The sequence below is a fragment of the Triturus cristatus genome, chromosome 3_1, assembly GCF_964204655.1.
Source record: "Triturus cristatus chromosome 3_1, aTriCri1.1, whole genome shotgun sequence".
NCBI lineage: Eukaryota > Metazoa > Chordata > Amphibia > Caudata > Salamandridae > Triturus > Triturus cristatus.
Genome location: NC_140583.1, coordinates 497,010,436 through 497,587,151, shown reverse-complemented (window position 1 = coordinate 497,587,151; position 576,716 = coordinate 497,010,436). Strand labels below are relative to the sequence as shown.

At 45.6% G+C, this 576,716-nt stretch overlaps 3 protein-coding genes across 3 annotated transcripts; 2 read left to right on the top strand and 1 right to left on the bottom strand.

Annotated features, from left to right (window-relative positions):
• The first annotated feature begins 21,312 nt into the window (after positions 1 to 21,312).
• Positions 21,313 to 59,703, top strand: MFAP1 (microfibril associated protein 1). Its single transcript, XM_085644359.1, has 9 exons — positions 21,313 to 21,524; positions 29,114 to 29,333; positions 35,098 to 35,227; positions 35,593 to 35,780; positions 49,311 to 49,419; positions 53,868 to 54,028; positions 54,896 to 55,055; positions 57,723 to 57,812; positions 58,722 to 59,703. The coding sequence occupies exons 1-9, from the start codon at positions 21,407 to 21,409 to the stop codon at positions 58,902 to 58,904; spliced, it is 1,359 nt and encodes a 452-aa protein (XP_085500485.1). The 5' UTR covers positions 21,313 to 21,406; the 3' UTR covers positions 58,905 to 59,703.
• Positions 59,704 to 95,973: 36,270 nt separating this feature from the next.
• Positions 95,974 to 127,782, bottom strand: HYPK (huntingtin interacting protein K). The gene is made up of 4 exons (XM_085644358.1): positions 127,473 to 127,782; positions 126,792 to 126,847; positions 123,880 to 123,931; positions 95,974 to 96,320 (listed from the first exon to the last, which is right to left on the bottom strand). Exons 1-4 carry the CDS (start codon positions 127,632 to 127,634, stop codon positions 96,225 to 96,227), a joined length of 366 nt encoding a protein of 121 aa, XP_085500484.1. The 5' UTR covers positions 127,635 to 127,782; the 3' UTR covers positions 95,974 to 96,224.
• Positions 127,783 to 267,715: 139,933 nt separating this feature from the next.
• SERINC4 (serine incorporator 4) lies at positions 267,716 to 573,307 on the top strand. The gene is made up of 12 exons (XM_085644357.1): positions 267,716 to 268,321; positions 321,838 to 322,005; positions 350,145 to 350,323; positions 350,442 to 350,521; positions 399,657 to 399,750; positions 415,545 to 415,756; positions 417,454 to 417,549; positions 497,546 to 497,672; positions 506,124 to 506,196; positions 535,770 to 535,815; positions 537,357 to 537,507; positions 570,080 to 573,307. The coding sequence occupies exons 1-12, from the start codon at positions 268,238 to 268,240 to the stop codon at positions 570,291 to 570,293; spliced, it is 1,524 nt and encodes a 507-aa protein (XP_085500483.1). The 5' UTR covers positions 267,716 to 268,237; the 3' UTR covers positions 570,294 to 573,307.
• The last annotated feature ends 3,409 nt before the right edge of the window (positions 573,308 to 576,716 follow it).

The following is a 576,716-nucleotide window of genomic DNA, read 5'->3' as shown; positions in this document are numbered from 1 at the left end:
GGACTGAATTGCCACTATTGGGAGCAGAGGAGTAGTGTGGGGTACGATCATTGGCGGGGGCAATGTGCGGCGTGAATTTCAGCCCTCCCACCCGTATCCCCGGAAGAGGAGCGGGCGCAAAATCACCGCACCAGCCCGTGTGGCCATGCCCGGCTCCGTGGGGTACCCCCCCTGTTGCCACGAGGGCCCATCTTGCTGAATGGACCTTACCTGCTTGTCCCGGCAACATGGGGCATAGGCCCCGAGGCCCGCGAGGAGCATCTCGTCGCGGGGGGGGGGCAGTGGGGCCGGGTCAGCCCCCCCTTTTTTCAAAGATCCATGTTCCGGCGGGGCATAGTGCCAGATCGGGCCTTCTGGGCCGGGTCGCAACCAGGTAGTCCCCGAGCTAGGCATGCGTGTCAGGAGCGACGGCGGCCTGCAGTCTCGGTCAGGTCTAGTAATCAGAGGTCAGGGTTGCCAAGCCAGTGTTGCGATAGGAGCTCTGGCAATGCAGGCATGCGCTAGAGCCACCGCGGCCTAGCGGATACTACCCCCAGTGGGCAATGTTATGGGTAGGTGTCCAATCAGTGGGGGCAATGCGCGTAATCCCTGATTGATATCTGGTGTGCAGGAGCCACGGTCTCCGAGGGGCAAATGGAGGTCAGGGGGCCGACTCCTGCCGGTCAATGGGGTTCTAGGCTCAGCCAGGGCATTACCGCTTTCTAACCGGTAGTGCAGGGGCACCGGAAGTACCGTGCATGACTAGCGGGGTCCATATCAGACGACCTAATGATGTGCATTGGTGCTCCTTGTACAAAGATTATCAATCCGCAAGATTATCAGTTTGCAGTGAGGCCATCGAGTTCCTTCAAGTGTGGGCGGTGTGCGGTTGTAACAAAGCAAGAACGGTAGAATTCTATGCCAGGCTTCATCCCTGGGTCAGTTTGTGTGCTCCTCTGTAAATTTGGTCCCACTCCTTTACCTGTAATCGTTGCCATGATCTGAAACTAGACTTACTCTCATATCTAGCACTCCATATTTACGTTTTCGAGTACACTGCCCTAGGCCTCCCAGGATTTCCTCGTGATCCATAGGTCAGCAGTGGATGTAGCTTGGCACTCTGGCAGTATCACAGCAACTGAGGTCTAACTGGGGCGTGATTATTGCTTGGTGAAAACTTTAGCGTGATTTGTCTGTGTGTGAGACCTACTAGCCTGCGTGGCTCCCGCCTCCAGGCACCTGGGGGCTGTGCCTCACCATGCGCTAAGTGGATGAAAGATAAGGAGAACCTCAGCCTCAGTAATTTCAAGCATAGTGAATACAGGCCAGGAGGGGCCTTTGCTTGGGCTGACCAGCCGCCTAGTGGGCGGGTCGGATGTTGAGGCTGCCAGGGTTTCCTGACTGATTGTGTAGTGTTTGGGCCGGGACAGCGGCTGTGGCATTGGAGTGTCGCCCACTTCCCTGGTTGGTGGGGGGGACAAGAGAGCAGTTTGTTGTGGCACCGGGACAGGGGTTTGCCACGTGTTGGTTGGTTGCGGGTCACCGGTGGCGAGCGGCCCTCAGTTGGTGTTGGTGACTCTCAGTTGGTGTTGGTGCACGCTGACACTGTTGCTTCAGCTTGTTTGGAGATGGGCAGGTCGGGAGTCGTCGTCACCCATCTTTCGGTTCTCGTTCTTGGCAGTGTGTGGGGGGCTGCCTTGTTCGGAGCTGTTTCCGTTGACAGATGTATGCTGCTAAGAGAGTCCTGTGCTCTTACATGTCCTCTGGCATGTCCCCGAGGTGCTCCTCGGGAGCTGATGGATGATTGCCTGCCTCCCCCCCTTCACAGTACAGGGGGGCGGATGTCGTGTGAGGGAGCTTGCCCCCCTTGATATGTTGTGGTAAATGATTACACAAGCTGAGAGGTGTGTGTACATGCACACTCAGAAGTAAGGCCATGTTTGTGCCGGGGGCGTGCTCGTTTCAATAGGTTTAAGGGGACAGAATAAGCAGCAACAATTGAATGCGGCTTAACGATTGCACGCAACAGTGTGATGTGTGGAAGGGAGGGTAATGCTGCACGAATTGGGTATTGGTAATTGTAAACTTGGTTTTGGGTCTGGTTTTGTCTTATGGTGCCCGGAGGGAGGCAGGCCACCAGATGGCACTGCGTTATGGTTTCTCGACAAAAGAGAACTGCGCAGTGAATATTACACAGGTTGTCAGGGTTGCGGCCTACATAATTCTCCTCACGAGGGCATTGCAGTGTGATGTAGGATGGCAGTTTACTTTATTCACACTTCTTTTGGTCATCCGCTAGGGGGCCCGGAGGGGATTGGGGTGGCCCGGCTAAGCAGATTGGTCATTGCAGCGTTTTCCATGTCGGCCACTGCAAAGACGGAAATGAGTTGCCATAGTGGGTCGGGAGCAGGCTAGGGGGGCGGTGAATGCCGCTCAGCCGCATGTTGCGCGGCCTTGGCCCGACCACGGGGTCTCTGGGGTCATGTTGGCTGATAGGGCTGTCGGGGCTATACCCCAATATGAGCTGTATTATGCAGAGTGTGTTTGCCGTTCCACCCGCTTCCTGTGGGCGGGGGTCAACTCTGCGCACCCTACGTCTATGGGTTTCGACTACATTCGCTGGTGCAAGTCCGTTTACTTGCAGACTCACTCCGCTCAAAAACAGACATAACATTAAGATAGTACTGAAGCCCAATGTTATGCTACCTTAGGTGATAGACCACTATGAGACCATAGGCAGCTGTTATAAGGTAATTAGCAGGCATGATCCTGGCTTCATAAAGTGCATTTCGCCTATGCTCTTACTGCCTTTTCTGAAAATTTAGGGTGATTAGCCCCGTCATTTCGCCTCCAACAGCGTGAAGGCCAGGACAGTTTCGACCAACAGCTACTGGGTTGTGCTAACTGATCTGTAGGACAGTGGCCCAATTGACCTAGCGAGTTATGTAATTCCTGTGATGTCATGATGAAGTTTGGTAGCACAGGGTAACAGGGGCCGATGGAACTAAGTTTTCTCTTTATGGACGATACGGACTTGGTTGCCCGTGCCACCCTTCAGCCCCATGGAAATTGTGCTGGACTCTCGCTTAATACAGTAATGAGGGAGCCCACTGTAATCACCAAGTTCCATAACAATTTTCGCTTCTGACTGTAATTGGGATAACGATCACCCCCATGGTGTCTTGGCACTGCATAACATATTTATTGTTACTCAACTCCATGGTACTCGTTTTATCGACCTCAGAAGGAGGAAATGCTAAGTGGACCTACCAGGATCCGTCCATGGTTCTTTGCGTGGTTAATTAATGTTTCCAGTACACAAATACACCCGTTGCTTAGGGCCTCATCCTCCCATTGCTTCACCCTTGGTTTGGTCGTACCTTAAGGGGGGCAGTCACTTACGTATAAACCGTCAGTTGGCTACGTCAGAAAGACTTTTCTCACTCCTGAGCTGTAAGACGGTGGCCCGAGTTATGAATCCCTGGGATGTCATGATGAGGCTTGGTAGCACAGGGTAATAGGGGCAGATGGTACCAAGTCTCTCTTGTATGGACGATACAAAGGATAATTAAAATAAACTGGTATGGAGTCTCTTCTGTAGTGTGCCACTATGGGAGTGAAGTTGGCACATTAAATCTACACTGCCTCTGGGAAGTCTCTGCCTAGCCACCTAGGCGTTGGGCAGGTGTCAGCCTAAGTGTGTGCTCCCTTCTCCCGACTAGAGAGGTGGGTTCGGCCAGGCTTAGGTGCATACCCTAGCCAACCAGAAACTCCATTTACAACATTGGTAGAGAATGCCTAGGAGTGGTTTTCAGTCCATTCGCAACCACCCCACAGGGCAAATGTTTTACGTCACAAGGTTTGTGGAGGGCTCTTGTGAGGGAGCGTGGTGAAGAGCGAAGGTCAGGCTAGGATGTCTCGTACTTTCACCGCACTGTTGAGTCCCAGTCACGAGCGGATTCTATCAGGGTGAGCTGGCTGTGGGCCAGGGAGCACCAAGGCATCAGTAGCACTGAGCGGCTTACAGCCAGAGGTGGTTTCCGATGCAAGGGACATCTGTTAGATTAGTGCCCTACTCAGAGATACCGCCTTAAGTGCTTGGAGGTCTGTTGGCACCGCCTTTCAATGGAAGCCATTGTCTAGCGGGCTGCTCTGAGCAGAGCATTTGCAGGCGTAAGTAACAGTATCAGCTGCCAGTTCAAATGTGCATCCTTCACTAATTTACTCAGTTAATGGGACAGGAAGTAAGGCGGGCTGGATAACTCTTGCTTCTACCTGCATTGGCACATCTTGTCAGGAGTGATTGTTAAAGGGATTGCACTTAAGGGTAGGTGTAGTGTGGTTTTGTATTATATCCGGAGGCAATGTCAGAAGCCACAAAATACCAGCCGGCGGCACACTAAGCTTAGCACCAAACCAAAGCTTAGGCCTTTATGAGGAACATCGGCTGGCACCATATAGGAACAGGTCCAGATATACACTGGGGGTATTCCTCTGCAACCAAGGTCAGGTTTCAGGTCACTTCAGTTAAGACATATTCCCCTGCGTTTTAGCCAGGGCAGTAGGCGGGTGGTGTAGTTGTCTTCAAACAAGTGTGCGGCAGTGCAAAAAAGTTTGGTAAACACTACGCTAGAACCAAATGGCGACAGGGTATTATAGACCATTCGGCATTCTCAATATTCAGGAAAGGGCAGGTATTTGCACTGAATGTTCCCGCCTGGTTCCCACAGACTTGTCTGCCCCTTGGGTTATCCTTCTATGGGTTAGAACCTGAGACTTAAAGGGGCATCTTCTGCCACCAGTGTCCCAAACACGTTGATAGTCAACGCTGGGGTAGATGTACCATGAAGGGCCTGATTACAACTTAGGTTTTCCCTAAGTTGTGGGGTCAAACTCGGTGGGAGCATTAAGTCTACAGTCCTTAGGAAGCATCCAGCATTCCTTCAATCCAAGTAAGGGCAGTTAACGATAGATAAGTATCAGCGAGTGGGTAACAGACACCGGCGCCTCAGCGACATCGTGCTTCAACCAGAAGGGTGCCAAGTGGCAAAAACCAGTAAATAGGTTTAAGATGTGTGTTTCTGGCATTATAAGTGTGTGAAGCCAGTATCATTTAAAGGTACGCCCAGGTGAAAATTGGGTGCTTCTTAAGGTTCTCATGACCGATGCGGTTTGTGGTACCTCCCAGCGGATCCACTGAAAGTGTACTGCCGCTAACATGAAACTGGGAATCTGGGATTCTGGCACTTTTGCGAGTTTAAGCATCCAGGGTCATAGATGGTTAGCAGGTATTGGCATCGGTGATCCAATGGCAGTTAAGGAAGCGAGGTGCACTGCGTAAGTTGTCATTATATGAAAGGGTGAGGGTCGCCAATAGCGGGCTTAATACATATAGGGTAAAACCAGATTTCGCGTCAATAAGGTGGTCACCAGGGTTAGCACCCAAAGGGGTCTGTGTAATTGTCTGGTCAACGGGGTGAAGTAAGTGAACCCCAGAACCAAGGGAAGGTGACCTGTTGCTGCAGTTTAAGCTCAAAAGCCCCGCACGGTCAGCTACATTAGCCATGCTTGGTGTGGACGCGGTCAGCTAACATAGTGTGCTGCCATCCCAATAAATAGGGTAATAAGGTGTCAAGCACAATGGGCTACTATGTCATTAGAACATTTGGCACATTCGGTGTTCTACAGAAACTAAAAGTTAATGGAGCAGGTAATTTTCAACCGCTGGGGTTGCTCCAGGGTTGGCAGCGGGTACCCCCCCCCCTCTCTAATAGGGAATATCTGAGGATGGGGGTAAAGTAGAATGTAGTCAGTCTTGAATGTTAAGCACCATATTGCAGACAGTGCGCAAGGTGCAAATCAGATAGGTATTCCTAGGGGGTTTCACCACAGAGGGAGCTGAGCGGGCAAAATTCCCACAAGTAATAAGGGATGCAGGGGAAGTGCTGGAGGGCAGCCTTGCTCATTGTCACATTTTCCCAGCTATGAACATTCCTGTGCGTCATGATTTAGCAAGCTAGGGACGGTGCAAATGTTAAGTATAATCCTTCTCACCTTAATAGCCAAAGTAGGCAGGCGGGTGAAGGAGCGGTCTCATAACAAGTGGGCTGCAGTCCCAGAGATGGGAGACACAGGTGTTCAGGCACACACGGTGCTAAAAGGACGGCAACTAGGTGAGATAAGCAAATAGATGGGGCAATGTGAGCATTGGTGTCTGAAACCGTCCCGCCCAGAGTTGGCAAGGCGGCTAGGTCATGTGAGGCAGTGGAACTCTCCCGCAGGAGGGTGAATAGTTTTTGGCACAGGTTCACAGGCCAGAAGGGTCTTTGGTTTCATCAGACACCAGCTGATCCAGGCCAACGTCAAGGGCTATTGTGAAAGATGGGGTTCATCCATCACCAGTAGGGAGGGATCTCGTCCTTTAGATTTGCAGGAGGTCTGGGAATTATCGTTTGTAGGTGATAAATGCGCTGTTTTGGTGAGATCAGCAACTACATGGGTCAAGGTGAGCTCTGGTGGTCTGAGATGATGCCCCCAGAGGTCGGAGCTAAGTCAGAGGAGGCCGTTGAACATCCCTGTAAGAAAGAACTGTTCTTGGACTACGTTCACAGACCAGAGGGGCCTGAGTTTCATCAGACAAAAGCTGATTCAGGTTAATGTTAAAGGCTACTTTGCTAAAGATGGGGTCCATTGTCAACATTGCCAAACAGGCGCACGCCAAGGTTAGGTTGACATACATGGGGTGCATTTGTCACAGGTGAGCATGGACACTTTCCACTGGACATGCACGAAGCCCTAGAAAGCAGTTTGCAGGTCAGAAATGAGCTGTTTTGGTGGGGGGGCTCAGGCGGCGACGGAGCTGCCTCCAGAGCTGTGGCGGAGTTACAGGGTTATCTGGAAGCAGACGGGTACAGTAAGGGTACCTCTGCGGCAGACGGGTACAGTTAGGGTATCGCTGCGCGGCACAGTAAGGGTGCCAGAGCCAAAGACCAGGAGCCTCAGGACAGGTTACTGGAAAACCACGACAGCGCCCTGTTAGTCCTTCGAGCGGTTGGGGGCCTGACCAACCTGGGGTTTGCCCTGCTACGCTCTGCCCCGGAAAGAGTGTGAATAATACGAGACCAACGTGTCACGTGATCCGGAAGAGGATCACCAAAGATGTAGCAATGTCTGGGTATCCCACAGTGCTGGCTCCCTTGGATCGCCCGTAAGATAACCCACCATATTGCATACTTTGTATGGAATAAACCTGCAGCAATATTTTCGCAGAACAAAAGGTGTCTTGTGTATTTATTTGTTCATGCATGCTCAGACGGTGGGTGGGGGTAAGTTGCCGATAATGGTACTATGCGGCTGTCCACAGCCCCTGCAGGGGCCCATTAAAACGGGCGGCCCTTTAGTGCCATTTGGCACACGCCACCCATCGCCCAAGGGTTGGACTCAGGATTGAGTCCTTCGCCTTGGCGCGCTATGCGTGTCACTTCCAGTGGACAGAGTTCAGGGGAGGGTACTTATACCTCCCCCACCTCTCTGGTGTCCTCTTTGAGCCAGACACAGTCTCCCACCATACCGCTTACCCAGCGTGGGGTTGGCAGGCAATGTACGTAGAACATTGTAATGTTTTCTTTTTCGTTGCAGGTGGAGTTACAGGGCGAACTGGGAGCAGACGGGTACAGTAAGGGTACCTCTGCAGCAGATGGGTACAGTAAGGGTACCTCTGCGCGGCACAGTAAGGGTGCCAGAGCCAAAGACCAGGAGCCTCAGGGCAGGCTACTGGAAAACCGCAACAGCGCCCCGTTAGTCCTTCGGGCGGTTGGGGGCCTGACCAACCGGGGGTTTGCCCTGCTACGCTCCGCCTCGGAAAGGGCGTGAGTAATACGAGACCAACGTGTCACGTGATCCGGAAGAGGATCACCAAAGATGTAGCACTCGTCTGGGTATCCCACAGTGCTGTCTCATCAGGCAGGCGGGGGCAGCATAGGTTGGTACAGCTGCCCGCCCTTGGATCGCCCGTAAGATAACCCACCATATTGCATACTTTGTATGGAATAAACCTGCAGCAATATTTTCCCAGAACAAAAGTTGTCTTGTGTATTTATTTGTGCATGCATGCTCAGACGGTGGGTGGGGGTAAGTTGCCGATAATGGCACTAAGCGCCTGCACTGTCCTAATAATAGAACAGCAGCAATGAAGTGAAACCTCAGTAATGTTCAGCTGAATGTACAGCTGCCCTGATAAGAAGTACTGGTGCTGTGCAATAAAAGTACCGCAGACTCATGTGTAGCGTCGGTACTGTCCCACTAAACGTCTGGCAGCCCAGTTGAGGGTAGGTGCCCTTGTAAGCATAGCACTTTTGCTGAGAAGTGTGAACCCTTTCCACTAACAGTGTAACAGACCTCGTGAGCAGTGCTGATGCCATAAGCTGCCTTGCCCTGAATGCTGGTGAGACAAGAAGTGTCAGTGCTCAGACCCAGACAGTATCGACCCCTGTACAGAACAGGACGCTCCAGACACCTCATCCACTTATTATGTTGTCGCTTTACGCGGCTTTATATATCGCCTTGTGGCGAACATGTCTCCATCATTCCAATGAGCCTAGTAGGTAACAGGCTTCCACCCCTGCCTGCCCTACCACAGTATTTGCCACCACTGATTTGCAGCGCTGTAAACATCCGGTGTCACTATTGTCCTGCTTAATGGTAATCACGTTATCGACCACAGAAGGTAGAAGGGCGGATTCGCCGGCCAGGAAAACTTCTCAGCATCGGGCACTCAACCCGCCGAGTTATCTCGCCGGATGCCAGCATGGCGGCAGCAGGAGCCAGGTAGCCTGCTCTCGCTGACATTAAACTCCACCGCTGAGCTGCAGGGAGAGCGCAAGCTCCAGCCCTCTAATCCCCGGGCTGATAATGTGGATTAGGCGTCTATTGAAAACTACAATATCCGCGCTGACATTGCGCCCGGGTTTCAATCACTGCAGGGCCGAGGCTGGCTTATACGGGACTGGCCATTCATTTATCACATGCCACCGACTGAACGGCTTCCAAGGACTTTAACAACAGATATTTTTGTTACCCAAATCAAAGATGCTCACGTTATCAACCATTCAAGAATAAAAGGATTAGGTGGACCCTCTGTTACTCCAAACCAGGTGACACAGAGATCTATGCAGGAGGCGAATTACCCACCCAGGTTATCTCTCCATCTTGTCCGGGAGTGGAAGGCCATGGACATGCAAATGTCAGAGATTGCTGAAAATATTCAGCAGAATCAAGACAAGCAACTTGTCCTCAGTTGCGACTAAAAGTAGGTTCATTTCCAAATAAATGAAGCGTGCAGGCCCCGGCAAGAGCCAGTTGCTTAGATTCCACGTCCTCCTGCAGCTCAGACACTGGGAGCAAAGCGCTCACCTGATTGGAGTGTGGCCCGGACCGTGGCACTTTGTTTAAGTTGAGAAGGAAAAAATGGAGAGCTTCCGAGGAAAGTGTCCACACGGACCTTTCTAATGCGAGGGACCGGTGTATGCATCAATAATAAAATATCTAGGTAACGCATAGCAAGACAGGCACCCTGACCAGAGGGGCTGGACCAGGTCTTACGTGACGCATGGACTTCTAAGACAAGGCGCCAGAATGACGCATTTCTGATCAGGGGCTTTTGTACAACACTGCCCCATTTCACAAAGAACGTCATGCCTGGTCACCAGTGAAATACACCACTCTCCACGCGCCCTTGTTTGCAGAAACTATGTACTGAATCATCCAGTTTTTTGAGATGCCGAAATACGACCAAATTTAAAGTGTAAGAAATTGTTCTGATGCCAGCATTCCCTCCAGAGACCGAGTCAGGCAGCACAGATGCACAGAGCACACCCTCTGACGTGCTGCTACCCCCCTATCTAGGTATTTAGGTCACAATCCGTCCAGATCGTGTAAATGGACATTAGCTGATTATGTGGTTGGTGCGTCATTGCCACACACATCATGTGGTGTGCGCCGCACCACAGCTAAGCACAACATGTTACAGCCACACAGCTCGCTCACAACTATGAATGCCATGGTAGTGTGGTAAAGTTATGCTTGCCATGAACACTTAGTGCACCGCCGCAATGCATGCCATATCTGTGTGAGCAGCAATGCTTGACATGCTAGTGCACTACAAGTTTGCATGTTTTCATCTATGCATGTCATGTTAGCGTGTTAGAGCTGTACATGTGGCGTTGGCATGTCACAGTTATACGTGTCATTATAGTGTGCCAGAGATGTGCATGACATGTTGGTGTGTCACAGATATTCATGTCATTTTAGTGCAACTCAGCTATAATACCATGTTGGTGTGTCTCAGTTAGGAATGTCATGTTCTTGTTTCACAGCCAAGCATACCACTTGTGTGCACTACAGCTATGCTTGTCATGATGGTGACTCACATCTAGGTACAACGTGCTATGCATGTCATGTGAGTTTGTCACAGCTATGCATGTCATGTTGGTGTGTCACAGCTATGAATGTCCGTCCTGGCCGTCACTGCTGCGTGTGTCATGTCAGGGTGTCACAGCTGTGCGTCTTGCTCACACTTGTCAAGGTAGTGCATCACTAATATGAACAACGTATTTGTGCGCACAACTGTGCTTGAGGTAATGCTGCATCACAGCTGAGTGCCACCCCATTGCATGTCGGCCTGTTCACCACAGCTGAGAGTATCATGTTAGTGTGCTAGAGGTGTGCAGGCCATGCCGATGTGTCAAAACAATGAATGTCACGTTCGAGGACCACACCTGTACATGTGAAAATGAAAGGCCACGCTAATTAAAACCAGGAGGGAGCAGAGGGGAGTGAGACCCACCGCTATGGGCACTACAGCGACGTATTGCAGCCAATGAGGAACAAGCTGCCACGCTGCCTACAGAAAAACAAGCACGGGAGTGGTGCGTGCATGCATGCGCAGTCTTCACTTTTCAAGCAATGCACTTGTGCTAGTGGCGTGCCGCTGCTCGCTCCCGCAAGGTGGATGCCGCCACAAGCACGAGTGCAGTGCTTGAAAAGTGAAGACCGATGGCTAAAGGCCCTCTTAGAGCAGCGCATGCGCGATGCCTAGGCGAGACCTAACAATCTCAATGGACTTTATAACAAAGCGCCTATCAGGGCTAGAGGACAGAAACAGGAGAGGGAACTTAAGAATTTTTGGAATCCATGAAGGAGAGGAAGACGCCTCTGGTTCTTGCATCACTTTCCTAGAAAGTTGGTTTACTCAAGCCACTAATCTGCCTTTCAGTAAACCCCTAGAGTTTGACAGGGCCCATAGGGTCCCAACCAGAATCATGCCAAACCAGAAAAATCCAAGACCAATTGTTTGTAAACCTCACCGTTACCAGCACGTAGAACAGATCCTTGCCTTCATGCACAAAAATAACCACATCCTTTGGAAGAACAACAACATTTTTATCTCTAAAGATTACAGCAAAGAAACTGCGGACACTAGAGAAGGTTTCCTGGCACTTCGCCCAAGACTGAGAGCTTTGAACTATCAGTTTGCTTTTGCAGGTCCAGCAAACTTTCGAGTTATGATTCAAGGCTCTCCACGCTTCTTCACAGACCACTCACAGTTGAAAAGATTCCTGGACGGTCCAGAATACACTTTTATGGATACTACGATCCCCGGGACTTCATCCATAACCCCTTGACTCTCCGTTGCCTCAATATTCTTAAATCTCCATTGTTTCAACACTCCTCAGTGAAAAGTACGATGATAATTTGATCTCTCTCAGCCAAATGTTGTGCATAGCGACATTATGCTCTCTCCTGGTCTCTCTCGCAGCTGCATGGCCATCACCTGATCTTCAAGCAAGTTACTATGTCCTAACTTGATGTGTTAATGTCATAGGTTACGAACCTGTATTCTCTATCCTCTGTTGTAGGTTGGCAGACGAGATGAGCTCTCTTGACCTCCACTTGTCCTCATTTTACGTCTCTTCAAGCTAGTGTTTGTGTTAATGTGTTATTGAATCTGGCCTGCATCCTAGGTTCTCTCTGAAGGTCTTCAGGCAATTTGTTAATGTTCAGCAAGTTAGCTTGCCCTTGTCGTTCACTATTGAGCTGACTTGACAACGATGAAGGTCCCATTGGCAGCCTGTTGTAAACGGTCCACGAATATGCCTACTGACCTGGCTCAGTTTGATGTCAAAATGGCCAGTTGGCTAATAGAGGTAGTTTACTATGTTAAAAGTCCAATTCTTGCTCCACTTGCATTATATGGTCAACAAGCGTAAATACTTAGACCAATAGTGCATTTTTGTATGGCAATAGTCCATATGACACTTTAACCACAATCAGTTCCTAGTTCATAGTCTTTGATGATCTTTATTCCTTAGCCGTAGACTGAACTCATGCGTTCAAGTCACTCTTGTCTGGTTCCCATTGGAGGGAAGTTTTCTTCTCTAGTCACCATACCTGTTTTCTATCTTCAGGGTTGGGTGGGAGGGTTAGGGTTGTGGGGGGTAGGGTTAGGGTTTTGGATCTTGTTTTTCTTATTTTATTTTTCTGTTGTTGTTTTATTTACTCAAGTGCCTTGCCTCTACTCTCAAGTGATGATTTTCGAAGTGATAACATTGTTCATACAGGGGTTACTCCATTGACTGGTCTGCTTCATATGTGTGACATGTCTCCTCACTCAAGTGCCATGTTTACTCACTCAAATGTAGTGTGTTGCAGTAATAACCTTGTCTACGCAGGTGTTTCCTCAATGCATGGTAGGCTCCACGTATGTGACATGATTCTTTTCTCAAGTGCCATGTTTCTTTACTCAAGCACCATGTTTTTTCTCTCAAGGACCATGTCTTCATTCGGATGTCAAATGTGTAGCAATGCTATCCTTGTATACACAAGTGGCCCCTCTTCAAGTGGTAAGCTTCATAGGTACGACATGTACACATTGCCTGTCAATCCAACACAAATGTTTCCACTGACTTTATCGCGTGTACAAATGTGCGTTACAAACTCTGCTCATACAGTGTGTATACTGTACAAAACCAACTCTTTAGTCAGAGAATCCCTGACAATGTCTATAACGCATCTATGATGTCGCAAACTCCCCCAGGTAATATGGCCCATATGGCCCATAACAATTGTTAAAGCCTTAAACCACCCCATTAAAAGGAGAAAGATCCCTGATTATCTACATGAACAGAAAGGTGATGTTTTCCTCCTACAGGAGACAAAGATTGACTCAAAACTATTTAACTCACTTAGAAATAGGTTCTACAGCGATGTTGCAGGATCGGACGCGGTGGGTAAGAAAAACGGTGTCCTGGCTTTGGTTGCTAAAAAATCAAACATAAACATGGTGACAAGCACATCTGATACTAAAGGGAGTTGGATTACAACAAAACTGACAAAAGACAATACAGAATTTTACATTACTAATATTTATGCCCCTAATAGGGATGACCCTGACTTCTGGGAAGATCTAAGAAAGCAAATTGATACAATCCCAGACACTGCTATGCATATATTAGCGGGCGACTTTAACCTACCCATGGATCCGGCCTTAGATAGTGACTCACGCTGCCCTTTCCGTTCTAACAACTCTCACAAAGCCCTTATAAATCTCTGCACACGCTTCAATTTGATAGACACCTGGAGGCTCCAAAATCCCACTAGGAGGGAGTATACCTTCTATTCTTCCCCACTTAATTCCTATTAACTCACTGACTACCTACCTACTTATTTCAGGCAACACCATTGCCAGAATTGAACAAACCTCGATCGAACCAAGAGTGATCTCAGACCACTCATTCATCAGCTTGTCTATAACTAACCCTAAACCTTTTAAAAAACAATCTCTTTGGAGACTTAATAATAAAGTCTTAGCAAAAGAGTCACATAGACAAATTATTGAAAGTGCGATACAGAATTACCTTACAACTAATAAAAAGGGTGATACATCAGATCTCACAAGATGGGAGGCATTAAAAAGCACCATAAGAAGTGAGATCATTAAAATTAGATCTGCCATGAATAGGGACTCCAACAACAATCTTGAAAGGATAGAAAAAGAGATTGCTGCTCTAGAAGAAAGACATGTAATATCCAGGGACACCTCAACCTTGAATGAAATAGTGAAAAAGAAATACGAGTATAATAAAATAGTACGTGAAAGAGCAGGGATATGGATAAACAAACAAAAGAGCATTAAGCTTTGTGAATCCAACAAAGTAGGGAAGAGCTTTGCATCATACTTAAAATTCAAACTGCAGAGGAACACGATTAAGAACCTAATAGATGAAAAAGGTTTAGCGAACTCTGATCCCACTAAAATTGCAGAAATCTTTGAGAATTTCCATAGTACTCTATAAAGCAAGAACCGGGATCTGGACAGAACAAAAATTCAGGACTATCTAGATAAATGTATTCTGCCGACCCTCTCAAAACAAGAAAAAATTTAAATTAACGGCCCAATTTCCACTCTAGAAATCGAATAGATGATAAAGGTCCTCAAAGTTGGGAAGGCACCAGGCCCTGATGGGTTTAATGTTAAATTTTACAAGTGCTTCTCCTCTGCACTGATTCTCCCACTTCTAAACTTGTTCAACGAATTTAGTGACTCTGGTCAGATTATTGGGAAACCAGTAGAAGCTATCATAACAGTAATTCCCAAAGATGGGAAGGACCCAACAATCCCTAAAACTATAGGCCAATATTGTTAATTAATTTAGACTGCAAAATCTATGCAATGATTCTTGCTAAGCGCCTCCAAACATTTTTACCCAAACTCATTCACCCTTCACAAGTTGTTTTTTTTAAAAACAGACTCTCTAGTGATAATACTCGTATTCTAGCACGTCCTTGAGAGAGCCAAACTTACTGACTCACCAATAGTTGCTATCACTTTGAATGCCGAAAAGGTGTTCAACAAAGTTGATTGGACCTACTTGAAAGCAACACTTGATAACTTTAACTTGGGTGAGAATTTAACGCGTATGGTTATGGCTCTTTATTTTAACCCCTCAGCCAGGGTCAGAGCGGGTGCGTGCCTTTCATCTTCCTTTAAATTAGAACAGGGAACAAGGCAAGGCTGTCCTCTCTCCCCCTCTCTATTCCTCCTTGCAATTGAACCTTTCCTCTATCAACTTATGAACAATAAACAGATCACAGAAATACGTTTCAACAACTACACGGTCAAAATAACTGCCTACGTGGATGACGTGTTAGTTGTTTCCGAGAACACGGAAGCGGCTATCCCTGCACTTACGTCCTCAATAGATGAATTTGCTGCAGTATCCAGATATAAATTATATAAGGACAAGACTGAAGTAAAAATCCTGAACAACCTTGGCGGTAAAGAAGTTATTGGCAACTCGGGTCTCTTATGGCAACCTAACTGCTTCAAATATCTTGGCTAAGAATTTCGAGAGATCTGATCACCACCCTTCAGACCAATGAAAATGCTCTCTTCAAGAAAATCTCTCCACTATTAGATGGTTGGTCACCTACATTTTTATCCTGGTGGGGAAGAGCTGAGACATTAAAAATGATGATTACCCCTCTTGTTAACTATCTAGCCAGCATGCTACCAATGACACTCTCAAATGACTTCCTGAATAGGATCTATAAGCTTTTTAACACGTTCCTTTGGCAAGGTAAGAGACCCAGAATATCAATAAAAAAACTTCAATTGTCCAAAGAAAAAGGTGGTCTGGCTCTTCCGAACTTTAGGAACTATCAAATCACTTTTCTATGTAAACAGGTATCTAACTGGCTACTCCCCCTGGCGGACTACACCCCAGTCTGGTTGGACATAGAAAGATCAATCATCAACGATATGCGTTTGCCTGCTCTCCTCACTATGGATATATCTTCCATCCCCCATTCAAAATATATCTTGCTTAACACTAGAAGAGCCCTTTTACGCCTGGAACACTTCTCCGCACTAAAAATTAGCAAATCCAACTTGGCCTCTCTCTGGCACAACCCGAGCATGAAGGTTGATGGAGAGATGCTATATTGGGAACATTGGTCCAAAAGCGGCATAAATCTAGTCAAAGATCTTTTTACAGGGACCCTTCCCCTACCTTACTCCGTGCTTCAGTCTCGACACAAACTACACCCGAAAGATTTTTATAAGTTCCTAAGACTAAAATCACTTCTCACGATGTGCTCTATCAAGCGAAAGCCCTACTTGCTGGAATTGTATATCCCATGTTGGTAACCTTGCTCACATGCTCTTCCATTGCCCTATCCTACAAACATATTGGGACAAGATCTACAATTGTATAAACAAGACTTTCAACATTGTCCCCCCAAGGAATTTTCCTATATCCTACTAGGTGCTCTGGACACCAAGATCAAAGATGTGAATGACCGATGCTTATTAGATCTTATGCTTACTTTAGCCTGTAAGATTGTACTGAATAAGTGGAAACATTCCAAAGAAGTCTCCTTTAGGATGTGGCAGGAATGGTTATCTTTCCTCAGAGGAGCTGACAACGTGGCACTTCACGCCTCTCCATGGCGCAAATCAAACAGGAAACTATGGAAATCCCTTGACGCCTTCTCCTTCTCATACGACCATCCGTGAAAATTGACTCACACTCTCCTCAAGGTAATGCTTATTGAACGCCATATCCGCTGTGTCACACCTGTTATATATTGTACTTTCTACTAGTGCTACTGTGAGACAGGACTTGCATGACACACCTGTACTGCATTGTATTTCCCACTTTTATTCGGAAGCAACTGTGCTTGATTGCCCACTTGTACGTCACTACAGCTTCACTGCGACTCCCCTGGTAAGGCACTTGAGTAATTTGATGTTCGGTTATTTCTATTTACTTTGTTTATTTATGATTTGTATGTATTTTTCTTTCCCATTGCTTTCACCTTATTATTGATTTCATCTTATTATTGTGTATATCATTGTACTTATCATTATTTATTTGTTCATTCTTTGGAAAATTTCAATAAAAATGATTTGAAATTAAAAAAAAGAACTTTCCATCACAGAAATGTGAGGTAAATGTGTTTTTTTGTTTTACAAAGTTTGAGATTTGCAAAAGATTCTGAGTAACAGAACTTTGTGAGAGCAACTCAAGTCACCCCATCCTGGATTCCTCTGAGTGTCTTGTTTTAAAAAATGTGTAGGTTTGCTAAGATTCCCTAGGTGCCAGCTATGCTAGGGTTCAAAATCCACAGCTAGGCACTTTGCAAAAAAAGGGTCTGTTTTCACTGTAAAAATGTGGCATGTCCACGTTTTGTTTTGGGACGTTTCCTGTCGTGGGCACTAGGCCTACCCACACAAATGAGGTACCATTTTTATCGGGAGACTTAGGGGAACACAGAATTGTAGAGCAACTATTATCTATTGACTTTCAATGCATTTCTGCCTTCTTAATGTAAGACAATGTTTAAAAAAGAAGTCCCTTTAGAAAATGTCAGATAATTCACATGCTAGTATGGGTATCCACAATTTCGGAGATGTGCAAATAGCTACTGTTTCTAAACTCTATATTATGTTCCCATTACGGAAACACATAGGTGTCTTTGATACCTATTTTTCACTCCTTATATTTTACCAAATGAATTGCTATATAACCAGTACATAATGAAAAATCATTGCAAGACGCTGATCGGTTATTGGCTCTGGGTTCTTCAAGTTCTTGGTGAACCTATAAGTACTATATATCCCCACAACCAGAAGCGTCCAGCGGATGTAACGGTATATTGCTGTTAAAAATCTGTCAAAGTTCGAAGAAGCTACAGGTGAAAATATTGGCTCAAATTGCTGTATTTTTCAACTCGTTTTTAATTTTTCTTATTTTTAACTGTTAGTTTCTATAAAAACAAGCATTGGCAAAGCCAATAGGTCTCGCCTTTGGGATCTTATAATTTTTTAGCAATGTAACAGTTGTTGTTTTTGCACTAAGGATTTTGTTTTGCATAATTAAACATTTGTTTGCTTTTATTTTATATGGAAATAAGTTTTCTAGCAGTTTGGCTTATCCCTGAGTTAATGTGTAAAGCGTTTGCGCATTACGTACATAGCAACACCATACTCTCCTTTAACTACATACTATATCTTAAGCTGAACTAAAACTTAATGTAAAGAATATTTAAAAAATGGCAAGCAGGGAAGTTAAGGAGAATGTAGCATTTTATCATGCTGTGAAGTGGAATCCTTTAGCAATGCATCGACTCCTTGTTTGAAAAAGACTCCCAAGTGTAGCCACCATCCAGTCTGACTGGTGTGAAATATCTGAACAGTTACTAACTGTGGTTAAATGGGAGTCTGCCGAAGCTGAATAAAGACAATGGTTTCCTCCTTGTAAAGATCAGGATCAGCGTTAGGAGAGGCAAATGTGGCATCACTGCAGTTGCACATATAGGTGAAGTTTTAAAAGCAATATAGGATGTTTGTAGCAGTCAAAAGCAGAGTCTGAAACAGAGATGTTCAATCATGAAGTCAAAACAAAAACAGTTATTTGTACAACAAAAAGAGAAGCAGGGTTGTCTGGCGTTTAGTAAATGCTTAATGTAATAATAATCGGGACAGAGGGAAATGCGAAAATGAGCTTCAATTAGATAAAGTATATTAATTGTGGACGATGCTGGCTTTGGAGAAATAACAAGTGAGTTCAAAATGCAAAAGGCCCGCGCTATATTTATTTTTTAATAACAAACCGGAAATGTTTGTTTAAGAACGAAAAAGTTTCTAAATCGTGTACCAGGCTGGCATTGGTGAGAGAGCACGTAAGTTGAAAATGCAAATGGGCCGCGCTCTATTTATTTCACAATTATGTGCCGGAGATGTTTGTTTAATGCCTAAAAAGTGTATCAATTGTGGAAAAGCCTGGCTTTGAGAGAGAGCACGTGAGTTCAAAATGCTAAAGGGCCGCACTCTATTTATTTAATAAGAATGTGCCCGAAATGTTTGTTTATTAACACAAAAGTGTACAAATTGTGGACGAGGCTGGCTTTGGTGAGAGAGCACATCAGTTGAAAATGCCAAAGAGCCGCGCTCACATGCCACACGCGTGCTTGTAAAAGTAAAACAAAATCACACTGCTGGCACTGCAATGATGTGTGTGCTGGGGCCGCGCTCTATTTATTTAACAATTATGCGCAGTAGATGTTTGTTTAATGACTAAAAAGTGTATCAATTGTGGATGACCCTGGCTTGAAAAAGTGTATAAATCGTGTACGAGGCTGACTTTGGTGAGAGAGCAGGTAAGTTGAAAATGCAAAAGGGCCGCGCTCTATTTATTTCACAATTATGCGCCGGAGATGTTTGTTTAATGCCTAAAAAGTGTATCAATTGTGGACAAGGCTGGCTTTGAGAGAGAGCACGTGAGTTCAAAATGCTAAAGGGCCGCACTCTATTTATTTAATAATAACGCGCCCGAAATGTTTGTTTATTAACGCAAAAGTGTACAAATTGTGGACGAGGCTGGCTTTGGTGAGAGAGCACATCAGTTGAAAATGCCAAAGAGCCGCTTAATCTAATAATAACCGGGACAGATGGAAATGCGAAAATGAGCTTCAATTAGATAAAGTATATTAATTGTGGACGATGCTGGCTTTGGGGAAATAACAAGTGAGTTCAAAATGCAAAAGGCCCGCGCTATATTTATTTTTTAATAACAAACCGGAAATGTTTGTTTAAGAACGAAAAAGTTTCTAAATCGTGTACCAGGATGGCTTTGGTGAGCACGTAAGTTGAAAATGCAAATGGGCCGCGCTCTATTTATTTCACAATTATGTGCCGGAGATGTTTGTTTAATGCCTAAAAAGTGTATCAATTGTGGACAAGGCTGGCTTTGAGAGAGAGCACGTGAGTTCAAAATGCTAAAGGTCCGCACTCTATTTATTTAATAATAACGCGCCCGAAATGTTTGTTTATTAACGCAAAAGTGTACAAATTGTGGAAGAGGCTGGCTTTTGTGAGAGAGCACATCAGTTGAAAATACCAAAGAGCCGTGCTCACACGCCACACGCGTGCTTGTAAAAGTAATACAATATCACACTGCTGGCACTCCAATTATGTGTTTGCTGGTGCCGCGCTCTATTTAATTAATAATTATGCGCAGTAGATGTTTGTTTAATGACTAAAAAGTGTATCAATTGTGGACGACGCTGGCTTTGAGAGAGAGCACGTGAGTTCAAAATGCTAAAGGGCTGCTAATAATAACGTGACGGAGGTGTGTGTTTAATAATGAAAAAGTGTATAAATGGCAAAACAAGGAGGCACGTCTGGCGAGTGGTGTGCGATGTGCGCGCACTGTAAGGGTGCCCGCGAGTGATCCGCTTAATGTGCCATGACAAGAGAGGAAAGCCAGATGGCGCCTGTGCGCGTAACCGCAAGTTTTAGACCACAAGCAAAAGCATGTGGTCAGCTTTTTGAAGCCCCCTTACTAAAAGTCTTGCCAGAGCAGTGCATGCACTACCTCAGGCGAGACCTAAAAACTTGAAGGATCTACACACATGACCCCTTGCTGAATTCAGAATTTTGTCTACTTTTCTGAAATGTATAGCTTTCCAGGATCCATTATTGCTTTCATACCCATTTCTACCACTAATTGGAAGGAGGATGAAAGCATAAGAAATAGCAAAATTAGGCTATGTCCAAGTAAAATTCCAAAACTGTGTAAAAAATTTTGGTATTCTGACAGTCCCTGAAAGCTGGGAAGATGGTGATTTCAGCACCACAAACCCTTTGTTGATACAATTTGCAGGGAGAAAAACAGACGCTTTCTTCTGCAACACGTTTTTCCCATTTTCCCCGACAAAAAAAGAAAATTGCTGTATTTTGGCTAATTTCTGGGACCCCTACAGGGGAATCAACAAACACTGGGTACTTTAAAATCCCCATGATGTTGGAAGAAAAGGACGCAAATTTGGCGTAGATACCTTATGTGGTCAAAAAGTTACAGGGACCAAGGCGCGAACTACCCCAAACAGCCAAAAAAAGGCTTAGGACAGGGGGTGGAGGAAAGGCCTAGAAGCAAAGGGGTTAACCATTAAATTCATAAAACCACGATCAACATCAGACTCCTAATGCACGTTATTATTCTATGTGGCTTATCAACATCAAACTCATTATGCACGTTATTATTCTATTTGACATTAATAACCTTCACGATTGAGCATCACAAAATTAAAATAATTTAAACTTGCACAAATACAGAGAAATGTCAGCAGGGGCAGCCCTAAAATCACGGACAATTGTGACACGCGAACCACCGCCGTGATCGTAAATAAAGGCCCTTTGCTGCCATCTGCTGTTTGCTGGCTGCTTCTGCCAATCTTATTCCGTTTATTGGCTGGTCGCGTCTTTATGACATCGCGAACGTGAGGCTTGTTGTGTACGTCTGAGAATACTTCCGCTTCCGGTTTGTACGGTTACCTGGAGCACTCGGGGTCGGTGGCTGTTGTCAAAATGTCTTGGGACGGACACGCAGCTGCCGTTATGGCGGCCAACAACATCAACAACAACCTGAACAAGCAGCCGCCCATCCAGTCCACGGCGGGGGCCGTGCCCATCCGCAATGAGAAAGGTCAGGGCTGGGGAGCTGGACATGTGTTGGAATTGGGATGAGGCATATGTGGGAAGTAGGCAGCAAGTATTGGTCGAGGGTTACAAATTGAAACTATAGGCATAGGGTAGATAATAAAGCAACATGAGGTTATATAGAGCTTGATTCTTGAGGATGATCAGTTGTAGGTACTGGAGTAGGTTCGCTTACATGGTGATAGAAACAGCAGTTAAGACAGGAGGCCTACAGGAGTATGCAGCACTTTAGCAAGGCTTTCTTGGAGTAGGCATATATTCAGGCTGAAGTTAAGCAATTTCAGTGCTTACTGTTATGGGGTTTGGTGGGAGGGTGACAGTCTCCTTTCAGGCACAGTATTATGGGCATGGCGAAGCAAGATGGTTGTGATGTTCAGTGCACACGGTTTTAAGAGTATGGATGGCACATGGGGTGCTCTCAGTTCTGTCAGGGATGTTTTTTTTTTGTTCTCCCTAACCAGGTGACTGGCAAATATAATTGGGTTAGCTGTTCTGTGGAGAAAATTGCACTCCCCTAGAGTCAGAGCAAGCTTACTTCCTATGCTTTATTCTGGATGAGAACTATTAGAATGCCTCTGCATGGATCATGCTTACTTGTAGTGCAAGGATGACTACCCTGGCAGTAAACAGAAGCCATTCCGTCAGATAATATAATATGGTGGAGGCAACCTGAAAGAATATACCAGCTTCTCTGTGGTTGTTAATGCAAATACATTTGAAGTATATGTGGTTTGTCCCTCTTGCGGTTTCCATTGCTAGTAGGGCCACATCATTGAAAGATTGTGGCGCAGTGATGATCTGTCCCCACAGGTGGGGTCACAAAATGACAATTAACTGATAACATGCTGCCAAAATTGAAGTAATTGTATTTTTTTCAAACACAAGCTCTTCATCCTTTACTGGAGGGGTAAAAAGATTTTTTTATATCATAATGTATGTAATTTCATTGGCTAGCCAAAGCGTATATTTCAGATGGCATAAGCCTCAGTCTCTTTTCAGACATTCAAGTGACATGTCCTAAAAACTTATACCTCGGTTACTTTTCAGTAGCAGCTACTTTACCATCCATGCTTATTATGGTGGAGTTGTCCAGACAAGTGACAGTTCAATCAATCAATCAAGTGACAGTTAATAACAGCCACTTTAAGCATGTCCCACATGAATCACGAGAAGGATTGCAGCTGCCTGGCTAATTTGGGTTGGGTGAACAACTACTGCGTCAAGTTCCTAGGCACACCCTCGAGTTCGCATTCTGTCTCTTCAGCACAGTGATCCAACCAAGCACCTGTTTTTTTCAGTATGCATTTATTTCTGAACAATTATGGCCTTAATAAGTGTTTGTGTAACGCTCTGTGCATAGTTTGTCTTGCTTTGAAAGTTGTCTATTTATGTGTATAGATTTAAATAGGCTTTCAATTGGCACAATGGAGAATTTGGTCAACAAATTCAAATTTTTTACTGTTTATTTGTAAAGCGCAACGTTCGCCTAGCAGTTATCGTGGCACTATCAGAGTTCATCTGAGATAGTCGGAAAAGACTGGAGACATCCGTTCTCTGTTTATTAAGGATAGAACCAGGTTTTTAGACTCTTCCTAAAACTAAACAGGTTTGTGTTTGAACTGAGGGAGCCTGGCAGCTTACTCCAGGCTTGAGCTACCTTAAGTCGTAAAGCTCCCCATCCAACCCTGGTTTTCCTAAACCTGGTCACCTGCATTGGGTTTGCTGATGACGATCTCAGCCTCCTTGCAAGTTTATAGTACGTATATTTATCCTGTAGGTGTCTGGGTCCTTATCCATTTAGGGCCTTATGGACTGTACATATTGCCTTGAACGTGCCTCTCTCTTTCACTGGTAGCCAGTGGAGTTCCCACAAAGTTTCATTAGTGGAAACCGGCCATGATTTATTGAGGGCTAATTTAGCTACTGTTCCTTGTATTCTACTTAATTTTTTTAATATATAGTCTGTAATTCCCAGTAGAAGCATCCTGCTTAGAATTGTACACTGTACCACCAGCTTTCTAGTTGGCTGTGGAAGCAAGGGGACAATTTTTTTGTTGGGTTTCTCATCAACCCATGGCAACTGGCCACAATTTTGTTAACCTGAGATTCCATGGAAAACTTTGTATCTACCTGCACTTCTAGATTTCGCATTGATTTAACCGGACTCTGATCCACAGCTTTTGTCCACGGCCTAAAGTGATCTGGAAGTTGGCCGGAAACTTTATTGGGGGAGCAGCACAGGAACTCTGTTTTGCCTCCGTTAGATTTGAGTGTGTTGTTACTGAGCCAAATTTGCCATTTCAGTAAGGCAGTCATGGAAGTTATTCAGCTGGTTCGGGTCCTCATTATCCAGGGATATGATTAACTGTGTGTTGTCTGCCTAGTTTATGAAAGTTAACCCGAAGGATTTAATTAGGGTCAGTAAGGGGTGTAAATACACATTGAAGAAAATAGGGCTCAGTGCTGACCCCTGTCTGGTTGCTTAGTGGACTAATGCGTTCACTGTAGGGGCCTGTGTTTGACCTCCTGGTCACAGGTTCAAATCCTGGCGGGTCCATTCAGCCTTTCATCCTTCTGAGGTTGGGTAACAATAAACATCTGTTGTTCAGCGCCAAGATACCCGTCGCGCTTTTACAAATACACATGTTATGTGGCACTCCATACATCAGCACTTTGAACCCTGATCTGAATGGGGGGGTGAGATAGCTTGCAATCTCTCTGTAAATAGGATTTCATCCATTTTAGAAAAATGTTTTCCACCCCAACCCCTTTTAGTCTATCGAGTAGGATTCGGAGGTTGACGGTGTCGAACGCCGCCGACATATCTAACAAAATCAGGACTGCTGATTTTCCCTCATCAACTCTCCATCTGTTGCTATTGTTGGGGCAGATTCTGTGCCATGGGCAGGTCTAAAGCCCTTCTGTTCAGGTTCAAGTAGGTGATTAGATTCTAGAAAGTTTGCCAATATTTTACTAGTATGTCTCTCTATAATTTTAACCGGGTAGGGGAGCTGCGAGATAGGTCAAAAGTTACTAGGCTCTTGTAAGTCAGCATGGGGTTTCTTCACCAAGGGGGTGACTAGAGCTTTCTTCCACCCTGCTGGAACCGACTCTGCCACTAGTGATTGGTTGCATATTATCCATAAGGCCAGGAATATTTCATTCCCCCTTTCTTTCCAGAGTTTATGTGGTATAGGACCTAGTGGCGAGCCGGAAGAAATTGACATTGCTAGTGCCCTGAAATTCTCCTCATTTAATGAGGCTTTTCCCATCAGTTTTATACCCGGATCCACATGCCGTTGAGTTATGTTGGGACTATTTGGAGGTCCATGCTTTTAGGGTTTTCCGTCTGCTTTGGAGGGTTCTCTTTACTGATACTCTTTTATGATTAGTTCCACTTTGTTATGGTAGAAGTCTGACAATTTATTACATAGTTCCTGTGTTGGTTCTACTTTTTGTTTTGTTCAGTCTGGGTGAGCAAGTTCTTTGACAGTCTCAAAAACCTTCTTAGTTTTCCTCACTGCAGTGGTTATGGTATTGGTATAATAGTGTTTTTGTGTGCTTTTTTGACTTCTATCTTAACGCATCTTTCAGTTGCAACTTATCTTTATTTGTATATGTTATTCGCCATTGTCTTTCTTGTATTCTACATTCAGCCTTTCTATCCTTCGGGGCTTCCGTGTGCCATGGGACAGCTGTTTTTATTTTGGTGTCATCAGTCTTATCGGAATGAATTCATTTATTGTGGTTGTGATTTTTGTTTCGTAGACAGTTATAATTGGTGTCTACAGTCTCTTCTAGGAAGCAGTGGGTAGTATTGAAGATTTATTTCCCCTCCATGTTCCTAATTTTCGCCAGGCTCTTTCCTGTCCCTTCACTCTAGCGTTTTTTGAGTGTTGTCTATAGTTAAGCTCCATTAATGTAAACATGATCAGGCAGTGGTCTGACCAGTTGACTAGTACCACATCCTTTGTAGCCACCATGTTCTACTTTTAAACCTGTAAAGTACATTGTCACTCCAAATATGCTCTGTCAAGTGAATTAAGTCTCTCATTGCCCACAGATTTTAAGTATGATTCTCTATATCACTCTATCTATTGGATATAAGGAAAGAGCCTGAAAGACCATGCCGCATCACTAAAAGTCGAATCACATGACTAAGCACGTGCTCTCTTATGGAAAGAGATCATATCACCCTGTATATATTCTATCCATGGGGGAAAAAATCCAAATTACCGGTTGTATACCGATTCCTTACCCGCCATTAGTGGTTTCTTAGCATTCTGATCCACGTGGCACAGAAAATGCTGAATTTTTTCAGACAAATGTGTTTGGTCAGGTTCTGCATGTTCTGGCTTTTAAGTATTATGCCCACGCCACTGATATGTATAACAGGGACCACTGTCATACATGTATGTGAATTGCCTTCTCTGACACGTAAGTAGTGTATTCATGATGGCTAGTTAGCTTCTTGCTCAATGATCATTACCAGCTCATAGATTTTATTGGTTGCTTCCACAACCAGTCTTACTTGTAGGCTCTGTTTTTGCTCAACATTACTCCTGAGGTTTGTACGATTATTGTTCTGTCGCTATTTTCATACTCTGTTCACCCTGGTCCCCAAGTCACAGTCTTCACTTTAAATTAAGACCGACTAAAGGACCTTACCTGCTTAATTCAACTAATTTCAGATGCCCAGTATTATTGTCTTTTATTCTTCCTCAATCAAATAGTCCTTGCCAGTTTCTGAAAGCAAGTCTCCCATCGGTTAGTACTCTACCTTCTCAAAAACACAAAAGTATTCCCTCTGGAACTAGGATGGCTCCTTTGGAAAAAAGGTGACAAAATGGGGGGTGGTTAGTACGCCGGGTGGCAACACACCCACTATTATGGGTGGGAAGAGAAAAAGACCCTTTTCTTTATGTAACACTCACTTACTCTCGTAGTGACAAGCTTCATCATTGGGTTCACCACAACTCCTAAAGGTCGGGTTGGGCTCGACCACATTCCAGGGAGCACTTATGAAGACTGCATGTATGGGGGCGTAACTTTAAAGATAAAAATCCTCACCCACTCCAAAGGTATCCTTTATTCGTGGGGTGGGAGGGAAGGTTGAAAATAGTATGTAGGGCTAAAGGATGTACCCTAAAACACCAACCTGTTTCAGCCCTTTCCTAACGGCCTATGTGAAGTCCTTGGCTTTCATCAGGGTGGGTAGCGACGAAGTCACTTCCCCCGAAGACGTGAATAACGTGTGCATGCAATTTGCATGTGAAAGGATTAGAGAAAGGCATATACTTGCCGCAGCATTATGAGGGAATTACCTGCAAGAAAAAACAAGGTACAAAAGTACAAGCTGTAATTTCTGCTGTAAAGCCAGAGGTTAACATACTGTTGCAGTGATACTTCACAGTGCAGTCCCCAAGCTACCAAATGCCAATTGTGACAAGTAAGGTATTACTACTAGGAAAGCGCTTCGTTCAGTGATCCCAGTGATACCAAACCAGATGCATTTGCTCCAAAAACCTTTTACGTTCAATTACGAGTCAAGGTGAGTTAATTGAACTTGAATGTGAATTTACACATGTGGTCTCATCCGCCCATAAATAGCCCTCAATGTATGGCTGCTCACACTTGCACCAGCATCCAAACTCTCTCTTGTAAAAAGTATGTATTTTCAAGATTTATAATGTACAATTTTGTGTTTGGGGTGATAGTCATTCACCCAATTTTAAAAGGGGCATCTGCTCCCACGGGGGCATGAGAGGGAGGCCTTGCAGTCACATTCTAGGTATAGAAAAAAGGGAAAATGTCAGAATTTTTTAAAGTTAAGTAAACGTTAAGCATGGAGGCAAGGCTCTGTTAAAGAAAGCATCCGGCTGTATCCTCGGACATGAAGGGCAAGAAAACTTACTTCACCAAAGGTCTTGTCCCTGCATAGAACCTACTGTCAGCTCAGCTCCCCTTTTTGCGGTTGCCGTAAAGAATCTGCTGCTCGGTTTAAGCATCATGCCATTATCGAGATCTGGAATGACGTTTTCCGTGTGTTGCCCTGCCCGCCCTGATGTGGGAGAAGAAGATTGATTGTGGCGCGTAGCTCTTCCAGGACTGGAGCCTGGACATGCCTCATTCCTCATTGTATATGGAAACACGGTGCTTCCGTGTGAGGCCCCGCCCGATGGGACGCCCTCGTACGTCATGTGTGGGAGGCTCGTTCTCTACGTGGCATAATCAAGGGCGGTAGTAATGATGCATATAGCAGATGCAGCAGAATAGCCGCTCCCAAGAAAGGGAGGGGCGTCAATGTTAGTGTGCGCGTGTGAGATTATTACGCGTGCCACGTGAGAAAATAGTCGTAGAAACACAGAAGTAGATCCCATATATGATGCATTTTGGGTAATGTAGTTCAACGTTTCATTTATCATTGCACCATGGGGTGCCTCGTTAGACATGTGTGGTGTAAAAAAAGGTATATAGGAAATTACGTGTCATTTGCCTAATATAAGAGGAACGATCACAAAGCTGGTTTACAGAAAAAATTGGGTAATTTTGTCCTATATTGAAAAGCAAAGTGCACATATCTAACTAAAATAAAAAAAAGGGCATGTGCACATTAACAGCTTGTGGTGGTGAAGTGCCCATTATTAAGATATCGGGTAAATGTAGTGCATTGAAAGTGCTACCTAAGGTGCTTCCTGAGTAAGTACAAAAACGGGGCAAGAGAGGCAAACGTGTGAAGTTTTAATATGTCAGTAGTAATGTTTGCCGAGTATCAAGTCGATATTATTCCATATCTGATAGAATGGAATATGTCCAGTTGGGTAGAGTGCCATGTTGTAATGCTTGTCTAAGACAGCTGTTGTCTGAAACCCCTCTTTAAGATAAGTTGTTAAGCTGGTTCTAAGGGATATCGTCATTGAGCCCTTCTTTGTGTCTGTAGAAAGTACACCCATCGTTGTTCCTTGATGAGGAGTCTCTTGTGTATCCCAATTTGCTGTGGTAATTTTCATTGATTGTCCATCCGTGGTCAATATCCGTGTTTGCATCTCGACGAAGTGGGCAGTGAGCTTGGTTGTAACTCTTTTGCATCTGATGGTGCTTCTGTGATCACTGTTGTGTAGTTTTACATTCCTGGTGGTCATTCCAATATACTTCAGGTCGCAAGGGCAAGTAATCATATAGATGGTGTTATTACTGTTGCAATTGGTGTGTACTCTTTGTTCCCATGGTGTATCAGTCCCAGGTCAATTGTTTTGGTGTGAATTGTGAGTGGGCAGTCTGAACAATTCCTGAATGGGAAATGCCCTGTGACAGGGGGTAGTTCCCATAGTGTACTCTTGGTGTACCAGCCTGTCTCTGACGGTGCGGTTCTTATGGTGAAAAACCCCAGTATTTGTAAAGTGCATCACAAAACGTAATATATCTCAGTTGAAATAACTGCTCATGTAACACTTTTGGGAGTAAAAGCTGACTGGCTGTTATTAATTCACAACTAGACCCTAAAATGCACTATAGGTATCATGGAGCAATGTCTGACTGTTGAATGTAACACTGGCATTTGCTCCCTGTTTCTAGGTGAAATCTCGATGGAAAAGGTGAAGGTGAAGCGCTATGTCTCTGGTAAAAGGCCCGATTATGCTCCTATGGAATCCTCTGATGAAGAGGATGAGGAGTTTCAGTTCATCAAAAAGGGAAAAGAGCAGGAAGTGGAGCCTGAGGAACAGCAAGAGGAGAGCACCAGCGACCCCCGTCTGAGACGATTACAGAACCGCCTGAATGAAGATGTGGAAGAAAGGTAATTTTCTGTGGTTGTCAGGCTGCTTTTGGTACATATAAAAGGGAGGGATCCACACCATTGTGATGTGAACTATTGAAAATCATCTCAGGAAATGTATATGGTCCACTCTGATTACAGAGCTAGTCGGTGTTTACTAGGACGTTCCAAACCACATGTCAAGTATGCATTTTTAGGGACTGAGTTATGTTATGTTGATTTGTATAGCACACTAATCACTCGAGGGTAGACAGGCATTTGGGCAGGTGTAGGTGTGTGGTCCCGAAGTTACTTATATGAAGCGCAGAACTCAAAAGGTGAAGAAGCGGCTCTGGTGTGTTGAGGTAGGTCGTTCCATGTCTTGAGTGCGATGTAGGAAAATGAGCGACCTCCGGTTTTGCTTTTGCAGATGCGGGGAGTGTGTAAGAGTTAGGAAGAGCATAGTGTCTGGAGGGTTGGTAGAAGTGTATGCGGCTGTTCAGGTATTTTGGTTCTGTGTTGTGTAGGGCTTTGTATGTGTGTGTGAGAAGTTTGAATTGGACGTGCTTGTGAAAGGGAAGCCCAGTGAAGCTTCCTGAGGTACGGTGTGATGTGGGTGAAGCGTGGAAGGTAGAGTGTGAATCTTGTGGTGGTGTTCTACTTGTTTTGGAATTTGTGCATAAGTTGTTTGGAGATTTCGGCGAAGAGAGTGATGCCGTAGTCCAGCCTGCTGGTGATAAGGGCTTGTGTGGCGGTCCATCTGGTATTCCGAGGCAACCATTTGAAGATCTTTTGCAGCATGCATAGGATGTGGAAGCAGAGGTGCACGCTGTGTTAACTTGAGCCGGCTTGTTGAGCTTGTCGTCTAGGATGTTCCCTAGATTTCTTGGGTGATCTGTGGGTCCTAGCTTCAACGGCCGCCGGGGGCAGAGTGGGTGCCTACCATAGGGCGCTCTTATTGCTGAAGACCAGTACTTCCGTCTTGTCGGAGTTGAGCTTCAAGCATTTTGTAAATGTAAAATGTAAATGTAAATGTAAATGTCAAGGTACTTATAGAGCGCACTGTCACCAGATGGCCACCTTGCGGTGGCGCCTTTGCGGTTTCCTGGCGCTGATACTCATACCGCTGTGGAACCCCTCCTGGCTTTCCCTGTGAAGTGTCCACTCCTGGGCACCCCCAGGGTGAGGCCAGGCATCCTTAGCGCTGTTGGGGCCGGTGTGGAGGCTAAGCAAGCTATTGCCCAGAGTTGCAGCGTGGGGCCCGTGATTAGAATAGGCACCGAAGCGAGAATAGACAGGTCCGGGGAAATTGAGCCCGAGCCCCGCTGAGGCGGGAATCGAACCCTGGTCCCTGGCCAGAACTCTGCTTCAGGGTCTGCCGCTCTAACCATTGAGCCACACTCCTCCACACACATCCAGTCTGCTACCACAGTCATGCAGTTGTTAAAGTTGGTTCTGGTGGTGGTTGTCTTGTCCGTCAGGGAGAGGATGAGTTGGGTGTCATCGGGCGTAGGAGATGATGTTGATTGCAGAGATGAGGTTGATTGCTTATGATCTGATGATGTTGGCAAACGGTGTCATGTATATGTTATAAAGTGTGGGGCTGAGTGACGATCCCTGTGGGACTACCCATATCAGTTTCTTCATCCCGGACGTGAAGAGTGACAGCCTGACCCTTTGGGTTCTTCCCATGAGGAAGAACGGATCTATTTTAGAGCAGATCCTTGTATGCCATTCTTGTGGATTCTTCTGATGAGGGTGTTATGTGAGGCCATGTCGAAGGCCGTGGAGAGGTCAAACAGGATGATGACCGCTATTTCTCTTCCAGGATGATTTTAATGACATTGGTGGCTGTGATGGGTGCTGTTTCGATGCTGTGGTTCTTTCTGAATCCTGATTAAGTGTTGTTTAGAAGATGGTGGAGTTTGATGTGAGTTGCTTGTTGATGGCCTTCTCAATTGCCATGGCTGGAAAGGGGAGCAGGGAGATGGGTCCGAGGTTGATTTGGGTCGGCTGTGGGCTTCTTAAGGAGGGTGTTGATTTCTGCAAGTTTCCATTAATCTGGGAAAGTGACAGACGTGGAGGTGTTATTGATGTAGGCCAGGGCATTTCTGTTCCTAGGTTGTAGATGTAGTGGGGGCATGAATCCATTAGGGCCCTTGAGTGGATGGTCCGCGTGATTGCTGCTGTCATTTCTGGTGAGGATTGTCTGTTCAGTCAGGTAGCCGTATTGGTTGGTGCTGGGTAGGTTAGCAATGAGTTTGGAGTAGGATTGGTGTGCAAAGTTTCTGTAGATGTTTGCAATTTTGCTGTGGAAGAAGTTGGATAGGTTGTTGCAGAGGTGTTGGGAGGCAGCAATGCTGTTGACAGTGGCTGAGGGTGAGGTTCAATCCTTGAGGGTCAAGATGTCCTTGCAACTGTTGGAGCTTCCTTTGAAGCGGTCAACTAGTGTTTTTTAGGTCTCGCCTGCGAGCGAAGCGCTGCTGTCTGCAGCGAGATCTATTGTTGCTGACTTGCCACGGGACAGGAGATGGGCACGCGCAAGGCTTTTGGCGGACTTGAGCCGGTGTACGCGCACGTGAACACGCACGTGCACACACGCAATGTTAACATCTCCTGTCTCGCTTCCGATAACATGCCAGCCCCGTTGGAGGCTCCGTGTGGGCTATTGTTGGCGTAAAGTGTAATTCTGAGCAACAATAGCCCACACGGAGCCCCCCCAGCCCTTCTTTACTCACCGGGCTGCTCTTCTGGGGGGGGGCTCCTCCTCACGGCTGCAGCACTTCTGTTGCGGGGCTTCCCTGCACTCCTGGGAGCCCCGCGCTGCTGAGGTCATCCTCGGCCGCCGCATTCTTCACCCGGGCCCCCTCCTGGGACCCGGGGCTTCTCTTCACTCTGGCCGCCACCGCGGGGCTCTCCCTTCAACATGGAACCCGCGTTAGCACGGCACGCCGGTTTCTATTTTTGCCGGAGCAGGCCCCGCCCACGTCCCGGGCAAGGGCGCCTGACTTCCGGCTTGTTTGCTTTTGTTTGAGAAAGTAAGCATTACTTATTAGGATGGGTACGTCATTGCTTAAGTAACTGCAGCAAAAGTAGCCACTTCCAGGGTGTGTAACCGAACATAACTTCTGTGCTCTGATCGCAACCTTCCTGTCCCGCCCAGCGCCGCCTGCCAGAGCTGGGTTACGTAAGAGCGTCAGCGCGCATTCACCTTCCGATTACATGATCGATCTCGCAGGCCTGATCACCCTGGCTGCACACGACGCCAGGGAGACCTGCTAAGCTTATAGTCCACCGTCGTCTCCTGCATTGTTCAAGCACTGAAGAAATGTGTCACGGTTCAGCCCGCAGCACCGTGGAGGAGATGACTGCACTGTGAAATGTGAGAGATAATACCTTAAGAGACAAAAAGGGCGGCAGCAGAGGGGAGGACCAGGTTTCCTGCAGAAGATTAAATCTCAAGATTAGATACCAAAAAAGTATTGTAACAAGGGAGGTCAAACGCGGTAAGATCAGCTTGTCTGCTTCACATACGTCTGGGATGAGCAATGGCCATTTCTACCAATGTAGTTGGTTGTTATACTGATCAAGCAGGTTGGTGGGAACAAAAGATCAATCATAACCTTTGTAGCAGGCGCGCAACACCCATTGGACTCAAAGGGCTTCAGCCCCCCCCACCCCCCGTCGTGTGTGGCAGCCCGGGATGAGACAGCTTCCCGGTGCACACACAGCCGCACCCGAGCACTTCACAGGTCTTTAAAAGACCCTTTGCATGTTAATGAGGCTTCGCTGTTGTTTCACCCCTTCTAAGAGCCCCGGCAGTTCCATTCTGACTATGGCTTAAAATATTCAGCCCCTCCCCCGCCCCCTCCCCCCTGAAATTTTTTCTTAGCCCCCCCTCCCCCGAAATTTGGCTCTAGTTGCGCCTCTGCTTTGTAGTACATTTCGTTCTACTACTTGTTCAGGCATTTCCGAATTTCAGAGGCATCTATGTGTTCCATGTGATTGACCAGAACCGCAGCGGTTCCATTCAGGGTATTGTCTTTTTTCAAAACACTCCTTCAGTGTTTAAAGTGTTATAAAACGATGGTGGGGGGTTTCTGTAAAAGAGGCATGTTATCTTCACTTCACTAAGATAAAAAACAAGCATTTGCAATGCAATAGGTCTCGCATTTATGCAAGTTTGAGCTATTGGCATTGTAAATGACAATGCCTTTTATTTATGTTTTGGTTTTTAAACCATAAATAAAAGGCATTGTCATTTACAATACTAATAGCTTAAACTCTCGCAAATGCGAGACCTATTGCATTGTAAATGCTTGTTTTTCTTGGCGATTCCTATTTGCTAGTGATAGCGTCTCAGTGCAACATTGTTCCTCACTAGCAGTTTCCAGAATCTGTTGCTTTTTCGGAGGTCTTCTGTGTACCAGCTGGCCTGCTTGTTTGATTTGCTATGGTGGTTGGGTTTGATGGGTGCGAGGGAGTCCGCACAGCTTTCGAGGAGTGCAGTGGAGCAGGGGTTGTTTCGGTCTGCCTGGTGACAGTTGAGGTCACTGAGGGGAATGTCCGCTCTGGTGTCGATGGTGAACAGAGCGATGAAATTGGTGATGAGGTTGGTAAAGATGGCTCGTGGTCAGTAGGTGAGAGTTCTGTTCAGGGTGAAGTTTCCAGAGATTGCAGTTTGAAGTGCAGGTGTCCTGTGAATGTTGTGCATTTTATTTACTCATTGTAGTATTTGCGTGGGGGTGTGGGGAGATGGCTGCTGGAGAACCGGCAGTGGGTGCATGTGTAAGCTAATATGTGTGAGAAGCGGCAGCAATTGGTGGAACAGCGTCCAGGGTCTAGGACCCCAAGGAGTGCTGCCGAGTATCACTAGGTGGTGATCGGACCATAGTTCCAGGCACTGGGCTCAGTCCAGGCGCAGATGGGCTTGCAACTTCATTTGTATTTATGATGTTTAATTGGCTGTGACTTTTGGACGCAACAATACAGCACAAAGGTAGAAAGGTATTGTTATTAATATTTTGAGCTTCTGTGTCACAATGCAGTTCACCACTACGTTTAGAACGTGTAATATAACTTCTGCGCTACACTCAAGGATTGTTTTCTGCGTCTTTTCTACGGTCCTCTTCGAGGTAGGGTTCTTGTGAATTGGTGGGATGTTATTTCCACACTGCTCTTTTCTTATCTCCAAATTTTGGCCCATATTTTCCAATGTTGCTAATACAACATAGTATACAGTGTTATATTCAGACAAGGAATTTGAGTTCTCCCACTTTTACCCTCAACAGTATGGTATTCTTTACTTGCCGTATACAACAAAGCAAATGCGTGATCGAAGCTAGTTCATGCCTCATTGAAAAAGATGTATTAGAGTGGCATTTCAATAGAACTTGACACTCGGTACAAAGGCGTTTTAAAACAAAAAGTGAGAGTTTGGTGGAGTAATTTCCAGATGTGCACTTAGTTTCTAGTATGAAAACTTCTTTGCAAAGGTATTATAAGAATAATCATACAGGATACAGTATACATATAGGCTTCTTCAAACATTTTATCGACTGCACCCTTGCTGTTGTAATTTTCTGGGTGGAAATTTTCCATATTTATTCTATGCTGATATGTAGTTACAGTCTCTTGCTTGTATTCTTTTCCCCAATTTCGAATGACTCTTGAAATCTTTTGTACTTCCCAAAGGGAGAGAGAGCTCTCTCTCTCTCTGTCTGCCTGTCTGTCTCTCTCTCTCACACATATCAAGGTTCTAAAAATGTTATATGTGGTTCTCAATTGAGCTTGTTTTTGTGTTTAGATTGGCACGGCATCGAAAAATTGTGGAACCCGAAGTTGTGGGTGAAAGCGAATCTGAGTCTGAAAAAGAGGAGTGGCATGCGGACAGAGAGGACAGTAGTGAGGAGGAGGAAGAAGAGATTGATGATGAGGTGTGTATTACATGATTCAAGTAAAAACACTTCGTAGTAACGTAATGGTGCTCTGTGAATTTGGTAAAAATACTTCCACCCTTGTTCTGCACAGCAGGTGTGGTATCTTGCTAATTTGAGACACAGAGCTCTGAAGTCAATTCTGTATGTGAGAAGTCAGCTCTGCTCATTTGTACATAGGATTCTAGGATACTTGGCGCTGTCTGTCAATGATGGCACTTAATCCGCATTATTATTTAACTTATTTAACTTGACAGGCCTCAGAAATAACAAAATAAATTTAGAAAGGCATGATGGTGCTTTGGGCCAGCTAATCTAATACAGAGATTTTCAGAGGTGAATTATTCTGACTTTTCCTGCATTAGGAAATTGAGCGGAGGCGTGTCATGATGCGCCAGCGTGCTCAGGAGCGGAAGAATGAGGAGATGGAGTTGATGGAAGTGGAGGATGAAGGCCGTTCTGGGGAAGAGTCGGAGTCTGAATCGGAGTATGAAGAATACACTGACAGTGAAGATGAAGCAGAGCCGCGACTTAAGCCAGTCTTTATCCGCAAGTATGTGTACAGATCTTTGTACTGCAAGGTGAAGGTAATTGCAAACTGTCGGTCGCCGTAAACCGATTCCCTCAATACCATATACAGCCACCACTGCTCACAAGATATTGGTCTGTCCAAATTAAAAACCAAATAAAAATAATAGCAAAATCGTTCAGCATGGTTCATGTAGGAAGCTGGCTCTTTGTGTGATATATCAATAATCTGATATACTTGTAAAGAGTCCAGGGGTTCCCCCATAGGTGGACAGGGGCTTGCTCTAGCATTCCCATGGTTCTCAATTACGGGTTGTGTGGTCAAGCTGCCTTAGGCTCAACTGAGAGGAGTTCAAGACATCTGCAAATACACACAATGATTAATAAATGACACCCACGACCCAAGGAGGAGTGCCACACCAAATTATAACAAGCATTGGTAAATGCATTAGGTTTCGCCTCTGGAACGAATTATAAGAGGTGTGGGAAGGTTGGTAAGTGCCTGAATGCATGGTGATTGATGTAGGTGTTCATTTGCACTCACTCTGAGATGGCAGTTAACTTTGCAGGGAACTAGGGGGTAAACTAGGATAAAACCCTACCGGTCTTAGTTCTTCCTTGTTCAAATATACCCATTGAGAAAACCAGGACAGCCAGAGTTCAGATCAGCTGGCAGGAAATCTAAAGGTTTTGTGCAAGCTGGGTCACAAGATACCGCTTCTATCTGTGGATCCTGGGTAATGTTGTTTTGTTTACTAGTCACACCAACTGCACAGTCACCGTATGTGACTTTTGTGTTAATGAATTCATCAGTGGTCCGCGTCATCGACTTTGGCAGTAATACACCAACCACACGTCTTTGCTGCTCAAGTATGCACAAAACTTCTTAATCTTATTTTTAAATGCAGTGACTATGGCTTTAAGTGTTATTTGCAGAAACAGTATTGTTTATGGTTTGTGCTTATTGTTCAACATCTGCTTTGTTGTACAGTGCGAAGACTGTGTTGGGCCGGTTCCCGGCAGTATTTAACAAGCCACGAACTGGAATGAAAACAAGTGTAATGGAAATAAGAGATGGGGCAGGACAGAGGTTGTGGCATAAGGGCCAGAACTGTTGACCTTTGAGCTGGCGAGACGACTTTGAGTCTCGGCAGGAGATGGAAGAAGGGAAGAGAGAAAAGGTGATCAGTGACAGTGAATGAGACAGTGAGAAAGAGAGGGCAGAGTGGAAGAAAAGACTAGAGAAAGGGAAAACATGCTGGTTTAGTTGTAACGTATGTAGAGAATGGGGCAGCCGGAGACGAGAGCATGAGAGAGGAAAGTGAACTATTATTAAAGAGTTGAGATATGGGAATGTACAAGAAAAATAGAACAGGGGAGAAAGAAATCATAAGAGAAATAAGGAAGCACACGAAAAAAGGAAAGCAATACGATATTAAAAATGGAAACCTAAAGAATTTGGAAGAAAAGGGGAATCACAAGAAAGACTAGCGGGATGGGGGAATCGGAGAAAATTACAACAGAAGATTGCCTGTGCCTGAGCCGGAATGCATGCTTGAAATGCTGCAGCCAGGTGAGAATGATTATGTAAAAGTGCTGAGAACGGATTAAATAGAAGTGAGAGAAAGAAAAACCAGTGCAAGAGCGATAGAGGAAGGGGAATGATAGCTCGATGGCAGAGAAAATAGTTCTAGAAACACGGATGGAAACAGTACTTTGGTGATGGGAAACTGATAAGAGAAGCACGAGGAACAAGCATTGGTAAGTGCAGGAAACAGTCTACTACTGCCAATAGAAATGGGGGGAAAGTAAGTGGCAAGCACAGGAGCCAATGAAAAGCAAGGAGGCAGGATGTAAGCCCCTTTTAAAATTTATATTAAATGCAATAGATTTCCCAAACACAGCGCCTGCTGGCGAAATCTACAAATAGCAAGTATGTTGATATATGGTTCGGCATCAGAGAGAAATCGTTCAGGTATGTACGTTTTTAAATATGTAATTCTTTTCAATTGAAAAAGTGCAATTTTTGAGTTTGGCAATGTTATCCTATGGCAGGAAGAACAAGTATTGCAAACAGTTCAGCGACTTCCAGGACCAATATTCAGGAGTTAAGTTGGGTGGTGGGCAAGGTCCAAGGCAGCACCAACAGCACGCCACCAGCTGCATGAAAGTTGCCAGGTGCAAAATAGTGTCAGGAGCCCAGTGTTTTTAAATGGAGATTGGTCACCGCAAAAAGAGGCGACAGGTCCTGGCTGGAAAGCCATTCGGGCTGAACCAACAGGGGGCTCAGGCTTTGTGATGCTCGGGGGCCTGAGCATAGGAACACCCTTGGTCTTCTTCTCCATGGCCCGGGGGCGACAGATACAGAGGTGACTTTAGGCATCAGATTTTCTTACTAGGAGTAGTTGCTGTAGAGGGAGCTTGGGTGCAGAGGCTGCAGGCAGCGTCTGTGGGTCCACGAGGGGTGAAACCATGATGGACTCAGGCCCTGGAGGTCCGGGGGACCTTGATGACACCGTCATCCCACTTCGACTCGGGCTGGTAGCGATGGGGGCAGTGGTGGCTTCAGGTGTCTGGTATTGGCGGTTCTGGAGTCTTCAGAGTCTTTTCTTTTAGAGTTTCTGCGGGATGCAGGGAACAGTTCCTCTGTTCTTCAGAAGGTTTCCGTCTTTATTGAAGGCAGACAGTCCTCCCAGGTTTTGGAGGCCCACAGCTGCAGGACGAGACGTCTTTGGCGCATCTTAGACCGAGAATGGCAGACAGCTCAGCTGGACTGGTGCCAAGTCAGGTGCTGTCTTCAGTCTTCTGCTTTTGCGGCTCTTTGTGTCCTTCTTCTTCGTAGGCCAACAGGACCTGCTTCTCTGGTGCCAGGGACTCCCCTAAATACTGAATTTAGGGGTGTGGTTATGGGAGAGCCAATGGGCTACTGACCCTTGGGGTCACTATGCCCCTTATATGATCACTTCCTATGGGAAGTGGGCATAACCCTGTCCCAGAATTCCTTAGTATGCCATCACAAAGATGGCTCCTTCTGAAAAATCGTGGCCACCTCAGTGGGTCTACCTTAGGGACAGTACTAGCCTGGAGGTGGCAAGCTTACCTGGCCTCTTTAGTATCTCGGGCCCTAGTTACCAGGGGTATCATTTACTAGGGACTTACAGCGGGTGCTAAAGGTTTTACCAATTGGAAAAAAATTGTACAGTTTTTGGATAGGGCTTTGGCACTTGGAACCTGGTTGGCAGGAATCTAGTGCACTTCCAGTCAAAATCACATCAGTTACCAGACAAAAAGTCGGGGTGACCATGTCAAAAAGGGCTACTTTTCTACATAAGCACACATGGCTTGTATGTTTAAAAAAAAAAAAAAAATTTAAAATTTTATTTAGGAATTGGGTAATGGCACAACCCCCATAAAGGTCGGCCTCCCTTTGCTTCCTTTTTTTTGTTTTTTTTGCCATTTATCCTCTGCTCCAGTCTTGAGACTGCCAATTGAAACCAACAGGTGTAGGGTTGCAGTTTGGGAATACACCATTAAAATGTTTTGTGAATAAGGGATATAGGCTTGGGTAAAGCAATAAAGGATTAGAATCTATAACAGGCCATGGACATACATTCAAGGTAGCATAGTCCTATTAAAAGATTGGAACATTGCAAATTGTAGTTGGCTGGCTTGCAGTCCTAAGAAGTGATTTAGAGAAACTTGGTTAGAGAAAGACATAAATGTTGTGCTTCAGGTAAAGGAAATGGTTCATAAAGCAAAACGAAATAATTTTTACCATGTATTTTTTTTTTTTAAATGGATAAATAAGACCGTGAATAGTACTTTATCAAAGTATTCTTGCTTTTGTACTTTATACAAATATTTTAGCATACTTAAATGTGCAATAAACACATTTTTCTAGACTTTGGATCGTGTCATAATATACGGCACAGTAAAACAGTTTATGAAACCCATTCTCACACAGTATTTTCTTTTTTATTTCAATAGGATTTTTATTGAGATTTTGCATAGAAAAGACACAAAACATAAGCACACAAAACTAAACATTTAGTCATACAGAAACATAGAATATGCACAAAGTCTGGTTTCTACGATCTACGGTACCTTCCGCTTCCCTCTGTTTCCTTTTATAGTTTGCCTTTCCCTTCTGTTCTTCTAGTAAGCGGTCTCGGGTATGTAGGAGGGGGAAAGGTGCCTGAGCTGCGGTAAGTGTATAGGAGCATAGAGAGAGAGAGAGAGAGAGAGAGAGAGAGAGAGAGCTTGGTGGAGTTGTTCTAAAAGCTAGGCGACAGGTGTCAGTATCGCCTTTTTCATGGGGGTTCATATGGGCCTAGGTACTTATCCATAGATGTCCACATCCCTCTGTTGGGCTGTCTCCACGGTGAGTCTCGTAGGGACATTGCGTCTGCCCCTCTGGGGTATGTTACCCCGTTTAGCCACCCTTTGAACGATCCCTTGGATGTGTCCTTCCACTTGTTTAGAATCATTTTAACCCCGGCAGTTAGCAAAAGGTCGAGTAGATCTCTATCTCTTTGTGACATTGGGGCTGTCGTGATAGGCGTGGTTACCAGGGTTGCAAACTCTGGATTAAGGGAACACCCTAGCATATCTGTTAGAAAGGTAAAAATTTTCCCCCAGTAGGTTTTAACTTTAGAGCAGTAAAAGATGAGGTGTGCCAGATCTCCTTTCTCACTGTTACAGTTCCAGCATAGGTCATTTGTGTTTATGCCCAGTTTCGCTAGGCGAGCAGGAGTCCAGTGTAGTTACTTTACTGTGTGTGGGGAAGGACCATAGTATTTGTGTTTCCTTTTCGCTTAGTGTTACCTCGCAGTGACACCCAGTAAGTTTGTGCTTTAACGTTGAGTCTTGAATTGTTTGGGCGCAGTAGTCTATAGATGTGTGACACTTGCTGGCCCGTTTTGTTAAGGCTAGACATGTACTGGAAGATTGAGGGCATGGCATTAAACAGTCTCGCTCTAGTCAATGCCGCTTTTATGTTTAGGAAGTTATATAGTTCAATATCGGGTAGGGTATGTTTGTTTTTAAGCGAGCTGAAAGTGATGGGTCTCCCTACATCCTCGAGTTGGATGGGAAGGGATATTCCTGCTTCCACCCATGTCTTCATATAGAGTGTTTTGCCTTTGTATTTTATTTTGTTATTTGACCATATCGACTCCCTTCTCGAGTTTGTTATTTTATTTTCTAACTTCTGGTCAACTTTCAGTAGGGTGTTTCTGGTGTTTGTAAGTATAGTGTTAATTAGAGTGTTGTGTCTGTTGGTTGTTAGAAGTGCTAGTGGTTCTAGGTTGTTTAGCATGGCTCTTTCTACTTTCAGCCACGCCGGTGTGTACTCCTGGTCTGGTAGAATCCAGTAGCTACCGTTTTTTGCTAGGAAGGCTGAGGGTTAGAGGGAGCATGTTAGTAAGGTAGTTGATCAGAGGTGTGACCATCATTTTAATTTTCAATCCTCCCCCCACCATATGATAAATTTCGGTGACCAACCCTCAAGCAGCTTCTTTATCTTGGTCAAAAGCATTTTCTCATTGCATTCTAGCGTGTTTTTAAGATCTTTATCGAAATAGACGCCAAGGTATTTGATGAACCCGGTTTGCCAAGTGAGGCGCGAGTCTCCCAATATGTCTCTAGTGGTATGTATGTTGAGAGGTTTACATTCCGACTTATCTCTGTTGCGTTTATAGCCGGAGTACGCCGAGTAACTCTTTATGGAGTACATGAGGGCCATGATGGAGGTTTCGGGGCTTTCAGTGACGACAAGAATGTCGTCCGCATATGCCGCTAGTTTCATTGTAGTAGCTTTAATGGCAAAACCCTTCATCTGATTGTTTGACTCAATATCCCTGATTAGTGGTTCTAGTGTAAGTAGGAATAGTGAGGGAGATAGTGGGCATCCTTGTCTTGTACCTCTGTGGAGTCTAAAAGGTTCGGAGATGGCCCTGTTGATCACTATGAGGGCCGTGGGTTTGTCATATAGTGCCATAACTTTCTTTATGAAAGCATTGCCTAGGTTGAAACTTCGCATGCAGTGTTCTAGAAAATGCCATGATACCCTGTCGAAAGCCTTCTCTGCGTCGAGTGCGATAGCCACTGCTGGATTGGTTTGCCTGGCTTCCCTATCGATAATGTAGCATAAGAGTTTGATGTTGTCGTGTGACATGCGTGATTTGAGGAAGCCCACTTGTGTGTTTCTCATCAGTTTTGGGAGTACCCCATTAAGCCTCACTGCCAGGATTTTTGCATATATCTTGCAGTCCACGTTAATCAGGGATGTAGACCTATAATTTTGTGGGAGTTGGGTGTTTTTGCCCTCCTTGGGTATGACTATAATATTCGCTTCGGACATTGGTTGCGAGATCTTCCTTGTCCCTTCGCAATGGTTGAAAGCTTTTTTCAACATTGGCTGTAGTAGCGTGTTAAATGATTTATAGAAGGTGGCTGTATACCCATCTGGTCCGGGAGCCTTATTAGTTTTAAGAGACTTAACTGCCATTTCTATTTCCGCTGTGCTAATCTCTTTCTCCAAACTAAGTGCGTCTTCTGTTTGTTGTTTTAGGGAGGTTCAGGTTGTTAAGATATTTGAAGCTGCCATTTTCATCCAGTGTTTGGTCCTTGTTATAGAGCTCCTGGTAAAAACCACTAAATGTGCGTTGGATTTCTTTATGTTGTGTGTGAGACATTATGGGAGTCTGTGATTGCAGAAATGGTGTGTTGTCTTTGTTTGTGTTTTAGGTAGGATGCCAGGATTTTCCCCGATTTGTTGGCTTCGCACAGGTTAATTGCCTTGTATTTGTTTACCCACAGACCTGCTCTCTCGCTTAGAATTCTGTTGAATTCGTATTTCTTCCTTGCAATTTCTGTGAGTGCCCCTACGTTCTTTGTGTCTGAGATGTGCGATGACTCTAGTTTTTGAATATCTAGCTCTAGTTGGTTTAATTGGGCCTTGGCTTTCTTGTTCATCCTGCCTTTGATGTCCATGATCGTTCCTCTAATTGTGTTTTTTAGGGCGTCCCAAATGATTTTGGGGTCCGAATCTGCTGTGTCGTTAATGTATTCATTTATGGCCTGTTCTATTCTGGTTCTATTACTTTGATCTTTTAAAACATCGCTGTTGAATCTCCATCTATGGGGATGGTCTTCGTTATGGCGGCCGTTTAGTAGTAGGCTGATACAGGAATGATCTGAGATTGTTCTCGTGGCTATATCTGTATTTTCTATTAGATGGGTGTGTGAGCCAGAGATCAGTATGTAGTCATTTCTGCTATACGAGTTGTGTGGGTTTGAGTAGAAGGTGTAATCTCTCGTGTCTGGGTGTTGAAATCTCCAGGTGTCTTTCAAGTTGTACTTGGTACATACGTTTTTAAGTACTTTATGCTCCCCCGGAGGTAGTGTGTGGCATTGTGATTGTCTATCTAAGGTGTAGTCAAGTGCCAAATTAAAGTCGCCTGCCAGCACTGTTGGCTTGTTTTGTGGGAGTGCATCCATCCTCTCTGATACGTTCTCCCAGAAGGTGGTATTGTCCGTGTTAGGACCATATATATTGAGTACATGACATTTTTTGTCTCCCCTTTTCAGGTGTGTCAATAGGATTCTTCCTTCTAGGTCGCATTTGTGGTCTTCTATGCTTATCTTGGAGTTCCTATTTATCAAGGTGATCACTCCACGCTTTTTCCCTATAGCTTGTGAGCATGCCATTTGCCTTACCCATTGTGCCCTAATCCGTTCTGCGTCATCCTGTGATAGCCTAGTTTCCTGGAGGAGGAATACGTCTGCTTTAGTTTTAGCTAAGTAGTCAAGTACTTTTTTCCTTTTGACTGGGTGGTTAAGGCCTTTAACATTTAGGGACACTATCTTCAGGTTGGATGAGAGTGATAGTGCATTACCTTGTTTGGGGGTCATTATGTGAGGTTAAGCTGAGGTTTTAAAGATCGGGCCCTGATCCCTTTCCTTATGCTATTATTCACGTTGGCTCCTGGTGTTTGGTGAGTGTTATCCCTGTCTCAGATCTCTCTCTTCGCTTTTACCCGTGCTCTGATCGCTCCCACCCTGTGCATGATTGTATCTGTGGAAAGAATGGAAAACAAGAGGGTACGTGGTGTAAATGCTATACTCGAGTGCTTGACAAAACAGTGCTAGTACTAACCTGACATAAAAAACAGATAACACCACCCGCAAAAACCCTCCCTCCCACCCCCCACCCCGCGTCCTACATCTTTGTTGAAATTTGGACGTGTTACAACAAAGCTCCCGCTCCATTTCCCCTGGGATGTTATTTCTATAATGCTTATCACCTTTGTGCCTCAAGTTACGTGCATCCTATTAACTCTATTAGCACCATAATTGGGCTGCAGGTCTGTGCTATAACATTGTCTTTTAAAAAAAAAGGATATTATTGTTCTACTGCTCGCTTCTAGTCATTAAAGAGGAAAGAGCGCATGACTGCGTCGGTGTATTCGAGGGATTGTTCCTCCAGGGTGCAAACCAGCTCCCAGTTCAGTCTTTCTTGAAGGTCGGTCCCGGATGGTGGTTCTTGAGGTAGTAGAAATAATACTCTTATTGAGGTAGATAGTAAGGATGAGGTAGACGGTTGATTGTATATATTTGTGTCCTGGTTTATAAAGGTGGAAGTAGCTTCACACGCTCTCTCCTAATTCTGGTGAGGCTCTTCTCTTGTTTGCATTTGTGTGCGATAGTTCCATTTCTTGTGTGGACGGCCCTCGTAAGTAGTTGGTTAGATCATTGGGGTCCTCAAAGATGTGCATTCTGCCCCTATCTGTGATTTTGAATTTCGTTGGACCTATGAAAGAGAAGAGGATGTTTTCCTTCCTCAGCTTTTCTCTTTGTACCAGGAACCGTTTTCTTATGTCCACTGTGTATTTCGAGTAGTCCTGAGTAAGGCTTATCTTTTGACCATTCCACATCAAGTTCTGTTTTTTCCTGGCCAATGCAAATATGGCTTCTGTATGCTGGAGTCTCAATGGTTTGCATATAATGGGCCGTGGCGCAACCATATTTGTTGGTCTATAGGCCGGAACTCTGTAGGCTTTGTCTATCTCCAGAGGCACATCGAACTTCAGGTTGGTGAGTTTAGGTATTATATCCTGTAGGAATGCCATGCATGAACCGTTTTTCTCTTCTTCTCCTTCTGCGATACCTGGGATCCTGATGTTCCCCTTTTTGTTGCGGTCGTCCAGCTCAGCTGTTTGTTTTAGCAGTATTGCTGTTGTTTTTGAGAGTTCTTGCAGAGCCTTGTTGGATTTTAGTTTATCTTCCACGTCGCTTACCCTCTGTTCCTCTTCCGCTTGTCTATTATTTGCTGCGTGTATGCCTGCTTTAACTTCAGCCAATTCCAGCTGTATAGCGTCCGTGGTTTGCTTGGTCGATTTCGGTAGATCATGTACGTCTTCCAATTTTTTTTAGATCATGTCCAACGTGCTGTTAATGTCTGGTCTTTGTTTGATCGAGGAATCCAGATTCTCACTCTTATTTTTTTTTGCTTGTTGCGTGGGCTTCCCATCGTTACCAGCCATCGCTGCTCGTCCCCTCTTCTCCTGTTGTAGGGTGAGCTTTCCTCTGACCTTCCGCTCTATGATTGGTTCTCTTATAGGTCTTCTTTGTTTTAGATTGTCTTTAGCTTCCTGATTCTACTCTGTGTCTTCGATTTGCCGTCTGGTATTGTGCTCTGAATGGCGAATATGACCAGTTGGTCTATGTATGTAGGCTGTATGCTAGTTATAAGTCTTGCTGTGCTGCACTGTGGGAGCAGGTTATTCCCCACTATGCATCTCGCTGAGTTTCGCCGTTCTGCAGTTAATCTTATTTTTTACGGTTCCTTGTAAGCGGTGTCTTTTGGTGCTGTTGAGTAATGATCTTTCGCTCTGTGTTTGTCCTGTGCTTTCCTGGGCTGTGATCTGGGTCTCTCCTGGAATCTCTTGGGCTGCGCTCCCCTTCCGATTGTTACACTGGGCTTAGCCGGTGGGGTGATATGCCATAGATAACACTGTAGTCTGGCGCGAGTAAAGCCTGTGGAGCGGATTGGGGAGAACGGCCGTGCTTTGGCTCCTTTCTCCTTATGTTATCTTGTTGTTCCCCCAGAAATTCGTTCCTGTGCGAGGCATGGGAGCTTTACGTTGTTTCTCTGCTCGTTGTTAGTGGTACGTCGCCCCTCGCATGTTATGCTGGACGAGCGAGTTGTGCTTGCTTGAAGATTATCGCTGTTGTAGTGCGTTTTCTAAGATGGCGGCGCCCAGCCGATAGTTTCAGATTCACTCAGGGAGAGTTGGAGCGTTAGTCGCACCTCTGCTCTTCCACTAGGCTTCGGTGCGCAGTAATGTCACAGTTTATAATGTGAACCCTCTCCTATATACGCGGGTTCTTCCTCTTCCCTCTCTGCTGTCTAGGCAAGTCTTGGTTGTTCACCGTGCCTATTGCATTGTTAATGATTCCCCAAAATGGCAGCCCCCATCAGCCAGTGTCGGTTTCGCCTGCTATTTTTATCAGACCTCCGTTTGTCCCTAAGTCAGCGCTGTCAATTCCGCGATATCGTATGGAGTTTCAGCAGCACTGACCTTGCGTGAGAGTGAACAGGTTGGTTGCAGGGATCACTGTGTGCGTGGCTGCCTCTGGGTTCTGCCTCGGGGTAGTTCAGCTTGCGGCCACCATCTTGGATCCTCTTCTCCTCTCCGTGCAGGGTCTTTCCCTCTTGGGTTTCCTCCTCCCTCGTTGCTTGCTCGATTGATTTGCGCGGCACAGCAGGTTCTCTGCTTGTTCCGACGTAGTCTGGTGTCACTGCCTTCCTGTTTCTCTCAGCGCATATATGTTCTTTTGTTGTGCTCGCTCCCCGGGTCAATGGAGCTATGGAGCCACGCCCCTCACATAGTATTTTTACAGCCCACTAGAGCAGGGGAACTTTAGTGTTGCCACGCACTGAGGATTACCTTGAAAAATCAAAGTACTCTGAAAATTGAGCAGTTGATTAAGTAAACATTTGTCCTATGAACCCATGGGCATCTGCCCATGGTAATGAGTTTGCTCTGTTAAAGCAGATGCTTATTTTTGCGTTTGCCTGCTTGTAATACATATGCTGTTTACTAGATGGTCTTGGACTCTTTCAACCTGCAAGTAAATAGACGTAGTATAGAGCAGAATCTAGAGCAGAACAATTGTAGAAAATAGAAAACATCAGTACATATGCCAATAAAAAATCAGGGGTTTTTTCAGTGTAAAGCATGGCTCAAAAAGCTCTATCTCCACTTCTAACCCCGACTCTCCACGACCCCTCTATGACCAAAAATAATGGATTTGAATGTCTTAGCACCTCTATACAGTTAGTAGGGCAGATTCCTTAAGCTTGCAAGAGCTTTATTAGATATATTGTGTGTTATGGGGAAATCAGAAGATGTGACGTGTGCTTGTCTCCTGATGGACAGGATTGCTTGGCTAACTTTCGATTTTGTGTTTGATTCTCTCTAGTTGCCTGAAGGAAAGCACATCCGTTTCTCTTCCTCCCTTAATGCCCACCTAGATTTCGGTAGAAAAGTTGAGTATTCAGCTTGTTGTGGGGCAAAAAGCACTGAATGGGGAACAGAGTGAGACAACTTTCAGTTAGAGTTGGAACAGAGTCTTGGCAGCTGTGCCTCATGCTGTACACGCCTTCTAGTGCTCTTTTGTGTACAAGTGGTATGTTTCCTTTAGCAGGGAGCTAGTGTTCACTGCCCCTTAAAAACGTTTAGCTCTATAGCTGTCTAACTGTTATAGTTATTCTGTGTGTGGGAAAGCAATAGCTTCTTACAACTTTTTCTTAATGATCTACTGGCCTTGCTGTCTCAAGTGTTCCACTAACATTTCAACCTATTCCAATTCAGGATGGCCCCATCTTAATGGTGTCGTATTTAGTGTGCTATAAAAAATATCTCTTGCCTGAGATTGTGTGCTGGTCGGGAAAGCACCTGGTTACCATTAACTTGCCCTTTTTCAATACATTGTACTGTTTTGACACACTGTAAATTCATTATCCTCATCCCTTTGACTCTGGTCTCTGTCTCACAGTTATGTATGCTTTTTGGTCTCGGTTTTGTCAGTGCAGTTGTCAGATTGCTAACAATATATATAGTGGACTTTTGGCCCCTCTTTCAACTATTTTCTTTCTTCGACCAGCCTTTGCCTTAAAACTTTGTCAATCATGTCTTGGCTCATTAAGCGGACCATTCATCTCACCTAATGCTATTGGCAATTTGTGGGTATCCTTCCGCCTGCACTAGTGTTTGCTTTGAGCTGCACAACAGCCAGGCCTTTCAGTTAGCCTGTTTTACAAGTATAGCCCTCTTTGTTTGCTCCAGCTGTTGCTCCCTCTCCTGGGTCAGGCTTCAGTATGTCCGCATTGTATGCATTAGCACACTGGACCCAGACCTACTTAATTTGCCAACGCTTGTTAATAAAGTACACACCATGAAATAAATTGGCTCTACCTACAGTTCTCATTAGGAGATGATGAGAGCAGACAGTGAAGTTGTAAGATAAATCAGGACAACAATGAGAGGAATTGAGCTAGTAAACTAGTGATTCCAAAAAAGCAGTTGACTTTTTGCTCCCTCTCATTCATGCGCTACAAAGGTTATTGTTCCTTCCTCCCAAATTAATGTGTTTACCTCCTGATTGCACTGTAGAACAGATGCAACGGGCATTGTATGTTAAACCCTCCCTATGATGCCAAGAGACGGCCCCTGGCTGTTCCTTCATTAGTTTAAGTAAAGCTGCAGGAGTTTCTCAACATTTCTATCTTCACGGTGTTTTATAGCTCATGCACTGAGCATGGTCCCTTTTGGTAGTGGTTGCATTGTCACACCCATGAAATGCAAAAATCTTAAATAATTGAATATATATCTTGGTTATTTTTAGATGACTTTATGGTCAAATGGCTCTAATTCATGCAAACTTGCTGTAGCAAATGTTGGTAAGAGAAGTAAAAGCTCAAAATGGAGAAAATGGTTAGCAAGGCATGAGAAATAATTGAAGTGGCCTTGATAGTCTTCAGAGTGGGAAGGAGGAGTGTACTTGCTTGGATTTGGAGAGTGACAAGAAAATTAAATCTAATAATTCTATACCCGGCTACCAGGTTTTAGCGCTCCTAACTCGCCTCTATAGATTGCCTTTAACTGTAATACTACACAAAGGAGGGAGGTGTAGATGTATACAGCAAGTGGAGAGTGGGTGGATCCTGAGCAAAATATCCATCACATGCTGTTGCCTAACTAACCCAAATGATTGCTAGCTCGAACTTCACTTCTCTCTACTAATCTAAGGACAATGAGGGCCGACAGTGGATATTGCCTTTTTCATGTGGAAGGAAAAACGGAACTTCTTTACCAAGATATTTCTCATTTTGATATGTCTGTTGGACTTTGAACAAAGCCATCGAGAAGGTGCTTTCTTGACTTGTGTTTCTGCTTGTGCAAATATACTTGTACCTACTTTTATAGGATACAATAAATATACTGCTATTGTATAAGTGGTTATGTTTTCATTAATATGCTACTTACAGGAAGGATCGTGTGACGGTCCAAGAGAAGGAGGCTGAAGAGCTTCGACTGAAGGAGGTAGAGCAGGAGAACAAACGCATGGCAGAGGAAAGACGAAAATACTCTCTTAAGGTAATCCATCTTTCGGTTAATGAACACTTTATAATTCGTCAGTTGACCTCTGTGGGTTAACATTTGCTGCAGATGTGCTGATTTGGCGCAGCACATTAGCATGAAAGTTACAATTTAATGTGTTAATCCCAACCTCAAAATTACACGTTTTTTCTTGGCTGGACAAATCGCTTGATCACACATACCTACCTAGGAATCCTATTCGTATCAGGCTGGTTTCATGATCTTTTGTCTCAGCCAGCCTCACCTGTAAGCTGTAATAACACATCATACTCCATTATTTGATGAATAGTGACACTATTCTCCTTTTTTCAGTCAGTGAATGACATTGCCTGCTCATCATAATAGATTTTCTTATCGCATTTCACACTGTTGATCTCCTCACACTTGGGCACAATGATGAAAGGCTTAAAATACTTCACATCTCTCTGGATAAACATTACCAGTACCTCTACAGGGCCTCTTCTAGATTCCTTTAAATCCTTCAGGAGTCCATTTTAATACCCATGATATTAAACCTTTATGGAACCTCTGAAATCCTTCTTCACTTTACGGAATCCCCATAAATGAGTAGAACAAGAATATTGAACTATACCTAATAATATCATAACCCTGTCACTCACAACTTCTTTATATAAAGATTAAGCCTAACAATTTACGCTTCTTTCCATCACCTGCCTACCAGCACCAACTATTTCGCCTTTCGTTATTACTCATTCTGATGGTGGAAATTTAAGGTTTTTTCTCAAGGATAGTTGATGGATAATGTTGTTTAACCTTAGTGTCTCAAATTATTTTGCATTCCAATTGTATAACCTAGATATTCTCTTTGTAAACTTTATTGTTCAATGATCGCTTCTTGGAAAAGTCAAGACTTGCAGGAGGAGGTGGTTTATGTGTGGAACGTGCATACGGTATGACTCAGTAACTAGAATCAATAAATCTCATGTCACGGCAGCGCGAAGACTCACAAATAGTTTAATTTGCATTTATGAAATGTAGGGTAGGTAAAAACCACAAAATGAGAAGGTCCCACTACCTTCTCTGCTGTGATAAGGGTCCCTTCAAATAACCGGGAACTCGAAGAATAATCTGCCTGTGGAGTCAGGTAGTTCTATGTAGCTTTGTCACTTCCCTTTCTTTGTAATAAAGGTGCCAAATAGTATGATACATTATGTGCTTTGATCATACGTCCTAAAATTATGGAATAGTACATGACCACATTTTGCAGGTTTATCAATTTTATGAGCAATGGAACGTAATTGTGTGGCCTATTTATTTTATAGTCAAAATTTGTGGCTATGATTATGGTGTTATATGTTTGAGTCAATTATCCAAAAGAGATAAAGCTGTATAAAATGCTGAGACTGCTTTAAGAATGGGCATTTTAAATGTAACAGAAGCTATTCAAAATGTTATTCTCCTCAAATTAATGGTCTGTGTTGCGCAGAAGCATGGGCATGCAATTTTATTAGCACTTGTCCTTTCTGCCTCCCAGAATAAAAATAATTTGCGTGTAACATGTACAATCTTTCAATCGCCTGAAAAGATACCCATGTACGTCTTCAAGGGCTGTGATGCGTACTTACTGTCCTGCATCTGGAAGCCGCACTTAACAAATAATTTTGCACACTTTAGTAAATCCCTCAGTAGCAGACCGTATGTGATCCAAAACATCGTCTTTTAGAGATGCATAATAGGTTATTCTTCTAAACCTATGGTTACCTCTTGGTGCTCTGAAAAAACTGTAACTTTAACTTGCATTTGCATAAACGGTGAAGAAAGCATGTTCATGTCTAAGAAATCATCTCATTAAATCCTGAAATTACATTTGAATAAGCGAGGCTTTTGTTCACGGCTGACACTGGTCTACATATATGAGCACCATCTGGCAAAAATATTCCACCTCTTTAATGTTCGAGTCATCTGGCAAGGGCGACCAATTAACTTCTGTAGTCAGTAGTTGTATTGCATTTCATGTGCAGCATTTTTATTAACTTTTTAGTCTTTTTTTTTTTTTGTTTATTAATGTTTGGGCTAAAACAAATCTAAAATATTTGTTAAAATTTGAAAGTTTTACAGTCAGATGGTGAACAGTACATCAGGTATGGCAAATCCATAGTTGTACTGCATATCCTCTAGCCACATATCATACCCAGCTCCATTGCAATTGTGTGAATAAGTAGGCCTTTTGTTCAATTTCCCAGCAACCCTTGGTGCAAGGAAGAGTATTTTAGGGAGTTTGATTCCCAGCTGCTAAGTCTGCCAAAAAATAGTTATGGCCCAAATTGTTTTAAACACCCATCACCTAAAAGTGAACTGCTGCCAAAGAAGCAGTCCAAAGTTAAACTTGCGGTGTCCTGTTAACAAAGCTACCAGACTTGTGCAAAATGCCTTCCTCCAAGGACGCTCAAAGTCGTTTCTTGTACATTTGAAAACAGTTTTCTATACATTAAAGCCTGACCAGCCAAAGGTGACTGAATATAAAAGAGATGGCACCTAGCTGAACAAGCATCCGAATCTCAGAAAACACTATTTGCCAAAGAAGTTAATATGCATCAGGTTGCTTTGTTGCCAAAAACTTTCCTCTCAGGGTATTCCAGCTGATAGAAATGACGTCACTAGTAGTATCAAAGTAATGCCTACGTTGCTAGGCTCCAGTTCAACCATGACACCATTGTAAGTCTAAGATGAGCCAAAAGGGTCAGAAGTTAAAGGAGGCTGCATCATAAGTCAACTAAACAGTGCATTTGTCGTAACACCAAGGTGGGCGTACCTATAAACTTCCTTTTTCCCCAGGCAGTGCCTGTAAACCTGCTTACCGTCTACAGCTTGGAAAATAGTCAGGTGTTCCATGAACCTCTCCCAGACATGCATAGAAGGGTTCCACATTCAGAACAGTCTAACCTGCCATAGACATGTATTTGTTTTTTTTTTTGGGGGGGGGGGGCCCTTATCCTTTCCCAGGAGTTGGCACACATAATATATCTTGATTAGTAAAGTATTTTTATTTTTAAAAGCCAAACTAGTTCAGAATATATGCAAAATAACAAATAACAAATTCTCACAATTGTTTAGGGCAACACGGTATGGAGAGCATACATTTAATGAAAAGAGATGACAGTATTCTCAAGAATTCCCTTTTCTCCTGGCTCTCTCTTTATAACCATTAACATCTAAAAGGTTTGCCATCATAATAGGTGGAGGACCTCATTGGTGAGTGCGGGATACCCTCTGCTTGCAAATCCAGGCTCTGAGATCTGAGCTGATAATCAGCCATTGTCCTTCGATCAAAAAACTTTCTGGATGCAAGCACATGCGCCTGTCTGACTTGGAAAGCTTGAGGTGCCATATATTTACTGTTTAGTCAAGGAATCGTTGAATGTATCCATATGACAGCCTGTGTATATATGTATCTATATACATACTGAAAAAAACAGAGGTTATATTAATGTTCTAGTTAGGTGAATGTCAGTGACAACATTAACGTTTTGTCCTAAAAAAACAACAGAAATTCACCAGTTATTGTTAGCATAGCTAATTATAACTTGCGCCCCCGCCATGCACTGCTTGTGATCTCAGACATTACATCACTCACATGATATGTCTTAAACTACATATGTCTATGATGACATAGGACATGTCATAAGTGATGTCATATGGCCGGGCACGGCAGGAGCGCAAGTTATAGTTGGCTGTGCTAAATATTTCTTGTGATTTCTGTGGTTTTTTTGTTGTTCAAAGCGTTATGTTGCCTCTGACATATTTACCTAACTTTAAAGTTACTTTTCTCTTTGGTTTTACAGTGAATCTTAGGTATTTTATTAGCATATAGTATTATTTTATCACCATACGTAAAGCCAACTTCCCGCAGCGCAGTACCTGGCCTGCAACCAAATCCCCCAGTAGGTAGCCAGCCTCGCTGATTTGTATATGGCTGGGTCCAAACTGAGGTGGCATTGTGGATGGAAAATGATGGATTGGAGTGCGGCCCTGAGCGATTGCCAGTGGCTGAGATTAATTCAGGCATTCCATCCGTCACCTTGTTACAGATGAATGGTGGGCACCAATGCAAAATAATGTATAAACACACAACTCACCTGCATTGTCTGAATGCACTGTTCAGGAACAGATAGTAAGAAAATGTGTGCTATTTAATGGTTCTTGCACCAACTTTTGAACCTTGTACTGACCTTAACTAAAACATAAGATCATTAAAATTGCAGGAAGCGGGTACAGAGTAAAACATCTTATTAAGTTAGAAATCTTAGACCACACTGACACTCTGCGCAATACTAATGTAAAAGAACTCCTTGAAAGAATTTTCAATAAAATTATCAAGACCGAGAAATTGCGTGTAATCCGCCCTTTTATTCCTTCTCTCCTGATGAACGAATTGTGATTAATATTTGTCACTTTTTAACCTTTTTATTGACTGCTCCTCATAGATTGTAGAAGAAGAAACTAAAAAGGAGATTGAAGAGAACAAACGTTCGTTGGCTGCGCTCGATGCCTTGAACACAGATGATGAGAATGATGAGGAAGAGTACGAAGCCTGGAAAGTCAGAGAGTTGAAACGCATCAAACGAGATCGTGAGGAGAGAGAAGCGTAAGCAGTTCTTATCTTGTAACACTTTTTACTAAAGTCTTCATTGTTTTCTATGACGTCTAAAACTCACTTGCGAGCTATATCATAGATAGAAAATTCTACTCGCTATCTTTGTCACAATGAGAGTAGAAGGCAACGTACATAAAGAAGAAAACCATTAAGAATGAGTGTGAAATATAGAAATTCCCACGTTCAATTACCTTTTTGTGTATATGGAGTAGCCACAAACTTACTTTTCAAGAATAGGATTACTATACGACTCCTGTCATCATGGACACTATTTTTTATTTCTTACAAGTTAAAATGTACTAAGCCTAGAATACCTAAACTGCATTAGTTAAAGGAAAGGCCATGACCAGGAAATGGCACCCCTGATGACATGGAACCATAATCGAATGATTGCCTCTTGACACTTAAGTAAATGTTGCATTTCTTGGCAGCCTTACGCTGCTTTTGCTGGCGAAGTAATGGAACCCTCAGCAAACCTATTCCTATTTTGTATTATTGATGCCCTGCAGAGTACATGATTGATTATTGAAAATTTCCTATCCAATTTATGAGAACTATTTTGGTATGAAATTGTAACCGATTACTTATTTAAGATGTTTTTTGGATGTGCCACATACAACTGACAGCGAAGATCCAAGGGAAAACGTAGTTGCTGTGGTCCTGTAGTTTAAACATCTTTTTAGCCTGAGGTGATGTGGCAGTCTTATTAAACTATACTCTGAGTAATTCAAGAAATTAATCTAGTGCTTCCAATAGCTATTTATTTTAAGCTAATTATCTCTATCAGCTCATAATTTATCCTCGCTGTCCTATTTTTGAGTATTCCAAACTGATATGGGCCACACTGTTTTTTGACAGGATTGAGAAAGAGAAGGCTGAAATTGAGCGCATGAGGAATATGACAGAGGAGGAGCGTCGGGCTGAACTACGAGCCAATGGCAAGGTCATCACCAACAAGGCTTTGAAAGGCAAATACAAGTTCCTGCAGAAGTACTACCACAGAGGAGCCTTTTTCATGGTATGGCATATAAGGAGATTTCTTATAACTTGCCAAATGCCTTCAGACAGTAACTTGATTATGCTTTATGGCAAATTGAAACGTATTAGAGCTTAGAGCTGTGGAGATTGCTTGAAACCCCAACAGCTAGGCTACAATTAGCGAGTGTGTGATGTGGACGGTAGGCCTTAGTTTTTTAGTTTTTATTTGTAATTAATTACTTTATTTGTGAATGAATCCCATCAGAAATGCTGCACATATTAACATTTAGTCCTTGGTCATAGAAAGTTTATATAGATCAGTACCTGCTTGTGTTGAATAGACAAGTAAACCGCACACATATATATTTTTACACTACACACATTTACAATTACGGGCAAAGGGAGGCGATGGTTTGCACCTGTTCTTAGGGTTCCAACTTCAGCAACTCATCCACTAGACAACATTTCATCTCCATATGTCGGTGACTGACTGTGTAAATTTGTGCTGGATCCTCTAAAAAACATTACACAGTGTATTGTAGAAACAGACTTTTCTGTCTCCCAGTGCAGATTAAAAGACCTTCTTTTAGACTGTGTTCATCATTAGTCTGAGGCAAAAAAATAAGTAGAAGCCTAATTATATTTTGTTTTTCTTTTCATTCATGAAAAAACATATGCTACAGTTACGATTTTGGGCAACCTTTATATGCTGCTTGTGGAGTTTCTATAATGTGTCTCTGTAGTATTATGGTAGTATGAAGCTGTCTATCTATATGTAGTCTAGGACATAGCAGTGTGGGAAGGCTGGGTGGTAGGAAAGTTGTGGAGGTTAATATGTGACTTTAGCCAAATTCTGATGTTTGTAGGGAATTCTTGATAGGAAAACCATTGTTGGATCCGACACCAAAACAACAACAACGGCGGACCCTCTGTGCTGCACCTCGTGCCAGTTCCTATAAATATAGCCGCTGTGCAAGCAACCCCTACACCAGCCGCTGAGTGGCGCCACTGTGTTCCAGATCAAAGATTCATAAGCCAAATGGGGGTGCACAGCTCAAAAAGAAGTACAATAGGCCAATATAAAGAGAATAGTAACTTCTTTATTTGAAAATATATATATATATTTTTTTAATAAACTTGAGACATTCCAGCCAACGCATTTCGTTCCCATATAGGGAACTTCCTCAGGGCTGTAAAGATATAACAAAGGTACATAAAAATAACATATAGACTAAAACTGGACAAAAACGGCACAAGACTACAGTTACATAACAAAGTTTGTCACTGAACCATTGTTGAATCCACTCATGTCACACCACCCTGAACTCCTTGGAGCCTAGTTGTAAGAAATGTTTGGGTTTGGTATCTTTCTCTGGAGGACAGCCAAACCCAGTCCAAATACCGCAGCTACCCTCCTCACACGAATGGGTCAGTTTGCACAACAAAATCTTGATGTCTCCACGTTGCCTTTTGGGGCATATCTTGATGCAGACAATAGACCCAGTCACACACATGGGGTACTGTTTTTTTTAATCGCGAGTAGAATTATTTTTATAATTGAATACCTCTTCACATTCTAAATGCAAGCCACGGTACAATACAGAACACATTTTGCAAAATGCCACCTAAATCATGATGTTATAGATAACTCAAAATTTAAGAACTGCACAAATTACCATCTTTCCTAAAGTTAGTATCTCGGGAACATTTTTAAAAAAACTGCATATAATTCCTTCATTGGATTTTACCATATGGATAGATGCATAGCCAATCTAAAACTAATTATAAATTGCTTGCTCTGGTATTCAAATGTTTTGGTCATCTAACAAAGGCTGTCTGTCCCCGAGACCTGAAGGGTGTAACGGAGAAAACGGTGTTATTAGTTTTGAAGATTTATTTCAAGAAGGAGTTTCTTTGGACAAACTGTTAGTGATCTACACAAATGAGTGACCTTGTTGAATTCCGAATTTTGTCTACTTTTCAGAAATATATAGCTTTCGTAGTTCACTCATTGGTTTCACACACGTTTCAACCATAAACTACAAATAGGTAGAACCACAAAAAAGACTACCGCTTCAAAAAATGCAAAACTTCTGGTAAACGTTTTTTTTTTTTTTTTGTACTACTCTACCTGTCCCTGACAGTTGAGAAGATGATCTTGGTAGAGCAAATCTCTTTTTGGTGCTGAAAAACCACTACACATTCTTGCGCTGCACTTTTCCCCCACATTTCAAAGATAAACCCAACATTTTGCTGCATTTTAATGATATTCTCTGTTCCCCCCTAGGTACTTTTAAAAATTAGTCGCTGCATAGTCTCTGTTCCCTTCCCAGAAAATCCCTTTTGTTGCATAACCATGACTAATCTCAGGAGATTAACTGATGCTTGGTTGATGCCCTCAAATAAGAGGACTTTTTCTCTGTCTAGGTCAATTTCTGTTTGGGTGGAATGCTATTGTAGCACAACAATGCCAGGTGAATTTATTTTTGAGGCAGTTGTTTTTTTAGGGCTTTCCTCCAAAACAACAGGCTCTCTTTGTTGGTTGGTTGAAAATGCCTTCCTCCTTTATTTGGAATACTGTTTGTAACCTCTGAGTGACTAGATGGTAGTATATGTTGTACGAATGAATGCAGTTTGGGTTTTACCTATATTTATTTTTGGTATGCCGTATGAAGGTAATTTCGAATTGTGATCTGTTTCTTCTTAGGATGAAGATGAGGATGTTTATAAGCGTGATTTCAGTGCTCCGACATTGGAGGACCATTTTAACAAGACCATCCTACCTAAAGTCATGCAGGTAAATTTGAATTAATCATTTCTTTTTTTATATTCACATGTGAGTTTTATGTGATATACCTTTGCATGTACTGTTACGTTTTCAGTGCTATTATATAGAAAATACATTAATCAAATGTTTAATTCTAGTCTTGATTTTGGTAGAACCATTAACTTGATCCCCAGTATCACCAACAACGATGAATCAGTTTTAAGTCTGCTTAAAAACTCTGTCACTGTTTGTGCTGCACGTCAGAGGGTTTGAAGTAGTGTAGTTAATGTGATCTCCGAAAGGATCTGATGTTTATTTCTACTTGCAACAGAAGTGCCTTTTTAAGTCTTTTAGACGGGTTAATTTTTTTTTAAGTACGTTGGGAACTGCATTATCTCTCTTCCTCCATACTGACGTAATTAGTAACATTTGTGCAAAATTGAGAAGCCGATTATAATTTCCAGTTAGAGCGCGCTGCACAGGCGAGTTATGTAACAGGTATTTCGGGTGGCCCATGCTTACATGGACGCAGCTTCTTTTTTGTTGAAATCAAGAACCAGTGAAACACTATACTATGCATTCTGATGCAGTGTTACTAGCAGTTGTTTTGCGCTGCATGCGATTCACACATGATGTTAATCTTCATATGGATTGCTAACATCCGATTCTTGTATGAAGCTGAAGATATTGAGATACAGTCTGCACTCCTTATTGGTGTATAGACCCATCTTTCCCTGTTTCTCTTCATATTAGCTTTATTCAATGGAAATGGAGTCTTTGAATATTTATTGTCTATGTCCCAAAACCTTTTGAGGCATGTTACCAGGTTTAAAAGGTCTGCAGTGTGAGATACTTGAACTTCTTTTTGGGCAAAGTTTACTATATTTGGACTTTTCTAGAAAGTTGGTTTTCCTGATCTTTTTTTCTTTTTCTTCTTAGGTCAAGAATTTTGGACGCTCCGGCCGAACAAAATATACTCACCTGGTTGATCAGGACACAACATCCTTTGACTCTGCTTGGGGGCAGGAGAGTGCACAGAACACAAAGTTCTTCAAGCACAAGGCAGCTGGAGTTCGAGATGTGTTTGACAGACCATCAGTCAAAAAGAGAAAGACCAACTAATGTGTCAAAGCTGCCTTCTCAGAAAGTGTCTGGACAGTTTGAAACACACCACATGCAGGCCCTCTTTCTGAGATGCAGAAGATCAGACTTTAAACTTGTTCTTATTCGTTCAAGAGTATTGGATGCCAGATTCATTGCAATTATGGGACCTCAACTTTTTTTTATGTGAGCAAAAATGTTCCTGTCCATCCTAGAACGGTGCAGATTGCATTACAAGTTTGCTATCCCTTTTCTATCTTTTTTTTCTTGTATTGGCCCTAGTTGCATTCCTGCAGAGTATGCTGTGACAGATTTGTGTTTTACCTTTTCTGAAAGAATGTCCTTCATGACGTTCTAAATAGCATCTTCAATTGTACTTGTGGAAAGCATAGTGGATGTGCAGTTTCATGTCGCTGAAACTATTGCGGAAGCTGGCCTCACAAATTCATATTTATAAAATGTCTGCAGCTGTGTGTTTTCTTAACAAAAGAAAATACCCATGTTCCTTCTTTATTTGCCTTTCAAATGATCTCCATCTAACTTGAGCTGGATTTAAGTGAGAAATAGCTCCTCTACTATTCCAGTCACACAAGGACTGCATTATTGGTATACTGTTGCAATATTTTTGTACGTTACTAAAGTTTTCAAAGAAACGTGTTCATTCATGCCACTGATTACAATTTGTAATGGGAGCTTGTGAGGGAGGAGTTAATTATGGTCCACCATATACTTAAAAGTGGTTTTATAGTGAAAAATGGCTATTCTTCTAAAGTAGAAAAGCCAACCCCTTTTTCGTCAAATTAAATTATATGCCACAGTATGTATTTGTGTGTTTTTGAGACTGGAGCTAATTAATCTTTCCATAGATTGTAAAAAAAATGACTACTCCTTTTCACAAACCCATTATGAAATATTTTCAAAAGCATTTTGAAAATATGCTCACGTTTGTGTTTTTATTTTAAGTGACAGTTGGATTAATCCTTAGAAGAGTCCGGGATGCTTCCAAATTGGCAGTCTCTGCTGGGTATTCAGTTCTGTTTTTGCTGCAGGATAAAGTTCTACAGACCTTTAGTTCCCTGTAACATCTCAAGCAATGAACCAATGTCCACCATTAGTCATCGGGGGTGGCTCTAACCCTTTTGTTTTTTAATACCACACATGGCTCTCAGAGGAGTGGTGTTGTCATATAAATGCCCATTAATGTGTTAATTTGTGACGACAAGTGTGCTTGTAATAAGTAGCTGACGTCACTTTTGCCCTAATGCTAGCTAAATACAAGCCAAAGCAAATAAAGTGTTTACTTTTGAAATAGGCATGTCAAGTCTAGCCTCAACTTAAATTGAGATCTGCATTGCTGTTCAAAACGAATAAAAGTAACTTTCTCAGCTGCTGTCATACCGGCAAAGGGACATTGGCTGGCTGCAGAAGAGATGCTAGATACCAAAACAAAAAAACACATTCCTAAATCATATATGTAGAAAAGTGAATTATGTGGTGTGGCTGTGAGACCTTACCATATAATAATACCACAATGTCTATCCGGTCCAGTTATGTTCTTTAACAAAACCTTCAGCTCAGTCCTGGGTAGTGGTGGCATAGAGCAGCCTGGCTTAGTTAAAGAAGTACGTGTAAAGCATTTAGAAGTACGACAACAACCAATAAATAAAAAGTAAAAAAACATGACAAGAAAAATCCAACACCAGTTTATAAAAGATAGTCTATTTATATCTTTAGATAGACACCAAAACGACAAATTGAAGGAAACCGAAGATGTGATTTTTCAAAGTAAAGATAAATCACTGCAGTTCAAAATGCAAGTAGCTTAGCGGTTTTTAGGCAACAGACTAGAATGCTTATTAAAACTCTTGGTCGGGCCACAACGGAGACCACTCGGGTCCTGGGGAATAGTTATTTGTTGGTACCAACAGTTTCAGGGTCTTTTCTGTATCCTCGTCTCTCATGGCGTTTTAGCAAAGATGTGCTCTTGATGCTGTGAAGAGCGGTGTGTTTTCTATGGCCACCCTGCGATCCATGAACATCGGGTGTTGTTACCGGCCGCAGGACTCCATCACCCATAATGCACAAGTGGAGTCCAGTGCATATACAGTTGCAACAGTTTTCCCCGTGTACAGTGGTTCCTTACAGGTAAATAAATCTTTCCTGTCTGTGATCCAGAGTCAAGTCTGACTGCGGTCATGGATCCAACGACCTTGAGGGTACTTCTATCTAGATAGTACAGCATCATTCTCCCACTTCGGCATCCAGGCGATCCTGGGCAGCTGGACTCTCAAGGTAGCAGGTTTCTTTAGCTTTTGTAGTCCTGATGCTCAACAGGGGGCTAGCCACTTAGTACTTGGAATGACTTTTTCTGTTCTGACACAAGTGGAGTTCTTTTACACAAGTGGGCACAGTCCTTTTTAGGTCTCGGGACCATCCGGTCTGCCGAAGGCAGAACCGGAAGTCGAGAGATTTAATGTTTTGGAGAAGAGGGTCTTGAACCCGCCCCTCTTCTCCCCTGTTCTCCATTGGCTGGCCTCTTCAATGCTGGCCAGCCATTGGAGAAGAGGTCCCGTCACTCCGATCAGGCCCCGTCCTTTTCGGATCGGGGGGCGTGTTTTTTGCAGAAAGTCTAATTATCTCCTCCAGCCAATAGCTGGAGGAGATAACAGCAAAACACGCCCCCGAATCCGAAAACGACGCTGCGTTTCTCCGAGGCATTTCTGATCTGCCTCGGAGAAAGGCAGCGGTGTTCGATGACTGCTTGGAAATATGCTTTTTACAAAACGCTGCAAGTACTGAGGTACCGAAGATTCTCTGTTGCAGCAAGGCACTGAGTGGCGGTAAAAGGAGTTTGATGTAAATATACATGCATCAGCAGCGGAGGTGCAATAAGCGTGTATCTCAAACAGAAACTGAAACTTCTCTATCAAGAGGAAACATCACTGCCAAAGTTCAGAGCTTGTGAAAAAGCGACCAGCGAAATCACTTGCTAGTTAATGTTCGGGGGGGGGGGCTAAGCAAAAATTTCGGGGGGGGGGGGCTGAATCTTTAAACAGTAGGCAGAGTGGCGCTGATTTCGGGGGTGGGGGGGGCTGAATCTAGGCAGAGTGGAGCTGCGGGGGTTCTTAGAAGGGGTGAACCAACAGCGAGGCCTCATTAACATGCAAATGGTCTTTTTAAAGACCTGTGAAGTGCTCAGGCGCGGCTTTGTGTCTGCCCGGGAAGCGGTCTCATCCCGGGCTGCCACACACGACGGGGGGGGGGGGGGGCTGAGGCCCTTTGAGTTCAATGGGTGTTGCGCGCCTGATCACAGGTAAATGCGGGAGAGAACGGGGTTGTTGAGCAGGGCCGGGCTGGCTTGCCCGGGCATCGGGCGTTTCCTGTAGCAAAAGTGCTTCACAGTTAACCTCCCCCATGACCCTCCAGCTGGTCCGACATAATTGCCAGGCCTACTTTGGGGTTCCAGTTCGGCCCTGTTGTTGAGTATCCTACCCAGGGCTTTAAGTGGGATAAAAAAAAATGGGTGGGGGGCGGTGTTGCGCGGGGTCTATACGACTTGTATTTTGCGGTCTCTTTTGTCATTGCATCCAGGCATAATGATACAACAAGTAACATGATACCTACAACAAGTTAGGACTATTGGCTTTGTCAATCGTTGTTAGTTGAATAAGATAAATTAGCAGTAACTGTGGCTTGTATATAATATTGAAAAAGCATCCACTTGAAGCCCTAGTGACACCACGACAATGTTACTGCTCCTGAGTTTCAAAAAGAGACAACAATATAATCATGCAGTGGCTGAACTCGACAGATTAAGAAATATATCCCAAATTATATATAACAGTCGGTAGACGCATGCCTCTACAGTGTTCTCTTATATTTTGAAACCAGAATTGGTCAAGTTCGTATCCTTTCAAAGTTCCCTTTTCAAACAATCATTATCAACGCCAAGTCTGGCCCTGGCAGGGTAGTGCGATTTTTGTTTAGTATTAATAAAATTTGACACTTCAGACAGCAGTTTCAGCAGAGAGGACAAAGAAGGAATGGGCATGGAATCCAAATACTAATCATGCATATTAGTCTGGGCCACTGGCATTTTGCGATGCTGCAGCGTTTTCCTCATAATTATGGATTTGCCAAACTTCCCAAATAATGCTCGCATAATAAATCTCACTTTTGAGAGTGATTAAGCTATTGACATTGTAAATAACAATGCCGTTTCTTTAAATGTTTTAAAAACATAAAAATAATGTCATGAGCAATGCCAATAGCTCTAACTTTAACAATGCCAAGACCGTTGCATTGTAAATGCTTGTTGCTGGTCCCTTGGGTGCAGCAGGTGATGTCCATTTGGCGCAGCCTCTCTGTGCTGGGTCTAGGGAGCATCAGGGCAGTTCTTCTATCCAGTCCAGTAGTGATGTAAGGACTGAGTGCCAGGTGTGCCTCTAATATGCCAGCTTCGTATTTGGGGGAGGGGAAGACTCACAAGCCAATAGGACAACAATTTCCTTGTGGTAGCCCGTCGCAGTTTACATCACGTCCTGGGGGTTTGGCCAGAAATCATCCCAGAGTACCCTTCTCTGCCTGAATCCAACATAGCTCTAATCATCTAGGGTGTAACTAGCATAATGAACCACTGCTCCTGAGAAACCAGTTCTGCAATGGGTTTGATCCCCTGTGGAGGAGATGCCAACCTGGCTACCTACACAGAGACGTGGGCAGGCGTAATCAGAATTTGCTTCTCTAAGCAGTAGCCCCTTTGAAGCTGGGTCATCTGTGGCCATCTTCTGGAGGAGGACATAACTCCCCTCACCAGCAATTCCTTTTTTTTTTCCTGGGAGCACTTCACACATGTTTGCAAGGGAGCAGCCTGTTGCAGGTGACAACTGCTGTAGGTAGTAATCAAGGGCTACCAGAGGCAACATAGTGGTAACTTTCTAAAATCACCTTCCTATTAAGTTACCTTAAGTCCGATCTCAGCAATGAGTTTGGTTGAAGGTGAATACTGATTTGATATTTTTGAGTAATATAATTAGTGGTAACAAATGGAAGTTAGCATGGTGGCTAATGTAACTCCAGGTGAGGCCACCAACCTTACTACATGGAAAACAGCAATTTGGAGTGTTCACTGTACGGGCATATTTACCATGAGACGAACATGCACTTCTTTTTTATTATCTAGCACCCTGCCTTGCGGGGTACCAAAGCCTTCCCTAGGGGTGACTTATTTATATTAAAATGGAAGGTTAAAATTTGATCAGAGGCATTATTTTGCCTTGTCAAGTTGGGAGCTGCCCAAGTAGGCTGCAGTGGGAGGCCTAGTCATGTTTTCACCTTGACACTAAAGTGCTGCAATCCACTAGTGGCATTTAACTTACCCAAGTACCTCCTGTACCATATTCTAGGGACTTAAGTGTGCTAATCCAATATTGGCCAGTTGTACACATAAAATGAGTGGTCAGAGTACATACATACATACATACAGTGGGGCCTGGACAGAAAGGCCCAGTAAACTCCGGTCGAGAAACCACTGTCCAAAAACTTGGGAGGGTGGTTATACTAAAAGAGGCACTTTCATAGAGTATAATTGATGAGAAAATTCATAATAAACTTTAGTGATGACACTGATATTATTTATTGTAGTTTCGGGAACTACAACTTTTGACATGCATGCTTCACAAATCGGCCCTAATTCACTTCCAAAAATCCTTTGCTGAGTTCTGTAAACTGCCATCAACTCTGCTCCAACAAGCAAACAAGGCAGTCTCCACAACATTACAAGACCTGCTAATGCAGTGAGTGGTGGGAGCAATAGGAAGCCAACTGAAATGTTTCACTTCACTCAGATGCCAGCTGTGAGCCTTCTGTGCATTAGGAATACTGCAACACTACCAGGGCCATCTACTATGAATCCCCCCTAAAAGGTATCAATGTTGCCCAACATCTGCCTTCAAACTACGCAGTCTTTTCCACCACAAGAAGAATGAACACATTAGCAGTGTTGTGAGAAAGTGCCTCTTTTGACATGGTTAGCCCCTATTTTTTGCCTGGTATTTGATGTGGTGTCTATTGTGGTGCACAGGGTACCTGTCGAGCAGGCCCCCTGTGCCAGTGCTTCCTCCCTAAAACTATCCCGCAATTGGCCCTTCAGGCCCCCTGTAAGTCCCTAGTAAATGGTACTAGGTACCTAGGACTTGAGAGGGTCCCGCAGGGGCCCCTCAACTAGGCCCTGCAGACTGTTGCTGAAGCATGCATGGCCTGGTGCAGACAAAGTTGACATGGCACACTGCCTGTGTCATGCCAACTTGCACTGCCTAAGGTTTAGATAAGTCACCCCTCTAGCAGGCGTTCCGGCCCTGAGGCAGGGTGCACTATACCACAGGCGTGCCCCTACAATATTTAAGTCAATTCTTAGATATTGTGAGTGCCAGGGAAGCCACAGAGAGTACATGGGCTGGAAACGTGATAACTAGTTCTCCAGTACCAAGAAGCCTTCTCTGAAACCAGGAGTGCTTGGTACCAAACTATTCCTCAATAAACCGACACGGACGCCAGTGTGGTATTTATTGGACCATGTACTCAGAGGTGCCCCCCTGTAAACCTACCAACCCTGGTGTGATTACTTAATGGCTGTAGGCAGCCTGCCACCACCAGATATATGTTTGGACCCTAGGGTTGAGAGCCTCTGCTCTCTGGCACCAGAAACGATGCACATCCCAGGCGGAGGCGTCACACCTCCTCCCCCAAGATGTGCACAGTGCTCAAGAGGGAAGCTTCAAAGGCCTGCTGCCTTTGTCATGCAACCCCCAGCTTCTGCTGCCAGCAGCAGATGGTGGCCCCCGGTTTACAACCCCACTTTGGGCAGGAAAACCTAGGAAGAATAGGTGTGCCAACCCTCCTCTAAGGTGGGGGACGCTAGGTGAAGCACATATTTCAGTACTGCCATCTTAAAGATGGGGAGACCCCTCCAATCTGGGCTAGGAGTATGCACCCTCCCACAGGAAGGGTGGCATAATTGAGGGTGTAGTCACCCCAGGTAAGGTGCCCATTGGCCCTACCTGCTGCTCCCCTAAAACAGCCCTAAATGTAGTATTTAGGTGGCTTCCCAAGACCTGAAAACTAGTTCCTGCAGACCTAAGAAGAAGGATGAAGATGGCGTGCAGGGAAGACACCTACTGACTTGGCCCCAGCCCCATCAGCCTGTCTCCAGTTTCAAAGTCCCTGCGAAGAAGACCACGCATGTCCTGCAGCCAGTGAATTCCAGAACCTGAGGAAGACTGCCTGCCCTTTGACAAAGACTAGAGACGCCAGAGGACAGCGTATCTGTCCCCAAGAAACCTACACAAAGTACTCCGGTGCTGTCAGGATCCACCTGTCCTGCCCATTTTGATCCTGATGCCTCAGGCCCATGTCCTGGCAGCCCAATGAACCAGTACATGTTCCCTAGCGATCCTGACCTCAAGTCCAGCATTGGCTGACCCCTCCTCGACTCCACACCAACGCCTGCAGACTAAATCCAGAGGCTTCCCCTTGACCGGTTCCAATAAGAAGAATCGGACGTCAAAGGACACCCCTGGGCCTTGGTGAGCTGAACTGACTGTACCCCTGCGGCCCTCCACATCTCAACTTACCTCTGTGCAGCCTCCAGTCCGATTCCTGCAGCCTGTGTGTCAAACCGAGATTCTGTATTGAACAGCAATGTGCCCCAGATGCTGTATTATTGCACCTTGCCACCAGTGGTGTAGGTTTGGTGCTGCTTTGAATCCTCCCCCCCACATACCATACTTGCGCCAACCTAAAGCTTGTACCCTGCAACAGATGTACCTACCTGCAAGCAGTGTGACTCAGAGTCTCCATTGAAACACATTGGGTCTTGCTATGATTTAGACCTCTGCTCCCGGCCACCCCCGTGTCGCTGGTGGTGCAGACTTGGTGTCTTCTTCCTAACCCTTGCCCTCTGCTCACCTTAACCCCTGAAAACTGGAACTGCATATTGGGTACTTACCCGGGAAACAGCATTGTTGTTTTCCTCCATAGGTTAACATTGAACAGTTTAAAAATGACACTGTCAATTTTAAACAGTGAAAATTATTTTTCCTTAAAAAGTACTTACCTTATTGGGAAAATCTAGGTCTGAAAATGAAACTAAACCAAAGCTTATTTTTCTAAAATTGGTGTGGACCTTCTTTTTGGGTCACGTGTCCCTTATTGGTCTATGTGTGTTCAATAAATGGCTTACACTCCTCTGTGTTAGACCTAAGGCTACTCGCCCACACCACCACTAATAGAGCACTTTGGGTTTGCATTGAACCCTGTACACTTCTGGGTAATCTCTGTGCACGGTATAACCACCTAGTGATATGCCATATACAGAGCCCGCTTACTACAGGTGTCTTGAATTTTAGTTGCCATAGGGATTGTGGGTTCCAGTGAGTGTGAGAGAGTGTTTTAAGGGGGGCACTGTCAGTTGAGAGGAACAGGAGATGAAGGTAGAAGTGTGCCTGCCCTCAAGTAAACTATTCAACTACTACCAACGTGTCCTGTTGTCTCTACAAGTTGGCAACAAGGTGCTTACCTGCCTGGGTTGCGGTTGGATTCCTCCTGACCATTTTGTGATGTCAGTGGTTCCAGCATGAAGGCAGGCAGAAAGTTGGAGGAACTGCTGTCCATTAGGACGGTTTCAGGAGAAAGCTCACTCGCCTCTGCTGGGTTTGGGTTAGTTTGCCGGTTTGGCCACTTTCAAAGTTCTTGTGTGTGCACTGCATAGCTGGATTGTGAGAGCTCCTGTGACCACATGGCCTGACGTGCTGCTGCACCACCGAGTTTGAATCTACATCAACGTACATACACCCTCGTGTCTGTGCCTCTCCTTGCAAGGTCACGTTATCGGCCCCTACAATGCAGCCATCTTGGATTGGGCAGCGGCATGTTACAGCAGGGCACTCAATAAGGACTTTCTTTGCGATAAGCACACCAGTACAAAGCTTATTATTGCACCTGGTTGTGTAGCTACCGGCTGGTAGTTACGTGCACACCTTGATGATTCTTGTTGCAGTGATGCGCGCGCGCACACCTTGGTATGTGGATGCTGACTGATTATTGTGGCGCATACCAACTTTTCAGGTTAAACTCACTGTAGTAACTTGACATACTACAATTCAGTTTGGATCATTATACTAGACCAAGATTTTGGTGGTGCACACACCTTTGTAGGACCGCCTACTGTTTTTTCATTTTAAATCACTTTGTGTGTACTCATAACTTATTTACTAGTTATCTAGCTTAAGGATTGCTTTTGTTGTTTTACGTAGTGATGTGTGCCCAGATGTTTAGTCTCATGCCTCCTGTGCCGACTCACAAATGAAGTGGCCAGAATGGAAGGATTACTTCCTTTATTAGCTATAAAGGAAGACGGTTCTGAGGACTATACTTTGTCATGGAAAAAGATTTTGCCACATAGTCTGGAGGGTTGCGCTTCTATGGACTGAGGTTGATGTCTTTAGGCATGCATTGCAAGACTTAGACCTTTACTATCAGTGTGTAGCTATTTATAGGTATAATTTCTTTCAGCACAAACAGAATAACCCACAGACGGTAGAGGTCTATATGACTGCTCTTAAAAGGTGTTTACAAATAAATAAAAAAAGACTCATATAAATGTTGTGCCCTACATGATGAACTTCTGAGACAAAATTATTGGAGAGGTGGTGGGAGAGTGGAGATTCCTCACTGAAATAAGTGATTCCAATTGTAAAGAGGCTGTACTGTCCAAAATGTGTGTCAAAGAAGCTTTCAACATTATTTCCTCGAGCAGACTATAAAGTTTCTGGATGTTCTGCGTCTTCCATTTCTAAGGGTTGACATATGAGTCAAAAACCATAATTTACAATTGCACGCACCCAGAATATCAAATTAGAGAAGGATCAATGGCTTTGTTGTTCTAGATGTGGCAGCAAAGCACATTTAGCAAGAGTTAAAAGTTGCCTGTTGTTAAAGGATAGTGTTCTTAGTGCAGGGTTAAAGGTCACTTCACCAAAGTGTAGGAAAAAGGTTGCTCAACAAACTCTAAAGTGCTGAGGGGCTATTAACTGTCCCATACTGCACTTAGACCAGAAATCTAAGGACAAAGTAACATGTAAGATGAAGACTGGAGGTGTTGCTATGACTATTGTGGGGGACTCTAGATCTCCTTGCAAGTGTTTTAGGGGATAGTTTGCGGACTACTGAAGTTCATCCTGTAACCTTCACGGGTGAAAATATTCCCATGTTTGGGTTTAGGAACTTGGAACTTTAAATTCAAATTGAGAAAGGCTGTGGGGAAGTTTTATGTGGTGGAAAAGGGGACTTCTGTCCTAGGGTAGATGGAACACAGAGGCCTAGGCATTACTTTAGACCCCCAACAGCAAGAAAATGAATGAGTTAGAATCTCAAGTTCGGGTGTGGAAGGATTGCCCCAACGTATTTTCATGTACAGTGGGGAAGTGTAAGGGATTTTTACACAATTGTGCTCAGGGGAAATGCCATGCCTGTTATACATGAAATAAGTAATATATCTCGAAGTATGAGAGAGGAGTTTGCTAGGGAGTTGGAGAAGTTAGAACATAATGGAATCATTGAACCTGTGGAGTATATAGAAAGGTCGGCACCTCTTGTGATAGTTAGGAAGGCCAATAGACAAATTAGACTTTGCATAGACCTGAGGGACATAAAAACAAGGGGCCCTATTTAAACGCGAGTTACGTTGCTTTTGCAATCTGGTGCATGCACAAAACAACCCTAAAATACGATTTATCAAGTCACATAAGGCCGTATTGCATGGCCCCGAGTGGCTTGATACGTCCAGAGTAACGCAACACACAGCAAATTGTTCTGCCTCATGGAGATGGTGCGTGGTTGTTCCCACGCAACACCCATGGATTATGACTCATTCCGATATTTACCATTACTGGTAGACCTGGAAATGCATCAAACTGCTATGGCTTCCCAAGGGAGGTGTAACGAGGAGGAATAGGTTCTAGTTTTTTCCTCTTTCTATGTGTGCTGCATTAACACAAAGAAAGGTGAAAATGCCTCAGGGGATTGTTTTTTATGCAGAAAGGTGTCCCTTGGCGTGCTAGCCAGCACATGGGAAAAGGCTGGAATGCACCATATTATACTAAATACAGCTCATACCTGCCCTTTCCCTGGAATGCAGAGCAGCAAGGTGACTCGCTGCATTGCATATTGATAAATATGGTCCATTGTGGTAGATAAGTTCCCGTTGACAAACAACAAGATTTTGGCAAACAATAAGGCTATGAGATGGTTTTCCACGATTACCCCTTATCCTCAGATACCGCTTCATCCGTCTAGTAAACGTTTGACTGCGTTTATCACTCCTTTTGGTTGTTCATGTGTATGCCATTTGGGCAAGTCTCAGCAGCAACTGTTTTTCAAAGACAAATGCACAGGTTGTTAAGGGATCTCAAGGGGGTGACTTATTTTAAGGATGACAATTTTGTCCTGGGATAAGCTAGAGCATGATGAAAGGCTGAGGACTGTTTTGAGGAGGCTGTGTTGACAGTTGAATGGGAAAAAAATATTTTGATGTGAAATAGGTCGCATACTTAGGACATGAAGTGAGAGAAGCTGGTATTTATCCCAAGAAGGATATTTATGAGTAAATAAGGGATGCCCCTGTAGCTACCTGCAAGGAGATGAAATCCCTTTTTGGACTTTACATCATTTTATTCTAGTTTTGTAAAGTATTTCACGGAGAAACGGTACAGGCAATTGTTAAAGGATAGACGGAAATGTATGTAGGATGTGGAATTACAAAAGGATATTGATAGTATCAAAGAGGAGATTTATAGTGTTTTTCCTTTACAAGGGTTTAATGTGTCTGCTCGCAGCATTTTGAACGTGAGTGGGTAAGATTTAGGTGGTCTTTTCACAATTACAGAAAATGAGTGGGGTGCACCGTATATTTTGCTTCTTGATCCTCATCCTCTACTGAAGAAAAATAATCAGTGATCGAGAGGGAAATGTTAGCGTGTGTCTGGGCCATAGATATTTAGTCAGTGTGGAGATCAAAATTCTCAATGCGTATTAATCAAGATTCTGACTCCATAAGGAACCCTTAAGGCACTCACCACATTGCTAGAATGTCTTTAAAACTTCTTGACTACACTAATGATGTTGAGTATTTGTCGGGAATCAGAAATAGGGTTGAGATTTACCCGAGTAGGTCCCCACTGTCCTTATGGGAAGTTAGTTAAGGTGAGTGGGATGAATACTGTGTTGCAACAGTGAATGAAGATTATGAAGCTATCATAAAGGAAGACTATGATACAGAATATGCAAAAAATTGTGTGTTGAGTGAGATGAAGAAATTTGTTACTGGTGTCTGGCCTTGCAAAAGTAAGCTGTCAATCAATCAGGAGTTTATAAAGCGTGCTACTCACCCGTGAGGGTCTCAAGGCGCGGGGTGGGGGGGCCAGCTCCGAAGCAGTCAAAGGGCCAGGTCTTGAGGCTCTTCCTGAAGGTGTGCAGAGTGGGGTAGCATCTGATGTTAACTGGGAGCTTGTTCCAGATCTTAGCTGTGATGTAGAAGGCTCTTCCACCTGCTCTGGTTCTGCGGATGCGTGGGGTCTCTAGCGAGGTCAGCGAAGGTTCCTTTTGGGTACCTGGAAGGAGACTTTCGTTGAGGTATTTGGGTCAGATGTGGAGGGATTTGTAGGCATGGGTGAGTAGCTTGAAGGTTACTCTCTTCTCAGCAGGGAGCCAGTGGAGGTCTTGTAGGTGCCGGGTCATGTGCTCGTGTCCGGGGGGAGGGGGTGGGAGGGGTTCCGAGTAAGAGTCTGGCTGTGGTGTTCTGGATGGTTTGGAGCTTGTGTGGCAGGGTCTTGTTTATTCCAGCGTAGAGGGCGTTACTGTAGTCTAGTTGGCTGGTTATGAGTGTGTGGGTGACGGTCTTGCTGTATTCGGAGGGATCCACTTGAAGGTCTTGCGGAGGGTGTTGAAGCAGGCGGAGGCAACAGCATTGATCTGGCAGGTCAGGGTGAGGGAGCAGTCTAGAATGATGCGGACGTTCGGGGCGTGGTCCGTTGGGGTGGGTGGGTTTCCGAGGGCAGGGGGCCACCAGGAGCTGTCCCACGCGGTGGGGGAGGGCCCAAGGACGAGGACCTCTGTCTTCTCCGAGTTCTGTTTTAGGCAGCTGTTACTCATCCAGGCTGCAACGTCTTTCATTCCTTCTTGGAAGCTGAGTCTGGTGTCTTTGGGGTTCTTCGTGAGAGAGGATGAGCTGGGTGTCGTCGGCGTAAGATACTATGCTGAGCCCATGCTGTCTGATGATGGCGGCGAGTGGGGCCATGTAGCTGTTGAAGCGCATGGGGCTGTCAGAAGAATGTAAAGTTTTGAGAACTAAAAGATGAACTGTTGATGTCTGATAGAGGCTTCCTCCTCAGGGGGCATTGAGTGGTACCTCCGGATCACTTGGGCATAAACTTCTATGTACCATGGCACTAACGGACATATATTCCAAATGACCGGAGATTGATATCCAAACCAAAATTGATTTAAATTTCTTTGAGGATGTTTCTAAGAGAACGGGTTCACAAGACACTTTTAAGCGATAATGGTCCTCAGTTCACTGCAGGAAAATTGAAAGATTTTCTTCTAAGGAATGGTGTTAAACTTAAACACATTTTGATATCATCCAGAAGTGAATGGTTTTGTGGAATAATTGAACATAGTGTTGATGGGAAGTATACAGGCAGTCATTAATGATGGTAAAGAATTGGAGAAGGAACTAATTAAACTGATTTGGGCATATAGGGTTACTGTGAGTCCGACAGGGTATTGCCCTTTTAAGGTTTTGAAAAGAGTGACATTTACTAAGGATAACAAAGCATGGATGAGTCTAGAACTCCAGAGTAAACGGTCTCCTGCTCGGTGAAGGCTAACCTTATGGAGGAACAAAGGATTTACAAAGATTATTATGACAGGAAACATGGTGTGAAAGAAATCACCTTTAGTAAAGGAGATTGGATCCGAGTGAAGATGGGTCTAAAAACCTTGATAGAGGAGTAGTAAGTTCTCAAAACCCCTGCAAGTAAATAAAGTGTTTCCAAATTGAGTGATGGTAAGGTGTGGCATGCTGTAAGTGTAATGTCTTGGAATCAGGTGGGAAGGAAGTGTGTCATTCCAATGAATTGCTTGTGGGATGAGGAAGTTACAGCTCTGATTCACACTACTGTTAATGAGTCCTGCTCCGATCCCTTCTACTTGTAATGGCACAGTTACTGTTCATGGAGCTCCAAGTGACAATGTAGAACCAAGAGTGTCTGATCATAATTTGAGCAGTAAAACACCAAAGGGAGTTCTGCTAAATCCTTGGGCCTGGTTCCTAAGTCTAGTGCTACACAATCTAGAAGGGTTACAGTTCTTCCTGGAAAACTGACAGACTTCTGGGCTGGGTGAAGTTAATGTCTGGGTATATAAATATCAATTTTTGTTGTATCCGTATTGGTATCTACTTTGGAGTTGCATAATAGTGGTTTTTATTTTGTGTGATGGAATTTAGATTGAATATTGTCTTTAGTATTTTATGTGATATTCACTGGAGTTAACCGTTTCCTTGTAAGGGGGGGATTAGTGTGGTGTTCAGAATGCTAGTTGTCATAGAGACAGGTGAGGGGGAGAGGTGTGGTGGGAATGGCAGTTGAGAAAGTACTGTCGGTTGTAATGAACAAGAGTTGAACGTAGATGTGTACCTGCCGTCAAGTACTCACCACTACCAGTGTGTCCTGTCGCCTCTACAGTTTCCAGACTAACATAGGTCTTCATGTAGTCCACCAGAGGCAGAAGGGCACACCTAAACAGCCAATGAAACAAGCATTGCAAAGCCAATAGGTCTTACCTATGCGAGAGCTACTAGTTTTGTCAATGTCTCTTAGCCATGTTGTACAGTAGTGTGGCTGAAAGTTAAAAAACAAAAAAAGTCTTATGATTCGAGACCACTAGGGCCAGTGATCAATTTTCTTTGTGTGGGATTGTTCTCTGCCTTCACACAAAAAAATAGTTTTCTGGAAGATATAATAACACATTGTCAGCAAACGCAAAGAAATAAAAAATTAAAATACACATTTATACATCAATCTTGTTTAATTGGGGCAGGGAATGTGAGCTAAACGCTGAGGGTGCTGGGCAAAACACAAATTAAGCAATAACAACAAAAATAAAATTTACATGCCATCCATAAAGGGAGAGGGGGGAAACCTAAAATCTACTTAAAGCGGTCTAAAGTTGTTAAAAGCGAGAAGGATCATGGCATGGGTACGATGTCTGAAACTAACAAATACATAAAAAGTATTCAAGGGGAAAAAAAACTCACTTGTTTAATTATCTTACCTCTGATCTTAAGTTTACCGTGTTAGCCCAGTATGCAAAGAGTGCCAAAATATCCATGCAGAGCAGGGAGCGCAGCAAATTTGTTTGTTTTTCAGGTGGGATAGTAGGAGGCAAACGAAACCAGCATTTGCAATGCAAATTGGTCTTACATTTACACAAGTTTAAGCTATTGGCATTGTAAATGACAATGCCTTTTATTTATGTTTTAAAAACCGAAACGAACAAAAGGCATTGTCATTTACAATGCCAATAGCTCAAACTCACGTAAATGCGAGACCTATTGCATTGCAAATGCTTGTTTTACCTAGCCATGTTGCAGGATGCAGAAGCATATGTGGCCAAAAGAGGTCGCATGGAACGTCTTTTGGCCACATTTAGTACTGCACCCTGCAAAGTTCGAATTATTGGCATTATAAATGCCAATGTTTTTTGCCTAAGTATGTTATAGGGTGCAGTACCATATGTGGCCAAAAGGGTTCCCAGGGGAACCTCTTTTGGACACATATGGTACTGCACCCTAAAGAAAATATGGTAAATCCACCCTACCCAGAATGCATTGCATACAAGACAGTACCACAAATACATTCAACTACCTATGCCCATTTTTAAAATTAGTAGCTTTGAAATGTGACAAAAGAATTATTATATTCATTCCGGATTTGGTTCTACTCTGTAGAGCCGATGAAGGGAAATTAATGGAAGGTCTCATATAAATGGGAGATATGCTATTGAGTGAAGTAACCACTGCCAGCCTTACAGAGGACAAATCTTGTGCTTTGTCTGTAAACCCTTTAAGAAAGCAGTGCTCTGAGGCTGTAATTGAAACTTGGGGAGTAACAACACATGTACCAGGAAGTGTCCTCATGGGAGCATACAAGAGACATGGCAGTGCTAAGGAGGTACTACTAAGCCTATTGACCAATGAAAAGCCACCATTTACAAAGGACAGGAGTCAATTAAAAAGAAGGGCGGAAAGTGGGCGGAGCTTTATGCACATACCCTGAATACAGCATGTCTCAAAGAGACAGCGCAAGCGCTGCCTAGGCGAAACCTAAAAAGGGGTACGGGAGCGCGGGTGGACAGAGCAAGCAACAACGGGGAAGGGGCAGGCAAGCAACAGCACAGCACCGGGCAAGCCACAATGCAGGAGGGTTTTAGGAAAAAGGACTGCAGGTAAAAGAGAAAAAAAGTACCTCTGAAAGCAACAAGCAGTGGAAGGACACTGGGCAAGGGAAGCCATACTTGAACCATGCTCCAGGAAGGGGGCAAACACACAAAGAGGAACTAAAGCAGACAAACTCTGACCAAAGAGCAGCATGGAAATGAGAGCGAAGATTAAGGCAACCAATGGTAAGTAATGGGCAGGTTCTTATCTTCCAGTAAGTAAACAAAATGTGTTGCAAGCGACAGCGCATGCGCTGTCTTAGGCGACAACTAAAGTAATGGATGTGGGAGGATGGGGCAAACTATCAAAGAGGCGAGTGTGCTCACCAAGCATACAGAAAGGCTTAAAACCACCAACAGTGCCCCCAAAACATTTAGTGGAACTAGGGTTAAGGCAGGAGTGTTTATGGAGGGGTCAGGAATGTGTCCTATTTGATGGAGGTAAGCATTTTGTTTATAAATAAACTTATGTTTTTTTTTTTAAAGGGTGATTTTAGGGGTTTAGGGCTGGGTAGAGGTAAAGGAAGGGAATGTGATTTTAGTGTTCGGGAATGGGCAAAGGGAGGAAAGTGATTTTACGGTTCAGAAGCAGTTGGGAGGTAAGGGTGATTCTAGGGTTCAGGGGTGGGCAGAGTAAGAGAGGTTAGGGATAATATTAAGGTTCAAGGGTGGGTAGGTGTAAAGGGAAGGAAGGGTAATTCTATAGAGTTTGGGTGGGTAGAAGTATGGGAAGGGTGATTTTAGGGTTCAAGGATGGGTAAAGGAGTTAAGGGTGATTTTAGGGTTCATGTAGGGTAGAGAGGTACGGTGATTTTAGGGTTCATGCATGGAAGGTAAGGGTGATTTTAGGGATCCGGTGTGGATAGAGGTAAAGGGAGGTTAATGGTGGTTTTAGGGTTCGAGCATGGGTAAAGGTAAAGAGTTTAAGGGTGACTTTAGGGTTCAGGCATGGGTAGAAAGTGATTTTAGGGATGGGTAGAGGTAAAGGGAGAGAAGGGTGATGTTAGGGTTCAGGTGTGGGCAGGAGTAGAGGGAGGTAAGTGTGATTTTATGGTTCTGGTGGGTAAAGGTAAGGGAGGAACAGGTGACTAAGGTTTGAGGTGGGTAGAGGTAAAGGTGATTTTAGGGTTCAGGGATGGGCAGAGTAAAGGAAGGTAAGGGTGATTTAAGGGTTCAGGTGGGTAGAGGAAGGCATGGGTGCTTTTAGGGTTTAGGGGTGGGTAGGAAAATTAGAGTGAAAATAAAGCCAACTAACATCAAGTAAGAGTGCCGTACACACCAAACCAGCATTGGCAATGCCTATAGGTCTAGTTTAAATTAAAAGTACCTCCTCAGTCAATCATGCGTAGAAATCAGTAGAAAAAGAAAATCTGCTACCACCTAAACACTGCAGGCATATGTTTGAAATCACAAATAAGCATGGCAGCAGGTGATCGATTTTTAATGGTATGGTATAGGGTGCTTTGTAATTCCAGCATGGCTGCTGTGTTTAGTACCAATGTGTTGGCCATTATGACAAGGTAAAACAGTGAAACTATGTGCAGTACCATTGCAGGACTGTGGCCTGATCCAGATGCACACTGCAGATGACATGAATTGCAAGCAAGCAGCCTGTCAGTGTAGTATGCTCCAAAATAAATGAAAATAAGATGAGAAGGAAGGAAATGAGAGGAAAAATGAAAAACTCATCTACTAGTCCTGGCACGAAAGTGCATTCATTTTCAGCGGGTTGTGCATGAGATCAGAAAAATTCTGTCACAGATAGGGCCAATGTCTGACCCAGTGCCCCCTCCTGAATGGTATCATTGATACAAGTGGAGTGCTTCAGAGATTGACTCTATTGTCTTGTGAGTGAAAACAATATTGTGATGTGGTTTCTTCTGCTCTCTCTCATTTTTTTTCTAATTGCTTTATTACAAGATCCCTGGTGAAAAGAAAGCTAAATTAACAATAATTAGTACAATGCAAATCTTCTACCCTCTAAGGTTCCCAGAGGGCGTATTCAACACCAAACCTCTTGTCTACAAAGGTAATACATCAGATTTCAGGTTACAAAATACATGTCTTCAGGCTTAACACAGTATAAAAAACAATCCACCCGTACAGCCTTATTGCCTTTAACATATGCATTTCATAATAAATAAATGAGGCATATTACTTTTTTAACTTAAAAAAAAACACAGATCAAACCTATGGCTTCTGGCATAACTTTTACCAATGGACCAATCAGTCCTATAGCCTTTATCACTGTTTTTTTTAATTTTTTTTTTTTTAATCATAACCAACTCAGATGACTGTATTGAGCAAAAGCTTTCCCGTAAGGTAGCCATCAAGTGCACATTAATAAAATTTGAAATGTGTACACAGTTACAATGATAGAAGTCATATAAATCCCTCCAAGGAGACCCTAATAAGGATTAGCACATTGGACATCTACTATCCCTATGGTTTGTTCGAATAAGTCACCAAACACCAAAGCAATTGCCTACTATGGTAAAAAAACAAAATACCCACCTACAGACTTTGACCACATTAAAGTAACAGTCAACCGCCTCTACAGTTTCCAGACTAACATAGGTCTTCATGTAGTCCACCAGAGGCAGAAGGGCACACCTAAACAGCCAATGAAACAAGCATTGCAAAGCCAATAGGTCTTACCTATGCGAGAGCTACTAGTTTTGTCAATGTCTCTTAGCCATGTTGTACAGTAGTGTGGCTGAAAGTTAAAAAACAAAAAAAGTCTTATGATTCGAGACCACTAGGGCCAGTGATCAATTTTCTTTGTGTGGGATTGTTCTCTGCCTTCACACAAAAAAATAGTTTTCTGGAAGATATAATAACACATTGTCAGCAAACGCAAAGAAATAAAAAATTAAAATACACATTTATACATCAATCTTGTTTAATTGGGGCAGGGAATGTGAGCTAAACGCTGAGGGTGCTGGGCAAAACACAAATTAAGCAATAACAACAAAAATAAAATTTACATGCCATCCATAAAGGGAGAGGGGGGAAACCTAAAATCTACTTAAAGCGGTCTAAAGTTGTTAAAAGCGAGAAGGATCATGGCATGGGTACGATGTCTGAAACTAACAAATACATAAAAAGTATTCAAGGGGAAAAAAAACTCACTTGTTTAATTATCTTACCTCTGATCTTAAGTTTACCGTGTTAGCCCAGTATGCAAAGAGTGCCAAAATATCCATGCAGAGCAGGGAGCGCAGCAAATTTGTTTGTTTTTCAGGTGGGATAGTAGGAGGCAAACGAAACCAGCATTTGCAATGCAAATTGGTCTTACATTTACACAAGTTTAAGCTATTGGCATTGTAAATGACAATGCCTTTTATTTATGTTTTAAAAACCGAAACGAACAAAAGGCATTGTCATTTACAATGCCAATAGCTCAAACTCACGTAAATGCGAGACCTATTGCATTGCAAATGCTTGTTTTACCTAGCCATGTTGCAGGATGCAGAAGCATATGTGGCCAAAAGAGGTCGCATGGAACGTCTTTTGGCCACATTTAGTACTGCACCCTGCAAAGTTCGAATTATTGGCATTATAAATGCCAATGTTTTTTGCCTAAGTATGTTATAGGGTGCAGTACCATATGTGGCCAAAAGGGTTCCCAGGGGAACCTCTTTTGGACACATATGGTACTGCACCCTAAAGAAAATATGGTAAATCCACCCTACCCAGAATGCATTGCATACAAGACAGTACCACAAATACATTCAACTACCTATGCCCATTTTTAAAATTAGTAGCTTTGAAATGTGACAAAAGAATTATTATATTCATTCCGGATTTGGTTCTACTCTGTAGAGCCGATGAAGGGAAATTAATGGAAGGTCTCATATAAATGGGAGATATGCTATTGAGTGAAGTAACCACTGCCAGCCTTACAGAGGACAAATCTTGTGCTTTGTCTGTAAACCCTTTAAGAAAGCAGTGCTCTGAGGCTGTAATTGAAACTTGGGGAGTAACAACACATGTACCAGGAAGTGTCCTCATGGGAGCATACAAGAGACATGGCAGTGCTAAGGAGGTACTACTAAGCCTATTGACCAATGAAAAGCCACCATTTACAAAGGACAGGAGTCAATTAAAAAGAAGGGCGGAAAGTGGGCGGAGCTTTATGCACATACCCTGAATACAGCATGTCTCAAAGAGACAGCGCAAGCGCTGCCTAGGCGAAACCTAAAAAGGGGTACGGGAGCGCGGGTGGACAGAGCAAGCAACAACGGGGAAGGGGCAGGCAAGCAACAGCACAGCACCGGGCAAGCCACAATGCAGGAGGGTTTTAGGAAAAAGGACTGCAGGTAAAAGAGAAAAAAAGTACCTCTGAAAGCAACAAGCAGTGGAAGGACACTGGGCAAGGGAAGCCATACTTGAACCATGCTCCAGGAAGGGGGCAAACACACAAAGAGGAACTAAAGCAGACAAACTCTGACCAAAGAGCAGCATGGAAATGAGAGCGAAGATTAAGGCAACCAATGGTAAGTAATGGGCAGGTTCTTATCTTCCAGTAAGTAAACAAAATGTGTTGCAAGCGACATCGCATGCGCTGTCTTAGGCGACAACTAAAGTAATGGATGTGGGAGGATGGGGCAAACTATCAAAGAGGCGAGTGTGCTCACCAAGCATACAGAAAGGCTTAAAACCACCAACAGTGCCCCCAAAACATTTAGTGGAACTAGGGTTAAGGCAGGAGTGTTTATGGAGGGGTCAGGAATGTGTCCTATTTGATGGAGGTAAGCATTTTGTTTATAAATAAACTTATGTTTTTTTTTTTTAAAGGGTGATTTTAGGGGTTTAGGGCTGGGTAGAGGTAAAGGAAGGGAATGTGATTTTAGTGTTCGGGAATGGGCAAAGGGAGGAAAGTGATTTTACGGTTCAGAAGCAGTTGGGAGGTAAGGGTGATTCTAGGGTTCAGGTGTGGGCAGAGTAAGAGAGGTTAGGGATAGTATTAAGGTTCAAGGGTGGGTAGGTGTAAAGGGAAGGAAGGGTAATTCTATAGAGTTTGGGTGGGTAGAAGTATGGGAAGGGTGATTTTAGGGTTCAAGGATGGGTAAAGGAGTTAAGGGTGATTTTAGGGTTCATGTAGGGTAGAGAGGTACGGTGATTTTAGGGTTCATGCATGGAAGGTAAGGGTGATTTTAGGGATCCGGTGTGGATAGAGGTAAAGGGAGGTTAATGGTGGTTTTAGGGTTCGAGCATGGGTAAAGGTAAAGAGTTTAAGGGTGACTTTAGGGTTCAGGCATGGGTAGAAAGTGATTTTAGGGATGGGTAGAGGTAAAGGGAGAGAAGGGTGATGTTAGGGTTCAGGTGTGGGCAGGAGTAGAGGGAGGTAAGTGTGATGTTATGGTTCTGGTGGGTAAAGGTAAGGGAGGAACAGGTGACTAAGGTTTGAGGTGGGTAGAGGTAAAGGTGATTTTAGGGTTCAGGGATGGGCAGAGTAAAGGAAGGTAAGGGTGATTTAAGGGTTCAGGTGGGTAGAGGAAGGCATGGGTGCTTTTAGGGTTTAGGGGTGGGTAGGAAAATTAGAGTGAAAATAAAGCCAACTAACATCAAGTAAGAGTGCCGTACACACCAAACCAGCATTGGCAATGCCTATAGGTCTAGTTTAAATTAAAAGTACCTCCTCAGTCAATCATGCGTAGAAATCAGTAGAAAAAGAAAATCTGCTACCACCTAAACACTGCAGGCATATGTTTGAAATCACAAATAAGCATGGCAGCAGGTGATCGATTTTTAATGGTATGGTATAGGGTGCTTTGTAATTCCAGCATGGCTGCTGTGTTTAGTACCAATGTGTTGGCCATTATGACAAGGTAAAACAGTGAAACTATGTGCAGTACCATTGCAGGACTGTGGCCTGATCCAGATGCACACTGCAGATGACATGAATTGCAAGCAAGCAGCCTGTCAGTGTAGTATGCTCCAAAATAAATGAAAATAAGATGAGAAGGAAGGAAATGAGAGGAAAAATGAAAAACTCATCTACTAGTCCTGGCACGAAAGTGCATTCATTTTCAGCGGGTTGTGCATGAGATCAGAAAAATTCTGTCACAGATAGGGCCAATGTCTGACCCAGTGCCCCCTCCTGAATGGTATCATTGATACAAGTGGAGTGCTTCAGAGATTGACTCTATTGTCTTGTGAGTGAAAACAATATTGTGATGTGGTTTCTTCTGCTCTCTCTCATTTTTTTTCTAATTGCTTTATTACAAGATCCCTGGTGAAAAGAAAGCTAAATTAACAATAATTAGTACAATGCAAATCTTCTACCCTCTAAGGTTCCCAGAGGGCGTATTCAACACCAAACCTCTTGTCTACAAAGGTAATACATCAGATTTCAGGTTACAAAATACATGTCTTCAGGCTTAACACAGTATAAAAAACAATCCACCCGTACAGCCTTATTGCCTTTAACATATGCATTTCATAATAAATAAATGAGGCATATTACTTTTTTAACTTAAAAAAAAACACAGATCAAACCTATGGCTTCTGGCATAACTTTTACCAATGGACCAATCAGTCCTATAGCCTTTATCGCTGTTTTTTTTTTTTTTTTTTTTTTTTTTATCATAACCAACTCAGATGACTGTATTGAGCAAAAGCTTTCCCGTAAGGTAGCCATCAAGTGCACATTAATAAAATTTGAAATGTGTACACAGTTACAATGATAGAAGTCATATAAATCCCTCCAAGGAGACCCTAATAAGGATTAGCACATTGGACATCTACTATCCCTATGGTTTGTTCGAATAAGTCACCAAACACCAAAGCAATTGCCTACTATGGTAAAAAAACAAAATACCCACCTACAGACTTTGACCACATTAAAGTAACAGTCAACCGCCTCTACAGTTTCCAGACTAACATAGGTCTTCATGTAGTCCACCAGAGGCAGAAGGGCACACCTAAACAGCCAATGAAACAAGCATTGCAAAGCCAATAGGTCTTACCTATGCGAGAGCTACTAGTTTTGTCAATGTCTCTTAGCCATGTTGTACAGTAGTGTGGCTGAAAGTTAAAAAACAAAAAAAGTCTTATGATTCGAGACCACTAGGGCCAGTGATCAATTTTCTTTGTGTGGGATTGTTCTCTGCCTTCACACAAAAAAATAGTTTTCTGGAAGATATAATAACACATTGTCAGCAAACGCAAAGAAATAAAAAATTAAAATACACATTTATACATCAATCTTGTTTAATTGGGGCAGGGAATGTGAGCTAAACGCTGAGGGTGCTGGGCAAAACACAAATTAAGCAATAACAACAAAAATAAAATTTACATGCCATCCATAAAGGGAGAGGGGGGAAACCTAAAATCTACTTAAAGCGGTCTAAAGTTGTTAAAAGCGAGAAGGATCATGGCATGGGTACGATGTCTGAAACTAACAAATACATAAAAAGTATTCAAGGGGAAAAAAAACTCACTTGTTTAATTATCTTACCTCTGATCTTAAGTTTACCGTGTTAGCCCAGTATGCAAAGAGTGCCAAAATATCCATGCAGAGCAGGGAGCGCAGCAAATTTGTTTGTTTTTCAGGTGGGATAGTAGGAGGCAAACGAAACCAGCATTTGCAATGCAAATTGGTCTTACATTTACACAAGTTTAAGCTATTGGCATTGTAAATGACAATGCCTTTTATTTATGTTTTAAAAACCGAAACGAACAAAAGGCATTGTCATTTACAATGCCAATAGCTCAAACTCACGTAAATGCGAGACCTATTGCATTGCAAATGCTTGTTTTACCTAGCCATGTTGCAGGATGCAGAACCATATGTGGCCAAAAGAGGTCACATGGAACGTCTTTTGGCCACATTTAGTACTGCACCCTGCAAAGTTCGAATTATTGGCATTATAAATGCCAATGTTTTTTGCCTAAGTATGTTATAGGGTGCAGTACCATATGTGGCCAAAAGGGTTCCCAGGGGAACCTCTTTTGGACACATATGGTACTGCACCCTAAAGAAAATATGGTAAATCCACCCTACCCAGAATGCATTGCATACAAGACAGTACCACAAATACATTCAACTACCTATGCCCATTTTTAAAATTAGTAGCTTTGAAATGTGACAAAAGAATTATTATATTCATTCCGGATTTGGTTCTACTCTGTAGAGCCGATGAAGGGAAATTAATGGAAGGTCTCATATAAATGGCAGATATGCTATTGAGTGAAGTAACCACTGCCAGCCTTACAGAGGACAAATCTTGTGCTTTGTCTGTAAACCCTTTAAGAAAGCAGTGCTCTGAGGCTGTAATTGAAACTTGGGGAGTAACAACACATGTACCAGGAAGTGTCCTCATGGGAGCATACAAGAGACATGGCAGTGCTAAGGAGGTACTACTAAGCCTATTGACCAATGAAAAGCCACCATTTACAAAGGACAGGAGTCAATTAAAAAGAAGGGCGGAAAGTGGGCGGAGCTTTATGCACATACCCTGAATACAGCATGTCTCAAAGAGACAGCGCAAGCGCTGCCTAGGCGAAACCTAAAAAGGGGTACGGGAGCGCGGGTGGACAGAGCAAGCAACAACGGGGAAGGGGCAGGCAAGCAACAGCACAGCACCGGGCAAGCCACAATGCAGGAGGGTTTTAGGAAAAAGGACTGCAGGTAAAAGAGAAAAAAAGTACCTCTGAAAGCAACAAGCAGTGGAAGGACACTGGGCAAGGGAAGCCATACTTGAACCATGCTCCAGGAAGGGGGCAAACACACAAAGAGGAACTAAAGCAGACAAACTCTGACCAAAGAGCAGCATGGAAATGAGAGCGAAGATTAAGGCAACCAATGGTAAGTAATGGGCAGGTTCTTATCTTCCAGTAAGTAAACAAAATGTGTTGCAAGCGACATCGCATGCGCTGTCTTAGGCGACAACTAAAGTAATGGATGTGGGAGGATGGGGCAAACTATCAAAGAGGCGAGTGTGCTCACCAAGCATACAGAAAGGCTTAAAACCACCAACAGTGCCCCCAAAACATTTAGTGGAACTAGGGTTAAGGCAGGAGTGTTTATGGAGGGGTCAGGAATGTGTCCTATTTGATGGAGGTAAGCATTTTGTTTATAAATAAACTTATGTTTTTTTTTTTTTAAAGGGTGATTTTAGGGGTTTAGGGCTGGGTAGAGGTAAAGGAAGGGAATGTGATTTTAGTGTTCGGGAATGGGCAAAGGGAGGAAAGTGATTTTACGGTTCAGAAGCAGTTGGGAGGTAAGGGTGATTCTAGGGTTCAGGGGTGGGCAGAGTAAGAGAGGTTAGGGATAATATTAAGGTTCAAGGGTGGGTAGGTGTAAAGGGAAGGAAGGGTAATTCTATAGAGTTTGGGTGGGTAGAAGTATGGGAAGGGTGATTTTAGGGTTCAAGGATGGGTAAAGGAGTTAAGGGTGATTTTAGGGTTCATGTAGGGTAGAGAGGTACGGTGATTTTAGGGTTCATGCATGGAAGGTAAGGGTGATTTTAGGGATCCGGTGTGGATAGAGGTAAAGGGAGGTTAATGGTGGTTTTAGGGTTCGAGCATGGGTAAAGGTAAAGAGTTTAAGGGTGACTTTAGGGTTCAGGCATGGGTAGAAAGTGATTTTAGGGATGGGTAGAGGTAAAGGGAGAGAAGGGTGATGTTAGGGTTCAGGTGTGGGCAGGAGTAGAGGGAGGTAAGTGTGATTTTATGGTTCTGGTGGGTAAAGGTAAGGGAGGAACAGGTGACTAAGGTTTGAGGTGGGTAGAGGTAAAGGTGATTTTAGGGTTCAGGGATGGGCAGAGTAAAGGAAGGTAAGGGTGATTTAAGGGTTCAGGTGGGTAGAGGAAGGCATGGGTGCTTTTAGGGTTTAGGGGTGGGTAGGAAAATTAGAGTGAAAATAAAGCCAACTAACATCAAGTAAGAGTGCCGTACACACCAAACCAGCATTGGCAATGCCTATAGGTCTAGTTTAAATTAAAAGTACCTCTTCAGTCAATCATGCGTAGAAATCAGTAGAAAAAGAAAATCTGCTACCACCTAAACACTGCAGGCATATGTTTGAAATCACAAATAAGCATGGCAGCAGGTGATCGATTTTTAATGGTATGGTATAGGGTGCTTTGTAATTCCAGCATGGCTGCTGTGTTTAGTACCAATGTGTTGGCCATTATGACAAGGTAAAACAGTGAAACTATGTGCAGTACCATTGCAGGACTGTGGCCTGATCCAGATGCACACTGCAGATGACATGAATTGCAAGCAAGCAGCCTGTCAGTGTAGTATGCTCCAAAATAAATGAAAATAAGATGAGAAGGAAGGAAATGAGAGGAAAAATGAAAAACTTATCTACTAGTCCTGGCACGAAATTGCATTCATTTTCAGCGGGTTGTGCATGAGATCAGAAAAATTCTGTCACAGATAGGGCCAATGTCTGACCCAGTGCCCCCTCCTGAATGGTATCATTGATACAAGTGGAGTGCTTCAGAGATTGACTCTATTGTCTTGTGAGTGAAAACAATATTGTGATGTGGTTTCTTCTGCTCTCTCTCATTTTTTTTCTAATTGCTTTATTACAAGATCCCTGGTGAAAAGAAAGCTAAATTAACAATAATTAGTACAATGCAAATCTTCTACCCTCTAAGGTTCCCAGAGGGCGTATTCAACACCAAACCTCTTGTCTACAAAGGTAATACATCAGATTTCAGGTTACAAAATACATGTCTTCAGGCTTAACACAGTATAAAAAACAATCCACCCGTACAGCCTTATTGCCTTTAACATATGCATTTCATAATAAATAAATGAGGCATATTACTTTTTTAACTTAAAAAAAAACACAGATCAAACCTATGGCTTCTGGCATAACTTTTACCAATGGACCAATCAGTCCTATAGCCTTTATCACTGTTTTTTTTTTTTTTTTTTTTTTTTTAATCATAACCAACTCAGATGACTGTATTGAGCAAAAGCTTTCCCGTAAGGTAGCCATCAAGTGCACATTAATAAAATTTGAAATGTGTACACAGTTACAATGATAGAAGTCATATAAATTCCTCCAAGGAGACCCTAATAAGGATTAGCACATTGGACATCTACTATCCCTATGGTTTGTTCGAATAAGTCACCAAACACCAAAGCAATTGCCTACTATGGTAAAAAAACAAAATACCCACCTACAGACTTTGACCACATTAAAGTAACAGTCAACCGTTAAAAGCCTTTTGTCTTTAGCAGGTGCTTTCCACAATAATAAGTCAGGCCCACTAGATTTCTTATAACGTTTTCTAATAAACAGATCAAACCCATGGAAATAACTTCCCAATGAACCAATAAAGCCTCTAACTTTTACCATTGGCCAACAGAGATCTACTATAGTGTGCATATGCTACAACTATCATGCATAGTTATAAAATTACAAATATGCACAAGATTTCCAGTTGGCAAAACAATATACAACCCCGCTCTAAAGGGTCTAGCAAGGATTATCACAATGAAAATCTTCCTACCCAGGGTTTTCACAAGAGATGCCAAACCCCAAAATTCTTCCATACTATGGTAATCTGTGATTTTTCCTGTTGACAAAATACCAGTCTACTCTGTGACTTATTAGCCTATTGCTTTACCAAATGCTTTTCACAGTAAATAAGTTATGCCTACTGTCTCCATTATAATGTTTTATAATAAAGAGATCAGACCTATGGCTTCCGCTTCGGACATAACTTTTACAAGTGAAACAATCAGGCCTGTGCCCTGTATCACAGGCTTGTCACCTTCACCAACTCAGTGAGTGTAGGCTTTCCAACAAGGAAGTCAAGCATATTCACCAGTTTCTTTATTTCGACCATAAAAGATATAGCTATGAGTCATACAATTAGAAATGTAAACATTACTGTTGGAAACGAGAATACTAGGGCCCAGATTTATTAACGACTTGGGTGATTCAAGTCGCCGCAAGGCAACACAACCCCTTCAATGGGATTTATAAAGCCATGCAAGGGGCTATTTTAACAGTCTTGTTTGACTTTGTAAAGGAATATAACACAACGCCACAACTTGACCTACATTACTTTTCGCTGTGGTAAGTGTTCCATGGGCAGAGCATGGGCATGCGTGTCCATGCATTTAACTATGGAATTTGACACACTCTTAGATTTACTAATTGTAGTAAACCTGGGACTATGCCGAAATGGTATACCTACCACAGAGAGGCATGAGGAGAAATATATGTATTTCTCTTAATTACTTTCTCTTTCTATGCCTGCTGCCTTCTTCATAGAAAGGGGAAAACTGCCTCTATTTTTGTACAGTAAGGTATTCCTTCCTGAACAAAAACATTACTGTCTGTAACACAAGCACCCTTGCAGCACGACGCAAAGTTGCCCGAGTTGTCACTTGATAGACTCAAGTGGGCCAGTGCAGGTGGAGCTGTAGAGATATGGTGCTCTTCAGATCTCTCACGTTCAAGCAGCGCAGCACAGCAACTTTGCTTGCTGCCCTGCTTTACGTGAACCTTTAGTAAATATACCCCTCGGTACCCTAAGAGGCCTAACAAGGAGGATCACAGTACAAATCTATACCCATGGTTTGTCAGAGGGGGTAACCAACACTAAATCCATTGCCTACTACAGTAAAAAAACGGATTCCACATAAGGAAATCTCTACAGATTTTAATAGAGTAACAATCCACACTTAAATGGCTATTGACTTTAACATATTCTTTTTTACAATAAATAACTCGGGTCCGCTTACTTTATTGTAACTTTTCATAGTAAACTGCCTTGGTCATTGGCTTGTCACCATAACCAACAAATACCTTCTGTATTGAGTAGGATTACTTTTACACATGGCAGTCGGAGAAGAATGAACACCACAATCATTTAAGAGAAATTGTTTAATAGCACAGTAGTGGCATCTATGTGACCTTATTAGGCAAGCTCCATCCATCACGGTGGCATGTGTTGACCTAACGTCAAACAATAGTTTTCATCGATTACTTGGATAAACAAATTGTTACAGCTTTTTGCAGTGTAGGCACTCTTTCTGTGAACATACACAGCTTTTGACAAATAAAAAGCATCCCAACCTTTACAAGCTGCAGAACCAAGGACACCCCTATATATATATATATATATATATAAAAAATGTAAGGTGACTTAAAGTCGTTTATACCAGACTAAAGGCAACTAAAAAGTCCTCACCAGCGCACTAGAGGCATAAATCAACACCTCCTAGAAGGGCACTGCATAGAAGCCCAACGCTAAGCTACAGTAAGAAAAAAAAAAACACAAGGCAATTATTCACAATAGTACAAAGAAACATTTGGATCAGAGACCGGTGTCAGTTATTTGGGGGGGGATGGACCAGAATTGGGGCTACATCACGGACACAAGGGATATTGTATCAAAGACTACCAGAGAGCTTAAAGGTTCCAGGTTTCTCTAGAATATCCATCACAGCCTGATAATACTCTCTGGGTTCTCCTTTTCAACTGCTGGGCCCAAGGTTTACAATACACTTCTGCCTTTATACCCTTCTACCCAAGCTGCAAGCCCGAAATAATAATGCATTTGTATTAAAAGTATTCTCTATTAATGCTAGAGGTGGCCAAATCCCGTACTCTGTAGTTCTGCCACATGGAGTGTGGCGGCACTGGCCAGGCCATTACGCCTGCAGTAGCAGACACAGCAAAACTTTCACATTTCGCAATCTGTATGGCCAACTTTTGCCTTGTGATGAGCTAGCTTTTTTTTAAAATTTTTATTTTTTATAATGGTGCTGGCCTTGCCAGGTCATACATAGTCCACACAAATCTAGGCTGATTACATAACCGCAACCTGCTCTGCACTGTGGCGCACCCTGTACTGAGTGCACCAGGCGCACAAGAGTACAGTGAGCCCTATTACAAAGAATGCAGCCACAAATTAACCATTCATTTACATTATATACTTAACTACTCCCCTGCTCATAATCAGTTAAGGTTTACTGAGACATCCTCTGCCACATTAGTGTTGAGAAGGAGAATGAGCCCTCACCCAATCTTTTTTGCCTATTGGTTTACTGCGGATTCCTCATACTTCTGTCTTTATCCAACAGTCATAACTGATTTTTGTTTGTATCAGTACACTTTGTTTTCACCTTCACTAGCAGATTTGATGTTACACTCTCTTAGCAGAGGGCGTGCTTCAAATCCATATGCTTCAAACAGGTCAGGGTGCAGTGTGTCAAAGACAATATCTTGGGCTCCGTTATAGGTTTCGCTTGTGAAATCTTTTGTAATGAAAGAAAAAACAAAAATATTAAAAAGGGGCTTAGATCCCGCCCATTACTTACCTTTACTAACCATTGGTTGGCTCCACGTCACTGGTTTCCTTTCTTCCTACTGCCTCCAGCTTCCTGCTTGACTTCACATCCTTATACTAGCTGTTGAGCCTGGACCAAGTACTACTTCAGGCAGCCAGTGTCCTTCTACTGGCTGTGCACTTGAACAGGTACTTTTGCTTGCTCCTCCCTCCCACCACTTCACTCCCATCGCTATATGCCCCTTCCTCGTTCGTTGCTTGCCAGTCCTTCCCACCACTTCACTCCCGTTACTTTAAGCCATCTTGCACAACTGCTGTACAACATGTAGAAAACATTGACAAAGCCTATCGATTTTGCATAGGCGAAAATGATTGACTCTGCATAAGCTTGGTTTATTTATTTTTTTACATACTTTAATCTCCAGTGCAGATTGGTAGGTTGCAACTGGTGATGGTACATAGGTGCGCTAAATATGTCCAATACAAGCAAGAGGCTAAGCTAGTACCCTAGTTCCCAGATTACCATTGTCTGCTAGCTAGCCCCAGAGAACTTCCAGATATCCCTTTTTAGGTCTCGGCTGCGCTTGCGCAGTCTAGCTCCGAGATTTAATGACTTGGAGAAGAGGGGCTTGAACCCACCCCTCTTCTCCCCTGTTCTCCATTGGCTGGCCTCTTGAATGCTGGCCAGCCATTGGAGAAGAGGTCAGTCATTCCGATTAGGCCCCGTCCTTTTCGGATCGGGGGCGTGTTTTTTGCAAGAAGTCTCATTCTCTCCTCCAGAGAAAAGACAAACACGCCCCCGAATCCGAAAATGCCGCGGCCTTTCTCCGAGGCATTTCTGCTCTGCCTCGGAGAAAGGCGGTGGTGTCTCCTACCAGCTCCATCTGACCACATCCAGGCGTACTCTGGTTTTCTTAAGCTCGTCCTATTCGTGTTTTGTCGAGTTCACGGAGGTTTGTTGCTTTAGCTTGCAGCAGGTTTCTTAGCTGTCTTGTTGACGTTGTTCGACGTCCGCGGCGTTTCCCTTTCGGCGGCCTACGTGTTTTGCAGGAACTGTGATGGCAATGGTGGCGGTGCACGCGCAGCGCGCAGTCGAAAACCCAGCCTCTGCCTGACGTTAATAAACAGCAAGAGCTCGCCGCGTTATGTGTTAGGTGTTTCCCATCACTCCACAATCCGAGCCCTGGTGTGCGCACACAAACTACATATTGCTGCAATACGTTTTGCGTTAGATGGCCGGCAGCTGTTTCTTGACCACGTGACCATTGCTGGCGAACTGTGAAAAGTACTTTGGCACTGTAGTTCTTTATTACAGATCTTAGGTGGCTACTAGGCAAAGATGGTCGCCATGGTCCCGCATTGTAAAATCATCCGTGCTAGTCCTATTTCTATTTCTCTATTTTGCTTTCAGCGCGGTCTCCCTGTGTACCTGCTTCGGTCTGACCAGCTTGCCGCAAGCTTGCGGGAAAGATAGGTGGTTATCATACCCGGCGGTCTGCAGCGGTATAGTGCATACTTCAAGCGGTTAAGGGAGAGAGACTTCCGACAGCTGTATTGTGTTTGGAAGCGGCGGCCCAACTCACCCTGCATCCTTGGCGGCTGCAGCAAGTCTGTCTTTCGCTTACAAGAAGGAACTCTTCGGGATGCACAGTGTGCATCTCTCCCCCCCCCCCCCCCCTTAAAAGCGCTTATTTTGAGGCCCTCAGCAGAGAATTGTTTTAAGCTTTTAAATAATCTGGAACTGTAAGATTTATGCAGGGTTAACAAACCTGTGTCAACAAGACAAACATGCCCAGCCCGATCTTTCTTATTGAATACAGACCAGATTTTGAGGATGTATAATCCGTGTATATATTTGAAATTTAATTTCTTTTAAAAACAACTCCTTCATACCTGCCATGCACACAGCATTCGAAAGTGCTCCATGAATACTGGGTAAAAGCCATGAACAGCCAATGTTGCCTGCAGGACATGACCTTTAACCAAAATTGCATCCTGCCAGTGTCTCTTCTCCACCACTGCCGGTTTTTGTGTAAATTTTTTTTTATATATATATATATATATAACAATGTGTCTAGTTTTTAAATGCAAAATCGTGACCCCGGGATCAATTCTCTCCCCCCCCCCCCCCCCCCCGAAAGGTGTTCCTAGATTTACAAGCCAAACGGTATCGGCATTGTTAAAGTTAAAGCTATTGGTATTGCTCATGACATTATTTTTGTTTTTAACAATGCAGTTTATTTAAATGTTTTGAAAGCAAAAACAAACAAAAATAATGTCATAAGCAATGCCAATAGCTCTAACTTTACCAATGCCGAGACCATTGCATTGTAAATGCTTGTTTCAAATGATTCTCATCTCTCTTGAAGTTCATCCTCCCCAATTAAGAATTACTCTGGAGGTTCGTGTCCTTATATTGACAGATATTTTCGGTCCAGACCCATCCTGAAACTACACAGTTAATTCAGGGCTTCTCCCCAGTACCGTATGTATGATGTGTGTGATTGTTTATGGCACAGAGAGCCACTAGGGGGTGGGAACCCATCTCGGTTCAATACGGTCTCTTAGGGCAGCATTTACTGGCAGCTAGAAAACCAGCATGACAGCACAGTCCTGAGCTGCTGAACTTATTGAATATCTGGGAGCAGCCATTTCCTCTAAAGAAGACAAACTGTTGGCACTCATAATAAAAACGAATGTGGGGTCAAAATTTTATGCAGATACGTTGAAGTAATTTACATCTGCTCCAAACGTTCCCAAGAACTGGAAAAGTGCAATAATAAAAACATATAATAAAAAAAGGAGAGTCAGCATCAAGCAGATGTGAATGACAGTAAGCCCACTGGAACTCATTAGCAGAGTCTGTTGTCACCCTGCACCCGGGGACTCTATCCAACCCAGGTACTATTTATACGCTCCAATTTAATCTAAAATAATCAACTATAGATACATATAATATTTAGCTCACAATCCGATAGTGAGGACATCGCCAAAAGCACATTTCCCATAAATCCTCGAAACAGGTGAAATTCTGGGAGTGTTTGGATGTACCACCTCAATTGGATTCTTAAACATTTTAGCTTGTACATGGCTGGTCTCTTTCTTCAGAGAGGCAGTCACCCTTGTCTATGTAGGATTGGAACAAGAAAAAGGGGAAGAGTGTAGTTCTATAGGAATGCAAAGTTTTGTGAAGTTTCCAATTCTGGTCTTTGGTGAAAATTCACAATTTACCTTACAGTAAGCAAATATTTTTTTCTTCATTGTGAGATAATGGTCACTGCTTAGCAGGCATTAGTCTTAATGTCCCATGGATTGCAATTAAAACAATTTGAGGCTCTTTGCAGCAGTCTGCAAAGTCTCATGGTGCTATAATATCCTGAATGTCTCAAAGCCACTGATATTTAACTCATGCAGTTTTCTTAGAAATATAACTCAGCTGTGTGGTCACCGGAAAGGTGACATTGAACATCGTTTTTTTAGAGAGCGGTTATCACAGTTTAAGTTCCCACAGTGTGTAAAAAGAAGAAACCCTAGATGTTTGACCTAAACGCTGATGATAAAATCACATTTAAAACGCTGAGTGTACAGGCGTCTGTGCACTGCAGAACAGAAGAGCCTGCTTGTAATGGTTATGCACAATCTATTACACAAGTAAGTACCAACTAGAAATTAAATGGAAACTATTCTAGTACAAAAGCGGAGGCGCTTGGTAGCTTTTTTTTGGGGGGTTAGAGGTGGAACAGCACTAAGGACATACATTTTCTTAGGCATTAAAAACATCAGCAAACCACGTTCACCAGCTTTGAGGTAAACCTCATAGTGATCACTCATCTGTTAAACTACAATCTACACCCCTCTTCGCTACAATCACTAATTGTAAAGAGAAGGATCAGCGCTGTTTCTTTGTATATTCATCCACATTTTTACTAGTGGACCCTTACATAGTCAAAGAGTTGCATGGGGTTCCTTGAGAACGAATTAACAGCCATTTTGCCTTCGCTCATAAACCATCAAAGTCAGTGCACATTTTCAGTGTTAAGTTAAAGCTACTGTAATACAAAAGGTCTCATCTGTAAGAGAATATCCAATTTCTTAGGTAACGGAGCACACCATTGCACTTGGGTTTCTTATTAAATATGTCAAAAACATCAAACCATCTGAGTTGTGTTGCGTGGATGAATGACAATATAGTGAATTATCAGTCAAGTGTTCAGTTTGTAATAAGCAATTATGCACAGGAACAACTGCCATCTCAATGTTTACTGTGTTGGCTATACAACTGCTGTTTGCACATCTAGAAGGCACATTTGCTAAACTTTCACGCAGGACAGAGTAGCAAGGAAGTTGCAGTGTTGCATGAAAAGGAGGGTCGAAATGCGCTATATAATTACAAAGATCTGGCGCATTATTGCGCTCATCTTGTGCTGTTGCACTGTTTGCAGCCTAGCACCAAAGCAGGCACCCTTGCACAATAGTGCAAGGGTACCTGCATCTCAGGCAGAATTTTTTTGCGCAGGAAGAAATACCTTAGACATCTCCCTCTTTCTGCATGTGCCCCAGAATGCAGCACACGTGGAAAGAAAAAACAAGAAGAAAGATTTTTCTCCTCGTTATGCCTTGCTTCAGAAGGCGTAGCATTTTGATGCATTCCTAGGTTTACACGTTTTTGTTAGTCTGGGAATGTGCCAAAATTTATGAGTGGCTGCATGGGAACACCCATGCTCCACCCATGGAAGGTCTCTTATGTTGACATAAGGCAGCGCAAGCAGCTGCCTTGCATCACATTTGTTTATAATGCCAGGCAACGTCACTGAAATCAGGCCTGGTAAATATTACTGAAGTTTTTTTTTGTTGTTTTTTTCCCCCCTAGTTTTATATAGCGCAAACTTTACCCGAAGGTATCGGGTATTAGACCGCTTTACATAGCACCAGTTGCGTTACATGAGGACACATTCTTTTTTGTAAGGCACGGGGAGATAAAGGGATTTGCCCAGAATCACAGAATGTTCAGAGTTATTGCCGAGACTCGAACCCAGTTCCCCAGATTCGAGGTCGACCGCCCTAGCCGTTAGGCCAACTCCTCTCCTTTGGGTTGTCCCAGTGTCCTTTGTGTGCTGCAAGGGAAGAGGCTCCATAAATATGAGGGATTGTGTTTAGTTATAACTTTACATGATCAGGGGCCAGCTGTAACAATTAAGTGTTAAACTAAAACTGGCCACTTTTTCCAAGGTTATTAAAAAGGTCATGTCAAAACGCTTCTACCCAACACCTTTCAGTTACTTCTCTGAAGAGCTCAGGAGGGGCTATAGCAGCAGTGCACAATTTCTTGTGTACACTAGGCTTGTCTGAAAACGTGTTTTAGAAAGTTTGTGATTTTGCAAATTTAGCCATGCATGGGAAGGTGCTACTTATTCAAGGGCACTAAAATGTTAAAAAAAAGGGATGGATGGAATGCTTGAATTAATCTCAGCCACTGGTAATTACTCCCCAGTCCATTGTTACTTTGCACATCATGCCACCTCAGTTTCGCCCATCCATATGCAAATCAGTTATCCCGGCTCACTTTTTTGTATACTTTAGGGTGTTGCCTTAAGTGTGACCAGTATGCCCAGATGTCAGGCCTGTGCACCATCATTTCAAGGGACATCCACATAGCTTCAAACTGGCCCGTCTGTGAAGGGCCAGGCAGTAGAGGCAACATTGTATGAGGAGTTGATGGATCTCTGAAGCTGGGCAATTAACTTAGGAAGGAAGAAGCCATTCGAAGATGTATATACTTTAATGGAGCAATTTACTCAGGACAACAGGAGATTCTTGGGGACACGGTCAATTCCTCAGTGGCAAGGAGTTCATCAGAGCTCAAGTTTTTTCTTTGAGAGAAATGGTGTAATGTATGCAGAAAACCAGCAGAATGCCAAAGATCTTTGCTTGATGCAAAATTAAAAAAAAAAGTTAAACCGCATCTTTGACTAATCAAACATGTAATTAACTCTTGCTTCTTCTACAAGAATCCCCATCACTTTGCTGCTGCACAGAGCACCAAGGGTGGCAGTTAAAACTTACTTTGCACAGCCATAACATTGAAACCCTAAAAGAGCACACTGCAACCAAAGTGATCCCAACATTGGATAGCCTCATGCCAACCTGGTCATTATAAATGGGGAAGCAACATGGGTATTTTTGTTAAAATCCTAGCATTCAGCAGTCGATTAACAAACTTGAAGAGTTTACCAACTTGAGAATTTTCGTTTTCCACAACCAAGAACTGGAAAATATATGGTTTATTATATGAACAGGAACACACTTTTTGTTGACATCTTTTTATTTATGCATTTACAGTCTAGGAAAAATAAAATAGTAATAAACACTGAACTTGTGGGTCAATATGACCTGAAGAAAAGGTCAGTAGCTTCAATACAAATTTCCCCCTCCTGTTGCTGCTCTTCCAGACAAGAATGAATTCATTGATCAAAGGAATCACCAATGTAAACCATACCAAACACAAACATATCATTCAGTTTGTGAGGGCAATTAAGGCTTCAACCACATTCCCCATATGCTCCCGCAGGCTCCGCTCTGCCGTTGAACGTGGGATCTCCATTTCATTCATCTGTTAGAAGGTATAAAAATAAGAGTCTTTGAAAAGCATATAATACTGCAATAATTATTCAAACCAGTTTATGACAAAAATGTATATCGCTCGATCTGGGATGGCTAAAAAATGTACTGCATCTGTCATTTTCGAATAATATATATATTTATTTTTTTAAAAAGACACTGTAGGCAATAAAACACACAATAGACTTCCAGTCAATGTAAATAATGCAGCCGGTATGCGTTTTTGCAGGTGTTTTGAGAAATGTTGGGCAAGTCACAAAATCAAGAACAAGAGAAAGACTAGCAATAATTGTTTTTTGTAAATATTAATGCTTTTCAGCAGCTCTAGTACACTTCGGGGCATAAGCAAGTGGGGAACAGGCCTGCATGAATAGGTAGGTCTGTATTTTAGGTTATATGTTAAAAATGTTCGGTTCACCACAGTATACAATAGATCTATAATACTGATGTATGTGTATTAATGGGAAACCGAAAATGAGAAGCCACACTGGAGGAAACCAAATCATGGAAAACCACATTAAGTGAAGAGAATTTTGAGAATACACAAAAAAAATCGAAAATTAAAGGCAAAATGAAAAGGGAAGATAATATTAAGGAAACATCCTAAATTACATTAACGTTGGTTAAGTTTAGGACTACTGTGGGGTTTTTGGGTTCAGGGGTGGAGGGCTTTCTAGGGGTTAGAAATAACTAGCATTCAGACATTGAAAGGAGTTTAGGGTTTAGAGAGGAGTGTAGGGGAGGTGAAGGTTTTTTTGAGTTTACAGAGGAGTGGTGTTTGAGGGTTCATTGCTGGGCGGAGTTTAGGGCTGGTGAGGGATGTTAATGTTTAATTATGGGTAGCGGCTGGTTGATGAGTTTGAGGTTTCAGGCAGGGTGGAGTTTAGGGTAGTGGGGGATTTAAGAATTCAGAGCTGGATAGAGTTTTTAGGGTTCAGGGCGGAGTAGAATAGGGGTCATGGATGACTGGTGTTTAAGGGTGGTGAAGGTGTTTCAGTGTTCAGGGATGGGTGGAGTTTGGGTGTGCCGGGGGATATAGGATCGGTGGGATTTTAGGGTATGGTGGATTGTTTGGGTACAAAGACCCTTTAGGCTTTAGGGATGAGCGCAGTTTAGGTAAGGTGTTTTATGGAGCAGTTATTGGTGTTTAGAGGTTGTAAGGGGTCAGCGATGGATAATGTTAACAGGTGGTGAAGGGTAAGCAAATTAAAAGCATCCGAAGCAATTGTTTGACATTGTATGCTGATAGAAATATGAAATATTGTCACCTGAAGTAGAGCACTGAAATAAATCTGACAAAACAGTTTCTGAAAGTAAAACCTGCAATCACTGCATTTATATTTATGAGACATTCTATGAATTAATCTCTGCAAAAAGGTACATGCCATTCATTATGAAACTTTCTATTAAACAGTTTAGGTTAAATGGGTTTTCAGTAATGGCATTCTGCAAAATAATTTTTTTTATGATATCACATAAAACTCTATAACACAGTAAAAGCCTGGAAGAGAGGTTTTCCTGTACCAATCTTTTTTGTGTAGATGCAATAGTGTAGGTTTTAGCCACCAGACCGGTCAACTGAGATATGGCGATAATCTGTTGTTCAAGTTTGTGGGTTAAGGTCACTAAATCACATCTCAGAGTAGATCTCACAGATATTTTCCTACCTTTGTTGAATTTTATGAAACCTGCATAGGATCTTAGGTGCTGCGAGATAAGAGTTCCTGAAAGCTGAGCCGAGGACCAATGGAACAGGCACCAGAGGCCATCCTTTAGTAATAAATCAGAGTCTCTTATTGATGTGTGCCATGCAATGTTAAAATATAAAACTCACAGTTTTGCTAAGAAGGTGACAGGCAAGAGTAATTCCGGCCTCTATTACACTTGTGCCAGACCCATGGACAACTAGATTTAAATTTAAAAAAAGCAATATAAATAAATAACTCAATTTAGTCAACTTCTCCTGGCACTAGTGAAAATGCAAAAGTTAGTAGCACCGTCATTTCTTAAAACAAGCATTGAAAATGCAATAGGTCTCGCCTTTGATTAAGTTAAAGCCATTTCGTTTGCTAATGGTATTGTATATCAAAGCAAATGGCTTTAACGTAATGAAAGGCGAGACCTATTGCATTTTTAATGCTCGCTTTAGGACTTGTGCCCTGAATGCTAGGTTCTCGCTCCTCATGTAGGCAAGCAATAGTATTGTATTGCAATTGTATTGTAATTTCATTTATATAGCGCTCACTACCCCCAACGAGGCGTCGAAGCACTTTTTCAGCAAGTAGCAGGCTACTCCTGAACCCATAAAGGATTAGTGGAGAGTTAGTATAGTGAAATATGAAAGTAATTTGGGTGGTGGATAGGTTAGTCGCTTATTTGGATTCAGAAGGATAGCGGAGGGATAGAACAGGGAAAAAAGTTTGCATTTTCATAGAGCTGGTTACCCCTGATGGGGTGTTGAAGCACTTTCTTGGTGAGTAGCACGCTACTCCGGAACCCATAAGGATTAGTGGAGAGTTAGTATAGTGAAATATGAAAGTAATTTGGGTGGTGGATAGGTTAGTCGCTTATTTGGATTCAGAAGGATAGCGGAGGGATAGAACAGGGAAAAAAGTTTGCATTTTCATAGAGCTGGTTACCCCTGATGGGGTGTTGAAGCACTTTCTTGGTGAGTAGCACGCTACTCCGGAACCCATAAGGATTAGTGGAGAGTTAGTATAGTGAAATATGAAAGTAATTTGGGTGGTGGATAGGTTAGTCGCTTATTTGGATTCAGAAGGATAGCGGAGGGATAGAACAGGGAAAAAAGTTTGCATTTTCATAGAGCTGGTTACCCCTGATGGGGTGTTGAAGCACTTTCTTGGTGAGTAGCACGCTACTCCGGAACCCATAAGGATTAGTGGTGAATTAGTATAGTGAAATATGAAAGTAATTTGAGCGGTGGATAGGTTAGTCACTTATTTGGATTGAGAAGGATAGCGGAGGGATAGAAGAGGGAAAACGGTTTGCATTTATATAGTGCTTGCTACCCTGAATGAGGTGTTGAAGTGCTTTTTTCGGTGAGTAGCACGCTACTCTGACACCCATAAAGGATTAGTGATGAATTAGTATAGTGAAATATGAAATTTGAGAAGATGACATGTTGGTCTGTAATTTCGATTGAAAAGGATAGTCGAGGGATAGAAGAGTGAAAAATTTAGACTTTTTATTTTGGAGGTCATAGCAGTAGTATGGGAACTTGGTATTTGTGGAGTACTCCTACCACCGCTCAGCCTCAAAGGGCTATATGGAGGCTGGTGTTTCCTGAAGAGTGGACTCTGCTTAGAAGGGTGAAGATACCCTTCGGCGTGCTTCCACTCTGGCCTATGTCCTCAGCCCCACCTTACAGGTGCCAGTTCCCGAGTACCTCTCTACCGACACTCCAGGGTTTCTAACTTCTAGTATCAGGACATCTGCATCTTACTGTCCTGGTCTAAGTTCACTGCCAGTCTATCCGTTTTTTCTGTCACTGAGTCTGCATCTCTAATTCTAGTTAGAGTTTATCCACGCCTTTGAGGCCTATTTCTAGGGCAGTGTCTGCAAGTCTTTCTTCCCAGAATCCGTCTCTCTAAATTCTAGTGCCTTTGACTGTCTGCCCACGTGTCTAATTCTCTACATTCCAGTGTGGATGCACCCATGTTGCCTGGCATGGTATATGCGAGTCTGAATCTTGCTATCTGTGTCTTTATGACACGTTTCCTTGTTCTACATGCTGGTGTCATTGGCTCAATGACTTTCATCCCGTTGTCTATCTCTCTGAGTTTCCGGGTCTTTATGCCTTTCAGCCCCCGTATTTGTAATGGTCAGTACCAATCTGCCCATGTCTTTATGCCCCATTTTCATGCCCTACGTTTTGGTATTAGTGCATTAAGTGCCTGCGGCAATCGGTCATGTCTTTTTGCCCCCCCCCCCCCGTCTGTGTCTCTAAATACCAGTGTCTGTACACTAGTGCCTGTAACGTTGTACCTGCATATCTAACTCCCAGTGTCAGTCTATCCCTGCCTGTTACTTTCCTTGTGTGTCTAATTCCCGGTGTGTCTATCTGTGGCGGTTACTGTACATGTGTGTCAAAGTCCCAGCGTCCGTGCATCCGCACCCGTGACTTTGCGCCCATGTGCCAGTGTCAGTCTATCCATGACGCCCCCCCCCCCCACTGCCCCCATCACCCCCCTCCGTTGGAGTGTGCCTGTAGATATCTTGAGCGCAGCACCGCGGCCTCCGGGCCTTTCACAGCCTCAGCTCACATTCATACTTCACTCGAGCTCGCCTCGCGCAGGGCAGTGCTGCCTGCCTGACCCTTCACCCCTGAAGGGGAGGGGAGCAGGAGTGCAGTGAGGAGCTGGAAGAGGAATGTCAGAAGGACTGCTTTGGAACTGGGACAGCAACAGAGCTTACTCATCCCTTCTAAAATAAGGAACAGGTGGGTGGGAGAACACAAAGCTGCGCAATTCAAGCAAATTTAATGTTTACATTCCAGGCCTTAAAAAGATAACGTACACGGATTCATTTATTGTATTCAAACAGAGTAACTAAAATTAGATGCCAATGTAACTTCTCGGCGAATTAGGTCGAATATTAAATATTTCCTAATCCTAAAGCACTATAAATCACCACGAAGTGCAATTCTGCATGCGTCCCTTTTCTGATGTCTGCACGTACTACTGCGAACAAAAATTGTACCAAAGTCAATACGAAAATGTAGGCTTTTGAAAATATTGTGACAACACATCCTGAACGGCGATTTAGAAACTACGGTGCATTAGCACTCTCACCCTTCTTTATAGTTAAGTATTCCGAATACATGTTTTGATTTTCAAATAAAAACACAACGCATATATACGGTGAATGTCGTGAGACCCAAACAAGTATGAGAATGCCACATACATTAAAGGGCAACAGAAGATGTGTGCAATGCGCTTCTGATCCAAGAGAAAGCATAAAGTTAACAACATGATCATGCCATTCAAGTGCACAAGGGATGTAACCTGGTCTAGCAACCAGATAAAGAGTCAGAAAGACTCTTGTGCGCCAAAACGGTAAATGCTCAAACAGGGCTGCCAAAACTTAAAACCGAAATGACATTATGCATTACATTATACTGATCAGAAGAGGGGGGGGGTGTCGGCGGTAGAAATGAAAGGAGTGCTTCCATTCTGCGCTGCCATCACCAAGCCACAAATCTGAAATATATATATATATATATATAGCAATTAGCAAGTTTAGTTTCAAAGAGGCCCCCTCTTTGGGCAACTTAGCGTTTTAGAAAAACACTCACTCCAAGTTCCAAAAGCGCGGTCCTGAAAGCGAAAGAGGACCGCGCTGCAGCCGGATCTCTTGTCTTTATGGGGCCATGTTGGCCCCATAAAGATAAGAAAATGTTTACAACGAACAGAAAGCAGGCGAGCCCATCCAAGTGGGACGGCAGAAAAAGGCAAAGGGAGGCAACATACAAAGCTCTTTTCCAATGGCTGGTCACCGTTTAGCATAAACGGTGACGCCGGTCAATGGAAACGAGGGGCGGGGCTTAATGCCCTTTACTGAAACTCCTCAAACTCATTAAATCTCGCAGAGCGAGCTGCGCATGTGCGCAGCCACGCTAGCCGAGACCTAAAAACATATATATCAGACACATCAGATGCCTTGCTATGGCGTTTTTGCCCATGCCTTGTATGAGGATGTTCATCACAATGGACCACAATAATTAATCAGTGAATCCCCAAAGCTGAAATTAGTATTTGAGCATGTGCTCTGGGGAATTGCCATTATGAGACAGTCTCTCCCTCCTTTCAGGTCACCCAAGATGAGAATACTACTTGGGATTTCAGATTTTGATATTAAAAAATAGTTTTAGACCACAGGTCTGTCAAACATTCAATTTATATTAATGGCACAGTTTTTTAAAATAATTACCAGGGCTGTTAATGTATCCTCCAGCGCTTTGAGTCCAAAACTATATGCTGCTCAGTCTTAAATTGTATTACCCATGCACTGAAACTGAGAAGGAGATATGCACTTTAGCTCAAGGTTATGAGTTTGTACAGACTTATATGTGAGCCCAAAAAGCCATCATGAAATTTGTAATTCATTGGGATTTTAAAATATTTCTTTAAGTATTCTTACTATTCTTTTAAACACGGGGGGGACAGTTGATATTTGCATTATTTTATTGTGATCCAATTGTTTTAAACTGTTTTTTGTGCTTTTATGGTCTTCGTGGCTGAATAAAACTGGATGAAAAAAATAAATAATGGCACTTAACCCCTTTCATGCCTTGGACATAATGTTTCCGTTCAGGGCTGTGGCGCTCCGGTGTCAAAAATGTAACAGTTACGTCCAAGGCACACTCTTTAGCAATCCCTCTGCTGCAAAAAGCAAAGGGATTTCCTTTTTTTTCCCCAAACCTCGGGAGCTTCCCCGGCAAGTAGGCAGACGGAAGAGGTATCATTGGAAAGGGAAGATTCTCCCCTCCTCTAGTGAATGCCTGCACGCAGGGATCAACCACTAGACTCCAGGGAGAGGGGAGCGGCCCCTTGCGCAAGAGCCTTTGCTCCCCCCCCCCCCATAATAATTTGCCAATATTCAGTCTTTCTGCGCCCCCCAGGGAGCAGTAGCCCCTAATCTGCCACCCCATGGGAAGGGGGTAGAAAGCACACTAGACACTGCGGATTCTTTTTATTAAAACTTGAGTTGGAGGCTGCCCTTACTGGGCATTATAATGACCCCACCCATCCCAAAATTTTGTAGAGTCTTTCTGCGTCCCATCCCCCAGGGTACAGATGGGAGGCAAAAGCCCCCGATCTGCTCCTAAGCCCATGGGTGGGTAGAAAGCACACTAGGCACCAGGGATTATTATTGTTTTTTAAATAGAAGGGCGTAGGCTGTCCGTAATGGGCGAGGCCAATGCCCTCTACCCCCAAAAAACAGCCCTATTCTTTCTGTCCCGGGGGGAGGAAAAAGCCCACTAGGCACCAGAGATATTTTGCTCTAGTTCTGTGATTCAATGAGGCATCTATTATCTGTGAGATGTATCACCAATTAAGAATTTTATAGGGGAGGTTCTGTTGTCTCTGCTTTGGGCACCCATTCAAGTGAGGTATCATTTTTAATCCGGAGACCGACGGGAACGCTGGGCAGTGGGAAAGTTGTGCAGGGCGATGATCCCACAACTTTTCCATTCAGAAATGTGAGGAGGGTCTGACTTTTTAGCTAAATTTAATCATTTTTAGGTCGAGCCTAGCGCAGCGTGCATGCGGTGCCCTGCGAGGCTTCTTGTATCTACTCTGTGTGGGTCCAACTCCTCATACGCATTGGGTTGGCTTTTGTGTGTGTCTTTTTCAAATCAAAGCCTGCAATTGGCTAAAGGTGGGTGCATATCCCAACTCTTCTGAAAACTGCACTCCCATGGCGTTTTGGCGCGGGAGCGAGCAGCGGAGTGCAGGGCGGCAGCTGCAGAGTCTGTCGTCTCCCCTGCACCACTCTCCCTTGTCTCCCTGTGCCCGCACCCACCACTCGAGCGGCTGGGTTTTTTGGCACATTTTACAAGCGCGAACTTGACCCAAAGGTATTGGAGCCGTTTCGTGTGTTACAACTGCGCTCTCTGCAAGCTCGAACACCCATAGGTGCTCGCCTCAATCATTCTTTGGCAGAGAAGAGTGCCCCAAGACCTTTGTGTAGCAATTCCACATCCACTACTTGGTCAAGCTCTAGGTACGAACAGAGTCAGGGCAAGAAAAGTTGAAGATTGCATAGTGATTCTAGAGGTAAAGTTGTGGGGGAGAAGGCAGCCCCGACAACACAGCAGGTTTTCCTGAGAGCCATTGTCTTAGGTTTGTCATGGCTACATGTGTGTGATACAATTAACCTACAGCCTGCCTCCCACTGTGCCATATCCAGTGCCCAAACACACATTTGTCAATGAAAACTAACCCCAACTGCATGCATGGCTGGCCTTGGTTAATTTTTCGTGATTTGTTGGGTGACAAGGCCCCACGAGGAGGCTTGTTGTATTAGCAGGGCGCCATGCAAAGGGTGTCCTCTGCCCCACGCAGCACTTGTGGGATGCCAGAACTTGTTTAGTCCCTCCCAAATGTTTCGGAGTGTATTTTAAACATGCACACACTCTTTTGATAAGTTTCTTTAGTCGCTCTGGTTCGTTTTTTAACACTCAGTGGTTATCGCGGTATCTTGCTTCCAAAACAAATGTGCTCCGCTGGCGGCGTTTTTTTAAACACACGACATTCACGTTTTTTTATTAACAACGAGAAGAGCCAATGCAGAGACCCCACCCACACCCTGTTGCCAATGTATGTGAAGGAGGTGGGGGCAAGAGACTATCTGCAGCTTTCCACTCTCAAGCATCAGCTTCAGCACTCCTCCTCCTGCAGCCTCATGTGCTTCAGAGCAAAAACACCAGCCAGGAAAGCAGACCAGCACTTCCCCTCTTCCTACCAGGTGAAGCCCTGACTCCAGAGTATGAGCAGAGTCCCCTCCCACCAAAAAGATTGAATGGGTTTGGGTTCCTCGGAGCGATCTTCCCCATCCTGGACCCCTACAGCTCCAACCCAAGTAAGCATGCTACAGGCAGCTGCCTTAAAGTAACTACTTTGTGCAATGCAAGAACGGCGCACAAAGAGCCAGAGAACGTATTTACTTCAGCCTGGCTGGAGGAGCAATGTTCCGCATACAAACACTGCAGGGCGCCTCGCCAGATGCTTTATAATCATTGTCAGCAGGAGTGTAGCGCGTGATTAGGAGCAGAGGGGGGGGTCGGCGCATTCCCAAAATTAGATCATGGTTGTATTTTTTTGTTATCCTAGAGCGACTTGTTGCGCACGCTACCGAAGGCAAGCGCTAAGTCGCATACAGGTAGGAGTATCGAATTAGAGAGCCGGCGTTACAAGGCAAGTAAGATCTGTATGTCAAACTATTCTATGTTTTTAGTCCGTTTTCTGGTGGTTTACTATTTCTCCGTTTTTATATAGCCTGAACTCAACCAGAAGGTATTGGAGCGCTTCACAAGATCAACACTTACATTATACAAGGGCACGTTCATTTTGCTTTAGGCAAGGGGAGATTAAGTGACTTGCATAGAATCACAGGGTGTTGAACCAACAACGGGATTCCTACCAGGTTCCAAAAGCGGCAGCTGTAGCCCTTTAGCCAGACCTCAGCTCCACCCTTTTCCTGTTAAGCTCTCAGTTTTCACACTACTCTCCCCCTTTCACCTGTATGCTTCACCCTAATCACCACCCTTCTTGCACAATACGTCCAGTGCAGCATCTCGCCCCATTACTCTTTCTCTAGGTTCTCCCACCACCCCCATGTTCCTTCCCCCACCCATGCCCCAATATTGTTTCACCCACCCGCCCTCTGATTCCTCACAAGCCCCACCTCCTGTTGCTCCCCCTTCAGTGCTACTTTTTTCTCTTCTTTTTGTGTGCCAGTTCAACTCACACGGGCAAACAAAGTCTATTTTGAAAAAAGCATTTGCAATGAAATAGGTCTCGCATTTGCGAGAGTTTGAGCTATTGGCATTGTAAATGACAATGCCTTTTATATATGTGTTGGTTTTTAAAACAGATAAGTAAAAGGCATTGTCATTTACAATGCCAATAGCTTAAACCCTCTAAAATGGGAGACCTATTGCATTGTAAATGCTTGTTATCAGGAGACGCTGCGTGGTAGGAAATGTGTGCTGGCATGGTGATCCCAAACAGAAATGGGAGGAAATTCTTTTTTTTTTTTTATTTTTTTTTTTTAACAACAAAATTTGAGATTTACAGGGGATTCTGCGTAAGAAAACACTTGGGGGTCCATGCAAGCCACACCTCCCTGGACTTCTAATTTTCAGAAATGTCTTGGTTTGGCAGGTTTCCCTAAATGACCGCCGAGCCCGGGAAAAAAAACGCAGGTGCCCCCACTTTCAAAACCAGGTGCCCCGCCCCCCAACCCTCCTTTCCAAAACAGGTAGTTTCGTGAAAGATAATTGATGCCTCCACAATACGTTTTAGGCCCCTCCCTGTTGCAGGCACTTAGCCCACCCATACAAGTGAGGTACCATTTTTATCAGGAGATCTGGGGAAACACTGGATGGTAGAAAATTTGTCTCGGCCCAGTGATCACACAACAAATGTGAGGAAAATGAAATTTTGGTGGCAAAATTTGCGGTTTGCAGGGGATTCTAGGTAACAAAACGTTGGGGGATCCACACAAGCCACACCTCCCTAGACTTCACCCAGGCATCTAGTTTTCAGAAATGTCTGGGTTCGGTAGGTTTCCCAAGATGGCCACCAAGCCCGGGACCAAAAGCACAGATGACTCCCTCGCAGAACCATGTCTTTTTGTGATAGATAATTTTAAAGTCGCCATAGTACGTTTTGGGCCATTTCCTGTCGTGGGCACTAGGTCTACCCACACAAGTGTGATACAATTTTATCGGGAGACTTGGCGGAATGCTGGTGGTTGGAAGGGTCAGTTTTCTGTCGTGGGCACTAGGTCTATCCACAAAAGTGAGGTACTATTATTATCGGGAAACTTAGGAGAACAAAGAATGGTAGAACAAGTGTTATTACCTGTTGTCTTTAAATGCATTTCTGCCTTCCAAATGTAAGCCAGTGTATATAAAAAAAAAAAAAAAAAAAAAAAAAAAAAACAACATTTTGAAAAATGCCCCCAATTCACATTCTAGTATGGCTTCCCACAAATCCATAGCTGTGCAAATAACCATTGCTTCTAAATTCTATATCTTGTTACCATTTCAGAAATACATAGGTTTCCTTGTTACCTATTTTTCACTCTTTATATTTTACCAAATAAACTGCTGTATACCCAGTACACAATGAAAAACCATTGCAAGGTGCAGCTCCGTTATTGGTTCTGGGTACCTCAGGTTCTTGGTTAACCAACAAGCCAAATATATACCCGTAACCAGAAGGGTCCTGCGGACGCAACGGTATTTTGGTTTCAAACATCTAGCATAGTTACAGGTGAATATGTAGGCACAAACGTATTTTTTTCCAACTCAATTTTATTTTTTATTTCAACTGTTACTTTCTGATGGAAAACCTTGAAGGATCTACACAAATGACCCCTTGCTGAATTCAAAATGTTATCTTCTTTTCAAAAATGTATGGCTTTCCGGGATCCATTATCGGTTTACATCCATTTCTACCACTAACTGGAATGTGGTTGAAAGCAAAAAAATATAAGAAAAATATGCTATGTTCGTTTGGTCACTGTCTTCTGCAGCACTTTTTTCCCAAAGCCCTCCACCCCCACCCAAAACAAGCATTGGCATAGCCAATAGGTCTCACCTTTGGGGGCCTTATAAGTGTTTAACCATGCAACAGTTAATGTTGTTGCACCAAGGATATTGTGCTGCATAACTAAATACTTATAAGGTCCCAAAGGCAAGACCTATTGGCTATGCCAACGCTTGTTTCTATTCTGTGCAGCTCTCACCCCTATCTATTCACCACGCCACATAATTGCAGTACACAAATACACTACACACCACAAAATTCCACTACTGACAATTTTAATTCAACCCACATAATTCGACGCCAAATCCCATACATCCACTCCACACACCACAAAATTCCACTACTGACAATTTTAATTCAACCCACATAATTCGACGCCAAATCCCATACATCCACTCCACACCAAAACACATAGGTAAAAAACATGGTTATTTACAATGCCAATAGCTCTAACTCTCAAAAAAGCGAGACCTATTGCATTGCAAATGCTTGTTTATGTCAGCGTTACAAAATCAATGCTTTCACAAAACACAATCTAAAAACAAAAAACTGACGACACGGTTGATATTCTGTCGCTGCGGAAGTGAGAAACCTGAACAAGCGTGGAAAAAAGAAAAGAAAACAACCACGTGAGAAAGTCCGAAGCAAATCCACTGTAGAGGCAGCACGGGATTCTGAAGCAAAATAATATTTCATTCTTCCAAAATCACACACCAAAGAGGCAACAGCAGAGAAGGCAGAGCGGGAGCCCTGCTACCGACCAGCTCTCGGTGCTGGACTCTCCACGTCCAAAGCTCCATCAGCATGGAGCAAGGCGCCAATGCATAGTGAAAACAGCAGCCATTGGGACTTCACTGCATTGGATTGGGTAACAAGGTGCCACTGACTCAGTCTAAAAGCTGTAACAAACAGCTGCAGATGTTAATTTCCAAAAATCGCAGAAAATCACAAGCAGCTTTACTAACTTACGCTCTTTGCAACGTAAACAAAATAGACAACATTGCTTTGCGTTCATTAAAGTATTCATTGAGATAGGCAGCAGTTGCATAGCAGACACTAATCTGAAAAGAGCAGCCACTGAATTTTGCACTCGTACATAATTATATTTTACAATTTGTGCTGTCCAGATCTGAAAGAAACACGTTAGTTAGATTCCTCACCTTAGAATATGCCCAGGCGTCAGGCTGGATCCGGAAAGATTTTGTGTCAGCAATACCCCTTGCGCGTCGCTAGGCGTCGTCTGCGGCTCCACGTCCGGCGTCGGAATGACATCGCAGACGCCGCCCTCGCACGGACATCAGTTCTTCTTTTTCCACACCAGACAGCGCCGATCCGGGAAGAGCTTACCCCCTTAGTCAATTTTTTACTGAACTTTTTGGTCTTTTGTCGACTCTGGTGCCGGTAGGATGCCTGGATTTAAGGCCTGTGACGCCTGTCATCGCCTGGTGACGGATCACCATCGCCGGTGCCTTTACTGCCTGGGGGCCGACCACGACACAGAGTCGTGCCCCGATTGTCAGGCCTTGACCTCGAAGGCTAGGCGGGAGCGGTCCCGTAAGCTTCGAGCTTCGGCACTCTGCTCCGCGCCGCTCACGGTCCAGGAGGAGGTCCAAGGACTGGTCGCGGAGCCGCAGTCGTCGTCATCATCGCTCGTCGGGCACAAAGTCTTCGGGTAAGTCGAAGCGATCTAAGAAGCCCAAGATGCGACAACGCTCTTCGGACTCCCCTCACCGGTCACGCGACTCGGCCGAGGGTCAGGGTGGTCCCGGCTCCGCAGGAGCCGCGTCCGTCTCCATACCCGCCGGTCCCTGGGACTGACGCGACTCCGGCGGAGGTCAGTGCCTTCCTCTCGGCCATGAGGGGCCTGGCTCTGCCGTCGACGCACCTTTGGGCCCCGCGGGCTCGACTGGGCGACCTCGCGTGCCAGCGGCTCGGCCCCACCCCACCCGCCCGCCCTCCCTCCCCGTCGACTTCAGTCCAGACGCCGCAGGTCCGCGAGGGATCCAGGCCTGGATCTCTGTCTGCGCCGGTCGACCTCACAACGCCTCATCCGCCGACTCCGGTTCCACCTCCGGCGCCGTCTCCGGACGACGCCGTTCCCCGCTTTAGCCCCTGTCTGGACCAGACGCCGGCATGGCGCTGCCCGGCACCGCACCAGACGCCGATGGATGACCGTTTCATCTACCGTCCGGCTCCGATCGTTCCTCCTGTTTATCAGGAATCGGATGACGGGGGCGACTGGGAGGGGTCTGAGGACCCTATGGCCCTCCAGGGTCAACTTTCACAGGACTGGGCAGACGAACTGGGGGATGCCAGTGGTCTGGACACTTCGCCGGATGCTGGCTTCATCTCTCCTCCGACTGTGGCTTCGGAGGAATGTGCAGCTTTTTCCGTGGTGCTGCGCAAGGTGGCCGAAGCCCTGGGGCTCGAGTTACCTGCTGTGGCCGTGAGGACTAATATCCTCACAGAGGTGCTTCAACCGTCGGCAAGCTCCACAGAGACTCTGCTGCAGTTCAATGAGGCCCTCATCGACGTTCTGCAGGGCACTTGGTCCAAGCCCTCCACAGTTCCTCCTGTGGATCGGAACATGGCCCGGCGCCACCGCCCTGCTCCGGGCAACCCCAGTTTCCTGTCCCAACACCCCACCCCCGAGAGCCTCCACTTCCCAATCCTCCTTCCCGTCCGCTCCTCCGGATCGGGAATCCAGGAGGCTGGAACAGTTCGGAAAGAAACTGTTCTCTTCCCTGAGTTTGGGCCTGCGGTGTTTGAACACCGCTTGCCTCTTGGACCGTTTCTCCCACTCTCTGTGGGATGCGGTGGAGGACGTGCTGCCACCGTGTCCGGAGGAGGCCCGGACACGTCTCTCCCAGGCACTTGCTGACGGGCGTGATGCAGTGCGACATGCCATACGGTGTGGAATTGACACCACGGACTCGCTGGGTAGGGCGATTTCCACCACGGTGGCGCTCCGGCGCCACGCCTGGCTGAGGTCCACGTCTTTTTCGGGGGATGTCCAGAGTACCCTCATGGATATGCCCTTTGATGGCGCTCGCCTTTCTGGTGAGAAGGCGGATAGTGCGCTGGCTCGTTTTAAGGACTCCCGGGCTACGGCCAGGTCCTTGGGTCTCTCAGCCCCACGGCTGCAAACTTCCGCCCGTTTCGTGGCCAAGGAAGGGGCACCTCCTCACATCCGCCTAGCCACCGGCCGCAGAACCAACCTGCACGCGGTCGCGGACTTGGGTTCCGCCGTGGCGGTTCTAGAGGACAACGCGGTCAGTCCACATCCACCCCGGCAGGATCCGCCTCAAAGCCCTCCTAGTCCGAGCTTTCAGGCCCATTCCACGCCAGTGGGCGGCAGAGTTCGCCATCACCTGCTCCACTGGCGCTCCATCACTTCGGACAGGTGGGTGCTGCAAATCGTCCGAAGGGCTATTCCCTCCCCTTCGAGACGACCCCTCCAGCCATGCCACCGTATATCGGAGGATCACTTGAATCTTCTGCGGGAGGAAGTTACGGCCCTCTTGGCCAAAGAGGCAGTCGAGCGCGTTCCTGGTCCAGAAGGCGGCCGTGGTTGCTATTACCACTACTTTCTGGTTCCCAAGAAGGCCAAAGGGGGCCTACGCCCTATCTTGGACCTCAGGAGCGTCAACACATTCCTCCGGAAGGAACGGTTCAAGATGCTAACTTTAGCTCAGGTTCTGGCTGCCCTCGACCCTGGAGACTGGATGGTAGCGTTGGACTTGCAGGACGCCTATTTTCACATCTCCGTCCTGCCGGCCCACCGGCGTTACCTGCGGCTCACGGTGGGTCAGGAGCACTTTCAGTTCACCGTGCTCCCCTTCGGCCTCACCAGTGCCCCTCGGGTGTTCACGAAAGTGATGGCGGTGGTCGCAGCTCATCTGCGCAGATCGGGGGTTCCAGTCTTCCCCTATCTCGACGACTGGCTGTTGAAGGCGGGCTCGCCCCAGCAAGTCGTTTCCCACCTCCAGACTACGGCCGACCTCCTGCATTTGCTGGGGTTCTCCATCAACGTGCCGAAGTCACACCAGAGTCCCTCCCAGAAGCTCCTCTTCATCGGAGCAGTTCTCGATTCGGCACAGTTCCGGGCTTATCCTCCGGAACAGCGGGTCCGGGATATTCAGGCTCCGATTCCCATCTTTCGGCCTTTATCCTGGGTTTCAGTCAGGTTGGTGCTGCGGCTTCTGGGGCTGATGGCCTCCTGTATCCTGTTGGTGCATTACACCAGGTGGCACATGCGGGCTCTGCAGTGGGAACTGAAGTTTCAGTGGGCCCAGCATAGAGGCAACCTGTCCGACCAGGTCTTGATCTCGGAGGGCACTGCGAAACAGTTGCAGTGGTGGCTCACGGACCGCGATTGGGTCAGCGGCAGATGCCTCTCCCTACCCCAACCAGAGCACGCAGTAGTGACGGACGCATCCCTCCTGGGATTGGGGGGCCACATGGGAGAGGCGGAGATCAGAGGACTCTGGTCTCCGGCGGAGACTCAACTCCACATCAACCTTTTGGAGCGGAGAGCGATCTGGCTTGCACTGAAAGCCTTCCTTCCCTCTGTCCGGGGAAGTGTTGTGCAGGTGTTCACGGACAACACCACCGCCATGTGGTATTGCAACAAACAGGGCGGGGTGGGGTCGTGGAGCCTTTGTCAGGAGGCTCTGCGCCTCTGGACATGGCTGGAACACCAGGGCATCACCCTGGTGGTTCAGCATCTGGCGGGCTCTCTGAACGCCAGAGCAGACGAACTCAGCCGCCGGTGCATGATGAATCACGAATGGCGTCTGAACTCGGACGTGGCGCAAGGTCTCTTTCTGCAGTGGGGAGAGCCTTGGTTAGATGTATTCGCCACCGAAGAGAATGCACGTCAGCAGTTCTGCGTGTTGGAATTTCCAAGGCAGCACTCGCTCGAAGACGCTTTTCGTCGTGAGTGGAGTTGCGGTCTGTTGTATGCCTATCCGCCTATACCACTTCTGCGCAGAGTGCTGAAGAAGATCAGGCATGACCGGGCCCAAGTTATCTTAGTGGCTCCGGATTGGGCACGAAGGTTCTGGTATCCCGAGCTACTCAGTAGGTCAATCGATCCCCCGATACAACTGCCTCTTCAGGAGGACCTTCTGTCGCAGCAGCAGGGGACGGTCCTCCACCCGAACCTGTCCAGCCTCCACCTCCATGCGTGGAGATTGAGCGGCGGCAGTTGATGCCATTTAACTTGCCTCCTGAAGTCTGTGATGTCATTCTGGCAGCCAGGCGTCCCCCCACAAAGACGGTATACACCTGCCAGTGGAACAAATTTGTGGCATGGTGCACAGCAAAGGCTGTGGATCCCCTTTCCGCCCCTCTTTCTGAGGTTCTACTCTTTCTTTGGCCCAGCAGGGCTCTGCTTTGGGCACCTTGAAAGGTTATCTTGCTGCAATCTCTACCTTCTTACGGCTTCCTGATCAGCCTTCTCTTTTCAAGTCCCCTGTTGTTTCACGTTTTCGCAAAGGCATTACTCACATGTTCCCTCCTGTCCCCTTCGTAATGCCTCAGTGGGACGTGAATCTTGTTCTGACTTTTCTGATGTGCGCTCCTTTTGAGCCTCTTCACAATTGTCCCATTCGTCTTCTGACCCTGAAAACTGCTTTCCTGGTAGCTATCACCTCGGCTAGACGGGTGAGTGAGCTCCAGGCTCTGTCATCTAAGCCCCCCTTTCTTTCTGTTCATCCGGACAAAGTTGTCCTCCGGCCTCGTCCTTCTTTTCTACCGAAAGTGGTGACCCCCTTTCACCTCGGGCAATCTGTCACGCTGCCCACCTTCTTTCCGCCTCCGCATCCTTCAAAAGAGGAAGAGAGGCTCCACCATCTGGACCCAAAACGGGCGCGGTCCTTTTATTTGGACCGCACCAAACAGTTCCGGGTGGACGACCAACTTTTTGTTGGATACGTAGGAGCTAAGAAGGGGAAAGCAGTACACAAACGGACCATCTCACGGTGGGTCGTGTTGTGTATTAAACTTTGTTACTCCTTGGCAGAAAAGGACCCTCCTGTTGGGTTGAGGGCCCATTCCACCCGGGCCACAGCAGCTACTACTGCCCTGGGCCGGGGAGTTCCCTTGCGGGACATGTGTCAGGCAGCGACGTGGGTTTCACTGCACACATTTGCCAAGCACTATTGCCTGGACAGCCAAGTCCGGAGAGATGGCTTCTTTGGCCGTTCTGTTCTCCAGGACTTTCTGGTGTGATCTTGGTTCGCAGACCCACCAACAGGGTTGGTATTGCTGGGGTATCTATTCTAAGGTGAGGAATCTAACGTGTTTCTTTCAGATGAACAAGTTACTTACCTTCGGTAATGATGTATCTGTAAGAAACATTAGTTAGATTCCTCACCGACCCACCCATCCTCCCCGTTCTGCAAACTGACATCTAGGGTTAAGGTTATCCTTTTCAGGGCCCTAGATTTTTTGGCACCAGTGTCGGTCTCTTGCATGGCTCTGCATTCCTGGCGCGGAAAGCTATGTAAAAGAACTGACGTCAGCGCGCGAGGGCGGCGTCTAAGTACTCCGACGACATCATTCCAGGACACGACGCCGAGCCGCAGACGACGCCTAGCGACGCGCAAGGGGTATTGCTGACGAAAAATCTTTTCGGATCCAGCCTGACGCCTGGGGATATTCTAAGGTGAGGAATCTAACTAACTAAGGTTTCTTACAGATACATCGTTACCGAAGGTAAGTAACTTGTTCTTTAACAAAAATGGAAACTGGTAAGTGATGTTCCTACAACATGCTAAAGCGTGAGAAAAAGTCAACCAAAATGTGAAACATGTGAAGAGTGGGTTGTTTAGATACAAATGAAAACAGTACAAAATACAAATTCCACTGGCATTCTCTAGACCTTACAAAAATCAACGTATTATGCAAATTTACAAATTTAATTCTAATGAAGAACAAGCATTGGCCACACATAGATGCTCTCAACCAAGGAGACCGGGAGTGCACGAGGAAGACAGCTAAACAATGCGACGCAGCCGCGCGTCCGTGAAAGCGATCACAGGGACGTGCTCTGTGGTCGGGGAGGGGTGGAGCAAGGCGCGCTGCATTGGAGAGGCGGAGCGAGGCCAAGCCTTTGGTAGCACTTTCAAAACCCACTTACAAAATGTCTCACAGAGCAGCGCATGCGCTGACTCAGCGAGACCTAAAAACCCCCAAAGTTTTCTATATTATGCCTAATTTCTCGGTCCCCTCCAGGGAAATCAACAAACCCTGGGTACCTTTTGAATCCGTTGGAAGAAAAGGACGCACATTTGGTGTGCATACCTTACGTTGACAAAAAGGTGTGTGGGGGGGGGGGGGGGCTAAGCGCAAACTACCCATATAACAAAAAAAACAAAAAAAAAGCGTGGCATAGGGGACTGGCAGCGAAGGGGTTAAAAACACCAGTATATTATTCCAAGAAGTTTATAAGCATTGCAGGAATAAAATACTTGCACATCACAAGTATTTTTTTTAAATACCCTATAAATCTTATCCCATTGCACATGCCAAATCTAAAAAACATTGCTACATACTTGTGATCCGATTCCATATTTAATTTAAAAAACTGTTTTAAATACTAACATTTAAGACTCCATAAAAACAAACGATACAACAAAATGGAAGTATTTCAACAATTCCCTCATAAGGCACAGCTGCATTAAAAGGGTGTAATCAAATCCAGAATTTTAAGATTTCTTATCTCAACTCTTGATTAGGAAAATGGTAGAGGTAGGGATATACACCATCCATCTTCCAGGAAGCACTGAGGTAGGGATATACACCATCCATCTTCCAGGAAGCACTAAGCATGGCTGATGATTTTGTTGAATCCTCATAAATCAAATCATGTTTTGTAAATTCCTCAGTAGCTAGGGCTCAAAGTTCCAGTTTAGACCAGGTTAAAATGTGTTATTAGATTCTCAGTGTTCTGGTACATATTCTCTCACTACTGTAATGCGTTTCCTTATACCCTAGGCCACTTTTAGATCACTATTTAATGTTCTGTTAAAGACAATGGGGAGCATTTTTTTATTGCATGGAGCTAGTCCAACTTCTCGCGGCCCCCGCTTCGCGGGAGCCGCTCGTGGGCTGGTTGCTCACTTCTGCCGCTGATAAGCGCGGGGACGCTTTTGGGGTCGCTCTGGCCTGATTTGCGAGGACGCTTTGCTGATACCTGAGGGACCCAACGGGGAGGCTGATAGTATGGGACTGCGAGGACCAGGGTGCATACTGCCAACTCTTCCTGCACACCTGATTCCTCTTCCCGGCCCCGCCTCCACTGATTGATTCCCCGCTTTCCCATAAAGTGCTGGAATACCACTGAGTTCGTTGCTACTTACTTCCCGAGGATGCTGCGGACTGATTCAACTTCTCGCGGCCCCCGCTTCGCGGGTGCCGCTCGTGGGCTGGTTGCTCACTTCTGCCGCTGATAAGCGCGGGGACGCTTTTGGGGTCGCTCTGGCCTGATTTGCGAGGACGCTTTGCTGATACCTGAGGGACCCAACGGGGAGGCTGATAGTACGGGACTGCGAGGACCAGGGTGCATACTGCCAACTCTTCCTGCACACCCGATTCCTCTTCCCGGCCCCGCCTCTTCCACGCCCTCCCTCCTTCTAATATCTTCACTGTCCCTACGCGCTAGCGGTACGCGCGCGGGACGTAACCCGGGGCAAAGAGCGGGCCGTTTGAGATCGGTCTCGGGCAGTCACTCTGATATTACGCCCTCTTGTGCCTCCTGTTGTCTGTCTGTGGTCTGCCCTGATATTATGGCCATGAGGGAGACACGAAGCAAGACACAGGGCGCTGCTGGGAATTCCCAATGCACCTTGGACGCGTACTTTGCCAAAGCTGGAACACTATTAATCGAGGACATTACCACGCTAGAACGACGCATCTCCCAAGAAATCGAATGGGTAAGGAGATCTTCGTTGGGTCCTCTAGCTGCCGCATCATCCCCGACCCAGAGACTTGATGTCAGCCAACAAATGGACAGGAGTAAGGGTATAGAGGAAACAACAGATTTGGCTAGATTGCCATCCCCCCTCTCACTTGGTACTCCCAATTCTGAATGTTCTATTTTATCACAGGCTGACCTTAGTATATTGTCTCTCCCCCTCCCCCAATCCAAGCCCCTACATTCTAAGACCAGTTTGAACACCCTAGCACATCGTAGGGAGGAAAACACTTTAGGGGCTACGTTTCCTGATCACAATGGGGCAGGGATGAGGGAAGGAGCCATCCCTAAGCATAGCAAGAAGCCCCAGACGTCTCGGGGGAATAAACGCAAAAACGCTAAATTACCAAATGCGCCACAGACCGAGAAACCTGAGTCCATTAATAAACCTCAAACAATACTACAAACTAAAGGGCCTTTGTCACCTAATCTCCTATCGAATAAAGCAGATAACACTGGTCCAACCTTGGGGGAGGAGGATATTACACTTTTAGACATTCACAATCTGATGAAGCGTCTTCTTAGCCCTTTGGTAGCACGTTTGGGGAAAATTGAAACTTCCCTAAATCGCGTTGCTAGCGAATTAACCAAATTAGCAACTGTTCGAGTAAAAGACGCTATTGCCCCAGTTACTGTGTCGGGTGGCACGTTAAACTAGTTACCCCCCTCAGCCTCTAATTTGAATCTTGCCACCATTCCCCCAAAACCCAATACCCTGCCGCTTCCACCCAAATCACCAGTTACTGATTTAGCACAAAATAGAACCCCAAAAAGAAATTTGCCTGCAGGTGGCACCAAGGGCCTGAATAAAAGCTCTAGTGGGGAACTAATGACCATCAACCTACCTCCCGAGGCTAGCCCATACACTGTAATTCTAGCAGGTATCCCTGCCTTAAAAGAACCAACCCAAGAGTCTGTTGAATCGCTTAAAAATAAGGTCATCAACTGGCTTACTATCAACAGACCACTCCCTGTTGGATTAAGTAGCCAGGTTTTGATGGTAAGAAGAGTCCAATGGTTGGGTGGCCTAAAGAAATCAATACAGGGAGATTGTGTCTTGGTCAATTTTAGGGACCCTAGAACAGTCTCCCATATATGTAATTGGCCGTATCGTGACAGGGGAACCACAATCCAAGCTTTACCGTTATCTTTCTTTTATCCACCTCTAGCACAAGGGCAGGGAGAGGCTGATTGGGAACTCGTATGTAGCAGAGGTAGAAGGCGGAGCTTTGGGAAAAGGAGTATCCCGTACATGACTGACCCATCACACTTTGACTACTTCCCCACGCAGAACAGATTTGGGAGTTTAGAATGGGTGGATTGACTGACTTCACAAGTAGTGAAGAGGAATGTGTTTCACCTGCTCTAACAAAGGAATTCATCCCTCCGAAGGCTGAGGCTAGGTCCCCGGTAGACCACAATCCTTCATATCTAGATATCCCGCCGGCTGAGGTGGTGATTCCCATAGCTCCTGTCTCTGTAACGAGTACTCTTTCAATACTTGAGCTGGGTAATACCACAGATCCAGATGAACCCATTGGCGATTCCAACCCCCCGCTTTTAAAAGTATTATCATGGAATGTGGCGGGCCTTGTCAACAAGTTGCATTGTCCAGAATGGAACACCTTCGTTAGGAGTAAGGACATCTGTATGTTCCAGGAAACCTGGGCTTGTGACGAGGTGACATATCTAGGATATGAAGCATTTACCATGTTAGCTAAATGGGGAGGAAAAGGTCGACCCTCGGGTGGACTGGCAACATGGATAGCGGCAGATTTGGGCTGTAGTGCTGCCCTACATCCGCTTTCCACAGAGGATATCCTTGTGGTAGTACTAAACTGGCCCAACTCTAAAAGACTTATGTTGGTAAATGTTTATTCCCGCCCAGTAACTAACGGGCAGGAATCCCGTACTATAGAGGAACTCGCTTTAGTTCTAAGCGAAATCCCTGTGGGCACGCCCTATCTAATTGGTGGCGACTTTAATTGTCACTACGAGCCCCTCCTTGGCCTATCAGATGGTTTGGCCGACGAGGAGGATGCGCTCTGGTCTATACCCACTCTTGAGGCGCCAAGACCAAAAGCATGGACACCACTTGCGGTCCAAATCACGACACTAACTTTAAAATTTGGTTTACGGGCCTGTAACGGCAGGAAAAAGTCTGACATCCCCCCAAAACACACATACAGCAGGGGTGTGAGGGAATCTAAACTGGACTAGATTCTTGTTCCCCTAGCATCCTGGTCTTCCATCAAAGATTTTAGGGTTTTGCCAGGTGTGGATAGTGATCATCGCGCTCTTGAAGCAGAATATATTATTCACGACTATGTGGCTACAAGGGAGCAGACCACGTCCCTTCGGACGGGTCTAACACTAACTAATAATAGACGGAGAGTGAGATGGGAAAGACTACTTTCAAACCCAGAGAACCTTCCCAATCTCTACGCCCGGGCAATTCCTGTACTGACCAAGGCTCTGGAACTCTCTGACCAAGATGATTGTCCTGACAATTGGACGGAGTGGGGGGACACTCCACACAGACCTAACCCTGGCATTATCAGACATCCTTTTTACAACACAGGAAGGACCGACCAAACGCTTACCCATTCCCACCTGGTACAACTCCGCATGCCGAAAGGCCAATTCGAGCCTTCTGGCTGCACTGAAAGAGGGCCATGGGACTGAGGCTATTAGGACCAGGCGTTCTGCATACAAACGCATGACGGGCTTTGCACAGAAGGAATGGGAGCACAGTAGGTGGGAGAAACTAAAAATTAGTTTAGCAAAAGGAGATTCTCGCTTATTCTGGCGCCTTGTTAACACAGGGTCAGACACATTACCAGACGCAATTGAACCAAATATTTCAGCTACTGCTTGGCGGAATCATTTTAAATCCCTATACAGCACTTCAAATATAATGGAGATGCCCAATCTTAACATCGAGGTAACCAAAGTCCACTCCTTTACACTAAGGGAGGTACACGAGGCGATAGATAGGCTAGCACTAGGCAAGGCGCCTGGTCTGGATGGTCTGCCTGGTGACTTATTTAAAACTAACCACTTAATTGGGCGCCATATTTGCTGTGCTTATTCAATTCCATTTTGGGCGGCATGGAGGTTCCGAATACTTGGCTGGGAGCAGAGATTGTCCCAATATTTAAAAAGGGATCACCTCTGCTCCCTTCCAACTATAGACCAATAAGCTTAATAGATGTCCCACAGAAGTTGTTTGGTAGACTGTTATTGAACCGTCTCCAAACCAGGATTGCAGAGAGGGACATATTGAGCCCATACCAGGCTGGGTTCAGAGAGGGCGTTTCTACAATAGACCAGATTTTCCGATTTAATTATTTATATTGGAAGGTTGTGACTGTGGGTAGAGGAACACTGTATACGGTCTTTGTTGACTTACGGGCAGCATTCGATCTGGTGCCCCGTGCCAAATTGTGGACAGTACTCAAAGATCTAGATGTTCCGGGTGACATTTTAATTATGCTGATGAGACTCCATGAGGGTAATTATGCTAAAGTTAGGTGTGGAAAGGGAGGCACTCTAACAGAGGATTTCCCCGTGAACACGGGGGTCAGACAGGGCTGTGTGCTCGCACCGACCCTGTTCTGCCTCTTCGTGAATGGTGTTATAGACTTTCTGACAGGGCTAAGCTATATTGATGCCCCAGTGTTGAACGGCAGGAGGGTACCCGCAATTAGGTTTGCGGATGATACCCTCCTGCTCTCAAAATCACCAATGGGACTCCAGAGAATCCTGGATGGATTCATCAACTTTTGTGAGCTCCGTGGCTTGGAGGTGAACGCGACTAAAACCAAGTTCATGACCTTCAACCCACCCCCTTCAACACGCCCTAATCCCACAATTGGTAAAGAAAGTCTCAATCGGGTCTCCACCTTTGAATATCTGGGTGTCACTCTGAACCAATCCTTGACCTGGGACACGCACATCACCAGAGTAAATCTAAAACTTGCTCAACTTACTGGTGGTATAACCAGGATGATATCTAGGTCCACCTATAAGCCATTAGGACCACCTCTCCACATTTACAAAACTCAGGCTAGAGGGGCGGTGATTTACGGGGGTGAGATATGGGGCTATGCTGCGTGCCAGAAGTTGCAGATAACTGAGAACAACTTCATTAGAAAACTGACCGCCTTACCATCAAATACCCCGCTCTTCCCGTTGAGATTGGATCTCGGCCTAAGACCAATCATTGAAGAATTGGGACTTAGGCCTCTGATGTATTGGCGCAGAGTTTGGAGTTCCTTAGAGCAGAACTAGAAGAAATCATGCGCTTTCCTAAGGTGCTGCAAATACCCTGGTTTAAATACATCAAGAACACTTTTAAAATGATGGGGAAGCCAGAGTTGTGGCTTGACCCGCGGAGCGCCTGCACAAGGATCTCTCGTAGGTCACTGGCGGACGCATACCGCGAGTACAAGTTACAGGCAGCAATTGAATCTCTTCGCCAAGACTCGTTGTCCATACATTTCATCGCTCTCAAGGACCACTACTATCTGGAGCAGGTCCTTGATGACGTTGGCCCACAATTAACACGAAAACTTTATTTGCAGTGGCGCTATGGGTCACTCCCGTTGAGGGCTCACACAGAACACTGGCTCAAAACCCAGAGTACACCTAATTGCCAGGTTTGCCCTCATACCCGAGAAGATGATTTGCACATGATCTTCTTTTGTCCTGCATATAATACGCCACGTAAATATTGGCTTGTTCCACTCCTCAGGAATCTAGGCTTCAAGGAACACCGTCCTGCATATAGAATCCTAAAATCTGATCTGTCTGCCCCCATTGTATGTGCCGTAGCCAAATTTTTAACTACAGCCTGGTTTATTCGTAATCGCCTCATGACTAGGTAAATCTACATTGTAAATATTTTTAGACTGGTTTTATGAGTTTATCACTCCATGTTAGATAATAATTCATCTATAAAATGTCTTTTTTATTGTGTACATTTTATTGTTTAATTGTTATTGTATTTATTGTATCTTTTATGGTCCACAGTGGCCGAAATAAAGACTTGATGATGATGAAATATGTAAATGTTTAAAACATGGCTCTAGTATTCCAGGATGTAATCTTTAATTCTAGCATTATCACTTTCTCCATTGAGGACTCAGAAAGAGCCAACATGTGTTTGAGAAAATATCCCTCTAGTGGATACCAGGGATTTTCCCTATCCAAACAGTGGATTTCTGAACCATATACACCCGGTTCTGGACAATCGCACTGTATACCTTTAAAAGCAGTGTCAGGGAGAGCCCACCTAAATCTTTATTAAACTGCTTAAAGACTACAACAGAGAAGAAAGCACAAGTCTTGACTCGTTATATCTCAAATGTCCACTTTAAATAATTCTGGAAATGCATAACCAAGAATTTGTATGTATCTACATCCTTAGGTTTTAATTGACAGATGTACCACAAATATAGCTTTGTTTTAACATCACGTTAATTGTTTTTTTCCATATTTATTATTAAATCAATTTGATTTGAATGGAATCCATTATAACAAATTCGGCCGCATACAGCATAAATGGAAAACGCACACACCTCATTCTCAGACAAGAGTATGCGGTCTTTAAAAGGGTCTGGGTAGCTCAACAAAACTAAGGCAAATAGAGTGGGAGCCAATAGACAACATTGTCTTAAGACACTGTATATTGGTATCCTGCCCCCGGATAGATAACCACCCTCACAATCTATTTCTACTGTAGCCCTACGGGACCTATACAGTTTTCTCTAAATAAACAGAAGGTGTTTTAGAATATCCACAACAGCCATGAAAAGGCAACCTCAACAAAAAAATACAATGCCTCTTAATTAAATCACCCAAAAGTTTTACTGACTAAGCTACAAACAGCATCACTTTTCAACAGCTGGAATTAAGCTCCCACTATGTGCAGATAAGAAAATAATTAGACAATATACAGTTCAGAATAGGCCAGTACTATTTAATAAAGTGATTATGTATTCAATTTTTTTTTTTTTTTTAACTACGAAATATATATGTAAAAGATTAGAGTCACAAGAAGTGAAACCGAGACTTCGATTCAGAGTCTTCAAATATTGAAAACATTTCAGACTATTCTTTGAGTGACCAAATAGCATTGGGTTACAATGGTCCAAAGCGCACAATCGCGCCCACTTACACTGCGGTACCAGACATTATACAGAACAATGTACTCGAGATACGAGAGAAGAATTTATCAGCCCACAGCGTAATTTCGAGCCCCATACATAGGAGTAGGACAACTTGAGAATAATGGTATGGAGTACTTGTGAAAGCTTCTCATAATTCACATATCAGCCTTAGGAAAATTAAACAATGTAAAGCCCTGATGAGGTCTGCTGTGACAGGAACTGCCAGAGACTAAATGTGTTGGTAAGGGCGTATACGAGACCAAAAAAATAAAAGAACTGTTGAAACCATGACCTCAACTCTGAATGTGTGCGCGCTCAGTGAACTTTGTTACAACGGTCCACTGACCACAATGGCACTCTCACTAGAACTGACATGTAATTGTGCAAGTGATAGAATAATTTTTTACAGGCCTGTCCATGTTTAAAAAGGAATCAAGGAAAGAGACCAATATAAAGCAACATGTTTAGAATTGTATATAAATGTATTAACAGGATCATTTTCTATTGAAAGACACTTCACACTACAAGCCCATCTAACCCCATCTGCTATATAAAGTGCAACACTATGCTATCCCGAAGACCAAAATTACAGAACATAGATTAAAACAAGCACTGGCATAGCCAAAAGGTCTCGCCTTTGGGACCTTATAAGTGTTTAGCCATGCAACAGTTGCATAACTAAATACTTATAAGGTCCCAAGCGGCCATGGGGCCGCAAAAGTGATCGCGATCAAACATGAAAGTGAAAGTAATCACGGTCAAGCGCGGCGCGTGCGCCCATGCACTGTAGCTCTAGGATGGCCTGGTAGCACTTTTTGGAGCACTCTCAAAAAGTCTCGCCAGACCAGCGCATGCGCTGGGTCAGGCGAGACCTAAAAAGCACTATGCTAATGTCCGGTTTCATTCTACGTTTAAAGTGCACCTTCCAGAAAACTTAAACCTATTCAATCAAATACAGATTTAAGATCTTATACACCTGGTTTTTCACATATTCTTGGAGACATGCAGGGTTGATGGTGCATTTCTTGAAGGTCTTATTCATCAATCAAATAGGGTGCTACACAAAAGGTAAAATGTATTTAACATTTTCATACTTACGATCAACTCTACATCCTCCCTTTTGATAGTTACTTTCGCCAACTCTTTTTCCCTGCAAAGAGAAGAAGCGTTTATCAGAAAATGTATTTTTATTTCAGCTTTCTAGCTTTTCTCATCAGCTATTAAGCACGTTTTCCGTTCTCCAAGAGTATGTCTTACCACAGAAACTGTGGACACAAGTGTTAGACTTTAATAGCAAGTAACGCTTGGCAGATAAACACTTTGGTTTCATGAATGATATTTAATTTTGATTTGTATTAAGCATAAGTATTTTGCCCTTATGCACCCCAGCTATTACTATGAAAGAACACAAATGAGAATTAATTTGGAGATGGGTACCAATATTGTAATATTTGGGTGAAAACCTTAGCCAACATCTGTAGAACAAAAAGATTTCTACTAAAGATGTCGACAGAGAAAAGTGTCTATTTAATAAACTGCTGAAAGAAAATCATTTTCCAAATGGTTAACTAATATTTAAGTGTGGGGTACAAACAACTTGCAATTGAAAGCAGAGAATGAAAATCGTAAAGGGTCTAACAGTCAGGTTATTGTTTCTGTCAGTTAAATAAGCATTAAAAACATGCAGTGAAAGGCACTAATCCTGTGCTCTTTTGCTAAAAGATTTGTCAAGTTAATAAGGGCCAAAGGTCAGGCTAGATTGACAAACAAATAATGGTGTGTGCAAACTGTCAAACTACGGAATGCCAAACAACTCCTGAAAAGAAGAGGTGTAATACAAAACTGCAGGATAAAGTCTATCTGGAATATATTTCATAAGCCTTTTCTAGACTTCTCTAACCCAAAATGGGGAACAGAGCATGGTGTATAGTCTGCTATAGTACTATTTTACAATATTTATCTGGGAAAAACCATACCCATTGTCTTATCTCATCAGTTAGGATCTTTGGACAAAATGCTGATGCAGCCTTTTTACTCAAAACATGCGCAAATAGGAGGGAAAAGCTTTATAGGTTTGACTCTTTAATTATGAAATATGCTTCCCTTTTCCCAAAATTACAACCCTCACACAAGAGGTTTCAGCATCTACTGAATATTGCGTTTCCTCATGAAAGTCCTTGGCTTCCGGCACCACAACACTTTCAGATGTTTTTGCAGTCTAAAGTCAAATGTGAACACAAAATTCTACATCATCATCAAAAGGCTCCCTTGAGCCAGCAAGCCGACGAGCTTTGGAGATGCACCTGTGTGCGATACAGTGACCTGAGAGAAACGTGGAAGCATTTCCAACAACCCCAGATGATTTTTCTTTGCTCCAATACTGCTGCTCTCTACTGATGACGGGCTCAACCCAGAAACACGTGTTTAGAGATATACAGCAATGTCTGCACCAACTTTGGTGAAAAACTCCAGCTAATTTTGAAGTGAGTTTGAACTGTGTACTGCATTTACCAGGATGCAAAGGGGAAAACTGTGCGGAGACTGTGAGGCAGTGTGCTCCCAACCCCCATTCTGACCAAAAGGAAACCACAATTTATTCTGCAAAACAGACCTGACCACTACCATCCTCTTCTTTGTCCATTGCAAACTTCTTTGCCCAACACTCGTTACATTAAATTTCCAATTACAATCCACCCAAGCCCATCTTAAAACTCAACTTACTTAGCTGAGTTGCAGTGAACATTGAGACACTTTCAAACTCTTTACCGAACTCCTCACATACACGCAAATAATTTTCTGACTATGCAACAATTTGCACTCTACTTGACTATGTCACCAAAAACGTTCCATACAAGCAGAATAAGCTACTCCAGTTAACAAGCTAAAAAACATAAAAACACAATCTCTATTAACTCCAAAGTGCAGTCTTTCACGTTTACAGTGGTTATTATTAGGAACTCAGAGCCTGAAAGTTAGCCACCTAATGTATCAAAGCAAGGCTTATGCTATGCATTGGTTACAGAAATTAAGGCAGATGTAGTAAAAACAGTCATTTTGTAATTTGATGGGTACATTTTGCTTTAACTATATACAAACTATATTCCTAGATAAATTAACTTGGCCATTGACATATGCAACTCAAGCTCTTTACAGAGTACATGCTCTGAAAAGCAGAGCCGACCTTGGATATGAAAGATTCCGCTGGAGAGAAATTTGTCACCAGATGGTAGTTAATAAAATGAGGCACCAGAGCCCCCTTCTGTGTTCAGTCAGTCAGTCCCTGCAGTGAATGGCCTCTTTAACACAAACATACTCTGACCACCCACAGCCCACCTAAATCACCCACAGTTTACCTGCGTTACACTGATGAGGGGGTTGGTGATGTGTGTCAGCTGGAATGAAGGTGAAGGGAGGGCAAAGAAGGGGGTTAATGGGGAGTTAAAAATTTAGTTTATGGTAGGATAACGAAGGAATAAAACCACTTAAAACTGGCAAATCTGACAGAAAAAGCACATGGACAAGGCTGTGGAAAGGAGAGAGGGGAGCTGCTGTTCGCATAACCGTCATGCACAGAGCTCTGTGTGACCCTCTGAAGATTGTCGGTCTGGGCCCACCTCACTCACGCCAAAAGTTGGCCCTGCTGGAAAGGCATATCCAGGTTGATTTTTCAAATTTCCACAGCATTTTTTTGCTGCAAATTTAGAAGCTTTTTTTAGAATTAATCTTTCAACAACATAATTTACACCCCCCCCAAACAGTATTCTTCCGACTTTGCGAATCATGCAATTCTACATTAATGTTGCTTTTACACAAATCTAGTCAAACTCTTCAATTTAGAATTTTTTATGTAGTGCTATAAATACCCAACCTGAAAACTGGACAACTGTAGATTAAAAAAAGTACCAAAATATACCATTTTAGAATTGTGTTAAATCAACACTAAAACACAGCACATGATCACTGTATGACTTTCAAAACTCTAGATGAACCTGCATGACCAGATTGTTTACCTTTCCTGCTTTGCCTTTTGCTCCCTGGACCTTCGATCTCCTATCACAGACATTGCCTGTAAATAAAGAATAAAAACATTATACAAGATTAAGCCTAACGTAAATGTTCAACCCAGTAATATTCTCATAGATTAGCAACGATTGTTGCATTAGCTCTCATTCGAAGGAAATGCATTTTTTACAACTGCCATCCCTTGTTTGCATAACGCTGCCTCCTGTACACACCATGTGTGAGCCGAAACTCTGTTTCTTAAAAGACAAAACTTTAATCTCTAGTGTGGCAAAACTTTTTATTTAACAAAAAACTTTAGCCGTCATCTCTCTGAACTGAATTGTTTACACTCACACAAAAACAATTTTGGAATGACGTAGCCTAAGTAGCTCTTAAGCCGCCTTTAGCCTGTTGATATTCTGCTACACCAATGGAATTTAATTTACCAATCTTACACATTTTTGGAGTTATTGCTCTTGTTCACTACAAACAAATTAACTAAAACACTGGACCTAGAAATAATGATATGTAAAAGAAATGCCTGGAACTGGAGTATCTTGTCCTTCATGACTCGGAATCATCTAACTGGTTCCATCCCCACACTGTTCAACAGAAGCACACTTCCCAGTGTACTATTTGTATTCACTCCCTCGAGACTAACCTGTTTCTCCTAACACAGAAAATCTCACCGTCTCAAGGTTGGAGCTTTGGATCTCTTTCTCCTCCGCATAGTCGGTGACTCTCTCGAGGTCGGCGGCCCCGCTATCATGCTTGCGCGGCTTCTCCGTAGGCCGTTCGGTGCAGTTCTCTTCGGTTTCGAGCTCCAACTCAACATCCCCCTCTGCAGCCATCTTTCAAGCACAAAAAATAGGACAGGTCCTCATGTACAGTCCCGGAAGCTCATCATACACATCAGGGAATAAACTACGCCCCATTCCGGAATTGCCTGTCAACGGCCAATTGAACAAGACTATCTGAAGGTGCAACAGCCAAAGACCCTCAATGACCCGCCTCTTTTTTTGACGTATGGGATTATAGAGTTCGAGGAAGGACTAGCGTGCATGTAAATATTTTGTGGAAGTTTTAAACACTAGACAACTCATAGTTATGAAAAGACGGTGTCCGATCAACGGCCATCTTGAAAGGAGTTTCAGACGAAGTTATAATAAAAAAGCAGAGATTTTAACATTCAGATGAATGACAGTTTGAGGGTGTGGCGAAGATATGGATTGGTAGTGAAATAAAGAAAATGTACATCTGCTAAGCGCACCCTGTAACATGCAGGTTGCCAATCCGTATTTTATGTACGGAGCTCAATGTATGCTTTTGTTGCAGCGATTTAGCATGACCACCTACCTACCTGCGTTCAGGTCATTAAGGCCACGATTTCCAGTCCTGGATTTTTGTTCGATACCCTAATACGTTCTGTGTGTTGTCTTGTTTTCATTTCATTTAACTAACCAACATATCCGAAATCAGTGATTATAGTGATTGTTAAAAGTTCAGAACCCGAGATTGTGTCTGTAATCACCTGGAGTGAGGTGGTTACCCTCCAATGATGCTTGTGCTAGTAAGTGCTATACAAATGGTTACTAGTGTAATTAGTCATATAGACAGACACATTTAACATTCTTATAGTATAGTGCATACATGTCTATTAGATACATAAGGTTGCCACCTGGCTGCTGTTATAATAGCCTAGTCAGTATTCTAGTGTTCATATAAGTATGACCAATGTGGAAAAGCAGTAGAATCCAGTATTTTTACCTTTTCAAATATAAACCTAAAAAAGCTAAATTTTCCTAGTGTTTGTGATTAGCTGTCCAACTGAGTCACATGCGATGCCTAGAGACAGCAGTCATGGTTTATTTTAGGATGTGGAAGAACTACGTTTTGTCTGGATTGACCTTTAGGAAGTGCTTTGATAGCCATGTCTGAATTGTTTCAGGACCTGGCTTTAGGTTTTCCGCATGCTTATATTAAGGTACACTTGATTATCGTCAGTGTTTTGATGTATGTTTGGACAAGTTTCTCTGATTTTTTCAAGGAGTGACATTGAGGTTGAATAGTATTGGGGCTAGTGTAGAGCCTTTCTAGCACACCATGTGAAGATGGAGTTGGAATTTAGGAGATGTTTCAAATCTCTTCTGGATTACTTTCAGTAGGTCTAGTGGTTGACCATGAAAAACACTGCCGTGACATTGAGAAGTACTAAAAGACAGTATTACTAATTTTTTAAACAAAATCTTTAAGATATTATCCACGACAGAGAGATTGTGTTTCAGTTTCAGTACTGTACTCTTCCCTAAAGCTTGATTTGTTTGGATTTAGTAAGGTTCTTCATGTGGCCTTTTAGTTGTTTTTCTACCACATTTTCAGAATGTTGCCCAATATGGGTAGCCCAGTTGCTGGCATGAATTTGCAAAGTTCTTCACTATCAGCAGAAGTTTTTTTTAGTTGGGGTTCAAAGAGGACTTTTCATTAGGCAGTCAGAGAGTGAGCAAAGCATGAGGGTGGTCTCGTAAGGGGATATGTGTATTGTTAAACTTTATTTAAGCTGGCTGGAATCGAAGATGGTTACCTATTTTTTTGTTTTTATTTTTTACCAGTGAACTAGATGAGACAGGTTTACAAGTTCAATTTAATCATACGTCTCCTTTTTTAGGTCTCGCCTGAGCCAGCATATGCGCCTCTCTGGCGAGACATTTAGTGTGTGGGCTTTAAAAAGCCGACCACAGCTTTTTGGCTGGCATGGAGCGTGCTGTTACGCGTACAATGACGAGCAGAGGCGCCATCTGGCTTTCCTCTCTCGTCATGGTGCGTGCACATCGCACACCACTCGCCAGCCTGCTTTCACTTTTGCCGTCGTGCGCGCGTGCACTACTCGTGTCCTTTTATTTCTTTTAGCGCACGCGCGCACACAACTCCCGGGCTTGTTTTCTGTAATGCATGCTCGCTCCCGCAGCCAGCACAAACACGAGTGCTTAAACAGCTGTTACTTGAACTTTGCCCTTCTTCCTCTTTTCTTAAGGCACGCGCTGTCTGAAATGCAATGAGGCTCGAGAATACTTTTGAGAGGGTTAGGGGGCAACATGTGTGAGCATGGTTGCACGCTCCCGTGAACCCGTCGCTAAGGGGATCCCCTGTTTATCTTAAGGAGGCACGTCATATCTGCATTCCAGATCTCCCATACCGCCTGCCGCCTGTGAGGTTGTGTCCCCAGGGTACAATCATGGACTTGAAACAGTGCAGCAAGGAGATGTTTATCTACTCTGTGTGGTGAGGAATTGTAAACTCCGGAAGTTTAAATCTTCATCACCCTGGAATTATGCTCTCTTGTGTGCATTCCGTCTCTTTCGAATTCCTCTGTCCTCTCTCTCTCTCTCTCTCTCTCTCTCTCTCTCTCTCTCTCTCTCTCTCTCTCTTTCTCTCTCTCTCTCTCTCCCCTTCCTTCACTGCCTCTCTCCCTCACTCTAGTCCTCTTCTCCTTCTCATGTTCTCAACCTTTCTTTATCTTACACTTTCTCTCTCCATCTCTGTATCCTCTCCCCGTGTCTCTTTTTTGCTCTCTGTGGCATTGTCTGTCTAAAGCACACACACTCATCTTTCTCCGTTTATATGTTTCCTCCGCCCACCCCGAAACTCTTGCCTTTTCTTCCCTATCAAGTACTGTTTGAACGACGCAAGAAAAATATGATATCTTTATTTAAGGTGTTAGGAATATCGTAACATTTACATCCAGAAAGTCAGATTAGAAATTCTTTTTCCTTTAAGGGCAATAGAAAGTTTTATTCAAATCTATATACCTAGAAAACGTTATAATTTATAATATTGAAAAGTCTTTTCTCCTAATGGAAATAAATGTTAAGGTTTCTGATCAAAGCATGTATTTTCAACACGCACTTTTTAATCGATGTGTGTAATTTTTAGCTCTATTTAGCTTCAGAGCTGTGTGGATGCAATAAAAATTCCATATGTTTTTCTCATCCATTTCTGGCAGCCTGCTGTAAATCGTGTAGACAACTTGTCTCCAAATGGAGCTAATCACCCGGGACACCGACCCTTCTTCCTTACAAACCTGCCTCCGTATTTCAATCTGCCACAGACAGTCTCAAAGCTCTCCCTGCAATGCCCCTTGACCAGTCTTGATGTTCTGCTCACTCGGTAAAAAGACAACGATTCGAACAGCTAAACATGTCAAGGCTGACTCGGGAACTTCGGGGCATGTGTTTGCCAAGGACAACTGTCTGGCTTCTCAGGAGAGGAGCAGTAACTCATTTGCCTGGCCAGTTTTTCTTGTCTGATTTGCACTTCTTAGTGCCGCCTGTTGGGTACTGCTTTGAGACAATTTCTTAAGATTAGGTGTCTGGGGAGGAAGTATCCCCTGTGTCCGATAACTCTTTTTATGGTGTATAATCTATCTTCTGCAGATTCTTCACCCCTCCCCTTTCTCTCCTTTTGAGGTTGGGCCAGTATTAGAAAGGTTCCATTGTAGGTTCGGGTTGATACTTACATCTGTCTAGTTTCCCGCTCCTTAGGCTTTGGTTGGCCGCCAGAAAAAACAAGCATTGGCATAGCCAAGAGGTCTCGCCTTTGGGACCTTATAAGTGTTTAGCCATGAACAGTTGATGTTGATGCACCAAGGATATTGTCTGCATAACTAAATACTTATAAGGTCCCAAAAGCGAGACCTATTGGCCATGCCAATGCTTGTTAAGATTAGAGATTGAGGATAGTGTAGGTTGTTATAGACCCTGCGTGTGGCCAAGAGCGAAGGGACTCTACCTTCTTCCATGCTGGAGGCCCAGATAGTCAAACCAGGCAGGGATCCCATTCTGCCCAGCTCATACTGACCTCTGTCCATGTTAGGGGTAGATACAAAAAGTCTGGCTAAAGTATTACCAATGCGGCAGGCTAGGGTGGTTACACAGTTGGTGCATGAAAATCAATGTGGGCTTCTGCCAGGTCGGCGTACTCACATACATTTGTGCAGATTGTTTCATATATTGCACTCTACAGCCTATATGGATATGCAGGCGGCTGCAGTCGCCTTGGATATCGAGAAAGCCTTTGGTACCCAAGAAGGGACTATCTATGGGAGGTTTTGGCTACAATAGGTCTTGGACCAGATTTTATCTCTTGGGTTCGTCTACTATATTGTCACCCAACTGCTAGAGTATGCAGTGGTGGAGTGGTTTCTGCACTCATCATTATAGAGCGGGGTACGAGACAGGAATGCCCTTTGTCACCACTCCTTTTCACAGTGTTGATGGAACCGCTAGCAATCCGGCTACGACGGGACATGGCCCGATGGGGCATAGTTGTGGGTTGGCGTACTCATGTCATATCTTTGTATGCCAATGACGCACTGCTTTATATTCATCACCCAACAGAGGCCGGGCCTGCCCCCCTGACAGTGTTGTCTGAGTTCGGGACAGTGTCAGGGTTGGTTATAAATAGCCAGAACTCAGTTATGTTTCCCCTGGCAGCTTCATTGGGGAGCGAAATCATGGATCTCGCTGCCTCTGCATGTACATGGGAGTGCAATAATTTCCGTTACTAATATATCCAAGTTGCTCATACAGCCAAAGCCCAATATGCCTTGAATGCGGGAGCGGTCCTCAGAGGCCTGGAGGCCTGGAATCACCTTCCACTGTCTTCTTTCGGGTGCATAGACCTGGTGAAAATGGTGTTACTGCAGTGCTGCCTCTATGTGCTGCAGAACTCCTTCTGCCGAATCCCCAATGCCACATTTACCACCCTGAATAGCCTTCTCGTTTTCCTTGTATGGGCTGGGAAACGCAGTAGAGTGAAGCTGGAGTTGTTAAAGCTGGATAGGGATGGGGGTGCCTAGGCCTTCCAGACCTTTGTCTCTAATATTTCGCCAGACTCCTGCAGTACGCGACACAATGGTGCTCTGAGGGGACAAATACAAAGAAGCAATTATTGGCAGGCTAGAGCACAGAGGCAGACCTTCCACGATATCTTATGATGGGCTCGCGGATCACCCAGGATTGTCCATTTGTGGTCTGTCAGGTTGCCTGGTCATGGGAACACTTGGTCACTCTTGTTCTATGAAGGGCCCCATACGTCTGGTCATTACCCTTAAAATGGCTTCACGGCTTCGTCATATACAGACGGTGATGGATCTGACTGGATGGTTTGATGCGGCTGTGTAACAGCAGGTGACCTATATTTCAATGGAACTTATCTCTCCTTTGCAGATGCGAGAGAATGTTATCATGTCCCAGAGGGTCACTTTCTACAGTACTCTGAAGTAACGCGCAGCGCGCGTGAAATATGGACCACATTCTCTGGTGAACCCATGGAGTCCCATACCCTGATGACAATCATGGACCTCGGTTAATTCATGGGATTGATCTCTCGGTTGTATAAAGCCCTGAAGGCGGACCGTTGAGTAGATATATCGAGGGACCAGAGTAGGTGGTTGGGAGAGTTGCTGACACCTCTAACGGAGGTAAAGTGGAAGGGGGCGTTCGCGCAGGTGCAGGAAGTGGCCAGCAACGCTAGTTTGAAACTCACCCAATTTTATTACCTGCACGGTATCTACCTGATCCCTCTCCGATTATCGTAATTTGACACAGCGCTCAGGTCGAAATGCCCTCGATGCGGAGCAGAACCATCCCATTTTGCACATACTACCTGGGACTGTCCTCACCTCCGCCCTTACTGGACGGAGATCCTGGAATTGTTGCGAAAGGCGACAAGACTCCCAGTCGAGATGTCGATCAAACACTGCCTTTTAGGAGTGTTACCATCCCTCAAATCAATGAAGCGTATACAGTGCAAATTTGCTTCACTTGGGTAGGTGCTAGCGAGGCACCGTATCGCTATACATTGGACACAGTCTGGTTAAATGAAAGACGGACAAGTGTGAATGGGGGGGTAGCAGAGGAACGCCGCCTACGCTCTGTTCACACGGATGAAAATGCTGAACAAGACATGGAGACGTGGGGTATCATGCTGGAAAGATTACAAGTGACTGATCAGCCGAGCAGAGACACAGCAGCGTTGCCTCCGCTAGCGACCCTATCACAGCAGGTGCTGCTGTCAAATACCCTAACCCCCATTGTCTGATGGTGACTGGGGCTACTAGATGAGCAGATTGACTGTCGGAGTGGGCGTGGGGACCTCAGGAGCAGAGCCTTATACCCCAGTCGCATTTCCTTCTTGTGGGTCCTCGGTGGGACGCAATTGGCATACCCGTTGATACCATGCCTACTCTAATTAGTTGTGTTAGCTCCATGTTGTCTGGTGCTGGATATTTAATTGAGACCCTCACAATATCATTCCCCCTACTCAGAGCTAGTGGGGTCACACCTATCTGGAAGGGCATGCGTGGACAGCTGCTAACATATGCACAGGTCTGTCTAAATGTTAAACAATACTATTGTATTCTACCACTACCGCCAATGACTGTCGAAAGTTCTGTATTATTCTGTTTTAAGTTAGAAATAGATAATGGAACCATAACTCAACCCAATACGTCTGAAATTCAGCAATGTTTATTTGGATAGTGACTATTAATAAGTGCTGGGTTGTTCATAGGTGAGATTATCTATGTCAACATGGGATTTGTGTTATGTATTATAAGTGATATATCAACCTGATGCGTTGAACATGTAACACTTATGTAAAGTACCCAGTGAGCGATGGCATGTACAACTAATTTGCTGTCCTCCTTGTGCAAATGCCAATGATGTATACGGTATATGTACTTATGTAAGTGTCTTTAATATCAAATGCTGATAAAAAATGGTTAAAAAAACAAAGTTTGATGATAGTGAACTGTATTATTTGTATACTGTTTCTAACTTTTTTGGTGTTATCCAGGAAGAAAAGTGGTGAGTTTTGTTTTGTTTCGTTTTTGAGGCAACTGCAGTTGTTCTTCTTTGGTGGGGGAGGTGTTAACAAATTTGTTTACAATGTAAAAAAAATGTTTAGTCTACTTCTTACCTTATCTAATTTTTGTTAGAGTGAGGAGTCTATGTGCATAGTATGTTTTTGGTATGTTCTTCTGGCCAGTTTTTTGTATGTTATTCTGACCAGTTTTAAAGTATTGGGGGTTGATAGTCATTGACCCCAGACCTTTTCAAGTTTGTTAATGGTTTTCTGTCCTCATTGAATTCTTTAGATAATCATCTTGTTGATTTTTTTAGTTCTCTCTTTCGAAAACCATTGGTGTTCTTTCACTGTTATGACTAATTGTTGCTAGAATATGTACATTTTAATTTTCGGTGGGATTTCAACTTGGTCACTATGCTTTGGCGTAGGGCCTCAGAGCTTGTGGATTTTAGGTTTCTACATTGTATGAGGAAATGTTTGTTTTGCATTACAGTGGAAAAAAGGGTACGGAATTTCAAATGGGATCATTAGGTGGTCTGAACATTTGACCGATGAGAGGTTTTTAATGTTAATCTAACCTTTTCAAATTATGATAAGTCACAGAGTGGGGCCACTGTTGTGTGTGAGGTAGCAACAAGGCTAGGGATTTAGCTGATGTGTTGGGTGTGTCTCCCCAATGGATATTGAACTCCCCTATAGGATTTGTTTTGACTTGGAGAAAATGTTGCGCCGTATGTACGCCAGGATTTCCTCCTCGTTTTGCTTCAGGGTTGTAGTAATTAGTGCTACATTTTATAGTGGTTGTGGTATTTAATCTAGTTTCGATTTGTAATTTCGATTTGTAAATGTTTGAATGTGAATTTGTTTAGGATCTTAGGGATTTCTGAATCAGTGCTACTCCTCTCCTGGTTTCTTTTCTCTGTCCATCTTTAGAATGGAAGATCCTTGAAGAAGCAAAAATATGTAAAATGGGCTGACAGTGGGAATTGAACCATATCGCTTTGATGAACAAGTAGTCCATATCTAGAGTAATGACAGTGTCTCTAATTCCGGTTTCAAGTACTGCAGCTGATCTTCAGTTATGTAGTATGCATTTAATACGTTTGTTGGTCATTGTTTCGATGGTTAAGGTGTTACGTTTTATTAGGTTATAGATGAGATTGATTTTTTTTCTTTTAATAGTAGGAATGTGATCCACTAAAAGGGAGTTTTTAATTTTAATCATTTTGTTATAATTGATATGTTTTTTTAACTGGCCTTCATCTTGTGTAGGCCTTTTGAGAGATTGATTAAAAAGGAATGAAGTGAGTCGTCGAGGCGATTAAGATTTAACTATGCAGTGTTGGTGTGCTTGTATTTGATCAAAGTTACTATAAGTGTGTTTGAGTTTAATAATGAGCAATTCGGGGAGGAGCCAAGATGGCGACCGGGACGGCAGCGTAGACTCCCGGCTCCGTGAACCTCCGCATCCCGCACGGATATCCTGCCTGAGATCCTCAACCTGTGCTACGTGGTCGTGTTTCTGAAGGAGAGGGGCTCCCGACTGTGTGACTCCGAGGTTTCTAGCCGTGCTATCGCCGGAGAAAACTGCATCTGAACTTTGCGGCCTGTGCGGCCCTGGAGCCGGGACATCGAGTGGACGCCGTGGCCGGGTGGCAGTGCGACAACAGCGGCCGGTGGTGACTGGGTGGAGTCGGCCCGCCGGAGCGGTGCCAAACTCGGCCTACATTTCGGCGTGGTCACTTCTACTGCCCAGTGTAGCTGACCGAGTGCATGACCGGGGGTGCAAATCTTAGATCCTCCGGTGACTGCCCCTGCCTTGCTGGTGAGCTGCCCGGCCGCCGTCCGTATCCTGCCTCGATCATAGCGGGCCGCCCCCGGATTTCTACGGGAGCTGGTCCGTGGTGGGGACGACTGTTGCCCGTGACCACGGATAGTTTTTTGCCTGCCCCCGGAACCCGGTCACCCGCGACGTGGACATCGCGACGCTTGTCCCGGGGTCCCGGCCCCGGTGAGGGTCGGGCATACTTGGCGGCCATCTCGGGTCGATGAAGCCTACCATCCTGTCCGTTGGGCCGCAGCGGGCCTGTGAGCGTACGATTTTTGGGAGTGTGGCGGCGAGATCACAGAGAGCTGAGCTGGGGTACGGCGACCTCCTCGAGGCTCTTGGTACTCTTCACTCCTCCTTGGTTCATGGTTTTGTGATCTTGGGGAGTAAGCTCGATGGTGTGGCGTCGGAGTTGGGGCAGTGGCGGCCCGCCTGTCCGCACGAACACAGAGTCTACCCACACTGCGCGCAGGAGGACGCTGTGACGGCCACCCCTGAGGTTAGTACACGACTGGACGCCCCGGCCAGTATGCTACAGTGTGTTTGACCTTCTGAGGGCCTGATCTGTCCCGGAGGCGTCGGACCTGAGTGGGATGTGGTGGCCTCATCCCGTACATGCCCTCCTGCGACCCAGAGACAACTCCAGCAAATAATGTCTGCTTTAGCTGCTTCTGCCTTCCTGAACCTTGTGTGCAGTGCAGATCCTAGGGCAGCACTGGGAAGCCTGTTTCCTCACGCGGCGGACTGTGTTGATGCTCAGAGACTTCCACCCCACCTGTGTGCGTCGCTTCTCTGTCGTTGTTGGACATTCCTCTGCCTAGGAACATTGGGTATGGTGCTGGGTCGAGGGGTTGGCATGGGCAGAATTCCACAGAGTGGTCAGGGATGAGGCTGGCCCCTCGGGGGTGGTCGCCTAGTGGACGGACGGGCTTGGGGTGGTGTGCTCTCCTGACATGGCTACTGGCACAATAGGTGCATAATGCTCCCCATCGTGGTTTGAGAAGATTGTTTTTGTGCTGTTCCTTGTTCACTTTAGGGGAACCTTACCGTGCGGGAGGGAGAAGCCGGGGGTCTGTTATGAAGGCCCTCCTCCAGTTTATAAATACTTTCTCTACCCCCCCGTCTGTTGGGGGTCCTTTCCTACTTCTTTTTCCCTATTCTCCTACATTTCGGGTCTGGTTCCAGGGCGACAGGCACACTGCTGGGGGGGGGGGCCGTACTCATCTGCAGAGGTGCAGGGTGGGGGGTTGGGGGAGGGGATTCTGTATTCTTTCATCTTTTTTTCCATGGCCTCCTTTTTCTTCTCTGATTCTTTTTGTTTTTCTTTTTCTGGGATCAGCGTGATACACCTCCTTTTTGCTATGCCTCGTTGCCGTTCCATGTGTTCACAACTTCCGGGGTGTTCTTGGGGAGTTCTGGCGGGGGACTGCGGGCGCAACTGTATACTATGTTTTTCCCCATCCTGATGTTCTTGTGTTTGCGCCATTGACCGAATAGATTGCTGTAAATCGCTAACGTTCATTACTCTGCATATCCGTGATCGTTGTTTTAAAATTGCTTGTCACCTGATCCTTCTGCCTTGTTTCATTATAAAATGAAAACCTCTTTCTCCTGGTGCCCTACTTACGCTGTTCACAGTATTGGCAATACGATTTTGCTCCCCGAAGTGCTGCCTGTGTTTATACTTATCGTTATTGCTCTGATTGCTTAGCGGCCGGCCCTGGGGGGTTGTAGGCCCATACTTGTTCTTATTGAACTGTCAATAAAGGTTTTCAAAAAAAAAAAAAAAAAAAAAATAATGAGCAATTCTAGGGTTACAATTGTGGTAGTTAACGACTGTACTGCCCACTTATTACGGTTCAATGAGTTGTCAATGTTTAGATCATGTTGCCCATAATATATTACTTTCTTGAAGGTAATGCCCAGTACATCACATTGTTTTCGGTTTTGTGTACCTTGGGTTCGGTTTCTGTCTTTGAGTCTACATTCAACGTAAGGATTTAGAATTACATCAATTATTAATATTAACTTCAGACAGACTGCCATTAGTATGGGCAGGAATTGGGGTGGAATTTATTTATGGGAAAGTTCATGGTCAGGGTATTCTGTGTTATAATAACCTGTTTGTGAGTTGAAGGTTTCTACAGTGTGATCTGCTTCTGAATTGAAAGCGGTGCGTGGTTTTTACTCACTCTAATATATTTTTGTCTGGTATGAAGGTCTGATTTTATGTAGGGGCTTTATGAGTTAGCTGTAGAGCACCTTCCTTTGTAGAAGTTAATATTTTACTGGGGTTGGTGCACCCAATACCCGAGTGGTCTTTAGAAACATTAAGTCCTGGTCATAAGAGATGTGGAAATGTGTAACAGCATTTTTTACAGTTCCCACATGGTCAGTAGTAACCATATTAACATCAACTGTGTGGTCAATAACCTTCTCAGTATTATCTTTGAGGGGGTCTCAAGTCACCCCAAGTAACTTTCTTGACTCTTGTTTATGGTAATAACACTGTTAGCTTTTATATGATGTAGATTATTGTCCTTTATATCACATTTCTTGTTTAGTATAATATCATCTATGCCTCCTGTGTTATCTTGAACAGCATCATCTACAACTTCTGAGTGTTGTCTTCAGTCTTGCTTGACTAAAATAGTGTCGTTTATAGTTATTTTTTCTCCACCTAACGTATCACTCCACAAATTACTACCTTTCTATCCTGCTCTTCATTCTTCCTTACCCTTCCTTCTTCCCCATCTAAATCCAGTAATGTCATTACTTGTCTGGTAGACTCAGAAAACATGACTTCTTGCCACTCCCATCTCACTCAATCGAAGCCCTTTTCCTACTAACAATAGATCCTGCTCTTTAAAAATGCATCATGAAGTGTCCTCTTTAATACAAGATTGTTAACCAGAAGACATTTCAGCATATCCAAACCTATGCCAGACTCTGACATAGGTTACAAAATCCTGTCAAAAAAAGACTCTAGGCCAATTTTACGTGAAGCTACATGAAGCTATACTACTTGGATTCTTAATGGATCCTCATGAGAAATAACAGTGGTGCAGATTCCATACTCTATAGAATGATTTTGCCTATAAAATCGATCCTGAATTATGCCACGCCTGGATGCGAATCACTGCTCATTCAATGCTCTTCTCTTTCCTTTTCCTGCTCCCATCTCCTTATCTGCATACACCCACTACACGACTCCACATTCCATGACCCTATCACAAACTTCATCTTGGAGATCAGCCTAAAACATCCAAACCTTTGTATACTGGGTCACTACAGCATGTGGTTTGATAAGCCTGACCACCCAACTCCAAAACAATTCTAACATGGAACCATGTAACCCAGAGCTAATGATCGAGGAACTCACTAATTCGGCTACACAAACCATAGCTGTAATATTCGCTCTATAGAAACCTCATATCTATTACCAGAAACTATTAAATTACCCGAATTGATCATGCAATAATCAACTTTACATTTTTTTACCTATCCCAACATTAAAATCTACAGCTGTAATTGCATAAAAATCCATGAGACCTTTGAAGTGCCTAGACCTTGCCACTTTCCACACTTAACTCATCTCCTCAATAGCTAATCTACCCTTATTTTCTGCCATTTCTATCAATTGTCAGTTTGGCATACACCTCAGTCACTATGACGGAAGCGCACAACAAATAAGCAATGTTTACTGTACATTTAATGTTCTGTTAAAAAAATATCAAATCATATTTTTACAACTTGTGTGAGACATACACTTACACGTGTAGTTGATTGTTAATACATATTTTAGTACAACATTGTTGTCATATCTTTTCCACAATGTAATCATATCAGAAATTAACATATGTTGGTTCTTATTATAATTGAAAATAATAAGCATAAATACATAGAACTTTTTTTATTTTTTGTCTTACCTTACCTTACCTTTACTTCCTTAATTTTCTTTTCTTTTTATTGCTTCATTATCCACCCCCGATTATACTGAAATTTACAGCAATCGATATACACAAATGTATCATTTTAACTGGATGTCAAAATTGTAAATGTTGTGGCTTATATTCAAATCAAACTGAATACATTTTTAAATTGTGCATGTTAAAACGAACAATGAAACCATGTGTTTTAAAAACAAATACATTTATTTATTTAGAAATGTTTTCTCTGTCATAGAAAAAAAATCATTAGGTTTTTTAAAACAATAATAAACATATATATTGAATAGTTGGTACTGCTTATCAATCTTGCCTCTTACATAGCTTTGTACTAAAAGTTCCTCCTTTTTAAGGGGAATCTCTCACTCAATGAGCTGTTGTAGCTCAGGCACTTCAAAGATTTATGGGGGGTCTTTTCTTGAGGGGTTTGGTCATAGGAGGAATGTCTGTGAGGGAGTTGCAAGGAGAGATTGGGTGGGTGAAGTGGGTTGGTGTGAGGTACTGGGTGCTGAAATGGGTGTTGTGCTTTGCAGGGTTAAGAGTGTTCTGCTGGCTGCAGGTGTGATGGTGGTTTGATATGGGTCTTTGGGTGAGGTTGTGATTTGGATGGGTGAGGCTGTGAGTTTGGGTGCTTATTTGGGTGAGAGTGTTTTTTTGGGTATGTGCTTGGGTGAGGGTGTGGATGGGTGTTTTGAAAGGGTGTTTTTTGAGTGTGTGAGTGGGTGAGGGTGTGGGTTTACGTGAAGGTGTTTATTTGGGTGTGTGTGTAGGGCTGGTTGGTTGTTTTGGGGAGGGAATAGTTTTGGTTGGGTGTTGGTAGAGGGTGAGGGTGTTATTTTTAGGTGGGTGTTGGAGTGTGGGTGAGTGCGTCTGTGTGTTGCTGGTGCTGTGGTGGTGGTTGTGATAGTTATTATTTGTGGTAGGGGTATGGGTGTCAGCGAGTATGTCTGTGTGTTGGATGAGTCTGTGGTGCTGTCGCTTTGTGTTGTGTTGGTGTGTTTTGTTTTGCATTTGTGTGTGTGTTTTGCTTTGTGGGTGGGTGATGCTGTGGGTGAGTGTTTGTGTTTTTCTTTTTTGTGTGAGGGTGTGTGTGGGTTTAGTGCTGGGGTCTTGGGTTGGGATGTTTACCCATAACCGCCCCATCCCTGGTATAAGATTTACGACAAACATAATGGAGTTCGCCTCCAAGGTCATCAGTATAATTGTTATCAGTTATTAATTGTGGTCAACACAATACCCCTCTCTCTACCTGCTGACCTCCATTGTATGGGAGTACAGCGTCGGCCAGAGATATTACCATAGAAATAAAACTACTGCTCTACTCTTGACCAGGCTTCTGGGTGGTATACTCCATTGTGCACTGTGTACCCTTATGTGCAGTTCCATGTGGGGGTTGACTAAGCCCTTGGTTGCCCCCGTGCTTGGCAAGTCCACATTTGGGGGTTCAAACTGATGACCATGTGCGGCACCAAGAAAAATATGGACCCCCTGGAGAGGTTCATCGGGCGGGGACAGGGGGAGTCTTGTGACCGGTGCTGTGTCGCCATGCTGGTGTCCCCACCCGAGTAGGAGCCCACAACCCTGCACTCAATTTTAAAGGTTCTACACAAGGTTGCACCTAGTTTGACAGAAATCCCACTGCACACGTTAGCATATGGTACTACACAAGATTGTACTTAGTTTGCTCTGAAGACGTACTGCACACATATTAACACATGGTGCAACAACGCACCTCAGCCCTGAAGACTAAGCCTTTGTTTTACCCACGTACTTGCTTATTCCCAAACTTTGGGGATTCACACTGATAACCGTGTACTGCACCAGCAGTGGAAGTTTACCTGCTCCCTCCAAATTTGAATTTTCCTGAATAATTGACATCCCAAGTATTCTTAATACATTGTAGCCTTTTTATGCTTTTACCTGTTGTTTCCCCATATTTGGGACAGCAGCACCATTGTCAGCTGACAACTTCCACATACAGCCCGGCTACTAAGGCTAACAGGGCCGGAGATTTTTTGCAGCCTGTAACCTACCCTCGGTTCCAGGGTGCACATACTTTGCTGAGTGTGACTAGACATATCAACGCCCTTTTTGATTGCTGAACACATAAATGGTATTAAATCTGGTTGAGGGAATGCATGTATTGTGCCCACTATTGCCGTCACCGCACCCTTTCTTGGAGTGACAACTTACGCAGCCCACTCGACTTGCTTAACTGCACTACCTGCTAGCCATCTGTGACCTTTGTTGTTTGAATCAGCAATAGACCTAGCTCATAGTTTCCCCCGTAATTGATTGCCCTCAACCGAATCAAAGCTTGGTTCGGCTTCCTTCTAGTCACCTTTTAATTCATGTTGGAACATATTTTACCCCGCATTGCGTATTATTATTCCAATGATAATGTCGGAATCAAGATTCAGAGTTTAATGTTTCGCCCCAGCCCACCTTATGTGGGTCTGCTGGGTTCCATCTGCCTCCCTGCAAGTAACCTCATTACTTAATACAGCTCCCTTACTGCGCTTGCCTGACTCAAAGACAACTGGCAACAACATGCCGCCCCGCAGCTTGGTGAAGAGGGTGTTTGAGCCAAACTTACCACAGTCCGTGTTTTCAGCATTTTATCCTTATGGAGGCTCCCATTCGTGTGAAGTATTTCAATGTCCTAGCAAGGCATACCCAATAGCCTGTTCAACTTTGGAGACTATCCTACTATGATGCGTACAGGTTAAACTATCTGATGAGCTTAGAAATATGTGACCTTAAGCAAGGGAGTCCTTGTTTATTTGCCACGAATCCCTCCTTTCTTACAGTAATTTTGCCTGTTCAGATTGTCTGTGGTGTTTGCCCCCCAGACTTCCAAGGCTGCTTACTGCTAACCATGTGAGAAGCTGCTGACGTTAATGATGGAAATCTCCCAGTTGCCACTTGAACTTATACGGCGCCACCTTAATGTGCTATGTTGAAAGCGATGGAGTGCCTAACTTTTGTCTCTTCACCTTAGGAAGATACAATAAACCCCATTGGTGCTGAGAACCGTCATAAGCACAACATTTTAACCTGCACATACCTCTAAGTGAGAATGGCTCTACCCGGCCATAAGCCCAGAGATACACATGCATTAAACCCACAGATACACCTTTGGGGTATGTTAACCTGCCCCAACATCTGCTTTTCCCTGCTCCTGAAGTGGGAGCCTGTTGCCTGGAGGTACAACCCCACACCCATAAAACTCTCAATGATATCAGCTGGCTGAAGCTGCGACACACTGCTTTACATTTGTTTGCCCAGGCCTGTTGAAAGTAAATTGTATTCCTTTCTTTGGAGTCCGGGTGAACTTGAGGTGGGTGGGGGGACTAATATATGCCTTTGCAGTACCAGACTTAATGTTTTAACCAATTTATGTTACACATGCTCCTGAAACTGGCCCTTCAGATCTCTGACTCTATCCCATTGAAGCATGAACCTGTGGCTTTTGCCTAAGAAACCTGTATGTATGTGCCAAACATGACGCCTATTTGAGTGCGCGGTCACCCTGAAAGGTCTGTTGGCTCTGAATAGCTGATTTCTGTTGATACTTGAGTTAATGGTAGTCATATAATCGTCCTCTGGGGGCTGAAATGCTAGGTGAGCCTGCTGGGAGCTGCACCTGTGACCATGTGTAAAAGCAGTCCCCTACCGGGGTGCAATAGTCCTAACAATTCCATTCTCTACAGCAAGGACTGCCCACACTTGCAGCGCTCAATCCCTCCCAAATCATAATTGTTTGCACAGTCAAGGTTAGCCTAGGTGATTGTTTCCTTGAAGTCCTGCATGGGACCCACTTCACCTTAAAGAAATGCCTACTCTCTTGAAGGAGAATGATGCACAATTCAAGTGGCGGCTACAAATGTTACTCACGCCTGCATATACTAGGCTCAGAACAGGGAACACTTGTTCTAAAATCACCTGCATTCTTGCCTGGCATTCCTTTATGTCCAGATATACAAAGCGATAATGGCTCTACTTGGTCATAATGACCTGAAAGACGCATCAAACCCGCAGAGACAAGATGGGGTATGCTAACCTGCCCCAAATTCTGTGGAAACAACAACATGTGCGAGCTTGGGACAAACATCTGGAAAAGCTTGCCAACCAACAAGCCCTCTCCAGCACCCGGGGGCCATGCAGCTACTCTTTGACCTGAATACTAACCGGGTCAAGATTATGAATGGTATCGAAGGACCCATCTCTCGGCGCATGCTTGCAACACTTTCCACTGCATCACCCTAGTCAATAAAACCAATGCAGGGTAGCATGCAAAGCTAAGCCCATGCAGAAATCGACTGCCTGTGCGAACAGACCAAGCATTCATCACTCCCCAAGCCATCAGAACTGTTAATGATAACCCTCGGCTGTTGTGCGACTCGCCCTACCCAGCTTCAACCACCAGGACATTACCCAGTTTCAAGTCAAAGGTCAATAGTCAAGGGCATGTCAGAGGTAAGGCATGTCAGCTGTAGGCCAATCCTCCCTTCAGATTGAACAAAGTATTGATTAACAAGCATGCTCATCTATTGCAGAAGTCATCCCCATTTGACTGGCCCAAGGTGTACCTTGAGGGGTAATTATCTTGCACCATTATCCAATGTGCCACCTGCACGCTTAAAAGTACTTATTAGAGACACACGCTGTGCTACTGGATCTGGCTCAAATCCAGACGCCCTCTTGGCATTGGATTAAAACATATAAGCTGACGTCTGAGCTTGGTATTGCGTGCCGCATAGTCCTGCCTCTTCTGCTATTGTACCCGTCAATTAACTCATCCCGTAACATTGGACCTACAGCCAGCCAGGACCATTGATCCTGCCACTGGTTGGCAATTGCACAAGGCAAACGAGCAACACTCTGGCTAACTCGCAAGAATATTGAAAATGCTTTTGTTCTGAACTGATGAGACTGTGCAAGCTCTATCCTGAGTTTCTTTGACATACATCACAGACTCAAAACCCCACCAAATTACAACTTTATCGAAGTGTTACTCCAGTGCACGCATGCATCCCAAGCTATCAGCGCGCTTCATTTGGCACCAGTTGCGTTGCAGACTGACCCCTTCATTTTTTATGCACGGGGAGATTGAGTGATTTGCACAGAATCACAGGATGTTGTGCGTTCCTGCTGCAACTCGAACCTGGTTCCCCAGCGAGGCACTAACCCAGCTCAACCCTGCTTGGCTTCCACCCAGCCAATGCATGTGCTTACCAGCAAGTTCTTAAACATTGAATTACATGTCTCGATTAAAATGAAAAGCAAGTTCACAGCAGAAGAGACCATTACCACTAAGCAGCTTTACATTGTGTGGGGGGAAGTCCATGGCACAAGCCAAGAGCCAACCTGGACCACCCACACCCCCCGAAAGGTCCCCGGCGCTGCTCACCGCCCCCATGCTGCTCGGCCCAGCACAGTGGGTGTGACACCCGTGAAACGCATGTGCCCAAACGTGCTCCCCCGACACTAATTGGCATGCCAGAGCTCAACCTGGCACCACCATCCCAGGATCACGCACAGGCTATTACCGGGACCTGAACCCCGCTACACAGCTGTACAACCAACAGCTGTAAATCGCAGCTCTACAACACAAGCTGCATTCCCACCCGGGCCCACAAGCCACCCTCATGACGCCCAACTGTTCCTCTGCTCCCGAGAGAAACTAACGTGTGTCCCTCCCCCTCTGGGCCCATCGATGGCTCTGCATAAAGGCAGTATAGTCAGTTTTCAATGAGAATTGACACACCTCGATTAGACCTCATTTACTAACATACTGCCACTGCGTGATCTGTGCAACCCAGTGAGAGAGGCTGTCACTACTGCCATGTTGGGAAACAGCAGCCAACCCCCAGTGCCCCGTGCTAGACTAGTCCGTGGGACAACTGGGCCATGCATGCAGTGTAAACAAGCATTCTATATTTCGCCAACCCCAACCTCCTCAACTTTCAAAATCAAGTTTATGTACAGGAAAGTATAGCGTTGCTATTATCTTCAGAGTCCATATGAAAGCCATTTGCAAAATGTCCGCTTGCACATGTACCATATAACACAAGCCATAGCTGGCAGTTTCCTTTAAGTATCTGAGGCAGACCCATTATTCGTTTAGAAACACAGATCTCCAAATACAACATGTCACCCGTATATATGTAACTCTAACCACCAGTATCTGTAGTAGAATCCAGCACTCACTACCCCTCCCTCATGAAATCATTCCCAAGTGAATCCATCTAGAGCCATCTTCAAAGTAACTCGTGTACTCTGAAATCCCTATGCAATTTAATGGGTCCGTTTACAAAAACGCTTTGACACCACCCCGGCACATGACAACCGCGCAATGAGGGCTCCTGGGGGTGGCATTCATAGAATGTCCACCCCCGGGCACCTTCGGGCTGATGGCACAGTCGAGGACAGGGAGCAGTCCTGATTGGCTGGCGGCTAGCGCGAGCTATCAGGAGATCGAAATTACAGTTGAGCACCCAGTTGAAGTTCGGTGTGAGGTAGGGACATTGTTTTGGTGGCGTCGCTTGTAATTATTTATTATATTTGGCAGTTAGCGCGATGGTAGCAGCAGTTTCTGTCAAGGAAGTCGGGAGGGATGATTTAATTGTCCCTGGTGTTTTGTCTGAGGCGTGGGTGGGCTTTGGGAGGCAGAATAGAAAGGCAGCAAGCGGTGTGGCAGCAACTGTTAACGCTTTGGAGTCTAGCGAAGGCTCCCCTGTCATCTCCCACAGAGAGTGTGAAGATTTAGAGGCTCTAAATACCTCTGCAACTCCAAGTTTTCCTGGGCTTTTCAAAGAGGAGGGGCAGGCCTCGCACTCTTACAGTGCCAAGCTCGCCCCATTTTTAAGAGCAGAGTGTTTAAAGGAGCCAAACTGATTGCAAAGGTGAATGCTAATTTAGAGATAGCTCAAATTCTCCCCCTAGTGGCCGGTTGGAACGAAAGAAAGTTTTCCATAGCCTGCAAAACAAGAAGTGTTGGGACATAAGACATTTTTATTTTTGGCAGGACAGGGAAAAGACACTGCAAATTTAAATATGGCAATTGCTGCAGAAAGGTGCTTGTCACCTATGGTCTCGAGTGAAACAGGTGGTATAGTTTGGCAGACAGGACATACACCAATTCATTAAGAAAATTCAAGTTAAATATTTAAAGCTGAATGCTGTCTTTTTAAATAATATGTCAGGACGTGCAGAACTAGATACAGTAGTTTCAGTTAAAATATTCAAAAATAAAAGCACCGGTCCTGTTAACATTGTTAATGAATCAGAATCAGCGGGGCAGTAGGTCGGGATAACTAAGAAATTAACAACGAATTAAGATTAATTAATTTGAGGAGCAAAAAAGGTTCCTGAGGCTACAAGTTCAAGCGTTTTGCGGTCCAACGAGGGAGAGATGCTGCCAAGCAAAATTAAGGGCAGTAAAGAAGTTTTGAACAGGCATCTAACGTCCTGCACCATAAGAAGCAAAGACGGGGAGAATTTTCAGGCGAATTTTCCCACATCGATGGATCTATGAAGAGCGTCAGCCTATGTTAGAGTGATAAATTAGAAAGTATACGATGGTGGAATGGGTGACGGGGAATGTCCGAGTGGAAGTAGGAGGGTAGGAAGGAAGCTAAGTATTGGGGTGTTAGGAGAAAATTCAGGGTAATCATGAATTTGAGTCTTTGGAAGACAGAGAAAATTGAGGATGACGGAGAGGGAGGGAATAGGGGGGTTTACTAAAAATGTCTCTAGAGATTATTTTTCACAGGATAAAGAAAATGAAAGCTTCATGGCAGACCAGGCGACGAACATCAATACTCAGTGAAGAAGAAGAGGCCAACACTTGAGGCGGACGCTGCGATAGGAACAGGTACGGTCCAAAAAGGTTATATAATAATAAGTTATGTGTTGACAAGAATGTGGGAACAGAAAGTAGACATAAAAGCGTGAACGCTGTTAACGATACAGCTAAGCAGATGGTTAATGAAGGTGAGAATGGTGATGCTACAGTTAAGGTTAGAGGGAGCGCTCACAAGGTTGATAAAACAAATGGTGACACTACAATTCAATCGAATCTAAGACGTTTGCTGTACATGGGTTATCAATGCCCTTGGGTTCGCATTTAAATAAAGGACCAAAGGAAAGATTTGGAAGGGAGAATTTATAGATATTTTTTCAAGCTCTTTCATAAAGATATACAGTCAAAGGAAGGCTCAATGTGAGTATACTTGGGAGTTGGCAAAAGCCCATGGGCGCCAAATAACATCGATTCAGGGACATCGGTTTTCCTCATTTTGCAAGTGAGTATTGCGAAAAGTTCCCTGAAAATATCTGCGGCGATATTCGGCCCTGTCAAAACAGACCCACTTTGGGGGGAACTGGGCTTGTTGGAATAATATTAAATAAAACAAAAAAACAAATCAGAATCAAACATTTGTCTCTGGGCCTGCTGGAACTTTAACAATGGATACGGTCAGAGAACCCCCTGTAATTGTAAACATGAGTGCTCCAGGTGTGGCGAAAACATCCCATTCTGCAATGCTTTGGGGATCCGTTCAATTTGTGGGGGTGTTAGTCAGAACAGAGAGAGAGGCTATGTTTTTCAACTTGGTAACAAGGGATTTTTACACCATTTTATTGTTGAAGCTTTGTGCCATTGTTTAAAGTTTTATCCTGAAATAAATGAAGCAACATTGTTGGAATGGGGGTTCAGAGAGGGGTTTAGGCTAGGTTATCAGGGGCCTAGATACCGTAGATTTGCTAAGAACTTAAAATTGGCAACATATTTCCTCAAATTGTGAGAAATAATTTTTTCGCAGGAGTAGGTGAAGGGAGGATGGCGGGTCCGTTTTGTGTCATGGCCACTACAGGATCTCATTGTTTCCCCATTAGGCGTATTTCCCAAGAAAGCAGAAGGTGAATTCAGAATGATTCAGCACTTATCATGGCCTCAAAGTCTCTCCATTAATGACCTTATAGCCAGAGATGATTCCATGGTCAAATTTATTTCGGCAGATACAGAATTAGGCATAATTAGAAGGATGGGTGCAAAACAGAAATGGCTAAATGTGATATCCAGTCAGCCTTTTGGCTTTGACCGGTACACCCATCAGATTTCTCCTTGCTGGGTATCTATTTTGAAAGAAATGTTTTCATGGATGTAGCTCTTCTATGGATTGTGCAATATCTTGCAAGCTATTTGAATCTTTTAGCAATTTTTTATAGTGGTGTTTCTCTTTTCGAACTGGACACACAGCAGTGACACATTATCTAGATAAATGTATTTTTTATTTTTTATTTATGGGAACTGAGGGCTCTCTCAGCAATGTGAGTTGGCATTAAGAGAATTTGAAGTGGTAGCGACAGAGTTGGGAGTACCACTATCTGGGGGGGGGGTGGGGGAACTGAAGGTCCTTGTTGTTGTCTAACTTATCTAGGCATTGAAATAGATACCGAAAAATGGAAGCAAGACTTCCGCTCAAGAAATACTAGAACTGACGAGATTGCTAGAGTACGTAAAGAAAGCTCATAAGTTCACATTGTCTGAAGTTCAATGCTTATGGGGCCATCTAAATTTCGGTTATTGAGTAGTGAAGGCGGGCAGAATATTTTGTAGACGTCTTGTTTTCCATGTCAGGTGTTAGGCTGCCACACCACAGAATCAGGATCACTGCTAGCATGAGAGCGGTCTTCGAAGTTTGGCTAACGTTGTTTAAACATTTAATTGGGACGGGAGATGGTGCGCAGAATAATGGCCAGCCAATTGGATTTCAGAGAAGAAAAGCATTGTTTTCCTAAATCTTTTCCCATTAATAGCTGCATTGGCTGTTTGGGGTAAGCAGTTAGCTAACAGGTCATTGTTATTTCATGTTAATAGAAGAGTAGTGGACTTGGAAAGTTATCAGAGAGACAGGACAAACCAGTTACTGAAGCTTAATGTTAACATTGGTTTCAAAGTCAGACATATACCGGGAGTTTAAATAACATCACAGATGCTCTACCTCGTTTTCGGTGGCGGATCTGCAAAAGACTTTCGCTCAGTGAGGTATGGGATTTTGCACACTGAAACTGCAGCAACTTATTGAAAATTCTCTGGCAAAAAGCACCAAATTAGCCTACATGAGAGCATGGCTAGAGTTTTTTACATTCAGGTGCTTCTCATAGAGCTCACACCACTGAAGGTTTAATGTAACGTAGGAATCACATAATACAATTCTTCATGAACAACATAGAAAGGAACGTTTCTTCTACAACAGTAGCAGGGAAATTAGCACGAGTGCCCTTTTACGGGAAGTTTTTTGGGGGATACAAACCTTCAGCAGGGGAAATGGATAGGAGAATTCTTCAAGGATGGGCAGAAATGTAAAAGAGGACAATTTTACCTAGAACCAGTCTTCTTAAAATTACTGTATAGCATAACAAAAGGTTTGTATGTAATTTGTTTTTCTGAATTAGAATATCGTTTATTCAAGTTATGCATGATTTGGCTCTCTTTTGGTGCTTTAAGAATTTCTAAATTGTTAAGTGAAGCACTCAATGATGACCTCAAAGTTCAAATTGTTTTCTCTTGTTAATTTTTATATATGTACATTTCTCTAACGTTCCAAAACAGATCAAGTTGGTAAGGGTGTCAGAGTATTTTTGCAACGTAGTAAAGGGCAATTATACCCCATAAGAACTTGGTCAGAATTCATAGAAGGAGGCGCTACTTCCCAATTTATGTTTCAGACACAAAAATGGCTCACTACTCTGTTTCACAATTACTGTCAATCTTAAAGAAGACTCAACAGTTTGGGGGGAAAATCCCCCCCTTTTCAATTCTGGTATCCAATCATTTCGAATTGATGCGGCCTCTGAAGCTGCCAGGTGGGGGGTTTTCTCTCAGCAATGAAAAGAAATGGGGGAGTTGGTCTTCGGTCTGCTGCCTCAGATATATTAGAGTTTTAGATACCGACATACATGATCCAGTATATTAATTGTTATTTCTTTTCAGGCTCGGCGGCAAGCTTCTCATTGCCGCATAAACAAGTTTCGAGAATTGGACTTTCATTCGTTAAGTGGGCTACAAAGGAAGCTGAGGAGTCATTTTGGAAAGAATTTGGGTTTTCGTTTAAATGAGGTCTTTTTGGTTTGGGGGAAGTGGCATGAAGTGGGGCCAATTAATGCCTTTTATGAGTGAATTGTCTTTTAAGAATAAACCCGAAGCAATTTTGATTCACCTCAGAGAAAATTACTTAGGGCAGCTCTAGGGTTGCTTATGGAAAGTAAAATTGATTTAGAAATATTAGCAAAAAGTTGGGGCAAAACAAAAATCATTTTGACAGTGTTGATGCGACGCTGAGTCTGGAGGGGTTGAGGGATTCACGGCAGTAGAAAGAGGAGAAGAAAAGCGCAGAGGGATTTACACCGTTTTTGTTCAATTAATAGTTTTATGGTTTAGGACATAGTGAAATTACAAAAGAAGACTATCAATTTTCCCGGCATGATGGTGTACATATATCTTTTATTGGTAATAAGATTTACATTTTGAATAGAAAAGAAATGATTACAAAAAATTCTACAGGGAAAAAGCCTGTTGTTGATGAGAAGCTGTTGGGCGACAGTTTCAAAATTCATTAGTGGTCAGGAATATGTTTTTTCGTTTCCCTTCTACCTCCATTCTCCCCCCCCGCCCCTTTTTGCTATCCTCTCATTCCTCCTCCCACCCCCCCCTCCACCACTGAAATAAGTATTTCACCTGTTTGGCGACAGCGTGTGTCCTCTCCCCTATCAATAAAACTTTATCACTTAGCACATAGAATTCTACTGGTTTCATTTCACTCTTGCTAAGTCCATTGTTTTCATCAAAAGTTGTGGATATTTGGTATACTTGAAGGAAATAAGTATTTCACCTGTTTGGCGACAGCGTGTGTGGTTAATAACAAAGATATGAGAACAAAAGTTGGGGATATTTTATATATTGAACGAAATAAGTATTTCACCTGTTTGGCGACAGCGTGTGTGGTTTATAACAAAGATATCAGAACAAAAGTTGAGGATATTTTTGAATATTTGAATGAATAAAGTATTTCACCTGTTTGGCGACAGTGCGTGCTGATTATAACAGGATATCAGTACAAAAGTTTTCGTTATTAGTAAGTAAGGGGGGGGACAGGAAAAACTCCTGGGTCAGGGTTTTTCCTGGTGGCAGAATTGGAGGAGATCAAGACAGGCAGGAAGGGTTGGGGGCCATTCTTAACAGCTTCGGACAGAGGGAAACAGGGGAGCGAGGTAGGAGGCAAGAGGTAGGCAGGAGACGTAGATAGGGGTTGGGGAGGAGGATTAGTCAGAACAATGTTGGGGAAGTTTCTGTGGGGAATTGTTTTACGGGTGGGGGGTGATAGAATTGAATATGTATTAGTGAGGCCTGATTATGATATATGTAATAAATGAGATTGCTTACCTGTCCAATAAAGCGGCCTTTTACCCCACTTTGGCCTGAGGATGTGCTTATTGCCCGATGAGGGCTCCTGGGGGTGGCATTCATAGAATGTCCACCCCCGGGCAGCTTCGGGCTGATGGCACAGTCGAGGACAGGGAGCAGTCCTGATTGGCTGGCGGCTAGCGCGAGCTATCAGGAGATCGAAATTACAGTTGAGCACCCAGTTGAAGTTCGGTGTGAGGTAGGGACATTGTTTTGGTCCCGCCCACCCACCCTTAGAAGAGGTATCGTTCAGCGAGGGCAGTATATTCACAAGACTAGCGATTTTTTGGTGGTTGTCGCTTGGACAGGTGGCAGAATTGGAGGAGATCAAGACAGGCAGGAAGGGTTGGGGGCCATTCTGAACAGCTTCGGACAGAGGGAAACAGGGGAGCGAGGTAGGAGGCAAGAGGTAGGCAGGAGACGTAGATAGGGGTTGGGGAGGAGGATTAGTCAGAACAATGTTGGGGAAGTTTCTGTGGGGAATTGTTTTACGGGTGGGGGGTGATAGAATTGAATATGTATTAGTGAGGCCTGATTATGATATATGTAATAAATGAGATTGCTTACCTGTCCAATAAAGCGGCATTTTACCCCACTTTGGCCTGAGGATGTGCTTATTGCCCGATGTGTGGTGGCCACAGCCAACAGGTGCGCCACGCTGAGCCAGGAAAACAAGCCAGCCGGCTAGAAAGGGGGCCACACAAAAGTAATTTGTCCCTGTCAGGGAAACGAGCACTACGACGTAAAGTGGTCTATTGCATAGGCCCATAAACTGCAAGTCTGGACAGCAGGGATCCCATGACCAAGCACTCACTCCCAATCTGCCAATGAGTCGCTGGTGCCTCTGTGTGAGTGCTGTTCCGCAGGCACCGAGCAGAGACTGTGCTCCAGCTCCGCTCCTCTTCCATCACGCGGAGTCACCACTTTCACACCCCTGAAACACAGCCATTCAGTGAAGCCGGGCCCCTCGATGGCCGGAACTCCCCTGATAAAACCACAGCAAACGACAGGCAATCGACAGGCATCCGCAACCAGGCCGGCCGCGATCCTCAAACCCGGAAATTGTGTGTATGCGACTCCAGTGGGGGCCCCTGCTTAGACCAGGCAGCGGGCTGCCCCCCAATGCAGCTCAACTGTTTTCCACTATGAATACCCACTCATTAGCTGCAGGAGGCCAGCACAGCCGACTAAGCTTCTTCACCCCCATGCGACAATGCCCCATCTACAGAAACAACTCAGGGAGCCAAGGGCCCTGACACACCGTGCTGAAATCCCAGTCCTCGAGAACCAGTGACCCCCCAATGGCAGAGGAAATGGTGCACTGCATAGCACAACTGCCCAAATATAAACAAAACTCAAGGTGGCAACCGAGCCGCCTGCCTCCAGTGCAACAGCACACGGGGCTTCAGGCCACCCGCCACGCCGCTCAACTGTCACCCCGCACACCCCACACATGCGGCATACAGACACCTGGGGACTCCTCTTTCAGAATTTCAGTTGGGACGTGGAACGGCCGAAACCCCGGACCTGGCCACCACCAGAAGGGGGATGGTAACAACCAGAGCTGACACACAAAGCAGCACAGTCTAACGCTCTCAAATTAGCCATTTCAGCCTGCTAATGATACCACACTCACTGCAGCATACAATGCAACGACATTCACTACATTGGGCTGGACATTTAAAATATACAGACCATATGTAGACTGGTCTTAATTGAAGCAGATGGGTGCCCAAACTCACCACAGGATACCCCGCGTGCTGATCTGCATACCCATTCCGACACAGGACACAAAGAAAGACACCGCGCAACAATGCCCTGGAAAACAATTGCATGTGCTGCAGACTGCCTCCGAGCCTCAAAATACACAACCAGTCTATCATGTTGTGAATCCTACAGGGACAACAGGCCCTAGAAGCCCCCACTTACCGCAACCCAATGACGCCCGCGGTACCCCCTGACCTGGGACCGCGCCCATACACGGTAGGCGGCGACGGGTGTGAACTCCCCCCCGGGGAGCCTGTAGTATTTATCATCCCGTTGAGGAGATAAGGGAGGGGAGATTACGGATTCACTGTCTAACAGCTCCTGCCCGACCAGCGACATGTCCAGACTGTGTGATGCCGTGGCGCAAAAAGGATTGCCAGCTGAGCGGGGGAGGTAGATATTCCTTCCCCCCCGCCAACTGCTGCAGTAGCGTCAGACCCCCAGGGGATCCAAACACTAGCCCTGTCGGGTTTGTGCCCTTATATGGCACTAAGGTGGCCGCCCTCTTGTTGGGACCCCCAATGTGGGCTGCGGGCAGCCTCAAAGACTGGGGAGTCAGACTCCCAGCCCCGCCTACTGCCTACCATCGCTGCTACTAATGCCAGTGGTGGAGAAACACCCAAAAAGCATCAGTGGCTCAATTGTGGATGAGAGCCCTCCGTGTGAGAAGCCGCATCAGAGGAGTATTGGCTCGCAGGTAACACGCGCCCACTGCATCTGCTCCATCCCCCCCCGCCGATCTCTCCTAGACCATATCAGCCAACTACATCTAATCCGGAATTTAAACAAGCGACAGGAAACCAGCGACCACAGGGGGGTTTGGGAGGCAGCCGAGCATGGCGAGGTCTGCCCCCGGGCAGATTGGGAGGGGGAGGGGCTGGCCAGGGAGCACCCATTTCGAGATTTTTTGGGCTACATTGGAATTAGCCCAATTGTAGCCCAATTTTTGTAGTAGTAGCCCAAAAGTATATAAGGTTTTTTCGCACGTTCCCAGCCACCATTTTAGGTTTGGTGACCTGGTGGCTGGGAGCGCTGCGCAGATTAGGTTTTTGTTAGGCCTAGGGCGGTTTTTGTCAGGGTTATAGATTGTGTGGTTTGGCAGCGGAGTCTTGAAATACGATGGCTGGTGGAGACTATAGGGTGCTGGAGGCGATGTGGCTGTTGAGTGAGGCAGGCCGGCTGGATTTGTTGATGCCAGAGGCCTCAACTGCCACGCGCCCGGTAAGGCACACGTCGGCCGGGGTAGGGCCCGCAGTTGCGGCTTGTTCGCTCCCCCCGGAAGGCAGGAAAAGCTAAGGTGATGTTGCAGGGATTCTGCTCATGCACAGAACTATGCGCAGGAAACCAGGACCTCAGTGAATTGCGGTGTACCAAATACTCACCTCAGTACCCAGAACCCCTATCCGACTAGCATCAGTGTCTCATTCGTTCTCCGTATCATCTCGAAGCTACCAATGATTATAAAACCCTGATTAAGCGACTTAGAGTACTCTCAGGAATGGTGGGAATTAGAAATACCTGTTCGTTATTATTCTTATATCAGTCCACAACAAGAGTAATCAGAGACACAGTAAAGTTTAAAATGTTTATTCTATAATGTTTATTTTATAAACTACGTGTCCTAAAATGCAGTACTTTGGCTAACATAAGCAGACAAATGATTATGAATAAAACCATCAGCATTGTTACAATACCATAGAAAATGAAGGGAGAAATCATGTTACAAATGATAGTGGAATACAACCACCCTCTCTTCACTAGTAAGCTAGTATTATTAAACTAATAGAAGGTCTCTAGGTTTGAATGGGGAACCCCATACCGTAAATAACAGCTTAGGTGAATCACATCACAGGATCAGCTTTGCTCTGTGTCTGGAAAAGGTCTTCTCCAAAGTGTCTATCTCGTGCATGCAAACTGCAATATTAAAGGCGCTCGAGTTTCAGATATTTGCAGCTGTGTGCGTGATATGGCTAGAGTGTGGGTCGATCAACATGAGTTCAAAAGCATACATTGTTTGTTGGCCCTGACTGTTGCTGCACACAATGTTCAGACCAAGGTCGCGGTGCATGTCTAGGGATGTGAACAACAGGCCGTTCTCATGTGAAGAAAAGGCAAGCAAGCAGTTCTCATATAATAACATCTATCTGCAGTGTTGTGTGCAAAAGCAGCAAAAGTGGCAAGATGGCGTTTTAACTTCTAAGACGCTTATGCTAACATAGCAATGTGTGTACCTGGAACTCCGTCTCCACTACACCCTCCCTTGATCGGACCACGAACAAATAGGGAAGATTCAAAGCGAGGGTCCACTCTAACCTGTGTATATCCAGGATATAGACCCAGAAAACGACGTTGATAGGAATCTGAGCTCTTCTGCCATATCAACCATCCTTCACAATTTAAATTGGAAATGTTGAAGGACGTGTTAGTAATATATGACTGCAACGCATCAAGGGACAGATCTGTGTGATTATCCCATTTTGGGTAAGCACCCAGATCAGAAATAGAGGGGGAATTAATATTTTTAGAAGTAGCCAATCCAAAGCAGGTGGTTTGAAAAATGGTAGAATTCAAAAATAACACGTGGTTTGGGATAAAGCAAGCACGGTGCAGAGCCTCTGTTCCTTGTACCTGCCATGTTTTAGAACCCCAAAGTGATTTAAGATCAATGGTATCTTTCCACAGCTCATAACCCCTTATAGTCAACTCATCCATAAAGGATTTGGAATATAACAATTTAGTCAAAGTCAGTCTAACTTTAGAAGCTGGCTCCACAGCTAATTTAAAATAAAATGCTTCAGGGTCAGATACACTGAAATCCGTAAAATATGTACATTTGTTCACTAAAGTTTTAGAGCTGTCTTGAATTGGCGCCGGACAATGTTCCCATTGCGTATAATTAACAACATTTCTAAATGTATTTGCCTTATGTAGGAAATGATTGCCATAGTGTTGATAGCAAAACAACTCCCCATAATTAGCTGTGTCTAAATACAAATCTTCAGCATCAAAAGCAGCATAATATTTCAAATCAGAAAACAGTGCCTCTATGGCCTGGACGTCCCAATCATCAGAGCGGATGTTTTGTTTCACAACATCTCCCATAGAAACACGAAGTACATTGGGGACATTAATCACCTCTGTGGGACCATGAGTTTGAAATTTAACAGCATCCCACACAATCCCATCCAACACAGGCCAGGCAGTAATATTCACAAAAGTCTGGTCCCTTTTCATGATGTGCGATGAGGAGTGGGGGGCCAAAGTTCCATCAATTAGTCTAATTGCAGATCTTTCGGTGAGATAGTGTCCATTTACAAGTCGAAAAAATACCACCACAAATCCAATGGACATAAACTAAAAAATACTTATGAGAAACACCCAAATGTAAGTCCAGGGGGCGATTAAAAAATGTCTCCTAAACCAAGTAGCAAAATTAGAAACTTTCGATGGGGGATTGGAAGTCATAGAGTGAGTTTCAAATGAAAAACATGACTGGTCATCTACAAATGATTGTAAACCAGGCAACGACACATCTGTGGGATAAGTATACTCAGTATCTTCAGATCGACCACCAGCTGATGGCGGCAACAAAGGATTAGTAACGGTATGCATCTCGATGGCAATGTCAGGCCTGGTTGTAGATGCTGGAGCCAAAACAGAATTTCTCAGCATCGCTGGACAAGAGACCACTGCAGTCATACTAAGAAGAATCGACCACTCACTGTAGTTTGACATTGTCAATGGAGATGTACCTGTTATACTTGCGACCAGGAAGTGGAGGTAAAATGACTGTTCTTGTATCCTGCACGCCAAGCACTGGTACTGGTACACGATAAGAGGGGCCGAACTCCTTCTTGTTCTCCACCTTCTCACGGACCAGGTCACCAACTCGAGGTAGCCAGCCGACTACCGGAATCTGAAGTGCAGCATCAGTTGTGGAGGGCAAGTGTTCCTTTGCAAGACTATAGATTCTGTAATACAGCACAGTGATCATCTACGTCAAAGGGTGCGGCTGACGCCGCCATGTCTAGACCATCAAGGTCGGGGACAAACAACTTTATGCCAAAGAGCATTTCGTATCGGGTCCGGCCACCCAGAGACCTTCTAGGGAGATTATTAAGTGCACGTTGTACGTTATACAGATGGGCTATCCAGTTCCTGCCAGTGCCTAAACCCTAGCTGTCAGGGATTGCTTTAAGTCACGGTTCATTCGTTCCACAACACTATTGCCCTCAGGCCGGTATGGAGACGAAAATTTGACTTGGACCCCCAAAAATCTCATGGTTTCTTTGTACGCCTTAGAGGCGAATGCAGTACCTTGGTCAGAATGAAGGGTTCCACATGAGAAAATTCCCACAAAGACACGCAAATCCCTGATGACAGTTCGAGCATCAGCACTCCTTTGTGGCCATACCCAAAGAAAACGTGTGCACGAATCCAGTGCAACTAAGATGTACTTATACGCAGTATCAGAGGAGAAAGGACCGCAGTGATCCAAATAAACACACCCAAGTGGTTTATTAGATATGTACAACTGCGTTTGTGGCGGGCGCGCAGCAGTCGAAGGTTTAATCTGCTGGCAAATGACACAATCAAGAACATAAGCACGAGTCTGTTTATACAATCCGCGCCATCAGTAACGTTGTTGTAAGAGAGTAACAGTCGCTGAAACGCCGGCATGGGCAGAGGCCATACCTTCGTGAGCCGCTGTTATCAAGGAAAGTCTGCAGTCCGCGTTGGGAATCAATCTGTCGCCAACGTCATTAATTCTCACAAAGGGAACTTTATCAGGACTTAAATGATAAGAGTACCTAGAAGGGAAATCTCTAGGGTAATTACTTCCCTTCTCTGTTGCAGCAATAGCTGCCAAGATGTCATCATCAATCTTACTTTTGGATCTTGTAACTGCTGCTACTAGATATGTCGCCACTGCTGTTTTCGCTGCTTCCTCAGCTAAGCTGTTTCCGAAAGCGTGGACACCAACTCGCTGGTGCCCAAGAGTATGAATTACATTCACGAGAGGCAGCTTCTGTTTAACTTCTGCAACTCTAACCCAAAGCATTTTATGCTTAATTGTGCTACCCTTGTTCATGGGCAGAACTGTGGGTATTTAGTACAGCACAAGTCCGACAATGAGAGTTCAAATGCCGGTAATCCAAAACTAGGCGGTACGACCCATCAGGTTTAGTTACAGTGAATAGAGGATTATTCATTGGTGACACACAGGTTTCAATAACACCTTGATATTCCAATTGTTCAAGGATTTCTGTGACGTGAGATCTAGCTTTACGGCGTATGGGATATTGGGGTTGCGGCTGGGGCATAGACCGTAAAGGAATCTCGTGGCTTGGCGATAATTTATCCCACCCAACCTGAGTACGGTACAAAGCCGGAGCAAGCACCTGAGCCCATTCCTTTGCAAAATTCTGTGCCTGATCCTTTGGCACTGTGTGCGCGAAGAATGGGAGGATTACCTCCTCCCCTCTAGGTGCGGCCAAAACGAAAGCTTGGGGCCAGTCCGCCTCTGCTGATAGAATATCATATGTAGAGGTCAGATTTTCCTAAAAAATCCCCTGTATGGTACGTTGTATGTCACCTTCAATTAAAAGGACTATGTCATATAGCCTGTCAGGGGGAGCCATTCTAGTATCCGCAGTTTCTACAGTAATGAACGTGTCAGTTGCTGTCGCCTCCAGATATGGACGCAGTGCTTGCCACACTACTGTAACCTCCGCTGTGCTGTTGAGCACCGTTAGTGCCCATGTCAGGTTCCGAAGCTGCGTTCTCACTATCTGTGGCATACCTCGCTGTTAGTGCAGCAACCTTCTTCTTCTAAAACGGGGGACGTTGACGTGCAAACTCGTCCTGCTTGCCTTTACCGTTAGGCTGACAGGGTTGCTCACAACCTTGTTGGGCACCCCGACCTTTGCCACGTTCTCCGCCACCGGACTGCGAGGCCGATGTTTCCTGTGAAGAACGAGGAGAACGTTGTTCAGTAACCTGAAATCTATCAGGTGACTTAATTCTAGTGCAATCGCACAAATCATATGTGCGTTCACTAGTCGCCTGTACCGGTGACGCAGGACGAGACCCCTGTTTCTGTTGCTGCTTTCTTGTTTCTTAGATCTCCAATTCTGTTTAGGAAAAGCTGGACGATCGTGTTTGAGAGACGAACCCGCCTTAGTTTGCTGTTGTACATCTGCGATTTGAATAGTAGGCTTAATCCCTAAACTACTACGGCCTATTGTTCTATATGCCTCCGCAATAATTTTAGGCAACTCTCTGGGTTTTTCAACGTCGTCTACGAGGGCTAGACCATTCGCCACTTGCAAGTGAACCGTATCTCCCTTGAGGTTACCAAGGATGAGAGTGGCAACCACACCGAACACACCGACAAGCCTCATACCCAACTCGATCGCCGCCTCCGGACCGTGTTGATCTTGAACACGTTTGATCACGGAAGGAAGTACGGCCATAGATGGAGTGCCAAGTCTTTCTGCAAACTAATGGTGAGTATCCTGTGTTTCTCCACAGGAGTAGAGTGCGGAAATACTGCTTCCAGCTGGTCAAATTTCTCAGCAAGCCAATAAGGCAAATCGTCCTTATTTTGGGAGCACTTGCCCATTACCGAATTAACCATGACGGGACTAATAACAATCCCGGCCGGGCCAGCTGGCTGCCCCCCAACAACAGGTGCCCCTACCTGCACATTGCGTGAAATGTATTACACTAAAGCCCGATGTACTGTAATCAGGGCTGTATGGAGTACACGTAACTCATCCACCGTAGCATTTAAATAACAAAGATGAGGTGTAAATCCGGCCAGTACCGGCCAAGTGGCCCCTGGAATGGATAAAGGGCCCAAACGAACCAGCGTAACCGTGTGGGGGAGGGCGCCATTAAACCAAATAGGATGCTGCCAAGCTAAAATAGGAATCTCCTACGTCCTATATGGCGTATAATTCGCTGGGAGTATAGGAGTGAAACGTACTATTGTCCGCTTTCACCGCCGGCATAGTAACCCAAGAGTAAAACAACTCGTAGGGATATGACGCATCGGCTCTCACCACAAAGATAACAGCCATCTCATCGTCCGGCACCCCAGACTGCGTCAAATGACGCCAGAGAGGTGCGCTGCTATGCACCGCAATAGCGACCGCAGCCATAAGGATACAGAGAAGAAAAACAATCTATTATAACAGTAGCACAAAAAAAGGTCCAAAATAGAAAAACCTTTTTAATTGACTAGCTTGATTGAACCTATAGAGTAACTATTAGGTAGGTCAAAACCGTCACTCCCGCTATCCGGAAACAAGAGTGAGGGCATCGTGGACTAATATAAGCACTACTAAGGCGTCTCAACTCATAAGACCAAACGTTAGGGGCGCCATGTTGCAGGGATTCTGCTCATGCACAGAACTATGCGCAGGAAACCAGGACCTCAGTGAATTGCGGCGTACCAAAAACTCACCTCACTACCCAGAACCCCTATCCGACTACCATCAGTGTCTCATTCGTTCTCCGTATCATCTCGAAGCTACCAATGGTTAGACAACCCAGAAAAAGCGACTTAGAGTACTCTCAGGAATGGTGGGAATTAGAAATACCAGTTGGTTATTATTCTCATATCAGTCCACAACAAGAGTAATCAGAGACACAGTAAAGTTAAATTTTATAAACTACGTGTCCTAAAATGCAGTACTTTGGCTAACATAAGCAGACAAATGATTAAGAATAAAACCATCAGCATTGTTACAATACCATAGACAATGAAGGGAGAAATCATGTTACAAATGATAGTGGAATACAACCACCCTCCCTTCACTAGTAAGTTAGTATAATTAAACTAATAGAAGGTCTCTAGGTTTGAATGGGGAACCCCATACCGTAAATAACAGCTTAGGTGAATCACATCACAGGATCAGCTTTGCTCTGTGTCTGGAAAAGGTCTTCTCCAAAGTGTCTATCTCATGCATGCAAACTGCAATATTAAAGGCGCTCGAGTTTCAGATATTTGCAGCTGTGTGCGTGTTATGGCTAGAGCGTGGGCCGATCAACATGAATTCAAAAGCATACATTGTTTGTTGGCCCAGACTGTTGCTGCACACAATGTTCGGATCAAGGTCGCGGTGCACATCTAGGAATGTGAAGAACAGACCGTTCTCATGTGAAGAAAAGGCAAGCAAGCAGTTCTCATATAATAACATCTGCAGTGTCGTGTGCAAAAGCAGCAAAAGTGGCAAGATGGCGTTTTAACTTCTAAGACGCTTATGCTAACATAGCAATGTGTGTACCTGGAACTCCGTCTCCACTACAGTGAGTCTACGGGGCCGCGTGGATGCAAGGAGCGTGGCCCCGACGATCGGCGCGGGTAGTAGTGGTAGTGTGGAGGGTCTGGGGAATCTGTGCGCAAAGGAGGTGTGTCCCGATGGGAGAGTGCATCACGCATCTCCCTGCCGGGGTCGCATCTGGGCGGGGGCCGCTTGTTTGTGAGTGGAGCATGAGGATCAGCAGTGGGGCAGCGCAGAGGTGGAAAGTGCTGCCCCAGGTTGCGACGATTCCCGTCGAAGGAGCGGGGGCCCCCTTTATATCGCATCAGTGGGCGGGAAGGTCTGGCGGGGGTGCGCGTCGCATGTTTCCCCACCGCGGTCACAGGTTGAAAGGGGCCGCTCCTACATGAGGAGAGTGGCCCTGAAGGGAGAAGCGAGATCTGGTCGGCTCGGGGGGAAGGTGGGGTGAGATATGGCACCTAGGCAGGAAGGGAAACAGCTGGGGGTGGGGGTTATGGGCAGTCAGGCCCTGCAGGGATCAGATAGAGCGGTTGGGGGATCTGGTCGTGTGGGGCAGGGGAGGTTCGTTGGGCGTCTGGGCGCAGAGGCAGAGGAGAGGGCGAGGGACTGGGGGGTGTGGGAGGCTCTTCGCAGTCAGGGATGGGGGTGCAGTAGATGAAGGGGAGGTTTCCCCATTGCTGATTGATTCGGAGGGGAGCGAGAGGGACTTGGACGGTTTGGACATTTTTGCGTCGTGGGCGGAGGGGGTTACAGGAGCGCATGAGAGTGGAGGGCTGGAGGGGTGCTGCCAGAGGGCAGGTTCAGATGTTGTGGGGGGCGGAGGGGGTCCCGGCAAGGGGCGCCAGTGAGAGGGGAAAGGGGGGGTCGGAGCAGGACCAGGAGGTCGAGGTGGCCGGGCCGAGTTGGGTGGGAACACAGGGTGCGGCGGGGTGGGAGTGGAGCGAAGGGGAAGGGGAGGTAGAGGACAGGGAAGGGGTGGTGGATCTTAGTGTGGTGGGGCGGGCGTGGGCGGCTAGCACATTAGTTGTTGGTAGGAAGCGGAGTTGGGATGGGAGGGAGAAGAGAGAGGGGCCAGCACACTAGACCATGCTTTTCTTTTTGCAGGCGCCAGAGTGACGCAGGGCAACAGACTTGGCAGGGCTGGGAGCGGCCCATTGGCGCCAAGGAGATTGGAGGGTGGAGCCTCAGGCGGCGCACCCAGTACCGGCGGGGGACCCCGTCGTGGCTGGCACAAGTAGGCCCAAGGCGGGCTTACTGGCCCCACCACCCACTGGGCCTCAACGGTCCGAGGGACATCGGAGGAGGAGGAGCGCCGAAGAAGTTTTGGGTGTTGCTAGGAGGGTGTAGTCTGCACCCCCGGCGGTGAAAGCCGGTGGTTCCCGGCAGGAGGAGTTGGATTATGAGGAGGATAGTATGGAGGAGGGGGAGTTGAGGGACTGGGAAGGCGAGGGGGGGGCGAGTAATGCTGTGCATAGTTTTTAACAGGTGTCACAACGCCCACGGGTCGGACATCGCGATGGGAGGAGAGGTCGGCCCCTATGTCAGGATGCACGGTGGTGTGGGTGGGCCTGACAGGAAGGGGAAGGTAGTGGGTAGGTTGAATAAGGGTACGTATGTGGTGGATGTGGGTGTAGGGACGGAGGACCCAGGTAAGGGGTCAGTGGAGGGCGCAGGTAAGGCATCCGGGAGCAATGGAGACAGCGTGCCTGACAAGAAGGTGACGGTTGAGATACTGACAGGGGAGGCGGAGATGAAACTGGAAAGTAAGGAGTAGAAAATAAAAAGGTTACCTTCCATGGGCTTCACTAAGCCATTGGGCGCGCATTTAATGCTATCTACTAAGGAACGTATATGGAAGGGTGAATATGTTGAGATGCATAACTCCTTCACAGAGAAGTCACGGCAAAAAAAAGGTCTAAGGAGGAAGAATTTGAGTTGGCAAAAAGACCAAAGCTCCCTTTGACGATAGAAAATTGGACGGCGGCGTTCCTTATTTATGTCAGCGTGTACTGTGAGAAATACCCTGAAAGGTCTGTCGCCATTATCAAATACATGGGCGGTTATACATGGGCACAGTATGATGAGGAGTTTCGGCAGCACACAATGGGGTTAGCGGGGTCGGGAAAACCCATTTTCACAGCCAGTGGGCTCCCGCTCGTTTATCGGCCCTTTCAGGGGCACCCCACCCGGAGAGGGGCGGGGGGTGCAGGAAGAGAACAGGCGGGATCCAAAGGGGCTTGTTGGGACTACAACAAGGGTTTGTGCACTCGGAGTACTGCCGTTTCAGGCATGACTCAGGGTGTGGAGGTAGGCATGCGCTGGTCAATTGTTGGGAGGGAGGACTGGGACAGCAACAGGGGAATCAACAGTGGCAGGCAGGAGGGTTTAAGGCAGGCAGTCAACAACAGCAACTGCCCGCCGGAGGGCGAGGAGCTAAGGGGCTTGGGCCGAAAGGCTCGTACTCCGGTTAGAGTGGACAACTTGATTGCAGCCTTTCAGGGGTATACCGACGTTGAGGCTGCAGAACGTTTGAGGGTGGGGTTTCTGGAAGGGTTCAGACTGGGGTACAACGGACCTAGGACAAGAAGGTGGGCAGACAATTTGAAGTCAGCAAAGGAGAACCCTAGCATAGAACAGGAAAAACCGGTAAAGAGGTGCGTGAGGGCCGCATGGCTGGACCCTTTGAGGATTGGCCTCTAAAAAATTTGATTGTGTCACCCATTGGAGTGGTACCGAAAAAAGAACAAGGACAGTTTTGCCTAGTACAACACTTGTCGTGGCCTAAAGGGGGTTCGGTGAATGATTTAATCGATGAGAGTGAGGCCACTGTGTCATATTCATCTGTTGACGTAGCCATGTCACTGATAGTGACCGCGGGCGCAACGGCGATGATGGCAAAGTGAGACATAAAGTCGGCTTTCCGGCTGCTTCCAGTCCACCCAGATGATTGAGATCTTTTGGGCATCCAGTTTAACGGTCACTGGTATGTAGACAAAGCATTACCGATGGGCTGTTCTATGTCTTGCGCACTTTTTGAATGCCTCAGCACGTTCCTACAATGGTTGTTTATGGAACGCACAGGTCACCAAGGAGTAACACACTACCTGGATGACTTCTTCTTTGTGGGCACCTCAGACTCCACGGACTGCCAGGAGGAGCTGGACAGTTTCAATGAGATCATGAGGGAACTGGGTGTGCCGTTGGCACCGGAAAAAACTATGGGGGCTTGTACGTCTCTGTTTTTTTGGGGTATTGAGTTGGACTTTCAATTGATGGAGGCATGCCTTCCGGTGGGCAAAAAGCAGCAAATGTTGGGGCTGCTGGCGACAATGTTGTTGAAACATAAGGTCACTGTGAAGGAGATTCCGGTGCTATTGGGCCACCTTACCTTTGCTTGTAGAGAGGTGAGAGTAGGGAGGACGTTTTGTAGGCGACTGGGCAGGGCACTAGCAGGACAGAGACCTCCTCATCATCATGTGCGTCTGTCGGCGGGGGTAAGAGAAGACTTGAGAACGTGGCAGTTTTTCTTACAGAACTTCAATGGCATCCCCTTGATGAGGGAGGGTGTCATGGTCTGGGATGTGCAAATATTCTCTGATGCAGCAGGGAGCAAGGGGTTTGGACTGTACTGGGAAGGAAAATTGTGCGCTGCGCAATGGCCTTCAGAGTGGGCGGGGCAAGAGCATAGCCTTTTTGGAATTGTTTCTTCCAGTGGTTGCGGTCACGTTATGGGGTGACCAGCTGGCACACAAAAAGGGAACCTTCAGAATTGACAACATGGCGGTAGTTGAAATTGTGAACCACCGGGCTCCCAGGGATGAAGAAGTCTTGAAATTGCTGACGGTGTTTGTGTTGGGCTGCTTACGGCATGATATTGCCTTTCGCACAGTGCATGTGCCGGGAGTGGACAATGACATAGCGGATGCTTTGTCTAGTTCACAGTGGGGGAGATTCCGTGGGCTAGCCAAGGATGCGGACGGGACCCCGACCAGAATGCCGCAGCATCTGTGGTACGTAGGCAACACAGGATGGTGCAGCTGGTTTTAGGTTCTCTTGTGCAATGCACGAAAACAGCGTACAAGACAGCATGGAAGGAATTTTTGTGCTCAGGTGCTAAACGGGGGGAATCCCCAGCTCTCCGGTGGGAAGATGTGATTCAGTTTATTCTGGAAATGATTGAGAAAGGACTTACTAGGGTTACGATAGCGGGAAAACTGGCAGGGATTGCTTTAGTTGGGAAACTGTTGTGGGGTTATGCGCCATCTGCGGGTGAACTCGGGACACGCATGCTGGAAGGTTGGGCCCATGAATGTGGCCGGGCAACCAGGGTTAGGAACCCCCTGTCTTGGGATCTTTTGGGGAGGGTGCTTCAGATTTTGCCTGGGATATGTACAGATGAGATGGAAGTTTGTCTGTTTTCCACGTTGATGTCATGGATGTTCTTCGGGGCCTTTCGGGTTTCTGAACTGTTAGGAGCGAGACCTGAACAGGGCCTGTTATGGAGTGAGGTGTCCTTTGCAGGGATAGGATCTGCATTTGGCTTAGAAAATCTAAGACGGATCAGAGGGGAGGGGGTAAATGGGTTTCTTTGCAAGCCGCCGATCCACAGTTGACTTGCCCGTGCAGGTGGGGATTGAGGTGGAGGCCATTGGCCTGAGATACGGCTGGTTTAGTTTTCAGGCATGCGGACGGGCAGGGTGTGAAAGCTTCTCAGCTTCTGGCTGTGTTGAGGAAGGTGCAGGGCGGGCTGGGGATTGAGGGGATAGGTTTTGGGACGCATTTGTTTCATATTGGGGCAGCATCTGAAGCGAGTAATCGGGGTTGGGGTCGAGGGGACATCATTAAGTTGGGTAGGTGGTCCTCTGACTGCTACCAGCGTTACATGCGCAGCGCATCTGGGGTGTTGTAGCGCGGTTATTCCTGTTTTCTTTTTTGTTTATTCATGTTTCTCGTTTCAGGTTTGGTGATGGGTCCCCTCGGCAGCGAGATGTCTATATGGATTGTTGGACATTCCTTTGTGAAGTGGGCACGGGTCCAGGCCCACGCTAGCTATTTTGGGAAAAACTTGGGTTTTAATAAAGAAATGTTCACAGTTTGTTGGAGGGGAAAGTGGGGTATGCGGTAGAAGGAGTTGATACAGGTTTTAAACGGGATGTTGGTGGCTGGAAAGTGCCTCAACGTATTGGTCATTCATTTAGGGGAGAATGATATAGTGAAGGAAACAGGTTTGGCATTGATGAGATGCATGAAGCGTGATTTGTTTCTGATCAGGCGACAGTGGGCCGGTTGTGCGGTCATATGGACGGAATTTGTTCCTCGTAGGGTCTGGAGGGGGGCGCTTAATCTGGGGGCGGTGGACAAGACCAGGAGGAAGCTAAACACAGAAATGGTACACTTTTGTCGCCAGTTGGGATTTTTTCGGATCTCTCACAGGGACATCAAGTATGATACGGCGGAATTTTTCAGGGGGGATGGGGTCTATTTATCCAGGCTGGGCATGGACTTATATTTATTAGAACTTAGGGAAGTCCTGGCCAGAATGTTGGGCGTGCACAGGAGTTAAAAGGGGGTTTCCCTAGGAGGCGGCCGGGCAGGAAAATGGTGAGGCGGCGTTTCCGCCGACCCTCCCGCCTTTTCCTGGGTGTTGGGGTTGTCGAAAGTTGGCCAAGATTGGCTGTAGTTTTTAGTTAAATGTTGGTAGTTTGTGAGCAGGAGCAGGGAAAGGGTAACCAGGTATGATAAGTTTAGATTAGAGGTTTGTTAGTTACAGTTGCACAAAGGCAGATAGGGATTTGGGTCATGGGAGGTTCGGATTTGTAAATGCTATATTGTGCAAGATTGTGTTATATTATTGTTATGTTATGTTATTTTGTATTTGGCAAGGTGGGGGATTTGATGTGGGGATCGTAGGGGTTGGGGGGAACAAGGGGTTAGGTAATATATGTATAGTGAGGTTTTAGTTTTGTAAGGCAGTTGCCAGTGTTAATAAAACGTGATATGCACCTATTTCAATAAAGCGGCCTTTTACACACAAAAAATAATTGGACTCGGTTTGGCTTGCCCCCCTCCCTCCCAAGTTGTTATTGTCAGAAAGTAGTTGGAAACGGGGGGCCTGCATTCAGCACAAGGGTCTGCTGGTAGGGCCCTGTGTCACGGAAGCGGACGGCCAGGACTGGGTGTGGCTTGTGACCAGTTCTTCCTCTCCCCTCCCTATAAACACCCCGCTATAACCTCTTAAAGTTTACTTGGGGACTACAGACCATTCAGGACCATTCAGAACTATATTGCTGGCTACCCTGTCTGATTGAATCTTAGTAAACCTATCAGCGTTAAGTGTGTGCCCTCCACTACACAGAGTATGGGGAGGAGTAAAGAGAAAAGCAGGAAGGGTGAGGTGACGCCATCGGCATGCTCGTGCCCCTGCACCTCCAGGGTCGGATTGGCAGGTCGGGCAATCAGCCAGTGCCTAAGGGGCCTGTGGTAGAGGTCAACTTTTGGGCCGATTTTTTTAGTCTGTGTATCAAGCAACTCCATGATTTTTTCAAGCTTTTTCCAGCTTCAGGTGAGAGGCAGTCTGTGCAGGCCACATATTTGGCCCATTCATTGTTACTTGCAGAATGACAATAGGGTGTCAGGAGGATGAGCATCATGTGGTTCACCGCATTCCATCCCCGGCCTCAGAAGGTGTCAGTGAGCCTTTGAGAGCGGTGTCTTTTGAGCAGTGCAATTAACAAGTCGTCAGTGGGAGGAGGAAGCTTTTGCCCTCTCAGCAGGTCGCAGCGACCAGACAGTCAAGCCTCAGGTGCCTGCTGCCAGTTTTCTCGGATTGAGGTCAGGAGTTTCATTCAAATACTGTGCAATGGAATGAGAGAAAAAATAAGAAACACAAAAGTTTAAAATAACTTTGCAATCCTGTTGGGTGACTTCAATTTTCATTTTGAGTCATCCTCAGATCACGTAGCACTGACTTTAGCAGAGGACCTAGCAGCTCTGCAACTCTCCCAACGAGTCCCCTCTGCCACTCACGTGAAGGGCCATCTGCTGGATCCAGTTTTTAGCAACTGCCCTGGCCTTTTAATCAGTCCACCAATTCCCCTGCCTTGGACGGACCATTTTTTGATCCCCATCAACTGGACTGTATTCAAAAACCCTGAGCCACCACCCACCACGAGATTTTTGAGAGCCTGGTCCCGATTGGCAGCTGACAAGTGGTCCAGCAAACTTGCTGAGAACCCACCTAGGACATATGCCAATCCCGACCTTGCCCACCAGGCTTACAGCAACTGGATCACTCAATCCCTCGACGATGTTCTACCTAAAAAGAAAATCACACTTAAACGCTCCCACAGATCCGCCCCGTGGTACTCAGAGACCCTCAGAGACAAGAAACGACTCTGTAGGCAATCTGAGAGACGCTGGCGCTCTGATTACTCCACAGACAATAAAACTCGCTATCGAGAAACCATCAGCGAATATAAAACGATGATAAAAGCAGCACAAGCCTCATACTTCTCCGAGAAAATTTTACTTGCCAAATCCAAGCCCAAGGAAATTTTCCAGATCATCAATACCCTCACTAAACAGTCCCCTTGCACCCAGGCGGATGTGTCCGATACCCACTGTGACGATATTGCAGAGTTTTTCCACCAGAAAATAAGCACAATCTACTCCTCCTTTCCCCCGAGAAATCCTAACCAATCCACCCCCTTTCCTGATCCCGCCACCTCACCACCAACTTATCAGTCACCTTCGCTCACTCACTTCCCCCCTCTGGATCTAGCCACTCTTGACTCTCTGGCTCGGAAAGTACAATCTGGATCCCCAGAAGACCCAGCTCCACCAGACATAATAATGGCAGCCTCGCAGGTCACCCTACCTATTATTAAGGAGGTCTTAAATGCCTCCATTTCTTCCGGTACGGTCCCGACTGTTTGGAAACAAGCGTTGGTCAGAGCCTTATTGAAAAAGCCTACCTTGGACCCCACTAATCTGAGCAACTACCGTCCCATCTCCCTGCTCCCATGGGTAGGTAAGATCCTGGAGAAATATATTAATTCGCAATTAATACTCTTCCTGGAAGACAACCACCTACTGGATCCAACCCAGACGGGCTTCAGACCAAAACATGGCACCGAGACCGCCCTTCTCATGGTTACAGAGGAAGCCAGAAAAATCCTCGATCAAGGAGGATCAGTGGCAGTGATCCTCCTTGATCTCAGTGCGGCCTTTGATACGGTCAGCCATGTCACCCTGCTGGAACGCTTATCCCAAGCCGGGATTAAGGATAAAGCCTGGGCCTGGTTCCAATCCTTCCTAGAGAATAGGTCATTTCGCGTGTTTGAAGGCGATTCGGTGTCCACCAGGAGACCTCTGAACTGTGGAGTCCCTCAGGGATCCTCTCTGAGTCCTGCCCTCTTTAATCTGTACATGAGGCCACTGGCTGATGTCGTCCGCCCATTTGGAATAAAGATCATTTCCTATGCGGACGATACGCAGCTGGTGGTCTCCATGTCGCAGGCTACTAATCCACCTGTCTGTGGCGGGCTCAGAGAGTGCTTGGAGGCAGTAAAGACCTGGATGTCCCTGTCTTGCTTAAAACTGAATGGGGACAAAACCGAGCTCTTGCTCCTAGGTCCCTCTGATCTCAGCCTCCCCACCTCCCTGTGGCCGCCTAGTCTGGGCTCCCCCCCAATCCCTAAAAATAGCATCAAGAGTCTGGGAGTTTGGCTGGATAGATCGTTGTCTTTTAATATACAATCCTCTAAACTCTCAGCTACCTGTTTTGGCATCATGAGGATGTTAAAGAAAATCCTCCCTCTCCTCCCTCTGGATGCCAAACAGGTGGCCGTACAAGGTCTTATCCAGTCACGCCTGGATTTCAATAACGTATTATATCTTGGCGCCCCTGAATCCACTCTGAGAAGACTGCAGACAGTCCAGAATTGCGCAGCACGCATTCTACTAGACCTCCCCCGCAGACAGTCAGCAAGGTCGGGACTGGTATCTCTCCATTGGTTACCGGTGCGCCAGAGAGTAATGTTTAAAGCTATGTGTTTAGCTCATCAGGCCTTCTGGATCGCCGGCCCCAGGATCACTCGGGATCTAATCACCCACTACATTCCCAGAAGAAGTCTACGTTCCACTCAGACCTTCCTCGCATTGACCCCCAGAATTAAAAGAACCAGATTCGGAGGCAGGACATTCTCCTACAACGCCGCAAGGGCTTGGAACGCCCTGCCGCTGTCTCTCAGAGCCAACCCCAAGCTAACGGTCTTCCGCAAACAACTGAAAACCTGGTTATTTCACTCAGTCTAACCTTCTCTCCCTTCCCCTCTCCTGAGTCCACTGGTCGGACTATTGGTACTCTTAGCGCTTGGACGCCTTCGGGCAGCAATTCGCGCTCTACAAATGCACTTCCATTCCATTCCATTCCAATTTAATAACAAATCTGACTCGAACCCGATGCCTTTTTCGACATGAATGGTAGCAAACTGCATTGTGGGCCACTCTTTTTGGGTGCCCGGGTCAATTTGTCATCCCAATCCGACCCTGTGCACCTCATCCTCGATAAAGGAATAGAGAGGAGAGGTGAGGCAGGGAGGTGAGCTGGCACTGGGGGTGCTTTGTGGAGATAAAACCAAGACCCAGCTCCCCCGGCTTGGTCTTTGCCCTCCATCCCCAGACTACAAGTAAAGGGAAAGCGACCAGGCACAGCAAGCACATAGGGCAGCAAAAAGCTAAGCCTCAGTGTGTGTGTTTGAGGGGCTCGCTGTCCTTATAACTTCTGTATTCCTGTATATCTGTTAAGTCTGTTAAGTGGATCACCACAACACCACCCACTCTAGTATCCGCAGTTTCTACAGTAATGAACGTGTCAGTTGCTGTCACCTCCAGATATGGACGCAGTGCTTGCCACACTACTGTAACCTCCGCTGCGCTGTCGAGCAGCGTTAGTGCCCATGTCAGGTTCCAAAGCTGCGTTCTCACTATCTGTGGCATACCTCGCTGTTAGTGCAGCAACCTTCTTCTTCTAAAACGGGGGACGTTGACGTGCAAACTCGTCCTGCTTGCCTTTACCGTTAGGCTGACGGGGTTGCTCACAACCTTGTTGTGCACCCCGACCTTTGCCACGTTCTACGCCACCGGACTGCACGGCCGATGTTTCCTGTGAAGAACGAGGAGAACGTTGTTCAGTAACCTGAAATCTATCAGGTGACCTAATTCTAGTGCGATCGTACAAATTATATGTGCGTTTACAAGTCGACTGTACCGGTGACGCGGGACGAGACCCCTGTTTCTGTTGCTGCTTTCTTGTTTCTTAGATCTCCAATTCTGTTTAGGAAAGCTAGACGATCGTCTTTGAAAGACGAACCCGCCTTAGTTTGCTGTTGTACATCTGCGATTTGAATAGTAGGCTTAATCCCTAAACTACTACGGCCTATTGTTCTATACACCTCTGCAATAATTTTAGGCAACTCTCGGGGTTTATCAACGTCGTCTCCGAGGGCTAGACCATTCGCCACTTGAAAGTGAACCGCATCTCCCTTGAGGTTACCAAGAATGAGAGTGGCAACCACGTCGAACACACCGACAAGCCTCATACCCAACTCGACCGCCGCCTCCGGACCGTGTTGATCTTGAACACGTTTGATCACGGAAGGAAGTACGGCCATAGATGGAGTGCCGAAGCACTTCGAGTAGACCGCGGCAAAAACTTTACCCCAGTTCTCACAATCGGCCAATTCTGGGACCAAGTCTTCCTGCAAACTAATGGTGAGTATCCTGTGTTTCTCCACAGGAGCAGAGTGCGGAAATACTGCTTCCAGCTGGTCAAATTTCTCAGCAAGCCAATAAGGCAAATCGTCCTTATTTTGGGGGCGCTTGCCCATTACCGAATTAACCATGACGGGACTAATAACAATCCCGGCCGGGCCAGCTGGCTGCCCCGCAACAACAGGTACCCCTACCTGCACATTGCGTGAAATGTATTGCACTGAAGACCGATGTGCTGTAATCAGGGCTGTATGGAGTACACGTAACTCATCCACCGTAGTATTTAAATAACGAAGATGAGGTGAAATCCGGCCAGTACCGGCCAAGTGGCCCCTGGAATGGATAAAGGGCCCAAACGAACCGGCGTAACCGTGTGGGGGAGGGCGCCATTAAACCAAATACGATGCTGCCAAGCCGAAATAGGAATCTCCTGCGTCCTATATGGCGTATAATTCGCTGGGACCTGCGTGGGAGTATAGGAGTGAAACGTACTATCGTCCGCATTCACCGCGGGCATAGTAACCCAAGAGTAAAACAACTCGTAGGGATATGACGCATCGGCACTCACCACAAAGATAACAGCCATCCCATCGTCCGGCACCCCAAACTGCGTCAAATGACGCCGGAGAGGTGCGCTGCTATGCGCCGCAATAGCGACCGCAGCCATAAGGACACAGAGAAGAAAAACAATGTATTATAACAGTAGCACAAAAAAGGGTCCAAAATAGAAAAACCTTCTTAATTGACTAGCTTGATTGAACCTATAGAGTAACTATTAGGTAGGTCAAAACCGTCACTCCCGCTATCCGGTAACAAGAGTGAGGGCGTCGTGGACTAATATAAGCACTACTAAGGCGTCTCAACTCATATGACCAAACGTTAGGGGCGCCATGTTGCAGGGATTCTGCTCATGCACAGAACTATGTGAAGGAAACCAGGACCTCAGGGAATTGCGGTGTACCAAAAACTCACCTCAGTACCCAGAACCCCTATCCGACTAGCATCAGTGTCTCATTCGTTCTCCGTATCATCTCGAAGCTACCAATGATTAGACAACCCAGAACAAGCGAATTAGAGTACTCTCAGGAATGGTGGGAATTAGAAATACCTGTTGGTTATTATTCTCATATCAGTCCACAACAAGAGTAATCAGAGACACAGTAAAGTTTAAAATGTTTATTTTATAAACTACGTGTCCTAAAATGCAGTACTTTGGCTAACATAAGCAGACAAATGATTAAGAATAAAACCATCAGCATTGTTACAATACCATAGAAAATGAAGGGAGAAATCATGTTACAAATGATAGTGGAATACAACCACCCTCCCTTCTCTAGTAAGCTAGTATAATTAAACTAATAGAAGGTCTCTAGGTTTGAATGGGGAACCCCATACCGTAAATAACAACTTAGGTGAATCACATCACAGGATCAGCTTTGCTCTGTGTCTGAGAAAGGTCTTCTCCAAAGTGTCTATCTCATGCATGCAAACTGCAATATTAAAGGCGCTCGAGTTTCAGATATTTGCAGCTGTGTGCGTGTTATGGCTAGAGCGTGGGCCGATCAACATGAATTCAAAAGCATACATTGTTTGTTGGTCCTGACTGTTGCTGCACACAATGTTCAGACCAAGGTCGCGGTGCACATCTAGGAATGTGAAGAACAGACCGTTCTCATGTGAAGAAAAGGCAAGCAAGCAGTTCTCATATAATAACATCTGCAGTGTTGTGTGCAAAAGCAGCAAAAGTGGCAAGATGGCGTTTTAAATTCTAAGACGCTTATGCTAACATAGCAATGTGTGTACCTGGAACTCCGTCTCCACTACAGTGAGTCTATGGGGCCACGTGGATGCCAGGAGCGTGGCCCCGACGATCGTCGCGGGTAGTAGTGATGGTGCGGGAGGGTCTGGGGAATCTGTGCACAAAGGAGGTGTGTCCCGGTGGGGGACTGCGTCACGCATCTCCCTGCCGGGGTCGCATCTGGGCGGGGGCCGCTTGTTTGTGAGTGGAGCAGCCCCGGGTGCGAAGCATGAGGATCAGCAGTGGGGCAGCGCAGAGGTGGAAAGTGCTGCCCCAGGTTGCGACGATTCCCGTCGAGGGAGCGGGGGCCCCATTTATATCGCATCATTGGGCGGGAAGGTCAGGCGGGGGTGCGCGTCGCGTGTTTCCCCACCGCGGTCACAGGTTGAAAGGGGCCGCTCCTACATGAGGAGAGTGGCCCTGAAGGGGGAAGCGAGATCTGGTCGGCTCAGGGGGAAGGTAGGTTGGGATATGGCGCCTAGGCAGGAAGGGGAACAGCTGGGGGTGGGGGTTAGGGGCAGTCAGGCCCTGCAGGGAACAGATAGAGCGGTTGGGGGATCTGGTCGTGTGGGGCAGGTGTTAAATGGTAGCGGCAGTCGTAGTTGGTAACCTTTCAAGTATTGCCCGGCGGTAATCGCCTCTTATACCATTCGATGATAAAGAGGCAGGCGCCGGAGACTGGAAGGCAGGAAACAAAGTTTTATTCTCTCCGGAGGAGAACACATCAGGTCAGACAGCAAGGTATCGTCACGAGGTGCTCTAACTGCATCTCAGAGACCTGGTCTCTTATACACACGTTTATGACTTTATTGCAGGTTTATCATACATGGCACATTCTTGAGATCACTTTGATGCATGAAAGAACATCCTCAGAATCCCCACTTTAAGCTCGTTCCCACACATATCTACAGTGGAAGTCCCCACCCCACACACAGTAGGAGATGGCTATCACACAGCTGGACATTCCGCCAATTCCCGGGGGTGTGTGCGACTGGTCGGGTCTCAGGGGGTGGGGGGCCTTGATCTACTGTAATCCCTTTGATGTGGGGTGTTTCCTTTACAGTAGGGGCAATAAAACTGCGTCCGCAGGGCTAGGTGATGGCCTGGGATCAGTTCGGACGATCAGGCGTGGAGGAAGGGGTTACCGAAAGGATGTATGACCATGTAAGGGATGTCGGTCAGGCGTGGGATGTGGTTCCATGGCAGGGTCGCGCAGAAGGAGAGGGTTTTATGGCCCATGTATGAGAGAGCGGGGGTGGCCGGCGCGCGGGGGATGTTCGCAGCACCTGAGGGGCGCGCTGGTGATTGGCGATGAGCGGGGAGAGAGAATGGGGTGCCTAAAATGGCTGCTGTGCGTTTTCGGTGAGTGGCACTGGGGAGAGGCAAGATGGCGCAGATAATGTTCAGTTGCAAACTAAATTTCCACACAGGGGAGGTTCGTTGGGCGTCTGGGCGCAGAGGCAGAGGAGAGGGCGAGGGACTGGGGGTGTGGGAGGCTCTTCGCAGTCAGGGCAGGGGGTGCAGTAGACGAAGGGGAGGTTTCCCCATTGCTGATTGATTCGGAGGGGAGCGAGAGGGACTTGGACGGTTTGGACATTTTTGCATCGTGGGCGGAGGGGATTTCAGGAGCGCATGAGAGTGGAGGGCTGGAGGGGTGCTGCAAGAGAGCAGGTTCAGATGTTGTGGGGGGCAGAGGGGGTCCCGGCAAGGGGTGCCAGTGAGAGGGGAGAGGGGTGTCGGAGCAAGACCAGGAGGTCGAGGTGGCCGGGCCGAGTTGGGTGGCAACACAGGGTGCGGCGGGGTGGGAGTGGAGCGAAGGGGAAGGGGAGGTAGAGGACAGAGAAGGGGTGGTGGATCTTAGTGCGGTGGGGCGGGCGTGGGCGGCTAGCACATTAGTTGTTGGTAGGAAGTGGAGTTGGGATGGGAGGGAGAAGAGAGAGGGGCCCAGCACACTAGACCATGCTTTTCTTTTTGCAGGCGCCAGAGTGACGCGGGGCAACAGACTTGGCAGGGCTGGGAGCGGCCCGTTGGCGCCAAGGAGATTGGAGGGGGGAGCCTCGGGCGGCGCACCCAGTACCGGCGGGGGACCCCATCGTGGCTGGCACAAGTAGGCCCAAGGCGGGCTCACCGGCCCCACCACCCACTGGGCCTCAACGGTCCGAGGGACATCGGAGGAGGAGGAGCGCCGAAGAAGTTTTGGGTGTTGCTAGGAGGGTGCAGTCTGCACCCCCGGCGGTAAAAGCCGGTGGTTCCCGGCAGGAGGAGTTGGATTATGAGGAGGATAGTATGGAGGAGGGGGAGTTGAGGGACTGGGAAGGCGAGGGGGGCCGAGTAATGCTGTGCATAGTGTTTTACAGGTGTCACAATGCCAGACAAAGCCCATGGGTCGGACACCGCGATGGGAGGAGAGGTCAGCCCCTGTGTCAGGATGCACGGTGGAGCGGCGGGCTGAATCCTTGGCGCCAGGTAAATAGGCAGTGCGCTTGCGTCCTGTAATGGTATCGGTAGGTGTGGGTGGGCCTGACAGGGAGGGGGAGGTAGTGGGTAGGTTGAATAAGGGTACGTATGTGGTGGGTGTAGGGACGGAGGACCCAGGTAAGGGGTCGGTGGAGGGCGCTGGTAAGGCATCCGGGAGCACTGGAGACAGCGTGCCTGACAAGAAGGTGACGGTTGAGATACTGACAGGGGAGGCGGAGACGAAACTGGAAAGTAAGGAGTTGAAAATAAAAAGGTTACCTTACATGGGCTTCACTAAGCCATTGGGCGCGCATTTAATGCTATCTACTAAGGAACGTATATGGAAGGGTGAATATGTTGAGATGCTTAAACTCCTTCTCAGAGAAGTCAGGGCAAAAAAAAGGTCTAAGGAGGAAGAATTTGAGTTGGCAAAAAGGCCGAAGGTCCCTTTGACGATAGAAAATTGGACGGCGGCGTTCCTTATTTATGTCAGCGTGTACTGTGAGAAATACCCTGAAAGGTCTGTCGCCATGATCAAATACATGGGCGGTTATGCATGGGCACAGTATGATGAGGAGTTTCGGGCATGCATGGCGTGGGACCCGGAGGCTAAATGGGGTGAACTGGACACGGATTTATGGCAGCACACGATGGGGTTAGCGGGGTCAGGAAAAACCATTTTCACAGCCAGTGGGCTCCCGCTCGTTTATCGGCCCTTTCAGGGGCACCCCACCCAGAGAGGGGCGGGGGGTGCAGGAAGAGGACAGGCGGGATCCAAAGGGGCATGTTGGGACTACAACAAGGGTTTGTGTACTCGGAGTACTGCCGTTTCAGGCATGACTGCTCAGGGTGTTGAGGTAGGCATGCGTTGGTCAATTGTTGGGGGGGAGGACTGGGACAGCAACAGGGGAATCAACAGTGGCAGGCAGGAGGGTTTAAGCCGGGCAGTCAGCAACAGCAACCGCCCGCCGGAGGGTGAGGAGCTAAGGGGCTTGGGCCGAAAGGCTCCTACTCCGGTTAGAGTGGACAAATTGATTGCAGCCTTTCAGGGGTATACCGATGTTGAGGCTGCAGAACGTTTGAGGGTGGGGTTTCTGGAAGGGTTCAGACTGGGGTACGACGGACCTAGGACAAGAAGGTGGGCAGACAATTTGAAGTCAGCAAAGGAGAACCCTAGCATAGAACAGGAAAAACCGGATAAAGAGGAGCGTGAGGGCCGCATGGCTGGACCCTTTGAGGATTGGCCTCTAAAAAATTTGATTGTGTCACCCATTGGAGTGGTATCGAGAAAAGAACAAGGACAGTTTTGCCTAGTACAACACTTGTCGTGGCCTGAAGGGGGTTCGGTGAATGACTTAATCGATGAGCGTGAGGCCACTGTGTCATATTCATCTGTTGACGTAGCCATGTCACTGATAGTGACCGCGGGCGCAACGGCGATGATGGCAAAGTAAGACATAAAGTCGGCTTTCCGGCTGCTTCCAGTCCACCCAGATGATTGAGATCTTTTGGGCATCCAGTTTAACGGTCACTGGTATGTGGACAAAGCATTACCGATGGGCTGTTCTATGTCTTGAGCACTTTTTGAATGCCTCAGCACGTTCCTACAATGGTTGTTTATGGAATGCACGGGTCACAAAGGAGTAACATACTACCTGGATGACTTCTTCTTTGTGGGCACCTCAGACTCCACGGACTGCCAGGAGGAGCTGGACAGTTTCAATGAGATCATGAGGGAACTGGGTGTGCCGTTGTCACCGGAAAAAACTATGGGGGCTTGCACGGCTCTGTCTTTTTTGGGTATTGAGTTGGACTTTCAATTGATGGAGGCATGCCTTCCAGTGGACAAAAAGCAGCAAATGTTGGGGCTGCTGGCGACAATGTTGTTGAAACATAAGGTCACTGTGAAGGAGATTCAGGTGCTATTGGGCCACCTTAACTTTGCTTGTAGAGGGTGAGAGTAGGGAGGACGTTTTGTAGGCGACTGGGCAGGGCACTAGCAGGACAGAGACCTCCTCATCATCATGTGCGTCTGTCGGCGGGGGTGAGGGAAGACTTGAGAATGTGGCAGTTTTTCTTACAGAACGTCAGTGCCATCCCCTTGATGAGGGAGGGTGTCATGGTCTGGGATGTGTAAATATTCTCTGATGCAGCAGGGAGCAAGGGCTTTGGACTGTACTGGCAAGGAAAATTGTGCGCTGAGCAATAGCCTCCAGATTGGGCGGGGGCGGGGCAGGAGCATAGCCTTTTTGGAATTCTTTCCTCCGGTGGTTGCGGTCACGTTATGGGGTGACCAGCTGGCACACAAAAAGAGAACCTTCAGAATTGACAACATGGCGGTAGTTGAAATTGTGAACCGCCAGTCTGCCAGGGATGAAGAAGTCTTGAAATTGCTGACGGTGTTTGTGTTGGGCTGCTTACGGCATGATATTGCCTTTCGCGCAGTGCATGTGCCGGGTGTAGACAATGACTGTTGGAAACAGCCCCACTCCCACTCCGCAGGGTGGTGGTGGACCTTCCCAACACAATGGGGTAGCTTGGCTCGAGTGGTCAGGAAACAGGCGCAGTGCTAAGCATACAATATACCCATACACTAACCATGCGTGCATCCGTTCCAAAAACGACTCTACACCGTAAAATTTATGAAAATATTCTTTCTTTATCTTTTTCTCTTAGTTGCTGATTGGGAAAATAAATAGGTCAATCACAATATACAAGTTTCAATTAGTGCAGGTCAAATAAATATTGGCTGTTTGATGAAATAAATAGGGGTGATCATAAATAACAGGGCATAAATACAAGTGCAATATATACAGACAATTAAATACTTTGAGGCAATAAATACTGTACCAATAAATATTGTACACCAACAAGTCCTGTGGACCTATAAATATAGTGCAGCAATAAATAGATAAAAATTCAATAAATACAGTATCCCCAATAAATAATTAAAAGTATACAGCAACCCTCATATAATCAGATGACACTTCACTTCTTAAGGGCTGATTTGGCCCAGGCACAGCTTGTAGGGTTGTGGAAGGCTTGAGGGGGGAGGCTACTCCCTGGCTGGGACAAGGCTGAGGCCTAAACTGAGGTAGATCAAAAGGGGGGAATACCAATGCCCTGGCTTCCCTTCTCCACACAACCTCTCTAGGTCAGTCCCAGTTCACCCCAGGCACAGTCAGGTGGGTTTCAGCACCTCCCTAGCCCCTTAGAGTAGTCTCTCAGGTCTCCGCAGGGCCTTAGGCGCCCTCTACTCCACTTACTGCCCTTTTTCTGATGTTCCGACGCCGCTGGAGTCGTGTCGACGCCGTGAGGCGGTTCCGGTTCGGTCTCGGCGGCCTCGGCACAATGTCAGTTCTTTGACGACGCCGGTAGGCGGTTCCGGTCCGATGTCGGCGGCCTCGGTTCGATCTCTACCTCCGATTCGACGGCGTCGGGCAGTCTCTTCACGATGTCGACTTCGGGCGGCTCCGGTCCGATGGCGCTCTCGACTCCGATGACGTCGGCCGGCCTGGCCTCGATGTCGACTTCCGGCGACTCCGGGGTGCGATCCTCACCCCCGACCTCCGGTGCTCCTCCTCTCAGGTTCCGGGCGACTCCGGAGTGCGATCCTCACTCCCGACCTCCGGTGCTCCTCTACCTCGGTCTCCGACGACTCCGGAGGGCGGACTTCACTCCTCCGATGACGCCGCTCGCTCGACCTCGGTTCACTTCCTCCTCGACCTCCGGTATTCCTCTCGACCCCCGTCGGCGCCCTCTCACGACCTCAGGCGGCTCCGGGCACGACGTCTGCCACTTCAGTCAGCGCCGCTTCTCCACCTCGGGCTCCAGGTCTTCAGGCTACTCGACGCCGGACTCCAGGGAAACCAGTTTCCAGGTCAGGATCTTGCTGCTTTCTTGGTTCTAAGGCCTGTTCCTGCTGTCCAGGTCCTTAGGATGGTTTTCTTCTGTCTTCTTCCCACACAGGGCTATAGGCTGGGATCCATCAGTAGGGACAAGTATCAAGGGTGGGTTTATGGACCCCACTCCAGGCACAAGTTTCCACCCCTGCTGCTTCACTCCTTCCTCCTTCACTGCTGTGCTCCTCTCTCTTCACCAGTCAGGTGCCAACTGCCAGTTCCAACTGCCAACTGCCTCTCTTGTCCTCCCAACATTCTAAACCGCCTCCAACGGTCACAGGGTTCTGGAAGCTCCTGGAATGTTCTGGAAGGTGCTGGTAGGTTCCAGTGGATGCTGGTGATGTCACAGGTGGCCACCATTTTGTGCTTCAGGCCCTCAGACAGAAGTTTCAGGGGTAGCTAAAATGGTTCCCTGAATCTGTAGCAACACGAAAAAGTCTGGTGGTTCCCAAAAAGGAAAAATTCAAACAGGGTTTGAGACAAAATAAATAATGATGAGGAGGGACCACCCAAAGGGCTGACAGGTCTAACAATGACATAGCGGATGCTTTGTCTCGTTCACAGTGGGGGAGATTCCGTGGTTTAGCCGAGGATGCGGACGGGACCCCGACCAGAATGCCGCAGCATTTGTGGTACGTAGGCAACACAGGATGTTGCAGCTGGTTTTAGGTTCTCTTGCTCAATGCACGAAAACAGCATACAAGACAGCATGGAAGGAATTTTTGTGCTCAGGTGCTAAACGGGGGGAATCCCCAGCTCTCCGATGGGAAGATGTGATTCAGTATATTCTGGATATGATTGAGAAAGGACTTAGTAGGGTTACGATAGCGGGTAAACTGGCAGGGATTGCTTTCGTTGGGAAACTGTTGTGGGGTTATGCGCCATCCGCGGGTGAACTCGGGACACGCATGCTGGAAGGTTGGGCCCATGAATGTGGCCGGGCAACCAGGGTTAGGAACCCCCTGTCTTGGGATCTTTTGGGGAGGGTGCTTCAGATTTTGCCTGGGATATGTACAGATGAGATGGAAGTTTGTCTGTTTTCCACGTTGATGTCATGGATGTTCTTCGGGGCCTTTCGGGTTTCTGAACTGTTAGGAGCGAAATCTGAACAGGGCCTGTTATGGAGTGAGGTGTCCTTTGCAGGGATAGGATCTGCATTTGGCTTAGAAAATCTAAGACGGATCAGAGGGGAGGGGGAAAATGGGTTTCTTTGCAAGCCGCCGATCCACAGCTGACTTGCCCATGCGGGTGGGGATTGAGGTGGAGGCCATTGGCCTGAGATACTGCTGGTTTAGTTTTCAGGCATGCGGACGGGCGGGGTGTGAAAGCTTCTCAGCTTCTGGCTGTGTTGAGGAAGGTGCAGGGCGGGCTGGGGATTGAGGGGGTAGGTTTTGGGACGCATTCGTTTCGTATTGGGGCAGCATCTGAAGCGAGCAATTGGGGTTGGGGTCGAGGGGACATCATTAAGTTGGGTAGGTGGTCCTCTGACTGCTACCAGCGTTACATGCGCAGCGCATCTGGGGTGTTGTAGCGCGGTTATTCCTGTTTTCTTTTGTTCATTCATGTTTCTTGTTTCAGGTTTGGTGATGGGTCCCCTCGCCAGGGAGATGTCTATATGGATTGTTGGACACTCCTTTGTGAAGTGGGCCCGGGTCCAGGCCCGCGCCAGCTATTTTGGGGAAAACTTGGGTTTTAATAAAGAAATGTTCACAGTTTGTTGGAGGGGAAAGTGGGATATGCGGTAGAAGGAGTTGATACAGGTTTTAAACGGGATGTTGGTGGCTGGAAGGTGCCTCGACGTATTGGTCATTCATTTAGGGGAGAATGATATAGTGTAGGAAACAGGTTTGGCATTGATGAGATGCATGAAGCGTGATTTGTCTCTGATCAGGCGACAGTGGGCCGGTTGTGCGGTCATATGGACGGAATTTGTTCCTCGTAGGGTCTGGAGGGGGGCGGTTAATCCGGGGGCGGTGGACAAGACCAGGAGGAAGCTAAACACAGAAATGGTACACTTTTGTCGCCAGTTGGGATTTTTTCGGATCTCTCACAGGGACATCAAGTATGATATGGTGGAATTTTTCAGGGGGGATGGGGTCTATTTATCCAGGCTGGGCATGGACTTATATTTATTAGAACTTAGGGAAGTCCTGGCCAGAATGTTGGGCGTGCACAGGAGTTAAAGGGGGGTTTCCCTAGGAGGCGGGGGGGGGGGGGGCAGGAAAATGGGGATGCGGCGTTTCCGCCTACCCTCCCGCCTTTTCCTGGGTGGTGGGGTTGTTGAAAGTTGGCCAAGATTGGCTGTAGTTTTTAGTTAAATGTTGGTAGTTTGTGAGCAGGAGCAGGGAAAGGGTGACCAGGTATGATAAGTTTAGATTAGAGGTTTGTTAGTTACAGTTGCACAAAGGCAGGTAGGGATTTGGGTCATGGGAGGTTCGGATTTGTAAATGCTATATTGTGTAAGATTGTGTTATATTATTGTTATGTTATGTTATTTTGTATTTGGCAATATGGGGGATTTGATGTGGGGATCGTAGGGGTTGGGGGGAACAAGGGGTTAGGTAATTTATGTATAGTGAGGTTTTAGTTTTGTAAGGCAGTTGCCAGTGTTAATAAATTGTGATATGCACCTATTTCAATAAAGCGGCCTTTTACACACAAAAAATAATTGGACTCTGTTTGGCTTGCCCCCCTACCTGCCAAGTTGTTATTGTCAGAAAGTAGTTGGAAACGGGGGGCCTGCATTCAGCACAACGGTCGGCTGGTAGGGCCCTGTGTCACGGAAGCGGCCGGCCAGGACTGGGTGTGGCTTGTGACCGGTTCTTCCTCTCCCCTCGCTATAAACACCCGGCTATAAACTCTTAAAGTTTACTTGGGGACTACAGACCATTCAGGACCATTCAGAACTATATTGCAGGCTACCCTGTCTGAGTGAATCTTAGTAAACCTATCAGCGTTAAGTGTGTGCCCTCCACTACACAGAGTATGGGGAGGAGTAAAGAGACAAGCAGGAAGGGTGAGGTGACGCCATCGGCATGCTCGTGCCCCTGCACCTCCAGGGTCGGATTGGCAGGTCGGGCAATCAGCCAGTGCCCAAGGGGCCTGTGGCAGAGGTCAGCTTTTGGGCCGATTTTTTTAGTCTGTGTATCAAGCAACTCCTTGATTTTTTTCAAGCTTTTTCCAGCTTCAGGTGAGAGGCAGTCTGTGCAAGCCACATATTTGGCCCATTCATTGTTACTTGCAGAATGACAATAGGGTGTCAGGAGGATGAGCATCATGTGGTTCACCTCATTCCATCCCCGGGCCCAGAAGGTGTCAGTGAGCCTTTGAGAGCGGTGTCTTTTGAGCAGTGCAATTAACAAGTCGTCAGTGGGAGGAGGAAGCTTTTGCCCTCTCAGCAGGTTGCAACGACCAGACAGACAAGCCTCAGGTGCCTGCTGCCAGTTTTCTCGGATTGAGGTCAGGAGTTTCATTCAAATACTGTGCAATGGAATGAGAGAAAAAAATAAGAAACACAAAAGTTTAAAATAACTTTGCAATTTAATAACAAATCTGACTCGAACCCGATGCCTTTATCTACATGAATGGTAGCAAAGTGCAATTGTGGGCCACTGTTTTTGGGTGCCCGGGCCAATTTGTCATCCCAATCCGACCCTGTGCACCTCATCCTCGATAAATGAATAGAGAGGAGTGGTGAGGCAGGGAGGTGAGTGAGCTGGCACTGGGGGTGCTTTGTGGAGTTAAAACCAAGACCCAGCTCCCCCGGCGTGCTCTTTGCCCTCCATCCCCAGACTACAAGTAAAGGGAAAGCGACCAGGCACGGCGAGCACAGAGGGCAGCAAAAAGCGAAGCCTCAGTGTGTGTGTTTGGGGGGCTCGCTGTCCTTATAACTTCTGTATTCCTGTATATCTGTTAAGTCTGTTAAGTGGATCACCACAACACTAACCACCCCAAAATGAGATATGCCAGGTTAAGAGGAAACACCCTAGCCTCTAATAAGAGAAAGCTGGAACCTGTAGCAGGAGAAGGAGCATCAAAAAGAAGGGCCAAAAGTACAACACTAAAGTGCTTCTCTCCAGATAATAGCAACCTACGTATAGAAAGCAGTTTAAATGCAGCATGGATAATGTACAGGATAGGTTTATTTGGGGAGCTCACCAAACCACGGAAGGGATTACCGACCCAATCCAAATAGCCTAGACATTCTAAGATAACAGACTTTTCCAGTTGTAAAGTGATCAAGGAGGAAAGATGGCATCTGGTGAAAATCAGCCCATAAGGGTAGTCGGCAATCGTGCTTCCGGGCCCCAGCCCTCCCACTACCCCGCACCCTTTGGGCAGTGGGCTTAAGGAGGCTATAGGGGAGCCACACAGCCACATTCCCCCGATCCCCACTGATTCTGAGCTCAAAATCTCGGGACTGTACGAATGATCTGCCAGGGGTGACACTCACGAAATAGCACAAGAAAATGCAGCACCTGAAGGTCAAGGGCTCTTAGGGTCTCAGCACTTTCCTATTCACCTTACTGACCAACTGCACAGGATTGACTCTGACACCTTTGACATATCAAAGAGTTCCCAGTTTAGGCTTTATTCCTTCCCAGAGTTAAAGGTCAGCAGTGTAGAGGAGGCGGATAGGCGCGATGAGGTCAGCGGCAATGGTACAGGGAGCCTTCCCACCCGCAAACACAAGAGTGCTCGTGCAGCTCCTCCGGCGAGTGGGAAATGAACTAAACGGTGCAGGTAGATGAATAAAACAGGGATTGGCAACACGACTAATTCAACCAACACCTGGGCGGCCATTCGGACCTCAATGCAAGCAACAGTTATGGCCCTCAGGCATAATGCAAATAAAATGGACATCCAGGTGAATTTACTGAACACCATGGCAGTTTTTATCTTCGGAATTGACAATAAACTTGAAAAATTAAACTCCCTGACCATGAGGGTTCAAGCAAACCACCTTAATGACTTTACCATACGTTCATGTAAGGAGGTGGTCGACAGATTCGTTCAACTGCCGGTGATTATGGAAGGAATTCTGGGGAAGTCAAAATCAGCCTCACCTAGGGGGGTGCTCAGGCCAAGATACCATCAACAGCCCCCCTGGGTGGGATAACTAACAGTAGTCAAACAGGAGGAACAAGAGGAACAGGTCGAACACTTTCATATATTTTTTATATTCACACTACGTGTTTGTAAGATTCCCCCAGTGTACATTGACAAGAACAAGGGCACAATCTAAGTACTAACTTACACTAAACAATTATTATATCAGAGGCAACTTATTTGCATATGTATTATAACTGAAACACACTTATGGTTGACAGCATGTGTGTAAGTACATACACAGCACACGTGTAATTGGTACAATATTGGTGTTTAAGAAGCTATGTACATTCATCTAAAATGGACCAAGGAAGTAAATCATACAAAGTAATCAAGATAATGTCACACAAATCCTTTGCATACAAAATTACAATTTATGCCCACATCCAGAATAAAATGGAAATATGAGAGTGTAGGCTTGTCTTGGACAATATTATTGCCCACAATTGTGAATATTTTTTCCAACAATCTTTCATTTTAAATACTTGCTTCTATTTATGTAATTTGAAAAAGGAATTGGTCAGTCTAACAGTTAGCAAAGGACAGATGTTGCAGTTGTGTTAACACATATGCAAATGGGCATACTTTATCTAATATTCCATGTGCATAAGCAGAGTTGCCTTAAGCATTAATACAGTTGTGAAATGGTGCATGTAATATTATATACATTTTTTTTGTATCCTCATACCACCAGGAGCTTCTGCAATTCTCAAAAACCTCTCAATCTATCCGCCCTGCGGTCATTGTATTTGCCCGTGGTCCAGACAACAACCAGGCAGGACCATCACCTTTGTTGGTGCCGTGGTGTAATCACTGGAATACATGACTAATTCCCAGGTCTCTGCACCACATCGAAAAATCAGTCCATATTTCAGGAGGACGGCCCATTTTTGACCCCATATCTGAGCGCCATGCCCAAACGGACGCCCTAAACCAATCTTCTACCTTCAGGGGAAGCGGATCTATCCACTTCTTACAGATTTTTCTTCTTGCAATTAGAATCAGGTAGAAGAGCAGCCCTCTCTGCTGCCGCTGCAGGAGGTTTCTCGTTATCTCATCCACCCCCAAGAGAATGAGCATTGAACTCATACCAATCTCCATGCCAAAGATATCTTTCAAGGTAGGTTCTATTCTTCCTGATAGTCCTTTAACCTGGGGCACTGGAAAAAGATATGACCGTCATTGGCTTTCACGCAACCACACCTTTTACACTTGGGAGGAGGTAGGGGGACAAACTTAGCAATTTTAAATGGTGTCCAATATAGCCGATTAATAGTAAAGAAGTGGTTCCTCTTTAAATTAGCTGGTTTGACGACTAAATAGAGGAGCCTCAGGGAGTTATCCCAGCCAGATAGCAGATCCATCTTCTGGAAGGCTTCTCTCCAGACTGAGTGAGGAGGTACTATTTATTTCTCTTCAGCATCCAGAAGTTTCCCATACCACCTTGCAATCTCTTTACTCTTAGGTCTTACATCCTGAAGGGATATCTTTAACTCCAGTCACCCCCTATCTCCTGTTTTGAGGCTGTAAACCAAGAGAACAATTGGACAAATTTAAACCTAGACAATTTATTACAAACTTTTGCTTTTAAAACTTCCCATGGATACAGCCCCTCGATTGTCATCAGATCTGCCCAGGTTGCAATATCCGTCCTCCTTAATGGGAGACATAAGCCGCCTTTCAGGCATACCGGAGTACCAGGGGAATCCCACACTGGGGCAAAGTCAGAATAATAGCCTAGCCACTCTCCTGATCTTATACCATACATTCAGCGCAGATCTCAAGACTTTGAAACAAAATTTCTTGAAAGTTAGGGGCACCAAACTTATACAAAAATCCCTCCCCACTCAATTCTCTCACCATATCCCAGAGGGGCTTCCCCCAAGTAGTGTTTTCCGACTTCCCTAACAACATCCGCACTTTTTTAAACTGTAACGCTACGCAGTACAGATTAAATTCGGGTAAAGCCAGACCTCCCTTATCAAGCCTACGTCTGAGCTTTTTTCATGCCAACCTAACCCCCTGATTGGCCCAGATGAAACTGAGCCCCTTCCCCTGGAATTTATCGATGCCATATTTTGGAAAAACAAGAGGGATAGAATAAAAACGATAAGTCAATTTAGGTAGGATCACCATCTTTATCAGATTATCTCACCCGTAAAATTTTTAACAGCAGATTTTTCCACCTAGCGAATAGACGATCAATCTCTCATTTCATCCACCTCATTTACGATTGAGATCCCTAGATACCTGAGGTCCGAACTAACTCTACCTCCCCAACCTTTGACATTCCAATACATTACCTCAGTTTTAGAAGCATTCACTAAATATCCTGAGAGGGCGCCAAATTCTGCTAGCAGATGTTCTACTCGAGGGATAGTAGTAACGGGATCTGCCATATAGATCAATAAATCATCTGCGTACAGAACAACCTTACTGCTGTAGAAGGGGGAGCTAAAAGGGACAACCTGTCCATCTGATCTCAAAAGTTGCACCAAAGGTTCTATATAGATGTCAAACAGAAGGGGTGAAAGGGGGCAACTCTGCAGTGTTCCTCTTGAAATGCTAAAGCTAGGAGTCAATATGCCATTTAAAAGAATCTTAGCCGATGCACCCTCATACAGCATCTGGAGTGCATATATAAAATCTGGACCAAATCCCATAACTCGCAAGACTTGGCTACGTCTATAGTGATCACAGCCAAGGAAACAGAGCGTGCCGTGGCAAGATCTATTGTGCCAATGAGTTGTTGCATCAATTCCTGTATCTTCCTCCTAGGGATAAGGCACTTCTGATATGAGTGTATCAGCTGTGTGGAAAACTTTGACAATCTCCCCGTTAAAATGCTCGTGAAAAATTTATAATCCGCATTCAGCAGGGAGATTGGTCGATAGGAATCGGCCCTACCAGGATCTTTAGTGGGTTTTAGAATGAGGACTATAGTGGCCTCCCTCCAGGTTCTAGGGATACATCCACCCTGCCGATATACATAATTAAACAGATTTTCCAGAACTAGAACCAGCTCCTCTATTAAAAGTTTGTAAACTTAATTTGGCATGGCGTCCATCCCCTAGCCTTACCGTTCCTGTTCTTAGCTAGACATGAGCAGATCTCTTCTTTGGTTATGGGGGCATCAAGTCCCTCCCTACTCTCTGTTGTCAAGCTTGGCAATTGTGCCATACTTAGCCAAGCTTTAAGAAGACCTCTTCTGTATATAATTCAAAGAATAAGGATACAAGGCAAGCTTTCATTACTTCCATTATCTGAAACATCCCCCCTTGAATTTACTACCAACTGTCTAATGACATTCCTTGATCTGTCTGCTCTAGCTTTCCACGCTAGTAATGCTCCTGCTTTCTCCCCATATTCAAAGTTCTTTATATAACCAGCTTGCATTCTAAATTTTTGATCTATTTTAATCCTATAGTTTTGCCTTGCCTTTTCTAAGAATCTCTGTGTCTGCTCCCTCGCAACATTTGGCCGGGAGCCAAACCGCAGGAGATCAGCCTCCAACGATCCAACTTTATCCTCCAATCTTTATACTTAATCTCTCAGAGTTTGTTTTAAGATAAGCTAAATTCTGCAGCACCCATTAAAGGCATCCCAGATTACATCTAGAGTGGTGGACCCAATATTATCAGTGAAATAAGCCGTACTTGCCTGTTTTACCCCTCACCAATTTCTGGATCAAAAAGAATGGCCCTTTTAAGCATCCATCTTGTCCTAGGCGATCTACCATACACCACTAGAGACATGATAATCGCAGCATGATCCGAGCTATGGCCAGGTAAAATGCTCATTGTTGTTATTGCATTTATAATGGCCCTGTCTGCATAGAGGTAATCTAACCAAGAGAAGTGACCATACTTTTTACTCTGGAACGTGAAGCCCTGTCTGGGTCCCATTCCATGCCTCCATACATCCAATAATGCCAAATCATGCAGCATATTTTTAAGGACCTGCCGTACACTGGGGCATGATTATGACTCTTTATATTAGACCTATCCTGTATTGGATCAAGTAAGACATTAAAGTCCCCTCAATTACTATTGGGGATGCAACCTCCATTAAATTCCATTCTAAGTTAGATAAGTGGGACAGGTTATCGATATTAGGCCCATAGAAAACGCCACATAATAGCTCATCGCCTCCGCAGCCCAGGGTTGCTATCATCCACCTCCCGGAATTGTCGGTTTTTTAGGACTTCATGACAAATCCAGCCCCCCCTTCTGATTACAATGACTCCACCTTTACAGTGCTCAGTCTACTCTGACACTAAAATGGCACTCTAGCCACCGGTATTTTAAGAGGAGGGCTCGGCTTTCAATAGCATCTAAGAGAGTTTCCTGTAGCAAACAAACATTTGCTTGGCTTTCTTCCAGGTATTACATTACTAACCACTGCCTATGCTTGCCCCTTAAACCACTGACATTCCAGGTCAAAAATATTAGGTCATTAACCCCCCTCATCTTAATGGTTTGGTATCGATATTACGCAGAAATGCCACTGTATATCCATACATACTGATGGTATTGAGGACTTATTTTTTAAGATTTCTTCCCACTGCTCCCCACCTCATGCCCATCCTATCTCTCTCCCCATAGCCCAACCCCGTGCCCTCCACCCCCAGCCCCAGAGAACCCTCCCTAAATTATTTGGCATAATGCCTAATTGTCTTCTCTAATCGGTAAACTATCAAGATAGTAAAAACTGTATCAGGTTTAACTTCTCCCTTTCCTCCCCGCCTTTCGTAGGTTAATTTAGGGACCTGCTCCATTCCGAATTACACCGATCATAGCATCCAATTCCACCGATGACTGATGATTGTACATGTGATTATTCCAAATTATTCGGAGTGAGGCCGAAAATTTCAGCTGTGCTTTGGCTCCGAGCTTATTTAGCTCCTCTATCCTCTTCCCCAACTCCTACTGTTTCTGGGCAGTGGCATGGAAGACATCTAATCTTGTAGAGAACGAGTATGCACCAGCAGAGTACGAGCCTTCCTTTAATGCCATGGTCAAGATTGCCTCCTTAGCTGTATATGTAAGGAAGTTAATTAGTATTTTCCTCAGTTTCTGCCTCCTGGGGTTTCTCTTGAAGGAGTCCCGATGGATCGCAGAAGTAAGGTCAATAACTGGCCTATTTTTAAGAGCAGTGTCCTGCAGCAGCAAAATAACAAAGGCCTTAATATCTGAGCCCTCCATAAATTCATGAACATTGAGAAGTCTAAGATTAGTCCTACATGAATGATTTTCAAGTCTTTCTAGATCCTCTTTCAACTCTTTATTTTGTCTTATTAAATGACAAATACCTACAGTGTTCTTATTAATGTCCTGCTTCATTTTAGGGATCTCCTTCTCCAAGATTTCAGTTCGGGCAGAGACTTCTTCAAGCTTCTGGGCCAAGGCTGCACAGGAGGCCTGTATTTTTGCCTGATTCTGCTCAGATATCTTAAACCTTCTCTTCATTTCCTCTTGAAGGCCCAAGAGACTGGAGGCCAAAGATATCTCTAGGGCCACCTGAGGGGTACTCCCTATATCTGGCTCCGGCTGAGGGAGCTTCCCCTGAATTTCCTCTTCCTAGGTCACCAAGATTTCAAACCTATTTGACGTTGGAACTGTCACCCGGGGACTGCTTAAACCAGCTGCGATGCAGCGCGCGCAAAGGAATTTGTTTTATTTATTTAAATGTGTACTTACCTCCGTTCATCCATATTCCGGTGTTTACATTTCCCCACCCTGCCCCTCCCCCGCCCCGCCTCACTGCCCCACCGAATTCCCTCCACGGACCGCTACTGGTCAGGTTAGTAGCCTCCCTTATGTTACCGTCTATGATTTAAGCCAGGGACGCGAGTACCTTATAGTACGACTGTAAGGATGGAGTGACCTTCACTTTAGATTGAGGTATCCTCCTTTCCCACCCCCCTACTACCTAAGAAGAGTCTTCAATTCTCAAAACATCCTTTATAATGTACAACTTGCCCCCTCCTACCTCCTGAGGGAATACACTTGCCTGCCTCCCACCGTGGTTTATTATGGGTAGAATCAGCGTCCACTCGATGATGCTTGAAGTCTCAGCTACTCCCCAGTATGTGCTGGTTCTGCCCCCACTTCCCAGGAACGACACAGCGGCCCGCAACAGCGACACCGCTCATTCGACGTGCCCTCCCAGCATGGGGCCCGCAATGGGGAAGAGCTACCAACCTCTGCTAACACCATCCATGGTGGCAGTTCCCTCACCGGGAACAGGCGTTGTACAGCACAGAAAACACAGAGTCAGACGGACGAGGCAGGTTTTGACAGGTAACATTTTGACGGGGGAAGAAAAGGCCCATTTAGCCTAAATTAGGCATTTCCCCATGAGAGTTGCCCCATGAGAGGACCGCAGCCGCTTAGCTGGCGGCTGCTGTGTTCCACTCCATGGATCGCATTTTGATATTATAAATGTATTACTTACCATATAGCATCACTCATATTAAACCATCTACATTTTGTGAAAGGGTAGATGTCATATTGTTATAGTTGTGGGTTGAGAAGCAATACTTCTTCTGGGATCCTGAAAAAAAGCTTATTAATGATACAACACTATACAAACAACTATTTCAGCCACCACAGACAATTACTCCAGCCACCACAGATGAGTCCTGCCAGAATCATAATACATCAGCAATGAGTCTTCCATTCCTTTCCAGATCTTTCCAACATGCAAGAGAGCCATGTTATTAAAAAATATTTACTCATGGGGGGGGGAGGGGGGCGTGTCCGAGCCGAGCTGCAAGATGGCCGCTTGGTGAAGGGGCTCTGCCGGCCGAGCCAAAAATATCCATAATTTATCCAGCTCATCCTAACAATCCTGGCCCAAAACGGGATCAAGTGATTGCTGCCTAGAAGTGAGCACACACCCTTGAAATTTGGTTATCGACAACAGAAGAAGGCTGTTTGTCCGGCATCGTGGTCCTGTGGCCTGCTCGCGGCCTGGGAGGCACACCCCTGCGGCTGTCTGACCGTGCGTCTAGGGTTGTGGCTTACCCGGCGCCCCTGCCGATCTCTCTGGGCACGGCTGCGGAGCTGTCTGGGACGAGCACTGCAGCTGGGGAGGGCTGCGAGAAACTGCATGGCTGAGAGCTGGTGACATCCAGAGGTGAACCGAAGGGGGCCGCGACTGACCGGTGAGTCCTGCCGTGAAGCTACTTAGCGGCCAACATGCCTGCTGCCGTGCCCGCTGTCGCTTAGCTGGCAGTGTTCAGAGGATCACAGAGCAGCTGGTGGACGAGCTGGTGGAAGCGTGAGGGGGTGTGGCCCCCAGTGCGGCCTTTATCTGTCTGCCTGCAATTCCCTGGGGGCACCAGAGACCTTGTTACGCAGCTTCCCATGGTTGGAAGTGGCCGGAATACTCTGTGCATTACGCTGGCAGTTCAGGAACCCCGCGGTGCACCTGAGGAGGAGTGCAAGAGGCCCGTACGGTGCCCCGTGAACTGTGTTTAATTAAAGTGCTGCACGCAAGGCGCACCAATCCATAAGAACAGGTGTGGATGCCATTAATTCTTACAAACACAAGGCCTCTGTGGGTTGAGTGCTCTGCGCGCCAGCCAGAATATCGTGCTGTCTTTCCTCAGGAGTGTGGGGGCAATGTGGTAGATCCCCAAGGCACGTGATTGTGGCCGCACTATAGATGTAGTAGCGCTGCTTCACCAAAAGCTTGTGCAAAACAAGGCCTGCACAGGGCCTGTACACACGTAAAGGCCAAGCGAACTGGTCGTGTGAGAAGCTCGCCGGGCGCCTACTGTGGCTGTGCAGTTTCGGAAGTGGGCCTATCTCAAAGAAACCATGGGGAAGACTGATAATAAGCAGCCAAAGTTGAATTTTAAAAAACGGTCAACAAAACAGCAGGAGGGCGGGCTTGCGCCTCCAAACGTGGTGCCAGAAACGCAAATCGATTCAGATCAGGAAGATGACATTAGGTCCATGCTGCGGGAAGTCAAGGTCAGTTTGTGGGAGATAGACTCGAAATTGGACTCCTTGGCGGCACAGATAAATCACATAATGCAAAAGGTGGAGAAGCATGAAGCCAGAATCGACGCACTTGAAACTAGAGTCTCAGATTCCGATGACCGCCAAACCAAAATGCAAGAACAACTACTCTGCATGGAAAAGGCCCTTACTCTCATCAAGGAAATGAACGAAGACCTTGAAGCTAATGGAGGAGAAATAATGTTCGCATCACAGGGATTCCGGAGACAACAAACATTACGAACATGGAGAAATATGTAGAAGTTATGCTAAAAGAGCTATTTGGAACAGATCTATCTGGAATGTTTCTGGTTGAGCGTGTGATCCAGCGCGAAACCAAGGGGGGCGAAATACACAAAATCCTCCCTGCGTCACAGACCTGTTATCACACTAACTCATTCACACACGCATTCATTGGTGGGGCCCATAACACCAACACTCACACATCTCTTTCACAGGTCTGTAGTCAGGAGGAAGGATGCGCTGGACATGTGGGGGAGTACCTTATTACTTATAGGAAAGAAAAGTTATGTTACAGAATATACATTAGCATCACCCCTTTTCAGGATCCTAACCTTAAACATCAAGGCACTCCACCACTTGGTCGATGGACCATTTAGTTGGACTGGTTAATGGTGATTTAGAACCAGCTGAAACACATTTAAGGCTCAGAATCCTCTACTCTCTTCATTGAAAAACCACAAACTCGTAATTTCTGTTAATCAAATATTGGTTTATCTAAATATTGTTTGCAATTACTATTAGCATTTTGGTCAATCAAAGTTTAGAATTTTGTTCAATCAGCATAAATTGCTTGACATTTATATTTACCTATTCTTGCTATCTGGATTTTTCCTAATTCATTTGGCTCTGCATAACCGAACTTGGCTGTTAATTGTCCCAATAAAGCAGGCCAAAGCTCAAAGTCCGAAAGTTCTTTGCTCAGCACGTTACAGTCCCAAAGATCTCCAAAGGACCAGAAATCGGGCAAGCATCTGTCATCGCCTGTGGGGTCGATAGGGGTGTGCAGTCATCGAAAACCGCAGAATGCCAGCAACAATAACAATCCCTCCCTATTCTACTACCCTTTTTATAATGAAATTCGGGATAACATGAAACATTCTTAGAGTAAGAAAGCAGATGATTGGTTAATTTGGAACGTCCGATTTTCACATTACTTGAGGTTCTCATGGATTTTGCTGGTTCACTTCCTCTGTCCATGTTGCCCTTATGCAACATTGTAAACGTTTTGCTTGTATGTCCCAATTGTTCATTTAGACCAGATTTTACTGACTGAAGTTTGGCAGTCCTCCATGTTCCTATCCTTGACCAGGAACACTGTGCCTTGAGGTCGCCTGGAGGTCCACGGAGCCATCCGAGTCTGCGCAGTAGGCATCGCGCTCACAAGACGGTGGCCACTTCTGAACTCCATTTTTGGTAGGCCCAAATGCCAACTTAAGCGAAACAAACACAAAAGAGTAATTAATACAAATAAATTAAGATTCTAATTTTAAACCCTCACTAATCCCTTTATGTATTAGTATTTTCCTAGCTTTTAGCAACAGTTGAAGCAATAAAACTCACCCTTACGGTCCAAAACGGGAACGCAAACATCACAAAAGCAACATAAATTATGCGATATCCTATTACCACACGTACTACTATTAATATGCGTACATAATTTAGTTATTAGAGTTATTCTGCCATGCAAATAGCAATAAGTCCCACGTGTAATTGATGTTTAATAAAGGTGCAAATAGTTGATTATTATAACACAGCAAACCGTTAGTCAAATTATAATATAAGTAGGTTATATAATTAGTATTTTCATGCAAAATAGAGGAGGAATACAAAATGTTCTTTACCTGCTCCATCAATCTCCCCTTTGGTGATTTTTTAAAATCACCACAAATCCCTAAAATTTTGATAAAATTTGTGAATAGAAATTAATTCAGTTCTCTTAAAGTTTTTGGTAGATCACATGATTGTTTCCCCTCTCTCTTCTTCTCTTGTCTTTTTATACATATTCTCTTTCCATTCTTCTAATTCTACATCTTCAAATTCTCTTTCTTTTCTTTCTTTCTCTCTTTTCTTTACAGTTTCTCTTTTTATGTTATTTCATATTTTTCTTCCTTTGCTCACATAAATATACTAATTTCAGAATTAATACTAGAATAATCACACATGTTACTGGAAATAAAATCTTACCAATAAAGGTACTACCTAATTTTAATAAAAAGTCTTTAATAGTAGAAAACTTTTTTCCAATCTTTTCCCAAATTCCTTCAACCTCAAGGGGAACAATCTCCTCATGCAAATCAGTTATATCAGTTATATTCTTTATGTACGTCTTTAAATCTTGACTTTCGTCAGGAATATAAGTACAACAATGTTGAACCTTCAGCATTCCACAGACTCCACCCTCTTTTGCCAAAATGATATCAAGGGCAAGTCGATTTTGCATCACCATGGCTCGCATGGCACCCATTTCGGTATTTACCAATAAAAATCTTCCAGCAGTGCTTGTTGACAATCCACTACTGTTGATAATTTTCTAATTTTATGTGCATTCAGAGATATTCCAACTGCTGGTATCAAAGCTCCCAAAATGTCTCCTACAATTTCTGACCAAGATTCTCTTCTTCTACATGTTAGTTGTCTACCTATCTCGTGTGCACCATCTTTTCCTCTTCCCACATGAAATATCTTTGGGAAAACCAGGCCTAGATAACATGTGCCATACCAATGGTCAGGTAATCGATAATAAGCTTTGTTCCCGCAGATAAAATATAATCCATGAAAAACCGGACCATTTCCTCCTTTAAATCCCCATCCACCCATGATTCTATAAGTATCATGGCAATCACTTGAACCTATGAAGTAATTATCATACGTAGTTTGATTTCTTCTAATACACAATTTCCCTTTCTGAGGCCAATCTAAAGCCATTGCTGGACTAGCTTCTCCTTTAAAATGTTTTTCTCTTTCAACATCTCAAACTGTCTTTTCTTCTTTTCCCTCAGGTACCTTCTTTTGTATTTTTATTCTCCTTTCTTCCACCATATCTAAGAAAGTCTTCTCTTCTCTTTTCAGACTACAAGTGAGATTATTTTTTAATACTGACTCTAATGTTAATTCTCTAGTCTCTAAGAAAAATTCCCCTAACACTTTACCAGGTTTTACTTTATTCAGTTTATGGACTACGGGTACTTGTAAAAATATGTTATCTACATCTGAAAAATAATATTCTAGTTTCCCTATTTTGTAAAACAAACTTGCTAATACGCTACATGTTATTCCATATATCACTGGAAGGTGATGGTACGTCACTCCCTCGGACACTGATGCAGGTAACTGCATGCATACATAGCAATCTCTCACATCCATTGTTTTTACATATTCATATAATAATTTTGAGAAAACATTGTTAGAAAAATCATTTATGGACCTATCTTTATGTAAATAATTTCTATCTATTTTAGTCAGATAAATCTTCTGAGTCTTTTCTACATCAGTCTTATTCTCACTATTATCTTCTATTGTTTCGAATGTAACCTTAAATTAGACCATTAATGCCAACACACTTCACAAAAGCATTAGTAATTCTGTACAACAAGAACACATTTTGCACCATCTTCGAAGAAACACACATGTAGATTTTTTACTTTCTGCGTTTGCCATTTCGGAAAATCATCAGTGTCTTTTGACTTAGCCTCATCTACTTCACAACTAGTTTTGTCTAAACCCAAGGCTCTAAGCGCCTACTTGGTTCTTTTCTGTTATGTCTTTTATTTAGTCATTTTCAGGATTCTCCTTTGAGAGCACTTTTGTCTCTTCAGTTTGGCATTTGATCGTCTTTCCCTTTTCTTTCACAATCTTGATTCAGAATTTCCTGAACATCCGTCTCTTCCCCGATGTCGGACAAGATAACTCTCAGCATTTCCGATTCTTCGTCGTCCTCAACCACTTCCGGTATTGTCACCTGTAGATATCCTTGGCTGTCTGCCTCTTCTTGTACTTCAGGAAGTGCCACATACGACCATTCTGGTTAGGTTTTCTAGTCCTTTTGCTTTCCTCTGATGGTGTCTGTTCAACGTCTTTTGATTTCTCTTGGCTAGACACCTCATTCACTTGTTCAGCTCTGGATGTTTTACTCGTGTCAATCTGTATCTCAATCTCTTTATCTTGTTTGGCCAAATTTCATCTTTTGCTGGCCTTTTTAACTTATTTCCCTTTTCATTTCTCTCAGTTCTCCATGCTCTTTTCCTCAGGACTCGACCTTCTGTTACTTCTTCGTCACTGTCCTCATATTCAATTCCAACTTGACTCTTACTTTCAGTAGTACTTCTTTTCACCACTTCCTTTTTCTTATCTACTTCTGTCCCTCCTCGTGATTCTTCCACACAATCTTCCTGCTGACTAACTGTCCCTTCTTTTACCTGGATGTATGGTTTCCCTACATCTCCTCGGGGGTCTTCCGCAACAATCTTTCCCTCTCTCTCTGTATCTGGTACCTTACCATCTACTTCTGTTATTTCAGGTGGAATTTCTCTTGACTTTTCATTCGGAACTTCTTTATCAAGAATTTCTTTGACAGTCTCTCCACTGTTTTTGTTTACACTCTTATGTGCTTGTACTGGTTCAGTGTCTGATTCTGAGCTGATGTCAGAAATTTGCAATTTTCTTCTTAATGGTAGATTCTCTGGTGCTATAGCTGAACTTGGTTCTGACTCCCCCCTTTCAGGAGTTGGTCTTGCTCTTATTTCTTCTGTATCTGATTCGGAACTTGTATCAGATTCTTCAAAGTATTCTTCTTCTCTGTTATCCACTAGATTTGGAATTCGCAAGGTATGACTAGCATGAATCCAGTTCATCACTCCTGCACATTTTACAGCTGTCGTCGTGATCAGGATCACCTGACGTGGTTTACCCCACCTTGGGACCAAACAATTTCTTCTTCTATGCACTTTTATTCTCACCCAGTCACCTAGGCTCAGATCATGAGCTGGCTTCTTTTCAAGAGTGGTTGCATCCGATCCAACCTGATGAAAGACAGAATGAACAGAATCAGCCAACCCCTTGCAATAATCCAGCACCCAGTCATCAGATATAGGTAGTAGCTTGTTGACAGGTATGAAAACATGTCTCATTGCTCTCCCCATCACAATCTCATGAGGACTCAAGTCAGTATTCCTATCCGGAATAGATCTAATAGTCATGAGTACCAGAGGCAAGACATCAGGCCATTTCAAACCTGTGGCTAAACAAATTTTTCCCAATTTATTTTTAATGGTGCCATTTACTTGTTCCACCACACCAGAAGACTCTGGGCGATAGGCACAATGTAGTTTCTGTTGTACATTCAATGCTTCACAAATTAATTTCATGATTTCATTATGGAAATGTTTTCCTCTATCTGACTCGATCGTGACTGGAAAACCAAATCTGGGAATGAACTCTCTCAATAGTAGCTTTGCTACTGTAATTCCATCACTCCTTCTAGTTGGGTATGCTTCCACCCATCGAGAGAACAGACAAACTATCACTAGAACATACCTCAACCTGTTGCAGGGGGTTATTTCAATGAAGTCAATCTGCATTCTGGTAAAAGGCCCTCCTTCTCGTCCTATCGTTCCCAGACTTACCACTGTCTTTCTTCCAGGATTGTATTGCTGACATATAAGGCATCTTTGACAAAGGATTTCAGCTACAAGTATGAATTTTGCATTATACCATGTCTGTTTGAAAAGTCTGATCATAGCATCTCTTCCTACATGTGCTTGTCCATGATACATCCGTGCCATGGTAGAAACCATGCTATCAGGCATGACTGGTCTTCCATCCCGATAAACCCACACATGATCTGTCTCCCATGGTGCACATCCTGCTTTTACCCACTGTCTCCTTTCCTCATCTCTTGCTTCTTCCTGTAACTGCCTCACTTCTTCCCATGTATTCAGAGTGTTAGTAAACAGCAAGGGACATGAATTCATCTCTTTTTCTCTACCCCGATTTACAGAGTTCTGATTTCGTGCACAATACTGAGCCATGTCATTGGCAAACTGATTTCCAGCTGAAATGTAATCAGCAGACTTCGAATGTGCAGCACATTTCACCACTGCTAACTGCTTAGGCAGCTGTATCGCCTCAAGCAATTTTCCAACCACTTCAGCATTCCTTATAGGAGTTCCACTCGATGTCAAAAACCCTCTTTGGGACTAAATTTGCCCAAAGTCATGCACCACACCAAAGCCGTACTGACTATCAGTTATCACAGTCACTCTCACATTCTTTCCCAACTTGCATGCTCTTGTTAATGTAAAAAGTTCAGCAACCTGGGCTGATTTTACTCCTTTCAGACAAGATGCTTCCAGTACAGCTGCTACCGTACATATTGCATATGCTGCACTCAAAATTCCCTCATCCGTTCTCAGGCATGATCCATCCACGAACATCACGTAGTCACTTTCTGTCAAAGGTAAATCTTTTATATCAGGACGTGGTTTGGTACAAAAATCAAGCACTTCCAAACAGTCATGATCCACATCATCTCTGACTTCCACATTCTTAGCATCAGGTAACAGTGTTGAAGGGTTCACATTCCAACATCTCACAAGGCTCACATTCGTTGCACCTAAGATGACTTTCTCATATTTGGTCAGACGACTATGCGTCATGAACTGAGTGCGGCTCCTTGTTAAAAGGATTGCCACATCATGAGGTACAAACACTCTCACAGGATATCCCATCACACTTCCTTCACTCTGTTCCAGACTCTTACAAGTAGCTACTACAGCTTTCAAACAACCAGGCAATGCTACAGCTACAGGGTCTAACATAGCTGAAAAATATGCAATTGGTTTCCTCAACTTTCCGTGTTTCTGTATTAACACAGAAAGTGCACATCCATTTATTTCGCTGCAATAGAGTTCAAATTCTTTCTCATAGTCAGGCATGCCAAGCGCTGGGGCTTCACACAAACCATCTCTCAATTGTTTAAAAGCCTTCAACTCTTCTTTATTTAATTCAATGGGATCTTTTACATCACTCCTTGTCAAGCGTACCAGAGGTTTTGCAATCAATGAAAAATTACTAATCCACTGACGGCAATGTCCAACCATTCCAAGAAACATTCTCAATTCTTTCTGAGTCATTGGGGCTCTCATTCCTTTTATTATCCTCATTCTATCTGCAGTTACTTTTCTTAGTCCTTTTTCAATTTTATGGGCCAAATATTGTACTTCTTTCTGACAGAATTGCAATTTCGATGGGGATACTTTAAGTCCTCCATCTGCCAAATGATTCAACAATGCAACGGTATCCACTACACAGGCTTCTCGAGTTCTCGATTCCACAAGTAGGTCATCGATATATTGGACCAATACCGAACTTTCGGGCATTTTTAAATCTTCTAGAGACTTTTTCAGAATCTGATTGAATATCGAGGGACTCTCTGTATACCCTTGTGGGATTCGGCACCATGCCAAAGTACGTTCGCCAAACCGAAATGCAAAAATCTGTTGGCTGTCAGGGTGCAACGGAATGGAAAAGAAAGCATGACACAAATCAATCACTGTATACCATTCTGCATCATGAGGATTCTGATATAAAATCACAGATGGATTTGGTACAATGGGACAACATGATACGACAATTTTATTTATTTTTCTCAGGTCTTGCACTATTCTGAAAGTTCTGTTTGGCTTTTTCAGACCCATAATTGGTGAATTACATGGACTGCTCATTATTTTTCTCAAAATACCTTGTTCAATCATTTTGTCTATTATAGGAGTAACTCCTGCAATTATCTTGGGTGTCAATTTGTACTGTGGAATATTTGGGTAACTTACTCCTTCTTTTACAGAAATTTTTACGGGATCTACATTTTTCATTAATCCCACATCTTCTCCTGTGAAATCCCACCGTTTTTACTGTTTTCTTCAATTCTTGAGGCAATTCCTCGGGGTCAAATACAGCAAATGCCTCAGTAATTTCAGATTCCATGTTAGCTATAGTCATTTTGAACAGTACATCCTCATCAGGAGTTTCAAAAGCTATTCCATCAGGAGTACAGAATATTGTGCAGTTCATTTTGCACAGCAAGTCTCTCCTTAACAAATTTCCAGGGCTTGAATCGCACACGACAAAACGGTGCATTTGAGAAAATTTCTCTATTTTAACTTTAACTAGTTCAGTGAGATACGTTTTTATCTGTCTGTTGGATACTCCAACTACTTGGATTGTTTCATCCGAGAGAGGAAGATTTTTGACATCAGCTGACCTAACAGTTGAACGAGTAGCACCAGTATCTACTAGGAAAGTAATGTTTTCGTCATTTACCTTTCCATCCACAAAAGGGCCTGTCTGGTCTACTTCTAGAGTTGCACCAAGTACGCACTCTTCTTCCTCCCCTTGGCACCGTCAATAACCTTCTTCTGACTCACTCTCATCGCGTTATAGCCAATACTGCGAAACAGCACTAGCGCACGGCAGCTTAGTTACCTGTCTCAATACTGTATTTTTGAGGATTTACGCTCTGTGGAAAAGGCGGTTTTGGCACCTGACACTGTTGGGCAACAACCTGTTGCTGTCGCTGCGGTTGACAACTCACCTCATTCTGCACCTGTGGATTCAATGATGCATTATCGCCATTAGCACTTGGGGGAAATTTACACTCGGTTCTCCAATGCCCTATTCTTCCGCAATTATGACATGGCCACTTCTTTTTGGCTTCTTCGATACTAATCTGTCCTTTCCCTTTCCCAATGTTGGGTTTTTGTTTCATGCTCGTACCATTTGCTTGTTCAATCAGTTGGGCTTCCTGTCTCTCTGCCACTTTTACTTGAGCCCACATGGCCTTTTCTTTTAATTTACGCTGCTTTGCTTCAATCTCATCACTAAAATATTTTGCATGTCTCAGTACTTCATCTATCTTTTTATTTTGCCAATCCACTGTATGCTGTTTATTCATTTTGCTTACTTCAGGACGCAACCCATACACAAATCGATATACAAAATGACACAAATCCTTCTCACTCAAATTTTCATCACCACTGTATTGTTTAAAAGCTAACAAAATCTCTCATAGTAGGCACGTACAGATTATTTTACTGCTTGATGAGTTCTATCAATTTTTACCCAATCAGTTTCTTTAGGAGGCACTTTATTTTTCAGGAAGGTAACTATCTGTTCATATTTTCTCATTACTTCTGGATCAGGAGCACCTTTTTTTGGATCTCTAGGGTATTCTTGAGTAGGCCAACCTATTGTAATTTTACATTCTGCCCATAGGTCTGCTGGCACAATTATGTCAAATAAACTATTCAAATCAATCCATAGTACTTTTGATAATTTTACAAACCTGTCTACCTGCCTGTACCATTCAACCGGCTTCTCGCGCAAACGAGGAAAGTCATTGGTGAATGATAAAATGTCTTGTCTGATCCAGGGGACATGCACATAGCCTCCGCCTGGAATCTCCCTCATGGGATATTCAGTTACCACTTTTTCTTTTTCTCTTACTGGGAAAGCTGCAAACGTTTTGTCTGTTGCACCATCTCGTTTTCAAAACCACCTACTTTTCCATTTGTCTACATCGCCCCATTTTCTCAGTAAAACAATTAGGGCCATATGTATCAATGTTAGGTTTTGCGATTCTCAAATAGCGAATTTTTGAGAATCGCTATTTGAGAATCGCAAAACGCTAGGTATGTAGGATTTGCAATAAATATTGCGAATCCTACATATTCCTTAATTGCGAATCGCGAATTGCAATTTGCAATTAAGGAATACCTCCCCACTCATTCCTATGGGCCTAGTGGCCCATAGGAATGAATGGGAAGACATTCTCAATTTGAGATTCTCAAATAGAGAATCGCAAATTGAGAATGCAATTTCAAGTGTGCCAGGGTGTCAAAAGGACACCCTGTTGCACCCCTGAAATGAGCATGGGTGCACATGTGGCGTACATACATGCTCTAAGGGCATGTGTGTGCGCCGCATGCCACTTTGAAAAATGCAAAAATGTGCATTTTTGAAACAAATCGCAAATTATCACCAACCTGTAGTTGGTGGTAATTTGCAATTCCTTATGCCATATTCGCACATCTTGGGTGTCTCATACATTCCATTTAAGGAATCACAAAATGCGATTCCTTAAATGCATTTGCAAAATAAGGAATCACAAATTTTGCGATTCCTTATTTTGCGAGGCAGTTTTTCTTTTATACATACCATTAAGTCTGAGTTATTCTTCCTGCAGTATTAACATTTTCAATGTCCTTTTCAGAAAAGTCTACTCTGTATGGTTTCTGTAATGACTTTACTTTTGCAAAGTCGATACCCATTTCACTTGCTACTTCTTCCAATCTTTCATGTCAATTTCTTGCTCTCCATGTTATACTTTTGCATAGAAACATTAGTTCTTCATCCTGATAGGCTTTTAACTTTTCTGTGGGAATAGTTCCTACTATTAATTCTTCTAAAACGATTTTTAATTTAGACACATCTAAAGGTCGAGGTTCAGCATCTTTTTGCTGTAAACTCCTTAACCATTCACTTAATTCATCAGAAGTAGGACCTACAGGAATTGTTTCATTTCATGTTTCTTCTAAACTTTTTGATGACCCTGGTACTGATTCTGTCGTCATTATTGCTCTATTCGCTAGACTCTGATTTACAGTCAAATTTTTAGGAGTACTTAGTCCAGAAGTTTCTACCACCTGTCCCCATGGGTTCTCTCTTGAACCTCTTCTTTCCATTTCGGTTTGTTTGTTACTGTTATAAGGAATCGTCAGACAATGCTCACTATCCTTTTGCTTCTCAAAAATAGGCATTACGAGTTCTATTGTTACAGGAAAAGTTACAGCTTCCATGTTTTTAGTCAATTCCCTAATCTTTTCAGTTAACTCTAAAGTAGTTCTGGCTAATTCAGCTGAATTTTCATTTATCATTTTACCAGGTTGTGTGTTTTCTGTTTCTCTAAAGGGATTATTTCTTCCTACCTCAGGTGGTATTGACTCAAGCTTTATATTTTGTGGTGACTCTTTTACTGGGGCACTTGGTGTCAACAATGTGGAATTTGGTTGGTACGGCGGTGGATTCTAATAAAACATGTCCTCCAGAACATCATCCTCCGACTCATGCACACCATACTTATAACCTTCTGATCGTGTATTATTTCTCTTCTCTGTACATATTCTACTACTAGTCTCTTCAGCACTTCTCATAGGGAACATACCATCAGCCATATTTGCATTTCACTATCTCCTCATTCTATCATCATGATTCTCTTGTCCACACGGTCTACCAAACAGATATTTGCACCTTCCGCCACTCCGCTGTCGTTCTCTGTCATACATCTCATCTTCCCATTCTGTCAATGTTTCAAACTGAGTAGGTCTAGGTCTCGGTTCTAATCTCATCATTCTTTCTCTTAAATTTCTCAATACCGCTAAATTGAATGAACCATATCCGGAAATGCTAAAACTCCATCATCTTTTGTATACTTTGCCCAATTGTCTAGCCAAATACATGTATGATATCCATATTTCGCAACCATAAAGGATGCGGGTGATTTCGGAGGAGGAAGCAACTGTCCCTCTCTAGTCACAATCGGTTTGTCCCTTTTAAATAAACTCTTGATTTTTCTGAACCAGGACTTTTTCTCTTTTTCTGGTGGATCGTAATACATCATTTTCTTTTCTTAGTATCGCTAGATTTCTCCTACGACTATTCTGTTGTTTTATCCAATCGTAGCGCGACTCACACTAACGCACCAATCCGGAGCGTCTATGTCACTTCTGTAAATTTCCAATCCCAGCGCGACTCACACTAACTCACCAATCCGGAGCGTCTATGTCACCCTGTAATTCACCAATCCTAGCGCGGCGTAAACTAACGCACCAATCAGGAGCGTCTACGTCCCTTTCTGACTGGCCAATCACAGCACGGTCTTTTCTGACGTCAGCTTTTCTCGCTACTCCTGCTTCTGCAGACCCCTCCTTTACAAAATTTATCAGCAAGCTTTTCTTACGTTCTCTTTTACTCCAATTCTGTTAGTAACGACATAAAAAGCTCCACCATTAGCTGTTTCGCTAACAAAAGAGATAGTCTTGACCTTTTTCACAAGAATTCCGTCTTTCCTGAGAGCAGCGCTTACCTCTGCCCTACTACGGAATCCTTACATTCGCCGATAAAGTAGCACTTACCTCTACCTCACCCTTCTAGCAAGCATTAACTAACCGTTTCTCTGGAAATAAGACACCTGTTGGAGACGCACTGCTCCTGAGAAATAAGACCAGAGTTTCACAATTAAGTCGAATGCTATTTCATTTGCACACATTCATACGGAAAATGTAGTTCATTCACACGGAATCCTGTCTTTCCCGAGAGCAGCGCTTGCCTCTGCCCTACTACAGAATTATTTCATTTGTTAATAAAGTATTATCTACTTTTACCCTTCTTTCAAGCTTAGGGAACACCTATTACTTTTCCAGTGATAAGCGTAATCAGAGTTCACGTGAACTCCTGTTACTTAAGACCAAAATTTCACAGGTGACCTTCGCTACCCATACACCATTTTCATACAGAAATGCCCCTAATGATAACACACGGCGATGTTACCAAATCGAACCCAGACAATGAGTTGTGCAACTCCAATTGTCACACGTTTTCCCCGTGTACCTACAGGGCAACAAACAATTCACCATGTGACTTCACTTGCCACAGGCCATCCGACTTCCTACATCCCAGAAGTCTTCAAAAACAACATAGAACGCAACGCGACTCAACATAGAATGTTAGTACATAAATCAATACTCATCCAAACATCCGCAACCAATAATCAATATTCAAAATCCATAAGCAATAATCACCAAACCAATGCAATAAAACCATCAATCTTCTACTGATCCAGCGCGAAACCAAGGGGGGCGAAATTTACAAAATCCTCCCTGCGTCACAGACCCGTTATCACACTAACTCATTCACACATGTATTCATTGGTGGGGCCCATAACACCAACACTCACACATCTCTTTCACAGGTCTGTACTCAGGAGGAAGGATGCGCTGGACATGTGGGGGAGTACCTTATTACTTATAGGAAAGAAAAGTTATTTTACAGAATATACATTAGCATCACGCCTTTTCAGGATCCTAACCTTAAACATCAAGGCTCCACCACTTGGTCGATGGACCAATTAGTTGGACTGGTTAATGGTGATTTAGAACCAGCTAAACACATTTAAGGCTCAGAATCCTCTACTCTCTTCATTGAAAAAACACATTTCTGTTAATCAAATATTGGTTTATCTAAATATTGTTTGCAATTAATATTAGCATTTTGGTCAATCAAAGTTTAGAATTTTGTTCAATCAGCATAAATCGCATGACATTTATATTTACCTATTCTTGCTATCTGGATTTTTCCTAATTCATTTGGCTCTGTATAACCAAATTTAGCTGTTAATTGTCCCAATAAAGCAGGCCAAAGCTCAAAGTCCGAAAGTTCTTTGCTCAGCACGTTACAGTCCCAAAGATCTCCAAAGGACCAGAAATCGTGCAAGCATCTGTCATCGCCTGTGGGGTCGATAGGGGTGTGCAGTCATCGAAAACCGCAGAATGCCAGCAACAATAAAAATCCCTCCCTATTCTACCACCCTTTTTATAATGAAATTCGGGATAACATGAAACATTCTTAGAGTAAGAAAGCAGATGATTGGTTAATTTGGAACGTCCGATTTTCACATTACTTGAGGTTCTCATGGATTTTGTTGGTTCATTTCTTCTGTCCATGTTGCCCTTATGCAACAATTGTAAAAGTTTTGCTTGTATGTCCCAATTGTTCATTTAGACCAGATTTTACTGACTGAAGTTTGGCAGTCCTCCATGTTCCTATCCTTGACCAGGAACACTGTGCCTTGAGGTCGCCTGGAGGTCCACGGAGCAATCCGAGTCTGCGCAATAGGCATCATGCTCACGAGACGGTGGCCACTTCTGAACTCCATTTTGGACGCCATATTTTGGTTGGCCCAAATGCCAACTTAAGCGAAACAAACACAAAAGAGTAATTAATCCAAAGAAATGAAGATTCTAATGTTAAACCCTCACTAATCCCTTAATGTATTAGTATTTTCCTAGCTTTTAGTGACATTTAAAGCAATAAAACTCACACTTACGGTCCAAAACGGGAACGGAAACATCACAAAAGCAACATAAATTATGCGATATCCTATTACCACACGTACTACTATTAATATGCGTACATAATTTAGTTATTAGAGTTATTCTGCCATGCAAATAGCAATAAGTCCCACATGTAATTGATGTTTAATAAAGGGGCAAATAGTTGATTATTATAACACAGCAAACCGTTAGTCAAATTATAATATAAGTAGGTTATATAATTAGTATTTTCATGCAAAATAGAGGAGGTACACAAAATTTTGCTTTACCTGCTCCATCACGTGCTCACCACACGCTGGGCCCCAGGCCGCTTCCTGCCGAATAGCCCTGCCCGATACTTGCTCGCCTCCTAAATTATAAAGATAGAGACACTGTTCTAAAGATGGCCCGCGAGCAGGGATCCCTTCAATATCAAGGTAACACCATGGCCCTGTTTCCGGACTTTACCCAGGTGTTTCAGGCGACGCGCAGAGAGTTTATTCTTGTCAAAAAACTACTCCAAAAATCAGGCACCAAATACGCATTGCTTTATCCTGCCAACCTCCGGGTGCATACTGGAAGCCTCTAATATTTACAGACGCTAGTGCAGCGCTCAAGTTCGCTAAACAGGCGGCAAGAAAACATCAGAGCCCGAGTGTGGAGAAAGAAACAGCACCGAGCGGACATTTGAGTGATAATGATTGATTTGCAATGTATAAGGCCTTAAATTATGGTTGTTCTCATCTTCCTTAGACAATACTAGCCCATAGGTGGGTCCAAACGATTCATGGGAGAGGACTGCCGACACCTCGCTATGATATGCTAGTAAATCATACTGCCATCCTAGAACTGTTAATGTAATGTGTAAGCTTGCTCCCGTTTCTAACACTGTATATTGTTCAGTGTAACTGTTAGGCTAGAATTGTGCTCGGCCACCCTGTTGCTTTGACAGGGGAGAATGCCGGCGGCCCTATGCTCCCCCTGGGATAATTCACAATAGCCCTAATGTACATAGGGCGCCTTTTGCATACAGGTTTGGTTAATGGGAGAACACAACCTGGTTGGGGGGTTGGTGTGGGAGGGTGGAGGGCAGGGAATGTTAATGTTTACTGTTGTTTACTGCAGATTACACTACTGATGGGTACGTCGCTTTCAGAGCTAGGGGAATGTCTATACAATTCACATGACTTAATCAAAAGACATGGAGACATGGAGGGACTCTAGTCACTGGGTCACAGCTTGCTGTAGACAAAATGGTGCAGCACGACCGCTACTCCTACACAGACACATATGCTGGCATCCCGCAGGCTTCGATGTCATCATTAAAATGCATTACCTGGAACGTACAAGGTCTGAATGACCATAGGAAATCCAGATTGGTACAGTCTTATCTTATCTGACACGAGGCAGATATATGCCTTTTACAGGAAACTCACTTGAAAGATCCGGCCCACTCCAGATTGGCCTCAAACAGATGGGGAGAAGTGTATATGTCCAATTATTCAAGCTACTCGCAGTGGTGGGAATCCTGATAAGGAGAGGTATTCCTTGAAAAATGCAGCAAGTGGTCACGGACCCTGAAGGTCGCTTTATAGTAATACGAGGTGCAATTTACGATCAACAGATCATTATCAGTAACACATATAGACCCAACACTGACTATCCAGAATTTTTTTTATCACGTTTGGCACAAGGTACAGATGATGGGAGTCGCCGCAATACTGTGGGGTGGTGACTTTAATGAAGTATTATCACTAACTACAGAGAGAGCAGGCTCTTCCTGCACGCACCACCCGCGGGCAGCTGCTTCCCTAAAAGGACTAATGTCAGATCACCAGCTGCTGGCCACTTGCCGTATATTCAACCCCACCGCCCGTAAAGGAACATGCATAACGCAACAACACCATGCTTGGTCGATAGTAGATTTCTGGTTAACTTCCAAGGACTTACACTCCTGGGCTACTGATGTCATCGGATCATGCCCCTGTCATGATCAGATTCTCAGTACCGAAGCCCTATATTCAGCCATTCACTTGGTGGCTTTCCCCTAATGTTTTGTTCGATTCAGTATTTAGGGCAGAGATCAAGAAGCATTCAACAGAATACTTTGAACACAATGTGGGATTGGTAGACTCCAATGGGACGATATGGGAAGCCTTTAAAGTGGTGAATCGGGGTTCTTGTATAGCCCTACAATCAGGAGTACTCAGGGATATTCGTGGCTGCCTGAGGAGGCAAGAAATGGAGATCCGTACTTTGGAAGTCCAATACTTTCACTCTCCATCATCTCCGGTACTAGGGTAAATCCGTGGTAAAATCACTGCCTTTCAGGAAGAGGCGGTAAGAGAGACAAACTTTTTACATAAACACGCAATGGCACGCCAATATGGGCAAGGGGACAGGCCCGGGAAGATGCTAGCGAGCCTCCTAAAACCACCCAGAAGCTCCACATTTATCACAGAGCTTTCCACAAATGACGCCCAGCCGGCACGTACACAATCAGCGATTTTGGACACAATGAGAAACTTCTATTCACAGCTATACACTTCTCAGTCAGACCCATCTGAATCCGATATTCTAGAGTATTTGGATTCAATAGAACTCCTGTGGCTAAGCAGAGCAAATCGTGAATACCTGGATGTCCCGTTCACAATGGAGGAGGTAAGAAAGGTAATTCATAGCTTACCGGCTGACAAGGCCCCAGGGGCTGATGACCTCATGTCCACATTTTATAAGGAATGCTCAGAGCTGCTTGCCCCTCACCTGTTAGCAGTATATCAAGAAGCCGCACAAAATGGGTTACTACCTAAATCAATGTGTGAGGCCATTATCATAACACTTCTAAAGCCTGGCAAATATCCCTTGAGATGTAACTCGTATCGACAGTTCTCACTCATCAATTTAGATACTAAGATCTTTGCCAAATTACTGGCCAATAAATTACAACTGTTAATCCCACTAATCGTTAGACCAGATCAATCCGGATTCATGCCAGGCAGATCCACCTCATATAACCTGAAGACAATATTCGCTTTACTGCATTATCTCGCCCCTCACGTCTCGGCAATAGCAGCACTATTAGGGGCATATCAGCAACACCCGGCGATAATTATCGCTCAGCGCTCTTAGCGTGAGGATAATTATCGCCGGGTAACGTGGATTTTTATCACTGAGATAGCGTGCTATTAGCAACGCTTATCTCCTCAGCGATAAAAATCCTCACGCTAACTGCCTAACGTGAGATTATCGCTGGAAACTCAGCGATAATCTCACGTAGTGTGGCGTTAGCTTGCTGATAGGGACTCACAAACTTAGCCATGATATCCACTTTCCATAGGATATCATGGCTAAGTCAGTCCTGAAGCAGGCGTAAGGAAAGTAGCGATAACAGGGGTTATCGCTACTTTTCCTGCCGCTATGCTTCATAGCGTGGGGCTTGATGATAGGAGAAATGTCGCTTAGCGACATTTCTCCTGTCATGTTAGGTCAGGAATGCCCACTTTGCATTTCATTAGAGATGCAAAGCTGGGCGTTAGGAATCCCCATGCTAAAGCAAGGTTTCACGCGTTAGCGTGGCCTTGCTAATTAGGCGATAAAATTATCGCCGCTTTTCGGCCGAAAACGGCCGCAAAAGCAGCGATAATTTTTTATCGCCAGCTTGTAAATATGCCCCTTAGACGCCACGAAGGCCTTCAATTCTCTGGAGTGGGGGTTCTTGTTCTTTCTTCTCCACAGATTGGGATTAATCCCCGTATTTATTCAGCAGGTTAGGCTACTATATACCTTGCCCACGGCCAGAATTAAGGTAAACAGACTAATCTCTGAGCCCATAAACATCACCAGAGGAACCCGGCAAGGGTGTCCTTTGTCACATTTATTATTTGCTATAGCGACAGCCATTAGTGGCCAGAATAAGGCAACACCATGCAAATCAGGGGATTGGATTCACCACCAGAGGGCTAACTGTGTCAATGTATGAAGAAGACATCACCCTTTATATGACAGACCCAAGGGAAAATGTTGCACCCATGACAAGAGAGTTAGTGCGTTATGGGGACATTTCAGGGATAGTGGTCAATTAGGGGAAATCCATCATCATTCCATTAACATCAGGCACACTGGCTTTTGACACTGAATACCCGATAGCCTGGGCGGATTGCCCAATGCGGTATTTGGGCGTCTGGATCAGCCAAAACCTACAAGAGATCTGGACGGCCATCTACGGCAGGGCAGTGGACTGGATAGCAGACCATGTAAGGAGATGGAAGACACTGCCTCTTTCTCTAGCGGGCCGCATCGCCATAACAAAAATGATTATCCTGCCAAAATTACTGTATTTATTCGTGAACATTCCGATATCAATCACGGCACAATTTTTTGAACGGCTCAGATCATTAATGATCGAACTGGTGTGGGCAGGGGAACAGCCTAGGATATCTTGGGAGATACCCACATTGCCGCTGGCATAAGTGGGGCTCGATGCTCCAGATTTTGCACTCTATGCATACAGCGCCCAGGCACAATATTTACATTTTTGGCTACACCCCATACTATTCCAGCCACATGTGCCAGTCGAAGTGGACAGGGTGGCACCACTTCCCTTAAATACAGCATTATACCAAAAATACAAACGCCTGAGACATGAAATCGACACCACTGAAAACTTACGCTGGGCCTGGGAAAAGCTCAGCAAACGGGCAAGAACAGACACACTATATGCTCCATCAATATCGCTAGAGAATAATCCACTGTTCCCGCCACTCATGGACAGAAAGGCACATGCGCGTGCACAATCACACAACATCCTCACTGGAAAGGACTTGTACCCAGGGGAAACCTTCTTAACGCTCCAACAAATGTGCAGCTCTACAACTCAATCAGCGCTAGGTACACTATTATACTACCAACTAGGTGCATTGTGCCGGAGCAGATTTAATACATTTTCAGATTTGCCTCCGCCACTACCAGCATTAGAAAGCATAATCGCTGTGGAATCAGGCCATAAGCTGGTGACTTGTATTTATACCATCACACAGAGGAATTTTCCCATAGTTGTACCACAGTCACGTAGAGCATGGGAGGTGGACCTAGGGGAGGATCTCACAGATGAGTAGTGGGGCTTCTGCTGTAGGCAAATGGAACAATTGTCTCCTATCATCTGCAGCTCATCCATTTTAAATATATACATCGACTTTACCGTACCCCGACACAGCTACAACGCATGGGGTTGAGATCAGACACTAGCTGCTGGCGGTGCGAGACCGCCCAAGCCACTTTCATTCACCTAGCGTGGCAGTGTTGGCCAATAGCCAACTTCTGGTCGAAAATACTGTACCACATTAAGAATATCACTGGGCAGAATTTGTCTAGCACGCCACTGGTGGCGCTGCCTGGGTTTGTTCATGATACCCCACCATCGGCGAGGCGGCTCATAGCAATGCTACTGCTGATGGCGGAAATACAGGTGGCCCTACATTGGGGCGCTACCTCCCCCCAACCACAAAAGAGTGGGTAAAATACATTACATAATGCAGAGACCAATTAACCTGCTATTGGGAACTTCTACCGACACAATCTCTCCATAAAGATATATGGTCCCCATTCACAAACTGGCTCTGTTCTGCGGCTGCAGACTCTCCCTGATCCTACCTGTACAAAGAGATAGTTCCTATGTTCTGCAATGAGAGGATGCCTGCTAGTTAGACTGCTGGGGTTGTATTGTAATGCGGAAATGTCCTTCATGTTCAACTTGTCGGTGGTGCACCACTGTAATGTATTCTTTCTTTCGCAATGCTGATAAACTCAAGAATGTCGGTCTGTGAATGTTGTGACTCACTGGGTAAACAGATGTATCAATAGACATATAATGTAACTGCAGTAGTATGTTCACCGTTTATGCTTCTCACATGAAATTCCAATTAAAAATTAAAAAAAAATTAACATTTACTCATGAATGGTGGTTCTCCCCCAGCAACGACACCGCAAATGCGGTGGAGCACTGGGCGATCGGTGGTCCCTCTTTGGTTTGGTTCCTATATAGCAAATCGGATGTTCCCTTCCCCCGGCCATGAGAGTGGTGGTCCAGGCGTAGAGGCAATCCCTTCACAGGATAGGGTGGTGGGGATACCTAACTCGGGAGACCCTGCTGTGGTGTAATACGCTTCTTCCCCAAGTGGCCGGGCTGCAGGGGTTTCGGGGATGGGATCAGATTGGGATTTCCACTCTGGGAGACGTGATGCAATGCCTCATCCTCAAATCTGTCTGAATTTTAGATGCCCCGCAGCCAATTGTATAAATGCCTGCAGCGGCGTCATGCGCTGACCTCATACATCTGTCCTCTCCAGGCCCTGCCAGACTTTAACCCACTGGAAGGGAAGCTTCTCATGTGTGACCTGGGCACCCATAAAATATACACATATCTATCTATCAGTCCCTCGTTACTAATAGTACCACTACTTTGGAAGCCCTCTGGGAGACATCGCTGGAAGATATTGGGGATTTGGACAACAACAATGGGGCGGAGGCCCTGCAGTCCCCTCATGGTGTGGTGATATCCTCACACCTGCACCTCAACCAATTTAAATATTTGCATCGCTCTTACTTTACGAGACATAGGTTGTGGTGCATGGGTCTCAAAACCCCCCCAAGTGCCTAAGATGTGAATCCACAGATGGGACCATTCTACACACTATTTGGGAGTGTAGAGCACTTTTGAGATTTTGGGAGAGGGTAGTGGGATGCTTAGCCGAGGTCCTTGGGTGGGATGTTCCCCTGTCCCCAAAGTGCATCTTGTGGCACAGTACCATGGGGGTTGGTTGCCAATAGATATAAGTGGCATCTGCTATTCCTCAGTTTCACTATCGCCAAACGAGGCACTGCCCGACAGTGGAAGAATGACAGCCCGCCTCTGTTGGGCATCTGGAAGAAGGGCATGGACTTCTGCATGGGCCTTGAGTTTGCTGCGTTTTAGGTGAGGGGGTGACCCCAAAAACATCCCAAGATTTGACAGAGGTGGGCAGAGTAAAAGGGGCTGACACTCAACCCTGTACTCACTATAGACATGCACATAGATGAAGAAACACGTCAATACGCCCAGGACTCCCAAACGGGCCATACTGTTCCATAACATGTATCTGCTGTATGATGTGGGTGGTGGGATGGGGGAGGGCACAAGAGTCTCATGAGCATGTATTTGTGTTCTCTTATTGTTTTTTTCATTCCTCTTAATGTTACCTTTTATCAATCCTTGGAAGATCCAAAGGTTTACATCCGTACTAGCTCTCTGGCGATTGATTGTATCCATGTCTGGACCTCTGGGCCACTATTTGGCAAAAAACTCAATAAAATCTGTTGTGAAACAAAATATATTTACTCAATCGGTAGACTATATGTAAGTTGGCACTCCAGTTGTCCCTCGATCTGTTATCTTTGAATCACAATCCCACTGCTATAACACCACTTGTGATGACAATAGCAATACAGCATTTTACTGCAACTGGCTTTATTTCAGTACACGGTCAGGGATTTCAATGGAGTTTTCAAAGCGACTTTCTCAAGTGTGCTCCAAGAATTTCTGAATGTGATGATCACTCACAGAAATAATTACACCCAAATTTCTACTGATGTAGGCACCCTGAACACTATAAAGAGAGACCTATTTGCATTGGGAGGCATACAACATGTTTGTGCAATTGATGAAACAAATATCGCTTTGGTACCACCTCATGACGAAGAGCAAGTTTACTGAAACAGGAAAAAATTACCCTTCAATCAATGTGCAGGTGGTCTGCATTCCGGACCGGTATATCACCAGTGTATGTGCAAGATGACCTGGATCCACCCATGACTCCTTAGTGTTAAGCAATAGTAGTATATACCAGCAAGTGGCACAACTTGGAAATATGAGGGCCTGACTTGTTGGTTTGTGCTGTTATCAAACATTAAAAAACATGGACAGATACGGTTCCTATTAATGTCAATTACATATATATATATATACATCCACACAAAAAAGGTTGCCCTATTAAGAGACGCCTGCACAGTGGAAGATAATTTCCTTCATTTATTGCGGATGCAGGTTCAGCGTGCATTCCTCCCCATCTCAGATGCCAAATGCATTTCGGGCTCCATGCCCTTGTTCACTGGCTAACTCGCAGGTCCCGGCAGCTGTAGGGACTTGTACTCTCATGCCCCGCCCATGTGGGACTTCAGGAATGCTGGGACAGGTAGTCCAATGATTTATTCTCCATAGTGGGCTGCTCAAGGAATTCGTGCCTTACTGTAGTCCCCCAGTGGGTTGGATGGAGGAGAACCACCTCTGTGCCTGCCAATGTCCATAGCCACAATACTGGAAATCTTCCACTCCTATCAACACTCGGGACTCCCTGTGTCAGGTCCGCTGTAATTGCGGCGGGGCGTTTCTGCGACGAGGCGCGCCACACTTTCAATCCACACAAAAAAGGTTGCCCTATTAAGAAACGCCTGCACAGTGGAGGATAATTTCCTGCATTTATTGCGGATGCAGGTTCAGCGTGCATTCCTCCCCCATCTCAGATGCCAAATGCATTTCGGGCTCCATGCCCTGGTTCACTGGCTAACACGCAGGTCCCGGCAGCTGTAGGGACTTGTACTCTCATGCCCCGCCCATGTGGGACTTCAGGAATGCTGGGACAGGTAGTCCAATGATTTATTCACCATAGTGGGCTGCTCAAGGAAATCGTGCCTTACTGTATTCCCCCAGTGGGTTGGATGGAGGAGAACCACCTCTGTGCCTGCCAATGTCCATATATATATATTCATTTTTATTTTGCTGGAGACTAGGCATTCCCTAACAGACAGTGCTTGTTAGCACCTCTGAGGAATCCAACCATTACAGGGGAAGTCGGCTTCAGTGAGGCACATGTTCAAACAAGGAGGCCTGTGGGGCGAGCTGTGAGGCTCCTCAAAACATGCTTTCATTGTCGGGCTAAGTCTAGTGGGGCCCTCCTCTAATCACCTGACAAGCTGCGACAAATAACTCTTTTATGTTGTATGCTGCACACCATTACCCTGTGGTGGAACATCTCTTAGCAACATTAGATGACAGTGGCGGGGAAGAAGTTGCTGGCCTCAGACAAGAAGTAATTGACAACTTCTTTGCATGAGGGTAGGGTTTTCGTAAAAAATTACAGAACTATTAAACTTTAATTATTAAAATAAAATATGGTTTTATCAATACCTTCTAGTTGTTGCCTTCAATGATGTGTCTTTTAGGTGGCCTGCTCGCGGCCTGGGAGGCGCGCCCCTGCGGCTGTCTGACCGTGCGTCTAGAGTTGTGGTTTACCCGGCGCCCCTGCCGATATCTCTGGGTGCGGCTGCGGAGGGCTGCGAGAAACTGCACGGCTGAGAGCTGGTGACATCCGGAGGTGAACCAAAGGGGGCCGCGACTGACCAGTGAGTCCTGCCGCAAAGCTACTTAGCGGCCAACATGCCTGCTGCCGTGCCCGCTGTCGCTTAGCTGGCATCAAGCTATCTTGGCTGATGAGGGCTGAAAGCTCGAAACCGGTCCTAGGATGCTTGTTTCCAGTCCAGGGAGGACCTGATTTGCATATGGTTGGGTCCAAACTGGAATGGCATGGTGAGCAAAAAAACTATGGATTAAGGCCCAGATCTCTGTACTGGGGTGAATGTATGACATTGTGCTACATTCTGTCCATCAATTGTTCTTATTGCATTTGTCACCCCGAGTGGGACGGGTATGCACAGCCGTGAGTCCCGTGCTCTCCATGCCACTGGAGTCAAGCTATCCTGGCTGATGAGGGCTGGAAGCCCGAAACCGGTCCTTGGATGCTTGTTTCCAGTCCAGGGAGGACCTGGCCTAGCAGTTCGGGCTGGACTGTTCCCATTGGGCGCAGGGTCAAGACTGATTTGCATATGGCTGGTTCCAAACTGGAATGGCATGGTGAGCAAAAAAACGATGGATTTAGGCGCAGATCTCTGTACTGGGGTGAATGTATGACATTGTGCTGCATTCTGTCCATCAATTGTTCTTTTTGCATAAGCTTAATTAAGTGCAGATCTACAGTTATTTATGCTATTCTACAATGCAAGTCTTTTCAAATAACGCTATTGCACTGTATACTGCTAAATTCTTTTGGACATTCAAATGCGAGTATATTTTTTATCAGTCAAATAAATGTGGAAAAATACTCATTGCAGCTTAATCTATACAAGAAAACGCAAAATAAAAATGGATAAATACAGAAAAAATGAGCAAAAAAATAAATGTGGATAAATACAGATGGACATGTCAAAAAATAAATACCATAAAACCGGGAGCCCTAATTATAATGTTTTTTCACTTTTTTTTTAACATTTTCTATTTATTTAAGGTACCGTAACATTTGTAGTACCAAGTAGTACCTCAGTACAAAGTTATAATTATATTTTACTACCTATAACCACTTAAAGTAAGTGATAATAGGTAGGGAAAGCATATGAAACCTAATACTTACCTACGTGTCCTTAAAACAACATGGCTGCCTGCAATTTTTGTAAAGAGTCGTTATCCAAGCAGATAATGACTTGTCATTGCTATGTGCCGCAGTACTACCTCGAAACTACCGCACTAACAGATACCATTATTTTAAAATGCAAATAACTCTGAAAATACTTGCCCTTTTTAGTTACAACCACAAAAGGATCATCTGCACACCATAATCTTCAATGCTGCAAAATGTCATCAAAATCCGACGGACTGTTTTTGCGCTATGTGAAATACAAAAGTGTAGATAAAATGCATTCAAGTCCACGTGTGTTTAGGGACACCCCTTTTTTCTTTGCAACCCCTTGACCAAACACTGTCAGACTTTCAATCCTTCACCGATTTAACAGGTGCAATAGGTCTGCAAAATTTTGGAAGATTATTCAAACAGGTGCAACCTATCTCTGGGTATCCCTACCTACCGCCACTCTGTAATATCATTAGCAATCCAGAGCCCTGTAATATAAAGATGGACAGTAGATGGCACTAGCTACATGTATAACATTATTTTAGTGGTCGGAAATCTATTGATTGCAGGTTCCCCTGAAGACCTGTGTAGATGTTTAACCTGTAGGGGACTCACTAAAATTCCCAGGACCTATAGATTAAAACATATATACATTTTCACCAACAGGAAGAAAGTCCCATGGTTTACAGTTTGTTTAAAGTGCAAATATCCTGACTTTTCTTTATCTATTCTCTCCCAACCAGAACTATATTTTTCTTGAGAAATTCATTCCCGCATGCACCCACATGAAACTTGAGCCTATTCGGGTTGTTTTATGCCAATTTTGCATAATCCCCCGGCGTATGAGTGTGAAAATTGTTTGGGAAAATAATTTGCAAGATTTGTGGATTCTCCCGTTCTAGATGCACACTACCTCTCCGGCCTCCTTCAACCACCCCGGTGACCCAGTTAAAGACCCCTTGTTCCTGCTGGTACCTAGAAGCTAGCTGGAGGATGACAGTGACGGATATCCGCATGGCGATGCCCCTGTTTCCTTAGAACCCTCAGCCGAGGCACCCTCGCCCTCGGGAATAATGGGTAGTCTTTTCCAGGAATTGTTTATGCACAATCTATCATTGTGTTTTCTAGCGTGGCTTGCTGTGCATGGGTGAAGGGAACTGTTAATGCTCAATCCCTTGGTGCCATGGAATACCCGCAGATTCATGTGCAGCAAGCAGGCTGATGGGGGGACGCCGACGCTGGGAGACCACATTACCTCCTCGTCCGTCTTCCTCGCCACAGTATTCACCAGTGAGCCTTTCGGCTCCCACAGAAACTCTAAATGTAATTTAACATTCTAGTCTCCCTCTCCCTCCAATATGGCCCCCAGCTACGACAGCCAATCCCATAAAGGGATACAGAAAGCCCCAAAACGACCTGTTTTTTTGTTTCTGCACTACTCTGAGTGCTGTGTTCCTGCTTGTCAGGTGAGTGTGTGGCGGCGGTCCTGCTATAGCGGACTCTTGGGCCCCGTGTTCGTTTGGATGGGGGGACGTTGGTATGTGTTGCTTCTTCGATTATGTTCTTGCCTGCTTGTGTCCCCCTGTGCAGCGTGCCTCTCCGGTTTCTGCTTTAGCGGAACCGGCGTGGCGGCGGTCGGGTCGTTTGGTGTCCCGCCTCCTTCCTGTGACAGCGCCTCTGTGTCCTGCTTTAGCGGACTCCTGGGGCGCGTGTTCAGTGATAGCCGACCGCGCGTCCTGCTTAGCGGACTTATGCGGTCGGCGCTTTGTTGTGGTTTACCGCGCTTCAGACACGGAGCGCTGTGTGTTCGTGACTGCTTCCTCTGTTTGGCCTGAATTCGTGGAGACTCCTCGGCGGTTGTCTGGGGCAGTCTTGGGTGGCGATTCTTGTGCATTAAGTTGCACGGGCTTCCGGCACTTTTTGTTTGTGTGCTGGGGGCGTGTCCTGTGTTTTTTTGATGATTACTTGCACCTGGTGGCCATTTATAAAGGCTGTTTCTTGTTGATTGCTGCTGGATGGTTCTTCCTTAGCTGCCTTTGCTTTGCTGTTATGATGGAGGTTACTGATGATGCTGTAGCTCCTGCCCTTGGGGATGTCGCTTCTGGGTCTCAGGATGCTTTGCCTTCCTTGTCTGTGATTCAACAGATGATTGATTCAGCTGTGGCTGCTGCTGTGGTGAAGGTGTTAGAGACTGAATGGAAGGATGTTGACAAGGGAGCTTTCCCTCGCTACTTGGCTAAACGTTACCCTTTACAGGATTTTTCTTCCAAGTATCCTTCATCGGTGAAGGTTGATTCCTTGATGGCAGCGATGTCGTCTCAGGGGTCTGTAGTTTCTGAGGATTCCTCTCTGGCGGATCCTGTGGATCGGAAGGTGGATGGGGCGGTGAAGCGCAGTTTTTCTGCTGCCAATTTTTCCATCCAGGCTGCCACCTATTCTTCTTATACCATTCAGTCCTTGCTGAAGGATTTTCAGTTTTTGGCTGAACTGTTGGACCAGGGCGAGGATATCTCCTCTACGTTGGCCATGATGGAACAACAGGTTTGTCTCCTTTCAGACGCCTCTTTTGATGCCATGGGTGCGGCTGCTTCTGCGGATGGTTCTTCAGTGGCGGCTAGGCGCCAGTTATGGCTGCGCTCATGGAAGGCTGGTGCTGCCCAGAAGTCTTTGCGCATGAAGATTCCTTTTACTGGAGTTAAGCTTTTTGGTCCTCCTTTGGAGGATATGGTGAAGAAGACGGCGGAGGATAAAAAACTGCTGGCTCCGGATTGGGCTGGTCTTTCCGTTCTTTTGGTGCTACCCGTGCTTTTGGGCCTTCTCGTAGGGGCTGTGTTCACCAGCCCTTTCGTGGTAGGGGGCGTGGCCGGGGTGCCCCTTCCACTGATAAGTCCCGGTTCTCCAATGTTCAATCCTCCGCTTGTGCTCCCTCCAAGTCATGACTCTGTTTCCCCAGGGAAGGGTCCGGTTGGGGGTCGGCTACGATTCTTCCTGGCATCCTGGAGAATGACTGTGTCAGATCAGTGGGTCCTTCGGGTGGTTTCCGAGGGTTTTCGCCTTGGGTTCAGCCAGGATCCTCCAGACTATTTCAGGTCCACTCCTTGCCCCAGGTTGGCTCTCAAGAAGGCGGCGCTTTTGGCCGGTATAGACTCTCTTCTGGCAAAAGGTGCTGTGATTCCGGTTCCGGAGACTCAGCAGGGGTTGGGGGTATACTCCATCCTGTTCCTTGTGTCTAAGCGCACGGGGGATCTCAGGCCTGTCCTGGACCTAAAGTGGCTGAATGGGTTCGTTCCTCCTCAGACTTTCAAGATGGTGTCTCTGAAGTTGATCCTCCCTCTGATTTCTCGGAGAGACTTTCTAGCGTCAATCGATCTACAGGACGCCTATCTCCATGTGCCTGTGCACCCCGCCAGTCAGCGTTTTCTGCGGTTCTGTGTCCTGGGTCGGCACTACCAATTTCAGGTATTGCCTTTTGTTCTCTGCTCTGCACCCAGGGTGTTTACGAAGGTTCTGCCACCTGTCATTGGTCATTTACATGGGGAGGGCATTCAGGTGTTTCCCTAACTGGACGATTTGTTGATTTCTGCTTCTTCTCTTTCTAAGGCGGTGATCCATGTCCAGAGGGTTTGCCGGGTCCAGGAACAGCACGGCTTCCTGGTGAATGTGGGGAAGTCCTCCCTGGTTCCTTCGCAGGATCTGACTTTCATTGGGGCTCGTTTCAGGACTCTGTTGGGGTCGGTGTTCCTGCCACCTGCTCGGATGGAAACCCTACTATATGCTGTTCGGTCCCTGCTGTCGGGTCCTTCCCAGCCTGCGAGACTTTGGTTGAGGGTTCAGGGTCTCATGTCCGCTTCCCTGTCCGTGGTTCCTTGGGCTCGCCTACACATGTATCCCATGGTGTCCCACATTTTGCTGCATTGGGACCCCTGTTCTCAAGATCTCGATCTCTTGATTCCTGTGTCGGTGGGGGTTCAGGTGGCCCTGGAGTGGTGGTTGGACGTAGTTCATCTCTCCCGGGGTTGTCCTTTTCTGGTGATTCCTTCTCGGGTCCTCACTACCGATGCCAGCCTCTTGGGCTGGGGTGCTACTCTGGGGGACTCTTCGACTCAGGGTCTTTGGGATCCGACTGTGATGTCTTGTTCGTCGAATTACAGAGAGCTGAAGGCTGTCCAGTTGGGTCTGTTGGCCTTCTCGGACCTTCTCTTGGGTCATCATGTTCAGGTCAGGACGGACAATCAGGTGGTCATGGCGTATCTCAATCATCAGGGGGGCTACCGGGTTCCTTCCCTCAGTTCCCTCAGTTACCAGATTTGTTCTTGGGGAGAGTTGCACCTAGAGTCGCTGTCGGCTGTTTACCTTCCAGGTCGGGAGAACGTGGTTGCGGACTGCCTGAGCAGGGTCTTTCCGTCCATGGGGTCCTTGTCCCTGACGCGCCGGATGTTCCGGGCTTTGCGGAGGAGGTTTGGGTCTCCGATTGTGGACCTGTATGCTTCCCAGTCCAATGCGAAAATCTGTTGCTTTTGCACGATTATGCCATGTCCGGAGGCGTGGCGGATAGATGCTCTGTCCTTCCTGTGGCCGAAGGACCTGTTGTATGCGTTCCCTCCTGTTCCCCTGATCCCCGTTGTGTTGCAGAAGATCAAGAGGGAGGGGTCCCTTGTTCTTCTGATTGTGCCAGGTTGGCGTCGCCGCCCGTGGTTTCCTCTCTTGTTGGAGTTGGTGGTGGGCACGGGATGGTTGTTGCCCTTCGATCCTTTTCCTCTGATGGAGCCTCCGCTTCCTCTTCCGGTGTTCCGTTCCTTGGGTCTGCGGGCCTGGCTCTTGAGAGGGACTCCCTGATTCGGGGTGGGTGTTCGGTGGTGGTTGCTGATGTTATTCAGCGGTCCAGGCGTCCATCTACTTTGCGTTCCTATGCGAAACACTGGGACAACTTTGCTGCTTGGTGCGTTCGGCACGGTTTGTCTATATCTGACTTGGATCCTGCCCGCGTTCTTGATTTTTTGCATGAGGGTTTTGATTTGGGTTTGGCCATCTCTACTCTTCGTGCATAGTGGGCTGCCATTCGGGCCTTTCATGCTCTTCCTTTGGTTTCTGTGATGCCGTTGGTGTCCAGACTTTTGAAGTCTCTGGCTTTTCAGCGTCCCCGTCCTGTTCTGTCTTCTCCTCCTTGGGATCTGCCGCTGGTTCTACGTGCACTGCAGTTGGTTCCTTTTGAGCCTTTGGAGTCGGTTGACTTGAAGATCTTGACTCTTAATGTCGTCTTTCTTGTGGCTATTGCTTCTGCCAGGAGGATTGGGGAGTTGGGGGTTTTCCTGCGGTCGGCTCCTTATTTGTGTATTCTGGGTGATCATGTTGTGCTGCGCCCTCACCCCAATTTTGTTCCGAAGGTGAATTCCTTTTTTCATCGTTCTGCTGAGGTGATTCTTCCGGTTCTTTGTCCTGATCCTTCCTCTGGGGATGAGTCGTTGCTGCATCTTCTGGATGTTCGGCGCGCCTTGTTGATTACCTGGATCGGACTTCTTCTTTTTGCAAGGTGGACAATTTGTTTGTGAATTTTGGTTTGTCCCGTAGGGGTTTGCGTCCTTCCCTCTCCACTCTCAGTCGTTGGATTAAGGACGTTATTCTGTTGGCTTACGGTTCTTCTTCCTTGGTTCCTTCTCTTCCTGTTCAAGGGCATTCCACTCATTCGGTTGCTGTCTCCTGGGCCGCTTTCAAGGGGGTGTCCATGGAGGATATTTGCCGTGCTGCCACTTGGTCTTCCCCTCATACCTTCATGTCGCACTACCGTCTTCAGATTGGTGGTGGTGCTTCGGTTGCCTTTGCCTCTTCTGTGCTGGGTTCTGGGGTCCCATAGGTTGGAGGTTCTCTGTGTCTCTTTCCTGTTGTTGTATTAAAGTTTTGCTTGCCTACTGACTTTACTGGTGGACTCTGTTCTTACATGAAGCTGATATGCTTTGGTATCGGCTCATTGGTGAATACTGTGGCGAGGAAGACGGACGAGGAGGTAATGCCCCGGTTACTTACCGGTAATCTTCATTACTCCGAGTCCTTGTCTTCCTCGCCACAGTATAGTTTCCCTTTCTCTCCCGGCCCTCTTCTTGGCTTCATGTCTGCGGCTTGGTTTCTCAGGTCGTTTTGGGGCTTTCTGTATCCCTTTATGGGATTGGCTGTCGTAGCTGGGGGCCATATTGGAGGGAGGGGGAGACTAGAATGTTAAATTGCATTTGGAGTTTCTGTGGGAGCCGAAGGCTCATTGGTGAATACTGTGGCGAGGAAGACAAGGACTCGGAGTAATGAAGATTACCGGTAAGTAACCGGGGCATTACTCCCCAACCACCATACTTCTGCCTCACAACAAGGCCATGCCCGATTCTGGTGGCAAATGCCACCGTCCGACATTGACACGGTGCGTCTGGGGCAGACAAGAGGAAAACGCCAGATTTTCATCGAAAACGGTTTGCTTGATTAATTTACCAGCAGGTTTGGATCAGAATGCCGCCTGTTGCAATATTTTAGCACCAAGAAGCCCTAGGGCGTATGTATCGTGCTTAATAAATTCTACTTGAAACACTTTGTGCCATACCCTCCCCTTCCTCCCAAATTGGCATGTGAGTTTTGGGACCTTGGTAGAGAGGGACTTAACCCCTTATTAAGACCAGGGCAGGGGCACCCCCTCCACCTAGACCTCATGGACGTCATTTAGGTCCTGCGACCCCTGGCTTGACCCTTGCGACCCCTGGCACTGCCTATGCGACCCCTAGCTTCTGAGGTGGTAAAATCAGTGCCAGGAACGCAGGGACATCTTGTCCTTAAGGACATCGGTTGAGGCTCAGATCTTCATGCTTTCTGTCAATCTTTTATACTAATAGTGAATAATGTTGCATTATTCACTATAGGGTTATAAAAATGGAGTACAAATAGCTGGAAATTGTATGTTTTCTGAAAGGTCGGGTAAGTTTAAAAAATGTTTTTTCAGTGTATGTTGTGTGCATGCATGCGGGAGTGTATTAGTGTGTGTGTGTGAATATGCTTGTGTAAGTGAAAACGAAGGTAAAAGGGCATGTGATGTCCCTTACACTACCCCTGGCATTTTGTTGAATTGACGTCCATGCTAGACCTTACTACCTCCACCACCTCACTGGCCCAGATAATGGGCGCCAGTTTCTTTAACAGGGCTGAACAATGGCGGGCATTGACAGACATCATCATGGTGGTGCAAGCCGTAGCCTCCCTCCCGAGGCCTAAAAGAGGGCATAAGGTCCACTTTTAGGCATAAACGCCTGGATATTCACATTCTTTAAACCAAGATCTGGGAATTATGTGGCATTATATGCTCAGTGTCGTTCAACATAGTGCTTAACATGTAGCACTCATACATCAAACAAACAATGACATATTACAAGTGTTTTTCTGTGACCCTGCTAAAGTTTAACACGTTATGTACATTTGTTTCCACCATGCTGGCTTGAATTAGCATGAAATGGTGAAAACAAAGCGACCTTTGACCCTGTCCAGGCAGGTTGCTCCCCACGCCGCAACAGCACCACCTGTTGTGCCCGTGTATCCTTGCTTGCTGCTGCTGCCACTGCCGTAAGTTTGAAGCCCTTCCACCCGCAGGCCACCACCTGCACCTCATCCCTGGTGGCCAGTGGTAGGCTGTAGGTTGGTTTTGTATTTGTATTGCTTCTGTTAACTGTTTTTTGTTTTGTTTTTCATTCCTCCTTTCCCCTTTTGTATTCTGTGCCCTGTTCCCTTTTTTGCCTTCAATTCCTTCGCCGTTCCTGCCCCCGTTTTCCTGCCGCTGCATGCCCTGCGTCCCCGCCCCCCTTCGCTTCACCTTTGCCTTAGCGTAATTGTGCTGCTTTGTTTTCACTGTTTATTTTATCCTCATTCCATTCCTCCTTTTCCCCTCTTGTGCCATTCTGTGCCTTGTGCCCTTTTTTGTCTTCTGTACCCCTCGCCGTTCCTCACTCCCGTTTCCCATTGCTGCGTCCCCTGCGGCCACGCCCCAGCTCGCTTCACCTTTGCCTTAGCGTAATTGTGCTGCTTTGTTGTCACTGTTTATTTTGTCCTCATTCCATTCCTCCTTTTCCCCTCTTGTGCCATTCTGTGCCCTGTGCCCTTTTTTGCCTTCTGTACCCCTCGCCGTTCCTCACTCCCGTTTTTCGCCGTTGCGTCCCCACGGCCCCGCCCCCTCCACTCTCCCATTTGGCCCCGCCCCCCGCTCGCTTCACCTTTGCCTTAGCGTAATTGTGCTGCTTTGTTGTCACTGTTTTTTTTGTCCTCATTCCATTCCTCCTTTTCCCCTCTTGTGCCATTCTGTGCCTTGTGCCCTTTTTTGCCTTCTGTACCCCTTGCCGTTCCTCACTCCCGTTTCCCGCCGCTGCGACCCCCGCGGCCCCATCCCCCGCTCGCTTCACCTTTGCCTTAGCGTAATTGTGCTGCTTTGTTGTCACTGTTTATTTTGTCCTCTTTCCATTCCTCCTTTTGCCCTCTTGTGCCATTCTGTGCCCTTTTTTGCCTTCTGTATCCCTTGTCGCTCCTCACTCCTGTTTCCCGCTGCTGCGACCCCCGCGGCCCCATCCTCCGCTAGCTTTACCTTTGCCTTAGCGTAATTGTGCTGCTTTGTTGTCACTGTTTATTTTGTCCTCATTCCATTCCTCCTTTTCCCCTCTTGTGCCATTCTGTGCCCTGTGCCCTTTTTTGCCTTCTGTATCCCTCGTCGCTCCTCACTCCTGTTTCCCGATGCTGCGTCCCCTGCGGCCCTGCCCCCCGCTCGCTTCACCTTTGCCTTAGCGTAATTGTGCTGCTTTGTTGTCACTGTTTATTTTGTCCTCATTCCATTCCTCCTTTTCCCCTCTTGTGCCATTCTGTGCCCTGTGCCCTTTTTTGCCTTCTGTACCCCTTGCCGTTCCTCACTCCCATTTCCCGCCGTTGCGTCCCCAGCGGCCCCGCCCCCTCCACTCTCCCATTCGGCCGCTCCCACCTACCAGCTGCTCCTCCCTCCCGCCTCCCCTTCTTAAGGCGGCCACTGCACGGTGAGGAGAGTGACCCGTGACCCTGTCCAGGCAGGTCGCTCCCCACGCCGCTACAGCACCACCTGTTGTGCTTGTGTATCCTTGCTCACTGCTGCTGCCACTGCCGCGAGTTCGAGGCCCTCCTCTACCCGCAGGCCACCACCTACGCCTCATCCCTGGTGGCCAGTGGTAGGCCGTAGGTTGGTTTTGTATTAGTATTGCTTCTGTTAACTGTTTTTTGTTTGTTTTTCATTCCTACTGTCCCCTTTTGTATTCTGTGCCCTGTGCCCTTTTTTTACCTTCAGTACCTTCGCCGTTCCTGCCCCCATTTTACCGCCGCTGCGTGCCCTGCGGCCCGTTCCCCGCTCGCTTCACCTTTGCCTTAGCGTAATTGTGCTGCTTTGTTGTCACTGTTTATTTTGTCCTCATTCCATTCCTCCTTTTCCCCTCTTGTGCCATTCTGTGCCCTGTGGCCTTTTTTGCCTTCTGTACCCCTCGCCGTTCCTCACTCCCGTTTCCCGCCTCTCTGTCCCCTGCATGCCCGTCCCTCCACTCTCCCATTCGTCCGCTCCCACCTCCCAGCTGCTCCTCCCTCTCACCTCCCCTTGTTATGGTGGCCGCGCGCAGTGGGCGTGCCGAAGGCGCGCTTAAGACAAGCCTGTCTGCGCCCGTGCGCGCCTGGACTGCGCCCAGTGGCAGAACCCCTGGCCCCCGTGAACGCTACGACACCAGTCACCGCTACGATTCCAGCACCCTCCGCACACTCAACGCCGGACGATCATGCACCTGCTGCCTGGCTGCCCCGAAGCGCACCCAAGGACCCTTCTCCTGCCGGAACTTCTGCTTCACCAGCATCTGACCCGCCAACCCACCGACCAGGATAGAACCCAACTACCTCAGATGCATTCTTCTCAACACCCGCTCCGCCCGCAAACAAGTCGTTGACCTCTTTGACCTACTAGACTCAACCTCTCCAGACGTCGCCTTCCTGACGGAGACCTGGCTGAACCCCTCCTCGGCACCTGACATCACCGTAGCCATCCCGGACGGCTACAAGATCTCCCGCAGGGACCGCACCAACAGAGTAGGAGGAGGAATGGCTATCGTCCACAGGAACACTCTCAGAGTCTCGACCAACACCAACGACACCCTCAGCACTGCCGAACACCTGCACTTCCAGATCCACACCAATCCCAACACCACCCTCAGAGGAACCCTCGTCTACAGACCCCCCCGGATCCCGGACACAGTTCAGCGACTCCATCACCGACTTCATCAGTACACACGTCCTCGCCTCCACAGACTGCATCCTCCTCAGGGAACTGAACTTCCACCTCGAGAACAAGAACGACACCAACTCCACCACCCTGATCGACAACCTCGCCAACCTCGGACTCAGACAACTCATCACAACACCGACCCACTCTGCCGGCAATACGCTTGACCCCATCTTCTCCCCAAGCTCTCACATCTCCTTCAACCACACCACCGAACTCCACTGGACCGACCATCGCTGCATCTACTTCACCTTCCGGAAACCCACCACGCACCATCGCACCCAACAGATTCCCCACCGCTGCTGGAGCAAAATCACCGGAGACCAGCTGACCACCACCCTCACCTGGAGCCTACCCGCCGACCCCGACACCACCGTCCGCAACCTTAGACAGTGGATCGATGACTGCGCCAACACCCTCGCCCCGATCAAGAAACCCTCCAACAGTCATAACAGCAAGAAAGCCAGCTGGTTCACTGAAGACCTCCAGGCCTCTTAGCAAACCTGCCGAAAGCTTGAGAAGAAATGGCACAGTGAACGGACACTGGAGAGCTATGCAGCCAACAAGAACGCCACCCACAGACACCATCACCTCATCAGATCCGCCAAAAGGGCCTCCTTCAAAGACCACCTAGACAACAACGCACACAACAGCAAAGAGCTCTTCAACATCGTGAAGGAACTCTCCAACCCCAGCTCCAACACCAACGACATCCCACCCTCGCAAGACCTGTGCGACTCCCTTGCCACCTTCTTCCATCGCAAGATCGCAGACATCCACGACAGCTTCTACGCCACGACTGCCCCGACAACCACTAAGACCTCCGCCCCCACGGCCACCATCCGCAACGACCCCCTGCTCTCTTGGACCAACATAAACAACAACGACACCATCAAAATCATGAAGACCATCCACTCCGGATCTCCGTCAGACCCCTGCCCACACCACATCTTCAACAAAGCCTACACCACCATCGCTACCCATCTCCGGAAAGCCATCAACATCTCCTTCGAGACAGCGACCTTCCCGGAGAGCTGGAATCACGCCGAGATCAACGCCTTACTCAAAAAACCCAAGACTGACCCCAAGGACCTCACAAACTTCTGGCCCATCTCCCTGCTCCCTTTCCCGGCGAAGGTCATCAAGAAGACCGTCAACAGACAACTGACCCGCTACCGCGAGGAAAACAGCATACACAAGAGAAGGCCCTGGACTGGACCATCTCCTTCCTCTCCAGCAGAACCCAGAGCGTCTGCCTCCCCCCTTTCCGCTCCAAAGCCACCGAGATCATCTGCGGCGTACCCCAGGGCTCGTCCCTCAACCCAACACTGTTCAACATCTACATGGCACCGCTCGCCCACGTCGCCCGACTGCACGACCTCAACATCATCTCCTACGCTGACGACACCCAGCTGATCCTCTCCCTCACCAAGGACCCCCACACCGCCAAAACCAACCTCCATGAAGGAATGAAAGCCGTCGCCGAGTGGATGAAGACCAGCCGACTGAAGCTAAACTCGGACAAGACGGAAGTCCTCATCCTTGGATCCACCCCTTCGGCCTGGGACGAATCCTGGTGGCCGACCGCACTGGGAACAGCTCCAACACCCACCGACCACCCACGCAACCTAGGGTTCATCCTCGACTCTATGCTCTCCATGACAAAGCAGGTCAACGCCGTCTCGTCCTCCTGCTTCAACACCCTCCGCATGCTCCGCAAGATCTACAGGTGGATCCCCATCGAAACAAGAAGAACAGTCACCTAGGCCCTCGTCAGCAGCAGGCTTGACTACGGAAACGCCCTCTACGCAGGAGCCTCGGCCAAACTCCTGAAACGACTTCAACACATTCAGAACGCCTCTGGATGCCTGATCCTCGACATCCCTCGCCGCAGCCACATCACACCCCACCTGAGAGACTTGCACTGGCTCCCCGTCAACAAGAGGATCACCTTCAAGCTCCTCATCCACGCACACAAAGCACTCCACAACACTGGGCCAGCATACCTTAACAGACGACTCAGCTTCTACATCCCCAACCTTCAGCTCCACCCCCAACCTCCAGCTCCGCTCCGCCGACCTCGCCCTTGCCACAGTCCCCCGCATCCGAAGAGCGACCTCCGGCAGATCGTTCTCCCACCTCACTGCCAAGACCTGGAACACCCTCCCCATCCCCCTACGGCAGACCCAGAACCAGCTAACCTTCAGAACACTCCTCAAGAACTGACTATTCGAGCAGTAGCAGCTCTCTCCCCCCCCCCAGCGCCTTGAGACCCTCACGGGTAAGTAGTGAGCTTTACAAATGTTCTGATTGATTGATTGATTGAAATTAGTTCCATGCCTGGGCCCCCAAAAGATGTCTTGCCCAGGGCCCCCAAAATCCTTAAGATGACACCGCTGTTGTTAAATTCCAGAGCTGCGCTCTACTGAGTTTCTAGGTCTCGCCTGGCGTTGCAGCGCGCATGAGCTGCTCGCTCTGCGAGGGCTTCTTGTAATCAATACAATTTCAGAAGGGGACTTGAAGCCCAACCCCTTCTTTTAATTGGTTTGCATCATTGTGCATGCTAAACGCTGTGTTTCTATTGTAAAGGAGGCTTCTTAGTCCCTCCTTGTTACCACCCCGTCTCCTTTTGGCACTGCCCACCCGGACTGGATCTTTTACTCGCGGCGTTAGACTGTGTCTTTTAATTCCTGGGTGAGCACTTTTTTTGTTCATTCGCGAATGGCGTGGCAAGAGCTTGTTCTGATTTACTTTACTTTAATGATCGGGGTGCCCACTTTAGGGACACCGCACTCACTTTATTTATTTACCACTACGCTTCTCTCGGCCCCTCACTACCACCGATTCCGTTCAGAATGTCCTCTTCTGTTACTAAATGTAACGTTGTCTGGCGAGAGCTTCTTTACTTTACTTCAACGAGTGCGGTGCCCGCTTCAGGGACACCGCGCGGACTTTATTTATTTATTTCCCACTACGCTTCTCTCGTCCCCTCGCTACCACCGATCCCGTCCAAAATGTCCTCTTCTGTTACTAAATGCAACGTTGTCCCCTCCCTTGAGTGCAGGCAAAATACTTAAAGGGGCAGAGCGACTCCAGACCTGGCATCAGAATGCTCGTCACACCTCCTTTCCCATATTCACACACCCGTTCCTAGGAATATCCCAGCGGTAGCCAGGTTTTCTCCAAGTTTCTTTCTTTCTCTCTTTCCCAAAAAACAAACGCTAGAGTACCTCTGGGAAACAGTGGATATTGAACTATGACGCCAATTAACCCTAGTCGGCTCCCTCACAGCCTACATGATTGTGAACTGAATTTTTCCATGTCACTGAGTATCATGCATGGCGTAAGAACCAGTCTGTTTCTTTGCTATGTAACCAGCGGTCGAAGTGCATTAAAAAGTATGGGAACTGCTTTTAGGGAACTTCTTAGATTTCTCCTTCTCTCCCCATTTGCTTCCCCCAATGACGAATCTAGGTTGCAATTTTGAAATTAAAACGTGAGAAAAATGAATTGAAACGATATTCAAAATTTGAGGTTTGTTACTTTTTATTCCTAAATTAAGACCTAATACCCACATAAAAAAGCCACACTGTGGACACACAATTTCTGATTCTCCACATAAGACTGACGGTTGTACAATTCTTGAAGAACTATTGAAAAATATGCTCTCTGACTTAAATGATGTCAGTTAATAGAACTTCAACATCAACAGAGAGGCTCTTTGAAATAAATAAACACCCTTTTAAGGTCTCGCTACAGGCAGCTTGTTGTCAATGATGTAGCGCAAAATCCATTTTCGTTACTCAAGTCAGAGGCCACTAAGGAAAGCAAGTCTCATGAACCATCCGTGTTTTCTAGCACTGCATGTTTCCTGGAGCTCCTGTGTCTCACCACACATTTTACAAGCCGCCACCGCTCTCTGGCAATGCCAGACCACCTTTGATTCCCGGCCTTCTCTGTTATCTGCCCAGTCAGGGCATTCAAACATTTTGATCCCTTGGTGATTTCCAGCACAGACGGGCAATGCTTGACGCCAAAAATAAAGCTGTACATGGGGAGTGCTTGGTTGGATGGAAGGGTGTAGTACTACTGTGTGCCAATGTCGAAAATTTCGTCTGACGTAGGGTGCGTTCACAATTACTGCTACACTTATAAATAAAATTCAGCAAACTGATTCGTCCTTAGGCAGTGCAGGAAAGGCCATATGTAACAGCCGCCTAGGGCGCCACCCCTATGTCTCGTTACCCAATATGCCAGAACATTCCTCTCTTCCCTATATTCCCTTACACTTCTGTTCCCATCCAGCACTTCAAAGTAAATGTAAGATGACATTTGTTATACGAACATCAAAATTTCCCAACATTCTCTTTTCCTCTCTTCCCTTCCATCTCTCTGAATCTTCCCTCATGTGTTTTGAAGCAGCCTTAGGATGTAGCCTCAGCACTATACAAACAACAAACTGTAGTGACTGAGTCCAGACGTTTGGAGGATCTTAGGATGTTTATTGGTAGATAGTTCTAGGTAATCCAGATCAATCCATTACAGGTAGTCAAGACCAGTACAAAGACCAATAGTAGGCCCAAGGTAAACCCCACCAGGAGCAGCTTGACTCTTGCTCAGCCCTTCCCAACTGACTCGCTGGCTCCCAACATTCTGTGATACCTCATAAACTGAACATTCCACTGGCTGAGTGGGAGATCACATGCACAAATACAAAGCCAGGATATAACACAAACATGTTATAAAATGATATCTTTACCCTCTCCCTTATTTCCTGTATGCCCTTTCCCTTCTTATTTCTGTTCTCTCGTAGTGCTATGAAGCAGTCTGAGGTTGCCGTAAGAGCTAAAGCAGCTGCTACCAGATGCCATATGTAATGATGAGGCCGCGAGCGGGTACCACTAGCACACCTCGTTTTCACCACTTTAATCTGTGTCCAATCATCATAAAAGAGTTACTCTTGGTCAGCTGCCCAGGTGCAGGCGCGAGCCCCGTCATTACTTTCAACATCTATGGGGCGCGGGTGCCACGGGGAAGAGTATGTGTATTGTCATCAGACTGCTGCTAATCTTTCTAATTATGGCGCAGTGACATTAGAACACGCGTCGAAAGTGACCCCACAGACAGCTACACTTGCATGAAATTGCACAATTTGACACTGATTTCCTTTAGATTGGTAACGCCACTAACTTAGGTAAGTAGCGCCTCAGCTCTCTTCAATAGTGAGTTATCACGTGTCCTTGGGGCACGGAGCCTTCGCTGCAGTGCACACCAACCTTTCACTTCTGCACACACAAGAGAACTTCGGGAGGGATCATTCCTGGTAATAGGGATTATTTGTTATTGCCCGACTCTCGGTGTCAACATCCAAAGGCTGAGTAAATAAATGAAGGCCGGAGATTGGAGCTGGGACTATGAGCGGACACGCAGACCTGTGGAACCATTGCTTAGCTGAGCGATCTCTCCAGCTGCAGTCGTCATGTTTAACTTTTCTGTACTAGTTTACACTGTTCCATAACATAGAATACCGAATCTTGCATTATGCTGAGTTAGAATATGCTTCAATGTGTTGTATTATGATGTGGTCCGTTATGATATGCAACAATGTGGTAACCTATTTGTATACCCCCATATTAGGTGCCTAGATATATTCCGAAATCGCCTCTAGGCCACACTTGTGTTTTTGTGTATTGTTCTGAGACCGCACTCTTTGCTGTCTAATGTGAGCAGGTCGGTCTCGAGGAAATGTGTCCATTAGCAGAAGTGTGACAGCGCCTGGTTGACGCGTAATGCAAAAAAATTACTTACTCCTGTATAACATACAAGACCTATCATGGCGGGCTTTGCTGGCTCAGCGCAGAGCCCAGCGCCTGGTTTTATACATGCAGTGCTGCTCTTCTCCTCACTCTACGTCCTTGCGTCCCACACTACTGTTCTCCTCACTCTCCGTCCTTGTGACTCCCTCTGACCTTCTCCTCACTCTCTGTCCTTGTGCCTCACGCTGCTCTTCTTCTTACTAACCTTCCTGGTGCCTCACGCTGCTCTTCTTCTTACTAACCTTCCTGGTGCCTCACGCTGCTCTTCTCCTTACTAACCTTCCTGGTGCCTCACACTGCTCTTCTCCTCACTCTCCTTCCTTCTGCCTCACGCGGATCTTCTACTCACTCTCCGTCCTTGTGCCTCACGCTGCTCTTCTCCTTACTAACCTTCCTGGTGCCTCACGCTGCTCTTCTCCTTACTAACCTTCCTGGTGCCTCACACTGCTCTTCTCCTCACTCTCCTTCCTTCTGCCTCATGCTGATCTTCTACTCACTCTCCGTCCTTGTGCCTCACACTGCTCTTCTCCTTACTAACCTTCCTGGTGCCTCACGCTGCTCTTCTCCTTACTAACCTTCCTGGTGCCTCACGCTGCTCTTCTCCTCACTCTCCTTCCTTCTGCCTCACGCTGATCTTCTACTCACTCTCCGCCCTTATGCCTCACGCTGCTCTTCTCACTCCTTTCCTTATGCCTCACGCTGCTCTTCTCATTCCTTGTGTCTCATGCTGCTCTCCTCATCAGTCTCCTTCCTTGTGCTTCACGCTTCTCTTCTCCTCACTCTCCGTCATTATGCCTCATGCTGCTCTTCACCTTCTCAATCGCCTTCCTGATGCTTCATGGTGCTCCACAAGTAACAATTATAATCCAACTAAAAATATTCCACTACTCACCACATGCATACACTCCATAACACATGGGTACAAAACATTGCCATTTACAACGCCAAAAGCTCAAAATCAAACAAATGCGAAACCTATTGCATTTCCAATGCTTGTTTCTTTTGGAGCTGATGTGCTGGCCCCACCTCATCCGTCACACGGGTATTTCCAACCCTGGTAATCCTGTTAAAGTTTGTGGAAGCAAACGGTATGGGAAAGTCAGAAGCTGAGTGCAATGTAAAGGAGGGCGTTGTTGGACCAGTCTGTGCAGCCGCGACCCTTATTGACTCTAAGTAAAGCCTCTAAGAGGCTTAACTACGCAGCTACAGGCCGGTCTGGCTCAGCCAACAATTGCTCACTCTACTGCAAGCAAATACTGTGCTAGCAATTTGCTTTGACTTTTCAAACAGATTGATACTGTATATGTTAGCAGAGTTTAATCTCCAGCGGGCAAAAATGTCTGGTTTTGAAGCTTGTATCTCAGAATATTGCACACAGAAATATCGCCTGATTTAACTATAAAGATAGCTCCTTTGGGTTTACATTTTCTGTTAGCAACTCTAACGGGGATATAATTTTGAAAACGTTATTTAGAACACGATCTTTTTGTCAGAAAATAATCACACAAGAATATTTTTGCACCACACTGTGAGGGGTGTGTGCCCACATATATTTTTTGTATTCATTCTGGGGAGTGTAATTCTTTTCCTATATTTGAAAAAGCAATTAAGTACTAATATGCGCAGATAACACCATGCTAAATAAACACCTGCCATGGTGGCGCGCTCTGATACATTGTGTGTTGGAAAACAGCCCCGGTGATAATCTGTCTACAAAGAGAGAAGAAAGATGGCAGGAAATATGCTCCTGTAAGGATACATTTGTATCTGGCCCCAGTGTCTGAGGTCTAAATTAAGAGCCTGGCATGTGGCCGACCAGCCTCCCAGGTCAGTGGAAGCCTTGACCTCTGCTTTCCCGGAAGAGGTTGCCCTGCATGCTTAGCAGGGATAATATGTGACAAAAGTGCATCGAGGGGCACTGTGGATACCTTTATGTTACTGCCAGTGCTGAGTGAGCTGCCAATTTCTTTTTGGATGTGACAAATTGGGCTATGAGTTGAGAGGAGTGAGAGCCCCATTCAAGTAATAAACACAATCCTTGTCAGGGTGAACCATAAAAGTCACTAAGTAAACCTGTGCTTAACCCTCTGGTAGCTTGGCACAAAAACAATCAGGCTTAACCTAGAAGCAATGTGCAAAGTATGTAAGCAGCGCTCAAACAGTGACACAACAAAAATGCAACATAGGAAAAATCACAAACTAGTTTAGTAACACAGAGTAGATTTATTATATAAAATGACACCAAAAGGACAAAAATCCAAGTGGTAGAATCTGAGTTATGAAGTTTTAAAGTTTCAAGTAAAAATAGCAGCAGAAAGCACAAAGCGCCAATCGTGGTTATCTGGTCATGCTGGACAAGGTCAAAGTCAAAAGCTCAGGCTGACCACAATGGAGTGCGGGTCATATACAGGGACAAGGTTCATCCTGGGGAAAAGTTTACCTTCTCACTCAGACCAGTTCAACACAAGGAGTCTCAGCCGGTGCTTTGTGGTGGCAGGGGACGTGAGGAGATCGTTGGTGGCGCAAAGAGAATGTCGCCATCAAAGCTTCGCGTTGACGAAAGACGCAGACAGTGTTTACTAACGCAAAGAGCAGGTCGCTCAATCAGAGCCTCTCACTGATAGGAGACATGACAGTTGTTGTTGACACGAACAATGCAGAACTTGGATTTTGCAGGCAGGTTGGAGGAGTACACTCTGACATCAGCCAAGCGTCCAGGACCTGGGGAGGCACTTCCTTGGGGTAATAACTCACTACAGCAGATGCCAGTTGCAGGATCCAGGCAGGTCCAGTTGGTCCTGGTCAGATGTTCAGGTGCATGGAAGGCTTCTGGAAGCTTGAGGTGTCCCTGTAGCTCAAATAGGAGGTTAGCCAACTGACTCTGGGAGTCACTTCTGGGGTCCTGGGTTCAAGGCAAACAGGTTCAGTCTTCCTTCAAGTTTAAGAATGCAGGGCAGTCCTTCTTCTGAGTATCCACAGGTCCAGCAATCTGCTGATGAAATGTTCTGAGGGTGCCACTTTTATACATAGTGCCAACCTGTATGTGTATGTGGGGAAATTCCTGGACTATCCCCAAACTAGTTCTGGAAAGTTCTTACCTCTTCCCTAGATCTGATCCAACCTGGCTATGGGGACAAAGGCAAGAGCAGGTCTGTTGTCATGTTCCTATGTGTGTACTGCAGGCAGGTTTCTTTGAAGTGTAATCAGGGCAGGGCATAGCTCCTCTCCAACCACCCTGTCAGGAAGACTCACTCCCTCTACACCCAGGCCACTTTTGCCCCTGTCTAGAAGGAATACACATCACACCGCAGGAGAACTATTACCAGTCATATGATCCTGGACAGTGGCAGAAAGGCACATTGGGTTTAAGCAGACAAATGCAAGCTTTGTAGGTAAACTGGGGTGGCGTAGTGGGCAATTGGATTTAACCCGGATCTTTTAAATGGGGGAGAATGTTTCCATTGTCAGAATTTCATTCATTATTTGTTTGCTGTAACACTTTTTGCCCGAAGTGGAATGGATATGCCCAGACGTGGGTCCCTTGCTCACGGTGCCACTGGATTCAAGCTAGCCTGGCTGAAGAAGGGCAACATACCCTGAAACCGGTACTCCCAGGATGCTTATTTCCAGTCCAGGGAGGACCTGGCCTGGCAGTTCGGTCAGGACTGTTCCCATGGGGCACAGGGTCAAGACTGATTTACATATGGCTGAGTCTAAACTGGGGTGGCGTAGTGGGCAAAAGAACGATGGATTTAACCCAGATCTTTTGACTGGGGAAGAATGTTTGCATTGTCAGAATTCCGTCCATCATTTGTTTGCTGTAACACTTTTAGCCCGAAGTGGGATGGGTATGCCCAGACATGGGTCCCTTGCTCACTGTGCCACTGGATTCAAGCTAGCCTGGCTGAAGAAGGGTGACATACCCTGAAACCGGTCCCAGGATGCTTGTTTCCAGTCCAGGGAGGACCTGGCCTGGCAGTTCGGTCAGGGCTGTTCCCATGGGGCATAGGGTCAAGACTGATTTGCATATGGCTGGGTATAAACTGGGGTGGCGTAGTGGGCAAAAGAACGATGGATCTAACCCAGATCTTTTGACTGGGGGAGAATGTTTGCATTGTCAGAATTCCGTCCATCATTTGTTTGCTGTAACACTTTTAGCCCGAAGTGGGATGGGTATGCCCAGACGTGGGTCCCTTGCTCACTGTGCCACTGGATTCAAGCTAGCCTGGCTGAAGAAGGGTGACATACCCTGAAACCGGTCCCAGGATGCTTGTTTCCGGTCCAGGGAGGACCTGGCCTGGCAGTTCGGTCTGGACTGTTCCCATGGGGCAAAGGGTCAAGACTGATTTGCATATGGCTGGGTCTAAACTGGGGTGGCGTAGTGGGCAAAAGAACAATGGATTTAACCCAGATCTTTTGACTGGGGGAGAATGTTTGCATTGTCAGAATTCTGTCCATCATTTGTTTGCTGTAACAGCTTTCTAGAAGTGACAGTTTCAATACACCACACTAATTTCTGATTAATGAAACAAAATCCTCTTCGTACACTCCGAATATTATCAAACCCTTTCAACCAATACCAGCGTGTCTCACACCAACCTGCCAATCACTACACAGCACTCACTGCAACGTCTCACCCTAGCTGACCAATGCCAGCGCGGCTTTTGATGACACCCCACACTAGCTGACCAATGCCAGCGCGGCACACAGTGATGTCAGTATGACTCCTACAACTGACTCTCCCTTCACAAAATCTTACGCCAATGTTTTCTAAACTCCTCCTAAAACAAAACGAATGTTAGAAGCAACACATAACAATGCTGCCTTGTCTGCTCCACTAAATCCTTTTGCTACCAGTAGAATATTGACCAGCGGTATTCCACCCTCAATCAAATGGAAAATTCTCAGGACTTCTTCAGCTGCGCTTTCTAAAGGTACCCAAATAAATCTCCAGTAATCTAACTTCAAAGTTCCCTTATGCAATATTAACAACCTCTCTAGTTGTCTGATATCACACCAGCAGAGAAAACACTTCTGTAGTGTATGCCACACTAATTCCTCTGACTATCAGGCTAATAATAATAATATCCTGGGATCATAGGCCACTCCCTGCCTGAGATTAAGGTCAACGACGGACCACCACATATAAACAAAATAGACCTGCACTCTTATGATAATTAAATCAACATAGAAATCATTTTTCTGCGATATATATCCATAACACGGGTAATTTTCAGTAGATGGTCATTTTCCCAAATGAAAGAAGTCAATCAGATCTTGCAATGTTAAAAGTTATTCTTTATTCATGTTCTTTAAAAGAGTTCAAAACAGCCAACGCGTTTCGTCCTCAACCGGACTTCCTCAGGGTTGAAAATTACACAGACAAACACTATTTACAACATTGAATACAAACAATTAAAAATGTACAAGAACCAGATTTGTAGTTACAGCAAAAAGAACATTCTATACCAGTTAATTACATTTGGGAAAACCTTTTTTGTGTTACAGACCATAAAATCATTCAAAACATAACTCAAATATTTACAGAATTTATAACACTGCCAAAAGAAACAAAAAAAAGACAAACATCAAAGTTTTATACCATTTCAAAATCATATGTATTCACTGGATAAGGGAGGGGAAAAAAGGAAATAGAAACAAACGAAGGAAAGAGAGACCTCATACTCATAATGGACAGATTTATGCTGCCAAAAAATCCTGCCATGATAATATAACGTCTCATAGCCATCTATTTAAACAAACAAGTCAGCACATACCTTAAAATGTAAAGGATAATAATTCATTCTGTTGTTATCAATAATTAGAACGCAATCGATCTATAGGAAAGTAATACAAACATATACAGAAATATCAAATTACAATTTATATCGTTGAATAACACAAATTTATTTCATAACAATTTATGACTAATCTTAATGAGCAGCAACAAGGTCTTTACAAATATGTCTGGCAAGGCGCTTATTTTCCAAATTTATTAATGATGGTCATGAGACTCTAGTTTACCTAATATCTGTAGTATACTGTTGTATTTAAACTTAGATAGGATTTTAGATCGCCACACTTACTTGAAATTTAAATATTCAATTTTAAGGTTTTGGGTCAATTCAATAGGTCACGCAAACAGAAAGAGTGTAATCCTGGAAGGTGAATAGAATCATGTATTAAAAGCATGCTGCTTTATTATACATTTATTTATATAGAATTAATTTATATAAAATATCAGAGACTGCCGAATCAGGTCAAATATCTACAGATATATCGAGTCATTCAAGCTATAATCAAATCCTCACATGTGAATTTTTTTGCTTTTTAAAAGCTTACTGGCACACATACCATACTCAAGGCTCCTACCACGCCTACAAACGGACTTATCCCAGCGGCCATTTTAAAGTTTATAAGGTTGGCCCGAATGACGTTCACAAAACAGAGACCCATGTGCAATAATCTACTATATTCTATCAGCGTGATATTGTATTCACGTATACAGTATATCTACACTACTCTACAACATTACCCTGTGCCCGGCATGTAGATGGCCCAAGAATAAAATGTACCGGTTCAATCATTATAGTAAAACCAATTTTAAAACTCAAAAAGTTTGCCCTCAATGATTAATACAAAGAAAACTAGAGTGCTGGACCTTTGATGCAATTCAAATGATCAGAATAGAGTATGCCAAACTCTTGTGTTGGCGATAATCATATACGCTCAAAATTTACTCACGGCGAAAGTAGCGCCCGTCCTCATTTGGTCATCTGGTTCAGCAAGGTTTCACAAGTACTACAAAAGACTGCGCTCTTTTATATGTTCATCAAATTGGTTAATTGTCCAATTTAGTTCAAATAATTGCGCTCCGATCATTAGCGTCGCAAAAAAGTGATGTAAGTGGGACCGTTTTTTGAGGGCGCCATCTTAAAGTGAGCAAATCATATGTATTTAACTAATCTGCACAACCGAAAACATGTAAACAGAGCTAATCTCTATATATAGTTAAAAATAATTGTAAAGTATACACAGGTACTTGTAGAGAGAACCGGGACACTTGCGGGGTTTAAGTTCTATTGAGACAATACAACCTAATCTAAATACTAATTAGCGTTGCACACATTGACGCGTATTTGTCCTTTTGAGGGACGCCATCTTAAAGGGTCTAAAACTGCATCACCGACATGAAGTCCCCACACAAATGTTCACTAGCAGGACCTTTCCAAGTACAAGTAAAATTGTAAAGAATTAGTGTTGTTCGTAAAAGTTTTTTTAAGAAAGACAAAATCTTATCAATAGTATGTGGCGCATATGAAATAACACGTATAAGTACGTGCAGAAAGCGCCATCTTTAAAGGACCTTTTATGGGCCATAAACAAGAATGCTCTATAAAGAGAGGTGGTTCGCCTCTGAAAAGAGTATTTATATCGACATTACAATACATATATATTCCAACATCTGTCTAAGTATACAAATTCGACGACACGAGATAGCGCTTATATAATTAAAAAAAAGTAATTTGTCAAAAAGGCATTTCATGTGCAAGCCCACGTATAGTCTAAAATAACAATACACAAACCCCTGGGAATGCGTTTATTCTCTAAATATTTATTCAGTGTGGCACCGTCCCACCATTTGGTGAGCTATTGTTTTTTGAGTTTATCTAGGCGCACAAACGTATTTTTTAGTCCATCATTCTTTATAGGTGCAGATGGCATGCGCGTAGTACTATTGTCAGTGTTGAAAAGGTCTCCTAAAAGTTCCTCCCTATTGCCTTCAAAATTCATAATGAAGTTCTATAGCTCCAAAGGAAGTTCAAAAATTATTATAAAAAGGTTTTTTTTGACCGTGATAGACTGCTCACAATTATATGTCACACAAAGATGGGGATCAAAGCATTGGTGTCTGCACCTGTCCTAACATCCCACATAATAGTATGCAGAAATTTAGGTGCAAAAAGGCTTAGGACACAATCCTCTAGGTCCTAACTTTAGAGAGACAAAATACTTTGATCCCCATCTTTGTGTGACGGACCACCACATATAACTGATGGTATATTCCATTAATCACCAAAATCATTAATTCAGACCTATTAATTAACCAATTTAACCCTTTAAACCCATCAAATTCTGCTACCAAAAACTGATGCAGCATTTCGGTAACGTAAATACATCCTTTTATCAACTGGACCCAATTAATAATAAGTTCCCTCCACACTGCATGAGTTAATACCACATACCAATATTTAGGCTCATCTCTACTGTCTATGGATCTTTGTTAGAGGGCAGGGATGGGTTATTAATAATACTCTATGAATTAATACAATACCATAATAACAACAGACACTTTTGATAAAGTTAACGATTTTTTCTATTAATGTAAAATGCTCATAGAAATAATACAATACAGCCCAAATGCATGTCACTCACAGTAAGAACATACAATATGCGAACACATCTCTTGATCAGCGCATTGAAGGAGTGGATGGGAAGAGAGACAAAATAAGAAAAAAATATGCAAATTGTTATACAAATCAGAAATCAAGAAATATTACCTATCACCCAAGATTCTTGGAAATGGAAATGCTACTCCCTGGCCATGAGAGTAAGCAAGGCACTTACTTCAAAAGATTTAAAGTGCAAAGATATAAAAGTCAGGATCAGCCAGATCATCAGCCAGCCCTCAAGAATAGGAAACAGCGTCACAGCACTCTCCTCTCACAAATTTAGGAAATTGCCGACAACTCCTCCTACTTTCTAGGTTTAGTTATACTTTACATTCTCACAGGTCCAACCCACTACTCTATTCATCCCACCTAACTAACTATTCTAATTGGCTAAAACAAGGGGTGTCTTGGTCACACCACTCAGGCAAGATCAATTTTTTCAAGAATTCTTTTGCTCATAAAAGCTACGTCATTCACAGGCCTCAGTATCTTCTTCCATATTCCGTGCAACAAATTATGTACATGTCCGCTTCCAGAGGAACTCGGCTGTAAAAGTATTCTTTGTCTTCCTCTGCCCAACCTTGGTCATCACCGGATTAACTACACTGCGCTGCCAAATTCTTCTCCTCACACCACAGTTGTAAATCTTCAAACCGTTTTCCGAGGCCTTTCTCATTTCAGAATTAAACTCTTTTTCATCTTTCTAAGAAAGACAAAATATAATGTAAATATCATTTCCGCACAAGTCTTTATTTCTAAATGGGTTTTTGCAAAGCATTATTAATGTTACGCATAAAATCAAAGCATTATGTAAATAATAATTCACAGCCCTTTAGTCATTAGTTTCTGCATTAGTAATTGTGAGACCGGCCTCGTGGCGTGGGCCCTCCCGACCAGCAAGACACACGACAACCACGCCGAACCTCGTGGACACGGCCTTCCAGCTCCCGTGGACCAACATCCCGAGGGCCGACCAGATCCCCAACACGCATGCCTGGCCAAGGGAGAGCGAACCCCCCAACCCAGACCAGACCGAGAGGCGCCGACTCTGTCACACCTCTGGACTCTTCCCGAGGGAGGTTTCGATCGGCCACCAGGCCCCCGGTGAGCGGGCGCCTCTCCTGCTGGGCGTCTGGAGTCCCTCCCGGACGCATCTGAACAGATCAAGGGGCTGAGCGACAGGAAACCCCGACACACCGCCCCCCAGGCACGAGACCCCTCTCCCCGAGGACTCCGGACTTCAAAGAGGAGGGGGAGTATAACAAGGTGTGCTGAAGGGACGAGAGGCAGAGAAGACCTGGACTGACGAGAGCCTGCTGACCTGGTCGCGGCTCGATCGCTCACTGAACAGAAGAACGCCCCGAACTCTGAACCATCTGAGCCCTGCAGACGCCGTCGCGGCTCCTCGAATTCTGACCCATCTGAGCCCTGCTGACGCCGTCGCGGCTCCCCGAACTCTGAACCATCTGAGCCCTGCTGACGCCGTCGCGGCTCCTCGAATTCTGAACCATCTGAGCCCTGCTGACGCCGTCGCGGCTCCCCGAACTCTGAACCATCTGAGCCCTGCTGACGCCGTCGCGGCTCCTCGAATTCTGAACCATATGAGCCCTGCTGACGCCGTCGCGGCTCCCCGAACTCTGAACCATCTGAGCCCTGCTGACGCCATCGCGGCTCCTCGAATTCTGAACCATCTGAGCCCTGCTGACGCCGTCGCGGCTCCCTGAACTACGACCCTCCGGTGCCTGCTGAGTGACTCGCGGCCCGCTCCTCCAAGAGAATCGGCAGAGATTGCCGAGGGAAGCAACATCCCTTCAGCTCGAGGATTGAGAGCTGTGCGCCGGATACCTCGCAGAGACACTGATTGAAAGACTGTCCCGCTACCCCTTTCCCCATCATCACAAGATCGCTGCCGCTTGTGGCAATAATACTGCACCTGCCTGCCGGATCATAAAGATCCCTGACAACAACTGATAAAAGCTTATTGCCTTATAACGACCTACTGTGTGGTGTCCCTCTATCCGAAGAGAGAGTAAGCAGAGCGCGTGCGATCCTAGGTGCGAGACCCCTCCAGGAAGGGCCTCCCTGCTCTTGCTCAGCCTAATTCTGGGAAAGGTGGGCCTCAGGGTGGTCAGGAACCCATTCCACAGCCTCCCCGGGGACCGCTTTCCAACAGTAATGCACAGGCTTGCGGCCTACTTCAAACACATCTCTCCATCTCGCATATGCATGCGCAATTTTTTTAATTCAAACGCGATTAGTGTCTTCAGTTAATGGTTTTAAATGATTATTTCACTAAGTAATAGGTACAATCCGAGCAGGTTTTTATTTCGCAAAACCCTGGTTTTAAATGATTATTTCACTAAATGAGAGGTTCAATCCAAACAGGTTTTTATTTTGCAAAACCCTGCTCCATCAATAGTAATTTCAAATCTGACTTTACCATTACAAAGGATGTTAAAACCTCTTAAATGAGTGGAAAGTAACCCAGGGTTAGGCTATGGCAGAGTTAACTTTACCTTAGTGAAAAAACGTGTTAAGGAATTTTTCACTGCTATTACGTGTAAAACCATAGGTACACTTGTCCTACTTTTTAAATACCATGCACCCTACCCTATGAACCTTTAGGGCCTACATTAGGGGTGACTATCAGTATTAGAAAGGAAAGCTTAGACCTGGCAAAAGGTTTATTTTGACAAGTCAAAATGGTAGTTTAAAACTACACTACATACTGCAGTAGAAGACCTGAGGCATGTTTTATAAGGCTACTTAAATGTGTGGCACAATAAGAGGTGCGGCGCACTAGTAGCATTTAATTTACAGACCCTGCAGTACATGTAGTACAATTTACTATGGGCTTTTTAGTAAATTAAATCATCCAATCAGGAGTATACAAATGTTATTATTGTTTAAAAGGAGGAGCACAAGCTCTTTGCCATCAGGAGTAAAGTTTTCAGAGTACTAAAAGCAACAAAAACTAATTCAGGGAAGGGAGGCAAAAATCTGGGGTGACCCTGAGGAAAGGGCCAGGTGCCACATTGGCCCAATTACTATCCAGAAACAAACTCCTCAGTAGGATTTTTTTTAAAGGCACTTATGCACAGGGTATTTTTTGTTTGTGTGTGGGGTCGTTGATTGTTTCCCTGCCTGCATGGCTGACCTAGGCACAGGAAACCGGTGGCAGTCACTCCACTCTAAGTAGGGCAGGGTGGCCATCACTGTGACCTGGCCATCTTGCAACAAATGACAGTAAGGTCAAGAGTTCCTGCTGGCGGAGCTACCTGGGTATCCTCCAATGGAAATTCAGCGGTACCCCTACCACTAAATGGGGCATGAGAACTGAGAGTCTGGCATGTTCATACAAACTTAGATCTTCATATAGGCAGGGGGCTGGAAAGAAAACTGTGGCAACATTTCAGGCATCAGATACTTTCAAACTTTGCATCATTCTCTACAGTTGATATCAGGAAGCAAAGTATGTACTGCTGTCGGGTTTGGTGGTAGGGTGTGAACAACCACTTTTTATTTTCAGATGTTTGAGTGTTATTGTTGCAGTTGGTGACAATGGAAAAGGTTTGTAGCAAGGGAGATAGCACCCAATAAATTTTTAATGTTTGGATACATTCTACCAATTATGAATAGGGACATCCATTTATTTCAAATTTTGTAGTCATGTTGTTGACAGGAGAAAAAGAGGGAGGAAAGAGTCCCTCAAGCGGAATACATGTAAATTTACTGGTGGTGGAAGCCATTTTGGGTACGCTTTGGGCTAGCATCAGGCACAAGAACAGTCTTGCACAGAAGTAGCAGGGATCCCAGTTACATCAGTTTCCTGGCACATTACCACTAACAACTGACATAGAAAAATCATCTACCATAGTGAAGATGCCTTGGAAAACTGGAAGATGATTAACCATATTAGCTGGCTTCCTCTCTGGCTATGGTTCCAATTTTAAGAGCCGAATTAAAGACTTGTTTCAAAGAAGAGAGATGGGTTTTAGAAAAGGCTTTTATAAGGAGGCTGTCATAATGGCTGACCAGATTCTCATGAGATCTTGTGGTCCTGCAGAATTTCGTGCTCTCATTTTCTTGTGTGTGGGGGCAGGGTTTCCAATTCTCATACTTTACACGATTTGTGCTCTTGATGCAGTGCCCGAGTCCAGTCATTTCTCAAAACTAATCGCACGATGCCCAGTAATGATGAGTTTTCTTGGTTATGGTACTACATTTATAAGTTTGACCACAAAGATGCTTGTCAAGCTGGGGAATTGGAGGCCACAGAATCGTTCCAGATTTTTGCATGGATGTAAATTCACTAAGAAGCCTGGGGTAGCTGAAGTGACATTGCATGTAATTTGACCTTTACTTTGACTCACACACACATGCTTACACATACTAACACATTCACACAATAATAAAAATAATATTATTCACTATTTGTATAATTAAAACATTGACAGAAACCAGGCAAGTGGAGCTCCAACCAGCGTCCATTAGAAAGATGTTCCCCTGTGTTTCAGGCACTGATTTTGCCACCTCTGAGGCCAGGGGTTGCAAAAGCAGTGCCAGGGGTAGCAAGGGGCAAGGACCCCTAGCGACACCTAAAGGACGTCCATGGATTTGTGGAGGCTTGAGTTGTGGTAAGCAAGGGGTACCTAATGCTTTTTTTTTATAATGGGTCATTTCCTGCCTTTGGTGATATGGAACAGGAGTTGTGCGGGCAGTAACAAAATAAGAGTATCAAATATTTTACAGTTGGTGACATGAAACAGATGTATTGCAAATCTGCAGCATACAAACCAGGGTGTGCCGGGTCCTACAAGCCAATTTGCGTACTCTGTATTTTTGTATCTTTATGTGTTTGTTGGGCGAATTTTAAGTTGCTTCTCTTTTGTCTAGTACTTGGAAACATTTGGAAAGACATTGGTGGATGTAATGGTGACAGTCAGATTTTTTTTTTATTTTAGATCATTTTCAGCTGCTGGTGGCTTTGCACAGAAAGAAGGGTTGTGATATGATTGAAGGCTCCATATATTTTTAGTCTTTCAATAACTTGTTTACAGATGGCCACAAATCAATCAAGTGGGGACTGTGGGAGCTAATTGTTTTGAGTTTTTGGATTACCGTCTGCGGTATGTGGCACCGTAAGCCAAAGAGGCGAGGACCTGCAATCATGCAGGTCTACCTATCAACCGTTTTAGAACCCTGATTTTGGGCAGAGTCTGTGGCTGTATGATTGCACTGGACTGACTATGTGTTCGTATTTTTGGGTCATTTTAATTAAGTTTATTTACCTGAATCACGATAAATTATTTTGTGTTATCGTGGGGCCACTCAGACTGGATTCACAAAGGTAACTTACACTTCTGAGTAATTTACACTTTTAAACAAGTGTAACACTTGTTGGCTACCTACAATATCTGAGTGTAAATTCTCTCCAAAAGTGTAACATTAACTCAAATTTTGCGCAGAGCCAAAAAGTAGTACGCTTACACAAAATTGTAAATTACTCAAAAGTGTAAATTACCTTTGTGAATCAGAACCTAAATATTTATTTTATTGTTGATGAGTTTCTGCACTTGGTTCATGAAGTGTAGGGAGCAGGGGAAGCAGCGGCCTGTAGAGCACATCCAAAATGTTTTGTTCATTTTTTGTATTGAGTCACATTAAATGGGCAGAACCCACAACATTGTGAGGCCTCCCAAAATCTTTTTGGGGGCCTATAGGGAAAATATTGCATGTTCTGCCAAGTCCTTTCCAGCTTCATGATTAAAGTGATGTCTATTAAATACAAAGATGATTTTATTACTCCCTCTGCTGTGAAGGTGCTACATACATTTGCCATTCAACAATGTGCAAAGCCTCAAAATCTTCAGCAGAGTTCTGGAAATAATCAAAAGCACTTTTGTACAACTATTGAAAGCAGGTACATGCCCATACAACCAACAGTGGATAATCTATTGTCACAAGAATCTTTGACCCTTCTCACTGATTTTTTCGAACAGGTTTTAACTTTATGAGACAACCTACTTTGAAATATACCTCTGCAACCCACATCAGGTGCACTTGGCCTTTCCTTTGTTTAACTTGGAGTACTACTTGGCCCACTTTAGCAATTTGACAACTGTGCACCATATAACTTTCAACATGCACAATCAGCCTTGCCTCCAGGGCCTACCTTATTTCCATGCTACGGAGCCACAGGTGTACACTCAGTAACTCTATGCTGTATATGCCTATGGTGTTATCAGTGATGTCATCAATTAAGTCATTTGAGATGTCATGAGTGATGTCATCAATGATGTCAAGAAACGTCATGAGTGATGCAATATATGAGGTCATAAGCAGTGCATGCCAGAGGCTCAAGTTATTGTTAGCTAAATAAACAGTAACCTGGGAATTTTAGTGTTTCTTTTCTGTTTAAACATAGTTTTTAACGTGTGTCTAACCCTCCATGGTCACTCCCATGTTGTTGGCTAGCCCCCACATCCAAACCCATCTCACCTCTAGCCAGGACATACAGTCAACACCCTCAGCCAACCCACCACCCCACGCAGGTGGTCCACACTCCTTGCGCAGGGACTTCTGCCATGTGCAGTGAGGGGAGTGGGGGTAGTCCGCTGGACCTGTGGCCAACCCCAACATGAGTGACAAACCACCCTCGCCCATCCCCTCCTCCCTCACTGGCAGCCAACAACCCTCTGCACACAACCTGTGGCCGTAAGCAGTGGGTGTTGTTTGATGGGCCCGCTGCCAGTGAACCACAACCAACCCCCCATGGGTAGCAAACCGCCGCTGCGGATGGCCTTTGGCCATGCAGAGTACAGTGTTGACCACATGAACTGCAGCTTACCTCTCCGCCCATGCAGACAGCCAATCCCCAGCTGTGCATGGCTGAAGGCAGTGTGGAGCAGGGATTGGCCACAGGGCCTGGCTCCAGGCCAGGCCACAGGCCAACCCCCCACTGGTGGTGACCCCCCGTAGATGGTCTCACTGTGGGTGGCCCAAATTTTCATAAATAGATGGGTGGTTATTGTTAAAAATTAAAACAACTAGTGCAGTCTGGCATAAGAGGGCTGGAATATGAAGTCCGTACTGGTTGGTGAGTGAAATCAGTATAGACTGGGTGATCTAACAATCTGGAGGTCGAAGTTGCCATTGAGTAACAAACATACAAAAGATTATGGCAAAGATTTTTACCACATGATGTACTAGGCAGATCAATGATGATTGATCTGAGAACTCAACAAGCGACCATAAAAGAGTGGTATTTGTTCCTTTTGAAACAAGAATGATGTCTGTTAACATTCACCTACATCCCTTTGTTGGAAATTGGTTGTTGGTTGACTGGGGTGTAAACTTTCGTCAACCAGCAACCACAATCCTAGGCACGGTAGGTGTCAGAATATCCCTAAATTAACCATTGCTCGCCCTCTGGTAGCTTGCCACAGAGCAGTCAGGTTTAACTCAGAGGCATTGTGTAAAGTATTTGTGCAACACTTCAAACAGTAAAACAGTAAAAACACCACACAAACAGACTATACACCAGGTTAGAAATATATATCTTAATTTTATAAATATAACAAGACCAAATTGACAAAATTCCAATAAGTAATACCGGAGCTATGAATTTAAAAAAAATAAACTGTAAAATAGCACTTGGAAGCCCTAAAGTGTTATGTTATGTTATTGATACTTTTAAAGCGCGACAAATACCCGGAGGTGCCCTGGCGCTATCTAGAAGTCCTGAGGGTCAAACCTGTCAAAAGGGAAGGTCATTCGTACAGAAAAAGCCAGGTCTTAAGTTCCTTTCTAAAGGACAGCAAATCAGGCAGGGTTCTAAGATAGAGTGGTAGAGTGTTCCACGCCCTAATGGCTCCGTGAACAAAACTTCTGCCTCCCCATCGGGCCTTCCTGATACGAGGAACTTGCGCCTGTTTAGTGCTTTCAGAACGAAGGCTTCTACCTGGAACATACCAATGTATACGTTGCTTTAAGAAGTCTGGGCCTAGTCCATGCAAGGCCTTGGATGCCATGGACAGCGCCTTAAAACGTATACGGCTTTTTATGGGGAGCCAATGAAGGGATCTTCTTTCCGGAGCAACTGAGGAAAACCTGGAAGATCCTGTAAGTAGACGGACTGCCGCGTTTTGCAAAGTCTGTAATCTGTTCAATATGCTTTGCTGCGCATTTAGATATAAGCCATTGCAATAATCCAGTCTCGTTGTTACTAGGGCCCTTATCACCGTATGCCTACTCTCTTGAGGGAACAAAGGTAGCACTTTCCTCATCATTCTGATGGTATACCAGGTTTTGGATGTTAGTACTTTTATTTGGTGCTCCATGGTGAGTTTGTCATCCAATATCATGCTGAGGTTTTTCACATTGCTGGCTGGAGTTGGGAGGGTACCCATGGAGCTGGGCCAACAGGCAAGGGTCCAGAAGTTGGAGGAATTGCCAAACAAAATGACCTCCATTTTGTACGAATTTAATTTTAGACAGTTTTGGGACATCCAGCTGCTCACAACCACCATGCACTCCTGCAGACGCAGTTCCACATCCACCTCCCCCCCTGGTGTCAGTGGTACAACAATTTGCGTATCGTCTACGTAGGAGGTAATGCCAAACCCATAGGACTCTATGACGGGTGCCAGTGCGCTAACGTACACATTGAAAAGGGTGGGGCTGAGTGAGGACCCTTGAGGGACCCCACAAGGAGTGGAAAAAGGTTTCGAGTGAAAGTCCCCCAGGGTCATCACTTGTTTTCTCTTGGCTAGAAAAGATTTGATAAGGTCCCCGGCTTTACCAACAATCCCGCATGTTTTTAAACGATTCAGGAGTATTGAGTGGTGGACCGTATCAAAGGCCGCAGACAGATCAAGCAAAATCAGAGCTGCCTTGCCGCCCTGATCTACTGCTTCCCTGATCTCTTCTGTAGCTTTAATTAGGGCGGATTCTGTGCTGTGGCCTGACCTGAAACCATATTGAGTGGAATCTAGTGCTTGGGAGTCTTCCAGGAAAAGACTGAGTTGTCTGTTCATGAACTTTTCAACGAGTTTAGCTGGAAGTGGAAGTCTGGCTATTGGGCGAAAACTGTTGGGGTCATTAATCGGGAGATGGGTTTTTTTTAGTAATGGAAGAATAGATGCTAATTTCCATTGACTGGGAAACAGCCCCGTTTCAAACATCAAGTTAAATAGACTGGAAAGCTGATCAGCAATCGGACCCGCAGCTAATTTGGCCACCTTAATGGGGCAAGGGTCAAATGGTGATCCCGAATTGGCTTCCAACAGAATCTTTTTCGTGTCTAGAGAGGACACTGGCCAAAAGTTGACCAGAGTCGGATAAGAAACGTGTTTTAGGCTTGAGCCCTCCCATCTAATGTCTGGGCTACTGATATTCCTCTTGTTAAAAACGGCAAAGATAGTTTCCACCTTAGAGGAGAAGAATTCGGCCAAGTCATCGCACAGCTGTTGGCTGGGTTGAACTGGACATGGCTTTGGGGCTACCAGGTTGTCCACTGTCTTAAATAACTCCTTAACTGAGTTACTGGAGTCTGAAATCTGAGCTGCGAAGTATGATTGTTTAGCCATAAAAATGGCCTGTTTATAAGTCTGAAGGCTGATTTTGTAAGCTTTTCTGTCAGTTTCATTATAATTACTCCTCCATCTATGTTCATGCTGTTTGCAAATAAGCTTTTGGGATCTAATCTCCTGTGAATACCAGGGAGCAGAAGGCAGTGCTCTCTTAGGCCGCAAACTTTTTATAGGGGCTGCGGTATCACAGGCTTGCTGCAGCCAACTTGTGTAATTATGACAGGCTATGTCCACATCACCTGGCGTTTCGACAGCCGAAGAGGACAGCAGTTTGATCAGGGGGTCTCCCTCCACCTTGTTCCAGCCTCTTGTTCTTATCCTGTCTTTGTATCCTGAGATTATCTTGCCTGGATTATTTAATAAAATTTCGAATTGGACAGCGGAGTGATCTGACCACGCCAGGGGAAGAAGGCTCTTGAAGTGTATATTACATTGGTTGGAGAAAATCCCATCCAACGTGTGTCCTCCCCTGCGCGTAGGGCCCACTACCCGCTGCCTAAGATCTACTGACAGCATCAGTTCCTCCAAGGCCCTTGTGTCAGGATCCTCCGTACGTTCCAAATGAAAATTAAAATCACCTAAAACTTTAAATGCATCCGAAAGTAGCCCCTCCTCCAGTAGCATACCCACGGACGCCAGAAAAGCATTTCTGGTTCCAGGTGGCCTGTAAACTAAGCAGCCCTTAAAAGATTGATGAGGCGTTAGCATCACATTGAAACATAGGGCTTCACAGGTAACCATAGGAATAGGCTGAAAAGAAGCTTTAAAAGAGTGATGATAGATCACCTCCAGGCCTCCACCTTTCCTTAGAGGCCTATCCTGTGTATAGCAGAGAAAGTCCGGGGGGGTGGCAACCACAATATCTGGCCCAGCGGCCGGGTCAGGCCAGGTTTCCGTGACAAAAGCTACCTGAGCCTCGAGTTCTTCCAGAAGTCTAGCGCACTCGAGGCTATGTTTGACTAAAGATCTTGCATTTAACAAAATACATGTTAATGAGAGATCCTTCTTGGTTTCTGCCCAGTCCTTTCCAGCTTCATGATTAAAGTGATGTCTATTAAATACAAAGATGATTTTATTACTCCCTCTGCTGTGAAGGTGCTACATACATTTGCCATTCAACAATGTGCAAAGCCTCAAAATCTTCAGCAGAGTTCTGGAAATAATCAAAAGCACTTTTGTACAACTATTGAAAGCAGGTACATGCCCATACAACCAACAGTGGATAATCTATTGTCACAAGAATCTTTGACCCTTCTCACTGATTTTTTCGAACAGGTTTTAACTTTATGAGACAACCTACTTTGAAATATACCTCTGCAACCCACATCAGGTGCACTTGGCCTTTCCTTTGTTTAACTTGGAGTACTACTTGGCCCACTTTAGCAATTTGACAACTGTGCACCATATAACTTTCAACATGCACAATCAGCCTTGCCTCCAGGGCCTACCTTATTTCCATGCTACGGAGCCACAGGTGTACACTCAGTAACTCTATGCTGTATATGCCTATGGTGTTATCAGTGATGTCATCAATTAAGTCATTTGAGATGTCATGAGTGATGTCATCAATGATGTCAAGAAACGTCATGAGTGATGCAATATATGAGGTCATAAGCAGTGCATGCCAGAGGCTCAAGTTATTGTTAGCTAAATAAACAGTAACCTGGGAATTTTAGTGTTTCTTTTCTGTTTAAACATAGTTTTTAACGTGTGTCTAACCCTCCATGGTCACTCCCATGTTGTTGGCTAGCCCCCACATCCAAACCCATCTCACCTCTAGCCAGGACATACAGTCAACACCCTCAGCCAACCCACCACCCCACGCAGGTGGTCCACACTCCTTGCGCAGGGACTTCTGCCATGTGCAGTGAGGGGAGTGGGGGTAGTCCGCTGGACCTGTGGCCAACCCCAACATGAGTGACAAACCACCCTCGCCCATCCCCTCCTCCCTCACTGGCAGCCAACAACCCTCTGCACACAACCTGTGGCCGTAAGCAGTGGGTGTTGTTTGATGGGCCCGCTGCCAGTGAACCACAACCAACCCCCCATGGGTAGCAAACCGCCGCTGCGGATGGCCTTTGGCCATGCAGAGTACAGTGTTGACCACATGAACTGCAGCTTACCTCTCCGCCCATGCAGACAGCCAATCCCCAGCTGTGCATGGCTGAAGGCAGTGTGGAGCAGGGATTGGCCACAGGGCCTGGCTCCAGGCCAGGCCACAGGCCAACCCCCCACTGGTGGTGACCCCCCGTAGATGGTCTCACTGTGGGTGGCCCAAATTTTCATAAATAGATGGGTGGTTATTGTTAAAAATTAAAACAACTAGTGCAGTCTGGCATAAGAGGGCTGGAATATGAAGTCCGTACTGGTTGGTGAGTGAAATCAGTATAGACTGGGTGATCTAACAATCTGGAGGTCGAAGTTGCCATTGAGTAACAAACATACAAAAGATTATGGCAAAGATTTTTACCACATGGTTTCTGCCCTTCCTCCCCTCACTCCCTTAATATCAATGGGAAGGTTTAAGATCCTTGGGATAGTGGACTGACATCCAGGACAGTAGTCCGGGGCGGTGAGAGGCAATTCCTTCGGAAGGAAGCAGATACAGTTGGAGGGGCGCCTCTCTTTCCTGAGCCTCAGCAAGGTAGAAGAATCATAACTAAGTGCCGGTCTGATGGTTGGGTTGAAATTGGCAGGGTCCCTGGCGCTGGGCGCTGGTCTGGCGCGAACGGGCGCAGACGGGCTTGCCTTAGGCACGCCTTCGACGCGCTCGCGCCAGCTCGTCTCTAAATACGCTGTCAGGGGCACTAGACCGCTGACCTACGTACTGCTGCAATGGCGGCCCCGCTTCCTGCTGAGCCTGATTAGCTAAAACGATTTAAAATGAATGCCCCGATAAAACAATAGCAGCAATGGTATAATGTTAAAAACTTTAAGAACTGTGCATCGCGCTAAATCACTCACTCGCGATCCACTCACACGTCTCCCGGCTCACGCCTCAGGAGAACTAGGAAGTGCGCGCTCGCGCCAGCTCGTCCCTAAATACGCTGTCAGGGGCGCTAGACCGCTGACCTACGTACTGCTGCAATGGCGGCCCCGCTTCCTGCTGAGCCTTCGTCCCCCATGCCCCCCGAGTCCACAGTAAGGTAAAGGAACTCCTGATTAGCTAAAACGATTTAAAATGAATGCCCCGATAAAACAATAGCAGCAATGTTATAACGTTAAAAACTTTAAGAACTGTGCAACGAGCTAAATCACTCACTCGCGATCCACTCACAAGTCTCCCGGCTCACGCCTCAGGAGAACTAGGAAAAGTGCCAACCGGGGATATCTGGTCATGCTGGACCGGGTCGAATCCAAACGTTCAGGCCAACCGTGATGGAGCGCCGGTTGGATACAGTCCTAGGTTAGTCCCACTGAAACTTTACCTTCTCAGGTTTTTTGCCAGGAGTCCCATTCATGGGATAGAAGTTCACTGGGAAAAAGAAAGCATCGCTGGCGGTGGTCAGCAATGCGCAAACAGCAGGCCAGACATAGCGGACGGGAGGGTGGAGCTTTGCGATAACAATTCACGGCAGCGGGTGATGCTTTCTGTGCGAAGAGACAAACTTGCAGTTGCTTGCGCTGATTCTCTGTGCGAGCGGTCTGGTTCAGGAGTGATGAGGCCCGATTGCTAAGAGCCCACAAGCTTGATTTTATCAGGTAAAATACCACTTCCAAGGTCCAAGGACCTGCAATGCACCTATTTGGGGTCAGGAGCTCATTGAAGATTGGTCCAGGAGTAGTGAAGAGCCTGTTATAACCCTGTGGATCACATCAGGAGGCCAGCAGACTAGCCCTTTGAGTCCCTCTGGGGTCCTGGATTCAACATGGGTTCCAGGTCCAGTTCTTCCTTTCTAAGCAAGAGGGCAGCAGGTCAGCACAGCAAGGCAGCAGCTCCTTCAGAATTGGCAGTCCAGCACAGTCCTTTCAGAAGCACAGCAGTCCTCGTACCTGGCAGAGTATCCACAGGTCCAGAGGTGTACTGAAGTGGTGCTGTCAGAGGTCCACTACTTATATCCAGTTGTGCCTTTTAAGCGGGGGAGACTTCAAAGACAGGTCTTTGAAGGGCACAGAGGTTCCCTGACACCAAACACACTACAGGGGGGTAAACAGCCATTTGTGTGGGGACAGGACGCAGCCTATTTAGTTGTGAGGCTGGGTCCAGCTGCTCCCTCCCATCCTGCCAGGATGGTCCATCAAGCCACACATAAGCTCCTGTGGTGTGTGGCTGTCTAGGGGGAATACAAAAAGAACAGTTGTGGCCCTCCCCAGATGTGTATGAGAGGCAGGAGGCAGGCGGCAGGCAGCAGGCACCAAATGGTGAAAGCAAAATAAAGCAAACTTTCTAAAAGTGGCATTTTCAGAATTTCATTTTAAAATTCGACTTCACCATAAGTTGTGAATTTAAATTGGGAGTCCAGAGACACCAGACTTGAAAAGTCCATCTCTTCACAATTGGAAATTACACTTACGGAATGTAATAAGGTAATCCTGATATTTATCCTATGGGAGAGAAAGGCCTTGCAGCATTGAAAAACGAATTTGAGAGTTTTTCACAACCAGGACATGTAAAACCTAAAATGTACATGCCCTGCCTTTTAAATGCATTGCACTCTGCCCTCTGGGTTATCCAGGGCCTACCTTAGGGGTGACATATATGTATAAGGTCTATTACCCTTGCCATTATATACATTGGGGTTGCATGTCACAATTTTTTGCACTCTCTATAAAGTTATTATGGGTGTACGAAATTTGTGTAATTTGCTGTCACGTAATTATGCAAAATTTTGACAAAATTACATGGCATTACAAGTAATTATAAAATATGCCAATTTGTTATTTCACGCTATATTTTAGAGCGAAATGCGTCTTCTTCAATTTTTGATGTGAGGCCACACTTCACGCAAAAAAAAGTGCAAAAAGACGAAAGCACCCAGAACAACAGTCGCTCGTGTTTAGTTGTTCCTGGATATTTGCGTTAAATTTGTACTGCGAATCACGCATTTAATATTGATGGAATTTCATGTAACAAGCATAATGCAAAATTCCTTAAATTAAGGGGAATATGCCAGCATAATGTAAATTTTGCTCGCACCCAATAGTTATGACATGGTTCTGTTTATTTCATGGCATGGTTTGCATCTAGGCATCCCACAATGGCACTTTTTGCATTAACATGAATATTGATAAAAAAAGGTTACTTGAGTATATTATGTAAATAAGACTATGATCAAATTAATTTGCAGAAAACTTAAGGGTATGAATTTGTGAAACAGCTCGGGGAGACTTACCAAACAAGAATGCACTTGCTGTTTTGTAGATTCTTGTAGAAACCCCAGGTCAGTTAGGCTATTTCTCCAGCATACTAAAGTAGTAAACAAAGGTGTAAGTGGATATAATTAGGAATGTGTGAGTTATTGGATCACTGTTTTTTTTTAATTGACCTACTCTTTTCCCAAATAGTTATATGGCAGCTCATAGGTCATGTTGGCCCCTGTCGAGTTTTTATAAGCTTTGAATTGTCCTCACTGAGACCTGCACTTTTTGAGTGCACTGTGAATAAAAAATACATTTGTAACATTAAAAGCTTCTCAGGATTAGAATTGGTAACTCTGCCCAACCCCTAGGGGGGAAGAAGGTTGTTACACAGGATTATATAGGTGTGCATTCATATGTTTGTAGTGCAGCATCAGCTATGGGGGTAAACAGCAAGTGAAGCAATAATGAGAAGAGAGGGGAGAGGAAATGATACTTCATGTATAGTAATACGGAATTTTGTGACTTAATTTAAAACAGAAGAAAAAGATGTAGAGTAGCAACATGAAGGACCTCTGCATCTGTTCTCAGTGGCGTTGCATGGGTACTATGTTCCCTTATACAAAAAAGGGAAAAGAGCCCCCTGCATCCTTTCTGTGCTGCCCTAAGCCAAAGTAAAAGGGCAGGATGTACCCCATTTACGCAATATGGTGCATTCCTGTCCTTTCTGCCTGCGCTGGCACCGTTTTGGCAGCCTAGCGCCATCTTCCGCACCCAAGGGTGCCTCCATTGCAGACAGGATTGTTTTTGTGCAGGAAGATGCACCTTCCTGCATGAAAACAATTCTACGCAGCATTTTCTTCTTTCTATGTGTGCTGCAGAATGCAACAGACATGGAAAGAGATAAAAACTAGGAGAAATTAACATATTTCGCCTCGTTACGCCTCATCTTGAGAGGTGTACAGATTTGACACTACATCACTTTGTAAATCTGGGGCACAGTCAAATTCTATGGGTTTTATGTGAGAAAACTCGCCGCAAGGCCAAAAGAACCCCTCCCGGGCGCAAAGTAAGGTGACGCAGCAGTTTGCGCTATGTCGCCTGACTCATGATTTGTAAGGTAGCTCATTGTCATGCAGGGTGACTTTACGTGGCTTCATAAATCTTTATAAGAGCCCTGTGTCACGCATGTACAACTTTACGTTGTGCAAAAGTGATGCAGGGCTCTCATAAATAGGCCCCTAAGTTCCTCATTTTACCTGTCTTTCCCCCTCTCCTCCCTATCATCATCCAACTTTCATCTTGGTCCTCCTTTCATACTTTCGCCTACCTATGCCTTCCTCTTTTCCTCTTCTCTTTCTCTCTCAGTCATCCTAAGTTACTTTGTCCCTTTCTCTCCTTTCTTCTCTCCTTACTTTTGGTAAAAAAAACATTCATATCTCTTTCTTCTCCCATATCCTCTCTCTAATATCTTTGTCCTGTCCTTCTTCCACCCACCTCTCCCTGTCACTTTTTCCTCTCCTTTCTTTCACCCTTTTCTTGCCTCCCATTTTTCCCCTCTATTCTCATATTTGTTCTAATCCTCTGTCCTTTCCTTCATAATCTCTCCACCCAATCCACTCCGTTACGATTGAACACAGTGGTAGGCTCCTAGCAGTATTTAAATCCTTGCTACTTCCACTATGCTCATCTTTGTATTAAATCAGGTGTTGCAGTCTGTATTTTTTTTATGCCTATTTGTAGGTATGTTTGTTAACATTAATTGTTCATGAAGCTGGGGACTGCTTGCACATTTAATTTGTAAATTAACTGCATTATCGCAACACATATTCAACACTACAAAATGATGTATTACTTTACTTCTTAGTAAGTTCAACACCAATGCATGTACCTGCGGAAGCATTGGTTTACATGTATTTTTCATAATTCACAGATTAACAGACTTAAAGAACATCGCATTGGACTTGTAGGTATTGTCTACTAGATGTAAGTGGTTTATTATATGAAATACAATTTAGCACTGTGGGATTTTCCAAGAATGCCATTATGTAATATGCAATGGTAGGCTTTTATTGGATACAAGCACAATGTGCATGTAGTTAGATTTGCACAAGAAGGTACACCAATAGTTGGTCAGATGCTTGCTTATCACCTTTGAATAAATAACTCTCCTTTGAAAAGCATTCAGAGGTGCATGACCTTTAGTGGCATTATACACTTCACTTGACACACTTTTTTTACGATGTAGGTTGCACGGTGTGGTTGCACTGACACACACACAGTTTGGTCATGGTTTTTCTGTACACTGATCTTGACAATTCTTGAATAGAGGGTTGTTCAGTTTTTCTTTTTAAGAGTCCTTGTGAACAAATATTGTCCTGAAGATGGTCTCATGGATGTTTAGAGACCAAAACATTGACAATTCACACACATCAGCCCAAATAAAGTAGAACCATTTGTATTGCAGTTCTTTATATTTTTACTCTTAAGATTTTGGTTCTTAGGCTGATTTGTATTGTTCACCAATTAGGACCTTTTGTGAATTCAAATATATCAGAAACTTGTAACTATTATCTGGTGGATTTTCGTCAATATGTGATCTTCAATTTATTTGTTTGTACTTCATTGTCTTGCATAGAATGTATACATACTTGTTTTCCTGTTATTTCTAAAATTATTGATTTTTCATACGGTAGCACAGAATATTTACCAATCTTTTTTCTATGCCCTCATTAGATTGTTTCTATATAAAGGATATTTATCAATTGAGTTGTGTTGATTAGATCCTGGTTGACCAGTTTAAAAGTTATAACAAAAACTAATTTTAATACATTTTGGGAGTTTCTTGTTGTTCACATTCTATTTAAATCACTCACAGTGGGTCACCTGTAATCCATCTGTAGTCGGTAAAGGCAGGGCCCCCTTCACAGGTCTGGGCCCTGGTGCCACTGCACTGACTGCACCCCAGATAGCTACGCCTCTGGATGCGCTATATCTGCTCTTTGTAATTGTAATTGCATTTATATAGCACTTACCACCCCTGGCGAGGTGTCAAAATGCTTATTCAGCAAATAGCACGCTACTCCGGAACCCAAAAAGGATTAGCAGTGAATAAGTATAGTGAAATATGAAATTGATTTGAGCGGTGGACACATTAGTCTGTTATTTGGATTGAAAAGAATAGTGGAGGGATAGAAGATGGAAGGCTTTGCATTTATATAATGCTAACTACCCTTGATGAGGTGTTGAAGTGCTTTTCAGCGAGTAGCACGCTACCTCGGAACCAAAAGGATTAGCGGTGAATAAGTATAGGGAAATATGGAATTAATTTGAGCGGTGGACATGTCAGTCTGTTATTTGGATTGAAAAGGATAGTGGAGGGAGAGAAGAAGGAAGGATTTGCATTTCTACAGTGCTTGATACCCCTTAATAAGGTGTTGAAGCACTTTTCAACAAATAGCATGCTATTCTGGGACCCAAACAGAATTAGTGGGAAATTAGCATAGGGAAATATGAAATTGATTTGAGTGGTGGACATGTTAATCTGTTATTTGTTCCACTACACTGACTGCACCCCAGCTAACTATTCTTCTGGCTGTGCTATATCTGCTCTTTGTAATTGTAATTGCGTTTATATAGCGCTTACTACCCATGAGGAGGTGTAAAAGCACTTTTTCGGCAGGTAGCACGCTACTCTGGAGCCCAAAAAAGATTAGCGGTTAATAAGTATAGTGAAATATGAAATTGATTTGAGTGGTGGACATGTTAGTCTATTATTTGGATTGAAAAGGATAGCAGGGAATAGAAGAGGGAAGGATTTGCACTTATATGCGCTTGGTACCCCATATGAGGTGTTGAAGCGCTTTTCGGCGGGTAGCATGCTACTCCGGAACCGAAACAGGATTAGTGGGGAATTAGCATAGGGAAATATGAAATTAATTTGAGCGCTGGAAATGTTAGTCTGTTATTTGGATTGAAAAGAAATAGTGGAGCGATAGAAGAGTGAAGGGTCTAGAAAGTTTAATTTTTTTTTGGAGTTCATAGCAGTAGGAGGAGGTTTGGAATGAGTAAAGGGGAGAAGGAGGGGGAAGAGTCTAGAAAAGGTTATTTTGGGCATAATAGTAGGGGAATTGGGTTTGGGATGAGTGAGAGAGTGGAGGTAGAGGATATATCGAGAGAGGTTTAGGGTGAGAAAAATAGGGTAGTGCATTGGAAAAGTAGTGGAATGGGGTTTGAGATGAGTCAGAGTTGAGGTAGAGGATATTCTGAGAGAGGTATAGGGTGAAAAATAGGGTAGTGCATCGGAGAGAGTAGTAGAAGGAATTTTGAGATGAGTCAGAGTGGAGGTAGGGGATATATTGCAAGAGGTATAGGGTGTGATATAGGGTGATGCATTGGAGGTGCTGAATTAAAAGCCAAGTGATAAATATAAAGATACATTAGTACATGGAAGGTATATATGTAGATTTAAGTTGTATTTAATAAACTCAGACTTTCAATTGTCGGTGTACTTAAAGTTTTATATATATATATATATATATTTTTTTTTTATTCAATAGTGAAGCAATTGTAGATAGTTATGATAAAAGATTTACTTATTTATGAAGTCAATTATATACATGTTAAGCATTGAATAATATAAGTAATATGTACATTTGATAAGCAGAACTAACGAATATCTCTATATTTAAAAACATAATTATTATACGTTTATACAAAGCAATACACATATGTAGGTACATATCTATAGTCCAAATAAATGCTTAAATACAGAGGGATATGCTGTATCTTTATGTTTGTGTATGGTGGTTATGTGGGGAAGAGCCAACTCTTGAGTAGTCGTCTGAAGATAAGGTAGTCATCCATGGATCTTATGTTTGGGGGTAAAGAGTTCCATAGTTTGGCTGCTTGAACAGAGAAGGATGTTCCACCTAAAAAAATTTCTTGTATGGTGGGATTTTGAGGCGTGGTGCCAATCTAGAGCGGAGGTTCCTTTGTTGATTAATGTATTTGGTGATTTTATTCCTGATGAAGAGTGGTCCTGTTCCATATATTGCTTTGTGGGTGATACAAAGCAGCTTGAACCTGGATCTTCTGGCAACTGGTAACCAATGTAGGGCTTTCAAGGCAGGGGAGATGTGAGCTTGTGACTTTTTATATAAGAGTAGTCTGGCAGCAGAGTTCTGAATTCGTTGTAGTCTTTTCATAGTTGTTAAAGGTGATCTGTGGTAGAGGCTATTGGTGTAATGTGGATTAGATAGAACCAGAGTTAGTAGTCTGGAACTTGTGTGGAAAACCCATGTGGGGGAAGATGCATCCAGAGTTTTTATAGTAATGAAGCTTGATCTCGCTAATTTGTCCACTTGGGCATTCATTGATAGCTTGGAGTCCATGTTAATTTCGACGTGTCTTACTTCTTTTGATGCTTTAGGCGGTGTTCCCAGATCATCAGGTCAGGCGGCGAGTGGGTCCTAATTTTTCCATTTGCCAAACATGAGTACTTCCATTTTGGAAGTTATCAGATTGAGATGGCTTCATTTCATCCATTGAACTACGGCTCTATGACAACAAAACATTTGTGAGTTTCCAATGTCTTTGGGGCTTTCCAGTTTAAGGATTATTTGCTTGTCATCTGCATAGTTATAGCATGTGGGGTTAAATTGATTGATAAGCGGTAATGACTTCATGTAAATGTTGAAAAGCATGGGTGAGATGATCGAGCCTTGAGGGACCCCTGCATTTGTGAAGTACAGTGTGGAAGAGAAAAGGGGTGTTTGGATGAAATAGCCCCCTTTCTGTTGTGAAGGTAGAATGTGATCTAGTCTAGAGCAATCCCCTCTATAACATGCTTGATAGAGTCTTTGTATTAGAGTGTCATGTCATGCCAAAGGCAGCTGAGAGGTCCAAGAGAAGTAGTGCATCAACCTCGTTCTAGTCAACTGTGTTCTTAAGGTTATCCCAGATGGCAATGACGGCAGATTCTGTGCCTCTTCCTAGACAACATCCTGTTTGGAAGTCTGAAAATATGGAACTATCTTCAGTGAATTGTGACACCTGGGAGAATGCTGCTCTTTCTATCAGTTTGCCCAGGAAATGTCCATTTGTAATCGGTCTGTAGTTGTCGGAGTTAAGAGGGTCTAGATTTGTATTCTTTAGTAATGGGCGTGTGTATGACATTTTTAGTTCTTTTGGAAATATTCCCTTAGTTAAGGAACTGTTGTAATTCTTCTTACTGGTGTGGAAGCAGACGAAGTAAGAAAAAATTACTTGAAGGTTTGTGGTGGACACAGGTCAGAAGGGCTGCCGGCAGGCCTACTTGCTTCGACCAGATCCATATATTCATTGTGTGAAATTTGTTGGAAGGAATGGAGAGCTGTGTTAGTGTACTCTTGGATTGTTGTTTTGAAAAAGGGTCGGTGCTGTTGGTTTTTCTTGGTTTTAAATAGGAGTCCAACGTGTCTGCTTTGGTAGTGTAATGATTTGCCTGTTTGTCTGTGAAATCTTGAGTAATGGGATAAGCACCTTCTAGGCAATTTGGTTTACAAAAATTCAGTGAGAAGTTTATAGGATTCTTTATTTGGACATTTAGCATTTTGAATTCTGTCTTCTTGTTTTTTTTAACTTTTTTGATAGCTGACTTGTATAATCTGTTAAGGTTCTGTAGGTGAAGTTTGTCTTGATCGGTAATTGTTTTGAGCCAGGTACATTGTAGCTTTTTAATTTGCTGTTTTATCTCTTTAGCGTTGTATTTCTCCAAGGTGCCTGTTTTCTTTTGATCTGTTGTGCTGTTCTTAGTGGTATTAGGGTTACAAAAGCTTCCTGTAGCCACACATATAGTTTTTTAACTGAATTTGTGTCTAGATCTGTATTGGATTTTAGATGTGTTTCTAAGTGTTCAAAATGTAGTTTGTTCCACAGTCGATAGGTGGATAAATGTAAGGTAGTTTTAGGTGAGTAGCTTGGTGTTGTTTTATGTTGGAAAGCGAGCACATTGTGGTCTGACCATGTTACCGGAGTTATTGTTTGAAAGGTAACTAGCTCTGTATTTGTAAAAATGACATTAAGGATGTTTTAAGCAATGTGTGTGGGTTTGCGGACGATCTGATGCAGGTTCAGTATGTCTAGGCCAGTGTTTGTTTTTTAATTGGGCATATTGGATTTGTCAAACCAAATGCTTAGGTCACCCAGAATGCGTAGGTTGGAGGGTAGTGTTATAAGGTTTGAAACTGTGTAGAGAAGTGTGTCTGGGAATGTTGCATTGGTAGGTGGATGTCTGTAAAGGAGCAGGAAGTTACAGGAGGAAGAGGGTGTGGAGTTGCATCTGGTGAAGAGGGCCTCACAGCCTTGTATGGAGACGTCATCAGCTTTCGTGAGATTTAATGGAAGCTTGCACTACCTCTGTCATGTTGTGCCCATTTTGTGTATCATGGAAGTTTGTACTGCTGCTGCCCACTGTGAGAAATAAGATTGAATGGGCGCTATTGTATTTTACTTGTTCTGGGAAGGAAGCTTGAGTTGCTTGCCTGCTTTGTATGTTATTGAAGCTTAAGAAAACATTTTCACTAAACAAAGAGCAACACTATTTTCTTTATCAATGTTTGTTTGTCAATATGTGTGGAAATGGGAAGGTTCGAGACGCCGCTGGCTCAACATCACCCTGTGAATCTGGGCAAATCACTTAGTCGTCCTGTGCCTCAAGAAAAACATAAAAGAATATGATGTGTTGTTGGGTTGAGTTCGCCCTGTATAAAACTGCAACGACAAAAATATGTGGCATGATTCACCACAGGGTAAACAAGAACGACCACCTTTGAATTAACTCTGAAAGTCTGTAGCTGATTAATATAGTAGGGGCATATTATCAAGCACGGCGTTAAAATTATTGTCACTTTAGCGGCAGAAAACTGCCGCTAAAGCGGCGATAATGGGCTTGATAATATGCCACAGAGGATTCCAATAGAAGCCCATGTTGACACCAGAACATGGGCTTCTATGGGAATCCTCAAGATAATTTTAACGCCGTTTCTTGATAATATGCCCCGTAGTGCGTTCCTTCCGTAGACAGTTACCGCCAAGCCGAGGCTAACCTGCAAATGGAATCCGTCACACAACGCAAAGACTTCAAAAGCACAATGGACGACAAGCTCAGAAGGCTAAAGCCGATTTGCTTCACCGTCTGACGGTCCCTTTCATCTGAATGGGTTGCTGCTGCATACGTTGCAGCTTTTTACCTACTGTGGGCATTTTTCCCGAACTCGTGTTTTTTATTTTTCATTAAAAAACGTATTGTTGCTCTCGACCACCTTAAAACCACCAAGTAAGGTGGAGTATCGTAACTACCTCAACGTAGTAACTCATAGCTACAACCGGCACCCCTTGCCCTACCCTCTCTGTGGCTCGGGGGTCTACGCTTACCGAAAATGGGACCTAGGGAACAGGTGCCCGAGGAGGCCCTGTTCTTACTGTTCATTAATTGTTTTTCGCCTCAGCCTGGCGCCGCATACTTTACCTTTTCCCTCCTCCCGGCCACGGAAGCAGATGGTGTGGGGGACAAATCGAGTCTGCTGTCAGTCATCGGCTAATCTATAACGAGTTACAGAACGGGACGAGAGCAGACGCCTCCGTGCGTAGGGCGCGTGGGGCCGAATCGACGCGGACATCCAACAACTTCGATAGCATCATATTTATCTAGGAATGCAGCTGAGAACGAATGCAGCGAGGCCCGGTGGCGCTCGCGAGGACTATCCGCGCGAGCCATCATCACCCTGAAGGCCCTGTCAGAGCAAATCTCGTTGGTGGCGCTGACGATCGTTTTTAATGAGCTTATTTCAACTTTTGGGGGGCTAACTGCTGCTCGACGTCATTCTACTGGCGATGAAATACAATTGCTTCCTTTACATTTTTGCCGTTAGGCCTTTCATTCGTTAAGTGGTTCTCCATGGAACGTTTGGAAATGACTTGTCAGGTGCTCCTGGTCTGTCACTAACATGTGTGACTGTTCCTGCTGGAAGGCAGATCTCTTCACATTGCCAGAAAGACATGCAGGAAGAGGAGGAAGACGACCGCAGGGCGATCTAGGTATTCCAGCAGGTCTGAATCAAACGAGATATTGATCAGCGGTTATTGATCATGGGGCTGGAAGATATGTCTGTCGGTCATGTCCTAAGGCGCAACCGAACCTGCAGGGACTTCGTCTGCACCGTCTCCAACCAGGTAAGACGAGGCTGCTCAGCGCTGTTGAATTGCAAACGCTGAGGAAGGAATTCTGTTTATTCGTTGTCCATGGATGTGAGGCAAGTTAATTTATTCTTACATGAGTGGACGCATCCCATGTATGTGCCTTATGATGTAATTATGATAACTCTGCTAAGAATACACAGAACAACTGATAAATGTTCCAAGATCAAGCAGTTAATGCGATTTGTTGCAGGTCACGCAGTAGATTAGAGTGGGAGCGTGAACTCTAAGCCATAAAACTCCTATTGCGAGGATTTTTCACTGGTTAGTGTCAATGGTGTGTCCTGTCAATTACCACTTATCAAGACCTTATTTCACAGCTGGAGACAATATTATCTTGTAGCGATACCAAAGGGGATGATGGACGGAGCGTTTGAGCAAATCAAACACTCACCCCCAGTCAACTGATCTGGGTTTAATCCATCATCTTTCTTTAGGTCACTCTGCCACCCCAGTTCAGACATGGCCATATGCAAATCAGTCTGACCCTGTGCCTCATGGGAACAGTCCAGCCCGAACTGCCAAGCCATGTCTTCCCTGGACCGGAAACAAGCATCCTGGGACCGGTTTCGGGTTCATAACCCTCATCAGCCAGGCTATCTTGAATCCAGTGGCAAAGTGAGCAAGGGACCCACGTCTGGGCATACCCTGTCAGTGGCAAAGTGAGCAAGGGACCCACGTCGGGGCATACCCCGAGTGGGACGGGTATGCTCAAACGTGAGTCCCGTGCTCGCCATGCCACTGGAATCAAGCTATCCTGGCTGAAGAGGGGTGAAACCCCGAAACCGGTCCTAGGATGCTTGGTTCCAGTCCAGGGAGGATCTGGCTTGGCAGTTCGGGCTGGACTGTTCCCATGAGGCACAGGGTCAAGACTGATTTGCATATGGCTGGGTTCAAACCGGAATGGCATGGTGAGCAAAAAAACAATGGATTTCGGCCCAGATCTCTGTACTGGGGTGAATGTATGACATTGTTCTGCATTCTGTCCATCAACTGTTCTTTTTGCAATGGTATCTTGTAGAGCAGGACCATGAGTTCTCTGTCATCCTACGAAATCTTTGTATCTCAGTCCTCTTAATATGGCTTTGTTTACAATCCCTGATTAGTAGTTTTAAGGGTGCAGAAAGAAAGCACATATTAGGTTCTGAGAGGGATAAGCTACTGAGTTTGAGCTCAGAATAAAAATGTTACAAAGGCCCAAAACGATTTAAATATCTCTAGATCCATCACCTAAATTTGAACTGGGATACCCAACCACAGAAAATGCTGGTGTAAGTGTGCCAAGGATATGTCCCAAAAGTAGCAGTTTCAGTGCTCAGTTAAAAGGGCTACTAGGCTCAGGTGGTTTTTGATGGGTAGCACTGGACATAGTTCCAGGGGAGGCCAGTTTCCATTTTTTTGGGGAGTTTTTTAAAGTAATTAAATAAGTACAGCATTGTTTGTGACAACAGCAGGAAGTGCTGAGGATAGTAGTGCACTGTGACAATCAAAAAGGTCTAGGGTGCATGTGGTGAAATATAAATAGCCCAGTAGCAATAACATAGTATTATGAGTGTGCATATAGAGGCATTGCCATCAGAACATTAATGTAATGCATAGTCGCTCACAGATGTGTTGGTGATTCTCGTGTGCCCCTGAAGTCTTTAGGTCTTGATTTATGGTGGAGTCCCTCTGCATAAATGTCTATTTAGTTTCTTCAGTAAGTCATGTCCTCAATCTATTGACTAGTTTTTAGGACTAATTCACACTCGCCCAGACCATTGCCACCTACCTTATTGCGAGCAATAGAGCCGTGGTGGGGAACTCAGGCGTGGCTCTGAGTATTGCCAGTAGTGGGTCCGGAGCCAGAGGGGTATTGATCATGGATTGTAACATTGCAAATATTTGGACTCCATTAACAAGAGTTTGGGGCAGGACCATGCCATGTGCATAAAGCCTACCTTTTTCTTTCCACATTATTTGCAAGTAATGTTTCTGTTAGGAGTGAATTTTACCATGCGCTCCAGGGTGTAGTAATAGCGATGCAATAAGTTAAAGTGCAGTAATTTGTGACTATAAATGGTACAGATTTGACTTGAGCGCAACAGTATAACCATACTTTCTTTGGTCCCAAATAGCCAAGTTCCCTTTCCCACTACTGTCGAACAGATAGCGAGACAAGGGGTCTACCCGACATGACTTGTGAACATTGAAAGGAGATGGATGTCCCTCTGTCTGCCAGCAGCATATATTTTGTAATGAGTGTGAGTACTTTCGGGGGCTGAAGGAAACCTGAAAATGCCTCCTTCGGTAGTAATTTAGGACAGCTAAGGGGTGTAGCTGAAAAAAAAACTCCCAGCATCAGACATCAATACTTTTCGTGTGATCCACGCATAGGGGGTGCCGTGGAGCGCGAACCAGCCTTGGGAGGAATCCATAGTGATATTTGAACTAGTGGTATCTTTAGACAAGCAGTGGGTGGCCACAAAGAACAATCAGACAACAAGCTACACCTAATAAGCGAGTGAACATGCAGTATTAGACTAGCCCTGAACGGTAAAGTGAATTAATAGCAGCATACAAGAGCGTATCGGAAGTGCTATGAGATAGAAGAGACACACAAAAGAAGACACTCAGCCATTATTGCTGAGATTGGTGTCTCCATTTGCCTGACCACCCCTGGAGGAGGTCGGACTGACAGATGCTGATTTAGGGTTGTCTTTGCGCTGAAGATGTAGTTGATGTATTCTAGAGCAACGTCAGGGTGCGTAAGAAATGTGTTTTGCTATTACGTTCCAATTGCAAGTGTGCTGGGAACAGCGTGGAGTATTGGATGGCCTGTGCATAGAGTAGTTTTGTGACTTCTTCGAATGACCTCCTCGCCACCTGGATTATGGAGTGATGTAGGGATACAAGACAATTGGAGAGCCTGCATATGGATGATCCAGGGTGGCTCAGTAGAGGCAGAGAACTTATCCCCTGTCTTCATAGTTGAGAAGTGTCACTATTATGGGTCTGAGACTCTGCCCAGGTCGAGACCTGGGAGACAGTGAAAACTTGAGAGATGGAGTAGCGACCACAAAAATTAGAAGTTGTTCAACAAACAGTTTCATATTGACAATAGTAGTAGTTTCTGCCACTCCCAAAATGCATATGTTATTGTGCTCAGAGCACTCTTGTAGGTCTTAATTCTTTGCCTTCACCAGCTGAAGGTCCTGGTTCGGTCGAGTGAGTGTGTTGGTCGACACCTGCTGTGAGTCTTTCACATCAGATATTCTTGTCTCGGTCATAGTGAGCCTATGATCTTGTTTATCCACTCGTTCTTGAAAACGTTCCATCTTGCTCGTCAGGGTATCTATCCTGCTATTGAGATTCTCTTTCATGTCCCACAACTGCGTGGGGACGTCGCTGGCGGCGAGGTCCGGGGCTCCAGAGAGGCCACCAACAATGAGTACCTTTGTGTTTCTCAAACAGGAGTTTAAATTGGTTCTGGTCCACCGTGCCCATGGCAACTCTCCAGAGCACAATTGGGTCAGCACGCAATGTACTTCTAGCACAATCGATACCCTGCACTCTGTCAGTGTGGCCCACGGTACCTGAGTTGATCAGGAAGTGCCCCTTAAGCTGCCACACCATGTGGGTCAAAGGGTGTGAGGGCCAGCCTCCTCTTTCACCACAGCGGGTGCTGCAGTTAGTGTATGTCTTGATTAGTACATCCCTATAGAAGGCATATGTCCGCAGCAACAAACGTCTCAGGGAGCTCATCAGACACCAGCCCAGGACCATGTAGCGGCGACCAGTGTAAAAGATCCAATTAAGGTCGATCACAAGTATTGTCCCAGCACCACTAGAGTTCGGAAAAACAAGGGCCGCAACCAGGCCGTGCACCCTAAAGCGGTATCTGTCGACCTCTACCTAATGGCACAACCCGCTACAGGTTATCCAGATGGTCTCTCACCAGGGTGCCCGCCCATGAAGGTCGTGCACCAGTAGGCTCCGCGCTGCTAAGCAATGTCAGCAGGCGCTACCTGACCGGCGGTGGCTCTGCCATCAGCAACAGTCCAGGTAGGGTAAAGGGGAGGGGGCTGCGCCCCACGGGTTGCTATTTGCAAGGCCAAGCCTCTCTAACCGAGGCCTAAACTCACTTGATCCCTGCAGCTGTTAGGTCGGCCGCCTGACAGCAGAGTCCAGATCCCAATAGATGTACCCCACAGGCTTCTCAGGCCGTGCAGTTCTCGCCAAAACATTCCGTCCAGGGCATGTCTGTCAGCTGTGCTTCGGACCCACGATCAATGCAGGTGCGCGTCATGGTTCCTGTGAGGTGAAAGATTACCGCATTGGCAGCTCACTGTTGCAAGCAACGCTACTTTACATAGTAAGGCTGTCAGAACTCACTGATTAAGCCAACATCTTGGAGCTTGCTCTCTGATGCACCAAGGGGGGGCAGTTACTTGTCTGCAAATTCAAAGTCACATCAGGGAGACTACCCCTACTAGCAATATGACAGCACTTTCCTTTAGTTTCTTATGGCTACTAAAACATAGTACCCCTACCTTATTTCACAAGTGGCTAGTATTAGTAGAACTATTCAGTTGGTAGCAGGACCTAAGGTATCCACTGGACCATCTGATGCCTATTAGCAGCTGGGGAACTGGGATTTAGGGTTATGGTCCAATGTGTGCTTTTAAACAACAACATCACTGGACTCAGAAGGTTTAGAGATAGTTGAAAAGGTTCAAGGATCAGGGCTACCAGCCTCAGGTGAAAGGAACAAACCCTGGTATGACTTTTGAACACAAATTACTGATACAAGCTCCAACAAAGTCAGAGATGGTACAACACTGGTCAAGGCCGTGCAGGCTCTTGGGAAGCAGGTCTTGCTAGTGGCAGGCAGGGATGCTAAGAGGATCTTCCCATTTGGGCAGCAAGATACTCCTGGGTCCTCGGCATCTCACTTCTCTGAGGTGATCTCTATTCTGGCTCAGTTTACTGGCTCTTGTTTCTTATCTTTCTCCTTAGGTTCCAGTTTCATCTCCTTCACACTGGGCAGTAACATTTCTTCTTCTCTCAGTGAAGGGCACAGCAGCAAGGCCCCTCCCTCCCCATAGTCCACGGCTTGTTCTCAGCCTTATGAAAAGTTCTAAGGAGTTCTGAGGAATGCAGCCTATTATTTCAAGGGTTTTCAAAATTCAAATAAAACTGAAGGTGCCTATGGGTGGCAAGTTAAAAAATCATTACCCCTAGCCAGAGTGACCAGCAACCATGCATGCTTTCACAAAGAGGGAATCATAACGTTTATTTGTAGAGTCCAACATTCACCCTCCAGAGAGATCTTGTTGGACTTCGCCCTTTTTGCAGGGTCATTCCTAAACGTTTTGCCTTTCTCCTAGCCTTTTTTCTGACATGGTGTTGGTGGTTTTAGGACTCTGGGCACTTTAGCACTGCTGTCCAGTGTAAAGTGTGTGTGCTCTCTGTGTTAAATATGGTAAGATTGGTCTACACCCATTTGGACTATTTAATTTACCTGTCAGTCCCTTGTAAAGTGGTATCTGATATACCCAGGGCTAGTAAATTAAATGTTACTAGTGGTCTTGCAGCGCTGATTGCGCCACCCACCAAAAGTAGCCTTTCAAACCTATCTCAGGCCACTGCCATTGCACGGCCTGTGCCCGCAGAGTTACTGCCGTTGTGACGAGGCACCTAAAATGTGTGCCATGTCTGTGACCCCCCTTTGACTACATGTCAGTCACCCCTAAGGTAGGCTCTAGCTAGCCCTATGGGCAGGGTGCATTGTAGGTAAAAGGTAGGACATGTACCTTAAGTTTGTGACATGTCCTGGCAGTGACAAACAGCCATTTTGGTTTCTCACTACTGTGAGGCTGCCCTCCCATAGGAATGCATTAGGGATTCCCTGATAAGTGTTTCAGTGGTAATTCCTGATATGAGAGGAGCAGCGTGGTCAAGTTTGGAATATTTGCAATAGTGATAATAAATGCTACGCAATGGTGTGCGCAGATTTATTATAACTATTTTAGAAATGTCACTTTTAGAAGTTGGCATTTCTGTGTGCTATGTGTCTGCCTGCCTGATGTGAATTGCATGTCTGGCTTTTGAGTGACAGGGGCTGGTGAGGTGTGTGCGGCTCCAGGAGGGGCAGGGTGAGTCAGCGCTAGGCTGAATAGGGCATCTGCATTTGGAGTAGTGGAAGGAGTAATCCCCTGAACCTGAATAGGATTGTGACTGCCCTAGTGAATGCTGGCTCCGCCCGCCCCCCCTGTGGTGAGCCCCCACCTGACAAAGGGGAAGAGGAGGCTTGTAAACATAGTGCTTCAATTCCCCCCTGAACTAGTTTAGGCTGGTTCCCCCGTGCCAGGGCAGACAAAGAAAATATGTCCTATAAATATAGGGGCTGTAACCCCATGACGGCTGTGCTGTTCCTGTACTTGCTGGGACTTGCTGCTGCTGGGGCCCAGGAGGAACCGCCACAAGGGCTTGCCTCCCTGCTGGAGAGCCCTGTGTGCTGGCCTTCCTGGGCCCAGCTTTGCCCATTGGACCTTTTCTTTTGAAATCCAGCGGGTGCCCACCCCACATTTGGTGTTTCCTAACGGGTGCCCACCCCGCGTTTGGTGGTTGCTGGCGGGTGCCCACCCTGCTTATGTGCTTGTTTGGAGAGCGAGTGCCCACCCCGCTTGTGTGCTTATTTAGTGGGTGCCCACCCCCCTTTATGCACCTTTGATCGGCAGGTGGCCTCCCCGCAATTGTCTTTATTTTGAGGTGGGTGTCCACCCCGCACTGTGGCGCTGAAGAGAAATCACCGCCGCGGCCTGATCCAAAACTGTAAGCCAGGCGCGTCCACCTGTCTGTGGGCTGGGCCAAAGAGAAAGCGAGACCGAAAGAGCAGGCCAAGCGATGGCCTGCTGCTGAGCAGGGCTCCCGTGAGCTGCAGAGAGCCCCGCGGTGCCGGAGGAGAAGACCTGAGTGAGGGACCAGCCGCAAGAGGAGAGCGGAGGTGACCGCCAGAAGAGCCCAGGTGAGAGGGGCTCCCCGCGGCACATTGTCGGTGCCTGAGCGGTCCCGCAGGAGAGCGGGCCACTCCAACGTTGGGGGCAATTGTTTCTAAGAGTCTGGGCCCAGTTTGTTCACAGCTGCACCGCACAAGTGCAGGCAGCTGCATTGTTTGGCCGCATTTGGTTGGAGTCCCAGAGGGGAGCTCTCCCTGAGGCACAGTTGTGCCAGTACTTGTTTATTTTCCTCAGCTGCACCACACCAGCGTGGGCAGCTGCACCAAGGGGGAAACTGTTTCTACGAGTCCCAGAGTGGGGCTCAGGCGGCACAGTGGTGCCAGGCCTTTTTTCACAGCTGCACAGCACCAGTGCAGGCAGCTGCAACAGTGGCACATTTGTTTGTAGAGTCCCAGTGGGGACCCAGAGGTACGCTTGTGCCAGTGCTTGTTTTCTCTTTTGGGCAATCCTATTTCAGAGTCCCAGTGGGAGCTTAGGAGGCACGGCAGTGCCAGGGTTCTTGCATCACATTTACCGAGTCATGATTATATTGCCCTGATGTAAACGCATATGTGGTGATCCTTTTTCTAGCAGTGATTCTACTGTACCGCGTGCACACTGCTAGTAGTTCCTAAGGTGCGCTAATTAGGTTTAGGCATAATGTGTTGTACCAGGGGCAGCCCTAGCTAATAGTTACTGGCTACCCTTATTCTGATGTTCATGACTTATGACTAAAGTGATGTGATGTATGCCTAATGTGTTTATGCATAAGATGGTTTCACTCGGTACAGTATTTGGCCAGTAATTACTGGTTGTGATATTTTTACTACTTGTGCTTTGTGAATGGTTCTGACAGTGGCCCGATTGGCCCTGTCATGTATATAATCCTCTGTAAATATTGCCTAGTGCCAGTTGGCACAGTGTATATTGTGTGATAACTATTCTAATGTGTTTTGGATAATACAAAGGCTATTTTTATATATAACCTTGTGTGGAGTTTCTTTTGTGGTGTGCCTAGTGTGTTGCTGCTGTGTGTGTGTTGCACAAACGCTTTACACATTGCCTCTGGGATAAGCCTGACTTCTCGTGCCAAGCTACCAAGGCGGTAAGCAGGGGTAATCTTCAGCGTGTAACTCCCTTGCCCTGTCTAGAGTGCTGGTTTTTGCCTGGCTTAGGCACAAACCCTAGCCAACCAGAAATCCCATTTCTAACAGATCTCTTGACACAATTGACAGTTAACAGTTTATTGTTATCCAGCATAATGGTACTGATTTTGACGACATCAGGAAGATAAAAGGTTGAGTGGCCCTGCTGAGATTCAAACCTGGCATCGTGGGGTCAAACACAGATCATTGGTGGTAAATGAATTAGTCTATTGAGCCACCAGGCCCGGACTGGGAACCCAAAGCAGCCTTGGCAATTTTTGTTGTCCGGCCCCCATGCCGGGAAGAGGGGGGCGCAGGTGTGGAGCACTGCTGCTTAACAAAACCGGCCCTCAGAACTGCTGCTTTTGTTACTGGGGACCGATATTACAGCAGTGCTGCATAACCGGCTCCCAGTAACAAAGTCAGCCCCCACCACTCCAAAACCGGCCCCCACCTTTCCAGCCTGTGATCCACCGGACATGGCAGGCACAAACTAGCCAAGGAATTGTGGTTCCCAAGTAGACAATGCAAACTCCTTGAGAGGGGTCTACCTGCTTTCTGGGCAATCTTTACATAGTACAGTTGAGGAATCCAAAGATGGCCACAGAAAGTGGATTGCACCTCAGGTAAACCAGACATTCAGAGTAGAGTTAAGCGAGCTCCAGCTTGATCTGGAAGCAGACTCATCCAAGTAGTCTGTTCCCATGAGGCACAGGGTCAGACTGATTTGCATATGGCCATGTCTGAACTGGGGTGGCAGAGTGGGCTAAAGAACGGTGATGGATTAAACCCAGATCAGTTGACTGGGGGTGAGTGCTTGCAATGTTCAACACTCCGTCCATCATTTCCTTTGGTTTTTGCTTTGTTCGACATAAGTTGGCAGGGTATGCTCAGACGTGAGTCCCTTGCTCACTTTGCCACTGGATTCAAGCAAGCCTGGCTGAAGACGGCTGAAATGCCAGAAACCGGTCCTAGGAAGCTTGTTTCCGGTCCAGGGAAGACATGGCTTGGCAGTTCGGGCTGGACTGTTCCCATGAGGCACAGGGTCAGACTGATTTGCATATGGCCATGTCTGAACTGGGGTGGCAGAGTGGGCTAAAGAACAGTGATGGATTAAACCCAGATCAGTTGACTGGGGTGAGTGCTTGCAATGGTCAACACTCCGTCCATCATTTCCTTTGGTTTTTGCTTCATCCAAGTAGTCAACACAGTATCATTTGATCTCCTGACTTTAGGCAGTGCTTTGGGGTGAATGCTGTCAGCTAGAAATCATGTAGGTGCTAAACTGCCACCAGGTATGCAGGAGCACCACCAGGTCTGCACCAAGGACAGGGCTGCTGGGATGGTTTTACAGTGTGCAGGGGGCCACCATCTTGTGTGATACTCAATACATCCTCACAGAGGAAACGTTTTTAATTCATGCAGAGTCCATGCATAACCCATATTACTTAACCCAGAAACACAACACTCATTGAACAAAGATAAACCACAACTATATTGTGCAGAAGGGCCTGTGCGCACTCTACAATCTCAGTGTTCACCTGCTGCCAGAGTTCCCACAGCCTTGCGTGGGTGACGAGCCACCCTCTTCTGTGGTAAGGTGTTGGGCTTGCTGTGGATGCACCCTCAATTAAACAGAGCCTTGAACTCCGCCGATAAGTAACATAAAGCACATTAAGCACCTCCGGTGTGCTGATGAATGTTGTGTCCACTCGGTAAAACAACAGATTCCGCTACAAAGTAGACAAGAAGCAGACAGGATGACCCTGCGGTCCTTGCAACGCAAAGACAGTCCCCACAATCAAAGATCTCCAGACTGTCTCCCCTCTGAGCAGGTACTCAGTGGATGCAGAGTAAAGTTGGTACCAGGGTGGGGATTGGTGTTGGGATTTTTTCTATGAGCTGGCAAAATGTAAACCTTTACCCACAAAGTACAGTGGAAACTGAAATTTGGTGAAAATGGGTGAAATTTGTTGATTTTGCCCAAGCGATGTTTTCCCACCTGCGGCCCAGACATGGTCCATGTTACTGCTGCATGTTCCAACGCTAATTCTCATGGGGCTACTTTTATTTCAGCACCTTTCTCTTTAAGGTAGGGGGACTACAGAAACAGCACTTGGATGTCCTTATGCAGGAACTGAGGTCTGCTATCCCTTGAAGGCCTCGCAGAGGTAATCCTACCTTAGCGTATAATGATGCAGGCTTTCTATAAATCCATAACAATGACCTTTTTGCACTGGTTTTCATCACAATGTTACACAGTGGGGATGGTGTGACAGTACGAGGAGTTGATGGAGGACAGAGTTTTGGGTGTTATAATAAACAAGCATTTGCAATGCAATAGGTCTCGCACTGACCCGAGTTTGAGCTATCGGCATTGCAAATACCAATGCCTTTTTTTTTTTTTTTTTTTAAAACCTAAATAAAAGGCATTGTAATTTACAATGCCAATAGCTTAAACTCGCGTAACTGCGAGACCTATTGCATTGAAAAAGCTTGTTTGCAGAGACTAATCCGATATAGGGTGAAAGGTCACCAGTCCGGAAGGCATGTAAAATCACGATCACTTAAACCCCGTATCGGGGTATCAAGCTCAGCTCGAGGCAACTTGTAGGCAATCGTTACCCCCTAAACAATAGAATGTTAATTGTGTAAACGGATAGTTCATTATTTAAAGGTGACACATTTAAAAACTGGCAATGTCTCAAAGGAAACTGAGAGATTAGTAAAGGGAACGTGCATCCCTTTGAAGTAATGAGTGTGAAAGGGGAGAAGGGTAAGGCATTCAGAGGAGCTGCTCCTGTGTCTCAGCGATAGAGTGCTTCATGCATGCCGTGTACTAGGTGAGTGAATTCCGCGGTGGAGCGCAACATGCTCGCTTTGGGTCACTCAATGAATTCTGTGATGATCGGGCGCTTTCTGTATCTGGCACACTGAATGAATTCTGCATGGAGCGCTTTATACGTCCCTTGGGCCCACTGAATGTATTCTTCGATGGAGACCTGCATGCGTGCTTTGGTCTCTCTGAATGAATTCTGCAATTCAGCGCTACATGCGCGCTTTGGGTTCACTTAATGAATTTTACGATGGAGTGTCAGGTGTGCGTGGGACTCGCTGAATGAATTCTGCAATGGAGCTCCTGAAGCGCACATTGGGATCCCGCAATTACGTCTGCGATGGACCGCTGTAACTGAGCTCTTCATCACCCATTGGGCTCATTGATTGAATTCTGCGATGGAGCGCTTTCTTGCGGCTTTTGGCCTCACAGCACTTCCTGCGCGCCTTGGCATCGCTGAATGAATTCCGTGACAGAGCGCTTCATGCGTGTGTTGTGTTCACTTTCTGAATTCTACGACAGAGCGCTTTATGCGCACCTTGGGCTCACTGAATGAATTCTGTGAGGGAGTGCTTCAAGGAAGCATTGGGTTCACTGAATGGATGTATGACGTTACAACGCACACTATTACAACGCATGCACTTACAACGCATTTTTTACAACGCATAATCCATTACAACGCATGACATTACAACGCATGACACTACAACGCATTTTTAAAAAATACCTTTACAACGCACTACCATTACAACACATACTACCTTTACAACGCATACCATTACAACGCATAATATTAAATTACATTTAAGGTAAGTATTAGATAGTATAGGGGTAAAAATTACTATTCTAACTCCAGGAGGTGCAACAGTAGGGTAAGTGTTGGATAGTGTAGGGGTAAAAATTACTATTCCAACTCCAGGGGGTGCAACAGTAGGGTAAGTGTTGGATAGTGTAGGGGTAAAAATTACTATTCTAACTCCAGGGGGTGCAACAGTAGGGAAAGTGTTGGATAGTATAGGGGTAAAAATTACTATTCTAACTCCAGGGGGTGCAACAGTAGGGTAAGTGTTGGATAGTATAGGGGTAAAAATTACTATTCTAACTCCAGGGGGTGCATCAGTAGGGTAAGTGTTGGATAGTATAGGGGTAAAAATTACTATTCTAACTCCAGGGGGTGCATCAGTAGGGTAAGTGTTGGATAGTATAGTGTAATATTATGCGTTGTAATGGTATGCGTTGTAATGGTAGTATGCGTTGTAATGGAATGCATTGTAAAGGTAGTTTTTAAAAATGCGTTGTAGTGTCATGCGTTGTAATATCATGCGTTGTAATGGATTATGCGTTGTAAAAAATGCGTTGTAATGGTAGTGCGTTGTAAAAGTTGCGTTGTAAAGGTTGTTCCCCTCACTGAATACAATATGAGATTAAGCTTTTTAGGCGGACATAGGATTTACTGAATGAATTATTAGATGAAGCACTTTATGCGTGTGTTGGACGCACTGAATTCATTTTGCGATCGACAGCTTCATACGAGCTTTGGGATCGTTGAATGAATTCTGAGAGATGGCACGGTCATGCTCACTGAATTAATTTTAAGATGTAGCGCTATGTGCTCGCTTTGGGCTTGCAAAATAAATTCTACCACGGAGCGCTTTGGTGCGCCTTGGGCTCACTAAAAGAATTCTACGAAGGAGCGCTCCCTGTGCATGTTGGACTCAGTGAATGGAATCTGTGGAGGAGCTCTTTAAGCGCGCTTGGGCTCAGTAAATGAGTTTTGTGACAGATTGCTTTATGCGCTTTTTGTTGGGCTCACAGCGCTTCATGAGCGCACTTGGCTCACTGAATGCATTCTGAGATGAAGTGCTTCATGCGCGCCTTGTACCTACAGCGCTTCAACGCGTGTAGGGCTCACTGAATGAATTCCCACGTTGGGGGCCATGAGCGAGGCCCGGCGTCGCCGGAGCAGCAGTGTGTGCCCTGCATCCCGGATGCTGCCCTCTCCAGCTGGCCAGATTACCGTTCAAGGTTGGAGCAGCCGCCTTCCCTCCACCCGACTTCTAATTACACCGCTCTCCCGGCAGCCATTATACGGGGCACGTCGGCGATAAGGACAGGGCACGGACAGGAGCACACGGGGCAGGGGTGACATTTCAGGAACAACGCACAGGCTGCCGGGCGTGTGCACAGAGCGGATGGCGCACTTCCACCGAGCGCATGATCGGTATTCTGCAGGAGTCGCCTGGCGCCATGCACCCATGTGTGCACACGGCCATGAGCGCGGCAGAGTCAAGAGAGGGGTGAGGGGGGCACAGCCATGCCACTCTCTCCGGCCTACATCACGCTGCCTCCTCCCACCACATCCACAGCATCTCTCAGCTCCTCTTCCCCAGAAAGTCAGATCTGTCCTTCGGCCTGGCGTCTCCTTCGCACATCACCACCTTGCATCTGTCTCCTCTGAAAGGACAAGCGCTTGCCATTCCCGCTGTTCATTTTTGCATCGCGCTTTCACTTAAAAGTGAAAGCGAGATGCAAAAATAAACACGCAGCGCCACGTCTCCTTTTTTGTCCGGCCCATCCGGACTGGATCGCAGGGCTTGTTTACATAACACGCCTCCTTGCGATAAGAAACTGCTTCACTACAGCCGTAAAGCAGGCGATCTAGTCCGGATGAGCCGGACAAAAAAGCGAAAAGGAGGCACCCCAGTAAGTTTATTTCCAATGGCAGGCCACCATTTAGCATAAACGGTGACGCTAGCCAATGGAAATAAGGGGCGGGGCTTAACGCCCTTTTGTCAAACTCCTCATTAACAATAAATCGCGTAGAGCGAGATGCGCATGTGCACAGCAACGCTAGGCGAGACCTAAAAAAAATTCCAATTAAGGGATGAGGAAGGGAGTTGTGTGTACCTGAAGAGGGGTTATTGGGTAGGACTTCCCTTTGAAAATAGAAAAAGGTGGGAAGAAATAGGAAAAAAAGTTTTTTCATGTTCATTGTGTAGTTTGGTATGGGATCAGGGTTATGGCATTTAATATTAATAGAATTAATAACACATAGCTTTCTTGGTTGTAACATTCTTAATTTTTACTTTCACATAGATTTATATTAAAGTATTTACAAAGCGAGCATCACTGTCTTTCTTTTAACATTGTGCTCTCACAAGTTTCAAATTGCTTTAGTGTATGTCACACAGTTACTTTTTTTAGATATGTTATTCCTCTTTTCTAACTTTTGAGTCATTGTGTGGTATGCACAGTAGGTGCATAAACCCACTAAACTACTCTAGAATTAATTGACACTCAGATGCCGGTTATGAGTCCATTCCTGGCCCTTCAATCCTATGTTTAGTTGGTATGGGTCTTCATTATAAGCAAGGTGTAAGAAATACTGTGTTTGCAAAACTGTAAAGTGTTACAAAAAATGAAACGAATACTAATACTTAGCTATGGTAAATTGAGGAAAGACTTTTTATTTAATCATGCCATATAATAGGTAGCACAGCCATTAAACAAGCATTTGGCAAACACAAGTTTCCAATAGTATGGCAAAATATTTCAGTGAAATCAAATGAATGCATGCCATAGACAATACATTGTTTTATCTAGTACTCAACACTGGAGTTGGTACTTATTCTAGCAGTGTAAACACCTGGATTTTTTAATTAATATTGTTCAAATGTATTAATACTCAATGTATCCACTTTGAAAGGATAAGAGCCCCAATTGGACTTGAGCTGGCCAGATGTCAACAGGGAGTGCTTGACACACTGGGCCCCCGTACTTTACCAAACTATACACTAAGATACATTAAACAAATAATACACATTTATCACAATTCACAATGTTAGATTGGTAGCGTGTGGTTGGTAAGTAGCAGGCTGGGTTGTTAGAGTGAGTTGGGGGCAGTAAAGCCAGGGATCTACCTTGCAAGGCCTCAATGCTGCACAGGCTCTGTCCTCTCCGTTTTGCAGTATTGGGATTACACAGTCAAATATTCTCAAGACAGCACACAACAGGACACTAGGATTCCTTTGAGAAATCAGTGTCATTAACACAACCTGTCCTTCATTTTCGTTAATTTGAAACAGATGACCAAAATAATGGGTAAAACAAGAGATCTTACCAATATGGAGCAATTTGGCAAACCTAGTTAGGCAATATAAGATATATTGTATGCAACAAAACTCTGCTTGGCTAGAACTATGCTTCGCCCTGACTCATATTACAAGAAGCAGAGTTCCATACTACAGTGCTGAGAGGTATTACTCTGTCGCAGAATATTACTATGGAAAACTTTTTCTACTGTGATCACAGTACATCTGATCGCTGTCTTGCAGGGTATGACTACTTCTGTTTTTGTTGTTAGTCGTGACAGCATTGCTATACAATACTATACTTACTGGGCTGCAGTTTAGCCCCTTACTAATGACTGTTTGGCATTCTTGTCCATTTCAATTCCCTCCTCTTTATTGATGTTTATCCACCATATTCTTGTATTGTGTTGACCCTGCAGCATTTCTTCTTCACCTTTGCTTTTGACTGGATAAGGTATATCCTTCCACTGCTGTAAAGGAAATACTTTTCTTTTTAAAAACTTTTTCATTTAGCACTGCATGGGAGTGCATGTCCTGCCTCTTCTCCTCTTTCTGAGTAAGAGCATGCTTGAGCTTGTTGCTTTCTCCCCAAACCTGCCCACCCCATCTCTCACCTACCACCATCCCTCCCAGTACTCATCCAGGGGACGCCAGCTCCTGGATGGTGGTCTTTGTTGCATGTTATCATTCAGCCGAACTTCACCCATCCCACCTTCTCTCCTAGTACTTTTCCATGGTGTGCCAGCTATTAGATGACAGGCCTGGTGATGCTCTGGATGTTGCCCCACAGCACTTTCCTCTGTCCCTTGATGCCCACTTGCCCCCATCTTCTCTTCCTCTCCCGCCTCTCCTTTTCCACTTCATGGTGGCCCCCGCAATTGGCTTTGCCAATGCCAAATACTTTTAAAATGCTCTGGTATTCGCAAAGACAACAGTGTTGACTAGTCATCTTTAAAGTAGAGAAAACGTATTTTCTGTATTTAAATTATAAAAGCAATGTTTTCAATATTTAAATGTAACATTGTTTTCATTTGTTACACTTCGGCTCTGTGTAACACCCAGATTTCCTACAATCCCTTTGCCTTTAGTGACATAATGTTCCCTCCGCCAAAAGTAGTTCCAGCACTACTACTTTAAGTTGAGAATAACTACCAAGTGGCACTGTTCCATGCGGTGCCTCTTTCAGCCAGGGTCGGACTGGGACAGAAAGTAGGCATGAGCACTAAAATAAAAGTAGCTCCCATTAGTGAATTAGATAGCTAAAAAGTGGGCCATGTTTTCAAATTGGGGCAGTTTTGATCTTGTACAGACATGCTTCGTAAGTGTTTTGAAATGTATGGAAGGTTTCATGGATTTGAGCTAGCTGCAAGCAATATTTATTTTAATATTATGGCAATGAACAGTGAAAACCGGCTTAACAGACTGTTGGCCTCGGCCCTTTGTACAGGGTCATCCCCAGACCTATTGCCTTCACCCTCCTGTTATCTGAACCCGTTTTTGTTGGCTTTTAGGAATCTGTGCACTTTACTACTACCAACCAGTGCTAATGTGCATGTGCTCGCTCCTTTAAACATGATAACATTAGCTTATACCCAATTGCCACATTTAATTTACTTATAAGTCCCTAGTAAAATGGTACTACATGTAACCAGGACCTGTAATTTAAATGCCACCAGTGAGCCTGCATCACTGGTTGAGCCACCCACTAGAATAGCAATTCAAACATGTCTCAGACCTGCAATTGCAGCTTGTGTTTGCAATTTTAAACTGCCATTGAGATGTAGTAAAATAAACCTTATGCTAGGCTCAAACCTTCCTTTTTAATACATATAAGTCTTACCATGGTAGGCCTTGAACAGCACAGAGGGCAGAGTACAGTGTATTTAAAAAGTTGGACATGCACTTTTAAGTCTTACATCTCCTGGTATTGAGAAACTCTTAAATTCATTTTTCACTACTGCAAGGCCTACCTCTCCCATATACTAACGTTGGATTTCCTGTATTACATTTAAATTGCTGTAATCTCCAATTCAGAGCTGGTAACTAGTTACTATTTGGTGTTTAAGGAATTATAATGAAAAAACGAACTCATGCTGAAGTCGGGTTTTAAATTACAATTTTTAAACTGCTACTTTTAGAAAGTTGGCATTTTCCTACCTTAGCCATTAAATGCCTGTAGCCTGCCTCTGGTCACTGGGTATAGCTGACAATTGGATGTTGTGTATTCCTCCTAGTCAGCCACACACAAGAGATAGCTTAGGTGTGCCTAGATGGGCCATCACTGGCAGAATGGGAGGGCAGAGCTGGACCCAGCCCTATGTACACTTGCGTAAGCTGTGTCCTGGTTCCACACAAAGGGCTCCATACCCCCTGAAGTTAGTCTGAAGCCGGAGCACGGAAGGTAGGATGCCTTGGCACTTCAAAGGAAAACCTCTAGAAATGTCTCTCCCACTTCAAAGGCACAACTGGATATACATACTGGACCTCAGACACCAACTCTTCAGTACATTTCTGGGCCTGTGGATACTCTGCCAGGAACAAGGACTGCAGTGCTGCTGAGAGGACAGCCACTCAGCTGTACTGCAGCTCTGCTGGAACCGCTGCCCTGACCTGCTGCCCTATTACCTGAGTGAGAAGGACTGGACCTGCATCGCTTGAACCCAGAACCCAGAGTGACTCCAAGGACTAGTTGGCTGGTCTCGTAATCTGAAGCCTCAGGGACATAACAGACAACCTTGCACCTGGACTCTACCATCTGTGAGTCTACCCTTTCAAGTGATGCCACCCTTGTTCTGGACCCGTGGAAATAGGCTTAAGGTGTTTGCCAGCCTCTGTGGAGCCAGTGGGATCAACGCATCTCCTCTGCTGCGCAGCGCAACCCCGAGCAGAACCAATGCATCACCACTGCTGTGTGAAATGGACCCGTCACAAAGACTCATCGCCGCCGCAGCCCACAACCTCTTCAGAACTGCTGCTGCGTGGTGCATCTTTGGCCTAGGTCCTTGCATCCCTCATCGACGACTGCCTCGATGACATCCCCCGGACTCCATATTGCATCCTTGCTGCTCCTCTGGACAGACTCATCACCTCAACTGCGTGTCACATCCCTGACTCCACATCAGAAGCCCCATCGATGGGATCCTCGATGACGCAGGACCTCGCACCATAGCTTTGCCGCATCTCGGAACCAACGCATTGCTTCAACTGCATGATGCATCTTCGATGCGGATCGTGACAATGCTAGACAAACCAGGATTTAAGGTACTCTGTTCAGCGGGCCTAACTGGGTCTCTGTAGCCGACCCGTACTCCATTGCGACTCGCATGAACTTTTGACGTTGTCCCAGACTGGCGCAACAAGATATAGTCATAGTTGGCGCTTTATGCTTTTTTGCACTATTTTCACTAACATCTTTCAAATTGCATGTCTGCGGCTCTACTAATCAGATTTCTTTCATTTCGGTCTTGTTTTATCAATTAAAGAACACTTTATTTCTCTAGCTTGCTGTGGAATCCTTTTGTGTGGTGTTTTTCAATTTACTGTTTAAAGTGTTGCAAAAATAGTTTACACATTGCCTCTAAGTTAAGACTGACTGTTCTGTGCCAAGCTAACATGGGGTTGAGCACAGGTTAATTTAGGGTTGGTTTATGCCTCACCCTGACAAGGATTGTGGTTGCTGCTTGACCAGCATTCACACCCCAGCCAATCAGGGATGTGACATGCAGTTGAGGTGATGAGTCGGTCCAGAGGAGCTGCAAGGATGCAATATGGAGTCCGGGGGATGTCATTGAGGCAGTCGCCAAAGATCATTTTCAAATCCCAATCATCTGGAAGTCATCAAGTCTTATCTCCAATGACCGGCCAACAAAGAGCTGTGACCGATCTTGGGCAAAACTAGCGCCTGAAATCTGGTCTAATATACTATTAAGCGTTAACCCTAAAGGCGACCCCGATCCCAGTATAGCCTACGATAACTACAATGAATGGATCGTAACATCCCTGGACTCCATCATTCCATATAAATGGAGCTCAAAGAGACCTAAATAAAAACGGTTCGCATGGTACACCCATATAATACGAGAAGTTAAAATTTGTTTTAAAAAACTAGAGAGGGCATGGAGGAAGGATTACTGCCCAAAGAAAAAACAGAAATATAGAGAGGCGATCAAAACTTATCAGACAGAATTAAGAGAGCACAGGCACAATACTATGAGGAGAAAATTAACTTGGCAGCCAATGCTCCCAGAGAATTTGCCAGAATAACAAAAATGCTGTCACGCTGCCCCCAGCCAGAAAGGTCCATAGAATTAGCAACTCAGCGCTGCATGGAATTAGCAGAATTTTAAAATAAAAAAATCCTCGATATATACAATGCCTTTCCACCTGCGCCGGAGCCAGAGAATCCGAGCACTAATTTGGAAAGCACTATGGAAGGATCAGACCGTTTAGTCGACTTTCCCATCCCAGACCTACCTACTCTCTCCAAACTTTTCACGACAGTCAAATCAGGATCTCCCTGTGATGCAGCACCAATGCACTTGTTGCACAAGGTAAAGGACATTATTCTACCGGTATTACTGGAAGTTCTCAACTCGTCCATAATTAACGCAATTGTACCATCGAGCTGGAAACACGCCATGGTTAAAGCATTAATAAAAAACCCAACCTTAACCCGGAAGTCTGGAGCAACCTCTGGCCGGTCTCGCTACTCCCCTTTACCAGTAAAATCTTAGAAAACATGTAAATAAGACCCTTACTAACTACCTTGAAACCCACAAGATTTTACACACCTCCCAGACAGGATTCCGACTTAACCATGGCACAGAAACAGCACTACTAACAGTAATGGAGGAATCACGGAACGTCCTTGATCTGGGAGGTACAGTGGCAATCATCCTGCTTGATCTAAGTGCCGCATTTGACACTGTAAATCATGGTATTCTACTGCATAGACTCAAGGAGGTGGGAGTTGCAGGAAAATCTCTATCCTGGTTTAGGTCCTTTTTAACAGAGAGATCATTCCAGGTACTTGAAGGCAGTCATAACTCAAGAAAGATCCCACTAGCGCCCTACTCTGTGGGGGGTGGTGAGGGGCCCAGACTGTATTGCCGGGGTTGCTGTTCACGTGCTGGTGAGCGCATCCATAGAGAGATACTAGCACATCAGGCCCAGCTCCTCGGCGGAGGGTTGCTGCATGCTGGGGGGGCCATCCTGGTGAATGATACTCGATGCAGCGAACTTTGGCCCTGGGCTGCTGCTTGTCGCCCCTGGACCGGGGTGCAGTTGGGGGAGTCACAGCCAACAGTGAGTGACGGGCCCACCTGATTCTGGCGGCAACTTGGTAGTCCTGAGACAGCGTCGGAGTGGGGCATCCGTCGTGGTTGCGGGTTCTGGCGGAGCCCCTCTGGGTGCGGGTGCACTGCTGCGCCATTGTTCGTGATCTGCCAAGGGTCGCAACAGGCCACTGGGCCAAACCAACCAAATAGACAAATACACTGTCGCTGTGGGTCGGGAAGAAGGCGGTCAGCAAGACGACCCTGATGACAGCGGTCAAGACCCCTCTTTGAAAAACATCATGAGAGCCATTAGAGATTTCCGCGGTACCCTCGAGCCTAAATTTGACTCAGTGACAGAAGAGGTAAACCTCCTGCGGGCGGACTTCAGGAAAATGTCCGAGAAGGTTTCTGCAGCGGAGACTGGGATTGGGGCCTTCAGTCAAAGACAAAGAGGCTGGAGCAACAGGTTGCAGCTCTCACAAAGAACCAATCCGACATCTACGCTCACCTGGAGGACTAGGAAGGACGTGCTAGATGAAATAACATTCGCATAGTCGGAGTGCCAGAAGGAATGGGCCTTCGATGGACTGGTTCGTGCTAAACCACCTGAAACCTAAACGCCTGTCGAACATTTTCTCTGTCGAGCGGGTGCACAGGGCCCTGGGAGGAAAGCCCAAACCTGGGGCTCCTCCCCGTACAATCATCGCCCGCATCCTGAATTTTATAGACAGGGACACCATCCTACAGGCGGTGTGTACCCATGGAGATCTTCACAGAGAAAACGCCATTTTCCGTTTCTTTCCGGATTTCAAGCTTCAAGTTCAACGCCAGCGGCACTCCTTTGATGGGATGAAAAAGGCCCTCAGGGACCAGGGTGTGAAATACATGATGCTCTTCCAGGCCAGACTCAAAATCCTAGACGGCGAGAAAGCCTGCTTCTTTGATACACCGGCGGAAGCCAGTGACTGGCTAGAAGGCTGGCGAACTGTTGGTCGGCAGGGGAGACAGCCACACTCGGTACCGAACCGGGGTGAAGAAGTCACGGATCTCGATGAGGGGCGAACCGCCAGTGGCAGAGAGCAGCGGATGGCTGCCTGACTTTGAGACAATTCCGACACTGTTGTGCCTGACGGTAGGCCTCAAATGAAACCTGCCTCTAGGTCTTGGATTATGGGGTGGCGGGCGGCATGGATCCACGGCGGATGGGTGGCAGGGTCCGGTGCTCTTGGTCTGATTATTGACTGGAACATTGTACAATATGCAGACACATGATGTTAACATGTGAGCTATCTTGTTACTTATAGTATGGGGGTGTATGTTTCGACAACAGATATGTACCTCTTCCCAATGTCTGCAAGTCCACGTTTCCTCACAAATGTTTTTATTTGTATTACCGGGGTGACAGGCACTTTGCGAGTTTACATGGTGGGAGGTTTGGGGCTCACCTGGCAGGGCGGCAGAAGGGGGGAGTTGGGGTTTTGGATGGTTATGTTCATGTTGTTCTTGGGAATTGGGGGGCAGGGGGAGTGGGAGTTTGCTCAAGGCCATCATATTCATCACTCACTGGGGATTGCTTTGGTGGTCACATCTGGGACAATGGTCTCTTCGAGAGTGTGGACAGGTTTCCGATATGATGGTTGACCCGGCTACGGTACATTACAGTAAATTAAGCGTACATTAGTACTGCAACACATAAAGAGGCACTCCCCGGATGTGGTCCTTCTTCAGGAATCGCATCTGAAGGGGAATAGATGTAAAGCCCTTGATCGTTTCGGCTACAAAATGGTTGCACACTCGGGGTTCACCTCTGGGTCACGAGGAGTGGGAATCCTGGTACATAACACCCTACCTCTTGTTATTTCGGGCACGTGGACGGATGAAGCGGGCTGTTTTGCTGCAGTGGTGGGTAGGAGGGACATATTTTGCTCTTGCTATATACCCCCGGTCCTCCACTCTCTGTGCTTTCCCAAGTTGAGTGCGTTCCTGACAAACCTCCCTGTGGGAATACTAGTTCTCGGTGGTGACACAAATCCGGTAATTTCCCCGGAAAATGACCAGTCCAATGCCCTCTCAGGTAGGCGTGGGGAACGGGGCCTCTCGGACTTGGGACTGGGTGACCTGTGGTGGGCGCAAACCTCTCACTTCGACAGTATACGTTTCTCTCGGCGAGACACGGGTCCTTCTCTAGGATCGACCACTTCTTTACCCGCACTGATCAGATGGGGGAATTCGGTAACACTAAACATATGGCTCGGGGGATTTCGGATCATTCCCCCGTTTGTACCACCCTTAGGGGCCCGATGATAAACAGGGCGACCTTTCCGAGAATAGATAAGTGGCGCCTCCGGGACCCAGAAATCGGCGACAAGCTTCGGGAAGGGTCTGAGTTCTACTTCAAGGAGAACATGGGGTCCGTGGACTCCCAGATTGTTCTGTGGGAGGCATACAAGACGGTGCTGTGGGGCTTGGCCCAGTCACTTATTGGGGCACAGAGAAAGGAGGAGTCCCTTCTGATCCGGCTCCTAGAGAGTGAAATCGTGCAGCTAGATAGGGACACTGCTATGACCCCTTCATTGGAACTTTGTCACAGACTAAAGCTGAAACAGAAAGATCTTAGGGCCCTGGCCGAGATTGAGGCCCATGCCTATGCACTGGTCACACAGCACCGGAGTTATGATGTTGGGGACAAGGCGCTGAAATTACTAGCGTGGCTGGAGCGCCGAGATAGGGAGCGTTCATGGGTATACGCAGTGTGGAACGCGGTGGGTTCACTATGCTCGACAAGCACGGACATAGCAGAGGCCTTTGCAGCTCATTTCGAGAGAGTGTACTCTCCTGTATGCACCAGAACTGAAGGGGACTGTTCAGAAATTCTACGTGACGGTGCGCTTCACACGTTATCTGAGGAAATGTGAGAACGCCTGGAGGCAGACGTCACAGTAGAAAAGCTCGGCAAGACTCTAAACTCCCTTCAGTTGGGGAAAGCCTCTGGTCCAAATGGGCTCCCAATTGAAATCTATAAGAAACAAGCCACTATTGTGGCGCCCCCTGTGCTCGGGATGTTCAAGGAGGTGCGAGAGTGTGGAAGCCTGCCCCCTGATCAAAGAGAGGCCATGATAGTGGTGATTCAAAAGACAGGGAAACCGGCAGACCAATGTGCCTCGTACCGACCGATTTCTTTACTAAACGTGGAAGCCAAGGTTCTCGCCAAGGTCCTGGCGGATCGTCTGCTATCGGTGGTTACAGATTTGGTCCATGTTGACCAATCCGTATTCATGTCCGGCAGAAGCACTCGTCATAACCTTCGGCGTCTCTATGTGGTTCTCCACATGTCTGAACATGTTGGAGATACTCAGACGGCATTGATGGCGCTGGACGCCTCGATGGCCTTCGATAGCATAGAATGGCCATATTTGTTCATGGTACTTCAGAGGTTGGGCTTCGGACCGATCTTCTGTAGCTGGGTACCGCTCCTGTACAAACGACCGATGGCTCGAGTGCTGGTCAACGGAGCTGTATCTAGGGCCTTTTCCCTGTGGAGGGGGACACAACAGGGATGCCCCCTGCCCCCTCTCCTCTTCACCCTAGTGCTGGAGCCCCTGGATTCAAATATCTACGGGTGTACGTCATGCGCGATAGGAAGGAGTTTTTTTAGAGGAAACTTGAGCACCAGCTGGCTCGCCTGAATGCCGATGTGGCCCACTGGCGCACTCTCCCGCTCTCTCTCATGGGTAGGGCGGCCCTGTTCAAGATGCTCACACTGCCGAGACTTCTGTATGTTCTGCAGAATGCTCCCTATCCGGTCCCCACGAGCGTGTTCAAGCGGATCTCACAGGCGGTGCGGACCTTGTTATGGGGCGGAAGGTCCCCCAGGATAGCGTTACACAAATGACACAGGGGTATGTACGACGGGTGGTTGGCGGTCCCAGATGTAAAATTATATTACTGGGCCTCACAATTGCAGGTGGTCAACGATTGGGTTTACACAGATAGGGACGAGCCCGCCTATAGGGTGAACAGAATAGTTATGCCAAGGGGAACTTGTGAAACTTTTCTTTATGCCCGCAGACCTCAGAGGTCATGGCCTGAACACACTAAGGTAGTTTTACACTGTTGGCAGGTGGCTAATCGGCTCCTGGGCTGGGATAGCAAGCTAACCGGGAGAACTCCACTCTGGCAGGGTGAGCTGTTGAGGGAGGTGACGACTCTCACGGGGTTCAAGGGGTGGCAACAGATTGGCATTGACTACCTAGGGGATGTCTGGAAAGGGGATGCCCCCCACACTTTTGACTATTTCAGAAGGAGTACAGCTTACATCACTCACAGAGATATCAGTACATACGTCTCCAGCATGCCTTACGATCCCATATACCGAGTGGTACATTAATCCCGTATTACTCCCCGATGAAGGATCGATTATTACTCGACCCCATTGCGGAGAAACCCACATCCACAATTTACCGCAAAATAATAAATAATATACCTTATCCCTTCTTTAATCTCAGAGCGGCCTGGGCCCAGGACCTTTGGAGCCTCGATGAGGCAGACTGGCAAGACGCGCTCCAGGGTCCCAGGAAGATCGCTATCCGCTCTAGGTTTAGGCTTGTGCAGTTTAAAATCCTTCATCGTACCTACTATCCTCGGATTCACCTCTATACATGGGGAAGGTGTCAGTCGGCGTCCTGTGTGAGGGGTTGTCAGAAAGAGGGCACCTTCTTTCATATCCTATGGAAGTGTCCGGTGATCATTCCTTTCTGGACGAAGGTTACGGATACCATGTCTAAGGTAGTGGGGGTGTCAGTCCCGATGGACCCGAAGTGGCTTCTACTGTTAATCAAATGGGACACTGATTGGTCGAGATATGTAGAACTTTGGCTGGCCCTGGCTACGGGGGTTGCAAAACGGAACACTGCCAGGGGATGGGGGTGCAGGTGCCCCAGCTCTGGGAGGATTGGCAGCGCGATCTGGACTGGTGCCAAAGAGCGGAAGAAACGGTATACAAAAGCAGGGGGAGCACGGAAAAATTGAAGAAAGTATGGGCACCCTGGCGCAAATAAACAGGTACTCTCTTGGAGGGTAGTCAAATTGTAATGCTGGAGGACACTTGTTTTTCCCTAATTTTCAGATAACATCTGTATTATCTCCCACTGTGCTATTCAAACATGGTGTTGTGTTGTATGGTCTTACGAGCACTGTTAATAAAAAAAGAGTAAAAAAAAAAAAAAGAAAGATCCCACTAACTTGCGGTGTCCCACAGGGATCATCATTGACTCCCACCCTTTTCAACGTGTACTTAAGACCCCTAGCTGAGATAGTACTCCTGTATGGTGCCCAGATAGTGACCTATAAGGACGACACTCAGCTGGTGGTAGCCCTCAAACACCAAAAGAAGAGCGCAGTCGACCTTGAAGCTTGCCAACGAAAGGTGGCCACTTGGATGGACCAATCATACCTTAAGCTTAACGGGAATAAGACTGAGCTGATGATTCTTGGCAATGTTACGAGCAGCCCTTCAGATGTAAACTGGCCGAACTGTCTAGGTCCAGCACCAAAACCCAAAGAAAGGATCAAAAGCTTAGGAATCTGGCTAGACAGGTCACTAAAACTTGACCATCAAGCAGTACAAGTAGCGGCTACATGCTTTGGAATCTTAACCCCTTGAGTGCCCCGCCCTTTCCCCCTCCCTTTCATTAGCGGGCGGGGTCCATGACGAGATAGTCTCTTCATGGGCACAGCGCAACCGCGCTCCATGACGAGACTATCTTGTCATGGGCACAGAAGGGGTTAAGGCAATAGAGGAAAATATTGCCACTGCTCCCGGAAACAGCACGCAGAACTATGGCACAAGCATTGGTGTTGCCTTGGTTGGACTACTGTAATTCACTATACCTGGGCCCCCCGAAAGCCACCACAAGGAAACTTCAGGTGGTGCAGAACTGCGCAGCTAGGCTGCTTCACAGCATCCCCAGAAAACAATCGGCTAAGCCAGCACTGAAGGCACTGCATTGGCTACCCATCTCAGAACGCATAATGTTCAAATCACTTTGCATTGCACATAAGACCCTCTGGGATGCAGGTCCAAAAATTAACCGCTCCCTGATGTCCTTTCAACGGCCCTCCCGCAGCCTGAGATCGGCCAACCTATTCCAAGCAAAGGTTCCTAAAATCTTGAGAGAACGTTCGGGCGGGCGTATTTTCTCATACAATGCATCCATTCTATGGAACACGCTTCCGATCCAGCCTAGATCCACTACTCACCACTTTGCATTCTGGAAGCAATTAAAACGTGGCTCTTCCAGAAACTGCAGTGAGACAGGAAAATTCTTGTGGTTGCTACTAGCGCTGGAATGACTAAGGTTAGCCATGCGCTATATCAAGAATGAATTAATAATCATAATAATCAACAACCCAATTTTATACACAGACCATAAACAGGCTCACATACAGACAGAAATCCAATCCACACATGCATCTGTCAGTTCAGCCCATTGGTCACTGCCTGGTTACCCTATAGGCCATTTCGACAACGCTTGCAGCCCCTATGGGCACTAAGGGCCGCTGAAGTGACTTTCTACACACCTTTTATTTAAGCATCCAGAGAACTGGCAGCCCCTGCACAGTTTATCCTTGCATGTGGCCTGACGTGCCATAATTAGCTAAGCTTTTAGTGCAGAGTCCCTAATTGACTTTCAATGAGTTCGGAAATCAGGAAGAGGGGGTGGGCTACTCAACCTGCTAGATGTTAATCCAGGGTCTTTGTTCTGCATGTACACAGCAGATCACTGCAGTGTCTTCTCTAAGTCGTTGGCTACATGTTATTACATTTCCCTGGTGTGGGGCTTATTAACAGACTCTTGATCACCATGCAAACCATGATCGAATCCCCTACAGACCTACGATGGTGTCACAACAGAAAAACATGATCATCTTTTTAAACGTTCAGGGCCTGAATTTTTAAAATGGAAATGTTTAAATACCTCCTCTTCTTCCTTGTTGTTTTTGTTTAACAAGTAAGTAAATAGTATGATTTGTTCTCTGTGAGATCCTACAATTAACTCTCAGAAAATGTGAACTGTTAAAATCTGCTTGAATGAGTCCATAGACTGATTATCACAAATGTGGAAGCTCCGCGTCGGTGAAACTACCTTTGGACAGCGAAATTGTTCAGCTAGTGAAGTAGGAAGAAATGCTGGTACTGGAGTTCGATCCCACGATGCCAGGTCGAAGCTTCCTGTGTACAACATAGATATAGTTACACCAAGCCCCACTGAACATCGGGTACCTAGAGAAGGCGAGAACACATATGAACACAGGGGTTTTAATTTTATTTCCTGGAATATTGCGGGTTTAACCAGCAAACTTCATGATCCACACTGGCTGAGAATGATTAGGAAGTATGACATAATTTGTCTTCAAGAGACTTGGGAAATTGGGCATGACATTTTTTTGGAAGGTTACAAATCTTATCATAGACCAGCAGCCAAATCATCGTCTGGGAGGGCTTAGGGAGGTTTGGAAACTTGGGGATGTCAGGTACATGGAGGGATTTGCTGTGGGACTCAGCAGTGACGCAGGGCATCATAATGACCACTCGCGTCTTGTGTCTGATTATCCTAAATTTTTATAACGCACAATCTAATTGTGAAGGAGGCAACTCGCTCTCTGAGCTTAACACGAGGCTGAGCCCAATATTGGACACGAATCCAGGTCGAACCGAACTAATCTTGTTGGGAGACTTTAATTATCATCTGTGCCCAAATTTGATGATCACCAGGGGAGACTGGTCGACATGCCCGGTGCGTAAGGGCCTACATATGGAACACTCGCAGACAGGTCTAGAACTTACTACTGTTACAAGTTCTTTGGGCTTAGTAAACATAATGGAAACGCTCTCCGTCACTGGAGATAGTTTAATTCCCCCAACTTTTAAGGGGAGAGGTTGTAATTCTTTTACTGATTTTGTTTTTGCCACCCCTTTGTTGGCAAGCAGAATCCTAAACTTTCACATTATTTCTAGCCCATTCAGTGATCACAACCCTCTTGTCCACTATCATCCACGCCACATTATTGACTAGTCACCTCAAGGCCTCCTCCCTCTCAACCACGGGTCAAGGGCGGCGAGTAAGATGGGCACAAGTAGATATGGAATTATTAACTTCCTCTCTTTTTAAAGATGGACAGGAGCACTTTATTAATTGCTTAGATCCCACTGTGGGGGGGCCAGAAACAATTACTTCCCTTAAGGTTGTTGCAAATTTGATCAGCTCTCTTCTTACTGTCCCTGCGAGGAAATCTAACCCGCTGGATAATAGATGGTTTGATGCCTCATGCTCACTTGCTCTAAGGAACCTTAAAATGGTTATGAAAGAATTTCCGCGTGTAAAGGCAAAAGTGGCTGAATGTCGCAAACAGTATAATAGGGTGTTAAAGGAGCGCAAGACTCAAATTCAGCGTGCGGCCTGGGAAGACCTAACAGAGGCTGCAGAATTACATGACACTACACGCTTCTGGCAGGTGATAAATAGTCCCTGCTTTGCAGATCCAAATAAGCCAGACATCTCAACAGTAATTCTACCGGATGATTGGCAGGTGTACTTTAAAGGGCTTATTTTTCTCTATGGACGAAGTTAGTGTAGGTATTGCCGCCCTAAGCCGTAACAAGGCCCCGGGTCCCGACGGTATTCTGCCAGTTCTTTATCATAGCAACCTTGAAGTGTGGATCCCGCTTCTGACCAGAGTTTTAAACGCTGCTATTACAAATAAAATGCCAGCCTCATGGTCTTCTGCAATAATTGTCCCGATTTATAAGAAGGGGGATAGGGACAGTCCCCACTGTTATCGTCCTATTTCGTTAATAGATACCACCATGAAGGTTTTGGGTGGGGTGATTTTAAACAGACTGGAGGACTGGGCAGAACTCAAGGGGGGTGATTACCGACACCCAGTATGGGTTTCGGAAGGGAAAGTCCACAGTGGATCAATGTCTCAACTTATATTTAATTAGTGCAAAATACACCATAGCCAAAAAGGGATCATTATTCCTGGCCTTCATGGATCTCTCAGCTGCGTTCGATCGTGTGAATCACAGCAAATTGTGGGCACTGCTTGGCGATATGGGGATTGACCCACTACTTATAGGCATACTGTATACTCTTCACTCCGACACATCAGCCGTAGTTAGGTACTCGCCCGCGGGGCATCTAACCAAAAGTTTTGAATGCTCAAGTGGGGTGCGCCAGGGTTGTATTCTTGCACCCTTTTTATTTGTGTTATATATAAATGGGTTGGACTCCACTCTCAGCAGTATTGCGACAGATGTCCCTAGGATAGGCTCACGTAAAGTTCCAGTCCTATTATACGCAGATGATGCTGTTCTCCTGGCCCGCACTCCCTCTGCACTGCAAATTTTAATAGATGGTTTTACAAATTTTATGACAAATCTGGACATGTCTACTAATCTCACTAAATCATATGTGATGACGGTAGGGGAGAAACCACGAAGACAACAGAAGTTTACAATTGGCACACATGTACTAGGAAACGTACCCATGTTCACTTATTTAGGCATAACCTTTGATGTAAAGCTGAATTTTAAAAATCTAATAGACGAAAAATGTCTTAATATGTCCAGGATTACAGGGTCCATGAAGGGATATGCAACTCGGCTAGGGTACTGGACGCCCGGTCTAATTTTAAAACTGTATAATTCCATCTGTCGTTCAGCGGTTCTATATGGTAGCGAAGTTTGGGGCTTTATAGAAACGTCTAAACTTCAAACTGTGGAAAATAAATATTTGAAATGCTTGTTGAGAGTTCCGCCTAGCTCACCCACTTTTAGCATACACGAGGAGTTGGGGGTTAGCTATCTCTCTGAGTTGGTAACCGTTAGACCTCTTCTTTGCTGGCTTAAAATTTGGCTCAATGAAGATTCTGGCCTAACAAAATCTGTTTTATTGGACTGCTTGAACCTGGATCATAGCAGCAGAATCCCGTGGCTGCGTTACGTCAAAACCACCTTCATGAAGTTGGGACTTGAGGAACTGTACAGTGCACCCGAGATAAGTAGGCCCAGCGACAAGGGAAGTATAAAGATCTTGCACTCTAATTTTCTGGTTACCACTCGTGAAAAGGCGGAACTCTTAAAGCGGATTGTGAGAGAACACGCCATGATCAAAACAACTACTGGTATAGAACCCTATCTGTCTTTTGTACTTAATTCACATGAAAGATTTTTAATGACTCGTTTAAGATTTGGTTTTATCCATTTTTTATTAGCAGTGCCAGAGGGTTTTACTGAAAAACTTAGTGATAAAGGGCCCTGCGGTTGCGATCGTAGATCTCCGCAGGACACCCTTCACTTTATATTTTTATGCTCTTTTTATGCTGGGCCAAGGAGACAGTATCTGAAAGATCTGCTCAAGAAACTTAAGTTTAAACATGTAAGGGTGGCATTACTGTTTTTAAAAATGTCTACTGATCACTTTACATTATTCTGTGTTTTAAACTTTTTGAAGGCAGCTATGAGATTACGTAAAACCAGAGGAGTTGTATATTAATCCATTGTAATGAACTTGAAGATCGCGTATTGTATTGACTGGTTGTGAGCTTTTTCTTTTAAATGTATTGCTTTTATGATTTTAAATCGAAATAAAGCTTATTGATTGATTGATTGAACTGGATAGCGAAATGACAATTAAAAACACGGTTGGGGAATTTTAAACTACAGTCTGGACCCTTCTCTTAGTCCTTCCATTGATGCTGTTTTATCCCAGCTATAGGTAAAGAGGAAGTGATATCATATAACCTTGATGGCATCACAGGAAGTGACAGAACAACATCTTCAGCCTGGTGACTAACACTACACATTTTTTCAACAATCTGTTGCACACTTGAGGCTTTAGTGTGGTCATGAAAAGTTAATGATTACCAGAACAAAACTAGCAAAAATGAAAGGCATGCTGATTTATAAAAGCCAAGCAGTAAGACTGTAAACCACAGTGGTTGTAAAGAGGTCCACAGAGATTGCAAGCTCAAAAGTAAGTGTAGCATTTGTGACCCTTAATTGAGGGTCTGACTATTTTCGGTCCACTTTTCAAATGAGCCAAATGAGATTTTAATGGTTGTTCTTAAATACTCCTGCAATATGTAGTATTGGCAGCTCCAGTCATTATTGCTGTATCAAGACCTCAGCACTAGCTTGCACTACAGAGTATTTGACTTGTGGTCTCAAGTGTTCCATACATAGTACTGTCGGCATATACTCTAGTGAAGCGAGTGGGATGTCTTTAGTGTTTACTGAATATAGATCAGCCTTACTTGGACCAATGTGGGCTTCATAGCAGTTTTCAAACCGTCTATTTACTTTTTAGTAATACTCAGGAGGTATTATTTAATTGAAACATACCCCCGCTCCTTAACTGTCAGTCTTAGTTGAAGTGATAGCCCTTATCCTTCCGAATGGTTGCCACTTAGACATTCTAATTTGAGTAGGAGATTGTCCCAGACTGTGGTGCTGCTGTGTTCAGTCAGGTTTCAAATGGTGCAGATCTGGGGAATTTTGTCTCATGAAAATAAATTCCAGTCCTATAAACCATGAGAGCATTCCTTTTGTAAAGCGCTGGCCGTTGAAGGTAATTATATTGCAGCAGAATTTGAGGATGATGCACGTGCTTCACCTGTGGATATCACTCATAACAACACTGTTGGACCTGGCACTTACTGCAGGGTCAACCCAGATTGTTGCCTTCCTTTGTTGAACAAGCTTTTGTTGACTTTTCGGGCTCTGTGCACTTTTTCCCTGCTAACTAGTGGCAAAGTGCTTGTGCTACACCTAATTGGTACATTTAATTTATTTGTAAGTCTCTAATATATGGTACTACATGTGCCAAGGGGCTGGAAAGTAAACGCTACTAGTGGGCTGCAGCACTCATTGTGCCACCCACTAAAGTAGCCTTTTAGACCACCCCAGGCTTGCCACTGCAGCCTCTAGTGCAGCCTTAAACTGCCATTTTGACTTGGCAAAATAAACCTTTTCCAGGTCTAAGCCTTTCTTTTTAATACACGAACACCTTGTGGGTAAGCCCCAAAGGCTCATAGGGCAGAGTGCATGGTATTTAAAAAGTAGGACATGTGGTTTTAAGTTTATATGTCCTTGCAGGGAAAAATCCTAAAGTTATTTTCCCCTACTATAAGGCTATCTCTCCCATAACAGTGGATTACCTTATTACATAAGTGCTAACTTAAGTTTGAGGCCAGATAGAGAAATGCTGTTTACACTCACGTGAATTGTAGTTTAAACCCTCTTTAGTGGTAAAGTCGGATTGCAAATAAGGCTCCTTCTTCCATTTTTACAGATTTTTACATATAGATAAAAACAGAAAACCAATTATTCTCTTGTCTGTATTTATTTTTAAATGTGGATAAAAACAGAAATTGCGTTGTTTTTTGAGTGATTCTGAATACTGTCTGCCAGGCCAATAGCTGAGTGGATTGATAGGTAAGGGTGTTAAAAAAGAAAGGAATTTTAGTAAAGAGACTTAAACAGCAGTAGATTTGCACAAGGTTGATACTGAAATTTGCATGTTTTCATATAAGTGCATTGGTTTATCTTCTGCAGGTGTTCATGTAATTGAAACCTGGCAAGCATTCAAGCAATGAGTGCATATTTATTGGTTAAATAAATGTGGAAATATAATAGTTTCAGGTTAATTTTTTCACAAAACCCAAAATAAATATGGATTAATACAATTAAAGTAGCAAAAATGAAATATAGATATATACAGACAGAAATGTAAAAAAAATAAATACCATTAAACCGGGAGCCCTAATTATAAATTACTGTTATGGCAATTCCACTTTTAGAAAGTTTGCATTTTTCTGCCTCAACCAAATGTGCCTTTCTGCAAGTGTCCAGGATCACTTACTGTGAATAGCTGTCCTGTGGCGGTTATGTATTCTTTTCACACACAGGAATAAAGGAACAAAAGGGCCTTAGGTATGAGCCAGGGTATTGCTCCCCTGAGCAGGATGTTCTGGGCGGTGGCACTCAACCCATCTCAGCTTCAAAGGGGTAGCCTCAGGGCTTGCCCCCCTTCCTAACTTCTTAGGGATGCCTGCTCTTCAACTGACAAATGTAGCTCACATCTAGGTCTGCTTGACATTTGTTATCCTAGACACTTTAGAGCCAAAGCAAGGAAAGGGAGAAGATTAGACAAACAGGAATACCCGGACCACAGGCTGGCACTGAGGATAATAGTGGCACCACCAAGAACCTCTCACCAGAACACTCCTGGACCGGCAGAAGATTCAGAAGAAGGACTGACCTACTGTCTGAAGAAGGGAGACTGGTTCTGCTTGCCTTGAAATTAAGCTCCCCGGAAGGGGCTCCAGTACTCAGTTAGCTGACCTCCTGTTTGAGCTACAGAGGCCCTTCTTGTTTTCCAGCTGACTGGGCCCTCTGGACCTGACCAAGTCCCCTCTGCTGGCATCTGTAGGAGTCCTGACCCTCCAAGTGCTACATTCCTGTTATATTCCCGAGTTAGGCCAATGTAACAAAGCTATTTTTCAGCAGTGACCATTTGCACATATTTGCGTGCGCGACAATGTTTGATTAGTTTGTCTGAAACTAAACTTGTTTACATATCTAACTTCGCCCAACATTCGCACAATGCCCTGTACATCATGTACAAGGTCTCTTCTTGCACTATGGTCAAATGTCATCTCTGTCTTTAACAACAGGGCGACAAGGCTAACTACATATCCATAACATTAGTAATCTATATGCACATCGTAAGGCTGCTTTCTATTATAAAAGATGAGCGTCACAATAGTTTAGGAGAGGAGGCACTTCAGCTGACACCGAGGGTCTTTGAATGCTGAAACATTCGCCATGCAGCGTTCTGACATCTCGTGAGGGCTGTCCAGTTCCTGACCAAGACGGGGTCCTTCATTCTCTCCCATCAGTTAATGGGGTGGATAATCCCTTGGGGGGATTCTTGGCTCTACACCTACACACATTCTAGGTACACTTAGAGTATGGTTCGCATAGTAGGAGTACGCTCAATTACTACCTTATTTTATATGCCTCCATATATATCTATATATATATATATATTCACTGGAAAAAACATAGGTTTCAGGGGCGTTATAGTTAGTTGGACATTGCACTCGTACAAAACCCGTGAAATTCCCCCGTTATAGTTAGTTCAGCTAACTATAACTCGCGCTGCTGACGACGTTACATATTACATCACTCATGACATGGTCAGTGACATCACTCATGACATCACTGATGACATCTCAAATGACATCACTGATGACATCACTGATGACATCATCCAGTGAATGTGTGTTTATCTGAAAATTAAATATGTTTTATATATGTATATCTCAAGGTTGATGGAAGAATAAATGGGTATATAAGTATCTAAATGGATGATTATTTTTGTTGAAAAATTGATTGTATAACTGACTGATTAAGTGTATCTTAGTGAATACATTGGTTAGTGAGTAATGTTTAAATTTATAAATATCTGTATCAGTCTCTCACTTTGTGTATAATTGGCTGCATGGGTTGGTGAGTAGCTACATAAGTGTCTATATAGGTTATTAATTGTTTTTTTGAGTATCAGTATGAGTGTCTGTATGGTTCGGTGGAGGGTATTACGTAGTGCATAGATGCATGAATGAGTGACTCACTGTTTGTATGTGTTGAAGACAGCATGTGTACAAGACTCTATGGGTGGATGAGTGTGTGTATGGGTGTGTTAGTGAGTGAATGACTGTATCAATAGTGTCTTTATGAGTAACTAGTATATGTGAGTATTGGTGTATATAAGTGAGTATATGTGAGAGTGAGAGATTGGAAGAGTACCTGTATAAATTAGTATGTGTTTCTGTAAGTGATTGCTTAAGAGAGTAAGTATGTGTAAGTTTCTGTAGAAGTAAGTGTGGTGGTGTGTGTCTAACTGTATATGCAAGTAAATGGATGTTTGATACTTTGTTTGCATGTGTGACTATGTGTGTGAGTAACTCTATGGATGAGTGTCGGTGTGTAACAGGATGTATAGGTGTATGAGTACATATGATGAGTGAGTACATGTATGAGTGACTGTATAGGACTGTTGGTGAATGAGAGGATGTGTGTGTAGATCTTGGAATTACTGAATAGGTGTCTTGTAAGTGGTATTGGTATATCCATTGTTTTGAAAATGTTAGTTTCTATTTTTGAGTGTGTGTATCAAAGGTTATATTAGGGTGAGAGGAGGTCTGCCACTCTATCACAAGGATGATGTCATCAGTGATATCATTTGAGATGTCATCAGTGATGTCATGAGTGATGTCACTGACCATGTCATGAGTGATGTAATATGTGACGTCATCAGCAGTGCATTGCGGGCGCGCGAGTTATAGTTAGTTCAAGTGCAATGTCCAACTAACTATAACTCCCCTGAAACCTATGTTTTTTCAGTGAATTTCTAAGGTTATTTAAATGCTAATTTGTAACGATAATGTGTCTGAAACCTATGGTTTTGTCAGTGAATTTCAAAGGTTTTTTAAATGCTAATTCCTAACTATAACGCCCCTGAAACCTATGTTTTTTTCAGTGAATTTCAAAGGTTTTTTAAATGCTAGTTTCTAACTATGCCTACAGAGGTAGGACATGTGATGAAAGAAGAAACAACGCACAGAAAGAAAAAGAAGAAATGCAGAAAGAAGCAACAGAAGTCCTCAAAGTCGAAGAAAAGTGCAGCAAGAAGCAAGACAAGTGCAGAAAGAACCAACAGAGGAGCAGAAAGAGGCCTTGTTACAAAATCGTTCTGTGCCCACAACTTTTTCAGACAGGTACTGGTGTTAACAGACGCTGACTAACCAGGCCTAGAGCCAGTGGTATGCTAAAAGACATTCAGAATACAGTGAAAACACCTACATACACTAGGGAAGACTATGCGTTGGGGTACCCCTGTGACTAGCATGACCTCCTCTATAAGCCCCTAGTACAAAATAGGGCAGGGGGATTAAAAATACCTCTTAAAACGCGCCACGGGGTGTGTTTGCACACTGGTGAAGGGAGGGGGGAGGGGGGAGCCTGAGGTGACATGTGTGCAAGCACGCCCCGTGGGTGTTTTAAGTTGGGGGATAAAGTTCCCTTGAATCTTGAGGGTCCCTGGGGGCTAGCTAACCCACCAGGTATGTCCAGTAAGTGCCACAGAGTTGCATTGCAGAGAGGTGTAAAATGGGGCATGGTCTCGGACCACCTCTCTGCAACCTAGCTCTGTGTTGCTTACTGGAGGTACATGGTGGGCTAGTTGGACCCCAGGGGCCCTCAGGATTGAAGGGGAATTATTTCCCCAACTTAAAATACACCACAGGGCGTGTTTACACACGTCACTTCAGGCCCGGTCCCCTCCCTTCACCACTGGGTAAACACACCCTGTGGCCGTTTTAAGTTGGGAGATTAAGTCTCCTTGAATCCTGAGGGTCCCTAGGGTCCAACTAGCCCACTAGGTACCTCCAGTAAGCGCCACAGAGCTGCGTTGCAGAGAGGTGTAAAAAGGGGCCCAGCCTGGACCACCTCTCTGCAACGAAGCGCAGTGGCGCTTACTGGAAGCACCTGGTGGGCTAGTTGGCCCCCAGGGGCCCTCAGGATTGAAGGGGAATTATTTCCCCAACTGAAAACGTGCCACAGGGCGTGTTTGCACACGTCACCTCAGGCCCCGTCCCCTCCCTTCACCACTGTGTAAACACGCCCTGTGGCCGTTTTAAGTTGGGAGATTAAGACCCCTTGAATCCTGAGGGTTCCTAGGGTCCAACTAGCCCACTAGATACCTCCAGTAAGTGCCACGGAGCTATGTTACAGAGTGTTGTAAAAAGGGGCATGGCCTGGGTCACCTCTGCAACGCAGCGCAGTGGCGCTTACTGGAGGTAAGTGGTGGGCTAGTTGGCCCCCAGGGATCCTCAGGATTGAAGAGGAATTAATTCCCCAACTTAAAACGCGCCACAGGGTGTGTTTGCACACATGTCACCTCAAGCCCCGCCCCCTCCCTTCACCACTGAGCAAAAATTCACCCCGTGGAGTGTTTTGAGTTGGGGGATAAAGTCCCCTTGAATCCTAATGGTCCCTGGGATCCAACTAGCTCACCAGGTACCTCCAGTAAGTGACACAGAGCTGTGTTGCAGAGCGGTGTAAAAAGGGGCGTGGCCTCTGAACACTTCTCTGCAACGTAGCTCCCTGGGGCATACTGGAGGTACCTGGTAGGCTAGTTAGCCCCCAGGGACCCTCAGTATTCAAGGGGAATTAATTCCCCAACTTACAACTCGCCAGGGGGCGAGTTTTAAGTTGGGGGATTAACTCCCCTTGAATCCTGAGGGTCCCTGGGGTGCAACTAGCCCACCAGGTACCTCCATTAAGCGCCACAGAGCTGCGTTGCAGAGAGGTGTAAAAAGGGGCGTGGCCTCTGAAAACCTCTCTGCAACGCAGCTCCCTGGCGCATACTGGAGGTTCCTAGGTGGGCTAGTTGGCCCCCAGGGACCCCCAGTGTTCAAGGGGAATTAGTTCCCCATCTGCAAACGCGCCAGGGGGCGCATTTGTAGAGTGCTGCAGGGAGGGGGCGGTCTTTTTTTTATTATTTATTTTTTTAAGAAGGGGGGCTGTGTGGCCCCCCTTCTTTTCCTATTTTACTGGCCCTGGGTACCCCATCCCCCAGGGCCTGTCCCCATTTAAAAAAAAAAAAAAAATTGGAAGGGGACCACGTGGCCCCCCTCCCGAGGCAATAATCGGCCCCGGGGACCCCATCCCCGGGGCATGGACATTTTTTTTTTCTTAATTTATCTGGAGGGGGGCTGCGTTGCCCCCCTCCTCAGGCCATTTATGGCCCCGGGGACCCCATCCCCCGGGGCAGGCCCTTTCTGTTGGGGACTGTGGGGGGTCCCCAATCCCCCCACGGTCCCACCGGCTCCCCGCGACCTGTGGGAGCCGACACTGCTTTTCCACATGGGAAGCTGATAAGATGCAGCTCCCCATGTGGAAAAGCAATCGGCTTTGGTTTTTGGAAGAGAGAGCAGGTTTCTCTTCCAAAACCCAAAACAGAGTTTGCTATGGCAGGGCGGAAACCGTGAGGCTCCCGTCCTGCCATAGCAAACTGCAGTGTCCTGGGGGTGGGCACCCCGGGACACTGCAGGAGCCGGCCCTGGGGGGTGGTGGTCCCCAGGGCCATCGAGGGCTCCAGGAGGGGGGCCACGCGGCCCCCCTCCCACCATTTGCAGAGCCCCGGGGAGGTGGTGGTCCCCGGGGCTGTGGGGACAGTAACGGACCCTCCAATTTGCATACTTAGTGCCCCGGAGGGGTGGCGGTCCCCGTGGCTTGGGGGGGCCTTTGAGCCCCCCCACCCATTTTATTCACAAGCCCCGGGGGTGACAGTCCCCGGGGCTTGGGGGCCATTACAATATAAAGATTGCCCCCGGGACTTGGCCCAACCGGGGGCTAAATAATAACGTTGTTTTTTTTCGCTGCCTGTGCCTCAGTTCACAAGATGGCTGCCAACACTTCCTGGTTTGGAGTGTTGACAGCCAATTAGCATGAAGCTCGTGATCGGGAAGGTGCGCGGATCCTCCGCGGCCATAGATATCACTATCTTTATTTCTTAATTTCTCAAAAACTACTGAATGGATTTACACCATTTTTAAAAAGGTCGCTTTCTGAGCCAAGCAGTACCTTTTTGCCAAATTTGGTGTAATTCCATTCAGCAGTTTTTGCTATAACAGTGTCTAAAGTTTCCTATGGAAAAATGATTTTTTCACCACTATTTTTTGAATTTCTCAGGAACAACTGAACGGATTTACATCATTTAAAAAAAAGGGCGCTTTGTGAACCAAGGGCTACGGTTTTGCAAAATTTGGTGTAATTCCATTCAGCAGTTCGGGCTGCAGCCGTGTCTAAAAATTCCTATGGAAAATAACATGGGGAAAACGCGTTTTGGGACCCCCCTATTTTCTCAGGCCCGCTTGACGAATCACCCCTAAACTTTCAGGATAGGAGCTGACCAGAACAGGCGATTAGTTTTGAAAATTTTGCAAAGATTCATCAACCAGCGCAAAAGTGATTGGGAATAGAATGTTACGATTTTCCTATGGATAATAGGTCCTAACTATAACTACCTAATGGCGACCGCCAGTAGGTAATATATATACACTGCTTCAGCACCATCATAGAACTGTATCTACTATTCTTGCTTTTAGTGCTCGTAATCACTTTTATCTGCTTCTGTCTATAGATCATTGTAGCACACGTATTTTATACAAGACTAACGTTAGTTCAATAAATATATTGAAAATGTCCCACTGTGTATTCTCTGTATACTTCTCTGAGAATAAGTGAGCATGAGTGACTGAGCGAAACATTCTGTTCTGTTTCCACGATCCCTGAGGGGCCAGGGTTGTCATATTCAGTGGTTACCAGACACCATTCGCTCCCTGGTAAGGTTAGGGGGCTTACGATGGCACTGTGAGCTAGCTGGTCTCCAGGCCAACATATCCTGCGGGGGTGTTCGAAATCAGTCTAGGCACCAAGCTCCTAGTTTATGTTGTCCAACAAACGCGCAGATCCTATGGATTGGTAAGAACTACACGACACTCCAGGTCTCAGACCCTTGGCTGGAGTCAGAGTTTACTTCTCCCTGTGGAACGAAAGGTCCCCTCAAATCTGAAGCAAAGCAACGCAGGGCCCTGCAAAGCCACGCATTTCAGAACCAAAGGTTTCACTGGAACCAACACCGAGCGACTCAAAAACTTGCAGAACCGTGCCGTGCCGTGCCAATCCTATCTGAAAGCTGCAGAGCGACGCCGAGCCCCACAGAGCTGTGCAGCTCCTACCCAATGGCATCAACAGATCCGATGATGCATGGCTGCACACCTAGGAGATTCACCGCATCTGATGCACAGCTTTGCAGAGCCATGCTGCACAGATCTTGTATTAAGGACAAAAATCTGGCCGTGCACCATCACTGCCGGCCTGAACTGTGCCCCAGTCCAGTGTGACCAGATAAACGAAGTTGGCGCTTTGTGCCTTTTGGAGCGATTTTCACTACAACTTTTAATAACTCATAACTCTTGTACAATTGCTATTTTGGGGTCATTCTATTCATTGTTTTGTATTCTATTTTTCTGAATTGATTTGGGATTTTTCTTTTGTTGTGTTTTCACTGTTGGAGTGCTGCATAAACAATTTACACATTGCCTTTAAGTTAAGCCTGGCTGCTTTTGTGCCAGGCTACTAGAGGGTTAAGCACAGGTTTGTTAAGTGACCTATCTGGTTCACCCTGACAAGGATTGTGTTTATTATTGGAGTTCGGCTTCCATCCCTCTCAACCAATAAATAACACAGCTTCTTACATACACCAGCCAGAGAGTGTTACAGTGGGTGTAGGCCAATTAGTTGTGAGAGGTACATTGAAGTCCAAGCTCCAAATAATATTTTAGTTTCGCACACACTTCTGCAAACATGTATAAAATTTAAACTTCACCAATAGCAAATCTTTAAACATCTTGTATCTGAAGAAATATAGAATCTGAACTAAGAAGATTTCTTTGGATTCTGATGTGACTCAAATTTCAGACTGAACTCTAGCAACCAGTAAGAAACAATGTTTATATAATATTTTGCTACTTAACTGCAACGTGCTCTAAACAGTTAGGTGCTCATTTTCCCTGGGCCTATATTTTGGTGGAGTAATGCAATACTCAGACTATATTACATTGTGCACTATTTAATGGGTGAAGTTTTGCCACATCATTCAAAGCAATAATTTGTGAAAAACAGTGAAAATCGTGCTGGGAAATCTCAGCTAAATGCGGTAATCATTACTCATCTTGAAACACCGTTGTAATGGAGAACTTTGTGTTACAGGTATTCATATCAATGGTAGCCTGTTTATTAATCTTGTTGTTTTGAAGGGGTGAGCCAAATCTGTGAAATATGAAGCCCTAATAGATACTTATGCAGCAGCTGCTTTAACCGGATGAGCTATTCTGCTGAAATTAAATAGTGATGTCCTTTTTTGTGCTATCATATCTTCTTTGGCAGCTAGTGTAAGCACTTTGAAGCTGTGCATGGATGGTGTTTAGAACCAGTGATCAAAGAAACACCTTTCAACAAATGTGTTTCTGTTCTCCTCGACATGCATTTCTTTGTAAAATAAATCTCTGCCAATCTAGCCAGCTTTACACACCTCTTAAATTGTATCAAGGAAGCACTCTATCATCACTGCCAGTCCAAAGCTTTTACTCTAATATGTGGTCATTGCAATTGCAAGATGGGATAATGGGGGAATGATGATGCATCTGTAATGGAACTGAAAGCAGCATGTGGTATCCTTTTTTATCAGGAATGCATTTCCCAGGAAGGACGCCAAAGGTAAACACCTTACCCATTTTTGTTCAATTGCACAGAAACAGTTCATCCAACTTTTTTTTCAGTTTTAAAATCAATTTATTTAGAACCTAATAAAGCATAAGATAATAGAACAATATAATACAAATACTTCTGTAATGAAAGAGACGTAACAAAACAGTTCAGTTCATCTATGGAATAGAGAGATTATACACAGTCTGAAAAAATAAAAGTTTGGTCATACAAATAGAAGATAAAACAAGTGGATTACAAATGAGTTATATACATAACTATGATAGCAAAATAGCAAACTTAATTACATTAAGCAGAAATAAAAGGAAATTCAGGGAGGTTGAGGTACTTGTTGTTGAATAGGTGTACGGGCAAAAGAACGTTGCGCACTGTCATCTAAGAACTGTGTGACTGGAGACCACAAGATCTAGCGTTTCAGATTTAAAGACATAGGAGAAACATAGTTTGTATCCAGTCTGTGGTTATAGCACTCCGCATACCACCAAGCCTGAAAAGACAATTTAGTACAATCTTTCCAATTCTTGGTGATCTGCTGAAATTGAGCCACCAATAATAGGTCCAAAATACGTGTGTCATGAGAGAGTGAGCACCAAGCTTCAGATAAGCTACCTAGGAAGATGGCAGAGTAAGAAAAGGGGATTGTAGTGTGAAAAAATAAATTAATCTGAGCCCAAACCTGTTTCCAGAAGCATGGGACAGAAGGGCATGTAAAAAGTAAATGTTTAATATCCGCCTGTGCCAAAGAACATGTCCAACATGTGTCAGGTGTAGCTGAATTCATTGTATGTAAAAGAGCAGGAGTCAGTAAAAGCCTATTATATATGAAGAAAAGGGACTGCATGGCATTTGCCGCTCTAGAGGATTTCCTGATCTTAGTCCAAATAAGAATTGACCAACTGACCTCCAAATCAGACTCCCAAGATAATTTCACCTTTGTTGTGGTCTTGTTAGAATCAGATGAGAGTAAGTAAGAATAGATAGTAGTAGCTTAGGCTGAGGAATGCAGCAACCTGGACTAGTAATTCATGGCATAAAATGATAAAGAGTTGACATTGTTCATAAGCATTACACAAGGCACCTTGCAAAACATTATATTTGCTCTCAAACCTGAAGGGAAAGCCAAATTGATGGCAAACTTGGGAAAAGGGTAAAAAATTATTATGCCAAAAAAGTTGATGCACCAAAATGAAACCTCTATTTTTCCAGGATTTCCAGTAAATAGGTTTATTATTAATTGATATAGCCTTATTATGCCAAATGGTAGATTTGAGGCAAGTGTCAATGTCCATGGAAGGATTATGAAGAATAGAGTCTAGTAAGTTACATGAAAATGTAATAATAGGTGTAGAAAGAGATTGTGGTCTTCGAGTGAAGGATAAGTATTCCATACAAGAGAAAGGGAAGAGGAAAGTTTTTTCCACTTCAACCCATAAAGGGCATACCAATGTGGAACTGGAGTGTCACCTAAAGGATTGGCGTAATAAGAATGCCTTATGATACTTAGGAAACTCCAGGAATTTAAACCCCTTCTGATTTTGGATGAGATAATTTAAGAAGAGCCATGAGGTTTTTTATGGTTCCAAAGGAACGAAACAAGAATATAATTTATCTTCCGGAAATACTTAAGGGGACTGGATAGCGGAAGATTAGATATAGTAAACAATACAATGGAGCTCAGCATCATTGTAATGGTATCCAGTCGTCCCCATCAGGAAAGGTGCAGAGGATGCCATCTAGCAGTCAAAGTAGTTAATTTATGTTTGCATTTTTCTAAATTCAGAGAAACTGAAGAGGAAATAAAAGGAGCAAACCATAAACCAAGATATTTAATGTGCTGAGGATTCCACATAAATTTGGAGACAACAAAATCCTCATTAAATGTCAATTTAGTCAAGGGCAGTATTTTGCATTTCTCATTATTCAGTTTATACCCAGAGACATTACTATATGAAGAAACTTCCTGCAGAAAAGCTGGCAATGACGAAAGGGGCTCAGAAAGAAACATTAAGACAACATTAGCAAACAATGCGAACTTGATCTGCAAGTCATTAAAAGGAAATCCACGAATATCATGGCTCTGTCGCAACCGGGAAAGAAAAGGCTCTAATGTAAATTAAAAAGAAAAGGGGAAAGCAGGCAACATTGACAAACCCCTCTTCCTAAAGAAAAATAAGAAGAGGTAAGTCCATTAGCACAAATAGCCGCTCTTGGGGCAGAATACAAGAGAGAAATAAGGGAAATGCTTTTGGGGCCAAATCCAAATCAATGAAGAGTATTTAAGAGAAAGGGCCAATACACACAGTCAAATGCCTTCTCTGCGTCCAAAGCAATCGCCGCAATAGACTCAGATTTAAGAGGGGATGTAGAAAGAATGTCAAAAAATAGATGAGTATTATCAGAGAGATAGCATCCTTTAACAAAACCAGATTGTTCTCCGGACAACAAATCAGGAAGATAGGAATCAAGTCTCAGAGCTAAAGCTTTAGAAAATATTTTATAATCAACATTGACTAGCGAAATAAGCCTGTAGTTTTTTGCAAAAGTGAGGATCTTTACCCTCTTTAGGGATAAGGCAAATTAAACATTTAAAAAGGAACCTGACGAAGAACCAGAGAGCAAGAAAGGGGTTATGAGATTATGCAATTTGGGGAGAAGTAACTTGCCAAATTGTGAATAAAATTCAGCAGTAAATCTATCGGGACCAGGGGCTTTATCTTTTTTGAGTGTGTTTAGGGCAGTATGTAATTCAGATTGCGATATGTCAGCTTCCAGCAATGAAGGGTCAAAACATATATCTGCAGGTTTAAGAATTGACAAAAGATACTGAGAAATGTTGAAGTCAGAAGTTACATTATCAGATGTATATAAGGATTCATAATACCGAACAAATTCATCTAAAATTTCAGAGTCCTTATACCTTGCCGTATGAGTAGTATCAATAAGTGACTCAACGTTAAATGGATTATTTTTAACCTTTAAGTAATTTGCTAATAATTTGCCTGATTTATTCTTACCACCGTAGAACTTTGCACTAGACTTTAGCAAAAACAAAGAAGAATTATCTGTGGATTCCTTGTTAAACTGAAGTTTAGTGCAAATAAGTTCCGTTAGACACTCTTTTGCTTTGGATGTATTAAAGGAATGTTCCAGTCTCTTTATCTGTGCCAAAGTGTCACTTGTATGAATGCGGGATGCCTTCCACTTTTTAGAAACATAGGTGATAATAAAGTCACATGCAGTTGCTTTAAAGGGATCCCAGATAATATGAAAAGGGAGATTGTCTGATTAACTTGAAAATAATCCTGTGAGAATATCTCAAACGAGGCGGTGAAAGTGGGATCTAATAGGAGTAAGTTATTAAAATGCCATCTGCAGGGGTATGAGAGCAAAAAGGTAAATCCAATTGAAGGGAAATGGGCATGATCAGATATTAGAATTGATCCAATATCCGCTGAACATAAGGATTGTGAGATATTATGTGATACAAAAAAGTAATCAATACGGGATTGAGTTTGATGAACTTGGGAAAAGTAAGTGTATTCTCTCAAAGTAGGGTTGCATAGACGCCAGGCATCAATCAATTAATTTCCATTGCTTAATAGTATGGACAAAAAGTTTTTGAGTTTTATTTGAAATACAAGTAACTGTAGAGTTACGATCGATAAAGGGATCTACTATTTGGTTACAATCACCAGCTAAAATAAAATTCTCTTCAAGGTGATTAATAAGCATTTGATTCAGGTCAAACCAAAAAAGGGAGTCATTGATAGTAGGAGCATAAATATTTACCAAAGAGACTGAAAATGTCCCCACTAATAGATTAGTATAGAGCCATCTACCAAAATAGTCGGATTCCTGGGAAATCAAATTAACATGCAACGATTTATGACATAAAGTTATGACCCCATTCCTTTTACCATGTCCGGGAGAGAAAAATACACCACCCACCCATCCCTTCTTCAATTTTAAGGATTACTGTTCTGTACGGTGGGATTCCTGAATTAAAGCTATATGGGCACCTAGATTAGGTAAGTGGGATAAAACACGTTGTCGTTTGATAGGGGAATTTAAACCTCTGACATTCCAAGAAATTATTTTTAAGGGCATAAGGAAATTCTAAAAAGTAAAGAATTCAATAGTTCATACCAAACAAGAAAAAGAAGAATAGTAAACTGTAAAAAGGCATGTATATATCAAAGGACCATAGAGGACAGGTGATTAAAAAAGCAGAAGAAAAGAGAGAAGAGAAAGGGAGAAGAAACAATAAAGCAATAAGAATGAGGGAACAAGAAGAAGAAAAATAAATCCACAGAGCAAACAGGAACACAATGATGGCACAAAAAATAACAAGCAAAACATACCTACGAAGGATTATAATCCAAGGAAAGATGGGTGGGTGAAGCCACATAGGGTAGATGGTACATCGGGAGTCCATGAGGAGAGTACGAGAAGAACACAGCACATATTACAAAGTACAGGGAAGACAACAAACACGAGTGAGATACCTGCAGCAAACTTAGGTAAGAATTATTGATCATTACTAACAATACCAATGTTAAAGGAGAAGAAAACTCTTGAGAGCTCCCAGGGAACAATAAAGAAATGATCATAACATATTATATAACCATCATAACTTTGAAGCTAACAAGGTTATCTAAATCAACATCAATTAAGAAGTAGATTATCCTGAAGTATCCACAGTTTCTATCATGCAAGCATTGATGAAGCTTTTCAGCTTAACATGATCATTCATATGTAGTAGTCTTTTTTTTGTATGTAACTTTAAATTGACTGGGGTGAAATAGTCCAAAACAAGCGCCAAGTGAACGAAGATCAGATGTCAGATTTCAGAAATTCTTTATGCCTGTCAGCAGTAGTCTTTGCGTAGTCCTGGGAGAAAAATAGAGGACTTCCTGATCAAGAAATGCGCTTCAGCAGTTTGACGGCAGCAAAGACTTTAAGGAGGTCGGTATATTCAAGAAAGTACATAATGACTCCTTTTGGATTGCGTGCATGGGAAACAGAAGATGATTGATGACCCAACCTATGGGCCGGTTGAATGTTGAGATGAGTGTCCTCAGGCATATTCAAAAGCTTAGGACTTTAGAAAAGAGATAGGATCAGAGCTTTCTGATCCCTCTGGCAAGCCATAAAGACATCATTCCTTCTGCTTCTGTTATCCACATTTTTGATTTGCTGTTGAAGGGAAGAAACCTGAAGTTGAAGAGAGTGTTTTTAATGGTCACGGAACCAAAGGATGCAATGCTCTGTTCTGCCATAATAAGCCTTTCTTCCATTTGAGACCATTTATCAGTAAGAATCTGCAGCTTGGAATTGTCTTCCTTCATAAATGACTTTAAGGCATGTATCTCTTCCTACAAGAGCTCCATAGAAACAGGTGGAGGAGACTTTGTGGGGAAGGAGGGTCCTTCTTCAGGTGCTTGGTAGTAGCCTTCCCAGAAGAAGTTCCGCCAAGACCAAATGAAGAGGAACATTTTTGTGAAGAAACCAAAGAATCCTCTATTTATTTTAATTTTGAGAAGACGGTGTCATTCTTAATGAACTTATGAGCTGAGGGTGGAAGTGAAGAGTTCAACTTTTTCAGATGTCCTATATATGTGCAAGAATATGGGGGAGAGAATTGTCAAAGACACAAAACAAATCTCCAAAATCCAGCACCTCAGCGTAAAAGTAGACACTCCATTGTTGTGCTCGAGCAGAGATATCACAGAGCTACTCAAATAGACAAGAATTATGACCACCATCTTGACAGTTATGCGAGGAGATACCATGAAGAGAAGAGCAAAAAATCACCAAAAAACATCATCTAGTATTCTCCACGTAAAATAGACACTGCAGTATTACATTTGAGCAGAAATATCTCAGAGCTACTCAAACTAACAAAAGTTGTGAGGAGATAACCACCATCCTAACTCAAATGCGAGGAGACGCCATGAAGAAAAAATAAAGCCAAGGAAGCAGGGGCATAACAGGACAAAGAACTTACAGTTGTATCAGGTTTCATAGATAATTGGAAAAATGTTATGGCATTTAAAGGAGTTCATTTCCTCATAAGGAAAGAGCTTTCTCTCATAGAGCGGCTACAAGCACAAAATGGTGGGCGGCACTGTGAGGTGATCCGAGCCGTTAGCAAAAACAAAGACCTCACGGCTGAACAGAAAGCCGCCCGGCGGACAAAATGATGTCGGGTCTAACCGCATCTCTATCCCTCCATCTGGGCGAGTAGAACCTTCAGGGAGAGTGACAAAAGTGCTTGTATCCTGTGCCGGCTCCCGGTGGTCTACCCGGACGCCGCCATCTTCCGTGGGCTCTAAGCCATGCCCCGTTAATTCAACTTTTAACCCCGCAGTGATCCCTGTGGAGGATATATGACTTTTGTCCACCACTAACGATTGGATACTACTTCCACCAACGAGTGACAACCTCTCTTAAGCTTTCTCAAAAGACAAAATGAAGGGAGTAATACAGGAGATCCCCAAGGGAAATACACCATGACCCAATATGATTCCCTCAGAGATTTTTCTTACAGACTTGGCCTGGTAGGCCGAAATACTCCCAAGAGATTTCGAAGAGATTGTGATGGCAAACAACTGCCCAGATTCCTGGTTACACAGTATCATCATCCCAATATATAAGAAGGGACACAAAGATGATCCAAAATGTTATAGATCAATGAGTTTAATCGACACAGATTGTAGTGTCTTTTCGAAACTGAATGTGAAGGCATTGAATGAGTGGCTCACTATTTTTTTTTTTAAAGAAACTTCATTGAGTTTTACAATGGGTAGATGCACCATCTATACATCACAGTTGTCATTGATCAGGAGATTTTTAGTTAACAAGTCCGCTTACTATGTTAATTTAGTAGGAGGAACAAATAGGTAGATTTAACCCCTCCCACTTCCAATAACAAAATGAGTGGGTCATTAATGGTAACATTTAGTCACCAATACAAGGACATTTTAGAGAAGAACCATCGACGATCGATCAGATATTCACGTTTCTGAACATTATCTACAAATTCAGCACAGCTATAAAAAAGTCTTTGTATGTGGCCTTTCTAGATTTTTCATCAGCCTTTGGTTTGGATTTAAGAAATTGTCTATGGGAAAAACTGAGCATTATGGGCATTTATCCTGGGCTTTTGTCTCTAATTCAACTGTTGTACACTGGAACATCTTCCCAGGTGAGACTCCACCAAACAGAGCACATCAGCAAAATATAGACTAGCAGAGGGGCAAGCAAGGCTTTACTCCTGTTCTCTTTCTACATTAATGAGTTGTATCATGAAGTTCGAAAAGACCCCGATAACATACCGATACTATATGGCTTCAAGGTCCCTGTCCTGCTCTATGCTGATGATTCCATTTTGATAGCAAAAACTGCTAGAGGTTTGCAAGTCTAATGTTCAGCCATGGAAAACTATTGCAAATCAAATAACGTAATCAGCAATACAGAGGAAACCAAGATAAGGACCTTTAGAACTAAGTGCGCATTGCAAGAATACGCTTTTTTCTAACCTAAGCAAGAATGGAAGAAGTGACATCATTTAGGTAGCTAAGGGTAACAATTGATAGATCACTTCAATGGAAAACCATTTCTACTCTAGGAAAATCTGAAGCAACTGCAAATGCCATCTTACAGCTGGTGCGCAAACACAGTCATCAGTTCTCACATTTTATTGATAAAGTCTTCCAGGAAAAGGTTGGTAGCTAAATCGCATGTGGAGCAGAGTTGTGGGGAATGGACAAGTGTATTTCGGAGTAGAGTATTATGAGAGGAAATTCTGGAAATCTTTTCTGAATTTGCCATCAGGTTTTCCTACAATAGGTCTGGAATCAGACATTGGCTTTTCCTTTATCAGGACCAGGTGACAGTTGGCACCTATTAAATACAGAAATTACAAAAGATGGAGATTGCAGTACACCAACCTACACAATCAAACCTGGTAGAACAGTTTTCTATAAATATCAAATCATTGTTCGCAACCAAATGGGAAAAGGAAGCCAAGACACTCGGTCTGTCCAAGGCATTGAATAAGAAATTGCTAAGGCAGAAGAAGATAAATTCCGTCACCAATAAGCAATTCCTTCACCTAAAGAGCAAACAGAAAATAGTTGCTTTAAGTAGTCTCCATCCTTAGATCCATGCCAGCTTGTTCCATCCTTCACAGAATGTTCACAACATCTTGTCATTCGTGAGACTCAAAAAGAAAGAAAAAACGTTCTGCTTTGGCAAGGCGTGGCTGCCTGTTGTTGAACACCATCAAGAACAGGAGAAGTCTGGTGGTTTCAGACAAATGTATGTGTGTTGTTAGAGAGGATATGTCACATTTATTGCTGTTCTGCTATCTGTATAACAAGGTGAGGCTGAATTCAATGAGCAAGATGTTATGCAAAGAACAGCTTTATTATCCAGCAGAGCAAGAGTTTAGGTGTTGCAACCAAAGCAACTGACCTATACTTAAGGAAAAGCTGGGACATGCGTGCAAAATTCCAGGGCCGTTAGCAAACCCAGCAGGAGATAGAGGTTTCACCATGCTTTGGAGGAAGATCCTTTATGAGATTTTAGGGTTCCTAATAAGACTATTTTTAATTCTATCATTCAATGTATAGTGTGATGTTTGTGATTTTAGCGATTTGTAATATTTTGTTTATTTATTTTTTAATAACGTGTATGTGAAAGGCAGCTATGTTTTAGGCTAATTCCACCAATCTATTTAGTTTTTGAAGGTGTATTACTTTGTGATGCTGGTTCTTCCGGCATGCTGTCTAGTTTACCGCTAATATGTGCGTGGACAGCTCTTATTCAAACATAGATAGTCTATCTCAGTGGTGTAGCAAGGGGAGGCGGCACAAGTTTTGGGGGCGGCAGCCTCTCCCTCCCCAAACCCTCCCGCTCTTCAGTGCGGCGCCATGGAGCAGCAACGGCATGGACCACCACGGGAGGCAAAGTGACTAGCTACGCTACTGACCTATCTGTCCACTGATCTAGGTCTCAGGCTTCATTAAATCATCCCTTTACTGCATAATCACATTAAATCAGTCATAAAGGCGGTGGAATCAAGGAGCATGTTAGGGTACTTTACGTCATGGATGAAGCCTACTGGGCCAGAGGGCCTCGACGCCTACATAATTTGTAATTCGCTTTGCATCCGCTAAGGATCCATTATCATTGACAGTCCATGTGATAAAGAAACAAGCTTATAAAGGGCTGAAACAAAGGAGAGCTTCAGACGTCAATCGTTTGAACCTTCACCTCAGAGCAGAACTGAACCACATGCGTTTTAGAAATGCCTGAATGATCAGTTGTTTACGCATGTCAATAACAAACTCCAACCTATCAGAGACTGTGCTTAGCAATATGGTGAATGCCCCCGCTGTATCAGACTGGAGTCTAACTCCAACTGTCCATGTGCACCCACAAAATATCTGTTACTAATCTTTTTAAGAGACCAAAAGGTGATGCGCAGTACTTTACAAACGGAAACAAAAGTGTATTAAGGATCATATACCACTTGTTTATTGATGCCAAAGATGGATGCTTGGTACTCATTAATTTGCTGAAGAAACATCAAGCTTGATACCATCAATGGTACACAGATTGTCTTATAGATCTATATCCTTTCCATCGTCTTAAATATGAATTATCACATCACTTATCAGATCATCTGTGCGCTGCTTCCAGTACTAGAGAGCTCAGTCCTTGTGGGCAGAGCGGGGGACATGTATGAGCAGAACCAAGGAAAGCAGGAGATACCTGAACATTGCAAAGCAGAGATATAGCACCAAGAGGGATACCAGGTGCCCCTGATAGGCAAAGGCCCTTTATGATGTTTTCCCATGTATGCCTGTCAGTGCCTTGGATTCTGAAGATATTATTACTGCTGAGGCTGTGTCCTCATACATCTGAGTTTCTGAGTCCTGTGGTATCTCATACAGTTGAAATTCCTTTAGAATCAGGTTCACTTCCAGCATTTTACTTCCTTCAATAGGAAGCCCTTCCCAGGATGCTGAGGGCCTGCGTAACTACTATTTGATATCTTACTGGCAAATACTTGTCAAGTCTGTAGGAAAATGCAGTCACAGATCAAATCCAGCCACTCCCCCTGTCCAATTAGGTACCTAACAGCTGACAGTCTCTTGCTCGGTACTGAAACGTGTCTATCAATGATGCTTGCTAGATATTGGTTCTCCTTCAACTTGCCGCCACATTTAAGACTATCAGTCATATCCTATTCATTGACGTTAGTCTTGGTTTGCCCTTTGCTCCCATTCTCTTCATTCTTTTGGGATCAGATGATGGGCGGTCTCATGTCAGGCCCAGTTCCTGCCTCACGGAGCGATCCCATTGTCCTCATGGTCAAAGGACAGCATATGAGTCCACTTTAACATCCTGAACTCCAGAGCCAACCAGTAGCAGATTCCTGATGTGGTATTTTGCAGCTGACGTCACTGTATTGCATTTAACTTTGAAACTAGACTGTTCAAACCCTATGGTTCTCATTAACTCACAGCAAGTCAAAAAATGCTGTAGAGTGAATTGTTGTGGAAATGTATAAAAGGGATCAATTCTTTCTGTCTCTCTAAAAAACTTGCAGTAAAATGCAAGCCATGATGTTCACTTTGTCAGCCCACACATCTGTACAGCAGGCTGACCAAGCATGTGTCATGTTCCAAAGCCAGCAGTAGAAAGGCCCCTTATCCCTAGCTTGGCCGTACTGTGGCTTGCTCTGTCAGTGGTTATATACATATATATGTATATATCAACCATACAAGACGTGGAAAGTCCTGCCCCTTGTACTGCAGGCCTGCCAGAGATATTACCAGGTCACACAAAAGCCTTTGCTTTTGCTGCACACTTGTGGCAGTGTCATATAGTTCTAATGTTGCTTTTATTATTTTTACACCGTTGTAGATCGGTAAACTGCGTTGTTGGTTTTTACGAAAGGACAAGACCCACTCGCTGTGTATGCTGTAGTAAAGCACCTTCAGAGTGCATGGTATAAACTGACAAGTTTTTTAATGTAATCCCTTTTAAGGTGTATTACTGTTGCACCTCCTTGTATTTTTGCACATGCAATTGCACTTTAGTACCTACATGCTCTCGTTCTATGTGTGTGCTCTTATCTCGCCTCTGGTTTTGTGCTGTTTTAGTACTGAATGGTTTTTATTGCGCCTCATCCTGATGAATTGTATTTGTTTTATTGCATTATTTTATTATGTTTTGTGAACTTTAATGGTTTTTAATAACCGAATAAAGTTACAATGATGATGACTGGCTATATTTGTGCTACGCTGTTTTGTTGCTTAGCTTGTTGGTCAAGCAAAATGAGGCCGGCGATGGCCCTTCAGGATCATACAAATGGTAGAACTGGGCTGTACGATTCCTGACAACATAAGAAACATAACAAACACAGCACTCCTTTTGCAATTAGATATGCATTTGTGAAGGTAACTTTTCGCAGACAGCACAATCCGCTTAATCACAGAGTGGGTTCCGAAAGCTCAGCCAGGAGTATATCTTGAAAAATGCTACATCTCAGACTTTGATATGTTATCTTATTACTTTTTCATGCTAATCCTGGATCATCATCAATAAGGAAGAATAACACAGCTGTTTGTGGTCGCTTAAAAAGATCTACTGTTGCCGTTCATGCAAACATAAACTTGAGTTTCTTTCCTTGAATTCTTAGTGCATTTCCTTGTCATCCACGGCTTTCCAGGTGTCCTGCTGCTGCGGCCCTGCACCCTGCGCCTTGTGCTGCTCCTTCTGCCCCGGCATTAAAGCTTCCACTGGAACACGGCTCATGTACACGCTCTTCCATATCCTGGCCTCCACCGTGTGCTGCCTCCTGCTCTCGAGCCAGGTGTCAGAAGCCATCAAGAAGCATGTGAGTACACTGGCCCTGCAGCTGCAGGAGATATGACCTGGAACCTTTGGCACATGCCTTAGGTTGGCAATGGTTCTCCTGCCCAAAGGTTCAGTATTCTAGAGCTGACATAGTGCCACAGACAGGAGAGGGGCTTAGGAAGTGGGAGATGTATGGAGTAATCTGAAAGGAGACATATAAGAAGGTTAAATAACCTATAGGTAGGTGAATGTATAATATCGTATTTTTGGGGCTATGCGAGGATCTGGCGCCAGTCCCTAGTAGCAACGGTGTGTCTAAAGGTACCTCTTGGGGTGTTGGTTATGTACAGCTTTTCCAATCTGCACTGACTACGACTGGCATCTATTGGCTAGTATGCTGCACCATGGGATGATTGCCTTTAAGGCCAGAGCTGGCCATGATTACAAGTTGGGTAGAACTGGTGAGATACCACTATGCTCAATTATAAATGACCCAGTGTTACTGCACCTAAATGTCCCTGCTGGACAACGCAGTGGGTATACTTCTGTGGGGCTCAGCCTGTGAGCCTGCCTCCGGTCCATACCCCTCCTATGGCACGGTGGAAGCGCGGAACGCTTCCACCTGCCAACTCAAGCTTTTCTTGCCTTCCGATGCCCTCTCAGCCCAAAATGACACTCGCCCACAGTTACCTCCTGAGCAGAGCAGGTGGTAAAACGGAGTGGGAAAAGGAAATACCGTATGGAGTTTGACCCGGATAAACTGGGTACACGTTGTTATTCCCATTCCATGTGGATTCCTTCGTGATTGCTCTGTAGTGGCGGAGTGTTACCACATTTTTCCTTAGTTTATGGGTGCAGAGAATGCAGAGTGCATTGCATGTTCCCTGCAACTGTGCAACTTCCAGAGCCCAGGTCGTGAGGCATAAAAGCCAACTCTGGACATCTTTTCAATACTGGATTTAGTGACCATGAGTGATTCATCTTTTCTCCTAGCAGTACAAAAAGAGGGGTCAAGATAATAATTAATATATAACAACTCTCCAGTGAAATCTGCATAGGCAACAACATGTACACTTATCAGTAATGAGATCTGAGTAATGGCGTAATATAATAGTTGTCCCGTAGGGGGTGCTCAGCCCTCAGCCTGCCAACCTGTCAGTGGCAGCTGCCATGTACCAGGGGGAGTGGGATGGGGGTACGCAAAATACATTAATAAATAAAACACCTTGAGGCGGAACGTCATCCTCCACTCGTCTCTCTTCCAGGCAGTCTCCAATGCAGGACCAGGAAACTGCACTAACCAATCCTGGTACTGCTCTCACAGCATGAGAGCAGCGCCAGGATTGGATGGAGCAGGCTCTCTCAGCACTCCTAAGAGCACTGAAGGCCTGTGCTTTCTGGAACCCAGTTGTCTAAGACAGCCAGGTTAGAAAACTTTAAAATGCGCATGTCTAGTTGGTTATCCCAGGACGGCCAGCCAGAGACATGCACATTTTAAAGTGAACAGCTCCCTGCTGCTACCACTTGACATCACTGGCGCCGCCCTGTCACTCAGTTCAGGACAGGTTGGTTGCTGAATAATAAAATGGTAATAAATAAACTACATTATCATTTTATTTTTCAGCTCGGGCCTGTGGGGCGACTCTCACCCGTTCAAACGGAGGAGCCGCCCCTGAATCACCTGTCTGTTGATATGCGCACACCCGAATCTACATGCGCGTCAACATTTATAATTGGGAGTTTCTTGGATCAGTGAATTAATTATTGCCGCAGGGGAATGAGTTATTTGGAACTTTCAATACCAGTAGGACAAGCGAAGGGCTGTGTGGACTCTTAGTGGCCTGGCACCGAAAGAGTTGGTGGATATAAATGTGTTGGAGTAACAGAAATATGTAAATGTGCTTCGTCCATCCTATTGTTACCCGTGCCACAGATGAGTGACTGCTTTTCAGTCTGCCCTTTAACGCTAATGAAAATACAATGGCCCTTCATTACCAACATCTCAGAAAACGGGACGGTATTTCACCACAGCTACAGTTACCAGTACCAGGTGGACTCGCAGATTTTGGGTGGTTGGAAATCTGCCCTATTACAAGTTGGACCTGCAGGATCCATTAAGAAATGAGAGATTACAGGGGAACCAGTATTTCATGGACTGATTCCTCCAGTAAGTCCTCATTTTGGATTTAGTTTCTCGCTAAGCTGTTGTCTGCTTTTAGTCAGTCTCCAGGTGAAAGTAAGCAGGTCCAATGTTTTCCATGGGTTTCATAATTTCAAAGGGGCCAGTAAACTTTCTTTGAATTAAGTGCTCCCTCGTGAAGAGGACTTGAGTTATTTTTCCTTCTCTAGAAACACCTCTGAAGGAATGCCTAGTTCTAGATTTTTTGTGTGTTCAGCACCTCATTTTCCAAATATCAACATCTTGGGTAATACGTACATAATTTAGGGATTGCAATTTCCTAATTGCAGTTCTTACCAAATCCCAATTAGGAAATCACAATTCCTAATGTACAAAAAATTATTTCTAAAATAGCAATTCCTAATGGCTTTGCAAATCGCCCTACCACATACTAATGACATAGGTCACAATTTGCAACCCATTAAGAATCACAGCCATCACAGAGATGGTGTCCTGCTGGGGTCAGCAGACCACCATGTCTGTGATTGCTTGCTAATAAAGCATTCTTTTTGTTTTTTTGAAAGGCAGTCCTTTTACCTTAAAGGAAAACGGGATGCTTTAAAAAAAGAAAAAAATGAAATGTTTAAGTTTCATTTTTTAAAGAATTTGTGGCCCAAGGGACCACTGCCAACTCTTAAAAATATTTGTTTCAACATTCACAAAGGGGAAGGGGTCCTCTGTAGACTACTTTTGAGATGTCGGTAAAAAATGAATGTTTTGGGACCATAATTCAGTCGCAAAACATTCATACATAACACTACAATTTGGTACTTGGAAGGGACGCCCTAAACACGCCATTGCAACTTGTGCCATGTACCTATGAAGAAGCATGTTTGTGATCGGAAAACTACCCGATTCTGTGAATCAGCCTGTTTTTTACCACAAAGATACTTTTGTACACATCACCCATTGTCTTTTGGTCCCAGATGATTTGTCTGTGGACTATACTATGACAACTGCAGGGTGCAGACAGTAGTGATAAATGGATGCTTTTCCTTATACTGTATTAAAAAATACTGACTCATTTCACCAGGTTAACTATGTATGCAGGGTGGCTTACCTTTGGGGGCAGTGGTGTCTAACCTGTCAAACAGGTGTCCCTGTTTCTGAGAGCCTATCCCATGTGCAAGAATAACTTTTCCGATTTCCGTTATTTGCTAGCCCTCTATTTTCACTCTGTCTTACACAGACTGTGTATCTAAATTTTTTTAGGTCGAGCCTACTAGACAACATATACTCTACTCTGTCTGGTGTGAGGCATATTGTGGCTTACTAATAACATAGAGGGGCTTGGAGCTCACCCATTGCTTTGTATTGGTTGGGTTTCCTATCACTCTCATTTGCCTGCTTCTTATTAGTGTCCCAGATTGTTACTCGTGTGTTTGTCCCTCCAATGGAGCATTGCCTCTTTATCATCTCTTGAATTGGCTGGCCTTGCTGCTTCAACTGCTTGCTATTCAAGCACTACTTTTTTTAGGTCTCGCCTGAGCCAGCGCATGCGCTGTCTGGCGAGACTTTTAGTAAGCGGCCTTCAGAAAATGCTACCACAGGCTTTTGCTGGCCTCAAGCTTGCAGTTACGCGCCCGAGTGCGCGCTTACGAGCAAAGACGTCATCTGGCTTTCCTCGTCATGCTCATTAAGCGCTTCGCTCGCAGCGCGCGATCAAACTAACTTTTGCGGCCGCGTCACTTTCACGGCCACACGGCCAATGCTTGTTTTAAACAGTGCTGCATACACACGGTAGGCACACCAGAGCTATCCCAAAATAATGCAGAGGCGTGCAACTAACAAAACAACAGAACCAAAAAGTACTTTTCAATTATTCATTCATGCATTCTAAGTGTAAAGAAAACTGTTTTACGGATGCATGTTCACATAGATTGTGCATGTCACAGAGACTATGTTACTCTTTTGCCTGAAGGAGGTGCTAGTGTACTTTCCTTAAAACCATAAACGCTTCAATTGAAAAAGAGATCGAGTAGGATTCAGAAGAATAGTGTGGTGTCTGCTTCCAGCATGCTGCTCAGCCAGTGATGGTGTAGAATGTTAGTATGAGTGTATGATGACCATCCTGAATGCGGACCATTCTTCCATTACAACAAATAGCTTTCTGGGGGTTGAAGATTCAAAAATGTCCCATAATTGCAGAGTCCACGTGCAACGTTTAGAAATCTGGAAGATCGAGAGCACGTCAATGGAAGGCCAAAACCAATTGATGGACGGGAACTTTGTGTTAAAAAAAACACAGGAAATCGCTTTTTAGCTTAGCCGAAAGAATATAGATTTTCTTGACCTGTGTTGGTGCCGCCATTTCTCCCTCTCTGATCCATACTGGCGAAGTAAATATGCATACAAGCGGGTTTCTAGGCGCTTCTTATGAGGTGGGACGCTGGCCCTCTCACCCTTTAAGTTTAGTTGGGTTTGGTTTAATCTCCTCCTTCCATCGTTTTGTTGTGTTCTGTGCCTTCACTCCTTTGTGTTGCTATTTTAATTCGACGTTTGCATAGCTGCCAAGGTTTCAGATTGCTATGTGTGACATTTTCACAATTTCAGTGTAATTAAGAGTGACATTTCAATGACTATGAGTGTCACTTTCTCATGAGCAAAATCAAGATATGAAGACGAGGGAAACATATAAATACCAGAAATTACACCCATCGGAGCAACAAGAAACTCCAAGAAAATTTTTAAACTACAGCAAAGCACCAGAAATACAGAGGCACTGTACCAAACAGGATGTGACAGGCCGTACATACTGCCTGCAAATGACCTCATCTTCTATAATGCCCCCCCACAAAAATAGGGTAGATCTCCCATGGGTGGACTTATGGAGAACCACGTGCCTCATCCTCTCCCTGCAGGCACTGATCAAGCTGTGCTGAGAAGCCCCAGCGCGAACTGTCACAAACCGTGTACCCCCCACCTATACCATGTGACACTCAAAGACACTTTCTGGCACAAATGTCACCTCATATCCTGTACCTCTGCAGAGCTACCCCTACAGAGAAAACAGAGTGCAGATGTAAGGACCCAAAGTAAAATACAGCTATTGAAAATTATGTATCGAAAACATTAGGACAAAAAGCTATTACTTTGAAAGAAATGCTTTTAAATATTTATTTTTACTGAAAATATCTCATTTTTTTTCAACAAATAGTTCAAAACAAGGATTATTCTAAATATGTTTTGTCATATGGTCGGTTTCATTTGCTTTGTTCTTCCTGGAAACATGTAATTTTCTTTTTATTCTGATTCAGTTAGAAATTGTAATCATTTTGTTGTTTACAGGCAAGTTGAGAACAGAGAAAGTTAAATAATGAGTTATATTTGTAATGGGGTTAAGCATAAGTGCGTGTGTGTATCTGTAAAGTATTAACGCGAAACATTCTAGAACAAGCATTGGCATAGCCAATAGGTCTCGCCTTTGGGACCTTATAAGTGTTTAGCCATGCAACAGTTGATGTTGTTGCACCAAGGATATTGTGCAGCATAACTAAATACTTATAAGGTCCCAAAAGCGAGACCTTTTGGCTATGCCAATGCGTGTTTCTTTTGAGTCACGTGTTGCATGAGAGGGTATGTGTTTTTGAGCTATCTCCCTCATGGACTTCTCTCCTACTGCACTTGTGCTGCTCTCTGTTGCTCGAGTGCGTCTACCCACACCCTCCATGTTGCTCTTGCCCTTGTGCTTCTCCCCATTGCCTCCCTGCACCCTCCATGTTGCTTTCATAAACCATGTCCTCCTTCTCTCGCCCTTGTTTCCCTTACCCGCAGCTGTCTGCAAACCATGCAGTAACTCTGAGATATTTTGAGTTAATGTATGCTGAAGACACCACCGCATAAAACGGCATCATGATACGGCCCCAGGTTTTCTAGTTGCAGATTGAGCAATTCATTCAGTGATTGGTTAGCTCCCTGCCGCTACCCTATAGCAACACATCATTTTCTTAACAAAATCAGCACACTGTGTTTAATAAATACATTTGTCACATACTACATCAATCTGGCACTCTGTAATCAAAATGTTTGTCTAGAAAATAAGTATAAAATAATAGGGAGCTGGTCATACTTTGTATGTTAATATCATTAGCTCCCCTAACTTAACAAACAATATTTGCTTCAAGGCAACTAAATAGATTAGCAAAGCAAAGATCCCAGAAAGGGGCTACAGCCATTTAGTTAGGTGTCCATGTTTCCATGGAAAATGTAATGCAAAAATAAAATCACCCCTTACAATTGTATGTATGTGGTGGGCTGTCTTGCACTTTTATGTTTCAAAAGCTGCATTAGGGAGGGAAAGGTGCAGGGCTGGGATTCATACATTTTAACTATTCAGCCCCATGGGAGAAAGGCGAGCCAAAGAAAGACCTTTGGCCCAGGTGGAGCCATGCTTGAGCTTTGCTAGGCCTGCCTACCTCTAACATAGATCTGTTCTACAAGTCTTCTTACTCACCCCCTTGCTCCAACTACCAACCCTTTTTTGACTTTACCACCTCTCTACTGGAATCATTTTCAATAACTGAAGTTAATCTAGGTTGGATCTGTTCAAGAAAACGCATTCTAGCCATCTTCTCTGGAGTTTTGAAATAGTGGTTCCAGAAGAATTATATGAAACATATGTACATCAGTGGTGGAATAGGTAACAGGACTGCTTCCTTTTGAGAAGTACTAAAGGTATAGACATATATGTAAAGAGGTGTTCTGTGCCATGTCAAAGCCTGGACACTAAGATCTAGTAAGTTTCTTTCTTGATTACCTGAGGAAAGGGTGACTCCTCCCAGTACCCACTATGTCACCATGCATGGAATATTTAACAGGAAATATGTCAAGTGTCACCTCTACAGGGTCTCAGTGAGCAGGCAAAAGCCACAAAGGGTAAATAATCTTGCAGTTCTTGTTTGAAGATGAAGAATAATGCAGAACAAAATAGCAAGGCATCAATCTTTCCTGACATCAAGGATAAGAAGAGAACAAAGTAAGAAATTCAGGAGAAGATCCAAATTAAGATTCCAGCTATAAGGTATAGAAATCAGAGATTAAAAAAAAAGTAGTAAGAGGGCAATGAATGCTGTAAAAAGTATGGGACCAAATATGTTGTCATGCTTCCATTACACATAAACTCCTCCTCATATAGGACTCAAACAGGAACTGACATCTCAGGAAAAACTCGACCTCAACTCAGGCTCGGAACCTCAGACAGAGTTCTGTGAACAAACCACCATCTTGTAAAAGGGAAACCATTAGGCTTGTGCACGCACCTTTTCTGTAATTCCTGTTGTCAGCCTAACAGATGAGGAAGAAGTCAAAGTTTGACCTGCTTTGCCCCGCACAGAATTCTGCCGTCTCATCACTGCCCTTCCCATCTGATGCTCTGTACTGATCGTGGGATACCTCTCCTGCCACAACTTGCAGAAATGCCAGTGTGGTTCAGGCCATGAGGATGGCCAGTAGTACACAGAGCATGAGGTCCTACAAAACGATGCCTGACCTCAGATACGTACGCTATCTCTGTCCTGATACTCACAAGTTCTGATAAACTCTGGGCATAGATGTAATAGCCAACTGCACTTGACTACATCTAGTATGTTGCATTTGGGGAGGACTGTTTCAGGCTGGACAATCAGTGTGCAAGCCATCAGTTGAAAGCTGCGTAGCGGGTAAATCATAATGTAATGTCTTTGTTACATGGAAAAAGGGAAAGGGATTTGTCAATCACTTCATAAGAAAGTCTTACAATTGCAAAAGAGTCCATTCCCACTGAGATCAGCTATTTTAAAGATATTTAGGTGCACAGAGTTAGTACCATTGACTGTGCAGATTAAGATGCAAAAATATGATGTTATTAGAAATCATGTTTCCATCCATGAAGGGCTGTAGATGAGCTGAGAGGAAGGGGAAAAGAATCAGAAATAACAAGTAAATCCACCTTGGCTATTGCTGATGTCAGAAAAAGGCGGATAGCGCTATACTTTATGAGTAGAACATGTTATATACTTATAGCAACATCATGCAATGAGGAAGCGCTCAGAAATACGTTTTGTTAGCATAAACAGAAATAGCTTAAGTAACATATAACATTAATAACGGATTCACTCATTACTAGTGCATGAAACATTTATCGGAAACACGTTTATTAACTGCTCTTGGTTGAAAGGAGTAGTAATTGCAGTGACCTCATTGGCAAATTGTGGTGTGGCCATTTTAATTCATAAGGCGGTCTCTTCACCGGTTTTAAAATATATAGCAGAAGGTGGGCCCAGTAGGGCATATAGCAGATCAACGTTTACAGCAATCTGATGCTGCTTGTGAGATTCGGATTAACCAAAAAATGAATATAATCTCATTTTGGAGTTTGTAACGTTCGCAACATCCGCCAACATAGGTGGAGATTTCATGAATTACTGGGTGCCAAACACAATAGGATGTATAAATGATGTGTTAAGAAAAAGCATTGCAATGCTTCTTTAGAAGACAGTTTGTAATGTATTAGGTATGTGACTGAATCTAAATAGTAGAGTCAGAATGTGTTTTTAGGTAAAATCATTTAGGGCTTAATTTGGAATTTGGTAAAGTGGCTCATGGTCCGTCAGCAGGGCATAGACTGCCATCCACCAAATTTACAGACCCTGAAGGTACCAAAGGGGGACCGCCACAGCTGGTTTTGATCGCCGTCCCCCAAATGTTTTGTTTTTCCAAAACAAACTCACAAAGTGGGAGTATGCTAATGACCTCAAACTTAGGTTCTTTTTTCCCTGGGTCAGGGGTTTATTATTTCTATTTTTCTGTTTTTCATAACCGGGTTTCCCTGGAAATGATGGACCGAAAAAACAGGACACCAGGCCGTCCGCCCTAAAAACCAGCCCTCTGTCAGACCTTTGGAGTGAGCTTTTCACGGATGGAGCTAATGAGTGCATCACCGACATAAAGCTGAGGGTCCATCTAATTCTAAATAGGGCGGACAGGCTACTCCATCATGTTTGTCTCCGTCCATCATCCCCTCCACTTAACTCTAAATTGGGCTCTTAATTCTATTTCCTGATTGAACAATTTTGTTGATCTGTTTCTCTCTGCATTGCTGAACCCTCAAACAGGCACTACGGATGAAGGTGTGTCTTAGGACCTCTAAGGAGTGTTGTATCCATGGCTGTCGGGACTTCTCTGGCACTGACACGCAGCACTATGTTTCTTTTCTGGTCGTTCACTGAAGCACTTTAGAGCACAAACCCAGATGTGAAAATTAATGCCTAAACATTAAAGACACTCAGAGGAAAATTGGTGACTAATAGATAGGCCCTGGTGAAGATGGTGTACCCAACATGTAGACCTAAAAACATTCTTATTTCAGTAGCTAGACCATGGATAAAAGAGGGAAAGGCTGATTACAGAGACAGCCAAATCCTCAGGGTGTAGTATGAAATAAGTATTATAAAATATGTCACAGAGAAAGTTAAGGTTAGGCTAAATTGTGAAACGGAAACAAATTATGTTGAAGACGAAAGGGCGGTGTATCATGTATTAGCCTCCATCCATGGTGTAGCGAAAAGAAACATGAAGTTCTTTGGCCGAAGCAAGTGCTTCTATATGGGTTGATGAGTTACAGCACTGCCAGCGCTACCTTTGGCGGCTCTAACTCTGTCAATGCACTGCCCCCACGTGAAATGGATGGGAGTAGATCCAAAAGCTGTGGGAAATTGGCTAATCCATGTGTCGCAGATTTACCTCTGTAGATAAAACAATATGAAGATAACTTTGACTCCAAGTCCAACACTGACTTCCTGTATACACCATTACCAGCCAAGAAATCAAAGGGCACTAAAACAGCAGTGCAGGATAGAGTGAAAATGGCATAGAGTACTGGGGCTTTATGTAATTGTCTGATCAACGCTAAAGGTGCGTTTACCCCCTTCCTTCATCTGCTCCATGCTGGAGAAGCTGGAGAACTGATTACAGTCCTTTATGGATACTGTGACCATTAGACTAAGGGTGATTGAAGCCCTTATTGGGGGATGAGGTTCAAGTGCAGTCTGAACGGCCAGCCTACCTGGTAAGGAGGCATCAACATCGACAACGGAGGACTGGTTACCTCACAAGCCAAATTCTGTCATCATGGGCTTTAAGGCTAATGATGCTTCTGTAATGCCCTCACCCCTATTTAATGCTTTTTCTGCCCATGCATCCTCTGTCCATGGTAGAGTCACAGAAGACCGTCCACTGACATCAAGCCATGGAGATGATGATGTACTACAACTCCCCCTACACTAAAGATTTGAAGGGTGTACCACCACTTAGAGAGGACCAAGGAGAAAGACATGACCAACTAGGCAATGAGGTTACTTATTGGTTCAAGAAATAACTGTGGACAGTTCTATACTACGTAATGATATTAAAATGATTTTCAGAGTAGCTCGGATTGGAAATAACCCTAAGCTAGATACTAATGACTGCATGGTTGTTAACTTTAGCCAAGAATCTATCGTAAGAAACATCTTCCCTAGATTTAAATTTAGTTTTATGAAGAATAGCATGATTGAGGCCATTCCTCTGGGGTTCTTTTACAGGTACACGGCTGTTTCTGTCCCACCTGCTCCATCCAGGGCAATAGGTCAAGCCCACCCCTTTTGTCAGCCTACCCAATGCCACTTCACAATAAATTTGCTGTTCTGGCTCACTTTGAGATTATAGATTGACAAACAACTTGCTGTGGTGGTTTAAGCCCACCACTAACTAGGGAGGAAGGTGTTTGTACTCTTAGGGTTACGTAGAGCATATCCTGCCACCATACTATCATTGACTCAAGAGGTGCTATTACCATCACGGCTGCTGCCTTACTGATGACCCACCCTGCCGGCAAGGCTTTATCGGCCAAATACATGACAACAACAGTGCTGATTCTGTCTGTGCGGTTAAGCATGATGTTACAATTTCGTTTCTTTGCAGACATACCTTTTCCACCTTATCCAACACAGAGGGGGAAATTGCTGTTTGGAGCCTAGTAGGTTTAGGTGTCAAGATTAATAATCCAAAGTAGTTGGAATTTATTGATGGCTATTATATTGGTGCACTGCAAGAGATATGGGCCATAATCACCTACTGTGTCCAGTGTTTGACAACTTACTTTACAGCTGTCATCCCGGCGCGCTCAGAAAGACCAAAGTGTGGGCTTACAATTTTAGGCCCTCATTTATGGCATTTTGGCATAGGGCACCACATCAAGCCACCTTGCTGCCCTGCCCTACGCCTAAGTAAAAGGGCAGGAAAGGACCATATTTAAGCAACATGGTGCATTCCTGTCCCTTCTACCTGTGCTACCTATGTTTCGGCAGCCTAGCGCCAATATAGGCACACTTGCACCATGGTGCAAGGGTGCCTCCGTTACAGGCAGGATTGGTTAACCATCCTGCACAAAAACAATCCAAAGAGGTATTTTCCTCTTTCCATGTGTGCTGCAGAATGCAGCACACATGGAAAGAGGAACAAGCATTGGCATAGCCAATAGGTCTCGCCTCTGGGACCTTATAAGTGCTTAGCCATGCAACAGTTAATGTTGTTGCACCAAGGATATTGTGCTGCATAACTTAACACTTATAAGGTCCCAAAGGCGAGACCTATTGGCTATGCCAATGCTTGTTCTCAAAAGGTGTGCACACGTATGTATGTATGTATGTATGTATGTATGTATGGCGTATTTGTATAGCGCGTACTGTCACCCGAAGGGTATCCTGGCGCTTTAGACAATTATACCAACACCACACAGAGCAGTCAGGTGAAATTAAACAGACCTAGGAAAGAGAAACGTTTTTAGTTCCTTCCTAAAAGAGGGAAACTCCCCAGAACTTCTCAGCAGCAAAGGGAGAGAGTTCCAATGTTTAGCCGCCACAAAACCAAAAGCTCGGCCGCCCATCCGAGCCCTCAATACCTTTGGAACTACCACAAGATGTGCTGACAGTGACCTAAGGGGGCGAGTGGGCACATACCACTGGAACAATTCTTGCAACGGAGCGGGTCCTTGCCCATGAAGTCCTTTAAACACCAAACAAAGTGCTTTAAAGATAACTCGCTGTGCGACCGGCAGCCAGTGAAGATCAGCTAGCGCCGTAGATGAAGAATCGGAACGGCGACGGGACAGGGCTAGCTTGGCTGCCATATTCTGCACGCGTTGTAGCTTGGCCAACAATCTATTTGGAGCCCCCAGGAGTAGTGCGTTGCAGTAGTCTAACCTACTCAAAATAGTACCGCGAACCACTTCTGGACGAGCATGGGCCGGCAGCAGCGGAAGTATCTTCCACAGCATGCGAAGCAACATCATGCAGGTGGTCACAGTTTTATTTACGAAAAGATCCAGTTGGAGATTAGGCCCAAACACAACGCCCAGATTCCTGGCAGATGCTGCTGCCAAAGGAGCTTCCTGAAAAGAGGTAGGCCAAAAAACAGGAGGCAGTGGCCGAGGGATGTGGTCCAGCGAGCAGTGTAAAACCTCTGTTTTAGAGCTGTTGAACTGCAGAGAATTCTGCCTCAACCAGTCCGCAGTTGACGCCATACATTGATGGAAAGTCTCCAGCGACACCGCATCTTTGCCCTCAATGGAAAAGATGAGCTGCGTATCCTCGGCATAGTTAATAACCGAGATGCCGAATGATTTAATCAAGCTCACCAGAGGGCGAAGATAAAGATTAAACAGTATAGGGCTGATGGCAGACCCTTGCGGTACGCCCTGCTCAACTGTTTTAATCTCCGACTGGAATGGTGGCAAAGCCACTACCTGGCGTCTGTCTCCCAAATAGGAAAACAGCCAATTACGGGCCAAGCCCTTCACCCCTATATCCTCAAGTCTTCTGACCAGGATGTCATGGTTGACCGTGTCGAAAGCGGCCGACATGTCGAGCAGCACTAAAAAGGCCGCTCGCCCAGTGTCGGCTCGCGAACGAAGATCGTCCAACACGATCACCAGGGCAGATTCCGTACCGTGTGCTGGTCTGAAGCCAAATTGAGACGCGTCCAAGCAGCAGTTGGTCTCCAGGAAACTGGACAGATGTTTAGTAACCAGTTTCTCCAGAATCTTAATAGGAAAAGGAAGCAGCGATATAGGTCTGTAGTTCGCTGAACAGGTAGGATCCAAAGTTTCCTTCTTCAACAGAGGTGAGACCACTGCTAATTTCCAACACTTTGGAACACTTGCCAAAGAAAGAGACTGGCAACAGATAGCATACAGCGGAGGGAAAAGCTCCGCTTGGAATACTTTCCAGTATTTGTGTGGCAGTGGGTCCAAAGGAGAACCAGAGGATACACTGTTAGCCAGCAAACAGAACTCCTCAAAGGACGGAAGGGGAAAACTATCCAGCTGTGCCTGACTACCAACTACCCTTACCGCCTCCATATCGGCCACTAGAGTGGAACCAAATACGGGCTGAGTGACAGTTGTAGTAATAGGAGCAAGCTTACTTAAGATCAAAGCGATCTTATCTTCAAAGGCCTGCGCCAAGGAGGAACACAAAGCTTGGGAGGCAGGAATGTCGTTAGCCGCAGAAGCAGGTCGAGAGAGATCCCCAACAATCTTAAACAAGGCCTGCGTTTTGTTCGGTGCATTTAAGAGCGATTCCTCCAGGAATCGCGCTTTGGCGCCTTTAATCTGCATTTTATAGGTCAACAAGGCCTGCTTAAAAAGGGCTTTCTCGGGTTCCAGATAGCGTTTTCTCCAAGCTCGCTCCGCACGTTTACAACAGAGCTTCAAATGCGATAACTCCGCAGTAAACCACGGCATAGCAGTCTTGGATCTATTCCTGATTTTGCGCAGAGGAGCCAACACCTCTAGGGAATTAACAATTTTCTGACTAAGGCTCTCGTAGCTTGCATCCACAGAATCCCCTAATGGGGTTTCCCCGGTCAACAGGGACGGCAGGCAGGATTGTCTAAGTAACCTTGACCATTGCCTGCCCATCTTGGTCTTAATGCCAGTACTTCCATTCCCAGTTGAAGCCGTAGGACATGCCACGGAGAAAAGGACCAGGGCATGGTCTGTCCAACACTGCGGAAGAATATCTCGAACCACAACCTGTCTAGTATCGGCAAAGACCAGATCAAGAATGTGGCCCTTAGTATGGGTCTGTGAGTGCACCAGCTGCTGCAGATGAATATCGCTGCAAGCCTGAGTCAAATCCGAGAGAGCCGACCTTGTAGAGCCATCAGAACACAGGTTGAAATCTCCCAGAATCAAAGTCCTAGCATGGGTATTAGAAAGCTCATAGATGGAATCAATTAGCTCTGGTACTGCTGATAAAGAGCTGGCAGGGGGCCGATAACACAACAGCCCGGAGTAGAGAGTTCCTCCATGCCCTTTCAAAGAGAAGGCCAGAGTCTCGCAGCCCAAAATACGCTTTGTGTCAAGCACTGAGACATTAAGCGACTCCCTAAATATGAGGCCAACCCCACCTCCTCTAGCTCCCTCCCGCGGGTTATGTCTGATCTTATATCCAAGAGGACAGGCTAGCCCTAGTTCCACTGCACAATCCGCTCTAGTCCATGTTTCTGTCATGAACAGAACGTCTAACTTACAGGAATCTATAAGTAAGGCGATTTCCGTATGATGTTTGCTCAGAGACCTCACGTTAAGCAGACCACACATCAGGGGCTGCACCCACCGCTCGGTTGCATGCGGCTGGTGGCACGTATTCGTGCCTAGATTGAGTTTTAACAGCATGTCTCTGGAATAAGGTAACCGACCATCGGGCAGTGGAGCAGAGTTCCCGGCCCTCGGCACGACCTGTGCGCGAACGGGCGCAAACGGGCTCACCTCTGGCGCACCTCCGGCGCGCCGCCGTCGCGCTCGCTGCGCGCCAACGCTGTGCGCTGGAACACACATCCCTTAAATGCTGTGTCAGTAATCCGCGCGGGAGTCCTGCGAGGACACACCTCTATCCCCACCAAAGATGTCCCCCGAGGTCGACCTAATCCAATGAGCCTCACCTAAGATGGCGGCCGGAACGCCGCGATCGAGTCCTGAGTAGCCCCCCAACAACTGACTAAATCCCGCAAAGTGCAGGTGAGTAGTAAATTTTATAGTGCAGGTATGGTCTGACTAATCCCCCAGTAATTATGCCGCCGAGAGCACTAAGCGCCAGAAATAGCTGCGCAAGATGCAAAATTAAAACAGATTAAAAACGGAAGCAGCAGCACCAGACTACGCGTTAGCGCTGGGTATAAAGGTCTACCTGAAGCCACCGCAAGGCGCCTTAAATATACTGTCCGGTGCGCGGGAGTCCTGCGAGGACACACCTCTATCCCCACCAAAGATGGCCCCCGAGGTCGACCTAATCCAATGAGCCTCACCTAAGATGGCGGCCGGAACGCCGCGATCGCGTCCTGAGTAGCCCCCCAACAACTGACTAAATCCCGCAAAGTGCAGGTGAGTAGTAAATTTTATAGTGCAGGTATGGTCTGACTAATCCCCCAGTAATTATGCCGCCGAGAGCACTAAGCGCCAGAAATAGCTGCGCAAGATGCAAAATTAAAACAGATTAAAAACGGAAGCAGCAGCACCAGACTACGCGTTAGCGCTGGGTATAAAGGTCTTGTTTCTGTCAAGTGCCGAACAGTAATGTAGCAAGAAGGCCATTGAAAATGACCCCTGGGAGTGCTGTTGGAGTAGTAAAATACAGCAATTATCAGGATTCAATGGACCCTTCAGGGCTCTGGGCCCCAGTGCCACTGCACCTGCTTCACAAATGGTAGCTACGCCCCTGGTGCAGCAATGAATGAACTACATTATTTCACTTTGAAACTTATATGGGCTGTTGATAGTAAAATTGACTTTCTGTGCTTTCATGCAAGACAAAATGATTTGTTACTGAATGAGGTTTTCAATATTAACTAATGAATATTTATGATTTTTTAAGACACCTTTCGATTGTTTATAGTGAGGACACCTTTTGTATGAATGTTAATTAAAATGATACAGTGCTAAGCTATTCGTTTCATATAAGTTGGTTCACCGTTGCCGCATAATGACAATGGTCTAATGAAATCTTAATCGACCTTTCCCTGGCAGCATTCATCTACTAGTGGCGCTTTTTCCTTGTATTGACACGTAAAAGAGGGGGCCAAGTTTTGCCTGTCTGATTCGCTCTCAAAACATCATCACAACCCTTGCATTACTTTTGCAGGGTAATGCTGCGTGCACACTGCCAGATATTGTTGGTATTTTTAACTCCATGACCAAGTGGTAGGGCCCCTTTCAAAACATGCCTGCGGCTTCGGTGACGTTGCAACAGACCGTCAGTCAACAAACAAGCGGGGTACAAAGTGGCGTGCGTGCTGCCAAAGGGGCAGGAGATTGAGATGCGTTACTCAACAACGGCGGGCTGAGAAAGTGAAACTCACCGTGGAAAGAATGGCGTTATATTGCGTTAAGCTTCCTTTTAAACGGATGCTTTTTACATCGAACCTAATTTCCGCACTCTTGGAAATGTATTATAGCAGGGTTTAGGAGTAGCATTTCTACTCACTGTGGGAACGGTCAAGTTATAATAAATAATGTGTGTATGTGGTTAGACGGACATTTTATTTCTCCCAAAACAAATGCCGTCAGTGTTTATGCTCTTCCTGCTGAGACCATGAAAAATGTTATTTGGTGCGGCTCGTCAGCATGTAGATGGAGCATTACTGTTCGTATTTTTTAAACTGCGAGGCTATGCTAGTGGCAGAATGTGCGTACAACAAAACATTTGCGTTTGTGAGTGTATGTAACAAGCGCGCGCACCTCGAGCTGAAAGCAAAACAAACAAGCGCTGAAACACAAGCGCGGCCCTGCGGCCGAAAAGTTAATTAACGAGTACTTGTGCACACGCAGTTTGCTCTTTTTCAAAGCACATACTCGTGCTTGTGGCGTGCCACTGCACACTCCCGCAAGCTGTATGCCACCACAAGCATGAGTATGTGCTTGGAAAAAGAGCTGAACGACGGCTAAAGGTCCTCCTATGCAGCGCATGCGCGCTGCGTAGGCGAAACCTAAAAAACAAGGAGAAGTAAACGTATTTCTCCTTGTTACACCTCACCTCGGGAGGCGTACAGATTTGGTGCTTCCCCAGGTTTGCATCACTTTGTAGCTCTGGGGCAGCATCAAATTCCATAAGTGTTGCTTGGGAAACCTAATGCAATGCCCATGGAACGCCTCCTCGGTGCAGTGTAGGGTGAAGCAGCAAATTAGCTCTGTCACCTTATTCATAATTTACGAGGCCACTCAAAGCCATGCAGGGTTGCTTTGCGTGGCTTCATAAATCTTTATGAGAGCCCCATATCACGCATGTGCCACTTTATGTGGTGCAAAAGTGACTCGGGTTTCTCATAAATAAGCCCCACAGTTTTTATTGCATTCTCAGGTAGTGTTTACTGGTCAAAACTAGCCTCCCCCACTCTCAACTCTTTGGCTAGAGATGAGATTTAAGAAGCTGTTATTAATTAAATTCTATAATAATTGTTTTGACACCAATAACTTCAATATTGTTAGCGCTTTGAGTGGGTAAATTGAGGGGGCTGGTTCCAAATTTGGAGAGCCCACTTCACTGCTATGGATGGGTAATTTCCATACTCAACACTGTGAGTGGTCAGGTTCCATTGCTTGTGATTTGATTGACCCTTAGGGAGAAACCCAAATACATTTTACCCATAACCCCATATGATGAAGGTCTTAATTTGCTTATTGTCAAATATGGTTTACAGTTTCCCTTTGATTCTTTTGCTATCTTAAAGCCAATTTATACTTAGACTTCATTCTGTTTTCCAATGATCTTTTTACTTTTTTCTGTGATTTCTCTGTATTGGACAATGTATTTAGCAACTACAATTTGCTATCAATTTCTCTGTTACACCTTTTAAGAGGTCCTTATTTACCTTCCCTCTGGTCAACTTTTATCCATTATTTCGGTCAACTACTGGAAATTAATGCCAACTCTTAGGATTTCACTATTCTGGGTGATTTTAAGTTCCATCTTGGAACGCCCTAGATAATGATTCAGCCCACCTTTGTGACTCCTTGGCTAGCTTAGGTGTAATTCAATGGGTGAAGACACTTACTCACTCAGCAGGACATCTATTAGATGCAGTGGCGTAACGAAACTTGAGGGGGCCCTCCTGCAAGGTATGTGGAGGGGTCCCCTCAGGGCTCAATCAGGAGCTCCCGGGCCGGAGCATTGTGCTGAGGGGGCACCCTGGAGTTTGGGGGCCCCCGCACCGCGGGGGTGCGGGTGCCTGTGTTACGCCCCCATCTTTCCGTTTCGACTTCTATTCCTCTCGCTTGGTCCGATCACCAGGCTGTTATGTTTCATCTAGCAGAAAAAAACCCAGACAGCTGCCATCAATCTTCTCATATGACATGCTGTCTATGGCATAAAATAAACCCTGATAATCTAAATACCTCTCTAGCCCAATCATTACCTGAGGCAAGCATGGATCTCGATGCTGCTGCTAACAATTATCCAGGAGTGGCTCCTCCGCTATGGCAGAGGAGCGTTGCCCCACTGCTTTCTCGCAGTGCGAGAAGCCAAAACATAAAATGGTAATGACTTTTAGTTACCGGGTGGGCGGGACTGCTCTGCTCACGGAGCAGGGAAGGGGCTGAGTGGTTTGCCCACTCCTGAGTGCGCAAAGACTGTTTGGTCTGCCCTCTCGGACCACTCAAACCAGTCATGCGCACTTTGCTCTTCCCCATGCAGGCTACATTGCAGCCTGCATGGAGTACATGCCCACCCCTCTAGCCCCCGCCTGAGTGCCCAGTCACGGCGCTCCAGACCACTCACAACGCTGCATGCAAAGTTGTGATTGGCTATGGGAAGGGAGCCTGGCTGAGTGCTTCTGTTCCTGTTGGAGGCAGGAGAGCAGGACCAGAGAAGACGCAGGACGTGGCGGAAAGGAAGGTTTAAAAAAAAAAAACATTTATGAAATGCGCGTCCACCACGCGCGATCCCACCCCTCCCTGTGCAACCCCCCTACACGTGTGACTCCTCTCCCCGCGCGACTCCTCTCCCTGCACGACCCCTCTCCCTGCGCGATCCCTCTCCCTGGTTGACATCCCCTCCCCACGCTAGCCCCGCCTCCCTGCGCGACTGCCCCACGCCCACCCACCCCACCCATGAGCCATGCTGGCCGCTATTGCAATTATCATCTGTGGATTAACTCCACTCTTAATCTTCCTGCTTCAGTAAAAGTATATAATAAGCATTTGCAATGCAATAGGTCTCGCATTTACGCGAGTTTGAGCTATTCGCATTGTAAATTATAATGTCTTTTATTTATGTTTTGGTTTTTAAAACAAATAAAAGGCATTGTCATTTGCAATGCTAGTAGCTTAAACTCTCGCAAATGCGAGACCTATTGCATTGCAAATGCTTGTTAACAATAACCAGGGAAATGAATTGAAAAGCACATCCCGCTTAAGTCCTAGCTTTCTGCAAGATTAGAACAATTAACCCATTCCCACCACAATTTACGTGGTAACAAAATGGATTTTTTACCCATGAATGCCTCGGACTCCCTATTCATTATCTCTTCTCTATTAGTAATTTTGTGCTCCTGCTTTCAGCGGACCCATTCTTTAGTTTCCTCCAGTCTTGCGAGTGTACACGGATACTCTTCTGTCAGGCCTGGTCCATTTTCCAGCCTGGTTACACAAAGGGGCCACCAAAGCAATTGATAAAAAAACCTACTCAGCGGACTCCAGCTATGTTTGTCTTCTAATGTGGATTCCTAAATTTGGTACTAGTAGCCATCCACATTAAAAATACACCCCAAATGCTGACCGACTGCTTCCTTAAGTTTTTTATTATTAAGAGTGACTTAGAATGATTTATAGCCCGCCTCGTGGACATTTAAGCCCATAACGGTAAAAGACAACAAGCAATGCCAGAATCTAATGAGCGTTAAAAAAAACTCAGATTCCAAGCGACCCCGTAAAAGGTGCGAGCTGTGTCTGCGACAAGCGATGATAAACACACCGCTTTGTGTCCTGGTGCAGCCCCCTGAAGTTTGTGTGAATGTCTATTGATCAGAGCTTGCGCTGCGGCTGCTGTCTGGGGATGTAGCCGGATTCCCACACTGAGGGCACATTCCTCAGCTCTGCAGACAGTGGGGAGGGCGGCTTAGACCCGGACACCTGTGTCCTGAGGGGATCTCCACAGACAAGGGTGGGGGGGTCCCATCCTCTCTCTCCATACAGCCGTCTGAGCCCTTGCAATTAAACAACCCCCTTCCATTCTCAAGCTTTGATTGGGTGAGTCTAATCCGGAGTCAGAAGTGGAGACCTCTTCCACACTGTAGGCTAGTGTCCCCAGTGCAGGTCAAAATTCTCCAAAATAAACGAGTGGCAGCTTCTACCCACCACCCCGAACTACCCCCAGCTAAGAAAACACCGTCATACCCTCCTCCCACCGCGGACAGAGATTCAGTCCACCTCACTGTAAATGAAATAAATAATAAGACCAGCCATTGCCACCCCGTCCCCCAAAACAAGCTTACCATGGCAACCTCGGTCTCATGCGAACCTCCGACCACCACAACCACAAGCCCCCAAACAGACATCGCACAAAAATATGGCTAGCCTCCCTCACCAGCGCGAACCATTCCTCCAGACACAGTGACTCACAATCAGAAGTGCACCTCTCGATCCACCACACACTCCTCTATAAGTTGGATTCACTATCCGATACCCTAAAGATGTGACACAGAACCCCCCCCCCCGAGTGAGACTCGGAGGGGGTAGTGGGGCAGGAGGTTCCGGTCAAGTGCAAGTTGAATTGAACAAAGAGGATCAATTTCTGATATCAATGAGAGGAGGCACGAGCCCAGCACTGGTCTTCCGGAGGCTCACCAAGCCCCGCAACAGGCCGGCGGGAGCCCCCGGGCCTGGGCGACAAGAAGGCAAGGAGAGAGGAAGATATGCTGGCCTGCAGCTGCTGTAAATCAAAGCACTTCCAATATTGAAATATCGATCCCACATTGGCCGCAATTTTGAGACATATTGAGACGGAGTGAGCGGCTGATAGAGAGGGGCTGGAGTTCAGCAGGAAGGGAGGGAGGGAGCAGGTGGTGCAGGGAAGGAGGATGGAGGGAAGCCAGCAAGACGCGGAGCAGGGATTCCCGCCCAGAGAGCGGAGTGGAGCGAAAGGGAAGGTGGCCTGGCCGGGGGCCGCTGCGCTCAGGCCTAGACAGCCGCTGTTGCCGTTGCTTACTCCTGCTCGCGAGCTGTGGTCCGCGCGCCCTCCATTCCAGACAGGGATCCGCGCTCCGCACTGTGGCGCAGCTCCCTGAGCCCGGCACAGAGAGGCTCAGGCGAAGGTTCACACGGGCTCCGAGCGCGTCATACGCCGGGACCTGAAGCCCGGGCACAGGATCGGCCATAGTGGTTAGTAGTGAAAAATATGCATAAACACAGGTGCGTAGAGTGGCTGTATAACAGCTCAGATTTGGGCCATGCGCGTGAGTGCTGATTCAAGCAAAACAAATACTAATATAACATCACAACAAAATGTTTAACACGCAGTGCGTTAAATAATGATGCACGTCGCTGGGCTGGTGTCTATGAAACAGCTAAGCATGAAATACATTAAAACTCCATAAAAATACAAACGTCTATAGCGGCGAAATTCACACATTTAGTGCTGCTCTACCCACAGTAAGCAGGGTTTCAAGACATGCGCTCGCCATCTGTTTTAAAACAAACCAGTGTGATTCGTTCGTTGGTGTTGCTCTGCAGAGATCCAATTCCCAGAGTGGAGGAGGGGCCATCGCGCACCGTGTGAGGAAGAGGATGGCTATCTTCTAGTCGCTAACCAATGAGAGAGCCGACTGGTGCGTGCTCCAGGCGTGAAGGCAGTGTGGTTGCAGGAAGCCCGGAGCGTGCACTACACGTGACGCCTTGTAAAGATAAGAATTATTTTTGCGACCGAAGGAAAGCAGACGAGCCAGTCCGGGTGAGCCGGAACAAAAAGCCAAAGGGAGGCAACCCAGAAAGCTCATTTCCAATGGCAGGCCCCCGTTTAGCATAAACAGTGACGCCAGCCAATGGAAATGAGGGATGGGGCTTCAAGCCCTCTTCTGAAAGTCCTCATTAACAATATATCTTGCGAGCGAGCAGCGCATGCGCTGCAACACTAGGCGAGACCTAAAAACCACAGAACCTCCCCCTCAGAACCTTGGTTTGACAACAAACGTAGGTTATAACAACAAGCCTGTCGTAGACAGGAAAGGAAATGGTACATCAATTACGACCCTCTAGTAAAGGATGCTTACAAACAGGCCATTTCAGCATATAAGGAGATGATTGTAAAAGCAAAATGCAGCTATTTTACAGCTAAAACCCAAGCCTCCCAAAACTCCCCTAAGGAACTTTTTTTTATGTGGTAAAACAACTAGCCAAGGTTCCCAAAGCTAAAAACAACACCACCGATCAGGCTCTCTGTAATTCCTAAGCCTCTTTTTTCAAGAACAAGTTTGAGTCTATCTACAACCTGCTGATCTCTAATTCCCCATGTGACCTTTTTGCCAAAGGACTGGTCTCTTGGGCTGCTTGCAACTATCTCACCAATACACTCTACCGGGCTAGACAATATCACAGTCTCTTTCTAGTGCGCCTGAAGGAATTGCCCCATTAGACAGTGCCATTCTGACAACGGCGAGACGGCGGCCCTCATCCTCCTGGACCTCTCCGCCGCCTTCGACACCGTCTGCCACCACACACTACGCACACGACTCCACGACGCAGGGATCCGAGACAAGGCCCTGGACTGGACCTCCTCCTTCCTCTCCGGCAGAACCCAGAGAGTCCGCCTCCCCCCGTTCCGATCCGAAGCCTCCGAGATCATCTGTGGCGTCCCACAGGGATCCTCCCTCAGCCCGACACTGTTCAACGTCTACATGGCGCCTCTCGCATGCATCGCCTAACACCACGACCTCAACATAATCTCCTACGCCGACGACACGCAATTGATCTTCTCCCTCACCAAGGACCCCCTCACCGCCAAATCCAACCTCCACCAGGGAATGAAGGCCATCCCCGACTGGATGGAGGATAGCCGCCTTAAGCTGAACACAGACAAGACGGAGATCATCATCCTCGGGCCCAACCCCTCAGCATGGGACAACTCCTGGTGGCCCGCATCACTGGGGACACCCCTCGCACCCACCAACCACGCACACAACCTGGGAGTCATCCTCGACTCGAAACTCACCATGACCAAACATGTCAACGCTGTCTCCTCCACCTGCTTCAACACCCTCCGTATGCTCCGCAAGATCTACAGATGGATCCCGACAGACACAAGGAAAACAGTCACCCAGGCCCTAGTCAGCAGCAGACTCGACTACGGAAACGCCCTCTACGCCGGAGCCCCGACCAAGCTCATCAACAGACTGCAAAGAATCCAGAATGCCTCTGCACGCCTGACCCTCGACGTCCCGTGCCGCGACCACATCACCCCCCACCTGAGGAATCTGCATTGGCTCCCTGTCGACAAAAGAATCTCCTTCAAGCTCCTGATCCACGCACATAAGGCACTCCACAAGACCGGCCCAGCCTATCTCAACAGTCGACTCTCCTTCTACGTACCCAACAGGAAATTCTGCTCCGTAGACCTCTCCCTGGCCACCGTCCCACGCATCCGTAGAACCACAGCCAGAGGCAGATCCTTCTCCCACCGCGCCGCCAAGACCTGGAACACCCTCCCCCTCATCCTACGACAAACCGAAGACCTTCTAACCTGCAGGAGACAACTCAAGATCTGGCTGTTCGACCAGTAGCAACAGCACCCCCCCTCTCCCCACCCTCAGTGCCTTGAAACCCTTGCGGGTATGCAGTGCGCTTCACAAATTATTTGATTGATTGATTGATTGAGTGATATCCAAACACCTCACAGATATCTTTAATCTGATGTATGATCCCGGGTATTATCCTAATAACTACTGCGTGATCTCTCATATTCTTTTTCTGGTGAAGATTGTAGAGAAGGCCATTAATACTGAGGTTTCTGCTTTCCTCCGCAGCGGTGGAATTCTGGATGATATCTAGTTTTACTTCAGAATCCAGCACAGTACTGAACTGGTCCTAATCACTGCCTCAGAGACAAACCTTTGATGGTCATGTCAGTGCTATCACTTCTTCGTCCTTTTTTTTGCTAACAACTCTCAGGAAAATCATTCCGTTCATGACATCCGATCTATGGAAAAATGTAGTTTCTACTCTTATTATTTCTAAAATTGATTATTGCAATGCCTTAGTAACCAACACCCAGAAAAGATGCATGCATAAATTAAAAAAACTTTTGAATGCGGCTGCACTATTAGTCTTGAGAATTCCCAAGTATCAATCTGTTCCACAGGGACTTTCCCAGCTTCACTAACTTCCTTAAACAAATAGACTTCAAGACCCTCTGCTTCACCTTCAAGGTGCTGCATGATGTGGGACCCAAATAGCTTAAACAAAGGTTCCAATGGTACACCCCCAGTAGACCCCTCTGATCTTCTGTAACCCATAATCTGGTAACACCAAGATTTAAAATATCTAACTGGGGTGGCAGGAGCTTTATTACCTGTACTGCTAAGCTTTGAAACTTGATGCCCCAGATTTTGAGAGAAAAATGGATCTGCACTGGCTTTTATATCTCTAGTCTTCTGATTAGATTAGTGACTTGTCTCCCAGAGCTTCAGTGCCTAGACACCCTTGGGTAGTAGAGCGCACTAAAAGTTTAATTCTCATTTAATTTAATTTTCATTGTTCATTTGCTAACCTGTCGCTGAAATTTCAAATGTTCCTGTACTCCTATCTGCTACCATATATGAGGGTCTGTTGCAGAGATGGGAATGTGTTGATCAGTCTAAATTGCTTTGCAGCATTGTTAATGGCAGCAACGGAATTGTATACATGCTTGGGCGAAGTGGGGGGGGCGAGGAGGGGGCAAAGTTACAAGGTGTTTTAACTCCTTGTGTCATTCCATTAAGGAACTACTGACGGTTTCCGTCCTTCCTTGTAAGCTCAAACTTCATAGCAGGGTCTGGTGACTTAGTGGACTAATGTATCCACTGTAGGGTCCTGTGTTTGACCTCATGGTCACAGGTTCATATCCTGGCGGGTCAACACAACCTTTCATCCTTCTGAGGTTAATAAAATGGGTACCATCGAGTTGGGCAACAATAAACATCTGTTATTCAACGCCTAGATACCCTTTTGGGTGAAAATGCGCTTTACAAATACACGTTATGTTATAGCTGGTCTGACTCTCTGTGTTCAAAAACACATGCTGATTTGCTAAATGCCATCAAAACGATCCCATGCAATGTTGACCATGTCCGCAAATGTTGGGGAACCTACAAAAAAAGCCATTATAGTAGGAAAAAGGAAATAAGAACTAATGTTTGTAAATCCTTGCTACTGGATAGTTCGCTAAAAGATTCCTGGGCCTTCTGGCAGGTGATCAATCAAGCTATTTTTTAATAATTCCCCTGCGTCTGGGATTGAAACAGTGATCACACCTGATATTTTGGTTAACCATTTTAAAGTGGCATATAGTAACGTTGTTGGTCAAAGCACATCTTTTGACATCTTTAGATCCAGGTAAGGGAGGGCAGACGAGAATATCGATAAAGCTTGAGTAGAAGTGGAGTTGTTTGAGGGGATTGCTCTGATAGGTAAAACCCCAGGTCTGGACTTAGTACCTTCAGATTTATTGAAGGACAATATTGAATTATCTGCACCTTTTCTAACAAACATCTTGAATGTGTTTTGTAAGACCGGTTCCCCGAAGTCTTGGTCTCATTCTACAATAGTACCCATATTTAAAATGGGAGATAGAAGTGATCCCAAATACTATCAATCTTTCTCATTAATTAATTAAACTTCAAAAATCATTGGCAGAATATTTTTGGAAGTGTTGGAAATTTGGGCACAAAAAATAATATTATCTCTGACTTTTAGTGTGGTTTTTGTGCAGGACTAGAGACCCTCGAGCAGAGCCTCAATGTACACCTACTAACTAACAAATGCACTGTAGCAAGGACAGGGAAAGAATATCATGCTTTTATAGACCTCAGATTGTCCTTCAATCATGTAAACCATTCCAAGTGAAATCAAGACATGTCTGGGGGTGGAGGCCAATGTTATTAATTTTCTTAGTCAACTTCACAGCGAGGTAACAGCGAGTGTGAGGTGAGGCTTATAGGGTGAGACAAGCACGCCATTCTGTTTCTCTAGAGGAGTGCGACAGGGCCGTGTGCTGGCACTGTTCCTATTCACTTTATATATTAATGGGTTGGAAAGACAGCTAATCAACCTGAATGTGGATGTCCAGAGGATCGAGGCTCATTCAGTCCCTGTGCTGCTTTACGCAGATGATGCAGTACTCATCGCCAGAACTCCATTTGGCTTCCAAAAACTGCTAGATTAATTTGTCACCTTTAGGTCTGATCTAGAACTGTCAGTGAATGTCTCAAAGAAACAAAGGAGGGAGAAGAACAAATCCTTCATGGTAAACAGTTCTAAAGTTGTGCCTGGATTGACTTTCCTGTATTTGGGGGGTGTAATTTGACAATCTTGGAACATGGAACCACTAGGCCATATAATTGCAGACAACTTCACCAGAAGTGTGGAGGCACATTTTCAAATTTATATGGAATTTAGGCTCTAAGCCTGTTAGAGAAATGGTGCAAGTCTATAAAGTCAGATGTCCATCCATTCAAACCTATGGGTATGGGTTATGGGGAATTAAGCATCACGCTACTATACAGGCAGTTGAAAATGGGTGCCTGAGAAGATTCATGGATGTCCCTCAAAGCACTGCGACCCATATTTGCCTCGCAGACCTTGACCAATACTATGCCTGTGACTATATCAAACTTTGCCAGCTCTTGCTGCAGGTCTCCATTTGGACCAAGCCTGAAACTGGTTTCAACTGTAGGGTACCATTAGATTGCTTGAATTTGGAAAATGCGATGGAAATCCCTGGGCTGGCCTGCATTAATTCTGTCAGTGATAGATTAGACATGCCTGAACTGTACTCCAACCCAGATGCCCTCTCAACCTCATATAAACGCACACTGAAAGAGCGCTACTGGGTTTGGAGTAGACACAATAGGGACTGCACCGAGTGTACCAATGGCACGGTGCTATAGTACAGCCCCTTGAAATGTACTTCGCATGGATTTGTATTTTATCTAGGTTGCCAACAATATCATAGGATTTTTCTTACTACATTGAGATTAAGCACACTGCACTTTATAGTGGCTTTTCCAAACCCAGTTTTATATGCCAGGAGTCTGATAAATTGCCCATGTGATGTCCTCTCAGCTCAGTCCTCTTTGCATTTTATGTTATTTTGTAAGTGTTACATTGATCTAAGGAGATGCTGAATATTACTCCTCTTGAGGGAAGCTATTTTTGGAAAATGTAAGCAGATCACGCTTTACTTACAGTCACTGTCATCAGTTAACATACGGTGACTCACTATATTTGGCGTGAAGTCAATCAGAGAAAAACACTGGGGATCATTGGCTGTTAACCAGTCAGCTGGAATATGTATTTTACTTCTTCTAAAGTGATGTACTTTATTGATTTTAAACAATTTGTTTTTTATTTTTACTTATTTATGAGTTGCTTTTAAGCAATAACAGGATTTGTTTTGTCTAGTGTATTGCTCTTATTGTTATTTTGTATAGAGGAATGCATATATTATGTCTTTAATCTGTGTATGTGTCTTATATAGTCTTTTTTTGGCTGAATAAATAATTGATTGATTGAACTACAGTGGTAGGCCAGAATTTATTAGAAAGGTATTAATTGATGATTCTCTTCTGTTCTAAGGTGGAGTTGTTTTATCTTATGCATGTATTTTTTCCTGTTGTCTACTTGTAAACATTGTTGGGTGCTGCTGAGGAATGTATTATGGTCAGGATTCTTTATTCTTTATTAACTGTGAATATATTTTATTTCATTGTGATAGTTTCCTCCTCTAATCCTGTGTCCTATCCAGGTGCCTTTATATTCACTACTATGTGAACATATTGATGGGGGAGACAACTGTGATGTACTGGTGGGATACTCTGCTGTCTACAGGGTCTGCTTTGGAACAGCTTGTTTCTACTTCGGTCAGGCGGTCTTCTTGGTGAATGTGAAATCTAGTCAGGATGTTCGAGCAGCAATCCACAATGGGTATTATTACCTTCACCATTATCTTTGTTAACATGTTAATTGCATGTTTTGTGTGGATTCATCTGTGTCTGAGGTGTCACAAGACAGACCTTTATCACTTGTCTGTGTATCACCACAGGTTCTGGTTCCTGAAGCTTCTGTTTCTTGTTGGGTTGTGTGGTGCAGCCTTCTTCATCCCCTCGGAGGGCTTCATAAGAGGTAAGAGTCGATAAAGGATATGTTCATGCCATAAAAAATCCAGAGGCAATGTTGCAGTAAATTTGCTTTCTCCTTGTTTTTGATAAAAGGTCCTGCATAGCGGGGACAAATATAGCACAGAGCCATAAGCTCCAGGTCCAGGGACATGTTTTAGAGGTTAACTTAAAGATAACTTCTAAAACATCCACCTTACCAGCCAAACCTAACAACTAACATATACTCATTCTCAATAGCCAGTTTTCAAATGCCCGCTAATATAAATGCACTTGCTTTGCACCATTAATAATATAACACTTTGAATTCAAAAAGAGACCTAAACAGTTAAAAGTTTCCCCATTTTGGGAAAATAATCTGGGCTCGATTCATAGAACTAACTTAAGACAAAATCCTAAACTTACTACTTTTGGTATTCACAGAAGTTAGGATTTTGTCTTAAGTTTGTCTTAAGACTAACTTAAGACAGACTTAAGACAGACTTAAGACAAACTTAAGACAGAATTAAGATAGATGTAAGACAGACTTAGACAGACTTAAGACAGACCTAAGACAGACTTAAGACAAACTTAAGTTAGGATTTTGTCTTAAGTCTGTCTTAAGTCTGTCTTAAGTCTGTCTTAAGTCTGTCTTAAGTTTGTCTTAAGTCTGTCTTAAGTTTGTCTTAAGTCTGTCTTAAGTTTGTCTTAAGTCTGTCTTAAGTCTGTCTTAAGTTTGTCTTAAGCCTGTCTTAAGTTTGTCTTAAGACAAACTTAAGACAAGATCCTAACTTCTGTGAATACCAAAAGTAGTAAGTTTAGAATTTTGTCTTAAGTTAGTTCTGTGAATCGGCCCCTCTGTGTATAAGTAATTACACTCGCTTTAGCACATTGGCTATAAGTCTTGGGTGATGTTCACTGGACACTGTTTGATTTGTCTAATGATGGATTTATATTACCTCTAATGGACCAAGCTCTGTCCTGTACCATGAAGGAGGCCGGGGTTCTTAATTACTGTCATCATTTTAATTTACCTGACACATCCACAATGCACCAACTGGCCCATATGCCTGGTTTGCTGTGAGGATGAACTGTGGTATTAAACCAGCTTTTTCTGTCTCCTCAACAGACCATTTTATTAACCCATTTGGTTGAAATATAAATTAGCATTGGGAAAAGAAATAATTGTAAATTTCAGGGAAGCCATCTTTGAAATGGGGTACCATGGATTTGTAAAAATTAACCGCAATAGTGAATGCAATGGATAATATGGATGCTACAGCTCCTAGCGCAGTAGGAAGAGCTGTTGGCTTATCAATGTCATACAAGATAATGAGCACTAAGCCTAAGTCCAAGACAAATAAATGGTATTCTGAGGAATTTACCAAAATGGGGAGTAAATTACCCCAATTGGAGTGCATTTCGCAGCAGGGGTATACTATAGCTGCTAAAATTGATTGCCAGACTTTTAATAATTTATTTTAAAAAGCAGTAAAAGCAAACATATTATTTAGACAGAATCTCAAATACACCAAACGTCACTAAGGCTGTTTTCCAAGTCATTAGAGAATTTAATCAACCTACAGGGTGCTTGGAGGCTGACTACTCCATAACAAGATGCAGCCAGTTTTCAGACTTTTTTGAGAAAAAAATATGGGTGCTTAATAATAAGCAGTTAACTATGAGGGTTTCTCCAGATGCTGCCTTCTCATGTAAAGTTAACACTATGAAAGACCCTAAAATTCTAAATCATTTTACCAAACTAAATGGATTTGAGGAGCAGATGTTCTTATAGCCACAATAAATAAAGATATATATTACTAATATCTTGCCTTGCTGTTCATTCAGACTATTATAAATTCATCTTTGATCTTTGATATTGCACCTACTAAATAAAAGAATTCCCAGAACATACCATTATTATAAAAATAAATACTCATTAGAGCACAGGCGACTGGAAAATTATATACCAGTGCCACAGCTGTCCTTTTTAACAAAACCCCTTGAGCACAAAGTTTTTAGCCAGTTGTAAGTCATTAGGTTGTTGGTTGACTGGGGTGTGAGACCTGTTCAAGCTGCAACCTCAATCCTTGTCAGGGTAAGACATAAGCACCCCCCAAATTAATCTGTGCTCACCCCCTTGGTATCCAGGCTCAACTCAGAGGCAATGTGTAAAGCATGTGTGCAACACTTCAAACTGTAAAACAGTAAGAACAACACAGAAAAAGATCCCACGCCAGGTGTGTAGCTGCAGCAAAGCTATGGAATAGTCTTCCACTGAAGAAAGAACCTGTGTTGTTAAAGTTCAGAAAGCAGTTAAAAGCCTGGCTATTTCCAGCATGTTAGACTTTATGTCTTGGCTCCGTATCTGTGAATGTCTTGTATGTGAAGAAGATTAACGTTGATGTGGTCAGCGCTAAGGTGCTAGATGCGCTTAATAAATAGTCTAAACATGAAAATTAAAAATAACTTGTTGAAACCAATGGAAATGTTTCTAATGTCATAAGGGGGTCATAGGCTGGGGTCTGTGTCCTGGAAAAGGATGTGAGAGTAGACAAGGATTCTAATCAAATAATGACTCAATGGGGTAACACCACTGAGGAAAATCTATGAGATTTAGATTCCAAATGTGCGAGGGTGTGATTGGGATTTAGGAGATAGATAACAGTGTTTGGCAGAACTCAACACCATTCTTTAATGTGCCTGCTTGTGACAAGCAGAATAATGACTGATCCTCCAAATGAAAAAAATCAGAATGTTGATTGGCTGAGTGGCATGGAATGATACCCAAAACTGTGATAAGGGCTGATTTTTTTGTAGAGGACGTTTTGTACAATAAATATTACAGTGACAAATGGATAGAGTTGAAGCAACTGGACGAGGACAATAGACTGCTCTATGACCAGCCAATTGTTTAATGCCGTTAGTCATATGATGGAAAAGAGCACTTTTCAGACAAAGACAGTCTAAAAACAAGAAAGAAATGTGAGGTGGTGTGATGGCAAATCGTATATCTTTCAATTGTATTTGAGGATCAAGACTGAAATGCAAAGATTGCTGAAATTCAGTAAACTGTATAAAGGTTGTGTGCATGGATATATAATGCATCTGAAAACAACAGTGTAAAATAGGTCTGGATACTCTCAAAGAGAATGGCAGAGTGGCAGGATGGAGATCCCTAGGCTCGAACTCTACTGCCTGGCATCGCAGTTACAGCATGTAATACACTGGTTGGAAAGGGAGAGCAATTTGGAAAGATCGTTCCTTGCAGGTACACATGATGGTCACCAGTTGGGGGCTCTACTGATGAGGGGGTAGGGGGTGCCAGACACACTCCCGCATGTGAGCCGGTTGCTGTGCCGCGTTCGGTAAAGAGCGGTGCAGCAAGTAATACGACGGGCATTGTATTGTCCGGGTTGGGATTTGTGGATTGTGGAACCTTTTGCACAGATACCTCACACTATGGTGGTTTACAGATGGCAGGAAAGTGGATGCATTATGTTCTCAGACCTTTACCTGGTGGGCCGATTTGTCACTATGAAGGATGCCTTCGAATCCTTTGGTCTGGGGCAGTTCCTCCAGTATACAAAACTCGCTGTTATGGCCCTGCAGGTTTGGCCATTGTTTCCTGAGGCTCCAGAACACTCGCAGTCATTGGTTACCATGCTTTCACTGGTAGGAGGCCATAAGCTGATTACACACTTGTACCAGGCTTTGGGTGCAGACAGAAGACTGCTACCTCTACAGGTGGAAGAGGCCTGGCAGCGTTAACGATAAATCCTTTAGCTCCAAAGATTGGCTCAAAATTCATGAAGGGCTCTGCCAAGAATCTATAAAGGCCAGGTTTAAACTAGTTAAATACAACTTTTTACACATAGCCTACCTCTGACCTACGAGACTTCACGCCTACCCCACCAGAGATCAGAATTGCGTTAGATGAGGAAGGGCTGTTAATGACTTTTTTCATGTATTGTGGCACTGCCTGATTATTGTGTCCTACTGGGTGGAGATCCTGGGTCAAACAAGGCGATAACAGAGCGGGAGGCACATTGCGCGATAAAGCATTGTCTGCTGGGCCTACTTCCCAGGAATGCTAAGAAAAAGCTTAACAGATGGTTTACAGTCCTGGGATTAGTCTTGGCTAAGAGGCACATTACTATTAGCTGGCTAAGCACTAGGCCACCATATCAGTTGGACTGGAGGAGAGATTTACTAGAATGGGTGAGGCGGAGGAAAAACACATGCGCAGAAGATGTAGTGAGGAGTGAGGAGTGGACAACCTGCTTTCTTGGGGAGTCATGATGCAAGCACTCTTGGTACAATTGGAGGGTGACGTGCTGAGATGGCTTCACTTATCCCTTTACAATGCTGGTCTGAATCTGTGATGTTGTGGGACCCTCGAACCAAAAGGGATAGTTAGCACCTGTACTGGGTTGCCTTATAGTGACCTACCATTGCGTACGAAATGTTATCCTCACTGACTTGACCAGTGGGCGGTTGGAAGCTTGGGGAAGGGGTGCGGGATGGGGTGATATTCTGTTACTTGTTTTGGCACAATGTTTTTTTATGACTATTAGTATGTGAAGTTTGCTATTATGTCCGGATATTCTACATGTTCATTTTGAGCCTAGCATTATAATTATTTATTTTTTTCCTTTCTCGCTCTTACGTATACAGATGTTACGCATAAACTATAATGCTTGTTCAAATGCCAATAAAGAAATCTTTTTTAAAAAAAATACATCTGAAGAAGGCTCATAAGAACATCTAGAAATTAAAAAAATGATTACAAATTAGACAGAACTGACTCACCATGCTAAACATTAGTAAACACAAGAATACCAAGGCATTTTAAAGCTTGGTTACCGTAGGAGTCAAAACAAGAGAAGGAACACTGAAGTTGCTGTAGATGTGTGAGTAATGGGCATAGATAATCTTTATGCAGACAGTGACTGTTTGGCTAAACCAGCTGTCAATATGGTAAGTCCAGAGGGGGAATGGAACTATGGCTTCTTGGTTAAAGGAGTCTTTATTCTGAAACCTCTTCTGTGATAGGCCAAGTTGGCATGTGCCCTAATACTAATAAGTGTTATCTGCATGGTCACCATTCCATCTCTGGCAATTATTGTAGCATGGAAATAAATGCTCGAGAGATCTGGTAGGAGGCAAACTAATCATCATTCATAAAATGTACAAAAGAGCAGATCACTCTTTTGGATTCGGTAAGCAAGACGTATGCCAAATGCTCATCTTGAGGTGTGAGTGATTAAATATACTATTCAGAAATTTTGAGCAGGATGTTGTGAAAAGTCATTATTGATGCTAACATCTTGGCACAGGAATTAAGAAAATATGATAACATGGATTGGGAGAATCTGGCATAAACTGTTCACATCGGGTATCCATCCAAGATTATTAAGCGTTGCCCAATTTGTTCAATCATTGTACACTAGAACTCTATTAAAGGTTTGGGTGAACCACCAAGTTTGTTAGCCCAGTAAGATTTCAGTAAATGGAAAAGTGAAACAGAGGTATCTTCTGACCCTCTTTTATTTTTTTGACAAATAGTCAAAGGGAAAACACAATCCAATACAATTCCCACAACCAATTTATAAAAATAGAGAAAAAGTTAATGATCTAAATGACACCAATGTGACAAAAATTCAGTTGATTCATTTGAGGGGAACCAGATGTATGTATTTTCAAAGATTTAAGGCAAAGTGTTCCTAGGAAAAGTAAAACACCATCAGTAGTCACTGTTCGTGGTTAACCGGACCCAGGCATGATTTCAGGCTGACAACAGTGGACCACTGTTGTGATACACCAAGCTGGTCATTCCGGTCAAAGGTTTTACCTTCTGACTTGCTCTCTGAAATGGTCAAAATCCTCAAATGGGACAAGGTTGCAGGCTGTATCTGGCGAAGACCTCTGAAAGCTAGCTGTTGCATAAGGTCCTGCAGAAGCTTTAGGTGTTGGCTGGTGGAAATTGTATTTACATGATACTGTTCCATTCTTCCTGCGTATTCAGGCCTCTTGAAACTGAGTCACACTTAAAGATCCATTTGCATTCCATGCAATTTAGTAGGTTTTGCTTGTTGCCTCCTCTTGGTTGGGGTATCATGAAGTCAACCACTTGCCAGGTTAAGTCATTCTCGTCATGACCTTTTTCAATAAAATGTTCTACTAAAGGTGCCTTTGATAATTTTTAGCAGATCCTGCTTTTCTGCTGAGAAATCCTGGTATTTAACTTTTGCGTGGTTTGCCCAATGTAGATCAAGTTGCTGGGGCAGCGAATACAATATACAACATTGTTGGACTTATATTTTTAAAAGAAATTGAGCGTTTGGTGAATATTGTCATGGCCTAAGGTTTTTGTGTCTTAGGTCTGATTTCATGCCGTGCAGAAAACACATTTATAGTGCCCTAAAATGGGGGAAGGCCTAGGAGGGGATGAATAGTGTTGTCTCTCAATCTAGGCTTGTGTGACCTCGCTAGGTGGTCCTCGATGTTGCGTTCTCTTTTAAATGCAAAGAGTGGTGTATCTAAAGCCAGATTAGTCGTGGAGAGGACATTCCAAAGCTTTTTAATACTTTTTGTCCATTTGTTTGTGATAGGGCTGAAGATGGTGACACGTGATTCTATTGAGTGGTGCTGTGTCTGTCGGTTGCAGAGTACTTCCCTGTGTGTGTATACCAAGCTCATTTGAGAGACAATTTGATAAGATGTCTGGGATAACCTCTTTCAATGAGGTTGTTAGAAAAGGGTCTCAGATTCTCTAACAAAATCTTCCTTCAGTTTACAATTTCTGCGGATGTGAAGAAAGTGACCATACGAGAGGCCATCTTTGAGGGCCTGTCGGTGTGAACTGGAGTACTGAAGTCGCGTTTTCCGCTCCTTTGGTTTACGGAACAACGTTGTGTAAAGTAGTCTGTCTGCATCTTTGACTGTCACATCTAAGTAATCAATACAGTTGCTACTGTTGTGTGAAATTAAGGCCAGGTTGTCATAAATTAAGCCATTCACAGAAGAGTGCTAGTTCTTTGCCAGACCAGATCAAAAAAATATCATCCATGTACCTTTTCCAAGTCCGTATTTTTTAAGAAAAGGATTGCAGGCATTAAGGATGTACTTTTTCTCAATAGCATCTACGAACAATATGGCAAAATGCGTGGCAAAGACTGCTCCCATGGAAGTACCTTTCCGCCATCTGTAGTATTTTCCCTCAAACAGAAAGTAATTTTGGTAAGGTCAATTTGAGGTAGGGAAATGATGAAACGGATGGGGACTTTCTAGAGCTGGGCTTGAGTTAAAGTGATCCCTTATTACTTCTATCCCTCCCATCTAGGGAATGTTGGTGTACCAATTCAATATCTAGTGTCACCAAAGTTTCAGTCTCAGGGTCAAAAGATTCCATCTCAATGAGATTGTTTACATGAATGGTATCCTTTACAGAGATAGTTGGCGAAGGGACTATGTCTTTGTTAAAAAAAGTCAATGTAGTGATCGTGGGATTCCAGGGGGGAGCCACAGCCCGATAGTATGGGCCTGTCAGGTGGTGACTCAGCAATTTTAGGAAGTGTGTCCAAGACAGGAGTATGGAGATTCTGATTGTTAAGGGATAGGTACTCATTGTGGTTTATAAGCCTGTTTTCCTCCGCTGATTTAGGAAGTTTCTGAATATAAGCCTGTAGTTCAGGTAGGGGATTGCGTGTGAGTACTTCATAGTGATCAGTGTTGCTCAGTTGACTCAGGATCACATTGTCATGCTTAGTTTTGTCTTGGATGACTATCCCTCCTCCTTTTTTTAAGTTTAAGGAGCTTTATTGAATCAAATAAGAGCAAGGGTACAACATTACAAAAACGATTATAAAAGATTACAAGAAATATCATATAAAATAAATGAGCATGGTAGAATGAAGAACCTCATGTAACTGTTAATGACAAAAAATAAACCAGAAGCTAGAAGTAGTAATAAAGAAATATTAATCCATAACCAATAATCATTTCATATTTTATAGATACAGAAAGGAAGGATATAGAGTGAAAAAGAGAAAAAGAAAGAAAAACAAGAGGTCAACATTCTTACCAAATATATTAAATAGAACATCCGGTATGAATACTAAAAAACTTTCAGATAACAAAGTGATATTAATATAAAATATTAATATCACTTTGTTATTTGAAAGTTTTAGTATGAACACAAATAAAAAGGATACATTACAGTACTCAAGGGGGCTGGAAGACAAAAGTACTATCTTTGTTGCGTATAACAGAACAGGAAAGGTAGTTAGTAATAACCCTGGGCGAGACACTACGCTTCGCCCACGTAGTGTACGTAGCGCTGCCTGCTTCGCAGTTTTCGAAGTAGGCGAAGCAGGCAGCGCTACGCACACTCCAGGGTGAAGCGTAGCTGCCTGCCACCCACCACCCACCTCCCGCCCGCCCTCCTTTTTAAAACATACCCTAATTGTAAATTAAATAAATGTAAAGACTCTTACCTGAAGCGTGGCGTCTCCGGGCCTCCCTCTTCCTGGTTTCCAACTTCTTCTGACAAATGCGCATGCGCGGACGACCGCGCATGCGCATTTCTTGCGAGAAATGCGAATGCGCGGACATCAGCGCATGCGCATTTGTCAGAAGAAGTTCGAAACCAGGAAGAGGGAGCCCCGGAGACGCCGCGCTTCAGGTAAGTGTCTTTACTTTTATTTAATTTACAATTAGGGTATGTTTTAAAAGGAGGGCGGGCGGGAGGTAGTGGCGCGTAGTGGGGCTACGCGGAGCGCGTAGTGTGCGTAGATTTGGGCACACTACGTGCTGCTTCACGTAGCCCCACTACGCCCACTACGCCCACCCTTAGTTAGTAAGTGGAGACCAGAAGGCATCCTTTCGGAGGAGTTGTTGAGAAGTAGTGGCAGAAGCTCTATCCAGTCTGTGATGATAGCAAAGAAGATTTCACCAGTTAGAAAAGGTGACCTTGGTGGAATCCTTCCAATTGGAGGTAATACCTGAAAGGCAATAGCAAGCAACAAATCCACAAACATGCCCATCTTACAGGCACCAAACCAATTAACAGAATTATTGCCCAGGAATATAGAATAAATGTCAAAAGGAAAATTGATAGAGCAGATGGAGGTGATTGCTTTACAAACCTTTGTCCAGAAAGCTGAAATACTAGAACAAAGAAAAAAGGAATGTAAATATGTGCCAGGGGTATTTGTGCAAGACCAACAATTAGAGGATAATTCAAAGCTGTTTATGGAGATAGACAATGGGGTCAAGTATAAACTCTGATAAAAGCAATAAAGGTTTTAAGTGGTGCTGGCAGTACAGGAAGTGTGCTGTATTTGTGTCCAGCTAGAGTTCCATGTGTGAACAGAGAGAGTATGCTGCAAATCCAATTCCCATAAAAGTTCAGTTTTACTCTTGGGTTGAATGGGAAGTGAAAAATGAAGGTAATTATAAATATGAGAGGACCGAACGGAGGGTGAGGTGGATAAAGGCTCTAAAGGAGGGTCTATTGTAGAGGAAGGAGAACTAGAGAAAAGAGAAAACTGTTGGATTAAGAGCTTTCTTAAAGAATCGTATTCAAGAAGGTAGGAGGAGGGCAAGCAATACTTAGACTGAACTTCCTGAAGGGATAAAAAATGAGAATCTTGGAGTAAATGTTTGACTTGGACAATCCCTTTGGCCACCCAGTTTTTCCAAAAAATAGTACGATTGGAAAATTTAATGGACTTGTGCCATATCGAGGAATCAAGGAACACTTGCAAAGGTGAGAGAGACTTATTAGGGATCGTATTAAAGGGCGATATGAATTGTGAGATGGTTGGGGACTCAAATGAGTGAGGAGGATGAGAAGAATAGGCTTTCGAGGAAAAGGGAACAGGGTGAACCAGGGAATCCTCCAATCTACGCCAGACTGATAAGAGGGGTGTTTCAGAAGAGGATAAGTAAGGTATAACCTGACAGATTAGAAAGGAGGAATGATACTGTCGGAAGTTGGGGAAATTGACACCACCCCAATCTTTAGGTGCAGACAAAGAAAATAAAGAATTGCGATCTTTCCGGTTATTCCAAAGAAATTTACTTATAGTACTGTTGAGAGTTTTAAAGAACTTTAATGGAAGCCTCACAGGTAGCATGGACAGGTAGAAGTTAATAATGGGGAGCATCATCATTTTGATTGTGTCCAATCTTCCCCACCAAGATAAAAATAAGGGAGACCATTTCTCAGCCATATGAGTCACATTTAATAAAAGATCTTCTAGATTAAGTTGAACCGTATTAGCAATGGAAGAGGAGTATTTCACCCCCAAACACGTAATGCAATTAGTATTCCATTTGAGACCCACTCCTTCGGACATATTTTTTCCGCAGAATTTATTTAATGGAAGCACTTTAGATTTAGAGAAGTTTAACTTATAACCCAACAAGGTGGCATAGGAAGAAAGGATGTCTGTAATGGAGGGTAGAGAGTTAATAGGGTTTGAGATATATAACAAAATATCATCTGCATAAGCAGTGAACTTAACTTCAGTGGATTTGTAAGTAAAGCCCCGAAATAAAGAGGAATGACGTAGAGAGTGAAGAAAAGGTTCAAAAGACAATATAAAGAGCAAAGGCAAGAGAGGGCAACCTTGACGAGTGCCCCTTTGAAGGGCAAAATAAGAAGATTGAGAACCATTAACAAAAACCGTAGTGGTCGGGGAAGAGTATAGCAGATTTATATAAGATAAGATAGTAGGACCGAAACCGTGCCATTTAAGTGCCCGCAACATGAAAAGCCAATGAACGCGATCAAAGGCTTTCTCAGCATCTAAGGTAATAGCTGCGACAGGTGAGGAGCTTTTGGAAGCAAGATGAATTATGTTTAAGAAAGTTCTTGAATTGTCTGCCAATGTTCTTCCTTTGACAAAACCCTTTTGTTCAGGGCCGACCAAATCCGAATTACCTAATTAATACGAAGGGCTAAAACCTTAGCAAAGATTTTGCAATCTAAATTTATTAAAGAAATAGGGCGATAGTTAGCACAGGATAAGAGATCTTTATACTTCTTTGGAATCAAACAGATCATGGCCTCTAAAAACGTGCCACGAGCCTCATTATGAGAGATAAAATACTGAAAAAGGGAAAAAAGATAAGGGAGGAGGGTCTGGGAGAAGTAAGAATAAAACTCAGCGGTAAAGCCATCGGGACCAGGGGCCTTATCTTTAGGTAACTGAGCTAAGGCTAGCTTGATCTCGGAAAGGGACAAGTCTTTATCCAAAAAGGAATAGTAGGGGTGAGAGGAGGAACAAGGAGGCAGCAAATTGAAAAATGAATCCAAAGCAGTATCAGAAGGAGAAGCTTCAGGAGTATATCGATTTTTTTGGAGAAATCCGTAAAGCAATTTATTATCTCTTCGTCTTTTAGGTGATTAACGCCTTTATCATCAATTATTGGATATTTTAGATTTTTGGGATTTGACTTTCAAATAGTTCGCCAGCAATTTACCTGCTCTATTGCGTCCGCCGTAGAATTTGGAATTGATTTTTAATAACGTCCCAGATGCTTCCTCCGTTGATTTCCTGTTAAAATTTAATTTAGCTTGAACTAGGTTTTTTTTTTTTTTGTTTTTGTTTTTTTTTGTTTTTCAAAACCTTTATTCAGCATAAACATGTAATACACAGCCCTATGCCTACAACCAACCTGTGGCCGGCAGCGTAGTACAAGAAGGAGAATGAATGTTAAACACAGCTGCCTGCCTACAACCCACCAAGGGCCGGCCGCGGCATAGGAAACAAGATAATTAGCATGCCAGTAGAAGGGATCATCACCCCCAAGACATCTGCATTGAAACAGTCGACCCGCAATAACATGTAGCAGTGGTATAAAGGCATCTATCTGTAGCGCCCAGGGGGTCGTCCCAACTCTCATCTCAGTTCGCTGCCTGGCCAAGGGGCAAAAGGCGGGTCACTACCACGGGAGCGGTGTCTAGGAAGGTTAAGGGGAGAGCGGGAAGAGAGCCCGCTACGTCTGTGGATGTGACAGCAGGTATACCTGTAAGGGACCCCAGATGTCAGTCGGCCGTGAAGCAGAAGGCAGGAGTTCAGCATATCTAAGTAAAGTATCCTGACAGTGTACCATATCATCGATCCAATCCTTAAACCTGGGAGTTCTGCCCCGTCCCCATCTACAGGCTATCAGACGTTTCGCCATAAGAAAGGCGATAGTGGCAAATCTGCGGACTGGTTTTCGTATAGTTTTTGTATATCCCAGGAGTGCCTGTGCTGGAGAGGGTGTCAATGGGACATCTATCATTTCGGAAAGGCCTGAAAAAACCCGCTGCCAATAGTCCGCAATTTCCCGGCATCCCCAAGCCATGTGGAGAAAGTCCGCCCCTGGAGCGTGGCAGCGCCAGCATAGATCGTCCTCTCGAAGGCCAACCCTATGCATATGTGCTGGAGTACAATAGAGCCTATGTAAAAACCGATAATGAATCACTCTAAATCTGCTACTGGAGGAGATCTGTTCTGTTTGTAAGCAGCAGTAACTCCAGAAGTCGTCATCTACGGGGAGCCCTAGGTCCTCCGCCCATTTTATACGTGCCCTGCAAGGCGAGAGGTCTAGGTTAGCACGGAGCGAGTGGTATAGAGTAGAGACTGCATGAGCCGGAGTGGTAGCCTTAAGTAGGCGATGCAAGGGTTCCAGCGTGGGCGGCTCACCAGGGAAGTCCCCTGTCAATGCACGAATACCACTCCGAAGCCTGGTATAAAGGAAGGTGTCCATGAAAGTGGGTGTAGAGTGAGTGAGCATGTGAGATTGGGAACGGAATTGTCCATTATGATAGAGGTCCCCCCATGTTGTAATGTGGAATTTGGCCATAAAGTTTTTAAACAGCTGTTCCTGTAAAAGGGGCAGCCGGGGATGGTATGCTAGGGGAAGCAGTGGGGAATAGATAAGCGGTGTGCATGCCACCTTCGCAATGTATCGCCACGCTAGAATGGAGCTCGAGATTGTGGTGTGGTATGTCGTATTCGTCTCTGGTGTACTGAGTATCGTTCCTTCTAGCGGAATAGGCGCAGCTAGCCAATGTTCCACAGCCGTCTGCGGCAGGAAGGGCGTGGGGCGAATCCAGTGATAAACGTAGTGGGCCTGCGTGCTGTGATAATACAGTTCAAAATCAGGAAGGTGGAGCCCTCCTTGCGCGAACGGACGAGTCAACACCTCCCAACGAAGACGCGGCCTCTTCCCTCCCCAGACCAGGCGAATGAGCTCAGACCGCAAAAGACGAAAAAAGGATCTCCCCGGGTAATATGGGATGTTCATGAACAGGTACAGGAGTTTGGGAAGAACCACCATCTTGATTAAGGAAGCGCGGCCCGCCAAGGAAAGGGGCAGCGTGATCCATCTAGACACGCATGCCTGGAGATAATCAAACGTGCGGCCATAGTTCATCCGCATCAGCTCTTCTCGGTCACGGGAGAGGACTATGCCCAGGTATCGGACCTCCTCCATTTCCCACCGTAGAGGGTAGTCCAGAGGGAAAGGCTTGGCGGACGCAGTCAGTGGAAATATAGTGGATTTTCCCCAATTGATATGGACACCAGACAGACCCGCAAAGCGGATAAACTCACGGAGGATAGGGTTGAGATTGGTAGCGGGATCACGTATGTAGAGTGTGATGTCATCCGCGTAGAGGGAGATGAGAACCTCTCGCTGAAGACAGCGCAGCGCCTTGTCTCGGTGGTGTTGGCGGAGACGGGCCGCCAGAGGCTCCATCGCTATCGCGAACAGCAGCGGGGATAGTGGGCAACCTTGCCGGGTGCCTCTCGACACCACAAAGGCGTCCGATATGCGCCCATTCAACCCCACCCTAGCGACCGGTCGGTCATACAGGAGATCAATCCAGCGCGTGAAGCCCAGCGGCAGTCCCATGTTGCGCAAAATACAATGGAGATAGTCCCACTCCAGTGAGTCGAAGGCCTTGGTGGCGTCCAAAAAAACAGCCACCAATGGCAAGTCCGGAGCTACATTATGCAGGATGGAGAATAGCGTCCGGAGATTATTGGAGGTGGCCCTGCCAGGGACGAACCCCGCTTGATCAGATAGCACCAGGCCTCCCAGTAGCAACTGCAGCCGGTTAGCCAGTATTTTTGTCAGGATTTTTGCGTCACAATTAATGAGCGAGAGCGGGCGGTAAGAGTCGCAGCAGTGAGGCGGCTTCCCAGGCTTCAACAAGGAGGTAATCAGCGCCTCCTGCATGGATGGAGGAAGTGCGCCCGATTCATGAGCCTCCATGAAAACCTCACGGAGCACCGGAGCAAGGATGTCGATATACGCCTTATAGAAGTCCATAGGCAACCCGTCCAGGCCAGGGGCCTTTCCCGGAGCCATCTGTTTGATCGCGTCTTTAACCTCCTCGAGGCCTACCGGCTCCGCCAGGAACTCTCTGTGACGGTCAGAGAGCCATCCCAGTGTAAGCTCCCTAAGGTAGTCGTCAATGTCGAGTGCACCCACCCGGGTAGTGGAGTATAGCTTCGAATAGTGTGTGGTGAAGGCCGCCAGAATCGAGCGCGTGTCTCGTAACGGAGTCCCATCCTCCCCCTCCAGCTCCAGCACAAAATTAGAACCTCGCGGAGGTCGGACCGCTCCCGCCAAGGATTTACCGGGTCGTTCCCCTTCCCCGTACGTACGGGCCTTGAAGTATTTGCCCCGGAAATTCACCTCTCTTGCAGCAGTGGACATATAGTCCGATAGTGTTTCGCGGTACTTTGCCTGCGCATCTGCATTGGTGTTGTAGTCAGGGCTGCGTTCCAGAGTGTGGAGTGTAGTTTCCAGTTTGCGCAATGTATCCCTTAAAGACCGTAGGACCCCAGAGCCCTTGGAAATGCAGAAGCCCCGTATCGTTACCTTTAGCGCCTCCCAGAGAGTGGCCACCCGGTCCACCGTTCCCCTATTGCGGGATAGGAAATCGTCTAGTTCTTGACCCAATTCCGTTCTAAATAGTTCGTCAAGTAAGATGGTGGGTTGGAGTCTCCAAGACGGGGGTCTGCCCATGATGTCGGGTAGCTGGAACTCGGCTAATACCGGAGAGTGATCGGAGTATGTGCGGCTCAAATGTCGCACCCCTACCAAGGAGGGGGCCAAGGCCCTATCCACCATTATGTAATCTAGTCTGGCCCAAGTTGCATGTGCATGATTCCAGTGTGTGCCTTCCATAGAAGTCGGGTGTAAGTGCCGCCAGGTATCCACTATCTCATGGGTGACGCATATGTCCCGCAGGTATCTGTGTGTGTTAGTGTAGTGGTGCGGTGAGGGGTTCGACCTATCCAGCGCGGGGTCCAGGACAGCATTGAAATCCCCCCCCCAGAGGAGGTGTGTGGACCCCACCTCCCTGACCTTGTTCCAGAGAGCAATGAAACTGCTCGGATTATCACAGTTGGGGCCATAAGAGCAGGCTAGGGTGATGGTCTCGGCCCCTATCCTACCCCATGTTATGCAATAACGACCCTCGCGATCAGTGGCGGTGCCCATGGGAACGTAGGGAACTCCCCTTTTAACTAGGATAGTGACGCCTCTTGCATAGGACGAGTAAGGTGCATGAAGAGAGTGGGCAGCCCAACGGGCAGCAAAGGTGGCATTATGAAGAGGGTCCATGTGAGTCGCCTGAAGAAACACAACCTGAGCATGCAACCTGTCCAGGGTGCCCAAGATCTGCCTGCGCTTCCTGGGATCCCCCAGGCCCCGAACATTCCAGGTGATGGCAGTGAGCAGGGCTTCCCCCCCTATCTCAGGGCACGCGGTGCGGGCCATATGAGCCGAGGTATAACTGATGGGTGATGAGGTGTAACTGGCAGCAGGGCCATAAGTGTAATGGTCGAAAAAAGGCGGCACATTGCTATTACAACAGACATATGCGCACCGTTCATGCTGAATATCAACAACAACCCCAACAAAGTCCCTAGGACTCCCACCCCCGCGCTTATTTCAACATCCCAATCATGTCGAACAGACCAAACCCCCATCCCACCCCCTCCCACCACTGCAGCCCAATCCTGCCGGAATGCAGAACCCCTCCCAATCTTAATAACAAACATAGGTGCAAAGGTGGGGGTACACCCTACAGGGGACTCGCCGGTGTGCCGGACTCGCCCTTCCCAATCCCTTTTTTTTCACCCACCATGCCATCACCCCATAGGGGGAGGAGTACGGGTGGGACAGGGGGGGAGAGCCAGGGCGAAGTTTAATTGTCAATGTTCAGACCAGTACCTTGTTAACAATATACGATGGCACATTCAGGGCCCCAAACCGCAAGGACCGTGCCTCCCGCACAGCCAGGCGAGAGGGTCAATGTAGCCCCATAGTGACCGAAGGAGGCAGTCCCTCCCAGAAAAGACCCGAGCCGTCCAAGTTCCATAGGTAAAGTATAGGGCCCTCAAAGAGTGGGCTCAAGAGTAAGGGGGGAGTCGGGAATGCCAAGGCACCAGGAAAAACACAAGAAGGGAAGAGAGACCAAACAGGAACCATAACAGCGATACTCATCAGTCAGGAGCAGTCGTCAGAGAGCTGGAGCCTGATCTTGTTCCAGGACCTCGTCGCCGAGGGGCCGCAGAAGACTGTTCCTTCAGAAAGTCCTCCACCTGTTGCGGAGTGCCAAAGAAGATGGACTTGCCATGATGTGTGACCTTGAGCTTAGCCGGATATTGCATGGAGTAGGGGATTTCTCGTTGCTGTAGCTTCTTCTTTACTCCTGCGTATTTCCGGCGGGCATCCTGCACTGCTTGTGTAAAATCCGGGTAGAATGAGATGGTGACATTTTCGTGGAGGATCGGTTGTTTCTCCCTAGCTAAGCGCAATACGGTGTCACGGTCCCTGTAGTTCAGAAATTTTATGATAACAGGACGTGGTGGGGCCCCAGGAACTGGACGAGGCCCCAGGGAGCGGTGGGCACGCTCCACCACCAGTTGCGGCGAGAAAGAGTCCCTTCCAAATTTGTCGATCAGCAGCTTCTCCATAAAATCCTCCATACGACCCCCACCGCTGGACTCCGCAAGGCCAATCAGGCGGACGTTGTTTCGGCGGGAGCGTGCCTCTAAATCTTCATTTTTGTCGGCAATGACCTTGAGCAGCCGGTCCATCTGAGTCAGCTTAGTTGCTCCGGCCACTGCGCCATCTTCTAGCTCCGATATTCGTCCCTCCGCCTCTTTCAGGCGCTCTCCGTGTTGGTCCAGCCGATGTACCACTGCCTCCAATCTTGTGTTCATGTTGTCGATTTTGGTGTCAATGGACGTTAGGCTCGCCTGAAGTCCGAGGAGGATAGCCTTCCAGTCCACTTCCTCCTCCTCGCCGGGCCCTGCCTCGCCACTCTCCGTAGGCGGGGTTCGCGTCTTCTTTTTGGGGGGGTTGAATTGTAGAGTCGCCTGTTTGGCGTCCGTTTTACCCATGGCGACGCCGGGTGGGGTCGAGGAGAGTCGGTCCGCCAAAAAGTATAATATTGTAGGCGCGTGTGGGAGCCTCAAGTCTATGTCAGCCCTCAGGAGAGGCAGTCCCTTCCAGGTCGCAGGGCGCCCTGGATTACCACAGCACCCCCTCCACCTCAGCAGGTATGGAAGCACGCACCTCCGCAACGAGGGCAGATCAGGAGAGATGTCCGGAGGGCACTGGTCGCCGCCAGTCCCATACGCCAGTTGAGGTGCTCCGCAGGCGGTCCCCCTTCGATGCGGCTCTCGGCGTCCGCAGCCACGGCTCCTCCGTAGTGCACTGGTCTAGGAGTGCGCGCCTCCGCTTCAGTGTGGTCCGGCTGGGCGGGCAGGGCCTCTACATGTACGACATCCGCAGCCCGGAGGCAGCAGGGTCCATCGCACGCTGCGAGCCCGCCCGGCACTGCAACGGAGGGGATGTCAGGCCCGCCGTGGTCATCAGGAAAGTGGCGATCGCGTCAGCAATTTCCCTCGCGGCCTGCAGGGCCGAAGAATCCCCGGTCTCGCGTTGTGTGGAGCCCTCGAGCCGCAGGTCCGCCCCTCTCGCTGCCTCGTCCAAGATGGGTAATATCCGCGCCGTTAGGGCACCTACGGACTTGAAACTTGCGTCGAGTGGACTCGAGACCTTCAGCTGTCCGTCGGCATCGGTTTAGGATAGGTAGCTGGCCTGTAGGATGTATTTGCAGGGTGTATTAACGCCCGGCTGGCGAGAGCCTCACTAAAGCGCGGCCATGACGGTCCAGCGCCACCTAGCGCCCCTTAGCTTGAACTAGTTGTTTAAGAATAGCATCATCGTTGGAGGAGAGAGGAGAAGTAAGCATGTTCAAGCTTCTTAATAGAGGAAAATAAGGAAATTGATTCCTTAAGGAGTTACTTCTTCTTCGTAGCCACATAGTCTATGATAAATCTCTCGCTCTTGCTTTAGAAGTGCCCCAGGTAGTATGAAAAGGTAAGTCCAGATTAGTATTAATGATAAAGTATTCTGATAGGAAATTTTTGAAACACCCAGTAAAGTAAAGTAGGATCTTTAAGTAAATATTTATTCAAACGTAATCTACGTGGTTTAGAAGGTTCAGAGGGAAGCTCTGAATTGATAAAGACAGGAGCGTGATCGGAAGTGAGTATGGAACCAATTTCAGCGTGAGTTAGGTTAGTAAAAAGATGAGGGCTCAAAAAGATGTAATCAATCCTAGATTTTGAGTTATGTGTAGGGGAGTAAAAAGTAAATTCCAAATTATCTGGATTGTATATCCTCCAAGCATCCGACAGACCTCTTGAGCAAATAGTGTTCGTAAAGGTTTTTTGCATTTTATTGGGGCTATATCTAGAAGTGGATTTCCTATCAATGAAAGGGTCCATAACCTGATTACAATCCCCGCCCACCAGGAGGTTTGAATTAGGACAGAGTGTAGGACTTGCGACATGGGCTGCCAAAACTGTGAATCAATACCAGTGTGACCATAAATGTTAAGGAGAGAAATTGGTGAACCATTTATAACCAAGAGTAAAAGAAGCCATCTGCCATTAATATCCCTTTCCTCCTTTTCTATAGTGAGGGAAAGAGATTTATGAAATAATGTCACCACTCCTTTTTTCCTATCTCTAGCCCTGGGAGCAATGATATGACCTACCCAGTGCTTTTTGAGAGAATTAATATCATTTTCTGTAAGATGAGTTTCTTGTAGCATAGCAATTTTGCAATGTAATCTTGAAAATGAGTAAGTACCCTTTGTTTCTTGATAGGATTACGCAGACCCTTCACATTCCAGGAAACAATACGCACATTGTCAGTCATAATATGAAGGGAGAAACATTAAGCACAACCATGAGCATTCTAAAATTGATAAAGTTGTGAATTCAGCATCCAGAAATGTAAAGCCGACTGGTAATGAGGTATGCAATGGGAATAAATGGAGAACATGAATGTTAAAGGGATGAAGAACAAGATAGAAAAGATAAACAGAAAAATATTGAGATAGTAATATAGAAAAAAAAGAAGAAAGAAAAACGATAGCACAAAAAGAAAGAAAAAAGAAAAGTAAGAAAAAAGGAATAAGAATAGAATAGAAAAGAAAAAAGGAAAAAAAGGAAAAGGAGAAAGGTATGAATAATAAGAAAAGGGAAGTTGACAGGAAGCCAAAAGGCTTCAGTCAAGATAAGCGAAATAAAGTACCAGACTGAAAGGAACAGCATGAGGGAAAGACAGACAGTCGACAGAATCAATGAAGTCAAAGAGAATCGACTGAGACCGCTAAATAGGTTAATGAAAAGAGATGAAATTAACACAGAAAGAAAAATATTGTAGCAAACGATCATAAGGCACGAGCAAACTTGGAGATGGAAACAACACTTACCAACATAGAGAAGCACTATAAACACTTGGAATGGGATGGGAGGCACAGGAAAGGAAAGAACACCAAGGAGGGGTGTTCGTGCTAGACAAGAGACATCTGTAAAAAGAAAAAAAAGAAAAAAAACCAAACATGTATTTAATAAGGAGTTGCCCCATAAAGAGACAGACAAACAGCAGCACGAGCTAAATAAACAAACAGGGGCGAAAAAAGAAAAGGCGTGGACCATCAGGTCCTAAATGTTGGGAGAAGTTAAGCAAAACTTAGTATAAAAATCCGTGTTCATGTTTTCTCTCCCAAAGTCCATATCTTCTCCTTTGTGGCGGAATGACGCAAGTCCTCAGGACTGTCAAATGAGTGTGCCCTCTCCTTGTAGGTGACTTTAAAAAAGCAGGGATGTACCAGACCATATTTGGTATTCATGGAACAAAGAGCAGGGATGTAGGAAAGGAACTCCTTACAACGGGTAGCAGTGGCACGAGCCACATCCTGTGAAGAAAAGACTTTTTGGCCAGACCATAACATCTGCTTCCTCTGCTTTGCAGCCGACAAAACCATTAACAGCTCGGAGTATTCCAGAAAAAGGACAATTATCTCTCTTCGGCAACTGACTGACGACGCAGACGGAGACCCTCCAAATTTGGGTCCACTACGATGGGCTCGTTGCAGATTAAGTGTGGTACCTTCCTAAGACCAACTATTTTAGGAATGAGAACTCTCAGAAAGGCAAGCATGTCAGGCCCTTCTTCACCTTTGGGAATACCATAAATTCTAAGATTATTGCGCCTATTGCGATTTTCCAAGTTCTCCGTTTGTTGTTTAAGAAGAGCTATTTCTTCTTAGGATCTATTCTCCGTGGGGTTAAAACTGTTGCCAGCAATGAAGAGTTTCAGAAACAGTTGGCAGTGCATTGCAGCTTATTGCTGCCTCCCCCAGTATTCAAAATGGCGGCCGGGTCCCTGAGGAGAGCGCAACGCAGGGGAAACAAGCAAACAACGGCAAGAAAAAGTAAAAAAAATAACCCCTACCTGTGCCCCCGCATGAGCTCCTCCAGAGCCGCCACTTCATTAGGTTCAACGACCAACGCTACCGCTCCGAGAAGAAAAGTGGTCCTGGTTGAGGCGCAAGGATTCAAAGAGTCGCGGCAATCTTGCTGCGGCTCAAGCCACGCCCCCATCCCTCCTTCTTTATCACAAGGCTTTATCACTAGATCGTCTCTAGCTTTAAGTACCCTTAGAGTTTCTTTTTCTTGAAGGTTAATGTTGTAAGGGACAAAACATTCATTATTTTAAAGAGACTCAAATTCTTTCAGTACCAGTTTCTCGAACGTAGTGATTTCAGGTGGCATAAGAATTGAGGGCAGTTGGAAAGTGGATTTAGGACAAAGCCCTGTGGTGTCTTGTATGGTGATGTTGTCCTTATCCAAAAAGAAAAATCTCAATCTGAATTTCCTAAAAAATTGCAGCAGGTCAGTGTCTAGTGTGAACCAATCTGGTTTATCAATTATTACAAAGGATAAACCTTTACTGATGAGTGAAATTTCTGTGGAGGATAGCTGGTGTTGAAAATAGGTATTTCATCTGGAAGATATGGGGGTTCTGTATATGAGATAGTTAATGTTGGGGTCCCCATTGGTAAGATTTTCATCTCGTTTGGCGTTCCCTGGGAGGGAAGTTGCTCGTGTTCCTGTCTCTGCCCCTCCCTCTGCCTTCGTATCCCTGTTGGCCTTTTGCCAAAAAAGTCTGCTGGACTTGTGCAGATTTGCTTAGGCCATCTCCAGAGTCGGAGCTGTCCGACTCGGAGGAGGAATCCGAGACGGCAATCATTTGCTGATTCTTGAATCTCCCCCATGTGCTTGTGTAATTTCTCTGTGGGCCTTGGTATGGGAGGTGACGTATTTGTCAATGTTAATATTGAATTTGTAAAGCGCACAAATGCCCTAATGGCCATCTTGGCGCTATCTGAGTGAGGATACAAGATTTCCAGGCCAATTTAGGTGGAGGAATGCCAGTAGGTTCGGTTGGGATTTACCTTTGCGGCTCTTGGAACAAAGCCTCTAACCGCTCCCCCCCCAATTATTAAGTTTGAATACACCAAAAGTTTTTCTTTTTAAAGTCTGGACCCGTTCCATGTAATGCTTTGAAGACTGTGCACAAAACTTTAAAGCGCAACCTCTGTTTAACCGGTAGCCAGTGAAACTTGGCTATCAAGTGAGATACAGATTGGCACTTGGGAATATTGCCTAACAATCTTGCTGCCTCATTCTGTAGCATCTGTAATTTGTTCAAGACTTGGCAGTGGACATTAAGATACAGTCCAGTGCACAATCAAGTTTTGAGACCACAAGAGAGTTTACTACTTTTTTTTGGAAGGGTCGTGGGAGAAAGTGCAATTTTTCTTTTTCATTTTCAACGTGAAAAAGACCGATGAAGTGACTGCGTTTTCTTGGTCAAAGTATGAAAGTTTATTATTTAAAAGCACACCCAGGTTTCTTACACACCTGGAAGGAGTAGGGAGGTAGCCAAATTCAGAAGGACACCACTCTGGAATCCAGAAAATTGGCGCCAAATATCCTCACATCCGTTTTGGAGGCATTTAATTTAAGACAATTATTCGCCATCCAATTTCCTATCGCTCTCATGAAGGCACTGAATTCTTCTGCTATAGACCTATCCGCTGTTCCCAAAGAGATGACTAATTGGGTGTCGTCAGTGTAGGATGTGACTTCAAACCCTAAAGATCTAATAAGAGCCACTAGCGGGGTGACATAGATATTGAAGAAGAGTGGGCTGAAGGAGGATCCTTGCGGGACCCCGCAGGGTAGGGAAAAGGAAAGAACAAAGAAACCCTCTAGTTTCACCGTTTGCACTCATCCAGATAGGAACAAATTGATGAGCCTCCAGGCTGACCCGGTCACCAATCTCGCTCAAACGAGCCATTAGCCGCACATGGTTGACCGTATTGAAGGCTGCCGATAGGTCAAGTAAAATCAGTGAGGCTCAGCCGCCCCATCTAAAGACTGCTTGATCTCCCCTATCGCCTTAATAAGAGCAGATTCTGTGCTATGTACGGCTCTAAAGCTGAATTGAGAGGCGTCTAAAAGATTGTTCTGAGAGATATACTCACTAAGCTGAGAATGTAAGACTTTTAAAAATATTTTGGCCGGGAGTGGAATGCAAGAAATAGGCCGATAGCTGTTCGGTCATCTGAGTTGAGTGAGGGTTTCTTAATCAGAGGTAGAATAATAACTTTCTTTCAAATGTAAGGGAAAGAACCCTGGGCGCACAGTAAATTAAATAAGTCCGCCAACTTCAGTCCGATCACATTGACTGCCAAAAGCGCTGTTCTTCGTGAACAGGGATCCTCCGGTAGGGATGATTTGGCGGCTTTCAGAAGCGCAACTACTTCAAGGTGAGCAGGGGGTAAAAAGGAATCAAAACCTAAATGTGTATTCACTGGTATTGGGAGAATTGTTTCCGGACTTACCAAATTCAAGGATAACAAGTAGGTATTAAATACATCCTCTACTTTATGGCGAAAACCTTCAGCCACTGAAAACACCTGGTTGTGGACAGTGGGTCTGGGCAGTGGGGCTTGGGTAAGGATATGTTCTTCACTTGTAGTTTCTTATATCTTTGGCCACGTTATTGGATTTTTTCTAGTGTTCACCTTTCTGAAAATCAAATATAGTTTTTTCCAGTTTCCAGTCAGTGTTGTGGACTCTAGAATAGCTTTTTCCAATTCAAGGATTTCCTCCAATTCTTTCTTACTGTGCTCTAATGCTGTATCTATTCCAAGCACCATCCAGTGTCTGGAACAGGTAGGAGCTATATGGCTGAAGCCATGTTTGAATTTAGGGTCTTGGATAAAGAGAGCTGGTACGTTACGTACCTGGAGTCCTATTATATCTGCCTTTGTTCGAACAGGTTTCTTTTTACACTTCACTACTTGTGAGAGTATGTCTGCTGCAGCAGGCATATCAGTTAGTGTGGCATTATGAAAAAGTGAGGGGTCACTGATTACATTTGTTATATACTCTTCTGTGTATGTAGGGATATCTGTTTTTGACATTGTAGGACATGAATCAATAAAGTATTAAAAAAATTAAGTAAATTAGTTTGTACAGATGGTATAATATTTTAACAAAATAAATATTTAGACATAAAGCTAAAATAAACGTGTCTATACTTATAACCTATAAATTCCATAGGTCGTAATTCATAATCCAATATTAAATTACACTTGCCGTTCAGCAACTGCACTTAACACATATGGTTTAACGAGGATGACCCCATAATTTTTGAGAACCTGGTGTACTATGCTATATTAGAAAACAATGGTTCACTAGAATTGTATTATCCGTAATAAACAAAAAAGGGCTCGCTTCTTGTAGTAGAGAACCAAGAGTATATCTATTTATACATACCAAGGCATACAATAAAGGCAGGTTTTTTTGCAATTAATTTATTTATTGCATATTGTAGTGTCAATTTATGTTTATTCTTGTAAACAAGACCCAGTCCTCATGCTTGTGGTAAAGAAAGGAGGAGTTAAGATATAAAAACAAAGTGCATCACAATTAAAAAGACATTTTTTTAGGTTATTTTAACAGTGTTAGGCATCTATATAGGTCAGTTCTCTACGGTGTTTCGGCCTTGTTTTATGAAAAGTCATCATCAGGACGAGAGCAAGAGCGCCCGCTATCTAAAGTTTAAAGAGAGGCTAGAGTACCAATGTATAAAACTCAAGTGCAGCACTTTCTGAATACTTAGAGGTGATTAGAATGGCCAGTATTCGTTTTTGAGGTTTCATGACTACACTATGACACATTGCTCAGATCTAGGATCCGCATCATTCCCCCAAAAATAGTCATTTGGATAATGAACTATGGTTGCAGTTCATGGCGCCAACATGCCGAAGATTCACACAGCAAGGTACTTGCCTTTGCCATGTTTACCTTTCCCATGACATCCCAGTCCAGGAGGAGTTGGGAAGACAGGGAAACCAGGCCCCAATGGGGCACTTTGGAATTTCAATACCAGAGGGTGCTATCATTTCTCGTGCATATTCTGCTATAGCTGATCAAAGTGCAGGGGAAGCACCTTGTCGTTCACTGCTTGGGTAGGTGAGTATTGGGAGGAGGAGGCAGAGGAAGAGGAAAGGAGTGCTGGGAAAGGGCAATTGTGCCATTTAAAGTAGACGAGATGCAAGATGGCGGGGTGAGCGGACGCTTCCTCCCGTAGCTCCTCCGGCCCGGCCGAGCTTGAGCCCTTTTCTTATGCTTTTCTCCCCCCGCTGAGGCTCAGCGTGTGAGAGGAGCGTGGCGGAGCACCTGGTGCGCACATTGTTGCCGCTTTGGTTCGGATCGCCTCGGGGGAAGTCCCCAAAAAGTCCGATCGAGTTCGGGGAGCGACGGAAGCCTGGGAGGCGGAGCGCATCGAAGTGCTGTCCGTGCGCCTCGGCTGGGCCTGGTGCTGAAAGTTGCGATCTGGAGGGAATCTGGCCCGTCGCTCGACGGAGGGTGAAGGAGCCGCGGGGGGGGACCCGATGGTGCGGGAGACTTAGGACGGGCGCTTTGGCACTCAGGCTTGTGTCGGCGACACTTCGCACTGCGGGGCCCCTGTCCCTTGACCGAAGTACGGCGGACTTTCTGTTGGGGTCGGCCCGTCTGGGCCCTTGCGTGTGACAGACTGAAACCGGTGGCGGAACCTCTTTGAGTGCTGTGCGTTTTGGGGGCCCCGGTGGTGTCGCCGGACCTGGTCGTTCTGCCCTGCCCCGCCCTGCCGCCATCTTGTCCCCGAGGGATCAGTGGTGTTGGCCTTCACTGGAGCCCTTGCTGGTGGATGTATGTGACCGCCGCTGCTGCCGGGCTGACTCTCTGGGGGATGTGCTGATGAGGAGCCCCCCACTGTAGCTTCCATTGCTGTCTCGGATGGGCACCCGCGGCTGGCGGTGACCGGACTGGACCGCCATTTTGTCACCTGTGACGCAGCGACTCTGCTTGTGGGGGGACACCCACGTCGAGCGCTTGCCAGCAGCTGGGCATCCCTAGGGCGGCTGGACCTGTGCCCGACCGCAGTGCTTGCGATGTCTGGAAGAGGCGGCTCGAAGAAGGGGGACCGCACCCTGCCGGACATGCTTGGCAGGGCCCAGCAACTGCGGGACAGAACACAGCCTTCGCCGGGGTCCTCCCGGGCCTCGGCGGATGTGACGGGGGGGGAGCCACCCGTCACGAGGATCTTTATGGAGGAACTGTTTAGCTCCCTCAGGGAGGACTTCCAGACACTGAAGCGGGAGGTGGCCAGCGAGGTCCGGGAAGTGCGCAGGGAAGTGGAGGGCCTTGGCGAGCGCGTTGAAACGGTGGAGACGGAGGCCCAACGCCGGGAGGAGGAGATAGTCCATCTTCAACAGGACGTTCTCCGCCTCCGGGAGCAATGTGTTGAGCTCCAGGCCCACTCTGAGGACCTTGAGAACAGATAACGGAGGAACAACATTCGAGTGCGTGGTGTGCCGACTGCAGACGAGGGGTCCGATCTGGGGGGCTACCTGCGGGACCTGTTCCGAGAGATACTGGGGGAAGCTGCGAACTTCCCCATTAGCATTGATAGGGCACATAGGGTTGGCCGGCAGCGCCAGTCATCGGCACCTCCACCGGACATTCTGGCCTTCCTGCCCGACTTCCCGCTGAAGGAACGCATCATGACTGAGGCCCGCAGGAAACAGCCCCTGACTTTCCGGGAGCGGCCGGTGGCGCTTTACCAGGACCTCTCCGCCATCACGCTGCAGAAACGCAGGTCCTTCAGGATTGCCACTGACTTTTTGCGCGAACACGAGACGCCGTACTCTTGATGACATCCCTTCCGCCTGATCTTCTGGTGGAATGGGGTGCTACATCAGCTACGCTCCTTGCAGGACATTTGTGGAGTCCTGGGGCTTACGGCGGCGGAGGAGGAAGGAGCTACACCGTCGTGGAGGCCCTCGGAGAGACGGAGCCGGCGGAGGTCGACGAGGCGACGATCAGCGGCCAGCGCAGGGCGTCCTGACTCCCCTACCATCAGGGCGGACATGGCCGACGCTTTGAGGGCGGCGGCCAGGGACTCGGCCGGCTCCACCGGCGTGGCCTTGACGGCCTAACACTCACTCCGGGGGGAGATGCCTTTAGCTTCTTTAACTGCTGGGTACGGGGCTGGGGGGTCGGGGGGGAGCAGATGGAGGTGAGTGGCTGGACGTCCACTTCGTTCTTTTCTACGGACTTGCCCGTTTTGGGGCTTGTCTGGGACAATGGGGTGTTTGAGTTTGCGTTTGGCTAGTTGCCAGGGTTGTGTTTTGGGTGGGTGTAGGGGTTGTTCTGGGGTTGGGGAGGTCCCGTCCGATGTTGTCCATGCCCACGCTTGGTCTGTTTTGGCTTGTCCCGCGCGGCTGCCCCGCGCGCCCTACCCGCTGATCCCCTGCCCATTGCACGGCGTTCCTGATCCCCGAGAGGAATGTCGGCCCTAAAGGTAGTGACCCTTAATGTTCAGGGTCTGAATAACCCCGTGAAGCGCAGAGCGATCTTATCTTTGCTGGAGGGGACGCAGGCGGACATTTGCCTTTTGCAGGAGACCCACTTATTGTCCCGGGATTGCCATAGGCTGCGCTCTGCTAAGTTCCCTACCAAGTTCTTCTCCTCGGCAGCGAACAAGACGGCGGGGGTAGCCATTCTTCTAGCGAGCTCCTTTAGGGGGGAGGTCTTGTATAAGTGTGCTGAACAGAAGGGGAGGCTTCTGGCGTATCGCATGCGCTTAGGAGGCATAGTGTTTACGGTCGGCTCCGTTTATAGCCCAAACGACCATCAAGAACGCTTCCTAGACTCCGTGTTGGTGGATGTCACTGCTTCTCCCGACCGCCACGTCATTTTGGGGGGAGACCTTAATATTGTCTTCGATTCTGTGATGGACAGATCGGCGCAGCGCTTCCCGCAGACGGGGGAACTGTCCCAGGCTGTGAAGGCCCGGATTGCGGAAATGGATTTACACGACCTTTGGCGCTCCATGCACCCCACGGATAGGGACTACTCTTACTTTTCACACGCACACCGCACCTACTCACGGCTGGACTACCTTCTGGTGAGTGGACCGATGCGTGCCGCTGCCACGGCGGCGGACATCGGGGTCCTGACCCTGTCTGACCATTCACCAGTCACCGGCGTTTTCCAGTGGCCGGCGGCCTCCCCCTCTCGGGGGGTGTGGCGCCTCCGGGATACCCTTTTACACAAAACGTTTGTAGTGCAGCGCATTGGAGAGGTCATACAGGACTACCTAACTCACAATAGCAACACCGACACTTCGCAGGCGACACAGTGGGCGGCATTGAAGGCAGTCCTCCGGGGGGAATTTATCTCTATCTCCGCAGCCGAAAATAGGGAGCGGCAACGGAAGACGGACGAGCTGACCGTTCAGGTCCGGGAGCTTGAGCAGGTCCACCGCCGCACGGGGGCGCCAAGGGTGTGGAGGCAGTTGAAGGCTGCGAGGAAGCTCCTGTCGGCACTGGATCTTGATAGGGCGGAGTATGCCGCCCTACGCTTGAAACATGCCTTCTACACTGGGGGGGACAAATGTGGCAAGCTCCTAGCACACCGGCTCCGGGTCACACAGCAGCGTGGCGTCATGAAGGAACTGGTGGGCACGGACGGGGTGGCCGTCTCCGGGGATGCAGAGGTAGCGGAATCTTTCCGCGGCTTCTACGAGGCGTTGTATGCTGAGGAGCCCTCCTCGCCACGGGATGCCACAGGCTACTTGGAGTCGGTGACCCTTCCGGTGCTGGATCCGGTTCAGGCGGACCACCTGGAGCGGGATATCCATGTTGAGGAAGTGATTTCCGCTATCGCGCGGCTGAAGCATGGTAAGGCCCCGGGCCCGGACGGGTACACGTCTTTGTTTTACAAGACTTTTTGCACGGCGGTGGCCCCTGTCCTTGCTCGGCTATTTAATTCCTTTTCCGAACCGGGAGCCATCCCACCGGATCTCCTGAGGGCAACGGTCGCGGTAATCCCGAAACCTGGGAAGGACCGGGCCCTCTGCGGTTCGTATCGACCCATCTCGCTTTTAAATGTCGACCTCAAGTTGTATACAGGGATTCTAGCCTCCCGGCTGGGTCCGCACCTCCCCGGATTGGTGGAGGCGGACCAGGCTGGCTTTGTACCCGGCAGACAGACGGTTGACAATACCAAGCGGGTGACGCATGTTCTGGAGAAGGCCTCGCGGATCCCGGGGGAGCGGATGTTGCTGTCCGTTGATGCGGAGAAGGCCTTCGACAGAGTTCACTGGCCGTATCTCGAGCTGGTTCTCAAGAAATTGGGAATCGGGGATAAGTTCCGCACCATGGTATTCAACTGTTATAAGCATCCTTCAGCGTCGGTACGGGTCAACGGGTGTAGCTCCGGCGGATTTGCCATCGAACGCGGCACGAGGCAGGGCTGCCCCCTCTCGCCGCTCTTGTTTGCCCTCTACATGGAGCCGTTTGCTCAGAGGATTCGCGATAACCCGGACACTATTGGGGTCCGGATGGGCCAGTATGTCCACACTGTCAGTCTCTACGCGGACGATGTCCTGTTGACCTTGGACGACCCTAGGAGGTCGCTGCCTGCTTGCCTCCAGGAACTGGACGCCTTTGCCTGTGCGGCCGGCTTCAAAATGAATATGAGCAAGTCAGTGGCGTTAGACGTGTCCCTGGCTGCGGACACCAGGAGGGACCTTCAGCGACTCTTCCCCATGCAGTGGTCCTCGTCCACGGTGCCATACCTGGGGATTCTGCTGGCGCCCACATTGCCGGAGATGGTAACGGCCAATTATGCCTCCCTCAGCAGGAAGATCAAGGAGGAGCTTGGTCGCTGGAGCAAGGGCCTACTGTCCTGGTTGGGGCGAATCGCGGCGGTTAAGATGACGGTGTTGCCCCAGATACTGTATCTTTTCCGGGCCCTTCCTCTCCAGCCCCCGGTGGGCTGGATACGACAAATGCAGGCTGACATCTCCCGCTTTGTGTGGCAGGGCCGCAAGCCACGAATGAAGAGGGTCCTCTCCACGCTTGCTCCGGAGGCGGGGGGTCTCGGTATTCCGGACCTCCGTAAGTACTTTCAGGCGGCACAGCTGCGTTATCTGGTGGAGTGGAGCAGGTGGGAGTCCGACAAACACTGGCTCTTTTAAGACCAGGCGGTGGCGGGCCGCACCTTACAAGAGGTTCCATTCTTGCGCCGCGCGCATCGCCCCCCTAACCTATACGCTTCTTTCGTTACGCGGGTCCCCCTGCGGGTGTGGGATGCAGTCTGTGAGGCTCGGGGCCTCACCACCTTCCCTTCGCCGTTCACACCCATAGTGGGCAACCCGGACTTTTCCCCAGGGATGGAGCCGGGAGTTTTCTCCCATTGGGTGCAGGCGGGCTGCAGGGCGCTCTTCCAGGTCTATGGCCCGGAGGGAGTGATTCCTTTTCAGCAACTCCGCCAGGAGTTCGGCCTGACGGAGCTGGACAGATTGCGCTACATGCAGGTTCGGCATTGGGCCCTCCAACCCCAAGTGCGTGACACCGCTGCTCGTCAAATTACACCGTATGAGAGGTAGCTGGCCACCCGGACCTCCGACGCTAAGCTAATTACCGATCTGTATAAGTACCTACAACCCCCGCCGTTTCACTATTACAACCCGGGGAGGGAGCGCTGGCACAGGGAATTGGGTAGGACACTCAGCCACAAGGAATGGGACAAAATTGCGTATCGGGCGCGGCACTCTGCGTATCACACGGGCCTTACGGAGACCTTTACCAAGGTGTCCACTTATTGGTACTACACCCCGGAGAGACTGCATGAAATGCATAAACACACTGACAAGGGGTGCTGGCGGGGCTGCGGGCAGGAGAGTACCCTCTCACACATTCTTTGGGATTGCCCCGTGCTGACCGCTTACTGGAAGGAAGTTTTGGACGAGGTGGATAAGCACTTTGGGATAGAGCTGCCGCGCTTCCCGGCGTATGTCCTGCTGGGCCTCCCCAATGACCTAATGTACCCACTGAAGTCCCGCAGGGGCAGGCAGATCGCGATTGCGCTGGGGTCTGCGGTCCAGAACATCCTTATCCACTGGCGCACCACCACTGTCCCCTCCATCACGGGCTGGTTGCATAGGCTTTGGCATGTGCTGGGAATGGAGAAGCTGTCGCTTACGGTGGCGGGGGAGATAGACCAATTTAAAGAGCTGTGGCAACCCTTTCTAGCGCTGCTGTCCACCGAATTCCGGGAGCTCACCTGCCCGAGGTATCTTAGGCTTCTCAGGTTGACGCCGCCGGTGATCCCGGCGGACTAGATCACATGTGAGACGGGGCCCTCGGGGGGGGGGGAGGGGGGGGGTGTGGGGCTTCTTGGTGAGGACTAATCTGGCGCGGGACCATAGGACGGGGGGGGGTGGGATATTGTTTTTTCTTTCTTCCTTTCTTTACTGGGGGGCTGGGGGATGGGGGGGGTGGATTGTGCCTCGTTTAGTTGATGCTGGCTTTCATTGCTCAGATTTGGGGTGTTATGCACGCAGGGATTCCATAGATTGCATTTCTAGCCTTTCATTTATTGTGCTTTTCCCCTGGCCCATCGAGCTATCCATCGCCAACCCTCTTGAGTTGCCCCCTTTTTCTTTGATTGTATTATATGTACCCTAACCTCCTATCCCCCTCCCCCATGGTTTGTTTTGTTTCAATAAAAACGTTTTAAACATAAAGTAGACGAGATGGAAGGGTCACTGCTTAAGAACTCAGCAGGGGCAGTGCCAAATTTGTAGATGAAGAGATTATGCAAGGTTTCAGGACTCCTCTTTGGGGCCTATGGATGGCCCTTTCAGCAAAACTCCTGTGGAGGATCTGATCATGGTTCTGAAGAATTTGAGGGTATATTTCAACAAATATTTCATCCATTATGGTGGGAAGGAGAATACATGGTGGGAAGGGGAATAAGTGGATAATTTTATTGCACAGGATGAGTGTTTGTTGGTAGACTCTAATATTAACACTACACAGCAGTGAGACTAGTAAAGGAATGCTAAACAGGTGTGGAAATGAGAAAAGCTGCCTTTAGTTACCTCTGGTGCATCCCAATGACGTTTAACTGTTGGACATTCAGTTTAAGTGTCAGTTTCTTTGTAGACAAATACATGCCTAAGGGTAGCTCTGCAGCACGCGTTGTCTTTGAGAAGTTCAGGATATTTTTGGAATGGGCTGTGAGAAATATGTCAAAGTTTTAGCAAGTGCTGCACTACTTTGATTTTTTGAATATTGTCATAGCAGGTATGTCGGAAGAGTGTAGGAGACATGTATGTATGTTATAGGAGGTGGCACATGACGTCAGTTGACCATTGGCACCAGAAACTATGAAAGGCCCCTTCATGTAACGGAAATTTCTGGATATTGAGCTAAATTCGATTGTTCTGGTTTCAGATTTGCTAAACTGAGAGCATTATTTCTGGAAGTAGAAGAAAGGAGATGGGTCACTTGGCATGTATGCAGCAGTTCTTAGGTCACATGAAGTTTGCCTTTCAACGTGGCAGCACCAGGTAGGGTCCATTTGAAGGCCGTTAGGGTCAGATTTACAACCTTGTTACACAAAGCAGCGCAGCACTTCAAGTTGCTGCACTGCATGACCGGGAGAGAGGAGGAAAGTGGCATATCTGCAGGGATATGGCACTCTCCTCCTCCTCTCTCCTTAGCGTTGGCGCACAATCAGGCTGGCGAGTGCCACACACACCTTTGCACCATAGTGCGTGAGTCTAGCATAGATTTTGTACTGGAAGCATACCCTTCCAGTACAAAATATAATGCCTAGACAAACTGTAAGCGTTTTCCTACATTGTATGTGTGCGTGCTATACAGTGCAGCACACGTGCAAATTCAGACATTAAAGGAGCATTTCTCCTTTTATGCCTTATTATTTTTTGGCGCACAATCCTGTCTAGGTAGACAGGTTGGTAGACCTTAGTAGATAGGGTTTTACATAAAAAAATATGGGTGGTTGCATGGGAACGTCCTTGTACCACCCATGTAACGCCCCTCTGAAGCAAAGCATATCTTTGCAAAGTGTGGCATTATTTTTTAGTAAACTTTCCAGCACAAAACAGTTTTGTGCTGGAAAGTAGATACAACAAAAACTGTTTTGCGTCACTTTTGTGATGCACACCGAGCGCAAAACATTTTTAAACCTCGCCCTTAATGTTTACAATTAAGGAGATGTCAAGGCCCATCAGAGGATCAGGATAATAGGCCGAGTGGGGAGGGCCATGCTATTATGGCTGAGATTTCTGATGGATACATCTGCCAGTGGATTCCTCACCTTGTGAATATCCCCTGCGCCAGCAACATTCAGAAACTTTTGTAGCAGTCCACGCCGATGGGGTCAAAGACGACGTCACAGAGACACGGCTCCGCTCGCGACTCCGCTGACGTCACCAGCTCCATAAGAAGACCTCGTCGGCGTGATGACGTCAGTTCCCTTTTTTCCGCGCCGACGACGCCAACGGATTTCGGGAATCGTTACTAGTAGCTTTACCTGTTACTTTGTGTTTATTCTGAGAATTTTCTGTCTTTCTTCGAAAATGTCGACAAGGAAGTCGGGTTTCAAGCCCTGTCGAGAATGTGGCAAGCACATGTCCATTACCGACCCACACGAGGACTGTGTTTGGTGCCTTTCATCCGACCACGATGTGGGTGGTTGTTCCAGCTGCCGCAAGATGAGCTCGAAGGCTCTCAAGGAGAGAGAAGCGAAGCTCTTCATCGCTCGGATGAAGACGAAGGAAAAAAGAGGAAGGAGGAGGTCTGGATCCAGGTCGAGGTCGAGGTCGAGGTCGGCGTCCAAGTCGACTTCGGGGCATGCTTCGAAAAGTAAGAAGCATAAGAAAAAGAGGAGACATTCTTCACATCATCACTCCGACAAGGGTTCGGCTCCGAAGTCGAAGTCGCCTACTCGACGTCGGAGAGAGTCAGTGTCTCCTTCTCCGGTCCCGGCTTCACCTCCAGCTCCTTCTTCTCCGGTGACTTCGCCGGCTCTGGCTGAATCTACGGTGCCGGTATCATCCCCGACGCCGGTTCCATCTCCGGCTCCAGCTGATTCTCCGGCTCCGGCCCCGGGTGAGGATCTTCAGGCTCCGGGTGAGACTGTGACGCCGCTTGTTCCAACGTCGGCACCGCCAGGCCCGAGTCCGGTGCTGCCTGACCAGTATCCTGCATTTCCTGGTCCAGGACAAGACCCCTCGCATTATCTTAATGCCATGTACGGGGTGTTTTCAAGGGCCATGTATACCTCTGGTGCACCTGTGGGTCTGATGGGTCCGATGGCTTTCAATTTGGGAGTGCCGCAGGTCTACCCTCAAGCTCCGTTCATGCCATTCTTTCCGGCGACGCCGTCTTGGCAGCTACCGGCGCCGAGAACTTCGACGCCGCTTCCTTCTTCACCGGCGCCGACTCGACTTCGTTCGACGCCGGCTGCTCCAGCGAATCCGCGTTCGACGCCGCGGCCGGCGCCGTCTGATTCGAACACGGCGCCGCCGACGCCGCTGGTGCGGATTCGTTCCAGGAGGGAGGCACAGAGAGTGGTGGATGAGAGACGCTTTCTGTTGGAAGAGGCTGAAGAGGGAGAGTTAGTCGAATCTGATGAGGTGTTTGAAGAACTGAAGGAGGCAAGTGGACTGGATTTGTCTCCAGAGTGGGAAATCACTCCACCATCGGATGAGCCCTCTAAAGATGCAGCGCCGTATCATGCGGTCATCAGAAAAGCTGCAGAGTTGTTGGACCTACAGTTGCCGTCCACGGAGTTCAGGCCTAATTTACTTACTGAGGTGCTGCATTCACCTACAGCGGTCTCGGAGCCTCTGTTACCCTTTAATGAGGCTATTATGGAGCCTGTGCTGGAGGTATGGCGCAATCCTTTTTCAGCTCCTGCGGTCTCCAGGGCAGTCGCAAGGAGATATAGAGTGGTTCCAGGGGATCCTGAATTTCTGACTTCGCACCCTTCGCCTGAGAGCTTGGTGGTCCAGGCGGCTTGTTCGGGAAGGTCAAAGGGGGCCTTTCCTCAGGTTCCAGGGGACAGAGAGGCCAAAAAGGTGGACCAATCGGCCAAAAAGGTCTTTTCATCAGCCAGCATGGCACTCAAATCCACGAATGCGACGTGTTTATTGGGGCGCTATATCCATGCGCTAATAGATTCGGCAAAGAAGATTGCGCCAAAGCTGTCGGAGGAGGATAGGGCTGGCTTCAATGAAGTTCTGACTGATGCCCAGGCGGCTGCTCGACAAGTCATTCAGAGTGGACTGGACACGGCAGACTCAGTTGCCAGAGTCATGGGGTCTTCTGTTGCCACCAGGAGGGGTGCATGGCTAAAGTCCTCTGAATTTTCCTCGGACGTGCAGTTGACCTTATTAGACTTGCCTTTTGATGGGTCTGGCTTGTTCGGGAACAAGGCAGATGCTGCTCTCGAACGCTTCAAGGAGAGTAAGGCTACGGCTAGGTCGTTGGGCCTTCAATCCCAGCCGAGAGGTGTTTTTAAAAGCTATAGGGGCTTTGGAAAGGCGACTTTTCGCTCCTATAGACCGTCCCAGCAGCAGCAGCAAGGTTCCTCGTCGAGAGGTTACAGGGGAAGAATTAGGGGTAGCACACGTGGCTCACGTCAGCTCTCCTCCTCCTCTTCCTCCTCCTCAGCCCCTCACACCACTGCACATCAGCCCTAGATTCGACATTCCGGATCATGCTGGTCCTGTGGGGGGCCGGCTTACCCATTTTCTACAAGATTGGGAATCTGTAACTACAGATCTCTGGGTTCTAGATCTTGTAGAAAATGGGTACGCCCTTCCCTTTCGGGAATTCCCTCCAAATTACCCTCCTTGCCAAGGGGCTTGCTCGGAGGACCACCGGATTCTCCTGCAGGAGGAAGTCCTGAAGTTGTTTCAGAAAGGTGCAATAGAGGTGGTTCCAGAGCAGGAGAGGGGTCAGGGATGCTACTCCCGGTATTTCCTGATTCCGAAAAAGGATGGCAGGTTACGTCCGATATTGGACCTCAGAATTTTGAATTTTTACCTGAAACAGGAGAAGTTCAAGATGCTCACCCTTGCGCAGGTTCTTCAGGCGCTGAATCAGGAGGACTGGATGGTGTCGCTCGACTTGCAGGATGCGTATTTTCACATCCCCATCCTGAAGTCGCACAGAAAGTATCTCCATTTCACGGTAGGGTCGCAACATTATCAGTTTGCGGTCCTACCGTTTGGTCTTACTTCAGCACCTCGAGTCTGCACGAAGGTGATGGCAGTGGTGGCAGCCCATCTCAGACGGACGGGGATTTCAGTTTTCCCTTATTTGGACGACTGGCTGATAAAAAGCGGAGTCGCCAGAGAAGGTGCTGCGTCATCTGCAGGATACAACTTGGCTGTTGTACAAATTGGGTTTTTCGATAAACGTACCCAAATCTCACCTGGTGCCCTCTCAGCGCAACCTGTTCATAGGTGCGGTACTGTACACTACTGTGTGTCGAGCATTCCCTCCTCCTCAAAGGATTCTCGACATACAGGAAATGATTCCTTTATTTTACAGCGGAGCGGTCGTTCCAGTTCTGAAGGTCCTTCGCCTGCTCGGTCTGTTCGCTTCCTGCATCCTGTTGGTCAACCATGCACGCTGGCACATGAGGGCGCTCCAGTGGTGCCTCCGCAAGCAGTGGTATCAGCACAAAGGGGATCTCAGGGAGTCTGTGAGGGTCTCCAGAGAAGCTGCAGCGGATCTATATTGGTGGAGCGTGGAGGGCAATCTGTCCCAAGGAAAGCCCTTCCATCTACCTCCATCGGTGACAACAGTGATAACGGATGCATCCACCTTAGGGTGGGGTGCTCATCTGGGGGATCTGGAGATCAAGGGTCTTTGGTCTCCGGAAGAAAGGTTGCTTCACATCAACCTTCTGGAATTGCGGGCGATACGTTTGGCACTCAAGGACTTCCTTCCTTCCCTTCGCGGTCAGTCTGTTCAAGTCCTGAAGGACAATACGACCGCGATGTGGTATATAAACAAACAGGGAGGAGTGGGGTGTCTTTGTCTCTGCAGAGAGGCCCTGCGTCTTTGGTCCTGGGCTCAGGTCCATCAGATTTGTCCAATGGCAAATCATCTGGCCGGGGTTCTGAACGTTCGTGCGGACAGTCTCAGTCAGCAGTTCTCCGCCGGCCACGAGTGGAGGCTTCATCCAGAGGTAGTTTGTCACGTCTTTCGGATGTGGGGGACTCCTCGGGTGGACCTATTTGCCACTCAAGAGAATGCTCACTGCCCGTCTTTCTGCAGTCTCCAGTATCCGATGCAGGGAGCGTTGGGGGACGCGTTTCAGTTGAGTTGGGGCTCTCGACTCCTTTACGCGTTTCCTCCCATACCCTTGATTCCTCGGGTTCTGAGGAAGATTCGCCAAGACCGGGCCCAAGTCATATTGGTCGCCCCGGATTGGCCAAGAAGGGTGTGGTACACAGATCTTCTCCACCTCTCCTCGTGCCCTCCGCTCCGTCTCCCGCTGAGGGCAGACCTCCTCTCGCAGTCGGAGGGGCAGGTTCTACACCCCCACCTCCAGAGCTTACACCTTCATGCCTGGAGATTGAACGGGGCAACCTGAATTCTTTCTCTCTCCCACCAGATGTGGTGGATGTTATTTTATCGGCCAGGCGACACTCCACCAAATCTATATACTCATATAGGTGGTCTAAATTTGTGCTTTGGTGCAGGGAGAGGTCCATTGATCCCTTGAAGGCTCGTCTGTCTAATATTCTACAGTTTGCCCTATCTCTTGCTCAGCAAAGCTTTGCTGTGGCTACTGTGAAAGGATATTTATCGGCTCTATCGGCTTTCCTTTGTTTTCCGGATCAGCCGTCATTATTCAAATCACCTATTGTTCTTCGTTTTATTAAGGGCCTTACAAACAAGTTTCCTCCTACTTTTATTGTGCCTCAATGGGACTTAAATCTTGTACTAACCTATCTTATGGGTTCTCCATTCGAGCCCTTACACAAGTGTCCCTTGAGGCTGTTGTCCTTTAAGACAGTTTTCCTCGTTGCAATCACCTCGGCAAGGAGGGTAAGTGAGCTTCAAGCTCTAAGTTCAAAACCCCCATTCTTGACCATACATGCTGAACGAATGGTACTCCGGACCAGGGCTGCGTTTTTGCCTAAGGTGGTAACTCCCTTCCATCTGGGGCAGTCCATTACCCTTCCTTCTTTCTATCCTCCCCCTCACCCTTCCAAGGAGGAGGAGAGACTTCACCGCTTGGACCCTAAGAGGGCGGTGAGCTTTTACCTGGACAGGACAAAGGACGTCAGAGTTGATGACCAGCTCTTCGTGGGCTTTGCTGGCTGCAGGAAAGGTCGAGCGGTGCACAAGCGCACCCTTTCCAGGTGGATTGTCTTGTGCATCAAGATTTGCTACTCCCTAGCTGGTAAGGAGCCTCCGGAGGGTTTGAGGGCTCATTCTAGCAGAGCAAAGTCTTCCACATCTGCCTTAGCTAGAGGTGTTCCAGTGGAGGATATTTGTAGGGCGGCAACTTGGGCCTCCCTCCACACCTTCGCAAAGCATTATTGCTTAGACACCGAGGTGAGGAGGGACGGACACTTTGCGCGTTCCGTCCTTCAGGATTTTCTGGTGTAGAGGGGTGGACACCCTCCTCCGGGAGTGGGGACTGCTGTGGAATCTATTCACAAGGTGAGGAATCCACTGGCAGATGTATCCATCAGAAGAACAAGTTACTTACCTTCGGTAACGCTTTTTCTGGTGGATATAGTATCTGCCTGTGGATTCCTCACTGACCCACCCGCCTCCCCGTTGTCCATCCTTCTATACCGGTATTTCTATGCCTGTAATTCTATTGATGGGTTTCAAGTGTGTTTATCACTGTCAAAAGCATTATGTTAATTCTTGTGCTTTACTATTTATTTTCCACACTGAGTGTGTTGATATGCATATTGTGTACTGTGTATACTGTGTATATATATATTGCTGTCAGTCTGTCCGTGTGCCTCGAAGGCACGGAAAAAAGGGGCGGAACTGACGTCATCACGCCGACGAGGTCTTCTTATGGAGCCGGTTACGTCAGTGGAGTCGCGAGCGGAGCCGTGTCTCTGTGACGTCGTCTTCGACCCCATCGGCGTGGAATGCTACAAAAGTTTCCGAATGTTGCTGGCGCAGGGGATATTCACAAGGTGAGGAATCCACAGGCAGATACTGTATCCACCAGAAAAAGCGTTACCGAAGGTAAGTAACTTGTTCATTTGGAGCATTAGAACGATTTAACTTGTGGTGACACGAGCCATGGAGATTTTCTTTGAGGAGTCTGGAGCACAGGGGTTTGGAGTGTCCTGGAAAGATCGGTGGTGCACTGAAGGTGTGGATTGAAAAGAGAGGTGTCGTGGTGCCTCTTTGGAATTCTTTCCGCAAGTCCTAGCAGTGAAACTACTAAAGGAGAGGAGCTGAGAGACAAGAAAGCTGCATTTGTAATGAATAATGAAGCACAGGTATAAGCAATTTGCAGGATGTTGACAAAGCGCCATTATCTATTGTACCTTTTGAGAGAACTGGTTTTATTGTCTTTGCGCTAGAACATTATATTTCATGCGAGACACATTACTGGACTTGTCAATGAAGTAGCAAATGGGTTATATTATTTACATCGGATCAGGGTCTGTGGATTGGCTGTGGAGGCCGATTTACTGGTGACATCAGTGCTGCAGGATATGTGGGTTAAGGTTAGGGCCCTGCAATTGGCTGAGAAGTTTCTAGCTGTGTCACCAAGGAAGGAGTATTGATAGGCATGGAAAGAGTTTGAAGTATTGGGAGTGATGTAGACGGCTATAAAGGGGCCTGGCTAGAAAATAGGAGGAGTGACCTTTTTGATGGCCAGATAGAGCAGGACCTGCATCAGTCACCGTGCAAGGAAATGTTGGTGATTGCCTTGTATGGTAAATGTTTCTGAGAGTATGAGCAGTGTGGGAGTGAGCTAGGAGCAGGATTTGACAGGGTTGGGCCATTGGGAAATGGAAAAGAGGGGATGTGAGAAGGACAACTAGAGTGGACATTGTGAAAAGAATCAAAGGCCAAGAAAGATCCAAGTTTGCCTTTCCTTGGGAGCATGAATTGTTTAGAATATGTTTTCAATATTGTTTTCAGGGCTTTTAGGGTGTTTGCTGTGGTAGGGGGCTAAAGGGAATTGCTATGAGAAGACATGGTGTTCCAGACTACCAGGATACGTATATGGGAGCATAAATGTAAGGCCAGTCAGAAAGCAGTGGGGAGCGAGGTGTGAAATGGATAAATTGTGTATGCCAACGATATGCCTGGTTAGGTAGTTTAAGAGCTTTCTCAAAGGCATAGGTATGAAAGAAGAAAATAAAGGTGAATGATAAGCAGGTTTTGGGGTATTTGAAGATATTCTTGAAGCAGTGTTGGTGGGAAGATAGCAGTTTTAGCACCCACTCCCCCCTATTGCCACCACAACGTCACTTTTTCGGACGTTGTGATGGCGATGGGGGCTAAGCCTTATGTACAAGGCTTTGATTAGCGTGAAAGGGGTATGCTGTGGCTGTTGTGGTGGGCGTTCCACTGCAACACCCATTGTATTTGACGCTGCCCCCTATGTACAAGGGTGGCATACATAGAAGGCAGCGCCAAAATTAAAACCAGGAAGACCCTGGTCTTAAGTTGCCGAAACGAGGAGAAATGCATTAATTCTCCTCGTTTTTGCTTTTTTCATGTGTGCTGCCTTGTGCGGCACACATGGACAAAGCAAAATGCCATGGTTTGTTTATGTGCAGGAAGGTGTCCTTTCCTGTACATAAACAAATCTTTCCAAAAAATTCAATGTTGTCACTTTCATGTGTGCTGCATGAAGCAGCACACATGAAAGTGACAGAATGGGATTTTAGGATTGTTTATGTGCCGGAAGGGACCCCTTCCTACACATGAACAATCCTCTCCTGCACACAGACACCCTTGCACTCTGGTGCAAGGGTGCCTGCGTTGGCGGTAAGTTGCTAAACTTAGCGCCATCGCAGGGGGAAAAGCAAGGCTGCACCACATTCTTTTTTATTTATTATTATTATTTTTTTCATATATATTATTTTTATTGAACAAAACAGTAAAAGACACAGCCAGTTTGTTATTAGCTTGATACTGGTGGGGTACAACATTAGTATTCCGTATGTTAATTTTTACAATCTGAAACATTTCCGATTGTGTGTGCCTACCCCTTATCATTCAACAGGCGAATCCACCAACTCCGCCTCCCTCCTATCTATCTCAGCTGCTGTGCTGGGGACAAACAGATATCACCTCGATCCCATTTTGTGGGGCATCCCCTGTTTTTGAAGACGTCTTTGTCCGCTATCATAGCCCTGTCCATGTCTGCCACCCAGCCTTTCTCTATTGGTGGGTCCCCTATTCCCCATTTTTGTGCTATATTCCGTTTTGCAAGAGCCCATACCAATTATGCCCATGATTTTTCTGTTTGTGTTAGGTCAGTGGCTTCCCATATGTTTAATAAACATAGTTTAGGGTTTGCGTTGAGATTCCCCCCTCTCCCCCCCTCCCTGCACTTTCCATTTTTGATGTGATCGCTACCCAATATGGATAATTGGGCACTCCCAAATCATGTGGAAGAAGGTTCCCTCATGGGAGCAATTTTGTAGGCAATGTGTATCAGATCTCCTCTTCATCCTAACCAGGACTATAGCTGACAGGTAGACTCGGTGAAGGGTTTTAAGCTGAATTAGTCTAAGCCTCAAGGGAATAGCGATTTCCCGGGGTGAGGCGAGTGCCTCTCGCCAGTCATCCTCCTCTAGGTCACCCAGATCTGTCTCCCATTGCTGCCTTAAGCGTGTCAGTGGGTCTGGTCAATTGTTGAGCAGCTTTTTATATGTTAGGGAAATAGCTTTCTTTGTCATAGTCATAGTATCCAACAGTAATCTATCTTCAAGGGAGGATGCTTCAGGTATCGAGTCACCCTCCGGTATCCCTGTTTTTACAACATGGCTGATTTGTAAGTATCTAAAGGTTTCAGCCTGCGCCAGCTGGTATTCTTTCTGATCAGTGCTTCGAAGGTTACCTCTCCGTTTTTAGTCCACATGTCTCTCACTTCTGAAATACCTATCAAATCCCACTTGTCGAATCCGAGGCAAGTGCTCAGACGGCCAAACCACTCGGACTCCCAAAGCGGGGTTAGTTGTGTAATCTTCTTGTGCCACCCGAGTTTTTTTGTGACTGCCAAACTTCTGTTGTACAAGCCATTGGACCAGTGAGTCGTAAATGTTCAGGGTTGGTATAAAGTGCTCTTTGTTATCCTCCCTGTCCCATTAGCCACCTATCAGTACAAAAGCACGGGTCCATTTGCGGTATATATATTCATTGAATGATTATCGTCATTTGGGATGCCCAATAGTAGCGTTTGAGATCAGGTAATGCGGTCCCGCTGTCATACCATCCCGCTGTTAATTTCTGCATGGCGATACATGGTGCCCTCTCATCCCAAAGCAATGTGCGCACTGCACCTTCGATAGTCACAAAATAGGAACCTTGAAAGGGGTATTTTGTAGTGCATATAAAAAGCATATACAAACAAGGTAATGCCAGCATCTTGTAAAGCGCAGCTCGCCCCAGGAGGGTCATTGGCAGGGCACGCCAGTGCTTGACGTCGGCTCGTAGCCAGTTTAAAGGAACTTGCAGGTTGGTGTCGTAAAACCATGTGGAATCAGTGGTGACATAGATTGCCAGGTTTCGGAACCCGTCTGTTGCCACAGGGATGCCATATTTTTGTATCAGTCTAGGTGTATCCCCATGTAATAAGAATCGGAGGGATTTAGAACAGTTTATTGTATAGACTGAGTGGCTGCCAAAAATTCTAAATATATGTAGTATATGATGGATGGACGACGAAGGCGATGCCATATATAGCAGTATGTCGTCTGCATAGAGGGAGATCTTGTCCTTGTGATCCTCTGTCCATTTAAGTCCCCTTACCCATAACGCCAGTGGTTCCAGTACTAACGCAAAAATTAACTGCGACAGGGGTCACCCCTGCCTGGTTCCTCTCCACAGGTGAATTTGCCGCGATGTATGTCGTTTTTTTCCGACGATCTGCACCTGCGGCTCGGTATATAGGAGCTTGATCCACCTGATAAAGTGAGGGCTAAAACCCATGCATTCCAGTACAGCGAATAGAAAAGACCATTCAAAGGTATCAAAAGCCATCTTGGCATCTAGCGACAGCAGGGCTGCATCTTTGCTGATCGTGTCAACCCTGCCTATTACACCGTGGATGCGGCGTAGATTTGAGACAGTATTGTGGCCTGACATAAATCCTGATTGATCACGGTGTACCAAATTAGTAATTAGGGGGATGAGTCTATTAGCTTGTACTTTAGCGAGAATGTTTGCCTCTGCTGTCAGAAGTGAGATGGGTCTATAGGATTTACAGACCTCTGCCGGTTTACCTTTTTTATGTATAACCACTATCATGGCTAGCTGTATCTCTGCTAACAAATATCCTTTGTTGTAGCGATAGAACATTCTTGTAAATATGGTGCAGCCTTGCGTTTCAGAAGTGGCGGAGCGTGTTGTTAAGCCAAGGAGTCTAACGATACGCACCGCAACTTCCTTGTACATATCCCACCAAGAGTTTTAAGTTTGAAATGAGTAGGGAGATGAATGAGTAACAGCACGTGGGGATTATGTTTGTCCAGGTGAGAATAAGACAGGTTGCAGGTACTTACAGGTGTTTCTGTTCTGCAGGTTTATTAGTCCAGAGTTGTAGGAAGAACGAACTTTGGATTTATGGCCAATCCATCATGAAACTGGCAGGGTAACATGAAGGGTGAGGCTGCTGTGCCAGCAGCTGTGGCTAGATTTTGATGTGTTTGTGGTGAGGTGATATGGTTTCGGAAGCAAGAGATGGGGTTAACATATGCCCACCTTATGGGAGCTGAGGTGGAAGTGCAGGAGATGTGGTGTTGCTGCACATTCGAGAAAATGACCTGATTTAGTCCATGTGGCTGTAGTTGCTAAAAATTGTGGATCCTGGGATGCTGCAAGAGAGAGGAAACAGGACAGTGCCTTTCTGTATGCAATTGCTCCTCATGACATTTTAGTAGGGGCTATGAAGGCTGCACCGATTAACATAACGTGGGAAGACGTGATCAGGGAGGAGTCCAGTTACTGTAAAGCCAGAGGGATTGGGTTGATTAAGCATGTGGATGTTGTGTTTGAATGTCTGATGACGGTCCAGCATGATGACAGGGGCCTATCCTTACTGGCATTTAAAGAAATTGAGGTGTTGGAGGATTGGAAAGGAATACAATGCTGACGAAAGGTGGGGATATAACACCGGAGGGGAGGGTTTTTCTGGTGTCTATGTAATTGCTCAAAGAAAAGAGAATGTGTATAACAGGTAAAGGAAGAATGCCAGAAGAAGGAACGAGAGAAGAAGAAGTAGCCAAGATGTAGGACTGGTCCTGATGCTGGCAAATAGACAAGCAACATTTTGCAGTTAAAGAGCTGCGTCATTTTCTGGTGACTAGAGAGGTCACAACTTGAGTCAATAAAAAAATTGGAGACTGGCATTTAAAAAATGGATTGCGAATGCAATATAGATCGAGGTACCTTTGCCATTTTTAAACAATTGCATGTAACTATTTTTCTAATTTAGAGCACACCACAAACAATTCCTTTCTCCTTTCCTTGTCTAACTTTTTATAAAAGTTACATATAAAATAATCAACCATATAAAATTAAACAAAATACAGACATATATACAAAGAACTTCTCGTTTGAAGAAAGTTTTTACAGCGTTAGTATTGCAATTTCAATATCAGTATATTCCTCAGGGGAAGTCTTTTGCCCAATTCTATGTACATGCAAACAGTGATTGTAAAGTCTTTTGTCAATGCTGTCTAATCAGTCCTTCAATCTAGCAGCCCATTAGCATAATGAGGGGTGCGCGAGACCTGTTTCAAGATACACAGCATCGACATATTGAGTACTTTTTTTTAATGAAGGTTATGCACATTCTTGTTTTAGTTAATGATGAGGTGCTGAATGTCAGTGCCCATTATGTATAGTGATTTGGCCGAAAGCTGATTCAAGCATCATCAGGTTGTAGTTTTGAGGTATGCATGTGCCGTGTATGTATGTATGTATGTATGCAGTGCCAGTATGGAGTCTAGGAGGCTAGCAGCATGGCGTTACCCCATCCAGCAGCAAGAGTATAGTGGTTTGAACAGCAGTTCTGAAGTCACTTTCTGCAAGATATGGTTTCACTCTTTTTAGAAGAGAGAGCTGGTACCACATTGTTTTAGTTTTTTTCACATTGTACTCTTTGAGGGTGAAGTTGGTGTCAAAGTTTAATCTAAGTGGCTTGCCATTCGGTGAAGGTTGAGGTTTGCCGCCATCAAGGTTAATGTCATTGAACCAGATTTGTACTATTTCTTGCTGGTTCTTGGCAAAAAACAGGAATCCTGTCTTGGTAGGGTTGGGTTGGACATTCAGTTCTGGATGACGTGCAGTTTGAGGCATAGAATGTCTGAAGCAGAGGAGGCTTTCAGGTAGAGTTGTATATCATCAGCATATTGGGGAATTGTTTCTGCTGTTATCTGTGAGTAGAGCCCCGAGGGGCTCCATGTAAAGGTTGAAGATTACAGAAGACAATATGAACCCATGGGGGAATTCCACAGATGATGGTGGTCATATGGGACCTGTAAGTGACAATGTGAACCCCTGGTTTTGATTGGAAAGGTAGGAGTAGAAGCAGAAATGTGTCCACTTTTATGAATATTCCTGTTTATAGAATTGCATCCATCATATACCAAAGGGTCACAAAAATGGCCTCTTCTGGAAATTTTAGTGCACCACAAGATTAAGGGCCTGATTTAGAGTTTGACGGATGGGTTACTCCATCACAAACGTGACGCAGAACGCGTCTGTCTTATTCCAAATTCTGCTAAGGCAGACAGGCTATCTGTCACAATTGGGATGGAGTAATCATGCCCCAAATTCTAAATCAGGCCATAAGTCTTATAGTTTTGCATTTCATTTAAAAAACTATGTGTGGCATGTCCCTTTTTTCTGTTACTAATCATCCATCTTCAGTACGGTTACATGGCGTCGCTTAGTTCTCCTGCATTTTTGCTACCGTTTCCTATCCTCTTTTGTGTTGATCTTCTAGACTTTTCTCTGAGTTCAATATGTCCTCTTTGATCATTTGGGGAATGTAGTTAATTTCAGAGTATTCATTAATTGACAAGAGATAGCATTTTTATGCACTCTTTTTCCTTAGCGTGGGCTTCTGAGCTAAACATGCTCTACCTTGGCTAGTTGATAGTTTCGCACAGATGGTACGTTTTAATTATTTCTGGGTTTGGTTGATTTAGAATGTTCAGACACTATCAGTTTTATAAATTCCAAAGCATCTAAGATATTCTTATTTTAAAGAAGAGTTACTTTTAAAATACTTATAAACAATTCCTGGCACAATAATTTGGTGAATTATGATTTTAGATGAAAAAGCATGCAGATATCCAGTTACACAACAAATGAATTGGTCCTTTACTTGTTCATTTAGGCCAGTTTATTATTTTTCTACTTATTTTAAAATGTTGGTTGTTCCATTGCTCAATGAATGCCATCCCCAATGTAGGTAGAAGTTGATGTTTTTTTACATCTGATGTCTTGTCTGTCAGTAGATTGTGTAACTCTGTGGGTTTCCAATTTGAGAAGTTTTTTATTGGCAAAACCAGACTAATCTCATTACAAAAGAAGCACTACAGCTTGAAGTGCTAGATCACCTCTTGTCTCTAACACCCATCAAAGAGTATAGCTTTAAAACTCAACCCTAATTGCTTTAAAGTACTTATGCTTAGCATATGGTCAAAAAAGAAGACACATGGCTGAGTTTTCCTGCAGAGATGATGTGCTTTGCAATTTTGGTTGGAATGCTGTTCTTAGGGTGAGGTCAGATTGATTTGCGTACAGGAAGTTCTCTCTTGTTGAGGCCCAACAGGATGGAAAGAAAGTGATGGAAAGCAGCCCAGAACTTATACCTCTAGTAAGTAACCTAGAATATAACGCTTAATCTATTTCCAAGACAGTGTTGATATTTAATTGTAAATAATTCCCTGCTCAATTGGTAAGTGGATGCAAGGAATATATGTGTGTTGCCTATCTGAAATTCCCTCTAGAATAAGTCTAGACCGGGCATGCCTGAAACCATTGGGTTTGCATAGTATCCCCTCTTACTTGTACAGAGTGACACCAGAAGAACGTAATAGAGCTGCCAGTGGCTTTAACTGTAGATCGATTAAAACAGATGACAACATAGTCCACAGAGGCTCCCGCAAGAGGGCAAGATAATGAATGTATCATGGGAGACAAAGTTTTTTTTAAACTAGCTTTTTGTTGTAAAGCCTTCACTGAGTTAGAATGGCAATCAGTGCTCTTTGGTTAGTGTTATCACCAAAACCATAAATATGTGGCACCATTATCCTGTATTCAAAATACATCACTCAAAATCTGCTCTGTGGTACAGTAATCAAGCTGGGGTAACTTCTAGTGTCAAAATTTAGAAAATTAATTGCCTGGTTTATGACAGTGGTTAACCAGTACAGGTGGGAAGTTCCCAGCTGCAATTACATAAGAAATGTTCTAATACATTTAGCAAATTAAATTAAGCTTAAAACTTCTTAGAGGTCCTAAGTGCCTGCCTTCTCCTGTTTCTGCAATCCTTCCAAAGAAAACCTACCACCTCCCTACGACTGCACACGTTTTAATACTACTCATTCATTGCTAAAGGACCACTGACACACAATGTTAAATTGGTCTATCACCATTTATAGTACTTCCTGAACTTCTGAAGAGCGCCTGTTGACTGGCCGGCTGTTGTCTGTTTCAAGTCTTGCAAAATTCAGTGTTTCATAAGCATGTGTCAGATTATCTTCTTGATTTTGGACATTTCTTAGACAACAGTGCCGGCCGAGCTCCACTAACTCAAAGGGCATTGCTTCACAGAATAAACTAATCACAAAACACCTCAACTAATTAAAGTACAAATACCATTTTTAGTTTGTATTTCTGACTCTTATCCATTTGCCTCCCCAACAAACGGATTATTATGTCTAGAAGAACTTGTGTTTATTATCTGAAATCCTGTGTTAACTTGAATAAGAACCAGGAACATTTTAATTAAGATAAAAGAAAATGTATTTTCTAGAACCAGTATCTCAAGTATGCACAGCTGAGACATGCATGGCATGTGGAGAGACTGAGAGACTTGAATCTACCTGAGTATGCCCTGCTGGAGGGTAGGTTGTTCCTTGAGGAACTAGACCACAAGGCAATCTCTCTCCCCTATAGGACGCTGAACAATAATATGCTGGACACCCTGACTAAGCTGAGGGCCAGATGGGAGGTGGACATGGGTGAATTGGAGGATATTGATTAGGAGGCAGCCCTGATGCACCTGAGGGAAGTGGCCATTAAGTCACGACTGCGCCTGATTCAACTCGGAATCCTACATCGGGTCTACTACGACGGGCCACCTGCATCACATGGGGAGGGCAGCCTCCCCTGCCTGCCTGCGCTGTGGGGATGCTAGAATTACATTCATGCATACACTATGGGACTGCCCGGCCATTCAGCCATACTGGGCACAGGTGGTATGGGAACTCGGCTGAGTGTTGGAAACATTCATTCCTCTTGATTGTAAATACATTATATTGGGTGTCCCAGGTGATGTTGATGTTCCTAGACTGCAACTTCTTTTCTATAACCTGGTGCTGGTGGTGGCTAAATGAGATGTAGCACAACATTGGGGTGCCCCGGCGGTCCCTACCATGACCGAATGGAAGATGGAGATGGATCACTATATGGCTGCTAAGAAAGTAACGTACAGAATTAGAGGGTGCCCTCATAAGTTCTTCAAGGTTTAGGGCTAGTTAGCTTAGACACTACGGTCTCTCTCCATTGGGGGAAACACCAGATCCATGACTGTGATCTTGACTTTTGATGTATACTGTGATGTTGTCTCGATTGCAGTTGTATTTTATTTGAATAATTTTTACTCTTGTTGCCACATGCTTGCCTTCTGTGAACGGTTGCATGTCTCATGTCTTGCAAAACTCAAATAAAGATATATATTTTTTATGATCTCTTTGAGTTGAGCTGCTTGTGCATAATACCTTGGATTAAAAAACACGAAACTTGCAAGAGTCTTTCATCTCCATGATTGTGTACATTCTAGTGATTCCAGTGTTTTGGCTGTCTTCTGATTTCTTTTGCGGTGGCATGGCATGATGATGTCCTCTCCCAGTGTGGCATTACGTGGGCGTCTGTGGTGGATTCTCCTTTGTCCTCGTTCAATTGGTGTTGATTACAGCCTTTGCTCACAGCTGGAATAAGAACTGGTGAGTTTCCAATTGTCTATAAAAATTTTCCTGCTACTTGTGTTCAGTGCATGTATTTTTCACATCCATTTTTGTGGACAGTGAAACTACTTTAATGATTGGAGACATATGCATTGTGTCTGTAACTCTTCTAAATCAAAGAATCCTATGCTTTGTACGACGCCAATCCTGGTCATACCTGGTAGATTTCATTTAGCCCCCAGGCCATTCCGGTATATACCAACCTGACATTTGGACCATGGAAATGCACAGGTGTCCAGTGAACCTCTCCCAAACTTACCTGAAAAGGGTCCAAGCCAGGAATTAGCATTACTTGCCAGAAACTACAGGTATTTTGTGGGTACTCCTCACCCTTTCCTCAAAGAGAGCACACACAGAAGGCAACTGGACTGCAATTAGTAGAGGCTTCTTATTATAGCCAGAGAACAAAGAAAGGCAGCAAGGCGCAACTTACTGCACCACCCAATATAGTCACTCTTAAGTCACAAATGTTTTACTGCCCACCTCAAATGACCAGCTGCCATATAACCATACATTGAATGCAAATATAACAAAAAGCTGAGAGGCAATATAATCCTAATAGAAACGTTCAAATTTTAATGATATTCAATTCACTGTTTTCAATGTGAGCGGGAAATTCTTTATTTCAAATTCTTCAATATCATGTGGACACAGCCAACGCGTTTCACCCTACAACAAGGGTTTCTTCAGGGCACTATAATGCAATATCAATAAGTGTTGATCACGATAAGAAAACGCCAGATCTCTGCCACAGTTCTTCAATTCCCCTTAGTGTTCCTAATCCTGTCGTCCTGTAAAAGCATACATCAGATGATTGTGTTTCAGTTAAGTATGTTATCATCAGGCTTATACGAAGAATTTCTTAGGAATTCATACAGTTCTACCTATCAATATCTGTATAAAAGAATTCTAGGCCTAAGCTAAAACGATATACGTTAAGTGGATATGAACTAACGGTACACTATCCTAATACGAAACATATGATCAACATAGTGGTATATAATTACTGTTATAATGTAGCAATAGCAGTCAGCCTTAGCAAATAATTGAGCAGGGGGTCTTAGGTCATAAACGAATGACAGGCCAGTGCATGGTGGTTGTAGGTAGGTGGATTCTGACTGCATGGTTACCCCCACTTTTTTCCTGGTGTTTTGCTGGTTTTTGACTTAGTTTGACTGGGATCCTGCTAATCAGGACCCCAGTCTATCTGCTCTCTCCCTAAATTGGTTGTTCATGTACTTTAGGTACACTCCAGATTGTATTCGGGGGTACCCTTATAAGTCTCTAGAATATGGTATACTATATACCCAGGGCATAGGTACCCCAGAGGCCTCACAGGGGCTGCAGCATGTATTATGCCACCCCTGGGAGACAATTCAAAATGACACAACAGGTCTGCTACAGCAGCCTGTGTAAGGTGGTGCATGCACCCCTTACTTAGATATAGGTTCACTATATCTATCCATATCACTGCACATATAAACCTATCAGCCACCTATGGCAGGCCTTATCAATCCTGAAGGCAGGTTGCTGGGTTTTATATGAGAGGGTGCAACTGCATGAGCAGAGCCCCTCTGCAGCCTTCGTAACCTCTATTCCGGGGTTGTTTGTCATACAGCCTAACATATACTCTTAAGTGCATTATAACCTCGCGGTAAATACTAACTTTAAAACGGCTGCATGGAAATATGTCGTGTTTGGCGTCAAACACCGTGGAACCATACTTCCACACCAAGGTGTGGAGGTATGATTCCACCCTACTAGATGGAGAAATATGACAGCACCGGTACACCCGGTACCAGCTTTACAGACCCTGGCATCACAAAATTGATGCTGCCAGCCACAAACACGAGTCTGCCCTCCTACTGCTGGACGAAACTCTGGCAAGGGACGGCTGGACAATAGGTTTCCTGTCACAGGGAGGTGTTACCACCATCCAGACAGGCTTTAGTGTATTGGGGCTGGGTGGGTGCACTCTGAGAGTGCTTTGCTGTCTGCACTGGGGGCACATTTGGTGTCCCTGTGCACAGTCTAGCTCAAACCGGTCGCAGGGGCTAAAGTAGGAACCCCTGGCTACAGGACTTTAGATTTACCTGGACAAAACTCTACTATAGAAACCAAGTACTTCAACTATCTACACTACGTTGGATGAACGAAGAATCTCCCTTGGAGTAAAGGAGTTACTCCCCAGCAAGGCAGGCACCAAAGACTCATCTGACCGGTTTGCATCTATGCAGCTCCTGAAGGACTCCGAAGATTTTGCAACACAGGAGGTTGGTTCCTAAGCTTCCCAGAGGCTGACCAGTGCTCTCAGCAAACCTGTGACCCACTGCCTTCGTGGGGACCGTGCAACCTGAACCCCTGGACACCATGCACATTTGCAGCAGCATATGCTTTTTGATGGTACCTGAGGCTGTGCTTTGGGCTGTTTGTAGTCCAGACCCCGAGCATTAATTCCACCGAAAATTACTGGCCCCCACTCCTCTCGAGGTCCATTCGCGATCCCTGGTCCGTCGACCTGTGGGTCCCTTAGAAGGGTACTTTAACTTTCAGTGGGCTTTCCTGGTTGCTCCAGACACGCCCCGACTCTCCATTGCTTGGGGAGTCCACAGGCCCTTGCTGGTCCACACCAAAGCATCTTTTCTCTGAACAAGTGGGTTGCAGTTGCCATGGCTTGTTGGTCTCCAATCCAGACACTGACCCCCCAGCACTCGACATCCTTCGTGGGACAGCTCACCTGCGGACTTTGGTTGTCGTCGACATCTCCTGGTCCCTGTGGCTGCAGAGTCAAGCTTCACCTCCTCGCACCTGAAGCACCCGACATCGGTGGGCATTCGTCTACCGAGCCCCTGGTCACTGGCAAGTGACCCAGACTCTGTCCCCTCTGCTTTCAGGTCTTCTCTGCTCCGATCTAGGCTTGGATCACACTGGACACTTTTCCTCTCCACGGCAGAAGCACTTTGCAGCATCACGCCATTGAAAGCGACAAAGATTCCCAACACCATTTGACACCTATGCACCCAGCATCCCTTGGTTAGGTAACACGAGTACTCTGGTTCTCATATGGGTGTGGGCCTTAGAACCTTAAGGGTTTGCTCAAAGTCCTCTCCTAAGTGTCCTTAAGCTTTAAAATTCCAACCGCGACTTTCCCATAGGATTGTACGGAGCTCGCTTCTGTGTTGTCACACTGCACGCGTCCCCCGTGGGTCCCCTGTGTCACTACCTTGGGTGGTTCCTTGGGGTCCCAGCGATTCTACGTGCTCTAGGCACTGTGTCTAGTCAAGTCGGGGTTGTTATACCACTTTCCTAATATATGGTTTGGTCTCTCCCTGGGGCCCACTGTATATTGTGCTATTTACTGTCATTGTAGTGCTTTAATATTGTGTATCTTGTTCGCTAATCTCATAGAGAGGTTAGTAGAGAGTGTTTAGTAATAAATACATATATTTTATATGTATACCTTGTGTGGTTCTCCTTTCATTTGGTCAGTCAAGAGGTCATAATCTGGTAAACCAAGCTGCTTTACATTCCTTCGAGACTTAGCCTGAAGGCTGCTCTCCATAGATACCACTAGGATAGTTTTCAATAAAGGTTGTCTTTAACCTAATCATCAATAAGGGTCGTTTGGACTGGTGGAAGGTGCCCACATTTCAATTAGTGGACAGCATATACCAGGCCAACTTCTCACTGTGGTCACTAACAGAAATAATGTGTAAACACAGGGCCCCCAAGTCCTTTATTCTCCTTAGACAAATGCACTGTCAACCATGTTTGGCATGATTTTAGCATACGCTTTACCTACATTTTATATGTAGTCACTCACATCTTTGTTTTGTAATCGCATAACTAGTTTTTTTAAATTAAACCAGAAAAGGAAAATCATATGGTTGGTCTGGTTTGTAGTTATAATCCTTTATTTAAAAAATGCTTAGGTTCCCTCTTAGTAATCTGCAAATTGCTGTTAAAGTAAATGAGATATTTGCTTCAGTGTTTTCTTATGTATCCTTCATTTGTTAGGTAAACAAGTGGTACTCTTTGGCCTCAGTGCTGTTTGCCCGGATGTCGCAGTAACAAGTGGTTCAGAGGCTTCTGACTCCTTTGAGTTTTCTACAGGTAAATATTGGCAGGTCAAAACTGTCAAAATTTACCAGGAGAAAAATCCCTAGAAAATACTGAGACACTGTGCCACCTTTAGGGGAGTGCGACTGGTGCCGCAGGTGCTGCCACACTTGGTGCCAGTCTCGGTGGCAGGGAGCATTTGCATGACAAGAGCAGCCCATACAGATCTTTGTGTGCTCAGCATTTTTCGTGGCATAACAATTAACCTCAAGATAACTTTGTCTGATAATGCATTGTCTAGTCACAGTTTTGATTCTACATAGCATGGAGGGTTAATGGGGCATATTAATAAAGAAAAGGGAAAATTAACGCTAAGGGAACTTAGCGTTAATTTTTTTAACGCCCGCTATCACTGGATAATATCACCTGGTTATCGCGTTATTAACAATGCTAACCGCCTAGGAGATAAAAAATCCAGCGATAGCGGCATCTTGGGAGGTTATCGCTGGTAATGCAGCGATAAAACTACAAGGATAGGGATATTCTTGTTGATAGCCCATGGTGGACTTAGCCATGTAATCCATCTCCCATTGGATTACATGGCTAAGTCTGAAAATTAGCAGACGTAAAAAAGCAGTGTTAACCGTGGTTAGCGCTGCTTTTTTTGTCTCTAACAAGGTTAGCGTGAAGCTTGATAATAGGAGAAATGTCGCTTAGCAACATTTCTCCTATTATTTTGCTCTGGAACGCCCACTTTGCATCTCATTAGAGATGCAAAGGGAAGCGTAGTGAAAAAGGGTGCTAACATGCGATTTTGCATGTTAGCACCCTGTTGTTGATAGGGCGATATTTTTATCCCCGCTTCTTTGGCTTTTAAAGCCAAAAAAGCAGAGATAAAGCCCTTGTTAATATGCCCCTCTGTTTCTTAAGCAAAGAACAATGTGTAACATGCAGGCCACAGATTTGTATTTTATGTAGCTAGCTCTGTTGGCAGTTAACAGGTGACAGTCCTCATGTAGCACAGTGAGCTATGAATTGCATCAAAGAGCAGCATGCAAACTGCAATGGATAGGTTTGGAATGTTATTGTTGTGTTCCGTCAGTCGTCCGCTATTCTAAGGTTGCTAAAAAGGGTTCCTTTGGGTACTAATAAATTCTTATTAGTAAAGACATCCGGAGATACTTTATTACATTTTCCTTACATTTTGGGCTGGTTTGCATCAAAAAAAGGGATGCAAACCTGACAAAAACTTTTTGTGAGATTTACTTTCAATCTCAAATCTCAATTTGCATTACAAAGTAGCTCTAAATGATTGCAAAGTAGTTCTATGCACTACTTTGCGCTATTTTGTGTCAAGTGGGTGTTCCATTGGTGGTACATGGGTGTTTACATGCAACCACTCATGGACTTTGACGCTAATTTATAGCTACTAACATTGATAGAAAGGAATTTGCTTCAGAAAATTACAGCTCCTTGAGGCAGGTATAACGTCGGAGAAAAGCTTTATTTTCTCCAAACTTTTCCAGCTTTGTGGGAATGTTTTAAACTTTGTCAAAGCATAATATTTTGTACTGGTGGGCTATTCTTCCAGTACAAAACATATGCTTGCCAATACTCTGACACACCCTTGGACTATGGTACGAGAGTGTGCACTTTAGTGTAATGCAGTCTAAAGTGCACCAGCGCTAGGGGAAAGAGCAACAGAGCTATATCTTAACCCCTTCAGCGCGGCGCGGATTACCGCGCTGTGCTGAAGGTTCTATTGCGCGGGCGGGGCCATGACGGAGCGGTTCCGTCATACGCACAGCGCAACCGATGCGCATGACGGAACTGCTCCGTCATGCGCATCGAAGGGGTTAATAGATATAGCGCTGTTGTCCTCTCTCTCTTTGCCACAGTGCAGTGACTTTGGTTGCTGTGCTGCACTGCATTAAACCTTATGGCCGGATTTATATGCTGATGATGGAGTTCCCTCCCTGCAAACATAATGGTCCGTCCACCCAATTAGCATAGCTGCCAAGGTTTCAGATTGCTATGTGTGACATTTTCATAATTCCAGTGTAATTATGAGTGACATTTCAACGCCTATGAGTGACACTATCTTGCGGGCAAAAATCAAGCAGTGAAGATGAGAGGCACATATAAATATCAGAGATCCTACCCATTTGAGTAACGAGAAACTCTAAGAAGAAGTTAGAAGTGCTGCACGGCACCAGAAATGGAAGGGCACTAACCAGAGACACACTGTGCGACTGCAGGCTGGCAGGCACTGCTGCTGCTCAGAAGATGACCTGTTCATGAGCGCGCGCTAGCCTACAATGCACATTTTATAGCATAGGTCAGCTTGTTATTGAAACTACCCTCACAACCCTAACCCTTCTGCATTTCTCCCACCCCCAAGAAAAATACCAGCCTACTGTTCTCATTCTAACATTTTACAAAGGGCCAGACACGATTCTTAAAAACAACTTTACATAGCTGCCAATTTTTATACTTGCTTATGTGTGATATTTATATGTTTTCATTGTGTGAATGAGTGGCATTTTACCACCGAATGTGTGGCACTTCCTCGTGAGTGAATCAAAGCAATGACTACTATTATTAGCGTACCTGTGAGTTTTCTATTACTATAGCCAGATATACAACACAGTCTTCCGAGTGCTTGAATCCGTCTCGTTTTTTCATCTATACTGTCCTCTGCAGGTTCTCACTCTTCATACACTTTCATTCTTTCTATTCCAACGTCTCTCGGACATTGTCAATAAGCACGTCATGTCCGATTGTTGTTAAAATCTTCAGAAACATAACAGTTATTAAAAGGAAATTGTCTTCGGGAATGCAGTATAGAGTAAAATGTGTGGAAATGTGACCAGGTGCTGCGTTGGTGTCATAGATTGCCTTTACAGTGTCAGTTATTCTTTGGCAATCGTTTAACACTTATTGATTACTTCGAATTCAGAGGGCAACGATCTGCTCTATCAGTCAGACCGGCTGCCTGGGACCAAAATTGTGTTAGGAGGTGGGGCCCCACTGACTGCCAGGAGGCCCTTCGGTGTTTGCGACGCAGTGGGAAAAACATCCTGCCAACACAACGTAAGTTTAGAGGCAGGGACAGCCTAGGGCAACTGGGTGAAAAGGACCAAACTGCCCGTTTCCGCCTGGAATTTTTGCTCTACTAGTGCATAGCAAATGGCTGTCTGGGGTACCTTGCCAGCATTTAATAAAAAATGAAGGGGGCGAAGTACCACCAGGTCTGAGTGTGGGGGCTGCAGGCAGTGCCCCGTTCGGAATATGATCCGGATCACGTTGTTCTCTTTCACATTTGAAGAACACACAAGCAAAAGTCCTGTGGGAAGGCCCAACAGTGGGCTTGATTAATCACAACAAGTTTTGATGTGGGCTTATTGTGATACTCTGAAACAATAAAGTGAAAAACATGCCAGCTCTCACCTCTTCGAGCCGGGCCCGGCTCAAATCTATTCGCGCAACAAACAGGCCTCACTGATGTCTGAAAGCGTAAAAGGCCATTTATTAGGACCAGGCTGCACAACATAAACAACAACCAAATAACAATAACTAACAACAACTCATCAACTCCACCTTCATACACTCCAGACTCATCTTCCATTCCACTCCATGACCCACTCCGTTCTTCATCCATTTCTTCATATCTCTTTATCATCCTCCCCGATATCACCTGGCATTACACTCATGCCTCCAGTCCCCCCCATCATTCCCTCCCCTCCCCCCCCCCGAGGGATGGGTGCGCCCGCTAGTAGCTCCCTCACCCCTCCCAAGTACCGCCAACCCCGCAGCCCGTCCTAAACTGGCATGCTCTGCCAACCCTACCCCCAAACCCTAAATAACTGTAGGGTGGGTGGGTGGCCTTCGCAAATATCCCTCCCGACGATGCCAGAATGCAGGAAGAGGAAGTTGCCTTCCTCCCCTGCATTCTTAAACCCACCCCCCAAACCACACCCTTTATTCCCCAGCCTGACCCTCCCAGCGCGAAAGACCCCGGGGGAAGACTAGTCTGCGGCGTTCACTTCCCCCGGGGCCCATCAGTGACACATGACATAATTTATTCACTCACAGTCGATCCGCACCGCGGGAGGATTAAGTTAAGCACCACCAGTCGAAAGCCAGCTACAGGCTGTCAGGCAGCAAGCTCTCCATGGCGAGTCTAAGTTAGCCAGTCACGGTGCTGATGAGGGTCGGGTGAGTCTGAGTGGGCCCGGCTGGCCCGCGGGATGTACTACTGCCCCGCGGTATTGCAAGCAATGTGCACACTGCAGCTAATCTTAAAATGCCGCCCTTGTTGCGGCACCGCCCTAATAAAGTATATCCATAGCCATTGGGCACTAAAAGTGACGTCACTGTTATGCCGGCTGCTGTTTCGGTTGTTGTTACATTATAATGCACTAGCGCCCACATGAACCACATACCCTCAAGTCTGCTGGAAGCTGCCTACATTGTAGTCTCGCGCTGACACTGCAGCTCTCATTTGTGGTGCATTATAGACAAGGACGTGAGGTCACACCCTCCCCCCGTGGCGCCACAGCCAGTAATCAATCATCACGTAACCACTGCTGGCAGACCCAACCCGGCGGATGTCACTATCTTGGTATTGGCACAGCGATTATTACTACTACCGTGGCCCGGTGACGTCAGGCCTGGGCTGTAGTCTGAGTGACTCAGCCGCGCCGGCGGGCGGGAATTTCAATGCAGCAGCCAGCTTTTAGACTGAGCCTGTGCTGGTAGCAGCGCCCGGGCTGGTAAGTCTGCGGGAAGCAGCAAAACCAGCGCAGTTCCCAGGCGTGCGCGCTAGCAGTCTGGCGTGGCCAATACTTCAGCGCTGGTACAGCAGGGAGACGGGCCGGCATTAAAATGCATGACAATGCATTTCAGTGCGGTGATGCGGAACACCATACTGAAATGCGTTAGAGTCACGCCTGATGCGTGATACTTGGCAGGCCTGAATTAGAGTTGTGTAAACCATAGGTTTGACGACTGTGGAAGCTACTCTGTCTCCATTGTGGTTAAACACTTCCAAGTGTACATGGAGTTTGGGCCTTCGGAGGTTTGGCTATATGTATGCCCCCCTAATTTAGAATGGCGGACATAGAGCCTATTCTCAATGCCCGTCGCTGCCAGGAATAACCTTGCAGCAAAGGGCATTACAAAGTGCTCAAAAAGAATCCAGTTTAAGAAATTTCTTTGAAAATAAATAAAAAATGTAATTTTGACAAATGGCTCAGTCAAACTTACAATGCATTACAACAAACAATTGATGGACGGAATGCTGACAATGCAGACATTCTCCCCCAGTCAAGAGATCTGGGTTAAATCCATCGTTCTTTTGCCCACTACACCACCCCAGTTTAGACATGGCCATATGCAAATCAGTCTTGACCCTGTGCCTCATGGGAACAGTCCAGCCCGAACTGCCAAGCCATGTCTTCCCTGGACCGGAATCAAGCATCCTAGGACCGGTTTCTGGCTATCAGCCGTCATCAGCCAGGATAGCTTGACTCCAGTGGCGTAGTGAGCACGGGTCCCACGTCTGGGAATACCCATCCCACTTAGGGCGAAAAGCGTTACAACAAACAATTGATGGACGGAATGCTGACAATGCAGACATTCTCCCCCAGTCAAGAGATCTGGGTTAAATCCATCGTTCTTTTGCCCACTACACCACCCCAGTTTAGACATGGCCATATGCAAATCAGTCTTGACCCTGTGCCTCATGGGAACAGTCCAGCCCGAACTGCCAAGCCATGTCTTCCCTGGACCGGAATCAAGCATCATAGGACCGGTTTCTGGCTATCAGCCGTCATCAGCCAGGATAGCTTGACTCCAGTGGCGTAGTGAGCACGGGTCCCACGTCTGGGAATACCCATCCAACTTAGGGCGAAAAGCGTTACAACAAACAATTGTTTTTGCATTTGTCACCCCGAGTGGGAAGGGTATGCTCAGACGTGAGTCCCTTGCTCTCCATGCCACTGGAATCAAGCTATCCTGGCTGACGAGGGCTGAAAGCCCGAAACCGGTCCTAGGATGCTTGTTTCCAGTCCAGGGAGGACCTGGCTTGGCAGTTCGGGCTGGACTGTTCCCATGGGGCACAGGGTCAAGACTGATTTGCATATGGCTGGGTTCAAACTGGAATGGCATGGTGAGCAAAAAAAACGATGGATTTAGGCCCAGATCTCTGTACTGGGGTGAATGTATGACATTGTTCTGCATTCTGTCCATCAATTGTTGTTTTTGCATTTGTCACCCCGAGTGGGAAGGGTATGCTCAGACGTGAGTCCCTTGCTCTCCATGCCACTGGAATCAAGCTATCCTGGCTGACGAGGGCTGAAAGCCCGAAACCGGTCCTAGGATGCTTGTTTCCAGTCCAGAGAGGACCTGGCTTGGCAGTTCGGGCTGGACTGTTCCCATGGGGCACAGGGTCAAGACTGATTTGCATATGGCTGGGTTCAAACTGGAATGGCATGGTGAGCAAAAAAAACGATGGATTTAGGCCCAGATCTCTGTACTGGGGTGAATGTATGACATTGTTCTGCATTCTGTCCATCAATTGTTGTTTTTGCATTTGTCACCCCGAGTGGGAAGGGTATGCTCAGACGTGAGTCCCTTGCTCTCCATGCCACTGGAATCAAGCTATCCTGGCTGACGAGGGCTGAAAGCCCGAAACCGGTCCTAGGATGCTTGTTTCCAGTCCAGGGAGGACCTGGCTTGGCAGTTCGGGCTGGACTGTTCCCATGGGGCACAGGGTCAAGACTGATTTGCATATGGCTGGGTTCAAACTGGAATGGCATGGTGAGCAAAAAAAACGATGGATTTAGGCCCAGATCTCTGTACTGGGGTGAATGTATGACATTGTTCTGCATTCTGTCCATCAATTGTTGTTTTTGCACAAACTTACAATGCAGTTACAGTAACCTCCATGATGGTGGTTCCTGAAATGCAAGAGATGTCCACAGGGGCAGTGGACATCTCTAATATGGTGGGTGGAGTACCATCGCCATGGCGGGAGTAAAGCACGCCACCATGGCATGGTAATTACTCCATTCGCCGATATATAAATCAGCTGCTTAATAAATCTGCCCCTTTCTTTCTCCAGACTAAGCACTATTAACATATAATACCTAGTAGTATGAATGACATGACACTCTTGCATCTGATATATCGCTCATTGTCTTATGTACCATTTCCTATTCATTGATTTACACACTTGTATGATTCATTGCCTTTGAATAAAATGCGTGTGAATTAAAGCACTCTGGCACCCTATTTTTGGATGAGTAGCGCTATAAAAAATTGAAATAAATGTGATAAAGGGGGTAAGGAGAAATGAGTGACATTGCTGGAGAATGATAGTGAAGGAATCTGAAAAGAGCAAGGTAATGGGCGAGGGGATGGAGAAGTTGGCGCCATCAATGCTAAAGCCTTCCCCGCTGAGACATGCAGCAAGCACCAAAATCCTCATGCTCGTCCCCTTCATTGTGGGAAATCTCGTACTTGAAGATACAACAAATGCACATTTTGTTACTGATGCTAAGCAGCATCAGTAACAGTGCCACTGTGTGTTTAAAGCTACATGGATGTCTGGCTTGCATGTGATTCAGTAGTGCAGTGATCTGTGCAATTTAGACTATGCGTATTCCTTGTGTCTTCACTTACTCGTGTGGATTGTCAAACGCAAGATGGTATGCAGCAGTAAGTGTTGTAGTAATGCGCATTAGCTCATTAAACTTTATATTCTTCAAAAGGAAAACATTTTTTGGTAGACAAAATGTGTTCCAATTGCTCTATTGAAAAATGGTAATGTTTGGGGACCTTTACTCCACATTTGAACACTTACTCAAACTTATTTCGGGAGTAGATTTACAAATGCAAAAAAAAGGAAAGACGACTGAAAAACATTAAACACTGGGTGTAGGCAAAACTTTGTTCAAGCTATTATTTGCTACAAAACCTGCAAGACCATATTATTCAACAATATTTAGAAAGCAAAAAAGGTTTTAGGTGGGCTGGTCGCTATTCTGATAACTAGCAGTTGATATCCTCATCTTTTCCTGACGGCAGCTCTTATTTTCCCTGTTGCTTGTTGATGGAGAAGTGACCTTGAGTTATAGGTCCAGCAACCTAAGTGGATGAGCCCTCTTGGCATATGGCCTCAGAGTATAGAACACAATTAAAACGGGTTGCTCACCCCCGGTTTGAGGGCAGCACTTTGAACCAGGGGTGTCCATTGTAGGTGCAGGGTGGTGTGATCCACACCATATTTTCAGGTTGACTACTGAGTATGTAAAGGATTTCCATTTAGAACCAATGTTTGTTAATCAACATTTTGTAGATATTATGAAGATCCTGCGTGGATCTTGCCAATCCAGACCTAAACACGGCACCCTTCTTGAAAACATATCCATCCGTATGGGGATCTCCTGAAAGTTCTACTTGGATCCATTCCTTTGGGATCTGCAATGGACGCCATTGTCATAGATTACCCAGGGATAACATTTCAATCACTAATCTGTCTTCTTGCTAATCCTGTGCTACTAAACAAGTGAACGAGTGAGTTTCTAATCTATCACTAGGAACCTTCTAATTTTGCTCCCAGCAGCAAGTAGTATTGCTAGCATGGTTGTCTGAGCTTATAAAAGTGGCGCCAACAACAGCCACGAGCATAAAACCGGCATCCCTGCTATTTGTCCTAACTTACCTTGACATTGACTGAATGACCAAAACTATAACAAAAATGAATTAACTTGCTTAGAATATTCTTGGCATTGTTACATTTACACAACAGCCTCTGTTTATTCGGACCCCAGGCAAGATCCCACACCTCTCATATCACTAGTCTCTTAGTTCCCTTCTTGTATCACCAGTGAAGTTTAGAAAATATTTAGGTTTTGATTACGGGTGGGGTGTAGATTTCCGCATCCTTGCACAAGCAGTGAATTCTGAATTATGTGGAATTTACCGCACCTAGTAATTATCAGTTGTGATAAAGTCCTCACAATTTGTTCAATTTCTGCAGGTTTAACCAGCCAGAATTTAAAAGGGGCTACGAATACGGTATTTACCATGATTTGCAGATTTTGGTGCACTAAGCACCAAAAACCGCATGTTTGCCCTCAGAAACTCAGAATAGATGCAATTTATGATAAATTCCAAGCCCCTGGAGATGGATTTTATCAGGTGTGATAAATTGCCTGTTGCCTGCGCCCCTCTTATAATCGGGACTTAAGAAGCTTCTGTAAAACAGTGATGCTCTTCCCAAGGTCACTCCACCTCCTAATTTGAAGAGCAAATCGCAGAGTGCAGTGCCAAGATTGAACCACTTTAAATAAAAAAACTCTGGAAACCTCAAAGAGATTCTAAAATAGCATTAAGATCCCTCCCAAGAACTCAGGAGACAAGATTTCGGGGTTCATTATGAGATCGAAGTATTCTTAATGTTAATTCTACAGTCAGTAAATATGGATGATGTGGTGAGGTGCTATTTACTGGGCATGGTGTTACTCCATCTTTCAAACTTCCGCATCGTGAAATGGGAGGTAATGTGGTTACGCCAAGTGTTTGCTCCAGTTCTGAGGTATGAAAACTGAGAAAGTTTTATTTTTCCCTCCACAGATTCTGGCAGGTTTTACCTGGCAAAAAGCATGCAGCAAATAAACCATCTGAAGTAGTAATTAACGCAAATATAGAAGTGGGTTCAAACTTCTGCTTGCACCCAAATAGGGATTTCCTGGAATCTTAATGCGCGCCATTACTTTTTAGAATAAATTATCCAGTTGGTGATGGTGTTTATCTCCTCATATGGCAGATCTCTCCGCAGCTTTTGCCTCCATTACCTACACTGTCCCGCTTGGTACGCAATGCATGATCATGCTTCACAGCAGATATGCTCCTGTTTGTTGTTAGACTAGACAGAATGCTTCCATTTGAGTCACTTGAGTCAGCCCTGTTTGCCCGCCTTCATTCTTTATGGGTCCCCACAGAACGCCACTCTCTCAATGTTTCTTCATCTTTGCCCGAGACCATCGGCTCTCACCCGTTCTTTCAATTTGTCGCTCTGCATGTACAACAATGACACCAAAATCATCCTCCAAATGAACAGGTAAATGGGAATCTTTTCCTATAAATTTGGTTGCCATATTACAGCTGGTATTCACTAGAGTAATTACAAAAGGATACAGAATATAGCCTTATAGCCTACTGACGAGGGCTATACCAGTTGTTAAAGGCCTGAACACAAGATATATTCCCCAACCGCAGGCGAGGGCCTAAAACGAGGGTGAGGGTTCTTTAACAAGTGATATAGTCCATGGCAGAAGGGCTGTAAGGCTATTAGAAGATTCCACCCACTAATGGCAGAATATTCTAAATTAAAAAGGGAGAAACAGAAAGACAAACACTGAAATGTTGGAGCAGAAGTCTTTAACCAGCCAGTGTAAGCCCAGAGCTACTCCGTTGTCTTCAGTGGAGCGCTCAACATTCCAATGTTCTAATAACATTTCTTCTCCCTCTCCTGTTATTTGGGGTTCAACAACAGCAGTTGGGTGCCATAGTTGGCCATGTTTCCCTCCAGGACACCAAATCAGTCCAGTTTGAAGAAAATGTCCCTTCTAAATGCGCTGTTATGCGCTTGATTAACTTGTTTGCAATTCCCCATAAGGTTAAATGAGTCAATGGCTATTTTTGTCATGATTTGTTTGGGTTTAGTCATAGCACATTGAGAATGGTGTACAGCGACATTTGAAACACAGGATATAGGTAACAAGTTAATGCCGGCGCTCTGCTCTCATCCTCTCATTGTGGTCTATTGTATTGATTTCAAGGTGTGCATCACCCAGATCACCATAAAAAAGGTGTTTTTTGATTGACAAAGTCATAAATTATGTCCCATCAGTCAGGCTCCACTCTGATTAGCAGCACTTTCTCATTATGAGAGTGAGAACTGGTGTCATGTAGCGCTTAATTTGTAAAAAACAGAAGTGCCAGTGCACTCGTCAGGAGGCCACTGCAGCGTGCACCGCACATTGCCCCTGCCAGTAAAACTCAGCTACTAACCGTTATACTCATACAAGTGTGACAATTCACACTATTCCAGGCCCCCAAAGCTATACGAATGGCCTGGGCGGAAGGTATTAGTAATTTTTAATGTATATGAACCGTTGTTGTGGTCTTCTTTAAATTAGCAAGAATGTCACAAGCACTGGTGTTGGCAATTAAGTTCTGGTGCCAAGCACCGGAAACGACTGGCTCAAATTAAGCTCTGGAATAATGTGCCTGACCTTACTAGAAAATCGAATGAACATTTAGTTTTCACACAGCAGTAGAGACTTGTCTCTTTTTTCTAGCTTCAGATAATATTTGTTAAAAGTGTGCATCCTAACTGGCAATCCAGTTGTTTCCCTGTTCCATCTTCTCCAGTTGTTTCTATGTTAGCATTTGTTCTTACTAGTACTTTTAAAACAAGCATGCACACACACACACACAGTTTACTTTAAATATGTAAAATTGCTGCACATGAAAGAGAGAATTGACCTTGGATGCTTCCTCTATGCATGACTGGGAATGTGTTCCTCTACCAGGTTTAGAACTATTCTGAGAGCGGCTTTTTCTAAATTGTGGCATCATCATGTAATGTTCCCAGTTCCCCCTTGGCTGATCTCAACATGTCTCCCCTTTCTCTCCCCCAGGCTGACGGGAGCCTCTGAAGACAAGCGCTGGTACATTGCTGTCCTGCTGGCCACGCTAGTGTTTTACTCAATCGCTTCTACTGCTGCCTTCTTGCTGTACAAGTATTTCACCCACCCTGCCGGCTGCGTGCTCAACAAGAGTCTCCTGACCATCAACATCAGCTTGTGTGTGCTGCTGTCCCTCATCTCCGTCACCCCCTGCGTCAGGCTCAGTAAGTGGATACATCAACCTCCGCCGCTAACCCTCACAGATATCCAGGGAAGAGCAGAGTGGAGGCAGAAGAGGATAAATAAAGGGCAGGGCATTAAATATATGCACTTCCGGTTGTGAGAGAGTAGGTGGCCTTGGAGTGATGGGGCGATAAGAAGGGAGAGTCCTTGCAAGGAGTGGAAGGCAGCGGGGACTGTCTGTAGGACATGACTGCAAGAGCAACACAGTGCAGAGAACTAGGGCAAGACCGCCCAAGAGTCGTGGGGATGCGGGGGATAGATGATGTGGCAAACGTTTTTAGATGGAACGTGTCACAAAGGTGAGTTTGGCTGCAAGCCGCGTTGCATGTTTAACCAGCTTGAATTAAGCTCTAGAGGGTGCATCGGTGACGACCTTACTACGTCATTTGTGCATACCGGTGTTATATGTAGCAAGCCCTGCAGACGCAGACCCAAGTCTTATTGGCACCTAACGCACTAGCACCTCTGCTGAAAGCTATCTTGAAGCATCTCATCACTGACATCCCCAGCAAAATGGTTAGGACGAACCGTTAGAGACGGCGGGGCTGACAGAAGAAGGACACCCGGATTATGCAATTCTGCGTGTTATGGTTACTGTGATAAGCATAGTTTTCAGTTGAATCAAAACCCTGGCTCTTACAAAAGAAAAACTCAGAACACTACCATTTTTCTTCAATTTTCTTGATTGTTCTTAATTTTGTCTTCGCGAAGATATGAAGCAAAGGTGTTTGAATATCATTATACTTGTCTTTGCATGTTTCTGTCTTTATGTAGCGGGCATTCGTGGATGACCAAGTGATAGCTTTGAGGCACTAGGGTGGTATGTATCGTCAAATCAATTTCAAAGCGATGGGATTGTCTCTTGTCATGGCTTCCAACCCATGCACCAGAATCACGCTACAAGAGGGGAAACAAGAGAATAACAGAGACAGCCGCTGACAAACCAGGCATATTTAAATCTTCTGCGGCCAAATCTTCATGTAGAATGTTATGAAGGGACAGGGGAATTGTTTTATGAGCAGGCAATATGAGACTGTTAGTGCTGACACTTGGTTAAAATGCGATAACTGGCACATTCCAGCAAAGCTGGTGTGCTCCCCTTTGGGACCATACAAACACTTCTAAAAAGAATGCAAGTACCATGGTAGAATCAGCCTTTACACTTCTGCTTTTTAGCTGTTGAGGTTAGGTTGTCGGTGTATTTGATTCAGGGTTAGAAGCAGTAGTAGAAATGACAAGGGAACACAAAAATGTAGGAAGGTACCTTTGGCCTTATGGTAACAGAGTGTGATATCCTGTGACCTAAAACAAATTCAGCATCTGAGAATAAATCAGAAATTACAATGATGGGTCTACAGTTATGTAAGTTTAAATGTTACACCGGGACTGCTATTTAGTTATATAAAAGTACCTCCTAAAAATATACCCTACCACCACCCACCTCCATGGTGCTAGAACAAGAGGCAGGCTGAAGAGGAAGATTCCGCCAGCCATTTCGAAGAACCCCACCCCCACCCCCACCATTAGGTTTCCAGACACAATTGATGACTGGGCATAGGCCTGTTGACTCAGAATGGCACAAGGCTCCCATGAACCATGAACCTAGGGGACATCAGTAGTATGGTTAGGAGTTTGACATTCCGCGTTTTGACTGCTCCTTTTCCAACATTCTTTTCAGAACAGCCACGGTCGGGCTTACTGCAGGCCTCCATAATCAGCTGCTATGTCATGTACCTCACCTTCTCTGCTCTCTCCAGCCGGCCGCCAGAGAGAGGTGAGTATCCTTTCCAATAGTGACCCTCCTATCTACCCTTTACTAACTGGCCAGTGCTGACTCCTCCAGGGGACCTGTCCTCTGAGGGAAATTGGGCAGTGCATAAGTTACCTGTTCTTACCATTACGGGAGGATGTTTATCATGTTTCACATTTCTTTTTAGACAGTCGATTCTACTGCAGAAAGTAATTTTATTTTTATGCTATATATTACACAACTTGGAATAACATCAACATTTTTATTAATCATGTCTTATTTATTGAACCTGTTTCTAAATGATGTACCAAGAAGATACTAAAAGAGATATTTTTTAAAGAACTTTAGAAAATATTTAAAAGATCTTGCAGAATACGTCTGTGCTAGGCTTCTAGCCATACTACTCAATTAAATGTATTCCTGCAGGGGGAACGCGCGAGCGCGCGATTCAAGATGGCCACCGCGTGAGAGTCTATGTGCGTTTTTGGCCCGTTTTTGTCATTTAAATGCCGATTTCTGTCAGAAAAGTGCCCTGGAGGAGGTCGCTGTGTTTATGAAGGTTTCACCTGCACTGTGGAGCAATTTCAGTTGTTTTTGCTCGGTGGAAGTGGGTTTTTTCGCTGCCTGGTTCCTGCTCCCTGCACAGCATTCAGGTACAGCCAGGCTTTCAGTCAAGGGGCGGAGGCTTGTAGGAAAGGGCCTGGCTTGGGCCTAACCACTCCCCCAGCCCATTTTAGCTGCTGCACCAGTCATTCCTTGGTGTTTTCCATAGCTTTCATTTCCTCCTTCGTTATTTTGTGTCTGCAATTATATTTTTGACTCTTTTTCACTTTAAAATGGAAAATAAGAGTTCTGTTAATAAAAGGAGGCAGCAAGTTTCTCCTCCTCCTGCTAAATCAAAAGTAGTGGAGTCTTCTGAACCTTCACTGTCTTTAATATTGGAGGAAATTCAGGCACTTCGAGTCAATACAGATACCATTGCATCTGAAGTAAAAAATGTGCGTAAAGATATGGCCACCCTGTCGATGAAAATATCAGATAATTCCATCAAAATAAACGATAATAAGGTCAAACTGGACTCATTTACTCCATTGGTGGCAAAAATTTCTCCTATGTGCTCAACATTATTGGATCTGGAAAATCGTAACAGACAATATAATTTACGTATATTTAATCTTCCTGAAAATGTTGAGAGAGATAACTGTAGACTATATTTGGAGAAATTATTACCTGGTCTTCTACAAATTAAATTCTCAGAAAACTTTGAAATTGATAGAGCCCTCAGGACTCCCTCACACAGGAACCCTCAGCACACAAAACCGCGACAAATGATTTTTAAAGTTCTTCGACACCACCATTTGGTTCTAATCAGAAAAGCAGCTAGAGAAATCCCTTCATTGATGGTTAATGGGAATAAAATATTTATTCATCAAGACTATGCCAAAGAAACTGTTTCAATTCGCAAAGAATTTACTGCTCTTCGCCCGCAACTTCGCAGTTTAGGCTATAAATATGGTCTTTTTGATCCATCGACGATGCGCATTTGGAAGGATAATTTTTCGAAATCTTTTCAACGTCCAGAAGATTTGAAGAATTTTTTGGATCAGCAGTCTCTGCACTCTATGGATACCAATGACTCTGCTACTTGATTTTTGCCGGTTATGTTTTTTCTTTCTGACACAGTTCTGAAATTTCTTTTTATTGGGCTGCAGCGGTTTTGGTTATGCTTGTACAGCGTGTGTGCGTTGCACATTTCACATTTATGTCTTCTGTTTGTGGTTTTTTTCATGTTTTTTCATTTTTTCCTTTCCTTCTTCTTTCTATGGAGCTATCTGTTTCTCATTTTCTTGCTCCTTTTTTATCTTTCACTTCTTGTACTCTTTTCTCCTTTCTTCTGTTATGGCTAATATCCATGATATTAAAGTAATTTCATTAAATGTTAAAAGATTGCGCCATCCAGTTAAACGTACAAAAATTTTAGATTACCTAGGTAGTTGCAAAGCTGATGTTTGTTTTATACAAGAGACTCATATAGATGATAACATTTTAGATTATATGCAGAAGAAATGGGTAGATGCTATTGTCTCTTCTCCTGCCAATGGTAAACAAAATGGTGTCGCTATTCTCTTTGCAAAAAAGCTACACTGTCAAATTTTGAGTAAATCTTCTGATAAGGATGGTAGATATATACTCGTTAAAATTAAAGTTCATGACTCAGTTCTATTTTTATTAAATGTTTATGGTCCTACTGCAGATGATCCTATTTTTTGGTCTAATCTTACAACAAAGGTTCTAAAGATTGGTAATGTCCCTTTAATTGTCGGAGGTGATTTTAATGTTATCTTTGACCCTTTATTAGATAGGGTCCAATAGAAAAGGTGACCCAGGCAGGGTCACTTGTTTTTTAAGATAAGTGAAATCAATTCCGTAGGGAGCAGGAGACAAAGTACGTAAAGGGTCATGTAGGTCAAAAGATAGCAGGTATTTATTTAAACAAAGTCAATTTTAGAATGCTCACAAAATAAGAAAAGCGTGGTGTGAAATAGTGATAGTAGTTTTTAAAAAGACATCGCATTGACAACAATATAGTAGTTGAATTCCATAATTGATCTTTACAAGTTATAAAGAATTCATGTTGTGGGGTGGTCGACGGCGTTTCGAACCCAATTATTGGGGTTCATCTTCAGGACAGTGGTGAGCATGCTGAAATTAAAGAGGGGGGAAGGGGGATGGGAACACATTTGTTTAAGACCCTGTGTATATGTAAACAAACACATTACTGCATACATTCTAGTAAATACAACAATAGCTCCCTAGAAGGAAAAAAGGAAAATAATTCTTACATTTGGTAGGCATTATAATCATGCATTTAAAACAAATTATCAAGAATTAGTGCTTGGAGTCCATAAAAAAAGACAAAAAATTGAGTCAAAAGGCGAGAGGGCAAAATTGCAAAAGTAGGTATTTGTTTAAATTAAATTAAGGGATGACAACGTATGGCGCTAGATTTTACCAGCTAAGACATGGCATTTCAAAAAGAGTAACAGGTGGTGCTAATTAGATGAAGTCCGGTGCTGAGAGCAGTCACAAAAAGCAGCTAATTAAATAAACTTGGTTTACTACTGGCAGTGAATCCGAAGCAAGCACACTATAAAAAATGAAGGCACAGGGGTGACTTGCTTAATTCTATTCGAAAAAGCTGTCAGTGTTACAGGGATAAGTGAGGGAAAAAGGGGGCTGAATTAATCTGTCTAACATGGATGAAACAGGGAGCACATGTGAAAGCATTCCGGCAAAGAACCATGAAGTGTCTAAGGTCAAGTGAGGGGCAAAACACTTACTATTTTGAAGTTAAACTGCCCGTAAAGTTCCTAGAGTCTCCAAAGTGGGAGGCAGGGGCTTCAAAGGCTGTATTGAATGAGAGCCAGAGTGTGGAAAAATTAACTGTAGTTGGGAAATGAATAATGGGATGGGTGTGAGGGATTTAAACACAAGTGAGAAACTTACTTAATTATTTGAAAACAAGCAGCTTGGCAGTACATAGATCCGCCTGGAGAATGTAATTCTGAAATGTAGAGAGATGTGAAATATGAGCTCCATAGGTGATGTGCTCTGCGAAGTTATTATTAGCTCAGGGGAAGAGACCGGAGAAAACTTACTTCTTTAGAGGGGCGACAGGGCAGTGAATGGGAGCCTGAGGCCGAGCAGTCAGAGACGTCCTGCAGCTGTTGGGGCTGGCTGATGAATGCGGAAATAGCGTTGCTAGCCTGTGTGTTTTATAGTAGGGCTCAGCTGGAGGGAGCCTCGGGGCAAAGCTAATTAGTGAAAGAATAGCGCACGTGAAGTTAATTGTTTAAAGGAACCTGCAGCTGAGTGATTCAAAATAGGTGTGTTGTAATTCTGCCTCTAGTGGATTTATCGGTAGTGAATTAATGAAAGTAAATAAATAGGAGAGTTTAAAGTTTATGCAAGAAGCATGTTAGGGGTTTGTAAACGAAGGATAGTAACAATTAATGAATTTTGGGCTGCAGGGAGGGCCATATGGACTAATCTGAGTCAGCCTGGGTTAAACAGTGACCAAAAATGCACACAATATAAAAAGGGGAATGTAAACATGAATGAAACATAATAGTACATATATTCAGTTTTGCAAGGATTTCTAAGTGATACTAGAATGTGCGTAGTATAAAAGGGAATGTAAACATGAATAAAACATAATACATATATTCAGTTTTGCAAGGATTCTAAGTGATACTAGAATCTGTATGCTGAGAACAAAAACTTGAAGAATGTCTGTCATTCTGTGGAGGGTAGTCTGTAGAGACAAGAGTTTTTTAGAGAATGGCATTCCATTCCTCAAAAGAGTTCAATCCATTTTCGATAGTCCGACATTTGAAAATCCATTTGCATTCGAGGCGGTTCAGGAGTTGTTGTTGATTTCCACCTCTGTGACTTGGGAGCAGGCTGTCAATCACTTGCCAGGTGAAGTCTGTTTCTGAGTGTCCTTTTTCCATGAAATGTTGCACAAGTGGCGCTGTTGTGATCTTGCATTTGATTCTGCTCCTATGTTGGGCAATTCTGGATTTGATCTTTTGTGTGGTCTGGCCAATATACCTCAGTTTACAGGGACATTCAATGCAATATATTACATTTTGTGAATTACAATTGGTGAAACATTGCAATATGTGTTTAGAGTTCTCAAATTCAAACAGTTTTGTGTTACTGGTGGACTCACATGCCATACAGTTATTACATTTATAGTGACCTTTCAGTGGTGGTAGGTTGAGAAAGGAGTGTATAGAATGGTCTTTAGTGATCGGTTTTTGGGCTCTCACTAAATGATCCCTGATGTTCCGTCCTCTTTTAAAGGAGAAGAGAGGTGTGTCTGTGACAAGGTCTAGAGGGGCAAGGACTTTCCAGTGTTTTTTTATCATTCTCGTAACTTTGTTGCTGGCCGGGCAAAAAGTAGTTACGCACGTGATTCTGGACAAGGGCGTTTTTTCTCTGGGTTGAAGGAGGTGTTCACGGTGGGAATACCAAGCGCGTTTCATAGAGCGTTTAACTAAACGTCTAGGGTATCCTCTGTCAATCAGTTTTTTGCAGAGTACCTCCGATTCTTGGAAAAAGTCCTCTTTGAACTTACAGTTCCTTCTGATTCTAAGGAATTGCCCATAGGGCAGGCCGTCTCGCAGTGCCCTTGGGTGTGCGCTGTTGTATTGAAGGAGAGTATTGCGCTCGGTGGGTTTTGTAAATAGAGTTGTGTAGAGTTCTCCATTGGCACTTTTTATGGAGACATCGAGATAGTCTACCTTAGTGTCGTCATAGTTGTGAGTGAACTTAAGGTCGGGTTGGACATTGTTGAGCCAAAGGCAAAATGCTTCTAGTTCAGTATTTGTGCCAGACCAGATCATAAAAACATCATCTATGTATCTGCGCCATGTACGTATTTTGGGGAGGAATGGATTCATACAGTTAAGAATGGTACTTGTCTCTATCTCGTCCACAAACAGGATCGCAAAATTGGGAGCAAAAATTGCCCCCATCGAAGTGCCCTTACATTGTCTGTAGTATTTGTTGTTAAATTGGAAGTAGTTTCTAGTTAGGGCAATTTCCAGGAGTGAAATGATGAAATCAGTCGGTACCTGGTGTGGAGCTGGACGGAGGTTTAAATGTTTCTTAATGACTTCTATACCTTTGTTTTGGGGTATATTCGTATATAAAGACTCAATGTCCATAGTGACAAGGAGTTCAGTTTGGGAATCAAAAGGTTGTGATTCAATGAGATTAATTAGGTGTGTGGTGTCTTTCACATATGAGATAGTAGTCTTTACCATGTCCTTGATAAAGAAATCGATGTATTTACCCAAGGGCTCTAGGACTGAGCCACAGCCGGAGAGTATAGGTCTCCCTGGTGGGACTTCCAGATTTTTATGCATTTTGGGTAGGGTGTACAGCACAGGTGTCCTTGGGGTCTTATTGTTGAGGAATGCAAATTCATTTTTACTAATGAAACCTTCTTCTAGGCCAATTTGGGTTGTTTTTAGGATGAGGTCACAGATTTCTTTTACAGGGTCGCGTGCCAAAGGCTCGTAGTGAGCTATGTTGGCTAGTTGACGATAGATTTCTTTGTCATATGCACTCTTGTCCTGTAGTACTATCCCACCTCCCTTGTCACAGGGTTTGATCACAATGTCATCTAGTTCTTTGAGTTTGTTAAGGCTTTGTTTTTCCTCTAAACTCACGTTAAAAGGTGTGAATCTGTAGTCTTCTTTAATTTTGTTCAAATCTCTGAGTACAAGATGTTCAAATGTGATGACTTCTGGCGGCATAGAGCCACTGGGAGGGTTAAAGATAGACTTTGGGCGAAGACCTGTCAAGTCTGTCTTACTTGTGTTTTCCTTATGCTGAAAGAAGGCTTTAAGCCTCACCTTTCTGAAGAACTGTAGGATTTCGGTCTGTATGTTAAACCAGTTAGGCTTTTCAGTTAGCACAAAGGAGAGGCCTCTGCTAAGGAGGGTGATATCTGTAGCAGCCAGTTGATGCGTCGAGAGGTTGAATATGGGGAGTTGTTCCATGTTAGTGATAGGGGCCTGGGATCCAATTTCTAGTATTGGTACCCCCATTGGTAAAACTTGCGTCGTGTTTGGCGTTCCCCCGGTGGGAAATGGACTCTTGTCCTCCCTCTCCCTCTCCCTCTCTCTCCTGTAAAGGTCTGGCCTCTCCCTAAAAAATTGGGGTTATGTGTGGAGGTGCTGGGGCCTGCGCCTGGGTCGGAGTTGTCTGAGTCTATGGAGGAGTCAGAAAAAGTAACTGGTTGGTTGTGTCTGAATCTACCCCAGGTGCCTGCGGGGATTCTCTGTTGTTCTTGATTGTTTGTGGTAAAGAAGTCTTCCTGCAGGTACGGGTAAGTCTTTTCTTTATTGTAGTTTCTTTAGTCACCTTTGTTGATTTTTTGTGGTGCTCGAAACTTTGAAAGTCTAGAATGGTTCTTTCCAATTTTTCTAGAGCAGCCTTTGCATCTGCTAGGCTATTTAGCTCAAGAATTGCCTTTTCTAGTTCTAAGATCTCTTCCAATTCTCGCTTGCTGTGTTCAAGTGCTGTATCTATTCCCAACACCATCCAGTGGCGGGAGCAGGTTGTGCCAATGTGTGAGAAACCAGTTTTAAATTTTTTATCTTGTAGGAAGATAGCAGGGATGTTGCGTACCTGTAGGCCAACTGGAATAATATCTGCCTTGAGATATTCGGTTAACATACGTGCATGTAGTTCAGTGCGAATGTGCTTCTTTTTGAGTCTTTCCAGAGCCGTGAGTTTCTCGCTTGCTATGTCTGGTGGTGCATTGGTTGCAGGCCCTGGTGTGTGGAACAGAGAAGGGCCACTAATGATTCTAGCAATATATTCCTCTGTGTACGTAGGGATATTCGAAGTGGACATGGTATGTCAATAGATATGGGTTAGTTCAGTATCTGGTGATGGACATAAGTAGTTTACTTAATAAGATGATATTTAATATATCCACTATATTAGTGGAACCCTTGCAGTGTAGCCACTGCGCTTGATGAGGTTTTAGGAGACAAGGGTACCCCGATATGTGAACCTGGGGTGATAATGAAGAGTTAAGAACAATGGTTCAAGGATGGCCCAAAAGGGTCCAATAGAAAAGGTGACCCAGGCAGGGTCACTTGTTTTTTAAGATAAGTGAAATCAATTCCGTAGGGAGCAGGAGACAAAGTACGTAAAGGGTCATGTAGGTCAAAAGATAGCAGGTATTTATTTAAACAAAGTCAATTTTAGAATGCTCACAAAATAAGAAAAGCGTGGTGTGAAATAGTGATAGTAGTTTTTAAAAAGACATCGCATTGACAACAATATAGTAGTTGAATTCCATAATTGATCTTTACAAGTTATAAAGAATTCATGTTGTGGGGTGGTCGACGGCGTTTCGAACCCAATTATTGGGGTTCATCTTCAGGACAGTGGTGAGCATGCTGAAATTAAAGAGGGGGGAAGGGGGATGGGAACACATTTGTTTAAGACCCTGTGTATATGTAAACAAACACATTACTGCATACATTCTAGTAAATACAACAATAGCTCCCTAGAAGGAAAAAAGGAAAATAATTCTTACATTTGGTAGGCATTATAATCATGCATTTAAAACAAATTATCAAGAATTAGTGCTTGGAGTCCATAAAAAAAGACAAAAAATTGAGTCAAAAGGCGAGAGGGCAAAATTGCAAAAGTAGGTATTTGTTTAAATTAAATTAAGGGATGACAACGTATGGCGCTAGATTTTGCTGGTAAAATCTAGCGCCATACGTTGTCATCCCTTTTGTGAGCATTCTAAATTTGACTTTGTTTAAATAAATACCTGCTATCTTTTGACCTACATGACCCTTTACGTACTTTGTCTCCTGCTCCCTACGGAATTGATTTCACTTATCTTAAAAAACAAGTGACCCTGCCTGGGTCACCTTTTCTATTGGACCCTTTTGGGCCATCCTTGAACCATTGTTCTTAACTCTTCATTATCACCCCAGGTTCACATATCGGGGTACCCTTGTCTCCTAAAACCCCTTTATTAGATAGATCATCTCTCACTAAGTTTCGCCCTTCTAAGGTATATTTTGCTTTCAAATCATTTATTCAAGCCACTAAATTAGCTGACATTTGGAGGTTACATTTTCCTACAGAAAAATGTTACACATTCTTTTCAAACCCTCATAATTCCCATTCTAGAATTGATTGTTTATTGGTTTCCTGGCACCTAATTAGTTCAATAACTGCTCCTAATATTGGTAACATTGATACTTCAGACCATGCGATGATTTCTTTGGTTTTGAACTTGGAGTCAACTTATACTAAACAATCTAGATGGCGAATGAACACTGGTATAATTCTGAATGAGTATAACAAGCCCAAACTTTTAGCTACTATTCAAGAATATTTTATACTTAATCCTGAAGGGTCTACTTCTATGATAAATAGATGGGATGCTTTCAAAGCTTACATTAGGGGCGTAACAATATCTCTTATGGCTCATGAAAATAAAATCTTTCATGCTACTGTGAAAAACTTACAAAAACAAATTGCGAAATTTGAACGACTTTTTATTACATCCAACAATCCTCAATATAAATTTAAACTACAAAAGTTGTGTTATGAATTTAATTCAATCCTTAGTAAAAGAGCAGGTATCCAAATTTCTAATGCTAAAGCCAGATTTAGTTTTAATGCAAATAGATCCGGTAAACTATTAGCTAATTATTTGCGCATAAAAAAAGATAAAACTCAAATCAATTCAATTCTTGGTCCTCATGGTAATATTGCTCTCTCTCACAATGAAATTGTTATTGAATTTATGAATTTCTATTCGGCATTATATAATAAACCAGATTTTCTGGAGGTTTCCTTAATGGACTCCTTTTTAAAATCATGTAAATTACCCAAGATTTCACAATCTAATAAAATTAGACTTGAGGCACCTATTACCAAAGATGAAATCCTATCAGCTAAAAAATCTCTTAAAAAGAACAAATCTCCGGGTCCTGATGGGATCCCTGCGGAATTCTACAAAGAATTCCAGTCACACCTTTTACCATTTTTACACCAACTTTTTACGTTTTTTGGATCCACTGGAACTACTTCTGGTTCTTTTACAGAAGCTTTAATTATAGTACTTCCAAAACCAGATAAAGATCCCACCAGAGTGTCTAATTATCGTCCTATATCTTTAATTAACCAAGACTGTAAATGATATGCTAAAATACTTGCTACTAGATTGGGCCCCATATTAGATTCTATTATACAACCTGACCAATCTGGTTTTATGAAGAATAGATACTCTGCTAATAATACGAAAACTTTACTACATATTATTGAACAAAGTCCTACTTTATCGGTGCCATCTGGAATTTTAGCCTTAGATGCTGAAAAGGCATTCGATAAACTCCATTGGCAATTTTTATTCCATACGTTGTCCTCATTTAATTTTGGAGATACCTTTATTCGCATGATTTCTGCTTTATATTTTGCCCCTACTGCTCGTCTATTTATCAATGGCCAAGTTTCATCTCAATTTTTGCTTTTTAGAGGTACAAGACAAGGATGTCCTCTTTCCCCTCTCTTATTTTTAAATGGCATTGAACCTTTTCTTAACTTAATCAGAAATTGTGACCATATTAAAGGAATCATTATTAAGGATGTTACTGTTAAAACCCTTGCCTATGCGGATGATGTGCTTTTATTTGTTAGTGACCCTATATCTTCTTTTCCCTCATTAATGGATATTATAACAAAGTATTCTGCAGTTTCTGGATACACTTTAAATACAAACAAAACTGAATTCTTTCCCTTAAATGTTTATTGCACTCCTGATATGCTTCCCATGCAGGAAATTATTTGGCAAAAGAATAAGTTAAAATATCTTGGAATTTTATTTTCCTCTTCCATCAAATCGACAATCAATCTAAATTGTGATTTTATCCTAAACTATATTAAAGACAAAACGTCTAAATGATCAGCATTACATCTTTCATGGTGGGGTAGGATGGATTCTCTTAAAATGACTATAGCTCCTAAAATATTCTATACCCTTGCCATGGTTCCTACTCAATTTCCATTAAAGTTTTATAAGGATGTTGATAAACTTTTGTCAAAGTTTTTATGGAACAACAAACCTCCTCGTATTACTTATAAAAAATTAAAAGTTCCTAAACGTAATGCTGGATTTGGTATCCCGGACTTTTTTCTTTATCATAAAGCTTTTATTTTAAAACAAAGTTCACTATGGTTTAATTGCTCCTTTTTAAATAATTCTCCTACATGGCTCCGTATTGAGAAATCAATTCCGAATCCATTTCCATTACCTACTTTGGTGTCCATGCATAATAATGCTCCATTTATTCAAAAGTCAGTTATTATTAAATCCACTAAAATGTTATTTAATGACCTTGACTTAATTTTTCTTTTTCCCATGAACAACACTGTCGAATTATCATTATGGTATAGTAATGTTATTAAATTGAACAGGAATGTTAATTTTTGGTTTTCATGGATTAAGGCTGGCATTTTTTACCTTAAAGATATCTATTCCAAGAATACGTTTATTTCTTTTGAAACATTGCAAACAAGTTTTGGTTTAGTTAAATCTGACTTCATTAAGTATCAATATTTGTGCAATTCAATTTTAGACTCCTTTCCTAATGCCATCCCTTCTAATGTTACAGCTGACTTAGCAATTTATATTCAAACAGTTTCAAAATCATCTGATGGGGTTTCTATTTTATATAAAAAATTATCCGATACTCTAGGTAGCCATATAGAGAGGATTTCCACTTTTTGGAATAATGAACTTGCACTTTCCTTGTCCACTGACACATGGAAAGATATTTGGCTTCATAGTATATCTGGGTGGTTGCCTGTTTCAATCTACCAAACTAATTCGTATATCCTCTATAATTGTTTATGGACTCCATCACGTTTGTTCCAAGCTAAACTTCTCCCCTCTCCTGATTGTTGGCATTGTAAATCACACCCTGGTTCATTACAACATATGCTTTTTGATTGTCCTTTGGTTTTTAAATTTTGGTCTGAAGTTTGGGATATCATAAAGAAGATTTTTAAATTTCAAATTGATCTTTCCTATCAGTTAATAATTTGTAAGTCTGCTATTCTTCCACAAAATATACATGATTTAGAGTGTAAACTTTTCAATTTTCTTATTTAGGCTGCTTTAAAATCCATTACTTTTTGTTGGAAAGATGTTTCTGTATTATCTGTAAATGCTTGGTGGTCATGGGTTATTTTTTCAAGAAGAGGTGCTCAATTATCTATGAATGGGATCACTCATAATTGTTTTTCTTATCAATCTTTTTGGTTACCTGTTGATGCATATTTATCCATTTAATGCTGTATTAATAATTTTAATTCAGATTTGAACTTCATATGATTAATCTTATTATGGCATATAGTAGCTCCGTTTGCATCTTCTACGTTAATTGTTATATTTGTTCCTTTCCCTCCCCCTCCTTCTATCCTCCCTTTTGGTATTTTTTGATTATGTATTTTCTCATTACCTAAGATAATTTTTTCTATGATTTTGAATATGATATACAATGTTATCTAGGTATTATTGCTTAATCATAATATTTTATGTGTTGTCTAACTTTTAGTTGTATTTGATCAAAAACTCAATAAAATATTCTGAACACAATAAATTTATTCCTGCAGCACACAGATAAACTATGGGCCACAAATTGCAAAGAGGTGCAGCTGGTTATGTTTCAAGCGAAATAATTGGAAATTAGATTGGTCTTATATTTTTAGGCCTTGCCTACTAGACTGCGCATGCACTGTATGCTGTGAGACGTATCATTACTTTTCAGTGGGCTTATAGCCCTCTCATTGTTTACCATTGGTTGACTTTATTGTCACTCTACTTTGATTGCTCCTTATTCATCAGTTTGTGTGGAGTTTCCTTCCTCTTTGTGCAGTTGTCCTTCCCCTGGAACACGAATGCATTACTTGTGTCTTTTCTACTGCTCGCTTTCTAAGAACTATTACTTTCTTTTTGTTTAAGCACTCCGCAAGAGAGCATGTGTTTTCCACTTTCTCCCTTGTGTACTTCTCTGCCCCCTTCCCGGCACTCAATGTTCCTCTATCTCCCAAGTGTGTGTATTCCCATCAGTCCCACATTGCTCCCTCTCGTCCTGTTTTCCCACCGCACCCTCCTTGTTACTTCTCCCCTCTCGGCCCTCAGAAACAACCATGCCCTCCAAGTTACTTCCACACCCATCCAGCGCCCTGTGTTGCTACCAGGTCTCTGTTGCTTCCGTCCTCTAAGTTGCTTCCCCCCTCCTGCTTATAAAAAGAACTCCAACTTGGTAATTAAAAAAAAAAATTATTTGTAGTATGCATTCTAATTTTTATGCAGCATTTATATAGCGCTGACAACCTCTATTTTTTAAAAAATATATCTTTATTGCATTTTGTATTTTCTGTTACATGAAATCTGAACATCGGCATATGTTGCACTTGTAATAACATTGTCAGTGCTGAATTATTATATATAACGATCAAGATAGTTTCTGTTTACAGCCATAGCACATCTCGTGTCTACAACTCAGGAATCGACGTGCACTTGTAAAATAACATAGGCGCCAATGGCCCACATATACTGTTGTCTCTAATTGAGGAGCAAAACGTATTTATCATTTGTAACTCTTTCCAGAAGTGATTATCATTGTGTAAATACAACAGTGCATACAGGGGTGCGTGACCCATACTCAACTCAGCTGTGAGAGCGTAACACGTTATGCTACATGGGTGAAAAAAGATTATCCATATACCGTAATTTATTGCTAGATATCCTCTTTTTCCAATATTAAACCACAACTAAGAAAGCAAAATAAAATCAAAAGAAAGGGAGACATCAAATATTCAAGGAAATGTGTGGCCGATACATATAATGCCGTTCAAGTGTAGTCGTGACCAGGCTTGTGCGGCCGTATTGAATGCGAGCTGTCATACATGCGCCTTGCACAGTCGCACAGGTGTCAAGGTGTCTTGTGGTATAAGTCATGTCCATGAGTTATTGTTAAGGAGTGTGAGGTCAGTGCCCATCCCAACAGTCATGTCCAAGGGTTCCTTTGATTGCAGTGTGTCTGCCACGCCCAAGTGACATGTCAGGTATCATCTCCTGTTTGTTGTGTGGGGGGTGCACGCAGTGTGGCATTAGATTGTGTAAGGGCTTTGAGGATATCATCTCAGGATTGTGCGATAGGGTACTTTCGCAACCCTGCTGTTTCTTCCCTATGAAGGATAGTGCTCTCCTCCTGCGCCCAGACCTCTAGGGATTTTAACCAGTGAAGTACCTCCGGGAGATCTATATGTTTCCATCTCTTAGTTATCAGTCGCTTTGCGGTTATTAGGCCTAGGTCTCTGAATCTAGAGTTGACCTTGTTGGCCTTAGTCCGTTTGTAAAATCCCAGGATGCAGACTTCCCATTTGGCAGGCACCTTGGTACTAGAGCAGTTTGTAAGTGTCTCTGTTATCGTGTGCCAATAGAGTAGAAGCAGGGGGCAGGACCATATCATATGTAGTAAGTCAGCGCCTAGGAGATGGCATCTTTGGCACTCAGAGGTGTTGATGTTAAAATATGTATTGATCTTATCTGGTGAGAGATACGCTCTATGCAGGACATATGTTTGTATGAGTTTGAATCGTGAATTACACGGCACGTGTGGCACTGGCTAGGACACGCTCCCATTCCTTGTCGGTCCAGGGTCGGCCCCTGTCCTCAGCCCAACGTGCGCGGAGTCTTTGTAGCGGTTTTAACACATGGATAAGCAGGGCCTGTACCAACCAGTGGACCACATGTGACCCCTCCCCCATTACATGTAAATACTGCAACAGCTGATGCGTCGACAGTTAATTTCTCAAGTCTCCCCATGCTTGCGTCAGTGTCCGTATGATGGCTGCATGCAGAAGGAACTGGCCTACCGGTAAGTTATTATCCGCCGACAGGATCGCGAAGGGCAGCAGTGTACCGTATGCGTACTAGTCGCCCAGCGTATCCACTCCTGATTCAGTCCAGGACATTAGTGCTACGTCAGTTATAGAGTCTCTGCCTCTAGGTGTCCTGATAAGTGGCAATAATGGGCGTATGGGACCGTGGCTTTTGTGAGTTGAAGGCTCCTCCTGTAACATCTATAGGCCAACTCAATGTGCACCTGTGTCGGGCGGGGAAGTTTCGCCAGTGGGTGAAACAAACTATAAATCAGTGTCTGTGTCCACATCGATGTCTTGGTCACCGTGTCTGTCATATTCTTCCCACTTAGCCACTTCGCGACCCATTGTAGGTGTGCAGCTAAGTAGTATAATTCCAAATGAGGAACTGCCAAGCCTCCACCCTCCGGTGGTGAGTATAATTTCTGCAATGCTATCCTGGGTCGCCCTGTGTTCCAGATCAGGCCTCGGGTTAATCCATCCAGCTACCGAAATAATCGTACCGGGACATATACCGGAAGGTTTGCAAAATAATACAGTAATCGTGGCAGTACTATAATTTTGGTTAAGGTGACGTGACTCATCACATTGAGCGGTAGGGTCTTCCAGAATTGCATCTGCGCTCTTATGGAGGAAATGGCGCGTACCAGGTTACCCTCCAATATGTACACAGGGGATCGGTAGATATATATGCCCAGGTACCTGAACGCGGTCGGGTACCAAGTAAGCGCAGTCCCGTTGAATACTATATCCGCCATGGCCACGTCCTGGTGAAAAAAGTCGGCGCCTGATTTAGCCCAATTCACCTTGAGGCCCGACACCTCCTCAAAGCTACGGAACAGCGCGGATATGGCCGGTGGTACAGCATGCAGGTCTCTGATGTACAGCAGCAGGTCATCCGCGTAGAGGGATACCGTGTAGAGACCATCCTGCAAGGGGATGCTCCAGTCCGCACCACCCTCTCGGAGGAGAGCTGCTAAGGGCTCCATGGCAAGGGAGAAGAGCAACGGGGACAGGGGTCATCCCTGCCTGGTCCCTCGTCTAACCTTGATTGTGTCAGAAATTAGCTTACCCGTGCAAGCCCGTACCGTGGGACGCCGATACAGCAACTGCACCAGTTGTAGATACCCGTCTCCTAGTTCGTATTTGCGTAGGACCGCTGAAAGATAGGGCCATTCCAACGAATCAAAGGCCTTCTCTAGGTCCAGCACTAGACAGCCAGCCCATGGTCAATTCTTCATTGCATACTTCTGGACTCTAAATAGCCAACGAATATTAAGAGAGGTATTTCTGGTTGGGACGAATCCGTTCTGATCGTTGTGTACCAGAGTCGGCACAAACGGGGCTATTCGTTAAGCTAGTGTGGAGGCCAGTATTTTATAGTCTGTATTCAACAGAGCCAATGGACGGTAGGAGCCCAGCAGCTCAGGGTCTCTGCCCGGCTTTAGGAGAGAGATCAGTGTAGCCTCATTTTGCGTACGTGTACGCTCAGAGTCATCTAGAGCCGGCGCGTACACCCGCAGCAGTTCCGGTATCAGTATATCTGAGTAGGCTTTGTAAAAGTGCTTACTACCTCTATGTGGGCCATTGAAGGGTTTACCTCTATGAGAAACAAACTACACCATGTAGGATGTGTGATTGGAAGGGTGTTTTGTGATTCTTTGTGTGAAGTGTCTCCACGATGACCACTGAAGTACAGTGATAGATTGAATGCAGTGCGTAGCAGTGTTGTGGAGGATAGGGTGTTAGAAATAGATGCGCAAATGCATGCGCATGTGTGGTGCACGTGCCACAAAATGACATACCCAGTCACGCCTAAGGCTTTTTAAAATTCTTTTGCATTGGGGATGGTGTGCAGCTTGGCTAAAAACCATTGCCATAGCCAATAGGTCCCGAGGGTGCGATCTGTGGGCTTTGCCAATGCTTGTTTCACAAAGGTCACAATGTACAGTTTGAGATAGCGCAGTGTGGCCATGATGTTTCGAAGTCTGGTGGCGCATAATTAGAAAGGATCAGTAACCTATTGTGGACAGTGAGACCTCGATTTGTAGAAACAACTAGCATTAGATTTAGTGTAAACATACATAACTGGTTTGGTGGTTGATTCTGGGAGTATCTTTGTAGTAGAATGAGCAAAGAACCTTATTTTATCGACTTAACAAGAAATCACAATTTATTTTATTGAGGTCCATACATGAGGATGGTAAAGCTTTGGTATATTTCATAACAATGTGCATTAATATTAAAAGTTCTTTTATTGAAACTAGTTTTTCATATCAAGCATTACAAGTTATTTTCTTCTTTTGTCAGAAAATAATTCAGTAATCGGATACACTGTGTGTGATTCATGAGTATTTTAGACCTTTTGTTTGATGGGTGGGCCAGCAAACAGTAATACTTATTTAGCACAATGATATTGAAAATGATTCTTTTCTAAGCAAAATAAGTTCTTTAAAATGACATATGACAAACAGTAGGATTTCTATAGGGTTATAACGGCCTGTAATGCCTCAGCTAACAAACTCAACCAGCGAGGCCTTCTTTGGAGCAGATTTTATAAGTCGAGCACAATGTCTTAAACTTGATTCTTTAATCAATGGGCAACCAGTAGAGACTCTTCCTAGCAGCTGAGGCCTGATTGAATTTCTTTTTTTTTTTTTTTTTTTTTGAAAACCTTTATTTCGAAATTCAGGACACAGCTATTCAGCCGACAGCCCGAAGGTTCGGCAGCATTGCAAGTTAGATGCAGTAATGCGTCCTGGATACAGTACGAAGCGTAATGCAAAGGTCCAATTTTAAATAAACACAGAAAAAACACACAACAAACCCCAGCAAGGCAGAACATTGAAATCCCATGGCGAAAGCCCCCAGGGGAGGCAGGACCCCACTCATCTACTAAGTATAAGACTGTATGCGGAGGAAGAAGGGGAACAGCAGAGGCCCAGAACGGGTACCTAAACCAAACCGTGCTGGAAGGTAGGTCAGGGGGAAAGCTGTTCCTCGGGAGGTTCCAGATCCGGGGCAAGACATATTCCCCCCCTATATTGGTTCCACCGCCCCCAGATGGCATGCCACTTCCGGGGGCGACCTCTAGAGCAGTAGACCGTCTTCTCCCTAAACATGCTCCAATCCATGTTCTCCTTCCACGCGGTCAGTGTAGGGGGACCCGAGGAGCCCCATAATCGCGCGATATCCCTCTTAGCCACCATGTTACCCAGAGTCACCCATTGGGTCTGTGCCTCATCGAGATCAGTGGGCCCCCAAACGTTCAGGAGGCAACACCGCGCCTCCGGCTGTACCACAATGCCCGTCACCTCCCCCATAACTGCATGGACTCTCCTCCAGAACTCCACAATGACCCCACATTCCCAAATGATGTGCAGGAAAGTACCCACCATACCACATCCCCTTCTGCACAGGCCATCCTCCGAGAATCCCATGTGGACCAGCCTTGGCCCCGTAACATACACCCGGTGCAGTATTTTGAGCTGCACCAGCCTCAGACGCGACGGGATCGCAACCTCCTTAGGCGAAGAAACCGCTGACTGCCAGTCCTCATTATCCAACTCGAGGCCATCCCTAGTCCACTGTTCTCTCAGCCCCAATAGCTAGTCTGCCCGGACGTTTATCAACTTCTTATATATGAGCGAAATCGTGCTCTCGGGCATATGACCATCAAGGACTCGGTCCTCAAGGGGAGAGGACTCCGGCACCTTCTCACCCTCCACTAGGACTGATCGGAGGGCGTGACGCAGCTGGATATACCTAAAATACTCTGAAGGCCCTAGCTCAAACTCAGTCTGCAACTCCTCGAAAGACTTCACCCTCCCCTTATGCAGCACATCCCCCACCTTGGATATCCCTATCAGATCCCACTTATCAAAGCCCTTCGTATGCCAGAGTCTTCCCAACCTTTCCGATTCAAACAATGGGGTAGCGAGGGTTAGCCTGTCCTTCCAGCCCAGCGAGTCGGTCGCCATCTTCCATACGCGCACCGCCACACCTGTGGGCCCCGTGAGGGACGAGTCTAGGGACCGCGAATACAACGCCCTGTAGTAGTTGCCGCCGCGCAGCAGCCACCTATCCATGGCATACCCAGGGCTAAGGGCAGGGCCGTAAAACCCATGGTTGATCGCGCTCAACTGCGCGGCCCAGTAGTACCGTCGGATGTCTGGGAGCGCAATGCCCCCATCGTACCATGGGAGCGTCAACTTTGAAATAGCTATTCGCGGCCGCCCATCCCACAGCAACGTCCTTTGGAGGCCTTCGACCTCCCGAAAGTATTTAGCCGGTACCCAGTCCAAGGTGTTCTGGAGGGCGTAGAGGAAGCGGGGAAGAGACATCATTTTGAACAGGGCCGCACGCCCAACAAGGGAGAGCGGCAGCCTCCGCCAACCTTCAACATCTCGCCTCAAGCGTGCCAAGGGGGGGAGCAGGTTCCTCTCGTAGCGCACAGCAGGATCCATGGATATAAAAATCCCCAAATACACAAAACCTTGCTGGGCAACCTGTATCGAACATGTTCTAGGGATCGGTGGGACCTCGCCACTAAGAACGTACAAGTACGATTTGCCCCAATTAATCACAAGCCCCGAGTTCCTACCGAACGATGCGAGTACATCACAGACCACTATAAGTGACTTCTTAGGTGAGGCAAGATACAGCAGGATATCATCGGCATAAAGTGAAATACGGTCCTCGTGATCAGGCGACCACCGAAGGCCCCGTATATCCGGGTGCCAACGTATCCACGCAGCCAACGGTTCAAGGGCGAGGGCGAACAACAGAGGCGACAGGGGGCAGCCCTGCCGAGTACCCCTTCCAAGCTGAAACGGAGCAGATGCCCGACCATTCACCACAACATTCGCTAGTGGCCCCTCGTACAGCAACCGGACCCAACTCACAAACCCGCGACCGAAACCAAACTTGGCCAGCACGGCCCATAAATATGCCCACTCCACCGTGTCAAAGGCCATCGTGGCATCGAGAGATGCCACAACAGCCGGTTCACGCAGCGTGCCCGCCCTGGCGATGACGCCATGAAGACGCCTAAGGTTCAATGCTGTGTTTCGGTGCGGGATAAAGCCAGATTGATCCGGGTGGACCAGATCGCCAAGTACTCTAATCAGACGGGTTGCCAGGAGTTTGGCCAGAATTTTCGGCTCAGCGTTGAGGAGTGAAATGGGCCGATAGGAGGCGCATCTATCTCGGGGTTTACCCTCTTTGTGTATGACCACGATCGACGCCAGCCGCTGATCCAATGGAAGGATCCCATCTCCCCGCGCCTCCAAAAACATGGCGCGCAGGTGAGGGGCGACCCTATCCGGGAACAGTTTGTACAGATCGATCGGCAGTCCGTTCGGTCCAGAGGCCTTACCCGAATTCAACGCGCGAATCGCCCCCGCCACCTCGTCAACCGTGATGTCGCCATCCAAATCGTCCCTATCCATGTCAGAGAGGCAGGGCAACTCGATATCACGAAGGAGATCAGACGAGTCCTCGGGCGGCCTGTCCGACACAGAGGAATAAACCCTATGAAAATACTCCGCGAAACACTCCACAATCCCTTCAGGTTCCACAATCGCCTCTCCCCCCTCTCCAATCAACTCTGGCACCACTCTATTGACCCGTTCCTTCCTGTCCAGCCACGCCAGGAGTTTCCCTGCCTTATCTCCAACATCATACAGACGGCCCTGTTGTTCCCTGCTGAGGGTCTTGGCGGCGTCCGTCACCAGGTCCCTATACTCCGCCTGCTTCAAGCAAAGCTCATGCAATGAGGACTCTGTGACCTCCTCCTCCATATCCCCTTCAAGGGCCGCAATCTCCTCCTCTACTTGCCGCACTTCGCAATCCCTCCGATTCTTGGCAGTCACCACCAGGGAGAGGGCCTCCCCCCGAAGCACGGTCTTAAAAGCTTCCCACAGCGAGATCGCCGAGTCCACGGATCCCAGATTGTCCTTAAAGTAATTATCTACCTTCTTTACCAGGGCGCTGCGCATCTTGGGGTCTCGGAAATACCAAGGGTTAATGGGGGCCACCCTCCCTCCTCCCTCCCGACCGAGATCCAGCCGGATCCACACTGGCGAGTGATCAGAGATACCACGTGCCATGTGCCTCGCCTCGGATATCAACGAGGCATGTGCGGCCAGAGTGAGCAGGTAGTCAATCCTGGAGAGGCTACCATGCGCCCCGGAGTGAAACGTGTATTGACTCTGTGTGGGGTGCCGGAGCCTCCAGCAGTCTATCAGGCCAAACGTGTCTAGGAGGTCTGGAAGCCATTTCTGAGCCCCCCCTGTGTCCCTGGGCGGGTATCTATCCAGCAGTCCGGAACCCACAGCGTTGAAATCCCCTCCCACTACCAGCATGCCCCCCGGGAGAGTCAGCAAAGCCCTGCCCAATTCAGCAAATGTGGCGGCCTGCAGGGCCGGCGGGACATAAACCGAAACCAAAACCAAAGTCCTTCCTTCCCACCGCCCCGCCACCGCCACAAACCTCCCCCTATCGTCAACAATGGTGGAGTCCACCTCAAAAGGCAGCGATGCTCTAACGAGGATGCCCACCCCCCTGGACCCAGAAGAGAATCCCGAGTGTGCAATGAATTTATACCCCTTCCTATTCAGGGCATAGCACGTATTGCCTATGAGGTGCGTCTCCTGCAGCAGTACAACGTCTGGCATTGAGCGTTTCAGAAATTGCAAAACAATCCCCCTCTTAATGCGATCCCCCAAACCATTAACATTCCAGCTTATAACACTTAGGCCTCTACCCCCCATCCTCAAACGGAAAGAGGCCCACCCCACACCCGAGGCGCCACCATGGAACAGCCCTGAGGATAATCATCATGCCTTGCAGAAATAAACCCCCCAACAACAAACTCAAACTCCCCATAACTCCCCCCACCCTGCACCCCTGCTGCAGCTTAAAAAGCCCCCCCAACTTGCAGTGTGCCTGTCGCCCTACAAAAACAAAAATCTACAAAAAGTACCCCAAGGGAGGAAAAGAGCACCCCTCGTCCTCCCGCAACCCTCCACAGTTACTGCACTCTATTCAAATCTTCAAATATGGTCAAATCAAGTCAGGCCGGCTTTGAGTTATCAGCCCTGTCCATCCCGGCCACTGTCTCCATGCTCAGCTGTGTCGTCCCCGGTCCGTCGCCGGGGCAAAGCTTCCAGCCATTCATCGGCCATAACAGGAGAGTCAAAAAAGAATGTCCGATCTTCATGCACCACCCGTAGTCTGGCGGGGAAAAGCATGGCATACTTTAGGTCCCGCTCCCGAAGCCTTCGCTTCACCCCCAGGAAGCTCTGTCGCTGTCTCTGCACCTGCTGGGTAAAGTCCGGGTAAAAATTCACCGACGCATTCTGGAAGGGGACTGGGCCCGTCACCCTCGAAGCTTGCAGGATAGCGTCCCGATCTCGGAAATGAAAGAGCCGGGCGACAATCGGCCGCGGCGGGGCACCCGCCTTGGGGCGTCCGCCCGGCACCCTATGGGCCCTTTCCACCGCAAAAAACTTCCCAAGGCCCTTAGGCTTCAGATGATTGAGGACCAAATCTTCCACAAGCAGGTCCGCCGAAGCCTCATCCGAGGACTCCGGGACCCCGATTACGCGCACGTTGTTGCGCCTGGACCGGCTCTCGAAGTCCTCCAGCCGGCGGGCGGCGAGGTCACTCTCGGCCCTCAGCTTCCGGACCTCGTTCTGCAGGTCCGCGACCTCATCAGTGAGGCCCGTGGTCTTGTGGTCCAGGTCCTTAACGCGCTCGTTTGTCTTGCCCAGGTCCGAGCGGATCAAGTTGACATCCACCAGGATGGCGTCCACCTTATGCGCCAGGGCCTCGAATTGCCTCCCCATCGAGGTCTGCATCCCATCAAGCGCGCCCATGACATCCTGCAGGGAGAGCTCCGGGGTCCCAGGCGAGTCCTCCTTCTGGGCATCCGGCGCCTGGCTCGATCCACTCGGCGATGTCTTTAGGAGGGCGTAGCGGTCCATACTATTGACTTGGGAGTACGTTCCCCGCCTGGTGGACTTAGTCTTCAGCCTATCTCCTTCTGCCTTGCCCGACATAATGGACTCCAGGCAGTCCAATGCAGTGAGGACCGTCCCCTCTCAGAGAGAGGTATAAAGAGTGAGCAGGTCCGCCTTGTTCTGCCAAAATAGCCCACCGAGCGTCCCTGGGGTTATAGAACCACCCAGAGCACTACAGTGTCCGGGCAGACAAAGGGAACGAAACCGAAAGTGAAAGAGCGAGGGCCTCCGTCCGGTAGTTCACACCTCACCAGGCCGTTGTTGATCAACTAGGAGTCGGGCATCCTGCCAACTCTAGCCCCTGGCATCTCCGGGAGTTAGGCCGCAATCTTTCGCCAGTCATAAGTCCGGTTCCCGGTGGGCGATCCGATCGCGGGTAGCATCAATCGCCTCCCTGACAACTCAGCAACACGGTGCCATGCATACCATCAGGATTAGAGTCAGGATAGTCGACGGAGGGCGCGAGGGTCTCGGGAGCTCTAAGCTCACGCGGCCATCTTGGTCAAGCGCTAGACTCCTCCCCTCCTGATTGAATTTCTTGAGGTTGCAGACCGGCCTCGCCATTGAGTTCTGAAAACACTAGAGCCTTACAATTTGTGTCTGTGTCAGGCCAAAATATAGGGCTTGGCAGTGGTCCACATAGACAAACATAATGCAGGATGATGCAAGCGCCAAAGATGCCCTAGCGAGAAAAGCAGATCCCCCAGGATTTGACGATTTTGTGATTTGCAGAAAAAACTCATTAAATTGGGACTTTTTAAAAAATCCCATGATTTTTACAAAATGTGCTGCAGAATCTAAAAAAGAGTTGGCTCAGCATTCTTTTTATTGATCCTGGGCTGTCGTAGGGTGAGTAATGGAAGGTGGGCAGGAGAGAGGTCTTTTCTTCCTCTATCTCCTGCTATGATGCCAAGAACGTCCTGTGGAGGCTGAGCCCTCCAGGAAACTCAATGCCAGCCTGCCGTAAGGAGGCTGCTAGTGACTGGGACTCAGCAGATATGTAGATGTCCGGTCTTCTTTGGCAGTCATCCACCTTGCCGCCCTCGCCCAAACCATTTTCTCTCCACCCCTTCGTCCTTGTTACTCAACCTCCTGTCCCTCCCTCACCCGTGATAACTCCTTTCCCCTATCTCCGTGTATCACAGATTCTTCTGCCACACTCCCCCTAGCCCCTTGTGGTAACTCTTTCCCTGCTTCTCTCATCCCTGTGCCACCAGTCTTCCTATCTCCCTGCCCCATGGCATTTTATTTCCATACTCTCACCTGCCCTTCGACCTCATGCCACTTGCCCTCAAGCTATGCCTCCCTGCAGGATCCATTAACAGCGTGAAATGCACAGTGATGAAGGGAGCTACTACTTTAACCCCGTTGCCACCTACCACCCTAAACTAAGATGGAAGGATCATGGAGGGGGCTATAGTACGAGTTTCTTCCATTTGGATGCAACATGTAAGGTTGGAGAGATCAGCTTTAAAAACTGAAATCTACACTCTCTCTGGCACAAGACATACCTTTTCCTAGCACTCTTCTAGTGCCAGATGGCTGCTGGTGTGCTGGCTCTGTTTTGGAGCCACAGTATATTTTGTGACAGGCACATTGAGTCTGTGGCAAATTACCATAAATGTGCTTTGCTTTTCGAGCAGCACTCTACTCTATACCACTGCACTCTCTGCCACTCTACTCTACTCGTGCAAAAACAACAATTGATGGACAGAATGCAGAACGTAGTACATTCACCCCAGTACAGAGATCTGGGCCTAAATCCATCATTTTTTTGCTCACGATGCCATTCCAGTTTGGACCCAGCCATATGCAAATCAGTCTTGACCCTGCGCCCAATGGGAACAGTCCAGCCCGAACTGCCAGGCCGGGTCCTCCCTGGTCTGGAAACAAGCATCCTAGGACAGGTTTCGGGCTTTCAGCCCTTATCAGGCAGGATAGCTTGACTGATTTGCATATAGCTGTGTCTGAACTGGGGTGGCAAAGTGAGCTAAAAAATAATGATGGATTCAACCCAGATCTGTGACTGGGGGTGAGTGTTTGAAAAGTTTCAGCACTCCGTTCATTATCTCCTCGTGTTTGCTTTTGTTCGCCCTAAGTTGCCAGGGTATGCCTAGACGTGGGTCCCTTGCTCACTTTGCCACTGCATTCAAGCTAGCCTGGCTGAAGAGGGCTGTTAGCCCGAAACCGGTCCCAGGATGCTTGTTTCCGGTCCAGGAAAGACATGGCTTGGCAGTTCGGGCTGGACTGCTCCCATGAGGCACAGGGTCAAGACTGATTTGCATATAGCTGTGTCTGAACTGGGGTGGCAAAGTAAGCTAAAGAATGATGATGGATTCATCCCAGATCTGTGACTGGGGGTGAGTGTTTGAAAAGTTTCAGGACTCCATCCATTATCTCCTTGTGTTTGTTTTTGTTCACCCTAAGTTGGCACGGTATGCCCAGACGTGGGTCCCTTGCTCACTTTGCCACTGCATTCAAGCTAGCCTGGCTGAAGAGGGCTGTTAGCCCGAAACCGGTCCCAGGATGCTTGTTTCCGGTCCAGGAAAGACATGGCTTGGCAGTTCGGGCTGGACTGCTCCCATGAGGCACAGGGTCGAGACTGATTTGCATATAGCTGGGTCTGAACTGGGGTAGCAAAGTGAGCTAAAGAATGATGATGGATTCAACCCAGATCTGTGACTGGGGGTGAGTGTTTGAAAAGTTTCAGCACTCTGTCCATTATCTCCTTGTGTTTACTCTACTATACTCTGCACCACTCTTTTATATGCCACTGTACACTACGTCACTGTACACTACGCCACTGTACGCTACTCTGCACCATTTTACTCCAAGCAACTGCACTCTACACCACTGCACTGTATTCCATTGCACTATGCTCTGCTTCTACATTCTATGCCACTCTATGACACTGCACTTTACGCCACTGCACTCTAAGCCGCTCTGCTCTATGCTGCACTACTCTACGCCACTGCACTCTACTCTGCAACACTGCGCTCTATGCCGCTGCAATCTGCGCCATTGCACTCTACTGTATGCCACTGCATTCTATGCCACCCTACTGTACTTTGTACCACTCTACTCTATACCACAGCACTCTACACCACTGTATCCTATGCCACTGCACCCCACACCACTCTACTGTACTCTGCCCCACTCTACTACACTGCACTCTACCCCAGTGCACCAAATACCACTCTACTTCATCCACTCCACTCTGAACTACTACACTCTATGCCACTGCATTCTATGCTAGTCCACTATACTCTATGCCACTCCACTATTCTCTGTGCCACTTCACACCACTCTATGTCACTCCAATCTATGGCACGGTACCCCTTCTATACTCTATGCCACTCCATTCCACACAGTGCCACAATACTCCATTCTACCCCACTTCACTCCACTACTCCTCGCCCCTCTACTCTACCCCACTTCAGTCTGCACCTCTCTACTCTGCCACTCCACTCTTCACCACTCTACTCTACACTATGTTACTCTGCACCACTCCAAGCCACTGAACTCCATTCTACTCTACGCCACTCCACTCCACTCTACACTACCAGTCCACCCCACTCCATGCCACTCTACTTTACTCACTTCTGGTCTATTCCAATCCACTCTACACCACTGCAGTCTACACTACTCTACTCCATGCCTCTTTACTCTACGTCACTCTACTCTACTCTTTGCCATTCTCCTCTGCGCCAGTCCACTCCACTCAATGTCACCCCACTCTACACCACTCCACTCCACTCTACACCACTCCACTCTGCACCACTCTAGTCTATGCCTCTCCACTCTACTCTACACCACTGTACACCACTCCAAGCCACTGTACTCTATGCCACTCCATTCTACGCCATCCACAACACTATGTCATGCCACTCCACTCCACTCTACTGCACTCCATGCTGCTGTACAATATGGCTAAAAGACATTAGCCAAGCCAATAGCTCTTGTGTAGGCAAAAACTATTGCTTTGCCAATGCTTGTTTCAAGTTTGCAAAATTTGGCAACCATGCACGATGTCCTGGGCATCTAGGAAACACAGAATTTTCGTCATGAATTTTAGCTGGCCACAGCAGGTGTTCATAATCACTCAATATAGTATGTTCCACTGTATCGAATTCTGCAGACAGATCCAATAGGATCAGTACCACAAAGTCCTCTTTGTGCCCTAAAAGGCACAGCTCATCCAATACCAGTCCCATAGTAGTCTCCATTCCTCTGCCAGGTCCAAATTCCAAGTTGACAAGTATTTAGAGTATTCTCCTACCACTTCATTAATACCTTGAATACTGCTTTTTCTATGGTTTTGCTTACTGCTAGTGTTAAGTTTTCTATGTTTAGATTGTTCAGGTTAGATTTTTTTTGCAGTGGCCTGACAACCTCTTTCTTCCAGTCAATATGTAAACTGCCTGCCCTTCACCATAGCTTTATCATCTTTACACAATTGCAGAAACGAAATAGGCATTAAGTCATATGGGGACCCTTGCTTGAGTTTCGGCATTATAGTTTTAGCTTCTTCTTCAACATGTAGAAAGATTACCCACTGAAGGGACGAATCCTCCATAGTAACTGGTCTCTTATTATTGGAAGAACTATCCCCATCTGCTTTAATCTTGATGCATGCTGGACGACCAGAACGTAGTTGGTTTTAGTGTGTGAGTATCACTGCCACAAATTACCAAAACCAGTTGCACACTGTGTTTTTAATGCCTACATGTTTAAGTCTAGTCATCAATACTTGGTGATCTACTTTGTCAAAAGCAGCAGAGTGATCTAATAATGTCACTCTCTACCTTACCTTTATGGTTGTTGCTGCATGGAGGCTGTTGGACTTACCCACCACCAGGGTGCAGCATTAAAGGTTTTTTTCATCACAATTAATGGTGTCTGGAGTTGAAGAGGACGCCAGTGAGATCAACGCTGTGGCTGTGGGTTTCGCTTGGGTGGGGTGAGGAGTGCAGCGTGTTTGTGCCTTACAAGCAGCACATTCCATGCCTTACTATCAGGATCGGTAAGAGTCCAATCATAGTCTACAAGATTTAAGATTTTGTATTCCGGTCATAGAATCATATCTTTGACTCATGTTGCATTTGTCTATTGAAGGCTGGTCGGGATTCTTTTCGGTGCGTCGCATTGTGCTACTTTGTTGCTCGCTGTGGGCGGTTCCTCTGAAGCGTCTAGATTGGATTTAGCTTTCTTCCTGCTTGGTTTGTCTGCCTAATGCCAGTGCCAGAGGCTTTTTCTCTGCTTCAGATTTTTCATCTGGAACTGGTATTCCCAGATGCTCAAGGGTCTGTCCTTGCTTCATTTTTAATCAAATCCCGTAAGGGGAAGCATTAAACAATATTATAATATGTAGGGATTTAGTCTTTGGTTGTCACTTTGGACCGACTGATGTTGCGTTTCATCCTACTTTTAAGGGGAACAGAAATTGCAGCACTATTGATTATGTGATCCTGTCTTCTGATCTGGCTTCTTTTTTACAAGAGTATGTTGTAATAACGAGATGTAGAAGTGATCATAATCCGCTTACAGTTGCTCTTGGTCTAAATCCTACTGATATGAATGCCCAGGGCACAGGCCAGGAGTTAGATAACTCACAGAGCAAAGGCGTTCGCGTCAAATAGGAGAAAGTAAATGAAGAACTTTTTATTCAAGATCTTATTAATGAAAATCAGGACATATTTAATATTATCACTCGTTATGAGGAAGAACCTGCCACTATTTTAGATGCTTTTGTGCCTCCATTTCTTCCATGCTGCTTGTACAAAAGCAAGCTCAGCGCCAACATCCTTCTGCCTGCACTGCTGCTCATAGTAGATCAAAAACATGTCTTAGTAAACGACCATCAGACAGAGCTGAGATTCGTATGGCGAGGAAGGTATACAATGGAATTCTGGAGGCCAGGAAGTCCGAGATTAGAGAGAAGGTGTGCAAAGATTTGGAGAGGGCAGGATCTCTAAAGGACAGCTCCACTTTTTGGAAGGTGGTAACCATCCTTTTTTTATTGATAACAAAAGCCTCAGATTGAATCCCTCCTCATGGTGCATGCTTGGGTTGGCCACTTTACTAAAATGTTTTCCCTTTTGGCCCCAAATTATGGTCTGTGAGTGCTGAGGAGGTCTTAATTGATCAAGGGGCTGCAACTCTTTGGAGTTAATCTGTTAGTGGTCATGATGTTAATTGTGCTATTAGAAGTCGCTCTGGGAAGGCCCCAGGCCAGGATGGAGTCACCTTGGACTTATTTAAGGAGAATTTATCCCTCTTGGCAACCGTGATCACCAATGTGATAAGAGTGCCTATAGTTGGCCCTTTAGCTCCCACTTGGAGTGAGGGCAGGTGTAGGGACAGTAGAGCAGTGTCTGAACCTCCACCTTTATATTTGAGTAGTATGTCCCTGCCAGGAGAAGATCTATTCACTTGGCTTGATGGACCTCCCCTGTGCCTTTGGTACTGTACATCGCTCTAAATTGTGGGATATTATGGAGGGGATGGACATTGACAAATCACTGATTGACTTGCTGCGTCACATACATTTGGACACCACCACTTTCTCCTAATATAAGATGTAGTTGCAGTGTTTGACAGGGCTGGTTGATGGCACCTTTTTTTTTTTTTACTGTAGATCAATGGCCGAGATAAGCATTTGTGTGGGGCTGCTAAGGACCTGGCTTATCATGGAAACTGCTCTATTCCTTTATGCGGATGATGTGGTCCTAATAGCAGGAACTGCAAATGGGCTTCAAAGATTGCTAGATGCTCTTAGCTCCTTTATGGATGAGTTGGGTCTACAAACAAATCTTAATGAGACATTTGTCATGAGCTGCAGACCAAAGAACCTAAAAAACCAGACTTTCAATGGTGCTGAGTTGGCTAAAGTGTGTAAGTTTACTTATTTTGATATCTCCTTTGATTCTACTGTAAATTGCGATCCCTTGCTTAAACTTAACTGTATATGCCAGTGGCGGCTCGCCGTGGGAGTGGGGCGGGGTGGGGGAGGGACAGGGTGGTGGGGTAGTGGAGTCCGACCTATGACGACAGGAGTAAGGTAAGTAATTAAATAAATACAACAATTTACCTTGCGCGTGCTGCATCGCCAACTCGGGGATGCAGTTCGCGTAAGGTCAATTGTTTTATTAATTTAATTACTTACCTTACTCCTGTCCATCGTATGTCAGACCCCCCACCCTGTTCCTTCCCCGCCCGCCCTACCGCCCGCAGAACTCCCACGGCCAGCCGCCACTGGTACCTGCAAAGGTCGATTAAGCCTGTCTTCCCCTTTGCATTAAGAGTGGGCCGCAAACTGATCAGGGAAATAAGACATATTTACCAGAGCAAATGCATGGCAATTGGCTGTTAATGGTGCGGGGGCTGGCGGTACGTTTGCACTGATAGCCTGCAAAGGGTGGAAAATACGTTTTTGTGCAGGGTGCTTGGTGTTCCACAAATCTCTTCCACCATTATGTGCCACTTAGACGGCGGATTAGAGTATTTGGAGGACACCATCAAACTTAGGCCTTTGTTGCTCTGGTGGAAGGTTTGGGGAACCCCAGAGGCAAGTTTCACAAGGATGATGATTTCTGACTCTATCCTTAGACCATGTGTCTGCCATAGCGCTATAGGCATTAGGTGAGGCAGCTTTTACCTGGGGCCCCAATAAGCATTTTACTAACCCTGCACGCGCAGAACATAATCTGAGGTCTTAGTGATAAATAGTTTTGCTAATCGATAGAAAGAAGCCCGACTGAGACTGTTCTGTAATACGAAGTCTAGTTGGTATTACCAGGTGATTAAACTAGTATCAGGTATACAATTTTCCATTACTTTTATTTCCAACCCTCAGCACAGATTCTATTTAACTCGTCTTCTCTTTAATACAATTTATTTTTAGTGGCATTTTCTATGCAAGGCTCTTGGTTTGTAAATTCACCCAAATACCGGTGAAAATGATTCAGATCAAAGCACAGCTCACTTTATCTTTTTCTGTCTATTTTATAGGCGTCTTCGTAAACCCTTCTTAGTGCCAATTCTACAGGATGCTAACATTAGACAGACTAAATTGGCACCAGTTTTTCTGCAGCAATTACGCTCTCCTAGGATTGGCGTTAGTGAACTTCATTAGAAGTACCTTATTCTTGAGAAAGAGACCCAAAGTAGCGGTCTGCATTTAAATTGATAACATTGTTTTAATGTTGTTTATGTCTATATTTGATCAATTACACCTTTTTATTAACTGGAAAAGGAATTTTATTAGAAGTGTTTTGTGCGTCAAGAAAAGCTATGGCGTAGAGATCGGGGCTTAAAGCAACTATATGTTTTTTATGCAGTTTATGTGTATTTTTAAAATTATTTTATCATAGGGTATCATAGTTTATTGCATATTACGTTTTATATTTATGTGCTTTTATGGTTTGGTTTTAAACCAAATAAAGCTAACTTGACTGACTGTGTACTGAGGCCATTGTGCTCATTTCAGAAGTTCCTGGTTTATGAGGAAAAAGCTCATTACATTTTTTTAAACAAATGGGGAGCATGCACCGCAAAGACTGGCCCCCATTATCTGTGAATAGGTTGGTATCCTTCCCAGTGAAAATATCCCTTGAAAAATTCTAGGCTCAAAGATTTTCCTTACCATAAACTCCACATTTCCATCGAACTGAATTGCCTTGACAGAGTTGAAAGTTCTAAAAATATGTTTTGGCTTAATTAAAGACACATGCAAGGAGGCAAGAATTCGTCAGGATAATTACAACCTTAAACCAACAGTGATGGGATTAATGATCTTTGAAATGGAAAAAGGGCCAAAGCAGCAAGTAGTTTACAAGGATACAAATTCTGGTAGATAGATTGGCAGATGAAAGCCACACTTTGTCTCCTGCCTTGTATTTGGGGGCTTGCCTTCTGTACCTGTTTGCCTGCCCAGCCTGCTTATTCTGAGATTACTTCCGGTTTGCAAATATCTTGTCTTGAAATACCTTGAAACTCTGAAGGAATTTGCTGACTGCTCGTACCTTATCTTCAGGAAGCGGCACAAAATTGACAAATCCTGGTATGTAAGTTGTGATTTGCAAAAACTGAATTAAACCCAGTAGAAGAATGTTTAGTGTTATTGTACACATATTCTGCAGAAGGGTGTAAGTACTTCCAAAATTCTACCCCTCCCCAAGAAACAATGGGACGACCCCTTGACCATATTGAACTACAGACCCATCTCCCTCCTACCCTACCCAGCCAAAGTTCTGGAAAAACTGGTCAACTCACACCTCGCCTATCACCTCAAGACCAACCTGTTCCTTGACCCCTCTCGGCCAAGCTTCAGAGCCAACCACAGCACCATGACGGCTAATAAGAGGGTCATAGAAGCCCTCATCCTACTGTACCTCTCAGCAGCCTTCGACATGGTCTCTCACCTCGTCCTCCTCCAGAGACTCCAGAAGACTAGAGACCATGGCTCCACCCTTCAAGTAATCTGTTTTTTCCTTACCAGTTGCTCTCAAATGGTCAACCTGCCCTCCTACCAGTATGACACTACCCAGCTGGTCTGCAGCATCCCACAGGGCTCCTCCCTAAGCCCCACCATGTTCAGCATCTAGCTGGCCCTTCTTACCACCGTCATTCATTCCCACTGCTTCAGCATCGTCTCATATGCAGATGGCACGTAACTGATCCTGTCCTGTTCAGACAACACATCATCACAAAATCTAACATTCATGTGCATGTCAGCAGACTGGATGAACAGAAACTGCCTTAATCACAATGGTTACAAAACCGAAGTGGTACTGTTCGGAAAACTCACCTCTCTGAGGACCTCGGCCTGGTGGCCTGTTGAACTGGGACCATCCAATCCCCAACAGCGCTGACAGAAACATGGGCATCTTAATCAACAACCCGACTTCTATGTCTAAGTCCACAGAGTAGCAACAACTTGCTTCCACACCCTCAAGATGCTTAGAAAATTAATCAGATGGCTCTCATTGAACACCCACTGAACACTGACCCAAGCCCATCAATAGCAGACTAGACTATGGCAATGCCCTCTAAGAGGGCATTTCTATCAAGCTCACCCACAGATTCCATGAAATGCAAAACACTGCAGCCAGACAATTAGTCAACCTTTCTCCTTAAGTGCACGTCACCAAGGACCTGAAGGACCTCCACTGGTTTCCCATCCAGATAGGCACCACCTTGAAACTCAGGCACTGCGCAACCTGGGTGCACCTTTCTTCCAAGACCTCATTCTGAAGGAAACTGAAAACCTGGCTCGTCAATGAGGCTACTGTCAGACGACTCAGTCCTCCCGTTCCAGGGTGCAAGGATAGCCTCCCGGGTGATACGTTCTCCATACAAATCTTGCTGTTTTAACTGTTTTCCTACTTGGTTTGCCTACCTGCTCCTAGAGATTTTTTGTCATTTTCAGATATATTTTCTCTGTAAGCGGTTTTCCCAGTTGCTCACATGTCTGTTATGACCCTAGACTCTGCTCTATTTAACCTGGAGCTGGACAAGGATCAGCCTAGATTAAGCTCCAGGCCTTTTCTTAGAGCCAAGCGAAGAACAACTACATTTCCAAAGGCAAGGCCAGCTCTTGAAGCTCCCACTGGATGTAATATTATCTGGCAGTGCTACTGGGCGCCTTCCATGCCTCTGTTTGGGAGAAAGCCCATCTGCCTGCCATTTAGTCATTTACCCTCTGTTAGGAATCCAGTGATTTATTTAGCATTCAGCTCCCACAGCATTTTACCAAGCGCTGGTATCACTGTTATCGGGTGATAGTTTTTCATGTCTGCTGCATCCAAGTTAATGTTTTTTTTAGAAGCTTAGAAACTACCTCATTCTTCCAGGAAACTGTGACCATGGCCTAAACCAGAGAGAGATTGAATAGCGCTATAATTGTGTCTGCCAAAACAGGTGCTAAAACTTAGAGCCACATGAAGGGAAGAGGTCATCTGGGAACCCTGAGTTTATTGAGGCAAATGCTGACATTTACCTCTCATAAGGACTTCTTTGTAAATGTTGAGCTGTAATCCATGTGGCAGTAAGCCTACATCAGTGTAGGACCCTTCTATTTAAGGTCAGCTGGTCGCTTACAGAGCTTGTCCATAACGGCCCTCTCTGTGAACCGGCCAATATTTAAGTGAATGGTTTCATTCCCACCTGGTTTACTCGGCATCCACTTTGACTTGGGTTTGGGTGATTTTTACAGTGGCTATCTTTGCAGGGGGCAGGACATACTTAACCAGATTAGTTAAGTATCCGTCCAACCCACTGGAACAAGACTGTCCTACTCTGCCCAAACCTCCGATAAAAAGCCTTGATCCAGCCAATGGCCTCTCACACGCGTAGATGCCTTTACTTCCTGTAGCAGCCCAAAGGAAGCCATTGTATTTAGGACGCTACTTCACGTGCATCTTCAGCACCCTCCACGTGCTGGTTACTCTCGCCAGCAATAATTAGCTTTGGGTGGCTTGGATTTTCCTGCCCCAGTGTAACTGTGAGGATGGCATGGTGTTTTATCAATCCCGGGGGGCAGGTTAGCATCAGTATTGATAATGTAGTCTCTCGAACAGAGAAGCATGTGTCTGAACTTGCACTTGTTTCTCATTGGGTGGTGACATGAATACTTTCCTTGACTTCACATTTGGGCCCGGTGAGTCACTCCTCTGTTTGGGGAGTCTCACCCTGTCATGAACCCCCTCCAGCTTCTTTGGATCCAGTGAACACTGGCTCCTGATATCTCAGAGCTGTGAGCCTTGATTCACATTTCATACAGGCCTTAGTCGTGGCATTGAAGTGTCAGCACCTCCTTCCAATCAGATATAACCTGAATATTCACCTTAGGTCGGGTCTGGCCTGTGCGTCACTTTTAAAGGTCCGGGTCCTCTCTGATGGAGATGATCTATCTGGTGTGACAGGTCCTCTAGTGCCGCACCTTTGTGTCTTGATTCCAGGGAGTCCAAAACCCTCTCTATTATTGTAGGAGGTAAAGACATATGTGTGGAAAGGGAACATTGACCAACAAATAGGAACGCGATTTAACTTTGGCCACTCCTCATGTCCCTCCGAATTACCATGTCAAGGTCGGTGAGTCCTCTGTGATACAAGAGTTCTTGTCTCCATGTGTCCTCCCTCAATAGACCCTGGATCTGCGTCCTCAATGGCGATTGTACCTAGAATAGCAGGCCTGGTACTTCCCTCTCTCTTTCTGCACTGTGTTGTCTCTACCAGACTATCTGGCAGCGTGTCCTGTCACAGGCTGCATGGCATGCGTGTTGTCCTTTCATGAGCTCCAGCTGAAGGTTGCATCCCCCTGATCCCTGCCCGAGGAGACAGGGGCTCTTCAGATTCAAGTTATTGTGGTATGACTGGGGGTAGTATCTGAGCTGCTGCCTCTGGGAAGACGCTGAAGCCTCTGAGCAATGAATGCTGTGCTGTCCTTCAAGAGGGTGCTGTGCATGGCTTCCAGTTCTGCACCGTTTGTTCTGGAATCTTTGAAGTTTGTGTTTTGCTGTTCGAGGCGCTATATACTGTTCTTCATCCAGAGACTGACACATCGTTCTGGCTTTCTGAGCAACCTCACCCATCAAGACTATCCCAAGTGTGGAAAAGCCCTTTAAGGCGCGCAAGAGTTAAAAGGTTTACTTTTGCAGAGAAACACAGGATATTCAGTTCCTAACGGTGCAGGGAAAAGGGGGGGTCTTTCTAAAAAGTGCCCTCACACACCCCGAAGGATATCATGCTTCATAACTAGGCCTGCTCCTCGTCTGGCCGGCGCTGCAATGCCTGACGGGCACCCGTGAAGGGGTGGTATTCCTCAGAGGGTAGGAACCCGTGATAAAGGTGCCTGGAGGTGCCGGTAAGCACCGTAAAGAAAGTAGAAACTCAAACCTTGGTCAGTGGGGTTAAATTGACGGGGATTACAGAGCACTTCGTTGCTCGTATCTGTGCAGACATGAAGATATAATTGCCATTACTGTCTGAAAAGCGAATGCCTTACCAGTGTTTAAATGATGTTCACTCTGCTTCCCCTGCTTGGGAAGATACACACCATCTTGAGGGTCACACTATGATGGTTACTGCTAACCTTGGACTCTCTGTTGGGCTACATAATCTGCCCTGATCCTATACTATTCCGATCCCCACACCTCAATCACATTATGACTATTTTACACCAATAACCAATTCTTGCCACCGATTTGCGGTCCCATCGCTCTTATCATGCTGGTTGAGTGATTTGCTCACCATAGATAGCTCCCGCCATAGATAGCCCCCACTGACACCATAGTGGCCACCCGTGGGCCTCCACCATGATCTTGTTTCTCAACACATGTGACTATTTACCGCTCTTGCAATATGCCAATGGGAGGCTCTCAATAAAATAATGAACCAACATGGCCGCAGGCGGTCATGGTCTAGCCTCTGACGTATTAGCGTCACCTGCGTGACCTCTCTAATACTGCCCACCCGGAAGCACACATCACGAGGCCCGGAGCTGGGTAGGACTGAAGCTAGTTGCATCGCCACCCGCCCATGAGTATGATGAATATGGTCATCCCAAGCAGGGGAAGGGCTCTGTAATCCCGGTCAATTTAACCCCACTGACCAAGGGGGGAGTTTCTACTTTCTTTATGGTGCTTACTGGCACCTCCAGGCACCTTTATCACAGGTTCCAACCCTCTGAGGAATACCACCACTCCCTCAGAAGGGCCGCCTTGATTCACTTGAGCTACTTGATTTACGAACAGTTTATTTACATGTTCCCATGTGACGAGATACTTTTGGAATACCACTTGCTAATTTAACCACGGTGTGTATGTGTTGTGTGTTTCGTGTGTTCTAAAATCACCACGTTACCTTCTTGAGGGGGTTATACAGAATGATGACATATCCCAGTAATGCTAATATGTAACTTTGTTTGCGGGTAATACCTTTTACCATCGTCACCTTGGCAGCTTTAACTTTAGATCATGGTGAGTATCACCAAGTGATTATTCTAGGTAACTGACCTTGTTACCACCACAAGTAGCAGCTTTCAATCACCGAATAGAGTCGTATTAGCTGGACACTACTCACCATACAGCCACTATTGTTATAGCATTTCTCCTCACCTCTACGTCAGTCGTCACTGTAAACATAATATATTTCTGTTTTTATGACTCCTAATCAGACCTTGGGTTCTTGTTCTTTTTATCTCCCCCCTTTCCTGTTTTAGGTCTTCCTTCTTAGGGTCAATTGGACCCACTTCACGGCATCTGGTTACTAGGTAATTCATGAACCAGAACTGCGGTAGTGCCAGAGTACTACAAATTCCCTTTTTGGTCCTGATGAGGTGCCACCAGACCCGTTAGAGGTTACCTTGGCATGAAACACTTCAGACCTATGCACCACACTAGCCCTGTAGGATCATTATATCCAGCCGGGGCTCACTATTTTTAGCTATGCTCGTGCTCCATGGGAATAAAATACATTGGTTAGGGATACTCCAGACCTATTTTATCAACACACTTACTGAACTACCTGGCCCACACACCCGCACTCACCCTACGGCTTCATCACTAAAAGAACTCCACCAAAGAGACCCTCCATAGGTGCCCGTCGTGCATTGCAGCGCCGGCCCGACGAGGTGCCGGCCCAATGAGGAAGCATGACATCCTTCGGGGTGTGTGAGGGCACTTTTTAGAAAGACCCCCCCCCCCCCCTTTCCCCTGCCCCATTAGGAACTGCATATCCCCTGTGTTTCTCAATACTACTTAGGGGCATTTATGCAGGACCTGCTTTAAAAAGCTCTTGGTTCCTCTTGTTTAAGACGTTACTTTTGCAGAGCACATTTCTAGCCACCATCTTTGAAGTCACTTTAATTTATTCGAATGCGTTCGATTTTATTCAGTGCCGTTTTTTTATGTTTTCTATGAACACATACATTTATTTGATGGAGAAAGTTCATATTTGTGGGGCCAAAGATAGTACAAGGAATTTTGCTGTCCTATTCAAACAATTAGTTGGGAATAGGATACCTTTGTTAACACAGCATGGAATATTTGTGTTTCACATGCTGCATTAATGTATGTGGGATATACAATGTTTTACGCATGCTGCTCCGGTTGTTAAAATACTAATAAAAATGTTTAAAAAAATCAAAGAACGAGTTTCTACTACCAGATTTGCTGCTGTTTGTAGTAACTTGCCCTCTCCCTGGTAAAAACACGCTAGGGAGTGCTGCTCTAGACTTCGTCCTGTCTTTTGAAGGCAGTGTTTCTACAGGAGCACATCATCCCAGTTTGGCAGGAGACCTGACCTCGGCTTGCTGGGTCTAGCAATGCTTAATTTTCGCAGGTTGTGCCAGGTGGTGGACAACTGCACTCGTTTTTGGGAGCAGTGACTTACTTTTTATCATCAGACTATGATCTAGAGCGAGACAGACGGAGAATGGAGAAAGAAGACGGAAGAGAAATATAAGCAATCAGTAACATAGAGAGGCAGCAGTGACGGAATAAAACAGGAAGAGAGATATAAGGCATGCAAAGTGTAGGGTGCAGTAGTGGCCCGTGGAGGAAGTTCCATGAGGCAGGGGAGGGGTAGGTTGAGGGGTAGAGAACACCGGAATATGGATGAACGGAGGTAAGTAAACAATTAAATAAATAAAACGAATTTCGTTGCGCGTGATGCATCGCATTTTCTACCCCCACCCCCGCCTCACCGCCCCACGGAACTCCCTCCACGGGCCGCTACTGGTAGGGTGGTGCAAGAAAGAGGCGTGGAGTGGAATCAAGGCAGCCGTGGTATTCGGTCGGTATCTAGGCAGGCTCCTAGGAAATTCCTTAGGCATCTGCGTTAGTTATTCATTTATTTGTTTGCTGATGGTTTGTGTATGTATTTTTAATACACTAGAGCCTAAATTAAGCCAGCTCCTTCCAATGCAGTAAATGTTGGTTCACTGCCTCTCAAATAATGTACAATAAAACGGTTACTAATTAATTTTCCATAAACAAGCTTAAACCAATGGTACTCAAAACGAAGGTAGCTTATATGAGACATGGTGGGTATAAAAATCTGAGTTTTTTCATTCCACACTGCAGATTGCAGATCTGCCACACGATGGCGGCATTCACCGCAATTTCTCAACTGGTTCGCCGCACTTTCTCTGGGAAAAGTTTAACCTTTGCTTTTTAATAGTTGTTTTTAAAGATGTTCTTTTATTCTTACCGTTGTTCAAATGCTTTTGCTTTTCTAAGCAACCAGAGCTTGTAATTCAGTCCCGCTGCCCTTTGGTTTCTTCGCTTGTTTTTATCTGTGGGGCATCCCTCGTCATTGTTCTTGTGCCGTAACGTGCATCTCCTCTCTTCACTTCTTGAACTCGCCACATAGTTGGGCTTTTTCAGTTTGTTTACCAGTGCTTGCGCACGGGGTGTTAATGACTTCCTGGGTTAGTGAACTGCTATCTTCCCACGGTTTAGGAAGGCCACCCCATGCAATTTTTTTTTTTTTTTGCAGTTTAATGTAGCGCGAACTCGATCCGAATGTATTGGAGCTCTTTACATGAGCATCAGTTACATTACACAAGGACACATTAATTTCTGTAGGCACAGCGAGATTAAGTGATGTTGAGCGGACGCCAAGACTCGAACCTGGTTTCCCAATTCCAAAGTCGGCAGCTTTGGCTGTAAGGCCACATCCTCTGAAATCTCAGCGGATCCAGTCGTCTCATCCATCTGTGACTTCGAGTTTTCAAGGCTCCCTGCGCAGCTCATAAAAGGTTTTTTGCTTCTGGAGCAATGCTTGGAACTGCACGAAGAACACTTTCGAAAACCTATGCATACAGGTGCGCAGGTCAGAGAATTCATGGGAAGGACCGAGTCAGAGCCGAACCAGGAACCAAAACATTGGCATCTAAACACTGTCTTGCATTCTCCCCACACCTTGCTATCTGCCTTGTCTACCTCATTCCCCCTCCTTTTGCTTCTCTTGCCGTATCTTTTGTTTCCAGTGGCAGCTGCCACAAATAAAGGGTGGTGGGCAAGGAGAGCATGGGGGAGGAGGTGGGTGCTGGAGAGGGGTGTTGGAAATAATATATTACAACAAAAAAAAGTACCTTTAGCCACCGTTCTCCTCCAGCGTAGCGTTCGCGCCTCTCCTCTTCCTCGATCCCAGCAGCCCCTGGGACAGACTCCCATCCAATCCCCCTGCTGCAGAGCAGCGCAGCCATTGGCCTGAGCGGGCTAGAAGGAGGCTGTGCTCAGGCCAGGGACTCTGTGGGGGTTACTTGTCACCTTTCTCTTCCTCCTTCTTTTCCCTTTTGTGTTTTCCTCTCCTTTTTTTTTATTTTTTTTTTTAATTTTATAAAAAATTTTATTGTGCAGAGAAAAAGGGTACAAGCACGGTCCTACAACCTCCTGGGCCGGCCGCTAGTATGCAGAAATGATCGAGCAGTTCAAAAACAATGACTGGCCCGCAGGGGCTCCGCTAAATGATAGGAGATCAAGCTGCACATAAGGGAAGTCAGGATACACCCTTTTTACATAACTATCAACCAAAGTAAAGAAAAACAAAAAGCAAGGCGAAAAACATTGAAAGGACGTCTAACCATAGCAGAGGAACTCCACATAGGACCACCCTAGGGTGGTCAATAAAAGGGGGGTCTGAGAGGGAGGGGGGGGCCACGGGAAAACCAAATCTATACTCAGATGAACAGAGTAAGCAAGGAACCCTCAAGGATCAGGGGGACAAGGCAACCTCAGACGTATCCACCGGGGGGAGAACAGATAGTCCCTCGATACACATTCCACTGACCCCAGATTCTACCCCACGCCCCCGGTTTACCACGAGCCACATACACCGTCTTCTCCCTGAACATGCACCAGTCCATGTCCTCCTTCCATACGGACACGGTGGGAGGCCGTTGGGAACCCCAAAGCTGCGCAATATCTCTCTTTGCGATCATGTTCCCAAGGGCCGCCCACCGAGCTTGAGCCGCATTATAGTCACTGGGCTCCCACACATTCAGAACACATCGGCGCACCTCCGGCAGCAGAGCGACCCCAGTGACTCGTTTCATAACATCATGCACCTGGCGCCAATATTCCGCCACCTCGCGGCACTCCCAGAGGATGTGGAGAAAGGTGGCACTGAGCCCGCAGCCACACTTACAGAGCCCGTCATCAGAAAACCCCATCGAGACCAAACGGGGACCCGTCACATAGACACGATGGAGAATCTTAAGCTGGACCAGACGGAGACGGGCCGGGATGGCAACCTCCTTAGGGGATGACAGCGCAGACTGCCAGTCCTCGTCGTCCAACTCCACCCCATCTCCCGTCCATGCCTCCCGAAGACGCACCAAGAGATCAGCCCGATTATTTATTAGTTTTTTATAAATCAGGGAGATAGTACTGTCGGGGACGTGTCCGTCGAGTATACGGTCCTCGAGAGGCGAAGAGACAGGGACCATGGTCCCCTCCCCAAAGACCGAGAGTAGGGCGTGCCGAACCTGGGCATAGCGGAAGAACTCCCTTTCACTAAGCTCGTACTCACTCTGAAGCGCCGCGAAGGATTTAACCGCGCCTTTAACCCATAGGTCCCCCACTCTGCTAATGCCGATCGTATCCCAGTGCTCAAAGCCTTTCGTTGTCCAGAGGCTTCCCAAGCGCTCAGAGGTGAATAGAGGAGTAGCACACGTTAATCGCCCACTCCAGCCCACAGCTACATTCGCCGCCTTCCACACACGTACCGCAATCCTAGTAGGGCCCGTGAGGGTCCTTCCGGCAGATCGAGAGTAAAGCGCTCTGTTATAGTTACCGCCGGGAAGCAGGAATTTATCCATCTCATATGCCGGGTTCGAGCCAGGAGCGTACGTAGCATGGTTAATGGCAGACAGCTGGGAGGCCCAATAGTACCTTCTAATGTCAGGAAGCGCGATGCCCCCGTCATACCAGGGAAGAGTCAGCTTTGCCAAAGCGATACGCGCACGACCGTCCCAAACCAGTTTCCTCTGCAAACTCTCCACTTCCCTAAAGTAGGCCGCCGGAATGATATCGAAGGAGTTCTGGAGAGCGTAAAGAAATCTGGGAAGGGACATCATTTTAAACAGTGCTGCGCGACCAAGTGGAGACAAGGGCAACTTACACCACCGAGCCGTGTCCGCCCTCAAACGCCGGAGGGGAGACAGGAGATTCTGCTCATAGCGGACCGCCGGATCCAACGAAACGTATACCCCCAAGTATTTAAAGCCGGATTGAGACGTTTGGATCGGAAGCCGAGGCGGCAAGAGAGGAAGGCCACCGGAGATAGGATACACGCAAGATTTGGACCAGTTAATTATCAAACCCGAATTTCTCCCGAAGGAAGTAAGGACATCAAAAAGCACATTGAGCAACTTCCGCGGCGAGGTGAGGTACAGAAGAATATCATCCGCGTACAACGAGACCCGATCCTCGAAGCCCGGGGCCCACCGGATCCCTCTGATCGAGGGCTCCCAGCGGAGCCAGGCAGCGAGCGGTTCCAAGGCGAGAGCAAAGAGCAGAGGGGACAACGGGCACCCCTGCCTAGTACCCCTCCCGAGCGCAAAGGGACGAGAAACCCTCCCATTGACAACCACCTGAGCCATTGGACCAGCATAGAGGAGCTTCACCCAACCAATAAATCCCTCCCCAAAGCCAAACTTCGCCAATACGGCCCAAAGGAATGGCCACTCGATGGTATCAAAGGCCATCGTGGCGTCTAAGGAAACCAATATGGCCGGTTCAGAGAAGTACTCCGCCCTAGCGAGGACGCCATGTAGACGCCGCAAGTTGAGAGCGGTATTACGATGAGGGATAAAGCCGCATTGATCCGGATGTATCAAATCACAGATAACTCCCAGCAAGCGATTAGCGAGAACCTTGGCAAGGATTTTCGGTTCGGCATTTAGTAGGGAGATAGGCCTATATGAGGCACAGCGGTCTCGTGGCTTACCGTCCTTGGGAATAACAACTATAGTAGCTAGACGCTGGTCGTCGGGAAGGGAACCCCGCTCGAGCGACTCCAGAAACATACGACGGAGGAAGGGCGCGATTTTATCCGGGCGTAGTTTATACAGTTCAATCGGCAGTCCGTTGGGGCCCATAGCCTTGCCCGAGCGAAGGGAACGAATCGCGGTAGCAATCTCGGCGACAGACAGGGAGGCATCCATCTGCTCACGGTCCTCGACGGATAGGCCGGGCAAGGCAATATCCCGCAGCAAGAGACGAGAGTCATCCTCATCTCTATCAGACACCGGGGAGTACACCGCCCGGAGGTGGTCAGCAAAACACTCCACAATCTCACCAGGGTCAGTCACACACACTCCATCCGAAACCCGAAGCTCCGGGACCACACGATTCACTCTCTCCTTCTTATCCAACCAAGGAATCAGTTTACCCGCCTTGTCCCCGGCATCATACAACCTACCCTGTTGCTCCCTATACATGCTCTTGGCAGCGTCAGTGACAAGAGACTTATATTCAAACTGCTTCAAGCTGAGGGCATGAAGCCCATCCTGAGTGACACCCGTCTCCAAAGCCGCCTCCAGCCCCGATATTTCAGTCTCCAGCTTCACCACCTCCTCATTCTTAATCCTCTTGGCCTCCACTATCTGGGATAGGGCATGCCCGCGGAGCACTGTTTTGAAGGCTTCCCACAGGGACACTGAGGACAACACCGACCCCTCATTCTCGAGAAAATACTGATCAATCGACTTATCACGAATCTTGGGGTCGCGCAAGTACCAAGGGTTAATAGGGGCGATCCGCCCAGCGGACCGCATCCCGGTGTCGAAAAGCAACCACAGTGGGGAATGATCAGAGATACCCCGGGCCAAGTGCTTGACCTCTCGAATCCGGGCAGTCTGGGCCGCGGGCATAAGAAAATAATCCAATCTGGAGAGACTCTCATGGGCCCCAGAGTGAAATGTGTACTGACACTGTGTCGGATGCATTAACCTCCAACAATCCACCAGACCGAAGGTATCCAAGAGTCCGCCGAGCCACGCCTAGGCAGCAGGGAGGGCCCTGGGCGCAGTGCTTAATTTGTAAAATATGAAGTGCAGGTGCTCACATTTTTTGGGTAGGCCACGCCCACTTGTCTAGCTCTGCGCACTTCCTCCAGAGGCTCCACCCACTTCCTTTATTGGTTCCGCCCACATCATCAAGCCTCAACACATCATAGCCACCTCCTCACATCTTGAGTTCCGCAAGAAGCTGAAGACATTGCTCTCCACATAAGCACTTTGAGGACCTCCCACCTACACACCTGCCCAAGTGCCTGGATACCCTCTTGGGTGATTAGTGCGCTATACAAATCAATACTGCAACATAACATAATGTAACATATGGGAAGCCTATGACAACCTAAAAGTTATCTCAAATAAGAGAATGTGTGCAAATCTGAAAATGCAGCTTTAGGAAAAGTCAATAGAGGACTTGAGGCAATTTTGCAAACTAAAGAGAATGTGCTTGTACTGTGCGGTTTAAAAGAAAGGAAGGGATGGAAGGAATTCATTATAGAAGGCAGCATCAAATGCAGGGTGGAAGGGGGTACTGGAGTGAGGAAATAAATAAGTAATGGATGAAAGAAGGAAGAAATAAGAAAATAATGTGAAAAGAAGAAATTAAGGGATAGAAGGAGAAAGGAAATCAATGATGCGTGATAGATGAATAGAAAGAAGAAAGGAAAGGAGGAAGAAACGCAGAAGGAAGGGTTGGGGATAAGAAAGGAAGAAATTAAAGAAGGGATGAAGGAAGGAGCAGGAAAAAAGAAAGTACGAAATGAATGGAGGAAGAAGGATTAAATGCACCAAGGGAGGAAGGATGAGGGATGAATGAGGGTGTAAGGAGCAAGAAACAAGAGGGGAAAGAAGGCATGGCTGGAGGTGCTGAGGGAGAGAAAAAAGGAAAAGAAAAAAAGATGGGACGAAGGAAAGAAAGGAGGTCAGGGGAACGGATACAAGTATGAAAGGTACTGGGTCCAGGAGGTACAGAGAGAATAATGACAGTGCAATATTGCAAAGAAATTGAAAAAAAAAAAGATTAAAATACATTTGTGCCCTAAACATACCATATATGTTTGTAAAGCACATATTCACCAAAAGAAGCCTTGACAATGAATTTAAAATGTTGTGATCCAGCTCAACTGCACAAATGTTATCAACCTCAAAAAGATGAAAGACTGAGTTGCCACACCAAGATTTAAATGTATGACCCCGAGAACAAACACAGATTCTTGGAGTGGATATAAAAAAATGTGCAAGAAGGAAAAACATAAAAAGGGGGAGTGAGGAAGGAGGAGCGGTCTGAAGGCAAAGATAGATAAGTAGACAAAAAATGTGAAGAGAAGTGAAGAAAGCAGAGATTGGAGTGGAGCAGGATGAGAATGAAAAAAGGAAAGAAGAGAAAGGGAAGAAGAGCAGACTGTGGGGAGTGCATGAAAAGAGAGTGGAAGGGAAAGATGAGAAGGTGAAAAATGAAAAGCAGTTAATGATGGGAGGTGGCGATTAAGAAGAAACGTGGACATAGGGCAGAAAGTGAAAGAAGAATGGAGAGAAGGGAAGGAGTAAGGTGTGAAGGGTAGGAAGAAAAGAAAAATACTGAAGAAAAGAGAACACCTCTGCTTTATTAAATATACAGTAATTAATTATGTAAAGTTGAGGGTTGACAGGGCTATATCATTCTTGACCTGTCTCATCAATGCATAGCTGTGCTGTCCAAGACACACAATAGCGATTAAGGACACCATATCACTAAGTGCAAAGCTTGGGGGCACACCATTTGTGCATGCACTGTGAAAGCTTGTGCCATTGTTAGTTTTAAGGACTCGTTCTTTCAGAGTTTATGTGAACATGGCGGTCATCCCCACCTCCTCAAGCTTGGTGTACGCGCTGCCAAAAGAGATTGTTGCATCAGGTGCCAGGAGTGCTAAAGCGGGCACTGCCAACACGTTCACTTAGAAATTCATTAATTCATCCACTTACATTGACTTGAGTATTGAAAAATTCATCACAAATTAACTCCATGTGAAGATAGAAACAATGTCATATTTTTAAATTACGGCTTCCTTTTACAATTTGTCCACTTCAGGCATGTTTGCACAGGTCTGTCTGTGTAGTGTATCCTAAACATTCTACATTTTAACAAGCGTGCACCGAATCGTTTGCACACATGAATGACCCTTTAGTCCTCAAGAGGCAACAGTGGTGGAAGAATGAAAAAGTCATATATGACTTTTTCAATTTAGCTCCTAAATGATAAATCTTTTTTCAAAACAGTTAACCCTTTCCATCGTATAATAAGCCAATTACATACAGTGTAGTGGGTCAAGGGAGCATTTTACCATAAGTAGATTATAATTAAGGAGACAGACAATGGTTTCCGGACAGTGGTTTCTGCAGCATACTATTGCTCATTTTGTTTTTGGGCACTTTAAATCAACTGGCATGTATGTTTGGATCAATCAGTTTCATCTGTTGTGTTCATTCATCTAGTAATTCAAGTCAAAAGAACTTTATTTCGGAGAATCTCTCCATAAAAGGTACATAAGATAAGAATATAAATACATTTAAAACCATACATTGGGTAGTTAAAAAGTAGTTAAAAAGGTTGGAACATCAGAACACCAGGACAGCGATATATCTGCTAATTACATAAAATCATGTGCAATTTAACCCAGTACAAAATTAATCAGGTTAGCATTTTCAGGTACCGCTTTCTCTTGTGCCAGAAAGCCCCCAGAAATTTGGCCACAGCAAACACAATGTGAGCAGCCATTTCACTTTTAAGAATTCTGAAGGCTTCGTGGCACCTGGTAAAACCCAAATTCCTACAAACTGGAGTGATCCATTTTCTGCGCACCTCACTGTAGCCCGGACAAAAAAATATGATGTGCAGCTCAGTTTCATCGCATACTCTGCATGCCGGGCAAATACTGGGTGCAGACACAGACCAATGACTAGTGAGTGCACGTATTGGCAGGGACCCGTGCCTCCATTGTAGATAAAGCTTCCTAATTAGTGCAGGGTAAATATTGTCCAGGATTAACTCAAAGCTGTAGGCATTTTTAAAACAAAGGAATTGGTGCGTTAGAGACCCTAGGGTTATAGAAGGTCGGAATGTGGGAACCTTAGAATTATAATGCAATTTGGTTAAAACCTTTTTGGGAAGCCTGGGGCAAGCATCCAGGGGGTCGTTCCAAAGAGCATCTAGACCTAGGCCCACCAGATTGTTCCTTACAAATTTAAACCAGGCAATGTTCCCCGAATTTGGAAGACTAAGGACTTCCTGCAAACCCTGTCTGTAATGAATCAATTCAGGTACAGCCCACAGTCTACGCCAATAAATCAAAGGGCGAAGCGCCAATTCTTCTTCCAGGGGTCTGATGCCTAGGTCAAGTCTTAATGGCACTAAAGGTGTACTTGGAGGAAGGGCTACTAGGCACCTAAGAAACCTATTCTCCTCTTTAGTCAGACTAGCCAAGACTTTGTGACCCCATAATTCGCTGCGATAGATAACGGCTCCTCTGGCTTGCACCCTATAGATGTGGAGCGGGGGGCCTATGGGTTTGAGGGTCGACCTATTCTTCCCCACCATCCTTAGTATCCCACCCACATGTTGCGCTAGTTTCAGCCTTGCTTTCTCCTGATGCGGACCCCACCCCAATTCCTCATTAAGGGTTACACCAAGATATTCAAAGGTGTTGACACGTTCTAGCGTGTTGTTCCCTATGCGTGGGATACGGCGGAACCTGGGTGGTGGATTGAAGGCCATAAATTTAGTCTTTAGAGTATTAATCTCCAATCCGTGCTCTCTACAAAAGTCCCCAAAGCCGTCCAGCACACGCTGGATTCCCATCGGCGACTTGGAGAGAAGGAGGGTATCATCCGCAAACATAATTGCCGGAACCCTCCTTCCCGCCAGCTTTGGGACGTCGGAATTGGGGACCTTATTGAGGTGATCGATAACCCCGTTGACGAAGAGGCAGAACAGGGTCGGTGCGAGTACACACCCCTGTCTTGCCCCTCTGTCAACGGGGAACTTATTTGATAGGGCGCCATGCCTACCACACCTCACTTGAGCATAGGTGTTGGTAGGGAGGCGGATGATCATTGACAAAAGATCACCAGGCACCCCGGCTCTAGCCAACACTTCCCACAGCTTACCACGTGGAACCAGGTCGAAGGCTGCCCTTAGGTCCACAAATACAGTATAGAGGCTGCCACCCTCCAACTGTATTGTTTTCCAGTATAAAAGGGACAGTCTAAAGACCAGGTCTATGGTGGAAGTCTTTTGCCGAAACCCAGCCTGGAGGGGGCTCAAAATGTCCCTATCTTCGATCCAGTCCAAGAGGCGATCCAACAGAAGCCTCGCAAAAAGCTTCTGAGGGACGTCTATCAGACTGATCGGTCTGTAATTAGCCGAAATTAAAGGTGAGCTCCTTTTAAAAATAGGCACGATCTCCGCCCCAAGCCAAGTGGGGGGGACCGCCATACCATGTGCGATGGCGTTAAACAGAACCAAGAGGTAGGGGGCCCAGATTCTGACCTCATGCTTTAAAAGATCGCCTGGAAGCTTGTCAAGACCTGGCGCTTTTCCCGAGGAAAGGCGAGTAATTGCCATTTCCAATTCCTCCAAATTAAAGTCTCCCATCTCGGAAGAGTTATCAGTGGTTAGGGCGGCTAATGCCCCAACCTGGGTTCCTAGATGGTCCGGCCCAACCGCACTGTAGAGCAATGAAAAATGTTCCTCCCACACTTCAGGCACGATGTTTCCCTCTATAGCCAGAACAGGCTCAACGGAGCCATGTTTGACTATTTGCCAGAATTTCCTTGGGTCTCTGATTTTGAGTGCGGTTGTCATTTCTGACCAATTCTCCCAGTCCCAGTCTATTTTGGCATTTTCAAGAAGGAGCTTGTAAGCAGCCCGCTTTTCCCTAATTACCGATAAAGCCTCCTTATTTTTAAATGCCCGGAGAAGGTCTGCCTTGGCTTTCCTACAGCTGGCGTTGAACCATGAGGCTCTTTCTCTCCTCACTTTCCTGTCCCGAACCACAGGGTTCAATACCTCGGCAAGATTGTTGCACAGGGTCTGATGAATGTCCCCAAGGGAAATGCACCCGTCAGGCGAGGGCAATAGTGGGAGAAGTCTTCCCACCTTTTCGAGGGCTGATGCCACCAGCTCGTAGATGGTCCTGATGCAGTTTGGTTTCTCTAAGAGTTTGTCCCACCTTATTCTTCGCCTGTTGCTAGATAAGGTTAAACTTGGGGCGCTTACTCTATTTTCTGGGACAGCAGCATTAAGAAAGCCATCAACAGCCAGGGAGAGGATCAGGCCATTGTGGTCACTGTCGAACCTGAGGGCTATTTTAAAATCTAAAACTAGTTTCCAGTCCTGAAGTTTGATCATTATGTAGTCTATCCGGGACTCCTGGCCTAGTCTATTGAAGGTTGGTTGTGGAGGTGTGTCCCCTTTGAACCTGCCATTGCAAGCTCTAAGTGAGTTTGCAAGGGTCATAGTTATTACTTGGAGTAGGAGTGGTGAGGATGACCTAACTGGCGGACCCGCAATACTTGGAATATCCCAGAGATCATCCTCCTCACTACTGAGCCCATCCAGGTGAATCGGGAATGGTTCGTACTGAATATTAAAGTCACCTCCAACCAAAAGTGTTGCTGAACCTGAGAGAGAGTCAAGGAATGTCACCAGGGCCTCCATTGTCCCTGAAGTGCCCGCGACTCCGACCGGTCTGGAATATACGTTTACCAGAGTCAGGCCCATTCCAGTGGGCCAGCGTAAGACCACACACAGGATGTCGACTGAGTTGGTTTCTAGAATCTCGGCCTTGCAGCCAAGGTGGGAGCCAATCCATATTGACAGACCACCGGACGGACGGCCCTTCCCTCCCCATCTGGCTAGGACATTAAAAGTTGCAAACCCAGGGTAGCAATAGTTTTCTCTAGCCCACGTCTCCTGGAACATGCATATATCATGTTTCTTTATAAAGGTTGCCCATTCACTACAATCTAACTTATTGGGCAACCCAGCAATGTTCCAAGATAGGATTTCTAATGACCTCAAAACCCTATCTGTACTTATAACAATCTCATCTGGAGTACTTTGTGCTGGCCCTGGGGGGGCGCGAACCCCAATACCAGAGCGTTCCCTGGCTGGGACAACCTGTGTCGAGTGGATCTGTCTTAGCAAACCCCCACCCACCGCATTTTTCCTCTCCGCCCCGAGTACGGGCCGGGGGGGATATGTAGCTGATTCCTCTACAAACACGAAAGTGTGTTCGTGGGGTGCTACGTAGGGGTCAGGCAAAGATAGAACTAACCCGGAAAGAGTGGATTTTTGCGGAAAAGAAATCTGCGGTGGGGGAGTCAGATCAGTATCCACAACCTGAAGCTCCAAAGTGCTGGGCCCTTTGTTAAAGAAACTCCTCTGTCAATCGCAGTCATCAATGCGTGATAGGCCATTGAATCTATTTGCGACTTCCAGAGGGGTAAATGGTAATCTATAGTTCACCCTCCTTGGGCCATGTCGGTGGCTCTCGGGGAGCACTGTAACCCAATCTAGTGCATTTTCATGAACCGCAGAAATGGGTGCATAAGTGTGGCGATGGTTATCAGTGGGTACAGGGAATGCAAAGGGGTATGACGGCATTCGGTCTGGGGCCCTAGGGTATGCATTGTGAAAGACTGGAGGTCTTGGATAAAAATATAACAGTTCACGGGGATTAATGGACCCACTAGTATTACCCAAAGGATAGTCAAGAATGTGGGTGACTGCTCTAGGGTCTCTAAAATTGATGATGATTATGTCCCCCTCAATATCCTTATTTCTACAGCCTAGCCAAGGGAGTCTCCGGACATGTAGTATCTCCCCGTTGACATTGAAGGGAAGGGGTCTATTTAGCATGAGCCAATGCATGGTTTTATTTTTAAGCTCATGGAAACCTTCATTTTTACCCTTTTCCAGAATCGGGACTCTCGTAAGCACTACCACGTATGGGACTGCCTCTGGGGGTAAGTCAACTTGGTGCCTTGGTCGGTCTCTTGCCCTAACTAGGGGATGATTCCCACCCCTCTCATTTGGAATTATTCCTAGAGTAGGGTCTGGTACTTCCTTTATCGATTCACCCACATCATTTTGAACTTGGTAGTGGTGGGCTATATTGGAAGATTTGGCCATAGACTGGCTATCAAGACCAGCCATGTCGTTTTTCCTGGTATGAATAGGGGATGAAACTAGTGCCACAGGGGGGGGCAGAACTGGATGTACATGGTCTTTGGGTGCCCCCGCATATTTAGTGATAGCTATTTCTAGATCCCCTAGGCGTTGCTCTATATTTTTTAATCTTTCGATTATAGGTAGAGCGAATGACCTTATCAATTGTTCGATGCCCTCAAGAGGGACTGGGATCGGACCTTCATTAGGTAGACACAGTGGGGGACAGATCGGGTCAGAAGAGGAGGGTTCGAAAAAGGTGGAAGGTCTTGTGGCCATGGTGTTTACTATAGGTAAAGGAAGTGTTACCTTTGGCAAGGATACTTTTTCTGAGGTGTGAATGGGTCCTTTGCCAAAGTCTGAGTGATTAATCTTATCCCTTGGCAGATCGCCTAGCCTCTTTCTTCTTATGGTGGGAGGGGGCCTTGGAGCTTTGGGCACCGCAACCCTCCCCACCTTCTTGATAGTGGCTTTACCCTTAGATTGGGAAGGGATAGTAATCGTATCAGTTTCCTTAATAATAATGCTGGAGGGGAGCAAATCAGTGGAAACATGCAGACAATTGGATTTATCAGGCTCAGATTCTATGTCTCTGAGCAATACAGGAACATTGTCAGGGGCTAGTGCCTCCTGAGTAAGAGTAGGGGGACTTAGCTCAAAAGGGGTAATAGGAAGCGGGTTATCCATAGGCATCCTGTTTTTTATACATTCTATGGACCGGCGTCGCTCGGCCCTTCGTTCAGCTAGCATAGTCTCCTTTCCATTAGCCGCAGCAGCCTTAATAAAATAATCGACCAATGTACCTTTGTTTGTACCACCAGTGATTATGGGCGTGTTTGTGGAAAATGTCTCAGCCATGGTGAATAATGCAGTTCTCTGGGTCCAGACTTACGTTTGCTGGCAGGAAGAAGGGATTCCCCCGGTCCGGTCACCTCGGTCTCCTCGTGCCTCTGAGGGCCTCAGAGGGCCCGCTCTTTGCCCGGTCTTTGCCCCGTGCTGAGACCCGCGCGCGTCCCGCTAGCGCGTGTAGGCAGGGAGACGTACATATAATGAAGGGCAACGGTGTTGGGGGAGGAGTCAGGAAGAGGACCAGGTGCGGCTGTTCTGCTTCGTGCGCAGCACCCTGGTCCTCGCAGTCCTGAATACGCCGGTTCTTGCAGGGTCAACACTCCAACAATGCCCCGAGTGACAGCAGCAGAGTCCCGGTCCCTCGAGCGGCTCCCGCGAAGCGGGGGCCGCGAGGCGCGGTAATAATTCCAAAAAGCTGAAGTGGAAGTCCAAGCAATCCCTCCAATGGCCAGCAGCACCAGCCAAATTCACAGACGAAGCCCGCGATACGGAGGCTACACCGCCTGGTTAAGGTGTTGGGGGAGGAGTCAGGAAGAGGACCAGGTGCGGCTGTTCTGCTTCGTGCGCAGCACCCTGGTCCTCACAGTCCTGAATACGCCAGTTCTTGCAGGGTCAACACTCCAACAATGCCCCGAGTGACAGCAGCAGAGTCCCGGTCCCTCGAGCGGCGCCCGCGAAGCGGGGGCCGCGGGGCGCGGTAATAATTCCAAAAAGCTGAAGTGGAAGTCCAAGCAATCCCTCCAATGGCCAGCAGCACCAGCCAAATTCACAGACGAAGCCCGCGATACGGAGGCTACACCGCCTGTTTAAGGTGTTGGGGGAGGAGTCAGGAAGAGGACCAGGTGCGGCTGTTCTGCTTCGTGCGCAGCACCCTGGTCCTCGCAGTCCTGAATACGCCGGTTCTTGCAGGGTCAACACTCCAACAATGCCCCGAGTGACAGCAGCAGAGTCCCGGTCCCTCGAGCGGCTCCCGCGAAGCGGGGGCCGCGAGGCGCGGTAATAATTCCAAAAAGCTGAAGTGGAAGTCCAAGCAATCCCTCCAATGGCCAGCAGCACCAGCCAAATTCACAGACGAATTGAATTTAGTGGAAATGAAATGAAAGGACACACTTGCAGAGACAATGCAGCAAGTATGCAAAATTCAAACATACAAATACTTTCCTGCTATTACCTAACCTGCTTCAGCCCACTGCTAACCACATTTTAAATCACAAAGTGCATACACTTGTGATTCTGGATGAGAGTATCCTTTTTTAAAAGCGTTCTTTGTTTAGGGTTCTCTATAGCCAGTCTTTTAAATTTGGTAAAGTCAAAAGCAACTTGTAGATTATAAACTGCTTTCTTTTCAGCTATCTGCTATTTCTTTTAACAAAAGTGGACTTCTTATATCCCACAGCTGAGCTAGTACAAACTATCTGTCGCAATGAAAACACTACAAAAATGCACAGAGTCCTCATTTTCAAGGCAAACACACAAATGACAAAATCAGCAATGGCCCTCCCAGCGCCGAAAATGATTTGCCCCAGTTACCTGATCTTTGAGGGATGACGGGCTAGTCACATTTTTTTGCGTCACCTTGTGCTGACTGGGTTCAGAATGTCCTGCTATGCCTGCTGCCTGGCTGCTCCTCGTAATGCTGCCTGGTCCTGTGCCACGCAATTAGAGTGCTGGCAGTTACTAAGTGCAGAGCAGCACGTGCACACTGTAGTTTGTCTTGGGCCATGAGTACTAAGTTCGAAAGCAGAATTACAGACAGCTCTCCAGGTCCGTGCTGATAAAAATGCATGCTAGAGTATGCACTCTTTTTTAATTTCAGAAAGGCTGGGCAGCAAAATAAATCTACAGAGGATTTCATAGCATCAGGCTATCAAACCCAAACTATGTGACTCAAGCGCAGTTTCTGGCAACCATCGGTCGGATTTTACATGGCAATAAATCTGAAGCGCAGGCCCTCAGCATGAAAGACGTGAGATTAATAATGTGCCTTAATGCCGGATATGTATTTTTTTTTGTGCGGCTCTTGTTGCTTTTAATGTATTGTATTTGCATTTATATAGCGCATACTACTCCTGACCAGGCGTCAAAGCGCTTTTTCGGTGAGTAGCACGCTACTCCGGAACCCATACAGGATTAGTGTTGAGTTAGTATAGTAAAATATGAAAGTAATTTGAGTGGTGGATATTAATCAGTTATTTGGATTGAGAAGCATAGCGGAGGGATAGAAGAGAGAAAAGGTTTTCATTTATAAAGCACTGGTTATCCCTGATGGGGTGTTCAAGCGTTTTTTGGGTTTGTTTGGCGAGAAACTACTCCAGAGTTCTCATCTCGAAAAGGTACGTACATCAACACTCTTCCCTGGGGTGCCAGAAAGAGTGTAGTCAAATGGAATCCTAAGCCGCATATCAGCATTAAAGGTTTGGGCAAGCATTAACTCTCGTGGCCTGTATAGAAAAGAGCTATGGTCCTCCAATACACCTGCAACCATTTACTTTGTCTTGCTAGATTCAACTTTAGACAACTGCAGTTCATTCAATCAAGAATGGGCAAAATGCATGGCAACGAATTTGATAAGACAAGAACTATTTCTCAATTTAACCGAAAGAAAACATATTGGTAGCCACCACACATGTAGAAAATGTGTCACAGCACAGGAGAGACCTTTCCTGTAATGTGCGCTTGAAAGTGGAGGCAGCGCAGAAAACTGAAACGTAAGGAAAACTAAAAGGCCCACGATAAACAATACTTGCATAGGCCTACCTCTAACATGGGCCAGGAGTAAGGCATGGGCAGTCTTAAATGGGCCCGAAAGAACAGAAAGAACTAAAGTGGACATGGGCAGCATTCAGAAGTATCAGAACTGTCACTCGGCCAGATTCAGCTGCTCAATGTGAATGAAGCCCAGAAAAGCATTCGCCTCAAAATCCCTTACATTTTAAACTTACTGGAAATGTACTTTGCTGTCCAAACTGTTCAGAATGATAGCCCAGGGTTCGGAACAGGGCTTCTGTAGTAATAAACCTACCTAGAAGCAACATTATTGAAACAAGATATAAGATGTTATGATTAGCTGCAGGAAGCTAGAATAGCCATCCATTTTGATAGCAAAATGGCTTTGCATGCACTTGTTTATGCTCTTTCTCCTGTCTTTGGATAGGACTGAATTACGTTTGCTTAATTGTTAAAGCAGAATGTTAACAATAATGTATACAAAAACACACAGGAAAGGGCTTCCTGGCACACCCTCTTCTGCCACAGTGCACTCAGACTAGAGAGGGAGGAAAATCTGAGGTCTCACTTAAGACAGCTGTGCACAACAACGCACCAGGATCTTCAGCCACACTGGGAAGAACAGCTTTTTAGGACGTGCAGCATTCATTCTAGGAGATATTACGATGTTCCACACTGAAGTTTCCGCGTGAACCTATCAGAATTCAGATAAATAAGTTATCTGCTTCAAAGAGCTCTTTCTGCCAGTAGTTGTCTCATGTTACGACAAATCGTGCACCCAAGTTTCATCACAACAAGCGCCAACAATGATTTTAGTCAAGTTATTTTGGAAGGCACTTCACTAAGGCTGATTTGTCACTTTTCCGGTCATTTGCTGTATTTGGGTGCCAAAGTGGTGCGGAGGTGAAACCTTTTCCCAGACAGTGTCAACGTTAAAAAATGACAAAATAATGAGATAATACTCTCCCTTCCCCGGCCCTCACGAGTGACTCTTTACAACCATGGTTGACTGACACAAATGCTAAACACTCTGAGGCAACCGTGAGTTGCACCAAGTACGCATCCATGTGTACGAAGGTATTCATAACTGACACTATAAAACTTTCTCTTACAAGGAGCGATTCAAAGCACGTGTAAAAAAAGCAAACGAAAGCCATTCTAGAAACATGATACTGCTAAACTACGTGAAAAGGCCCAAACGAATAGATTACATTAAGGAGGAAATAAGCGGTCCAACTAAATCGCAATGAGGGTGTCAGGGAAAAATATCGGGAATGCATGTAACATAAGGCACTTCACGCCCGGTTTCACAAAACAACAATTAATTCACAGGATTCTGAGAAGCCCAATATGAAGCAAGTAAATAGAATCTATGAAACTCATACCTGCTGCTTTTATCGTGGGCGCTCGTTTAAATTCACTTCTACTGGAAGTTTTACGTTATTGTAAAACATTTGACCTGCAGTACTACACAATTCCAGCCTGCCGTGCGTGCAGCCAAAAGCCCGCCCTCGGCAGTTCCCCAACGGAAATGAAAGCATGTTCTTTGTGGGAGGCAGCCACGATCTGCTGACGTGACATCACTAACGTGATGAACGTCATGTTGTCGATCTTTTACCATGCCTGGACCGGGGTGGGCCTCACGAAGAGGACATACCAGGCAGCAACAGAGGAATGAACAGGAATTCATTATTAATAATTACCGGGTCCTCTGCAGGAGGAGAAAGACCGCATAGACCCGGCCCTGTGATTTAAGTGCCGGTGCTGAGCACCGGAAAGCACCGGCACAATTTAAGCACTGCCTGGGCGGGTGGCGATCCAAATCACCCGAAACAACCGAATTAAAATCCCCACCCATAAGCAAAAGACTGTCAGGAAGCTCAAGCAGCATACGACCCAAGTCTGAGAAAGTGGAGTTCTGGAGGCCCGGGGGAACATAAACCGAAACCAAAGAAAGGGACTGTCCCTCCCACCTCCCAATCAGAGCCACATAGCGCCCTCTATCGTCTAGGACAACCCTGGTGATCTCTAGCGGAAGTGAAGATCGTAGGAGAATGCCCACCCCTCTAGAGCCAGTGGTGAAACCGGAATGGGCAACGAGTCGGTATCCCCCCCTGTTCATGGCATGACAAACATTACCAACCAGATGCGTCTCCTGTAAGAATACCACATCAGGAGTCAAACGACGCAAATACTGCAGCACAACACCCCGTTTGATACGATCCCCCAATCCGTTGACGTTCCAAGACATCAGTCTCAACCCGTCCCCCCCCCATCCCCTCCAATAGATCAAAGGTCCCCCAGCAAATAGCGCGACACCTGAAACTGAAACAGAGCCAATACCTCGCCTTGAAAACAAAAAACACAAATCCAAACAACCCCTCCCACCCACCAACCCCCCCCCAAATTCAACTCCCACCACCTTGCACCCCTGCGGTCCAGAAAACCACCCCAACTTGCAGTGTGCCTGTCGCCCTACAAACCCCATTCTACGAAAAGACCCCGGAGGAGGAAAGGGACCCGTCCCTGCCCGCCCCCAACATAGATCATAATTAAACAAAATGTACAAAAGAAGTAGAACCCAGCCGAACAAAACAAAATGTCAAAGTCAAGGACCAAAAGTCACTCCGAAGGAGGCCCGCCACCCTCGGCACCACCAGAAGGCCCAGGCCGGTCACCCCGGTCCGGCAGAGAATCCAGCCAGTCACTCACAGTCGCAGGACAGTCAAAAAAGGTAGCCCGGTCTTCGTATTCCACTCGGAGCTTAGCAGGAAAAAGCATCGAGTACTTAAGACCCAGGTCCCGGAGACGGCGCTTCACCCCCTGGAAACCCATCCGCTGTTTCTGGACCAGTTGGGTGAAGTCCGGGAAAAAGTTAACGGATGAGTTCTCATATCGGACCGGGCCATGTACCCGTGAGGCCTGCAGAATCGCATCTCGGTCTCTGTAGTGAAAAAGTTTTGCGACAATAGGCCTCGGGGGAGCTCCCGGTCGCGGCCGACCGCCTGGGACTCGATGGGCCCGCTCCACGGCAAAGAACTTACTCAGGCCAGCGGGGGCAAGCTGTTTGAGGATGAGTTCCTCAACCATAAGATCCACCGGGCGATTGTCGGAGGTCTCCGGAACACCTCTGAGGCGGATGTTATTGCGTCGAGCCCGTCCCTCGATGTCCTCCAGCCGCCGGGCCATCAGGTCGTTGGTCGACTTGAGGTCGCCGAGAGCAGTCTGCAGGTCCGACACATCCGTACCAAGGGTGGACGTCCGCAAATCCAGCGATTGGACACTCTCATTGGTCTTAGAGAGATCCGCCCGAATTAGCGTAACATCAATGGCCACCGTGTCGATTTTACGGGCCAAGGCCTTGTACTGCTGAGCGATGGTCTCCTTGATGCCATTAATGGCGCCCATGATGTCCTGCAGGGACAAATCCGGAGGGGCGGACGGAACACCCCCAGCGTCATCCGGCAGAACACTGGCCGTCCCAGGGGACCCTTTACCCTGAGTGTAGCGGTCCATGTTGTTGGTCTGGACCGGTCCCCCACGTAGGGATGTCTTGGTCTTACGCCTCTCGGGATCCCCTCTGCCTCCCATGTGGAACCACGCTCGCCGAAGGGGACCACCGAGCAAGCGTCAAAGTGGCACGGGCGAAGCCGACACGAGCCGTACCAGGGACCGCAATGTGGCGGTGCGAGAGGATCAAAGTCAATGGGCACACTGGGTCCAGGCGGAGGCAATGGCACGAAGAGATCCAAAAGTGAAACCGAAAGTGATGAGACGGCCGCCGGCACAGCCCCGATGCCGTTGTTGTTCAACTATGCCCCGGCTCCACAGTTCACCTTCGCACCGGGCACAGCCATCAGTTGGGCCTCAAAAGTTCAAACCACCATAGATCAGGTCTCCCAGGTCCGATTTGGTTTCTGAAAATCTTTTTTTTTTAATAGTGTTTTATATAGCGCAAACTTGACCCAAAGCGGATATCAGAGCGATTTACCTAGCACCAGTTGTGTTACATTAGGACACATTCATTTTTGTTAGGCACGGGGAGATTAAGTGATTTGCCCAGAATCACAAGATGTTCAGCATCATTGCCGAGACGCGAACCCAGCTCCCCAGATTTGAGGTCGACCACCCTAGCCGTTTGGCCAACTCTTCTCCCCTCTTCTTTTAGATCAAAGTCTGTTGAGAAAAAATGAATGCTGTTCCCCAAAAATAAGTTCCGGTGGACCCATCAGGAACCTCCAGCTCAAATTAAGCTCTGCTGTCACTTTTTTTTGCTCTCACTCTCGGTGCTCTATCACCTCTCTCTTATCTGCTTGCTTTCTCCTACTCTCTCACTCACTCTTTGTTTCTCAATCCTATCCTTTGGTCCCAGCAAACAACATCCTCTGTCTACTCAGGTGCCAAATCCCTTCCTTTCTGCCCACCCTGCGTCCCTCTTGTGCAGTATCATATAATTCTCCAAGCCTCCTAGTTCCAGTACAAGAGGGGCTGGCCAGTGGCATGGGTTTTTGCATTTAATTGTGAAAATGTAGATAGCCAGTGAAACTGGCCGCCAGCCGAGGCTTGGAGAATCCTGTGATATGCTCGAGTAGGATGCAGGGGAGACAGAGGTGATGGTTTCTCAGCTCGCATCGCTTTTGACTCGAGAATCCCTCGGGATATCGGGCTGAGTAAGAGACAGATATCTGATTCGACCCAGGCTTGAATCTTCAGTGACTCGCCCACCTCTACAAGTGCAGCATATCTAGCACCTTAAAACCGCCCTGTCTCCGTGTGAGAAAGTACCAGGGGACATATTATAGAAAACCATTAAGAGGATTCTCTCTCACGTCCTGCTCTTTAAAAATATTTATCTGTTTATTTTTAGATTTATTTAGGAGTTTTCTATAGCGCTGGTAAGACACAAGGGTATAAAAGTGCTTTCCAGTGGTACATGTTCACATAAAATAAATAAATAAATGAAGTAAAATCAGGACAGCTGATTCGAGTCTAACCAAGTCAGTATTTGAGCACGAGGGAAGAGAACTAGCAAAGACAGGGTATGGAGAGAGCAGGGGTTGGAGAGCCTGCCACGGGCTATTGATGACCCCCTAGTTGAGGTGTCGGTTGAGAAGGAGATCCTTTAGCTGTCTCTTAAAGCTCAAGAAGGAGGGGTTTGTCCTGATGTGTGTTGGTATGGAGTTCCAGATTTTGGGGACATTGCTCAAGAACGAGCGTGCCTGAGTTTTTTGTTTATGGACTTTGGGTGGAATAATGGGTAGGGTGATTGAGCTTTTTAGGCTTCTCGTCTGGCCTGCTTTTTTGAGTTTTGAGGCAAGGTAGGCAGGTTTCCCAATGTGCAGGGCTTTGTGAGTGAGATAAGCAGTTCTGAAACTGCATCAGGCTTCAAACAGGAGCCAAGTCAGTTCTTTCAGGGCAAGCAAGTTGTGGTCATATTTTTTTATTCCTGTGAGCATTCTGGCTGTTGCTTTGAGAGTGGTTTGGAGGGGAGCAAGGTGGGAGTAAGCAGTGCCTGTGAGGGTGGAGTTCCCGTAGTCAAATCTAGAAAGCACTAGAGGTTGCGTGGCGGACTTGAGATCATTAGGCGGTAGGTAGGGTTTGATTTTGTTTAAAAGTTTCAGCACTCTTCGCACTATTCTTTATGCAATTTTTCATTGTCAGTTTGGGGTCCAGTGTGATTCCTAGAGATATGACGGAGTCAGCTAGCGTTAGATTGCAGTTGAGAGGGTCTATGGAGTTTATCCAATCTTGCATCTGGGGGATACTTCTGATTTTGATAGGAGGAGAATGTCGGTCTTGTCTTGGTTGAGGTTTAGGTGGTTGTAAGATAGCCAGTGTTGGACTTCTTTGAGGGTGGAGTTTAGTCAGTTTATGTTGCCTAGTGAGGAGATTTCCATGTATAACTGGGAGTCATCTGCATATAGATGGAAGATGATGTTTGCTCCATTGAGGATGAGGGTGAGGGGTTCCATGTAGATATTAAAGAGTGTGAGCGAGTGGACAGGGCCTTGTGTGACACCCCAGGTTATTACCGTTGTATCAGAAGTCTGGTTGCTTGTTTTTATTTGTTGAAAGCGGGTTTGTAGGAAGGATGTGAACCACCCCATCCACACTGATCCTTTTTTTGGAGGGAGTCTAGGAGGAGCTTGTGATTGACCATGTCGAAGGCCGCTGATAGGTCAAGGCACATGAGCAGGCTGCATTGGTCTGTATCCAGGGATTTGTGAAGGTCATCTTATATTCAAAATAGCTGTTTCTATGCTGCACCCTTTTTAGAAACCAGATTGGTGGGGGTTCAGGAGACTGTTGTTTTCAATGTGTTCATTGAATTGTGAGAGAACACATCTCACTAGAGCTGTGGCTAGGAAAGGAAAATTGGAAACAGTTCAGAAGTTATTATTAAGGTCATTTGGGTCTGCTTATGTTTTTAAAGTAAATCCGATATGTCCGCCTCCAAGAGTGGGTTAAATATCTTCCAGTTCCTAGGATATGTGTGGGTCTCTTGGGATCTAGTGCATCTGTTGTTGTCTTGAGGTGTAGTTGATGATAAGGGAGGCCATGTGGTGGTGATTGTTAACTTCATTCCCGGGAGGGGGGTTCCCCTTGGAAGACTGGTTGTGATCGTTAAGAGAGAGCTTGATTTTTGTAATTTTATTGTTGAAGAAACTGGCAAATTTGTCTCATAATTATTTGGATATCTGAGGGTATTTTGGGGCTGTTTTGGAGGTTTGTTGTTTGATGACGTTGAAGAGTTCTTTGGGGTGGTTTTTTGCTTTGTCTACGGCGTTATGGAAGAAGGAGGCTTTTTCGTTCATGATTGGTTTTTATATTTCCTATGTTCTCTTCTGAGCTGGTCCAGGTGGGCTGTGGAATGATCCTTTTTGAGAAGGATGTTGTCAATAGGTAGTGTTTCTTCGTGAGTTACGATAGTGTTTATGGTTGAACCTTTGTTGTGGGTTTGACCTTTGCAGGGAGAGGTTTTTACTAAGTAAGAGGTCATTTAAGGATTGTATTAGAGTGTTGTTTTCATCGTTCCAGTTAAAGTTGAGGTCACCTAAGATTATGTTGTTGGTGGGTGAGATTGCATCTAGTAAGTCTATTCTGTTCCTGAGCAGCGCCAGAGAGCGACAGAATTATGCTGCCACATTGATGCGATTTATCACCATCAAGGAACTTACCCCATTCATTGCCTTTTGAGTCCAACCCATTCCCTGAAGACCTTTTTTCCATTAATTCTGGCTGGTTCTTGTATTGCCTTGTCCTGAGGAAGACCTGTCGTACCTATTAGTAAATCACTGTCAGGGTTCGAATGAAAGAAGTTCACAAACTCCACTGTACCACTGTGACCTTGAAAAAACTAGTTTTGAAACGATCACCTGCTCTAAATAAATCGTGGGTGATCATTGCACGAAACAAGGCAACCTGTTGAGTATTCCCAAAATGGGGGAACGCTCAGGCAGTTGGCGGTCTGGTTTCTCGCACCTGGGTCCGGGCGCGAGGTCTAGATCAGCTGTGAAGTGCGTCGGTTGAATTCCGAACCGCGCATTTCACCAACGGATTTCCCGAGAGAAGACGGTTTGAGGCAGCATTTAGGTAGTCAGGGATTAGAGTAGTTTTCCTTGCTAGGCTTCGGCGTATGGTAGAATGCTTCGTAGCGGCGGACACTTAGATAGGAATTAGGATTCTAGCTAATAGTTAAAAAAAAAACTGAAGTAAGCAAATTGAAGATAATTCACTACCGTTATCTGAGGGTCTTGGGTCTTCCTGTGGATTGACAACAGCGAACAACAAGTATGCCCTCATGTGGAAGAAAAGAATACATTTAGAAGATTACAAGTAAGAGAGAGAGAGAGAGAGAGAGAGAGAGAGAGAGAGAGAGAGAGAGAGAGAGAGAGAGAGAGAGTAATAATTAATTAAACTTTGAGCAATTACAAGAGATAGAAAAATACTTAAGCTTGTTTGTAATTTAGGACACCTGATGTAAATACCTTTAAAAGAAGAAAAGAAGAGGCGCAAAAGTCTTAAGCTAGTTGGGTAGGAAAGGTCTAGGAGAAAGATATCAAAGAGAGTCGGGGATAGGATTCTTGAGAAGTAATAATTGTGTGCTTTCTGAAACAGTATCTCCACATTAAGCAATAGCAAAAGAGAGAGAAGGTAAGAAAGAAAAGTACATTCTGAAGAAGAAAAAGAGCGAGAGAGGAGATCCAAGAAAGCCATGGCAGTCTCTTCTCTGTCCAATTCCCCTTTCCCCCGGCAGGGTTCACATGACCGCCAGTAAATTTGGTTTTCGTGGGAAGGCCTGTGCTGGGAATTAGGAAAATCTCTTCATTCTGCTCCTGGGAGTATTGGCTAATAAGTGAGTACTAAAGGGTCTTTGACAATCACGCACCTCATTGGGTTGAAACGTCGACGTGCTTGTGATAATCCTGACCCTACTCTCTCCGCCCCACTTGAAATGGAAATCTAAAATCCCAAGCGGTGCAGAGCTTTATGTTCCTGGGGATGGATGTCCTCTGAATGGCCAGTTTCAACAATTCGTACAGCACTGTATATATCTTGTTCATATTTCACACTTTTTTCACCATAGCATTTGTGCCGTTGGAACAAATTGTATGTTCATGAACTCTGACAGCCTTCTAGTGTAATTTCAACACCATAAAATGTAAAAGATTATTTGGAGTTTTCCTTAAATACAAACTTTGATTGATTCAAATTTGGTGAGTCTTTGATTCATTTTCTTTGTCTTTTCTTTTCTTCTCTTTTCTTTTCATTGGTTATTACTGAAAGGTTTGAGTACTGTTGTTTTGTATTGGTTATTATTTAGTAGACCAGAATCAATTCTGTACTCGACAGAACCAACATTCTCTACATTGGTGTGTGAGATTGAGCAGTGTGCAATTAGGTCTGCAAGGTGTTCACCGAAGGAGAGCACGTTTCCTGGTGGGTGGTAGAAAAGTTTAAAGTTTATTTTGGTGTTGTCTTCCATCCTTATGGTGGTACTGATATATATCAAATGTGTTGAAAGTAAAGGTGTCTGCTTCCCTCACTTTGATGTTGTTCTTATGGTGTGGGTTAATGGCGATGCCCCCACCGTGGCGGTCCTTCCTGCCTTTCTTGATGATTGAAAATCCTGGTGGGACTAACATGTGTATGATTGGGTATGAGGATTCTTTTAGCCATGTTTCCGTGATGAATTTTATATCAATATCGTAGTTAAGGATTGATTATGCAATTACTGTTGCGTGCTTGGTTACAGATCTGCAGTTTTTGAGCATGTATTTAGTGTCTCTGCAGTTATTGAGATCTTGCAGGGAAAAAGTTAATGGTATATTGATGAGGTTTGTTGGTGGTCTGGTCTTTTTCATTGGTGTGGGGTTTCTCCCTAGTCCCGTGATAACCTGAACCTTGGAAGAAGGTTTGTTTCTATTTGGTGCCAGGTTGTAATGTTTGGCTAGTTCCTTTGCCCCACTCAGAGACATCATTGCACTAGTTCTTTTGGGCCTTTGAGCTTTGTTGTTGAGAGGCGTAGTGGTCCAGCTGTGGGGTTGTGTCTTAGCTTGTCTTAGGAGTTGTTAGTTGCTGCATTTAGTGGGGTGACTGTGGTAATGGGCGGGATTCAGACATAAGTTTAGTTTCATTGAGGTATTGGTGAGACCCGTGATACTTTTTCTAGATTTTTCCATGTGTGTTAGTCGCTCATTTAGCCTGTATATAGGCATTTGGTTTAGTGAGGTGGGAGAGCAGGAGTTTTGCTTAATATTGTGTGGGGTAGGCATGTCTAGAGTCCTAGAGTGAGTGCCAGTGGGAGTGGGGTTCGAGATGTCGGCAGGGGTGTGATAAGAAAAGATACTCGGTCTTTTGTTGTTAATGATGTGGCTGGCGGGTGCCTAGAGTAAGGCCCTTTGAAATGGTGTCCTCAGTGTCTTGGAGCATGCAGGACGTGGGTGGTGGTAGTTAGGGATATGTACACTTTGGCTAATGTCCCAAGATGTCTGGGAGTGTACAGAAGTTAGGTGGTGGGAGTTGGGGGCATGCACACCTTTTTGAGATGTCTGGGAGGGAAGAAAAGGGGGTGTGGATTGTATAAGGGGCTGAAGGTTGGAGGAGTTGTTGGGGAGGGCAGTATGGTTAGTGGTGGGATTTTGGTGTGAGTTGGTGATCACAGCTGGGCTAATGAGTGAGTTAGTAGGTGGCTCAGGGCTGGACTGGGAACACACAGCAGCCCTGGGAATTTTGAAGGGGGTTTGGCTTTGGGCAAGTGTGAAGCTCTGCTGCTTTTGATACTTGGGGCCGATATTGTAGCACTGCTGCAAAATAGGCCCCCAGTAACAAAACCGGACTCCACCAGTGCAAAACTGGCCCCCACCCTTCCAGCTTCCCAGGAAAACACCTGATGTCTGCTACGGTCAGTCCGGCTCTGCTTCTTTCTATTAGGTCATCGCAGATCTGGAGTCCAGGTCTTGGGCAGCCACCTAAATACTAAATTTAGGAGCCGTGTTAGGGAAGTAGCAGGTAGGGGTAATTTGCACCTCACCTGGGGTGACTACACCCTCTATTATGCCACCCTCCTGTGGAAGGGGGGAATAGACCTAGCCCTGATTGGAGAGGTCCACCACCCTTAAGATGGCAGGGACAAAAATTGTGCTTCAGCGCCCTTTCTCCCACCTTAGGGGTGGAGTTGGCAAAGGTGGACCCACCTCCTACCTCCTACCTTTTTGTATTTTTCCCACCGGTTTTCCCGCCAGGAGGTGAAGACCTGTGGCTACCATCTGCTTCTAGCAGCAGAGGCTGCGGTTCGCATTACAAAGGCGGTAGGCCTTTGAAGCTTCTCTCTTCGAGCACTGGCCCGTCCTGGGGGAGAATGCATTACACCTCTGCCCAGGATATGCATTGTTTCTGGTCCCAGAGAGCAGGGGCTCTCCACCCTGGGTCCCGAAACATGTCTGGTGGTGGCTGGCTGCCTACAGCTGCTGGTCAGAGACCACACCAGGGTTGATAGGGATTTAGGAGGAACCTCTGAGGTGCCCTCTGGGTACATGGTACAATAAATGCCACACTGGCATCAGTGTGGATTTATTGTGAGAAGCAGTTTGGTACCAAACACTCCTGTATTTAGTAAAGCCATCTTGGTGCTATGGAACTCGAGTTGTTGAGTGTCCAGCCCATGTACTCTCTATGGCTTTACTGGCACTTAAAATATTGGGAAATGGATCCCAATATTGTAGGCGCATATCTGCTCATGCAGATATGTCCTCACCTGTAGTATAGAGCACCCTGCATTAGTGCTGTGAGGTCTGCTAGATGGTGGCTTACCTATGCTGCCAGGCAGTGTTAGTTGGCATTTCACCCAGAGAGGGTGCCATGAACTCAGACAGGGTGCCATGCCGACTTTGTCATTTTCTCCCTATCAGTGATATGCAGGCTGCAAGGGTAGTGGCATGGTCGCAGTGAGGGTGGTCCCAAGGGACCATCTTTGATTTCCAGGCCCTATGTACATAGGGTCCTAGTTACTAGGGACTTACGAGGGGCAGAAGCAGAGCTTAATTTGTGCCGGTGCTTGCCGGTGCTTAGCACCGGCACTTAATTATCAGGGCCGGGTCTACAGTCACGCATTTAGTGCACGTCAGTAATTGACAATTAATGGCACTGGCACAGAGAGCGTGTGCTGCTATACGTCCGTAAGTGCTGTTGTCACTTTACCGTGTACTGGTTGTGTTGTTCATGACAGGACTGATGATCATGGTGAAGAACTTAACTGAATGGTGACGTGACTCCGATTCTCATTCTCACTCGTCACTTTCACAACTCACAAGATTAGACTTCTGCTCAATCCGCCAGCTGCGGATCAGTGTTGCCAGCCCAGTGGTGGGCGGGACACTGAGTTGGGCAGGGCTTTGCCTGGGCTGGTCTTCTTCTGCGGGGGTTGGGGCTGTGCATGGCAGAGGCAGCGAAGCATGCGCAGATTTTGCAATTAAATGCGCGCGCATTCGCTGCTTTAATTTTGCCACGGCACGCCCCAGCATACCTGCACGGCCGCATCTCACCACCGTGACCGGCACCGCATCCAGCACCACCGAGTATCCACACTGGTGGGTGAACTCCAACGGCGCCACACTAGTGGTTGAACTCCACCGGCGCCAGCGGACCAGATGAGGGCGAGGCATGGCCTGGGGTAGGCCGGCGGCCTAATTATGATTAATGATATAAAAAATAAAGCTGTGCAGGTGAGGCAGGGCAGGGCCTGGCAAGCGCCGTGATTACTGTTTTTTTTAATGTTGATTTGTCTGACGATGAGTGGCCGTTGCCCTTAGTTTGATCAGATGTTGCCAGTAGTGGATGTTGCGCAGTTGCGGGCCGGCCCGGCAGGGCTGCCTGGATGGGTCAGTACTACAATACTACTGGGATGGATTCAGTTTCGGTTCAGGGCCAGGCTCAGCAAATCTGTGGGGGCTGGGCGCGGCAAGCAGTGTGCGCATACTTTTTCACATTGCAATGCGCGCGCATTAGATGCTTTGCCACACCCCAGCATACCCGCACTGCCTCAGGCTCACCACCACACCGTCCGAGTCATCGTGGCCAGCCAGCCGCCGTTCAAAGTAGCGGGACCTGGACGACGTTGGCTGCATTGAGGTCAGTGGACTCGACGGTGGAGTAGACTACTGCTCTGGACTGTGCAGTACATAGAGTTAAGCGCCACCAGGTGAGGCATGGCCTGGGGTAGTCCGGCGGCGGCGGGCGGCCTAATCATCATGAGTTTAAAATAAAGCTGCGCAGGTGAGGCAGGGCAGGGCCTGGCAGGCGCCGTGATTATATGTTTTTATATTGATTGATGCAGTGTGTGATGATGAGTGGCCGCGGGTCCACGGCACTTAGTTTGATGATGTCATGTTGCACAGTTGCGGGCCGGCCCAGGCTGCCTGGATCATGGATTCAGTTTCGGTTCAGCAAATCTGCGGGGGTTGGGGCTGTGCACGGCAAGCAGCGTGCGCAGATTTTTTTCACATTGCAATTGCGCGCACATTCGGTGCTTTGCCACACACACCCCAGCATACCCGCACTGCCTCAGGCTCACCACCACCACCGTCCGATTCGGAATCGTGGCCATTCATGTCCAGGCCTTCAGGGGTGAAGTGGCAGACAGGACCTGGCAGCAGGGCCCAGTTCTGAGCATATTCAGGCATAAATTAAAATGTCAAGATAACTCTGGTGATTATTCGTCTTCCTGGACCTGGAGAGAGACAGGAGTTTTGTCTAGGGGAAGTTGTGACTGCTTGAAAGGTAGTAAACGGTTATATACCTGCTGCAAAGAACGTTTACCATGCAAATCAAAAATTGCATATAATGTAAAATAGGTCAGTGTGTGTTACTGCTTCTGTCAGAGAGATCCTTTTGTTACTTGCAGGTTGTAAGTTAAAATCCTATCATAGAACAGCAAGCTATTAACAAGTCTGTCATCAAAGAGCTGCATGCAAACGGCAAGTTATGTATTAGAGCTATGTGTTCTTTTGCCCAATCTTTCATTATCCTAATCTTGCAAAAAGGGTTAATTTGGGTAGAAATCAATTCTTATTGAAGAGAACCCCTAACAATGCTGTTATGTTTTAAATTCTGAATTTACGCTTTTCCAGACTTCAAACTCTTAAACTATATTGCCTACAATGACAATCATGGGTGACATGTGACTCCTATACCTTGTAGTCCTGCCTGGTGTAACATTTCCTATATACTGATTTACACACGTAGGATTGTATCTATGCAATGTGTGAATGATGCAAAGTGCTCTTACACCTTACACTGTTCACAGGGCAGGGGAACCTCCTATCAAAACCTTACTATGAGGAAGGCTCCCTTGCTGAAATTCGGATCAGGTATATATTACATCTGACTTTTAGCAGTGCCAGTTGAAGATGTGGGTGGAGCTAATATAGTAAGTGGGTGGAGCCCGTGGAGGAAGTGGGTGGAGCCAGAGAAAAGTAGGTGTGGCCTCCGACAAACATTTGAGCACCTGCACTTCATATTTTACAAATTAAGTACTGGGCAGAAGTACCAATTGGGAATTTGTTTTAGGACACCTATTTGACAGGGACCCTGTGCACTAGATTTTAAACTATATCAAAATCTGGCAAAAAGTGAGGGTTAATCATGCAAAAGAGGCACTTTCTCAAACCCACTCACACACCCATTTTGCCACTCACATATACTCACAAACCCACACGCTGCCACTCACACAGCCACTCACACACCCATACAGCCACTCACACACCCACTGACACACCCACATAACCACTCACACACCCACTCACGACCCATACAGCCAATCAACCACCCACTCACAGACCCATACAGCCACTCACACACCAACTCACCAACCCATACAGCTGCTCACACATCCACTTGCAGACCCATACAACCACTCACTCACAGTTTACAAGAACACTATCAATAGGAAATAACATTAAAAACAAACATAGAAATTCACTAAAAAACTAAAGGTCACAGGGATGTTATGGATAGAAAATAAAATTCAAAAACCGTAAAAATTCACTGAAAAAACAAAGGTTACAGGGACGTTCTAGTTAGGCTCACATTTCACTTATACAAACCCAGTGAAATTCAGCAGTTACAGTTATCTAACCTAACTATAACTTATGCCCCTTGCAATGCACTGCTTATAACCTTACATATTACATCACTTATGTCACAGCTGTGACCTAAACGCGTCATGGCAGACAAGCAAGACTAAAAATAAACAGCATTTGAAACTTACTGGTGTTTGCGCTTGGTCCCTTGTGGGATGAAAGAAGTGATTATAGAAGGTAAATGATATATATGTTTATATATATATATTATCTACTGGCGGTCGCCAGTAGATAGTTATAGTTAGGACCGTGTTTCCATAGGAAATCTCAAAATTCAATTTTGAATAACTTTGGCGCCGGTTGACGAATCTTCGCGAAATTTTCAAAACTAATGGGGAGCTCGGCTCAGCTTCTACCCTGAAAGTCTCGGGGGGATTCGTCAAGCGGGGGCCGAGAAAAAAGGGGGGTCCCAAAACACGTTTTCCCCATGCATTTTCCCATAGGACCTTTAGTCGAAGGTACAGCCCGAACGGCTGAACAGAATTAATTGAAATTTGGCAGAGAGGTAGTCCTCAGGTCAGGGATGTGCCTTTTGCATATATGGAGTCAATTTGTTCAGTAGTTCCTGAGAAAATTGCAGTTAAAAGCACATACATATCTATAGCCGCGCACCGTGCGCGCACAGTGCGTGCACCCTAACGTGCGCGAGCATAATTCTGATTGGTTGTTACATGTCAGTCAACGTTCGAATCGGTCGAAATCAGGAAGTGTCGGCCGCCATTTTGTTTGTTTTCAGTGCAAGAGTGGAAAAGGAAGGTGGCGATCGTGAAAAGGGGGCATGGTAGAGAGTTCCTGACCCCCTAGCCTTGGTCAGGGGGTCCCTGAAGGACCCTGAAGGCAGAAAAAAACATTAATTTTTTTTTTTTAAATCGCGGGGGTGCACGCACCGTGCGCGCACGGTGAAAAACCATTAAAAAAATATATACTTTTAATACGTAGTTTATTGAAAAATAAATATATTAAAAAAATTATAATACATACATAACTTAGCATTTAAAAAACCGTACAAATTCACTGAAAAAACCATAGGTTTCACACACGTTATAGTTAGGAATTAGCATTTAAAAAACCTTGCAAATTCACTTAAAAAACCATAGGTTTCACACATGTTATAGTTAGGTGGATATTTCACTCTAAAAAACCAATGAAATTCCCCCGTTATAGTTAGTTGAGATAACTATAACCCGCGCGACCGCCACTCTATCACAAGGATGATGTCATCAGTGATGTCATGAGTGATGCCACTGACCATGTCATGAGTGATGTAATATGTGACGTCATGAGCATAGGATTGCGCGCGCGCGACTTATAGTTATCTCAACTAACTATACCGGGGGAATTTCATTGGCTTTTTACGAGTGAAATATCCACCTAACTATAACATGTGTGAAACCTATGGTTTTTTAAGTGAATTTGCAAGGTTTTTTAAATGCTAATTCCTAACTATAACGTGTGTGAAACCTATGGTTTTTTCAGTGAATTTGTACGGTTTTTTAAATGCTAAGTTATGTATGTATTATAATTTTTTTATATATTTATTTTTCAATAAACTACGTATTAAAATTATTATTTTTTTTAATGGTTTTTCACCGTGCGCACACGGTGCGCGCACCCCCGCGATTTAAAAAAATAAATAAATTAATGTTTTTTTCTGCCTTCAGGGTTAAATGCTAATTCCTAACTATAAGGTGTGTGAAACCTATGGTTTTTTCAGTGAATATATTTATATATATATATATATATATATATATATATATATATATATATATATATATATATATATGTATATATATATATATACATATATTCACTCCTTTGTTTGCACCACTCATTGTTTCTGCTGCGTCTTTCTTTTGTTGTTGCGACCATGTCATAAATGATGTAATATGTGACATCATCAGCAGTGGATTGCGGGTGCACGAGTTATAGTTAGTAGAACTAACTATAACATTGGAATTTCAATGGTTTTGTATGAGTGAAATGTCCTGCTAACTATAACACCCTTGAAACCTATGGTTTTTTCAGTGAATTTCTAAGGTTTTTTAAATGCTAATTCCTAACTATAACATGTCTGAAACCTATGTTTTTTCAGTGAATTTCAAAGGTTTTTTAAATGCTAATTCCTAACTATAACATGTCTGAAACCTATGTTTTTTTCAGTGAATTTCAAGGTTTTGTAAATGACAATTTTCAAATGTATTAATTGTTATATTTTTTTATACTGATTTGCTACTTTTTTTAAAGTATTTGTTTTTAGATTTTTTTATTTAAATGACATTATAATTACATTATACATTACATTACAAAATATACTTTCTCAGAATGAATTACTTTAGTTTAAATACTTTGCAAATAGGCAATAGACTTTTAAGTACAGTAGTTACAGTTGTTGCAATGCGCAGCACAATTTCAGACACAATGCAACATTGAGCTCAATGTGAATTTCTAGTTAAATGGAATTAGTTACTTCATGGATTACTTTTCTAACCACAGGACTGGATCCTAGAGTCAGTCCTGGGACATCTCCTGTAAACAGTTGAGTAAAAGCGTTTTGGTTACACTAGTGATTTTTAAGGAATAATATTGTATTTTAAAAGTTGACGCTTAGAAACTTTTTCACATAGAATCACCAATGTTATCCTATGGGAGGAAATTCACTTACAGGTAAGTAGTGTTATCGTTACTTTTTATTACTCAGTGGTGGATCCTGGATTCAACACTGGTGCATCTCCTGTAAACAGTTGAAAGAATGCGTTTAAGTCATACAGGCGATTTTTTAGGAATATTTTTAGTTTTTGAAAATAGACAGAAACTTTTCAGGTGAAAACCAGACAATGGATTCCTATGGAAGGAAATACAAGTTACTGGTAAGTACGGTTAGAATTACTTTTCAGGATCAGTGCTGGGCTAAAAGATGCAGCACTGGGTTCTCTCCTGATAACAGGTGAGTAAATCGGAATTCGTGGTTCGGATGATTTTAGGTGAATATTTAAAAGTTCCAAAACTCCACACTTAGAACAATTTTCCAAGTGAAACCAGTCAATGTTAGCCTATGGAAGGAAATTCAAGTTGCTGGTAAGTATGGTTAGAATTACTTTTCAGGATCAATACTGGGCTCAAGACCTCGGTCCAGGCAGCACGTTTCCCCGGCAGCTCCGCCAGCCAAGCAAAGCCTCTTCTGACCCCAGCAGCAGAGTTCGAGCCTCGTGCCCGACTCTGCCTCAGGTTTTCGTGATCATCGTACTAACGCGCTCCTGGCATCAGCGCATGTGGGTTTTTGTGTGTTGTGTTCTTTACTGTGTGTGCTTGTGCTTCTTTCGCCTTTTCACTTACAGGTTGTGCCCTCAGTAATTTCAGCGCCGTAGCGCCTTGCCGCCTCTCGCAATTAGCCCCGCCCCCCTCCAGACTCCCGCCCGCTTCTTCCTTGATCCCGCCCACCTCCCCTTGATAACGGCGGACCGACACGCCACTGAGATTTGGGACCTACTGGACACTCTCACTCCCGATGGCGCTTTTTTCACCGAGACATGGACAAACGCAAGCTCCGGACCTGACAGCGCCACGGCTATACCTGAAGGCTACAAATTCAAGAGATTGGACCGCCCGAACCGCACAGGAGGAGGCATCGCCATCGCGCACAAAACTGCCCTCAAACTCTCCACTCCCAACACCAACACCACTCTTCCCAACATAGAACACCTCCATTTCCAGATTCACACCAACCCCAGGACCGCACTCCGAGGCTCGCACATCTACAGACCACTGGGACCTCGCACCCAACCCACTACCGCCATCACTGAACTTGCCGCATCCCACGCCATCACCTCCATGGACTACATCCTACTCGGAGATCTAAACTTCCACCTCGACAACCACCAGGACCCCGACTCAAACACTCTACTGGAGAACATCTCCAACCTGGGACTAAAGCAAATGGTAAAATCCCCCACTCACACGGCGGGTCACACTCTTGACCCCAGTTTCGCCGCAGGATGGATCTAACATCCGGGTCACCCATACCTCCCAGCACGCCTGGACCAATCACCACTGTATCCATTTCACTTTCACTTCCGGCGCCGCACCCAGAATAGCTCCGCGCCCTCCTCAATGAAGCTGGAGCAAGATTTCCGTGGAACTCCTCAACTTCACCCTCCTTCAGGACCCCCCCACCTCCTTCACCGACACTGAAGCGGCCGCAGCGGAACTCCACAGGTGGATCACCAGCTGCGCAGATAAACTAGCTCCCCTTAGACAAGATACCACCATACGCCCTCCGAAAGCCGCCTGGTTCACGACATAACTCCTCGAGTCCAGACGCACCTGTAGACGTCTCGAGAAATCGTGGAGGAACCAGAAGACCCCGGCAGCCCACGCAGACTATAGAAGGGCCATGAGGAATTACCACCAGCTGATAAGAGACACCAAAAGAACTTTCATCCGCGAAAAGATCATCGCCAACGCAACAAACAGCAGCAAACTCTTCAAGATCATCACTCATCTCAACAAACCCACCTGCGAGGCCTCAGACATCACCCCCTCCCAAGATCTCTGCAACAAGCTAAGCACTTTCTTCCACCATAAGATCATGACCCTCTACGTCAACTTCAACGAACCAACTAATGCGTCCACTCTCACAACCACCATCTCCACTACGCCTACCATCACCACTTGGTCCCCGCCTCCATCGATCTCATCACCACCACCATGAAGAAAACTCACTCAGGAGCCATCACGGACCCCTGCCCCCCCATATCTTCCACAGAGCCTCCTCGGCCATCGCTCCAGAGCTAGCCCACACCATCAACTCCTCCCTGTCCACGGGCACCTACCCCCCGAATTGGAAATGCACAGAAATCAAGCCCCTCCTCAAAATACCATCAGCGGACCCTCACTGACCTAAAGAACTACCGGCTGATCTCCTTCCTTCCCTTTGCGGCCAAAGTAGCAGAGAGACTCGTCAACACCCAATTGACCACTTTCGTCGAAGACAACTGCATCCTAGACACTTCCCAATCCGGCTTCCGGAGCAACCACAGCACCGAGACAGCCCTAATCGCTGCCAACGACGACATACGCATGCTGCTCGACCAGGGCCACACCGCGGCCCTCATTCTCCTGGACCTCTCTGCAGCTTTTGACACCGTATCGCACGCCATACTGACCACCAGACTCCACAACGCAGGGATCCAGGAAACCGTCCTCAACTGGATCCGCTCTTTCCTCTCCAACAGGACTCAAAGAGTTAGGCTCCCTCCTTTTCTCTCCGAACCCACGGACATCATCTGCGGAGTCCCCCAAGGCTCCTCCCTGAGCCCCACCCTGTTCAACATCTACAGGCCCCCCTTGCCAACATAGTCAGATGACACGGACTAAACATCGTATCCTACGCCGACGACACCCAACTAATCCTATCCCTCACCAGAAACCCAGAAGATACCAGACTCAGCTTTCAAGAGGGAATGAAGAATGTCGCCACCTGGATGAAGGACAGCTGTCTTAAACTCAACTCCAAGAAGACCGAGGCTCTCATCTTCGGACCCCACTCCAACGCATGGAACAACTCATTGTGGCCACCTACCCTCGGCCACCCCCCACCCCCACGGACCACGCACGTAACCTCAGCATAATCCTAGACTCCTCCCTCTCCATGAACCGCCAAATCAACGCCATCTCATCCACCTGTTTCAACTGCCTACGGACTCTACGGAAGACTTTCAAATGGATTCCCCCCGATTGCAGAAAGACAGTCACCCACGCTCTCATCACAAGCAGGCTAGACTACGGAAACACCCTCTACGCAGGATCAACAAATCTCTACTTCGCAAACTCCAAACGATCCAATACGCAGCCGCCAGGCTAATCTTAGGGACACCTCGCCATGATCACAAGACCCCTCACCTGCGAGAACTCCACTGGCTCCCCGTCGAGAAGAGGGTCACCTACAAACTACTCACACACGCCTACAAAGCTCTCAACAACATCGGACCCAGCTACCTCAACGACAGAATCAGTTTCCACGCACCCACAAGGAACCTCCGTTCAGTGGACCTCGCCCTGGCAGAGGTCCCCCGCATCCGCAGAGCCAGATCAGGAGGAAGAGCTTTCTCCTACACCGCTGCCACAGCTTGGAACTCTCTCCCATTAGGAATATGGCGCTCTCCTAACCTGCACTCATTCAGACAAGATCTCAAGACCTGGCTCTTCGACTGACCTGGAGCTGCCCTCCCCTCCCCTCAGCGGCTTGAGACCCTCACGGGTGAGTAGCGTGCTTCACCAACCCCTGATTGATTGATTGATTGAAAGATGCAGCACTGAGGTCTCTCCTGATAACAGGTGAGTAAATCAGAATTCGTAGTACATCCAGTAAGCGCCACAGAGATGCGTAGCAGAGAGATGTAAAAAGGGGCACGGCCTGCACCACCTCTCTGCAACGCAGCGCAGTGGCGCTTCCTGGAAGCACCTAGTGGGCTCCTTGGCCCCCATGGTCCCTCAGGTTTGAAGTGGAATTTTTTCCCCAACTTAATACACCCCACAGGGCGTGTTTGCACACATCACGTCAGGCCCCGTCCCCTCCCTTCACCACTGTGTAAACACGCCCTGTCACAGTTCTAAGTTGAGAGATTAAGTCCCCTTCAATCCTAAGGGTCCCTAGGGTCAAACTAGCCCACTAGGTACCTCCAGTAAGCGCCACAGAGCTGCGTTGCAGAGAGGTGTAAAAAGGGGCGTGGCCTCTGAACACCTGTCTGCAACGCAGCTCCCTGGCGCATACTGGAGATACCTGTTGGGCTATTTGGCCCTCAGGGACCCTCAGTATTGAAAGATAATTAGTTCCCCAGCTTAAAACGCACATTTGCACAGTGGTGAAGGAAGGGGGCGTGGCCTGAGGTGATAAGTCTGCAAACACACCCTGTGGCGCGTTTAAAGTTAGAGAATTAATTCCTCCTCAATCCTGTGGGTCCCTGGGGGCCAACTAACCCACCAGGTACCTCCAGTATGCGCCAGGAGGCTGCGTTGCAGAGAGGTGTTTAGAGGCCACGCCCCTTTTTACAACACTCTGCAACGCAGCTCCGTGGCACTTACTGGAGGTACCTGGTGGGCTAGTTGGCCCCTAGGGACCCTCAGTATTGACAAGGAATTCATTCCCCAACTTAAACCGCGCCACAGGGCGTGTTTGCACACATGTGAACTCAGGCCCCGCCCCCTCCCTTCACCACTGTGCAAACGTGCCCCGTGGCGCTTTTTAAGTTGGGGGATTAACTCCCCTAGAATACTGAGGGTCCCTGGGGTGCAACTAGCCCACCAGCTACCTCCAGTAAGTGCCACAGAGCTGCGTTACAGAGAGGTGTAAAAAGGGGCGTGGCCTCAGAACACCTCTCTGCAACGCAGCTCCCTGGCGCATACTGGAGGTACCTGGTGGGCTAGTTGGCCCCCAGGGACCCCCAGTATTCAAGCGTAGTTTTTTCCCCCTCTGCAAACGCGCCAGGGGGCGCATTTGCAGAGTGGTGCAATGAGGGGGCGTGGCCTCCGTCCGCGATCCCGTTTTTTATTCTTATTTATTTTTTAAGAAGGGGGACTGTGTAGCCCCCCTTCTTTTTCTAATATTTTGGCACTGGGGACCCCATCCCCAATTCTTTTTTTATAATTAATCATTAGGAAGGGGTCGCGTGGCCCCCCTCCTGAGGCCATAATCTGCCCCCGGGGACCACATCCGACCGGGGCATGGGTCTATTAAAAAAAATATACATATTTGTTGGGGGACTGCCTTGCCCCCCTCCTGTGGCCACTTATGGCCCCGGGGACCCCATCCCCCGGGGCCAGCCCTTTTTTATTTATTATTATTTTTTTTAAATCATTTTGGGGAGGAGGGTCGCGTGGCCCCCCTCCTGGGCCACTAACAGCCCCGGCGACCCCATCCCCCGGGGCTGGCCCACTCCGTTGGGGACCGTGGGGGGGTTCCCAAATCCCCCCATGGTCCCAGCCGGCTTCCCACATCCTGCGGGAGCCGGCATTGCTTTTCCACATGGGGAGCAGCTAACATGCTGCTCCCCATGTGGAAAAGCAATCTGCTTTGCTAACAGCAAAGCAGTTTGCTAATAGCAAAGCAGTTTGCAATGAAAGGGTGGGAGCCGCGAGGCTCCCGCCCTGTCATTGCAAACGGCAGTGTCCCGGGGGTGGGCACCCTGGGACACTACAGAGCCGGCCCTGGGGGGTGGTGGTCCCTAGGGCCATCAAGGGCTCCAGGAGAGGGGGCCGCACAGCCCCCTCCCACCTGTTTCAAAGCCCCGGGGGGTGGTGGTCCCCGGGGCTGGGGGGTCCGTCACGGACCCCCCAATTTACATATTTAGAGCCCCGGTGAGTTGGCGGTCCCCGGGGCATGTGGGGGGGGGGCTTGAGCCCCCCCACACAGGGTATATTTTTTAAAAATAAACCCCCGGGGGGGTGGCGGTCCCTGGGGCCATGGGGGGGCCGTGAGCCCCCCTGACATTCCTTTTTTTAAGCCCCGGGGGTGGCGGTCCCCAGGGCTGGGGGGGCCTGAGAGCCCCCCGAACAAAGAACTTGAAGTCCCGGGGGTGGTGGTCCTCGGGGCTGGGGGGGCCTGAGAGCCCCCACCAACAAATATTATGAAGCCCTGGGGGGGTGGCGGTCCCCGGGGCTGAGGGGGCCTGAGAGCCCCCCAACGAATATTAAGAAGCCCCGGGGGTGGCAGTCCCCAGGGCTGGGGGGGCCTGAGAGCCCCCCCACACAATTGAAATAAGCCCCGGGGGTGGCGGTCCCCGGGGCTGGGGGGCCTGAGAGCCCCCCGCATATAATTAAATAAAGCCCCGGGGTGGCGGTCCCCGGGGCTGGGAGGCCCCTCTGGGTCCCCCTTTACATAACTATTGCCCCCGGGATTTGGCCCCCCAGGGGCAAATTACCAAAGAAGCGCGGGATCAATTTTTTTTATTTTCGGCCAAAATTCACGCTGGGTGCGCGAATGTCGCCGATTATGTTTTTAAAAAAATGCTTTTTTTGGCCCTGGGGGTCCTTGTGGAACCCCCTGAGCAGACCTAGGGGGCCAGGGTGTTTCTACCCTGCCCCCTTTTCGCGGTTTTCGCGTTTCTTTTGCTGATTTCTTGTGCCTTGGTTCTACCGAGGGACAAGATGGCTGCCAACACTTCCTGATTTGGAGTGTTGACAGCCAATTAGAATACAGCTCGTGCACGGCAGGGTGCGCTTAGGCTGCGTTTAGGGTACGTGGACCCTCCGAGGCCATAGATATATATGTACTTTTAAATGTAATTTTCTCAGGAATTACTGAACGGATTTACACCATTTAAGCAAAAGGCACGAGTCTGAACTAAGGACTACCTCTTTGCCAAATTTGGTGTCATTCCGTTCAGCAGTTCGGGCTGTAGCTGCGGCTAAAGGTCCTATGGGAAATTGCATGGGGAAAACATGTTTTGGAACCCCTCTTTTTCCCCGGCCCCCGTTACACGAATCATCCCGAGACTTTCAGGATAGGAGCGGACCGGAGCTGGCCAAAAGTTTTGAAAATTTCGCAAAGATTCGTCTATCGGCGCCAAAGTTATTCCAAATAGAATGTTGCGGATTTCCTATGGAAAATAGGTCCTAACTATAACTATCTACTGGCGACCGCCAGTAGATAATATATATACATATACACATACTTACCTATATACACACCGACACAAAAAGAATTAAATATTTTAAAAAGTACAAAACAAAAACTCTCTACCTTTTCCTTCACTCTGTGCCTCATCCCAAACCTTTCTGTTTACTTGTGGCGGCTCCTTCGCAATGGCGCAGGAGCATCGCCCCACTGGCTCAGAGGCAACAGCTGAAAAAGAAAACAATATTTTAATATTGTTTTATTTTGAAGCTGCTGGCTGATCCAGCGTGTGCAGGGAGGGGCAAGGCCTGGCCATGGGAGGAGGAGTGGTAGAAGTGCACTTTCAAGTGTGCATGTCAGTTTGGCCGCCTGCCCTAGGCCGGTCAAACTTATATGCGCACTTAAGATTCTTCAACCCAGTTGTATTGCACAGTTGGAGAAACAGCACAGACTCCCTGTGCCTGAGTGACCATTAATACAGCCTGCTTAGGCCAATCCCCACGCTGCTCTCAAGCTTAAGAGCAGCGCAGGGACTGAATGGGGAGCCCATGATTCTGGCTCAGGGACTGCTGGGACCAGGAAGTGGAAGCTGAGGAGAGAGATTGAGGCGGCCGGCTGGCAGCACCAAGTGCGTTAAAAAAAAATATATGTATTCACCCACCCACCCCCGCTCACTCTCCCCCACCCCCTTCCTCTCTGCAGCCCCTGCACCTGCCCTACGACTAAATCAGTGTCGGCCGCCACTGCACCTACTCTTCCTTCTTTTCTATCAAATTTATCCTACCAGCTGGCAGATGCACGTCCACCAGTCCCAATAACATCTCACATCTTCCCTCATTGAGCCACTTCAATTACAATTACAACGCAGTCAATGAAAACATAAACCCTGTTTGAACGTAATTCTAAATCAAAGAAATTTTAGGACATTCTTCCCAGTTAAGCTAAAATATTTGACTTTTGCAACTGTAGTCCAAAAGGGTTGTTGCTTGTATATGTTCCAGTCCTCCAAGCTAACTTAGGTGACTGTCATTCCGGTATTTCACGCAGAAATGACGGCTGTTGAAAGAGTGAAATGCAAGGTATCCACTTGTAATTCTCGATGGGGTGACGTTGTTCTTTGCATCTGTAATGGTTTGCTCCTGCTTCTTACCCTTTTTCATGCCTCCTGCCTGGCCACAGTAAGCCAGGCTGCCCGGAGTGCATCCAGTGCTGGGCACTTACCTACATGGATTGCTTTGTCATTCATTAGTAACACTTCAGCCATACTATTATTAATGTCCACCTTTGTTAACTATTGTTTCGGTAGGTCAGTCTCATAATCAGTGTGATGGGGTTTTCCTCTATGATCTCCCTGCCAATATGTCTTGTTATTTAATCGCTCTTTCTTGGCACCTCTCAATGTCGCCTTTTCTCTGTTTCTGTTGCCCGTAGTGGTGTACGGTGGACAAAACCTGACGGTCTGCTTCCCCAGTGTGAGCAAGGATGGACTGCAGACAGAAGACACAACTGTGGCCATCACCGGGGCAACCATCATGTACGCATGTGTCCTCTTTGCATGGTACGTCATCCGCTATACACGCAACACTAACGCGGTCAGTCAGCGCGCACTATGGATCAAATGTAATTTTAATGCATTTTGGCTCGAAGTTGCGGATTGTGCATGTTTCGTTCTGATTCCTTTAAACTCCAGGGAGTGTTTGAGAATGGCGATGCTGGTTTTATTAGGACCTGAAAACAGCCGAGCTACACAAATACAGATGAGCTGCATCTGCTGTGTTTAATGCCTGAAATAGCTGGTCGTAGAATTAATCACTGGGATATTTCGTTCCAGCTGTCCAAGTTTGTCCCTCACCGGAGACTCAAGTCTGAAGAAGCCGTTCTCGATAAACCTAACAGCGCAGTGACAACACTCTAGAAATGTTGGCTCTGCCCGACTGTGAATACTTTCCATAATCACATCTCTAACATTTACAGAAAGGGAGGGGTGGGCTGAGGCGGCCTCTCGAACAGCTGCAGCGTTCATGCGTTGGACGTCAGCGCGGCGCGCGAGACAGTGTCCTTGTCAGTAGGCTCTTACGCAGATCTGCCTCGTGCACATTGCCTAAGGCCCATAGGCTAGCTGACTGACTCAGAGTGACTGCTCAGGGGCTTGATGTCTCCCACGCTGATGCGTGATACCTGTCCTAAATATGAATTAAAGAATATCTTCAGTAACACGTTTCATCCTGTTTGGCACAACAATACCAAGGAACAGTTCCGGAATTTTAGAAGAAAATGATATATCAACATTTTATTGACTTTATATCAGTTCTTCTATAGAGTTCACTAATATTAACAATTTGGCTTGCTTGGTGAGAACCCAATCCCAAATGCAGGCAATAGTTACTTTAACATTCTGAATGCGATTCGCCAGGGCCTAGGATCCTTCCAGTTCAACATGGTGGTTTTGCAGGTCCCACACAGCTCTCAATAGGGGGAAAGAGTAATTCCATACACTTTTCAAGGAGCGGTATTTTTGTTGTAGATAGAGATATTCGTATGTAGGTACCTGATTTGTATAGCACAAACCTAGCTACAACTACTGTAAAGAGTAAGGCTTAACAAAGAAGTGAGAAACAAAGGGGTGTATGTACAAGCTCCAATCACCACTGGAGCTTCACTATTTTTGACGCTCCGGTGGCCCAGCACCATTTCCCATATTTACAAGGTGGCGCTAAGCCACTCAACGTGGCTTAACGCCACCTTTTAAATATGACCCTTTCCACTGTAGTCCTCTGCAGTAAAAGGGCGTTCAATGGGTGTTGTAGTGGGCGTTCCACCACAACACCCATTGCTTTTTGAAGTTGCCCCAGATTTACAAGGCTGAGGCAACACCAAAAACTAATGCCAGGGAATACCTGGTCTTAGAATGGTGATACGAGGAGAAATTCTTAAATTTTCCTCGATTTTTGCTCTTTCTATGTGTGCTACTATGAGACCCACAGGGGTGCGCTGTATTCTTGTGAATACAGCGCATCCCTGCGTTCAAAAAATGTCAGAGCATGGCATGGCCAAATTTGGCGTAGGATCGCGCTTCAACATTTTCATTGTAAATATGCCCGAAAGTAAGGGTGGGTATAGGGGTAACAGACAGGAGCCAATAATACCTTTTCTTGTCCAACACTTAAAGTTAATAGATGGTATTTTTCCTCAACTCGCAGCTACATTAATTCACAGTTAGTAATTACTCTCTTCAAATGATACCCATTCACTGGGCTTGGCACTCTATTTTAACACGCTTGCTTTGTACAATGTTCATGGACTATGAAACTGCCGGGACGCTGATCAGCCATGAGAAAGTGAATGCAGGAGCGGAATCATTCAGTCTTCCGGTCACGTGTTTTGGGTGGCGCATAGGCCCTCGGTTCCGGCAGGCAATCCCATGCACAAATGGCTGCTGATTAGAAGCTAGGGGGCTCCTACTGACTATCTTTCCCTGATTAGGCCATAACATCCTGAGCATCTGTATCAAACAAGAACCCTGTCTCTGCCTCCCTTATGAATACCTGATATCTTATACGTGCATTCCCATCTCAGTGAGTGCATAGTGCTGTATATATTTATATCTGTATTTGTGTGAACAGGCCATCTCTACTAGGAATACTTCACACAAATTACTCAACAGATATCTACCCAGTTTGAACGTAACCAGCAATTTTATATTGCCACTTTAAAAGATGTATAGCACCGGTGAGATGGAAATGTCCCCCCATGGCTCTGGAGAGCATGATTCCCTGCCCTATGTTAGACTGCTGGTAAAGTCACTGAATGTCATGCAAGCTATTTGATTTGTTTGTACTCTAGTAAACTTGGCAAGTTCATATGCTCACTGAAGGCCTCCTGTGTTAATTGATTCAGACTCAGAGTGTGGTTCAGAGGTCGGGTGGGCCGCCCAAAGTACACGCCTCATATGGAGAGTAACTACTCTCCTCTTACTGGGCTGTGAGAGGCTAGCAATTTATCCAATCTACTGTTGTTCTAGTCTGGTGACTTGAATGGGATACATTCATGTGGTCTACTTGGATCACTGCATGCAAGAGAAAAAGATATCTAAGAAAGAGTTCCGAATGGAGCCTGTTGGGTATTGCACCCCCCCAAACATGGAGCATGAACCGATGATGAAACATGCTACCTTGGTTGGCGAGGATCTGTCCCACCTGAAAAGTATTCTTCCTCTGGCTTAGTTGAGGTTTAGATGAGTAGTGGTTCATTATAATTGACTTCTCTCCGGAAAGTCGCATACTTTTTGTATTTTAAAGAGGACTAGACTCTACAGGAAGCCTAGCTGGAGAGAGACCTAGTGCCCTGATGTCTGCCCTGAGGAGCTAGAAGCTACAGGACCAACCAGAAGCAGCTTTCCAAGCAGCTGGAGACTTAAGGCCTGATTTAGACTTTGGTGGACAGATTAGATGCCATCGCCATGACAGAGTACTTTTTCCCCGCCATGGCAAAGGGACTCCACCCACCAAATTTAGAGATGTCTGCCAGCCCAATGGGTATCTGATGCATTTACAGGAACAGCAGTCATAGCGGTTCCTGTAAAGTTTTGACAGTTTGATAGATGGCACCATCATGTTGTACTGTCAAACTTTAAAACTTTTTTTATTTTGTAAAACAAAATCCCAAAGCAGCATTTTAAAAAACATTTTAAAGCACTGACCCCCCACCACAATGGGAGTTTTCTCCCGTGATGTGGGAGTGAGTCATTGAATGACATGGCCCTTTTTAGGGGAATTTACCACAAACCCTTTTGCTTTTTTCTCCTAGTCTCTGCTGACTCTCTCCGCATGACCCTAGGAATCAGGGCACTTTCCCACTGTACTGCAGAGGGAAGGTGCAGGCGCCCGCTTAACCCACAGGGGGTGAGCACGTGATTGGTTTGGGTGTTGTACCTCAATGCGCCCGTAAACAGGTACAGTACATACCCAGGGCAAGTACGGTACTGGCTAGTAGTGAGCCATAGCACTGACTGTGCAAACGACCGGCTAGCCTGTCAACTCTGTATCTGGCCTGTCATTGCAGGCCAGTGGGGCACCATTGCACCCCTACCTAGGATGTCATCACTTACGCCTCAGACGACCCTGAGTGGGCCATCCCATGCCATGAGAGCACCTCCCTATCCCCTCCTGGAAAGCCCTGAAGGATTCAGGGGAGGTGGTAGGCTGAAGACCTGGCGGGTACACCTGGATGTTTCCTGCCCAGGTAGTGAGGAACCTCCCACGTTGGGCTACCCATGCCTTGGAGTTCGACTCTTCCCATGGGATACTCCTGGGGTGTTGCTGATTCTCTTGTGTGGCTTCAGGGCTCTGAGCACATCCTCACTGTCCTGTCAAGGCAGTGTTGAAGGGTGTGCGCCTTCCTACACAGGCTAAGAAGAGGCGCTGACCCGGTGTTCTGAAACATTGTCCGTTCTGCCAACGCAGACTGGGGAGTGCACACTTACACCTGTGGGTGTGCACACTGGCCCTCGCGCTGTTTCAAATACGTGTACCACTTGGCACTGTAGGCTCAAGACTACGCCAACATTGCACCTGTAAAGGGGCTTCCCATGTCCAGCCGTCCCAGGCAGGGTGGTGTGCATGCACTCGCACCTAAGGTGCTAGGGACTGGGTAAGCCCATGTGCCCGGCCTGTGATTGCCGAACAGTGTGTGCACACTGGCATCTATCGCGATTGAACTCATGAGCAGCCTGACATTGCAGCCCGCTGCATGTGCACATCCTCACCGATAGTGCACGTGATTTTGTGTGCCGCCTACCATCTCAGGCTGGTGCGTGCACACTGACCCCATTTAGTTAAACCCGTATCCAATCTGCCATGCAGATTCAGGCGGGCGCACTTGCACCCATGGTACTGGGAACTATGTGTCTGTGCACCCAGGTAGTAAGGAATACCTGTAGGTGTTTTCACTACCTATGAGGCTTGCTCTTCCCATAGGTTAACCTGGGGAAGTAGTTTTCATTACTACAGGCTGCAATAGCGGATTGCATTGGAGCAACATCATAATGTTTTCTATCAATGGATTTGCCATACCAAAACCCTTTTCTATGGTAAAGGGGGCTCCGGCACAACTCGCTTAGAAATAGCACTCATAGAATATGGACATTTCTATGCTCTAAGAGTCTTGTGTGCTGTGGTGCTTGGCTCCAGTGGACGCCAGGGGTCGGGGGAGCACATCTGTGCATTCTCCAGCGACCGTCATAAACATTGGGCATACCAATTGAACAACAAGATCTCTGCCATTTGAGGGCCAGATGGGATAGATTGGAGAGAGAGGTTTTGACACATGTTCAGGGCCAGATCCTGGCCCCAATTAAGACTAAGATCTGCATTCCATGGCCCCATGGTAAACAGGCCTACATTTTAGGGGATATATCTGTGGTTCAAATGGAAACCCCTTAAACGGCCCCTAACTTCAGAGACACACAACTGTATAAATACTGGTTCCATCCTTCAGCAAAAGGATGAAATACTCATGAGGGGACGCTGGAATGGAGAACCCGGACTGCATGGTGCACATTGCCAGAGGACTGTGTTGTACACATGGATGATTACTGCTTGTGAAGAGAACTGTGTGCCTTTTCTGAATAGTGGATTGCCTGGGTTGAAGCCCTGCTGAAGTGTGGTGCCCATCGGCAGGTCTCCTGTTCTCCCGAAGCTCTCAGGGACATCAAAGATCTCCCGCAAGGGACCTACACCATCTACCTGTGACATCTGGAAAGTGGTGCCCTCTCAAGGGCCCACATCGGCTATGGAATCCCAGCGTGTAAAGTGGTGTTAGCGTGGAATTAAGACTTGTGTCTGGAGAGCAGATTGTCTAGTGCAGAGCCCCATAAATCGTGACCGCATCTAAGGTGTGTGGTGCCTACACTGCAGGGACCTTGACACTCACTTATAAGTATCTAGTTGGTGGTGAGCAGGTTCACCAGTGATGGGACCCCACGTGGCCTGTTTAGTCGATCATGCCGCATCTCTCGTGTGTGTCACGCAGACTGCATGTTCATTGCATGCGGTGTCTGATTCACAGGGTGTGAACCTTGGAGATGGGGGCGTCACCATAGTAGTGCCTCATTCCGCCTCATGTGGCTGTGCCGAACTTGCGCCTTTGTGTGCACCAGGCGTTGTGCCTCATTTCAAGGGACTCACGGAATTTGCAACTCTTCATTGTGTGTGACCGGAATTGCCTGGTGTAGCCGATCTCAACGTGCACCGGTCATTGTGCCTCCTTTCCAGGGTGTTACGGAATTTGCATTTCTTCGTGTTGGAGACCTGAAGTGTCTGGTGTGACCCATACAAATGTGCACCAGACGCTGTGCCCAGATTGCCTGGGCATGACCCTGATGACTCCATTGTGTTTTGAGACCTTTTGGTAAACTTCCCGAGTAGCTGCTAAACTCCCCTTGTTTATGTCTACCTCCTAATTAAAACTTGCTTTATATCCCCACCTGCTTCCCGAGGACCCAGACTAAGTGTGACTTTGGCTGCGTGTGGCCTAGTATCCGGGAGACGGGCTGGATAGCTTCCGTCTGGGGGTATAGGACAAACAGGATGAACCAGAGGATGGAGGGAGGCTGGGACCACGGAGCCTGCAGGGTGTTATCCATTGACCTGCTGGGTACCTGTAGCATCACATTAGGGTGCTGAGTGCGTATGTGTGTGAGAGTGTGCCGTACGGACTGGGTTGGTACCTGTCGCACCATGTAGCGGTGCAGAGTGAGTATGTGAGTGGGAGTGATAGTCAGCATACCACTTGTGATTCACTACACTGGCCGGTGGTGCCACTTTATATGTTGATTTCATGTCAAAAGCATTTGTCATTGTGCTGCTCAAAAGTGTTTTTGTTTCATGTGTGCCCATATCCTTGACATTGTTGCGACCCCGCGTGTACCCTATAACTGTACTCGACTGTATTATCAGGGTTGCTAGGGAGAGCCCGGGGTGGACAGAGTGTCACACCGCATAAGGATGCTCTCTCTTTCTGTGGGGGTGGGGGGCAGGGTTAGATTAGGAATTGTCCACAGTGTGCATACTATTGATATCATAACAATACGAGTGGGCCTAGTCCTGCTAGTAATATTTCCAAATGTGTTTTATCCCCAAAAGTATATGATGTTCATGGTATATTAATTGAATATTTGTGTTGAATATAAACCTTATTTACATACATCCTCTTTTGTGATGCTCAGTATATTTATCGCAGGTCATTGCTGTGCCTTTCCTTTACACATTGCCTCTGAGGAAAGCCTGACTGCTCAGTGCCAAGCTACACAAGGGTGAGCACAGGTTATATGGCAAGTGTAATCACCTACCCTTGACTGGAGCGATAGCTTCTGCCAGTCAACCAGAAAGTGCTGGTGCCAACAGTCATTTTGCAGTTTTCGCTGTCCCTTACCATCTGTTTTTTGCTGGCAGTGACAGACAGTGAAAACTTGCCATTTGTCCGCCCTCTCAAAATAGGGTGGGGGGACAAATGGCAAAAAGTCCAACGGCCATTACTCTGTTTGGCTGTCTGAGGTGGTTGTCGGCGGCGGAGACAGATTAGTCTCCACTGCCGACATACTGAAGGTCTGCCTAACTCTAAATGAGGTAGATGGGCCTTCAGTTTGGCAGAGAGCATACTCTGTTGCAACAGACCCTCTCCACCAAATTGTAAATCGAGCCTTAATCTGAAACCTTTGACCAGGACATTGTGCACAGCAAATGATTGTCTTTCAATATTTTCTAGGGCCTTTTTGGCTTACAACTTTAAAAATCCATTTCTGTGATTACCCTTTACATCATTTAATGATCTTTGTGTTTTATTTGATCATTAATTTCATTAATTTATTTCTCTATTTTTATAAATTGGTTTGGTAATTTTATTGTGTTGTATTCTTTACTTTAACATTGTTAGTACTGCTTGGATTTATCATGCACTTCTCTTGGGATTGACTCTTGCTTGTGCCATAGCTACCAAGGATTGAGCAGAGATTCTCTCAGAACTGTGTTCTGATCTAATCAAAGTGGGTTTATTGAGTTGGCAGGGTTGTCCTCTTTCAAATTCATAACCCATTTCCGATGATGGGCTATACTTCTGTACCTGACATTGGGCCTCAGTGTCCCAGGACCTAGCTCAGGTCTGCTGTAATAACCAGTCGGCTTCTCAGCCCTTTTTCTTGCTGTTCCTTCCTGTCCCACACTCAGTCTATGAGCTTTTTCAAATTAAGATTCTAAAGCTTATCTCTCTCTCTCTCTCCTGTAGCATGGTTCTCTCTGTTCAGCAAATTTATATTTTCCTGTTTGCTTTTCTGTGATTTAAATATGTTCCTGTTTATATGTTTCACTACTGTCATAAACCTAGTTATTTTATGATGAAATGTTTTATATAATATTTGTATTCTCCCTTTGATGGGATTGACTATATGGATTTAATAATAAAAGTGATGTCACATGGATGCTGGTAATACACTTAAGCTCTTGCTTTGAAAGAGGTTGGCATTGTCAGCATCGCTGTTTCTGGTAAGATAAGCATTTAGGTAAAAATCAAAAGTAGGCTTTGTAATGCATAATATATAGGGGAGAGAATGTGGCCTAACGGCTAGGGCGGTCGATCTCGGAGCTGGGGAACTGGGTTCGAGTCTCGGCAGGGGCGCTCAACATTCTGTGATTCTGGGCAAGTCAATTAATCTCCCCGTGCCTAACAAAAATGAATGTGTCAGTCTGTAACGTAACTGGTGCTCATGTAAAGCACTCTGATACCTTCAGGTCTAGTACGTGCTATATAAAACTCCACACAAAAAAAATAGGACAGCATTAACAATGATGTAAAGTGATGTTACTGGTTAATTCCATTGAATTCATTAAGGCGGTACCTGCAGCGATGATGGTTTTCTTGTCAAAGAGCTGAAAACATGTTTTCACACAATAGTACCCAAACAATAGTTTGAGCAATAAATGTTCACAGTGTGTTTTTTTCTAAATTCCTTCCCAAGCAATGAAGCCTCCTACCTAGCTGAGATGTTCGGGCCTTTGTGGATGGTCAAAGTCTATAGTTATGAGTTTAAGGTGAGTAAACACAGACACTGAGACCTCATCTCTAAGTATGTGTCACCCATTCATAACCTGCATAAGATTGTACTTGTCATTTATTATGAGCACTAGGGGCTGTAAACATCTCCTTGTTTTTTGCTAGATTATACATTTCTCAATATCTTTCTCCTTACCATGTCAGATGAAAAACTACCACTCTTTATTTGTTTAACTATTATATGTTGATTCTACTCCTGACATCCTCTTCAGGGGCTCACAATATGAACAATTAATTAATAGAAAAATGCCTGCTGGCACATTACCATCTTGTCTCTGTTCCTTGTCATGGCATGGGTCATGCTAGACCAAGACTACGCACAGAACATAATTGCCAGGCAATGAGGATAATAGGAAGTTCCCTGCTACAGTGGGAACCAACAGACCTGCTCTAAAGTGCATGTGCTTTGAAAATCAATCTGTGATTGTGTGTTGTAATGGAGTGAATGTGCCATAAGTGCCCTTGGATGAGGAACATAATCTGCTGTTGTTTTCTCCTGGGGAACCACAGGCCATGATTGATAATGTGGTGTTCACGGTCTTGCAGGCAGATAAGGATTGCTATTGCAGAAGGTGAAACTTCATGACAGAGACATGTGCTGAGGCCTGGCCAGAAGAATCCAGGACTCTTAACTATGGTCTAAATTTGTCCATGAGGTACAGCTGTTGGAGATTATACAACACATCAGGGACCAAGAATTGAAAGATGTCTGCACTCTTTCTAATTTCTTCGTCAGAATCTTTGGAACCTGTGCAACCCAAATTGTGCTCCAGCACTTTCGAGTGTTATCTGACTGCCTTGAGTGGTACCAATTACACAAATTACACATAGTTGTAAGGAACAATGAAGCTGATGGTGCAGTTCCTCTCCAGTACCACATTTTAAAGACTTTGCTCAGGGTTGCAATGTCCAGTTTGGCACCAAGTGGGGATACACCCTTAGAAATTGGATTCTTCCTTAAGCTCATACAGCTTTCATTCCTGGGGCCTAACTTGTTTGGGTTCCATCTTGACAAAATGTTGAACCAAATGGCTATCAAGCAACATCTCTACCAATATCACGGCATTCCTTCCTTGAGTGGGCCTGAATTCAGGCGGCTGTACTCTGCTCCTGCCTAGAAATATCTAAAGTCTTGACACTGCTAGACACTAAGGGCCCAATTCCGAGTCTGGCGGTCCAAGGACTGCCAGACTCATGGATGCGCAGCAGTGGTGGTCCAGCCACCGCCACACCAGCAGTCCAACCACCCCATCATGGCTTTAGCGATTGGACCACCATGAGACCGCAGCCACCGGCAGGGAACCGCCGCTCCCTGAGGGTGGTGCGGTGATCCTGAGGCTGTAATATGCTTGGCGGGACCTCCTGGTCCCTCCAAGCATATTATGAGTTTCCTCTCCACCACGGTTTTCATGGCGGTTCCACCTCCATGAAAACCGTGGCAGAGAGGAAACATAGGGGGCCCTACAAGGCGCCCCAGGTACCTCACGCTATGTGTATGCACACAGGGGAGGTCGACATGTGACCCCCGTGTGCACGCACAGCAGTTCTTGCATGGCATGTACGCTGCAGTCCATGCCATACAGGAACCTTGTGTGGCATTCTCATTGCAGTGCCTTTTTCAAAGGCACCACCGCCTTTGATAGAGGTACCGCAGCGGGAATAGCCACCTGCCCGCCAGACCACTTTTAAGTTGTAACCACCAAAAGTCGTAATCGGGCCCTAAGTGGGTGCAGAGGTCTTGCCCAGAAATTGTCTTCCAGGACCCAGGGTCAGTGGATATTCCAAGAAAAACAGTCTCTCCTGAATTAGTCATTGTTCCTGCAAATTCATCTTCCTAAGAATCTATAGAGATATATTGCCCTTTTTGTTGCGGATCAGTACTCACCTGAGGAAGGGGTAGATGGTTTCAGTTTCAAAAGTTCATCAGTGCATGGTGATCCAGCGGTGAACCAGCCACAGATAATTCAACTCCATATTCTCACCTGGGCCCATAAACACACATACACACACTGACTAGTTAAACCGCTGGGGTCAAAGTTCATGTTGTTTCTTATTGCGAGATTAGTTACCTGTCATACCTAACTAATCTTTCACTGATCAAAAAGTTCTTTCCTCTGGTCAATGGACCATTAGTTGAACCAGTTGATGGTGAAATGACATAAATCAATTTTCTTTGCAATGAAATAACCACAGACTCGGGAAAGTTTTAAGGCTTTATCTAAATTAAATTCATGTGAAACATTTCAAAGTACAATACAGTCTCCGTTACTCAAAGGAAGTAAGATTCAATTAGTCAATAAATCAAACTAATTTAACATACATTGCAATGACGTTGCTGACAGTGTAGAGGAGAGAGAGTAAAGTACATATGCACATTCATGAAATTATAATTACCTAGGATGGTGTGAAAACCAACCCCTCGCCAAGGAGCTGGGAAGGGTCCCCCGGGAAAGATCAGGTGAGAAAGGCTCCAGGACAGGAATCGGGACAGGATAAATGACCTCTCTAGCACCGACGCTGGAGTCGCACCCCTCTCTGACACTCTCTTCCTCCTCGAGATTCTTCCACGATCTTCTTCTAATTTAATTTAGTCTAAGGCGATGTTCTGCAAATTGATTCTTCATCAGCATTCGCTCGTAACACCGACAGCATCCCGGGCTTTGCAGCATTCAGAAAATCTCCGTCTTGTGCTCTTGGACAGCATCCCGGTCTCATGCTAACTAACTAACTAAAGCTACCTCAATTATATCCTTCTATGCTCATGTACCACCCATGAATGTTTCAATATCATGACATTTCTAACTCTTATTGGACAGGCAAGGGGGATGATCATCATACCATGCCTATTTTCCAAATTATTCTTTCACTTCTTTGTTCAATGATCCCACCCCTTAATCTTTATTCATATTTCTTTATTCCCATCTATATTTACATCATTTTAAAAACAAAAGTATAAACTTTGCAGGTTCACATCCATTTCTCAGGACTTCGGGCTGGTTCCCAGGGTATGTATCATTTTCGTCCTTGGACTGTGTTCAAGAGTCATATCACTTCTTCCAGCTCTCTCATACCACGCATGTGGAGAGGTCACGTGGGTTACAGACTCCAGTATGCCATAAGAGGCCCAATTACGTACTAATAAGAAAGTCAGAAAGACACATATTAATTTCAAAATAAAATGATTTCACTGTATACCACCTATCTCTACTCTAAACCCATTTAATTAGAAATGCTTTCCCCGTATTAGCATTAGTAAAACAGCGTGCTTTAGTTTTGGCAAAGCAGATGCTTAGCATGTGAGCTTTCAAGCGGCCATTTTAAGAGCGTCTGCGCAGGTGCAAAAGATAGCTCGTCATGTTATGTTATGTTAGATGATATTTGTATAGCGCACTGACACCAAAGGTTTCCTGGCGCTTAACCCAAAAAGAGTGATAACAGCAACGGAACAGAAGGTAACAGTGAGCAGGCTAACAAGGGGGAGGGAAAAGAGAAGTTTTTAGCAATTTCCTAAAATTGAGTAAAGAGGGACTTGACTTGATAGAGGGAGACAAAGAGTTCCAGAGGGACGGGGCCAGAGAGGCAAAGCAGCGGCCTCCGAACCTCTTGGTTCTTACTCTGGGAACAGTCAAGAGATGGAGATGAGCAGAGCGTAAGTTACGCGAAGGTCGATGGACCGTGACTAGAGATTGCAAAAAAGCAGGGCTAGTGCAGTGGAGGGCTTTATAGGTGATACACGCCACCTTAAAGGCTGCCCTTTGTCCAATTGGCAGCCAATGAAGTTGCTGTAAAAGCGATTTAGCTGACTGCCACCTGGGGAGTTTGTAAAAGAGACGGGCCGCCTGGTTCTGAACGACATGAAGGCGATACAGAAGACAATGAGGGAGTCCATGATAAATAGAGTTGGAGAAATCCAGGCGAGATAGAACCAGGGAGATAACAACCTGAGTTAAAGCAGATGATGAAAGTAGATGGCTGACCTTATGGATCTTCCTGAGCTGGTACATGGAGGAGGAGATGACAGCCCCCACTTGGGCTTTCAGTGAGAGTTCTGCATCGATTATCACGCCGAGACTCTTCACTGAATTAAGCGGGACTGGGAGGGGGCCCAGTTCAGAGGGCCAGAACTGCGGGCCCCAGTAAGAAGAGCTGGAGCCAGGAAGGAGCAGTTCTGTCTTCCCCGGGTTCAGCTTTAATTGATTGATATTCATCCATTCCAGTATGTGAATCATCACAGAATGGAAGGTCTTATCTGCATTGGGGGAATTGAGAGGGAAGATGATTTGTAGATCATCGGCGTAATTATACACCGTGATATCCCAGTTCCTAAGAGAGTGGATCAGAGGACGGAGATAAAGGTGAAACAGCAGTGGTGAGATAGAGGAGCCCTGAGGGACTCCACAGGTAGTTGCAGTCTTCCCAGCAACAAAAGGGCCTAGACGTACAGCCTGTGTTCTACCAGTTAAGAATGACGAGATCCAGTTGAAGGCGGTGCCCTGGATGCCTGCCTGTGCGACACGGCGGAGGAGGATGTTATGGTCCACCGTGTCGAATGCGGCAGACAGATCCAAAAGCACCAGAGCCTGAGGAGTACCAACATCCGCATTACTTCTAAGGGTGTTCAAGACTGCGAGAATGACCGCCTCGGTCGAATGAGCGGGTCTGAACCCAGCTTGATTGGGCTCGAGGTAACTGGAGGACTCAATGAAATGTGAGAGAGTTTGAGTCACATGAGCCTCCAGGAGTTTTGAGAGAAAGGGAAGAAGGGAAATGGGACGAAAGTTAGAGAGTTCCCCAGGGTCTGCTCCGGGTTTCTTTAGAAGGGGTACCAAGATAGCCTCCTTGAAGGAAGCAGGGACAGTACCACTGTTGAGAGAACCATTCAACAAGGAGAGAATGCAGTCCGGCAGCTTAAGACAGAGGTCCCGCATGACTGAAGGCGGGCAGCAATCGCTGGGGGAACCTGATTTGACTCGGGTTACAAGTCGAGCCAAAGAATCAGCGTTAAGAGCAGGAAACAACGTGATGGTCGAGTGATTGTTGGGCGTTAAGTCCAGAAAGGATGGCTGGCTAGGAGAATGGATCGAATTTTTAATTTTTATAATTTTTTCAATGAAAAAAGAGTTGAGGGCATCGCATGTCTCTTGAGAGGGAGTTTGAGCAGGAAGAGTTCTATCATCGGTGGTAAGCTCGTTCATAATTTTAAACACTTCCTTAGATTTATTGGCTGCTGAGGAGAGCCTATCCGAGAAGTGGGCTGATTTGGCTAAGATGATGGCTGCTTTATATTCTCTTCGAGCAGTAATATAGAGTGATCTAGCTGAATCAGAGTAAGTATGCCTCCAAATGCGTTCCTGTTGTCGTACTTTTAGTTTATGCAGTTTAAGGTCATGCGTGTACCATCTATGAGAGGCAGAGTGCTTAGTGGGGGGGAAACGTGTCAACGGGGCAAACTGGTCACTGGCAGACTTTAGCCAGTTGGTAATGTTACTGTCTAACGTGTCGAGATCAGAGCAGACTGTGGGATCCCAGGCTGGGCTGGTATCAGCTAAGGTCGTAAAAAAGGCTTGGGAATCCAGTGTGTTCCACTTACGAGAGAGCCCGCCAGCCATACGAGGGGCAGGGAGCTTGCCTGTGAGAGTGAGGACCGTATCCACTAAAAAGTGGTCGGACCAGACACAAGGAGAGACAGTAGGCTGAGACAGCGCTAAGTTATGTGACCAGATTTGATCTAAAATGTGACCCTTGCAGTGGGTGGGGCAGAGAATCTGTTGCGTCAGATTCAGACTGTGCAGCATTTCAAACAATTCAAAGGCATGAGAGCCGGCGTTGGGGTCGCTGTACCAGTAATTAAGATCGCCAATAAGTACAAAACTGGCATGATGAGTCAGAATGGAGGACAGATGTTCACTCAGCACAGTGGCAAAAGTAGGCATAGGATATGGTGGCCGATAGAGGAGGAGCACCTGTGTTGGTTCCTATACTAAGGAGCAGATTTTCCACCCCTGGTATAGAGAGAGAGGAAGAGGATAGAGAGTTAAGGCGTTTTGATATAATAGCAGCAACTCCCCCTCCAGAGCGGTCTCCCGACCGGTCCGCGTGAAGAATGTAATAATCTGGAGGAAGGGCCGCCAGGACATCAGGAAGCGACTCAGCAGTGAGCCAGGTTTCGGTCAGATACAGTTGACGCATGCGCAATACAGATTCCCGCGTTAGCAGCCATTTTCGATTTCACTCGGGTTACTTATTAGTAAGATATAGGCAAGCTTCTTCTTTCTATTATATCATGTGTGGTGCGTATTAATTTACACAATACACAGTTAATACAAGGTTATGAGTTATATGAGAGGGTTGCTTCCGAGCATGTCTCTTTTCTACGAGTCCTTGCTCCATCAATGACGATGTTGTGAGGATTATTGTTTTAGTGAAAAAAAACATTATGCAACTTCAGATGGGCTCTTTTTTTTTTTAACAATTTTTATTATTATGTTGACGCAGAAAACAATTACATACTTTTCAGCAATTTTCAATGGATCGTACACGTTGACACAGTATGATATACATAGGCTCATCAATGGATATAACATAGCAGGTGGGGTTCTAGTTGATTTTAGTTCGTGGGCTAGTGGCATATATTTCATCTCGTATCTAATCGTCACTCATTTCTGACAGAGATTCCAAGTGTGGGGGTTCACATATATTTCCACGGTAGGTATTCCAGCTTCCCCATACCCGTGACCATTTTTTGGGACAACTGCTGTGCATGTAAACTGACTTCTCCATTATCATGGCACTGTCCATGTCTTTGAACCACTGGCGCAGGGCAGGGCACGGGTATGGTGTGATCCCCAGTACTGTGCAATATTACGTTTTGCTAATGCCATGCCTACTGTCACCCAGTCTTGTGTTGTGTGGTTGAGATCCATAGGTTCCCACACATTAAGGAGGCATCTTTTCGGTTCTGGGAGAATTGTGATCTTCGTAACTTGCGATAGTGTGCGCATTAATGAGGCCCAGTAGCCGGCAACCTCCGGGCATAGCCAGAGGGTATAGAAGAATGTACTCGGCGCACTGCATTGTCGGAGGCATAGTGGTGTATCCGTCCGGTTAATTTTATGTAGGAGTGTCCTAGTATAATAGGTGCGGTGCAGGATTTTTAATTTTACCAACTTTAGTTTGGACGATATTGCAACCTCCTTCGGAGACGCAAGTGCCTCCTGCCAATCTGCGTCATCCAATTCACCTATCTCCTGTTCCCATTTGGCTTTGAGCGCCGCAGTGGGATCTGGTAAGTTTGCGGTATGTTTGTGAGATGACCTTTTTGGTGAGGTGGTCTGTGAGGAGTCTATCTTCCAGTGGTGAAGATTTTTTAAGCTGCGTACCTTGTGGGATTAGTGGCATGAGCTCGTGTCTGATCTGTATGTGACAGAATAATTCTGTGTTTGCCAGTGTATATGTGGTCCGTAATTGAGCGAATGAGACCACCTCCCCTTTTTTGCACAGATCTTCGACCTTTGAGATTCCAATCAGGTCCCACTGTCTAAAACCTTTTGTGTTACGAAGTGTGCCTAGTTTCTTTGTGTCCCGTAGTGGCGTGGCCTGTGTCGTGACTCCCTCTTATCCCATTGCCCGTTGTGCCTCGAACCATATTTTGATAGTGTGCGCTGTCGGACCGGTAAGGGTGTGTGTCCTGACCTTGTTGCAAAGCGCCCCCATAATCCCCGCAGCTCACAGGAGGTGTCTATCCATGTGATATGCTGGATCGTCTTGGGAGATGTGAAGCCATTGATTTATAACAAAGAGCTGCGAAGTCCAGTAGTATAACTTGATATCCGGGAGGGTAATGCCACCGTCATACCAGCTTCTCGTAAGTTTATTGCAGGCCATGCGTGGCGTCCTGCCGTCCCACAATAAATTAGTAACTTCTGCGTTTATCTCCGTAAAATATTTTGGAGCAACGGGGAAAGGTGTATTCTGTAATGTGTGAAGGAATCTGGGGAGCGCCATCATTTTAAAGAGGGCAGCTCTCCCCAGTAGCGTTAATGGGAGTGAGCGCCAGTGTTTAACGTCACGGCGGAATCTCATCAGGGGCTATGTGAGGTTTTCTGCAATTGATTGTGTTGCGTCGTGTGTTACATATATCTCTAGATATTTAAATCCCTCATTAGCTATTTGAATATCACATCCCCGTGGAAGGCACGGCTTGGAGCCATGCAGTATGTAAAGAAGCGACTTTGCCCAATTAATGGTGTATCCTGATACCCATTCGTATGACACACAGACATCCAACAGGCAGTTAATTGAGCGCGCCGGAGATGTCAAATATAACAGTATATCGTCCGCATAAAGTGAAATGCGATCTTACCATCCAATCGCCCATTTCAAACCGCGTATGACCGGGTCCTGACGCACCCATGCCGCCAGCGGCTCCAGGAAAAATGCAAAGAGCAGTGGCGACAGGGGGCAGCCCTGTCTCGTCCCTCTGCCTAACGGGGAGTCTGTTGATATATGTCTGTTCACTACCACCTGTGCAAGCAGATGCGTATACAGTAGCCGGATCCAGGCGCAGAATTGTGGGCTGAATTCTTGGTGTATAAGGACCGCAAACAAGAAGGGCCATTTGACCAAGTCAAACACCATCTGCGCATCTAGCGACAAAATAACTGCTTCCTCTTCTATAGTAGATTTACGGGCCATGACCCCATGCAAGCATCGGAGATTAAGTGCCGTGTTTCGGTTTGGCATAAATCCGGATTGATCCGGATGGATCACAGTGGTGAGATGCGGCTGCAGCCTCATGGCCAGTGCCTTTGCCAGTATTTTCGCCTCCGCATTAATTAAGGAAATTGGTCTATAGGACATACAGTCGTGCAGTGGCTTGCCTGGTTTGTGTATCACCACTCTGGTGGCCAGGCGCTGGTCCCTGGGTAGGATTCCTTGTTTCAAACTGTCTGTATACATATTAAGTAAATGTTGTATGATATGTGACGCCGCTTTCTTGTAAAATCCACTGGAATTCCATTAGGTCCTAATGCTTTTCCTGTGTGCAATGCGCCTATTGCCAGCTCTAGGTCTTCCGTAGTCAGGTCCTTTTCTAGTGCCTCGGTCGCCTCAGGGGTCAGTGTGAGCATTTTTATATCTTTGAGGAACTCTAAATTTTCCTCCACCGTATTGGTGGCTGCCGGGGTGTAAACTTTTCTGTAGTGCATCACTAACGCTTCCGTTATGTGCTGGGGCTCCGTTGTCAAGTCGCCGCCCTCGAGCCGGATCTGTGCCACCCATTTACTGGCTCGCTCTTTTTTATCCAGCCATGCTAGGAGTTTACCCGCCTTATCCTCCAGTTCGTAGACAGTGTGTTGCGTCTTAGTGTGTTTGGTTTTTGCCTCCTCCCATGTGTAGGCCCTGTACTCTTGTTGTGCTGAGTGTAACCTGTGTTTTGTATCCTCATCCGGATCTATAGTATGGGCCGCTTCTCCTCGGGACACGTCTTGCTCCAAACCCACAATGTGTTGCTGCTGAGTCTGCCTATGGCCCGTTATCAGTGAGATAGCTTGCCCCCTAAGCACTGTTTTATAAGCCTCCCATAATGTTGCGTGGGGCCGGACCGAGTGCTGGTTTTCCTCAAAGTAGTTCAGTGTTGTTTTTAGGAGGTCCTTGCTGATCTTACGGTTTTTAAGAAAACTAGGGTGAATCGGAAACATCCTGCGCCGTCTCGGGGTGGAGGCGGTATATGCGATAAGTACCGGGGAGTGATCCGAGATACCCCTGGGGAGGTGTGTGACTTCAGTTATCCCCAGTAGCCCAGTTGCTAATCTAAAAATGTAGTCCAATCTGGAAAGGCTGTTATGCACTCCCGAATGGAATGTATATTGCTTCTCAGTCGGGAATCTATTTCTCCATATGTCTATTAGGCCCAGAGCTTCCGTGAACTCTGCCAGTTTGGTGCTTGCGCCACTAGGGTTTTTGGGGGGAAGTCTGTCTATGTTTGCATCCATCGTAGTATTAAAATCACCCTCTAGTATAAGCTCCCCGTGTGGGAAGGCTAATAAAAATTTCCCCAACGCTGGTAAAGTTACTTGGTGCAGTGTCGGTGGAATGTATATCGTCACTATGTTATATATTTTACCGTCCCATTGACATGTGATTGCAGCAAATCGTCCCTGATCATCCTTTCGAAATCCCATAATTATCAACGGGAAGCACTTATTGATCAAGATCCCCGCGAGCCAATGGTAAAATCAGAGTGCACCACCATTTTAAATCCCCACCTGTCCAGGGCTTTACAGGCAGTTCCTGTCAAATGTGATTCCTGGAGAAGCGTAACAGCAGGCCCCTTACTTCTCAGATATTGCAAAACCAGACCTCTTTTTATTTTGTCACTGAGGCCATTTACATTCCATGATATTATCTTGAATGGAAGGTGTGCAGGGCTGGTGGGTCTCGGCTGGGGCCCTACGTTATCATCCACTCTGTTAAAATGTGCCATGTCTGTCATCTATTGAAAGTGAACGCGGAGTCGTCCGTATAGAGCTCAATATATATATGTAAGCGTGTACCCTGCGTCAATTGTAACACTGAAACTAAACAAGTAACTTTCTCCTTTAACTGTGCCCTTCTTCCCACCCTGCCTCCCTGCATCACGGACTTAAAACTACCTGCCCGCCAAACTCTGCAGAGTGCTTTATCCCCATAACTGTGTACTTGCGTAAAGGGAGAAAGAGTTACTCCGCGTTTCTTGTCCGTTCCCCTTGCTTATTTGTAGTCCATTGTTACCCATCTGTGTCTCTCTGTGGCTTGGCGCAATCCCTGAGCGCCATCAGGGGCATCACGTGCAACCAGTCCTGGGAGTTTGTCGGATCAGAAAGTGCGACTCTGCTAGGTCATTCATATGATGGTCATCTCCCGCCTGGATTATGGCAACGCCCTATATGCAGGTATACCTGCATATAGTCTCAGGCGGTTGCAGATGATCCAAAACCAGGCGGCTCGGCTGGTCTTTAACCTTCCTAAACCCTCACATGTCACCCCCCTTCTGAAACTTTTACATTGGCTTCCGGTTCGGGAACGTATCCAATTCAAGCTTGCATCTATCACTTACCAGGCTCGATTGGGTACGGCCCCTGCATTCATTTCTTCGGAGATTATCCCCTACTTGCCAACTAGGGAGCTCCGATCTTCTTCCCAATCCCTCCTGATAGTTCCCCGGTTTCGCCGGAAAAAGTGGGGGGGCTCAAAATTTGCGACCCTTGCCCCAACCCTTTGGAACTCATTACCCCTTGATCTCAGATCCCTAACCCCATATTCCCAGTTTCGAAAGAAACTTAAAGCCTACTTCTTCAGCAAAATTTTCATTTAATCCTCTGTTACCCGACCTCCCTTCCTTGCCTATTGAGGAGATCTGCCAGTTACAGCGCCATGAAACCGCTGGTGTAAGAGCGCTATATAAGAATTTTTAAACTCAAACTCAAACTCATGTTTTGCAGCTATCTCCACTATGCTGTCATTCCTTTATTGCCGTATAGTGCTGCTTCCATGTGTTACAGTACATTTGGCGAGGATCTTGCTGGGCACAGTGTCAATCAGAGTTATCGTCGGCGTTTTGTTGAGTGCCCGTTGATGCTTCTGCTTCCATCAATTCTGCCATGGCCGGTTTGGTGAGTTGGTGCTGCCGTTTCGGTCCTTGTCTGTCAGGTCTAGCAGCTAGTCGCCATCCCTCCAGCCAGTCGTGAGCCTCCTCCGGTGTATTGAAGAACCAGGTCTTCCCCTCTGCCTCTACCCGTAGTTTTGCTGGAAAGAGCATTGCATATTTAAGTTCTCTGCTACGCAATTCTTTGCTCACGTCGAGAAAATTGCGGCTTTACTTTGATACCTCAGCTGTGAAGTCCGGGTAGAGGGTCACGTTGCAGTTTTCAACCGTAAGTGGGGGGGCAATACGTGCTGCCTGGAGAATCGTGTCACGGTCCCGGAAGTTGAATATTCTTGCCAGGATAGGTCAGGGGGGGCTCCTGGTCTGGGTCTGCCCCCCGGCACTCTATGAGCTCTCTCCACTGAAAAGAACCGAGTTAGTCCACACGGCTGCAGCTGAGTTTGGACCAGGTCTTCCACAAAGAGATGTAGGGCCGGCCTCTTGATGCTTTCTGGAACACCTACCAAGCGAATGTTATTGCGTCGCGAGCAGCCTTCCCGATCATCGAGTTTTTCAGCCATTTGCTTGGCTGCCCGCTGTAGTTGGCAGACCTGCCGTTGCAGGGTCGCTGTGTCTGTTGAGAGTGTCACCATAGCAGTTTCCACTTCTTTCAGTCTAGTGTTCATTTTGGAGACAACAGCACGCAGCAGCGATATGTTGAATGAAATTGAACCAATAGAAGTTTGCATCTGTTGCAGGGCAGTCATCACATCTAGTAAGGTTATTTCTTTTGGCTTGGTAGTCTTCGGTTCGCTACCGTCCACCGTGTGTGTGGATGGGATGGTGTATCTGGTTGTTCCCGATGAAAGGCGTATTTGTCCAATTTGTTGCTTTGTATGCCTCGCTGTCCTCTGCCACCCATGGTAGCTGAAGTCGTAAGTAAGGCGTCTGGGTGCTGGGGGGACCATATTCGCTGCTGCCTGCCAATGGGGTTGTACTCTCCCTTGCGGCCTTTCGTCTTTCCTGCCCCCCAGTTTCCCCCTACGGTGAGACGGCGTCAGAGGAGGATTCTTGCCTAGGGGCCCGTTCTGTGTAGCGTTTGCGATTATCCCCTTCCATGATCAGATCAGGGGCCTTCACGTGGGTGTGTTGGGATCTTCTTTGGTGTCTAATATATGCGCAGCATTGCGTTCACTTTGTTTGGTATGTTTATTGCACTCAATCTTTGATGCCACGATTAATTGGCGGTATTTAACCCATGTCCAACAACTCCCGCCTGTTCTATATTGCCCCCGCAGAGCAGTGTTAAAGTGGGGTTTTGAAGCCAGCCACAGCATGTTCTTTGATGAGTCCGCGTGGGGGGGCAGTGGGGTGCCGCTATCCAGTGTAGTGGGTGTCTACGATGATAATGGCATGCCGGAATTTCCAGCGCTCGGGGAGCTGTCGTTAGCGTAGGCTGCAATTAGCTATCCCCAGCCTCGCTCTAGTCAGGCGCTTTCAGCCGTTCATCGTACCTGCTTGACCCCGCTTATGCACGCTCTAGGCTAGTCATGCCTCCAGCGGCACAGTTCTCTTTGCGTCGCCTCTCACCGTCTTCCGTGTTGCTCGTTGTTTGGTGTGCGTCTCCTCGTTATATCTGAAATTGCCTCAGAGGAGGCCGCCGTCACCCCAGTCTCGCTCAGTCCTCGCCTCACGCGAGGCCCTGGCTCTTCCGTAGCTTGTAGGCCAAGGCTCCGCCCCTCAGTGTTCCTTTGTCCCGGTTGCACTTACGGAGCTCGGAGTTGCTGTGAATTATTCCTTGGGCATACCGGAGTTGCCGCTGATGGGTAAGTCTTTCTGGGTAGCCGGATTTATAGCAGGATTCTCGGGAAAGGGTGAACGGGAATTGGAGCTCTCTCAGGCTGCGGACATTTTCGTTGGTCGCTAGCCACGCCCCTCAATGGGTTCCTAACTTAAAGGACATGAACTTGTATACTAGGCACCTTGTGCAGAAGATGGTAACTCTTCAGCGAGTCATTCTCTTCATCTGCTCCAGAGATTTTGGGACAAAACTGTATGCTAGAGATGCTACCTTCATGTCCCAAACCAGCAATTGATGCAATGCTTTCTACACTTTATAGTGTTATTCAGTTACAAACAGTTGGGTCCACTTCCTATCAGGTTATCAGCAGTGTTGAGGGTATTCAGCAATATATTTGCCCCTCAGGCGGCAGGAACGATTGCAAATCTTTTCTTCTCTGGAGGACTGGCTACTATCTCCTCTTTTTTTTCAAAGATAAGAGGTTAACACCGAGCTTCTGTACAGAATACTTTAATGTTCTGCTTCGTCATCATTTGGGAGAAGTCTCATATGCAGCCTGCTCTAGAACAGCTCTACCATAGGACTGTATTTAGAGCAGACTTGCAGGAAGGTATTCTTACTGACCAGAAGATTGTTGCATTACAACACGGAAGGCTCTGGTATGTGGTGGAGCATTTTATGGCAGCAGCTTCTGCCACAGTTCTGAGGTCTCATCTTCACTTGAAATTCCTATTCTGAAGCCACCCTTTTTAAGTGGAGCCATTCTGGACAGGACTTGAAGGCAGGGATGCCAGTTACTCCACGGCCAATGTACAACTTTGTCTTGGTGGCTGGTGGATACTGATCTGTTTGCTGGAATTCCCCTCTGTTTCTCATTGCAGGTGGTCATTATGATAGATGGCAAACTAGTAGGTTGGGGCAACTCTGCAAGCAAATATTTTGTGAAGAATATTTTCCCACTGTGAAGGAGCACGTTGCACTTATGTTCTTCAAGGTGGTCTTGATCATCATGGAACACTAGGGGCCATATGTAGGAAGCCAAATACCGGTCGGTAACGGACGATTTTCGGTAAATATCCCGTTACCGACCGGTATTTAGGCATTTGCTATGTAGGGGGCATATTTCAGGTGACCCACTTGTGGGACACCCCCGCGCCGCACGGCCACCAGCTGCTGCGTGTGCCCCTCAGCCTTGTCCCTGCCGCGCTGCCTGCCTCGCCGCCGGCTGACTCCGTTGCCGTTTGTTTTGCCTTTGTTTCTCTCGCCATTTGTGCTTGTCATCTGTATTCCCTGCCCGTGTTTGAGTTTCTTTTTCCCTTGTTTTGTTCGCCATTTGTGCTTAATAAAGTATATTTGCCTGTTTATCTGTCCAGCTTGTGTCCTTCCTGTTAGCCCGCCTACATCGCCGCCTTCCCTCCCCGCTCCCCGCTTCCCGCCACCACCGCAAGCCCCGCCCCTTTTTTCATTCTGTTCCCGCCCCGCTCCCGCCTCCCAGCTGCTCCGCCCACCCGCGCACTTGGCCTTTATATGGCGACCGTGCGACACAGGTAAGTGTGACCCACTTGTGGGACACCCCCGCGCCGCACGGCCACCAGCTGCTGCGTGTGCCCCTCAGCCTTGTCCCTGCCGCGCTGCCTGCCTCGCCGCCGGCTGACTCCGTTGCCGTTTGTTTTGCCTTTGTTTCTCTCGCCATTTGTGCTTGTCATCTGTATTCCCTGCCCGTGTTTGAGTTTCTTTTTCCCTTGTTTTGTTCGCCATTTGTGCTTAATAAAGTATATTTGCCTGTTTATCTGTCCAGCTTGTGTCCTTCCTGTTAGCCCGCCTACATCGCCGCCTTCCCTCCCCGCTCCCCGCTTCCCGCCACCACCGCAAGCCCCGCCCCTTTTTTCATTCTGTTCCCGCCCCGCTCCCGCCTCCCAGCTGCTCCGCCCACCCGCGCACTTCGCCTTTATATGGCGACCGTGCGAACGCGCAGCGGTCACGCGCAGCGGGCGCGCCGATTGTGCGCCGAAGGCGCGCCAAAGGTAAGCCCGTCTGCGCCCGTCCGCGACCGGATCGCGACCAGCGCCAGGACCCCTGGCCCCCGATGCCGCCGACCGACCCGCCTGACGTACTCCGCCGCCACCCTCATCGCTCTCAACTCTGGCCGACTCCCAGAATGCCATCAAGCCACACCACGACGCACCCACGGACCTTTCAGCTGCCACGCCTGCAAATTCACCTGCATCCGGACCTGCCGCACACCAGCCCCCGCCAAGTCGAACAGCAGCAGCACCCACCTCAAGTGCATCCTGCTCAACACCCGCTCCGTCCACAGACACGCCATCGAACTCTGGAACCTCCTAGACGCCACAGCCCCTGACGTTGCCTTCCTCACAGAGACCTGGATGAACGCCTCTTCAGCTCCCGACATCGCCATCGCTATCCCAGAGGGCTACAAGATCGTCCGGAGGGACCGCAACGCCAACCAGATGGGAGGAGGCATCGCCATCATCCACAAGAACACCATCCGTCTCACGACCAGCACCGAGAACACCCTGACCACTGCCGAACACCTGCATTTCCAGATCCACACCAACCCGAACACCACCCTCAGAGGCACCCTGATCTACCGACCCCCTGGACCACGCACGCAATTCAGCGAGGACATCGCCGACTTCGTCAGCCCGCATGCCCTCCCCTCCGCTGACTACATCCTCCTGGGGGACCTCAACTTCCACCTGGAGAACAACAACGACCGCAACACCAGCACCCTGCTGGACAACCTCGCCAACCTGGGACTCAAGCAACTGGTGTCCACCCCCACCCACCTCGCCGGACACACACTCGACGCAGTCTTCTCTTCCAGCACAGACATCGACTTCAGCCACGCCACAGAGCTCCAATGGACGGACCACAGCTGCATCCACTTCACCTTCAAGAGAACGACGACCCACCACCACCAGCAACAGGCCGCCCGCAGAAGCTGGAACAAGATCACAGCAGACCAGCTCGCCACCTCCCTGAGCCAGCACCCTCCTGCCAGCTCAGCGAACCCCAGCCAGGCCGCCGTCAACCTCACGAAGTGGATCAGCATCTGCGCGGACGAGCTCGCCCCGCTGAGGACCCCGCCCAGCAGACCCGGAAGCAAGAAAGCCCCATGGTTCACCGACGAACTCAAGAGCTCCAAGAAGAACTGCCGAGCCCTCGAGAAAGTCTGGAGAAGGGAACCTACACCGGACAACAGGACCTCCTTCAAGCTTGCCACCCGGAAGCACCACCAGCTTATCCGCGCCGCCAAGAAAACAGCATTCAAGGAACGGTTGGACAACAATGCACACAACTGCAAGGAACTCTTCAACATCGTGAAAGAGCTCTCCAACCCCAGCGCAGGAAACAACGACATCACCCCATCACAAGACCTCTGCAACTCCCTCGCTTCATACTTCCACAACAAGATCACGGACATACACAACAGCTTCAACAACCAACCAACGCACACCATGACCGAACAATCACCCCCCACCACCACCCTCCACGCCTGGACCCCGATCAGCACCGAAGACACCATCCGCACGATGAACTCCATCCACTCCGGATCACCGACCGACCCCTGCCCTCACCACGTTTTCAACAAGGCCGACGCTGTCATCGCACCCCACCTGCGAGACATCATCAACACATCATTCAACACCGCCACCTTCCCTGAGAGCTGGAAACACGCCGAACTCAGCGCCTTACTCAAGAAACCAACAGCGGACCCCACCGAACTCAAGAACTACCGCCCCATCTCGCTCCTCCCGTTTCCAGCCAAAGTCATCGAGAAGACCGTCAACAAGCAGATGGCCGCCTTCCTCGAGACGAACGGATCCCTCGACCCCTCACAGTCCGGCTTCCGAGCCAATCACAGCACCGAGACCGCCCTCATCGCCGCCACCGATGACATCTGAGCCCTGATGGACAATGGAGAAACAGCGGCCCTCATCCTCCTAGACCTCTCCGCGGCATTCGACACGGTCTGCCACCGCACCCTAGTACAGCGCCTCAGTAACATCGGAATCCAGGACAAGGCGCTGGAATGGATCATCTCCTTCCTCGACGGAAGGACACAGAGAGTCCGCCTACCACCATACAAATCAGAAGCCTCCGAAGTCATCTGCGGCGTCCCTCAAGGATCATCTCTGAGCCCCACCCTCTTCAACGTCTACATGAGCCCCCTCGCGGCCATCGTACGCAAACACAACCTCAGCATTATCTCCTACGCCGACGACACCCAGCTGATCCTCTCCCTGACCAACGACCCCGCCTCCGCCAGAGCCAACCTGCACGAAGGGATGAAAGAGGTAGCCGAGTGGATGACGACCAGCCGCCTGAAACTGAACTCTGACAAGACGGAGGTCCTCATCCTGGGCTCTTCCCCCTCCGCCTGGGACGACTCCTGGTGGCCTCCAGCCCTGGGCACCGCACCCAAACCAACAGACCATGCACGCAACCTGGGCTTCATCCTGGACTCCTCCCTCTCCATGACCAGGCAAGTCAACAACGTCTCCTCGGCGTGCTTCAACATCCTACGCATGCTACGGAAGATCTTCCGGTGGATCCCCACCGAGACCAGGAAGACCGTCACCCAGGCCCTCGTCACCAGCCGACTGGACTACGGCAACGCCCTCTACGCCGGTACCACCGCCAAGCTCCAGAAGAGACTCCAGCGGATCCAGAACGCCTCGGCCAGACTCATCCTCGACATCCCACGAACCAGCCACATCACCGGACACCTGAGAGACCTTCACTGGCTCCCCGTCAACAAAAGAATCACCTTCCGCCTCCTCACCCACGCACACAAAGCCCTACACGACCAAGGCCCGAGCTACCTCAACAGCCGGATCAACTTCTACGCTCCCAAACGCCACCTCTGATCAGCCAACCACGCCCTCGCCGCCGTCCCCCGCATCCGAAGAGCGACTACAGGAGGAAGGTCCTTCTCCTACCTGGCCGCCAAGACCTGGAACTCCCTCCCGACCGACCTGCGCCTGACCCAAGACCACCTCTCCTTCAGGAAGAAGCTGAAGACCTGGCTGTTCGAGCAGTAGCGGCACCCCCCCCCCCAGCGCCTTGAGACCCTACGGGTATGTAGCGCGCTCTATAAGTGTCACTGATTGATTGATTGATTGATTCGGTAATTTACTGAATCGGTAAAATTACCGATTCGGTAAATACCGAATCCTGAAATGAGATGTAGGAAACACTCTAATGAGTGTTGTGTAGGAATTAGAATTCGGTATTTACCACCAAATATAGGTTGGTGATAAATACCGAATACATTGCAAAAAGCAATATTTTGCTGAAATAAGAGTGCCATGTGGCAGACATACATGCCCTTAGGGCATGTATGTCCGCCACATGTGCACACATGCAGGAATCAGGGGTGCAACAGGGTGTCAATGTGACACCCTGCCACCCTTGAATGTGCTCCCCCCATTACCGATTCAGTAATTACCGAATTTCTCCGATTCGGTAACATTTACCGAATTATTACCTACATACAATTTACCGATTCTTAAATACTGAATCGGTAAAATTCGGTATTTAAGAATCGGTAAATTGTATGCCACCTACATATGGCCCAAAGTGAGCAACGCATGTGTTCACCATGCAGGGAAATGCAGTGTATGGGCCTGGCAGAACTCTCAACATGTTGCCAGAAACATTGCTAGTTCCATTGTACCACCTGGGGAATAAATAAACAGCCAGACCTACCCAGGTAGTTCTTTTGTTCTACAACAAACTATCACTTCCATCTCATTCATTACAACTGGTCTCAGACTGGAGTTGACATGGTTGAACCTGCTCCCTTCTCAGGTGGATTAGCTACTGGTATCATTCTGCTCCAGTAATTAAGTCTTAGGGCTTCGGAATTAATGCCTTATCTTATACCTGCAGTAGTCATAACGCTTGCTTCATGCTGTATAAAATTACCAGTTCTGCTCCAGAGCTTTCAGGTTGGTGAAGGCAGAGGTCATGTATGTGACCCTGTACCTTAAAAAATAGAACCTTTGTTCTAACTACCTGAGGTTTCCTCTAACCTGTTCTGACAACGCAGGCTCAGATTTGGCTTTATTTAATGGTTAAGAAGTTGAGCAATTAGGTCTGCAGAAGATGGTTTTCTCAAGAAAGTAGCTAATTGGTTTCAGCAAGTTCTGTGTCCAGCCATGATTTATATTTATGGAAGCCACTGACAGCACTTTAATAAATGAAATGTGGGTAAGGGTCATTACAAAATGAACTGTGATCCTTTTTTTGGTGCTGGAGTTCCTCAAGGAGGGCTTCCTTAAGAGCGTAAAAGCCTGTTTATAGTCAGTAGACACCAGCCAAGCTTCTAAGGGTGTCATGGTCCTTGGTGTAGGTCATGAAGTAATTGAAGACTGAAGGCCAATGGTCCATTCTCATCCTGCATCATGGGACCTGCTTATGGTCTTGTGATAGACCCAAGATGCCTGCTGGCATCGATAGGATGTCTACATTTTTCTGTTGTCTTCAAATGTTTATTTTCTTGTGACCATTGCATTGGGCTGTCAAACTAGTGCATTTGATATTCATGTCTGAAAATGTTGCTGGATAGGGTGCATATTTACCTGGGTTCATGGTTTTTACCCAAGGTCATTTTGCATTTTCACTGAGTCTGGCTCATGGTTGTCCCGTCCTTCTTCTCTTACTCAGTTTGAACCAGAAACATTTTTTGGATATTTATGATGTTCTTCTCCTTTATTCTATAGCTTTTTCAAGTGATCAGGAGGCTTGTTTTGCCTGTTTGTTACTTATGAACCAGCAGGCAGAGAGAAGACGCCCACTAAAGACATGATTACACGTTCAGGCTTAAATTCCAATCCTTGTGCTAGTAGGAGTTTGCTCCTGGATTGGTATTACGAGCTGTCTGACAATTATCACACCCTTGCAGTTTCCCCATATAGATTCTAACAGTTCAAAACTGCCAGAATGTATCAGGGAAAATGCCCGGAAAAAAAGGCAGAACATGCAGACTTCAGGATGGTAAATTTCAATTCTGGATGTTATGTCCTATTTCCAAGTTTAAAACTCAGAATATGAGGATTTAGCACATCCGGAAAAGACCTCATTCCGGAGTAATGGTATTTACTGTGTGTAATAAAAAGTACAGCCTATTCCGGACAACTTGTAATCATGGCTACGTGTGCTCAGAGTTAATCTTGCTGCTGGCGACATTTTGAGCTAATTCCTTAGGGGATTCCTTAGAGGGGATTCCTTACGTGAAAATCGTAATTTGGCCACATGGGCATTCCTTCATATCTTCATCTACCATTACTGGTTGGCAGTTTGGTCACTATTTGAGTCAGCCTGAGTGGATTCCTTTGTTGAATGTGTCTTGAGCCCCGTGTCTCTGTAATTTGCATTATATATGTATGGAATAAATTAGCCATTGTTGATGTAGCACAATTTTCTCTGATCTTGTATCTGGCATTCAGGCTAGAACGGTGTTAGAAATGGGATTTCTGGTTGGCTAGGGCTTGCGCCTGAGCCAGGCAGAAACCACCACTCTAGTCAGGGCAAGGGAGTTACACGCTGAAGATAACCCCTGCTCACCCCCTTGGTAGCTTGGCACGAGCAGTCAGGCTTATCCCAGAGTCAATGTGTAAAGTGTTTGCTCAACACACTCACACAGCAGCAACACACTAGGCACACCACAAAGGAAACTCCACACAAGGTTATATAAAATTAGCCTTTGTATTACTCATCAAACACATTAGATCTTTATCACAAATGTACACTGTGCCACCTGGCACTAGGTAATACTTTACAGGGGATTATATACATGACAGGGCCAATCGGGCCACTGCTAGAACCATCAGAAAACACAAGTAATGACACACAACCAGTAACTACTGGTAACATCACAGGTAGCATAAACGCGTTATGCAAAATAACATTGGGCATAAACACATTATGCATAACTCACAGTACATTAAGCATAAACCACATAATACATTAGCATTAGGCATAACCACATTATGCATTAGGCATAAGCATGAGCCTTTCCTGAAGGGACAACAATTGAGTGCTCATCCTGCACTCTTGCACGGCCAAGTTGGGGCCCCCCTCCTAGGATCCGTAAAGGCATGCAGGGCTCTCCTCTTCACCCCGGGAGCCCCACCCCCAACCAGGCAACAGCCGCCTGGCATTCTGGACTTGTGGCTCTTCCTCCACGGCGCCACGGCACCCTCCCAGCTGGGCAGTTGGAGCCCCCCTCCTCGGGCTCCCCCGGGACAATAAAAGAGTGTAGCGCTCACAAGTCGCTATTTCCCAAGTCTTAGAGGGCAGGGCTGGGCACAGGCAGGCCAGCACATGGGGACCCCCAGGAAACAGCAGCTGGATCCCATGGCGGTTCCCCCTGGCCCAGCAGCCCTGCAGCAACAAGTCAGCATCAAAAAGCACATTCACAAGGGGTCACAGCCCCAATATTTATATCAGGCTGTATCTTTGTTTTGACCTGGCACAGGGCTTGGGGATCCAGTCCCAACTGGGTCTTGGGGGTTTGGGAACATTTTCTTTACAGTGCTCACACCCTCCTTTATCAGGTTGGGCTCAGTCCTCAGACACACCACAGGGGGGCGGAGCCAGCATTGAACCAGGCAGGCACAGACCCATTCAGGGTCAGGGGCTACTCCTCCCACTACTCTAAATGTAGATCTGCCTATTCAGCCTAGCGCTGACTCACTCTGCCCCTCTGGAGCCAAACACCTCACCAGCCCCTGTCACTCCAGAGCCAGACATGCAATACACATCAGGCAGGCAAAAACACATAGCACACAGAAATGCCAACTTCTAAAAGTGGCATTTCTAAAATAGTGATCATAAATCTGCGCACACCAATATGCAGCATTTACTATCACTATTCTAAACATACCAAACATGACCATGCTGCTCCTCTCATATCAGGAATTACCACTGAGGCACTTATCAGGGAATCCCCAATGCATTTATATGAGAGGGCAGCCTCACAGCAGTGAGAAACCAAAATGGCTGTTTGTCACTAACAGGACATGTCACACACTTAAGGTACATGTCCTACCTTTTACCTACAATTCACCCTGCGCATAAGGCTAGCTAAGGCCTACCTTAGGGGTGACTGACTTGCAGTAAAAAGGGGGGTCACAGACGTGGCACCCACTTTATGTGCTGCGTCACAGCGGCAGTAAACCGTGCGCACAGGCCCTGCAATGGCAGAGGCCTCAGACAGGTTTGAAAGGCTACCTTCGTGGGTGGCGCAATCAGCACTGCAAGCCCACCAGTAGCATTTAATTTACTGGCACCAGGTATATGAGATACCACTTTACTGGGGATTAAATACGCCAAACAGTTGTAGACCAATCTTACCATGTTTACCGCAGAGAGCACACGCACTTTACACAGGACAGCATTGCTAAAGTGCCCAGAGTCCTAAAACCACCAATACCAGGTCAGAAAAAATACTAGGAGAAAGGCAAAATGTTCAGGGATGACCCTGCAAAAAGGGCCAAGTCCAACAAATGGCAATGAAAAAGTTACGTACCTTTGATGGTCCTCTCTCTGGTAAATACTCCCTAGCTTGTGATTCCTCACCTTGTGAATCTTCACAGACACTAGAATAGAACCGAACTGGAAAACACTTGGCAGTAGCCACTGTACACCGGCAGGTCATGCCACGGAGAATGACTGATAAACTGGGAATATTGACAGCATGTATGTCCTAAATTGAAACCATTTTGCTTTTAAAAGCCCACTCCAGAGAATGGGGAAGAGGGTGGGAGGTGGCACATTTTTGCTTGGGTAGTATGCCCACCAGAAAGTGTTACCAAAGGTAAGTAACTTCTTCTTCTGAGGGATACTTCTAATTGCAATTTCCTCACTTTGTGTATTGAGTCCAATAAGAACTGCAGAATGTGTGGGTAAAATTACCCTCCTTGTGGACCTGAGAGTCAAAACAGGAGTGCGATGTGAAACTTTAGAAGGACGCCCTCATGGTGGCTTGGCAGATTTTCAAAACAGAAACACCTCGAGTCAGGGTGATAGTAGTGGCCTTTGCCCTGTTTCAATAAGCCAAATACCCTCAGGAGGATCATTTTTGATCACGGCATAACCCAGTTTGTTACAGTGAACAATCCATCATGATAAGTTCCATTTTTGGACCGTCTTTCAGTTCTTCCCACCAACAAGTCAGAGAGAGCATTGATTATCCACTCAGCACTCCTTAGTCCTTGTCTATGTAGAAACTAAGGACCTGCTTAGTTTCCAACCAAGATAGCCCCTCCTCTGCCTTAGAGGGGTGGTATACAGAGGCTCCAGTGATAATGCCTGGTACTGAATAATGCGGCACATGGACTTGATGGCTATGAGAAGCACGGTCTTCAGAGTCAAGGCCCTCAGGGTTAAACTGTGCAGAAAAGTAGGGACCAAATTAGTGCCTTTTATCAGTGCCTCCAGTAAAACCTTGTTGACCAAAGATATCAAAACAGAAGGACAGGCACATTGATCCATTTGGCCCATAAAGGATAACCTGCTTTTCCTTGCAACAAGCCACAAATGTAAACCAACAGCAAGTATAAATACACTATGTGTATGGTTAGCAAGCTTCCAAGTTGACATCCACCACCTCTAATGGAAGATCAAAATCTTTCAATTGATTCTGTTAAATCTCACACGGAGGTAGAGGCGGTCTCAGACTTGCTGAAGTGATCTCACCTTCAGAAGCCAGTTATCGAGATATGGAAATCCAAGTATCCCCAACAACTGAGGATGGGCCAAGTCCACTAACTTGATTTTTGTGAACACCTGAAGGCCAAAGGGCAGGAGGGTAAAATGAGAATGTTCTGACCCGACCTCAAAGCAGATGAATGTGTGTGGCACTTCTAAAACTGGCACATGGAAGTATGTGTCCTACAAGTTCTCCATCCAGTCTTTTGTGGTCCAAGGCTAAAAAGACCAGGGCCAGCATCATCATTTTGAACTTCTCTTTGAGGAGGAAGGCATTCAAGATCCTGAGGTCGAAGATCAGCATTTGTCCCCTGTCCTTCCTGGGCACCAAGAATCATTGTGTTTTGCACAGTATACTGATCTCTGCCTCTGCACCACTTTGATTGTGCCCTTGGCAAACTGAAGTGCAGAAAAAAATGATGGATAGAATGCTTGAATTTGCCACCTCAGTTTGGACCTAGTCATAATCAAATCAGCCTTGACCCTGCTCCAATGGAAACAATCCAGCTCAAACTGCTAGGCCAGACCCTCTCTGAACCGGAACACAAGCAACCTGAGACCAGTTTCCCCCTTATTAGGGTTCATCAGTTGGGTATGGCTTAATCCAGTTTCACAGTGTGCACAGGACCCACATCTGCTCATTCAGGACATCACACTGAGGTATACAAAAGGGGATGGATGGAATCCTTGAATTTATCTCAGTCACTGGTAATTACTCAGGGTTGAATCCCAGTCCATCGTTATTTTGCACACCATGCCACCTCAGTTCGGACCCATTCCCATGCAAATCCGTCCTGACCCTGCTCCAATGGGAACAGTTCAGCTCAAACTGCCAGGCCAGGTTCTCCCTGAACTAGAGCACAAGCAACCCAATACCTGTTTCACATGTATTGGAGCGCATCACTCAGGTATAGCTTGGTTACAGTGGCACAGTGTGCCCGGGTCCCATGTCTGGGCATACCTATCCCTACTTAAGGCATCACATTGAAGTATACAAAAAAGCGATAGATGGAATGCTTTAATTAAAATCAACCATTCAAACAACAGTTGCACTTCTCTGGAGAGGATATCAACATATTACACTGACACTTGGGCAAAAACTGGGGGAATGTGCGGAGGAGTAGGCAGGAAAGGAATGGCATAGCCAAACTGAATTATCTGAAGGAGCCATTGGTTCAATGCAATCTCTCGCCAGCCAGAACAACTCTAGCAGATCCTTACCCTGACCAGACTCAGATGGCATCTTGGGGGTGGGGGGGTGGAATCAAAGAGACTTGCCAGCAGTGGTGAGTGGTGACAGGTGAAGAAGAGGAGGAGGACTGTTGCTTTAGTTAGCGACCTTGTTCTCTTCTCTAACTTTATGTCTGTCTTTGCAGCCATGAATATGCCTAGTCAGCTGCTGGACAGGTTGCGAGGATTACCTCTGGCGGTCCCTTGAGCATCTTTGGAATTTTCTATACTGCTGATGGAATTAGCGAGTAGGGGGTTATAACTCCAGAGAGGGAAATGTAGGTGTGCTAACTTTGAAGTACTCAAATACTGAATTATCATTTTCACTAAACAGTCTGTCCGCATTAAAGGGCATGTCCATAAGAGAAACTTGCATGTCCTTATAAAACCTGGTGGTGTGCATTTAGGTGGGCATCGGATTACAATTCTAGTGACCATAGCTCAGATAATACAATCTGTAGTACCCAGGCTGGACCTCAGTATATTCTTTCCTGCAAGCCAGCTGTTTTCTACAGTCTGGGTGAAGAAGTACTAGAAATCCTTAGGCAGGACTGGCAAAATCTCACATGCCAAATCTTAAAGGCCATAGGTGTATTGACCCAAAAATCACATATCATTCAAAGGTTAGCACACCAGAGTAGCTGAAGAGAAGGCTCTTGTGTGCATATTTTCTTGAACTACCAGTCTGTCATGTTTAGGGAGAGATGCGTTTGGATTTAGATTAACTGTACTGATAGAGGCTTTTGCTGTAAGGCTCTCAGTAGTAGGGTGCTTTGTTAGGAATGTTACCTTCCACAGGTCTATGTTACTGAGCAATTGGGTGACTCACAGATGGAGACAAGCAAGATATACACCAGGCCACCATGAGGGGCTCAGTTAAGGCTTTGTTAAAAGCATTGGAGTCAGAGCCAAAAAGGATCTCCATGATCCTCAAATATGGCCTCCAAGGTAAGGAAACAAAGGAGTCACCCTCAAGCTGAGACTGTGCCATGGTAATCATTTAGGATGATGTGGGATGTGCCTTAGTTGACATTGGCTCCAAATGTGCTGCTGGAGTTGGAATCTGGAAGCAGCACCACCGGAGCTGGGACTGGAGATGAATTTGAAACAAGTGGTGTAGACTGCCAAAAGGGAGTTAAGCGCAACCCAGCACCAGAGGTAGAATGAGCTGAGACTAAACAGGGCATTCAACACTGGGGATGGAGCTGCAAATGGGCGTGTGGCTCGATGTCCCTAGAGATCCATGTGGCATAAAAGGTGCACCAACAGGATCTTGAACCATTTTGAAAATTTGTAGTATGGCTTACTTGAAGGCTAAAATCTTCAGCGGTGTCAATGATGGCCTGAGCATTATCAGAGTGGAATCTGAAATCAGCATATCTGGTGCTGGGACTGGAGCTGAAATAAAAACAAGTGGTGGAGCCTGCGGGAAAGGAGTCAACGCAAGGTCCAGCACCGAGGCTAGAGGCGACTGAGGCTGAATACGTTCATTCAACCCTAGTGGAGGTGCTGCTGTCATAAATCGGGCTGAAGACCCGTGGGGCCAAAGGGCACAAAAGAGGGATCTAGAAAAAATTTGGAAACTTGCAGCATGGCCTTCTGGAAGGCTACAGTCTTTTGTGGAGTCAATTGGATTTTCTAAGCCAGGGGCTACCCATTGAGGTACTGTGAGGTTTATTCCTGGATCATGAGTAGGACAGCGACATTTCAACTACACTGGCATAATTTGCAGAATTTCACTTCAAGATTGTCACGCACAATTCCAAAAATTGGGACATTAGGCTTTGCCGCATAATTACACGGCATTCATGGCAAAATTATAGCGCAGAAGCAACGAGAATTACCGGAATGTGAACAGTCATCATTCCAAGTACTTTTGGTTTTTGTTGTTGTTATTTTTAGCATGATATGCCTTATTTGCATTTAAGGTGATTACACATAATTACACATAATGTTATTACATAATTTACAGAAATTTTGCATACTTATGCAGAATCAAAGTACGCACTTTTTGCACACCTCTAAAGGAGTGCTGGTAAGATTACGTTTTCATTTGGACTTTTTATGTTTTCTTTTGGTCTTATCTTTCAACTTCATTCCAACTCGCCTAAAGATGGTGAACGGGAATGAGATCAGAAATGACTTTGCGATTTATAGAAGGACCACCCTCACTTTAGTGTTCGACGATGTAAAGTTTGGCTTCCCTTTCCCTGATGGCCTTTGGAAGCAGTAGGAAGGAGTTATTGCTGCAATTGGACTCATGTTTGATGCTGAGACACCAAAGGCAGATGTTGTGTGGGTCCATGACTGACATCTGCTTGAGACATGTGAAGCTTCAACCCTGTATTTATTGGAGTAGACATAGCTGCACAATGTAGAAACTTTTGAGAAAACGTTGGTAAAAACTAAAAATGGAGGGATCTCTGCTCCGGATCCACTACGCAGAGAGCAGAAAAAGCAGCTGTGACGATAGTGCCACCTGCAAGAGTGCAGGAGCAATAGCTAAGAGTTGTACAGATCCAGGCTTGTCTCTGGTTTGATTCACAAATTTGGAATCACAAGGTGAGATATGTGCTGGTAGAAGTATCTTGGAGAAGGTACTTGGTGCATCCTTATAGACAAGAGAAGCACTGAGTGAGGTGGTAGTAATCTGAATACTTGCTGGTAATCATCATTACTACAACTCCAGGACCGCCTTGTCCCCGTCTTGCTCCGTTCTACTACTCACCCTAGCTCTCTTTCTCCATAATGTTTTGCTTGGGATTATCTGGAGGTAGGTAGAGTTTAGATGCCTTTTGTGGTCATTTGGGTAAATGAGAGAGAGAAAGAGGGGAAATTCTGTTGTTTTAAAACAAGAATGCTTCTTTTTGTCTCCAGGTTGGGACTTGCCCTTATGTTGTAAGAACTGTGACGAGGAAGAACTGCAGTGTGAAGAAGAGCATGCCGTTCTTTACCCGTGTCCCTAAGGAAGCTCCATATTCCCAGCCTACCCCCTCCCTTTTGCTGCTCTTTTCAGGGTGAAAGCACTTAGGGGCATATCAGCAAGGCGAGGCGATAAGATTATCGCCGCTTTTGCGGCCGTTTTCAGCCAAAAAGCGGCGATAATTTTATCACCTAATTAGCAAGCTCACACTAACGCGTGAAAACTTGCGCTAGCGTAGGAATTCCTAACGCCCAGCTTTGCATCTCTAATGAGATGCAAAGTGGGCGTTCCTGACCTGACATGACAGGAGAAATGTCGCTAAGCGACTTTTCTCCTATCATCAAGCCCCACGCTATGAAGCATAGTGGCAGGAAAAGTAGCGATAACCCCTGTTATCGCTACTTTCCTTACGCCTGCTTCAGGACTGACTTAGCCATGATATCCTATGGATGGTGGATATCATGGCTACGCTTGTGAGTCCCTATCATCAAGCTAACGCCACATTGCGTGAGAGTATCGCTGGGTTTGTTACTTCTATGTGTGCTGCTTTCTACAAAACACATAGAAGTAGCAAATAGTCATTATTTAATGATTGTTTATGTGCCGGAAGGGACACCTTCCTGCACATAAACAATCATTAACGGCGTTTTGCTCTTTATATGTGTGCTGCAGAATGCAGCACACTTATTAAAAGCAAAAACAAGGAGAAATAAAAGCATTTCTACTTGTTGCACCATTCTAACACCTTCTCTTGCATGGTGTTAGTTTTTGGCGCTGCCTCAGATTTAAACATCCTTGTAAATCTGGGGCAGCGTCAAAAAGCAAAAGGCGTTGTGGTGGAACGCCCACAGCAACATCCCTTGCACGTCCCTATAACGCAAAGTGATGCATGTAAAGGGGCCGGAATGACAAGGTGGCGCTAAGCAACAAAAAGTGGTTTAATGCTTTATAAATCTGGAGAAGCGCATAGCGCCACAAGAACGATGCTAAAAATAATGTTTTGGTGGCGCTACCCCCTTGTAAGTAAGCCCCTATATATTTGAGGGCCATGCACGCCTTATTTCTTCTTTTGGCTTTTCTTTGAATGATCTCTTCTAACTTTCAACTAAATTTTAATTTGAGTTAGGTTGTATTGTTCGTTCTGTAAAGTGCACATATGCTTTGAGCGGTGGTGAGCTTGCTCAACAGATAAACCTTTGCTTAAAATGACATTTTTGCACGTTGTTTGCAGAAAGCCTCCTGCTGCTTCTGTTGCCCGGAAGAAGAGGAGGGCCTGGGTGAGTATTGTGATCAATATTGAACGGCGTTTTCAGCCACATACTATTTCATTTGTCAGTTACACATGGTAGGTAGGGCCTCTATGAATCTTCCAAAAAAAACTGCCGAGCTCTGTGATGACATTACTCCCGGGTGAAGGCTTCAGCATGCTAGTGTTATTATGCATAATTAATAGCATTTTATACTACACTTGTTATGCAGACTTCCCAACATTAATCCATTATGCCACAATGTGTAATTTCAAGCCTGTTCGGGAATGAATCCTATGGCTGCAGCCAGCGCACGAACGATGCGAACGAACAGAACACGGCTGTTGTTGATGTCACCTCTGTTTTTAATGCTTTTTTGCGCTAAAAAGAATCCTCTCACCAAAATGAAAGCAAGCATGCACGCCATGTTCAAATGTTGTGCTAAATGCCGAATTTGACTTAATTTTTCTGAAATGTCCCATAATTACGCAAAAGCAAATTACACAAATTTCGCACACCTCTAGAAAGCGTATCCATATGTATCTAAGTGCAAACTTGCCTGAGTGCATTGGAGTATGTCCCTACTGGTGAACAAAAAGTCACTTGTATAGTGTTGCATGCCCATAAAATACCCCGAGTTGGCATGAACATGTGTCGCGATGCATTTCTCTTTTCATTTTACGCGTGCACTCTCAAGGAGAGTATTGCTTTCACTTTCTGGTTCTTCTCAAAATTGTGAAAGGATATGTGTGTATCTATGTATGTTAGTGTATTGTTTCATATGAAATGCAGTGAGTTTATAAGAAATCACTTTTAAAAGAAGCTGTACAGCCACTCCAGTATGAGGAGTGCAAATCTTCTCGAAGATACTTTAAAGACACATCAGGAACACCAGGTATTGCATCGCTGTGCTGCCAATCAATGAAAGGATGCTCCTTGTCTCTAAGGGGCATATTATCAAGCACAGCGTTAAAATTATCCCATGTTGACACTAGAACATGGGCTTCTATTGGAATTCTCTGCGGCATATTATCAAGCCCATTATCGCCGCTTTAGTGGGAGTTTTCTGCCGCTAAAGCGGCAATAATTTTAACACCGTTTCTTGATATTATGCCCCCAAGATCTTCTACAGATGCTAGATGTCACTTACTAGTTATCCAGGCTTGACAGCTTCACGGCCAAGAGATGGGTTACCATAGAGGGTCACTACATTCACCTCTGGTATGATACTGACAGAGGTTGGGGGCATATTATCAAGAAACGGCGTTAACATTATCGCCGCTTTAGCGGCAGAAAACTGCCGCTAAAGCGGCGATAATGGGCTTGATAATATGCCGCAGAGAATTCCAATAGAAGCCCATGTTCTGGTGTCAACATGAGCTTCTATTGGAATTCTCTGCGGCATATTATCAAGCCCATTATCGCCGCTTAAGCGGCGGTTTCCTGACGCTAAAGCGGCGATAATGTTAACGCCGTGCATGATAATATGCCCCTTGGTGCTTTAGAATTGGATGGTGGTGGCTGAGGATGTGAATTGTTATGACTGTGAATGTGGTTTTCTCTTGGCGCAGATAAGGGCTGTGAAGAAGGCGCGGACCACCATGGAGGCCAGCGGGTGATTCACAATGAGCAGGAGCGGGTCATCTACAGCTACTCCTTCTTCCACTTCATCTTCTTCCTCGCCTCACTCTACGTCATGATGACTCTCACAAACTGGTTTGGGTGAGCATCAATGCATGCGCTTCAGACGCACCAATACGAGAATGGGAATCAGTGTCACTTGTCGCACTATGACCAGATTCATTGGGCATGATAGTTCTTGTGTAAACATAGGCCCGGATGTACTAACACTTTGCCCTGGGTTTGCATCACAAAAGCAACACAAACCAGCTCAAAGTGTTGCCTCAATGTTTATTTTCCAGCGCAACCTTGTTTTGTGTTGGAAAGTAGCCGTAAAGTATGGCAAAGTAGAACCAAGTGCTACCTTGTGCCGTGGGGGCGTACCATTAGTGGTACATGGGCCTTCCCATGCAACTGCAACCACCCACGTTTTTTATGTAAATACCTATATATTAAAAAGGTAGCTATGGGTTTGTATGAAAACATTAGACTTCAATAGGCAGGCGCAACGTGCGAGAAATGTTTTTTGTTTTTAATAAAACTTTGTATGTGTTCTGTAATGTTCAACATAGAAACAAAGTTAGACAACGTATTAACTATATCTAAGCATAGTATTGTGTGTTGGAGGGCTGTCCTTCCTATACAAACCATGCAGCAGACATCACGCACACACCCTTGCACTACAGTGAAAGAGTGTGTGCGGTGCAAAGCAGCCTAAAGTTTGGCAGCGTAGGGGGGAGAGAGAAACAGCGCCTATCTTAGTAGATGTGGCGCTGTTCTTCTCTCTCCCTTTGACGTAACAAAGGACAACAACTTTGGTTACTACAGTGCTTCGCATCCATTGTTAATCACTCTGCCACTTAGTTTGCTGAAAGTCAGCATTAGGCCTCCTTTTATTCGCCATAGAAGACTGAAAGGCTGTGCAGTTTGGAGCCGGAGACTATGGCCCAAAGTTACTAATACTTTGCACTGGGTTGCATCCAAAAAGTGATGCTACACAGTGCAAAGGTATTGGGATTTACTGTCCAGCGTCCTAAAGTAACATAAATTAGTGATTTGCACTACTTGCATCGGGGGTGGGGGGTGGGGGATGGAGGAAGGGAATTCAATGGGTGGTACATGGGTTTTAGCAGGCATACATTTGGGGAAAAGTTTTCCCAAACTTTTCCAACTTTGCATATGTACTATACTATACAGCACACATATAAACATGGAAAAGTATGAAATTGTGTCTAAGCCTATTATTTTATACTAGAAAGGTACCATTCCACTAAAAAAAACCTATGCTAGACACCCTTCCACTGTGGTGCAAGCGGGTGAGCGTGGCACATGGCAGCCAAAGTGCATCGGTGCTGGGAACGAGAGAAGTGCGATACCTTAGCTCTCTCCCTTCAGAGCTACGCACCACAACAGTAGGATCACTTTTAGTAATGTTGCCCTTACTTTGGCTCCGGGATGAAAGAAGGCATTGGTAAATAGAGAAAAAGTATACGTTTGCTGAAATAATCCTGCTGTCGAAAACCACATGAATTAGATGCATTCTTAAAGGCTATACTGTGGTCTATAGATCTGGAGATCTACAATTTAGATGGGTGTGAAAATGGAAGAAGTGCTATTTTGTACTGTTTTACTGCTTGCACATTAGGGAATGGGGTAAACGGTTTATCCTAGTTTATATTAGATGAAGATTTTTCATGTAAAAAAACCTTTTTTTTTCTCTTTAGTATTTTCTTAAGACAGAATATAAGAAAAACAATCTTTCCACTTAAAACTGACTGAAAATCTGAGGCAAAATATATGTTATCTTGTTTCTGATTGCCAAAGCAACACAAGCAGTGGAAATCCAGTCTGCTTAATTCTTAGGGTTGAGCCTGAGAGAGCATGAGCATGTGTCTCACTTGCAAGACACTGTTACATATGACACAGTTATAATATACATAAAAGGGCTTGCTTGGCACTCTTCCTTACAGCCTCGTAATTCATCAAGGTAGGTCTAACATCTTTTCCGTTCCTCTCTGTGGAGCAGGGACCAAGCACTGATTGATTCAACTTAATCAGTGCCCGTCTGCTGCTCCTGACATGATTGAGGTACTATTGTGTTCTGTTTAACTTTTAGTGCACTGCAAACAGAAGGCGTGTGACTGGCAAACACATGCACAGCAGAACAAACAAAATTGCAAAGATTTATGTTTCTTTTATATTGCCAATAATATTGCCAAGTCTTTTCTCACTTTGCACTCATGTTTTTTTTTCTTTTTGCTCGTGGGCGCTGTTCTCAAAAGATGAGGCTTATTTTATTGCAAAGCAACATTGTTTCTTTCTTATGTGAAATTTCTGAAAGTATACTTTAACGCATAATCGTGCAGTACACCCCAATCCACCCCACTTCAATCCAGCCCTTCTCCCCAAACCAATCTGCCCCACTCAATCCGATCCACCTCAGACCAATGCAATCCACCCGACTCCAATCCATTCGACTCATCCTATTCCAATCCACTCCAATTCACCACACTCCAATCCTTTCAACCCACCCCACTCCAATCTTTTCCGCTCTAATCTGCCCACTCCAATTCACCCCACTTCAATCCAAAACAATCTGCCTCACTGCAATCTTCCACACTCAAATCTGCCCCACTCCAAATCAAACCATTCTGCCCCACTCAAATCCAAAACAATCTGTCCCACTCAAATCTAAAACAATGTTCCCCACTACAGTCTTCTCCACTCTAATCCAAAACAGTCTATCCCACTCCAATCTGCCCCACTCTAATCCATTACAATCTGCCCCACTCCAATCCAAAACAATCTGCCCCACTCCATTTTGCCCCACTCCAATCTGCGGCACTCTAATCTGCCCCACTCAAATCCACCCACTCCAGTCTAATCCAATCCAGCTCACCCTAATCCACTCCAGTCCACCACAATCCACCCACCCCAACCCAATCTACCCCACTCCAATCTAAAACAATGTTCTCCACCACAGTCTTCTCCACTCTAATCCAAAACAGTCTATCCCACTCCAATCCGCCCCACTCTAATTCATTACAATCTGCCCCACTCCAATCCAAAACAATCTGCCCCACTCCATTTTGCCCCACTCCAATCTGCGGCACTCTAATCTGTCCCACTCAAATCCACCCACTCTAGTCTAATCCAATCCAGCTCACCCTAATCCACTCCAGTCCACCACAATCCACCCCGCCCCAACCCAATCTACCCCACTCCAATCCAGTCCACCATACCCCAATCTAATCCACCCTACTCCCTCCTCAATCCCCCCACTCCAATCCAAAGCAATCTGCCCCACTCCAATCTGCCACACCACAATCTGCTCCCCTCCAATCCAAAACAATCTGCCCCACGCAATCGAAACCAATCTGCCCCACTGCAATTCAAAACAATCTGCCCCACTCCAATCCAAAACAATCTACACACTCTGATCTGTCCCACTCCAGTCCAAAGCAATCTGCCCCAAGCCAATCTTCACCACTCCAGTCCAAAACAATCTGCCCACTCCAATTAAAAACAATCTGCCCCATTCCAAAGTGTCCCATTCCAATCAAAAACAATGTGTACCACTCCAATCAGCCCCACTTTAATCAGCTCCAATCAAGAACAATCTGCCCCACTCCAATCTGCACCACTCCTTTCCAAAACAATCTGCCCCACTCCATCTGCACCACTCCAGACTGCCCCACTCCAATCCAATCCAAAACAATATGCCCTACTCCAGTCTGCCCCATTCCAATCCACCTCACCCCAATCCATTTGACCTCACCCCAACCCAATCCACCCCACTCAATTCCAATCCACCCCAATCCAGCCAAATTCAAGGTACCCCACTCCAACCCCCCACCACCCTACTCCAATCCACCCCACCCCAACTCCAATCCACCCCACCCCAATCTAATCCACTGCAGTCCAATCTACTCCACTCCAATCCACCCAACCCAACTTCACGCCAATCCAATTTACCCCACTCCAACCCATCCAACTTCAGTCCGCCCCAATCCAATCCAACCCATTTTAGTCCAGCCCACACCACTCCAATCTACCCCAATCCAGTCCACTCCAGTCTAATCCAACCCCACCTCAGTTCAGTCCCCTCCACTCAGTTCCATCCCTTCAGCCCACCACACTCCTATCCACCCCACCCTACTCCAGTCCAACCCACCCCACTCCAATCCACCCCCCTCCAACCCACCCCACTCTAATCCACCCCACTCCAATCCAGTCAACCCCCTCCAGTCCAGTCTGATCTACCCCTTCCACTCCACTCTAATTCACCCCCTCCATCCCATCCTACTCTAATCCAAGCCACCTCAACCCAATTCCATCCACCTCACCCCTAACCAGCGTAATCCACCCCACTCCAATCCATCCCACCCCATTTCAATTCACCCCTCTCCAATCCAATCTTCCCCATCCAGTCCACTCACTCCAATCCTCTCCACTCCGCTCAATCAAACCCACTCTACTTCAATCCTATCCACCCCAATCTACTAAATTTCAATCCACCCCACTACCTCAATCCACTTCAACCCACTCCACCCACTCCATTCTATGCCACTCCACGACACTGCACTCTATGACACTCTCTGCCACTGAACCACTGACCTCTACTCGCCTCCCCTCTACTCAACTCTATAACACTCTACTCCCCCTACTGCACTCTAGAACGCTCTACCCCAACAAATCCAGTCTATGACATGCAACTCCCCCCACTCCACTCTAGGACACTCCATGCCACTAACTTTTAGCCATGCTGAACAGCTACACAATGGGTTACAACATGGCAAAAACGCATTGCCAAAGCAAATAGTTCTTGCAAGGGTCCTAACTAATCAGGCTTTATCAAAACAGTATTTCAGTCACAAAATTAGGTATGTGCTTAAGATTTGTCATATATTTGAGCAAATGTCTTGCAATCTACTTACTCTATTTGTACCCTAGTGCAAAACTATTAATGTACTACAGACTGGAGAAAAACCTGTTTGCACCATTTCTCATCCGTAACAGTAAATGTTAAAACCAGCTTTTTGGACTGCATTTTGGACTAGTATAAAGTTTATGCAGTATGGTCCCTGTGTTCTAATGCTGGTTATCTCCACTTGGCTCTCAAACCAAGGAAAGTCACCCTTCACTGCTGAAAGGGACAGGGTAGTATAATACTGAAACCGAAAAATAATTCCCTTCCAAACGTATTAATTACCACACATTAATTCACTGGAGTTAAATGGATATGCACTAAAATATGTTAAAACATGCACCAAATTCTTATCAATAACTAACTGACTCTGTCTCTGTAAAATACAAAACAGTTCTTGTTTATTAATAAACAGAAAATATTGTTAAAAACAATCAGGTATATCCATCAGATACCAAATATTAATCACAGTTATAAAAACATACAAAGTCATTAATACACAATGTCTGTTCACTTTCTGATACTTCTCTAATTCATTTCAAATTGATAATCAATAAGGGAAATTTTTGATCGCATAAATTGCCTTAAAGAAAGTTATATCACATTGTTTTACACACATAAATTTAAATATAATACAATAAATAATCAGTGCTTAATTTGTAAAATATGAAGTGCAGGTGCTCAAATGTTTGTCAGATGACACACCTACTTTTCTCCAGCTCCACCCATTTCCTTCACTGGCTCCATCCACTTACTCTATTAGCTCCACCCACATCCTCAACTGGCACTGCTAAAAGTCAGATGTAATACCCTATCTGAATTTCAGCAAGGGAGCCTTCCTCATAGTAAGGTTTTGATCACACTAGAGGAATTCTTTTTCTACGGAGAAAAATAAAGTACATTTTCACCATAACCTTGGCCTACAAATTAGAAGCATTGCTCAAAGGTGTTGAACAATCACAGACATGTAACGCCCTGTTTGGGAGCATAATGTAGCGGATGCTATAATAAAGGGTGAGGATTCATCTCAAAACGTATGATTTAGACAATCTCGAAGGAAGCACAAATGGGTGCAATGTCTGATATTTATATGTTTCTAATCTCTCGTCTTCATTGCTTAATTTTACTCACCAGAAAGAGTCATTCATAGTTGTTGAAATGTCACTCATAATTACACTGAAATTATGAAAATGGCACTCATAGCAATCTGAAACCTTGGCAGCTATGCAACGGGTGTCAGTTTCACTGGGCGAAGGGTGCACTGCAACGAGAGCAGAAGGACTTCACTACCTGGCAAATGAAACTCTCCTCCGTGAGCCCTGCTGCCAAGAGAAGAACACTTCCTTCAGGCCTGGTTGTTCCCCATTTACTCATCCATTTACTCATCCAGCCAAGCTGCTTCCTGCATCAGAGATTGTATCCTACTATCAATGTCTATACTTGCTGTTAAAGGCCCCCTACCCGAGTTAAAGGCCCAACTCAAAGGCCTATAAGGCATAGAGGGCGACCCTTTAATAAGTGGTATTGACAAACAAAGAAGGTTAATAAAGCTGTTAGCATTTTCCCCAATGGTAATATGAAATTCTAAACTGGAGCTAAAAGTCTTCCAAGGCAGTGCAAGCAGGCACCTCAATCCGTCGGTCTATGGTATGGGCCCCAGGCATGCATACGTAAATGCAGAGAACTAATTAGTCGGCTGTGGGCGGCCAGTGGCTGTCGGTTGATGCCAAACTACACTCACCTGCTAAAGCCCCCAGGACCCTGTTAGTCTACAGAAACCTAAAGAAATGCCTCCAGGTGGCTCCATGCTAATGAGGATAAACCTTTTTTCTCTGTGCACCCTTTCTATGCGACCGCATGGGGATATCAGCGCAAGGCAAAGGAGCAGGCAGGGGCCACACTGTGTGCCTTATATGAGTTGGTGCACTGACTGTGGCCACCCCTTGAAAGGGGAGAAAAGGAGTTACCGTGGATGCCCCAGACATCCCTCTCCAGACAGGTGCAGTAACAACAGGCCATGTTGCCACTGCATTGTGAAAAGTGGAACAGCTACTTAAGTCAGCTGGTCCATTTTTTTCACCAATGTGCTGCCTCCATAGCAGTTTTAGTCAAGTGAGGTAGGGTATCAATCTACTGAGGTGGAGGGTCTCTCAGTCCAGTGAGGGGAACGTTTCGGCCCATTCATTTGAGGGTCTCTCAGGCTAACAGAAAGGAGTCTAAGAGACCAGATAAACAAGAGTGCAGCTGAGTGAAGAGGTCTTCGACCATTATTAAGGCAGGCATTTAAGTCTAGTGGCATGCTATTATCTGTCAAGTGAGTGAGGGGGATGTCTCACAGGTGACAGAAGGTGTATCAGTCTATTTAGGAGGTTTGCTCATTGTGACGATGAAAGAGAGTGTCTGGCCAATGTGAGTAGGTATTTTTTAGTCCAATGGTGTTTTAGACCAAAGGCCTGGTGTCTTGGTTCACATAGTTACTTGGGGGGCTCACAACAAGTGACATACGATGCCAATACAGTGCAGAAAGGACTCGGAAGCTTTGTGTGTAATCTTGGAGTTGCGGATTATATGAAGTTAGATGGAGGTATCATGATATTGAGTTTGGAGTCCTATTCGGTCTGCAAGTATGGAGAAAGCACACCCCTTCAGGGTACGTGGCATCAGCCGTGGCATTAGGACCCAGGTCTCCTTTGGGGCTGGGCCCACATCCTCCCCTGCTTGCTCTCATGATTCTTCGGCCAGGGAGCTGCTAGTGGGAGGATACATGAGGCACTTTATTTGTTTGTGATACTGATAGGTGACTGACTTCCAGTCCATTGAAATACTTCCAGACTCCTCAAACATTCGCCCCTGCTGTATGACCAAAGACAGAGAAGCAGCTTTAAAACAAGCACGCAGGCAGGAAAATGTCATTCTGATGCTCAATATATCCAATATGGCCACCCCAAATCCTATATTCAAATGAAAATGTATATGGAGCCAGTTGCACACAGTTTGGTGCCACACCTTTGTGGAGTGAAGGCATAACCAATTGATCAGTCTTTGTATCTGGTACTCGGTGGCATGTCATCAGTATGGTAGCATTGGTAACCGAATGAATATTAATTGGAGGCTGAAGGAGGCTCATATGAGGAAATAGATGCATGTGCTTGAGAGCAGCTTCACAGAAGACACAATTAACTTAAATTCAGTGGTCATGCTACTATTTAATTATGAACGGGTAAAAGATGCCTTCAAGGGATTTATTTATGATATTTAATTATATTTCTTATAGTATATATTCAGATGCAAGAATTATTTATAAACTTGCCAATGGATTTCTTTTCAAAACCCTTTTTAAATAAATATTTTTTTTTCCTTACAGAAAATAGGAACCAGTGACCTAATCACCACAGAAAACATACATAAAACACAGGTGTATGTAAAAAGGATTTTATCTTTTAAAGTTCATCAAAGGTGCTACACATTACTATTTAATTATGGCATGGTTTCACTACTGGAACTTAATCTATACTCGCATAGATGGTCACGTTATACAATAACTGCAAGAACTGATGGTGAACAAAACATAGAGGGAGACCTACACGGTCAGGAAAACCACATTCTGAGTACACCCTGGTGCCCCTTGATTCGTAGTGAGTGGAGTACATAATACATTGAGACTTCAACACTCATGCAAAATAAATGAGTAAAGGTTCTGGGATACATGTTGGGCTTCCAGCTCCTTCTCTCGCAAGTGTGGGGCTGGGGTCAGACGGCAGAAAGGTGACTGCGCAAGCTGCCTGCGCGACATGCGTGTCACTCCCGGTGTTGCAATGGTAATTGGCCATTCTGCCCGCAACCCGCATCGGATTGGCCTTCCCGACTAGGCCATCGCACCGCCATAACTGGAACTGCTGTTGCGCCCACAAGAATTGCTTTAATATTATAGGTCCATTTTGCCGTTTTGTGTGCTAGGGCCTAGGGCGATTTGTAACACATTCAGTGGGGTGGACAGTGGACTCCGTTTGACTATTTATTTTGGAGCAGCACCGAGGGACCAGAATAGGGCTGCATTTCAGTGATTGCTCTTTATTTACTGATGATCGGCTAGTCCGATTGCAGTACATGAACTAGCACCAGAAAATAATGTTTGTGTAACAGCGCAAGAAAATTAGAATTTAGACAGTATCACGAAGCTCGACAGCCCCGTACGCCGATGCTGCTACAGTGCCACACCAAGAGGCTCATTTGGCAGCCCAAGCTATGCCACAGGCTGGGGGTGGAGTGGCGGACAGTAACAACGAAGCGTTTATGGCTACTACTGCTTACTATAAAATGAATACTGCTATTTAGCAGTACTTACTACTTACGGTTGCGTGTTGGACTGGGCCGGGGGCAGGCACACTGCCTAAGAGACTTTATTCATTAACTGGCCTGGGCCTGGTGCTACTGGCTGCCGCCTGCCCTCTTCGTCGTCGTGCTGCGTCGCTGCCTTGAATAATGATGACTGCGGGTGTGCCGGGCGTGGCAATCTAAATAAAATCTGCGCATGTTGCCGCACTGCCCCTACCCCGGAACAACCAAATCCAGCGCAATGCCCCATTCTCAATGTCCTGCCCACCGGCAACAGCAACACTGAATTAGGGTCCGTGGCTGCCAATGCCATGATTGTCACCATATTTGAATCTTCTGTTCTTGGCCGAATCAATGGTTCAGGCTCTCTCAGCCGCCGCAACACTCTTCTTCACCACTCGGGAGCAGAGTCAGACTTGGGAGCAATCAAAAACAACACTCTGCGGGGCGGAGTCTGGCCACCGACTGAAATGGCCGCCTCTAGAGCTCCCGGGCTCCGGAGGGGAGAATTCTTCAATTCAGCTGTCAACAGGTGTCCTTGGAGCCAGAATGAAAGCAACATGAATGGGACAACAGTGCGTAACTTTGAGGCTATTTTTCACATGAGAAATTTCAGTTAACCAGCTCTTCGATGAAAATGAAATCCTGAAGTCCGTCTTTCCTTCAGCTGAACAAATCATTCTGTCAGGAAACAGTCAGCTGCTCAAGAGATAAGTGACTTTCCTTGCTTTTAAACACAGAGGCAACTTCAGTGGAATTTAATTACTCTTGAACTTTGGTTGACCTCTTCACACTGGCAGAGGGGAAGGGCAGGTGTTTTCCTGTCAGGGGAGCGAGCGTGGAGGGAAAATTAGAGCACCATTTCTGTAGCTAAGAGTCTGTGAAAAACAACTCTTTCTGTCAGGAAACAGCTTGATTCTAAAGATTTAAAAGAAATTCCCTTTCTTGAAGTGGAAAGACTGCTGTCTGTTTTTGAATCATCTTCAAATTGCAGTTGTATTTCTCACAGACACAGGAGAAGCATAGACTCTGTTACATAACATGGGAATTCCTGTCAGCAGAGTGTGTAGAGGGAATTTGGCTAAAAGGGGGAAAGCTGTGTGGCATTTATGACAGCAACCTCTGTTTGACAACATGCAGCCATAATTTTTAGAATCCCAGAATTCTGTGAAAAAAGGACTCTGTCAGGAAACAGTCTGATTCTAAAGAGAAATTCCCTTTCTTGAAGTGGTAAGGCTGCTGCCTGTTTTTGAATTGTTTTTGAATTGCTCACATGACACAGGAGAAGCATATAAGTACTTTCAACTCTGAGAATCCCAGAAGCTGTGTGACATTTCTGATTGCCTGGTAACCCCTGTTTTAAAGACATGCAGTCCATAATTTGTTAGAATCCCAAAAAGTCTGTGAAAAATTACTCATTCTGTCAGGAAACACAACCTGTTTCTGAAGAGTTAAGTGGGATTCCCTTTCTTGATGTGGAAAGGCTGCTGTGTGTTTTTGCGTTACTCTCGTACTTCTCACAGGGCGCAGGGGAAGCATATGAGAACTTTCAAACCTAAGGTATTTCTCTTCATTTGACAGCTCAGCCTCTGCTACATATTTAAGAAGACAAGGAAAGTCCTACCAGCAAAGGGTGCAGAGCGAACGTAGATAAACAGGGGAAAGTAGAGTGGCATTTCTCATTGACTGTTTTTCAGCACCCCTTGTTTGAAAATATGCAGCCATAATTTTTGAGAATCCCAGAAGTCTGTCTATATCCAAATATGTATTTGTGCTTATAGTGTTACTACCCAACTGCTTTGTGAGACAACTGGATAGCATATTGGTTAGTAGGCAGCACTTATTTCTTGTTTTCTCTTACATTGGAGTATAACAGTATGGCCAGTGGAAAACCTAATAGAAAGCCTTTGTTTACACAAGTAGTAGGGAACACTCTACCTTCGGGCACTTCTACTACTGCCCCACAAGATACTGCTTCTATGGACCTTATTTTAAAAGAGATCTCTGCTGTGGGACAACGTTTGGGATCTATGGATGTCAAAATCTCAGATCTCGCGACAGAAATGAAGTCTATGAGGATGGACCTAAACTCTTTTCATACCAAAGTGGAAACTCTAGATAAACGAACCACCCATTTGGAAGAAAGATTAGATAATGCAGAGTGCTGGGGTCCAGATATCTGGCATTTAAAACAAAAAGTAATAGATTTGGAAGATAGGGCCCGAAGAAATAATGTTCGCTTTTATGGAATTCCAGAAAAAATGGAAATAAATAATGATGTGAGGAGCTTGCTACTAACCTTGATACCGCGGCTACTGAACATATCTTTTGAGCATCCCATCGAGTTGCAGAGAGCTCACAGGATTCGGTCAAGAACTTCAACTTCAACCCTTGAATCTAGACCCAGACCAATAATTGCGTGTCTCCTGCGTCATGAACAGGTCCGTCAAATACTAACAGCTGCTCGTAAACATGGTCCTTATGACTTAGAAGGCCATAAAGTATTTATTGCTGCAGACTTTTCCACTGAAACAAATGCCAAACGAAAAGCGTTCCTGCAACTTAGGCCAAGACTTCGGAAATGGGATATTAAATATGGTCTTTTAGAACCTGCTACAATGTGGATCACAATGGATGGGAAATCAAGACATTACACAGAGCCTGAAGATCTGGTACGCTTCCTGGACAGTCTAGAGGACCAACACATGGACTTAACACCGCCACCCCTGACCGAAACAACTATGAACAGTCAACTTCAATTACAGAATGATCCTCAAACCCACCGTACTGGTAGATTACACGTCCGTACCTTTAAGAAACAGTCTGACAGAGATAAAGTGGTTCACTGTGTAGAAGTACTCACACAGGAACATACCAGAGACAAATCGAGATCACCTCTGAAGTCATCCACGTCTCTTGATAAAGTATCTGATGCTAAACCTTCCACTGTTGCTTCTTCCAGCTAGATGAGTATATATGCATGCTGTGTATTAATATAATGTTATTACTGTTTTACTCCAGTTATTACCTCTGATGGATATGATTCATTTCCTTTTCTCCTACATTGTTGTTCAATACACCATGTATAGCTCATACTGTATTGGTATATACAAATCTCCTAGATGGACTTTATGACTCTATGGCTTGGTTCTTTGCATAATCTGTTTACCACGTGTGGTTTTCTCCCCTGCGGAGTCTGCATCTCGCATTGAGGTTTAGACCCACTGACGAAAGATACATTGTTTGATCTGTAGTGTTCTTTTCCTTTCTAGAAGGTAGAAAGGTGTACTTACATCAATTGAAGTTTAGTATTAACAATATTTTGTGATCATATTTGCACATATTGGTTTCAGGTTAATCATCACTTTTTTTTTTTTTTTTTTCTCCTTTTCTTTTCTCTCTACTTCGCTTCAGTAATTTTCCATTACCATATTCCCACATCATTTATCAACCTTCCTTTCCCGTTTTATCCTCTTTGATACACTCTAACACAATACAAACATACTCTAACATTTCCAATCAGCATCATGACAACTAGTCCTATGCACATTGTGTCTATCAATGTCAATGGCCTTACTAATTACATTAAAAGGAAGAAAATTCTTTCCTATTTAGCCTCCAAACATACAGATATTGCTCTCATTCAAGAGACACATCTATCTGGTATAGAATCAGAAAAATTAAAACGAGATTGGGTAGGCCAGATTCTTTACAGCTGCAAACCTCCGTCTCACACGTCAGGAGAGCCTATGCCCCACTCTATTACTGGAAAATGTGGTGTAGCCATTCTGATACGGAAAACACTGCAATGTCAGATACTACAGTCCTGGTCAGATGAAGATGGTCAGTTTGTTTTAGCCAAGCTTAAAATCGGTAATACCATATTAGGAGTGGGGTCCATTTATGCCCCTGTTGGAAACAAAGCTCCTTTTTTCCTTCATCTAAACAGAATTCTAACAGAGATGGGAATTTCCAAAATAGCTTTGGGGGGTGATTGGAATCTTGCACCAGATGTGATCTTAGACAGAACGGGCCCTCTAGACACAACACATGGCAGAGATAGAGCGATACTGGGAGACATCCGTGAAGATCATGGGTTGACTGACATTTGGCGTTTATTACATCCTTCAGATAAGGGGTTTACATATCACTCTGCAGTACATGATTCCTATTCTAGAATAGACTATTTCTTTATTTCACATTCTATCATACCACATGTACTTGATTGTGATATTTTAGAAATTGCACTTTCAGACCATGCTCCTATCAGTCTACAGCTTGATTTGGGTCTGAAACGTCCTTGTAGGAAACCATGGCGTTTAAACATATCCCGATACAAACTACCGACAGAAAAATCACAATTACAATCACATTTGACTACTTATATGAAAGACAACAAAGGTTCAGTTTCTTCTCCACAAATTTTATGGGCAGCTGCAAAAGCCACCATTAGGGGGCAAATCATGAGAGATTCTGCCATAGCCAATAAACGTAGAACAGAACAACAGACTATTTTAGAAAATGATATCAAAACCCTGACACATGCTCATTTTACCAATCCAACCGAAGCTTCCAGATGTAGATTGGAAAAGGCTAAAATGGAGCTTAATACACTATATACTTCGAAAGCAGAATATATGTTATATAGACTTAAGGCTCGAAACTACGAACAAGGAGAAAAAGCCGGTCGTTTACTAGCGGCACGATTAAAACAGAGAGAAGCTATGACAGCTATTCCAGCTATTTATAATTCTGAAGGTAAGCTAATAACTGAGACTCAGGAAATAGCTAATACATTTGCAGATTATTATGAGAAGTTATATAGCTCAGAGGTTGATGATGATCACCACAAAGATCAGGAATTTTTTGATAAAATAACACTTCCCCGCCTCAATGAGCAGGATCGGCTTATACTGGCAGGCGAAATAACAAAAGATGAAATTGCCCAAGCAATCTCTAATCTTCCATACAACAAAGCACCGGGAGAAGATGGTTTTCCCGGGGAATTTTACCGTTGGGTAAAACCCGAAGCAATAGACGCCCTTTATGAGGCCTATAAAGAAGCAGAGGAAACTGGTAGCCTCTCCTCTCTCACAAATAAAGCAATCATAACGGTCCTTCCCAAACCTGAGAAAGATCCATTATACTGCAGTAACTATCGTCCAATTTCCCTTCTGAATACAGATTCAAAGATATTAGCCACCATTCTCGCCAAAAGACTCAAACAAGTTATCGCTAAACTCATACATAATTCTCAAGTGGGATTCATGCCAGGCAGAAATTCTCGTAACCATCTACGTACTTTGGCTCACATACTCTGGCTTTCCAAGGATGCTGGAGAAGACAGAGTAGCCTTATCCTTAGATGCCGAGAAGGCCTTTGACCGTATTGAATGGAGCTATATGTTCCGTACACTACATAGGCTGGGGTTAGGCAATGAGTATATCTCTAAGGTCAAATGGTTATATGAGACACCATCCGCACAAGTGAATTGTGGGGGTTTCCTTTCAAAATCTTTTTTAGTGCAAAGAGGTACCCGCCAGGGTTGCCCTTTATCGCCCCTTTTGTTCCTTCTTGCACTTGAACCGCTGGCTGCGGCAATAAGACAGTGTTCACAAATAGCAGGCATTCCTACACCAGCAGGGATCTCAAAAATACTTCTTTATGCAGATGACATATTGCTCACACTTACTGATCTGCCTACTTCACTCCCTAGACTCATGTCTACCATTTCTCGCTTCTCGATCATTTCTGGCTACAAAGTCAATTGGAATAAGAGTGAAGCTCTACCATTGTCCAGGAGTACAACAAAAGCAGCTATTTTGGGCTATAATTTTCAATGGAAAGTGGACCGTCTGAAGTATTTAGGTATTTACATCAACACAGGTTTAGAACGTATGATTCAAGATAACTTAGATCCACTTATTGCCAAAACGAAGTCAGAGTATGAAAAATGGTCCCATCTTAACTTGTCTTTTTGGGGTAGAGTACAGGCAGTGAAAATGATTATAGTGCCCCGTTTCACTTATGTTTTAGGTATGTTGCCTTTGACAGTTAAAATATCAATATTGCGAGATATTGACAAAGGTATTAAAACCTTTATTTGGGGATCCCTGAGACCTAGGCTTAAAATCTCAAAATTGATTGCTCACAGGCGATATGGGGGTCTTAGTTTACCGTGTATTGAGCATTACTATACAGCCCTCCATTTATCTCAATTGGTTTATCTTTGGCCCAGACAGGATGATCCCCCACTATGGGTTGTCATTGAAAGACAAACTGTACAGGCAACTTCAGGTTTGTACATGTTTTACACTCATAAATCACCTGCTTTACAAACTTCCAACCCTATTATTCAATCTATGCTTAAGATGTGGATACATGCCCACAAACTCCTTAAGAGTGACCCAAGACTGCATGGAAAGGCCCCCATATGGCATAACACTGATATTAGAATAGGTAAACGGACTATATCCTGGGATATATGGGAGAGAGCAGGTATTCTAACGGTGGATCACTTACTCACTTTAGAAGGTGAGCTTAAAACTTTTGAAATGCTTAAAATAGAATTTCAACTCCCTGCCTCCCAAGAGGGGAAATACTTACAACTAAAACAAGCCCTATTTCGTAGACTAGGACCATTTCCTTGGATAGTTGAGGATTCCCCAGTATTACAATACTTACAAATTTGGGGGAAATTCAAAGGCGCAGTCTCTGGATTTTATAATCTCATAGTGCATAAATTACACTCATACCCATTACTTGCACAGCTCCATGTCAAATGGCAAGGGTTAATTACTGTAGCTTATTCCGATGAGGAATGGGAGGATATTATTATGAACATGGATAAGGGTATCAGAGAGGCCAGAATGAAATTTACTCTTTTCAAAATTCTTCATAACTGGTACTGGTCACCACAAAAACTCAAGTCAGCAGGTTTACTACACCGATCTACCTGTTGGAGGTGCCCAGAGGAGGACTGCGATATACTACACATTTTATTCCGATGCCCAATTTTGAAGGAATATTGGTCTTCCATAACTGCCTCTCTACACAGAGCTATACAAGTGTCCATTCCTTTAACAGAAAAATTAGTTCTATTACATGATGTTACTGATCTCCCAAATCTCACAAACCATACAAGACGATTGATAGCTATTGCACTCACTGTAGGAAAAATTTGTATATTAAGACATTGGAGAACACCACAATGCCCTACATATGACGAATGGCTTATTGAAATGTATAAAATAGCATCATATGAAAAACTCATTTATAGATTGCAGGACAATGTTGCAACTTTCATCCAAATTTGGAACCCCTTTCTAGCTAATAAATGTTCTATTTCTGGTAATATTTCAGATTTTTCTTCTAGTTAAGAACTACAATAAGTGAATTACTTCTGTTTTCATTTCCTTATTAATTAATTACCATCATTATTTATATTCATGCTGTTGATGTTATCATTAGGCCTGTTGATGCTATAGCCACGAACACTGTTATTTGAATTAGGACTTACTGTTCACCTATTTGAAATTGTTGAGTTAGTGGGAATATCTTGACTTGAAATAATATATTTGTATGATATTATCGCTACTATCTTCCAACTATCTATAATACATGGTTTACTACATACTGTATACTATCTTTATCATCTTCTCCCTAGTCCACCTTTCCTATTTCTTCCTTTCCAGGTTTTATGAATACCTCAACTATTGTATCTTTTGATATCTGTATTATCCTTTTTATATTTAAAAATCTGAGAAGGTAACATTTCATAGTAATTTATTGTGTGGGCATAATTTGATTTGTTTATACTCCCTTTTTTATGTATTGTTTATAAACTGACATGTACTTCTCAATAAACATATACCAAAAAAAAAAAAAAAAAAACAACACTCTGCAACATATCAATGAGTTCTATAATATATATTTATATATGTGTGTGAGTTATACTTATATATGATATATATGTGAATAATACTGCGTGCAGTAAATGCGTAGACCCGGTCCTGATAAATAAGTGCCGGTGCTAAGCACCGGAAAGCACCGGCACAAATTAAGCACTGTAAATAATATTAAAAAGAAATGTTGTCGACGTGGAGTTTCGATGGTACTTGAAATGGTTCACCCCACCTTCTGCAGGACAATCTTAACATTAAAATTCAATGTGAATATTCTCTTTTATCCTGCTCAGAGATCAATGACGTGGCTATTCTATGGAACTTCTTATCTTTCAGTTCTCTTAAGATGTGGCAAATCTGTAATCATCCATTCTGGTCACCCACAGTGGTATATCTGGGTGTCCTCTCATGTTAATTTCGTGGTGGGCACATATCTATTGTATTATTCTATGGCCCGTTTCCTATTTCTTGTACTTCCTGAAAAGGGGATAGGTGTATCCTTGCATGCAACTGGTTTATTAATTGTCCAGTGTTTCACTCTTCCCTTTGGCCGGCTTTTTTTCAGCTCCCTTTTCAGGTCTACCAGCAGTGGCGTATCTCAAAATGATGGTCCCCACCACCCCACTGCAGAATGGGAAGAGTGGCACCTGAGTCTCCAATACCCTAAAGATATTCATGGACCTTGAGCTGAATGGGGTCCCCTGAAAGCGAGGGGGTCCCCTGCACCGCAGGGCCTATGTTACACCCCTGCCTACCAGTCAGCGTTTAGTAGAAAGACCATTGCGGACCACACCAAAAGCTTTCAGTTGGTTCAGAGCCTGCCTATTGCTTACCATTGTTTGACTTTATTGCCATACTCATTTGCTTGGTCCTTATTCGATTGCTTGATTTTCTCTTCTTGTGTTTGTCTCTACCCTAACGCATAGCTTCTTTACCATCCATTTGAATAGCTAACTTGAATCCTTCCATTGCTCACCTTTTAGGGACTACTTGTTTGAGGTATGTGTGGAAGTAGATACGCATGCTGTGCATAACTCCTGCCATCTAGGGTTGGGCACAGATGTGTGCAAGCTTTTTTGCCATGAGGCACTTTGACCCCTCCTCTTGCTGGTAAGGTGCATGGTCACTGACTCCATTGTTATATTGTTTTCTTTCCACCGTCGAGTTTGGACGTGTGCTTGTGTGCTACGGTTTGACATCGTCGCTGTGCTGTGTTCGGTGCGGTGCTGTGTTCGCCCCATCTGGAATGATTCTCAATCATGTTCCTCTTTTGACTTCGTCCCAGGTTGGTGCCTTCTGTTTGACTGAGTGACTTTGATGTCAAGCTCCGTGCCTAGTGGGCCTTCTGTCTACCGACAACATCCCTCCACCATGCCTTCACGGTGATGGAACAGACTCCATTTCGCTACTGTCCTCGCTGCCACGTGAAATACCCTTGGACCGAACTCTATCAGATCTGTAATTTGTGCCTGTTTCCCAAGCATAACGAGGCTGCCTATAACACCTGCAGCTCCTTCCGCTCCAAGAAGACCATCAGCGACCATCAGGCTTGGCGTCTCGAGATGTCGCATAGGAGCAGAGGTGACACCCCGGACCTCTTTGGCTCTGAAGGCATCGATCGGGAACACCACCCACAACCATTGTCCATAGACATGGAAGCTTTTTCCCCCGGCCACAGCTCCAGCTCTGATCTGGAGATCGAGGATCTTCCATCAGTACAGCCAGCTGTGAGTATGGTATTCCCACCCCTTAACACCACTTGCAAGGGTCATCCAGCCACTCTGGAGCACCTGAGCAATGCTACCGGTCCACCACTGCCTTTGGGCAATGGTCGGCACTGACCACTACCACTAAGCACCACCATCGGAAGTATTTCCCACCTCTGGCTTGGCGGCGAATAAACCATCAAGTCCGACTGCTTTGGCGCTGCCTATGCCCATCTCTGAACTGACAAGACCATCGGAGCCGTCACCTTTGCAAAAATCGCCATTGGCGCCGACCACTAAGACTGGTATTGGCTCGGGTGCCATCGATCCGATTCTCCATGAACTCCAAAATCGACGCCCCACAGAAACACTTGATAATGCATCCCCACATGGGCCGGAGTCTCACCCGCCCTCCGGGAGCTGCTGCTCAGCCACCCAAACGTCAACTGTCCTTTGAGGAAGCCTTGCACATGCCACCTCCACCCAAGCAGTGCAAGAAAGTGGGCAACTAGCATTACCGCCACCTCACCCTATCTCACAGTGCTCACCTTCCCCACTTACTAATCTTGGTGACCCCCTTCCCTATACATTTCAGGGGTCATCTCACTCAGACATGGGGGGCCTCGGTGAGGGCATACCTTCAACACTCCTCCGCAGGACAATCCCTGGAACTCCTGTGATAATGACCTACCAGTGGGGACTCAGATCCTGACCTGCACCCTGCCCGTCCTTCCCCTTCTGATGACTTCACGTCCTACGGTGAACTCATTGGTAGATCTGCCTCCTTCCACAAGGTGGATCTCCACACTGACCCTTTGGAAGAGGGCTTCCTTTTCAAGACCCTGTCCTCCACCCACCACTCTACCCAGTGCCGCCTCATGATCAGGGGCATGCTGCATCACACCACTGACATTTTCACGACCCCGTCAGCGCCAGGGTCATCACGCACAGGGTGGCAAAGGAACACAATGCCTCCCCTACTGACCCCCTTTACATTCTTCGTCAGCTCCAGCCTATCTCCCTGTTTGTCACTACCAGCCATAGGACAGCTAACTCACAAGCTACTGGTGTTGCCCCTCCACCAGATAAAGAAGACCTTAAACATATAGATGCTGCAGGTAAGAGGGTTGCTTTGCAATCGGCCAACTATAGGCAGGTTGCCAATTCCATTGGGCTGCTCCCCAGATATGACCACACTCACTGGGATAAGATGGAGGAGCTCCCACAACATCTCCTAGAGGAGTACAGGAAAAGGGTCTTTGAGAATGTTCCTGTGGGAAAGTAGATCTCCAACACCACCATCAGCTGTGCATTGAATAATGCAGACACTTCTACTAGCAGGGCCAGACTGGGAACCTAAACCGGCCCTGACAAGTGCTCGGCCACCCCCCCCACCCCCCGGGGGGGTTGGGGGGTGCAGCCGAACTCTTTGCCACAGCCGGTTTTCGGACGATTTTGTTACAGGGCCGATTTTGCAACTTTGCTGCAAAAACGGCCCTGTAACAAAAACGGCCCCCAGAGGCCCAAAACCGGCCCAAAACCGGCCCCCACCTGTGCGGCCCACCGGAGGATTACCCGGTGCCCGCTACGGCCAGTCCGGCCCTGTCTGCTGGGGGGGGGTTAAATCCAGAGTCCTGCATAGGCATGCCTGGCTCCTTATTGCCAGCATTAAGCCAGAAGTCCAGCAAAACATGTTCAACCTGATGTACGATGGCCATCATCAGTTTGGGCTGTGGGTAGACTAGATGCTGGAAAAAGAAAGAAAGATAGGGAGATGGTGAAAGCGATGGATGCCCTCCAGGCACCTGCTCCTGAAGTCTCAAAGACCACCTAACCCAAGACCTCCACGTCTTAACAGCATCCAGAGGCCCAGCAGTCCTCTCCCAGAGGCTACTTTAGAGGGTCCTACAGAGGCAACAACTCAAAAGGCAGAGGTAAATGAGGCTCTCTGAAAGGAGCTACCAACACCACTATGCCCTGACTTGCCTCTCCTTCCCCCGATCACACTACCCCTGTTCGGGGGCACCTCCAATGGTTCTTTCCCACTAGGCACAACATCACCACTGACCAGTGGGTATTGGATATTATCCAACATAGTTATTGTCTGGAGCTCATTTCTACGCCTCTCAACATTCCACCTCACAAACACAAACTCTCCCCAGAACACCAAAGGCTACTCGGGGAAAAGGTCAAAGAGCTCCAGCTCAAGGGGCCATAGAACCCGACCCCCATCATCAGCAGGGCACAGAAGTATACTCTCTGTAATTACTGATCTCTAAAAAAAATGGTTCACTCCGATGCATTTCGGACCTCTGGCCCCTAAGCAACTACATTCTTTCAGAGCACCTCCACACTGTTACTCTTCAGGCTTCATGGCCACGCTTGACTTGAAGGGCACTTATTTCTCCATACCAATCCACCCAGCACAGCACCGGTATCTCAGGTTTGTAGTCAGTAGAAGGCATTACCATTTCAATGTACTCCCCTTCGGGGTTACTGCTACACCCAGGGTGTTCACCAAGTGCCTTGCGGTGGTGGCTGATCATCTGTGCAGACAGGGCATGCATGTCTTAACTGTCTGGACAACTGGCTCATCAAGAGTGCCCCTCATCAGAACTTCTGCAAACACACAGGTCACAATAAACCTCCTTTACGAGCTAGGGTTTACTATCAACGCTACATAATCTAACCTCCAGCCTCTCCAGATACAGCACTATCTGGGGGCAGTCCTCAACTCAGAAGTTGGCATGGCCTATCCAAATGCTGCCAGGATACAGTCCTTCAGATTATACAGACACTAATCTCTCAATTTCAATCAGACCACCAAGTCAACATCATGACAGTCATGTGCCTCCTTTGCAATATGGCCTCCTGTATTACCATAGCGCCCCCTGCCAGGTTACACCTGTGTCTGTTGCAGGAGTGCTTAGTGCTCCAGTGGTCTCAAGCAGGGGATCACTGGGATGATCTAGTGTTGGTCGGCTGCCGCACTTGACAATCTCTGCCGTGGTGGAACAGCACCAACCTGTTGCAGGGGCAGCCTTTCCTTGACCCAGTTCCACAGCGGGACCATTACAACAGACGCCTCTCTTATGGGATGGGGTGTGCAATTATGGGACCTGACTGTCTAAGGCCTGTGGGAACCCACTCACTTGGGTACTAACATCAACTACTTGGAACTTCTAGCTGTTCACCTGGCATTGAAAGCTATTCTTCTTCTTCATCACGACGGACAACATGGCAGCCATGTTCTATCTTCAGAAGCAAGGCGGCTCCAGGTCTCTCTAGCCTATCCCAGAGCATTTGGTGGTGGGCTCTCCACCACAAGATCCATCTGCTAGCAGAGTACCTTCCGCGATTGGACAACGACTTTGCCGACCTCCTCACCAGGATTCGGTAACTAGTCCATGAGTGGGAACTCCACCCACAAAATTCTCCTCCAGTATTTCTGCCGTGGTGGATTCCCAGAGATAGATTACTTCGCCACGGAAGGAAACTCCAAATGTCCAAGCTTCACCTCCAAGTTCCCACACCCACAGTCCAGGGGCAATTCACTATGGATGAATTGGTCAGGGATATTTACCTACGCTTTTCTACCTCTCCTACTACTTCCGTTTTGGGTCGGAGGCTTCAGTAGACGTCTTACACCCTCATCCTTGTGGCTCCATCCTGAGACCACCAACCCTGGTTCACTACTCTGCTCAAACTCTTGGTGGTTCCGCAAGAGAAGCTCCCCAACAGGCCAGACCATTTCAAGCAGAACCATGGAGTAATCAGGCACCCAGACCCCAGGTCTCTCAATCTTGCGATCTGGCTCCTGAAATCCATAAGCATTCTCAATGAAGCACGCAGGCCTACTACCCGTGCCTGTTATGCTGCCAAGTGAAAAACGTTTCTGTACTACTGTCACTCAAAACGCATTGACCCATTAGGTGCTAAAGTGCAGGATATTGTCTGCTTCCTACTTCATTAGCAGACTAGTGGTTTGGTTTTCACTTCCATATGGCTACACCTATAGCTGTAGCTGCCTATCTTCAGAACAGATAGCACATGTCCCTCTTCAGAATTCCAGTCATTAAAGCTTTTATGGAGGGCTTCGAGTTATTCGTACTCGGGTACCATGGGCCATGACATGGAACCTCAAAACTGTACTGACAAGACTCATAGGCCCTCCGTTCAAACCCCCCCACTCCTGTCCCTCCAGTTTCTCTCTCGGAAGGTGGTATTTCTGGTTGCCATCACTTCACTCAGGCATGTAAGTGAGCTTCAGGCACTAACATTGAACACATCTTTCTTTCAGATATGCAGGGATAGGGTTGTCTTCCACACCAACCCCAAATTTCCCCCTTTAGTGGTCTCACATTTCCACTTTAATCAATCCATTGAACTCCCTTTCTTTTTCACAGAACATGACTTGCTGAACAGGCTCACAATACTTTCTACAAACCCCATAAAAGGAAGACCTTATCCATATCAGGCATTGCAAGATGGATCCAGACATCCTATGCTAAAGCTAGGAAGACGATGCCCATTCTTCCTAGAGCCCACTCCACTCTGAACAAGGAGCCTTTAGGGCCTTCCTGGGGAACATTCACATAGCCGACATCTCAAAGCAGCTACCTGGTCCACACCACATAATTTTACAAAATATTACTGTGTGGATGTGCTAGCCCGTTAATAAGCCAATGTTGGCCAGTACTCCTTTTCAATCTACTGCTAATCCCACAGGCTATCTACCACTTCTGGGAACAACACTGCTTTACTATGCGCTGCATGTCTATCTACAGTCACACATGCCTCAAACTGAAACTTTTTACAGTATGCATCTGTTCGTGGCATGTAGTACTGTAAAGTCGCATGCACACACCATTCTCCCTGGACGACCGTGGCCATTGCAGTGATCTTTCTATCTCACTTTTTTCTTTTTTGCATAGACATTTCTCTATACATTGCTTTGCTTCACATTGCATCCTCAACTGCCATGCGGGAAAAACGATCTACCAATGGAGTCAATGACCATGGGTATTACCAGCAAGAGGAGGAGTCACTGTATTTCATGACTCAAAAGACTTCTTCAAACAAAAACAACTTGCACACATCTGGGCCCAACACTGGATGACAGGAGTATACACGGCATGTGAATGTACAGCACTACATGCCACAAACAGAGGCTTACTGGGTAAATAACATTTTCAATTGTTTCATTGAGCTCTCCATGGTAGTTCATGTGTTGTCTTGCTCTCTTGTGTGGTGCTTCCTTACTGTCAAATAACAACACCTCACCCCACTGCTACCCCTTCGCCTGCCCCTCCGTTGTTCCTCTACCCATTACACAACAGCAACTGCCAATCCAAGAAACACTTTCTGTTAAACTGTTTTTATTTATCTATCAAAGCTCCATCTGCCATCCTTGGATCGGTAAATAAAATAAATTGGTGTATGTGTTATTCTGCATTTTCCAATGGTGCATGCATCTTACATCATCACGCATACATATGCTAGCTGAATGATGCTGCCGGCAGTAGCTGAACATCACGGTGCTTGTTTTTCCGATACTGCACAGCATTGGCAAAAGCCATTGGCAAAGCCAATAGATAAACAAGGTGACATCTAATGGCTTTGCCAAGGCTTGTTACCCAAAGCAGCTACAGCTTAGAGTAGGGATAAACTCTGTATTAAGCAGTAGATAAGAAATGAGCAGTTCCAGGCAGTACCTTCACATGTAAAATAATGTACTGACCTAGAATAATGCTATGTTTTGTTGGGTACACAGCACACTAGTATGATGTTTTCATTGTGTGCAAACATCACAAGTACCAGAAGAAGGTGGAATAGAAATGATCGAATTGTAGCAGCAATAAAGGCAGATAAGGGTGGGGAGGAGTCCGGGTAATTGAAGTGGATGCTTAGCTGCTGAAAGATTAAAGGGGAGCACTTTAGAAGTAGAGCATTCCAGAGCAGAGCCCCAGAGTGGAAATACTACCCCACCATGGCAGCCCTTTTGGGTGTGTTAAGGATCAGAGGACCCTGCCTAGATCGCAGGAGACGTCTAAAGATTTGTATGTGTGATTAGAAGGACTGATTTGTGAACAAAGGCATAAGCCTTGAATTGAATCTGTTAGCTGATTGGGACAAAGTGGAGCGCCGTAGGCAGATCACTCCTGGAGTGGAGATCCTGGCCACTCATCCTTTATGAGGACATTGACGTGGGAGGTGAAAGAGAGTGGTTCTTGATTCCTTTTAAAAACAGGGATCTGGGATAGATTAGACGTAGTGGCTATTCACCAAGTGGATCCGAGCAAGGGTGCACAGACCATATAATTTCAGTTTTGTGGGTTTGAACGAGAGCCGGTTGCAGTCCATCCATCCAGAGAGCTTAAGGTCCATGTGACAAAAGCTGATGGTTCTCAGGACTTCTTTATATTTCAAAATAGCTCTATCTTTCATCAGCAAAGGTGTAATATTTGAAGCCAAATATGATATTAATATTAAATATTAAATGCTAATGGTGAGTTCTGAAACAGTCTGCAGGTACCTTTTATAGGCTGCTAAATAGGCATCCCGTGCAGATCTGGTGGCGCTCATTATGGAGGAAAGATTCAAACCACCTTCACTCCTTTCGAGCCGCCCTCTGGAATTTCAAATGACCACCTGCCTGAGCATTGACTATGAAACAGACCTAGACACATGGATGATGATAATAATAATAACAACAACAACAGCAATAGTTTTGGACTCTGTTATTGTAACCACCAGAGCAAATATTGTGCAAAGCTACCCTGTCCAATTGCATCATGGAGCATTGCACCGGAGCTCCCTGTTCTGTGGCAGAGTTCGCGCATAGGACCCTCTTGTGCAGGAGACCTTTCCTAACAGTCGGTTTAACCCGTTGCATGCATTAGACGGCCCCTGACCGTCCGACGTCATAGTGGGGGTGTGCGGAGGACGGCCGAATCCGAACTCTGCCCACTCATTGACGCCTTGACGCCCATCGGGCAAAGTTTGCGCATGATAAGATTTATTTCATTCATTCATTAATTCGCCCGCACCTCAGCGAAATTCATGCCGCGGTCAACGGGTTAACCATACATTAGCAGTATTGTACGAAAACCACCTCTTCTCTTAAGTTTCCAGGGTGGTGGAGTAAGCTACCCAGTTATTTCCTCTCAATTCTCCACTGAGAGCCTGCTTGGAGACTAGATTAGATAACTGTAGCCCGCAACATACCCATGCAGCCACAGGTCTGAGGCCGGTCCACACAGGCACACAATTACACTTGACGTGCACTTGTCTATTAAAAACAAAATGCACCTGATTCACCAAGGTAAATTTACACTTTTGTGTATGTTTACTACTTTTCGGTATTCACAAAGTTAAACTTAGACAAAAAGTCTAACTTTACAACTTATCGGTATTCACAAAGGTAAATTAACTTAGACCAAAAGTCTACCTTCACTAATTCTTGGTTTTCACAAAGGTAAACTTAGACCAAACGTCTTACTTTACTACTTTTTCGGTCTTCACAAAGGTAAACTTAGACCAAAAGTCTAACTTTACTAGTAGTAACTTACCTTTGTGAATACCGAAAACAGGAAAACATCCATTGACGAGTGAATTACAATAATACTTATTTTCTTGCAAGCAGTTAAGCAGAAGTGGGTTTGGATGGAGTGTTTGCTTCAGCCAGAGGCACAGGCTGTGTGTGAGTAGTGGCATGTTGTGTGCGGTTGGCATATAGGCAGGAGGTGTGATGCAACCGAGAATATTGTGCTATCTGAAGTGTGTATAAGGACGGTCCAACTTATGACACAGTGTCCTAACTCTGAACCCCCTTATGCCACATGAAAGTGACATGCCCCCTTGAAGAAAATTATTATTTAATTTAGATATAAGAACATATGCAATTTTGCTTATTTATGTACATGCCACTTCTTATCACAGGCTTGCAGTTTAGAAGCAATGTCCTCAGGAGTTATTCATATTTAACTCAAGTGTTTATTTTATCAAAAACAGAAGAATAAAGGCCCCAGATGGCCAGAAGATTCGAATCTGTGACCGTCAGGATACCCTCAATTTACCACAGAAGGAAACTTAATGGGTTGTAAGATGACCTTCCATGTTAAGGCACCTGTTGTCAAGAGCTATGTGTATCCAGCAGTGGAAGACGGTATACTTCTAGAGACAGCTCAGGTGGTTGCTGTACTTGCTGTAGAGTCCTCTTACTATTAGACTGCTGGAAGTTGCGCTCCTCCTGGACCGCCCCAGCGAGGGAGACTGTAATCTGAACGGTAACTGACTTCATTAGGACAGAGTGACCCGATAGCCCGGTTGCATGGCAGCCGATTGGAGATCATAGAGCAGAGCTGATCGGGGCTCGCGCTCATTAGAGGGCTGGTATCGCGTCACAGAGCCCTGGGTAAGCCTCGTGAGAACCTCACTCCAGCACGGCAAGCCATGTCAGATTTCACAGCACAACTGGGAAATGGGATAAGACCAGAAGGCAGGAATCTGTAGACTTACAGTGAACATGAAATATGTGCACTATAAGCAGGGTTGGATTGGGGCCACAATTCGGCATGGGCAGCCAAAAAAAGTGTTGCACATTCCAGATCGCAACCTTTCGCAATACACTGCTTGGTTAGGATAATAGAGCTAAATGATGGTAAACATTTGTGGTAATAAAAGTATTATAAGGCTTATAGGGCCGGAACTTAAATAGGAAATTAACATTCCAATGGATACAATATACTTTAGAAGCACAGAATTATCAAAAATACTAGGAACTCACTTGTAATTGTTTTTTCATCCATACAATTGCAGTGTGTGTTTTGATGAATGTTCAGTGGGAAACATGATATGGCACAGACCTAAACTGCCTTTTACACTCACCCTGGGCTTTTATGATATTCATTTTATCTTTTGCAGTACTCAGGAGAGGGCCCCCAATGCTCAGAGACTGGGGAAAGGTGCATCTGTTTTTCTGTTGTACTTGCTGCTAGCATCACCTGGACGTTCTGAGAAAGTGACTGATGCTAGTGCTTAAATGCAAAAATCAACAGAAAAATAGTGTCACTTCCCTTACATGCAGTTTTATATAGCACAAACTAGGCCCAGGGGCATTGGGGTGCTTTACATGAGCACTCGATAACATTACAGAGGTCATATATATTTTTTTTAGGTTCATGTAGATTAAGTGATTTGCTAAGATTCACGGGATGGGACTTGGACCTGATTTCCTAGTTTCAAAGTCAGCTAAGGCCACACCCTGGCCCTGTTGACTGCAGTAATTAATATGTGGCAGACAAAGGAGAAGCAGAGACTGATTTATCTCCGCCTTTTGCATGGAGTGGAGGTGGACAAACATAAAATGAGGAGCTCCCTTGCTGGCCCTCACCAACCCCCATCACCTGATGCTCCCGTCCTCTCTCCTGCTGCAGTTCCCTGCAAAGTAAGTGCTAATGGCTTCCCATCAGCAGCTCCTTGCAGACTCTGTCACACCTGGAGGGAGCCAGAGGGCAGGCACACCTCTTGCTGTGACAGTAGGAGCAGCCCATTGTCATCCTGCCTCTGACATTAGTCCGCTGACCTGACATCCTCCTGTGCATGGGGTCATGTTTGTTAAGGCTGTAACAACAGCCTTTCAAGTTGTGCACCCGGGGTTGAGTCCTTAGTAGACCAAAAAAACAGCCCACCAACTGGCCTTAGGCCCATCGGCTGATGCCCGATTGCCTACCTTGCCAATCCGAGGCACACTATAAGTAAAACTCCCAGTTTTCTGTTTTTACCGATTTTTACAGATAAAAACAGACAGAAAACAATGTGTTTCCTGTCTGTGTTTATTTTTAAAAGCAGAAAAATATGGAAAATTGTGCTTCTTTTTGGCAACTTTCCATGCTGTTTTCCCAGGACAACCGCTGAGCAGATAGACATCATGAGAAATTAAAAACAGGTTGAGATTTCCCTAAATGCACTTATTTGTATTATAATGCTGATATTTACCTGTAGATGTAGTGATTTTGCTACATTTCACTGCTTAATTTGCTTAAATGCGACAGGAAGCAAAGTTTGAGTGCATGTTTATCAGTTAAATAAATGTGGTAATATACCATTTTAAGACTTCTTATACTCGCGGAACACAGAATAAATATGGATAAATACCAATAAGATGTCCCTAAAATAAAAATGGGATAAATACAGATGGAAATGTACAAATAAAAAAATACCATAAAACTGGGAGCCCTATATATAAGTTAATAGAAACATGTATGGGCCTGCTAAAAAATGTCAGAATGGATTTCACTCTAGGGCTTAATTTTCAGACTAACTGCGTGAGTAAGATTAGCTTTAATGCACAAATAGTGTTTTTATTGTGAAAAAAACACGTGCAATTACAAAAGATAGCTTTGCACACATAAAAAATGTACTCGTGCCTCGATTTTCATGAATGAATCTACTCCGATGGGTTTGGTGGGAGCATTCCAAGAGGAGAATGTGAATGAGCAGATTTTCTGATTGTCTTAAGAGCTGGCACCTTGGCATTGAAACACAGACCTGCACGTCACAGGATCCTCTGAGTCACGTACGTGTTGTTTGCCCGTCCAAGACCAACAACTAAATGCTGCAACAGTTTAACAGCAGAGGCCTATTTTAATACAGAAGCTATCCTAACATACTGGCATTTCTGGTATTCCACAATGTAACGCTCTGCATTCTCTCGCTGGCTGGACACTTCTGTGACTCCACACCTTAAAGTGGTGGATTCCATTACAGGCTGCCTTCTTCTGCTACTCCACACCTTACAGGGGATGTGTTTCCTGGCAGGCTGGCCTCTTCAGTAAGTCTGCACCTTAATGCTGTGTCTTTCGTAGTAGACTGAAATTTTCTGTTCGTGCAGATCTTAACGAAGAGCGTTTCATGGCAGGCTTGGCTCTTTTGTTAGTCTACACCAGGGGTTCTTACACTTTTGACTTCCTTGGACCCCCAGTGAATCACTACTGGAAGCCAGGAACCCATACCTAAGCAATTTCTACGATTTAAACCTAAAAAAAACATTAAGAATTACAGAAACAAGTATACCTGTAGCAAATACAAAAATTATAAAATATTTTATTTAATAACCAAACAAAAAATATAACAATCGGAATGTAAAATTAAAATAGGAAAGTTGGATCTTTTTAAAATGTAGTTTTATTTGTAAAAGACGAAGTGATATGCTACACTCCATCACATAATTTTCTCTTTTTTGCTCCTAATATATGCCCTCTTTTGGTCTGCGTTTACCAGTGCTTTAATTTCGGCCATCAATCGTCCATACTGTATTCTCTTTGTTGTATTTGCATTCAGGAGCAACCTGTGCAGGTTAGAGCGGTAGGGCCGGATGGGGGGAATTTCAACAGACGACGACGAGGGAAAATTAATTATTTTTCTAATTTTCCTTTGTTGTCGTCTATGGAACCCCCCACCCAACTCAGCCCCACCGCCCACAGCTCTCACCTGCATGGGCCCCTCCTAGTTGCATTGCCCCAAAGAAACCAGCTAAGGATACCAATTACATTTTTAGCCTTCAGTTTAAAATTTCTACATATTTGCAGGACGTTTTAAAAAGTAAACTTGTTTATTTTGATTATTTCTTATGTATATATACTTTATTAATCTGCTAATAATATTTCATTTTATAAACTGTTGTGGACCGCCTGAGTAGGCTTTGTGGGTCCCAGGAGTCCGCGGACCACAGGTTAGGTAGACTTTAATCCAGTGGATTTATAGCTGATGGCCTCTTCTGTTACTCCACGCCTTAATGTGGGATTTCGAAGAAGGCTAGCTACTTCTCTTATACCATATACTAATGAAAAAGATTGCATAGTAAACTGGTCTTAAAAGTTAGTCCACACTTTAATGTGGTGTGTTTCACAGCAGGCTGGTCTCTCCTGTTACCCCAAACCGTAATGCAGTGGATTTCATCTCAGGCAGGCCGCTTCTGTTAGTCCTTACCGTAATACGATGGATTTCATGTCCCGTTGGCCTCTGCTGTTATTCCACACCATAAAGTGGCGGATTTCATTACATGTTGGCCTCTTCTGTTAGATGACACTTTTATGTGGTGGCAGTGCTTGATTTGTTAAACAAAAAGGCCCATATTTATTAAGGTTTTGTGTCACCTTTGCAACACGCACGGGGGCACAAGGGTGACACAAAACCTAAATGAGCTTTATCAAGCAATGCAAGGCCACCTTGCGTGGCCCCGTGTGGCTTGATAGAGCTAGAATAACGCAAGGCAGTGCAAATTGCTGCCTTGCGTTACTCTCCGTCAGAGAGGCGTGCAAGGGTGGAGCATGGGTGTTCCCATGCATCCACCTATGCATTCTGACACATTCCCAGATTAACCAATGCAGGTAGTCTGGGGAATGAGTCAGAATTGTTCGCCTGCCCGCCAGAGGCGCAACAAGGAGAAATATCTTTATTTCTCTTGTTGTTTCCACTTTTAAGTGTGCTGCATTCTGCAGCACAATTAGAAAGAGGATAATGCCTCTGAAGATTGTTTTTGTGCAGGAAGGTGCCCCTTCCTGCACAAAATCTATCCTCCCTACAACGCAGGCACCCTTGTACCATGGTGCAAGGGTGCCTGCATTGGTGCTAGGCAGCAGTTTGTGCGCCAGCGCACAGAGAGCAGGAATGCACCAGATAATGTTAAATACGGTGCATTGCTGCCCTCTACCCTTCACCCAACGCAGTGCAGCAAGGTGGCTTGCTGCCCAGCGTTGCGTGAAAATGTGATAAATATGCCTTTAAGTGTTGGGACCCAAAGTTTTGCTAAGAAACCACTTCAGGAGCTTTTCAGCACACCAAGGTTTGTAGTCTTGCTTCCACCACTTGCATTTTTAATCTGCCACCAGATACTCCCTATCTAACTCTTGAGGGTTCATATTTTCTCCCTTTGTCCCACTTTGTCAGTCTTCCCTTCCTCCTTATTTCATCCTGTGTGTTTTTGTCTCTCTTGCTCAAAAATAAGTATTAGTCCCCCACCAGCAACCACTGGCTCAAATTAAGCATTAAGTGGTGGATTCATAAGAGACTGGACTCTCCAGCTGGTCCACACCTGAGAGTGGTATATTTCATCAAAGGCTGGCCTCTTCTGTCCGTCCACCCTTACACACGGTGAAATCATAGCAAGCTGACCGCCTCTGATAATCCACAGCGACGTGCCATCCATTTCATAGCAGGATGGACGTCCCCATATGTTGGGTCGCAACTGGTGTATGCACACACGTGCCTCCTGAAAGTCACGCCCCTTGTGTGGAGCTATGCTGTGTCCAAAAGTGCGCGTTCAATATAAAATACACATTTGCCAATCATGAACAGTTTTTGAAAATGAGCATAATGGTAAAACGAAGAGTGGCAGATTAAATGTAGGTAGGTAGGTAATAATTACAGAGCTATTGAAGCACCGTTGCCAGATCCCTCCGGTCGCCATTAATCCTGGCTGCCACTGCTTCCAGCATGAACCGTGAGCTCGGCGAGGCCAGCTGCATCTCTCCAGAGGGACCAGCAGGGAGACACAGCAACATGAGTGGACCCCAGCACACTAATCTGCTCTCCTGTGGTCTGCGGTGACATTTCCCACCCAGCTAAGTACTGCACACAGGGAGTGCTTTGCCTGGAACAACAAATTAAAGTCTCCTCAAATGAACTTCCGGTCTGTTGGCTCGCCGCAGATTAGGCTCGGGGAGCTGCTGCATATTTTAGGTTGCGAAACTGTGAAGCGTGTTGTCACTGACTGCTGCCTCAACTCCTGTTTCTCACAGGTATGAAGATTCTTCTCTGGAGACGACCTTCACCCATGGCAGCTGGTCCACCTTTTGGGTGAAAGTGGCATCGTGCTGGGCATGCACCTTGCTGTACCTGTGGATCCTCCTGGCACCTCTCTGTCTTCCTGAGACCGACCAGCGCGGCGGGAAGGGCCCTCCTCAACACATTCTTCGACGGCGCCAATTCCGCAGAGTCACCGTTTCCAAGTAACTGAGCTCTCTCGCGACGGTGTGTTGTGTCCTTCCTGGAGGACAGTCTCATCTGACTCAGGTATTGGGTTCTTTGGAGAAGACGGCAGGGTGATGTACTCAGAGTGAGGAGCTCCTACACTGATGGTCACTGGTGGACGGATATTAGATTTGTGGCCAATGAGCAAGGCAGGTGCTGAGCAAACCACTCTTTGACTTACCATATCAATTCCCTGGCTGTGCGGCGGGGGTCTCATTACAGCGGCTTGTTGCACCATAACAGGCCCTGGCCATGCTTTTCGGCCTTTGATTCCTGACAGTCATTTTAACCATATGTCGTCTCTTTCGGAGCGTGTTTCACCTTTACTGTTGCTCCTGGAAGCAATAACACCTTCTCTGAGTGAGAATGTCAACAAGGCATAAGGAGCACGGACCCTACCTTTTTGTACACTGCACCACTGCTTTAGAGCTAGGAGTCTGTTCTGAAAATTCCGAAAAAATATACCAAATCTTCCATAAGCAGCCCTTTGCAGTGAAGCATGAACTTGGGCACTGTAGACAGTGTATCATTATGCAACATGCTCCAGAGGCAGACACTTTTGTGCAAGTTTCAAAGGGTCATCAGCCATTACCTTCCATCATCCTGCTACTCGCAGTGTTATAGACTCGTAAAATGCAACCGCGACCAAAAACTGTTTCCTCTTTTATGTGCAAAGTAAGGGGACACAAGTAGCATCTTGGCAAAAATGTATTTGGTACCATCACAATGTCTGTCCATTTGACTATGCTTTGTTGCATATGTTTCTTCTGATCCAGTGATAATTCTGTTTAAAAAATGTTGTGCCGACATTAATTTGTATGTATAAACATATTCTAGAACGAGTTAAGCCCATATTAATGATGTATTCTTAAATATTACATGCCTGTTGTGAAAATACGCCTGGTAAATGTGGTGTGGGAGGTGACAGCCTCCTGTCAAGCATGTGTTGAGGGTGGTGGGGGCTTAAGTTAATGGACTGCGGTAGAGGGAGCATTTACCCTGCAGCCCACTGACCCAAACTCTCCCTCTGTAACCACCATCAGCCTGCAGTGTATGAAGGGACGTTGCAGGGTATATGCTTTTTTCCAATGGACCAGGAGGAGGAATTCAGCCCTGAGCTCATCGACTGTCCGCTCCACAACCTGTCTCTCAGCCTAATGAGAGACAGGAAGGCTAGGATGTATTGGATGGGATGGGCCATGGCAGTCACTAGGCTGAGAGGGAGGCATAAGAACCTCAACTGGTCCCCTCTCTCTCCGCTTATTGACAGGTGTGTCCCGCCCCTCCATCTCTGCCCAATGAGCTGTGAACAATCCAGGAAAGTAGCCAATCCAGGTTGGTTAGGAGTTAGTCAAAAGGCGAGAGGGTGTCAGGGGGTGAGGAGGGGAATCTTTCCATGTTCTAAATTGGGTTTGTCTGTTGTAAAACAATAATTTTGATGTCAGGAGTATTGTTCAAAATGGCGTTGAAGCAAGGAGATCACAGGCTAACATGAAAGATAATGTATGCAAATTTCACGTATTGAAATGCAAGTAATGAAATTAATGGAAACAGCACCAACCATGGTGATGTGCTATACCCAAAAAAAACTCTTTAACATAATATAACAATATTTTATATACAGGAAAATTGTCACACATAGTTTTTATTAGGTCGAGCCTAGACAGCGCATGCGCTGTCTGCAAAACATGGTGCATTCAGTATGTGGGCTTTCATTCCGTCCCTCGCAGCTGATTAGTTAAGAAGAGCGTCACTCACAAATGTTTTTTCATATGTTTTTGTCTTTTATTTCCACCTTCTCCTGTCTTGCTCCTCCCATGGTGTATTGGCCTATTACTCGTATCCTTTCACAAAACGGTTTTTCCCTTTGTGATCACGCACTCTTTTAGTTTTGTGGCAGAGTGCACAGGTTTTCGTTGCTCAGTGCAGCGCCCCATTCATAGATGCCATTGCTTACTCCCACGTGCCATTGTCCCCCCTATTCCCCGCATCCATACCCTTGGTGTTGCTTGTTTATTTTTTATTTCTGAAATGGATTCAGTTTTCGCAACTCCTCACTGTGCATGGGCTTCCTGGTTCAGCACGGTGCCCCCTTCATGGACACCGCAGCTTACTCCCACGCACCATTTTTTTCGCCATCCCTCCATCCATACCATTCATGTTGCTTGTTTTGTTTGTGGCTGGTGTGTTTTCAGTCTCACTCCGTTGCACTTACCCCAGCGTGGTACCTTCACCCATCTCCGCTACCCACCCCCACACCCCCTTCCAGGTCGCTACTTGCGCGTTACAAATTTGCCCCTCATGGCTGCTTCTTTTAATGTATTTTGAAAGCAGCGTAAACAAGTAAGAGAGGACGTGCACACCCCGCCTCCATGTGTTCCTCGCCCTCCATCGGGGCACTAGGGCATTCTTTCGGAAAAGCACACAGCCATGCAACAGTTAGCCCCACCCCAGGCATCAACATGGAAGACAGACACCATGGCCCCAGTGTCTCTGGTGCAGGCGTGCCACAGCCTGGCATTCTCAACATGACGGCAGTCGTCCGATCTGAGTGGGTAAACTTTAAATTCCAAACTTACTGGGTTTATTTTTATGTTATTTTTTAGACCTGCCAAGTTGTATAGTGCAGTTCTTTCCAGTACACCTTGCCTGGAAAGTGTAGTCCCAGAGTTACTGTAGGGGTTGACAATGCTGCCACTTCACATGTCGTAAAGTTGTACTAGTTGTGTTGCTAAACATGCGCCCATCTTCTACGTTTACATGCAAACCCTTCCGGAGCAGACCCCAGGGCACGCGCTTGTTTTATAAATGCTATCTGTACATTTAGAATATTTTGTATGGACATGCTGCACTTTTTAACTTTCCTTCCACTCTTCTCATGAAAATAGGATACACATCATTATTCGGTATATTTTTATTCTGCCGCTCCCCTTGTTATCGCTCTCGGGGGCCTTGCGTTATAAAGGTTCATAAAATAAACTTTAAAAATGATTGCAGCCTGGCTGGCGTATGCTTATTCCGTTCTACCTTCACTGATTGAGTTTCGTGACTCTTCAGCTGACACAAAGCACACACCGGCATTAGACACCACCTTCACTAGGATGCTTAGGTATCGACGCCGACAGGCACTACCTACATTCTGCGGCTGTTGTCACGGATGCACCAGTAGACTCCGAATGTATGATGTTACAACATATACATTTACAACACATGCCTTTAAAATGCAGTTTTTACATCGCAACATCCTTTACAACGCATTCATTTACATCTCATGCCACTACATCGCATTTTTAGAAACTACCTTTAAAACGCATTCCATTACATCGTATTATACCTCTACAACGCATACCATTACATTGCATTTAAGGTAAGTGTTGGATAGTGTAGGGGTAAAAGTTACTATTCTAACAGTGGGTGAAACAGTAGGGTACGTTTTGGATAGTGTAGGGGTACTATGCGTTGTAATGGTATGCGTTGTAATGACATGCGATGTAATGCCTGCATTGTAGTGACATGCGTTGTAATGACATGTGTTGTAGTGACATGCAATGTAATGGCTGCTTCGTAGTGACATGCGATGTAATGACTGCGTTGTATGTAGTGCGATGTAATGACTGCGTTGTAAAGGCTGTTTCCTGTAGACACCACTTACACCCCACGGCTGACAGACACTGCACACACCCAGTAGCCCAGTGGGCAGAGACACTGCCAGACACACCCTAGCAGTTACCACACACACCCCTGGCCCATTCTCCAAGACTCCATTGTCAGATACATGACAAAGCACATTGTAACTGCAGACTTCAGTCTGGGGTGGGTACCGTGTGTGAGTAACGACGTAATACTGCACAGTGTCATTTCGGCCTGATGTGTGACTGACACATCCCCAACTCAGTCAGCCTTTCATAGCTAAGCCTGACATATGACTGACTCTTCCACGGCAGCTCTGCCGGCATGTGCTGCATGGCTAAACACTGGTCCCTAAGGCGAGACCGATTGCATTGCAAATGCTTGTACCCCTACATTCCACAAACCAAAACCAGAGGAGAAACCGAACCTACCTGCCCGTGAGGCAGACCCGCCGGGCGTCCACAGCTGTGCTTTCATCACAGCTGCACATTTCACATTACACTGAGAACAGTCTGAGCATGTGTTCTAATAATATATATGTGTTCATTTTAACTTTATACCAAGGGAGTCAATTTGATTGGAAATGACGAGAATTATGCAAGCCACCTCACTTTGCAATGACGTGGTATTCACTGCATACATACATTCATTTATGGATGTAAAACCGTTTCTGCTGCGGTTCAAAGTTCGTTTTGTTTTTCCCTGTATGTATGTGCACTTAATAATCGTCCTCTTTTTCACCCATGGAAATGTCTGGCTACAGTACGTGTTTGCGAGCATCGTTGCTTTAAATTGTTAGGTTAACTTACGAAAATGAAACTTGCACAAATAAACCATCTACTGTTTTTTCTTCAATCCTACGTATGCCTCTGGTACATTAGTTCAATATCTAGAGACTGGATGCTTTGTGTATTTTGTGTGCCCAACAACGTATGCATGCCTGTGAACATGCACAAAATGTACATGGACTCAGAAGCAACCAGACAAGCTTCGAACGTGTGTGCATGCACACAGACAAACCATGCTAGGCTTTGCCTCACATGACACTTACATAGAGCCTTCTGTCATAGGCATTCAAATCAAGCATTGGCAAAGCCAATAGATCTAGCCTTTGGGACCTATTAGCTGTTTTAATGGCGTTTAGTGATGCTGTGCAGCATGGTTAAAGAAAAGACCCCTCCAAAAAAGAAGGTGCTATGATGCGAACGTTGCAGCTGAGTCCTTTTTTAGGTGCATGCATCACGTATGCATACACTTACGAAATTCAGAAACACACTTTTTTCTTTTTATTTACTGATCCAAGTTGGATTGGTAAATAAAAGGCAGTTCAAAAGCATTTTTTTCTTTTTTTTAAAAGTGGGTGGGGGAATCAACAAAAAGAGCAGGGTGGAAGCAACATGAAAGATGCAGGTAGGAGGAAGCACAATGGTGGGCAGAGTCGTAAGCAACACAGAGGGCGGCAGGAAAAGTACATAACATGGGAGAGAGAGAGCAATGTGGAGCATTGGGGAACCACACAAGGGCAAGCACAATATGGACGGAGTGGGGAGGAGCACACAGGCAAGAGAAAAATGGAGCACAACAGAGTAGGTGAAGAGAAGTACCCAAGGGAGACAGCTGGGAATCACATGCATTATCACGGAGTGTTTAATCAAAAATGTAAAAAGGAGTGACTGAAAGTAAGCAGTAGCAGGACAGAAGTAATGAGGCCATGCTCCAGAGGAGGGACAAACACAAGAAGCGGAAGGAAAGCCCACACAATCAATCTTTGAAGCAGAGTAGGCTGTGTTCACAGGTTGTTTTATTGAAAGCATGCTGCGTAATGCAATAAACACTACGTTTTCTTATTCCTACTGCACAGCAATTAAAATGTACAAGGAAATCAAAAATAAAGTTTATGCAAATGTGAATCTGTCCAGCAAGTACTCACATTAGGTTTCACAGCAACATCCTAGCAAAGAGATTCTTCAAAACATTCACACATTAATTTCGATAGAACAGTCCAACAGGTCAAGAGATAGCTATAGATGACGTGTAAATGTTTCTTAATCTTTGATATGACTTAGCTTTACTAGATACCTAGATGCATAGTTTCAGGAAAGAGGAAGTTACTCAAGAGTAAACAAACACAAATGAAATGTAGGCCACAACTTCTCGAAAGAAAACAAATACAACACAGACCACAACTTTCTATGTAAACAACTATCAAGTAATGAATTCAAATGGTATGTAAAAAATAAATATCTTCTACAGGAATTCAGAGCCATGTTGCGTCAAAGGGTGGTGGTAGTGGTTAGGATAGGGTGGTTAGAGGTTGGTGGTAGTGGTGAGGGTGATGGTTGTGATGTTTAGGATGGTGGTTGTGGAGTTTGTGGTGTTGAGGGTGAGGGTGGTGGTGGTCTTGAGGGTTGTGGTGCTTGAGGGGGATGGTGGTGAGGCTGGTGGTGTTTAGGATGGTAGGATGGTGGTTGTGGTGTTGAAGGTGAGGGTGGTGGTGGTCTTAAAGGTTGTGGTGCTTAGGGTAGAGTGGCGGTGGTTACAGTAGGGTGGTGATGGTTAGTGTGGTGGTTGTTGGTGGTGGTGGATAGTGGTGTTGGTTAGGGCAGTGGTAGTGGTTAGCGCAGTAGTGGTGAGAAGGTTGGAGGATGGGGGTGATAGGGTAGTGGTGGTAGGGTGGTGGTAAGGTAGTGGTGAGGTGGTGGTAGGGTAGTGGTAAGGTGGTGGTGAGGGGCAGTGGTGGTATTAAGGGTGGTGGTAGTTGTGATTAGGGTAGAG

Coding starts and splice junctions, on each gene's coding strand:
- MFAP1 (XM_085644359.1), top strand. CDS start 21,407: ATGTCTTGGGACGGACACGCAGCTGCCGTTATGGCGGCCAACAACATC. Junction 35,781..49,310: donor AAGCCAGTCTTTATCCGCAA/GTATGTGTACAG, acceptor TGCTACTTACAG/GAAGGATCGTGTGACGGTCC. Junction 54,029..54,895: donor GATCGTGAGGAGAGAGAAGC/GTAAGCAGTTCT, acceptor GTTTTTTGACAG/GATTGAGAAAGAGAAGGCTG.
- HYPK (XM_085644358.1), bottom strand. CDS start 127,634: ATGGCTGCAGAGGGGGATGTTGAGTTGGAGCTCGAAACCGAAGAGAAC. Junction 126,848..127,472: donor AAAGCTCCAACCTTGAGACG/GTGAGATTTTCT, acceptor CTTTATTTACAG/GCAATGTCTGTGATAGGAGA. Junction 123,932..126,791: donor CAAAAGGCAAAGCAGGAAAG/GTAAACAATCTG, acceptor TTCTCTTTGCAG/GGAAAAAGAGTTGGCGAAAG.
- SERINC4 (XM_085644357.1), top strand. CDS start 268,238: ATGGGGCTGGAAGATATGTCTGTCGGTCATGTCCTAAGGCGCAACCGA. Junction 268,322..321,837: donor TCTGCACCGTCTCCAACCAG/GTAAGACGAGGC, acceptor ACGGCTTTCCAG/GTGTCCTGCTGCTGCGGCCC. Junction 322,006..350,144: donor CAGAAGCCATCAAGAAGCAT/GTGAGTACACTG, acceptor TGTCCTATCCAG/GTGCCTTTATATTCACTACT.